The 576,716-nt window shown below is 40.9% G+C and overlaps 4 protein-coding genes across 21 annotated transcripts; 2 read left to right on the top strand and 2 right to left on the bottom strand.

Annotated features, from left to right (window-relative positions):
• Window positions 1-25,398: 25,398 nt before the first annotated feature.
• On the bottom strand, window positions 25,399-36,808 carry UCHL1 (ubiquitin C-terminal hydrolase L1). Of its 4 annotated transcripts, none has more exons than XM_081304807.1 (8): window positions 36,575-36,808; window positions 36,249-36,377; window positions 33,465-33,693; window positions 30,775-30,860; window positions 30,612-30,695; window positions 29,847-29,913; window positions 28,647-28,705; window positions 25,399-25,812 (listed from the first exon to the last, which is right to left on the bottom strand). In XM_081304807.1, exons 1-8 carry the CDS (start codon window positions 36,650-36,652, stop codon window positions 25,726-25,728), a joined length of 819 nt encoding a protein of 272 aa, XP_081160933.1. In that variant the 5' UTR covers window positions 36,653-36,808; the 3' UTR covers window positions 25,399-25,725. The 4 variants fall into 4 exon arrangements, with proteins under 4 accessions (XP_081160933.1, XP_081160934.1, XP_081160935.1 ...); XM_081304808.1 differs by having other exon boundaries at window positions 30,648-30,695; window positions 36,575-36,805; XM_081304809.1 differs by having other exon boundaries at window positions 33,465-33,615; window positions 36,575-36,797.
• A 65,869-nt stretch (window positions 36,809-102,677) lies between these two features.
• APBB2 (amyloid beta precursor protein binding family B member 2) lies at window positions 102,678-441,244 on the top strand. Of its 14 annotated transcripts, XM_081303288.1 has the most exons (18): window positions 105,172-105,405; window positions 138,681-138,796; window positions 139,579-139,645; window positions 170,851-171,006; window positions 260,327-260,395; window positions 274,378-275,193; window positions 330,491-330,699; window positions 340,470-340,532; window positions 340,926-341,011; window positions 341,112-341,172; window positions 370,149-370,295; window positions 372,708-372,835; window positions 421,767-421,881; window positions 423,094-423,181; window positions 423,870-423,953; window positions 425,808-425,923; window positions 427,480-427,659; window positions 438,935-441,244. In XM_081303288.1, exons 5-18 carry the CDS (start codon window positions 260,377-260,379, stop codon window positions 439,100-439,102), a joined length of 2,280 nt encoding a protein of 759 aa, XP_081159414.1. In that variant the 5' UTR covers window positions 105,172-105,405; window positions 138,681-138,796; window positions 139,579-139,645; window positions 170,851-171,006; window positions 260,327-260,376; the 3' UTR covers window positions 439,103-441,244. The 14 variants fall into 14 exon arrangements, with proteins under 14 accessions (XP_081159417.1, XP_081159414.1, XP_081159413.1 ...); XM_081303287.1 differs by lacking the exons at window positions 138,681-138,796; window positions 139,579-139,645 and adding an exon at window positions 229,293-229,406; XM_081303289.1 differs by lacking the exon at window positions 138,681-138,796.
• Window positions 441,245-445,741: 4,497 nt separating this feature from the next.
• NSUN7 (NOP2/Sun RNA methyltransferase family member 7) lies at window positions 445,742-480,889 on the bottom strand (the record flags this gene model as incomplete). 2 transcript variants are annotated; one of them, XM_081304552.1, is made up of 11 exons in its annotated part: window positions 445,742-446,368; window positions 446,820-446,943; window positions 455,110-455,227; window positions 460,096-460,197; window positions 460,620-460,763; window positions 466,066-466,276; window positions 467,746-467,929; window positions 468,393-468,545; window positions 476,098-476,228; window positions 476,591-476,649; window positions 480,577-480,889. In XM_081304552.1, 11 exons carry the CDS (start codon window positions 480,887-480,889, stop codon window positions 445,742-445,744), a joined length of 2,166 nt encoding a protein of 721 aa, XP_081160678.1. The 2 variants fall into 2 exon arrangements, with proteins under 2 accessions (XP_081160678.1, XP_081160679.1); XM_081304553.1 differs by lacking the exon at window positions 446,820-446,943 and having other exon boundaries at window positions 446,341-446,368.
• A 3,240-nt stretch (window positions 480,890-484,129) lies between these two features.
• On the top strand, window positions 484,130-484,833 carry LOC308655033 (short coiled-coil protein). Its single transcript, XM_081304806.1, has one exon. It carries the CDS (start codon window positions 484,204-484,206, stop codon window positions 484,450-484,452), a length of 249 nt encoding a protein of 82 aa, XP_081160932.1. The 5' UTR covers window positions 484,130-484,203; the 3' UTR covers window positions 484,453-484,833.
• Window positions 484,834-576,716: the final 91,883 nt, after the last annotated feature.

The following is a 576,716-nucleotide window of genomic DNA, read 5'->3' as shown; positions in this document are numbered from 1 at the left end:
ATGAGATAATATTTGTTGTTTTAAGCTGATTTTTTTTTTCAGTTCTGGGGATTGAACCCAGAGGCCTGCTGCCACTGAGTTATATCACCAGCCCTTTATTTGTTATTTTGAGACAGGGTCTCACTAAGTTGCCCAGGCTCAGCGGATGTGGCTCAGTGGTTAAATGTCCCTGGATTCAATCCCTGGTACAAAATAAAACAAGAATGCAAAAAGTATGTGCTAAATATAATAAATTATGTGACTCAAACATAAAATAGAATGAAATTCTGTCATTTGTAGAAACATGGACCTCAAACCTGTGACCCTCCCACCTCAGCCTCTAGAGTCACTGCACCCAGCTAAAGCTGCTAAATTTTGGAATAATCATTATAAAGAAGTAGATAATACAATTGTGAATTCAGCAGCTAATCAGAGAATTATTCATACAATTCAAATCCAGACTTTTCTTTTTAACTATATCATATACCATTTTAATAACTTTTTTCTGGAAGTGTACAGGTTATAAATGAATACATCTTTTAGTATAGCACCCAGATCAGGAAATAAAATATTACCAGGAATTCAGAAGCACCCTCATACCCTTTCTAACAACCTCCTTGTTAAAGGTAATCACAGTGGCCATAGCCTAGTAGTTGCTCGCTATTGAACTTATATAAATGAATCATGCGGTATATATTCTTTTATGCCTGTCTTCTTGACCTCATCCTGTTGGTAAGATTCATCCATATTGCTTTGTGTACTGAAAGTATCTTTTGAATTGTCTTCTTCATTTTTAGGAGTGGCTTATGTATTCTGGATACTTTTGTCAGATGTGTAAAACATACACTTCTCCCGTATTATAGTTTTTTTAATTCTCTTTGTGGGCTCTTTAATGAAGGAAGTGCTTAGTTTTAATGTAGTCCAATTTGCCACTTGTTTTCTTTGTGATTTCTGCTTTCTGAGTCCCATCTGAGAAACAATTGCCTGCACTAAGGTCATGAAGATATCCTTGTTTTGTTTTATAGACTACATATGGAATCAATTTTTATGCATCATGTAGCATAGAAGTTATAATTCTTTTTTCCTATGTGATTCAGTGGTATTTATAAAGACCATTCTTCTTCTTGTACTTTGTCATAAACCTAGTGACTGAATATAGTCAATTTCTGGACTGCCGGGTCTGGTCTCTGCCTATCCCTAGCACTACTACCTTCTCACTTATGGTAGCATTAAGTAAGTCTTGATATCTGCTATGCTCTTCAAGATTGTATTTGGTTATCTTGGACCTTTGAATTTCCACATACATTTTAAATTCCAAACATACACAAAATCTGCTAGAATTTTTTAGGGAGTTATATCAAATACAAAGATCATTGGGAAAACTGACATTTTAAAAAATACCAAGTCCATCAATCCAAAAATATGATATATTTCCTCATTTAGTTAGGTCTTAATTGTTTCAGTAATAATGTATAGTTTTAGTAAAATTTATGCTAGTATAAAGTTTTTTCTTTTTGTTTTGAAGAAAGTTTAGATTCACCAAAAAATTCCACAGGAGAGCTGTCACGTGCCCATCACTCAGCTTTGGCTATTATGAAACCTCTTCTGTAACCACAGCACAAAACTAAGACGATTAACATTGATAACCATTATTAAAGCACAGACTTTATTCAGATTCGACCAGTTAACCTACTAATACCCTTTCTCTATTTCCGAATACAGTTCAGGTTACCACATAGCTTATAGGCAGCCGACATTTTTTAAGAAAGCAGATTTCTATCTATGGCCAGCGACTTCTTATCTCCCTGTGACCCCAGTCACCCCTGCCCTATCATCATGGAAATTTCTGCTCTTCTTGTACAAGGTTTCTCTGCATTCAGAGAGTCCAGCTGGTGGAGGGGTGCTGGGAGCAGATGAGGACTCTCAGCTGAGAATCATCCTGGGCATGGGAACTTTTAACTTGGTAATGGTAGAAACAAGTGAGTGTGAATTACAGGAAAGGCTTTAATTGGGGCTTCAGCCAAAGGGGATAATTGGGGCTTCAGCCAAAGGGGATAATTGGGGCTGCAGCTGAAGGGACACAACAGTAATGGAAGGACCAGGCTGTTCTCCAAATAAAGGGAGATTCCAGCTTTTATTGATTTTTCAGGGAGGTAAGGTTTGGTAATGTTCCCTTGGTCAGGAGCACAGTTACAAAAGATGTTTTTCTTCTCCTTTTTTTTTTTTTTTTTGGTTTTGGGGATTGAACCCTACAACCCCAGCACCCCCTCCCCTAATTTTTTCTAATTTTATTTAGAGACAGAGTCTTGCTGAGTTGCTTAGCACCTCACTTTTGCTGAGGCTGGCTTTGAACTTGCGATCCTCCTGCCTCAGCCTCCCAAGCTGCTGGGATTACAAGCATGCACCACTGCGCCCAGCAAGATGTTTCTTCTTGGGTGAAACTTGGACCACAGGGCAGTGATGGTCAATTTGTCCCGCTGTGTTACTCTTACAGCTGGTGGCACCGTTATCCTGTGCAAACCCTGGCCTGGTGGCTCAATCTGGGTTCTGTCATAGGGATGAAGGACTGTGGGTGTTCGGACAGCCACAGCTACTGGAAAAGCACCAGGGCAGGGTAGAAGAAGACCCATAACATCCCCCATGGACAGCCAACATGTCTATAAGCAGAGTAGAGAAGAATCTGACGCAAAAGTTAAGGCAGGAGAGGGGACAGACATGAAGATACAAAGACAGGTTCCATTCCAGTTACCCATCAGACATCTGCGGGCCCAAGTGAAGAGTCTGTGTTCTCAGCAAAAGCAGCCTTGAAGTCCCTGAAGCCTAGGCAACTGTTACCATCATGACCCACACATCTCAGCAGAGCTAGAGGGAAACCAGTAATGCATTGCCCAGTGTGTGACCTCCAAAATTAGTGATTTGAACTTGAATAAGAATAAGTGAAACTTAGAGGGCTTTATGTTTTTACCAGACAATTTTAACCTATGTAAACATTCAGCTGCTGTGGTTTTATCAGGGTCTTGTGATGGGTCTGTTGACAGGAGAAAAGGGTAGAGAAGCAACAGGGCCTGCTGTAAATGCTAGAGTTTATTGTGCCTGGGGGTTTATTTCATTGTCCCAGCATTTGGTCCAACGAAGGCCATTCCTGACTGTCTCAGGGACACCCCACAGTGGGGAAAACACGCCTCCTCCAGAAAATTGCATGCCTCATCTATTCCCTCCCTGTGGGTCTCTGTTCTAGTCCTTCCTCAAAGAAGGCTTCTTCTGCCATTTCCCTCTAAAGTCACTTTCATTCTCTAATGCCTTGCCTTGCCATTTTTTTTCACAGAACCAGATGCCACCTGTCATAAAACATCATCTGTCTGCATTTGTTTTCTGTCCCTCCATTGACATGTAAGCTCTCCTGCAGGATGTGGGCAGCACTGTATCTTCCTCACTGGTGCCTTCTCACCATTTAGAGCTATGCTTGACACCCTGTAGCTGCTCTATGATTTTTTTTTTCAAATTACTGAATGAATGTGCAGCTCTAATCTCATGGAAAATCTTCAAAGAGATTTCGGTGTCAGGGTGGGAGCTGGTTCCAAACAACTCATCTTCCCTAGAACAGGCATAGAAAGCCTGGAGGGGAATGGAAAGAACATGGCATATGGAGCCAGACCTCCTTGAACACTGACTCCTACCTACCAGCTTTCAGACTCTGGACAGATTAGTCTGCACTTAAATATTCTCACCTATAAGATAGGTAGAGGAATTGAACAACAGCAGGGGAGGTAGAGAGGGAAGATGGGAGGGGAGGGGAGGGGAGGGGGGATAGTAGGGGATAGGAAAGGTAGCAGAATACAACAGTCACTAATATGGCATTATGTAAAAATGTGAATATGTAACAGATGTGATTCTGCAATCTGTATTTGGGGTGAAAATGGGAGTTCAAAACACAATTTGAGTCAAATGTATGAAAGATGATATATCATGAGCTATGTAATGCTTTAAATAATCAATAAAAAAAAGATAGGTAGAGGAATATATCTACCTTGCAAGTTTTCTCAGAATGGAGGGCATCAATACATACATGTAAGTTGACGATCACTTGTGTTAAGTATTCAAAAAATTGCTGATGAAGCAGTTTGTGTGTGTGTCTGTATTATGGTAAAGGCTGGGGAAGCACAGATTGAGCCACATACAGGCCAGGGACATAGAAGTTGGCATTTCATATTTGCCAAAGTGTTTTTGTTTTGTTTTGTTTTTTGGTTTTTGGTTTTTTTTGTAAGGATGCCTCAAATTTGTAGTTATGTCCCTTGAGCAGGAACGAAAAGGGAAAGATATTCAAAGACTCAACGGAAACAGGATGGTAAGTACAGCACACTGTTGAGGTACTTTGGAATTGAGTGGTGATGCGACATCATTTTGTCATTTAATGGGACTCCACTGGGAGTCTCAGGGAGACTCTGTGGAAGGACTGGAGAAAGAGTCCGTGTGTTCCTCTCCCCTCCTAGCCAGTCTTCCTTCGTTTCAGCCAACATGGTCTCCTTTTAACTCAGTCTCTCTGATTAAGAGCCTGCAGTCCCGATTAAATGCCCACTTTGTATCCACTGCATATTTGGGGAGGAGAAAGCCGAAGTCTTCATCACCAGTGTTCTATTACAAAAAAATAAAAATAAAAATAAAAAATAAATTTTCTTTTAAAATTCCATGTATTGTAGTTGGGTCTCTTTTGGTTGCAAGTGGCAGGATCCAATCAAACTGATGGAAGAGGAAAAACTTAGCATCTGTTGCCTCATGCAACTGAAGAGTCCAGAAATCATAGGCAGAGCTAGAAATAGGAGCTAAAGTGAGGGCATCAGAAGCCAGTCACCTTTCTTAGCTGCTGCGCCTCCTCTGCTGACTCTTCTGCCTGGAGTCTCCCCTGCTGACAACAGTGGCTGCCAGCGGCTCCAGGCTGTTTGTACTTCCTGACTCACATGGAAAGGGTAAAAAAAGCAGGAACCACCTTTTCAAAGAACTGTGTCTTGAATTGGGTCTGACTGTCTTCTGATTGGCCTGACTTAAGGTAAATAACTGTGAACCAACATTGGTTGCATGCTCTGATTAGTTTAAATCTAGTTTTCAGGCTCTCCTCTGAATCTATGATAGTCCCCAACTAAATAAAGTGGTCTAAGGACCAAGGGGAGGGTTTGTCCTTAGAGGAAGTTCAGGTGTGTGCCAGAGGGTCAATCAATGCTGAAGAACAAAAGTGTCGACTGTGCCTGATCTTCAGACTCAGTCTATGTTCTTTGTCCACAGGACTCCTACTTTATAAGGTTGGGGTCACTGTCTTTGAGCCTGTCTTGTTGGCTTCCTTTCTGTAAAGGTGATACTTTTGCAGATAAATCCATGCAGGCCCACAGAAAGAATTTTCTCAGCTTTCTTCTATAAGTCTTCCTAGTGGTGCAGAAAAAAAAAATCTTTGTGAAAAAGGAAAACTAGTTTCTAAAGAAGAAAACAAAAAATATTAGGGAAAACTTGGGCTGAAAATAGAAGAAAAGGACATAACTAAGAAAGCATGGGGGAGCAAAGGCCATCGGACATTCTAGCACCTGTTTAAATGTTTTCTCTCCCTGCTTCTTAGGTTGGGTTCCTTGGCTGTAGAATGTTCCCAGGAGAAGGGAGGCAAGGGAAGGAGATCCAGCTATGCAAGAGGCAGACTCACTGGCAACAGTCTGATCCCACAGGAAAGCTCTGGAGCACAAAGTGTACCACTGAGTCAAACCCACCTGGAGGCCAGAGTGGGCCTTTGGTACGTTGCCTATTGCCTGCACTCTGAAAATAACCTGTGTGGCCGCCAGTAAACCTGCTTCCTCGTATTTGCATTTTTTTTTTTTTTTTAAAGTTTATATTTTTTTTTATTTTAATATTTATTTATTTAGTTTTCGGCGGACACAACATCTTTGTTTGTATGTGGTGCTGAGGATCGAACCCGGGCCGCACACATGCCAGGCGAGCGCGCTACCGCTTGAGCCACATCCCCAGCCCTCGTATTTGCATTTTTATGAGTCTCTTCCTCCTGCATGGCTTTGGCTAGTAAATGACAGCAGGAGTGACACTATGCAGCCTCCAGGGAGAGGCAGCTTCAGCCTTCACTTTGGAACACTCTCACCACCATATAAGAAAATATGGTCCCAACACAGATGATGCACAGCCCTGGAGAGAGAAAGACCTTGATACCTCATGGTAATGGACCCAGTCCTCCTGGTGTTCCATCTGAGGCCAACTCTCAGTCAACCACAGCTGAATGCTGCCACAGGAGTGAGCCCAAGCATCACCAGAAGAGCCACCCAACTAACTTGCAAAATTGTGGGCTATCTAGGATCATCAGTGGTACAAGTCACTGAGTTCGAGCTCTTTAGTTGCACCATGATTGGTAACTAACATACTTACTTGCTCTGATTCTTCAAATCCATCATCCACAAGCTTCCTAAAGCTCAGGTTTGATTATATCTCTTCCTGCTTAAGAATCTCTGCTCTTCTCAGCCTTGGGTCTCCACCCTGACGCCTGCCACGTGGCAGGGGAAAACCTCTGTGCCCACACCCTGGGCACAGACTGCTTCCCAACATAACCTTCAACCATGCAGAGGCAGCTTCTCCCCTCTCTCTGGACACGTGTCACCTGCCAGTCCAGCAGTTGGCACTTGGCCAACCCAACTCCAAGGATGGATTCTCCTCCTGCCCTCCCAGCTCCTTTCAGGAAGATCCAGTCATTCTCACCTCTTTGCTTTAACGCCTCCTCACTTCCATGATAGCTCTTGTCACGTTTGGCTTGTGCTTGTCCCATCTGCACACCAAAAGCTCCTTCACATGAGCCATGTGTTGTTTTCATTTTTTTTTTTAACCCCTGAACCTCGTGCAAGCAACTTCATGCCCTCGAATGGTGGTTTGCTGATGGGCTTCTTGAGAGCCGGAACTGAGGCTTACTCATCCTGTTCTGGTTGGTTCTTGTGATAGGTACTCACCAAATATTTTTTTAATTGGATTGAAAGATGGGAAATGAAAATTTTAAAAACGATGGAGCAGAAGGACAGAAAAGAACAAACTAGAAGGTTCCATGAGAGGAGGCAGCTAGGAGACAGTCTTCAAAAAGTCAATGTAAAAAAAAAAAAAAAAGAATTACACTTATATGTTTTATTTATTCATAGTGGAATAAACAGTTAAAATTAAAAAGTATATTTATATTGTTATTCTTCAATGTTTTGCAATAAAGTTAGTTTGAAACTGAAAAAAATAGTCAATGTCAATTATAAATTCTGAGGGCAGAAATCTTACATTCTCTAAGCACTTTAATTTTAGTCAGTTTTCCATATCTCCCTCTCTCTCTCTCTCTTCACAAGAAGCAGTAAGCTTTATTAGAGGAGGAAGAGCGCTTGCCCTCTGATGTGGTTTGATACAGCTGTCTTTTCTCAGACACCTCCCGATAGAGGTCCTGGCAGAGGCTCAGGGGCTGCTGCCATAGATTGGGTCTGAGAGGCAGTGCCCAGGCCTGCAGGAACCAATCCTTCCCGTTTTTTTCCATATGTTTGTCTTATCTGCTGCAATAAGCTGGAGCCATGTCAGATAGACCAGAAGCACACACCTACCTTTATTGTTGGCCCTGGAGCTAGGGAAGAGTGATTTTCCCAAGATTTCTACACTTGGTTTTATTGTTCAGAGAGCTCAAAATGATTTCCATTTGCAATCATTTGAATTGGGAGTTGAGCTCAAGATTGTACCATGGTTCACAAACTGTGTCATTAGTGAGGAGGGAGATTGGACAAGCAGATATAGATAATTAAGGTTTAGATGAGATCTCAAGTTGATCTATGCTGATATCACCTGAAGGGTTTGTTAAAGCACTGATGGCTGGAGCCCCACCCCTGGAGTTTCTGATTCAATTTCTAGCAAGTTCCCAGATAATGCTGCAGTTGCAAACTTGAAGACCACACTTTGAGGACCACTGCCTTAGACCGTGAACTTCTGTGGAGAAAAAAGTGGGCCTTTTATTTCGATCTGCTCAGTGCCTGGCACACAGTAGGTGCTTGATGTATGCTTTTTTATTTTAATGACATTAAAGTTAACCATAATTTCTTAAAAAAGTCATTTTAAAATGGGTCCATTGTGAGTCAGTAATGACGTCTTCTTTATTCTATCAAGAGACAGTCGTTTTTTGGACTTAGTTCTCTGCTTTTATCTCCTCCAGGAGACTGTAATGAAGTGCATAACTCAGGTAACACTGTTCCTGGCAAGCAAACAGAATACAGAGATACAAATCATTTGAGTCCATTCCAGAAAGAGAATTTTCCCTGGAGGTGACCATAAATTACTCTTGATGTTCTGTTTGTTTGGTTTCGAATGATAGAAACACTTCTCGGAACAACTTAGATGGAAAACATTATTTATTGGTTTACAGAACTAGCCCAGGGAGAGCTAAAACAAGTAAACGAAACATGACGTTGTGAGTCCAAGGAATGCTAGAACCGGGGTTCCCAAGCCAACCATTACTCCCTTTGTTTCTCTTCTCAACCTCTGCCCACTTGTCTATTATTTGTCACAATAGATTGGCTTTCTCCGTTAATAATAAGTTCAAGGAAGAGACTCAGCTGGGATTAAGGGGTGGCATCATGTAAGAAAATAGCACCCCCACAGAGGACATGTGGACAGCTCCTAGAGGAGTGGGTGTTATATAGAGATGTCAGCCGCTGACGCTGTGGGTCAACGAAAACCCACGTAAGTGCCGGTGATCATCTAGCAACATCCTAACCTCCCTACTAAATGGATGTAACAAAAGGGAAACACAAATACCAACGGCCAGCACTGGAGAGCAACTGAAGCCTTCCACCAACAGGGGAGACCCAGCCTGGAATTTGAGCTATACTTGAGAAATGTTCCAACACCCGATGGGGTGTTACAGCTCCATGCTTTTTAAAATCATCCCCTCAATTTGAAATGCAAGCGGTCGTTCTCTGAGCACAAGTCAAGCATCTGTATCCATAGATTCCATATCCTTGGATTCAATCAACCTAGGATCAAAAATATTTAAAAAAAAAAGTCTGTGCTGATTATGTACAGACTTCTGTCATTTCTTAATTAAATACAGCACAACAAGTATTTACATTGTGCTATACTACCTCATTGTCCAAGAGACCTGAATATCTGCAGAAGTTGGTGTCTATCTACAGGTATCTACAGATATCTATCGACTTGGTATCCCCCACGGATATCAAGGGAGGACTGAACAGCACCTTGCTCACTAGCAAATGATCTTTCCAAGGACTTGATTGTGGTTTTCCTAGATCTTTGGAAAGGAAGGTTTTCCTGTTCTGTCTCCACACTAACCCAATGTCAGGAACAAATTATTTTTCCCTGCTTTGACTAACTTAAACCCGCGTTTTTCATATAGAAAAATTCTAGTGTGTCAGGTAGAGTTCCAAATAAAATGACAATTTGTGCTAGTCACTATCTTTCAGACATCTGTGAATCTCAGCCCAATTCTTTTTACTCCCAGTTGATTCAGAATATGTTTTGCATTTTAAGTACCACAATGCCACTTTTAGTTTGGATGAAGGCCCCAGGGACATATATTCTTTAAGGAAAAGAAAAAAAAATTAACTGCTTCAAACATTGTGCTGCTGTCAAACAAGTCCATGAAACACAAGTCCCCAAGTCCAGGCTTACTTCGAAGATATGTTTTCTAGGATGCTATCTTGGGTCCTATAGGTCAGAAAGACTAGGAAACAACGGTTCACCTCTGCCCAAACTAGATTCCTACAGAATGGTGATTCCTGAGGACACTAACACTTTCAATCATGATTGTTGTGGAGAGTACAGACATATAGAAACACAAGGATTATTATCTATGCAGCTGTTTATATTCCTTCTATAAATTCAGACTTACACCAGTTTGTTCTTTTTAAGGAAATGGTCTATCTCATTCATTAATTTTACCAACAATTACAATTCTCCAGACCTGGTGACAGTTGCTGGAGATTCAATAATAAATAAGTTCTCCATCTAGCCAGGAGATAAATACATAAATAAATCATTTTTGAGGTGGGGGTTTCATTATGTTGCCCAGACTGGCCTCAAACTTCTGGGCTTCTGTAATCCTCCTGCCTTAGCCTCCTGAGGAGCCAGGACTACAGGCACAGGCCACAACGCATGGTTTAAATGCATAATTTAAAGAGAGATTATGAGCACTTATAACTTGTCCCCTTCATATCTGGAATAAACACTGGATTGCTGAGCCCTACCTGACCACAGCTGCCAAGATTCTAGTGGCCATATGTTCAAAGCCAGCTAAGAGCTATTGTTGGACTTGTCTGCCCATTCATAGTGTCCAGGTCTCTAGACACTCTCATGGTAAAAAAAAAAAAAAAAAAAAAAAAAAAAAGAGCATGTGGATGCTGGTGAGGCAAAGAGGGAAAGGTTAAGACAACTATGGAAGATTATTTACAATTCCTTACTTGAACAATCAGAGTAACATTGCCTTGTGTAAATAGCTAACCTATGGAACCAACCCTTCAACAGATAAATGGATGAAGAAAATCTTGTTCATATACACAATGGAATATTACTCAGCCACAAACAAAAATGAAATTATGGTATTTGCCAGTAAATGGATGGGACTGGAGACTATCATGCTACATGAAATAAGCCAGTCCCAAAAAAACCAAAGGCCAATGTTCTCTCTGATATGTAGATGCTAACATACAGTGAGAGTAGGGGAATAGAAGTTCATTGGATTAGACAGAGGGGAATGAAGGGAGAGGGGATGGGAATAAAAAAGACAATAGAATGAATCAGATATAACTTTCCTATGTTCATATATGAATACATGACCCACAGCATGTACAACCACAAGAATGGGATACTAATTAGCATAAGTTATACCCCATATATGTATATTATGTCAAAATACACTCTGCTACCATGTTATATCTAAAAAGGACAAGGAAATTTAAAAAATTTTTTTTTTAATTTTAATTGCCTTGTGTAAATATAAAGATGAATGAAATAAATGAATTTTAATTTATCCTATCAGACTCATTTTTCCTGGAAAATGAAAAATGCTAGAAAGAATTCATCTATCTTCTTGTGGACTTTCTGCCCCAGAAAGCTCACAGGAGTTTTTGTAGAAGAGCTGACACTAAGAATTGGACTAGAAGAAGATGCTTCTCAAACTCGCGGTTGGCAGCAGCAGCTGGGTGCTTGTTAAATTCACTGAGATCCTGATGAGTAGGTCGGGGTGGGACCCTGGGGTCTAGAATCTTAACAGAGAGTCCCAGGTGACTCATAACATATCAAGTTTGGGAAGTAATGTGACAAGCTGGGTTTCTCAAACTTCTCTTGGGATAAAAATTCCCTTCGGGCTCTTAAAAAATATTTTAGTTGATCTTTCCTCAACTACACTAAAAGCAAAGAGAATTTTACTGTGTTTCTTCATTCTTATAAATATATCTAGCCTATCTTTTTCCCATCCTATTATCTCCAAAATAGACAGTTTAGAACATGTCCAATAGTGATTTCTGTTTAATATCATTCCTACTTTTATAATGTGTATATGTGTTAATGTTGCTTTAAATTTGAGTATTATATACTATGGCCATTGAACTTAATCTCTTGGTTAGATATTTATATTATAAAATTGTGCTAAGACATTTGGAAAATAAAATGAAACTCTTGTGGTGAAAACTAAGTTCATTTCAAAAGTGTTTATTTAGATATTATTTGACTGAAACATTTTCTTTTTTTTCCTTTTTTTTTAGAGAGAGAGAGAGAGAGAGAGAGAGAGAGAGAGAGAGAGAATCCTTCAATATTTATTTTTCAGTTTTCGGCGGACCCAACATCCTTGTTTGTATGTGGTGCTGAGGATCGAACCCGGGCCACACGCATGCCAGGCGAGCGAGCCACCGCTTGAGCCACATCCCCAGCCCTGAAACATTTTCTTTTTAAAAATATTTTTTAGTTGTCAATGGATCTTTATTTTATTTATATGCAGTGCTGAGAATTGAACCCAGGGCCTCACACATGCTAGGCAAGCACTCTACCACTGAGCCACAAGCCCAGCCCCTGGACTGTTACATTTTCTTTGAAAACTGCAATATGTATTGCTCTTCATTGGAACCCTCTATATACTTGTCTACTATTTTTAATTTTACAACAATTGAACTTTTTTTTTCAAACCAAGGAATGACCTGGGGTCGCACCATTGAGACCAAAGGAATTGGAATTTCTGGCTCAGAGGTCTGGCTATCTATTTATTTTAAAAGACCTCTGGCCAATTCACATTATCTGAGAATAGTACTAGGGCTCATTGGTTCTCATCTTTGGCTTCCCATTAGAATCATCTGGGAAGTGTGTGTGTGTGTGTGTGTGTGTGTGTGTGTGTGTATGAGAGAGAGAGAGAGAGAGAGAGAGAGAGAGAGAGAGAGAGAGATACAACACACAAACATAAAATGGCACTACAGACATTTAGTACATTTGCAATGTTGTGCAACCACCCCCGCCATGCAGCTCCAGAATATTGGCATCACTCATCTGGGGGCTTTTAAAAGATCCAGAGACCCAGGCTGTTCCCCCGACCAAATCCATGAGCATCCCTGGGTGGGGATCCCGACACCCATCCTCTGTGAAGCATTCCATGAATGCCCACCAAGCTCCAGGGTGGATCCTTAGTTCCCGGGTGATCAGTGAAAGTACAGGACATTCTGCTTCCTGTTCTCCAGCAGGGGGGTCCATAAAGGCAGAGATCATGGGTTCTGCCCTTTTCGGAGCACTATGGACTCTGCCGTTAATGTAATAAGGAAATTCACCTCTCCTGCTGGGCTCTGGCTTGATTACCAGAGAAGCCACCCTGGCTGTCAACGCCAGCTGGGAAGGGAAATGGCACCAGCTCTCATTAGGTAATTGTGATTCCAAGTCGCCCCCAGTAGAAAAGCCCCCCCCCCATTAATAGAGGTGACCCAGAAAATAAGGGGTCGAATTCCTCTGCTTAAAACCTACCCATGGGGCTGGGGTTGTGGCTCAGTGGTAGAGTGCTCACCTAGCATGCTTGAGGCACTGAGTTCAATCCTCAGCACCACATAAATGTAAAATAAAGATATTGTGTCCACTTAAAACTGAAAAATAAATACTTTTTAAAAACCCACCCATGACTCCCCTCTGCCTGAGATAGGATCCTCATTCCTGAGCCCCGGGGTTCTCACCCTCATGCTCTGTCCCCCGCCTGTCTCTGCAGTGTCCCCTTTATTACCATCCCCTACGCCATCTGCATCCTCCATTCCTGGTTTCTGAGTGAGAAAGAGTCACTTTCTCCTGTGCCTTTGTACTGGGCTCTGCCCCGCCTGGCCCACCACCCACTTTCCCTGACAACTTACCTCTCAAGTCCTTCTTCTGTCCCCTGTGAGGCTCCACCTGCCCCTTCCCTGTCACCTCCCTACACCCACAGCTAGAGACACCTTGCCTCTCCCTTCCCAAAGCGGCCAGGGCTGGCCAGATACCATAGGAACAAGTGGGTCACATCACGGTTGTGCTTTAGCTTTCCCTCTGCGGGGGACGGATTAGGCTCTGTGCCCCCTGGGACCAATATCAATAGTTCATCACGCTTTTGTTGGAGAGTAGAACTGAAGGGCCACCTGTCGTAATGCCAACTACACACTGCCCTCTGATGGCCTGGCTGGGGTGTATGTCTGTGTGTGTCTGAGTGAAGAAAGGTAGGAAAAAGAGCCAGATGTGAGAGTGACGGTGGCAATTGAAGTACAGGGAAGCTCTCCATTTCCATGTCATTCAATCCTGGACGTTATTCACCTCCTGGCTGTTCCCTCTGCTTTCCCCCTCTCTTCTCTACAGCCTGCTTTCTACCCAGGAGCCACAGTTGAAAACAAAGATCATGGAACTGGGGCTGTAACTCAGTGGTAGAGCGCTTGCCTAGCATGCGTGAGGCCCTGGGTTCGATCCTCAGCACCACATAAAAAATAATAAACAAAATAAAGATATTGTGTCCATCTACAACTAAAAAAAAAAAATATTTAAAAAAAGATCCTACACAGAGCCCCCTTTGCTTGAAATACCTCAGTGGCTTCTTCTCATGCATCACCTCACACAAAATGCAAAGTTTCTGGGCAGTCTGCAAGGTCTTGGAGGACTTGCCCCCACCCAATTACCTTGCAACCCCACACTTCATACAGGTTTGAGAATCCCATACCAAAATGCTTGAGATCAGAAGTGTTTGGGATTTCAGAATGTTTTGGATTTTGGAAATTTTGCATATTACTTAATAAGCTATCTTGGGGATGGAACCCGAGTCCAAACAAAATTTATTTGTTTCATATACAACTTGTATGTACATAGCTTGAAGGTAATTTTATACAATGTTTTTAATAATTTTGTGCATTAAACAAAGTTTCATGGCGGGGAATTTTCCACTTGGGGCATTCTGCTGGCACTCAAAAAGTTTTAGATTTGCAGCATTTCAGGTTTGGGCTGTTCAGATTAGGGATTCTCAATTGTACTACTCTCCCCTTCATGTGCTCCACCCTACAGGCCTCCTGGCACCAGCTCCTCCCAAATGCATCAGTTTAGCTCAGATGTCATATCTCTCTCTCTCTCTCTCTCTCTCTCTCTCTCTCTCATTTATTTATTTATTTATTTATTTATTTATTTATTTATTTATGGCAGGACTGGGGATTACACCCAGGGGTGCTCTCTACCACTGAGCCACATTTCCAGCCTTTTAAAATTTTTATTCTGAAACAGGGTCTTGCTAAATTGCCCACCTGGCTTGGAACTTGTGATCCTCCTTAGTAGCTGGGATTACAGGTGTGGGCCACTGTATCTGGCCCCCCATGTCATTTTCTCAGTGAGGTCTACCTGGACCACACATTCAACACTCTTTCGTGCTCCTTCCTTCCCTTCTGAGCTTACTCTGTTGTCTTTCATTGTGGTGGCTGTTTTATGCAGTGCGGGGGCCTGAACCCGGGGCCTCGCACATGCCACACAAGCACTGTATCATTGAGCTACCTCCAGACCCATCACCTTCTGTCAATCACAGCAGTGACTGTACTTATGTGTTATGTTTATGGTTTACTGTCCGTCTCCTGCCCACCCCTCAGCAAAACCTCTTCCATGTAGCACTGTTATCCACTGTAATATTAGGATGAGCGACATCTCAGTACCTGAACGCTCACACAGATGTTTGCTCATTTCTAAGAATTGAATTGATCAGATGGTACATGTTAAGATTATTGATACCAGATTGCAAAATTCATGTCTTGTCATGCTTTTTTGAGTGGTATGTACTTGTTGAGAAGCTATGTTATCTTGTATTGGAAATGGTTTATAAACTTAAATTGGTTCTATGGCAATTCTTCTCCTTCAAAGTTATCCAAGAGAAATAAACATAGATGCATACAAACACATGTATATATGAATGTTCAGAGAAGCATTATTCACAATAGCCCCATACTGGAAACAATCTAGATATCCATCAACTAGCAATCTATATGTATATTCAACAATGATGAATAGATAAATAAGTGTGGTATTTTCATACATTGGAATACTATTCAGCAATGAGAAAGAAGGAACTATTGGTATATGCTACAATACTAATGAACTTGTGATAAATGAGAGAAGTACTGGGGATTACACCCAGGGGTGTTATTTTTGCACCTGCAAAAGACTACCTTTGTATGATTCCATTTAATGAAATACCTATAATTGGCAAATTTATAGAGATTGAAAGCAGGTCAGTGGTTGTTGAAGACTGGAGGTGGGGGTAGGTATTAACTGTAAACAGAACTAGGGAGCTAATAAATCATACATTTACAATGAGTAGATTTTATGGTATGAAAAGTATACCTTAATAAACTATTAAGAAAATGAGGAAGATACATAATCATAGGGAAAGATTAGGAAAAATAAATATAAGTACATGGTATAATTTTTAAAGTCTGAAAAATAAAGAGTGTAGCATAAAGCAAAGATAAAGAACCAGGCATGGTGACATATACCTGTAATCCCAGTGATCTGGAGTCTGGGGCAGGAGTATCTCAAGCTCAAGGCTAGCCTCAGCAACTTAGTGAGACCCTTTCTCAAAAAATAAAAAGGTCCAAGGATGTGGCTCAATGGTAGAATGTTCCTGGGTTCAATACCTAGTATAGCAATAATAAGTAGAATCTTATTTACATTGAAACTTCCTTTTGTGATGGCCCCAGACCATGGGAAGAAAGTCCTATCATAAATTCATGAAATAAGTCAACTTGCACAAGTGACAATAAGCTTACAGTCTCTATACTGACACCAGGTGCTTTACAAGAAGGTTGTGGATCCATGGCATCCCTCAGAAGCAAATACAGAGTTAGATCAGGATGGGTCTCAGAGCCAATTGTTATTCTCTATTTCAAAGACAGTTTTATGGTCTTTAAATGTTAGAATAATAATTATCATCAAGCTCTCAAATGTTGCTTTCATGTTTTCAAAAGTAATTTTAAAAACAGAGAATCTTCCAGACTGGAATGGTTGTGTTGGTGGCATTTGTGAATGGTTTGGTTGAGGGGATGAGTACAGAAAAAATAGTCCCAGAGAGGAGTAAATGGCAGGTCAGGTCAGACTTGAGAGCCCCGAATAAAACATAAAACACACAAAACATGAAGTATCAGAGTCTCATGTGTGAAGAACTTTTTCCTCCATTTTATTCACACAGATTGGATTTATGGGTCCTGCAGCAGTGAGTAAAACGTGTAGATCAGATTTCAGTAAATACTTAAGGCTCCACTCCACCTTTCCTGTTTACGTCTCACCAGTCTGGTGCCTCCTGATGAAAAGCATCTGCAGAGGTTGTGACGTGTTCCTGAGGCAGACCCAGGCTGTGAGATGGACCAGACAACCTGCGAGACCTCAGACATCTCCAGGGAGGATCTAGAATCCTGGGGTGGTGTCAGTTCCTGCAATTTCAGCCTATTCTTTGTACTGCCATATTCAGGGAGACAGAAAAGGCAGGGAATGGGAGAAGGATCAATGGATCAATAGGGCTTCTTCCTGGTCCAGCCACAAGGACAGTGGAAAGGACAGCGCTTGGGTTAGAGAGGATGAGGGAAATGCCCAGGGCTTCAGTAAACATGTCATATTGCTTCATTAAAGTCTGTGTGAGGTTTATACCCCTACATGATAAAGTATCCCAAACACAGAGGCTTGAATCAACACTGGTTTATAAGCACATAATTCTGCAGTCAGAAGACCAGTATGGCTGGGTTCTCTGCTTACTGTTACAGGCTGAAATTAGGGAGTTGGCTGGGCTATGTTCCTTTCTAGAGAAGAATCAGCTTCGGGGCTCATGCAGTTTGTTGGTCAAATTCCGTTCCTTGTGGTTAGGGATCTTAGACCCTTGCTCCCTAGCTGACACTCAGTGGGGGGCCACTCAGCTCCAGGAGGCTGCTTGCATTCCTGTGCCAGAAAGAGCCCAGTCCTTTTTAAGCACTAGGTCAGGCCAACCAAGCATGATCTTTTGCATCTTAATGTCAATTTATGTGGAATCTTCTTTACCCCTTCAAAATCTCTTTCGAAGCAGTATCCAGATTAGTGTTGGATTGAATACCTGGGAGAATGTGTCTGCAAAACATGTGATGGAAACCTTGGCCACCATTTTGGAATTCTGCCGATGACAGATCTCTTAGGAATGATTCTCCAGTCTAGCTAAGATGACCTGGGGGTAGTAATACCAATCTCTAAGGGACATTTTGGAAATCTGTGGGCAAATATTTTGCTGTAAGCAATGGAGAGTAAGTTCCACTGACATTTGGTGCTCAGGGCCAGGGTTGCCTGAAGACAGTCTCCCCCAATGAGGAATTCAAGCAGCATCTTACCCCGCTTTCAAATGTCCCTTTAGGCATGCATGTAGGTGGAAAATCTGTGTGTAATTTTCTGAACCTATATATACATTTTTTTCTTTTGCAAATTCTATAACCCTGATTTAATCATTCCACAATGTACACCTGTATCAAATTATTACATTATACCCCATAAATATGTACAATTACATGTCAAGAAAACATAAATAAAAAATAAAAGCAGAGAAGATTCAGGAGTAAAATGGAGAATCTAGTCAACACTGTCATCCTCTTTCTATTCCCATCATTATCTTCCAGAAAAAGCCTGAAAATAGTTGAGAGAATGTAGTCAGATATGCAAATAGGAGGGACTGGGAGTGGTACAATATATTTTGGGAGGCATAGTCCCTAAAGCATAGAGTATTGAATTTTGCACACTGTAGTATTTTATGAACTCTATCACAGAAGGGTGCCCAAAGCAGTGAAAAGAAAAGCCAGGAACAGTGTGCAGAGAGAGTCCTGCCGCTGTGCCTCTGTGTGCAGTTGGCCTAAGGGTCTCTGCTTGCTCTCACTGTTGACATTAGTCCGAGCACTATCACTTTTGTTAGAGAATGAGAAATAAAAGAAAACCCATTCATTAATTGCTCAATAATACTCTGCTCCCTGTTGTGAAAGGAGAGTCAGAGGGAAAGAATGCTCTCAAAAATGATTTCGAGATTAAGAGGGACCTTTCAGGAACACATTTTGTATTCTCAGAACATAGGGAGTTGTGTTGTGGTGTTTGAAAGAAAGGATAAGTCACAAGAAGGATCAGGCTGAGATGAAAAGAAACTGAATTAGATGAAAGACGAGAAATAAAAGCAAAAAGTCTCTCAACCTGGGATGAACTATATAGAGAACATTTTCCAACACCAACTCATCCCTGTGTTCTTGAAATCAATCTTTCTTGTCCATCATTTTTTTTTTGTTATGCAATATTTTATAATAAAATTGCTGGGGTTTTCTTGGTATTTCTGCAATCAAATTATCTTCACTTGATTAAAAGAAAAAAAGAATTTGGTCACATTCAACCAAGAATGCTTTCAGTTTCTGAAATCCTGCTCCTTCCCAAGTTTGTCTTTTATGAATTCTGATCCTTATTTCATAACCTTTCTTATAAAGCACCCATTTAGAAGAAATATTGATTATATTTAATAACATCAAAAAAGAATAATAAAATATTACGTTAAATTAAAAAATAACCTTAGAAAAACTATGAAATTGATGATCCATTCCCATTCCAAATCTTTTTTTTTCAAAACAGATACCTGTGGTATGTAAAACAAAGCCCGTGGTATATAGACCAATTGAAATATGAGGGACTTTATTGAGCTTCAAATCTGCTTAATTTTTTTATCCAAAAATGAGGAAACTGAGACAAAAAACAAAACAAAACAAAAAAAACCCAGAAAACTAAACCCAGGGAACTATTTAATGCCACTTAACAATTTAATGTCAATGTTGGAAACAAACACAGTTTTCTTAAAGGAAGGATCAAACGAGTTGATATAAAATTACTTGAAAAAGTAAACTTTGGCTTACCTGAAGCTTTGAGGAAAATATTTTCCAAAAGATATAACAATTTAATATTATCCAGTTAATTCCACCATTTCCTAAAGTTCAGGTAGATTCAAAAGCAAAATTTTAGATGGGGAATTGATTATATAATGGATTGTATGAAACCAATGATAATTGGGATAAGATCTACCTCAACATCAGCAGAGGAAACATAATGAGCTTGTGATGGGAAATTGTTACTGCTTATTTCTACCGATTTTAAATAGAAACAAGATAATAAGATAATACACAGAACCTGGCCCAAATTGTGAACGGACCAATAATCAATTCCAAACTCACAGGGCAAACTTCGGCCAATATCTATCTGGACAAGGTCATCTAGTCCAAAATGTCAGATGAAAATGAAGGCCAGGTGCCACCATACTACTCCATCTTGCTTCAAAAGGGCAGAGGCACCCATTGCTGCTGCATTTCTGCGGGATTCTAACTAAATGGTGTCCAGAGGGGATGCTGTAAAAGAAAAAGGACATTAGGCTACAAGACTGCCATACATTTTCCTATGCTGCCACCTACTGGATATTAGGAGTATAGCTTTGACTAGATGGGTCTGCCTTTAGTGTAAATCAATGCGAATAAGGAGTTCAGGTATAAACGTGTTTGGATTTAGATATTCAAATACTGAACGCTGAAAGCTTGCTTACTTTAACTAATAGATGCACCTTAATTTCAATCGAATCACGTTAATCTATGGTTCTCCATTTTCAAAACACCTGTACTGCCTCAGAAAGTTATTTTTCAGATTTCAAATGACACAATTCCCTTCTTAAAAATCAGGAGCACCCTTGACTCTCACCATTTGATGTTCTGAACTACCTTGGGACTCTTGCAGCAAGAAGCCCAGATGTGGCCCCTTGACCTTGGACCAGAATTGTATGCCAAAATAAAACTCTTTTTTTATAACTAGAAAGAAAGAGAGAGGGAGAGGGAGAGGGAGAGGGAGAGGGATAGGGAAAGGGAGATCAGTTTCCTCAAATGGGCAAATACATTTACACTTGTCCTGTCTTACTGTGAGACAGAATGTACCCTCAGTGAAAAGAACAGGCATGGATGCACTGGGAGCTGTGGTTTAGGACGACAACTTATAGGAATACATACTTTGGAGATGGGGCATTATCCTGGGAAATGAGGTCTGGTTTGGCACTGAACATAAGAGGAGAGCACTTTGTACCTTGGAACTAAGGCATGGAAAAGGGAGAGAGGGACACAACAGAGGTGGTGACAAAAATGAAAGCAACAGTACTTACTAGATTCCAGGCATATCTCCAAGAACTGTACAAGTGTCTCAGCGCTTCTCAGGACAAGCCCAGGAGACACTGACCTCACTCTGTGGATGTGATTTAGGGGTTCAGTTGGCCAAGGTGGCCAGCTGCTAGGGGGCGGTGCTGATGGCCAGTGCTCTTAGCCAGAGCTCTGCTGCCTGAAGGTGTGTCCTCTGGAGGCCAGAGACAAGCAGAACCGACAGGAGACAAGGCCAAGGCAGCACCTGCGTCCACAAAATTAGTTTTAGTTAAATCACAGTCAAAAGGAGCCCAAGCAGATGTGAAAGCTATGTAACTAAATGGTGTCCCGGAGGGGATGCTGTGAAATGAGAGGACATTAGGTGAAAAATAAAGAACTATGGATAAAAGATAGACTTCTGTTAATCACCATACATGGATTAGTTCATTAATTCTGATACATGTACCACACTCACGGACGATCATAATTTAAAAGAAAAAAAACCTACGGAGAACATCTGATTCCTAATAGAGTTAGGAGACACATTCATGTATTCATTGATTTCCACTCAGTTTAACAATATTGTGGTGAATATGATCAAGGAAACCAAGTGCCTTGAGTTGTCCAAAGCCAGATATTTTGTACTAGAAGGGAACTTTATCCACACTATTTCCTCTGCTGAGACTTCTCTACATTTCTCTCCCTTTTGTTTATAAAGACATAAACACAGATATGAGTTGGGGTTCGCTGTGTTTCCCAGACTTCTCAAACTTTAGGCTCAAATGATCCTCCCACCTCAGTGTCCCCAAGTAGCTAAGACTACATGTGCTACCGTGCCTGGCTCTCAATCATCTTTTGCTGGTTTTTGTTAAATTGAGACGAGACCCTTGAGGCATGCGATGCACTAAACTATGTGTTTTTCTTGTTCAGTCCTAATCCTGTGGGACAGTCCTCATCCCATCCTATAAGGCTGTAGGGTAAGTGCTAAGCCAGGACTGACACAGGGCAATCTGACCACACAGGCCATTCACAGTGGCCAGACTGCACCTGTTCCTTAGTGAGTGCCAACCTTAGTTGAGAAATCAAACACATAAACACATGGGTGAATTAAAAAGATCGCTTCATTTAAGGAGGACAAAGAAAGTAGCTGCCAAATTAGCCTGTCAAGTCATTGTTTAACATGGCAGGGTACGCAGGACCCTGAACAAGCTCCAAATAGATGGAGGTTTGAGACAACATAAAAAAATAAATCACTTAAAAGAAAAGACAACATAAGCCGGGTGCCGTGGCCCATGCCTGTAATCCCAGTGGCTTGGGAGGCTGAGACAGGGGGATCACGAGTTCAAAGCCAACCTCAGCCACTTTCTGAGGACCTAAGCATTTCAGTGAGACCCTGTCTCTAAATAAAATACAAAAAGAGGGGGTAGGGTGGGGATGTGGCTCAGTGGTTAAGCCCCCCACCCCGGATTAAATAACTTTTTAAAAAAAAAAGACAGCATAAAAATGATTATTTTAAGTGCTAAAGTTGCCCTATCATGGAGCCTGTTGAAAAAAATATATTAGAATATAGATGACGAATAAGTTGAACTGGCTTCAGTTTTAAATTGAAGAAACTTGAAAGTAAGCTAGACATAATCAGCAGAAGCTGATAGAAAAATTCTCAGTCCCAGGGGGGGCTTTTCTTATTATAAAATTAACAACTAATTTTAGAAAGCTTGGAAAGTGAGGATATAGCGTAAACCACCATCATCCCAACACACAAAGGCAGAGCCAAGATTTTTTATTTTTGCAGAACTGGGGATTGAACCCCGGCCTTCACACACGTGAGACAAGTGTCTGCCACTGAGCTGTGACCCCAGCCCAGTCATGTTTTAGGGAATAAAGACACAAAAATATCTTAATGCTGCAAATTTAATAAGGACATAAAAGCCAGAGTGTTGGAAGAGGTCATCGAAATTTGGGGCCATAAGACTTAAATCACATGCTTTAAGATAAATCCATTTCTGCCCAGGAAATTCATTAACCATTGCAGGCTCTTAAAACCAGTCTGCTTGGGTTTGAATCTCAGCAACATCACTTATTAACCAAAGGACATTGAGCAAGTTTGTTAAGCTTTACCGTGTCTTCATTTTCTAAATGCGAAATGAAAGTAATACCAAATCAAATGGTGACTATGTAAAATGTGTAACACACTTGGAATATAGTTAATTCTTAGATAATTATAGTCCTGTCTTTTCTAGACAGTATGTATCTGCATTTTGTAAAACCATCTCACCAGTTTCCACGTGAACGTTTTTCCTTGTTTGTGGGTGTCTGAGTCAGTCAAAGCATTATAACATTTGGGGTATTAGTTTATGTGGAGAGCAGGCATGGCTTGCTCTGAGTTACTCCACAAACACTAGTTTTCAGGCTGTTCCTAAGCTTGAGTTACTTCATTTTACAAAGCAGTAGTTTGCCATGAGTTACTCCATTTTGAGTACAAGTGCCAAGGTAGAATGACCATACCCCTTGTTTGTACAACTAAACCACCACCACCTCCCCAGCACAACCATAAGGCACAAATTCATGACTTACTCCTGCCAACTTAAATTCAATCAGGAGCACCTGGACATATGGCCATCCCAAATTATAGCAGAAACACCAGACACAGGAGCTTATCAACCTCACCAGGTACAACCCCCTAAAACATATAAAAAGAGGACCCCCCTCAAACACTGGACATGTCACCTAGTTAGCTCATCGTAAGTCTCCTCCAAGAAAATTGCCAGAGAGGAACCTCCAGTTCTGTCCCCTAGGCAACAGTTTCCCCTGCTCAGGACAATGATGCACAGGCCACTCTAAACTGATGCCTTGATCCGACACTAAAACTGCCATCCATGGAGCCCTCTGCCTTGACAACTCTGCAGAAACCCATAGTTTGCTAAAATCCCCATCTGACCACCTGCAGTGATTCTTTGACTCTGCGTTTGCAGCTGACCTCTGCTGTGCTCTTGGCACAGAATCCTATAGACCTGTGGCCACCTTTAACCTTAAGTCTTTCTGTGACCTGTATCTATCACTGTGTGAAGCATCATGCATGATTTGAGTATTATAGAGATTAGAAATTAAGATTGGAATGGAAGAACTTGTGATTGCCTACCGTGTGACTATCAAGTGACCCATGAGTATTCAATGACTTACAACCATTGACAGTGGTCTGAGTTTATAAATTTGTTATTCAATAAATTCAGACACAAACATACCTGGTCCGTTAATGGCATGGTTTTCCCATGATAGTTGAGAGGGGAAAATGCTTAGCATCAGATATCTTTGCCTATTAAAAACTATGGGGAGAAGAACAGACACAGTGGTGTACACCTGTAATCCCAGGAATTTGGGAGGCTGCAGCAGGAGGTTCACAAATTCAGGCTAGCCTCAGCAACTTAGTGAGACTGTCTCAAAATGAAAAATAAAAAGGGCTGTGGATGGTATAGTACCCCTGGGCTCAATCCCCAATATGGGGTTGGGGGAGCTCTACAGAGACCCCTTCATCACCAAACACTAGTAACATCTCAGGGAATAATGGAGTAAGGGAATCAGCCAATTATAAACAGCTCTTTGACAAATCCAAGATGTCAAGTGTGTTTGTTGAAAAAAAGTCTTGAGCACACAATCTCAGGAGGATCTGCCTTTACGTGGAATTCAAAGTAGAGGATACTGTGTGCAGGGGTGAGAGCTCAGGAAAGATGGTGGCAATATAGAACCTTCTAGAAGCCAGGTCCTTCCGACCTGGCACACACCTGTAACCCTGGCATCTTGGGAGAGTGAAGTAGGAGGATTCCAAGTGTAAGGCCAGACTCAGCGACTCAGACCGTCTCAAAAAATAAAAAGGGCTGGGGATGTAGCTCAGTGGTAAAGCGTTCCTGGGTTAAATTCCTGACACCAAAATAACAATCCACAACATGAAATAATGAAGATGTGGTAGAGGGCAATTGCTTTTCCTAAAGTTACTAAAGCTGAAAGAGGACACAGAGGCTTCCAACTAGCATGGGAAGTGCAGTAAACTGCAGTGGAGAAACCTGGCCAGCATGACCTCAGCCAGGTGATGAAGGTCAGTACTAAGAGGGATTAAATCAGCTGACAGTATGAATCCTTTAGGATGAAATGATACTTTACCTCTGTGGTCTCCCACCCTGAAACTATAACCTTAGTCTAATTATCAGAAAAACAGACAAGCTCCAAGGGGCATCCTATACACTACTTGATCACTCCTCCTCAAATCTAAGTCAAACTGGCACAGTCCAAATAACCTAGGGAGATATGACACCTTAACATAATGCACCTGAGATGGGATCCTGGAACAGAAAAAGGATGTTCAGTATAAACCACGGAAATATGAACAAGCTGTAGTCTTGTTAATAGCAGAGTAACAGTACTGGGGTTCATAAATTATAACCAATGTACCATACTAATAAAATATTAATACAGAAAAAAGGACAAACCATTCATGAGAACTCTAGAATCTAATTTTTCTATGAATCTAAAATTGTCCCTAAAATGGTTCATTTAAGAAATCTCTAGTTTCCAGAAGGATGCATAGGAACATAAATGCATAGGAAAAAGTCTAAACACACTAAACCAGTAGTATTTTTATAGTAATTTTCTTATCTTTGTATAACTTGTATTATAAGATATTCATATATTAATATCAAAATAATTTGAGAGATATTGGGGGAGGAGGTGAAGTAAAGATAATGAGAACCAACTTAGGTTTTTCTCATCAGCAGAAAAGTTTTATTTCTTTTAAGGACAAACAATTAAACCACATCCAAGGCCTTAACTTAGACACAAACCAAAGTTGCCATTGAAAGCATTAAGCTATTAAGGAACAAGACACACAGTGGGGAGACGCTTCGCCTCTGAAGCTCACACCAACTTGGCTCAAGATCTCCGCCAGTGCTCGGGTGTGGTGGAGGGAGGAGCGAGCGTGTGGAAGGAGACAGCCGTGTTTCACAAGGACTGAAGCACTGAAGACTGCTTGGCAGGGAGGTATTTTCACGATGGATGGAGGAGGGGAGAACAGCCAGGTGCCTCCCACAGGGCACTAGGCTGCCTTGCAGAGGGCCACCGCAGAGAAGCGCACTTCTCCCTGCTCGCGCTCAGTGAACTCTCTGCAGACCTTGGCAGCGTCCTGGAGAGGAGGGCAGACATTAATACTCCAGCAGAAACAGCCTGAAATGGAAGTCTCAAAAGGTGTACCCATCAACTTGAAATCCCTCTCTAACCTTGAAAGTCAGGGCTTAGGGCAAGAGAAAAAAAAAAAAAAACAAAACCACCAGGTGCCAGGAAAGGCAGCTCCAACCCCTTTATCACTTGCACCAAGTGGCTCTGGGCTTCCCTAGCCTTGTGCCTGGTCTGGGTACAAAACTGATCCCTCAGTGTGGTGTTATGGCTCAGTAGTAGAGCACTTGCCTAGCACAGGAGAGGCACTGGATTCAATCCTCAGCACCACATAAAGATAAATAAATAAAGCTATTGTGTCTGTCTACAACTAAGAAAAATTTAAACAAAAAACCTGATCTTTTCTTCCTAATGGTGCTTAAGAGAATAGTTCTTCTACCTGGAACTCCTGGAAAAGAGACAAATTTCTTTCAAGTAAACATTTTATAAAACAGCCTTAAAGTTTACCTGGGGTAATTCCAGGTACAGATAAAGTGATGAATTCTTAAGAGCTTTCTGGTGCTGTGAAACTTGTTCCTATTTCTAATTACAAAGACCAGTAACAGAAAATTGATCCAAATGTAATTATTTGCCAAACTGTAGGGCTTATCTGTACAACTTGTAAAAAGTTTGGTGGAAAGATCATGCCAATAAGCCATTCAGAACCTTTAAGAAAAAGGATCCTCAATGACAGAATATAAATGTAATTTCAGTTTCTGAAGTTTAGAAATCACTAACAAAAATGAGTTTAATCCTAAAAAAGCATCAACTACAATGGAGTACCAGAAATTGAACCCGGAGTGTTATACCTCTGAGCTACATCCTCAGCCCTTCTATCTTATGTTTAATTTTGCTTCCGAGAGAGGATCTCACCAAGTTGCCAAGGCTGGACTTGAACTTGCAATTCTCCTGCCACAGCCTCCGTAGTAGCTGGGATTACAGGCGTGCACCACTATGTCAGCTGAGTTTGTATAGTTTCTCACCATTTTAACAATTAATATAGTGTGCAGTTAACACAACCTAACGTATCTGTAACCTTATAGTACTGGCCTTACTTAGGGTAACAACTTTAAGAAGATGCTGGTTTATATTCATTTACTATGAGATTCCAATTAATCAGTTTTTATTTATTTCAACAAGGTTTACCTTCCCTATAACTCATGTAAGAGCTATTCCACATAAGACACATTTTTATAGTATTAGTGTAAATCTAGAGGTGAATTAATACGAACCTTAAAAGCCTTATTAGAAGGACTACAGTCTTTCCTCTTTTTGTGTCACAGACCAGAAATTTTGCCTCTCACTCCCACCAAAAGTAAAGTCTGATTCTTATTAAAATCCCACTTGGGGGCTGAGGTTGTGGCTCAGTGGTAGAGCGCTCACCTAGCAAGAGGCAGGCCCTGGGTTGATCCTTAGCACCACATAATAAATAAAACAAGAGGTATTGTGTCCAACTACAACTAAAAAATAAATTTTAAAAAGATCCCATCAGGCTCTTCTAGATCTATTTCTCTTTCCACATTACCATTCCCATATACCAAGAATTGGCTTTAATTCATCTCAGGGATGTGCGTGTATGACAGTCTAAATAAAGTGACCCTTCCCCTTAAGTGGCATAATCTGGTCTACTAGCACCTTGAGGTTATAACTGAGGTTAATACACTGACCTTGGGCATTACTTAATTTCTCTGCTCTTGCTTCCTCATCTGCAAATGGGAACAATGAGTCCTACCTTGTTTCATCATTAATGAGACTTTACAAATATATAAATCACTTAGGATAGCATCTAGCCCAGAAGTCAGCAAACTTCAGCTATGACACACATTCATTTAGATACTGTCTATGGGCTTCTCAGGAATTATAACAGCAGAATTGAAAACTTGCTACACAGCCATATTCTACACAATGCCTAAAATATTTTTTTAAAATATTTTTAGTTGTAGATGGACACAGTATCTTTATTTTTATGTGGTGCTGAGAATTGAACCCAGTGTCTCACACATGCTAGGCAAGCGCTCTACCACTAAGTACAATCCCAGACCAATTCCTAAAATATTTTCTATCTGATTACAGAAGTTTGCTGACATCACCCCACCCCCCCCAGCGACTGTGCACATGCCAAGGGCTCAAAGATGATTATTACTACTATAAATAAAGTTCTTATACCTTAATAGTATTATGTATTTTATCATAATTAAGCAATTTTCCTTTATAACAGCAAATTGATTCTATTCTAGAAACTCATTTTTTAGTTGAAAAGGCCTAGTAACTGCCTACTGACTCAAGGTTTCTACCAGGATTTCACAGGATCCTGGATCTTAAAGTTCTTATGAGTCATTTTTTCAATCTGCTTCTCTTCTTCTGTAACAGTGGAACACATGGGAATAAAACCCCTGGATTTACATACCCAGAATCCACAGTGCTCTACCTATAGGAGCAACCAGAACACAGCAGTCTTAGAGGATTAGGGAACACTCAGGTGGGTGTTACAATCATGTAACCTGGCAGGAGGACAATGGTCACCCTATTCCATAAGGGAGCAAAGCCAGAGCTTTCAGACTAATTCCAACTGTGGTCTAAAGACGGCACACGAAACAGATTAGTTAGGGCTTATATGAAGGATCCTGTTTAAAACACCTGCTATAAAATGAGGTAGGTACAATTACTTAGATGATCTTTAAACACTGAAGATTGCTATTAACAAGCAGCTGGTGCTGGCAGAAGGGGAAGAATGTCAGTACTTTAGACAGCATCAGCACCGGCTGGAGATGTAGCTGTGGTGCAGAGAGGCACTCTGAAGATTACCTGAAGCAGGGAGCCCTCAGAGCTGGTACCATGGTTCACTGGAAACGGCATTCGCCCATCTAGAACAAAGAAGCCAGGCACGTCAGCTTTCCCCACATGCTTTCTTGCAGAAGTGCCAACCTAGCCCAGGGGAAGTTTTGGATTCTTCTAAATACCACTGCCACTCCCCGCAAAGAGAAGCTTGGTCATGAAGTGAGAAGCTGCAGCTGCCAGGTATCCACCCCAGGCAATTCTAACCTACAATTAGCCCACCAAATCCCAAGTTCTCAATTCTTCAAATATTGCAACAAGACTGACACAGGTACACTAAAGTAGGTTGGAAATCATAATCCAGAATCCATGTATCCTTTATATATTTTTCATATACTTTTTTTCAATGCTATAATCATTCATCTTATCATTTTCCTTAAAAGAATAGAAATCTCAAGACTTTTTTCAAAAGTTACCGTAAGTGGTGTATTTAAGTTTTTTATAGGTCTCCCACATCTGGGATGATAGATCTTAATGGGTTAACCTGTTCAGAGATAACACAAACCCAATCCAGTTACCACTACTAGAGGGGAATGTGCCCCCATTGCTTGGAAAAGACCAGAGATGCAATCTCTGAGGTCCAGGAAAGGGGGAGGCAAGAAGAGCCCTTTGAGATTTGTCTTTCAATGATTGCTAACTGCCTCCAAGTTCTCCTTTGCCCTTTTCAGTCTTTAGGAGTGTTGCCACGTGAGAAAATGCACCTGCAAGTCTTTCTCCATTCATAAAAAGGGAATAAGTCTAACAAGATGGAAATTCCTTTTTGTTGCCATAAACCAGCTAATACAAGTGGCTCCAGCATATTCATACTATTTTTACATAAACAAGGTCACATTTAAGCATTGATCCTCTTCTAAAGGTATTCCTGGTCTGAAAATGATAATACTAGGGGTTGCTGTCAGGGAGGTGGAGAGTCTGCACACATGCCTTGGACTGGTGCCGACCTGCCCTGTCCTTCTCACTGGTTATAACTGAAGCCTTCCATTGGGTATGCCAGCTTCCTGAGAAGGGTGCTTGATTTGATAAAGGGTTAAGTGCCCCCATGAGAACATCTTTGGCTTCATAAACAATATACCAAGAGCCATAAAGTCATACATCAATACTGTTAGAGAAATTAAGTCTGAAAGAATACACGAAACTACAGTGGCTTCTCCAAAATGGACTGACACGTACCAAGTTCATAGAGGTGGCCATCCACGTTGTTGAACAGAATAAAATGAAAATTCACTTTGTCATCTACCTGGAGAGAGTCAAGAAATTTTTTTGAAAATGAGTGTAAGATGAACTTTTTTTGAAAATAAATGCTCTTACAATTCAAGTGGAACATATTTAAACCAGCTTGTCGACGTATTTTTAAATCATGAAGCTGGTATTCATATATTTCCTACATAAAAGGCCCTATTCTAAGCCAGTTAAGGTAGAAATATTGGAATTGTTATGACAGCTCTGAAGGTGCTACTATCACATGCTTTTTACTGAGAAGGAAACTTGGGCTTAAGAAGAGTTAAGTATCTCACCCAAAGTCAAATCTAGAAAGTGGCAGAGCAAACAAAACATCAGCAGTTGACTTCAATGTTCTGTTCCCATTATGGCAAATTTAGACCTTCTAGAACTAGTCAGGATTGTTGGTGTACCTTACTCTCCTCCCCAGCAGTCTGTGAGAAGATTGCTTGAGATGCTCAATTACTAGGAGAGGTGTTACTCTGCAAGATTCATTTAAATCTAGACATAATACATACTATATCATCTGAAGCATACAAGACAATTTCAACTGCTAATTAAATTTCTGAAGAGCCATTTTTGTGAACAGATCCAGTCACAGCATTATTTGGGTAGAATTCTCTGCTGAATTGACCTTGGATGGTGGATAACACTGGTCATTTACTATATTCTTGAAAAAGATTCCTACAAATACTCCCATGGAAACACAGACAGCACCTGGGCAACCTGGCTCGGATTTGTATTTGCATTTACCCGACATTGGCCTTCCTGTGCCACAGCATCATGGGCTGCCTGAATGGCCTGCAGAAGAGAGAAAAGAAATAGCACAAAACTCTCCAGAATTATTTAAAAGCGATGCTTCAGGAAATTTTTTTTGTACCTCATTCTTTTCAAAGCATTTTGCTCTGTCTTCAGGGGACATCTTCTCCGTTTCAGAAAGAAACTGTTTCAGGACTGATCCATCCTCTTTAAAAAAGAAAATGCATGCATTAGCATAGAAAAAATAATGCAAGCGAGTGCATTTATGATAATATTTATTGCCAACATAAGCCTTTACATGGCCAGTCCCATAGAAATGACCTGAATCATCTTTTTTTGTGGGGGTGAGGCACGGGGGATTAAACCCAAAGGCACTCTATCACTGAGCTACACCCCCAGCCCTTTTGTCTGGTCATAGGATGTCACTGAATTCCTAAGGCTGGCTTCAAACTTGCTATCTTTCTGCCTGAGGCTCCTAAGCAGCTGGGATTACAGGCAAGTGCTACCACACCCAGTATCACCTGAGTCTTTAATATGGCCTCTTATCACATTACAGTACTTTTTCAGTGCCATAAATGGGCTGCCTTGTCTACTGCTGTATCTATACACCTAATCTATAATTAACATCTATTACTTATATGACACTATAACAGCACAATCTAATAATTGCCAAACCAAGATTTTTATTTTAGGATAGACAACTCCATAATAATTCAATTATCCAGATAGATGTTAATATAAAGATCTTAGAGGGCTGGAGACGTAGCTCAGTGGTGGAGTGCTTCCCTTGCATGTGTGAAGCCCTAGGCTCCATCCCCAGCACTGTACATACAAATGATCTTAGAAATCTGAAGACCTCACACAGTCTGGCTTAGAGATAACTGACTAGCGGGCTCTTGATATAAGAACTGTGTTACTGCTCAGTGTGGATAAGCCTAGGAGACTGATCACATAGCTACTGAACTTTCATATCTAAATAAAACAAATTTGTTTAATTGAAACCATATCAAAATCTGCCGGCGCTGAGGGTATATACATATAGCTCAGTAGTGGAACACTTGCCTATCATGTGCAAGACCCTGGGTTCAATCTCCAGCACTGAAAAAAACAAAAAACAAAAACTCATCTCTATGAGAAGGGCTATGAGACATTAGATGTGACTTCAGTATCATGTGGTTACAAAAATCACATCTCTTGAGTTCAGGAACACAGGACTCTAAATATAGGGATATTTTAGAATAAAAGGATCAAGCTACAACTTTTTAAATAAAGCATAATCAAGTCAATATTTGAAAAGGCACCTTCCAGAAGATCTGGAAAAGCTATCTTAATTTCAGAAGTATATTAAGACTAGAGTCTTGGCCACATTTCCTTTATTAAAAATGAATTAAGGGCTAAGGTTGTGGCTCAGTGGTAGAGTGCTTGCTTAGCATGCATGAGGCACTGGGTTTGATCCTCGGCACCACATTAAAAAAAAAATTAAATAAGCAAAATAAAGGTATTGTATCCATCTACAACTAAAAATATTTAAAAAAAGTCAATTAAGCCTGGCATGGTGGCTCATGCCTGTAACCCCAGCTCCTAAGGACATTGAGGCAGGAGGATTCCAAATTTGAGGGCAGTCTGGGCAACTCGGACCCTGTCTCAAAAGAAAAAACAAAATGGGCTGGGGATGTAGCTCAGTGGTAGAGATTCCCTGGGTTCAATATCCAGAATCACAAATAATAACAATTAAAATATACATATATATGTTACAGTACTGGGGATCAAACCCAGGGCCTTGTGCATACTAGACGGTGCTCTACCACTGAGCTACATCCCCAATCCAAATAATTTTTTTAAGTTATGTTGCCCAGACTGGCCTCAAAGTCCTGGGTTCAAATCCTTCTGCCTCAGACTCCTGGTACCTGGGATTACAGGTATGCACTTCCATCCAGCTCTGTATTTGGAATTGCAAAAAGCAACAGCATGAATTATTAATTGAAATTACTCATCTCCTAGCTGCTCCTGGCCATTATCTAAATCGAGTCAAACTGTCACCTATTTTTGTAAATGAAATTTTGGAACACAGCCACACCCACTGATTTACATCTAATCTATGTGGTCATCAAAACCTAAACAAATTTATTCTGTCCTTTAAAGCCTGCTGACCCTTGGCCTAAATCACACAGAATGCCCATGTTATTTTAACTTTTTCCCCCCCATTCCTTGAACTTTTGAGAAACTCAAGGGCTCAGACTCACTTCTCTCTATCCTCCATAGCATTCACTGCAGGTAGCTAAAGCCCTTGACCTGACTTTGCTCATACCTGCACCCCAAGGTTTTTACCTGCTGCTCCACCTCCCTGAGGAACCTCACTACTCTGAGCTGGTTTGGTTCTCCAGTTGCTTATGAGACACTGAACCATTCAAGACAGGTCCTAACTATTGATATTCTTCTCAGCATCATCTAATTCTCTAGAATCGTTGAGAACTGAATAGGAGAAGCATGTGAGAATCACTACACCAATCAGCCCTCAGTGTTTTTTCCTTTACCTCAGAACCACAAAAATGCTAGCAGACAAACCATCACCTCAGGTGGAGGCAACCTAATTACACTTCCTAGGAAATGAGCTTCCTCCACTCAAAAGAAACAATAAGAATCCACTCAGATGGTAGCTGTTTAACTAGCACCCCTGACTAAACAGGTTTTGAGACCATTTTAAGACAGTGATTTTGTTGGATCAGCCCAGGAGAATGAAATGGGTCAGTTAATTGTGCCTTCTGAACTCCATGTTTTGAGTTTAAATAGAGGGTGAGCGGCCACACGTACCAAATTCCAGCTTGTCTTGATTATTAGCCACTGCATGTATCAGTCCGATTGTACCACAGGAGTTCCCGATGGTCTGCTTCATGAAGTACACTTTAGGGCTAACTTCTTGCCCCTTCAATTCTTCAATCTGTTTTTTCCTGAAGTTCTCATGCTGTGAATGGAAGCATTTTTTTTTACATATTAAAATGCAAACGCAAAGAACAGATGGCAGCACAGTGAGTTCTGCTACCTAAATGGAAACACAAGTGGGATGTGTGAGCAGGAGCCTTGGTTCTAGATCTGGCCATGCCCAGACGGTGGCCTGACTGCCTCCTATCCCACACAGGCCAGCGGGGCTCCAGGAGGTTCTCAGACTCCACCCTGATGCTGCAGTGCAGTCACCGTCTTGGATGTTGCCCAAGGCTCTGTCTAGACACCACTGCAACCTTTTAGCTTGCGATGGAGGGTACCATGAAGTCAGAACACAGGGATGTGTTTATTGTTCTTTCTTTCACACTAACACCGGCTGTATTTCAGAGACATCCTAATTAAGACGATCAATTTAATTCCCAACAATAACACCAGCTGGTTTACATCACACTAATTCTTTAACATTCTACTTCTATTCTGTCCAGGTAGATGTTTTCAAACACAAAACCATATACAAGCTTAACTGTTGAAAAGAACAAGTGAAAGAAATGACCTATTTCTTTGCCCCCGTTTTTTAGAAAAGAGACAACTAACTGGACCAAGTGTTGAGCTGTGATTTTATAAAAACTTCTCACCATACAAGAGGAAGAAGTGATAGCAGGTTGTCCTTGCCAGTTTCAGTTTAATCTGAGGACAGATTACCAATCTGGAGTAGAGGATAGAATCTAGTATATGAACGGAAGCATCTGCTAGCTTTTTGCATAGTAATTCAATAAGACTGTCTAGATCTTTCCCAAATGAGTTTTAAAGACCTTAAAAGTTATGACTTCTGTTAACAGCAGGGTATTAATGCTAGGAAACACTAATTTTCCATAACCAGCAAAATTCAGACAGAACACAAGAAATATTTCCAACTCTATGTCTTGCATTTCTGTACATGAAAATGAAGTTTGAGCTTGACCCCAACTAGTAGGAAGTTCTTGCCTTCTAGCTACCAGATCCTTGAACTGTTACTCAGACTGTTTAAGATTTTCACCTCTAGACCAATTAGATAAAATTTCAAAATAGGACAGCCATAGCAGCATTAGGGTCATTTAAACTGTTGTATGAAGATACTTCTGCAAATATTTCACCACCACTTAAAATTAATGTTTTAGAAGAAGTCCATTTAGGATTTCACAATATTCCCTTAGTTAAAAGTAGATGCTTTCTGATTTAGCATTGGTTTGTTCTTAGACTCAACCCATAAGCCTGACTTTTTCGTTAAATTTGCTTCAGTGTTTTTTGCTCAGTGGGAATTCTGTGTAGAATAGGTGATTGGTAAATTTGACAGGTTGAAGAAGGAAACACAGCCTTTCAAACTAGAATGTTCCTTAAAAAGATCCACTGGAGCCAGCAAAAGGAGACCTGGGAGCTTCAGAAGGCAAGCCTGCTGCACCACTGCCTCCCAGAGGCCTTGACCCAGTGCTGTTCAAAACCCCGAGTCATCATGGTTCCTCTAATGGAAAACTCAGATGCTCAAGTAGGAGCTAGAGATTATTTTGCATGTGGTCAAGGAAGCCAATTTGACTAGGAATGATTTGAAATTTTACCCAAGTAAAGATTTCGGCTAGAAAAGCATACCAATGAGATTATCCTTGTAGCCACAATAATTTTTTTAAAAAAAATAATATTTCGCCCATGTACTAAGAGGAAGGTCTGGAACTTCCACATGGACTTTTGTTTAGGCCAAGGATGCTTCTAGTTATACCTAGTGTAAGGATGATGCTTCATTTAACTTTACTGTTTGGAATGGTGTCCCCAAATGCAGTCATGTGACAGCAATAGGAACTAGACAACATACTAATTACCAGGCCTCCCTACATTGCAAGACAACAAATATCCCAACTATGATTTTTTATCTGATGCTCAATCTCTGAGGTACATATATCATCACTCCACTGTAGGAGAAAGACCATTTAAAGAAAATAAAAAGGTGTTTCCAAAATACTACAAATAACCACCCATTACATTTAGCTACAAGGTCAGAGAGACCAGAGGGTAAAGAAAGGGAAAAGAGTCCCAGCACAGGAACCCACACAAGTGATTTCACTTCAAAAGGTGCACTCAAGAGCGTGTATGCTGTGGGGAGTGAAGGGATGGGAAGAACCCCCCAAGGCCGCCAGGAACCGAGGCAATCAAGGTGAATTAAAGCTTTTGTGTCCTTGTGATTTGGACAGGCCCATCCAAATTAGCTCTAAGTGGGAGTCAGAAGCAAATAATGAGCTGACAGGTTACAATCCTTAAAAGGAAATAACCAACAGTCCCCCAAGTGGAAGACTCAGAAAAGCTTAAATTCAACTCATGCGTAGGATTTCCCTGGATAAATGGGATGGGAGATGGGGGATAATTGGGCTCCTTCTCTTCCCAATTTAAGGCAACTCTAGAGAGATGAGTGAAGAGACAGACACTACTACAAGAGGCGCCCCAGTGAATAGATATTACGGAAAGTGCAGACACTCCCCCCCCCAGAGGGTGCGACCTTTATCCCCAACAAAAGGAGCCAGTTAGTCAGGTCTGGAGGTCAGGCCAGGTGGGGAGCCCTCAATGGCGAGCTGGGGTTTGGAAGCACGATGCACCGTCGGGGACCTGACCATCCTCGACCCCACTCCCTACCTGGGCAGTGAGGGGAAACAGCAGCAGCAGCGCGCAGGCAGGTGCTGGCACCGAGCCTAGAGCGTCCTCCTCCAACCCCAGTACGTCAGCGAAACGCCACTGGCCCGCGACCCCCAGCCGGGCCAGCACCTGCAGAGAGGAGATAAAGCGGCCAGGCGCACGGGGACCGACAAATCACCCGCACCTGCTAGGGGCGGGGCCAGCACGCCCGAACCTCACACCCACGCCCGAGTCCAGGAGAAGGCCCCGCCCCGCCCCACCCAGCGCCAGTGCAATGACACAGCACAAAGCGCAGCCCACACGTGGCTCGGGCGAAGCCCGGGTACCAGAGTCTGCGCGGCCAGCGCCACGCCCTCATGAGCTCTTCCCAGCACTTGTTCCCATCTGGGCGCATCCTCCTCCATCGCCCCCGAAGTGGTTTCGCAGAGTCACCCCGCAAATGCAGGGACAGAAAGCGCCCAGTATGCCCCAGCCGAGCCGCCTCTGGAGCGCGCAGGGCGCGGCTCAATGGGCGCCTTCGTCTCCACGCTCTCGGGGGAGGGGGGCCGAGAAAGCAGGAGACACCACTCACTTTGTTCAGCATCTGAAAGACAAATACAAAGGAAAAAAATTAAGTCAGCGATACCACTCCTTTGCCACCGCTGACCCCAAGCCCTCCGCTCCCCCGGGCAACGGTGCACTCGGCGCTCACCTCAGGGTTAATCTCCATCGGTTTGAGCTGCATCTTCGCTAACAGCGGAAAAAAGCACAACCCAGAGAAGAAAAACAGCGAGCGGAGCCGCCCAGGCTGCCTCTATAAAGCACCGGCCTGACGCACTGTAGATGCCTGCGCAGGGGGAGCAGGGGCAAAACCAAGCGAGGGGGAAACGTCTAGTTGCAGGCAAATGGGAGCATACCCCCCCATGCGCAGCACAGAGTGGTATAGTCGGGCCCCCAAACCTTGCTGTCTCACTCGCCAGTGAGCTAATCTAGTGGTTGTGAAGATGGATTTTGTTGGTGGGTGTTCCTTGAGTGTATGGAGCAGTCCTTTTAATGGAGTCTTGAAGTTTTGGCGAAATTTTTGGAAACCCATCTTCTCTACCATGCCAATCCCTCAAAAGCTCGGGGTCTCTGAAGCATTGAGAAAAAGCACAAATTCAACAGGTATATATTTAATATGAATATAAACGTATGTCCCCAAATCTCGCAGGAGTTTGCATTTAACCTCAGACAATCCATCCTCCATGTTAAATTTTACCAGTACCGAGGTTCGTTTTAAATTGATTGCCTAGAATTAAAAAAAAAAAAGGTATATAATAGGTATTGCATTAGTAATGCTGATGTAATGTGACTCCCAGGGAAGAATTGGTTGATCATGGGGAATCGGTAGAAACCCCGGGGATGTGGCGGTAATACAAGACACAGAGAAGGCAGGCAGTTGGAGACTTTAAGTAGCAGATCCAAGGAAGAGATAGGTATGCTTTTGAGACAAGAGGCTGCAAAAGGAACTGTTCACTCTTAGGAGAACAGGAGGCTTTGAAAAATAAAATTCTGAGTTCACAATACTCACAATGAGGAAGAAAGGGAATGGCAACTAAAGAAACCAGTTTTCTAGTGATCTCAGGTGGGTTTTTTTCTTTTTAATCAGCAAATGCAAAAGATCAAGGAAAAAAAGAAACAATATGCTCAAGAATGAATAAAGAGAAGGACCCAAATCTGTAAGAATTTTGCCAGGAAACCTATATCGCAGAATGAAGTGGGACTTGCAGAAATACTGGGGAAGCAAGAAGATTGGGTGTTTTAAAAAATATGCTCAGAACAAAATAATGATGATGGTGAAAGAATAGGCCTACTGCTTATGAGGTCCAAGGTTACCATGACAAGGAAGGGAGGGAATCTACAGTTTTTGAGTTATTTCCTCTTCAGTGGATCCTTTACTTGTGTCATTTAGTGCTTAGAGGATCCAATGAGGACACCCTGTTAGTGCAATTTTACAAATCAGAATCTCTGGGCTTTGATTTGCTTAAGGTTTCAATTGAGAAATAAAGCCAGGAAATGCACCCTGGTAAATTTGGCTCTCAGATACCACAACATTCAACCTCTATTTTCTTTCCATTTTTACCATCAGAAAGATGATTTCCACACACAATGAAAGAGAAGAAAAATCAGCAAGAAGTTAATGAGTGAATTTTATATGTAAATTATACCTCAGTTGTTAAGAAAACACAAGACAGGTGAATAGGTAGCACAAGAACACCTGGCTACTTCGAAGGAGTTCTTGCCTCTGTCGCAATACGTTCCCAACTCATTCATTCATTTAACAAATATCGATTTAGCGTTTACTATGTGCTGGGCATGGAACTTATAATTGGAGATACAAAGATGAACACAGAAAATAAGTACAGAAACTTTCCTCATGCAGCTTTTATCAGTAACGAATCCCTGTGAAATGGAGCTGAGATCAGGAGTGCCTTACTTAGTGGAAGGTTTCAGAAAGGCTTCCTGAAGGAAGTGACCTTTAAGATAAGGGCTGATGGGGAGGCCAAAGTTAAATAATTGCTAATTATTGCACTTTGTAATAAAAACAGTCATGAAGACACTATCAGAAATTTTTGTTGAAGGCATTCATTTATTCATTCAATATTGAGGGCCTATTATGTGACAGGAAACATCAGAGCAGTGAATCAAACAACTCACTCTTTACAAGGAGATGCCAAAGATTGGACACACACAAATCTTATCCTAATCTTAAAAAAAAAAAAAAAAAAAAAAAGTAATTTGATCCTGCAACTGCAGACCAGAAGAGTTTATGACAGTTGTTAGCCAAATTCTGGGTCTCATGATTTGTGACTCAAGATAAAATAAGATTCAGGCATATAGAACAAGTCATGCCTGCTGGCACTTACCATCTTTTCTTTGGGGATTACTAGCTGAGTTGACAAGCAGGCACTGTCCTTACTGTATTTCTCATGCTTCCAGGGTTGTGTTGGTTGGTATTGCAGTGAGGGTGGTTTCATAGCTTATTTATTTGATTCTTCTTGGGGGAAAAAATGATGTTTTGCTGAATGGAGTTATCACAACTGATAGCCACCCAACAGGGTTAATATTTTAACTCTATCCTGTGTCATTTTATTAGAGCAGAGAGAGAAGAGAGAGAGAGAGAGAGAGAGAGAGAGAGAGAGAGAGAGAGAGAGAACATGCATGCAAGAGAGAATTAGCAATCTAAATGTCAGAATTACGAGATTTAGAAAAATGAGTTAAAAATAGAACGATGGAATTTAATAGAGATCTTGGTGAGGGTCACACACCTTGGTGAATATGCTAAAATATTTTTTAAATGGGTTATTGTATCTCAATAAAGCTGTTAAAATTTAATAGGGATATGTGTAGAGCTCTGTCAATTATAGTATGGTTGATCTTTATGTTAACTTTTTCCTTGATTCTATGGTTACTTATGTGTAATATGGACAAGTGTCAAGTAAAAACAAATCACACCATTTTTTTACTATAATTATTTGAAATTAAATACACAAAGATCAAAAGTAAAATTTTTTTGAAAAATCAATTAAACATATATTAATGAGGCTTAATACATGGTTTGTGAGAGATAGATAAGGAAAAGATTCAAATATTTTGGTGGTGTCATAATGATAATATAAAGCTAATGCAGAAGTGAGAAATTTGAGCTGGGGCTTTAGCTCAGTGGCAGAGTGCTTGCCTAGCATGCATGAGGCACTGGGTTTGATCCTCAGCACCACATAAAAATAAATAAAATAAAAGCATTGTTTCTGTCCGTCTATAATTACAAATAATTTTTTTAAAAAAGAAGTGAGAAATTCAATTTAATTTTAATCATTATAGTTTCCTGGAGTGCCATGAGAAGGTTTCTGAGCCCCTCCCCCAAGAGGAAAAAAGAAAAATGCTGTGATTGATTGGTGACGTCTGCTATGAGAAAGAAAAATGGAAAGATAATCAGATATTTGCTATCTTTTGGCTAGTCTCCTGTAAATACTCATGATCTAATCAAGGAAGGAAATTCCACCCCTGCATTAACTAGCGTATAGCTGGATTGTGAGGACCAGTATTTGGCATATAATAAACACTCAATACTTTTCAGCTGAAAATTCTTAAGAGTACACTTCAAAAGAGACCCTGAGAGCTTACAGAGAGGGAAACCAAAATAACCAACAAGAATGGTTAATGAAATTAGGAATAAATGATGTGAAGAAGTGAAAGTTTTTGGTTTTTCGTTTTTGTTTACAAAGGGAAATCACATGATACGTATACTCAAAAATTCAAAGGTGGAGGGGAATAATCTTTATGATTGCTTAAGAGTACAGGGCAAACAGAAGTCAGAGGAAAATCTTTGTTTATAGAAGAAAGCCCTTATAATTGCAGCAGTTCAACCTTTTTGTGAATTCTCTGTATAAGTGAGCATGCTTTTAGCACTTACTGAGTACTTATGGAAGCCAAGCCCCAGTTCTATTAACTCTTTTAATCATAACACCCTTCAAAGTAGGTAGTTAATATTTCCTTTTAGAAATGAAGGTCAGAATAGTTAGTTACCTGTATCATGAGAACTAAAATTTGACCACAGGCAGTCTGCACTATTGATCCCTTTATTATCTTATACTACATCTGCAAAGGGCAAAATTCCCCAATAAAGTGGCTTACAGGGACATTTATGGTTTCACTTAACCAAATATGTGGGGAGCCATTCTGACACGTGATTGGGTGACTCCCGTTAAGGGCCTGAGGCACTCTGGCTGTGTCGGAGTTATCCCGACCCTTTCCTGATGAGAGAGCCCATCCGTGTGGGGGTGTGCGTGACCACTGACCCTGGAGACCCAATCACTGACCCTGACCTTGGAGTGCAGCCCCCCCCTCAACCTTCATTGGATGGAATTCTCCCCTGAATCTCTTGTCCCCCCAAATAAAAGGCTACTCCCCGGCGTATTCGCTCTCTCTCTCTCCTGCTAGCCCAGAGTAATCCTCGCTGCCCTGCTGAGCGGCTTGAGGAGGGAAACAGAGAAGCAAGCCGTCTTGGACCTAGCATTAAAATAAGGTACTGTCTGTGTGTTTTATTTTGATCTCTTCTAACTAACTGAATGCCAGAACCTCATTAATGAAACCACTACGCAGGCCGCGTGGAAGACAAATAATTGGAAATAGTTGGTGGTTCTAGGGTTGTTTCCAATAATCTTATCTAGGATTTGGGGTCTTTATGTCTTTCTAGTCCACTATCTTCATGGTGTTGAATGGTTATAAAAGGCCTGCAGAAGTTCTAAGAATCACTTCTCTGTCTCTCCCTCTCCTTCCTTCCCTCCCTCCCGGGCCTCTCTCTGTTTTATGATGGGCAAGTTTCTCCACAGCCCCACCCTCCTGAAAATTCTTTTCAGGTACCATAAACCTGAATTTAAGTCCATGACCAAAACAGGGGCTGATAAAGCAAATATGTAGTGTTTTCAGACTCTAAATCCTAAACAAGATTATAATACAAACTCTTGCTAAGCAGCTGAGCATGCATAAGGCTGTAATTTGAGGCTGAGGGATGAATTTTATGCTATTAAACATTTATGGGGTTCCATTTAAAATTATTATCTTTTCAGATAATTTGTAACATTTTTTCACACTTTATTGAGATAAAATTCAACTTATGAATTGACATAAAATTGACAAATGTGAGTGTATAATTCAGTGTTCTAGTAGAGTAATATTTTTTAAAAATTTTTATTCTTTTTAGATATATATGACAGTAGACTATATTTTGACATATTTATACAAACCATATCTTATTCTAATTAGGATCCCAGTCTTGTGATTGCATATCATGTGGAGATTCACTGTGGTGTATTCATATGTGTACATAGGAAATTTGTGTCAGATTCATTCCACTGTCTTTCCTATTCCTATTCCTGTCCCCTCTCTTCTTTTCATTTACCTTTGTTTTATCCACTGAACTTCTATTCTTCCCCTCCCTACAAGAGTAACACATTTGTATAATCATGTCTCTTTTTAAAAATATTTCCATTACCCCAGAAAATTAGTTCCCTGTAGTGATCATATTAATTCTCCCTGACCATAAACATGGAATGTCTTCCATTTATTTAGCTCTTTCTTTCACTTTTATTCTTATTTATTTTTAAAATCAAAATGTAAAAACTATAAATATTTACCAGATACCGTGTGATGTTTTGATACAAGTATTCAATGTTCAAATCTGGGTAAAAATATCTACTCAAAACATTTATCATTTCTTTTTTGTAAAAACATTTCTTCAGCTGGGTGAGGTGGCACATGCCTGTAACCCCAGGCACTTGGAGGCTGAGGCAGGAGGATCACAAATTCAAGGCCAGCCTCAGCAACTTGGCAAGCCCTAAGCAACTTAGTGAGACCTGTCTCTAAAAAAATAAAAAGGGCTTGGAGCGTTTCTCAGTGACAAAGTGCTGCTGGGATCAATCACCAGTACCAAACTGACCCACACCCACATCCACACCACATTTTTCTAGCTTAAAAAATATTTATACATATCTATTACATTTATCATTATCTAGAGTCACTCTCCTATGCAATAGTACACCTGAAATTATTTCTCTTCTCTAATTGTAGCTTAATATCTACTAACCAACCTTTCTTCAACACTGCCTTCTTCCTCCTCTCCTCAGTCTCTGTTAACCACTGTTCTGCTCTCAACTTCTATGAAGTCAGATTTTTTTAGATTCCACATATGAGTGAGATCATATGATATTTGTCTTTCTGCACCTGGCTTATTTCACTTAACATAATGTCTTTTTGTTCTATCCATGTGTTGCAAATGACAGGATTTCATCTTTTTTTTTTTTAATGAGTGACATTTATTAACCACATTTTCTTTTTTTTATCATCAATTGATAGACACTTCAGTGGTTTCTATTTCTTTGCTATTAAGAATAAACTGAGGCCAGGCGTGGTGGTGCACTCCTATAATTCCAGCAGCTCCGGAGGCTGATGCAGAGGTATCGAGAATTCAAAGCCAGCCTCAGCAATGGTGTGGCACTAAGCAACTCAGTGAGACCCTGTCTCTAAATAAAATGCAAAATAGGGCTGGGGATGTGGCTCAGTGGTTGAGTGTCCCTCAGTTCAATCCCTGGTCCCCCCCCCAAAAAAAAGAATAAACAGAGGGGCTGGGTTTGTGGCTCAGGGGTAGAGTGCTTGCCTGGCATGTGTGAGGCACTGGGTTCACTCATCAGCGCCTCATAAAAATAAATAAATAAATGAATTGTGTCTGTCTACAACTAAAAAAAAAAAAAAAGAATAAACAAAAGCCAGATGCCTGTCATCCCAGCTACTCAGTGGGCTGAGGCAGGAGGATCATAAGTTCAAGGCCAACCTGTTAAAGTGAATGAAACCCTGTCTCAAAATAGAAAGATAAAAGGACTGTAGCTCAGTGGTAGAACATCCCTGGGATCAATCTCTAGTACCAGAAAGAAGAGGAAGAAGAAGAAGAGGAAGAGGTGAGGAGGAGGGAGAGGGGGAAGAAATAGAAATAAACATGGAGGTACAAATGTGTTTTTGACATACTAATTTCATTTACCTTACATATAATTGTAAGTGGGATTGCTGGATCATATGGCAGTTGTTTTTAAATTGTTGAGGAATCTCCATATTGTTTTCCATAATGGCTATCCTGATTTACGTTTGCACCACCAGTATGTAAAGGTTGCCTTTTCTCTACATCCTGTCCTTTTGATCATAGTTGTCCTCACTGAAGTGAGATCTTATTGTGGTTTTGAATTGCATTTCCCCAATGATTAGTGATGTTGAACATCTTTTCAAATATGTATTAGGCATTTGTATGTCTTCTCTTGAGAAATATCTATTTAAGTCTGTTTTCCATTTCTAAAGTAATTCATTTGCTATAAAGTTGAATTCTTATATGTTGTAGACATTAATACCTTAATGGGTGTGTAGTTTGCAAATATTTTCTCCCATTCTGTAGAACACCTCTTCATACTGATGATTGTTTCCTTTGCTGGGCAGAAACTTTCTTGTTTCATATAATCCCATTTGTCTATTTTTGGTTTTGTTTTATGTGCGTTTGGGGTCTTATCCAGAAGATCCTTGCATATTCCAATGTCCTGAAACATTTCCCTGAAGTTTTCTCTTTGTAATTTAATAGTTTCAGGTCTTACATCTAAGTCACTAATTGATTTAGAGTTGATTTTTCTGTATGGTGAGAGTTAGGGGTCTAATTGCATTTTCTTTGTGTAGATATCCAATTTCCCAGTGCCATTTGCTCAGGAGACTGACTTTTCCCCAGTATGCTCTTAGTACCTATGCCAGTCAGCTTTCTGTTATACTAACAAATACCTGAGATAAATCAAATGAACAAGAGGAAAAGTTTATTTTGGTTCACAGTGGACCTTTCAGTCCATGACCAGTTGGCCCTGTGGCTTTGGGCCTATGGCATCATAGTATACCATGGTGAGGGTACATGGCAAAGGAGGCCTGTTTTTCTCATGGCCAGGTATGAGACAGACAAGAAAGGGCCAAAGTCCCAACACTTCCTTCAAGAGCATGACCCCAGTGATTGGAAAATCTCTTATTAGGCCTCACCTCTTTAAGGTTCTGCCACCTCCCAATTGCACCGCAGGCAGGAAACCATGCTTTTAACAATGGGGCTTGGGGGATATTATAGTTTGGATATGAAATATATCCCACCAGCTCCTATTAATGCAGGAATATTCAGAAGGGAGATGATTGGGTCATGAGAGCTGTAACCTAATCAGTCCATCCTAGTTTGAATGGATCAACTGCGTGGTAACTATAGGCATGTGGGGCATGGCTGGAGGAGGTGGGTCAGGTCACTAGGGGTATTCCCTGGATGGGTACATCTTTCCTGTGGCCCCTTTGTTCCTCCTGCTCTTCCTGTTCCTCCTCCCTCTCCGTCTTCCTCTTCCTCTCCCTCTCCCCTTTCTGACCCTGCCATGAACTGAGCAGCTTTCCTCCTCTGCTCTTTTGCCGTGATGTGCTACCTCACCTTGGGCACAAACAATAGAGACGGCCATCTGTGGACTGAGACCCCTGAAATTTGGGAGCCCCAAATAAACTTTACCCTCTCTAAGTTGTTCTTGTTGGGTGTTTTGGTCACAGAGAGATATAGACAATGTCTAAAACAGGGGCACTTATCCAAACCATAGCAGTACCTTCGTCAAAGATCAGTGGCTATAAATTCATGAGTTTACTTTGTACATTTTCTATTCTGTTGTGTTAGTCTATAAATCTACTTTTTGCTTTGTGTTTTTTTTTTAAAGAAATAGCATGCTGTTTTGATTATGTAGATTTGTAGTATGTTTGTAAGTCAGGTAGTATAAAATACCTCCTGATTTATTCTTTTTGTTCAAAATTGCTTCAGCTATTCAGGACTTAAGGTTCCATATGAACTTTAGGAATTTTTTTTCTAGTTATGTAAACTGGTATTTTGATATGGATTGCATTAAGTCTTTAGATGACTTTAAATGGTGTGAACATTTGAACAATATTAATTATTCTAATCCATGAATATGGTATGTCTTTCCATTTCTTTGTGTCCTCCTCAATTTTGTTCATTAGTGTTAGCAATATACAGCATATATTTTCCACTATCTTGTTTTAGTCAGCTATTTTTCTTTTCTGTGACTAAAAGACTGACCAGGACAATTTTAAGAGGAAAACTTTATTTAAGGGCTCATGGTTTCAGAGGTCTCAGTCCATATACTCCATTATGATGGAAGAGTATGACAGAGGGAACCAGCTCACATGGTGATCAGGAAACAGAGAGAGACTGCAGTCACCAGATATGAGTATATACTTGATAACAACACCCCCAATGAACCACTTTCTCCAGCCACAACTCAGCTGCTTCCAGTCACCACTCAGTTAACCCCATCAGGGATTAATTCACTGATTAGGTTAAGGCTATATAACCCATTGATTTCTCCTCCAAACCCTCTTGCATTGTCTTACACTGAGATTTGGGGGGACACCACATCTAAACCATAACAATCTTCTACCTCATTGGTTAAATTTATTTCTAGGTATTTTTTTGTGGTTAACATAAATGGTGCTACTTTTTAAAATTTATTTTTCAGATAATTCACTATTGGTGTATAGCAGTGCTACCGATTTTTTGGGTGTTGATTTTGTGTCCTGCAACTTTGCTGAATTGATTTTTGGGTCTAACAGTTTTGTTCTGAATTTACTGCAATTTTCTACATATAGTATCATGCCCTTTGCAAATAATGATAATTTGAATTCCTCCTTTCCAACTTGGAAGCTCTTTATTTATTTATTTTCTATTGCCTAATTGCTTTGGATTGGACTTCTAGCACTATTTAAATAAAAGTGATAAAAGTAGGCATCCTTGATTTGGTCCAGATCTTAGAAAGCTTCTACTTTTCCCCCATTAGGTATGCCATTAACTATGTATTCATTACATATGGCCTTTATTATGTTAAATAAAGTTCCTTCTATAGTTAATTTGTTCAGAGTTTTTATCATGAAGGATTGTTGAATTTTATCAAAAGATTTTTCTGCATCTGTTACGATGATTATATGGCTTTTGTGTTTCTTTCCGTTGAGGTGGCGTATCACATTTACTGATTTGCATATGTTTAATCATCTGCTCATCCCTGGGATGAATCCTACTTGATTATGATGATTATACCACTTTTTCCTGTGCTCTTGGATTTGGTTTGGTAGTATTCTGTTGAGGATTTTTTGCATCTATGTTCATCAGGGATTCTGGCCTGTGTAGCTTTCTTTTTCGTTGTGCCCTTGTATAGTTTTGATATCGAGGTAATGCTGGCTTCATAGAATGAGTTTAGAAAAATTCCCTCCTTTTTAATTTTTTGGAAGGAATTGTGAAGAATTCATTTTGCTTTAAATGTTTGGTAGGATTCATCAGTGAAAGTGGTATGGTTTGGATATGGTTTAGGTGATGCCCCACCCCCAAGGGTCCATTGTGCCAAGTAATTATATTAGGATATGGTCCAGCCTTTGGGAAGTGACCCAGTAGAAGGTCCTTGTGTCATTGGGGGTGCGATGTATTTATCCTGTGATCCCTTGGTAGTTCTCCTGTCACCTCCTTTGATGGTTCTTATGAGAAAATGGAACAAGGGGGAAGGCTAGGCTCTCCCATTCTCTTTCCCTGTTCCTGGTTTGAGATATAATCATTTGCTTGCTCCCACACAGGGTCCTGCCATTGTTGTCTGTGACATGAGATGATGCAGACAAGGGACAGCCCTCACCATAGAACCTGCACTGTGCCATTTGGGACTTTGAACCTCTAAAACTGTGAGCTCAACAAACCTGTTTTTCTTCATAAGTAGCCCACGTCAGGTATTTCATTTTAGTGACACAAAGCTAACTAATACAGAAACCATCTAGTTGCTTTAATGGGAGACTTTTTATTACTTCTTTAATCTTGTTGTTCATTATTGGTCTGTTCAGGGTTTCTATTGCTTTATGATTCGTTCTTGGTTAAAGTATATGTGTCCAAGAATTTGCTCATTTCTTCTGGTTTATCAAATTTGTTGGCATCTAGTTGTTTATGATCTGTCTCTCGTGATCTGTTATATTTCTGTGGTGTCAGTTGTAATGTTTCCTTTTTCATCTCTGATTTTATTTGAATCTTTGTTTTTCATTATTAGTCTAGTTAAGGGCTTGTCAATTTTGTTTACCTTTTCAAAAAACAAACTCCTTTTTCTTGGTATTTTGTATTTTTTAAGTTACTATTTCATTTATTTCTGCTCTGCTCTTTATTATTTCCTTCCTTCTAATTATTTTTTTGTACCAGGGATTGAACCCAGGGGTGGCTTAACCACTGAACCACATCCCCAGACCTTTTTTATATTTTATTTAGAGACAGGGTCTCACTGGGTTGCTGAGGGCATCGCTAAGTTGCTGAGGTTGGCTTTGAAGTCTTGATCCTCTTGCCTCAGCCTCCTGAGCCACTGGGATTATAGGCATGTGCCACTGCACCCGGCGGGGCTCCTTCCTTCTAATTTTATATTTTGATTGTTCTTGTTTTTTTTTCAGTTCCTTAAAATACAGAAATGGTTATTTGAGATCCTTCTACTTTTTTTTTCATGTTGATTGCTAAACTTCCTTCTTGAATTGCTTTTCTGTATCCCCCTAAGTTTTGATGTTGTGTTTCTGTTATCATTTGTTTAAGAAATTCTCTGATTTTCTTAATTTCTTCATTTGTCCATTGATTATTTGGGAGTATGTTATTTAATTTTCAGGTATTTACATGATTTCCAAAGTTATTCATGTTATCAATTTCTAATTTTAGTGCATTGTGATTGGAAGGCACCTGATATGATTTCACTTTAAAAATTTCTTGTTGAGACTTGTCTTGTGGTCTACCATATGATCTCTCTTGGAGAATGTTCCATGTGCTGATGAGAAGAATGTGCATTCTGCAGCTGTTGGATGGAATGTTCTGTAACTGTCTGTTAGGGCCATTTGGTCTGGGTTGCAGTTTAACTCAGCTGTGTCTTTGTTGATTTTCTGTCTGAATGGTCTGTCTGTCCATTGCTGAAAGCAGGGTGTTAAGGTACCTTGCTACTATCTTATTGGGGTCCATCTCCTTTCTGATTATTAATACTTGCTGAATTTGAGTATGCTGATATTGGGTGCATATGCAGTCTGTAATTATTTTCTCTTACTGAATCAACCTCTTTATCATTATCACCCCTTTGGATTAAAGCCTGTTTTATCTGATGTATGCACAAGTAGTCCTGCTTTCTTTTGGATTGCATCTGCATGGACTATCTTTTTCCAACCTTTCACTTTTAGTCTTTGAATGTCTAGAGAGGTGAAGTGAATTTCTTGTAAGCAGCATACAGTTCAGTCTTTTCTTTTTTTAAATACAGTCAGTTACTCTTTTAACTGGAGAGCTTAATCCATTTACATTTAAGGTAATTATCCATAGGTAGTCTTACTATTACCATTCTGTTACTTGTTTCCTCCTTCTTCTTTTTTGGTAGTTCCTTTCTTTCTTTCTTCCTCTCCTTTAGCCTTCCTTTGTGGTTGGTAATTTCCTTTCTAGAATGTTCTGATTGCTGCTCTTTATCTTTGGTGAGTCTATTATAAGACTTGTCTTGTTCCTGTGATGCTTACAAAAAACATCTTTTGATTGTAACTATTTTGAAATGATAACAACTTGACATTGATTGGAAAGATAGGAAAAGAAACAACAAAAGAAAAATTTTAAAAATACTAATAAAAAGCTAGGCCCAGTGGTGCATGCCTGTAATCCCAGTGACTTGGGGAGCTGAGGTAGGAGGATTGCAAGTTTGAGGCCAGCTTGGCAACTTAATGAGACTCTGTCTCAAATTAAATATATATATATATATATATATATATATATATATATATATATATCTGGTGATATAGCTCAGTGACAGGTGCCCCTGGGTTCAATCCCTAGTAACACACACACACACACACACACACACACAAAGCCAATAAAAATCTCTGTACCTGGGGCTGGGGATGTGGCTCAAGCGGTAGTGTGCTCGCCTTGCATGCGTGCAGCCTGGGTTCGATCCTCAGCACCACATACAAAGATGTTGTCGATAACTAAAAAATAAGTATTAAAATTCTCTCTCTCTCTCTTTAAAAAAAAATCTCTATACCTGTATTTCATTCTTCCCATTTTTTGAATGTTTGATGACCTATTTTACATAATTTTATATTGCTTATCTCTTAAGTTGTTAATGTAGCTATTACTGATTTTTTTAACTATTTATTTTTTAGTTATAAGTGGACACAATATCTTTATTTTATTTTTATATGGTGCTGAGGATTGATCCCAGCGCCTCACACATGCGAGGTGAGCGCTCTCTCTCTGAGCCCCAATCCCAGCCCCTTATTACTGATTTTAATTGTTTTGTTTTTTAAAAAATAAGAATGGTTTACCAGGATTAGGATACTAGAGCATTCTGAATTCCTCTGTATAGTTACTGTTACCAGAGTGACTTATACCCTGTGGTGTTTTATCCTTATTCATTTGTGTGTTAGCTTTTGTCACTGTGAACAAAATGCCCTATCAGAACAACTTAGAGGAGGAGAAGTTCATTTTGGCTTCTGGTTTCGGGAGCTTAGTGCATAGTGGGCTGGCTGCATTGCTCTGGGCAGGAGGGAAGGTAGAACATCATGGCGGGAGGGCATGATGGAGGAGCACTGCTCCATTCATGGTGGCCAGGAAGCAGAGGAAAAGGGGAAGGGACCACGAGAAAGATGAATCCTTCCAGGGCACGACCTGAGTGACCCACCTCCTCCAGCCATGCCCCACCTACCTATAGTTTCACTTCTGAACATTTCTGCATTAACACAGGAGTTGGGGTGACTCTTGGTATCCAAATCATAAAAAAAAAGTCACTTTCATCTTAAGTATTCCCTTTAGTGTAGTTGTTGTTGTTTGTTTTGGGATTTGTTTTTGTTTGTTTGTTTTGCAGTGCTGAGGATTGAACCAGGGCCTCACATGCTCCAGGCAATTGATCTACCAATGAGATAAACTCCAAAACCTCCTGGAACATTTTTTTATAGGACAGGTCTGATAATGTTGAATTCTCTTAGCTTCTGTTTGCCTGGGAATGTCTTATCTCTCCTTCCTTGTTCAAAATTAGCTTTTTTAGATACAGTGTTCTTAGCAGGTTTGTTGTTGTTTCCCTCAATGCTGTGAATTCTGATACCATTCTCTCTTGACCTGAAAGGTTTCAGCTCAGAAGTCTGCTGTCAAGTGAATTGCAGCACCTTTATGTGTTGTTTTTTTTCTTTTCTCTTGCTGAATTGAGAACCCTCTCTTTGTCTTTAACCTTTGAGAACTTGAGAATAATAAGTTTTACGGAGACTTGGTTGAGTAGAATCTGACTGCTTTTGACTTTACCATATTTGGATATTTGCATCCTTCCCTAGGTTGAGGAAGCTTTATGTTATTGTACCTTTGAAAAATCTTTCTACCCCTTTGGATTTCTCAAGTCTCTGTTGAACCCCAATAATCTGAATATTTGCTCTTTTAATGTTACTCTAAAGTTTCCACAAGGTTTCTTCATTCTACTTTGTTCTTTTTTCTCTTCCATTTGTGTTCTTCAGGTGGCCTGTTTTTGAGCTCCTTGATCTGTTTTAGCTCACCATGAAAGCCCCAGGCTCCAAAGCAATTCCTGTGTCTACATTCCTTTACCTCCCCAGTGGACTATTGTCTGTGGCCTGGGGTTGGAGGAGAGATAGGGTGGACAATCCTGTGACCACCAATGCCACAAGGCTGGATCACATCCAAGCCCACAGCCTGCAAGACCAGCCATACGAGGGCAGGACTGAGGTCCATGTCACTATGGCCCATCCGCTCCTTTGGTGCACTAATGTCCCAAGACCACTGCAGACTGCTGCAGGTGATGCTGGCCAGAATAAAAGTCTTTCCCACCAGGGTCCTGGGGCTCCATCTGGCCCTGGGGTGGGTCAGAGGCTCCATCTGCAGGGACTGACCTGGGGACCAGGGTTGCTGGGATCTTCCTGTCACTGGATTTTATTGGTCTGGCATTGACTTTCAAGGCTGAGTCCTTTGCTCACATCCCATTCCCAGTGGATGGAACCTCCTTCTGCACTGTGCTGTCCGGTGGATACCATTCCTTGGCCACCAAGCTAAGGCAAACCCAGAGACTCTGTCTACAGGTACTGTCGTGGTGGAGGGGCTATGTGGTTCTGCCTAGTGCTGGGTTTCACTGTGGAGAGCCTAAGACTTCTCTTAATTCGCTCTCCCTGTCCCAAATGAGCAGACTCTCTCCACGTGTACTGCTTGGAGCTGGGGAAGGGGTGACAAAGGCAACGTCTCACTGCCTACCTTCTTCAATATGTCTTTTCTTATTATTATGCTAAAACCAGGTACTGTGATATCTCAAATGGTTTCTTTAATTCTTGTGAAGGTAGTTTTGTTAAACTGATGTTTCATTGATTGGAGGGCCAAACTCCCTGCCATCTTGCTCTGCCTCTCTATGTAGAGCTTTTAAAATTTTTTTATCAGTTGTAATTTGTAGTTTTCTGTTCCTTCTTTCTTTCCGTTTTTTTTTTTTTTTTTTTTTTGGAGGGATGGGTACTGGTGATTGAATTTAGGGCACTTGATAACTGAGCCATATCTCCAGCCCTATTTTATTTAGACACAGGGTCTCCCTGAGTTGCTTAGCAAGGCTTGCTTTTGCTGAAGCTGGCTTTGAACTTGTGATTTTTGTTTTGGTGTTTTGGTTTTTTAGTGATGCTAAGGATTGATACCCAGGGTTTCTCTGTTGTTAAGCACATACTTTACCACTGAGCTGTGTCTCCAGGTCCCTACTTACCCCCTTTTATTTATTTTCCTTTGTTGCCTGGCTTCCTAAAGATCACCCTATGTTTTATAGCATAGTGATCAGCCAATATTGAGATATGCTCAAATACCTAGAGCCCATACAATTTCCAGTGGATTTGTGTTTGGTTTAAGGAGTATATTCCAACTTAGGGAAGTTTTCAAGTTTGCCTTGGCTTTCTCCCCCTTCTTCTTCTTATTATTATTTAGGCCCTCTTATTAGGTCTCCACTCCATGTATACAAGTGACAAGACGCTTAAGTATGAGAGTTTATTTAAGCCTTCAATGCTAATCTTATTTCCAGTAGCATTAGAAAATTTTTTTAGGCAGTCTGCTGATCTCCCCAACTGGGACTGCAGCCTCAGAGCAGAGAGCCAAAGGCTTTTCCTGGTCATTGAGCATAGAATTTCTGCCCTCCACTCCAGATCAAGTCATCTACCTTGGCTGCTGCTGGTCTTCAAGGTCAGCTCCATCCTGGTCAAACTACTGTGCTGACCAGCATGGGTAGAGGTTAAGAGCTCACCTGAAAATGAATACAAAAAAATGCTACAGACACACTGGTCTGCCTAGAGCCAAGTGTGTGTGTGTGTGTGTGTGTGTGTGTGTGTGTGTGTGTATGCATGCTCCATACTTGTGTTTTGCCTTTAGTTGAGTTTTAGAAGCCCAAAATGACATTTTTTTTTTGGTAATTTTGTCCAGTATTTATTTATTTATTGAGAGAAGATGTGTTGATTTCCTTATTCTGCCATTGCTGGAAGAAAGTCCTGCAACACTGACTGCACACTTGCTGCATTCTGGGCGCTGGTAATTCCAAGAACAACGCTGTGAGGATGGTAACATCACCTTCTCCAATTCACAGATGAGAGACAAGCTTAGCAAGATGAAGTACTGTGCATTCTGTGCTTCAGATGCCAGGAGGCTGACAGCAGAGCTGATTTACCTACCCAGCAGGTCACATCCCTTTAGTCCAATTTGTGGTCTGCTGCTGGGTGATAACCTCCCTTCTCTAGCATTTGGTCTTCTCCTAGACCATTCAGGTTGACTTCCCTGCACTTTTGGTCACTCAAGACAAAATACTAGTCCTTGTTTTTGCTAAAATGGATATGTGAGTTTTAATTCTTTGTCACTTAAACAAGTGGCAGTTTATAATGTTAGCTAAGATTTTGAAATGTAGCATTAAGTCTCCCATGTGTCCAGTGGACTAGACCAATCTCCATATTTCAGGGTATAGCCGGAGCAGGAATCAGAGGTAGTTGTTCCAGTACTTAGTGCCTGAGGATCTAGACTCAGGACTGGTGAGATCTTGTCTTTCAAGACTAAATTATTTGTATGGCTCACTTTTCTGTGGGACTTTATATGGGATTGTCATTCAGAATGCCCACTGTCCCTCCTTCTTAAAGGTGTGCACACCCAGAGTGGCAATGAAGATAATAGGAGTCTCTCCAATCACTAGCAACTGAGATGGGAATAATGAAGCTTATCAAAACTGAGCATGTAAATTGTTAAAAAAAAACAAAAACTAAAAGCTTTTGGTTAATTTCTGCTCACGTGGGTCTCAAATACAATGAAAAATTGAGTAAAGAATGCTAAGATAAAAAGACAACAAAGACACCACCCCAGTTCAACAGGGGCCAGTGAAGCCCCTGAGATGGTGCTGGTTGGCCAGAGAGAGGTTAGGGAAACGTCGGGACTCTGAAATGTATCTTTTGTTGTGCCCTGCAGTGGCTGAACAAGGTGTATTCCCTGTGTTCTGTAGTGGATGCCTCAGAACATTTCAACTCAAATGTTTTTCCAGTGTGCATTCTCGTATTTCCGAGGTTAGAAAGCTAAAAACCACATTCCCCAGACTTCCTTTCAGCTAAGCTTCCTGATCTAAAACAGTTTCCACCACTATATACAATTACATAAGAATTGGAAGATGGGCATGAGATAGGGCAGTTGGGGAATAGCTATCTTCCTGCCATTTTGAAAAATGAGCTGCTGGTAAGCAAGGTCACAGAGTTCCAGGGTTTCTCCAAAGCAACTTTCTGGATGTGAGAGGGGATTGTTGCAGAGTTGGGGGCTGGATGTTACACTGGAGCCATTTACAAGCTTTTATGATTTGGGGAACAGTTGTGATGGTGACAATAGCCATGGCAAACTCTTTAGATGGCAGCTACAGCAGTATGTTCCTTTATTCAGTAGCTCCTGGAGTGATCTCACATTGGGGTTTCTTTAACAGATCTGTTCTGCAGTGTTATGGGAGTCAATCTCAAAAATCCAAGTTTAATCTCCTGGTACTTCCAGTGGCTGTTTAAATACCTAATTATATGCATTTCTGCTTAAAATACCATTGGGAACCGCTCTGGGTGTGCACACCTGAAGTCCTGAGCAAAGAGGTACTGAACAATTATTGCACCTCACAGTGCTTTGGACTTTACTTCCACTGGGATAATGCGGTGTAGCTCCAGGAGTAAGCATCCCCCAGTGGGGTTGAGTTACACTCACTTGTTCCTTTGTAATCCTAACCCTTGCCCCTTTTCTGATAGAAGGTTCTAAGAAACAGCGTTCCCCCAATAAAAGCCAGCTCCAGAATGTGAGCTTCCCGCACCCTCTCTCTGTCAGCCTTTAGTGTCTTTCTCTTGCCCCAGCTGGGGGAGCCTGAGGCCAGGAGCCAGGGCTCCGCCCTGAAGTTCATAGGAAAAGGTATTCCATGTCTGCGTGGTCTTTTTCTGTCACTCCAAATTCACACAAGTGACTTTGGTTCAGTAGCCTGCACTGGATAGGGGGCTGCAAAATACCTAAACTAGATTTGGATTCCTATATTGACATGCTACATACATACTAGGATGCTACATAGGATGATTTTAGGTAAATCACAAACAGGTCATAGTAATTAATTGAATACATTTCACAAAAGTTGTATGTTCATATATGTGTATACAGATGATTAAGTTTGTGATTTCATAGATATTTCATAACTGTCTATAATATGCTAAGTAAATAATATTATTGGTCTTTATGGATATGGCAAAAATCACAGGAAGCACTCACAAATCCTGAAAATAGGATAACTGCTATAAAGACAAAGGGCTCTGGGGCTGGGGATGTGACTCAGAGGTAGCGTGCTCGCATAGCATGCATGAGGCACTGGGTTCGATTCTCAGCACCACATAAATGTAAAATAAAGATATTGTGGCCACCTAAAAAAACTAAAAAAAAATAAATATTAAAAAAAAGAACAAAGGGCTCTGGCTTTAACTGGTTGAAGGGGTAGAATATGCAGTGTATTTATAAGGACACAATATAAAGCAATGCTCCCCCAATATTTAGAGGAGGGAGTACTTCTGGCTGAAGTCGGAAGTGACTCCAGGACAGAGATGAAGAAGGAAAAAGCACCCTGCCTTTCAGTTATGCAGAGACGTTGCACATATTATTCCACTGGATCCTCATACCAATCTCTGATATCCATATTTCTATCTTGATTTTTTCAGATAAGTAAGCTCAGGCTCACAGAGGCTGTTTAACTTGCTTAAATTCACATAGCTACTAAGGGACTAAGTCAGGGTTTAAACCAGCTTCATCTGATTTCAGAGCCTGCGTCCATTCAACTCTTCTGCCGGCCTGCTTTCTGAACTTTGTCTAGTCTTGATCATGGCTGTTAGAAATATGGGTTAAGCTCTGCTACAGAGAAAAAAGTACTTAAATGGCTTCTGCAATGTCTGTGGTCACCGAAGGTCACCCCACTCTCTGATAAGCATGACTCACCTTGAGATTTAAGAGTCTCCTTAGAATTTATAATTAGCCTGACAATAATCATTGTCAGAGTACTTCCTCAGTATTTTTAAACTGACTTGGCAATTCCTCAGTCAATACTGTTTCCCCAGAAGTAAGGTTCTGACATCCAGATATTTTAGACTTAAAAATAGCCCAATAAAAATGATATATAATGCAAAGAAATTACTGCACTTAGTTCCCATGGTAAAGTCAATTTTTCCTCCTGTTTCCTAAAAGCGGTTCATTGACCGGGGGTAGTCACAAATATATTTAGAAGAAAAAGATAAATGCGAGAGAAGAGAGTGACTGTTCCAGTTGAATTTCACTTTACTTCATATTTTCATACATTTATCCAACATGTATTTTTTGAGCACCCACTATGTACCAGACATTATGCTAGGCTGGGTTGGAAGTGGGGATGGCAGATGGCAGACCTAAGACAAAGACATGTTTCCTAGATTTAAAAAAGTTTGATTTTAAATTATTATAAATTATTTATTTAAGAGATGCTTTTGATGGGGGAGGAGGTGGGTACATTAAATGTACATTTCTCTTTTTTTATTTTTTTAATTTTTTTTAGTGATGAACACAACATCTGTGTTTATTTTTTATGTGGTGCTGAGGATCAACCCAGTGCCTCACACCTGCGAGGCAAGCTCTCCACCACTGAGCCACACCCCATCCCCTACATTTCTCTTTTTTTAAAGCATGAAAAATAGGTGCATTTTACAAAAGGGGAAACACTAGATCTTTTTTTTGAATCAAGCTCTTCCTAATTGATTTTGTGCAGGAGAGTGCTCAGGCCATGAAAATGTGCTGAGTACATGAAAGAAAAATGTCTCATGTTCTGTGTTAGCTTTCTTTTGCTAACAAGACACTCGAGAAAATCAACTTAAAGGAAGCAAGATTTATTTTGGCTTATGGCTTCAAAGGTTTCAGTCCATGGTCACTTGGCCCTTTTGTGCTGGGCCTTTGGTAAAGCAGGACATCATGGTGGGGACCATAGAGCACAGCTGTTTGCCTCTTGGAGGCCAGGAAGCAGAGTGCATTAGTGAGGATTCTGCAGAGGAATGGAATCAACAGGAAGTATAATTATAAAAAGGGGATTTATCAGGTTGGCTTAGGTGACCAGAAGCTGGATAGCTGGCATTGGCTGTCTGCAGGTTGGAGAGCTGGAAGAACCAATACCTGCAAAGTGCAAGAGGCTGAAGGCCCAGTGCAAAAGAGATCAATGGCACTACCCTAGTCCAAGACCAAAGGCTTCTGGGGAATCACTGTCGGACTCTGCTTTGGAAGAGTGAAGAAGCCAGTCTGGAGGTCCCATATCCTTAAAGGATCCCAGCAGCAATCAAGAACCTGTTCAAGAGGAATCAAGCTTGCATCTGCTGCTGCTGCTGTTGCTGTCTTGTTCTTCCAACTTTTATTCCTTCTAAGCCATCATCCTATTGGACGGTGCTACCCACGCTCAGGGAGGGTCTCCATTTCAGTTTGCTCTTCCACATGCCAATCATTCCTAGACACACCCTCACTGACACACCCAGCATCATCATCAGCATCTTTTAATCCAATCAAGTTGACAATTCAAATAAACTACTACACAGAGAGATTGAGAGAGAAAACAGGAAGAGTTGGGGACAAGACCTACCCTTCAAGGACATGCACTAGTGACCTACTTCCTCCAAGGGGCTCAGCTCCTGAAGTTCCCACCACCTCCCAATAGCACCACCAGCTGGGGACCGAGCTTTCGCACAAGAGCCTGTAGGGGACATTCCAAACCGAACTATCACATGAGCCCAAGGTATAGAGAAAGGGCTGAGGCAGTAGAGGAACAGGACAGCTCTGGTACTAGGTACTGAGAGGTGCGCCCAGTTCAAGTGGAATCTATATCCTGCCTGGTGGTCGCTTCTTTATTCCTGTGGAGTTGTAAAGCTGGAGACAAGAGGGCTTTGGTGGGCTCCATCAGCCACCAGTGGTGTGAACAGAGGCAGGTCAATTAACTTCTTCACACCTCAATTTTGTCAAGAGTGAAATGAGGACTAGATGAATTCTTTTTTAAAAAATATTATTTTAGTTGTAGATGGACACAATACCTTTATTTTATTTATTTTCATGTGGTACTGAGGATCCAACCCAGTGCCTCATACTTGCAAGGCAAATGCTCTGCCACTGAGCCACAACCCCAGCCCAGGACTAGATGAATTCTGAGGTCCCTACCAATTCCAAAATACCAAGGCCTCAAGCAGAAGCAAACAAGAGCTATCTAGAATCATTTATATAAAGGTGTGGGTTGAGTCTGTGGTTCTCCCCTTATCCATGTTTCTTTCTGACGTTTTGGTCAACTACTGTTGGTATAGTACAATAAGATATTTTGAGCATTTATTATAAGTATGTTGTTGATATTTCACCATTAATTTTTTCTTGGGAGCCTATAAGGGAATTGAACCCAGAGGCACTATACCACTGAGCCATATCCCAGATCCCTTTTTAAACACTTTTATTTTTATTTTGAAATAGTTGCTTAGAGCCTCACTAAGTTACTGAGGCTAGCCTCAAACTTGCAATCTTCCTGTCTCAACCTCCTGAATCACCAGGATTACAGGCATGCATCACTGTTCCAGGCTCATCGTTAATATTTGCTATCTCTCTCTCTCTCTCTCTCTCTCTCTCTCTCTCTCTCTCTCTCATATATATATATCAGCAGAATGCTGTTAATTTCTTAATGTGCTCTTTTATAAACTTTCTCTTAGTATGTATGTATAGAAAAAACAGATAAGACTACTTTTATTGTAATAATTAAAATTAATTATTCCTTTAAAAATATTTTTTTAGTTATAGATGGACACAATACCTTTATTTTTTAAATTTATTTTTATGTGGTGCTGAGGATCGAACCCAGTGCCTCACACTTGTCAGACAAGCGCTCTACCACTGAGCCATAATCCCAGCCCCCCATTAGATCCTTTTTAAAAAAAAAAAGATTTTTATATAGATTTTTAGTTGTTCATGGACCTTTATCTAGTTCATTTATTTATATGCAGTGCTGATAATCAAACCCAGTGCCTCACACATGCTACAACCCCAGCACCCATTAGACCCTTTTTTAATGTCACTAAGATAGAAAAAAACAAGATTCATCAGTTAACATTGGTTTTTGAAAATTGCTTCAGAATTGTTTGTTACATGTTTTTTTTTTAACAAGGTTAGTATCAGCAGAATATGCAACCAAGGATTTTTTTTAACATCTATTAATATACCAAGGAGATTTTTTTTTAAAGTATACTACTGAGTTTTAAAGGCCTAACAAAGCACTTTTCAGAATCTCCAGAGTGAAAAAAAAAAATCAATATATGGATGTCTAGGGTCTTAACCTTATCTGGATATTTGCCTTCAGTAGCCTAAGAATATGAAGCAATTAAAACAGCAAGAGGGCAGGCACTGTGGTGCACACCTGTAATCTAGCAACTTTGGAAGCTGAGGCAGGAGGATTCAGGTTTGAGGCCAGCCTTGGCAAATTATCAAGGCTCTAAGCAACTTTGTGAGACCCTGTCTCAAATTAATAAATAAAAAAGGACCAGTGATGTGGCTCAGTGGTAAAGTGCATATGGGTTCAATCCACAGTAATAAAACAACAGCAGCAGCAACAATAATCACACACACACACACGATAGAATGGGCAGAAACCCCCCACTCAATCCATAAATCAAACACCTCAAGAAGCTGACAGGTTCATTTCTTCCCATATTCCTTCTAGTATATAAAACTCTCACTGGCTCAGCCATCATTCAGAAGCAGATGTCCAGGTCTTTTGGTTTTGTTTTGCTGTTTATTAGCCAAACTTTTGCTAGAAGCCCTGGCTGTTTAAAAATTGCCCTTCTATCTAGCCGGCCAGGACTGAGTCTCATGCCAATCACTTGAGGAGAACGGGAAGCACACTGTACCTCAAGAAGGGAAAAGAAAAGGAAGTCCACCTTACATCTCAAAAAGTACAAATTAAAAACAAAAACATGGGCTGGGATTGTGGCTCAGCAGTAAAGCGCTCGCCTAGCATGGGCAGGACCCGGGTTCAATCCTCAGCACCACATTAAAAAAAAAAAAAAGGCATTGTGTTGTGTCCATCTACACCTAAAATAAATAAATAAATAAACAAACAAACAAATAAATAAATAAATAAAAAACAATTACTATCTCAAAAGTGAAAAAGGAATCTATGTTTAGAGACAAGCAGTGAAACTGCGGAGTACCATGAGCCAAGATTCTGGAATCAGCCATAAAGAAAGTATAAATGAAAATGACATCAGTCTCCTCACCACAACCAGGAAGCCAGAAGCCAGTGAGAAGACATCTCCAAAATGCTGAGGGAAAATAATTTCCATCCTTACAAAACAAGACTGATTTTTTTTTTTTTTTGTATTAGGGCTTGAACCCAGGGTGCTTTACCACTAAGCTACATCCCCAGTCCTTTTATATTTTTTGTTTTGAGACAGGGTCCCACTAAGTTGCTAAGGGTCTTGCTACATTACTGGTGCTGTCCTTTAACTTATGATCCCTCCTGTCTCAGTCTCCCTAGTAGCTGGGGTTATAGGTGTGCACCACTTAAGGTGTTTTTACATGTAAACAGGAACTGAGTTTACCACCAACAGACTGAGTTTACTACCAAGAGACCTGAATAAAAGAAAGTTCTAAACCTATTTTTTCTTCAATTAACTACAGTTGAATTAACTATAATTAAAGAAGGAAATGATCCAGTAGATGGGTGAAGGGAAAAAATTAAAACAATATTTCATGGAAGTGTATGTGTAAGTCCAAATAAATATTATTTGTGGATGAGATTAATAAAAAATAATACGTATGTGTAAGTCCAAATAAATATTATTTGTGGATGAGATTAATAAAAAGAACTATTTTGCATAGCAACATAGCATGTTGAAAGTCAAACTATTCAGAGGTCCTTTTCCTGGCAAAGGTTAAGAAATTGTTTAACTTTAGACTTGGTTATGTAAAATAGTCAGTAGTATTTCAATAAAAATTAATAAAAATATATATAATCTTTTTTATTGGTTATTCACAACATTACAAAGCTCTTGACATATCATATTTCATACATTAGATTGAAGTGGGTTATGAACCCCCAATTTTACCCCAAATGCAGATTGCAGAATCACGTCGGTTACACATCCACAATTTTACATAATGCCCTATTAGTAATTGTTGTATTCTGCTACCTTTCCTATCCCCTACTATCCCCCCTAAAAATATATATAATCTTGAACATTTAGAGATAACTAGAATAAGGAAAAATAAATCAGAGGAAAAAAGCACTGAAAATCTAGGACAAATAGGAATAAAAAGGCAAAATAGTAGAAAAAGTGCAATAAAAAATACTAAACATAAATGGACTAAATTTAGGTGTTTTATCAAATTAAAAACCTAGATTTTTAAAAATTTGCTTTAATTAGTTATACATAACAATAGAATGCACTTTGATACATCACACATAATGGAGTATAATTTCTCATTCTTCTGGCTGTACATGATGTAGAATCACACTGGTCGTATTGTTATATATGTACATAGGGTAACAATGTCCAATTCATTCCACTATCCTTACTACCCCCCACCTCCCAATCCAAAGTAACTCTGTTCTTCCCTACCTCCCCTGCTCCATTGTGAGTTAGCATTCGCATATCAGAGAAAACATTCAGCTTTTGGGTTTTTTTTTGGGGGGGGGGATTGGCTTATTTCACTTAGCATGATATTTTTATGTGGTGCTGAGGCTCAAACTCTGTGCCTCACACATGCTAGATGAGCACTCTACCACTGAGCCACAACCCCAGCCCCTAGATACGTTCTATTTTTGAGACATGCCTCAAGCATAAGGGTATAGAAAGATTGAAAGTAAACAAAAATTTTTTTTCCATATTAACCAGAAGAAACCTGGTATAGTTGTTTTAAAAAAGCATGATCCAAGTAAGAGGGCATCATTATGGATATATTTTTAAATTCACCAAGATGATATAACAGTTCTAAAATTGTATGCTTTTAATTAAGTAGACTAAAATATATAAAACAAAAAAACATTAAGACCACGGGGAAAATGGATCAATCCACTGTCTCACTGCAGCTTCTCAGAGGAGTCATAATCAAGGACTCACGCTCCGCAGCCAGTTTTGTTCTCTGCATATTTGCATTTTGAGCCCTGGCACCGTCTTTCTTGGGCCTCTTATCTAAGTCCTTGGGCAGAGGTCCTCTTTAGGACTGAGAGGACCTCTCTTAGTCCTCTTTATGTGGGGAGAAGAGGAAAACCTTGAACACATTTGTACCTACTCTCATTACTTTCCCAGCTCTAGCCATCCTCCCTTGCCCTCTCCCCAACCCCAGGGGCCATAATATTGCTGGAATCTTTTGTTGAGAGCAAGAGGATCCTTGCATTTGTACTGTTCCTCCTGACCCTCCACTGGTGACCTGTTCTGTGGAGAAAATGGAGCAGGGGGAGTTGGTGCTTTCTCCAGGTTGGCTCTGAATGTTGATTATCACAGGAAGTTATTTTTTTTTTTTAAAGAAAGAGTGAGAGAGGGGAGAGAGAGAGAGAGAATTTTTAATATTTATTTTTTAGTTCTCGGCGGACACAACATCTTTGTTGGTATGTGGTGCTGAGGATCGAACCCGGGCCGCAGGCATGCCAGTCGAGCGCGCTACCGCTTGAGCCACATCCCCAGCCCCACAGGAAGTTATTAAAGACTCAACTCTCATTTTTGGTTTGTTGCTGCTCTGACTCCTGGGAGCTGAGCACTCAGGTGTGTGTTCTCTCTCTCTCTCTCTCTCCCCCCTCCCTCCCTCTCCAAGCTCAATTGAATTCTTGACATATAAAAGATTTTTTTAAATGTTTGAATTGAATACCACAATTAACAGTCTTATTCTAATGGACATCTATAAAGCTTTGTACCCAACAATGTGAAAATGCAGGGGGTGGGTGACGAGCAACTTGTGTACATTGATACAGCAGGAGTGGGAGCTGTTTATTGTAGGACAACAGAGGTATTTATACATTCTACACAGCTTATCTTAATTAACATAAACTAGATACAGCAGTCAACCAATAAGGAATCGCCACACTTAATGGCTCACTGGCGTTACTTCACAAACCACTCCCTCTGGCATTTTGCCAGGCGCCATCTTGACTTGTTTACAGACTCTAACACTCCAGCATATATAGAGCATCTACACATATTGATTACATGCCTGACCATTAGGCATGACTCAACTCATTTTAAGGAATCAATGTTATGTAGACTGTGTTTCTAATTGCACTACAATTAATTTAAATACCCAAAATAAGAAGATAAGAGACTTAGAAAATTAACTTTGGGAATTAAAATGCCCACCTTTTAGTAAATCATGGATCAAAGTATAAGTTATAATTGAATGTGCGTGTGATCACACTCATGGCCTGTGCATACCAGGGAAGCATTCTGCCACTGAGCTATACCCCCACCCCATCACTGAAATTAGAAAAAAAATCATTGTGATCTCATGCTCCTTTCTTCCAGATTTTTGAAATGTATAGGATATTATCATTATCTGTAGTCATTTTATTGTGGAATAGCATACAGAGCTTCTTCCTCCCATCTAACTTAGTACCCACTGATTAACATCTCCCAGTCCCTCTCTCCTCCTTGCCCTCCCCAGCCTCTGATAACCACTGTTCTATTCTCAACCTCTATGAGGTCGACTTTTTTAGGTTCCATATATGATTGAAATCATGCGTTATTTGCCTTTCTGTGCTTGGCCTATTTCACTTAATATTTCCATCTGTGTTGTCACAATGGCAGGATTGTATTCTTTTTTTCATTTTTTAATGAATTAAACAGAATTTATTTCCAAGATCTTCAAAGATTATCACAAACACGAAGTATCCTTCTAAAAGTATCCCAAATTAAATCAAAGGCACATCATCAAAGTCAAACACTTGTGACATGAAGAATTCTTTTAGGTCATCATATTTTCACATTACTTTGTTTTTAATCATTTGCAATGTTCTGTATGTAGGTCCTACTTTAAACAGTTTTTTAAAGGCATGAAATAATGTAGTATCTTTTTAAAAGTGCAACCACAACTGTAAAGTAAAGGAACTTAAAAAGAGATCAAATCTGCTTCATACATAAAATGGGACAACTTAATATATATCATAACATGAATCTTTCTAAACAAGTTTACTAAACAACACCTCTTGTGTTAAATAAAACAATCTTCTTATTTAGAAAAAATCAAGGCATCATTTGATTAGTAAAGTCTATTCTTCCCCTACAATTCTATACTTTCTTGTCTTCATTTAGTAATTGTAAATTTATGATAGAACAAATTTTATTATAGTATAAAAATCTTAGGAACAACAAATTACAAATACTCCATTATTTTAATAAACAAAAGTGTTTTCCTTCCTAAAATGTAAACATCCAGTTAATAAAACATACATGATATCCTAGGTATAACAACACCAGTAACTCACTATTAAAGAGGTGTATTTTGGTATATTTGGTGGTAAGGTTTTTATCTTAATACAAAGCACTTCTTCAGGAGAACCAAGACATTATTACTTAAAACAATTCTATTTCTTCACTCAGTTTCCTTATTTGAGTAGAAAATCATTAATCTCTGTAGAATTTTGGCTGTAAGATCAGGACACTGGAAAGGTCTGAAATATCTCAGTCATTTGGCTAAATTAAAGTGTTTTCTTGAGACTTGGAGTCAGTCATTCATTACTTTGTGCTCGAAGGCAATTTCTCAACAAACTTCTTCCAAGTCTTCAGAGTAAAATGCAGGATCTGGGCTCTCGGAAGGGGTTGCTTCCGGCTGGAACTGCGACCAGCAGAGCATCCTTACAGGCATTCTGCATGCAGTACTGCTGAAGCTCTGCCGCAGCCTGAGAGACCTTGATCCTCTCCACGTTGGCCTCCAGCTTGAGCTGCTCCACCAGGCGCTGCAGGGCGCTCACGCTGGCCCCTAAGACATGGTGGCGGTGGCGCTGGCTCCGAGGGCGGCTGAGCCAGGCTGGGCTGAGCCGCCGCCCCCGTATTCTTTTTTTAATTAATTTTTTTTTTTTAGTTGTCAGTGGACCTTTGTTTTATTTATTTATATGTGGTGCTGAGAATCAAACCCAGTGCCTCACCCATGGTAGACAAGCGATCTACCATTGAGCCACAACCCCAGCCCAGGATTTTATTCTTTTTATGGCCAAATAGTATGCCATTGTGTAAATGCACATTTTCATTATCCATTCATCAGTTGTTGGACATATAGGGTTTCCCCCCATCTCTTAGCTATTGTGAATAGTGCTGCAATAAATGTGGGCATGCACATATCTCTTGATATACAGATTTCATTTCCTTTGGATATGTACTCAGTGATGGGATTGCTGAATCATATAGTAATTCTATTTTTTAATTTTTGTTGAGAGATTTGAAAATCTTCAGAATTAATAATAAAAGTTTAAATATTAATATTTATAAATAGTAAATAATATTTGAATGAAATGCATGATATTGATAATTAATATTAACATTAATTCATCATATTAATTTTCATGATATTAATTGCCCATATTAGAAAAGAAGAAGTATGGAAAATTAGTGATTCTACTAATAAGTTAGTAAAAGAACAACAAAATAAACTAAAGGTAAGTAGAAGAAAGTAGAAAATAAGGAGCAGAAATAGATGATCTAGTAAAGTATAATAGAGGTGATCAATAAATAAAGGTTGAATTTTTTTAAAGTTTAGTAAAATATATAATCATCTGGCTGAATTTATTTAAAAAAAGGAAATCATACACAAATAGTAAATATTAGGAATGTCAAATGGAAACATATTAACATTTACCCTGAAATTAAAAAAAGAAATACTCTAAGTAATTTTATGCCAATAAATTAGAATTTATAGAAAATTTTCAAAGAGCTAGAAAAAAAAGAGAAAGCCTCCACAGAGAAAGAAAATAAGATAGTAATTAAAGATGTTTCTGTGAAGAAATACTGGGACTTAGATGCTTTTATGGCAATCTTTCCAAACATTCCAACAGAAGATCATTCCATTTTTTACACAAAGTATTCCCTAGAAGATGAAACAGGGAATGCTGGGTGACATTAAGGAAATGGCAGACTAAGGATCTCCCAGATTTATTTCTTTATGAGACAGCTAAACTCCTGGCTTTGTGCAAGACCTCCTGAAAGACTTGTCTTTATTTGAACTGACCCACAGATCACTGAGTGATCTCACACTGGGGTGGGGAGTGAGTATTTATCCAAAATATTAATGGGACGAGTGTTTAAAATTGTGCCTACCTATCTGGGTTTGTTGCTCAATGGTAGAATACGTGCTGAGCATGTGAAAGGCCCCTGATTCCATCCCCAGCACCAAAATAATAAAGTTGTGACTGACTGGGACAATGGATATCAGTTGGAGCAACTGATAGACTAGCCAAGAAGATTAAAAAGAAAAGCTAAACTGGGTATGGTGGCACATGCTTGTAATCCCAGCAGCTGTTGAGGCTAAAGCAGGAGGATTGCAAGTTCAAAACTAGTCTCAGTAACTTAGTGAGAGCCTAAGCAACTTAGTGAAAGCCTTCTCTAAATAAAATATAAAAAAGGGCTAGGGATATGGCTCAGTGGTTAAGTACCAAAGGGTTCAATCCCCAGTACCAAAAAAAGAAAGGAAAGAAAAAAAAAGGCTGAGAAATGAGATATCCATAGGGGCTTTTTAAAGGTCTGACTTATTCCTGGGAATTTAGAGGCCGTGTGCATGTCTATGGCTGTATACATGCTCAGGAAAGCATGAGAAGGCTCTCAGAAGCTGATCTTGAGTTCTACATAGGGACAGTCAAGACAAAGTGTTGTTGTTGTACCTCAACATACACTCGGTGACCCTTGGCAAAGACTGGGGAATTATTGGTTCCAGGCAATTAAGAAAATCTTTGTCCAGTTACTCATTGACCACTCAGCTAAGCAAGTTGAGACTTCAGGGTCACACACAACCGAATTAGTCCAGAAATGTCACTAAGCAAACAATAACTACAAACCCTGGAGAAGGTCGTAGAGTCTGATTTCCAGGGTAGGCCACATTTTAGTTATTGTACTTTCCAACTCCAAATTTATTCATTTTTATAATTTCTATCTCATCACTGATATTCTGTTTTGCATGAGACTTCACTCATATATATATGTGTGTGTGTGTGTGTGTGTGTGTGTGTGTGTGTATCAGTTCTTTAGAAATGGTTTCCTTTAGTTCTTTAACCACACTTAAATTGCCTGATTTAAAGTGATTTGTCTAGGAAGTCCAACATCTGGAATTCCTCTGGGACAGTTTCTGTAGATTGCTTTTTCCTCTATGTATGAACTATATTTCTTATTTTTTCCATATTTCATATATATATATTTTTTTTCTGAATATCTACCTCAACCCCGTTTATGGTTATTATGAATAATGTTGCTGCTGACATTCATGTATGAGGTTTTGTGTGAACATGTTTTCATTTCTTTTAGGTGTACTCCTGGGAGTTGAATTGCTGGATCACATGGTAACCCTACGTTTAACTTTTTGAGGAACTGACAGACTATTTTCAAAAATGCTACACTATTTCACATTTCAGGAGCAGGGTGTGAGGGTTCTGATTTCTCCTCATTCTCACCCAGACTTTTATTTTCCCTTTGACTCTAGCCATCCTCAGGGGTGTGAAGTGGTATATCTTTGTGAGGTACATTTTTGCATTTCTGTGATGGCTAATCGTTTTGAGCATCTTTCCATGTGCTTATTGGCCATCTGCACCTCTTCTTAGGAGAAATTTCTATTTACTATAACCTTTTGAATCAGCTCTTATTCATAGCATCCTTCATACAGCCACTCTTTATTTCAGGAGTACACTTTTACCCTTCCCTTACCTGAATGATCAGCAGCATTTGCTCCTGATTTAATAAAGATTTCATTCACTTGGCTTCCAGAACAGCCCACTCTTCATATTTTCTTCTTCCTCATTAACACATTTTCTGCAGCTTTTACTGATGCTTCCTCAACTCGAGGATCTTTAGACAGGACAGGGCTTCCTTGACTCCACGGTCAAATATCTTCTGTTCTGCATTTATGCGTATGCCCTTGAAGACCTTGTCCAGCTCATGGTTTTAAATACCATCTTCATGCTGGAAGTTCCCAAATGTATATCTCCTGCTGGACCTCCCCTCTGATCTTGTGTCTACTGCCTGTTCTCTGTGTCTACTCTCTGCTCTCTGTGCCCCTGAGTTCAATCCCCAGTACCAAAAAAAAAAAAAAGAAAGAAAGAAAGGCTAAATAATGAGATGTCCATAGGGGCTTTTTAAACATCCGACATATTCCTGGGAATCTAGAGGCCGTGTGCATGTCTACAGCTGAATACATGCTCAGGAAAGCATGAGAAGGCTCTCAGAAGCTGGAGCTGATCTTGAGTTCTACATAGGGAAGGTCAAGACAAAGTGTTGATGTTGTACCTCAACATGCACTCGGAGACCTTTGGCAAAGACTGGGGAATTTTTTGGTTCCAGGCAATTAAGAAAATCTTTGTCCAGTTTTACTCATTGACCACTTAGCTAAGCAAGTAGAGACTTCAGGGTCACATGCAACAGAGTATAGAAATGTCATTTAAATATTTAACACCTAGCTTGTTCTCAAAACTCAATTCCTCATCACCTCCTCCAAACGTGCCCTTTAGGCAGCCTTTCTTTCTCAGAAATGTCAGCTTCATCAAACTTCTAATTGCTCAGGCCAAAAACTGCAGCATCATCCCTGAGTCGTCTTTGTCTCACGCCCCAAAGTCAATCTGTCATTACATTTTGGCAATGCTGATTTCAAAATATGTCTAGAATTCTTATCCCTGAAACAGGTAGGAAGGAGTCAATGAAAAATAACATGCAGACATTTTATGATGAGCCATGGAGTGGAAACGCAGCGCATAAGATATGTGCAACAACATAAAATATGGCTCTAATAAAGATCTGAAAGAAGGTCACAGGAATAATATTCTAAATAAGCTGCAGAAGTATTTTCATATTGTTCCATAGTTGTCTTTGAAAAGATTTATCAAGCTACAAAAACCTCCTAAAGAGGTTTTAATTTTATGATCCTCATGGATGTTGGTGAAGTAAAGTATCATATTAAACAGTCCTGGGACATAAGTGGGGCAGGAGAGAGAAACCTTTATTTCTAGAGGCCTAGTTGTGTCAAATTCTGTGTAATTATTTTACATATACTATGTCATTTAATTTCCTGCTTTTTTTAAAAAGTCTAATTGATATACAATTAATGTTTAAACTGTTTAATGTATACCTTGATGAATCCTGAAATATGTATATACCTGTGAAACCATCACCAAATTAGGATCACAGACATAGCCACCACTCAGAGGTTTGCTCTCTTCCCTTTGTAATTCTTTCCTCCCTCCCTCCCTGCTTCCTAGGCCCTCAAACAACTAATGATCTGCCTCTGTCACTATAGTTTAGTTAATGTTTTCTAGAGTTTTATGTAAATGGATTTGTACATTATGCATCTTTTTGGGGCCTGGCTTCTTCCAAACAACCTTTTGATGTCTTATTCACATCTTACAGTTGAAGAAATCGGCTCATGAAAGTTATGTAACTGCCCTAAATATCACAAGGTAATAAGAGAGAGTTCTGAGATGCCAACCCAGTTCTGCTGGCCACTGTGTGTTAAAAATGGAGTCCTGAATGGTTAAATGAATTGTCAAAAGTTTTAATGCCAGCGAGTAGCCAAAGTAGGACAAAACCCACTATGACATATACCTTTTGGTTATTTATGTGGCTGTTGAAAAGAGCATATGAATCATTTTAGATTTCATTAAGCCTGCATTTTCAGAAGTCCAGCCATGAACTTCACCTTGATAATGGCCTCAGATAGAAGATCCAGTGTGGTATGTTTCGGTAGAAGCCGTCTTCAACACAGCTGGTTTTGACTTTTCCAAATAGAGAAATCTACTTTTTCAGAAACTGCTTTTGATTTCCCTGCATTATTGCCCTCTTTAGAAGGACACCTGACTGAGGTTAAAAGAAACTATTGGTTGGCTGGATTTTTCCGTTCCTTCTCCTCCTCTCTCTTTTCTTCTCTCTCTTCCTTCTTTGTTTATATTTTTTATATTTTTCTTTTAGCTTTTATTTTTCTCTTTTCAGTTCTTTCTTTCTTTCTTTCTTTCAGTTTTTCTTACTTCCACTGAATCCTCATCACCACTTTCATTATCACTACTGTGTGTTCTAGGTGACCAAGATTGCCAGGGTAGTGCAGGGAATTGCAGCACAAATATTTGGTTTGTGATTCTGTTAACTGCCACGTTGTTACAGCTTGATTTCTAATATATATATTTATACATATTAGAATATATATACTTATATATATATAATACATATTTTAAAAAAATTTTTTTTAGTTTTAGGTGGACACAATATCTTTATTTTATTTTTATGTGGTGCTGAGGATCGAACCCAGGGCCTCATGCATGCTAGGCAAGTTCACTACCACTTGAGCCACATCCCTAGTCCTCTAATATATTTTTAATTGCTTTTATTTTTTAAATACATGACATCAGAATGCATCACAATTCTTATTACACATATAGAACACAATTTTCATATCTATGTTTGTATATAAAGTATGTTGACACCAATTCATGTCTTCATACATGTACTTTGGATAATGACGTCCATCACATTCCACCATCGTTGCTAACCCCCTGCCCCCTCCCTTCCCCTCCCACCCCTCTACCCTATCTAGAGTTCATCTATTCCTCCCATGCTCCCTCTCCCTACCCTATTTTGAGTCAGTCACCTTATATCAGAGAAAACATTCGCCATTTGTTTTTTGTGGGGGATTGACTAACTTCACTTAACATTATCTTCTCCAACTGCATTCATTTACCTGCAAATATCTAATATATTTATTAGGCTTATATGATGCCTTGGTACCTAAGAGATCATAGAAGTTTTGCCTTAAATACATGTCTACTACATGCAACATTTAACTGGTGAATTAGAAGTTGTTTACATATTAAAAAACCCACCAAGTTTAAAAGAGTTTAAAAAAGTTTAAAAACAATCTGTATTGTCAGCAGTAAAATGATTACCTGATAAAAGTATTGAAATTGTTGAGTGTTTGTCAGAAAGGCAGGGAAAAGACCTTGACCATGTTTTTACATAATAGAGTTTTAAAAAAGATTTTAATTGTGTGCAACTATTGTGCTCTGTGCATGTCAAGTTCAATGTCAGAAACCATATGCTTCAACAAAGTTTCTAAGGATTTTTGACTAGCTAACCTGTGAATAGTAATGTTCTGTATCCACTGGAGTAAACTATGGAGATGCAGGCAACCATGAGAGTTCCGTCTCACAAAATGCAAGTGAGAATACTCTGGGGAAATATGTCAATATGAATATTAATTGATATAAGAGCCAGATATTATAAAATGTACACCAGAAAGGAATAGAAATCATCTTTAGAGTCTGGCTATATAAGCCTCATATTCCCAGATTTATGCCCAGAAACCCTGCCAAGTAGGAGGAAAGTACAAAGCAATTTTTTAAATGATAATATTGATGAGAGGGAGATAAGTTAGCTTTATTTCTTCTCCTGACAAGTTCTGGGTTATAGATTTTGAGCTTGTATTTATGAGATACTGAGATAGCATTTAAATCTTTTTTTTAAAGCCAAACTATATACATGGACCATAGTAAATTTTTCATAGAGAAATAAAATGTATCCTTTACAAAGAGATTCTTTATGACTTCTATACTTGTGAAACCTGTTTGTTCTCATCTTTGATATTTTTGGTATCTCAGATATTATCTTTTATTTGTCAATTGGTCAATCGGTTGGTTTTTATGTAGCATGCCAAGCCAAAGAGGTTACACATAGGGCAAAATATATATAAAAGTGATAAGAGAGAAATACACATAGCACGGTAAAAGAAAAAAGTTAAAGTTTACTATTTAAAATATCCAGTTGAGCCAGGTGCAGTGGTGCACGCCTGTAATCCCATTATCTCAGGAGGCTGAAGCAGGAGGATCATGAGTTCAAAGCCAGCCTCAGCAAAAGTGAGGCACTAAGCAACTCAGTGAGACCCTGTCTCTACATAAAATACAAAATAGGGGTGGAGATGCGGCTCAGTTACCAACTGCCCCTGAGTTCAATCCCCAGTACCAAAAATAAAATATCCCATTGAAAACCATGCAATCAGGAGAACAGAAGTATAGCGTGAACACTAGGGTAAGAGGTGGGAAGTGAAATGTCCTAATTCAGGCGGGATTTCAGCTCTTTCTGACTTCAGTGACATTTTATCCCAAGTGTCTGGATCTCTCTATTTTTGTATGTGCTACATTCTGTGAGCACAAAATGAAGAAGACACAGACTGGAGAAAAAGATGGAAGATAACTGCTTATTTTCCAAATACCTTAGCAAAGTCACTCCACCCCTCTGGATCTCACTTTTCCCCTATGTAAAAATATGCTCACCTCCCAGAGTGCTGTGGTATTCCTGGCACTTGTGCTCATCTAAAGTTTAGCAAGTAGGAAGCCCTGGAGCATGATAGTTATTAGAAGGAGAAAGGCTAGAACACATTATAGGTTGGTTGCATGGAACCATGAAGATCCAGGCTTGCTCCATGTCCACTCTGCCTCTTGCTTGCGCTCTGGAATGGAGCCTATTTCCTTGTCTTGTTCAAAGCAGCCATCACCAACTCTGCCCATGCCCACCCAGCTTTCCCACTGAAGTAAGGACCCTTTCGAGCAGAAGCTTGAACTCTGGAGGCCCCCACTGCTGCCTCAGGAGACAAATGCCTTTTGAGATTCTATGTTTCTTCTAAAACTTTTTTGCCCATTTTGTACTCTGCCTCATAATAGATATGCATTTTTCTAATATAAAATATTTCTCCCAAATTTTCTGGCACATCTGTTGCTCCAGGAGAATATGGGTTCAGCCCCTAGAATATGGTGATATAGGGGTTGAGATTGTGGCTCAGTGATAGAGCGCTCGTCTAGCATGTGAGAGGCCCTGGGTTCGATTCTCAGCACCACATAAAAATAAATAAACAAAATAAAGGTATTGTGTCCAACTACTTCTAAAAAATAAATATTTTTTGATTTTTAATTTTTTTTAGTTGTAGTTGGACACAATACCTTTATTCCACTTATTTATTTTTATGTGGTTCTGAGGATCGAACCCAGGGTCTTGCACGCGCATCAAGTGCTCTACTGCTGAGCCACACCCCACACCTAAAAAATAAATATTTAAAAAATATGGTGATATAGTCCCACCCTGATTGAGAAACCGAGACGGATTCACAGCTCCTAGAAACTGTCGGATGGGAAGAATCAGTAAAGGCCGATCCTTTGTCCCCAGCGGGAATTCAGCCTCTCTGAGGACCTTTAGCCAGCAGGTTTGTGGATGATCCTCCTCTCAGGAGCATTTTCTGATGTTGATTGTCTTAGGTCAGGTTCTAAAGAAGAGCAGAGCTGGGTGTAGTGGTGCACACCTGTAATCCCAGCAACTTGGGAAGCTGAGGCAGGAGGATGGAAAGTTCAAAGCCAGTCTCAGCAATTTAGCAAGACCCTAAGCAACTTAGTGAGACCCTGTCTAAAAGTAAATACATAAAAAGGGCTGAGGATGTGGCTCAGTGGTCAAGCACCCCTGGGTTCAATCCCCAGTATCAGAAGAAGAAGAAGGAGAAGGAGAAGGAGAAGGATAAAGATAAGGAGGAGGAAGAGGAGGAGGAACGGAAGAAGGAGAAAGGAAGAAGAAGGAGGAGAAGGAGAAGGAGGGGAGGAAGAGGAGGAGAGGAAGAAGAAGAAAAGAAGAGGAAGATGGTGAATAAGATGGACATTATTACCACCATGTATGGGTATGATTGCACGAACAGTGTGACTACATCATGTACAAGCAAAGAAATGAAAAGTTGTGCTCTGTTTGTGTAAAAAATAAAATAAATTAAATTTAAAAAAAAAAGAAGAGGAGCTTGTGGTCCCAGTAATGTCTGACCTTGGCCTGGCCTTCAGGGGAAGAGCTCTGGAGCATGAAGTGCAGCAGAACTGGCCTTCCTTTGAGGTGGGAAGTCAGTGGATTTTGCATCTGGGGCTTTGGTGGGCTATTTGAATGGCCCCGCAGACCAGGAGCTTCAGGCTGCTGTGGTTTGGCATAGTCTGTGGATCCGCTGGACTTGAGCTCATTCCCACTTCTCCTTTGCTGGGAAGTGGGTATCCTGGTCTGCTGTGATGTTAAGAGAGATCCTGGGCCAAGGCAACCCAAATAACTGCAAGTCTGCAAGTAGTTGTGCCAGATGAAGCAAGCCCTGAAGGCCAGACAGGCCAATCCAGACCAAGAAACACGTACCTGTTTCTATGAAGATAATCTGCTGGTAATCTCACCGTGTCAATAACATCTCTGATCTGGATTATTGGATTAAACTTTTAATCCATCTTCCTGCTCTGTCTGTATATGTCCCCTGCATTCTAGTCCCAATATAACAGCTTCCTCAGTCATGTTTCTGCGTCAGGGCTTTGTACCTGTTTCCTTTGCTCAGAACATTCTTTTCAAGGTAGCCTCACGACCACCCCCTTACCTGCTTCAGGCCGTGGCTCAGATATCCCTGTATCAATCAGGGTTCAATCGGGGAAGCAGATACATTGCATGTTATGGGACAGGAGATTCACTATAGAAATTAGATCTTACACAATTGCAGGAGCATTTGGGGAAGTGAAAGTCTGGAATGGTGGATTTGTGGCATCAGATCATCAATCACTTCTGCTGAAGCACTGGCATGGCAAAATTAAGGCAGAGAATGCAGGAAAATCTTAGAAGCTGAGAACATTCTGCTGAAGTGGACCATGAAAAGGGAAGTCTGGAGAAGTCTGTGGAAATCCATTTCTTCTGCATAGTTATAGCCTCTGGGAGTTTGTCTGATGGTGGGCCTGGGGTCACTCTTGTCTGCTCCTACAAATAAAGACAAGAGCAAAAACATGCCCCCACTTAATGTGATGCATCTACTTTTTAAATAACTGAAAACACAAAGTGCCTCATTACTCATATTGGAGTTATGTCCATTCCTCTTCCCAGCAAGTGAGATGAGCCACTCTTTGATGCTTTGTAACTAAAATCCTGGAATTTAAGGTCAGTGATTATTATGTTAATAGGAAAAAAAGGCATGAGCTGGTTAATCTACACAAACATATGCCTGTTAAAGTAAGGAAGACATAGCCATTGCTACTATAGTTCTCATTTCTGCAACCGATCAGGATCATTGTATCTATGACTTTACTGTTTCCCATTGGCTGTTGGCATGGGCGGAGAGAAGAAGCATTAGAACAAGAATAAGAGCCATGGGCATCTGAGTCACTTGCTCCCAGGACTCATTGTGTCTTCAGGCCCCACTAGATATCCCACTGGATGATGGAGTGCTGCTGTGTACACCCAACTCTGGCTTGGTGGGTCAGCCAACAGCAGGAGCACATGGATGAACATCTCAATTTGAATAGTTCAGTCTCTACCAGGGCTCCATGGCAAACCAGAACTGTCTCAAAAGGAGTTACCTGCAGGGAATGGCATAGCTCTACTCCAAAATCCTGGAGGTCCGAACTGAGGAGGCAGCAACGGTTCCATGCAGCAACGGTTCCATGCAGCCATTCCTATCTGTCACAGGCACTTTGATCAGCAGGGCATGCACTTGGATTTTGCTAGACTGCCAAAATGGCAGAACCTCTTTTATAGCAGCCTGAACCTGTCACAGAGTCCTTTCTCTTTCAGTATGGGTCAATCGCAAATAGTTGTGTTGCCTCCTACACATTCTAATACCATGAGGAGTTCTGCTTTTTAGCTCATTAATAAAAAGGGGCCATGTGCTCTGCAAACCATCCTTACTCTTGGAATCTATCCTTACCCAAGAGCATCGTGACATGGCCCCGACCTCTGGCTCCTAGAAAATTCCATGTAATGGTAGGCTCTCAAATTTTTGTATTTGGCATGCTACCCTCTTGCCCTCAAGTGTCTTCTCCAAGTGTCTAGGATAGAAGCTGCCTATTTCCTGCTCACCCACAGGTCCAGTCAGCATGAAATCCTAATCACACTTTTCCATGGCAGGTTGGTAAAACTCCAGACTTTCCTCACTTTTTCCACCCTCCGCCACCTAAACCCTATATTCTAGAAACTCTGAACTTTTTATCACTGTCTGAAGAAGCAGTGTCTTTGCGGTCTCCAGACAGCTCTCTCAACATTTTTATCTCCATCATTGAATGGCTATTCCTTATCTCCTCCTAGTACATTTCTACTCTTCTTTCAAGATAGAGACAAAATGCCTCCTCTGTGAAGGATGTCCTTCATTCCCACCACAGTGCTTCTGTAACCCTCTTTTATTCCTTGATTGTGCATGTATTCTCTGAATTAGAATTACTGTATCCATGAGAGGTCTCAATCGCAGAATCTGCTTTATCTTTCCTTAGCATAATCCTGACATGATATAGTGCATCCAATGGTGCTCAATAAATGTCCTGCAAATCAATCTAGCTTCCCTCTTAGCCGATTGTCTGTTGAGTAGCTGTGGTCTGTGGAGAGTGGTGTGAGTGGTTTTTAACTCACCCTTATTTTGACTAATTAATATGGCTCAATTTTCTTCTGTGTCCCTATCATAATTATACATATTTTATAGATAATACACAAGAATGAGATCCTCACCCTCTTACTTCTACAAAGATTTAGAAATAAAAATTTACATTAAAATTAAACAAGACAAGTCCACATAAAATGAATGTAACTCATGTTGGAAAGAAGCCAAGATATTGTCTCAAATATGTGCCTGAGGAATGGAGATGCCCAGTAGTTCAGTTTAAGTGACCTGCAGTTCAAATTAGACAGGGTTGGTATTTGATTATGATAAAAATGCTCTTAGTATTCTTATTTAGTGGCTCTGAGAAACTGTAGCCTCACAAAGATTAAGAAGCCCCAAGAGTGGAAATTTATGTTCATTAATGGGTAGAAATTTTGGTTCCTCTTTGTTCTTTATCTTATAATTAATTCCATTTCATTTCTCACGGAAGATTTTATCCTAATAAATGCCGCAGTCTTGGCTGGGCACAGAATCACGAGCCACCACACAGCTTTGTAGATTCAAACAGCAATTCTTTATTCCCGAACTCACACCGGCCTCCACACACGTTCTGGGGCAATCCCAGTTCTGCTGCCACCCAATTCACCTACTCCACGAGGCTTGTTTCCCAAAATGCTCTCTGAATCTCACGAGAGTTCAACAGGAGCTTAGGCAGCAGGAACGCCCTAATTCCAGCAGCAATAATCCTCAACATCGAACTTCCCTAAAATCCAAGGTCTTAAACTGGGAACGCCTTAAACTTGTCTTAAACCGGGAACGCCCTAAACCCAAGGACTGGGATACTTCCTCAAACTGCAGGATACACCCTAATCCTGGATCCACCCTCGTCCTTGGGCAGGGTCACCTAACATGCAATGTCAACAGCGAAATTAACATGGGGTACGCTGGCAAGGAAATTTCCTACTTGGTAATGGCCCTCAGCAAATAAAATGTACTTTTTTGCCTGAGAGTCTTTTATTGATCATCCTAGTATAATTTGCTGCATTAAAACATACATATACATATAAACATAAATTAAAATTAAAATTTATTTTTGTTTTCTGTGACCTAACACTTTAAATATCTTAAAATATTTTCTAGTTTGAGTCAATATTATTACCAGTACAAATTAATCAAAATATCATAAATGTTACAAATTTTATAGATAATTATTAAACATAAAAAATAAAATAAAATTTTATAGGAAGTACATCTCTTAATAATATGAATGAGGCAACATCTTTAAAAAATTAGTTTATCTGTGGATGAATTAAGCCATTACTGTTGCTAGAAGGTTTACTATTATCACTACTGAGAAAGGGTTTAACATCAATTCTGTTGCTATTTTCAGCATTATAAATAGAATAGGGGAAACTTTGTTCACATAAAAAATAACAGATGGGAATGAAAGGAATTTTCTTGTAGAACTGTTACTCCATTTTTTGTATTCCTTCTGAATTATATGCCAAAAATCATATAAAAATTATATTTGGTTATCTGTCATCTGACAACTGAATTCTTTTCTACTTTCAATTTTGTTTACAGCAGAGAATTGGAAATCACTGGGTTTATAAAACAATCCAGTCTTTGCAGTCTTCAGCTACTCAGCACCTCAGCACCTGGTGGAATTGTAGTTCACGCAGGCTGTCTTTCTCCTCAATGAGAAGGGAGGGTGCATGTGAAAGGGAGGTCGTGGGAGCAGGTGCACCTGACCCCCAAGATCCCAGGAGGACCTTTAGGAAAGAGTGTATGAAAGGGGATGCTCTGAAAATCCATTCTCTTTAAATTATCCATGCCACTGTAGCTGATGGAAAACCTTATCTGCTTCTCTATGAGTTCAGAGGTCCACGTCCCCCAGTTTGAAGAACTCTGGTTCTGACTGCATGCTTTCCATAAAGAGAGCCCTCCTTGGAGTCACTGGGACTTCTACCGCTTGTGGTTAGTTGTGTTGTTACCTGTTTATTTTCTTAACATGATTATCTTTGCTTAATGGGCTTCACTCCTACCCTCTCCCTGTGTTGAAGTCCTCTGGTGGATTGGGGAGTGGAAGACCACTCTGCTCACTCACCTTAGCTACTGTGACCTGCAGACTGGGTTAAAAACATACCCATTTTGATTTAACCATTGGTTAATTTTTCCTAATTTTTACCTGGGTTTTCTCCAGTCTGAGATAGTTGGACATATCTGTACTTATTATCAGCTAGTGAGACTTTAAGTTGCTGGAGGGTATAGAAGCTGTTTTCTACAATGTTTTACAAATGTAATTATCCCACATTCAATTTTAGAGGGCATCTGGTTGGTTCATGCAGGGAATGTCTGTTGTTTTTGCCTAGTCAGTCTTTATTTCCTGTTTTAAGGAATAGCACATCTTTTCTTGTGGTAGGGGAAGACCAGGTCCCAAGGATCTGCTTTTGTGAGCCTGGGCTCGCTCACTCCCATGCTGTTTTTGGATTTGGGGTGACCACGAGATCTAGGTTAGGCTCTTAAGTTCAGGGCTTTGGCCGGGGATGCTGAGATTACTGGCCAACCCAGTGCAATTGGAGCTGCAGAGGCCACTGCAGGAATGGGCTGGCCTGAGGGCAGTTCAGCCCAGGTGGAAGCTGAGAGGTAGGATACAGAACTGGAGAAAGACCCACTTCTGGTGATATCCTCCCAATCCACTAGTTCAGTCATTACCTTCCTATTCCTGGATAATTGCAGTCCTTCTTTTCCTCTGGCCCCATAACTCAAAATGCTCTGATTAATATGGGGGAGGTATTTTTAATAACATACTTGCTACTCTCCAATCCCAGTGGGGAAAAATGGGAATTAATTTGTAAACATAATGATATGTTCTCAAATGTGGTGATAAAGCATTAGTTATATATCAGGAGCGAGGTCCCAGGGTGGTGATATTGATTGGTGGTAGGATCTTTAAGAGGTGGGACCTAGTGGAGATTCTTAAGCCACTGGGAGTGCTTCCCTCAGAGGGGATTAAGGTAGTTCTTGTGGGAACCCTGAGTTAGTTCTTGCAAGAGCAAGGTGTTATGGAAGCCTGAGCCTGACCCCTGAGCCAGTCTCTGGCTTCTGATCTGGCCATATGATCTCTCCCTCCTACACGTGCATCTGCCACTGTGGTGCCATCCACCATGAGGTGATGCCCACCCTCACCAGAGCTTGCACCATGCTGTTTGGAATTTCAATCTCTAAAATTGTAAGATAAATAAACCCTTTTTATCAGCATCAGGCCTCACCAGGGCCAGCCAGAACCATGCTGTTTGCAATTTCAGCCTCCAAAACTGGGCTAAATAAACCTTTTTTTTTCAGCCTCAGGTATTTCTTTACCTTAGCCTCAGGTTTTTTCATCATAGTAATGAAAGATGGACTAATACAATTATGTTTCCAGCATGCTTACTTTTTAAGCTTTAAATTTTTTAAATGGTAAAATACACATGACAAAATTTACCATCTTAACTGTTTTTAAATGTACAGTTTGTCACATTAAACACATTTATGTTGTTCAGCCATCACCAGCATTTATCCATACCTTTTTTAATTCTGACAAACTGAAATTCTGGGTCCATAAAAAAGCAACTCCCTATTCCCCCTTCCTTCAAGCCCCGTCAACATCATTAATTATATTTTAAATATAGATTATTGTATGAGGCTAATTGCAGTGGGAGATGGCACTCCAATACTTGAGACATTTATTGTGCCTTTTGTTACAACAAATCACGTTTCAGGAATCCATTTATCAGATTTGCTGCTCATTCTACCTATTGTTACAAAATCAATAGTGAAATACAAATGAGATAAAGTAATTCTTTGAATCAGAGGAGGATATTTTTAGTGTCATCAATGTGCCACCACAGAAAAAGGTGATAACATTTTGCAAGTTTTTTTTTTAGACTTCACTTAATTTTTGTCTTTGATCCCTCTGATAACCTCTAAAGTTAAGGAATATTAGTTTATGTGAAGAAACATTTTTTCCTGAATAATTCTTTTCTATTTTATACAGGTATGTGGAATGGATAGGTATATTAACTTCTTAGTACTTCTGTAACAAAGCATGTAAACTGTGCGACTCAAAACTATAGAAATGTATTCCTTTTAGTTCTGAGCACTAGAAGTTCAAAATCAAGTTGTCAGCAGGGTTGGTTCCTTTCAAGGGATCTGGGGGAAAATCTGCCGTGGGCCTCTCTCTTAGCTTCTGTTGACAGCTGGCAATCTTTGCTGTTCCTTGGCTCTAGTCTCTGTCTCCATCTTCACATGGTGCTCTCCCTGCGTCTCCACATGACTCCTTTTATAAGTTGCCAGTCATGTTGGACCAGGGACCTATCGTACTCCATTATCGTACTCCATCCTCATCTTAACTAATTAAATTCATATGACCCTATTTCAAATAGAGTCCCATTGTGAGGTGCCAGGTTACAACTTTAACATATTATTTGGAGGAGGGGGGTTATAACAATGGCTGGAGATGAGCCTATAATGGCTTGTGTCTTTTATAATACTCCGAGAGTTTGGCTTTTTTGGAATGGAAGGTCAGACAGCACAGTGGCCAGCTCATTGCCTAGGATGTAGTGGATGCTCAACTGTGTTTATTAAGTGGATGATGCTGCCAAGGAGCTTAGGATGGAAAGAAGAATTTGAACCATTGGCTTGGTGGATGGGTCAGACCATGATTGCTTGCCTAGTAGGTGGGCTTTTAGCAGATCTGAGAGAGGAAACCCCTTCCCTTCCCTGGTAATGAAGTAAGTAATCCTATTGGGAGAATGAGAGTTTGGGAAGTAAGAATTATTTCCATGTTACAGCAAAGCTTCAGAAAAAGATTTCCCTTTTTAGTTTCATTTCAAATAAAATTTTGCTTTACACTTATGGATGGCCTTTAGGTCAAGGAAATTGACAGGAAAACAATTTTGTATGTCTTTGGACAGAAAGACAAAAAAAGGAAGAACAGCAAAACACTGTACTGGAGACTGGTGATGTGTGTGTGTGTGTACATATGTGTACACATATACATACATACATATACATATAACATTATCAGGCTTCAACATGTTCCATAACTGATCAATCCTATGAGTCAATCATTTGCATTGCATTTTACTTCATACATTTGCTCTTGAAAGCATACTCTTCATTTTCTGGATCTCTTCTGTTTAAACCTTGTTTTTCTTTGTATCTTGATCGCTTATATTATTTCTCAATTTTTCCTTGCTTCATTCTTGCCTGTTTTCTATCTCTTCAAACTATATCTATATTATCCTCATACCTTAGCAAAATTTGTGGTATTCTTATATGCTCTAAATTTCTGCACTGAGTATAAAGGAGCCATGGACAAAAGAATTGTTGCTTAGTAATGTGATTAGTATTAAAGGTGATCTTTAGGAACTGCTCAGCTTTGTTTTACTGCATATGCCTATAACATCCATCATTTTTCACATGTAGCTGCTTTTAAAAAAAAAAACAAAAAAAAAAAAAACTCTGAAAGCAGAAAACAACATGTTTGCTTTCTGATGACCATAATCTAATAGTAACTTTACCATTCTAACATACTGGATGTTTAGGGTTGGTTTTCTTTAAGTTCTGCAAACATTTGGTGGCTTATGGTGTAGTAGGGACAAACGAGGCAAGGCACTGAAGATAGCAGGAAACAGTTTTATTTGGCTGCAGCCAGGTTCAGAGGATACAGCCTTTGCTGTAATCAATCAATCCCCTGAACCTCAAGTTCAGGGAGTTTCAGAGTTTTATACCCAGTGTGTAAGGGGAGGGGCTCAGAAGTTCACAGTCTGCAGAAGTTCACATAAAAGCAGCTTTTTCTTTCACTGTTCTGGGCAAGTTAACTCTTCAAGGACAACACCTGAGAAGGGGAGAGCTTCATCTCCCCTTTCTTTCCTCCCCCTGCCAGCTGTTACCATGGGCCCATTTGTAACTTATCTTAAAAATGTAGACATCTCTGTGAAGCCCAGCTCAAGGCCAGAGGCCTTCTTTGCTCATTTCTTCAAAGTACTATACTGGATATGTTTGTGAAAAACTAGTAAGGGGGTGTCCAGCACCTGGAGTGCTAGTATCTTCAGTGGCCAAGTAAACAGGGTGACATGAAAATAGGAAGTTTATCTACAATGGACTCTTTTGCTGACAGTCCTAAAATTAGCCATGGTGAAGAGGGATTTTCTGTGGAGAAAGGGGGTCCCACTTCAATGGTTCAAGTTAACTGACATGGTACTGAAGAGTCTCCTAGGCTAAGAAGTTTTCCTTAAGACTTACAATAGCCTGAGCTCCAGAGATGCTACAAAACAGTTCATAACCTGCTAGCTGTAGGTAGCTTTGGAAATATCTTATGAACTAGTAATAAAAATACACTGAAATTTTATTTCAACAGTCAGAATGGCAGTCATCAAGAATACAAATAATAATAAATGATGAAGAGGATGTGGAGGAAAAAAGAAACACAATGTTATTTTTATAGCTGAGGTTTTTTTAGATGTCACATTTCTTTAAAAGAAAAGAAAAAGAGGGCTGGGGTTGTGGCTCAGCAGTAGAACACTCGCCTAGCATGTGCAAGGCCCTGGTTTCGATCCTCAGAACCACATAAAAATAAATAAATTAAATAAAGGTACTGGTTCAACTACAACTAAAAAATAAATATTTTTAAAAAATTTTTTAAAAAGTTTGAAACCATGCAAATAAGGTAGGATGAGTTCTTCTGGGATAACAAACAACTCCGAAATCTCAGTGGCCTCAAACAGCTGCTCATGTTACAAAGGACACCAATGAGAGGCTTTGCTCACTGTTGTCTCTTGGGTCCAAGCTGATGGAAATGTCACCTTGACATGAGCAGAAGGCATATTAGCTCTTAAAGTTTCCACTTGGCATGGCCATATTTTATTTGTTTCTGCCCATATTTTATTGAACAAAGCCGGCCATATGGCCATGCTTGACTTAAAAGGGATAGGAACTGCAGTTCTACCATAGACCCCAAAAAAGAGACTTGTGGGCTGGTCTGCCATAAAGTGTTGGGCAGATGTGTATCTAAAAGCATAAACATTTCACTCTTTTCTCCCCATAAACTTTATTTATTTATTTCTCTTTCCACATTTTAAATTGTGCATTATAGTTGTACATAATGGTGGGATTTGTTGTTATATATTTGTACATACACACAATATAATAGTATAATTTGCCAAATATAATTCCCGAGCACTTCCCCTCTCCCTCCCAGATTTCCACCCCAAGGTCCCTTTCTTCTACTAATCTTCCTTTGATTTTCATGAGATACACACCCCCCCCTCCTTTCTGTTCTGTTTTCTTTTCTAGCTTCCCACATATGGGAGAAAACATATGACTCTTAACCTTCTGAGTTTGGCTTATTTTGCTTAACATTGATGGTCTCTAGTTTCATCCATTTTCCTGCAAATGAAATAATTTCATTTTTCATATGGCTGAGTAAAACTCCACTGTGTATATATACCACATTTTCTTTATCTATTCATCCATCGATGGACTCCTAGGTTGGTTCCATAGTTTGGCATTGTGAATTGTACTGCTATAAACATGGGTATGAGTATATCACCATAGTAAGATGACTTTAATTCTTCAGGATAAATACTGAGGAGTGGTATAGCAGGATCATATGGTGGTTCCATACCTAGTCTCCAAACTGATTTCCATAGTGGTTGTACTAATTTAAAATCCCACCAACAGTGTAAAAATGTTCCTTTTTTCTATATCCTCTCCAGTATTTATTATTATTTGTATTCTTGATGACTGCCATTCTGACTGACATGAGATGAAATTTCAGTGTATTTTTTATTTACATTTCCCTAATTGCTAATGATGTTGAACGTTTTTTTCATATAGTTGTTGGCCATTTGTATTTCTTCTTTTGAAAAATTTCTGCTTAATTCATTTACCCATTTATTAAGTAATTTAATTTTTCTTTTGGTGTTAAGTTTTATTTTTGAGTTCTTTATATATTCCAGATATTCATCCTCTGTTAGAAGAGCACCTGGCAAAGATTTTCTCCCATTCTGTAGATTCTCTCTTCACATTCCTTTGCTGTGCAAAAGTAAAAGCATACACATTTCTGGCTATTGGAAGTAGACCAACTTAGAATCATAGAAAAGGGACTCCAATATAAGTTGGTTAAACATTGGAGATATGTGGTAAGTTTTCATTAAATGACTTTTTCCTTCTTCACAAATTTTATTTTTGCCAGCTTATCTGTTATCTGATATTTTATATAGACTTTTCCTAGGAGGACTATGAAGGAATTCTCTGAACCTCTTCTTGTTCTGAGGACTGCCCAATTTGTGAGTCATTCTTAGATCAAATACAATCTGTTAAGAGAGTTGCCAGGCATGGTGGTGTGTGCCTGTAATCCTGGTGGCTCAAGATGCTGAAACAGGGGGATTACAAATTCAAGGATAGCCTCAGCAACTTAGTGAGGCTCTAAGAAACTTAGTGAGATCCTATATCTAAATAAAAAATAAAAAGGGCTGGGGTTGTGGCTCAGTGGTTAAGTGCCCCTGGGTTCAATCCCTGGTACCACAAGAGAAAAAAGCAGGGGCAGACAGAGAGAGAGAGTGAGTTGCGGAACAAGTGCTATAAGGTGATTTGTATGGCTGAGCACTCTTAAATGTATTTTATTTCATATTCTTTTTATTTATTTTTTATTAGTTGTTCGAAACGTTACAAAGCTCTTGAAATATCATATTTCATACATTTGAACTCCCATTTTTATCATATTCTTTTTAAATTCTGAAAATTCACATTTGTCAGTAAGCTATATTCTACCTTGACTTATTATCTCTCTTCATCCACATTTGGGACTTTTTTAAAAAATAATTTCTTGCCAGAGAATTGGGCTGGGGTTGTGGCTCAGCGGTAGAGCGCTCGCCTAGCATGTGTGAGGCCCTGGGTTCGATCCTCAACACCACATAAAAATAAATAAACAAAATATAAAGGTATTGTGTCTAACCAAAAAAATAAATATTAAAAAAAGAGAATTATATTAGAACCCAGTTCTGCTACTTCTTCTACATTTGGACAGATTACTTAACCTTCATATGTAAGGCTCAATTGTCTTACCTATGAAATTAGATAGCAATTGTTTTTATCTACTAGGGGTGTCTTGAGTATTAAATGAGATAATTTTTGTAAATACTACCTGTGTTAGTCATTTTTTTAAAAATCTCTGTGAACAAAGTACCTGAAAAGAATCACTTAGAGAAGGAAAGTTTATTTGGGCTCACAGTTTCAGAGATTCAGTCCAGGGTCACCTGATTCCACTGTTCTGCGCATGAGGCGAAGCAGAACTTCATGGTGGAAGGGCATGGCAGAGGCAAGCTGCTTAGCTCATGACAGAAAGGAAGCAGAGAAAGCAAGTGAGGTGCCAGGTACAAAATATAAACCCCAAACGCATACCCTCAGTAACCTACTTCCTCCAACCACAGTCTATCTGTCTATAGTTACTATCCAGATAGTCCATGAATAATCCATCAAATGGAATAATCTGCTGATTGGGGGAAGTTCTCATAATATAATCATTTCACCCATGAACATTCCTGCAATAGCACAAGAGCTTTTGGTGGACACCTTATATCCAAGCCATGACATTGCACACCCCAAAGCCCATGTACATCTCACAATGCAAAATGCACTTAGTCTATCTCCAAGAATCCCCATCATATTAACAGTTCAGTATTGCCCAAAAGTCCAAGTCCAAAATACCATCTGAGGACAAACTCTTAGCTGTGAGTCCCTGTAAAAATCAAAAGTAAGTTATGTACATCCTAATATATAATGGAACACAGTAAACATTTCCATTCCAAGGGAAGAAACAGGGACATAAAAAGAAGAGATTGGACTAAACCAAGATTGTATCCAAGATGGTCAAACAAGTCCTGTAGCTCCACATCCAGTTTCTGGGGCATATGGATGGTGAGATATGATTTCCAAAGGGCTGGAGCAGCCTTATTCCTTATGACTTTCCTGGATGCAGCCTATCTGGCCTCTTTCGTAGGCTGGCTCTGTCTACAGACAGCACCTTTTCTCAGCAGATATTACACATTACTGGCATTTCTTAATCCCGTGGGTTTCCACTGCTGCTTTGGTTTTATTTTCACAGCTTTATGTCTGATCCTTTTAGGGGCTGCCTGTAGGGATTCTGACCCTGACACATACTAGCTGGCCTCCCAGGTCTTCCTTTGAGATACTGGTGGAAGCCTCCATGACCCTCTCACTGAAGTAGTACCTGTATTCCTGTAGAACCAGTATCATGTGGATGATACCAGGGTCTGCAACCAGCTCAAGTAGTAGCCAGAAGTCCTTGGACTATGGCTGAAATATCCTCTGAGTGTCTGGGCAGCTAAGCATGGTGAAACAAATTCTCAGGAAACAACTTCCTAGGCACCTTTGTTTGAGCAGGATGCCCCTATAGTCTCTTCAATGAGTTTTCACTTTTACACTCTTGAGCCTGTGTAGGGTGTGGTCTTGCTGATTCCAGAGATGCCCTCAAGGTGTCTTTCCTATTGGCCATGCACAAAGTACTTAGCCTGGCTTTAGCGGCAGCAATCTCTTCAATAACCTCACTTACCTTGGCCTCAGTTTTACATGTACTTCTTCTCTGGCCAATCAGAAAGTTTTAAAAATCTTTTTTCTCTGTTTTCAGCTCCTAATTCTCACAGTAAATCTGGTGAAAAGCTGTCATCAATATCCATGCCACTATTTGAATGCTGTGCTCCCTTGAAATTTCTTCTAACAGATTAACTGGTCCAAAATATTTAAATTCAACCTCACGAAAGTCTCAGGACATAGGAAGAATGTCGACTACTTATTTGCCAGAATGAAACATGAATGGCCTCTAGTCCAATTCCCAACAGAGTCCTTTTTTTCCTCTGAAGCCTCCCGGGCACATTCTGTACTGTCCACATTCCTATCAGCATTCTGGTCTCAGATCCCACCAGAATCACCCATGAATCTATGTTTACAACATTCTAAGACTTCTATAGCCTACATCTCCAGTGTTTTCCAAACTCCTCCTGCAAACCAGTCCCAGAGGCTTCTGAACCACACGATCAGCTTCTGAACCACAGAGCAATGATCCCACTTCTTGGTACCAATTTCTTGTTAATCAGCTTTGTGTCACTGTGTGCAAAGTAACTGACAAGAACAAGTTAGAGGAGGAAATTTTTTCTTTGGGCTCACAGTTTCATAGGTTCAGTCCATAGTCAACTGATTCTATCTGTTATGGTTTGCAAGTGAGGTGTCCCCCAAAAGCTCATGTTTGAAACAATGCAAGAAATTTTAGAGATGAAATGATTGGGTTGTAAGATTTTTAACCTAATTAATGCATTAATCTCCTGATAGGGATTCACTTGTTGGTAACTGTAGGTAGGAAGAGTGTGTCTGGAGGAGGTAGATCATTGAGGGCCTGCCTTTGGGATTTTATATTTTGTCCTTGTTGAGAAGAGCCCTCTGTCTGGTTCCTGGTGCCATGTTCTCCTACTGCTTTCCTCTGCCACACACTTCTGCCATGAAGTTCTGCCTAATGCAAAGACCAGGCTTTCAACCACTGTGCCTCTAAAGTACCTTGGATATGGTAAGTGCTCAGACATTTTACTTATTTTCATTTTATTAATAGTATTGTATCTAAAATGAAGACTTACAGGTCTTGCATAGAAAATGTTAAAACCTGTTCTTTCCAAGCAAACACAACTGCCTGCTTTTGATAAAAATGCATCAATTTAAATATAATATTTATACAGAAGTGAAAAATAAACCCTAAAGACACTGCATTTTCTGCCTCTGTCTTCTGTGTTGATCAATTTTCTGTTACTATAACAAATACCTAAGATAAATCCACATAGAGAGAAAAGGATTATTTTGGTTCATGGTTTCAGAAGTTCCAATCCTTAATCAATTGGCCCATTGATTTGGAGTCTGTAGGTAGACAGAATATCATGGCAGGTGCGTGTGACATAGCAAAAGCCATTCACCCCATGACTACGCTGCAAAAGAGAAAGAGGAAGAAAATAGGCTCCCACCACCCCTTTGATGGCACAACCCTGGTGACCTAAGACCTCCCACTAAAAGGTTCTTTCTACTTCCCAGTAGTGCCACAGGATGGGGACCAAGCCTTTAACACATGGGTCTTTGGGGGATATGCCAGATCTGAACTGTAGCGGTCTCTTTCTCTCTGCACTCTCCCTCTTTCCTTGAATCACTTGCTTTGGGGGAATCCAGTTGACATGTCATGAAGCACTCAGGCTGCTTATGTGGGAAGGAACTGAGGTCTCTGGCCAACACTCAGTTAGAAATTAAGGACTGCCAACCATCACGTGAATCTGAAAGCAGATTGTCCCTCAGCCTTCAGACAACTGTAGTTCCAGCTAACAGCTTGAGTGCAGTCTCATGGAACACCGTGGGGGACCCAGCTAGCACACTTCCAAATGCCTGATCCATGGAAGTGGTGAAGGAATAAATGTTTGTGGTTTTCAGCTTCGAGGAGTAATTTTTTCTACCTCAATGCATAACTAAAACAGATATTGGTACCTGGAAATAGGTGTTGTCATATAAAAGCCTAAAACATGAAAGTGGCTTTTTAAAAAAAATATTTTTTGATTGTAGATGGACACAATATCTTTATTTAATTAATTTATTTTTTTATGTGATGCTGAAGATTGAACCCAGTGCCTTACACATGTGAGACAGGTACTTTTCCACTGAGCCACAACCCTGGCCCCAAAGTGGCTTTTTTAGAAGTTATTTTGAGCCCTTTGCCTTTCTATATAAATCCTAGAATTAGCTTATCAATTCATTTAAATAAGTATGCTAGGATTTTGGTTGACATTGCATTGGATTAATAGAATAACATAGTAACTACTAACATCTTACCAATGTAAAACATTCCAATTCACAATTATGGTATGTCCCTTTATTTAATTAGATTAAAAAACACATTCAGCAAAATTTTCTTTCTTTTCTTTCTTACACATCTCTCATTAATTTTATTCCTAACATTTTATGCTATCATGAATATTTTAAAATCTTCCAGTGTTTACTTATGAGTAGAAATACAGTGAATTTTTTTGGGGGGTGGGTATTGGGGATCGGGGGACAGGGGCACTTAACTACTGAGCCACATCCTCAGCTCTTTTTTATTTTTTATTTAGAGACAGGGTCTCACTAAGTTGCTTAGGACCTCACTAAGTTGCTGAGGCTGGCTTTGAACTTGCAATCCTCCTGCCTCAGTCTCCTTAGCTACTGGGTTACAAGCATGCACCACCATGTCCAGCAACAGTGAATTAAAAAAAAAAAAAATATATATATATATATATATATATATATATTTATGTGCAAAATAGCCGGGGGGTGATGAGCAACTTGTGTAGATTGATACAGCAGGAGTGGGAGCCATTTATTGGAAGACAGGAGGGGTATATATACATTCCACACAGCTTATCTTAATTAACATAAATTAGATACAGCAGTCAACCAATAAGGAATCCCCACACTTAATGGCTCGATGGCGTTACTTCAAAAACCACTTCCTCTGGCAAAATACCAGGCGCCATCTTGACTTGTTTACAGACCCTAACATATATAATTATATATATTTCAGTTGTTGATGGACCTTTATTTTATTAAGTTATTTATATGCCATGTTGAGAATCGAACCCAGTGCCTCACACATGCTGGGCAAGCACTCTAACACTGAGCTACAACCCCAGCCCAACAACGAATTTTTTTATATTATCATAATTCAAAAACTTTCAGCTGTTAATTTCTCATTATAGAAATACCATGTGTTTTGGGCTGTGGCTGTGGCTCAGAGGCAGAGCGTGCGCCTAGCATGCGTGAGGCACTGGGTTGGATCCTTAGCACCACATAAAGTAAAATAAAGATGTTGTGTCCATCTATAACTAAAGAAATTTAAAAAAAAAAGAAATACCATGTGTTTTTTTTCCCATATTGGCTTTATGTGCCCTGAGACCTTTTAAAATTTACTTTTGGGGGGGCTGGGGACGTGGCTCAAGCGGTAGCGCGCTCGCCTAGCATGCGTGCGGCCCGGGTTCGATCCTCAGCACCACATACCAACAAAGATGTTGTGTCCGCCGAGAACTAAAAAATAATAAATATTAAAAAATTCTCTCTCTCTCTCTCTCTCTCTCTCTCTCTCTCTTTAAAAAAAATTTACTTTTGGTTCTACTGGCTTTATGATAGATTCTATTGGATTGTGTTCATGCACCATCATGTCTTCTGCAAATAAAAACAATTTTACACCTTCTTTTTTTAAATATTTATTTCTTTTAGTTGTACCTTTGTTTTTATTTCTTTATTCTAATGTGGTACTGAGGATCGAACCCAGGGCCTTGCACACACTGGGTGAGCACTCTACTGCTGAGCCACAACCCCAGAGCCTACATCTTCTTTTCTAATTGATATTCCTTTTTTATGTTTAATGTACACATGCACACACACAGATTCATGTAAGAGTGTGTGTGTGTGTGTGTGTGTGTGTGTGTAGTTGGGCTCAGTTAAAATTTTAAGTCTTACAGTTCTTTCATAGAAAAAGTTAAAGCCTTTTCTTTTTTTAAAAAAACTTGTTTTTGCTAAAAATGCATCAATATTTAAAAATAATATTTATAGGAATGAGAAGCCCTAAAAGAGAAGTTTCCAGTAGGATTGGTTTCATCAGAAGCCTCTCTCCGAGGTTTGAACATGTCCATGATCTCTGTGTCCTCGCTGGCCTTTCTCTGTGCACGTGCCTCTTCTTAGCACCTACATTCTCGGTGATTCTCTTTTCTTTTAGTGTTTGGGCACCAGAGTTATTCTATCTTTAATATCCTAAATGAATTAGGAAGTTTTTCTCACTTTTCTAGTTTGTGAGAGAGTTATGTAGAAGTTTATTGTTTTGTTATTTAAAGTTTCATAGAAAGTACCAGTGGGCTTGAGGTTTTCAATTCTTTTTATGTATATGGAGCTACATAAGTTTTTATTTTCTTCTTGGGTCAGTTTTGGTAATTTTTATCTTTAAAGAAATTATCTATTTCATTCAGAATGTTGAAATTATTATCAAAAGTTGTTCACGATATTCCCTTATTAACCAAGTATTGGAAATTTATGAAATCTCTTTTTATTTTTATTTGATCAGTCTAACTAGGGGCTTACCAATTTATTGATTTCTTTCAAGGAACTGGCATCTAGTTTCATCAGTTTTCTCTATTTTTTTTTTCAATTTCGATTTCATTTTTGCTCTTTATTATTTATTTTACTTTCTTTGCAGTTAATTTGCCCTTCTTATGTTTTTGTTCAATATGGAATCTTAGATTATTATTTTTTTAAAGAGAGAGAGAGGGGAGAGAGAGAGAAATTTTTTAATATTTATTTTTCAGTTTTCGGTGGATACAACATCTCTTTATTTGAATGTGGTGCTGAGGATCGAATCCAGCCCCCTGTGCATGCCAGGCGAGCGCATTACCACTTGAGCCACATCCCCAGCCCTGGAATCTTAGATTATTAATTTTTTCTTTTTAAGAATATAAATAAATATTACATGTATAAATATTCCAGTAAAGAGTTAGTGGCATTTTGGTATTTAGCAATTTCATTTTTATTTCACTCAAACTATTTTCTGATTTTCTCTGAGCCTTTTCCCTTTAATGCTCTTATTTGTAAGTTCATTGTTTAATTTTCAGATATTTAGAGATTTTCCAGATGTCATTCTGTTATTGATTTTTAGTTTAATTCTGTTATAATCAAAGAAAAATCTTTGTCTGATTTCAGTTTTTTCATGTGCACTTGAAAGAATTGTGTGTTTTTCTGTTGTTGGCCAGAATGTTCTATAAATGTGAATCAGGTCAACTTGTCTGAGGGAATTATTCAGACCTTGTGTACCTTTGTTAATTTTGTTTTCAGCTTGTTCTATTCACTACAGGGAAATGACTACTGAGGAATTCATATAAAACTGTGGATTTGTCTATTTCTTTTTTTACTTCTATCACTTTTGCCTTATGTATTTTAGATACTTAATTCTTTTTAAAAAAAATTTGCTCTTTTTAGATATACATGACAGTAGAGTGTATTTTGACATATCATACATCATGCAATATAACTTCTTGTGGTTGTATATGATATGGATTTACACTGGTTGTGTATTCTTATATAAGGAGAGGAAAGTTATGTCCAGTTCATTCTACTTAGATCCTTAATTCTAATGTGCATACACATTAAGATTATTATGTATTCTTGGAAAATTGACCCATTTCTCATTATATAGTATCTCTCTTTATCCCTGGCACTTTTTTTTGTTCTGAAATATACTTTGTCTGATATTAATATAGCAAATCTAGGTTTCTTTTGATTTTATGGACAGAATTAGATCTCCCCTTCTCCAAATTAATCTCTTGTAGACCTTATCCCTAGAGCTTCAGAATTCGACTGTATTTGGAGATAGGGTTTCTAAAGAGGTGATTAAGGTTTCTTATGGTCACAAATGGTGCCTTTCTAAGAAGAAGAAATACCAGAGAGGCATGCATACAGAGGAAAGACCATGTGAGGCCACAAAGAACACAGACATCTGCAAACCAAGAAGAGAGGGCTCAGAGGAAATCACTCTTATTGGCACCTCAGTGTTGAATTTTGCCTCCAGTACTGTGTGAAAATAAATTTATATTGTTTAAACCAATCTATGGTATTCCATTATGGTAGCCCTAGTAGACCAACACTTGATTAGTGCTTTCATTGTTTGTGCTTTAACTTCGTATTGTATTCTATCTGAAACATTATATTTAAAATGACTTTTTTGTATTTAGCATTTAATTGGCCTTTTATTTTTATAGTCAATCTGAGAATCTCTTTTAATTAGAATGTTTAGAACATTTGCATATAATGTAATCATTAATATGGTGATATTTATGCCCACCTTTTTATTGTTTTCTATTTTTCTTATGTTTTTGTTTTCTTCTTCTTCTTTTCCTGTATTCTTTTAGATTACATAAGTATTTTCAGTATTCTTTTTCACTCTATGTCATGTCTGTGTGTGAGTGTGTGTGTGTGCGCGTGCACACACACATACATGTGGCTATTTCTTTTTTTTTTTTTTTTTAGTGGTTGCTCTATGGTTTATTAAGTGCAAATGATTTAAGCAAACCAGTTTTTAAAAAGAGTTTTCTTTTTCTTTGTGATTTCACTTGCAAACCTGAGCACATTTATGAGGCACTGTAAGCTTAAACTCTTTAAAATTGAGACTAATATTCCAAACCACAGATTTATATAAACAACAGTCACTTTGTTAAAGGTATTGTTCTTGAAAACTAACTATGTCATCTTATGACTTTTTCCAAGGTCAAATCCGATAAAAATAAAGTGAGGGCAAATGGTCTTCTGTCGAAGATTTTTATGCCATTCAAAGAAGTAGTAGCAGATTTAAGGAGCTCAGGTTCTTTTACTAGTACTGTTTTCAAACTCATGAAGTTATGTGGGCTTTCATGAATGTACAGTCTAGTAGATGTAGAGAATATTTGTTAAAATAAAGACTTGAAGAAATAGAAATATAATACCTTTGTGTATGGATGATTCAATACAGTAAAAATGTCAGTTCTCTAATAAATCTATATTAAATGTAATATCAATAAAAATTCTAAACATTTTCCATCAAAATGGACATAAAAATAAAAAAGTTTTGATAAATTTTATAGGAAGAGATATTTCAAAAGAAAAACAAAGGTATGTTTGATAAAGCAGGACAAAGAATAGAGATCTACCCCACAGTGATTATATAAATAAAAAAGTATTCTATTTATATAATATATTTTTAAAAATATATAAATAAAAAATATCAAGAGCCTAGGACACAGACCAATGAGAACTGGGTATATAAAATGTGGAGAACTAGGTATACAAATGGGAAACAGAAGGCTTGTTGGATTTGTTGTATTAGAATAGTTGACTTTACACTTGTAAAATTATATCCCCATCTCATGATGTATTAGAAAACAAATAAGATTTAAATGTAAAACAAAGTGAAATATACAAAACTTGAAATATATGAGGATAGGGAAAAATGTCTTTATAACCTAGTGTAGAAAAAAGTTTTCCTAATCAAGAAATTTTTTCCAGTCATGTTTTCACTCATGGATAAACAACTTATAAGATATAGGAACTATTTTGTAAATCAATATAAGGAGAAAGAGATTTATTCCCTGTTTCACTAGTGTTCTCTCTTCATAAAAATAAAAAATATCAAGAGCCTAGGACAAAGTGGTATCCTCAGAAAATTCAAAGACGTCAGGGAAAAATTTAAAATTTTTTTTTAAATTAGCTCTTCTTTGACAATAAGTGACATGTTTGTGACATTGTACTATTATCGGAGTCAATAAATCTCTGATATATTTTCAAAATAAATAAATGTTATTCTACTGATAATTTTCTAGATAGGATGTGAACCTAGAACAAAAAAGTAAAAACTGGTAGGCTACAGCAGCTTGCTGTGCTTTTCCTGTTTTTGTACTATACCCTCTTTCTTCTCTTCTTGGGAATATTATTCTGTAACTAGTGCAAGATGGAAGGAAATAGATTGTGATTTATCATGTTTACTAATACTGCAACTTTGATTTGAAGTTTTTATAGTCTAAATAAGAGTTAGAATTATTACTTGCCAAGTCATTGGCTGGGAAACTATTTCCATGAGAAATCATATCTCATTTGATTAAAATAAAGACAGAAAATTCAACCTCAAGGAAAACTCATTTGTCTTCTAAGAATAGCATTTCAGAGAGTCAGAGAAATTAGAGGTGGAAAAATCAATTAGAGCTAATCTACCAGGTTGTCAGAGACGATTGCTTTCTACAAAATATATTCTAGTTCTTTGTCCAGGTTAATTTTAAATGTCTCAAGGGAGGGAGCACTGGTTACATCCCTTTGAAGTTTTTTCTTTTATCTAAATGAACTTACCAAGAATCTTTTTTCTAACATCTATCCTTCATGTTAGTATTAATTCTGTACTATTGCTCTTAGTCATACTCCATTTCCAATACTAATGCCCCTTTCTTCCCAAATTCAGTTTCTATTCTCTCAGTTATTTGTGAGAAGTTAGTTTTCATTTAATCTAGTGACAAATGTTTACTTATTATAAACATTTGATCCCTTAAAACGCCCTGAGATCTGTAGGTCTTTCTCTTCATCTTCTTTTTTTGCAAACTTTGTAATAAGGCACTTTAAAGTAGAAGTTATCTGTTAGGAACAAATAGAGAAAGGAGACTATAAACTCCTATTTGATTAAGGAGACTATCAATTTCTTTTGGCAAATTAACAATATATTTCTTATCTATCTCTGGTATGAGCAAAGCATATTCTCTTGTAAATCATTTCCAGTTCTTTAAAAATGTCTTCTGTCTCCGTGTTTCCCATTTCTTCCTTCTTATATAATTATGTTTGTGTGAATTTAAAACTATTTTCCTAGATCAGATACTGTTATTTATATTGTATCCTTCGAATATGAAGGTGATGGTTTTCCTCCATTCACAAGATTTAAATTCTTGCTCTTATCTGTGCAGAGGATTAATTGTGATACACCAGGCATATTGGTACTCTGGACTCAAATTTCTGCTCTCTGATGATAAGCAAAGAGTCAGGGATGGAGATTGCCCGGAGCATAACAACATAAAATTCTTTGTAGCTAAAGTCAATTCAATAAAATACCAGTGTCTATAGTAACCTCTCCTGTAGCCTAGGGGAAGGGGAAAGGCCAAGAGTAAGATGAATTTCATTGTGTGCTTCTGTGCTCATTTAATTGAGGTTCTATAAATTCTTATATTGAGCCATTCATTATCATTGTTCAGGAACCGAGGCATTAGTGTTTATGGAATTTACTGAATACACACACACACACACACACACACACACACACACACTCAGACACACACAGGGAAGGGATTGTACTCATAGGTGCTTTACCACTGAATTATATCCCCAGCTCTTTTTTTTTCTTTTTTTAGTACTAGGGATTGAACATAGGGGCACTCGACCACTGAGCCACATCCCTAGCCCTATTTTGTATTTTATTTAGAGAAAGGGTCTCACCAAGATGCTTAGTGCCTCACTTTTGCTGAGGCTGGCTTTGAACTCAAATCTTCCTGCCTCAGCCTCCCGAGCTGCTGGAATTACAGGAATGCACCACTGCACCTACACCTGGTTTATTTTTCATTCTAAGACAGTGTCTCACTAAGTTGCTTAGGGCCTTGAACGTGCAATCCTCCTGCCTCAGCCTCCCAAGCTGCTAGTATTACAGGAATGCAGCACCAAATCTAGCTAAATATATTTTTAATAGTAAAAATTTATAGAAACACTTACTTAGATTCTTCTTAATGCCAAGAGGCTGTCATGGTTTAATCAAAACAAAACATCTCCATGGTGGATGAAAAGGGGTTGTGCAGTACATTTTGGAGACATGTTTCATTGAGTAAGAGCTTATACTCTGGAGTAAGAGTGCCTTGTTCAAATTTTCCCTTTGTCCTTTAATAGCTATGTAAACCTTGGAAAATAACTCTTCTGGCCTCAGTTTCTTCTGGAATAAAATGGTGACACACAGCCTTTTTGAGGAAAAATTGTGTTATAAATTGAGACCAAATTGGGTTAGTGTTTGTAAATTACTTAGTATAGACCCTGAAAATCTAATTTTCTTTTTTTCTTTCCATGACTCATTAAACAGATTCTTATTAAGTATCTTCTACATGATGTGACTGGAAATAATTCACAGCATAGCAACAAAGACGGATCCGTCTAATTGGATGTGTGAAGTACTACGACGTGCTCTGGAATTAAGCAGTGAGCGATGAACCAGCATGGCGCATTCAAGGAGGAATCTTGGCCTCTGAAGAAAGACTTTGAAAAGTGACAAGATGAAGGAGGTAGGAATGGGCAATGTGTAGAGCAGGGAACATCTTCCAGGCACAGGGAATACCATCAGCAAAGGCACCAAAGCTTGGAAGTACCTGCTGCTTGCCAGTGAGTGATCATCGTGGGGTGAGTGAGTGGGAGAGGGGAGAAGACCCTCTTCCTTTCTTGGTGAACCTCCCTTTTGTGGGTTGGGAGCTGGAATCTGCAGGGAGGCCAACATTCCTGCTCTGTCTTCTGGCTGCTAGGGCATGGGCACATAACCTTGGCTCAGCCACTCAAGTACTTGTGCCTGTAACCTTGATTAGGGCAGGGATGAGGCTAAGCTGCAGAGGTTCAGTGGCCAACGAAAGTGGCCAGTGTCGTACCATTGCTGGCATATTGTGCTGGCATGGTCTTTTCTGTGTTATTTGCTGCCAGCCTTCCATGGATCCTGATCCCATTCCCAACCTGATTCTCCATCTTTGTGTTAATGCAGTGAGCTACCTGACAACCATCCCATATTTTAAATTTTGTTTAGTTTTCTGTTTACCTTAATGAGAGTTCCTTCTGTTTGTAACCAAGAGCTGTCTCAAACAATAGACAATTTAATTGTTTTGGTTCACTATGTGTATTTCCTAAATTTTGTTCCATGAATATGAAGTACTTGTGTGACAAAACACTTTTTATTTAATGTAAAATCAAGTTTAATTGTGAATAGAATTTTTTTGAGAGAGAATTTTTTAATATATTTATTTATTTTTTTAAGTTTTCGGTGGACAGAACATCTTTATTTTATTTTTATGTGGTTCTGAGGATTGAACGCAGTCCTGCACGCATGCCACGCAAGCGCGCTACTGCTTGAGCCACATCCCCAACCCGAAAATTTTAAAAAATTAAAATTTACCTAAAATGTTAAAAGAGGGTCCATATAGAGCTCTAGTGGTCATCATTTTAAGGTTATACATATTGTGTGCTCACCTATGAGCCAGGCACATTGTTATGTGTACTATTTCACATACTCTGGCAAAAGCGTTAACATGTTCATGCTTTGATTGTCATTATTTCAGAGGAGAAAACTGAGGTGGGAGAGGTTAAGTCACTTGCCCAGAACTACCCTTCCAGGTGGAGAGTGGTGCAGCCGGGATTTCAACCTGGGTATCCAGAACTCGGCATCCACGTCATCACAGAGGAGCTGGTGACCACCTTCCCTGAGGAGTTGAAGGAGCTTTTGAGAAAGAGGTAATAGCTGAACTTGACTTTCAAGAGTAAGTTGGATTTCTCCAGATAAAGAAGATGTAATCATGTTAGTTCAGTTGAAGAAGGGTATGTGCAAGGGTAGGGACAGAAAAGGCCATTCTGTGTCCCACATAGGCTCACAGCATGGGCTTCTGGGACATAGGGTGTTGGGGGGCATACCAAGAGGTATGGGTTTGGGAAGGGGTGGCTGCAAGTGGGGTTGGTAGCAACAGTCCAAATGTGGGCTTGAAATGGAGTGATAGTTGGCTGTGTGAGTCCTTAGATTGAACAGTGGAGATTTTGTCTTTAGGCAGCCGGGAGTTGTGGGGCCGGAGCTGAGGGAGGAAAATGATGTCAGGGGCATTTCTTTTATAAGGATCACTGTGGCAGCAGTATGGGGGTAGGGCTTGGAGTAGGAGTGATGAGTGTCACCAAGGTCAGTTAGCAGTATCCTGAAATACTGCATGAAAGCCCATGAGGCCAGGGGAATGGGGACAGAGAGGGGCACCAGATTTGAGAGGCATTGTTGAGGTGGGAGCAAAGTGCTGGATGACTAATCTGAAGCGGGTGGCTGAGGAGGAAGGGAGAATGGAGGATGACTGAGATTTCTAGTTTAGAAACCTGAGTAATTGTTGATGTCATTAACTGAAATAGGATTGGGAGGAAGGAAAGCATCCTACACAGGGCCTGCCAGAAACTTCCATATTATTTCATTTAGTCCTAAACAAACCCACAACATAAAGACTCATAACATGCCCATTTTACAGATAAAAAAGGTTCGGTTTCTTGCCCAAGTCTTTCCTACATGGGTTATGTAACTTAATCCTCACAATTACCTTGTGAGGGAGCTACTCTGTTATCCTTATTTTGCCCACAGGCAAAGTAAGGCCAGGGAAATGTGAAGTAACTAAAGGAAGATACAGCATATTTGGTGGCATAACTGGGATTTGAACCCAGGCAGTTGGCCTGGAGGTTGTGTTCTTTAACACTCTACACAGAAAAACACAAATGTGGAGACACTGATTATGATTTCTGTCTCATAGAAGAAAGTGGAGTGTTGTAACTTAAACTAAGGTCTTAACTCCAAAGCTTCTATTCTTTCCATGATAATATTCTATATTCTGATAATAATTTCAACTTAGAAAAATAGGACCAAAGCTCAGGGAGATACAGACCATGGAAAGATGGCATTTTGCATGGGATACTGTAGCATGAGAAGAGGGTAAAACTTTATAAAGGACCAGAGCGGCATGGTCCAAAACAAGCTTCTGGCATACTGGAAGTGTTTTTTATTTGTCCTGTCCAATATAGCAGTCATCAGCCCATGGGGCTATTGAGCACTTGAAATGTGACTATTGTGACTGAGGAACTGAAATGTTAATCCTGAGCTATTTTAATGAATTTCAATGTATAGATAGCATATGTGGCTGGTGACTACCATATCCCACAGTTTGGGACTAGAGAAAACAACCAGGCCCAGAGCAGTCACTGAAGGAGAAACCTGACTGGTACTCCTGAAAAATCACTAGATATTTGATTGTCTTCTTTATATGTGTTGGTTAGGCTAGTTCTAAGTTTGGGGATGATGTTATCTTTCTGTCACTGTGACAAAATACCTGAGGTAAACAAGTTAAAAGGAGGAAAAAAATATTTTGGCTCATGGTTTCCAAAGTTTCAGTTTGTCCACTTGGAAGCACAAGGTGGAGGAAAGCTGCTCACTTTATAATACCAGGAAGCAAAGAGAAGAGAGGTCTGAGGTCGCAATACACTCTTCAAGGACATGCCCCTAATGACCTACTTGCTCCAACTAAGTCCCATCTCCTGAAGTTTCTACCACCTCCCACAGTACCACCAGTCAGGGACCTTGAACACATGAGCTTTTGGGGGACACTTAAGATCCAAACCATAACAAGGATCTTAACTCATTAGTTAGCAGGGCTTCTTTCCTAATGTAGACCACAACATCTTTATCAAATTTTTTGGTTTAGAAAAAGGGGAAGGAAGTTACAACACTCCACTTTCTTATATGAGACAGAAATCATAATCAGTGTCTCCACATTTGTGTTTTTCTGTGTAGAGTGTTAAAGAACACAACTTCCAGGCCAACTGCCTGGGTTCAAATCCCAGTTATGCCACCAAATATGTTGTCCCTTCCTTTAGTTACTTCACATTCCCCTGGCCTTACTTTGCCTGTGGGCAAAATAAGGATAACAGAGTAGCTCCCTCACAAGGTAATTGTGAGGATTAAGTTACATAACCCATAAAAAACGCTTAGCCAGTCTCTAGCACATGCTAAACACTTAGGAAAAGTTAGGTATTCTATAATCAGTACCTTGTGATGAGCTTGTACATTGCACCTCTGTGTTTTGACATTCACTCAACTCTATTTTTGCTGTAGCAGGTATTCTCCCAGATCTCTAAATGTCAGAACATTCCAAAAAGAAATACACATTCAAGATAAAAAGGTAGACTTCTGAAGTTACTATTTAGATATTATCTTATTGCAGCTATTGTGTTGTGAAGCTATCTCTTTGTATTCCTTTTTTTAAAAAATTTGCAAGCATTAAAATTTTTTTTAGCTGTTGACAGAAGTTTTATTCATTTATTTATATGTGGTGCTGAGACTGGAACTCAGTGTCTCATGCGTACTAGGCAAGTGCTCTACCACTGAGCCGCAACCACAGTCCTCCTTTTGATTTCTATATTGTGAAAAGTATTTTAAATTTTAACAAAATCAAACCATGACCCTGATGTTTTGTTGTGATCATTAAAACTCCCTTGAATTAACTAACCTCAAATAGTTCACATACTCCACAAGCAAATAAAAATACTAGAGGTTCTAATGTTGGCACAAAGATTTCTTGATGTCTTACAGTTCACACCACTTTGAGATACTAATTGCCTAGTCTGGCATTATGAGATGTAGTTGGATAGGTTGTTGATCAAGGAGTATTTAAAGACTAATGACTTAACAAGGAGGGACAAGTAATAGGATCCCCTTTGTGGCTACTAATTTTGTACTTTTTAACAAAATTAAAAATAGATCGAAAAATAGCATTATAACATATACTCTTGAATATATGTTATATATTGGGGCAGAGTCTCTGCACCCCAGAATGTGCCTAACTAGTTTGTGACCCATGGACCATTCGAATTTCGAGAAATCTGGGTTCAAGTCTCTGACTTGTCTTAAGTGAGGGAAAAGGCAATCATATCACTGGGCAACAGAGAGGCAAACGTTGCCTCCTTCCCAGTAAAATTCCTTGACTGTCTCCCCACCCCCTACCCCAGGAGGTTGAGGAGGACCTTTGGCCTTCAGGGACTCAAGACATGATTTTTGTGTGCTATTCGCAGCGTTTGCTTTCATACCTTCTAAAACATGCTCTTAGCATATTCTTGGAATATTTCATTTCCTTAGAAAACAATTCATGGGGTGAGTCAGCACTCAGGGAAAAACCCACTCACAATAGCGATCCAAATTGCATGAGATGGAGAAACGGGAAATGATTTTCTTTGTGGAGTTAGAGGACGAGGTACAGAGACACCGATTACTTATTTATACAATGGAGGCAGGCAGGCTATGGGACTGTTGCATATTTAGCAGGACAGAGAGGTACACCAGGGCGTCCTTCCCATCCTGCCTTCGGACAGCTGTTACCATAAACTCTCCTTCCAGGGAGAAAGAAAATAGGTGTCGGAGCGGACGAAGGAAGGAAGCGAAGGGAGGTTAAAAGTCGGCCCTGCAGCCCCCGCCCGTCCTTTCTGGAAATCATTAAGGGAATTTCCTTCTGCAGCCGCAGAACCCTCGGTGGCCGTCTCGACGTCACTCTCCAGGGCATCTAGGGATTTTGCTGGTCCAGGAGGCGACTTCCCGACCTCGCCGGCAGATCCCCTGGGGTATGCAGAACGTCCTCCTCTGCCCGGGACCAAGGCCGGCGTGGAGCGCAGCGGCGGGAGCAGGGCGCGGAAGCGTTTCCTGCAGGAGCGAGGCGGCCGTGCCCGTTTCCGGAAGGCTGATTGCATCAGGTGTGGAGCAGGGCGCCTCCTCGGCCCAACCTGGCGGCCATTGCGCCTGCGCGCGTGGCCCCGCCCCACCGCCGTGCACTCCACCGCGGGTTTTCCTCTGGGTCCAGAGGAGACAGATCCTAGAGGGGCGGGCGATGTTCCGTGCCCCGGGACCACCGAGAGTAGCGGGTGGCAGGGCGGGGCTCCGGGAATCTGTGGTGTCTGGGGAAATAAAGTGCGGGTAGAAGGGGGCTCGCCTGGAAGCCCGCCGATCTCTGCTACTGACTCTTGGCGTGGTTGTGCCAATTTCCTCTCTGGACCTGAAGAACGCGGACTAGAACCACTAGGCTTTCCGTGTAGTCAGTTTTTCCCAGGTGGCTAAGTGAACTATGGCTCTCGATGGTCCATGGATCACAGACTCGTTAGGCCCATTCTGGGGTGCAGGGACTCTGCCCCAAGAATGAGCGCTTTCATGGATTTTGGGGGCTTTTTCTGTGCCTATACTATTTTGTTGTTGTTGTAGAAGGAGCAACGTGATTGTTGGCTTCCAGCTGCTTTTGAGGGAAGTAATTGTCCATAGAAGTTCAGGATGCAAAACCCCCTCTTTCACAAGGCAGCCCCTTCATTCCACACAGCCCCGCTGGAGTCTGCATCAGGGCCCCCCTTTACACTGTTAGCATCGTGTGCATTTCCCTTTTAGTAAGCTCCTTGTTTGAGGGGACATTTTACAGTGACTTGATGGGTGTGGATCACCCTGCTGGACTGTAAACACCATGAAGACAGGGGTTCTGGCTTTTTAATTCACTTTTATCCCCAGGCCTAATAAAAGTCCCTGTGGCCCCTCAATAAATTTATGATGGACTGAAATAATGCCCCTCTTCATTGTACAGTGCCTGCATATGAATAAGGAAGAATGGGGTATGAGTTTGTTACTCCAGGGAAGACTGCATTATGTAGGTTTGGGGAAGAGGATGGGAAGGAGCCTGTATTTTATAGTTACAATTAGTTTACTTTTTTGGGGGGAGGGGGATGGGAAGTGCCAGGGATTGAACTCAGGGACATTCGACCACTGAGCCACATCCACAGTCCTATTTTATATTTTATTTAGAGACACGGTCTCACTGAGTTGCTTAGCACTTCTCTGTTGTTGAGACTGGCTTTGGACTCCGGATCCTACTGTTGGGATTACAGGCGGGTGCCCATGCGCCGGGTTTACAATTAATTTACCTTTAGGATTTTTCTTTTTAAGGAGATGGTAGGTTGAGATCTCTGTGTATATATAGAGTTCTCAAGGTGTGGCCTCAGACTAGCAGCACCTGCATCACCTGGGTACTTGTTAGATGCACAGATGCTTGCTATCAACCGCAGACGGATCCAGCAATCTATTTCAGAAGCCCTCCTGGGACCGAGCAGTGTTTCCCACTTAACTGGGTATCTACCTTATCAGGGCCTTGCTTCTCGACTTCCTCAGCAGTTGTAGTTAATTCACTGAGAGTGGAAGTAAAATTATGCCTTTCCTTCCTGCAGGTGTTTCTCTCCCCTGGCCTCATCTTGCTGTGATTTTTGATTTTCGGATGGAGGAATGATGTGTGTGTGTGTGTGTGTGTGTGTGTGTGTGTGTGTGTGTGTGAGAGAGAGAGAGAGAGACACACACACACACGGGAGGGGGGGGGAGGATATGCCTGGAGGTAGAGATGAGGAGCAGAAGGAAGGAGAAGGTCTCGCCTACTAACTTTTGGCTAGCCTGGGTGGGTGTGGGCTGCTCTCATCTGGGGACATTTTCCCATTGTAAGGCGATGCAGACATGTGGGAGAAAAGCCAGGGATAAGGTTACCCAACTGCCTTTTGGTGCAGACAGACGCCAGGCCACACGGAGAGGGTACCCGGGCTGCACCGCGACCCCAGCCTTACCCTGGCACCCACTGCCTCCCTGCGGTCTTCTTGGCGATTGGTGGAGCTTGCGAGCAGAAGGCCCCGCAGCCTCCACCTGCAGGGGTCGCCCTGGGAGCGCCACCCGCCCATTACCGTCACCGCCCCCAGCCCCGCCTTTCTCGGTTCGGGCCCCAGCTCCGCCAGGCCCCTCCAAGCCTCTCCTCGCGCAGCCGCCTCCAAAGCCTGGAGAAGTGGAATCTCGCCGGCGCCGCTCCCTGCGCGGGACTCGCGGAGCGGCACTGGGCATGCTCAGTCGCCCGAGTCTGTGCTGGTCTCAAGTAGGAAGCTCGTGCGCTGCGCCCGCAGCTGATCCCGGCGCTCCGGGGAGGGCGAGACTGGAGCAGAGCCGCCGGGCGCCCCAGCCGAGCGCCGCGCGCACAGCTGGTGAGCCCGCTTTCCTCTTTGCCTTTGCTTCGGACTTGGGGGCAGGGTGGGGGGTGGCGGGAGTGCTGGGGAGAGACCCAGGCAGCGGCGGGCGTCTAGTGGCTGCACGTACCCCCTGCGGCTGCTCCTCTCCTCCTGGCCCTTGGGCTACGCGATCACTGCCACCCGCCCAGCCGCAGCCACAGCTGCAGCAGCTGCCGCCGCATCTGCAGCGGACACCCGCTGCGGAGTCCCGTGCGCCCTGCGCCCGCGCTGCAGGGAGGGTGGCAGGGCGACTGCGGGCTCACTCCTTGACTTCCATCCCTCCTGCCACCGGCGCCCTCTTTCCCTCATCAGCTTAGGCTTGGCAGGGCCTGGGGCAGGGGAGATGGGGTTCGATCGGGTTCTCCCGGGTGGGGACTGCGGAGGGGAAAAGTGAGGGGGAGCGCGGGCGGCGAAGAGCGCACACCCCCTTGCCCTAGCACCCGCCTCCGCTGTGCGGCTGGGCTCTTCGCCCTGGCGCCAGCGCGCTCCTGCCGGGAGTTGGAGACAGGGCTGGCTTCTCTGGGGTTCAGAGACCAGACGCGGAGAGAGGAAAGCGGGGAAAAGTTCATTTCCCCCCTCGAAGGCGGAGAGAGCCTATTAACTAGAAAATGGCTGTGCGAAGGGGGCCGAATCAGGGAAGCTGGCCACATGGGTCCTGAGAAAGCCCCTGCTGCCCGCCGGGCGGAATGGAGGGTTGAAAGCCAGAAATGACATCTGTGCTACGAAAATCTTAGAGCTGGAAGGAGGGAGGGATGCGAGGTCCGGTAGAAACAATAAGAAGTGGTTTCACCTGGGTGAAGAGTTCTAGAACCCAGGGGTCCGTGGTCAAGGGCCGAGGGAGCGTGGGAGTTGAATTTTAAAAGAGAAATTGTCTGGACATATCAGACTTAGAATTGGGACCGTTTTGTAGTCAAGTTCTGCGCGGCTTTTGAGCCACGAACTGTCAGAGATGTTTTTGGATGGATTGAGTAGTTGGAGAGGGCCGAAATTGAAAGAATTAGGTCAGTGTCAGAAGCTAGGATGGGACTGGGCTTTTCTGAGGGATAGTTTTAAGAAGTCCTTCAGTCATTGGTTTCACATTGTGCCTGATGATTTAAGTGAAATAACTAAAGGGATCATCATAAATTGATATCAGCAGTGGTGCGTGAATTCCAAGAAATGAGGAAACTTTGTGAGACCAGCATTGTTTTGTTAATTTGCTTTCTTTTCTCACTGATTTAAGAACAAACAGCAGCATCTGATGTGTTTCTGGGTTTTACTCTCTTCAGTCTTTGCTTTTTAAAAAATTCCTTGTCATGGATTTATATTTCAGATCTTGTCCTTATCATGGATTTATATTTCAAATCTTATCCTTAATTGGCCATATTAATTAGAGCATCTGATTTTGTGTGGCCAGCCTTTCAGGAGCAGACAGAACCCCGGAAGGGGGCTTTCTTTATGAACTTAGGTAGCAGGCTTTGCCCTTTTCAATTTGTAACTTGAAAGCAGTATTTGTTCAACAGTTGTTTTCAGAACTTGCAGAATCCTAGAAATGGCATCATCTTGAAAGGATGGTGCTTGCCATGAGGGACTCTCCAGGCTGGGGGCAATGCTGAGAGAAGACAGAGGCAGTCCTGCTCAGTGGGCGCAGTCTTGCTCAGTGGGCGCATTCCAGGAGGTGAGAGGTACACACCACAGGTGCAAGATTTCTGTCAAGATCCTGTCCCTTTGTTATTGATGTGCCAGGTGACTCTTCATAAACTGAGAATGTAATTATGGCCCAAGATATTTGTATAGAGCCTTCGAGAAGGGATCTTTAGGTTGAGACCTTTTTCCAGGGAAGGTGCTTATCTGTTATACTTTTACTCCCTTTTCAAATGGATCCCTTTAACTAAATAATTCACCTCTAAGGAGCCAGCAGGATTCCGCTTTCTGAAACTTTAATGAAGTGGTAGTTGAAAAGCTTGATGAGCTAAAATGTAACAGTAGCATTTTACACTTGCTGGGGTAATGTGAATGTTGACAGGCAACATTATTTGAGAAAAGACTATTAAATATTACCAAAATCTACATATGCGAGCATGCAGTATTTAAAAACTGTTACTTTTTATGTCATGTTTCAACTTTTTTTTTTTAATGACTTCTTTTCCTGCCAACAGAGAAACAAGGGGAAACAAACATTGAACTCTTTTTCTGTTACAGCAGGAATTAATACTTGAAAGCCTTGCGGTGCTATCAGTGTTATGTTGATTATCCTGGTTACTGGATAATCTAAATTTATCTTTTAAGAAAAATGGAAGATTATGTCTCTCTACTTTTTTTCAGTTACACTTTTAAAATAGTACCCTTTTAACATCTTAAGTTTTTTAGAGGTGTAGGACAAACTCTTAGGAAAATATTGTAATAAGTTATTATTAGTTATGTGGATAATACTTATTTTCCTACGCTGAGGAAAGTAATTTGTTCTGTGCTATTATGTATCAAGATTGATATTAAGCTTTTTACATATACTGTCATCTTTTGTAAGCGTCTTTGCGTAACAGTCATTGCCTAAGCAAATCCCTTCTAAGGGTGGATACTCTTGATACCAAGCAATCTAACTTTAATGTTTTATCTCATACAATATTTTCAATGGATTCCATTATTATTCGCTAAGCATTCTCTGCAAAACATCTTTGATTTGTTTTTTAGGATGAGATTTGATTAGAACAGCATGTCTTCAGAACGATTAGAATGTTTTCAGATGCCTCCATCCATATATTAAAACTGTTTTGTGTTCATTTACTTTCAGCAGTGTTGTACTACTAACAAATGAAATTAAATGTAGGGAAGATAAACCCAAATGGCCCATTTTAATTTTAATGTGTTATTAGTTTATATTCTGCATATTGATACATGTCAAGGGCATGTCTCTCAGCTGAAGTGGCTTGTCAGAGAGGCAGAGCGATAGACTCTATATTTAAGGGTCTAGGGGGATTTGATAGAAAGACCACCAACCAGGACTCTGAAGACTTATATCCTGGGTTCTGTTCCTCTGTTACTTTAATTCACTGAGTGACCTTGGAAAAAAATCAGTTTATTTCTCTGGGTCTCACTTTTCCCATCTGTTGAATGAGAGCATGAAGTAGGTCAGTGCAGAGGTTTGTGGTGCAGACCTTTGTGATGGAGGATTTCATTTAGTGCCTTAGGTGAAGCTCATTTTGTGTTTCCATGAGCCTGGCCTGTTGCTCCTTTGTCCATTACCCTTCCTTTTTGGGCCAATTCCTATCTCCCTTTTACTTTTCATTTAGTATATACAATGGTTGTCATAAAATTAAGTGTGTGGCCCTGCCATTCTAGATAGGAGATAAGGTAATGATTAGATTTGGGTAAAGTGCATTTAGACATTGGAGACTTTTATTGCACTTTCTGAGGGAGACTTCCGGCTTTGGGGCTTCTAGATAGACTGAGAAGGGAGCTGCTTGGGCTGCAGAGCAGGGCATATACTGTGCCTTGGTTGCTGGGCCCACCTGAGTCCATTTTTAGTAATCCTTTCCCATGTCCCTTTGTCTTCTACCCTTGATTAGCAGTGCAGTCCTTGGTCTCCGGAATAAATTCTCATTGTCATTTAATGTTAGCACAGTGGCTGAAGTGGACAGATACCTGTACTTGGCTGCAGTAGCAGGAGTGATGGTTGGTGGATTATGTCTGCCTAGTGTCATTAGCTGGATCATGAGCTTTCCCCCTCCTTCTCTGGCTAGCTAGGATGATGGGATAGAGAGCAAAGGAAACGGATCCCATTTGGTGTTTTTAGTGCATTTTGCTTTTTGGATGCTCACAAAAGCTCAGCCTCATTAATATTTAAGCGAGGCAGGTAAGGAGTTAGCCATTTAAATAATCAACAGTGAATAGACAGTGACTCCAAGTATCTCTGATCATAACCAGACGCCAGGGTTCCTGGACCCCTGTTAGTAGCTCCAAACACTAGTGGGAGCTATACGAGAGGAAGGTAGGGATAGACAAGTCATCACTGCTTGGTGTGAACCATGAAGCCTGGATCAATTGAAAGGCTTTGGACATCTTTGGGTGTTGAGTTAAGGGAGACATCTCCTTTCTATGTTAACTGTTTCCATAATCTTTGAACCTTATCTAGATTTCTCTAATGGACATGCATTACTTTTATAGTCAGGAAAAAAAATCTCACTATATAATTTATTGGTATATAAAATGTACAGATTCATAGGAATACAGATGGGAAGAGAACTTGGGAAAATACGAATGGTATGGAAATGTGGATTACAATTTTTTATTGTTTGTTTTTATTGACTTGACAGTTGTTGTAAATCAAGTTAACCATTCTGTCCTTTTCCTCTTATGGAAATGTTGCAAAATTGTTTCTGCTAGACAATACCTAAGTATAGCTCTTTTTGAAGAGTAGCTTGACTGGCAGCTATGCTTCAGGAGTGCTTGGGGTGGGAGAAAGGATGGTTTTATTTAGTTATTTTTTTTTAAGTTAACTAAAAAAAAAGAAATCATAGTTTTGGAACCGAGCTGTGAAGAGAAATGTGCACTCCAGAGGATGAGATTGGAGGGAATTTACAGAGATCCAGAGCATAAAAGGAAATTCTGTTGCAGAAGAAAGCTTGGTATTGCCTTTGGTATTGAATGTGGCATTTCCAAAATCATGGTCCTACACACCAGATCTTAATTTCCACACAGTGTTAAAGTAACTGTGTGTCTAGTGTATGCAAAGCAGAGTGCTAAGCCTGAGGGCCATTGTCTGTTGGTGAAGGTTTCAATTGTCCTTGTCATATGATAATGATTGCAGTGAATATTTTATTAGAGTTGAAATGAGAAGATGTGTCCTTTTCTCTGAGATTATACTCTTCCGGTTTTGGGGTAAGATTCTTTTATGAAGCGATGGGAATATTTTCATTTGGCAGCTTAATGGTCCATGAAATTGGTAAGTCTGGGAATCTGGCTTGAGATGCAGAGAGGCTGCCCTCAGGATTGAGTTGAGTAGTGGAGGCCAGGCCAAAGTGTGGAGCTTGTGGGTGGGCCGCCGGGGCCCCTGGGCCTTCTAGGAATGTAGAGTCCCAGAGTTGCAAAGGAGCTAATTTCAAAAGTGCCCTGGGAACCAGTGAGTATTTTTGAATTATAGCCCAAGAATGACAAGGAAAGTGCCAAGATGAAAGATGAGGGTCTGAGAGAGCAGAAAGGGCACATGGTTGAATTGTGCATTTCGGCAGGCAGGCCTGGAGATGTGTCTTGGCATTTGTTTCTTTGCATGCAAGCCTCTTTCTGCCAAATCAACTTAGCAATTCAGAGTTGGTGATTCTAGGAAATTCTGTTGGAGTCAAGGCTGTAGAACCAAGGATTATGTAATAACCTGCTTGGTCTGGGCCTCTGCAATATCATGCCCTCCAGGGTGAGTTTGAGTGGCCAGAGGAAGCTTAAGAATAGTTTGCCCATGAGATGGTTATTTTTCACCTTTAGTTACTGTTGGACGGCAAAGAAAGAGGGGAAACAAAGCAAAACGCATTATTTCTGAGTTTCAAATGGTAGCTAAAAAGTAAATAATACTTGAAGAATCTGTGTGTACTCATTATCACATCTCACTGATCATAATAATATAAATATGATTGTAGAGCTTTTACTTTGGCTAAGAGCTTTATACCTATTTTGCTCTTGATGCTACAAAACACTGGGGTCTCTTCCTATTTTAGAGAGAAGACGACTGGGGTCCTTTTTACTAAAGACTGCATAGTGAACAACAGTGTTTGCCCTGGAACTATAATTAATACAGAAGAGTCCATGGGTTGCCAAGGAGTGGAGGCCAGGCCCAATTGTGGAGCTTGTGGTTGCACTGCTGGGGCCCCTGGGTCTTCCAGGAATAGAGTCCCAGGAGCCGCAACGGAGCTAATTTTGAAAGTGCCCTGGGATGAAGAGCTAACATTTAATAAGGGCCAACTGTACAGGAAACATTTCTCTCTTATTTCCTTACCTCTTTGACTCCTGTTTTGCAGGTGAGGAAAACATGCTGTAGCTCAGAAAAGGACCTGGGGGACTTGTCCTGGCCCTAAACACCCCCTGTGCTCTTCTTTTCACCCCACCATGAATCTTCCTAAATTCAGCATTGGGGGTACAGAAAGGGCATTGAACTTGAATCTGTCCATTCAGTGGTAGAGCCGTTTCCTCTGTGTTATGGCCCTGGTACGTGTTTTTCATCTGAAAACAAGGAATAGGATCCAAATATAATTTCCAAATCTGCCCAAAACCAAGGGTTTTGCTGTTGATCTCTGGGCAGACTCCGGTCTAGAATATTTCTGCTATAACATGGATGAATATGGTTAGTTATCATCTACCAATCATGAGGCAGTGTTAGGAGACAGGTTTCTGATGAGGATTTCGGGGCCTCCCCAGCAACCCTGTGACTGACTACCTTGAGACTCTAGGCTGCTGAAGTGTTGGTCTGGAGAGAGGACTCCACATGCACGAGGAGGGTGCCTCTCCCTGGGAGCATCCTGCTTGCTCTTGGATGCTGGCTTTATTCTTTTCCTCATTTGATTTCTTTTCTTTTTTTGCAGTGCTTGAGATTGAACCCAGGGTCTTGTGCATGTGAGGCAGCAAGCACTCTACCACCAGAGCTATATCCCCAGCCCCCTCATTCGATTTCTTAAGGAGACTTGGGTCCTGGGCAAGAGTAAGTTGACCGTGACATTGAGTATCCTGATTTGTTGGGCAGTACTGTTTATGGGTGGAAGTGAGTTAGATTTCTTGAGTGGATTCATGCCTGGGTGCACTAAACCAGTTAAATTATGGACATAGCTATGGTGTGATCAGAACTCTCAGGGAACTTGGGGACCCATAGGTACCATCGGAAGTACCAGTTCAGCCTCAGATTCTTCAGTTTATCTGAGCAGAACCTTTTACCCTCTCCAAGAACCAAGTTTTATTTGTGCCTTTTCTCATGAAGAGACCGTTGATCTGGTAACACCCAGAAACCTCAGCTTTGTTTCTTCATTCCTTTGTGTAGAATGTTTATTGAGCACCTAGTTTGTGCCAGACACTGTGCCGAGTTCAGGAGGGTAGAGAGGAGTGTGCCAGAGCATTGATGATAAGGAATGCCCAACCTAGCACAGGAGAGAGGCAGGAAGCTGGCCTCGCTTTGCAAGAGAGGGAAGACCTCAGGGAACAAGAGCTGTGGCAGGTGACTCCTAATGTAAAATCCCCATGTACAGAAGCCCTTCAGCCATCTCTTTTCCTATCTTTCCTTAACTCAGGGAAACTCGTGGAGCCTGTTTCTTCAACCCAGTAGGATTTGCCATTCCCCTAAGCGACATAGGAATTCAGCCTTTCAGATCTCCATCGCTTGAGTTCTCAGAGGGCTCAATGTTGCCTTCCAGGGCATGTTTGGTGCTGTCTGGAGACATCCTGTCACGCCAGGAACTACTGGTATCTGCAGGTAGAGGCCGAGGATGCTGAACATCCTCTAGTGCACGTACGGGATAGCCCTACAGGTAGGAAGGTGTAGGGTTTGTTGGTGATTAAGAGCCAGACATTTAATAGCTCCACCACCATGGACTACAGAATTTGCTTGGGCAGCAGAATTATGGGGTGTCTCAGTTTCCTCATCTGCCGATAGGAATACTAATGGTGTCTGTCTAATACGGTGGTTGTGAAGATTTCATGAATTTGTGAATAGGACTTGGCATGAAGGAGGAAGACCTTAACCTTGAGTATTGTTTTTAGTTTTAAAGAATAATATTACCTTTTGGTCTAAAGAGAGTGAATTTGGAGGATCCAGGGCAGCTGAGTTGGAGTTCCACCTCCAAGAATGTTCTGGTCTTGACATATCATACATTTGATCCAAATGGGGTACGTAATCTTAATCTTATTTTTCCACGTGTACAGATTGCAGGATCACATTGGTTATACAGCCATGTTTATACATAGGGCCATACTAGTGTCTATTGTATTGTGCTGCCCTTCTATCCCCACTCCCCCCCTCCTTTCTTTCTACCCAATCTACTGTGACACGTTTCTCCCTCTCTCTTTTTTCTTCCCCCTCACACCATCTTATATGTAATTTTGCATAACAGTGAGGGTCTCCTACCATCTTCCATGCAATTCCCCTTCTCTCTCCCATTCCCACGTACCTCTCTTGTCCCTATTTAATGGTAATCTTCTTCTCATGCTCTTCTCCCTGCTCTGTTTTGAGTTGCCCCCCTTATGTCAAAGAAGACATTCTGCATTTGTTTTTTAGGGATTGGCTAGCTTCACTTAGCATAATCTGCTCTAATGCCATCTATTTTCCCTGCAAATGCCATGATTTTGTTGTTTAGTGCTGAGTAATATTCCATTGTATATAAATGCCACATTTTTTTTAATCAGTTCATCTATTGAAGGGCATCTGGGTTGTAATATTTTGAGCAACTAATAAAAATTTTTTTTAAAAAATGAGGTGGAGTCCTCTAAATTTGTTCAAATTTAAAGTTGTTTTGAGTTCTCTACATCCTTTGTATTTCTATACCAAATCTAGAACTGGTTTTCAATTTCTACCAAAAAAAAAAAAAAAAAAGATTTTGACTACAATTGAGTTGAATCTATAGGTCAATTCTGGAAAATTTGATCTTAAATTTTTGAAAAATTTAACTCATGAGTGCAAACATCTATTTATTTGGCTCTTCTTTACAATGTTTTGTAGATATGTGTTCAATTCTTTAGATGTTTTGTCAGGTTTGCCTCTAAATATTTTATATTTTCAATGCTATTTTAAAGGGTATTATTTACATGCTTTGTGCTTGTTTTTTGCTAACTTATTATCTCTATGTAATCCACTTGTGTTTAGTGATCTTGTGTTCTGAAATCCTGCTAAAAGTTAATCATTTCTAATAGCTTTTTGTAGATTCCATCAAATTTTCATATGTGTCAGAAATAAACATATTTTTACATTAAAAAAAAAGAATGTTCTGGTGTAAGAATTAGCCATTGTTTTGAGGGTCTTGGTTTCCCTTTGTTCCATGGGTTTTGTTTCCCACTGTTCCCACCTCTTGATTCTGGGGCTTTCAGTAGCTTTGCCTTGTGTCCTTTTCCCAGGGACCCAGATTTATGCCCTTCCCCTCAAGGGCTGAGAATTATATTTATGATTTTCCTTCGCTCTTTCTATTTTGGGAATGGTGAGAAGACGGGAAGCAGGTCAGAGGAGATGTTCTCTTACTTCCTGGTTGTCACAGCTCCCTCCTCTAGAATCCGGAGGATGGAGAGGCAGGTGGCAGTGGCTGCTGTAACTCTTCCCTCTGCGCCCACCAGCTCCTCCCCCGGGTTAGGTGCCTGCTACTTCCAAAATACCTTGTAATTGGGTCACAACATTATCTGCCTGCCAGGAATCATTTGTAAAAATCAAAGCAAAGATGCAGACTATTTCAGCAGGGTTTGAGATGTCTCTGTTGTATACTTGGAGGCGTCGTAGAGTTATTCCAAAAACAAAAGAGAATAAACTCGGCACCTCAGTTAGGTGGCTCTCTCTCTGTGGCCTAGAACTGTGTCTTATTTCACTGTGAAAGTGCTCAAATCGTGGTCCTTTCTGGACTTTCCACGGGGAGATGGGCTTTCATGGATTCCATTCAACTGATCAAACTCACTCTTGAATTTTCACAATATAATTGACTTGGAAAGAGTTTTATTCCGTGTTTTGAATGGTATCAAGAGGCTAGAGGGCAATGAAGATCAGTTGCTTTATTTGTCTATTTCCTTCCCCACAACATGGTCCTCTCTCCCCTGAATTAGAGCAGTGGCCTCCCAGTGGCCTCTCGGCTTGTCCAGCTCCATTCATGCAGTTTGGCTTCCCAGTAGTGGCTGGGCGCCGTTCCAAATGCCGCACATGGAAACTGACCAGGATAACCACTGTCTCGCTTGCTCAGAGCCCTGGTCTGTAGAGAAGCCGACGGCTAAAGGGCAGATTACTGTACAGCACAGCTGGTGTTGCCAGCAGAAGTACTGAGTGCTTCCCAGACCGGCACCTCCCCCGGTTGGGTGTGGGTGGGTCCTGTAAGGCTTGGGTGGCTGGGGGGATGCTCATCTATCCCCCAGGACAGCAGGCAGCTGCATCTCTGCAGTTACTTAAGGCACCAGGACTCTCTGGCTCCTGCGTGGGGCCCTGCCATTTCCAGCAGCCTCCACTTCCCTCCCCACCGCTGTTGACTCACTACTCCAAGCCGCAGTGCGGTTCTCCACCGCCTCTTGCTGTCTCTTCTCTGCACTACATCCAAGGTGATCCGAAGTCTTCTGCAGATCTGGGCATGCCTATCCCACCCCTTCGGGGGACCCTGCTGCCCTCAGGATAGGTCCTAGTTTCTTGGTGCTGCACCAACACCCTTCATGATCTGCCCTGGGCTTGCCCCTCACCGTTCTTACAGCGGGCCGGGTGTCTCTGGCTTAGGGCTTTTATTCTCTGCTCCTCTTGTCTGCATCCAACCTACTGTCTTCTTTGTATCTGACTTTAGTCCTCCTTTATGAAGTCGTGTCATGGTTGTCCACCTCAGTGGGCATCCTTACTGGCCCCAGCCCCAGGGTGTCTCATTCGTGGGTCTGGGGTGTGGCCTCATGAAAATCTGCATTTCTTTCAATTTCGTAGGCATTGCTGATACTGCTGGTTTGGGGGCCGCACTTGGGAGAATCACTGGTGTACATGACCACCCAGGACAGGGTGCCCGGTCCTTCTCCCTGTTCCCACTGTGAATTCCTCCTGCCCCACTTCCAGCACTTTTTGCCTTCTACTGTTTATCGCTCTGCTTTCTCTTCCAGTCTGCTCCCCCTTCAGGGTTGGCCTTGAGCTGCTTCATCTTTGTGTTCCTGCTGTTTGGAAATCTTTGGTGCGCAATAGACATTTGTCAAAGAATCAAACATAGGAGCGAAAAAGAATTTCATTGTTGGAGGTTTAATCAATATAACCCAGAACATTTTCAGCATCTATTTTTTTCCCCTCAGACTTTATCCCCAGTTATTGTAGTATAGGCTCACAGATTGATGTTAATGAGGTCAATATGAATTACATACAAGTCAGTTAACCTTGTGACTTTGGTTCCAAATTCTACAAAGTTCTTCAGGAAAACTCAGTTTATTTATTTATTTGTTTTTGTGGTGTTGGGGATTGAACGCAGGGCCTCACACATGATAGGAAACACCCTACCACTGAGATATAATCCCAGCCTCAAGAGAACTCACTTTAAACCCGTTGTTGTTTATGGACTGACTCAAAAATATGTAGTTTTCTTGTAATGGGTCAGCATCATCAAGGCTGTGTAGGAAGAAAATGTGTCCAAAGGAAGTGCAGATGTCATTTAATTTAGCAGCTGCAACATGAGTATGGTCTCTTTATTGAAAATGACATCACAGTGAACTGAAGTCAAATTAAACTGAGTTTATGTAACAGATGTTTAATCATTTCTCTAGGCTGGAGGGAGGGCGACTAGAATCTTTCCTTCACTTATTCATTCTGCAAATATTTATTGAGCACCTATTGTGTTGGCAGTAGGCCCTAAGGATGCGGAAAATACTCTGCTTTCTTGGCAGGAGATATCACGAAACAAAGGGTGATGTGATGTAAAGTGCTGGTGGCGCCTTCAGATCGAGTGGTGGGAGTGGGTGAGAGCGGGAGACTTTATGTTGTGTCCTGAAGGACAGTTGGTGATGGTCACGTTAAATTCACAAGATGGAGAGGAGCAATTTCAGGCCAAGGGATTGGTTCACAAGGGCCCCTCCCTAGAGCATTTTCAAGGAGCCCCACTGCTCCTATCCTGAAGGTGATTGATGCCGCCATAAGGCTTGCTGCTATTTAGGCCTCAGCTCCGAGCTTGCTTCCAGAGCCTCTGAAACAGCACTTTCCACAGTGTGGTCAGTGGAACCTGGGTTTTGCAGACATATTAGGATTAAAGAGTTCTGGCATCAAGTTCAGAAAACTGTATCCTCTGTTTCCATTAAAATATTTAAGAAGTCTGTAGAAAAGAAGCTTGTTTAACTTGCTTCAAGGCAGCCTTTGGCCATGAGTTTGTTTTGCATCATATCCTTTGAGCTGGTGCTTCTTGAAGGACAGCTTGTCTTGGATGGCCAGCTCCAGAGGCTTGGCTTTGTGCACACTTAAGAGAGTGTTTTCCATGATGCTTATCTCCTCTCTCTACCTTCCATTCACCCATCAGTGGCTTTCCATGCCCCTCTCGTTGGTTTTCCTCAGTCCTGTGCTGGTTGGTCAGTGCCTGTCATTTGAGTCTGAAGGTAAATGGTGTTCAGAGGTCAAGAACTCTGCTCACATGCTGTGTGCAGGGAGGGCCTGACTCTGATGTCAGGTCAGTCGTACGTTGTTTCTGCACTTGAAACTTAGTGAATTTAACTTAGTGGTTTTTGGCTTGAATTGTTCAAATTGTGACTTAATTCTGTCTTCTTTTGGGTCTACGGCATGGCTTTGGATGTCAGCTGAACCTAAGTGGAAGTAGGGAGAGAAAAGCGACCTACCTGTTGGAGTCACTAAGGGTGAGCACCAAAAGTGAACTGTGGTTAGGATTGGTTGACACTACGCTGGGGTTTTTGTTGATGTTTTGGAATCTTCATCACCGCTTGAAAATTTTGGCTTTGCTTTTGGTTGAGATGTGTTTTGTTTAGGTCCCTCATGAAGTCACTATAGGTAGACTAGACGAGACCATTTGGCTCAGAGGCTGGGGAAGTGAGGGGCTTGATGATCCTGTGCTGCTGTCTCTTGGGCTTGGGGCTCTACTGAGAAGAGGATGGAGGGATCTGGAGGGAGACAGAACAACCCAAGGAACAGTCCACACAGGTGGGAGCAGGCCTGCAGTGCCGGGGAGAGGCCCAGGACTTCGAATCCTTGGAGGTTCCTCTCATTCTTGTAATGTTGACTTTGAGTATGGAGCTGTCTGGTCTTGTGTCCCCCTGTTGAGGTACTCTGTTATCTTGGTGTTCTCCCTAAAGAGACAGTGAACACGTGGGATACCATCACTATGGACAGGGTCTCCATGTCCCAAAATTTCAAGGGAAAAACCTCCTGTCTTCAAATTCAGGATATTCCAGTCATTTGAGCAGAAAATATATGAGCAGTGGCACAACAGAATTAACACCCACGGCTCATATCTCTGCAACTTAGAGATTGGGTCAGTGTCATTTTCTAAAAATGTCTGTTTTTTGGTTTTTTTTTTTTTTCCAGGGCTTGAGGTTATTTCAACTAAAATAAATAAAGGAAGTCTTGCATTCCATCGACTTACATACCATTGTCTCCTGATCAAAGTCATCTCCTGCTGGCTTGAATTTTATTTCAGTTTGAAAAATTTTCCTTTACTAGCTCTAGACCCTGCTGTTATTTTATGAGCTGCAAGTAGAAATAAGAAACAAAAATAAAATGTGGAGTTTTATTGAATTTTTTCTCCTCTTGGTATTGAGATGTGGATTGCAAGAAAAACCAGTTAAAAAAAAAAAGACTAATTAGAATGTTGATTTGTGGCATTATTTTTACTTCAGTAAAGAAAACAGGATTTTCATTAGATGCTGTTCTGTTGTTTTCCATTGAGAGAGAGAATAGTGAGATGGATGTTGGCACTTGAAACTTATATAAGTTTCTGTGTAACATTTATTTTCATGTGAACATTTATGAAGGTGTTGCCTTTATCCCACAGTACCAACTATTAAACAGTACAGTGCCTTCTTGCCAAGAGCAGTTTCCTTCTCTCAGAGTGAAACTTAAAAGCAGTTTTAACTATTTGTGTAACAGGAGAGCTTGGTGGGAACAGATGTTCATTGAGGCACATTTTATTTTTTACTTATTGTTGGTCTGAAAAATTCATTTTTGGAATGCTCGGTGATTTATCATTTTGGTAGGTGGTTAAAAGAATGTGATGTAGCTGGGCACGGTGCCACATGACTGTGATCCCAGTGGCTCAGGAGGCTGAGGCAGGAGGATCTCGAGTTCAAAGCCAGCCTCAGCAACTTAGATGCTAAGCAATGATGTGAGATCCTGTCTCTAAATAAAAGACAAAATAGGACTGAGAATGTGGCTCAGTGGTCCAGTGCCCCTGAGTTCAACCCCTGGTACTCCCTCCCCCCAAAAAGAATGTGATATGATGTTAACAGGTGAACGTTATAATGTTATATATTTGTGAACTGTTTATTTGCATAAAGCCAAAGATTAGGAGAGACTGGATAGATATGAAAATAGCCATGGTTCCTTGGTGGGATTATAAATGATTTTATCGACTTTCTCTTCTTCCTAAGTTTCCTTTGTGCTTTTATATCCTTTGAACAATGAGTAAGAAGAGAAAAAGGTCATTCTGTTCATTCGTTTTTGTTTCATCTAAAGGATGTACATTTAGGATTGTATTTCTTTAAGGAGGCTAATTGGGAATAAGAGAGAGCTGGAATTATGCTAAATGCAATAAGTCTGTCACAGGGGTTCAGATGTAGTGTGACTCCCTTACATGCAGTACCTAAGAGTAGTCAGATTTGTAGAGACCAAGTAGAGTGCAGTTGCTGGGGGTGATGGTGAATGACTGGTGAATGGGCACAGGTTTTCATTTCATTTGGGGAAGGCAAAACCAGGAGGTAGATGGTTGTGACATTTGTACAGCAGTGTGGATGTACTCAGTACCATTGAATTGTATGCTTAAAAATTGGGTAAGACAGTTATACTTCCAAGGAAGATTGAGTATGCCCTGGATAGAGGCCCCTGGAGCATGTTCTAGCTCCAGGGCAATCTGCTGCTGGCCTGTAGCTCCCTTTGGGGAGGTCACAGAGTCCAGGAACTGGGGAAGGGATAGGTGCCATTCACCTGGATGTGACACCAAGTTCCTGTCTTTTCAGAATCTTTCTTTTGCACAAAACTAACATTCATCCAAACAATTTTGGAATTGTGAATTGGGTGTGACCTCCGTGAGGCATGTTGTGGCTGTGCATGCTGCTCACTTCTACTATGGGGAAGAATTAGTTTGGTGAAAACAAATCTTCATTGGGATGTCCTCAAACACTGTGACACCTTTCCCCTTTATGCTGTGGATTGTATCCTCAAAGCCGAGTGACTAGGTGGCCTAACCCTTTGTCCATGTTGTTCTGAATCTGTTCCTCTGGGACAGGCGAATGTTGGTGACAGTCCCAAGGCTTTCTTCCTGAGTCATAGTTTCTCCACCTGTAAAACATCTCCAGGGATCCGAGGATGCCACTGGGAGGGTGCAATGTGGCAGTAGGAAAGTGCTCACCAGAGAGTAGCGATCAAGATGTTTAGTTCCTGTCTGTATTTCCTATTGTGGGAGTGGTCATTCGGCTGAGCAAGCCTTCCCAATTAGTTCATTTGTTATTGTGCTACAGAGAGCCTTTATCAAAAACTTGGATATTATTTCGAATTTAAGTATTTAAAAAGGCAGCCATTTAAAAAAGGGCTGTTGGAGAGAGGTTTGTAATATGCTTTGTATTCAACTGTGTGGTTTTAGTTCTGATTGTTACCCTCCTATTATCTTCAGAGGATGTGGATGACAGTTGCTCTGTGTGTTTTGCTACCACACATTATAGTTTGATAGGATTTGGTTTGATCCTGAGTCACATTTGATCAGCACAATCCCTAAACAAGTTCTTTTTCTCACCTGTAACAGGATCTGGTATGAAGCATGAAACTTTTTTTTTTTTTAAAGAGAGAGAGAGGAGAGAGAGAGAGAGAGAGAGAGAGAGAGAGAGAGAGAATTTTTTAATATTTATTTTTTAGTTCTCGGCGGACACAACATCTTTGTTGGTATGTGGTGCTGAGGATTGAACCCGGGCCGCACGCATGCCAGGCGAGCGCGCTACTGCTTGAGCCACGTCCCCAGCCCCTGAAGCATGAAACTTAATGTTAGCTGAGTACTTACCGTGATAAGCCGTCACTGTGATGCATACCCTGCATGGATTGTTCAGTTGGCCCAGTCCCACTATGAGGTAGATGCAGTCTAATTCTCAAATGCAGATGGAGAAGTAGAGGCTCACCATGGTTGCCCATGGGCTTGTGTCTGGAGTACATGGTGGTGCTGGACTGGAGGAAGGTTATGGGGAAGCACTCAGTGTGAGGTGCGCGCACACACACACACACACACACACACATACACAGGATGTTTTCCTAAGACACAAAAGCTACTAGACTGCAGAATCAGGAATCCCCCATCACAGCAGAGTGTGTGAGGGCCAATCGTCGTGAGAAAGATCATGTTGGGAGCGCTAACTGTCTTTGGTTGTAATTGTTGCTGCTTTGCATTTTTTTTTTTTCTGGTTGCTTTTTTAAACAGAATCTCTATGCTCTCCTGTAGGGTGATAAGTCCTTTTAAAGAGTGTAACTAGTGTTGTGATGTTTTCTTTTGGAACAAATCAGGTGTTTCTGTAATCACTGAGTATTCTATCCTGAGACTGCGCTCAGTACAATTATACAGGCTACTCTCCAGCAGCCAGGGGAAAACAAGTGGCAGACTCAAAATGTCCTGTAAAGATATTCGTCTGAAAATTGCGTTTTATTGTAGAATACTGATAAGATAGAATTTTACTTGCTAAATTGTTCCATGTTAACTGTGGACTTTTTAAAATAAACTTAGAGGTAAGTTTATTAAAAAAAAAATTCCCTTTCGTTTCTTCCAAAATGATTGAATTGTGCTTTGGAATAACCTTTAGTCCTTAGGTTTCTGTTTGAGTTAGGATAATTAATAAAATACAAGAAAGGAGATCAAATTTCAGGCCAGGAATTTGATTTTAGGAAATATCACCAATCCACAATGTCAGCTTTGTCCAGCTTGTCCTGTAGTGTGTGCCTGGACTTCAGTGCTATGCTTTCATCTGGATGTGAGTTCAGGAGCTTGGGCGGTGCTCCTCAGCATCATGGTGGTGCTGGTGTCCTGGATTCACTCAGTTGCAGGCCACAAGGTCATTGCAAAGATACCTTTTTTTTTTTTTTTCTTTTTTTGGTAACATGGATTGAACTCAGGGGCCTTAACCACTGAGTCACATCTCCAGCCCTTTAAAAATATTTCATTTAGAGATAGGGTTTCATTAAATTGCTTTAGGGCCTTGGTAAGTTGCTGAGGCTGGCTTTAAACTCATGATCCTCCTGCCTCAGCCTCCAGAGCCCTTTAGGATTACAGGTGTGTGCCACTGCACCTGGTGCAAAGATACTTTTTGACTGGTGGGTTGGTTAACAGTTATTCATGCCAAAGAATTTCCCCCAATCTGTTTGAAGGGTCAGGGTATGATTTAGCCTGTTGTAGGAATTTCTGGGTGCCTCCCTGGCATAGAGAGAACTATCTGCCAGTCCATGGTAAATGTGATTCACAGATGGACAAAGTGCAGCTAATACACAGAAATGTACAGCTTGGACCTCTGCAAGCACAGAGAATCTGGCATTGGGAGACATTTGAATCACACCCATTTATTTGAATAATTATGTATTTCATTTATCTTTTCCCTTGAAGGATAATGTTTGTCAGGTTAACAGAAATGTGACAGCTGTTCCTCCTTCCATACAGCCATGGTGTTGTACATCAGTGTCCTGGCTGACCCCAAGAGCATCCATAGTGAGAAGGGGGCAATGATAGGTCCTCATGGGCAGTTTCTTGATGAAGTGGAGGCAATAAAGTGGGTGAATAAGTGGGTGAATAAGAAATCGCTGATGGTCGCAGAGCTGGAAAGGTTGGTGGGAACCTCACAGGCAGGTTCAACAGGTGTGGAGCGATTAGCCCCAGATTTGAGGTGCAACTCAAAGAGCTAGAAAAATGGCAGAACAATCCTACCCTGTCAGTTTGGTTTCATTGTACTGGTCACTGCAGCGGCATCATGGACCACGAAAAAGCAAGATGAAAACACACAGGGTTCTTTTCCAGGGGTGCAGTACCTACAGATAAGATGCCTCAATGAACAAAATAAACAAAAATTTAAAGGTTACATGTCATCTTCAACTGTTAGCTGTAGATCATCAGCTTTCAAAAAAAAAAATGGGCACTTTTAGTAAGAGTTCTAAAAATTAAATATCAATAATTATAGGTTCCTGTTATAGAATATTATTTAGTTATTGTTCATCAGTTAAAGTTCAGAGGTGTTGCCTTAGTGGAAGAGATGGCAGCACAGGATAAATCAGCAGCATAACTTTGTAAGCAGATTGCACGTATTTCACTTTGAATTTTTTGGTATATCAACTGGCTTCCTCTTTTGGTATTTGTTAAACATGGAGAAATCAAGCATGAATCAGATCCTTTCCGCATCCAGTGCATAGAAGAATCAACAGAGGTTTATTTATGCTTTAGTGAAATGTCATATGAGCAAAAAAAATACAAAAGATACTTAGCAGTGACTACAGTGGTACAAAGGAACAGGTCTTGGGTTTAAATCCTGCCGCTTACTGCTGTGTGACTTTCAGTTACTCTCTTGATCTCTCTCTACCTCAGCATTTTCATCTTTTAAGTAGGGATAATAGGCTTTCAAGTTAGACTAAACTGACTTGAAGTGTGTAGATGAGTACTTGGCCAAAGTAACTGCTCAAAAAAAATATTGACATTAATTAATGTTATTCCTCTTGTATTTACTGTTAGAAGACAGGGGTTCGGAGCCCCACCCAGTTTTCTTGGTCTGTGGTTCTTGAGATCTTGGATAAGAGCGACACCCTGAGTTTTTCCACTCTTTCATCTTGAATGTTGGTAATAGGAGGTGGGGAAAACAACAACACAGTGCACATTGTTTAAATAGAGGGAAGAAGTATTAAAATGGGCCCAGCATTGGCACCAAGCTGTGTACAGATTGCTGATTAGGCAAAATAAAAAAAATAAGCCAGCATGTTGCGCCAACATGCTGTTGTTTTTAAATCTGGCGAACCACCTGTATTTCTAAGTGATCAATTAAAGATGGCTTTGGTTTGTTGTTAATCATATACACATTATCCAGTGTCATCAGTCTATGTTCTGAACTCATGTAATTAAGAATTAAAGTCACGCCTGGTGCCACCGGGCCAGCTGCGTTCAGAGGGGCAGGGAGGTGTGTGGCCTCAAGATTTCTCGGGCCATGCGTTTCAGAGTATTGATTGCAAATGCTGATTTCAGCCACAGTCCCACCTCTTTTTATTTTTGAAGGGAAGGGGGTGACTTACTATTGTATTTTTTTTTTTTTTGGTTATGAAAGGAGAATATTTTCCTGATGACTAGATTCAGAGCACCCCCACCCCCCCACCCCCCCAAAAAAAAAACCAAAGCAAGCATTACTAGAAATTTCAACATTTGAAGAAAATACTTGTTAACACTTGGAATAGAGCCTTCTGGGTCTTCTCAAACTTGCAGAAAGGAAAAAGAAAAAGTTCTTTCTTAATTGCAGGGCAGCTCCAGCCAGCGTGAGGCTTTTGGGGACGTGCTTAATTAGAAATTGTTCTGGGAAGTTCAGTGCAACATAATGATGATCATGAATTACTTTTGTTTTTGTTTTCTCCCTAGTGCTGGGGATCGAATTTAGGGCCTCACACGTGCTAGGCAAGTGCTCTACAACTGAGCCACATCGACCCCATGGGTTTTTTTTTTTGTTTTGTTTTTTTCATTGAGTTGGTGATCAGAAGTGGCTGGACAGAGGTTATCCACTTTTCCATCCAGTATTTATTTCCTGAGGGCCACGTAGGTGCCAATAGTCAAGATCTGAGTTTTTGTACAGTTTGCATGATTGATAGTATGAAGTACCATGTATGGAGTGCTGTGCAGAGAAATGGGGTGGGATTGGTGGGGCAGGTGGGCTGGGAAGAGGGGACCTATTTTAAATGGGGAAGGGGTTGGAGCGGGCTTCACTGGGAAGGCGGTGTTTGAGCCAGGAGTTGCAGGAGGTGAGGGAGGACCCTTCTGGGGTTCCAGGGCCGGTGCTCCAGGCAGAGGTAGTGGAGGAGCTGGAGGACCTCATTCCATAGGGTGAGAGAGGGAAAGAGGAGTAAGTAGATGGAGCCTGCTCAAAAAGGTAGAAGGGCCGGGGAAGGTGGCCACACAGTGGGCAGGGCTGGTGAGGCCACAGAGACGCCTTGGTTTGGACCTAAATTAAGACGAGAAGCCATCAGAGGGTTCCATCCAAGGGTGACAGATTTACATTTTACAAGGGTCACTTGGCTGCTGTGGTGAGAAGAGGGTGCGGGCAGCAGGGAGACCATTGAAGACTTGAGAGATGAGGGGATGTGTGCAAGGGTGGTAGCCGTGGGTGTGGGAGGATGGGATGGGTGCAGAGTATATTTTCAGAGTGGAGTCCACGGGATTTGTTGATGGATGTGGAGTGTGGTGGGGAAGAGCCAAGGAGGATCCCGAGGATTTCAGTCAAACAGGTGAAGTGGGAGGCTGCTGAGTTGAGAAGGATCGAGGGGGAGTTTGGCCTTAGACCTCAACACTCGAAATGCTGACCGTCTGGATGGTCTGTGGGTCTGGAGCCAAGTAGAGAGGGACTGAGTCGGGGCTCTCTCAGGAGCAGGGTGCTTGCTCTCCACAGGAGGAAGAAGGTGGAGACCCCACCCAAGAGCCCTGCTGGGGTTGATGGGGGAGATGAAGAAGAGCCAGTGAAGGAGACTTGAGCCACTGTGGCCACTGGGGTGGGTGCATAATGTCTTCGAAACCAAGCGAAGATGTATTTCAAGGCAAAGATGTGGACAGCAGGGTCAGATCTACAAGTAAATCATATCTTTTCATTAAACTGTAGTAATTACCACTGAAAACTTATGAGAGTATCTTCGGTTTTCTTTTATTCATTTCTCAATATATAGAATTGTTTTTGCATTCAGTACAAAGGCCCCCTTCTCTCTTCCTGCTCCTTAGGGATCTCATGGTTAACAGTCAGCTGTTTGGATAACCTTTCAGATGTGTTTATTTACACATCTGTGGTGGGATCTGTCCATCTACGTATTTCTCTCAGCAAAATATTTCAAATATACAAATATCCCTAAAGTAGGAACTAACGTGCTAGACACTCACGTATCTGATGCCCATCAGAAAAGAAATGTGTACAGTGCTCTGATGTTGTGGCTTTCCCTTTGCTCCCCTTATAGTTGGTTAGTTCTCCTGTTTTTATTTGTGTCACTCATCACACACAGATACCTGCACCTTCATGTACACGCCTGGGTCGTGCTCTCTCTGGCTCCCTCCCTCCTCATATTCCTACAACCAGCCGGGTCCTAGGAGACCAGCAGAAGTAATGATGCAGAGGCCAGCAGCCTCGAGCCGGTGAAGCTGGCTGGTGGAAATAGCCCCGGGAGAGTCTGGGGTTTACATCTGGAGAGCTTATGGTCCAGGGGAGGGGCTGAGGTGTTGGTGCTCTGCAGCCCTCGCTGCGAATCCTAGCCCTGCTGTTAACTGTGACCAGGGACCAGCCACCTAATCTTCGTGCACCTCAGGTGGCTTCATCTACAGACAGGAGACAGTAATTCTGACTTTAAAAGGTTGTGGGAGAAGACCTGGGACAGCCTGAGAGGGCCTGTCATGCAGTGTGTAGTGACTCCTGTTTCTTCTTCTCCCCAAGTCTTTGTCATCATTTCCTTAAATATGTTAAGATAGTCGGTGGACAAAAAAAAAAAAAAAAAAAAAAAATGATTATTTAAATGATATGCTGTGGCTATCCAGAAAAGAATATTAATGTTAAACAGCTTTAGTTTATACTGTAGTTAGACTTGAGACTAGAGCTCACGTGGGTTTTTGTTGTTGTTGTTTTTTTTAAGTTTAAGCCCAGTTCCTCAGCCAGTAACCTGTTTAGTCTTCTGGAGGCAAAGTGCCAAAGCCTGGGTGACATAGTCACTGGGTGGTAACACTTGCTTCTCAAGATCGGGGCAGATAGTGGCCCTGGTTTCTGGTTCATGGACGGCCATCTTCTATCTTCTTGCTATGTCTTCCTGTGGCAAAAGTGCTCTCAGAATTTTTTTTTTTTTGGGGGGGGTACCGGGGATTGAACTCGGGGCACTTGGCCACTGAGCCACATCCCTAGCCCTATTTTGTATTTTATTTAGAGACAGGGTCTCACTGAGTTGCTTAGCGCCTCACTTTTGCTGAGGCTGGCTTTGAACTCTTGATCCTCCTGCATCAGCCTCCCGAGCCGCTGGGATTACAGGCGTGTGCCACTGCACCTGGCTTGGATTTTTTTTTCTTTTATAAAGACACTAATTCTATCAATCTCATGACCTCATCACCCCCCACAGCCCCACCTCCTGTTACTGTTGCATTGAGGGTTCATATTTCAACATAAATTGGGGGGAATACAAACATTCTGGACACCTTCAGCTCTTTAAGATTCTTTTCTTTGACTTCACCTGGGTAGATTGTAACAGGAATTGCCAATCTTCTGAAATGGGTCTAGAATCTGTTTTCTCTCTTTTCCTTCCCTAGATGTCTTTTTATTTTTTCTCCCTCACCTTTAATGATGACGAAGCTTGCTAATTGGCTGTAATTGGTTTTTCTGTCTCTAGATTTTCTAGAAATTTCTACAAGTGAGCCTCTGAATATTCCCCTAAAATATAAAGCTCTGCACTTAAAAGCTCCTATCCTAATTTACTAAAGTCACTTTAATATGAATTGAATGGGACTCTAATTTAAAACTGGCTGTAATGTAAGGTCTAAACTCCTTTGCATGAATATATATTGGAAGGAATTAAAGAGTAATGGCTTTTACTCTGTGGGGGATATCATTTAGAAATGTACACATATACAAACATAAAGATCCATTTGTACTCTGCCTTTGCTATAGGATTTGGATATAAAAGAAGCGAAGATGCAAACAGATGATTTCATGTCATAAAAATGAATGAGAGTATTATCTACTTAAGGATCTTTCTGTTTAGATTTAAGAAATATTGATTGTTAATAATCTCTTAACTCTTGGATGACACTTTGCAGTTTATGAATGTGTACAGGAATGTATAAATGCATATGTTTCTCTGTTGATTCCTACAGTGACCATGTTAAATAAGTACTATTACAGTATTCTCTTTTTGCAAGTGAGGAGATGGGGATCTCTGAGGGACTGAATAACTTGTTCAGAGTGACATGGATGGTACCTGATGGCTTGGCTCATACTGAGAGCAGGAGCCTGAGACGTGATAGGCAGCTGGTGCGGGACCTCAATAAGGGGCAGATTCTGTGCACCTGTGATCAGTAACTTCATTGGCTCTTGAAGGCATGTGCCTGAGCCTGTCCCTGAAGAGAAGTGACACATGATGAATCATGTGACCAGCATATGATCAACCATGTGATCAGAGTGTGAATAGCATATGGTCAGTATCCTGATTGGGTGGTGGTGGGGTGCATAATCACCGAGTGTTTCTCTCTGATTGGATACAGAAACCCCCTTCCCTGAAAGTCACCATCCAGCAACATCATACAAACCCCAGACAGTAGCTTTTAAGTGGCAACTCTTGTAGGACCCCTGTCTCTTGTGGGAGCTCCACTCTTACCCTCTGTTGTCTGTGGTCTCATTCTTTGGATGTGAGAGACATAAAACCTATTTTGACCTCTAGTGCGTGGTTGTTAAATTCAGTTATATTCTATCTGTGTATGATTTAAAGTATGTAGGCTCTGAACTTGGATGAGTCGTTTGGATATATATTTTGTAGGTAATAGTAGACTATTTGTACAATTGCATGTTCCTCTTATTTGTTTCTCTCAAAAGATCCATGTTATCTTTTTTCATGTTATTAGAATGGTATGGGTTTTAGTAGAAAGCACAACAATATGTAACAGTATGAAAAAGTAATTTTAGAAAATCACCTCAAATCCTGCCATTTTGATAGGTGTTATATTTGTAGATTTGGAAAGTGATGAACTGTTGCTCGTTATTACCTGAGATTTGTTTTGTATTCATCTACACTTTACCAGGAAAAGATTCTAGTTGAAGCACATCTCTGACCTGATTTCATTTCTATGCTGTGGCTATTTGGATGCTAATTTTTGAAATAATCTTTAGCGAAAAGGCAAAATATAAAACAGTGCTCTCACATTGATGATACCTGTGACTCTTTGGTATGTGCAGAGGCTGTGAGTTTTCGTGGTAAAATGGGCTTCTTCATTTCTTCATTTTAAGCATTTGTTTACATTTGTAAGTCTCAAAGAACTACAGGATGCCATCACATGCATGGGATTTGGAGTCCAGTTCTGGCCACAGTGCTATCTTCATCATCCCCTCAATGGATATGTGTATGTTTCTCAATCAGTACCTAACTGATGGGGTTCTGTGACCCAGGGAGATCATGTCAGCACTAAGGCAATTCTGGTTAATAATAATAGTAAGATGGTGATTTATTTAGAGTCAGCAGTAATTCATTTCCAAATGAAGTGGAGATCTGAATTTCAACAGTGATAATAATGGGGGTCTCTTTAGAATTACTGAAGTCTTTATTGTTGGTGTCATGGAAGGGTTAACACATTCTACTTGGGAACTTCTTGGAGTTTGCTTAATGGCAAACTGGTATCAGAGAACTGAAGCACGTGGGTGCAGAGTGAGCATGCACACACAGCCCTGCAAAGTTAGATGCATACCAGGCGAGTGAATAACATACTAATTATTATCCTGCCTCTGAGAAAAGTCTGGGAGAATTGTAGCTTCGGGCAGTAGGTAAGACCAAGCTTTTTACTCTGGCAAAATAACAATTACTATTTTTAGTTCAATTTCTGCTCTTGGAAAAAAAAATGTTGTATACTCCTTGCCATTCCTGGATGGCTTTATGCATTTTAATTAATGTTATCTTATTGCATTTGTGCCCGGAGGCTGATTTAGTGAAAGATGTAACTTCAGAAGCCTGATGAAATGAGATAGGCCTGGGAAGACTCTGTGATTCATATTTATGGTTATAAAACATTTTGGGTACATCTATGTAAGACATTCCTGTGCTGTAAACACATAGGCCGTGTTCTGAATCCATTTGTCTTAGAGTATTTGTGGAGTGGTTACAGATCAGTAAGGCAAAAATAGCTCTAGTTTGGGGATGATTCTGTTGTTGTTTTTGGTGTCAAACATGACTTTACATTTTTCTGTTAGAATCTCATCATGCAGGATACAAAAAGAGATGAAAGTGATTCTAGAAACCCAACATACACAACCCCCAGCCTCTGCATTGTTGCTTTAGAGCTAGACATCACGCATTCTTGATTGGATTGGTGTGAGGTACTGTGACCACACAGGGATCTGTTTCATTTGGATCTAAATATGTAGCCAACTATATGGCATGGAAATATATATATTTTAAATCACTTTCCAGAGCTGAATGCAAAGTATTGCAATACACTGAAAGACAATTCTCTAAGAAAGAAAAAAAATAATAATATTTTGAGTGAAGTTGAACGTAAGACACAGCCCATAAAGAGAAAAATATGATAAACTATGAGGATAAACGGCAAAGCAGTGTTACAAAGAGTTGCCTTTTATTCTTTATAAGGTAGTATATAAATTTGCCAGGCTGCTGGTAGGGTTGCTTACACAACAGAAGCTTGTTGTGCGGTTCCAGGGACCGGAAATGCAAAGATTGGTTCATTCTGAGGACTGAGAGACTCTGTTCTCCTGTCCTGGCTGCTGGAGTAATTGGTGCGGCTTGGCTTGTAGGTCTCTGCCTTCATCTCCATCTGGTGTTCTCCCTACCTGTGGGCCTGTGTCCAGATCTCCCCATTTATCAGGAAATTAGTCAGACTGGGTTAGAATCCACCCAAATGATTCATCTTAACTAATTATGTCTGTAAAACCCCTTTTCTGAATAAGGTCATATTCTGAAGGGTTAAGACTTCACTATATGAGTTTTGGAGGGATTCAGTTCAACCCACAGCAAGTTGGAAACGTGTGTGTGTGTGTGTGTGTGTGTGTGAACTTTTTATTAAGACATAATACTTGTACATCCTCATCAGTACATTATGATAATTCATAAACATCTACAGTGTGTAATAACAAAATAAGGATAATAAGCATTTCCATCTCTTTAGCCATTAATTGTTTTTATGAGTTGGGAATTTCGTACTCCTCCTGTCTGGTCATCTTGAAGTGTATCATAGGCTGTTTTAACTGACAGTTATCCTGTTGGGCTAAGGACAAACTGGAAGTGATTCCTCCATTGTGTTTTGGTGCCCCTTACTGAACTTTACCCCATCCCTCACCCCCTGCCCTTCCCCGTCTCTAGTGACCATGGTTCCATTCTGTCTTACTACGGGATTGATGTACTGTCCCCACAGATGAGTGAGACGAGAACCTTGATATTGCCTTTCTGTATCTGACTTCTCTCACTTAACATAGTGATCTCCAGTTCCATCCATGTTACCGCAAAAGGCAGGATTTCGTTCTTTTTCTGGCTGAATAATGTTCCATTGTGTGAATATACCACATTTTCTTTGTGCATTCATCCCCTGAAGGGCATCTGGGTGGATTTCGTATTTAGCTAGGCTGAATAGTGCCGCAGTAAACATGGGAGGGCAAGAATCTTTTTGGTATAATGATTTCATCTCCTTTGAATATGAATCCAGTAGTGGGACTGCAGGGTCATCTGGTAGTTCTATATTTAGTTTTTGGCGCCATCTCTTGTTTTCATTGACATTCCCACCCACAGTGTGTAAGAGGCCCCCTTTCTCTGCGTCCTCGCTGGCATTTGTTGCTTTTTGTCTTTTGGGGCGAGATGATATCTCCTTGTGGTTTTGACTTGCATTTCTTTGATAATTGGTGAAAGTTTTCATTTTTTTTTTCGTGTGCTTGTTGACCATTTATGTTTCTTCTTTTGAAAGTTGTCTGTTCTTTAGCCTGTTTTTTAAAATTAGGAAATTTTTTATTTTATTTTTTTGGTGTATAGCTTTTCAAGTTCCTTATGTATTTTGGATATCAGCCCCATGTTGGATGATAGTTTGCAAATGTATTCTTCCATTATGTAGGTTGACTCTTAATTCTTTTGGTTATTTCATTTGCTGTGCAGGAACTTCTTAGTCTGATGAAATCCCATTTGTCTGTTTTCACTATTGTTGCCTGCTCCTTAGGGGTCCCATCTGAGAAATCATCGCCTGCACCAATGTCTTGAAGTGTTTCCCCTGCAGTAATTTCAGTTTCAGGTTTCACATTGAGATCTCTGACCCATTTTGTGTTGATTTTTGTATACAATGAGAGGACAGGATCTAGTTTCATTCTTCTGCATATGAATATCCAGTATTGCCAGCACCCTTTATTGAAGACCCTGTCTTTTCTCCATTGTATGTTGTTAGTGTCTTTTTCAGAAATCGACTTGAATGTATGGACGTGGATTAATTTCTGGCTTCCCTATTCTGGTCCGCTGGTCAAAGTGTCTGTTTTTATGCCAGTGTCATGCTGTTTTAGTTATTCTAGCTTTGTATGTTTTGAAGTGAGGGATTGCAATGCCACCAGCATTTTTCTTCATGCTTGTGACTGCTTAGGCTATTCTGGGTCTTTTGTAGTTCCATATGAATCTTAGGATTTTTTTTTTTTTCTATTTTTGTGAAGAAAATCCTTGGTATTTTGATGGCGATTGAATTGAATCCATAGATTGCTTTGGGTAGTATAGTCATTCCTTTTGTTTTGCTTTGTTTTTTTTCTTTCTTTCTTTTGGTACTAGGGAATGAAACCAGGGCCTTGCACATGCTATGCAAACATTTTATCACTGAGCCAAATCCCCAGCTCTTTTTAAATTTTTATTTTGAGACAAGGTCTCATTAAAGTTGCCCAGGCTACCCTGGAACTTTGGATCCTCCTGTCACAGCCTCTCAGATAGCTGGAATGACAGGTGTGCACCACCGTGGCCAGGTAGTATGGTCATTTTAACAATACCAATTCTTCTGATTGACATGAGATATCTTTCCTTTTTGTGTGTGTCTGTGTCCCCTGTAAAATTAATCAGTGTTGAGAACTGAGCTCAATGGCACAACTTAGTCTAGAGGTTGGGGAAGATAAGAGGGAATCTCCAAGGTCCTTAGAAAGACCTGAGAAGGGGGAGTCACTGAGGTAGAAAGAAAACTCAAAGGAGGGGTTCTTCTAAGGCCTGTAGTGAATGTATTTTAAGACAGATGTTCATTATGGTAAGGATTCAGGTTTACTGTTGATGTTGGCAAAATGGGGCTCACTGTTGACCTTGACAGCCAGTCTTGATACGATGGTGGTAGTGGAAGCCTAATTGGCCTGAACTTGGAGTTCATGGTGATAGCTCTGGATGTTGATGCTCTTCCACTCTGCTGAGGGTCTGGTCCCGTGTTCATCCCAAAGATGCAGGTTGCTAGGAATGGAAGAACCTTTGGGAAACCTTTCTACAACCTTCTTAGGATGAAGCTCAGGTACTTCTCACCTCCCCTTTTCAGTTTCAGGGTTGTTGAACTTTTACTTTGCCCAGTAACGATACCATCCTGCTGAAGTATGTTATGTCAACCTCTCCAAAGCAAGGACGATATACTAAGTTCTTGAGGAATGAGTAAGAGAACATTAGGGTTATAGGGGATTAGTCATGGAGTCCTAAGGGAAGAAATATTTGACCTAAAAGGAAATGTATCTAGTATTTACCTACGTGAATAAAGAAAATGAGGTTACAAACACACGTATACACACACACACACACACACATTTTATACACACACACACTGCGGATAATTTTACATCTAGAAACAATTTTAGCCATGTTTCAATGTCCTTCTTCGTCTTAAAACCAGGAGTTACAGTAAAGTACAATCTACAGACTCAAATTTCATCTTGTCTCATCATTCCAGTCTTCCAAGGCAAGGGAGCCGAAGATCACAAAAGGCACTTGGAAGAGTGGAGTGTAACAAAACGACCCTGGAATTTTAGTTTTCCTAGACTCCCCTCCAGGTCTCTGTGAAAACCTTTAGAAAAAAGCTCCCTGTGCCTGTCCACGCTGACTAACGTGGATATCTGCGCAGTGTCACAATCAAAGGAGGTGTTAGGTATGCTGTTTCTATAAAACCTTATTAAATCTAGGGGCTGGGGCTCGGGACTGTAGCTCAGTGGCAGAACGCTTGCCTACCATGCATGAGGCACTGGGTTCGATCCTCAGCAGCACATAAAAATAAACAAATGAAATAAAGGCAATCTGTCCATCTATAACTACAATCAATGAATCGATCAATAAAATAAAAAAAGATCTTAATAAATCTGAAAAAAAATTGATGTAAATGGTAGAATTAAATTTGAACACTGATGTCCTCCTCTTCTCATGAGGATGCCTATTGAAGAGCACATCTCTTCTATTAACTCAGAATTCACCCAACCAAATGTGATTATTTCTTGTGAGATGAAAGACACTTTTTCTTTCTTTTTTTTTTTTTAACAATCCTAATTGGCTTCATTTTTAATTTTAAAATTAGGTAACACTTCATTCCATAAAACAGAATCAGTTTTCCTATGAGCCAAGCACTCATCAAAAATAATTTGATGAGTTAACATCAGGTTATTTATTTTGCTTACACAAAATAAGGACAAGGGAACTTCACTATATTGCCAGTTGAGAATGGCTGTTCTCCTTCCAATCCACATTTCTCTTGGAGGACCAGATGTGTCAGCTTGGTTTGATTGACTCCATGTTATTGTTGTTGTTTTTTTTTCCCCCTGGAATATTATCTCTGTTGAAAAACTGGCTTCACAAAGAAGGTGGCAGCAGGAAAATTTCAGAATCCAAAGCTTAAAAATAAGTCTTGGGCAGTGTGGGGTTATTTTCTGTCTCTGGGAAGGATCATCCCTCCCATGTCTGAGGCCTGGGGACAGAGGCAAAGTCCCCAGCCGCCCATCCAGAAGATGTCACTCTCAGTAGCGTCTGGTGTCCTGACCTGTGCTCGCCCAGGATGATGGAGGGGAGGAAGTGACACCCAAGGGAAGGCCGGGAAGTGAGGCCACCATCACATTCAAGTTCAGGGTGCGACAGCTCAGTCTGCCCCCCAACAGGCCCCATACTCAGCTCCCCTTCATGGGCTACGTCCCTTCTGAGAGTCACGCGCTGCCCTTTATAGGCACAAGGACCCAGAAGTTCCAGGGATACGTCCATGTTTAGGCCCTCGGATCCGGAAGCGGGCGCATATCCATGTTTAGGCCGTAGCATCTGGAAGTGCCTCAGGTGCACTTTCATGTTTAGGCTCTAGGATCCGGAAATTCCTCAGGCATCCATGTTTAGGCCCCCAGATCCGGACATTCCTCAGATGCACGTCCATCTTTGAGCCTTCTGATCCGGAAGTGCCTCAGGCGTCCATGTTTAGGCCATAGCCTCTGGAAGTTCCTTAGGTGCACGTCCATGTTTAGGCCCCCCGGATCCAGTCCCTTAGTTGCACGTCCATGATTAGGCTCTAGGATCTGAAATTCCTTTGGTGCACATCCATGTTGAGACTCTAGGATCCGGAAGTTCCTCAGGTGTCCATGTTTAGGCCCCCGGATCTGGAAGTTCCTCAGGTGCACGTCCATGTTTAGGCCCCCAGATCCAGAAGTTCCTCAGGTGCACGTCCATCTTTGGGCCCTCTGATCTGGAAGTGCCTCAGGTGTCCATGTTTAGGCCGCAGCATCCGGAAATTTCTCAGGCGCATGTCCATGTTTAGGCCCCTGGATCCGGAAGTTCCTCGGGTGCACGTCCATGTTTAGCGCCCCCCCCCCCCAATCTGGAAGTTCCTCAGGCATCCATGTTTAGGCTCTAGGACCTGGAAGTGCCTCAGGTGTCCATGTTTAGGCCCCAGGATCCAGAATGCCTCAGGCATCTATGTTTAGGCCCCCAGAGGCACTTTTTCTTTCAAGGATTTCTTCCCCTCCACTTGAGTTCACAGAGGTGGGGAATAAGAAGTGGAATTAAGCTGCACAGCAAGGAAGCTTCAGGTTCAATTCATGGGGAGCTTTGCCTGGGAGGCACCTGGGGATGGCCTTGGCTTCTCTGCAGGACTCACAGGTCACTCACTCCCTTGTAAAAAAAAGATCAGGGTGGAGTGATCGGGAGACCTTGGGCAGGTATATCTGGGCTACTGGAAGTTGGGTCTGTCTGGTCATTTGGGGAAGTTTAACTCTCCCCTAAAGACCCCATTACGAGGTACCTTGGCTTATTCCAGGCCCACAGGAACCTCAGTGTATAAAAGCGGCTGTGATCCTGACGCACAGCGTGAGGGGGGAACCCACGGCTGCTGTGTACTGATGGAAATTCCTCACCCTACAGATGGTTTCCCACGTTCTGTCAGTTCCAAGAGAAATTTTGTTCTCACAACTTCCCTTTTTGTCCTATACGAGATTGGCCTCAGACGTTCAGCATTGGGATTTAGGGGTGAAACAGGACTAGGTAGGTATTGTTTCAATTAAATTATGTAAGGAGTTAACCTGTGGTCCAATACTGTTTTGTATACTTTCCCTGAGGCTTTGAAAGATTGTCATTTCCAATCTTCCATTTCTGAAAGGGTCCCAGGCAGCTGTCTTCCTTACTTGTGAATTCTCTAATGTGATCTAGCATTCTTAACCCTTTCTAGTTCTTTTTCATGCTATGATGTGTCTGTTGTGGGAAATTGTAAATAAAGTCAGCTGTGTTAAATATTCACGGAATCGATTTTCACTTGTTTAAAGTCTTCAGTGATTTATCTTCAGGGAGCGTTAATATGGCAGCTATTCTGCATTAGGTTTCTCTCACCAACATTTAATTCATGCACATATTTCATGAGGATTATTGCAGGTTTATGGTCGATGTGTTTGGAGTTTGTGCTGATAATTCAGAGGCATGAGGTCTCCAAATCTCTTGTTTCCATTTTAATTGTGTGTCCTTTAAGCTAACAAGTCTGAGAAGGACTGTTAAGTTTAATAGACCTGATGCATATCTAGGGATAATTTATCTGTGGATGTTATTATATGAATTTATTTTTTAATGATGGCACAAATATTGAGTATATTCTTTTAAAAATTGATATATAAATTTATATGATTTATATTATTGTGGTGGTATTAGTGCTTGCTTTATTTCTCTACTGAGGTCCTTGGAACATCTGAAGTTGTGTGAACCGCAGCAGTCTTATTGCTTTTTAAAGGAGGTTAATTGAGATTGTTATTCTTTTCTAGATGCTTCAGACCACTGGGTACAGTGTCCTAACTGTTCAGTTTCCATTGAAATCTCACACATTATGGCACTGTTATTAGTCTATAAAGAAAAATCTGAGGTTGGGTAATTTTATAAAGAAGAAAAATTAATTTAGCTCAGTTCTGGATGTTCAAGGGTATGGTGCCAGCTTTGGCTTTGCTCTGGTCCTCACCTCATGTCAGATCACAATGGCAGTAGCATGTGTGAGGGAGAGGTCCCCTGGCACAGCAGAAAGCCAAGCCAGAATCAAGGGTTGGGAGGGAGGGAGGAGTGGAGATTCACCAGATTGGACAGGGAGGAATGGAAGGTAAAGGAAGGGGGGTGGGAATGGGAAAGACAGCAGAATGAATTGGACATAGCTTTTTGATTCATTTGTGTGTGTATATTGTATTCATTTGTATATGTTCATATACAAATACACAGTGTAACTCCACATCATGCACAGCCACAAGAGTGGGAAATTATACTCCATGTATGTACAATAGGTCAAAATACATTCTACCATCATGTATAACTAAAAATTTTAAAAAATTAAAAAGAAAAAAAATTAACTTGTTCTTGTTCAACTCAGGGTCCCATGAAATCCACCTTAATTCCCTTCTGAGGGCAGCATCCCTGATGACCTAACAGCCTCCCATCAGATCCCACCTCTTAAAGGTCCATGCCACGTCCCAGCATTGTCTGAGATCCAAGCTTCCAACATGTGACCCCTTTAGAGATAACCACACCCAAATCATACGTGGCGCTTAGCAGGTATTGACATTTGTACTGAAATGACAAATAAATGTCCACACAACAGAAGGCTTTTTGTTGAGTGACTAAATGGCTGTCCCTACAGTGGGAGTGGCACATACACAAACCAGTGGTGGACCTAGAAGGAGGGGGGAGGATTTGCTGAGCAGTCACAGTCCTTAATAAGTATTTGTTTAATGAATGTAAAGTGGGAAAAGAGATATGTGGATAGAAAAGGACAGTAAAAACTGCAGAAGCTAGAAAATGGAAGGCAAGGCTGAGGCCCTAGGGTATTGGAGTTGACACAGACCACAGGATATTCTGGAAGGAGCCCCAGACTGGAAGTTAACACACTTGGTTCTTTGTCACTTCCTGAAAATGTGACCTGGGTGACTCAGTGAACTTGAGGGCTTTGGTTTTCTCATCTTTTGTGCTGTCCCCAAAGAGTCATTATGAGGCTCACATGAGAAAATTTGTGCAAAGAGTTTTGCAAACTGAAGTCTTGTTACAGATATTCAGTGGTTTGAGCCTTGATGAAAGATGAGAAGATGGAAGATTCAGTCATCCCACTGATACTGGGGCATCTGCAGTGACACATGCACTGTGACACATGGTGGCACTTGGATGGTGGGTAAAACACAGATCTGGGTTTCTTCTCATGGGAGAGAAAGATATTAATCAAATCATCTCTCAAATTTAGAATTACAAACTGTTCTAAGCACTGCAAAGTACAGGTTACAAGAAGCCCACTTTAGTCTGGGTGGGGATGGAACTCAGTTGTTGGGTTTGAAGCTTATCCAGCAGACTGTGTAGTCTTTAAAGGTTCTTGGTAGGGAATGACTTAAAGTCAGTATTGCTTTAGGAAGATTAATCTACTAGAATAGACTGATGAAGGTTTGGAGTCTGGGAAAATAGTTAAACGAAGTTACTCTTATATAAAACACTTGGAATTACCTTACTGTTCTACAGGTTGATTATCTCTTATCTGAAATGCTTAGGATTAGAAGTAGTTCATATTTTGACTTTTTTTTTTTATTTTGGAATATTTGCATAGACTTTATCAGTTGAGCATGCCTAATCCAAAAATCCAACATCTGAACTGCACCAAATTCAAAACTTTTTTGAATATCATGGTTAAATCTGTACTCTTCAGTTTAGGAAGGGATGTTCAACCTGTAATATTTTAACTACTTAATGTTGGTACTGCTATGTGAGGTTTTTTGGAGGTCTTATATTTATGACTTCATTTGGTATATTATTAAACATCTATTTTTAGTCAATCATGAAGTTGTTTAGCAACTTCTTACCTAGGTCCCTCTATGTGCCAGGGACATTGTTCTTGGTGCTTTGTACATATTAGCCCTCCACAAACACATGAGGGTTAAAACCATCTTCTACTAATTTTACAGATGAGGAAACGGAACTTGCCAGGGCAGACAGCTGGTAAGTGGGACCTGGCCCCAGGCTACAGCTCTAGTGAGTATTCTTCATCACTGCATTGTCAAGTGTTCATTCAGAGACAAAGAATGTAACATTTTGTACGTACAGATGAAGGTGCCAGTAAAACAATCTTCAAATAACCACTGTGAACCCCTTGGTCTCAGTATGGATTAGTCTTCCTGTTTTTAAAAATAAGTTTTTATTAATTAAAAAATTAGGGTAAAAAACTATTTTAAGGTAAAATATTATTAAACATTGTATTGAATTTTGCAATTAAGAGTTGTAAAAGTTTGGTGTCCTTGACCCTGCTTTCTAGCCTGCATGACCCCCCTTCCTTTTTTTGTTTCATAACCAGAATAAGTATCAGCAGAGTCAGTGAGGGTCTAAATCTGTTCACAGGATTAGATCTCATGTGTGCATCCCACCTTTCACTGCCTGGGAACACATCAGTTCTGTATCAGCCGTGAATTTTAATGTAGGGTGGGAGAATCTTTGGGCACATAGTATCTGTGATGTGTACCTAAACTGACTTCTTAAGTTCTCCAGTGGGGATGCAAATGAAGGCAAGTCACTTCTATAGGACCCTGGTGCTAATTATTGGCAAAGCCAGAACCACCACCCAGTGTTCCTCTACTGCCTAGTTGGGCTTTTCATAGTTACTCTTTGTGTGTGTTAGCTACTGGGGATTGAACCCAGGACGCCATGCATGCTAGGAAGTGTTTTACTGCTGTAACACATCTTTAGCCCTTATATATATGTGTGTGTATTGTACTGCATGTTAATTCCATTCTGTTGCATTTGTGCAATCTGACAGTGAAATTTTATATTAATTCAACTAAGTTCCAATGCTCTCAAGTGACAGTTGCAAATAAGTCTTTGTTCAGATTATTTCAATGAACTACTAATAACATTCTTAAAACATTTTTTTCCTATGATTTTAGTTTTTGTCAACCCAGAATGCTTTGTGAAATGAGTCTTCGTGTGTTAATTTCCCTCATCACACCATTCTATTTTTCATTTGTTGGCTTATTTTTTTAACACTAAATTAAAACTTTAATCCTAAATAATGGGCTAATGTGGATAAGCTACAGAAAGTCTTAAATTCAGAATTAAACTAAATCCTTTGCTTTGGATTAGTTTGGTTTATGGCTTAACATCACCAACATTTTTTTGTTGTAACAGAAAATGTCTTGCAGTATCTCATAAGGGACTTTTTATATATTACTTTGAGATTCTGCTTTTTGTTTTTTAACCTTTGGGCTCTGCCAGGAAAAATGGTGCATTCTGTCTATTGTAGCTGAGCTTACCCCCCGAGGGCTCTGTTGTAATTTGGTTAATGCTGTTAACTGCTAAAAAATACATTCTCTGCAAGAGTCAGCAGTGAATATAATGTTACTAAGAAAGAGACATAAGCTTGCAATTTACCAAATTGTTTATTTTCTTTATTTGGTTAGAATCTTTTTCTGGACTCCTTATTCTTTTTGAGGTTGGACTGAATCTTACCATGCATTGTATTTCCCTGTTTTATCACCTACCATTTATATATCAGTAACAGAGCTAGAAGGCCAGAGTCTCTTGAATAATCTGTAGGGAATTTTATGTTTACATTACGAGCTATCTTATCTGGGATCCTCAACCACTGTCTGGTTGGTTATTTAAGGTGGGGAAATGTTAAAAAGTTTTATATTCATATCGGAAACATTTTATTTTAAATTCAAAACATGTACTTGCTGATTTCTGATATAGGTGACGAGTAATTTCTGATACAGGGCCAAAGCCTAATCTACACCTGGGTGCATGGTCTGCAAGATTTCAGTTTGGGTTGCTCTAAAGTGCTATATCTTTGATTTACTTGTGAAATATCTTGTTTGCAGATGCTTCTAGATTTCCATGATTTGCATTCCAGTCCCTTGTCATTTCTGCTGCACTCTGAAAATAATAACAGTTAATTTAGCGCCATCAATTTTGTTAGATTTTTCCCAAATCATTCAAGTATTCAACTTCATTTACGTAGAAACATTAATTTTTCTGAACTCACATTTTACATGTTTATGTGAAATTTACTGTGTTTATGTACAATTAATGTACAAGAACAACTGACATAGGGCTGGGGATATAGCTCAGTTGGTAACGTGCTTGCCTTGCATGCACAAGGCCCTGGGTTCAATCCCTAGTACCTATACCAAAAAACAAAAACAAAAACAAAAACAAAAACAACTGACATAAACTCATTAGGAATAAACACACCTGACTTAGGGAAGGACACACCTTGATCAGTGGGAGCACATCCTTGGTTCTCCGCCTGTATGTTGTGAAGGTCGAGTCTTTCCTATTTCCATTCTGTCACGGACCTGTACTTTTATAAATGAAAATAAATAAATAAGAGAAAATGCAACCTTAGTTTTTAAGCTTAGTTTCAGAAACAACAGAAATAAAATTATATTTTAGTAAGTATAGTTAGAACCAATAAAAGAAAACAGTGTTTTAAAATCTGTATATGTTCTTTGAAAGCATGCATATGGAGGCAGTTTACAGAAAAATCTCTATTACTCTACCTATTTTTTCCAATTATAACTAAAAAAAATTATAAGTGAAATGCTAATTCTCCACATTTAATACCTCTGTGTATACTTTGAACAAGCTTCATAAATATTAATATTTAAGGTTTCTGATGTCACAAATTAATTTACTTCTTCCATGTTAACCTGTCGGCTATAGGCTGGGTTAGTGACAGCTGGTTTGAGGCCCAACTACAATATATTTTAAACTGTTAATGGTTTTGTTGTATTTATTTTTTACTTTTTGTAACTGGGATTGAACCCAGGGATATTTAACCACTTGGCTATATCCCCAGCCCTGTTTGTTTTATTTTGAGACTGGGTCTTGCTGAGATGCTTAGGGCCTCACTGAGTTCCTGAGGCTGGCTTTGTACTTGCAATCCTCCTGCCTCACCCTCCTGAGCTGCCACCACGCCTGGCCTGGTTTTGTTTTAATAACACTCAAGGTAGAAGAACTGATCTTACAATGGATGTTGATGTTAGGGGGAAAAAAAAGACATTTTTAAAGAAAGCAGTTTGAGAAAACTCAGGATATTCATTTAAAAAAATATATTTTTATTTAGTTGTAGTTGGACATAGTACCTTTATTTTATTTATTTTTTTATGTGGTGCTAAGGATCGACCCCAGTGCCTTGCACGTGGTAGGCGAGAGCTCTATCAATGAGCCCCAGCCCAGGATATTCATTTTTAATTTTTCCCCAGAATGATGCAAGTGATGCTGTAGCATCAGAATTCATTTTTGATTCTTCCCGTCAGTTCCAGTAATGTCTAAATTTATGGTTAAATTTAAATCATCTCTCAGTGTAAGAAATGGTTCTCAGTTTTAACACTTTAAATTACACTGACAGATGACCCTCTTAAATTATCCCTTATGGTCATGTGGTTCTTGATGAGGAGATACCTGTGCCACATTCTGGTTACCTTACAAGGTCAGTTGACTGGATTGGTCACTGATGTAAGTCTGCTGTTCATGCATGTGGATGTCACAGCCATGTCCGTTGCTCTATGTGCTTTCAAATGCCCATCCTCCATTTCTGGATTTCCTTCATTGGCAACTCCTAGTTTGCGGACTGGCACCCGTCTGTGGACCACAGTTGGGGTAGTCCTGTGCTCAGGTGGAGTCTTCTACTGGTTGTGAGCTGCTGTTGTGCTCAAACATCATTGCTGTGTTCAATATAGGGTGTAGGATGTGCTGGTTAATCAGGCAGAGTGGTTAAACATAGATCAGTTAAGAAATTCTCTTTTATGTACTCACCCTAAGACGGTTCATAGCCTTCATGAGATTCCTTGACTTGGAACCACGATACCAGATTTTGTATTTATTTTATGTGTAATGCTTGTATTATGCATCAATTTTCTTGTTCTTTTGTTGCAGTGCTGGGGATGAAACACTGAGTCTCACCCATGCTAGAGGAGCACTCTACCATGCAGCTACATCCCCACCCTTTTTTATTATGAGACAGGGTCTCACTACATTGAACCAGGATGGCCTTGAACTTGTGATCTTTCTGCTTCAACCTGAGTAGCTGGGATTATAGATGTGCACCTAATGTGTTATGTTTCTCTTGATCCTCTGTTGTGAAGATAAGGAGCATGTGTTCTCCCATCTTCAAATTACCCATTGGGCTTTGCATGTAGCTGCTTCTATTGCTGACATAATGAATATACCTGGAATGGAGCCATTTCATTGGAGTCATTTTTTAGAGCCAGGTTCTCCAACATTAGTTTCCTGCTTAAGGAACCAACATACTCTTGAATTCTCAAGGTGAGGAATCTGTAGTTATCTCTTAAGACATCTCAGCCCTTGGTTCCTCTTCTTTTGCTTGGGTCCAGAAGAATTTATTTTCACTGCCAATGAACCATACCCAGGAAAGAAAGATCAAATTGGTATTTTAGCCTCCTATTTTTTTTACTTTCAATCTTTAAAAAAATATTTTAAACTTATCTTTTAATTAAAAATTTAAACATCCTTATGAGAACAAGGACTACTTGGGATAGCTATGATTTTTCTTGCTTTTATTAGTTCGTAGTTCATAGAAGCAAATTTTTCACATAAGCAAATGAAATTTTAGCCACAATTGAAACTGATTTTCATGAAAGTTATTAGTAGAATCTTTGATATTTGAAAAAGGGGTGGAATGTCCTTATATTGGTAATAACTACAGTCAGTATCATTGAAAAAATGACAGCGTGGCATCTTTTTCTGGACTGACTTCCCCCACCCCACATTAGGTGAAAGAAAAGCAGTAGTAAATTTCAAACCCTTTTGAAGGGAAGCCATTTGGACACAACCATAGCAGCTCCTTGACATCTTTCATTTCCAACTAAGGATGTGGGCAGACCATGCTCTCCTACTGTATGAAGTGCAGAGTCTGTACTAGGCATTGGGTTGTGGTCTGCCAACCATACTTAGTCCCTCTTCTTGGCATGTTCCATTCTAACAGGGGAGACCAAGTGCCTTACAAATTTTGAATTAGAAGCAATGGTAGGTTCCATGAAGGTAAATTATAGGGTGCCAAGAGAATGTAAAACAGGAACTCATCTAGTCCCCCAGGTAGCAGATGGAGTGATACTTAAGATGAAACCTGAATAAATATTGAAGAGTAGAAGTTAGGCTGAAGTGTCTGTGTAGGGGCCAGTGGGTGAGGGTGGGAAGACAGGACAGAGGGCACAGTTTGCATCAAGTCGCTGAAGTGATGAACAAGGGGTAGTGATGTTGGAGGGGGTGTCGGAACAGCAGATAGGAAGGAGCCAGGTGTCCAGGCCATGACCATGATGTTGACTTTTATTTAAATGCAATTGGAAACTGCTGAAGGGTTAGACATAGAGGAAAGACGTGGGTATATGTAAGTTTTATTAGGCTTCTTCTGGGTCACTGTGGCTACAGGTCCTAATGCAGTCTTCCAAAATGGTACTCACTTCAGACTATCGGCTAAATCTTTTATTGAGTTGTGCATAGTGTGGTTCTTTGTTCTTCTCATCATTCTGTTTATTTCACACGGCTCAGAGTTTGCCATTATACCTTTTTCTGCTTTCTAAGGAGACTCTACATTGATTAAGATTTTTTGGGATTACTGTTTTATTTATTTTTTTGATGATGTCTTCTATTATCTTTGCAAGAAGCCATGGAAGAAAACGATATATGGGTGTTCCAGTCTTGCCAAATGGTCTTTGGCAGGGGCAAATTAATTTACTTCTTCCATTGAACCTAGGGCCTCCACAGTCCAGGGTCTGGCTCTCAGCCCTGATAGCCTGGAAAAGCCAGTACTTCTCTTACCATGTCTGTTAAGTGACTGGACACTGGGACTTAGGTTCTTGTTAATCCACATCACGAGGGACTCGTGTGAACTCAAAGGCCAGGTAATGTTAAAGTGAAGATTAGAGCTGAGAAGGGCACTGACCTGAGTTCTAGAGGCAAACCTACCCAGGAAGCCAGAAGGGAATCCGACCTGAGGGGCTGGTGAAGTCTTCACCTGGGCCACAGCTCTGCAGTCCTGCCGAGGGGACCGGATGGTCAGTTGGCTGGACCTTGTTACACACTCTAAGTGGGCTTCATATTTCTTGGCCCATACATGTCCCTTGTCTTTAAAAAAATTTTTTAAAAATTATTTTTGACTTCTTAGTTTGAAATGATTTTAGGTTTTCAAGAAAAGAAAAGAAAAAAAAATACAAGGAAATAATTCTGTATTTTTCACCCCAATTTTCTAAATGTTAACATCTTTCATAATCATTGAGCAGGAGTTAAACGTTGATATAATAGTAACATCTGTAGACTGTCTTTACATTGTGCCAGGTGATGTACCATTAATGCTCTTTTTCTGGTCTAGGATCCCATCCAGGACTTCCCTTTGCCTTTTCCTGGTTCCCTGATCTCCCTTCAGTGAAAATGATACCTCCTCCTTCCTCTCTCCTAGTCTGAGGCTCCTGAATTATGCAGCAATTTTTTCTTTTCTTTCTTTCTTTTTCTTTTTCTTTTTTTTTTTTTTAAAGTTGTAGATAGACACAATACCTTTACTTTATTCCACCACTGAGCCACAACCCCAGCCCTGGGCCAGTTGTTTTGTAGAAGGCCCCTCATTAAGAACTCTCTTGTAGTTTCCTCACAGTGAGCGAAGATGTTCCATGTTTATTATGAATATTGTAGAAGTGATACTTCGTACTTCTCAGAGCAGGTCAGCCCTTCTGTCTTTAAACATAGTTTACTCATTCTTCCTTCCCAGTGGGTAGAAGTACCTAAGCTCAAATTCCTCACACCTGAGGTCATATTGACCTCTGAGACTCAGTATGGGGCCACCAGAGCATGAGGGAGTTGAAAGCAAGAGTGGCCCTTATTTTAAGCAGTCCCTGTGCCCGTATACTTGTAAATGGAAAGACAGGAGTTGAGGCCACACAGCCATGTAAGATTGGCATCTGCATGGTAGAGGATAATGCTTCTTTTATTATGTATTCATTGTCAAAATTCTCATAGAGGTGGGACCAGAGAAAGTTTCTACATTGCAGACAGACCCTAGGAAAAAGTGTCCCTGGGCCCCAGCTAGAAAGTCTTTGCAAGACTTTGCCCATCTCACTGATGTGAGGTGGTGCCATCTTGCTAGGAGATTTGGAAGTTCCCTGACCTTGAACTGATAACTTAGGGTTGGCATTTCTCCCCATGACTTATCCCACCTATTATGAGTGGAATTTTCATTCAGAGCAAACTCATTTTGTCTCAGGACTGTCTTAGATTACTAAAACATATAAAACCTATCAACATTTTTTTTTCTTAACAAAGTTCATTCTTCATTCTTTCCTCACTCTGCCTATTTCTAGTTCTTATCTTTGTTTTTCGACCTACATTAATATTTTCTTTTTGGAATACACCCTAGTAAAACAGTATAAAAATAAATCAGCCAAATTCTAGCATAAATACAGTGAAAAGCAGTATTTGAAATGATCACAGTTTGGAGAGTATTCGGCGAAGGCCTTTTGGAGAAAGCTCTGTGCACACAAAGCTGCTGCTTTGAAATAACTCATATGTTTCTTCCCCACCTCTGAATCGTCATTTTTCCAGTTCTCCTTTTTGGAAGCTTGATTATGCAGAGCTTTGACAACAACTTACGAAAATGAAATTGCTACCCACCGTGTGACATTTGCTTGAAGATCATTCGTTTGTCTCAAAGGTGGCCATTTCTGAGATGGGTGGCAGGAGGAGGTGTGTGCCTGGGTTTAAAGCAAGGAGTCCTCGGCCATTTGATTGTGGGGCTGCGGGAAGCCTCCACTGGATGAGACATCTTTGAGTGGATTTTGTTTCTTCTCTTTCACGCAGAGTTACCTGTGATGCTTGGATTTCTCTGTACCTTGGCCTGAGCTGTACCTGACCTCTATCTTTGTCCTTTCCTTCCCCTTATTTTGGCCTCATATTCATTTCCTCTGTCAGAGAGATAAGTTTTGATTCTTAGTGTCAACTCCAGCAGCCTTAAATAACAAAGGGGATCTCCTGGCTCACCATACTAGACAGTAGAAATTAGGAGTTCAGTTTAGGTTTGATCAGGGTGTGGGTTCAATTTCTCACAGAGTTTTAGGCTGGTGCTGCATAAGCTGAGGGAAGGAGCTTTATTTTTTTCTCAATTTCTAAACCAATGCAGATCCATAGTTTTATAAACTATAATAGAAATGAAGTACTAGCAAAACAAAATTTAAAAAGACAGGCACAATAACTCATGTTTCTTTCCCACCTCTGAATCATCATTTTTCCAGTTCTTCTTTTTGGAAGCTTGATTATGCAGAGCTTTGACAACAACTTAGGAAAATGAAATCACTACTTGCAGTTTTATTTCCAAGATGTGAAAATATTAATTAGAAAATTATAGAAACAAACAATGCATACGTTTAAAATTTTGTATTGTTATGAGTGGTGAGAAAAAATCTTGGGCAGTTGCCTTTGGTCCTGCCCAGGATGTGAATCATCTCTTTATCTAGTGCCTCCACACTGTATATGCTAGTCACTCGTTAGTCACTTAGTAGCCTTTTTGTTATCACATCGGCTGATGTTGCCATATGGCACTGCTTTTGTTCAAATAATCCTATTTTACTTAAAAATGGCCCCAATGTATGAGAGGAATGATGCAATTCAGATATGCTAAGGAGAACCTATAAAGTGGTTCCTTTAAGTGAAAAGGTGAAACTCTATCACGGGTATGTATATTATAGGAAAAAATAATATGTAAATAATATATAGAGAGTTCAGTACTTTTGGGCATCCCCTGGGGGTTTGGAAGATACCCCCCTGTGTTCCCTGTGGATAAGAGGGGCAGTACTATAGAAGCCCAGTATATCTTTCTTTTCTTTTGGGAACTGGGATTGAACACAGGGGTGCTTTACCACTGAGCTACATTCCAGCCCTTTTGATTTTTTAATTTGAAGCAGCCTTACCAAGTGGCTGAAGGTCTCATTAAATTGTTGAGGCTGGCCTTGAAATTGTCATCCTCTGCCTCCCAAGTCACTGGGATTACAGGTGTGCGCCACTTGGCCTATCTAGACAGGCTTTTCTCAATTCTGTCCTAACCTTATCGCAGACTCTTGAGAAGCACTGCTTTGGCACTGGGCTCTCCTGCCAGTGTTTATTCACTGTGCTCCTCCATGTGGCAAAATGGTTGCCATCCTCATTTAGATGATGGGTGCCTTCATTCCCATCTAGGGAAACGGTTTTTTTTTTTTAGCTATTGTTCCAAAGGTCGAGCCTTATACTCTTTGGATGAACTTGGAGCTGGTCAGGGAGATGAAGAGGAATGGCTTTGACTCTTATTTAGATTGTGTTCCATTTCTTGGATCTCTGTTAGATGGAACTTGGTCCTGGGGGTGAGGGTGGGGGTCGGGCAGCCTCACTTTCACTGCCTTGTGGTGCTGGGGAGGCACCTTCATTACTAACAGCTGCCATTACATTTAGTCTGTGATATAACAAAAAGTAAATGTTTGGTCTTTGCCTTAGGTTCCTAGCATGGAGCTGCTGAAATCCTCAGAATTTCCTGAGTGGCAGGACCTCAGGAGAGGAAAGGGGTCTGATGATCTGCCGCAGTCTTGGCTGGGCACAGAATCACGAGCCACCACACAGCTTTGTAGATTCAAACAGCAATTCTTTATTCCCGAACTCACACCGGCCTCCACACACGTTCTGGGGCAATCCCAGTTCTGCTGCCACCCAATTCACCTACTCCACGAGGCTTATTTCCCAAAATGCCCTCTGAATCTCACGAGAGTTCAACAGGAGCTTAGGCAGCAGGAACGCCCTATTTCCAGCAGCAATAATCCTCAACATCGAACTTCCCTAAAATCCAAGGTCTTAAACCGGGAACGCCCTAAACCCAAGGATTGGGATACTTCCTCAAACTGCAGGATACACCCTAATCCTGGATCCACCCTCGTCCTTGGGCAGGGTCACCTAACATGCAATGTCAACAGCGAAATTAACATGGGGTACGCTGGCAAGGAAATTTCCTACTTGGTAATGGCCCTCAGCAATGATCTAATCAGTCGTGCTTACATGATGGAACTTCCATATAATGCCTCTGGACAACAGGGTCTGGAGGGCTTGTGGGTTAGTAGGGCCTGGAAGCTCTGTACACACCCCTCCTGCTATACGTCTTTCTGTTCCTAATTGTATCCTTTATGACAAAGCAACGGACCAAGTAAAGTGCTTTCCTGGGTTCTGTGAGCCATTCTGGTGAATTACTGAGCCTGGAGGGATATTATGTGGGAACCCCAATTTGCAGCCACGTCAGACAGAAGGGTATATAATTTAGGGATTGGCATCTGAAAGAGGGCAATCTCGTGGAACTGAGTGCCTGTAGCCTATGACTGTCGCTGTGGGTGGCTGGTGTCAGAATGGGATTGGGTTGTGGGACACTTAGGTTCTGTTGGAGAACTGCAGAAGCAAAGATAGGCCTTGTAACATCCCTGACAGTCCTTATAACACGCTAGTGTGCTAAAACAGATGAGTGATTTGCCTAACGTAACACAGCTAAAAATAGCACACAGGGGGGTACTTTTGTTCCTGAATCTCCCAACTGTCTCCTTTACAGAAGTGTCTTGTAGACAAGGAAAAAATTTTATTTATTTATTTATTTTTCATTAGGCAAGTGTTAGAGATTCAGGGCCTTAGGGAAGTGGTTTATTATAACGATGGTGAAACTTTCTGAAAATGGAGCTGAAGGGAAAATATATCCACAAAAGCCTTTGTAAAATAGAAGTGAAAGAGGAAATTTAAGGTCTAGATTTAATCCTAGAAGACAGGCATTATGTTCGCCTTGATAGGTCCATGAGTGTTTGGAGTTCATCTAGCCCTTTAAAGAAGTCACGTTTTAAGAGATTGCTTGGAATATTCCTAAGTTAAAGAATCCGCTTCTAAGTTGTAACCTTTTGCTGGTTCTAAAAACATGTGGAATTTACTCTTTGTGCATCTGTTAAAGCTAGTGTGATAGAGGATTTGAAATGCAGAGGATAAAATAGCTGTTTTGGTTACTTAAAAGTTAACATTTAGGGGAAGTGATATTATCTCACTTTTTCAGGCACCTAAACTGTAGGGTTTCTGTTCGCTTTAGTTTTTCAGGGGACTTAGCACAGAAAGTATCTGTTAAACACTTTAATTGGATTTGTGCTGTGCGGAGGCAGACTACTGTGGTCTCCTAATTAGATAAAAGGAGATTATGTGTCTTGCTATCTTCTCCAAAGGAGGCTTCTTTCATGCCCTGTGTCAGTCAGTCAGTTTCTTGGAAATTTATAGCCCTAAGCTCCTGACCACGGTGTGTGTGCACACTCAAAACTGGGGTTAATTCAGAGATAGAAATTGTGATGAAAACCCTTCTGACATTTCATCCAGATATGAATCTGGAAGACTTACCTTTTCTTTGCAGTTGAGTTTGAAATATTAGAGAATGTTTATATTTCATGTGGATTCATACAAAGCCATGCAAGTGTGGTACTTGAAGTCTTGGAGGATAGTGGGGGGTAGCAGTGGTCTCCTGTTTTTTTTTTTTTTTTTTTTTTTTGGAGAAAGAGAATTTTGTAATATTTATTTATTTTAGTTTTCGTGGACACAACATCTTTATTTTATTTTTATATGGTGCTGAGGATCTAACCCAGCGCCCCACGCATGCCAGGCGAGCGCGCTACCGCTTGAGCCACATCCCCAGCCCCAATATTTATTTATTTATTTTAGTTCTTAGATGGACACAATATCTTTATTTTATTTTTATGTGGTGATGAGGTCCTATTTTTTAAGACTTGAATTTCTTTTTTGTTTTTGAAATAGAATTAAAGTGGAAAATATACTTTTTTTTCTTTTTCTTTTGACTGAGCTGAGAATTGAACCCACATCCCTACATACATTTTCTGCCTGGAAAATCTATTTTGGTCTTAAACTCATACCCATAGTATAGAAGGCCTCAGGAAAATAAAAAAGATTTAGACTGTATTTTAAAAAGTGGATTGTTCTGAGGCTCTCTAAGATCTGCCATATTTAGCTTAAAGTGAAAATTGTCATCTGATGATTTCATCTTCCAAAATGTGTGTTTATTTTTTGAGGTACTCTCTTAGTTCACTTTGTATTGTTATACTGGAATACCGGAGACTGGATAATTTATAAGAAACAGAAATTTATTTGACTCACAATTTTGAAGGCTGGGAAGTCCCAAGAACATGGTGCTGGCCTCCAATGAGGCCCTCTGAGCCATGTCAGCCAATGGCAGCAGGAAGAAAGGCAAGCGAGATGAGACTAAGTGGGCCAGATTCACTTTTATAACGAGCCCCCTGAGACAGTGATGTTAATTCACTGAAGAGGTCAGGCCCTCATGACCCAATTACTGCTATGAGGCCCCACCTCCCAACACTGTTTTATTGGGGTCATTTTGCAACCCGTGAGCTTTGAGGACACAGTGAAGCCCTAGGAGGTACTCTGGGATACTTTAACCTAATCTTCAAGAAAAATCATCTCTTTTCTCTTACAGCTAAAAATCAGCTTTCAGTATCTTTTACTCTTCCTGCCTTCAGGTTCCAGGTACTCAGTTGACAAAGCATCTTGTCTCCTTCTCCCTTTGGTCATTCCCATTGGCCTAGTTCAGGACCCCATGAACTTGATCATCGAAATCCAAACTGGCTTCCCTACCTCTAATACATTTCCAGGGTTTCTTTTTTCTTTTTTTAAAATTTTGATTTATTATATATGACAGCAGAATCATTACAATTTCTATTACACATATAGAGCACAATTTTTCATATCTCTGGTTGGACACAAAATAAAGTCACATCCTTCCTGTCTTCATACACGTACTTAGGGTAATGATAATGATAACCATCTCATTCTACCTCATTTTCCTACCCACATACCCACTCCCCTCCTCTCCCCTCCCTCCTTTTTGCCCTATCTAGAGTTCGTCTAATCCTCCTATGTCCCCTGCCCCAAACCCCATAATGAATCAGCATCCTTAAATCACAGAAAACATTTGGCATTTGGTTTTTTGGGCATATCCAGGGTTTCTGCTGACTCTCTGGAATACAGATCTCTTCTTCCCCTCGTCATACAATGCTTGATGGTTCTCAAATCCCTCAGCAGAGATTCAGCCTTTTCTTACTGTACTTTTTTTCCCACAAAATCTTTTATTCCCTGGTGCTGCTGTCAGTTGTTAAATGTGCCAGAAATGTTCCCGTGTTCCCACCTTGTTAACATTGCCAAGCTGTCCTCTATGTCACACTGCATTCGCTCCATGTGGGTAAAGACCATCCTTTTGTAAGTCTAACTTAGGTCCCCCTCGGTGTTTCTTATCTACAGATCGTTCTCTTTCATCTTGGCATCCTATGAATCTTGCCTTTATTGGTGCTCAGAAGATGTCCATTGAATTGAATTTATTGCTGCTTCTTTTTTTAAAAAAATATTTTTTAATTGTGGATGGACACAGTACCTTTATTTATTTTTCTTTATGTGGTGCTGAGGATCGAACTCTGTGCCTCACCCATTCTAGGCAAGTGCTCTACCACTGAGCCACAATCCCAGCCCCTATTACTTATTCTTTTAAGGGTGTGTGTGCATGTGAGAGATAGACAGACAGACAGACACAGCAAGAAAGAGTACAAGCCTAAGCACAGTTCCTTTCTGCAAGGTACAATGCAGAGAGCATTGTGGGAAGATAAAAATAAAGCTCAGCAATATCCAGACTATGGAAAACCTGTAGGCAATTGACCTGATTTTGTCAATGAATAAATTGACAAAAGAGCATCAGATGGAAAAGGGAACCTAGAGATTAAAAACAATTTAAGAAGAATATTAACCAGTTGTGATGTATAGACTTTATATGGATACTGATTCAGCAAACAGTAAACAAACAAACAAAAAAAGACGAGGAAATTTGAGTAGAGATAGTTCATGTTTTAAAATTATTGCTCATTTTTATAGGTAGAATACTTTTGTGATTATGCTTTAAAATATCCTTATTAAAAATAACCTGTGTTTAAGAACTCACTATAGTTTGGATCTTTATTTTTTGCAGTGATGCTATATTGCCCAGGCTGGTCTTGAACTCCTTCCCAACCCAGTCTCCTGAGTAGCTGGGACTGCAGGCATATGCCACTGCTCCAACTCAGTTTGGATCCTGAGTGTCCCCAAAGGCCCATATGTTAAAGGCTTTGTCCCCAGGGTGCCGATAGGATATTGAAATGTGGTGGAAATTTGAAGAAGCTGGACTTATGGGGATCTTAATTCATTGGGTGTGTGCCCTTCAAAGAAATTGTGAGACTTCCCCAGCTGCCTCCTTGTTTTCTTCGGTTTTTGGCCACAAGGGAGTAGTTTTGTTCCTCCGTGTGCTCCTGCCAAAATGTGCCGGCTTGGCACAGGTCCAAAAACGAGGGGGCCACCCAGTCATGGACTAAAACATCCAAAACTGTGAGCCCAAATAAACCTTTTCTCTGTGTTGACTTTCGTAGATATTTTGTTACAGTGACAGAGAGCTGTCTAACGCAGAGCTATGTATGGAAGTAGTTGTGAGTGATGGAATGTAATGTCCAGAGCAGGTGGGTGTGGAGAAGAGACAAGTTGATAATTGATGAAGCTGGATGATGGGTGAATGGGGACGCATTCATTTTTCACTACTTCTGCCTGTGTTTGGAAATTTCTGTAATAAAATGTAAAACATGAAATAAGGGATGGGACATGGGTCTTGTTTTAAAAAATATGAAAACTTGACACTGGAATTGGGGAGGCTCAGGTCCTATCCATGGTGCTGTCTGCTTACATGTATGACTCGGAGGCCCTCCTTCAACATTTCTGGGCCTCTCTGACTCTCGTGAGTAAATGAGGAGATGGTTGGGTGGGGTCCGCACTATGGGTGGTTACCTGGAGAACTGGACTTCTGAGAAAGACTTGGGGTGTGGACTCAGGGAGAGAGATTTCAGAATCAGGAAGCCACGTCTGTGAAGCATGGTTTTGTTCAAGCTGTGTGTGTATCGGATCAGAGGAGTTATAAGCCCCTGGGAAACTGGCATCATTCTGCAGAACATTGGAGTTGGTATCATTTCAGTCAAAAGCAAGGAAGCATCATGTTGTAATTAGTTGGGGGTCTTGTCTCCATAGTTACCACTTCACATATAATGAGTGTTTCCACGCTCAGACTCTGGAGATCAGGTGCAGATCCCAGCTTGACCACAGGCTGTGCTATTTGGTTTACTTCCTTCACCTACCTTCTCCTCTTCAGGTTGATCCAGACAGTATCTGGCACATAGTAGTAGCTCAGTAAATGTTAGGTATAATTATTTGTTGACTCTTAGTTTAATTATATTTTGGGTTTCTGGTTCTTCATCTTCAGTTCCTCCCTTTCTTCTGCCCTCTGATCGGAGTGCCTGATGTGGGAGGGCTCCCACAGTCCACGGGATATGAGAATAGGACAGGGGTGAACAGGGAAGAGTGTCAGTTACCACAGGATAGCGTTTAGAGGCCATCTCTTTGGCCTTCTCTTGAATTGGCGAGGGATTTGCCCAGCCAAGGCATTAGGGGTGGAGCCACATCTGGAGCTCAGGTCTCCTGAGTGCAGGTCATTTCAGCTTCCTGAAGTCTTCTTGGCATCCTAATTGCTGCCTAGGGTGCAGTCCCTGGAGGAAAATTCTGTCTGATCTGTCCAGTATTGACAGAGTCGTCCCTTCCATTAAGAAGGAATGCCTGGCAATGCTCTTGCATCTGCAGGGAAGGGAAATGGGAACATGCCTGGTGTTCCTCAGCGCTCTGACTAATCCCTTAATAGGCGCAGAGGTCGCTGTCATTTCCTCTCTAGGACCTGGTGATCCCAGGCCCTTGAGCTCCTTAGGCCGGCAGCACCTGTGAGCCCCCACCCGCTCCTTGCAATCAGCACACTTGACCTAGGTCATGGTTTTAGTCTTTCTGATTCACCTCGCTGGCCTTGTTTTCTATTTGTGAAGCTTCACAATTGTTTTATTTCTCCAGCACCCACAAAGCTGCATCCTGTGATTTTTGTTCCTTTCTCTCTGTACTTAAGCCTGTTGCTTTCCTCCTTAATTTTATGTCTTGATTGCCTTCATTTTCCTGGGATGCTTCTGTTTATTTTCTGTTCATCAATCTGAAAATAAGTTTATAAGCTTCTCTTATTTGTTCTAGGGATCAGACTCTAGTTCATAAGGTATCCTCATCCCTTTTTTTCTGCAGCATTGAGACACTTTACAGCTCATGAAAATTTTCTAATAAGGGGGAAAGTAATTTCTCCGGGAGACTCTATAGGTTAAATAGCGGGGCTTCGGAATTGAGAAGGTTAGATTGGATCCTGTATTTCCATTTGCAAATGGTAGGTCAAGTTAGTTAGTTTTACCATTTACAAGTTAGTATTACCGTTTTTTGACTTCAGTTTTCTCATCTGAAAAATGGGAAGGATAATACCCATCTCTAAGGGGTTGGGAGATGATATGTTCTTGGCACTAATTAAGTTGAGTAAATCTTGGGTAATATGAATGTGTGTGGTGTAGTTTATTTGAGTTTCATAGAAAAGTATCTTTTTGAGGTAGATTCTCTATTTTTACCTGTTTCTATGAATTTATCTATTTCTTTCTCTTATTTTGCTGGGGGGTGAGAGAAGGGAGAGAGAGAGAAACTGATTTAAGACTCACGAATTACTGTTGAAGAGATGTAGCATTAAGACTTGGTGAGTGAGATTTATCCAAAAATTCTCTCTTGGAGGAGGCAGGGAGGGGAGTGGAGGTCTCTTCTGGCACCTTTAACTTAAGCTTTGTCCATGGTCTAGCACCCTGAGAGGGTCTGGGGGGTGGGGGGGAGTGTGTGGTTCATTGTCCTTGCTCTGGAGCTTGTCTAGGGAGTACGCAGTGGGCAGACACAGCCGGATGGAGCTGTGGCTCTGCTGGGGAGTCTCCCTGCTCCTCAGTTTCTTCTTTTGTACAGGAATTGGGCTAAGGGGTGGCTGTGGGGACCAGGACAGATATGAAGGTCTGTCATGTTGAGGATGCTCCGTCAGTGCTAGCTCCTTTTCTGGTTTATAATGTAGCTGTGGTTTATGCTGTAGAAAGCTTCTGCCAAGGGAATTTCAAGGGGCAGACAGGCATTTTTTTGTGTGGGCAGTGAGACCCTTTAAATGCCTGTCAATGATCCCCATCCTTCTAGAAATGCTCATCTTATGGAGTTGGGAGTTGATTTCAGCTTTTCTCCTTTAGATGGGCATTTAGAGTGACACCACTGTGTCAAAATGCACATTCTGGCTTGCGAACTAGAACCTGCTGCTTAGACATGGACCTAAGGAGAATCTCCCCAGATGTCTGATGCCACTCTGGTTTAGGGACACTGCTTTCAACAACCTGAATGACTTCTTAATGCATGGACAGTATTTGATAGAACTTTGTTAGAATTTTGATTTGGGTGTAGCCACTTAAGGATACTGGAGTCCCTTTCTGAGCAGTAGAGAGTATGCTCTTGCCACCTGTGTCTCATTTATAAGAAATGATATAATGCTTATTAGTATTGGTAATAACTAATTCAGGTGCTTTTACATATGCTAACTCCTTCAGTTCTCAAAACAACCCTAATGGTTAAGTGGTATCATAATGCCCTTCCTGTAGGATGTGTCCAAGGCCACAGTTAGGATAGGATGGAGCCAGGCTTTGAACCCAGGCAGCGTGGCTCCAGAGTTGATGCTCTTGTTCCACCTGTTTTAATGACAGGGAGGACAACCTTGGAAATGGGTTTTGGAGTCTGTTACTCTTATTTAAGGGCCCTGGGAATCTGGTTGAAACTGGCATTTTCCTTCTGCACTGACTCTGCATTGTTTCTGGGCACACCTTAGCCCAATCCAGATTTTAGGATGCTTGCCCCAGGGCAGTTGTGTGCACTGGTGGGTCATGGGGATGGCGGGCCAGTTTACAGCCCTACCTCTCCTGTTAGCCATTCACTCTCCCCCTGTGGGTAAACTGAGATTCGCTTGCTCTAGGGTGAAGATTGGGGGTAATTTCTTCGGCTTTTTTTTGCTATAGCTCCAGGATAGATCAAATGTACTTCCCTTTTGGAAAAACCAAGGAGAAGGGCTCTCCTTTCACCTCGGGAGAGAACAGGACACAGCATCCCACAAGCCTGGGACTGCAGCAAGCCTGGCAGCTGATAGCTGGGGGAAGGCTCTCACGTGGAGCGTCCTGTAGCCTGGAACAGAGTGGGCATAGTCAGGGAAAGGTTGCTCTAGACATTCCCATCCTCACCAGAAAATTATGCTGCCCTCATGTAAATGCAGCAGATGTGAAAACTGCGAGGGCCATTTGTTCTGTTGCTGGTCACCATGTTAGTGCTTTTATTTTCTCATTTCTTTTCTTCCCTCTCTCCCTCCTTCCTTCCTTCCTTTCTACCTTTCTTGTGGTACTGGGGATTGAACTTCGAGGCACTTTACCACTGATTTATACCCCCAACCCTTTTTATTTTTTATTTTGAGTCTGGGTCTCACTGAATTTTGCTGAGGCTGCTCTTGAACTTTTGATCCTCCTGCCTCAGCCTCCCGAGTTGCTGGATCACAGGGGTGCACCACGGCACTTGACTGGTTAAATGCTTTCTTCCTAATCCCTGCTCCACTGGAAGGTGGACAGGATGGTTCCCGTGTTCTAGAGGAGGAAGCCCATTCAGAAAGTTAACTGATGAAAGAGCACATGGATAATGAGCGATTTGAACTTATTTCCTTCACATCCAAAGCCCACGAACTTTCCACAGTGCCTTGCTCCCTGTCTGTGACAGAAAATCGTGTACTTTGCAGATGTTAGTTTACAAATAGAAGTTTTTTTCCGTAAGATTTCCAAAGATGTTCTTTTGACTAAATTAAAGCACTGCTAAATGTCTCAAAATGAAAGAAGTAAAGAAAAACGAGTGAATGAATGAAGCTGGACTGGGGTGGAAACATCCTCCTCCTCACTGTATTCAGGAGGTCTCCTAGTTCCCTTTTGAAGAATTTTCCTTTTGGGAGTTTTTTCTTTTATGTTAATAGTATCCGAACCATCAAGTAACTGTCTATATTTTTAACTATGTTTGGGTCCTGACTTCTTTACTTTAGATTTTTTTTTTTTTCAACTAATTGTACCTCCTATGCCTCCCTCTCTGTTTTTTCCCCTCCCTGTCTGTACTAGTAGAAGGTTTTTCTTACAAACATGACTTGGTTTAAAATGGATAATGTATATAATTTTCCAAAATTCAGTTTTCTTTGAAAAAGTGTGAGAACTAAAGCCATCTCCATCAATTTAGGAACTACGAAAATATAAGATGAGCTTTCCAATAAAAGTGATAATTATAACACTCAGGGTTCCATTTCCAACTCAGCCGTTCTTAATGCCCTGAGGAAACCCGCAGAGGGGAAATGGGATGCCACGGTATTGATGGTGATTTGCTGCTGTGGTTGAATGGTTTTCCAGCTGGGGCAGGAATCGCTTCCTAATTAAACAGATACTTTTTGACACTGTCTTGGTCTGTGACTTGATTTTCACCTGTTCATGGGGTGAGAGTTCCATTTATGCTTTGAGTTGGTTTTAAAAAGTCTCAGCAGCAGCTCTCAGCATAATTTATTAGGCCAGAGTCTAGGAATGTGGCTCTTCCATTGAAGCCACTTTTCCACATGCTTGAAGGGTAACGCCATGTCTGTCTGACTGTCTGGGTAGTGTGGCTTTTGGATTTTCTCTTACTCTTTTTTTAAAAAAATTTTTAACTTTCTTGACTAGGTAGAAAGAGCATAAAAATTATTTTCATTTTTAAAAACATGAAGTAGACCAGTGTTTCCCATCAAGTAGCCTTTGGACTGTCAGCACTGTAGTCACTTGTGCTTGTTAAAGATGTGAACTCTTGTGTCCCGCCTTCAATCTGGATTCAAGAATTACTGAAGGAGCTGGGGTTGTGGCTCAGTGGTAGAGTGCTCACCTACCATGCGTGAGACACTGGGTTTGATCCTCAGCACCATATAAAAATAAAATAAAGGTATTATGTTCACCTATAACTGAAAAATAAATACTAAAAAAAAAGAATTACTGAAATAAGAGTTACCTGAGGTTACTAGCTTATTTTTAAATTATCAGTAGAATATTCTGTTTTTCTTTTTGAATCAGAAGTTAGTCTTACCCCCCCCACTTGTAGTTAATATACTCTGATTTAAAAAAAAAATAAACTTCCATTTAAGTATCTTAGAATTAAGTTTTAGAATTTGAGAAACTTTCATGAATTTTTTATTGAAATGTTATTTGGTGATTCATAAGCGAGAGATGTTCTGATTATTATTAGCAAAATGTCAAGTTACATGACTAGATTTATTTTTTTAAATGAAGTTTAGTGATGACTGAACTCATTAATTTCTAGTCTTGCTCAAACTTGTGATTTAAAATGGCTCACCAAGTTGGATGGGGTGCCAAGACCTGGCAGAAGTGGGTACTGTTCCTGCCGTCATCTGTGTGACCCCAAGCCCCAGTGTGCCCCCTCTGTCTGGTAAGGGACTGTCTGGATGCTCTGTGACCCCCCCCCCTCCTGGTTCTGATTGAGTTGAGACCCTGTGGGAGGAGAAACACACAGGAAAATACATTGGAGAGAGGAGGTTCTATCTTGGCCACAAGACTTATAAAATGAGTTATCTGGAAGTTGAAGGCCCATAAAGAATAAGAAAATTGAGGTCAGAATGAGACACCATGCCATATGCCTGTAATTCCAGCTATTCAGGATGGTGAGGTAGGAAGATCACAAGTTTGAGACCAGCCTGGGCAACTGAGTGAGATCCCATCTCAAAAAAAAAAAAAAAAAAAAAGTTAAAAAGAAATGATTGGCAGTTCTTGTACTCATTCAGTAAAAAACAATGCTACCTTCCTCCAAATTCCTGGTTATTGAATCCAGCCAGGAAATGGACTTCCTTAAGGCAAGGACTGTCCTTTGTTTGACACGTTAGTTGTGCTGTTGCCAGGTTCCTTTGTGTCACTTACAAATTCTAATGTAAGTGGGTGATGGTAGGAGCTTATTAGAAACCACCTCCATTAGAGAAAAGGAACAGAGTGTGCTGCTTCTAAGGACTAAGCAGTGAGGACCCAATTCCAGCAGCTGGAGAAGGGGAGAAATGGGAGCTTAGCTAGGGACTTCTTGCTTGTGCTATTGTGTTCCATTTCTCTCTCTTCATTTGTGGAGAGAATGACAGATGCATCAAAGGTGGCAAAGTATATGAAGACCAGTGTTCCTTAAATCTCAGGAATTTATGGACCTCTTTATTTAAAGGAAAAAAAATGTCTTGCAAATCCACCATAATAAATATTTTTATTGTGAAGTAGCTTAAATATGCCTGAACATAAAACTAGGTATAAACTCCTTATGCTTCTAGCTCTTACATAACTATAAAACAATGACAAATTTATAGAGTAAATTCAAATAAGACTACAAAACCAATAAAATCCAAGTTAACGCTAATTTATCATGACAGATGATTTTGTTTGACTCCAATTAAACCTCTCTTGGAAAATGTGATTATGTTTCTGACAGCCAAAATGCCAGCTCCTCTGAGATCCCCGTGTAACTCAACTGTCCTTCCATGTCCCCGTGGTCTAAGCTTCCTTCATGTGAAGCACCTTCATTTAGCAGAATGCCTGATTCAGGCTTTAGATCTGCTTCTTTTATTTTTATTTGGCCTTGATGATTAAAATTACACTAGCAGTGTCAGGATTGGAAGCATAAATACAAATCCATTTTTGATCAAGCAACACCTTAGGACCTAGTGCCTCGTTGCACATGCAGTAGTGGAAGCAAGAGGAGGGGGGATCATTGGAACCAACAATTTTGGGTTGAAGATTCGTGCAAGAGTAAATGGTGCTCTATCGCAAACTATGCAACAAAGGAGGAAAAGTAGGTTTTTGGGGAAATGATAATTAGTTCAAGACTAGTTTTGCTTATGTTTCTAGCAGAATGGTGGGCTAGATACTATCACACGCTTCCCCACTATATTCTGGGTAAAACCTTTTTAATGTACCTCTGGGATTAAAGGAACTAAGACAATTCCAGAGTCTCCCACTTCATTCAGATCAGCCAGCCCTCACAGGGAAAGCTAAGACTGAAAAGCTGGTGCTTAAGGTAGAAATAAACACAAAAGACAAGTTGCCTCAAGAGCAAATGCTGCTGTCACCACTGGGCTTGGAGACTGAGCCGTGGGTGCAGGTAGCAGAGCTGCATTCCACTAGGAACTGTAAAAAGAGCCAGAGTGGCTCCAAGGAGATGGTGTTCTTTGGCTTCTGGGCAGAAGCAAACACTCATCCTTTTTGAAAGAACGTGTCTTACTCAGTTTAGCCAAATATGAGTTCAGAATCAAAGATCTTCAATCCTTCTAGAAAACAAGAAACCAGAAATGAGTAAGAAAAACAATAAATTTAGAATCCAGAGGACTTTAGATGTTAGAATTATCTGATACTATATTTGAAGTATTTTAATAAATCAAATAAGTGCCACTAGCATGGGATATAAAAATTGACGAGACATGAACTGGGTGTGTGGCTCTGTGGTAGAGCCTGGGCTCAGAGTGTGTGGGGCCCTGGGTTTAATCCCCAGCACCAGACCAAACCAACATACATACAAAACACTCAACTGTTTGTAACAACGGAAACTAAAAACTAAATAAATTAGAGCAGGAATTCAACTGAAGAGGGAATTAATGAACTAGAAAAAAGGCTTGAAGAAATTAATAGAACATAGCATAGAAGGGAGGAAAAAACCAAAACAAAACATGCAAGTGTAGTTAGAGGATGTAAGGGCCACAGTGAGGTCTCTTCAGGGTCCCAGAAGATAATAAGAGCAAATGGAGGGCAGTAATATTTAAAGATTTAATCTATGAATAATTTCCAGAGAGTTTATGAAGGATGTAAATGACCAGCATTTCTTAAATTCAAGTAACTTATGGGCAGAAAAGAGAAGCACCGCAGCCTGGGGTTGTAGTTCAGGGGTCGAGCACTTGCTGAGCATGCATGAAGTCCTCAGTACAATCACCTGATGCAGAAGACAAAAACAAAACAACAACAACCACAAAAACCAAACAACAACAACAAAACTAAAAGAAAATACAAATTGTATGCCAGCAGAACTGTCATTCGAGAAAAAGCTAAAATATGCTTTCAGGAAAAAAATTTCAACATTTTACCACATCGGAAATTAGCTAGGAAACTTAAATGATGTATTTCAGGAAGAAGAAAGTGATGCCAGAGACAGGGCTCAGATTCAGAGAGGATGGTGAACAAAGAAGCTAGTATACATGTAGGTACATTTCATTCATTAAAATTAAAGTCGAAACCTTAGTTCCTCTGCCATAATAGGCACTTTCCAAGGCACACGTGGCTAGTGGCTGCTGTATGGAACAGCACAGGTACAGAGCGTTCTCATCATGGAAGAGGGTTCTGTTGGCAGCGCTGTCGCAGGGCAATGGAAGGGGACACACACTGAGATAACCTCTGCTTCACTCTGACTCTTGAGATGCTGTCATTCGAAAGAACAACTTTCTACTTTAGTATTTTTAAGAAAAACATTGCCAATTTTTTTAAGATAGCACTTTTTATAAGACATCTCAATATTACCCATGTGAAAATGGGAAGAAGTGGGCCTGTAGGGACAGATGCCACATGGGTTAGAGCATGAGGGGCACAGGAGCCCCGGAGCTGTGGTGCAGGCAGTGCATAGACGGGGCAACAGAAGTCCAGCCTGGAGACAGGATGCTGCTTTGGGATCTTTTGGGGATATTTCAATAGATGTTTGATGAGAGAGTGGGTGCTATGTCAACGGGTAGATGGGAGCCATCAGAATACACTTGATAACTGAGTCCAGCGATGTGGTTGAAGTCACTTACAAAAGGTGTGTTTGAGGCATGAAGAGGGTTGGCATGAAGCTTTTCAAACACCTTGATGATCTAGTGGTCAGGTAGAAAGGAACCCAAGATGGAGTCTGGAAAGAGCTTTCTGAGAGGAGGAGGAGAATCAGAGCTCAGACCTCCAGGGAGTGAGGAGGTGAGACGTTGCAGAGACTGCCTAAGATCAGGCATGTGTGTTGCTGCAGTAAACAGCTTGCTTTCCTTGTAAGAAGTCCTGAAAATCACAGAGCCTTCAAGAATTATTTCTGCAAGGCATTTGGGATGATTTCATGAAGCAGGTAACAATTGGGGTGGGCCTTGAAGCTATAATTGATATATCAGAGTAGTCATGGTGGTAGTAGGACAGTCTAGACAGAGGAGTCACACTCCCAGCACGGGGTTGTGAAAAGGTGCTGGCCTTGGCAATAATTTCCAATAATCTGGCTTCACCGTGTCCAGCGTCCTTCTAGGTAAACATCTAGAGTTGATAAAGCAGCTCTATTTATACCCTGATAGCAGTAGTATTCCTTTTATGGATCTTAAGTTGATTTTTCTCTCTCGCTCTTTTTATTCTCACCCCGCCCTCAGTGCTGGGGATCAAACCCAGAGCCCTCTTCATGGCAGGGCTCTCCCCTCCTGAAGTACACAGAAGAACTGCAGACCTGACCAAGTACTTCCCCAATGCACTAAACAGGTTATGTTTAATATAGGATTTCACAACATCCTTATAAGTTATAAAACATTACTGAATTTGGGGATTTATATTCTGTATTTAAAACCTTAATGTGTGTCATATGTTAAGATGAGTAGTCATGTAACATCCTTAGAATACAGTAGAAAAGACATGATAGCTTCCTAAAGTTCACCAGATCAGAATGTTAAGAAAATATGGGGCAGCTAAGACCTGGATTAAAATCCAGGCCTTTGGGCTGGGGTTGTGGCTCAGTGGTTGAGCGCTTGCCTGGCATGTGTGGGACACTGGGTTTGATCCTTAGCACCACATATAAAAAAATAAAATAAAGATATTGTGTCCATCTACAAGTAAGAAAACATTAAAAAAAAATCCAGGCCCTTGGGCTGCGGTTGTGGCTCGGTGGCAGAGCCCTTGCCTAGCATGTGTGAGGCACCAGGTTCAATTCTCAACACCACGTATCAATAAATAAAATAAACACTAAAACAGTGACAACTAAAAAAAATTTTTAAAAATTCAGGCACTTAATTTTTTATTTTTTTAATATAAAATAAAATAAAAAATTTTTTCTATTTCTATTTTTTTATTGGTGCATTATGGTTGTATATAATGGTGAGTTTCGTTGTCACGTATTTGCATCAGGTCTTTAATTTAAAAGCCATGTAACACCGATCAGATTATTGAACTTTTCTACGCTTCAGATTTCTCCTTGAAAACAAGCATAGAAATAACAGTTTCTGCCTCAGGATGAATGTAAAGATTAATGGAAAACACTTAGCAAAACAGTTGTCTGTTATTAAAATAAAAATATTCCAGTCCTCTTCAGTAAGTAAATACAGTAAAGCAGTGGTTCCCATGGCTGTGTATCAGCATCATTTGGGTACAATTAAAATAATAATTAAAAAAATTTCCCAGATGCTACCCCAGGCTTGCTATGTCAGAGAACTTGGCTTTGTATTTTTTTTTTTTTTTTTTTTTTTTTTTTTTTTTTTAGGAAAAATCAGAACCCTTGCTCTGGACTCAAGTAGCATTTGGTGTTACTTTTACTTGGGTATTGACTGTCTTCCTTGCTATGCATTTGGAACACCGGCTCTGCGTATCTTTTGTGTGTTTAAGTTATTAGTCCCAGAGATTAATATGTGGCTCTCAGTCTCATACCTTTCTTTCTCTTTCTCACCCTTCACCAGCCCCATTCCTTCCATCCCATATTGAATTTTGGGACAGCAGTGTGGATTATGTCCTGGACAGCCTGGTTCTCAGGACTTCTTAAAATTAAATAAAGCTTTTTTTTTTTTTTTTAAATAGAAACTTTGCTGAGACAGACATTTGGCATGTTAAAATTGAACTTGAGCTTAGTTTCTAAAATAAATATTTCAGACTTTTTTTTTAACTCTTTGGAAAAATGCAGGAAATGCTTCTAAAATAACTGATACTCCCCTTGTTAAAGCTGGGGTTGTTATTGGCCAGATTCCAGCATGTGTTCTTTTTCCTTGGGGGGGAAGTGTGGGGAGCGCGCTGCTCTATGCCAAGATACACACAGGCTGTAATCCCTCAAATCTACAAGTGCCTTTCAAACAGGGGCAGTTATTTGGTACATTGTAAAATGTGGCCTGGAGATTAAAATAAGAAGTAAAATGTTTACTGCATTTTCCTTGAAGGTTTATGTATGGAGACTTTGATTTTTTAAAAAAATTACACTATTACATTGCCACAGAAGCAGCATGGCTGCTTGTGTGTATTTAGTACATCTATTTCACATTTCACGTGGATGAAGAATGACTGAAATATCAGCTACATTAGGCAAAAGCTTTGTGTAGCACCAAATCTCCAGCTTCTAGAATGGTACCTGGCACATAGTGATTGTTCCATAAAAACCTACTAAATGAATGACCTAACAGTTAAATAACTGAAACAAACAATCACATCTATTTTTTTTCAGTGATGACTTTTCTTTTTTTAAAAAATATTTTTTTTTTAGATATTGATGGACCTTTATTTTTATGTGGTGCTGAGAATCGAACCCAGTGCCTCACACCTGCTGGGCAAGTGCTCCACCACTGAGCCACAATCCCAGTTCTAGTGATGACCCGTCTTATGGACTTGTTGCAAAGGTGACGTTGGTGTTTGTCTGGTGGTCTGATAAGTTGCTGCCTGCTGTTCCCAGGTCTCCTGTGCCTCTGCACAGATCCAGCCTCGCTCAGTGCAGGTCTGCCTGGAGGAGCCTGTGCCTCCTTCATTCACGGTACCATTGCAGGCAGCATGGTATTTTCTTAGTTAATATTTGTTGGATGGATGCGTGGTGGGCTGTTTTATGATCATTCCTAGTTGGTTTCCACGAGGTTGACTGATGATGCCTTCCCAGTTTGACATTCGATGGGACAAAGATAAAAGAGGGTAAGTGAGCTACCTCAGAAAGCCTGGGGTCGTAGGTAGCAGAGCTGGAACCACAATCTCTGAATCTGTTGCTTTCTTCCTCCCTTGTTCTAGAACGGCCTTTAGAATATTAATGAACATTAGTTTTTCCCCTCTGCACAGTTGAGACCCTCTTTACTTGAGAGTGTGACAGGAAAATGTCCTATGTGCAGGTTTTCCCAAACTGCTGTCCTCATCTTCAGCCACAAACTTTGTTAGGTGCTAGTTTGGGTTATTCACAGTGGTCCTTTTTCGGTTACTTGTGATGAGAGCCTGATAGATTTTTAGGGGGAAAAAATGTTTTTAAAACTAGCTCTTATTCTTTTAAGCAATCATATTCTTCTTTCTTCTAAATGCTTGAAGATGTAAATTTGTCAATAGTATAAGTTATTAAAATAAATTTCATAGCTGTGAGAGAAGTATTCTCTAATATATTTTTTCTTTCTTGTTTGCCTGGTCATCTGTCTATCTATCTATCTATTTATTGGCTAGGGATTGAACCCAGGCTCTTGCTCATGTGGGGTAAGTGCTCTACCACTGAGCTACATCTCCAACCCTTGCCTGGTCATTTTGATGCAAAAATTCCAGCAGAGTTGAATTGATCCAATGGATATTTCTGGAATAGGCTCAGGAAGCAGAAACCTTCCCTGTGATAATTGAAAATGTTGGCCAAACATGTAAGGTTCTCAAACGGTAGCAATATCTGGGTGTGCACCTTGCCAAAGCCACGATCTAGAGCCAAGGTTCTTAGTAATGAAGGATTTTAAAATCTGTGAAGCTAATTCTCATTCCTATTTACCCTTTTATTGAGAAAGATAATTTGGTGGTTTCAGCAAGATTTTGTCCAGTGTGGGGTTGGTAGGTCAGAGTTTATTCTATCAGACTGCTCAATTTGAACTTACAGTCATTATCTTATGGATGACTTTAAAGAGTTGGCTGAACAATGCTTACAATGCTCTGATTTTGTTGTGAAGTCTCAATAAGAATTGAATTCCTTTTGCCCGCTGTGGACAGTCGCCTGTAGTGTTGGAACTGAGCCACAGGAGGGGACATACCACGGTTTGTATTGTGGGCCCTCAGGGTCTAGGCATGGAAATATATGGTGGGGACTTTAAGAGCTGTTTAGGGTGGAAAGAAAGCCTTTTCTCTTTGCAGCCGGTGCCTGCCTCCTCAGCCGGGGCTGGACAGAGCCATTGTGAATGTGCAGGCTGTTACAAAGCTGGATCCCATCATCCCTGATACGGTTGTACCCGCCTTTGTTGTCCTGGTGCACAGTGGGGAGAGGCGGGTTTGAGTTTGCCATTGCCATCTGTCCTCTGCTTCCCTTGCTGTTCAGGCTTAGTCACATTTTGTGACTTAGGTTTCTGATTCGTGTGACCTGGGCACTGTAAGAAAGAACTGGAGGCGAGCACTGTTTCAGAGAAAAAAATTATGAAGAAAAAAAAAAAAACCTCATTTTCTAAGGTTGTATAAAACGTAAGATGTGAAGTATCAGGATTATTTTCACTCTTTAGTGACTTGTTTTCTGAATTTTCAAAACTACTGACATCCTCCCCTTGGGTCACCTTTGTAGAAGTAAGAGGCCAGGACTTGATGCCGTAAGTCAGGTGACTCTCATGGATTAGCCTTTCCTGTCTCTCGCAGGTGGCTTGGCACAGGTATAGTTTTATCTTGTTGAAAACCTTTTGTCCCACTCTGAGCAGGGGGACGGAGCTGCTATCAACAGGACCAGTAGTAGGACTTTGGATGTGATAGGCAGTTTCTGTTGAGGACACCTGCTACCAGACACAGTGCAGCCATTGTTTCTTTTGTTGAATGCATTCTGGCCGGGGCCATGTCTATTAGCCTGGGGTTGGGTTTTCACTATTTTTCCTGTCTGCATTTCAGTTTTGGTAGAACAGATTTCTGTCTGTTCTGCAAGTTTTGCTGAAGTGAATTTAATGTGTGTGTATGTGTGTGATTCATACAAATGCTGTCTCCGAGGGTGCATGTTGAGAAGTTGGGGTGGAAGGAGAGCTTATCAGAGAGAAGGCAGGTGACCTGGACTCGCACCCCTGCTTCCTGGCTGTGTGATTGAGGGAAAAAGCATTTTACTTCTCTGGGCATGGTCTTCTTGGAGTGATAGATTGCCATGGTCCCCGCTACCCTGTGCTTTGTGTATTTTGGGATTCTAAGAGGATCAGAAGGGAGGCAGGTGTGGCCAAAGGCCCTGCTGCTGTGGAACCAGTAAGTAACCCCAGGGGGAGCTCTTTTAGTTAGGTGACAGTTGTATGGCCTTGTCAGTGATAGGTTTCAATGTGATCTCTGTGGCAAGTTTGCAAAACTAAAGAAAAAGATTTTTTTTTTTGCACAATTCTAGGCAAAGGGCCCACTTTCAATCCTGAGTTATTAAAATAAATTTAATAACTGGACACTGGAGTTTGAACTTCTAAATTAAGAACTATATTTTGAGTGTCACTTTGCAGAGTGTCAGAAGTATTTTAGAATTTTTTTGTTTTTGGATTTAAAAAAAAAATGCCTTCATGAACAGCCATGCTGGGGAAAGGACCCAAGTTTAAATGCAGGATTTGTCTGTTTCATATGTACCTCATACACACAGCCTGAAAATGATTTTACATAATATTTTAAATATTTTTGTGCATGAAACAAAGTTTCATAGTATAGAATTTCCTACTTGTGTGTCTTGTTGGCACTCAAAGTTTCAGATTTTGGAGCATTTTGGATTTTGGAATTTTTGAATTGATGATGCTTACCCTGGACTGACTTAAGTTAAACCATGCTTCTTCATTTATTAGCTCTTATTATTCAGACAAGAGGCAACCTACAGATGAGGCTAATATGGCATAGATATCCTGTTTTTATTTTGCATTCCCATACTCTTAAAAAAAAAGCCCTTATTTAAAAATCTCAGTTGTACAAGCAATATATATTGTAGAAAATTTGGAAAGAACCCAAAAAGAAATACATGTGGCTTCCAGAAGTGTAATTTTGCACACTTTGGTGTCCTTAGTTTATACACACCCAGTTTGTAGAATGAAACTGGGACCCTACTATATAATATAAAACTTGATATCTTTCCTTTTTTTCTGGATGTGATCCTTTCATGATGGTTTTTGAAACTGAGGTTTCAAACAAAGGCAGAGATTAATGAAATATTGTGTTTGGCATGCTTATTACAGGGACTGTTTTGACTTACAGAAATAGAATTGTGGACCAGTATCTGAAAATAACATTTGTCCTGTTCCCTCTTGAACAGGCTTTCAATATTTGGCATGTGTAAACATCATAACCATTACTATAATTGACAAACGAAGATTTCTTAATCCATCAGCTCTTGTAATCTATTGCTCACTAATTCCTTTCTCTTATTTGTGTTTCTGTGTCAGCATTGCTGGCTGCAGCACCAGCAAGCATGTCATTTTAACAATGTACTCCTGGATGCCCTGATTCCTCCAGCTGAAGCTATCCAGTGTGGGCAAGGCCACACGTTTGGCAGCAGGGTGGTGAAGAGATTCCTTTTACCAGATTATTGTACATCTGATAATATTTACGATTTAACTTGTTGAGTATTGGTTTCGAAATGAAAGATCATTAGTTTCCCCTTTGGATTATTTAGCCTGTAAAATTTTCTGTTACAACGTCCACACTGCATTGTAAATATATTCTAAATCCTGGACCACATTAGAATTTTTTTTTTTTTTAATGGTCTCCACCACTGTGTCTTTTGGTGGTGTCCTTTGAAGTCCTGAAATGTTTTCATGTTTGATTGAGATTAAATCTGGGTTTCATTTTACTTTTTGAAACATATTGAGCAAGTTAATTTTCTGTTTGAGTTCCTAAGGGGAATGACTCCAGGCCTCTGTGTCCCAAGAATTCCGACTGAGCCTTGCCAGAACATTCCTGTGGTTTTCCATGGGGCAGATCAGTGTGTTCATGAAATTTTAGTTGTAGCTGGTGTTTTCCGTGGTTAATTAAAACATCTGGCTTTTAAATTTTCCACCAACAGAGCATAACTGTGTGGCCAAACCTTTTCAATAATGACTGAGTAGTCCAATCCTCCCCTGAGAGTGGCCTGCACGTGTCTTTAGGATACCCTACGCTGTTGCCTCTGTTTGTTAATGATTTTAAACATTTGGAAGGTATTTGAGGCTGTCCTGCCAACTATGTACCCTTGAGAGAGAGGGGCAGTTTGTGAATAAGAGTCCTCATGATGGCTTCTGGCTTCTGCCCCTCCAGGTTGGAGCTGCCGTGGGTGAGTCGCTGCGATTGCCGGCCAAGCATGCTGTGGTCGGATCTGCCCAGCCGAGGAGCAGAGACATTGGCCGGATGGAAAATCCATAAAAGAAAGCTCTTCTGAAAAGCTGAGACAGACAAGAACTTCCGCAGACTCAGGTTGGTATGCAATAAGAGAGGCTGGATAAAGTACATTGGGTTGATAGGGAAGACTGTTTGGCTCCTTCCATAAGCATTTTTGAGACAAGCCCAAATAATGATCCCTAGGACATTCAGTGGCACACGGGACAACTTTCTCTGCCGAGTGTGGTGTTGTCTTCCTTTGTTTCTCTTCCTGTCCTCTCTTATGTCCCATCATCTCTCTCATCCTCCCCTTGTCTCTCAGAGAAGAGAAGAAAGAGCCTCCGTCCAAATATGGAAAAAGCCACAAGCAGGGGTCACCCACCAGGGCCTCAGTGATCGTGGCTTTGTTTTGGAGAGAAAGCCACATCCTCACTCATGGGCTTGCACTGGTATGTTCAGAAATGTGCGCTCAGTTGTGTTTTCACATTCAGAAAAGTAGGTCATTTCTGTTGGGGTGCTTCTGGCTGTGTGTGACTTGAGAGTTTCCATGTTATCCACATATACCCACATTTGTTTTCAGCAGTGTGTGCATTTGACATTAAGATAGTCAAAGAGGACAAGAGAAGAGAAATTTCCTGAATCTAATGGGCATTCAAGTAAATGCAGAATAGCCTCACTGTGGACCAGGAGAACCAGATAGCATGGATAGCCCTTGTGTGGCACTAAGGGGGAAGAGATTTCATTTTAGGAAGTGTATTGTGCAGGCCAGACACTACAGACACCAGGTAACTTGCATAGCAATAATAAGCAGTGAACATGTACCTGCTAGGAAGGAGGGAATCAGTGGTCACTGAGAACCATAAAATGGTGAACATCTGCTGCCTTCTCTTATTAAGTCACCCAGATTTTCTCTGGGCAGTTACCCTGGCCTCATTTTCAACCTGTGTAGTTAGAGGAGGTGACCCTGCTGACTTTCTCTTAGGCATGTGACATAAATTTGGCCAGCCACAGTCACAATGGTCAGTTTTTTTATTTTGTTTTTTGGTACTAGGGATTGAACCCAGGGATGCTTAAACACTGAGCCACATCACCAGCCCTGTTTTATATTTTATTTAGAGACAGGTTTTTTACTGAGTTGCTTTAGGGCCTTGCTAACTTCCTGAGGCTGGCTTTGAACTCATGATCCTCCTGCCTCAGCCTCCTGAGCCACTGGGATTACAGGTGTGTGCCACTACACCTGGCAGTGGTCAGTTTTTTAAACTGACCAGTACTCTCATCCCAGCAATCTATTGGAAAGAAGTTTTTCCTTCCTGTAAGTTTGTTGAGTGGCAGCTGCTAGTGGTAATTTTTGTGTTTATGTGGGTACAATAGTCAGCTTTTTGTCATTGTTACCAAAATACCTGAAAAAAAAAAAAAAAAACTTAGAGGAGGAAAAGTTTATTTTGGCTCATGGTTTCAGAGTTGTTGACTGGCTGTGTTGCCCTGGGCCTGCGGTGAGGCAGAACATGATGGCAGAAGAGCTTGACTTCTCTGCTCCTCTCCTGGTGGCCCTGAAGCAAATTAGGAGGACTCAGGGAGGCAAGATATGATCCCCAAGGACACACCCCCACTGATCTATCTCCTCCCGTCTCGTCCCACCTGCCTATAGTTATTACCCAATTTGTTCTTTCAAATTATTAATCCATCAAATAATTAATACACTAATTAGGTTACGGCTCTCACAATCTGATCATTTTGCCTGCTCATGCAGGAGATTTTGGGGGGACACCTCATAATCAAACCGTAACACTGGGGAAAGACTTTCTGAGAATTAAGTCACCATAGAAAAAATCAGAATAGGGGGTTGGAAGAAAGCAGCTGAGAGGGAGGAACATGTATGCATATACACATAAACATAGAGACACGTACATACATATTTACACATATGCACACAAACACATACACATTTATATACATGCATGCACATGCATACACACATACGTGCATGCATGCGCACACACATGTACAAACTTTGGTCACCAATTTAGCCTAAAATCAGCATCTCTCATTACTTGCTAGCCTGGGAGGTAACATACATCCAAAGCCTCCTGATTAGCAGTTGTTTCTAGGTTTGGGCTCTCAATACAATGACTGTGGCATTGGCCTTCCTTCAGAGGTGCAGGGTGTGGGGTGCAGGCCAGGAGGTAGCTCACACACCATAGGAGGGTATGTTACTAGAGCCGGAACACAGTTCTGTGGGAGCTGGGGAGGAATTCTGAGTTCTGCTGCATGGTGGAGAGAGTAGCAGAGAGGGCTGTTTACAAAGCAGAAGTGAGATTTAGACTTTAGGAACATTTAAAAAAAAATCCCTTTAATTCAGTTGTTTGCTTTTGAATCTAAAAGAAAGGAGGGCTCTCCAGAACCCTATAGTTAAAGCAAATTACAGATAAGGAAGATAATTTCAGAGCATCACTAGTAATAGAATCTTGTTATTTACTGTAAATACAATTGTTTCAGGAGCAGCCAAATGAGAACTTGTCAGAAAGCTGCCCAGAGTTTAACGCCACAGGGTAATAGCAGCCGCCTCACCCAAACCTCAGTTGGATTTCTGTTCCAAGCAGGTTCCAAGTGCATCAGTGAATTTTCAAGATTTATTTTTCTCTTCTGAATGTTAGATTTTTATTATCATTGAAATTGATAACATTATTGGCTTATTTAAAAATTCATAGACTTTGTTGTGGGGGAATAGGTTATAGGAAAATTGAGCAGAAAGTATAGAGAGTTTCCGTGTTATCTCCTTTGCATGGTTCCCCTATTATTAATATCTGCAATAGTGTGGCAAATTAGTTATAATCAATGAGCTGATATTGATATGTTGTAATTAACTAAAGATTATAATTTATTTTAGGTCCTCTCCTTGTGTTGTATATTCTGTGGGCTTTGCAAAATATCATAGCATGTATCCATCATTATAATATCATAAAAAAATAGTTTTAATAACTTAGAATGGAACCACCATTTAATCCAGTTATCCCACTACTCAACATACACCCAAAGGACTTAAAATCAGCATACTATAGTGATGTGGCCATATCAATGTGTAAAGCAGCTCAATTCCCAATAGCTAAGCTATGGAACTAACCTATTTTCCTTTCAACAGTTGAATGGATACAGAAAATGTGGTACATATGCATAGTGGAATATTCCTCAGCTATAAAGAAGAACGAAATTGTGGCATTTGCTGGAAAATGGATAGAACTGGAGACTATCATGCTAAAAGAAATAAGCCAATCCCCCAAAACCAAAGGCCAAATGTACTCTCTGATATGCAGATGCTCACATACAATAGGGGGGTGGGGCACGGAGAATAGAAATTCACTGGATTAGACAAAGTGGAATGAAGGGAAGGAAGGGGAATGGGAATAGGAAAGAGGGTAGAATACATCAGACATAATTTTCCTTTGGTCATGTATGAACACACTACCAGGGAAACTCCATATCATGTACAACCACAAGAATGGGATCCTAATTAGAATAAGTTATATTCCATGTATGTAGAATATGACAACGTACACTCTACTGTCATATATATCTAAAAAGAATAAATTTTTTTAAAAAAATTTAAGAAAATAAGTAAAAAGAAATAGTTTTACTGCCATGAAAATCTCCAGTGTTCAGGGGCTGGGGTTGTGGCTCAGTGGTAGAGTGCTCACCTAGCATGTGTGAGGCCCTGGGTTCGATCCTCAGCACCACATAAAAATAAACAAATAAAACAAAGGTATTGTGTCCAACTACAACTAAAAAATAAATATTAAAAAAAATTCCGGTGTTCTACCCATTCATCCTTCTCCACCTTCTCCTGAATCCCTGATCTTTTTATCATCTCCAGTTTCCTTTTCCCAGAATGTCATATAGTTGGAATCATATAGTAAGTGGCATTTTCAGATTTGTTTTTCTCACCTAGTGATATTTATTTTAGTTATTTATATGATGGCTTTTATTAATTGGGTTTTGAATGTTGAACCATCCTTTTGATAGGGATTGCATTGAATCCCTATATTAATATTCAGAGTTCTGATTTATGAATATGGGATGCTTTTTTCATTTTTTTAGGTGGTCTTTCTTTCAACACTTGTGTGCTTTCCAATGAGTTTATGTCTATGTTAAATTTATTCCTAAGTGTTTTTTCTTTTTGATGTCTTTACAAATGGAGTTGTTTTTCTAACTTCATTTCAGATTATTTATTGCTAATGTATTATTTAGAAGTACAGTTGATTTTTGTATAATAACTTTGTTTTCTGTAGCCAAGTTGAACTAGTTTATAAGTACGGATAGTTTTTTAAAATTGTTTATGTATATTTTCTTTTTTAAAAATTGATCTCTTTTGTGGGGGGGTTATTAGGGATCTAACCCAGAGGTGCTTTACCATTGATCTATATCCCCAGCCCTTTTTCATTTTTAATTTTGAAACAGGGTCTTGTTGAGTTGCTTACGACCTTATTGAGTTGCTAAGGCTGGACTCGAACTTGCCATCTTCCTGCCTCAGCCCACCCTAGCTGCTGAGAATAGGCATGCATCATTGTACCCAGTGTTAATTGATTTTTTAATTGGTGTATTGTAGTTATACATAAAAGTGGAATTAGTATTTTCTGTATTACAAGTGTCATCTGCAAATGGGGCAAGTTTTATTTCTTGTGACATGAGAAGCACAAAGATAGTTTGGACTTTCTAATAAAATCACTCTTATGTTAACTTTTGATAAGGACCAAAAAATGGTAATCATGAAATTGATTTTTTCATTATCTACTCAGTCGGTGAGCTTCTTAGCCACTGCTGTGCCTACGTGGGGGAAATGCCTATTCAAATATTTTGTCCATTTTTATATTGGGTCATCTCTTTCTACATGTAGTCTGGATGTAGGTCCTTTATTGGATGTGCTATTTGTACCTTCTTCCCCAGTCTCTCTCCTGGTCTTTTCACTTTCTTAATGGTGTTATTTTTTTTTTTCCCTGCCACAATGAAATAATGTAAATTTTAACTAATGTGTTGATTCAGTGTAGGAAACCGTGTGTGTAAACTTTTTTTCCTTAGGAGTGCCCTATGTAGATTAAAAATTTTTAACCGTTATGAGCCTCAATTTATCAGTTTTTATCTTTTCAAACTCATGATTTCTTAATAAAAGCACACAAAGATTTTTCTCCAGTATTTCTTCCTAGAACTTTTGTTTTAGACCTTACATTTTGATCTTTGGGGCATTTGAGGTTAACTTTTATGTATGGTGAGAAGTGTGGGTCTAAGCTCATTTTATGTTAGTCTATTTTGAGCACATACCATCCTAGCACCATTTGCTGAAAAAACTGTACTTTATCCATCCATTGTCTCTGTACCTCGGTAGAAAATCAGTTGGTCCAAATGTAAGGGTTCGTTTCTAGACCGACAGTTCTGTTCTTTGGGTTTATATGCCTTTCCTTGGGTCTCCACCACACTGTACTTGGCTTTTGCAAAGCAATTTTTCTATGAAAAGGGTTTGTTCAAGAAATAGGCTTGAGTTGCAATTTCTCTTCCTTTCAAAAATTATTATTATTATTCCCTCTCCTTTTCTGTTTTGAACCACTGTTAAAAGTCCTGGTCACTGGTAATTTCTCTTTGGAATAGTGATGAATTTAAAATGGTAGAAGACAATGCATTTTTCAATATAGATGCATTTTTCAGGTTACTATATATAATACTTTATCTTGTTTCTTAAGCTACACACCCAGCCCTCTATTACCTTGAACAGTGCTTTGTTCTTCTTAAAGGAGGTAAGCATTTTCATGCCTGTTGTCCATTTGTATAAAACAAGTTAAATTTTTCATCACCTCCATCCTAATCATTGCCAAAATTCCTGACTGAAGGATATACAAGTCTGGTAGGTTATTTCAGGAATTTTCATTAGTGATGATATGGATTGGATGTCATACAGGGAAAGATAGGTGTCATAAAACTCTTATTTTACTAAATAGAAAAATCTGTTAATTAAAGTGTCCAGGTTTGATGGCATACTGTCATTCCATATGGTTTTTGAACATTTTTCATATTATAATTAGAATTTATCTGTATTTTAAATTCACCTACTGTATTTTCTCTTTGTATGAGTATAGTTCTCACTAGACTACTGTTAAAACATTAGCATGATTATATTAGAAATATGAACACAGCAAATTTATATCTGATCTTCAGCTACAACAGTGTAGAAATTGTAAGTGGCTAAAGATTGAAAAAGGAAGGGTTAAAAAGTTATTGCTTTTGCGATGCTTGTATTCTAGTTGACTATTTTCTAGTACAGTGATTATTTTGTTCAGGGCATGGCTTTTATTTTTAATTTGAAAAAAAAAATCTTAAGTTAGCCTTGGTGGCATTCAGAGACGTTTCCCTTCTGTGGCCTGTAGCTATCACTGATTCTTCCATTGGACTTCGGTTGAAAAATCGCCCTGTCAGGGGTTGGGGATGTGGCTCAAGCGGTAGCGCGCTCGCCTGGCATGCGTGCGGCCCGGGTTCGATCCTCAGCACCACATACCAACAAAGATGTTGTGTCCGCGGAAAACTAAAAAATAAATATTAAAATTCTCTCTCTCTCTCTCTCTCTCAAAAAAAAAAAAAAAAAAAAAAAAAAAAGCAAGCAAACAAACAAAATTGCCCAGTCAGGTTTGGAGCCTGTTTTCAGCAGTTCCATTAGTTCAGTCTGTGTCTTCCCAACTGCTCCTTTCTCCAGGGTGGCTTCTCAGCTTCCTGCTTTCTTTGTAATCTTCCCTTTCAACCTGTAGATCAGCTTGATGGGTAGACGTGTTTGTTACCTGGCCCTTTTAGTTTCCTGGGCAGTCATTTACTTTCCATGTCACTTCATAAAAATGCATCTGTAGAGTAGCATGGAATTGTTTTTTAGCATTCATTTAAAAGAAAAATTCAAGGGTAAGCCTTCATTTCTATCTCTAGAACCCCAGATGTGGGGGTCATGAGTCTATATAGTCACTCCTTGAATTTTCTTTTCTTTCTCTCGGGGAGAAGAACATCTTTGCAGCCTCTTCACAGAAGGGCCCTCCGAGGGGCCTAGTGTAATATTTTAGGAAGATGGAGTTTTGGTTTTCTTTGAAGGGTGACCTCCTAACTGCTCTTAACTTTGAAGGCAGCCTTTTGCTGACTGAAGTTAGGGGTCCAGGAGGACTGAATCTCTGAAGTTTAAGTTGTGGTACAGTTAAATTTGAGAAGCCTCTAGCCAATAATTTTTTGATCATGAATTGATTAAAATCAGCTCAACTGGGCTGGGGATATAGCTCAGTTGGTAGAGTGCTTGCTTCAAGTGCACAAGGCCCTGGGTTTGATCTTCAACACCCGTTCCCCCCCATCCCCCCCCCCCCCGAAAAAAAATAATCAGGTTAACTTACATTTTGCTGACTCAATACAAGAATAAACAGAATATCTGGAACTTGGTATCATTAGTAGAAACCACATTTCTATGTCAATGTGTAATGAAGATGCTTACCATAAGTATATTAATAGAGTTTAGAATATTATATCATTTGGTATTTGGCTTATATTTTATTTTATTATTTTTTCTGTGAAATATAGGTTTTCTTTAAAAGCTTTCAAAGATACTGTATGTGAGTTGCTATGTATTTTAATGTAATTGCTGATGTAAGAACAAACAGTACTTTCTCAATACTGATTTGTGATGAATGAAACATTTAATTAGGTTGTTGAATCAAGATCTATATTCATAGCATGATAACTGTTCAAAACTGAAATTTCCAAATTAATTATTATCTGCACAAATAACTATTGATTACCAGTTCTATTCATAAACAAAAATAGTCTATTGAATGCTTCCACATAGACAGTATCCAGACCAGTAATTTATAAACAATGAGTGTCAACATCAGATAGTTTGCATTAGAAAATTGTTTTGTGTCAGCACCCCTTGTATCTTTTTTTTGAGAAGGAAAGAAAACAGTTTTTACTCTAATCATTATTCAGCCAAAGCCCTTCGAGTACAGAATTTAGAGTCTTAGTAACTATTCCATGTTAGTTTCACAGGGTAATTTTCATGAAGATGCTTAGTTTGTAGCAACGATGGCTCTTTCCTGATGTCTGTAGAGTGTCATCCTGCCTATGAAAGTTAGACAGTAATTAGTGATTTTACCAAAGATTTATCTCAGAAATAAAATGTCTGACGTTAGGCTCTTGACTTATGATTGTGAAACTGGATTGGAAATGCCTCCTGATCTCGAGCAGGCATGAATTTCTGCGTGATAACATGCTAAGTTAGTTTCCTTACCTCTGTCCAATTCTGTTAAATTCCAAGGGATGGTGATGAGGCCTCCCATCTGGAAGGTTGTGGTGGTAGTCGCTGGAGGCTACTGAATGAAACTTCTTCACACTGGGGAGGCAGCTGCAGTGCCAGCCCTCTGGGGCGAGTAGCATTTTACTGAGCGTGTCCAGGATGCTAAGTCCCTAAGTACTTCCTGAGCTCTCACTGGGGCTGCGGGAGGCTGGGATAGACCTCATTTAATCTAACCCCACAACAATAATGTCAGAGAGGCATAGCTAAAGAAGCTCAGAATCGGAGAGATCAAATGATTTTGTCCAAATCTGACATTACTTATTTAAATTTGAATCTAGAGGTCCCCTCCCAACTACATGATATTCCTTTATAAATAAAGGCACTGCCTATAAAGTGGTTGACGTATGGTAAACTCTCTATGTATCTGTCTCTGTATGGCTTTCATTTTAAAAATAACAAATGAGATAATAAAGGTCCAAAGAAATATATGAATAGAATGCTTTGGAATTTCCAAGGAGACAGTGGTAACTATGAATGTAGGCTAATCTGGAGAGGTGGCATGTTGTTATCATTGGTAAATTAGTAAAAGCTAAGTGGGTGTCCGTGGATAGGGCCTTTCAAGCATTTTTTACCTGAGAAAAAATGCCTCAGAATTGGAAATAAAAATGCGGGGCGTGTTTGGAAAGTTGTTCTTGGTTTCATAGCAAGATGTGGGGCCCCGCCCTGCACAACCTTCAGCCTTCTGTGAGGTTCCCAAAGGCAGCTTGGTTGTCAGGAGAGTCAGCTACGTCCACATAGCTACTTGGAGAAGCCAGAGCATCCTGAGTCCCCCTGAGCCCACTCTGCTTGCTTTGTCCTTCTTGTGACTACTTTGGTAGCTGCCTAGCTTTTGACAGTGGTGAGGGACCCAGGTGTTTAACTCTGATCCATCTTCTGCTTGTCTCAATTTTCAGCTGGTAGTAGGTATTCTTGGCGGAATACCTAGCAGATGGCAGCCCTGTGGTTGTGCCTGCCTTTTCCACAAAGGGTGTAGTAGCTACTGAAGTAAGACGTGGGCCACACAGAACCCTCTGTAGACTGTCGTGGCTGACCTCCAGCCTGGCTCTCAGCCGTTTCTGGCTGGGTTCATGGAGCTGTGTTATGGAGAAGAGCTTGACTTGGTTTGCTGAGGGTTGGCTATCTACCTGTGCTGTGATGCAGTTTGTGACAAAAGTTTGTTGTGATATTTAGAATTTGCAAAAAAGACTACGGTTTGAGATTCCTTTGTCTTCTAAAGTAGACAATCAGAAAGTAGCTGTGATGTGTTTCAAGACTTAAAGTCACTATCGATTTCACAAAAGTGTTCACTTAAAACTATTTGTATAAGTTGCAGCATGTTAAAAAATGGACATGTGGTGGGTTGTGCCTGCGCGCTCACACACACTGAAAAAAAATGTTTTGTAGAATAGTGATAATACAGGTCCCTTTTGTATAATTTTTTAAAAAGGTGTTTAGGCTGGTATGTAAATTATTTCTCCTAAAAATGACATGATATAACCATTAGTACACTGGAAAATGTTTCTTTTTATTTTCTATAGTATTTGAGTTTTCTGACTTTGTCCACTTACTGTTTCTGAGGGGGGGGGGGGAAGGTTATGATAATGGCCTCTTTGCTTCATTATTTTTAATGTAATAAAATCCTAAATATTTTGAAAACATTGTGTATTTTTTTCCTAGTATTCATTTGTCTGTCTTTCTTGTCCTCTGCGAGTGCAGAGGAAGGAGGTGATTTTTGTGTGAAAAGTGGCAAAGTTAAGCTAGCAAGCATTCCCTTGAAAGCTTATTAGTTAAAACATTGAGTTGAGAAATATTAGGGAAAAAGATATTTACTCAGTGTGATATGCACACAGAGAAGCCCGTCGTCCTGGAGTGTGTCTGAAGGTGTGATTTATGCTCAGTTTGTTTGCTTTAAAGGGAGCCTTGGCTTGAGCCATATTTGCTTTTCAGACCACAGGGCTGGTGCGGCCTGGTGTCCCCACGCTCTGATTGCACTAATCAGGGTTCTGTTTGCTTTGCAAGACCTGCCTGTTTGGACTTGAAGTGATGACTGGGGCACAGATAAAGCCAAAATAGCTTTTGATTTGTGTGTCCAGAGTTTGCTTTTCTCATAAATTAAAACCTCTAGGCAAAGGTCATAGGTCAAAGGAGATGTTACCTTAAACTCTTCCAATACCTGCCTGACTCCTCATCTTTTGGTAGGCTGGCCTGAAACTGGTATGTTCCTTTTCCTGTGGTGTAAGATACCTCTTCTGGTCTTACAGTGAACACTGAAATTTAATAATAGATCTGAAAATAACAATTACTTTTTATAGTTTAGACATTGGTGGTCTGGAGGATGAGCCCATTGTGATGTCCCTGAGTGATCCATCTTTCAATAGATAATACTTGATGTTTCATTTTTAAAAAATCAGTGTTGTTTTTTTAGGTCAGAAGGACTTCAGAAACTTTTTATTCCCCAAAATGGTTGGTAAGTACCTCATCTGACTAAGTAATATTTATTTTTGCCTTGCCTTTCTATAGAATTGTCTCAATCTTAGTCATGGTCAGAATTATGGGCCCCACATTTCAAAGTGTTTAAACCTGAGTATAAGAATTTTAATCTACTAGGGAGAAGAAAGAGGCATTTCCAAAATATATATAGATGGAGATATTTGTGTGTTTGTGCATATATAATTGTTTATATTTATAATATAGAAAATCCCAATTCATGCCCTTTCTATTTGATATCATGAATGAGAAAACCCGATAATATCTTCAGTGAATACTCAGTTCTCTCCAAATTCTAGTAATTTAAAAATTCAGGATGACCAATATCCAATACAGGGATGGCAAACTCAAATTCCTCAGGGATCTAACAGAAAAGTAAACCAGTGAACCGGGATATAAAGGAGAGAGAAGGCCAGCCAGCACTCTGCCAACCTGCCCCTGCAGTCTGGGAATGAAGATCCAGCACAGCATGGCCTTCCAATTTATAAAGAGAAGTCAGAAATTCTATTTTTATGCGACTGCCCTCAGTTTCCATGTGTTGTCAATGCATTAAAAAAATCAAGACCCTCATAGTCCTGCGTCCTTGCCATGGGGTTCTTGGTTAGTACATGTTATTTAATGGCCTCCTGTGCAGTCATGGTTTGGGAAGTAAGGAAAGCCTCTCTTTTAGCAAGGGAGTACAGTCTAGTTGGGCCAACGTGATATAGGACAGTGGAAATGGTGTGGGTGGTAAAGGCCACAGGCTGAGGAGGTGAGAGTTGGTGTGAGCCAGACCGTCCTGGGGAGAGTTCACAATGGAGGGGGATCTGCAGCAAACCTTGAAGGGCCCAAAGTGACTTGGCATGTAGGGCCACAGGGAGAGGGAGAGCTGGTGGGGTGTCGTGGCGGGGTGATGGTGAAGTGTCTGAGGTATTGGGGAAGGGTGGATGCACGGGGAGACTGTCCTCAGCATAGGGGTGGACAGCATAGACCATGCTCAGAGCTGGTCTGTGTTCTGTGGAGACACTGTGAGTGGCTGGTGCAATTCCAGCGGTAGCCCTACTGCGGTTTGTAGGGTGCCCAGGCCGCCATTCTGTCTGGCCTGGGTCATCCCAGACGCCTCCTGGCTGCCAGCTCCGATTCTATCCCTGCCTCTCTATGCTCCGATCACATCATGGCACTTCTCTCACAACTTACAATGACTCTTCTGTGTTCTCACAGTGAAGGTGGAGTCCTTACAGTTGCCTGGACGGCCTCAGATGATGCCCCGTCTTCTCTCTAGCTCCATTTCCCTGTAGCGAGCTCTGTTCTAGCTACACTGACCTTTGAGGACATCAGGCATATTTCTGCCTCAGGGCCTTTGCCTGGCTTCTGCTTGTCTTCCCTAGAAACCTAACTTCCTCTCTTTTTAAAATCTTTGCTCAAATGTTACTTTCTCTCTCATTGAAACTCAGCTTGCATTAAAAATGATAAACCTTCTTGTCTCTCCTCCTCAAATCTCTCTTATACATTTTTTCCCCTTCAAAATTCTAACATACTGCATTTTAAATGTCTAAATTATCATTTATCTCCCCAGAATTTAAATTCCTAGAGGGATTTATATAAATATCAATTTCTATATATCGACTCTAAACTGAAATTTTTGGTTGTTCATTAATATATCCCTGTCACCTAAAATAGTGCCTGCTGGGGAATGGGCGCTGGATGAGTATTTGTCAAAGGAATGAGTAAGCACCTTTCAAGAGGGACTCAAAACTGGGCTCAGTGGGCACACCTATAATCCCAGCAACCTGAGAGGCTGAGGCAGGAAGACACAAGTCTGAGGCCGGCCTCACAACTTAGCAAGAACCTATTTCAAAATCAATATAAAGAGCTGAGCATGTAGCTCAGTGGTAGAGCACTCCTGGGTCAGTCCCCAGTGCCTGCACCCCACTCTACAAAAAACAGGGCACAGACACTGAGAATTTTTTAAAAGGTGCAAGCCCTGCCCCTCAGCATGGTCCAGTAGGGGTGACAGCCAGGAAAAACAAAGTGTATGATTTAATAGTGTGTGTCCGAAGTTCTGTACAAACCCAAGTAAAAGAGCAGGTAAGTCCTCCCTTCTGAGCCAGGTCTGGGTGTTGATCTGTACTTTCCAAGGCACACAGTTAGGGAGAGGTGAGGACTTGGGGGCGGGGGAGTACAGAAATGTGCCCAGGGATGTGCCCAGGTGTAGGAAGACATGGGGGCCTTCTGTGCATTTAGGAGGTGGGTGGTAGGGAGGAGACCTGGAAGGCGGGGCCAGTTTGAGTGGGGCTTCCCTGCCATGCACAGGGGTCTTGGCTTCCCATCTTCATGGAGTGCCTGTGTGAGCCAGGTACTGTGTTAGGTGCTGGGAATTCGAAGGCAAGTCGGTCACTCTTGCTGCTTTTGGATTTCATCTTCCAAGGAGAATGTGGTGTTCGTTGAGAAGAAGAATGATCAGTCTAACCTCGTGGCACTGATCTCGTGATGGGAACAGGAGCCGGAATAGACCCGGGGGCGGGGGGGGGGGGTGGGGGGGAATCTGGATAGGATTAACCAGACTTGGTGAACTGTGGAGAGTGTGAGTGCAGGCCACACGGTCATCTGGTTCATAGTTGGGCTTGCAGGGACTCTTTCCTTGTCTGTGTTAGGAAAGATGGAAGGAGACAGGGCTGGGAATGTTCATCAGACAAAGGAGAGTGAAAAAATACAAAGTAGCTCATCAGTTTTGTCTTTAGGAAGCCGAAGGCTGGAGGTACAAGTGTCCCAGTGAAAGAAGTGGAGGGGATTTGTCTTTGTAGGGCAGCAGGAGAAGCAGTGTGTGGCCCTCATCAGAACGTCAGTTTCAGGAGGGCACTGACTTGCTTGCTCAAGGCCGTGCCTCCAGCCCCTGTAACCACCCAGTGCTCCTCAGCAACGCTTAGGGAATGAAACCAACAGAGGGCAAAACTCAAGTCCAAAATTGTTAAAAGGCTAAGTTGAGATTTAAAGTCATTTAGGGCTGGGGATGTGGCTCAAGTGGTAGCCCGCTCGCCTGGCATGCGTGTGGCCCAGGTTCGATCCTCAGCACCACATACCAACAAAGATGTTGTGTCCGTGGAAAGCTAAAAAAATAAATATTAAAAAAAGTCATTTAAATGACATTATTTTAGTTGTTTTCTGTTTAAAGGGCTTGATCATTTAGGTCATTCACATTTCAAAGTATGACTTTTTACTGATGATCCTCCTGGTCACAGAGCTGATTTCTGTACACATCTTGATTTCTAATAGTATTATCATTTGTTGATCCCAGTGTGACACAGGGCCGCTGGAACAAAGGTAATTCTTCCTGCAGAGAAGTGGGTGATTCTGTGAAAAGGCGACATGAAATGAGTGAGAATAGGCTTTTTCACACTCGCCTTTCATTGTGATGAAGGTCAAGTGAACGCACAGATTTCTTCCTTGTGGTAGATCCCTATTATGTTGTAAAGTGCTTCTAAAATGTGGTCTGCCAATAGTGCTTCAAAATCTTTTGGGTATCCCTGCCCTCAAAGACTTAGGGTGGATGGATTTGGTACCTGAGGAATTATTTCATTAAGGTGGCGAAAAGAGATGTTGCTGTTTTCTGGGTGGTATTGGGACATTGTAGTATGTCATACCCTTTTGTTATAAAAGAAAGGTGAGAATTCAGAGAAGTCAGAATTGAGTGAGTGGGGTGTTGTTGAGTCTAGCCTCGTGGCACTGATAAGAAAAAAATGGAACACTGTTTCCAGCAGTGTTATGGGCTGAATTATGTCCCCCCAAATTCATATGTTAGAGCCCCAGTACCCTAGGTCCTCAGAATGGAAGTGTATTAGAGATAGGATCTTTAAAGAGGTGATTAAGTTAAAATTCAGTTAAGGGTCATGAAAGTGGGTCCTACTATAACATGACTGGTGTCTTATAGAAGAAGAAATACAGACATGTAACTGTGGGAAGATGAAAGGAGGACACAGGGAAAAGATGGCCATCTTCATACCAAGGCGAGAACGCCTTAGGCGACCAAAACTTCTGACACTAACACCTCCATCTCAGACGTGTGCTTTCTAGAACTGTGAGAAAATAAATATCTGTATCAGTCTGTGGTGCTTTGTTATGGGATCGCTGTCAAACTAACACAAGCAGGAAGCCAAGGCGGCTCAGGGAGACTTCTTCCATCACCAGGTGTCACCATGTCAACCTCCTGGACATCCGGAACAGGGCTCCTCCGTGGCACCCTGGGTTCCTCAGAAGGCTGCACCCATTTGAGCGCTCACAGGATTGCCAGGCAGCTGCAGTCTCGGCTCCTTGTTTGTTCCTTTCTCATTACTTTTGCTTGTAGCCGTGTGCCTTGTCAGCGTTTCCATTTCCCTCAGACACTCAGTGAAGAGAAGGAGGTGATGCTGAGGTGCCTCTCTACAGCGTTCTGTGATTGGATGCCTCATCGTTCACTTCTGTGCATAGCCCCGAGCTCAGCAGAATGGGCGAAATTCCTGGGGAGGCAGGGCCACTTTGTGGATGGCTGTCCCAGGCGTGAATTGGACCATGTGCATGAGATGCCAGGGTTTCTGGCCAAGTTGGCTTTCTCAGGAAACTGCCTGGAACTTAAGCAAAGCTGAACTGACTCCTTGGTTTCCTTGTGAATCTGTAGGGCGTGTTACTTACAGTAGGAGTTGGAAAACCATTGCCTTCCTCTGGCCTGTTTGTTCTAATTTGATTCACTTGGAAATTATTCAAGAACCAAGGTACTGAGAGGTCTTTCAGAGAGCTTTAAAATTTTTCATTTCACATTCCAGGAGATCTGCTTTCGAAATGGGTAGGGCAAGTAGAGTCTGCAACTAATTAGGTTATAGTAATTTTGGTTTTGATCCATGTCTCCCAGGCTTGGAGAAAATGAGGATCCTAAATGTTGAGAACTTTTCTCTTGAATTCTTTTCTTAATTGACTTTCTGGGGTACCTAACATTAGGACATTTACAATATTTGGAGACCTAAGGCAAAGTGTTTTCATTCTCTATTGTGTATTTAGGGTCCAGTAGACCTGTATGTTCTAAATCATACCTCTTTTTTTATGTGTGGTCAACTCTTCTAATACCATGCAGGATACTTTCTCAAATTCCATATTTTCACATATTGTTATTATGTGGGAGGGAGGAGACTATCATTATAATTGAGTGAAATTTTAAATCTCTGCTTCAAGTTATCCAGTACTATATGTTGGCTATGTCTTTACCCAGCCTGGGCTTTTCTGTTAATTTTGTAGTTTATGGAGACAGATGACCCTGGATTCCAGCAGGACCTGCAGTCAAGATGGTTCTCATTCCAGGGCCCACGCAACAGGGTGTGTTTGAACATACTTGAAAGCAAAGTATAAGCAACATGTTGAACACGTAATAATAAAAGGTTATTACTGGAATCTGCCTTGCCCCAAAGCCTGGGGAACCACCTTCTTCTCTCTCCTCTAAGGGCTATTACAGTTCCCATTATGATAAAGGAAGAAGGAGTAGGGTGGAATTTCTTTATTAGGATGGATAATGAAGATACTTACATAAGAAAAAGGTGCTTGTGTGAGAAGAGTTCACTTGAGATGACTCCCAAAATTTAGGTGGAAAGACGTTTGTCTTAGATGAGGGAGTTAGTGATGTTCATTCACTCAACTAAGCCATTCATACAGCTTATTATTCTTTAACAAATACAGTTATTTCATGTTTAATTAGTTATAAGATGTCTAATAGATTCATGTATCAGATGTATTTTCTCTATAGAAAAAAAATCATCTTTAGAAATGGTTAAACTAGAGATCAGTAAGCTACACTTTAGAGACCAAATCCATCTTGTTACCTGTTTTTGTTTTTCTTTTCTATGGCTCATGAACTTGGAATGGTTTTCCTCATTTTTAAATGGTTGCAAAAAATCTAATGAAGAAGGATGATTTTCTGAGACTTGAAAATGATTTGAAATGCATAGCTCTGTGCCCCTAAGTACAGTTTGTTGGAATACAGCTCACATAATTTTGTATTGTGCATGGGGCTTTCATGCTTTAGCTGCAGAGTTGAGAGTTGTGAGAGTGTTTGTCCCTTTCAGCATAAATTGCTTACTGTCTGCCCTTTACAGAACATCTTTGCTGCCCTGGTTTAAATGATTGTTTCCATTTAATCATATTTGACCATTTACCATATACTGTGTTCATTTTGGTGTGCACCCATAGAACATCCTCGGAGAGGCAGGTCATTCCATAAACTCATCTTTTGAACAGAATTCCTTCTAAAGCATCTCTGGAAGGTACTGAACATTTTTTTTTTTTTTATCACTGAAAATTTAGCTGTAGTCATTAAGAAAGCAGTTCTTTTAATTTTTCTCTAATCCAAATCATTCATTTCTTCAACAAATACTGAGGGAGGACTGACCATCTGCCACCCACTGTCCTAGACAGTAGGAATGAATCCTGACAGGCAAGGTGCCCCTCTTGGACCATCTGTTCTCATGGAAGGAGATGGATCACAAACAAATAAGTATCTAACATAGTGTGGACGTGGGCACAATGAGGAGAAAACAAGGGAGAGAGGGAGGGAGGGAGCTGGTTGAGGTGTGACTGGCAAAGAACTCCTGGAGCAGTCCTAGGTGACCAGGACTCGGTGGCATTCCAGGAGGTGGCATTCCAGGTAGAAGCAAATTCCAGGGCCCAGGAGCTCAGGTGGACCCAGTGTGGCTCATGATTCATTTTGAGAAACGAGAAAGCTGCCCTCTGTGGCAGCCAGAGCACAGTGAGACAAGTGAGCAGAGGGGGACAAGTGGCGCCGAGGGGGATCAAGAGACAGGCTCTGCAGGGCAGAAGGACTCAACACTTTTTTTTCTGAGAGGAGAGGGTTTTGAACAGAGCACTGACTTGATCGGACTTATCATTTGCTCAAGGATCATTTAGATTACAGAATGCTTTCTGTACCGTGTAGTGGATTGCAGAGAATGACTAGTTGTTAAAAAAAAAAAAATCCAAAACAAAAACCACATCCGTGTTCTATACAAAACAGCTCTAAAACACCCTGAATATTTAAGAGTGACTCTTTGACAAAACTGATATAAGACTGTCATAAAAGTGGGATCAAAACAATAATAATTACAGGGCAGTGTGTGGTGAGGTGAGCATTCAGAGGTTTTTAGGTCTTCATGTCAGGCCAGGTGCCCTGAGGAGACAGATGGCACATTGGCCCTGGCCTGGGGTGTGGGGAACCCCGGAGGCCTGTGCAGAGCCCTGTGGCTCATAGCACCCTTGGTCCTCCATTCCCTGTGGTGAGGGGTGAGGCAGAGAGCGGTGCTGGGAGGCAGCTCTGTGCAGAGGGTCGTTCTGCAGGGAGCCAACCCTTCCCCTTGGAAGCTTCTCCTTGGCAGAAGCCAGCTGGGAGCCAGTGGGTGAGAGAGCCTGCCCTTAAGCGGATCTGCTCCGGAAAATAGAACAGGTGGAATTGTGGAGGGGCAATTGGAAGATTCATCTCGGGGGACACATCAAGATTTTCATCTGGTTTCCAGCTCTCTGTTGCCACCCTCCCCTCCCCCATCCCTCCCTAGGCCACACCACAGGTGTGCACCCGTGAACACATACACACAAACACTCCTAGGTCCCCTCTGGCATTCTGCAATCACTTTTCTGACTAGAGAAGAGGAATCTTTCATTAACTGTAAAATTTCAGGGCATTTCTCAGTATTTCTGTGATATTGGACTCTATCTACAGTGGGTGCTATTAGATATGCAAGGAAGATTTATACAGCTCTCTATGTCCTATCATTCCATTCCTGGGGAAAAAAATTAGAGCACATGTGTTCCTTAGAGTGTCTGTCATTTTTTTTTAAGTATCTTTTATAGTTGGACACAGAGAAAAATAATTCAGCAAGGGGGAAATCCAAGACTGTGCTGAATTATATTCTGTTTTTATTTTTCCAGTTAAAAACCAAAGGAAGCACTGCATTGTAGCCACTTCAGTCCAAGTTGTCATATTAAAACTGCGAGGGCACTGAAGCACCATTGGTAAAAACTGCTTCTTTTTTTTTTTTAAATTTTTTTCTTAGTTGTTGATAGATCTTTATTTTATTTATTTATACTTGGTGCTGAGAATCGAACCCAGTGCTTCACACAAGCCAGGCAAGTGCGCTACTGCTAAAAACTGCTTCTTTCAGCAACTTCTGTGATATCCTGGTACCCGAGCAGGTAACACCTAGAACCCAGTCACTGTGAAGTTGAGAGCTTTGTGTTTGTACCAGAAACAGACCTGGGAGAAAAAAAAAAAAAGATACACACATTTTATATTTGATCTTTTAAAAACGATTTAAATTTTCATTTGATTTGGATTCCGGGATTCAAAGGTTCTAGTAACAAAATGGTTAACAACCAAATTTATATAAAGAGAAATGTGTAAAAGCCCATTTTAGGCCTATTTGAAGAGAAAGTGGCACCTTTGAGAGGAACCCAAGCTGGATGGGTGGTAAAACTTGTTTTCCTCCCTCACCTTTTCTGGAATCTGTCTGAAAACCAAGAAATGGGGCAGCTTGCCCAGATGGTTTGGGCCTCATGTTGGAGGCCTGACAGAGGACCTCTGGGGCAAAAAGCCCAACTCTTCATTTTTAAAAAATTCATGGTTGTCAGCCATGTTGAAGAAACTTAAACATTATGAGTTTAACTTTTAAGTCAGTCCTGGGTAAAATGTCCCTTTGAACTTCCCATACATTTGAAGAGCTAGAACGGTATGCTTTTGTCTCATGGGTGTTGCTTGTGGGTCAGCCTCATAGCACGGGATCCTTAATGTGGGTGCTCACGTGCCATTGGGATTGGGGGTCTCTGGCTGTGAGGGAGGCCCTGGGTTAACATAGAGGGATCTGCGCACAAGTGAACTGGTCCTGAGGGGGTTTACACAGTTTTGCTCAGGAGATTAGATGCAGGAACAGATATGTGGTCTGGACGGGGAGGGGAGACAGACATGACTTTCAGGGACCAAAGGGGTTCCCATGGCCCCCTGACTTAAAATGGTTCAACTTACAATTTCTTTGACTTTGCAATGGTGAGAAAGCAATATGCATTCAACAGAAACAGTACTTTGAATTTTGAATTTGGATCTTTTCCTGGGCTAGTGACATGGGGTAGGATCCTCACTCATGATGCAGTGTAGCTCCCGGTCAGCCACGAGGTCACAAGGGTGAAGACCCGGTGCTGCAGCCTGTAGGGTGCGAGGTGGTGGTGTGCAGTAAGCGCATCTTCAGCTTATGGTGTTTTCGATTAATGATGGCTTTATCAGTGTGTGACCCCCTCATTAGTCTAGGAGCATCTGTACTGCCTAAAATTACAAGGAGAGGCAGAGCCTGTCTTTCTGGCTGGAGAGAGCAATAACACAGCTGGCAGGGAGTCAGGCCTCCAAGGATCCCAAGCAAAGCAAAGTCAGCAGTCATGGACTTCAACAATAGAGCTGCAACTTTTACAACCCCCTGCTGTCGCAGACAAGATTAGTGACTATTGAAAATGCCACCAAGGACAGAGCTATCTAAACAAGTATTCTGTAGTTTGTTAACTATACAAAAGAAGACTGACACTGTATAGTTTGTAAACAAATCTTACACGGCTTTACATTGAAGTATTTTTTTTTTCTTTAAAAGGAGTGAGTTGTACCAGGGATGTTAAATGCTTTATAGATAAGGAGCAAACTGCTTTAAAATCCACTTTCATCATCTTTGTCTTCCTCCTCCTCTTTTTCTTGATTTTCTCAGTCTTGGCTCTTCTTTGTTTTCCTGCATCAGGTTTTCCTTTGCTTATAGGCAGTAATGTCCTGTTTGTGTTTCCCCGTCAGCTCGGCAGCTTTCTGTTCCTAAGGCTGCTTGTCATCTGCACTGCTGTTATGCCACTTCTCTCTGTTTCTTTGCAACATCACCAATGGGTAGGACAGGATGTTCTCTCTTGATTTTACGGGATACTGAGAACAGAATAAGAAGGCTGATGGAGGTCTATGGGGTACGTGGGGATCCTTGAACTTCTTTTCTATTTTCCCCTTAAGAGGGATGTAGGTTTTCATTTCTCTTTTATAATAGGCCTTGATGCCTTTGTTGTGTCTTCAAATTTTCATTTCTCTTCACCATGCATGGTCTTCCACCTCTCTGAGCAGTTCTTATCAAACTCTGAGAAGTTGACTGAAACATCTGGGTGCTTCTCATGTTCCTCCTGGCAAGTTTGCACAAAGACTACACTGATGACATTTCACTTCTTGCCTTTTTAGGATCTCCATGCCCATGTTTAGTTGTCCCTTCTCGGAGAACCATAGTCACACATCCCTGTCTGGCTCTTTGTGTCCTTCTGCTCCCTGGAGCTCATTGTGCTATAGTGGCTTTCTCTACTGTCCTAAAAACACTCCAAATGAGAATCCTTCTTGGGACAAAAGATCGTGTGTTGCTTTGCAATTGATTATTATGACTCAGAAGTCTCCAAAACCCAAGTAAGACATTAAGCCTTTTAGGCTGTGGAGCACAGGAAGATGGTGCCCTCCCCATCCCCACTGTTATCTAGCCCCAGTGTAATTCAGAAGGAAAACAATTTGAAATTCAGCAAAATAAATGCAAGAAGTCCAAATAAATTCCAGTTCTCCCCCACCAAGATGGTAACTTTGATGCTAGTTTTGAAATCTCAAGCGGTCACATTTTTAACAACCCAGCAAATATTTACTTGCCCTGAGTAATCTAGTGCTAGACGTACAGAATCCATCAGAGACAATAACACATTGTTTTCTGTTGAGCCCAGTGTCTGGTGTGTCTAAACTTCACAGGTATGAAACCACATCCTTAAGAGTACCAAGTAGATACCACAGAAATGACTTTTGGCTTCATCATGTTTATAAGCCTTCTGGACTGGGTTGTAGCCCTTGGGTGGAATTTCACAATGAGTTTCACAATTTTTCTTTAAGGCAGAACAATCCAGTTAGGACTGTAGGTGGAATCCGTCTGAATATGTGGAGCCTGTGATGAGGTCATCTTCCCTGGGAGGAGGAAGGGAGTGGCAGGCAGAGTCCCTCTGTAACTGGAGGAATGTGACCTGGCATCCATTGGAACTCCACTGGAGAGTGTCCTGTGCTTCAGAAATGTGTGCCTAATGATCTCTTCCAGTTATGCTTAGGAAGCGGTTATGCTTAGGAATCACGGCTCTTCTGAGGCTCCTTTCCCTCCACCCCACCTGCAGGTGCACAGTGAGCTCTGCCTTAATTTATCCCATCTCACCTTGTTGTTGATCACAGCCTCTCCCGCTGCTGCGGCCAGAACAGCTTTTCCACCCATGGTTTCACTGTCACGTGGTTCTGTTGACCCACTTGGAAGAGGTTCAGTGTAGCTCCTGTTTATTTTTTTCTCCTGTCCTTAATTTGGTTTGCCTTTCATTATATTCCAACTGAGTGGATGCTTTCTCTCTCTTTTAAGGGAAGGGAACCTGAGAAAAACAATGGTTGTGATGGTGACTGTGCTAAGGGTAATTGCTGTTTTATGTTAATCTGCACATTAAACTGAGAAGAGGGGGAATTGCTAAATTCACCCACATGTTATCTCCCTAGTCTAGTCCTTTTAAGTATATTTGTTGCTTAAATAAAGATGTAGCCATGCAGAATGGAAATGTCAAAATATACAATTTTTTTGGTGCATGTGTATATATAGCATTTAAAGTTTTTTATTTCCATCAACAAGAATAATTATAGAATACTTGAAAATATAGCAAAGCAGAAAGAAGCAACTCAAGAGACAACTACCATAAACATTTTGTGAATTTATGTTTAGTCATTTTAGTCTACAGGTTACATCCCTTTTCATGGGTGTTATTTCACTGTAGCTGGGTTTTGCTAGAATGTTTTGCTACTTCAGAAATGTGGTTCATGGGTTAGAAACATCAACTTCTTTTGGGAGCTTTTTAGAAATGCAGAATCTCAGACTCTACCCCAAACCATAAGGAATCATAATTGTATGCAGCACTATTATACATACTTTAAAATCTGGAAGCCCTGCTCTAGAACATATTAAACCCAGGGCAGCAAGTGAATAGAGAGGACCCAGTAGCCAGGACTTGTCCCCTCTGTTCTTCTTCATTTCCTCTCTGTCACTCTTTCCTAAAATAATCTTCCTCAGTCTGTGATAAAGATAAAAATGAGGTCAAAAATTTTCACAAGGCATAGCAGCCCTGTTGAGAAACTCGACTGTCTTATGTATAATCATTTCATTCAGGAAACATCCATTCAGTACCTACTGTGTGCCAGACACAGATGTGGCAACCATAGTCCCTGAGGTTCTGGCTCACATATACTACAGTGGGAACATGACAAGTAAGGAGGAGGGTGTGGTTGGTTCTGCACATAGAAGTGTCAGAAAGAATCTCTGGGTGGAATCTTGAAATAAAAGTCAGTGCACCTGAGTAATGGGTAATGCTAGGTCATCTAGCAAGGGCACAAAAGTGGGTGGTGTTACATGTGCTGCATGCCTGTGATCCCAGTGGCTCAGGGGGCTGAGACTGAAGGATCACAAGTTTGAGACCAGCCTCAGCAGCTTGGGGAGGCACTAAGCAATTTAGCAAGACCCTGTCTCAAAAAATAAAAAGGGCTGGGAATGTGGCTTAGTGGTCAAAGACCGCTGAGTTCAGTCCCTATTGCAAAAAAAAAAAAAGAAAAGAAAAAAGGAGGGAGGATGTGAACCCCTTCCTCCAAGGACCTTATGCTGGGTTTAAGGACAGGAGACAGTCTTAGAACTATAAATAGTAACAAGTACATTGATATTAGGGTAGAACCAGAAGACTGGGGTCTCAATTTCAGCTTAATAATTCTGTGACCTTGGACAATTTATTTCACCTGTTCAAGCATCCATTTCTTCAGTAAAATAGGGATAAAAAGATACCAATAATTTTTACAGAATTATGGGTTTTTTAAAAGTGGGACAACTTAGTAAAGCACTTGGCATCTAGTGAGTGGGGAATCAGTGTTGTAGCAGAGATTTTCCAGAAGTGCCCAGTGAGTGCTGTAGACAGAAATGCTGAGGATAAGCAGAAATGCTATTTGATAATATATGGGCCTTCTGAGATTGCAGATGAGAAACAAGAGGTGTGAAGACTGGGCCTTCGGGAAGAGACAGTGAAAGAGGAAGTTGTTGTATAAACACAGGTCAGGTCTGGTGTGATGAATTCTGTCTCAGGTATGTCAGTTTGAAATAACTGCTAAAAGCTGTAGGTCTGGGATGTCTGGGATGTGTGTTTGCCCTCAGGGGTATTATACCAACGCACTGCTCCAGCCTCAACAAGGGGTGCATAGAGTGAAGTCATCCACCTTCCTGGGCAAGAGGTTTGGTCAGTGTAAATTTTGAAAATGAACTCTTTGGGGCTGGTCAGAAACATCCACACAAATTTGTTATTTTTACCAGGAGGGGGAGTGAAGGCAATTTGGTTTTTTGTTTGTTTGTTTTTTGGTGGCACTGGAGACTGAATCCAGGGGGACTCCACACATTGAGCTATATCCCCTCCCAGTGCTTTTATTTAATTTCTGAAATTTTGAGACCATATCGCCAGGTTACTGAGGCTAGCCTTGAACCTTTGATCCTCCTGTCTTAGCTGGGATAACAGGTGTGTGTCACTGCACCCAGCAAAGGCAAAACTTTTTTTTTTAATTTTTAAAACTGGTCTGTTATAGCTGTATATAATGGTGGGATTTGTTATTACATATTCATACATGCACACAATATAACAATTTAATTTGGCCAATGTCACTCCACAGCCCTTGCCCTCCCTCCCTACCTCCCACCCTCTGGTCCCTTTCCTCTACTAACCTCCCTTTGATTTTCATGAGATACCCCCACATTTCTTTTCTTTTTCCCTGTCTAGCTTCCACATATGAGAGAAAACATATGACCTTCAACCTTCTGAGTTTGGCTAATTTCACTAAACATGATGGCCTCTAGTTACATTTATTTTCCTGCAAATGACATAATTCCATTTTTTTCATCACTGAGTAAAACTATGGTGTATAGATGTACAACATTTTCTTTATCTGGTTATTCCATTGATGGATGCCTAGGCTGATTCCACATTTCGGCTGCAGTGAGTTGTGCTGCTGAAAAAGTAGATATGCATGTGTCACTGTAGTATGATGACTTTAATTCTTCAGGATAAACACCAAGGAGGGCTATAGCTGGGTCATATGGTGGTTCCATATATAGTCTTTTTAGGATCCTCCAAACTGCTTTCCATAGTGGTTGTACTAGTTTACAATCCCACCAACTGTGGAAAAAATGTTCTTTTTTCTCCACATCCTCTCCAGCATTTATTATTGTTTGTATTCTTAATGACTAAAGGCAGAACGTTTTTAAAGCCGAAGACCTCTCTCTTCTTCAGAATATGTGGAGAACTGTACTTACCTCATGCTAGTGTTTACCCATTGCCATCTTCTTCCTTGGAGTGACAAGGAGAACCTTTTTCTTAAGGTTCTTCTTATAAATGAAGAACCATTGATTGCTTCAGAGGAGAAATAGTTGGAAGAAATTTTCTGAAAAGTGGACTAAATGCTCTAACACTGAAGAAATTACATTACTATTTGTGTCCCTTTGAACCCTAAGGTGTGTTATGATCTCACTTTAGCTGGTGTGGGTATAACTTACAAGTGACTGTGATTACTGGTTTTTATGGGTTATAGCTATAATGCACCCAAAATGTTAACATTTTGCCAAATTTGTTTTATCTGTTTCTGTTTCTCTATAACTATGTCTCTTCATACACACACACACACACACACACACACACACACACACACACACAGATTTTTACTGAACTGTTCGTGTTGTGGAACTCATGAACCTGTAGCCTTAAATCCTTCTATATGTATGTCTCACACCCAAGAAGAGTCTCATAATTGAGAATACCATTATCCCTACTGATACATGGTAATACTTGAATGCCAATCTACTACTTATCCTAACAGTGTCTTTTATAACCCCTACCTCTGATCTGAGATTCAACAGTCACCCACAGCATTTTGTCTTTTTGGTTTTTTTTTTTTTTTTTTTTTTTTAATTTAGAACAGTTGTCCTGCGGTTCCTTTTTCTTATTCTTCATGGCACTGACATCTTGGCAGATATCAAAACGTGTCTTGTAGAATGTTATCACAATCTGAATTTGTCTGGTTGCTACCTGATGATAAGCACATTTGGCAAACTATGCTACACAGTGGCTGTGGAGACAGGTGATGTTTGTACTGTCACTGATTATGTCAAGCCTCCCTTGGATGAGGTGGCCTTCCAGAGTTCTGCATTGTAAGGATACCTTCTCTCCGAGGCAAATGATCAGTAATCTGGGGGATAATGCCTTGAGGCTGTGAGTACCAGTTCTATAGCCCTCCTTTCTCTAGTGGTTTTACCCTCGACTGAATCTTGGTGGTTGCAAAGTAGGATTTTCTTCTGTTTTTCCTATGATGTTTATTAGCTGACGTTCTTTATAAAGAAGAGATTTCCCCGTTCCCCTTTCTCATAAATACCTGTGGATTCATGGTTTCCTTTTTTATTTGATACCATTCCTTTTGGTTGTTCAGATTGTCCCACATTTGGCTGGTGGCAGCACCTTCAAGGCAACTCCCATGTCCTTTATCACGTCTGCGTTAGTATTGGAGCACTTCTTTGCTCTGTGGCGTGCTAGGAGGTTCTAGACTTATTTTATGCTTTCCTTAACCCAGACCTGCATTCAGCTGTTTCTCTAGTGAGCTAAGGTCTTTAGAAACAAGGATTTGGGTCACAGTTTTTTTCTAAAAATACATGTGACGCTGAACAAGTTGTAGATCATCAATAATTTGTTTAGGTTCTTCTCATTCCCTTCTGCTAAGATTATTCCCCTGATGGATTGGGAGTGTCAGTGTTAGAAGGAAAAGACCACTGAAAGGAACAGACCCATCCAAAGTAGAGGTCTGGGGCTTTAGATCAGAGGTGGCAGAGGAATGCAAAAGAGGAAATGAGAGAGTGCTAAAGACCAATTTAGATTCCACTGGCATTCTGCCCAGGGAGTGACCTGAGAGTCCCAGGAAATACTTCTGATTGATTTCCAGATAAACTCTAAAAATCGGTAGTCCTTTTTCATGTCCAATTATGATAAAATGTTTTTCCCTGACCTGTGCATATGCTAATTCTTAAAGCAATATATTTTCCATACCAAGAGTTCCCAAGTGCTCTGTATTTCCAGAATCCGTGTAAAATGTATATATAGATGGATATATATTTTAGCATCTCCTTTTTTAAAAAACAATTAAAATGCACAGTTTTCATTTTAAATACTCACAGTTGGGTGTACTATCTGAATTTGCTTCCTGATAGTAAGATCTGGTTGCTAATTATTAAAGGTGTGTTGAGAGCCACAGCCAAAGGCAGCCCCAGCAAACTGTGTTGATGTTCATTGGGCTGTTTCCCCACCCTTCAGACTGCCAGCTGATGATTGGCTCACAGCAGCCCCAGCAACATCTAGCTGATTGGCTCCTCTGCGTTGATGTTCATTGGGCTGCTTCCCTGCTCTTTCAGACCACGGAGCTGCTCATTGGGGGACTTCTTTGGCTCCGCCCATGCGACCCAGCCAATTGGCCTCAAGAGCAGGAGGATATGGGGAGGTGGTGAGGCTTGTGTTGGGGTGAGAGGCTTGTGGGAAGCCAGTGGTGGCAGTTGGGCTCTGAGGGTTTTTCTTGAGGAGCTGTTTTGTTTGGCTTGTGTGGTTCTAAAAAATAAAGTTAGTTTCTTTTGACAAGTGGCTCCTGAATTGTGCCCAGCCAGACTGCGGCAAAGGTGCCAATGTGTAGACTTTAGGCAGTAACTTGTGAGACACAGAAGCCAAGAATTTCGAAGTTATTTTCCAAAATAATCAGCATGCATTTGATATAATGGTAGAGTGTCTCAGGTGAATACTGACCTTGGACTGATTTTTCTGGAACTTAGTATCTCCTCTATGATCTCTTTTTATATGTAATAGTATAATCAAAATGTTCATTTTGCCTTTTCTGTTCTTCAAACAAAACACAAAGCCAGTAACTTGATAGGGAAGCTATCAAATATAAAATGTCATATAAAAGCAGTTTGAAACATAAAAGTTTCATTTTTCATCTGTATCACCATTTTTGGAAGTTTAAACAGAACACTGAAGTCTACTTACTCTATCCTTTGTATAGCAAGAACATGATTATTCAGATGTTAAAAGTGCATTGGAAATTTACAGAATAGCCCATCCCCACATACACAAAAGCATGATCATTGGCCTGGGGATATAGCTCAATTAGTAGAGTGCTTGCCTTGCATGCACAAGGCTCTGGGTTCAAATCCGATCACCACAAAAACAAATACCTGACCATTAACTTTTAATCCCAGCATGTTCTTGTGAAAGGGGACACTTGAAATTACTATCCTATACCAAATAGTTCCTGGGTGGAAAGGTGTGCCAAGAAGGCAACCCTGAAAATGAGGGAGGGATGTGTCATTTCGATGCGCAGCTCACCAAGCACAGGTGACCAAACTCAGGTGTGCATTGGTTGGATTGTCCCAGACCGCCCCTCGGTCGGTCCCTGTGTACCTCCCACACTCAGGTGGTGCCAGTGTGTGGGATTAAACCAAGCATACTCAGGATGGAAGGTTCACTGTTGTTGGCAAATGGATTCTTCTTTTCGAAGTCAAGCTTTGTTGTTGGGAAAATCTGTACATGGCCAAGTTTCTTTGGAGGCTACGAAGACGGATTTCTCTTTTCCAACTTTCTTAAACCTCCCTAAGTTAGAAGTTCATCTCCTTGCCCACACAAGTCCATTCCTCTTTGTATTTGGCTAATCTTGATCTTATTTGAAAGGAACTTATCCAGAACACAATTTCTTTATACAGGATGAAATTTCTTTCAGTAAGACAGGTTGGATGCAAGTATATAATTAAAAATCTTTCATCTGGGTTTTACAAAATTTGTGACTGTTTTAGCCAGTAAAAGCAAATTTTATTGGCCTCTGTAATGGGTTTATATACTTTAAACATCTTCTTGGGACTGTATTCATTCTTGAAGTGTGAGATACAAAATAATTTCAATGTTTTGGCCACGTAACCAGACCTATTAATACCTTGTGGATTCACATGTGAAATTAAAATGGGAATAAAAGGAGGATTTTCCTACCAAATGCAAAATATGAAAAAAGTAAAAATTATTCTGTTCTAATTCTACTGTCTACAATTAGCACCCTTTCAAATGTTGGCATTTTTTCCTTCTCATCTTTTATGTAGATACATACTTTTATACAGAATTGGGATGATAGTAATTGCTTTATCATCCGTTTTTTCACTGTATACTGCTTTAGAAAAAGTTTCCCATTTTATTAAGTATTATACACATTTAAAAAACTTTATCCATCATTGGAAATTTAAGTTTTTAGATTGTTTAAGATGTTATTACTTATAATAGAAACTTCCTTTGTATATATATCTTTATGCATATCTTAAAAACTTTTAAAGAAAATTCAGATTTTTTATTGAAAGGTTTTAAGGAATGAAAAATAAATCCATTCCTTTTTTAAATTCTTTTTAGCAGTATGGATAACCTCATTTAAATATCATTAGATAATTTCTTTAAATTTTTTCACACAATTGAAATTGACCCATAACTGTTCATTCTTGGTGATTATAAGCATTATGAATTAAAATATGTATAAAATTGTATTGCATTATAGTGCTACTCACAAATGTAAAGACAAAATATGAAAAAAAATCACAATTTAATCACAAGCATCTGTGTAAACACTAGTTATTGTCTAGTCAGCTCTGCTAAAATACCATATACATAGTTCTAAAAACCACCATACTACGTAAAATCACAGAGTAAAACCCACAGCTCTTATGAGAAAAATGGAGTTGGCAATACAATACTGAAAAACTATCAGTGATTCTTTCAAAAACTATCAGTGATACTTAAAAAAAGGGATGATAACTAAATTAAAAATTGTGCAAATCTGACATGATGAAGATTAGGGCCTACTTTTTCTTCTGTTAAAACACAGGGTCTCTGGTTTAATTCCTACGTCCTTGATCCACTTTGAGTAGAGTTTTGTGCATGATGAGAGATTTTACTTTGTTGCATATGGATTTCCAGTTTTCCCAGCACCATTTGTTGAAGAGGCTATCTTTTCTCCAATGAATGTTTTTGGCACCTTTGTCTAATATAAGATAATTATAATTTTATGGGTTAGTCTCTGTGTCCTCTATTCTGTACCATTGGTCTACTAATCTGCTTTGGTGCCAATACCATGCTGTTTTTGTTACTATTGCTCTGTAGTATAGTTTAAGATCTGGTATAGTGATGCCACCTGCTTCACTCTTCCTACTAAGGATTGCTTTAGCTATTCTGTATCTCTTATTTTTCCAGATGAATTTCATGATTGCTTTTTCTATTTCTGTGAGGAAGACCCCAACTTCCTTAATAAGACTCCTATAGTGCAAGGATTAAAATCAAGAAATCAATAAATGGGATGGATTCAAACTAAAAAGTTTCTTCTCAGCAAAAGAAACAATCTGTGAGGTGAATACAGAGCCTACATCTTGGGAGCAAATTTTTACACCTCACACATCAGATAGAGCACTAATCTCTAGGGTGTATAAAGAACATGAAAAGCTAAACACCAAAAAACAATTCAATAAATAAATGGGCCAAGGATCTGAACAGACACTTCTTAGAAAAGGATATACAATCAATCAACAAATATATGAAAAAATATTCATCATCTCTAGCAATTAGAGAAATGCAAATCAAAACTACTCTAAGATTTCATCTCACTCCAGTCAGAATGGCAACTATTATGCATACAAACAACAATAAGTATTGGCGAGGATGTGGGGGAAAAGGTACACTCATACACTGCTGGTGGGACTGCAAATTAGTGCAGCCAATATGGAAAGCAGTATGGAGATTCCTTGGAAAACTAGGAATGGAACTACCATTTGACCTAGCTATCCCACTCCTTGGTTATATCCCCTCAAACCAGCATACTACAGGGACACAGCCACATTAATGTTTATAGCAGTACAATTCACAATAGCTAAACTGTGGAAGCAACCTAGATGCCCTTCAGTAGATGAATGGATAAAAAAAATGTGACATATATACACAATGGAATATTACTCAGCAATAAAAGAGAATAAAATCATGGCATTCGCAGGTAAATGGATGGTGTTGGAGAAGATAATGCTAAGTGAACTTAGCCAATCCCAAAAAACCAAATGCTGAATGTTTTCTCTGATATAAGGAGGCTGATTCATAGTAAGGTAGGGAGGGGGAACATGGGAGGAATAGTCAAACTCTAGATAGGGCAGAGGGGTGGGAGGGGAAGGGAGGAGGCAGGGGGTTAGAAATGATGGTGGAATATGATGAATATCATTATCCAAAGTACATGTATGAAGACACGGATTGGTGTGAACATGCTTTATGTACAGAGATATGAAAAAATGTGCTCTGTATGTGTAATATGAATTGTAATGCATTCTGCTGTCATATATATAAAATAATAAGTAGTAGCAAAATTTAATCAAATGGATAAGGAATATATAACACAATAAATTTGGTATTTTACCTTGGAAAAGTCCTGACATTTGCTTATGAACTTGGCACCTTGAAAGGTTGCAACTTGTGAATTACTATGAAGTGTGGGTAGAATAGGTGACCTGAAATAGGATGGAGAGTTGAGATATCAGGTATGCATGGGTGTGGCTCATGCCACGTGGGAAACTGAGTTCACTGGTAGATGTTTGAGGCATTGGGTGTATCCTCATGCAACAGGGTTCATCTAGGTATAGCCTTCCCAATTAGTGTTTCTTGCAATGAAGTCATGCATAAATATTGAAATATGAATTATGTTTAGATTGTACTCTTGGCACACATGCATGTGCTATAGCAAAACTGAGAGTGCTGTGTACAGATGGATACACTGAGCTCCAGGGAAGAACTGATATACAAAATTCCCTTTCCTATCCTAAATAGAGTTAATGCACTAAAACACTTAGAGAACAATGTGGCGTGAGAGTCAGCACTGTGTAAATGCTGACAGTAACAATGACACTGATAAAAAAATTATGCTTATTGGTATTGGTGGGTCTGTCTGCTTTGTAGTTATGATTGTGTGCTGTAACAGTACTCCTACCTCTTTCTAATACACTGATTTCTTAATGTCTCCAGGCTTGTAATTGAGCTTATTATGCTTTTTGGAATTCATCTAATGTAAGGCCCAGAATGAGAGAGCCCAAGGGACCTGCACACTTTAGGTTATAGGTTACCTGTGGCATCTGTTTTAGCCATCTCAAAGTAGTTTATCTTATTAATGAGTTATCTACTCAAACTAGTTTATCTTATTAATGAATTACCTACGTATTTATTTGCAGGATTGTTGGAGAAATATTTTATGGTTTAAGTGAGGTTATTAATCATACAGAAATTTTAGGTTTTCCATTTTCTTAGGAAAAAAAATTCTCCTCTAATTCCCACTGCAAAGATGAATTATGCTTAAATTCATACATCTGAAGAGTGATTAGAAGTTGATAATTTTCTTTGTTGTTATTGTTCACTTCAGTTCACAACCATTTCTGTGTTCATGAAATGAGCTCATCTTGGTGGGCAGGGGCTGGCAAGTGTGATTTCAGAACTCCCCTCCCTCCCTCCCGAGTGACAGTATAATTAGAAGTCCAGATCCTCCCTCTGTTCCTTTTTATGACTCCCTGAGAAAGACATTTTCAACATGAGCAGTTGCCAAGAGGCCTTCCGAGTTCTGCTTTAGGAACTTTAATAAGATGACAGATCAAAATGCCACCTAGATTTAGAAAACCTTGTTAATCTATTATGAAAGAAAGATAGCCTGCGCATCTCATCATTGAGGTATTCCGACGGAATCTTTATTTTAATTATAGATAGTCTGAATAGAATGGGGTATTTTGATTTTTAATTTCTAATCTGACTTTGAATTTCAAATTTTTGTCTCTCCACAATTTATAGATATATTTGGGCTGCCTGACTACCTTCGGTGATTGCTATTAATTAACAGACTTTGTGGGGAGAAGGGAGCTTGCCTTCTGAGCTCTGAACCAAAGATTCTTAATTCGTAGTTAAAAATTCTGTTACACTTCTTTCAGAAAGTTACCAATGGGGCTATGGCTTTTCTACTTTCTTTCATGTCCAGCTTAGTAAATTTTATGCTTTTATGGATTTGAAATGTGCAAGGGACTTAGGAGACCTCTTTATAAAAACTTGGAAGAGATTAGGATGCTTTCTGTATTGTTCCATCTTTTGGGTTCATATAGTGAGTCTCAAGGTTTCAATCAAACCTTTGTAAGGTTTATAGTTGATGAGTTAAACTGAAATAAGACAGTGTAATACAGCATGAAACAAAAGTGAGTCCAGTTTTTGGAGCTACAGGTGTGTTAGACTTGGAGGCATTTTGAGTAGGCCCTTTGGTTTTTTTGGGGTTTTTAGGGAAAAAATGAAACCTACTTATTTCTTTCCTTGTCTAGACAGGAGAACAAGACATGGCTAGCTTGTCTCATAAATCCCTTATGCACCTTGGTCTTGAAAGAACTGATGTACCTCTCAGTTTTAGTATTTTATAACTTTTGAGGGACTCTTAAGACCTTGTCATTGAGATACCTGTGTGAGTGCTTTTGCTGTCCTCCTCCTTTCTTCCTTCCTCCCTCCCTGTCTCTGTTTCTTTTCCTTCTTTCCTCCCTCTGCAGTGCTGGTGATCTGACTTTGCAAGTACTAGGCAATGCTCCACCCCTGAGCTCCACCCCTAGAGCTTTAGCTGTCTTTTTGAGAAAAAAATTACTTTGGACCAGAAAGTTCAGTTTTATTCCCTGATCTTTGGAAAAGGTAAAATGAGACTTAAAGATAATCAGGTCATTTTACTTTTTTGTAAGTACAGCTTCAAGGTATTAAGGATCCAATGCCTGTAAGAATATATGCAAAACAAAAGATGCACACAAGCATACCCATCTCCTTCCTGGAATGTTCCAGAAACAATATTATTGATGATAGAAGCTGTTTTCCCATTAAATTACTAGATTTCTAAACTTGCCTTTTGAGTCATCTCCATTTCTGACAATGTAAATGAGCTACTTAAAAAACATGTTTAAGGTGCTGGGATTGTAACTCGGAGGTAAAGTGCTCACCTAGCGCACACGAGGCCCTGGGTTCGGTCCTCAGCACCACATAAAAATAAATAAATAAAATAAAGATATGTGTCCACCTATAAGTAAAAAATAAATATTAAAAAAATGACAAAGCAAAACAGAAAAGAACTTAAGACATTTTATGATCGCATTAAATAGTAAAATCAAATTTGTAGGTTTTATTAGACTATATTCACTACAACTCTAATTATAATTAAATTGTGTATTTTGTAATAATAATATAAACTGATTTGAAGGTTATCAAAATATTTGTAATGAAAAAATATATGCATTTGTGTATATATATGTGTATGTGTATATATATACATATATATATAAATATATGCACATACATAGACATGAATATAATTTCTAAGGTCTGTCAATATTGCTAAAATGTAATTGCAGAGAAAACAAGGACTTGAAATTATATACCAAAGCCAAGCTTTTTTGTTTTAGTAAAATTTTGTAATAGTGAAAGATTGTCAGTGGAATTCTTAAAATTATAGGAATTTGGTTGAATTTTGTTATCTTTAATCACATACTAATCTTGAGTAAAGGGAATTCTTTGTTGGTACTTATTATTCCATCTTGGAAGGATATTTGAAAGAGACTTATGTTGGGAGGCACTGATTCATCCCCAGAGGTAGAATGAAAAAGGCAATCCACACGCTCTCTGGACTTCAGGACCTGGTCGTTGCAGTGTGTTTAGATAGGAAATATACCTTGTTCTAAGAAACAAGTTCCTCAAACTGCCTTTCAAATAATTCAGTACTTCTTTAAAATTCAATATGGCCCCTAGGGAAACAATTTCCTTCCATTATATCAAAATATTCCCTTTTGGGACACTTGGTGGCATGTTGTAAAAGTTAGGTTTCCATTTTCTTGAGGTGCGGCATCTGTGGGGCTTTTGTTCATAGCGATTGGCTAAAGACATCCCTGCATAACCGGAGGGATGGTGGCAGAAAGGCCCCTACTTACCAAAGTCGATGTTGTGAATGAATGCTCATGTGCATGGAAGGATGTTCACCGTTCATCCTTCAGTTAAAAATAAAAACAAAACAAAACGGAAGGTTAAAGCACAAAAGCATCCTGCACACAAATCTAGTTCTGAAGAACTTGTTACATGGAAGTTAACATGAAGGGACTGGGAGGGGAAGGGGGGAGTCCTTTTAGAGATTTATTAAAGTCACGAGAGAATATTTCTGACAGTGCTTTAAAACCTATATAGAACACTGAACGGTATCAGTGGTTTCCTTTTGGCAAAGCAAACACACAACTTTAGAGAAAATGTAGGACGGACCCAAACAATACCCGCACTTCCTTATAACTCCTTTTTCCTTAATCATATATGCATTTTCAAAGTATTCCTTATTTTGAGTATTTTACTTAATTACTGAAGGTAGATTTTTGGAAACTTGAGTCTATAATTATTTGCCATGGATTTTTTTTTAAGAAGTAAAAAAACTGTTATTCTATTCAATACATACCTATGCTTGTTTTTAAGTACAAATTGTTCGGTAGTAGTGCTACAAATTGGTAACCCATCTTTTCCACTTAACAATAAATAATGATTATCCATGTTAATAAACATTTACCTGCAACATAACTTTTAGTGAAAGGAAAATAATTGGATCTTAGCCTTTTGTTTATTTTGAGGCTATCCTAATTTTCAGAAAGGAGTTACAAATATGTGAAATGTGCAGTATAGGTTTTTCATCTAATAAAGAACTGAATAGGGTCCACTCTTCAGTGTTTACTATAACCAGACAGATTCTAAACTGGAGGTTTATGGGCCTAAGTATGTGTCACTGGCTGATAGATTCTGTATATAAAGCTTTGTGTCTTCTGGGGTCCCTTTGGTACATTTCAGGAATTCAGGTGACATTCTCCTTCTCCCTAGCTGTATTAGTTAATATTCCTATACCTAAGAGGAGTCTTACCCACGTTATTTTCTCTCCAAAGAAACTCATAATGACTCAGATGAAATTTTGTGCACAGAGGGAACATTTGATAGACATTAGATATTATTTATGGAGTAAATTGCAGTCCACATTCATTGGAGATGCAGAATATTCTACAGACCTTACATGTTTTCTCAATTTTTTAGTTCATTTACTAAATTAGTGTTTGTTGGACAACCACTATGTTTCAGGTACCATTTCAGGAACTCATTCAAAGATGAACAAGACGCTTGTGAAGCAGGAAGAAGCCAGTCTGGCAAGTTAGTGAGACCCTGTCTGCAAGAGCTCTTCCCCAGCTATACCCCCAGCCCAGAGCGATGATTTTGAAACCTGTGTATACGTAATGTAGTCATAGTTTCTTCTAATAGAATAGTTTCTTAGTTTACATGGTACAATCAAATAAGTTATGATAATAGTTTTGTATACCTAGTCCATTGGGAATTTAGGCAGAGTAATCCTAGTACAGGTGGGCGCCCCTTTTGTTCAGTTAACCTTTTTCAGACGTCAAAGTTGCCAGTTTGTAGGGCAGAATTTAATGCTGCTGTATTTTGACCATGCTTATCCCAGGACAATCTTGGCTGCATTTAAACCAGAGTTCGTGTTCTCTTGTAACTACTGCATCTACTCTCTTGAACCATGAGGGATGGTTTAGGCTTCTCTTCAAGCTCTGTATCCCTGTAGAGTAGGAAGTGATGGGTTTTAAGAGAATGGGAAAGATTATTGGAGATCAACATTGCCTCTGGGCTTTGGAAAACTCTAGGTTTCTTTCATTTTCCAGGGGAGCAGCAGGGGGCTGAGAAAGGAAACCAAACCCCAGGGAGTCTCCTTGCTTGTCTAGGCTGCTTTTACTGGAAGAGAGGAAAGGAAGGGCCTCTGGATAGCTCTTGAAGCCTCAGAAGACAGAGAGTTCAGGTGTTATGGACATAGAACACAGGGGGCTTCTTAGAAGAGAAATAGGAGCAGAGTGGGTCTCTTAGGATATCCCTGCACAGCAAAAACAAGTTTATTTTTTCCATAAATTTGAAGTTGCACAGAGACCTGTGATATTTCACTTTTTCCAGATTCTCCAGTTTGAATTGTTGGAAGAGTAAGTACGGTTAGATGAAAACACTGTGGAGATAAATATTATTCTTGTAGTCTGTGGTGGTTTAGTTTTGCACTTTAAAGGCAAACTTGGCCTGTGCATTCTTGGCTGTGGAAAGCAGAAGCTGTCAATAAATGCTGAGTTTAAAAACCATTTCTAGCTTGCCTTCCCTCACTGTGTGTGATCCCTGCAGAAAATCTTCAGTCTGCTGTCAGCTATAATCCCTTAATACTTTGGTTTAAAGAAGAAGGTCAGATTGGATTGTGCACCTTTCCCTTTTACTTGTGAACTAATTGTTGTTTTCTTGCATTTAAGGCAGATGTTAAGCTCTTCCTTTGATGTTTAACAGCAGACAGACTGCAGTAGTGCATTCCAACCCTTGATGCCTGTCTGTTGCTTACGTGAGGATCAACTTTGGCAAATTAGATTTTGATAGTTATGTTTTGATCTGCAACTACAGAACAGAATGGTCATTTGTGTCATTCAACAAATATTTAGTGGGTCCCTGTCTGGCCTTTTATGGGAGTTTTTTCAACAAAACCTTATGAACAGTATCTTATTTTATAAGTAAGAAAACTGAGGCAGAGAGAGTGATTAGAAAACCTGCTTAAGGTCATATTGACTGGGGATTTGGCCGACCTCAAATCTTTTACTACAATGGGGCTGCCTTTTATGAGGAGATAATCAATGGAACAAAGATGTTGAGGAGTTGGGATCAAGACAAAAGTAGTTGACCATGAGCCCTTATTTATTTCATTTAATCAGTAGATATTTATTGAGTGTGTGTTTGTGCTAGATGCTCTGCAGGGTGCTGATGATTCAGTGGTGGATGACGACATTCCCCACCAGCCTCAAGGTGGAACTAGGGATGCGAGAAAGAGCATATGATGTGTTGCTCTCCCAAAGGTCACAAGGTCTTGGTTGGGAGAACTTATGTACAGTTTAATATGTAGAAAATTTTGACACTTTAACAAATGTTGCTTAATTTCTTCATTCTTTTATATCAGTTGATACAAATGAAGAGAGAATTGGCTTCATTAGAATACTTGGCTGTTGTCCATCTTGCATGAACTGCTTAGGGCATGCAGAAGTGGAGGTGGGAGCAAAACTCTATTGAGTTTTAAACCAAATCTAGCAAAGAGAAAATTTGGGCAGTTATCTGGCAAGGAATGTGTCTAATTCAGCTTTGGATTCCCCCTTTTACGTAAGAAGTAACAGTATTGTACCTGGTTCATTGCAAGTACCACTAACTCTGGTTTATTGGCTCAGTGGTGGGAAATAAAGAAGCATGGGGAAAGAAACTCCATGGGTCGGGGATATGTTCAGGTAGCATCAAGGAAGAGTGTGTGGATGCATGGCATACAGCAGGCCTCATTTGCTTATATGCAGTTTTTAGGGGAGGAGGAACAGGGTTCAGGTGATCCGAAAGTGTCGTTTGATATTGATGCTTCGGGAGAGCCTGCAGCCTTCCTTTGACCTTCTGATTCAGTCTTCCGATTTCTGTTCACAGAGAAGCCTCTGTGCCCCTTCCCCACCATTATCTTTATTTCATTTTTTTGAGACCTGGAAGGGTAGTATTTGGTTTCTTAACAAATCAAGTGACATAGGTGCTGGCTTTCTGTGACAATCCTAGCTCTGCCTGCTGTTCTGGTATCACTTTTGATAATGCCCCTCTCAGTGTCAAAAGTGTCCTGGTTTAGGAGATAAATGGCTATCCTACTAACAAAGGAATTTCATAGCATTCTCTATCTTTAAAACAGATCTTGATGGCATTCAAGCTGCTTTTGATGAGTTAATGTGGATCAGTAAAATGACATCAGACATCTGATGTCTTACCATAAGTAGCAGAAAGAGAAGATGAGCAGTAGCTGAAAAGAGATGCAGAGAAAAGCCATTGCTTTCAACAAAATGAACTTTAATTACAGGTGGTTGCTGGTGTAGTCACGTGAGAAGGGCACTTAGAGGTTATCAGATGATCGGTGGCGTTTGGGGAATTGCACCTCCTTGGAGAAAATCTTATCATTAGTTTTGATGTAGAGTTTCAGGGTTTCCATAGCACTGGTAATTTACATCAGATGCCTTTTGGTTTATGTTCTCTGTGTAAAGTAAAAGAAATAATCTTTTAGAACAAAGATTTTATTAGCTTTCAAGAAATGACCAGAGGGAAAACTGTTCAGTTCAGATTTTTCCCTTAAATCTTCTGATAATTTTCTATCTTTTGGGGAAAATAGTGACATGTTTTAATCAAATGAGATATTCACCTGGAGACTACAAGGGCATTAATACCATGTATGTTGGAGTTTTCTCATAGTAAATAGGGTTAAGTTTCCTTTATAGTTCATAAAACTGGATTTGACAAGAAAAACTGGTGTTTTCTCATACAAATAGATGTAAAAGCTTCCGTTGTTGAAGGAATGCCCGACAGTGATTGCAGATGAGACTTGCATGCAGGGGTAAAAACACATTTCTGATCATTCTTTTACACATTCACATTTTATGAGATAGTGATGCATTTACCTTGAGGTCCCATGTTACTGGTTTCCTACAGTGTTATCTTTCAAAGGAGGGTGTATTTCCAGTATAGAGGGACTGTTTCTAAATACTCCTAAAATTCCTCTCACCTTGACGATAACTTCTGGCTCTGCCACTGGCTATCCATGAGTGAGTGCTTTCTCTGAGCCTCAGTTTTTTAGCCTATACAATGGACATAAGGATGTCTGCTGCTTAGTTTATTAATATTTATTTATTCCTGAATCTGTGTGAACATAAGTGTAGGATATAAAGTGGGAATTAAGAGCAGATGCTCTGGATGGAAAGAAATGCATTGAGTCTGGTTAAATTGAATGCTCCTTCCTCTGAGATGACCAGGAAGAGGAATCATCTTCATATGAGACTAACCCTTTTGCTTTGACTCCTGTCCCAAAGGTTCTCCTTTCCTTTGGGGTCCTTGCTAATAATCATTGCTACCAGTACAGTGAGAGCTCTTCGGGGACTTAGTGTTTGTTCCCTTTTTCCATTCCACCTGTCTTTTGGAAATATGTTTTTAATTCCCTACTGAACATAGAAGTTGAGTTCATGGCTTTCAACAAAACTCTGAGAGCCCCCTAATATTGACTATTAGAAGCCAGCAGTGTTGGCATATGCCTGTAATCTCAGAGACTCAGGAGGCTGAGGCAGGAGTTTGCCAGTTCAAACCCAGCCTCAGCAATTTAGCAAGGCTAAGCAACTCAGCTGGACCCTGTCTCATAAAATATAAAACAAGAGCTTGGAATGTGGTTTGGTGGTTAGGTGCCCCTGGGTTCAATCCCAGACCAGTTGGATGGTTTGGGTAGACTATCCAACTCACCCTCTTTGCCAGATATGACTGTCAACAAATAAAGATGTAGAATTCAGATGTCAAAGAGATGTTAAGGCTCTGGAAAGGGGGGTGATCTTTCTTCCTTCTACCAAGTTCTTTCTGCAAGTTCCCATGTCTTAAATTTCAGGATCTGCCTCTTCCTTGGACAATTGACAGTGGGAAGGCCACCTCTTGCAGGGCAGACCCTAACCCCTTTCCATACAGATGGGACAGCAACAACTACAGCTGTCTAAAAAAGTTTTAGTACAAATGCTTCCTGTATAACACTGGGAATTTTCTTTCCTAGGACAGTGGTGAGTGGGTTTAACCTTATCAGGCAGGCACTGATATGATGAAGCATCGTCAAGAAGGTGTGATGTGTGGACTTTTCCTACCAGGAGACTAAGGTGGTGCTCCCAAATGTGAGTTCAGGAGTCTTCCTAGAGAAGCTTGAGGAACATGGGGAACCCTGAGTGCCGGGCCTAGTTTTGCTATCTGCTTATATGATCTGGGGCACACCAGAGGATTCTTCCTGGGGACCTCATTCTCTTGTCCATGAAATGAGTTTCACATATACCATAACTTTTTTAGGTCCTTATCAATCAAGAATTATATGAATCTAGAATAACTGCTGGAAGTATGTAGTATAGTTTTTTTTTTTTTTTAACAGATTCAACCTGTCTGTATCTAACGCTGGGAGTTCCCATTCTTAACACCACCTTGGCTTGTGAATATAGCTGTTTTGTGGAGACTTGGCATCAATGGCTGGCAGAGGTCATTCAGCCCATTCTTTAATACTATGCTGTTCTTTTGGTGTCTTGAAGTTCAGTGGCAGACTTGTTTTTTGATGCTAGGAAAAACTCAACAGGTCTTCCCCATGATTGCCTTGTTAAGTATCTCATGGTTTTTGATGCTGATACAATTGAATTTGTTATTGTTATTGTTTAGATATTAGGTGTCCCTAAGAAGCTCATGTATGAGCCAATGCAAGAAAGTTTAGAGATGAGGTGATTAGGTTATATAGAGGTTTAACCTGGTCATTGCATTGATCTCCTGATAGGGATTAACTTGTGATAAGTGTAGGCAGGTAGGGTGTGGCTGGAGCAGGTGAGTCCCTGGGGACCTACCTTTGAGGTTTATATTTTGTCCTTGTTGAGCAGAGCTCTGACTCTGCTTCCTGATGTGACGTCCTGAGCTGCTTTCTTCTGCCACACTCTTCTCCCATGATGTTCTGGCTCACTTCAGACCCAAGAGAATAGAGTCAGCTATTTAGGGACCGAGACCTGTGAAACCGTGAGCCCCAAAATAAACTTTTCCTCTTCTGATTGTTCTTATCAGGCCTTTTGGTCAAGGCAGGGAAAAGGCCAATAAAACAGTTATCTTACATTGCTTTTCTGATTATTCACTAATAGTGTGTAGAAATGCAACTGATTTTTGTGTGTCAATCTTGTATCTTGCAATATCTCTGAATTCATTTACTTTAATGGGTGGGTGTGGGTGGGTGTAACCTTTGGAGTGTTCTACATATGAGGTCATGTGATCTGAGAAGAGCAATAAGTTTTCTTCTCTCCAGTTGGATGCTTTTTATTTCTTTTTCTTGCCTAATTGCTCTGTGTTCCAGTTTTATGTTGGAAAGAAATGGTTGAAGTGCTAATTCTCATCTTTTTCCTGCTCTTGGAGAAAAAGCTTCTAGACATTTATCATTGAGTATATTACCTGTGAGTGTTTACCATCTGGCTTTATTCTTTTGAGGTAGTTTCCTTCTATTACTACTGTGTTGAACATTTTTATTGAGAAAAGATTTTGAATTTATATAAAATACTTTTTATGTATCAGTTGAGATGATAATTGGTCTTTTCCTTCTTTCTGTGAATGCAGTATATCACATTGATCAAATTTCATATGTTGGACCATCTTTGCATTTCAGGATGAATTCATTTGGTCATGGTATATAATTCTTCTAATTGTAGTATTTTGTGGAAGGTTTTTTGCAAACAGTATTCATAGAGGATGATGCTCAGTGGTAGAATACTTGCCTAGAATGCACAAGACCCTGAGTTTACTCCCAGCACCCCCGTGTGTTTGTGTGTGTGTGTGTGTATGTGTGTATGTGTGTGTGTGTGTTTATTCATAAGACATAATCATGGTAATACTGTTTTCATAGAATAAGTTCGAAAGTGTTTTCTCCTCTTCAGTTTTTTGGAAGAGTTTGAGAAGGATCACCATTAATTCTTCTTCTGAGGTTTGGTAGAATTTACCAGTGAAGCCATCAAGTCTAGGGCTTGTGTTATGAGGGTTCTGATGATTAATCAATCTTCTCATGAGTTGCAGGTCTGTTCAGATTTTCTGTTTATCATGATGCAGCCTTGGGAGGATGTGTGCTTCTAAGAATGTGTCCTTTTCACCCAGCAAATCTATCTGCGGCCATTCACTTTTGCTCTCATCATCCTTTTTATTTTTGTATGAATCAGTGACTACATCCTTTCTTTCGTTTCTGATTTTTGTTATTTCAATCTTTTCACTTTGATTTCTCCGTCAGTCTAGCTAAAGTTTTCTTCAATTTTGTCAGTCTCGCCAAAGGACCAATTCTGTCTTGCTACTTTTCTCTGAGGTTGGCTTTAATGATGTTTAAATTATTTTTTCACCAAAAAAATGGTGCTGTAGATTAGTTTAGCACTGGACTTCTTTGTTTTTGCAGTTTGGCAAGGAAAAAGACTCCTTTGCCTTACGTATGTAGATATGTGAAGAATTTAAATAATCAATACTTTAAAATAATGAACATCTCTGCCATTTTTCCCCCTTCCTTGGGCAATGCACGTGTCTCCATGCTCATTGCCATTTGCCAAATTTGTTGCACTGTTGTGATCAGTCTCTCGCTGATAGTTAACATACTGTATCATAATTTGATTCCCAACCGGGAAGTTTCTTATACTTCCCCCATGCTGAAATTCTAAAAGTTCAAGTGAGATTAATTAATTTTTATTATTATATTACATGAAAAAGCCAATAATATTGATAGAAATTGGTTAATTTGGGGAAGAAAGACTAGAGGACCCATGGATTGAAAATTCCAAATTTCATTTTTATTTTTGTGAATCACAATGCTTCATCCAGGGTATGTTATACCTCTTCCCACCCTACTCTATCATGTGAAATTTTTGACATTACTGTAATTCATTGAGTGTCCTTCTCTGTGATTATGAGCCACAGGCAGTTTTAGTGTGATTTTCCAGGAAGTGCCACTCTAAACTGTTCATTTCATGACTTCTAACATACAGAAGTTTAGAATCCATTCAGGCCAGTTGACTTTATTTTCTCCTCCTCCTCCTCCTCCTCCTCCTCCTCCTCCCTATTCTTCCTCCATGAGAATTTTCTAGGTATATTTTATTTAAAAAAAACCTTAATTGACAAGTAATGGTTATTATTTGTTCAAGGTGTACAACATGAGGATTTGGTACACATGTGCATTGTGTACTTATTACACATCTGGAATGCTTTGTGAACTGGATCTCATCTTTATGCAGAGGCTGTGTTCATCTTCTGATTTTAGTGTATAGTGCTGTCAGAGAAGCACTTTCATTTCTTTTTGATAATCTATTTACACAGTCCTTTTGAACCCAGTACATTGTATCTCAGAGACGTGATGAAGATCTGCCCTCCGGGTTCTGTGTCCTTGTTTCTTTCATTATCTTAAATCCTTGCCTTGCGTTTCCAGTTTTTAATCAAGCCATTTATTTCTTTTAAGAGATTTCTATCAAATTTCCCATAGATTTATTAGTCTGTTGTTATCTAATCACTACTAGTGCTCATTCTTATTTTATGAGCATATTTCTTATGTGACTGGCTGCTTTATATGTATTTCATTTCATTGATTCTAAGATACATATGTATTTACATTTTAACATCTTTGAAATCTGATATATCTTAGAATTGTTGACCCTTTACAGCTTTTGGCAGCATTGATTTTATTCTTAGCACATAAAATAGTGGTGCATCTTTTGATTAAGAGCAGCTAGTTTTGATGAAACAATTACTTTGAGCCTCGTAGTAATGACTATTAGAATGACTATTCATATTACTTTTACAAGGAAACCTTTCCAACCTCTTCTTCAAATCTAAGCCTGAGTTCTGTGAGGTTTTTGATCAGTCTTCCAGAGTACTATATGTCCTGTTTCTCCAACATAATAAGCCCCCGTGACTGTTAATTATGTCTCATACCTCTTTCCTGGTCCACACATACTGCATCAGCTGTGTCTATAGTAAGTATTGGAGTATTGGTGACCATCTGAATTGTCTTGGTTCCTCCTATTTCAAATGAATAATACCAATTTACCATTTTATCCTTTCCATGGAACTTTATTGACTGTTAGTCCATATTCATGATGTTGGTGAAATTTGTGCCATTTTAATGATATTTTAACATACTCATTTAGTTTTTAAAAACTTCAGATTAAGAAGGTAATTAAGAAATCATATAATCCCAACAGGGATTCTTGTAATACAAGTTTTAAATTCTGCTAGTTATGATGGTTGTGTATAGAACTTCTCACTAAACAAATAAAACCCCTCTAAATTTTGAAAGGACCTCTGAAGTCTTCGTAGAGGGGGAAAAATTTTTAAAATTCTACATAACTAAGTATTAATTCATGCTGTATCTGTTTTAGAACTCACCATTTATAATTCCACCATGAGAGGTTATTAGCTAGCTATGAATTTGGCTCATTTACACTTGTCATATTGAAAAATGACTCTTTTTTTTTTTAAATTCTCCAAAAGGTACTGCTGGAAACAACTTTGAGAATAATTTCCTGGACCCCCCTTCACCCCGTCCCAAACACACTCTTTCTCTTCTTTTCTGAAACCTAGATAAGAGATGTGCCAAATTCTTACCAGAGCTGTTGGTTGGATTGTGTGCTCACCCTGGTTTATGCACATTGCTGTCCAGTGGTGATCTCCAAATGAAGCAAGGTGGCGGTGAATCTGGGAGTGACTAAAATAAATTTACCTGAGCTTTTCAAAACACTGTGTGAGCACAGCATAACGTATTTGGATAACGGTGGAATGAGGCTCTTGTTTTAGTAGCCATTACATATTTCAAGGGAACAGACTGCACAGGAGAAGAATGTATAGTAAAGATGTTCTGGCAGTTGATGGAATTTGAAGTAGCATTTATATCACCAACTGAAATATAATTCCCCCCCCCCTTGCTGATTTATTGCCTGACTTCTGTGACTGAGGGATTGATCTCTTGGCAAGTCTTCATGACATAAAACCACAGGAAGGGAAATAGTATGCATGCACCAAGTTTTGCATTTATTTCATAAGCACTCTTTAAGAGTATATGTAGTCTTACTGTGTACAACTGACAAAAGGTAGCTGTTCTTGGTCATGAAAGACTTCCTCAGTTTCCAGAGACAATAGGGCATAGAGAGAGAGAGACACTTTTTATCTCTGTGTCCTCATTTGTATTAATGTCATCACTGCATTTGACTCTTTTAGGAAGCCCTTTTGGTCCTATCAACAGTTTGTTCTGAGCTATCCTTCTTAACTTCTAGCTTTATCTGCAAATTTGTGTGGTTCACCTGAGACATATGCAGATAAATAGCCCAGGTTCAGCATCCTCAGACCTGGAACTAAATATGCCATAGTGCCCTGAACTGATGGATGTAGCTTTTCAGCAATATTGATGTTTGTAAGTTGAATATAAATCTTTGGATGCTTTGCTTTGCAATTCATCCTCATGTGAGTTCTTGAACACTAGTTTTCAAAATACCTTATCTTGCAGAAAACTGCCCATGAGTAGAAAGACAAAGACGATTGTTCTTCCTCACCCACTGACAACAATAGGAATCATGAGCGAGAGTCTCTGGCCAGATGTGAATTGGCAGCTCCAATTCACAAGCTGATTACATTTCCAATGCTTATTGTAGTCAGTGATTTAACTTTGAACGTGTGTGGGTTAGTGGAGGAAAATAATGCAGAGAATACATGAGCTCACCAAAACTTATCTAATCCATAATGTTACAGAAACATCGTTTTATTTATATTTTAAAACATAGTATTCCTCATGTTTCTCTGTGGAAACATGTCCTTCATTCTGCTTTTCGATCCATAAGCATTTCATTCTTTCCTTCAGCACATATCCACCCACCCAACAGTGTCTACCTGTATATCCTGAGCAGTGTATCATTCAGGGTTCTTGGATAAAAAGCAATAGAGCCTGGCTGAGGGAATTAGGCAGAGAAGTTATTACAGAAGATATTATGTGGGTTCTGGAATTATCAGAAGCTGAGGAAAGAGCAGGAAAAAATAGACTATATACAACCAGATTCATAGCCAAGTCAGTCACAGAATTAGTTGTAGGTAGGGTTGTCCTACCACTAAACACTGGAAATCATGTTCACATTGACCACCCCACTGGGACCAGACACTCAGTACCAACTCTGTCACCTCAGCCTGTTGCCTCTGGGCACCGGATGTTGTTGCCCTTACCCCTATCTGTGATAATCTCCTCCTGCCTCTTTCTGTTCCTAGCTCTAGGTTCAGTGTTGACCAAGACTAGGTCATGTGCCCAGGCCTTAGCTGCAAGGGTCTCTGGAAAAATGAACACCTGACCATTTTTGATTTTACGTTGAAAAGTATGCCTCTCATCAAAACCCATATAGGAGAAATCCCCCCTAATACAGGAAGAAGGTCCAGAAGTTGGATATGCCCCATCCTTTTCCCCCCATGTGGGCAAACTCACTGTAAGAAGCTATAGCCAGCTCTGGTAGAAGGGGCAAGTGATGGCGGTGGCTGAGATGTTTATCCATCTGAAGCTGCATCGGAGGCTTCACAGGAACCATGTGACAACAAAAACTGCCAGTTCTTCCTGATGCACTGGTGTCCAGGGACCCTTTTAACATGTGCAAACTAGAGCTACAGGGTGTGAAGGTTCAGGAATATTTGACCTCTCACAGCATGTTCTTTAAAGTGATAAGGTGAAATACACTAAATTGAATTTTAACAATTTGATTAACTAGGAGGATCAGATTAAGATTTATCTGTTTTCCTTGTTTATGGCAGAAAATGAAATTTCACATTATCTGTTTGTCTTGGACGGTTGGGGGTTTATGTGTTTGATTCATCAATTGCTGCCCTATTTTTTTTTTCTGTTCATTCTTTTGTGTGTTTTGAAATGGGGTCTTGTTATGTTGCCCAGTCTGGGCTTGAACCCTGGGGCTCAAGTAATCCTCCCTCCTCTACCTCCTGAGTAGCTGGGGCTCTAGGTGTGCACTACGGGCCCAGCTGGTTTCCCTATTTTAGAAAATCATTTTTAATTGTAATAATTCATAAATGTAGCTTGCAAATTCCTGTCCCACTTGTTTTTACCTTGCCATTTTCCACTTCCCAGAAGCAGCTATTTTCAATTCTTTTAGCTGTTCTTCTGGTATTTACTTCCATATGTAAATAAATATGTTTATATTGCTATTCCTTGAATTTATTTATTTTTTTCAAATTTAGGCATCAAGCATTGAATTTCTCCTATGTGGGTTTTGATGAGAGGTATACTTTTAAGGAAAACATGTTTAGCTCTTCTTCTCCCTCCCTTAAATACATTCCTACTCTTTAAGACAGTTTGTTTTCACTGTTATTTTTCACAGTTCAGCTATGCCGTGTACCATGGTTTATTTATTTTTTTCTTATATAGCACAATGATTTTTTTTTTTTTGCTTAATATTCTATTTATAGACTGCTTATTCATCCACATATTCTCACATAAGATCAGACGCAGTGGCTTGTTCTGTTGTGGATGTGAGTGAGTGTGTGTGTGTGACATTAGTCCTGGAGCTGCCAGCTTGCCTGCTTCCTTTTGGACTGTTTACTCTTGAGACCTTAAGCTCAGCTGTTGGCCTGGAACTTTCCCTCCCCCTCCTGTTGGGCATTCTTGATTGACCTGTTTATTCAATGGCATGCCTTGATTCTGACTGTCTTTGGGGAAGGTGGGAGGCACATTGCCCAGTTGCTTCTTTAGAAAGAATGTGCATACTGTAACTCTTGGAGATCCGGCCTGTATGAAAGTATCCTTTAGTTCCCTTTATATATGATTAATGCTGAATTTAAAGTTGCTCTTTATTTTCTCAGAGAGCTTTAGAGCCTTCTACTTTCTTCTGCTTCCAATTTTGTTTTTGAACTGTTAAGTATTGTTCTGTTTGTGTGTGCCTTGGATGTGCCTGGTTTTGTTGTTGTTGTAAGCTTTTAGTGTTTTTGTTTTTAATGCCCCAGTGTTCTGAGGCTTCACCATAATATTTCTTGGTATGTAATTTTTTTTCCTTAATTGTATTATTATTTTTGGTGGGAGTGGCATTTTTCTTCCTACTGTTTTCTTTCTTTTCTCTTTTCTGAAACTCCTGTCTATGGGATGTGGAACTTCTGAATTTTTTCCTCCAATTTATTTATTATTAAATATTCTTTGTATCTTTTTGTTTCACTTGCGGGGAACACGCACCTCTTTAAACTCTTCTAGTACATTTTTAATTTTTAAAAATTTTCCATGGTCATAATATTAATTTCTAAGAGCTTTGTCCTATTCTCAAACAGTTCTGTTTTACAGCCTCATATTCATTCTTGCTTCATAAGATACAGGATCTTTTACCTTCTCAGGGTTATTAATCATGGTTTTCTCCTGTGTCGATTCTGTTTGCTACTCAAGCTCCTGTCTGTCACTTTAGATTCTGTCACATGTATCGTGATCATAATTATGTCCTTGTTATGTATGTGGCCTGTCAGCTGGTGTTCTTGGCATGGGATGGCCACAACTTGTCAGAAGTCCCCTTGCCCCCAGTTATGATAACTGTAGGTCTCTTCTTGGGCTGGGTAGTTTCTCCAGAGAAGACTTCCAGTCTCCCTGCTGGGCTAGGCTGTGTGACCCCATCAAGGGCAGGGCCCTGGAGCTCTCCACTCAGTGCAGACCTTCCTGCTGTCCTCTTTCTCAGTTGGCACCATCTCTCAACCACTGCTCCGTAGCTTCCCCACTTCCAGATCCTTCCCGGTTTGACCTTTGCTGAGAACAGACCTGTGTCTCCTGCTGCAGTGGACAAGGGCACTTAGCAAGCCTCCCGGCTAAGAAAGGGTATGGAGATTTACTCCCAAAGACTCCTTTCAGGCAGTCCCCCTGCTTTCAATGCCACCTCCACCTGTCCCCACCTTACAACCTGCACTTCGGCTGTACAGTGCTGTGACTGGACTTGCCTGAGGTTCTGCACCCCATCTTGGCTGACAACTTCCTGATACTTCACTCTGTAGACATTTAAGCTCTCTGTGTCCCTGCTTTGAAAATCCATGCATCAAAGCCCCATCTGTACCCCCTCTACTGTAATTCATTTCTCCCCCTTGTATTATTTTTCCCTTTCCCCTCACTTCCTCTTGTATGTAATTTTGTATAACCCTAAGGGTCTCCTTCCATTTCCAAGCAATTTCCCTTCTCTCTCCCTGTCCCTCCCACCTCTCATCCCTGTTTAATGTTAGTCATCTTCTCATGCTCTGGAGGGGAGGGGAGGGGAGGGGGGATAGTAGAGGATAGGAAAGGCAGCAGAATACAACAGACATGAGTATGTCAATATGTAAATCAGTGGAAGTGTAACTGATGTGACTCTGCAATCTGTATACGGGGTAAAAATGGGAGTTCATAACCCACTTGAATCAAAGTGTGAAATATGATATATCAAGAACTATGTAATGTTTTGAACAACCAATAAAAAAAGCCCCATCTGCTCTCCATTTTCCAAAAAAAAAAATATATATATATATATATATATTTCTATTAATTTTGTTTCCTTCCTTCCTTTGGTGCTTTTGAATTTATCATTGACCTTTACTTTGTGTCATTTAGTGGAGTTTTAGGAGGGAATGGAGTTATTAAAGCTTGTGATGATCATCTGTCACATGTAACTAAAAATCAAATCCATTTTTGAGGTTTGCTTCCATTTGGATACATGGTTGTCTGGTCCATGGAAGAGGAGTTAATTTGTTTCCTCTCTTTTCACTTTTATTCAGAGACTGTTATTCTCATTGTCAGAATAAACCGAAACCAAGTGAGTGTTGTTATGATTTCTTAGTTTGAATGCATTCTAGGAAAAAGGGTCCTTATTTAACTCTGTGAATTCCGAGTCTGAGGTCAAACCCAGGCACAAGGGTAACACCATACTTCCAACGTTATAAGGATATGACCTCCATTCCCTGAGGGTTTCCACAGCAACAATTCTGTTTGTGTACATCTTTCTTAAATTTCTTTTTTCTAATATTTATTTTTTAGTTGTAGTTGGACATGATACCTTTATTTATTTATTTTTATGTGGTGCTGAGGATCGAACCCAGGGCCTCGCACGTGCTAGGCGAGCGCTCCACCATTGAGCTACAACCCCAGCCCTTTCTTAAATTTCTTAATAGTTTGACTGGAGTTGTTTCTAGACTGGAAAAATAAACTGTTTTCTAAGAACTACTCTGTCCGGTTGTCCTCAGCTCTGCAGGGAACGGAGCTCTCATTAGACTATGGAGGAATGTTGGATGGCAGCATCCTTCCCCATTTCCTATGATAAAATTATTCTTGCAAAAAAATTCAGGTTCTATAATATGCCAAAGGCTTACATCACTGACTGTGTAAACACCGCAGCAGAATCAGGGCCAAACTCCATCTCTCCTCCAACTATTTTCCATGAATTTCATTACAGCTCTAATTTTAAGAATAGCAATTGATTTTTTGATATTGTTATATCATTATTAAGATGTTTCAAGGATTATTGGAAAGTTAACCTTGGCCCTTATTCAACCATTGTAAAAGGGCAACCAGTGCAAATCTTAGAGGTTTTTGCATCCTGAAATATTTCAATGAAGATAAGGGGATCCGATCTGATTCCTAACCTAGAGTTTACAGAATTCTTTCTTGAAAAAATTACCTTCACATGGTATATTAATATATATTTTTTTAAATTTCAGATGCCTTGTGTTTTTTGTTGATAAATGAGAGCAGGAGTCTGGAAGCTCTGGGAGGGAACATGGCTATGTGGGGATCCTGTTGTCATCCTGATTAGACCCAGGACTCTTGCTGTGTGCTGAGGCTAACTAGAGGTGTCACTGCCTCTGAGCAACAAGAAGAAAGGACTTCAGTCCTTAAAACCAAAAATAGATGTTCTTTCTCATTACCATAGCTCAAATGATCATCTTTTTTAATGAGATGGGCACATCCCTTGTGGTGTTCACAGATTTAATGATCAGATTACTTAATGCAGAGCTTGGGGGGAAATGGCCCTGGTGAGACAGATGATGGGAATTTTACTGGAACCTAAAACAACAACTTTATTTCCCCTTTCTTTCTGCAACTTTTTTCTAATTTCTTTTATTTGCCATTTTTTTTAATCTTTGATGATTCTTAAAGGGATTTATCTGTCTTATTTTGAGCTGTTTTGGTGGATTTACACATTTATTACTACAATTTAGCTTCAAAAGATGATTAGTAGAGAAAATAGTTATTTCCATGAAGAATCAAATCTGTCATAATTTAGGTGTACTGAAATTAGTCTAACTTGCTTTAGATAACTCTGAAGAATTGCATGTTCTGTTTCATGCTGCTTGCCTGATTTTAGAAAGTTTCTAAATTGCTTCTTTGCTGATTTTAGAAAACTGTGTTTCTGAAAGTGAAGCAAGAGAAAATAAAGAGAAGAAAATAGATGTAATTTGAAGGAAATAAAGTAATGTTATGAAGGTGCCTTGTAAACCATTAAATAACAGATATGTAAGTTACTGTTATTGTAAGGGTTACATTTTAAAGGGAAAAAAAGAAAAAAAAATAGATTCACAATGATCCTATAAGGGAAAATAGAAAAAGAAAAAGTCCTAATGGGGAATTTTGCAGTCTATTTTTTTTCATCTGGAAATGCAGTAGTACTTAAACTTCCTATTTGAGCAGTTATAGACATAATATTTATTAGCCAAAAGCAATGTTCTTTCAAGGATAATTTGGAAAGAGAATCCTACGTGGGGTGGTGGTAGTCATAGAGAAACCACTAGGCCCTCAACCCTCCTGACTCTGAAGACCTGTGTCCTGGGGTTATACACCATTTCCCTTTAAGGCTTAGTTCATGTTTGTCTGTCTGTGGAGCCTTTCATTTTGTTCTCATTCATCCCTTTGCAAGGTAGGTATCATGCACTGGCAAAGTCCTCCCCCTCCAGGTTTTGAGTTTGGTTCACATTTCCATAGACGGTTCAGAGCAACTGGTTGTGTTTCTGGAGTCTCTCCCTATTATATTTCAGTGTAAATAACGGGTCACTTACAGATAACATCCCCAGGGCATGGTTTCAGCTTGGCTGTCTTTGGGCTAAGTGACTTCAGATGAGTGCCACTTAAGCAATGCTATTTGAATTCTTGAAGAACCAAGAAATAAACAAAAAAGCTTCTCAGAAGCCCAAGTGTGTGATCAGAGTCTATGCCCCATGCCCTTCAGATCTTATCTGCAACTTGGAATTTTAAGTTTAGTTTTCTTAGGTTTCATGATTTTATTTGGCTTCCAAAATCATAGCTGACTTTAATGGAAAAGTTGCAGAGACCAAGACGTGAGTGTTTAGGCAAGGGAGGGGAGATAACCAAACCATGAAAGGCAGATGGGGAGGGTCCCCTGAGGCCCAGCAGCCATTGGCCTTTGAGTGGAGGCACAGACACCCCTGAGTCCCAGAAGGTTCTGTGGTCAGCCACTTTGCCACTGACCTTCAATAGGCAGGTTAAGCCCGTTACCAGCAGCACACACTTAAAGCCGACTGCCCAGTCTGAGTCTCGACTCCCTTTTGTTCATCTTCCACTCAGATCCTGCCTGTGCTTGGCTGCAGGTCTTGACTCTGGACCCAGATTTACAACTTGGATTCACCTTTGGTTCTCCAAGTGTGTTCTGTGCTTTCCTCAGGGTCTGAGCTCAAGCAGTGTCTTCCTTTTCATTCTCGATGTGTGCTCTGTGGCTTTTTGGTAGGAACTTCATATTCAGTCCTCTCTCTGGTGTTAATATCCAGCTCCTACCTAATCATCTCTGGTGGTTGACTTTAAACCCGTTTACTATTTACATGGGTGGTTCTTCAGCTATTATGAAAATCTTGATCATACTCAATGTTTTATTCTTTAAGACTGCCCCCCTCCTCTTTTTGGGGGAGGGGGCGGTCAGTGCCTGGAATTGAACCCAGAGCCTCACACATGCTAGGCAAGTGCTGTACCACTGAGCTACATTGCCCACCCTTTTTGTCTTTATTCTGAGGTAAGCTCTCACTTAGTTGCCTAGGTTGGCATCAAAAGGTGATCCTCCTGCCTCAGCCTCCTGAATAGTTGGGATGACAGGTGTCTTCCACTGTTCCCAGTTCTCCTTGAGATTTCTAAAAAGCAGAAATTAATACTGTTTTATAAAGAAGAGAATATTGTAATTTAATGAATTACAGAATATATTATTTTTGAAGAGCATAAGCAACCACAGCTACCTTACAGCACCTTTAATATGAAAAAATGTTGCATTAAGCAAAGTCATTTTTAGAAATTTTGTTTACAGATTTATGTTTTGATCTATAACACCAAATACTTAAGCAGAGACATTACAATATTTTAAAATAGTTAGATGAGGGTAATAGAACTAGTGGCTGCTGACATGAACTGTTTGTTTTGGAGAGAATTCTTGGCATTTTTGCCCTGCATCAGCATAATAAGAATTTGTAGGAAAGAAGGAAAGCACTAATGTATTTGTTGAGGATTAATGACCTTGTAGAGGATTAGTGGGGGTGAATATATTATGGATGGTACCATAAATATAGTAGTTAAAAAGCTGCACACTAAACACTTCGTGGACTGGCAAATGTATTCCCTTTCTTTCCTTGATGTCTTGCGTTTAAGTGAACATGTATTGTTTATCTTGATCTCTTTACATTCTCAAGAACACAAAGAGGAATGATAGTCCCCCAAATTTGTTTTGTTCTCAAGATACTGCCGATGAGATGGACGGAATCAAATTCCATGTTTTCAGGATCAAATTACTTTTTAACAGCTCAGAAGAAAAGTCACATAGTACATACTCCTAAAAAAAAAAAAATCACTCTCATTTTTAGATACTATCATTGAACTTATTTCCCGACAAATAGTATAATGTACTGCTGTGTAATATAGAAAATGTGCAGTTTGCTCCGTGATGTCTCAGGGCTCCTGTATTAAAAGAAATATAGTGGCGCGTAACAGAAATGTACATATTGGGACAAAGACGTGGACCTGAAACCAAGGTGAGTTTTTGGGGCAGCGAAGCCTGATGTTCATCTTGTTGCTCCAGTGGGTTGAACCTAAGCAAGCCGCCTTGTGCGTGAGCATGAGGAGAAGCACCATGCTGCTAGGCCAGCGAGGCTCACAAAGGTGGCGGATGGGGCAAAGTTTTCATGAGCTCCCAAATGTTGGCACCTACCTGTTTCCCCATTTAATGGGCCTCCTGGTTTTCCTAATTTCTGAAACCTCCAACTTACGAATTCATGAAGATTTTCTTCTGTGAAAAATAAATGCAGCTGAATGTGATTTACAGCTTTGCTTTGAGTCAGGGTAGGACAGGAAGATACCTCTGTAGTCACCATTTAATTGGCCTTCTTACCTCTTAGTTGTGAAAATTCTTCACTCTGTACTGGTTTATTGATCCAGTCCACACTTATTGACTGCTTACTATAGCCCATGCCCCCAGGGAGACAAAGATGAATGGCCCAGTTTGTTGACATCTGATGCCTTTGGAACCATCTCTATCCTGGCTGACTTCAATGAAAATTCCAAAGATGGCCTAGATCTCACTCACTAACACAGAGACAAACCGTGAGGCAGCCCAAGGGTTTTTGAGATCACAAAGGCTGCCCAGAGGACATAAAAGCTGCTTTTCAAGGTGTTTTCCCCTGCATTCGGTTTCTGAGGAACTATGCTCCTTTTGCCATTATTGGGATATCTTCCAAGACCTAAGTCAGTGCATCCTATTTCTGGATTCACCAAAACCCCAGGAGGAAAAGTATGGAGGAGCCTGAAGTGGGAAGGTCTGGCTGCAGTCTTAGGAGGCACTTTGCTAGGTCATCCAGGGGCAGGGGCTGCTGCAGGCTCCACCCTGCCCTCCTCCTCGCCTTAGCTTGCTGGTGTCTGCCTCCCTCTCTTGTTCATTAGGTCCACCATGCTAGGAGGGAATCTGTGAATTGGCACATCTCTATGAGGCTTTATAGGATGGTGGTAATGGTTTTGCTTAATGAAAGTATATGCAGACCTTTGGAAAGTTTGCACCCGAGACCTGAGATCATTTGGGGACAAGCCTGCTTCCAATCTTGTGTTTATATACTTTTTTTTTTCTTTTTGATACTCTGTTATGAGTGTTTACCCTAAAATGCCCTTTTCCACTTCATATGTACTCGTATGTGTTTGTTGACCTTAAAACAGGATTGGCTGCTTTGATTTTTTTTTTTTGCAGCGGAATAGCATGCCAGAGACTAAGAATCAAGATCTATATCTTCAAAATATTTGCTTGTCACCCCGAAAGAGCCTTGCCGTCTCTTTTCAAGAATGTTGATGTCATATGGTTTATCACCACCCACTCCCCAGGACTATTAATTGTGCACTGACTATAACTAGATCTCATCTTTGTGCTCCTTGTCACACCACAGGGTTGGGGATTCTCCTCCTTCTCCAAGGTCAGCCCCTTGGTCTGTACTCCGGACCTTTCTCTGTGCCTCTTGAGATCTGATTAATCCTTCCCTCCTCCCTCTGGTACTCCCCTCTGCCTTGCCCTCCCAAGTCCCTCAGTCCAAGGGAATGTCCTTCTCTGAGCACTTAAGCTCTTGGGAGCCATCCATCTCCTTACCCTGCTCTGTCAATCTGATCTTTCTGCCTCCTCCACCACTTCACTGAAATGGTCCTCGATCAAGGTGACCTACCGGTGATTTCTTAAATGTCAAATCCAATGCTGTATTTTTCATTTTTTATCTTTCTCACCTCTTTGTCCCTCATGGTACCTCTCTGCCATTTTTGGTTTTCTTCAAAAGGTCTTTTCCTGCTGCCTGTTCTGTCATGGTGTTCTCTAGGGCTCTGCTTATGCCAATCCTGTAACCTTCTCACCCAGCTGTGTTCCTCCAGGGACACCCCCTGCTGATGGGGTCTGTGCTGCTTTCTGGGTGAGAACCCCTTATGTGCCTTTATATTTTGCTCAGATTTCTTCCTCACCTTCTCACCCAAGAATATCTGGATATGGGATGGGATTGTGTCTCAGTGGTACAGCCCTTGCCTAGAATGTGTGAGGCACTGGGTTTCACCTTCAGCAGCACATAACAATAAAAAGAATAAAGGTGTTGTGTCCATCTACAACAACACAAACCCCTCCCCCCAAAAATATCAGGGTACACTCTGCCTGACTCTTCTACACTCTAATATCTAATGCCTCAAACTAAACTTTTGTTTTCCTTATTCCTTCTGTATCCTCTACCTCAGTTGTCACTACCATCCATCTACATGAGTAGTCCGTCCGCCATGTTGTTCTGCTTTTAACTTCTGGGTGTTTCCAAGTACTAATTCTTCTTTCGCATTCCCCGCCTCCTTCTACTGCCCCGTCTCCACCCTGCTCTCTGATGATTGTAACAACCAAAGGGGCCCCACCGCACACCTGCCCTCCTCTGGCCCCTGCAGATCCATCCAGGGCAAGGACTGCTTCTGAAACAGACTAACCCATCCGTGGTTGTCTACAACCAGGATAAAGTCAGCCCCTGCCCCCTGCCCCCTGCCCTGCCCCAATAGATGAACAAGGCTGCACTCTGACTCCGGGCTTCCTCCTGGCCTCATGCTGCGGCTTCACCTACTCCATGTAGTTTCTAACCTCTGCCTTTTCCATTGTCTCGTCTCCCAGCCTTGGGATGCACAGGTATCCCATTTTCCTGGAAGAATACCTGACCTCTCCATTTCTGCGCTATGTACCCTGGCTTGACAAATTATCCCATTCATTCAACTGCCCCATGGGACCCAGTTTATGTGTGTCCCTTGGCCCCACTGGTCTTCACTTTCCTTAGAGACAGTGGTGGAGGCCTTATTCTTCTTTGTAGCTCAGGTGCTTAGTACAGTGTTTGACATATAAGGCATGTGGGGTTTTTTTTAAACTAAAAATTTGCAATGACAGCAAATCAGTTTGATGTCTATGAAAATGGGCAAAGTGATCTATGCAGAGGCATTACCTTTGGAAGGGGACCATTAAGGGGCCTCTGCTATGCAGAAGTTATGAAAACTAATTGAATTGGCACTTGTGTGTGTGCTTTTTTATGTTTGTTATACTTTTTAAAAAATTTTTTATTCATAGATGGACACAACACCTTTATTTTATCTATTAATTTTTTTATGTGGTTCTGAGGATCGAACCCAGTGCTTCACACATACTAGGCAGGCGCTCTGTCACTGAGCCACAACCCCAGCCTCATATTTATGTTATAGTTCTATGATAAGTTTTTTTTTTTAAATTAGTTTGCTGTGTAACCTCTCCAATGCAGAAAATCTCCTTCCTTCTTTTTAAGCTTTTAGAGGATTAACAGAATATTAGTGCAGGTATCACAATAAAGAGCCACACTAGTGCTATCCCTTGACATGAGGAAGAATGAGATGAAGAGGTATCAGGGAAATGTGGGTGGGATCACCCAGACTTCTAGAGAGGGCCACTGAGGACCAGCCTTGGCCGAGGCACCTGGGGTGACCTGCCATTCTGTCACACTCCGGGGGCACATGCTCATCACCAGCAAGCCCCATGTCTGCCTGTAATGACAGGAGACTTCATCTCACATTGACCATGAATAATTCATAAACATGGCTATCTGGAAATTTGTGGTCATCATTAGCATTTTAATGAAAAAAAAGTGATCATTATCCTAAGTCTCTGTTTTGTTTCTCTCTCTCTCTCTCTCTCTCTCTCTCTCTCTCTCTCTCTCTCGCTCTCTCTTTCTCTCGCTCTCTCTCTTTTTTTTGTCTTCCCTACCACAGCTAACCAACTCAATATTTCGTGAGTACTTGGAGCAGTTGAGGTCCCTGCTAATGTGCTGACTGTCACTATGGGCAGATGGTACCTGGAGGCTCACTGTCACCCAGGCAGCTCATGTATGTAAGGGCTTGTGTGCTCATTTGTGCATGTGCCCTCTCCCTCCCCCTGCCCTCCCCTCCCCTCCCCTCCCTTCTCCATTGTAGAATATTGCAGGGTAGGAGCCTGAGCCACTGAAGGTTTATAAGATTTAAATGAGAATATTTAGAAATGCAGGACAATGAATTGCTCTAGGGTAGGTTTTTGATGGTGAGAAATGTTATTTAAATGAGGATTTTCATGATCAAGCGATCCTGTAAAATCAAAAGATCAGCCACCTTCCTTTTCTGTTTCTATGCGCCCATTCCCATACAGGCTTTTTTTTTTTTTTTAAGTCTTTTCTTTTTTTCCTCACAACACATGTTAGTGTTTGAAATGATAGTAATGCCATAAATTAGAAACACATCCTAGTAATTGTTTTTATTCCTCTGAAATTAAAAAAGAAAAAAAAAGAAATTAGTGGATCCAGAGAAGTGCCCTGGGTCTGCCTCTGTTCTGGGTGTATCCTCTGGAGAGCCTTGGCTATTTCTCCATATTCTCCAAAGGAGGATGGTAGTGGTTCCCTCTGAGATGACTTTTCTGTGCCTTAGGACACTGGGTTCTTCCAGCAGTCTTTCTGGTGGTTGTGGTTCTTCTGTTTATCTCTACCCCTAATCAATTTAGGAAAAGAAATTCCTTCCCCTCTCCTTCACTCACATAAAGGGTGATTGTCTCATTTACTGATTTTGTTCCTTGGGGCTAGCTGTGTGGATAGTCCTTTGTTTTTCTTGCTTCCTTTTGCAGCTTCTGGAATTCTGTCTTCTCCAGGTGTACGGAGGGCCATTCCTCACAGTGCTTTTGCTCCCATTGTCTTTCTCTGGTTATATCTACTCATGTTCACCTTTCGTTCCTATTTCTTTATACAGCTCAGAGTTTCCCTTCATAGAAAAGTCAGAAGCACACTCAAGCGCTCACCCAGACAATTGCTTATAAAATGAACCAGATGGAGGGCAAGTGCTTACGACAACAGAGCCGGGATTCAGATCAGCTTCCAGCATGAAGGCCGGCTGTGTTGAGGTTAATTCAACACTAGGCTTTAATCTCTCCAAGGGCATTATTGTTTTACTCTAAAATCAGCCATTTTCTTAGCATTACAGAATTAATTTCACACCTGCATTCTGTACACTAGTGGTGGGTGATCGATGGCCCATGGGCCAGATCCAGCCGGTACCTATTTTTGTAGAAGCTGAACTCATTTTATTTTTATATTTTAAATGGCTACACTGACATAATCTCTGTTTTTTCCCTTATGGCCTTTAAGGCCTAAAATGTCTGTGATCCCATTTGGTAAAATTTGCCTACCCTGCTCTAGAGGAAAGCTGGAAGGCTTGTTACAATGGATCCATGTGACTTGTTAGTATTTGACCTATAGAAATGCTAAATTTGCATGGTTCATTCTAATATATTTTGAAGAAATTCTAATTTCAGAATGGTTAGGATTCTAATATCTGGGCTCTTGGAGTAGAAGAGCTGACTTTTTATCTGGGAAATTCACACATGTGGACATCTTGGGGACTCACCTGTCTCCTGTTAGCCAAGTATCTTTCCAGAGCTACCTGGAGGGCTCTAAGGTAAGCTGTGCTTTCCACGAGTTTCAAGGAGCTCTTGTTTCCCACCTGCTTACTCTTACCGAGAGCTCTCTAGGAGAAAATTGCCCTTTCTTACCCTTACTTGGGCCTGACACATCTGCTTGTCCTTGGATGGCTCTGATCACTCCCTGAGGCCTCTGCTGAGGTGGTCACTTGCACCTGCTTTTTACCTGGGAAGGGGGCGTGGCTGTGTCTCCCAGGGAGCACGTGTCCTAGTTGCTGGAATGTCATTCCCCAGAACTAGAAGGTGGCCCGGCCCTGCTTGCTTTCAGTGTTGTTCATCCTTAGCCTGATCCATGGCCACCATCGTTTATTTTTGTGTGGGTTGTTTTGGATTCTTTCTCTCCCTCCTTTGGACCTCATTTCTCCAGACTGTTCAATAAGATTTGCTCCTTGAAACCTGCAGCCATTCGTAGCTGTAGAGGACTTTAACCTCAGCTGCTCTCACATGAGACAAGAAAGCTAGGATGACTCAGGACCTCTGCGCCAGGCCCATTTCTGAACAGGTCACAGTGTACCCTGAAGAAGGGAAAGTATTTCGGGGGAAAAAAATCTGTAGAGTTATAATTTTACCATCACTGTGGTCAGAGCCGTTAGTGAAGGGCTGGCAGTACGCACTGCTGCACTCTGGGTTGTTTTTGAGGGTATCAAATTTGAACGTTGAGTTTCTTTTTTTGGGGGGATCACCATTGCCTTTCAGTGCTGTCTTCTTGTGGGACAGGGTGCTGTTCTTTGATGGAATGTGAAATGGCATCCAGTGAGCACCAAATTAAGTAAATAGCTGGAGCTGACCTTTCCAGACTCTTTGTACAGATACTTAGGCTAGTGTTAAGGCTGGAGTTTTGAAAGTATGCCAAGAATTACTAATAAAATTGCATCCTTGTTTGTTTTTGATTGTACCTATTCCTTCCCTTGAGTTATTCCTGCTCTGACCTTGGCCGTCAAGGTCTGGCCTGGCGCAGTAGCCTCCCAATCTCTGGCCTGCAGCCTTTCTGCGTACACATTTGGTTTTGCAGAGTTGCCAAATTAATCCAATGAGGAACATCTCTGATCACACCACTCTCCACTGATTTGGGCATCCCCACTGGTTCAGGGGCTCACTCCATTTGAGTCCTCCACATTTTCTTTTCCCTTCCCTTTATTATTAATCCCGCTTCTCATGAGTGATAATTGTTATTTTGTTGTTTGCTTTATTACCAGTCAGTCGATGTCCCATGCCAGCCTGTGTTGGCTGCTCTGCCACACACACCTTTGCTTTAGGCTGCTCCCTCTCTAGAATGCAGAGCCATCCTTTTTCAACTGCTAAAGACCTGTACTTGGTTTAGGGTTCAGCAGAATTTCCCATCTTCTAGGGAGCTTTCAATTCTGCCAGCCAGGAAGCACAGGCTCCTGCAGCTCCATTTAAGAGACTTAATCCCCTCCTGAAGCTGTGTCTCAAATTATATCTTGACATGTCTGTGTACTTTGAACTTGGACCCTGAAGTCTTATTTCCCTCCTCTGTGAGTGAGGACAGCATCTCATCTACACTAGATGCTCGAATATTTGTGGAGTCAGCTTGGGCTGAGGGTTGGGACTCGATCATTCCTGTCCTTAGGAGGTTCCTATAAAGCACTTTCCAGCACACGCCAAGAGCCTGTGTGGGCCCAGACCTCAGGGATTCATCAGGGCACAACCGCGTACAGCACCAGGGGCTGCTCACTCCCAGCTCTCTCTGCCTTTCCCTCCTCCCACTCAGAGAATGGGTATTTCCTTTCATTTTACTCTTAAGAAATTACCATTCACATCGTTTAAACAGCAACAGGCACAGAAGATTGCTTCCTTGGCCTTTCCTCCTTGCTCTCACTGCTGAAAGGCGATGGTCTTGTTTGAGGCACCACCCTCCGCCACACCTTGGGTCCTCCTCTGTTTACTGGCCATGTTACGCTTCAAAGTAGGTTAACTTGGAAGAGTTCCTTTTATTATCCCTGTTTCACCAATGGTGAAATTGAGGCTTGAAACAATAAAGGAACCTGTTACAGTTTGAGCGTAGGTTTTCCTGGCTCCCACCCCCTCTGTGTGTCACACACACACACCCCTCCCCCGCTCCCCCAGTGACCTGGCATTGACTTACTTAGGTGACACCCACTCGACCTGTTCTCCACAATGTTGCTTTTGGTAATATGGGTCTCAAGGCCCAAAAGATTCAGCCAGAAAGGATCCTAACATCTGTCTTGTGTTTCTTCTCTTATTCAACTAAACCCAGTAACTGCAGCCAAGCTAAAGACCCTAAGAGAACACTTCACACAGGAAGAATAACAATAAATACAGGCACAGTAATAACACTTTAAAACATGATGTAATATACGTTTCATATAAGAAATTAAAATAAAAGGGAATCCATTATCACAATCCTATATCCCAAGAAATGACTGCCTTATAACACTTTGTTGAGTCCCACTCTATGCTTCAAATGTCCTCTCTTAATAAGGTTATTCATTCTCTGTTGACACCATAGGATAATGAACACGATGTTTACTCCACAAAGGGTCATAGCCCCCGCCCCCCTTTTTTGTGGTGCTCTAGATCAAACCCAGGGCATCACTCTACAAAGCACATTTACTCTACACCTGAGCTACACCCCTGCTCCATAAATTTATTTTGCCAACCAGTCCATTTACCTTTAAAGTGACTCCAAGCAGGTGTGGCCTGTGGTGCACTGATTACCGGGATGTTCCAAAGGGAGACTGATACCCCTTGTAGGAAGGAGGAACTTCTGGTCAAAAACTGCTGGTTAGGACAGAAAGCCGACTTTCCCTCTCTAAGTGCTGGTCTCAGTGGCACACATCTATAACCTAGTGACTCAGGAGACTGAGGCAGGAAGATCACAACTTTGAGGCTAGCCTCAGTAATTTAGTGAGGCCCTAAGCAACTTAGTGAGACCCAGTCTCAGAATGAAAAATAAAAAGGGCTGGGGATGCAGCTTTGTGGTAAAGCACCTCTGGGTTCAATCCCTAGGGCAGAACTGGGGGTTCGGGCAAGGATTAATGTTCTGCACTCATCCGGGATATAAGGAAACATTTGGATTTTGAATTAAAACCAAAACCAGGAGCCCAAGAGCCATGCTCAAAAGATTATGAACAGCCAAGTGAGTCTCAAGGCCCAGAATGGCTAGGATATGACCTGGAAGGAGAGGGGCTCTGCCCTGGTTTGCCCAGTGCAGTGGCAGCTTTGTAGGGTCATCTGCCCAGGAGTCCCTGGGAGGCTGTGGTTTTAGTAATAAAATTCCATGAATAAGGAGTAGGTTTGAGAGTCAAGAAAGGTTCAAAATGATAAAATTTTAAAATAATACTGCAAGTCCATTCATTTTGGAAAATGTAAGTAGCAAAAGGCACATAAAAAAAACCTATCTGTAGTGTTTTGCGTGTGTCTTTAATAGTCTTTTTGTGTGTCTACATGCGTCTGTGCATTTACATTAAGTATCATTATGATCATTTTTTTTAAGAGAGAGTGAGAGAGAGAGAGAATTTTTAATATTTATTTATTTTTTTTAGTTCTCGGTGGACACAACATCTTTGTTGGTACGTGGTGCTGAGGATCGAACCCGGGCCGCACGCATGCCAGGCGAGCGCGCTACCGCTTGAGCCACATCCCCAGCCCATTATGATCATTTTTTAACGTGCTTTTTGGATACTTGATTCATCATGGATCTTTCTGATATAAAACTATATACTGAAAAAATATATATATACTTTTTTACCTTGCATGGATATATTAATAGTAATGCACGTCATTTAACATTTAGATCTCCAGTCTTTTGCTGCCCTTCTAGATTGAATGTAACTTTTTTACCTTAAAAAAAGTTTAGAAATGAAATCATGAAGCTAAAGGGTTTGCTTAGCTCTTGAAGGACCTTGCTGTGCACAGCAGACTGCGTGTGGGAGAGAGAGGGCTCTCCTTCCTGCGCGAACTCCTTTTGTGAGAAGCACCCATTTCTTTACACTCTGAAAACAAAACAAAAAAATTAAAAACCACTTTCCAATTTGATAGGTTTGCACCATTTGTATTTCCTTACTTTTCCCTACAATTGAGGCTCTTTCTCTGGTTTGGTGGCCCAGAATCAGCTGTATTAAATATGTGTGGGCTGACGTGGAAAACGTCCCAAGGACTTTTATGAGAGTATGACTTTCTTTTCTTTGTGTCTGATTTATATTGATTTCAAACTAAAAGTCTGATTCTTGGAAGGGACAAATGGTCAGACTTTCCCTGTGGCAGCAGCTTAGGGAAGTTAATTAAAATATGAGACAGAGCCCCGGGGCTTAGAACTCTGGGTTCAGGAGCAGTGGCCTGTGGTTGTGGGACATGGGAGGTCTGGGGTCTTGCCCTGGCCCTTTTATTACTGTGTTCAGGTTTGTGGACAAGTCATTAAACCCAAGTCTCCCTTCTGACGCCTGTAAACAGAGGAGCCATACTGACTGATAGTTAAGAAACTTCTAGTTCAAGAATTCTATTATCTTTGCTTTCGAAAATGAGAACTGCAAATGAAGTTTGGCTCTAGGGAGAACCAGCCAAGGGCAGCAAATGTATTCAAGATATAAAACTCAGGAAATTAATGGATAGTGAAGTAGTATTTAACCTTGGGATTTTAAAAGCCTAAAGTATCTGCAAATAGGCCAAGACAAAGAGCTTTTAAACAAGAGTGATCACAGCCAAGTGGGTATAGGGAATTTGCTAGGGTGCATAACAGCAGTGACAAAATAAAAAGTGCTTTTACACAATAATGTTTTGGTTTAGGTAGTTATTAGCTAGGCAGGTGTGTAGCGCTCATTTCCTGGTATAATTGTGTAAATGCTTCTGATAGCAAATGTTCTGAGTAATCCCATAATAAATGCTCAATAAACAAATATTGAATGAATGAACAAATAAGTACTTGCTTGACTACTTAACTCAGCATTGAAAAGCAGGGAAATGCCTTGTACATGACATGTTTCCTGCCTCCTGTTGCCACCACTCTTGGTTCTGTAGGTTTAGTTATGTTCAGATTAACTTTTTATGAATGTGACAGCCCCTATGGTATGTACCATGGGATTTCATCATCTCCTTAGTGTCCTTTTCTACCCACTGTGACGTAGTCCCAGTGCCCTGGTATGTTTTACTGTCAGTTTCATTTATTTCTGTTAAGACTGAATTGCAAAATTCTTCTTTTCTACTTACCTCCTCTTTAAGTTTCCTATGACTATTGTTATAAAATACTGCACATGTAGTGACTGCACACAGATTTTACTCTCTTACCATTTTGGAGACAAGAAGTTTGTCCTCCTGAATTAAGGCCAAGGTGTCAGAAGGGCTGGTTCCTTCTGGAGGAGATCTGTGTCCTTGACTTTGTCAGTTTCAAGTGGCTGCCTGTGTTCCTTGCCTTGGGGTTACTTTTTCCATTTTCAAAGACTATCTCCGTGTGTCTGTGTCTGTCTGTCTGTCTGTCTGCCCCTCTCTCTCTCTCTCTCTCTCTCTCTCTCTCTCTCTCTCTCTCTTTTAGTACCAGGGATTGAACCCAGGGGCCCTTAAATACTGAGCCACATCCCCAGCCCTTTTTATATTTTATTTAGAAACAAGGTCTTACTGAGTTGCTTAGGGCCTTGCTAAGTTGCTGAGGCTGGCTTTGAACTCAGGATCCTCCCACTTCAGCATCCTGAGCAACTGGGATTACAGGCATGGACCACCAAGCCCCGCTACTTCCCTCTTATAAGGATAATAGTGGATACGCCAGGGGTCCTCCCAGATAATCCAGAATAATTCCCCTTCTCAAGACTTCAACTTGGTGAGTCTGCAGAATCCATTTACCCCTATTCACAGGGTGCATTCTCAGGTATAAGGGATTAGGACGTAGATCCTCTGAGGGAGAAGCGCTCTTCTGCCTGCTGTACCTCCTTCTCTCTTCCCAACATGAACTTCTCCCTTTCTGTCCACACTTTGCTCTTATGAGAGCTTATGTGTACACATCCCAACCTCCCACTCTGCCCACTATGGTATTTACCTAGAGAAATCTTGTCTTCCCACAAATTATCGGAATTGCTATGGCAGATACTCTACCATAGGTGACATAGGCAAGGCTCCTTGTTACCCGATAGGACCCAGAGGCCAGGAATGGCAGAAGGAGATTGTCAGGGGTCTCCATGACAGTGCTGTGTGGACAGATCTCCACTTTCTATGGGGACACACTCTGCTGGCTGAGTCATTCCAGTCTCTGCCCAAACTCTGCCAATTCACAGATTCACTCTTTGTTTCTAGTTTATTATTGAGGCTGCCCCCTCCCTGTGAGATATAATTCACATTCTATAGTTTGCCATTTTAAAGTATGAAAGTCAGTGACCACAAAGTTGTATAACCATCACTACTCTCCAGTTCCAATCCATTTTCATTACTCTAAAAAGAAATCTTGTCCCCATGCTTGGCCCGCATTCCGTGTTCCTCTCCTCTCTAAGCAACAGGAATCTGTTTTGTCCCTGTGGATGTGCCTGTTCCCATCATCTCACACCATTGGAATCATCAATGACCATTTGTCACTGAACATGATATTTTCAAGATTCATCCACGTTGTACATTATTGGTACTTTATGCTTTTTTACTGCCAAGTCACCTTCCATGTTATAGCTAATACCACCTTTGCTGTGTCCGTTCATCAGTTTATGGGCATTTGGGGTTGTTTCTACTTTTTGCCATGATGAATAATGTCACTGTGAATATTCCTGTATGAATTTTTGTGTAGATCGGTGTTGAATATTCCTGTATGAATTTTTGTGTAGATCGGTGTTTTCATTTCTCTTGGGTTTCACCTGGGAATGTAATTGCTGGATCAAGGTAATTTTATGTTTTGTTTTTTAAGTAGCTGCTGAAGTGTTGTTTTTTTTTTAATGTTTTTTTTTTTTTTTTTTTTTTTTTTTTTTTTAGTTTTAGGTGGACACAATGACACAACATCTTTATTTTATTTTTATGTGGTGCTGAGGATCAAACCCAGTGCCTCACGCATGCCAGGCGAGCGCACTACCACTTGAGCCACATCCCAAGCCCCTGAAGTGTTTTTTTCAAAGTAATTTTTGACTCCTTTACAATCATGCCACCGATGTATCAATCGCCCGCATCTTGCCAACTGTCTTACTGTCTGGTTTTGGCTACAACCATCCAATAGGAGTGAAGTGGTCTCTCGTTGCGGGTTTTGTTTGCATTTCTCCAGTGACACAATGTCGAGCCTCCTTTCAACTCCCTGTTCGTTTATCTTTGCTAGAGAAATAACTATTCAAATCCTTGGTTCACTGTGAAATTGGGTTGTCTTTTATTGTTAGATTGTCAGAATTCTTTATATATTCTCTATACTAGACTCATATCAGATAAATGATTTGCAAAATTTCTCTTCCATTCTATGGGTTCCTTTTATTCTCTTTATTGTCTCTTCCCAAGCCCAGAAGTATTAAATTCTGGGTTTTTTTCCCCTTTGTTTTCTTTTGCTTTTGATATTTTATCTTTAAAAATAAATTGCATAATCCAAGGTATTGAAGATTTACCCCAGAAATTTTGTTCTCAGAATTTTATATTTTTGTTCCTTACATTTAGGTGTTTGATTCATATGAGTTAATTTTTGTATATCAACTGAGGTGTGGTCCAACTTCACTATTTTGCATATATATATATACAGTTATCCCAGCACTGTCTGTCGAAAAGATTCTTTTCCCTCGTAGGATCAGCTTGTGAGTTTCTGTAATGAAGCCAGATGTATTGTGATAGGGATTGTGTTTTATTTCTAGATCATTTGGGGAACTACTGCCCTCTTAATATTAATTCTTCTAGTTGTAAACACATACATCTTTCCATTTATGTAGCCTAATTTCTTTTAATGATATTTTGTAATTTATGGTGTACAAGCATTGATTGCACTTCTCTCAATAACTTTATGCCTATTTTAATTTTTTGTGTGCTATTGTAAATTATGGAATTGTTTTCTAAATTGTTTCCTTTGCAGAGAGTTCATAAAAGTGCATGAAAATAAATTGATATTTGTATATTGATCCTTGTATATTCCTTAAATTTTTCATTCTGTGAAATGTTTTTATCTTCCCTTCTTTCTGTCTTCCTTCACTTTCGGAATTTTAGAAGCTTTTTCTTTTCCAAATTCACCTGCCTTCCTTTTATCCTATTCCAATTTTGCTTTTTCCAATTATTTAAATAGATCTTGAAGTGGTCTTCGGTCTGCTGTACTATTTCCAGCTCGATCTTGCCACTTCCATTGGCTGTCATCATGGCAGGTGGACTTCTGATTTGGTGGTCAATCTGGGAGAGCCACGTTAATGCAGGTTGTTGGTCTTGGGAGTCCTGTGTATGTAGGACTCTGCAAACCCAGGACAATTTCTCGTTTGCCTCATCTGTTCCACAGAATTGTGGTTGCTTCTAGACCACTGTTGGTAATACCTTCTGGCCTGGGGACCTGATGCTCCCTGGGTGTTTTGTATCTGGGTGCCATACCTCCAAGACAGGCCCCGGGGGTGGCGGGTGTTGTCTTGAGATTTTGATTTCTTGTTGGCTGGGCATGCCTCTTTCCTCTCTCTGGGCATCAGAATCCTAGCCCTTGCGTGCCCTGGCTCTGTTGTCATCCAGTAGCCTTCTGAGTCTTCAAAGCTCTTGGTGATCTGTCACGTGACTTTTAGTTACATTTTTGGTTCCAGCCAAAAAATTTATTTCTTGTGATTTGGAATTTTCCTATTTAAACAGTTGTTATTTATCTTTTACTGTTTGTCCATGTCTTTGAAGCAAGTCATGTCCTTCTCTGTCATCTCAGTTCATCATATTGACTGGAAACTTTATCATCACAGACTGAAGAATGAATTTTAAGACCTTTGAGGCACCAGATTGTGATCCCTGATTCCCACAGAACTTTAAATGTAGTGTTAAGTCAGTATTAATTCAGTGAATGGGTGTTTTGCAGATCCCTCTACTGAGATGTGGTTTGCCTGAGTAACCACCCTTCCTCAGTGTAGCGAGGTACACGGCCACCTTGTTGCCAGAACCCACCTTCTGTCCACGTCAGAATCATGTTAGATTCTAGATTGCTTCTTGATGCCAAATCCAAGCTATCAGAGTCGTGTCTACTGCCCTTATTTTTAGGAACTCATTAATATGGTAGTTTATGTTTATATGTCTAGCAAGTACAGTTATATTCTAATATTAACACTAGGAAAGAAATGTTATTTCTAAATGTTTATCTTTCCCAGAAGAGAGAAATTAATTTCAACAGTTCACATTAAAATCCCTTCTTAGTAACTTTGCTTTTGCTTTTGATTTTTCCTCAAACTTTCTCTGTGTGTCTATTTTTATTTTTTGGTGTTGGGGACTGAACCCAGGGATGCTTAACAACCAAGACACATCCCCATCCCTTTTTAAATTTATTTTTTTTAAGATTTTGAGATAGGATCATGCTAAATTGCTCAGGCTGGTCTTGAACTTGTGATCCTCCTGCCTCAGCCTCCTGGAAGTGGGATTATGGGCATGTGCCACTGCAACCAGCTGTAGGTGGTTTTCTTGGTCTAAGGGAACCTGCTCATGGGGTGCTCAGTACCTGCAGACCTGGTGTTTTAGGGATCACTAAACATCAGAGGGTTCTTGAACAGTCTTTTTCTCATTTGGGTGATGGGGATCAACTAGAATTGGTCCCTTCTGGATCTGAGGACAGGCTTCAACTCAGAAGAGCATGTTGCTCTCAGAAAAGTGGCCCCAGTACCTCCTGCCATCAGGGGAGCAGAGAGGAAATATCCCAGTCAGACCTGGGAGCCCAGCCTCCTGAAGAGAAAGAAAAGTGTTCAACTTTGGGGGATAGTTTTGAGACCAAAGCAAATAGACTTATTTTTCCAGGTTTCCTGGATACTTGCACATTTATGCAAACCTGAGATGGTTCTCAGGGGAAGCTAACTCTGATGACCTGAATGAGAGCCACAAAAAATCTCTTCCAAAATGAGACGGACAGAATTTTAAAAGGAATGACCTGGTTTATTTCGGTCATGAGAAAGGTCAGTTTATTGTTAGCCTCTGCCGTTTCTGGAGCCTTCCCTCATGAACATATCCTAAGAAATTGAAAGTTACAAGCTTGCACCACTGAATATTCAATAGAGAATGCTTTGTTAAAGGAATCTCTAGACTTTTTAGTTCCTCCTTTTTTATTTTATGGCAAATACTTAAATCCATGGGGTTCCATTTGTTTTCTTCCCCAAGTTCTTTCTTAGGAGCTCCTGATTGTGGGAGAGGTTGAGCTCTGCCCCTCAGGGTACAAGAAAATTCCCCAGAGAGCTTCAGTTACATGCTGCTTATTTGGAACTTGATATCAATAAACCCAGCATGACTTGACCACCGCTGGAAATAAATACCTAGCTACCATCCCGTTCTTGCAACTGGAGCTTGATTGGAATAAACAGGATTTCCTGTCTGCTTTTGAACATCAGGAGCTAGAAGCTTTCTCTTTTTGAGGTCCCTGTTTCTTCCATTGCAAGGAGCAGTTAAAGAGGCCTCCTGTTTTTCTGTTTGAGGAAAAGGTGGAGATGAGACTGGAGACGGTGATCAGAGCCAATTAATAGATAGTGCAGCAGGTGCAGTATCCATCAACCTAACACAGTGCTGGCATCGCTCAAGGACTGGAAGAGTCACACATTGCCTCACAATGTTTATTTTTTCATTCTTTCTTTTCTTGTGTTGGCACTGGGAATTGAATCCAGGGATGCTCTGCTGAGCTATATCCCCAGCCCTTTCCATTTTATTTTCAGGCAGCGTCTTGCTAACTTGCCAGGCCTATCCTTGAACTTGAGCTCCTCCTGTCTCAGCCTCCTGAAGGCTGGGATTACAGGTTTGCATCACCATGTCCAACTTTTTTTTAGCCATTTGATGGCCAGTTTATAACGTGTGTGTGTGTGTACACAAATATGTAAAAAACCAGAGCATAGGAGCTTAAAGATTAAACTATTCTTATTTGTTATTATAAGCATTGAAATTTATAAAATATTACTTTACGTAGATTAGGTATTTTAATATGAGGAGCAAAGAACACTTTGGAAATACTATAATTGGATGATTTTCTTCTTCCCAAAATGAAGACTCGAAGTGGAGACACATTTAATTGCCCACTCAGTACCCATGATTTGTACCATTTTTGTTTATAGAACCTTGATTTAATTCAGAGTGGCATGGTACTCAGCCCCAGACAGTAGATAGTAATGGTCTAAACCAATGTACCAATCCTGAACCCTGATTTCACAGCATTCCCTTATAAGAATGTGGCCATGTGACCTGGTTTTGGCCAGGGAGTCCTGAGAAGGAGTCCGCCGGGGTGGTAATTGGGGTTTCTGGGAAAGCACTTATTGTTTTTATAAAACTTGAAAAATGAGCCTATCAGTGCCTTCATTGCTTTCCCTTTCTTTCTGCCTTGAGTGCTAATAGGATGGCTGAACATACAGCAGCCATCATGTCACTGTGAGGTAAGAAATGTGAAGGAGAGACCATGGGCAGAGATGCTGCTCCAACATCGATACTTAAAACTAAACACAATGCTAAGTGAAGCAGGTATGAAAATACAGAGGTTATGAGCCTTTTCTTCTGTGTCCTTAGTGTTTAGTAGGACCTCCGTGAGAACAGTCCCTCAAAAGAAAGTTCTCCCTCGTACTAGAAGTCGTTCACAGTTGAAGTGATGAGTTGTGGACTCAGAAATGTAATTTTCCAAGATAAATGAACTTGTCCATCTGAACTTGCCTCGGCAAGTACCACGAGTACTTCATGGGCGGATCTTCCTTATGGGCCTTTTTTATGGTGGCCTTAAGTCAGTTTTCTGGTGAACTACAGTGTGTGTATTTATGGCTTCATAGGAAGCGACAGCAGCACTAGGGGTCACAGCGTAAATAGTCTGATGTCTTGAAAATGTGAAGGTCCAACAGACTTTATTGGGTTTCAGGGTAATGGTATTATTAAATTTTCTGCCTCTTTTCAAACTTCTTGTGGCCAAGTTCCGAGCCGGTAACTTTAAGAAATTTGGGAACTAGTTCTGTACACTCGTGGAAAAAGAATTACCCAATGGCCGAATTGGGAAGGAGGAGGAAATAATGTGAATTCTGATTTTTTTGCGGATTTGGACCTTGGATAGAACGCGTTGTGGGTTGTTTTCCATGTGGGAGGTACATGTGGCTCTGTGACACGCATCATGGAGCTAATATAAGGTAAGAAATGAAAATTGTCTTTTAGTCCATTGGGAAGAAAGGACTGTGGTCCATAGGAGTCGTCAGTTGTTGGACATCATCTTGTAAAATTCTGCTTTTATTTGTAGCCTCAGAACTTGAGCCCTAGAATAATTTCATTCATTTAAAAAATTAAAGTATGTGTGGTTACACTCTGGACTCTCTTTCTCTTTAATAAAACTGTTCCAAAGAAATGAGAAGCACTGTGTACCCTAAGGACCCTCACAAGAGGCTTTCGAAACCATTTGTTCTACCTGCCTCTTCAAGGCAGACCAGAAAGCAGCCCTTGGACGGGTATGAACAGGACCACAGGAATGCTGGATGCAATAGCAGCCTCAGTGCTATATGCTGGAATTCACAATGTGGGTGCCCTGAGTGGCACCCGCTGTTGAGATCATCCCCAGAGCTGGTGAGGCCCTGTCAGGAGGCAGCCTTCCCAGGCAGGGCGAGGGAGCACACGCCGGAGGGGATTCTGCAGAGTGAGGAGCCTGGTCTGGGCGCCCTTTGGCATCGGTGATAGGGGAACAGCTATATCCCTGCATATTAGGGGAACTTGGGGCTAGTTTGGCAAGTTTGGTTCAAGACAAAGAAGGTGTTAGGAGCCCAGCAGTGCAGTAGGATCTTCTTTTCCTTTTCTGCTCTCTCCTCCTTTCCTATGTAGTTGGGAGCCTGGGATTGAACCCAGGGGCACTCAACCACTGAGCCACATCCCCAGCCCTTTTTTTAAATATTCTATTTAGAGATAGGGTCTCACTGAGTTGCTTAGCACCTTGCTAAGTTGCTGCAGCTGGCTTTGAACTTGCGATCCTCCTGTCTCAGCCTCCTGAGCCTCTGGGATTACAGGCGTGCACTGGTGAGGTTGGGAGCTCTTAAGGGATGACATTGGGAACTTAAAGAGCATTTGGAGTTGCCTGCAGCCTCTCTGAGTGCTTTACCAAGACTGTCTAGAAAAACAGATGCCTGTGGGTGTGTCCTCAGAGGTCTCTGTGAGTGATGGACAGGCTCCTTTGTCTGAGCCTGCTGCTGCTGCCTTTAGAGCTATGACTGCGATACCCATGGTGCTCAGGCAGCTTGTCCTCTTCCTGGCTTCAGGATCAGTGGGAGTGAGAGCAGAAGGAGGTTGGGTTTGTGGCTTAGGGACCGCCATTGTTTCAGCCTCCTTGGTTGCCATTCTTGACTTCAGCTCAAGCTTCGATGAGGAAAGCCGATGGAGGCAGAGGAAGGCCTTCAACAGTGCATCCCAGCATCCTGTGCTGAGAGGATGCCCTGTTCCTCTGGGGCCTCAGCCCGGGTCAAGGCTGAGAGTGTGTCTGCCCTCATGCCTTCCTGAGGCCTGTGGCCCTGGCCAGGCGTGTCTTCCCTTGTGTCTGTGAACATAGCCCCAGCTGAAGGCGGATGGGGAGCCCCAGGTGGCTCTTGGTGAGCAGCTGATGTCTTTGTGGGAAGCATCCTGAAGGAGGTGGCAGGACGCAGAGTTTGCATCTGGGCTGAAGTTTTGTTACCATATAGGGGGCCTTTTCTTCTGTCTCCCCGCACCTTCCTTCTTCCCTCCATCTCTCCTTTCATCCCTCTCCCCTCTCCCTGGCTCTCTTTCTTCCTTTCTCTCCTCTCCCCTCTCTTTTCTCATACCAGAAGAGTCACTAATTCTGCAGGGCTGGTAAATGTGGCTGTATCTATTTTGCCGACAATCGTAGTTTTCCATCCAGTTTCTCAGAAAAGGTCTGTGGTTAGGAGTGGAGTTCACATCGCTGTGCCCTGGTCTGCACATGGCTTATTGGGGAAGATGAAGAGATCCAGAAGCCTGACCTCAAACCCCTGAGAATCCACAGGGAAAGCAATATCACAGGTTCGAATCCTCCTTCACTCATGTCAGGAAACCCATGCACAGAGGTCTCTCATTTGCAAAAGAAGTGGTGATGTTTACTTCAAAAAGGGTGCTACGGCAGACAGGCAAGACTGTGTATCTTAGTATTCTGAAAGAATACTAAGCACTCCTCTTATCTCATTCTCTAATTAAAAATTTCTGGGTCACACCTTGGAATAAGCCCAGAAATACTAGGAGGAAAGGGAAATCTTAGTATTTTATTGCTTTATGTATGTTTATTTCATTTCTGCATACTAACCTTGTGAGGTAAATCACTGTTGTGAGATGAGAGCCAAAGTTCAGAGAAGTTTAAAACAGAATAGCTTCACCACCTGCCAGGTACATGGCCTCAGATATTATTTGATGTCTTACTGCTGTTACCTTATCTCTAAAATAGGATGATTATAGTTCCCTTATCACAAGGTGGTTTTGAGGATCAAAATGATTAATACGTAGAAAGTCTTAACACAGTGCTTACTAAATAGTCAATGTGATGTATGAATGGGAAATTATTATCATTAAGAAAACTGCCAGGTATCTTCTAAGCTACAATAAGTGGAGTAGGGATTGACTTTTAAGTTTAGTGTGTTCAAAGGTGGTTTCATTGTCATTTTTGAAGCTTAGAAAGGGTTTAGTTTTCATGGAGAGGGATTGGGGAATTGGTGTTGGAAACATCAGGAAAATTCTAAAGGATTTCAAAAACGTGGGATAACCAGGAGGCAGGAGAAACACAGCTCTGTGTGGCTGTGACCCGGCTGAGGACAAAGACCCCTAGTCATTTCCTAATTCCCTGGTCATAAGACTCAGTTTGTCCCAGAACCAGGAGGTGGCAGATAGATTACCTGTGAGGTCTTTGGAGTCTTCAGTTCTCCAGCTCCCTCTGCCTTTCCGCTTCCTGGAAAAGGCAGTAGGAACATTAAACTAAGAATCCCGGAGCCTTTGTGGTGGGATTGAGCTGGCCCTGCTGCTGTTTTTCTGCCTGACATCATGCAAGTTCCTTTACCTTGCTCAGTGTCCTGTGTGACACAAGGAAAATACGGTGCCTCCTCCATCCCCACAGGATTTATGTGGTAAGTGGAAGAGACCTTGCGGACACTGTCTGTTTAGCTCAGAGGAAGCCTTCAATAATGTTAGTTTCTTAATATTCCCTCGTCCTGATGCCATTAGGCTTTGGTTAGAAATTCAGGCCAAGTATGCAAGCCCAAAGTGGGGTCCTGCCCTCTCTGGATGAATTTTAGCCAGGACCATAACGGACATCTGGCTCGCGTCACTGTCTCAGTCAAGAATCTGGCATGGGGTGTCTGAGTTGCCTTTGCGTATACTTTTATCTGCCTTTCCTTTCTGCAAAAAAGTGCCTCAGAGCTTAGAGGAGAAATGGATATAATTTCTTCTTTGTTGGGTCTCAAACACGCAGACCCTTATTCCCATCCCCTAATTTTTAATTCATAGCATTTCTGCCCAGGGAGACTTTTATAGCTAGCAGTAGAGCCATTTAAACAAAATTACTTCTTTGACCAATGGTTTTGCACTTGTGGTCTATGTTGTATTGAGTTTTATTATCTTATTTTTTCTTTCTACCAAGACAGAATAGGGGAGCAAATAATAGGGTTTTCTAAGAAAAATTAACAGGTGACAAAAGAGAAGACAGTTCCCCCCAAATCTCAAATCAAGAAGGCAACTAACTCTCAGGGGTGGGGTGTAGCTCTGTGGTGGAGCACAGACTTCAGCATGCCAGTGGTCCAGGGCTCTGTCTCCAGCCCCTCAAAAAAGACCTCACCTCCCCTATGCCCTGACTCCCCATGCCAGTACTCCTGCAGCAGGCCGAGGCACCCCAGCTTCCATCCCCATGTGTTCACAGGGCCTCCAGGTTTCCCTCTCTGCTGTTGGCCTTCCTGCGTGACCTGCCAGCCCCAAGGGAAACTTGAAATCCTTTCTTCAAAAGCTCATGCCTTCTACTTCAGAGGAAATAATTTTCCTTGGCCAATTTAGTAAGATCCTTTCTCTTCAGTTTCCTTTAATTATCTCGTTGAAAAGAGAGAGAGAGAGAGAGAGAGAGAGAGAGAAAGGGAGCTGGAGAAGACCATCTGCTTTCTGAGACAGTTCATGTCTTGTGTTTTCTCTAATGGCTGTAGGAAAGCCCAGTTAAGCCAATTAAGGCTTCATCTTTTTCTTGTTTGGGATCCTTCTGTTTGGCACTTTTGAGTCACTGCCACCGACGTTTCTCAGTGGTATATTTGAGATGTCTTAGAGTGTAGATTTTATGAAGAGATGTTTTCTTTGTTCCATGAATTGTCACAGGCTCTATGAGCCACTTTCCAGATCCTGCCAAACTGTCACTACAGGGTTCTTTGCTTTTTTTAATCCATTCCTCGCACCACAAGAAGTCCTATTAGCATGTTTTCTGAGCTATAGAGTAAAATCTGGCAAATGTAGCACGGAAAGCAGATGGGTGGTTGCGTGTCTTCTTTTCCCCAAACTCTGGACCTAGTGTTCCATAGAGAACTCCGCTTTATCACCTCCCTTTACCTCACTGCAGAAAACACACGTGATAGATGGAGGGGAGAGAGGAGACGAGGGTTGTTTTTTTTTAAAGCTACATGGTATATGCTTATCTAGCTTCATATAGGAACTTATTTTTTTCAAAGTTGAAAAGAGTGGTTTTTCTCTGAATATGAAAATGTTCTTATGTCATTATTAAAAAAATTTAGGTGGGGCTGGGGTTATGGCTCAGCGGTAGAGCACTCGCCTCGCATATGCAAGGCCCTGGGTTCGATCCTCAGTACCACATAAAAAATAAATAGTTATTATGTACAACTACAACAAAAAAAGTTTAAAAAATTTAGGCAGATCAGCAACACGGAAGATTAGAAGGTATTTTTCTAAATCCTATCATCCAGAGATTACCACTAGTAACATTTCAGTACACTTTTCTGTTCATTATTTTAGCAACTATTTATTGACTCTCTGCCACGTGCCAGGCACCAGCAATATACCGATGCACAAAACAGACACATAGTCTTTGCTCGCATGGAGAGAAAGACATCAAACAGGTTATGCAGATTGCATACATGAAAATAAACAGTACTAACAAGGTTAAATTACAGACAAACTTACTTTTAAAAAACCCAAACTAAGAAAGAGAACAGTATCCCTATAGATAAGGAAAACATGCCAAAAAAGGCACGCTCAGCCACAAAAATAAAGATTAAAATTGGAATGTTCTATTTCAAAAGAAGGAAAAGGTAACTATATAATTATGCAAGAGATGAAAGAGCAGCATAAATCTGAATTTGGAAAACTCAGACAAGTTGACAGAATTTAAAAGAGAATTAGAAAAATTAAATAAACTCAAATTTAGGAGGAGCACAAAATCAGTTACATACCACAAATATTGCCATAACAGAAACAAAGGTTGTAAAAAGGAAGGAAAAGTTTAAAATCACAAGGAAATGAAAAAGAAAGAGAATTTGGGGCAGGGCACAGTCACATATGCCTGTAATCCCAGCAACTGAGGAGCTGAGGCAGAAGGATCAAAAGTTTGAGTCCAGCCTCAACAATTTAGCAAAGCCCTGTCCCAACATAAAAAATTAAAAAGACTGAGGATGTGGTTCAGTGGCAGGTCACCCTGGGTTCAGTCCCTAATACTATAAAAAAAAAAATATAAAAATTGGGGGGCTGGATTTGTGGCTCAGTGGTTGAGCACTTGCCTAGCACATGTGAGACACTGGGTTTGATCCTCAGCACCAGATAAAAATAAATAAATAAAATGAAAGTCTTGTATCCATCTACCACTAAAAATATTTTTTTTTAAATAAGGTTAAATAAATAAAAATTGGGGAAAGGTAAGAAATACTGAAGGCTAGGCAATGCATGCAGATCTAGCATACAGGTAACAGGAGGAGAAAACCAGGAGAGGGGTTGGTACCCATACTCCATTTCAAGAAAACTTTTTTGGAAAAAAAAAAAAAGTTTGAAGACTACATTTTGGAAAAGCAAATCATATATTTTAGAATATCAATTTAGAACAACTCCTCCAAAGATATTCTAGTAAAACTGTTGGGTTAAAAAAGAAAGAAGTCCTTTGGGCATCTACACAAAAAAGAAACTCAGTGACAGAGACTTAAATTGTCCCTAAGACCTTTTGCCAGAAAGTCTTCATGCCAGAAGGGAAAGGGATGTATGTTTGTGCTCCAGGGAAAGAAAATATGAGACAAGATTTTTTATATCTAGCAAAATTGACCTTCAAGCATAAGGAACATAAACGTGCAAGATGTCAGGAGAGGAGATACTGTTCCTGTGAGCTCTTCCTACGGAATTTCCTAGAGAATGAGCTTCAGACAACAAAAACAGGTGGGGAAACCTAAGACTGGCATATTGCCACATAATAGGTAAAAGCTTAAAAGCTTCAGAGACTCTGAGAGCATGTCAAATGGCCCAGGAGCCAACCTAATTGGACTGATACTGGCCAAAAAATAAGCATTGCAAATGTTTCAATCCACTAGGTGGTAATGGTATGAAAAAAAGTATCGCTTACCTTTTGATTGATCATCTTAAAAATAATGAGGAAAGAATCAGGCATTTATCCTGGTTTTCTTAGGCAAAGGATATTGCTGGATAACCAAGAACTATATGGAGGAAGCATCTCCTGATATGTTCCCTCGCAGTAAGTGAAGATGGAGTGAGCAAATTAGCATGGTGCCATCATGCAGCCCCTGTGCGTTTAACAGATCTAGGCCTGGAGTGGCCCAGGCCACTAATAGGAGAAACAACTTGAGAGCCAGAAGTCCTGTGCTTCCTGATGAAGCATTGGACCACCCAGGGAACCGCACCTCAGACTCTGCAAGCCTCTGAATCCAGCTGCCCCTTGACGGGAATTTCAGAGATTAGAGGAATGCGTTAAACATGCACCAGCAAAGTCCATACTGTGGAAACTTCACAGCTCAGACAGCTCTGAGTCCTTAATGAATCAGTTGTCAAGGAAAGGACAGAGTGGGATGCAGAATGAATGTATCATAAGAGGCTTATCAAATTTTAAAAAATAGACAACTCTTAACTATGCTGACTAGCATTATATACTTGGGTAATCAAATCATAAGGAAAAAGAAGCAATTGCCATAAACTCAAGAGTTCACTTTTGGAGGTAGGAAAGCAGAGTCTGAAGGGTAGCTACTCAAGTGTGTTTTTTGATCTGGGTGGTAATTAGAAGAGTATGGTCTTTATAGTAATAGACTGTTTTGTGTAATCTTCTTAATCTGTGCTTTATTTTACTGTAAAAAGATGTTAACAGTTTTTATTTTTTTTTAGAGAGAGAAAATTTTTTTTAATATTTATTTTTTTTAGTTTTCGGTGGACACAACATCTTTGTTGGTATGTGGTGCTGAGGATCGAACCCAGGCCGCACGCATGCCAGGCGAGCGCGCTACCACTTGAGCCACATCCCCAGCCCTGTGAACAGTTTTTTAATGAAAGAATGACACTGCACATACTGCCTTTCTCCCAGCTTTATATTGTGACTTTTTTTTTGTACCAGGGATTGAACCCAGGGGCACTTAACCACTGAGCCACATCCCTAGCCCCCGCCCCTTTTAATAAAAATATTTTTGTTAGTTGTTGATAAACTTTTATTTTTTATTTATTTATATGTGGTGCTTATAATCAAACCCAGTGCCTCACATATGCTAGACAAGTGCTTTACCTCTGAGCCACAACCCCAACCCCTATTGGTAATTTTTGAGCGAAGAAATTGAAAGCATTGTGTAGGGAGTGCCTATGTCTTCATCATACTGTTTTATAGCTATTTATTTTTTCTATTCAGTAGTGTTTTAGTAAAGATCCTTCCTACATAATTACAGACAGAAACATCCCCAGTTTTGAGTGATGAATAGTTTTGTATAATACTTTATTTAATCAATTTTCTAATGACGAACATTTAACCTGGTTCTGATCCTTTTTCCTAGTGGAAATAACGTCGTTTACGTGTCCTTATGAAGAATACCTAAAATTTGCTCCATCACAGTGTTTTCTAATGTGCAAACCATAAATAGTGGCATGCTGTGAATGAGCAGTTAGTGTGAGAGGCTGAAGTTGTACCTGTATTGATGAAGGCAGCCCTGTGTAATAACCCAGGGAGGGCATGAGTCTCAGAAACAGGTTGATTCCCCACCGTAGGATCTTCACATTGCATCATCCCTCTTGTGGATCAGTTCAGATTTAATCCCAGCAGCTCTTCTGTAACCACTTTTGGTTGTTGTGGGTATAATTAGTGTAACATTTATCTACTCACAATATTGCATGATGAAATGCATCCTAAAATCCAGTGGCTTAAGCAGTAGCCGTTAGTATCTTCAGGACAGCTGAGTAATTCTGCCAGGAGTCTCTGTTGGGCTCACTCATATGCCTACAGTCCATTACAGGAAGAGTTTACAGATGTGCTCATCTGTGCAGAATGCCCCTGTGCTCGGTGTTGGGTGGTGTAGGCTTAGGCCTAAGATGGTCTTGGCCAAGAGGACTCAGCTGACCTACCCAAGCCTCCAACAGCCTTCCTACAGGCCAGCCTCGGCGTGTCTCATGATAGTAGCACAGATCTTGTCTTCTTCAAGGTGCTGGAAATGGGCAAAGCATGTCATCCCATTTGCTAATATCGCTAATATCCAGTTGACCAAAGCAAGTTGCACAGCTGAGCCCAGAGCCAGTGGAAAGGGAGTACAGAGTCACAGAGCAGAGGGCGAGGATACCGAGACCGTCAATTGGCACCACGAACGCAGTGGGCCCCCCACAGCTAGCCAGCAGCATATTTTAAATTGGCACTTCTTAGAAGTAGGAAGCATTGCTGTTATTTCTAAACTGCAGATGTAATGCCTGAGACATATAAAAAGTGGGGATCCAAGTATATTGTGGGAAAGTATAATATCTTTTGCTTCATTTAAAATTTTTCTGGTTCACAATTATAAAAGTCACTCCTAAATGGAAACATCTACATGTGGTGATCTGTCTTGAAAATATTTCTTTTCCAGTTGTTAGAGTTTCCTCCCGAGGAAACATTTCAGAAAATAAGACTTCTTTCTCTCTGTGCGTATTTTTCTTTCTTTGATAGTGTTCTCAGAATTAGTTGTTTGGAAATGGTTTGGAGAACACTGAATGGAGCAGGATAAAGAACCAGAATCCCAAATGCACATTTGTAAGCATTTTGTTTAAGATACAGAAATTAAGGGCTGGGGTTGCAGCTCAGTGGCAGAGCACTCGCCTCGCACATGGGAGGTGCTAGGTTTGATCCTCAGTACCACATAAAAATAAAGGTGTTGTGTCCATCTCCCAATTAAAAAAAAAAATCTTTTAAAAGACATAGAAATTAGAGAAAGGATTAGTTTCTATACCTTAGTTACTGTCACTAGCTGTCCGTGTTGTGCATAGTAGCCTCCTGAGGGAAGTCTGGCTCTGAGAACTCCAGATTGATCTCATGATGCAGGTGAGCCTCCCCCTCTACCTCTGCCTAAGATCCCACACAGCACCTGAGATGGGCGTGACTTGCCAAGATGTCAGTCTGCTGACCACAAAACGTCATGAAGCAAGACTCTACTCTTGAAACCTTATCCCTGCCTCTGATGTCTCTGCTATAAAATATAGAAAAGGGGGGCTCACTCTCTTTCCAGCATGGGAAGCTTGATCCTTAAGGTCAAAGAGCCGTCCTGTCCTTGATTCCAAAATTATTTCTGTGCTGTGTGGTTTTTTGCCACCGTCTTCTTGGCTTAATGTCACAGTTAGCCTGTTTTAACCCAGCTTATCTTGTCTGCATGGGTTGCGGTTGAGAAGTTACCATAACTTTTTTCTTTCTGTTTTAAATTATATATTTGGTCAACTTAGGATCTCTCAATGATTCAGAATCAGAGCAATGATTCTGAACTGCAATAGAGTCCCAGGTATGTGGATGCAAGAAATTTATTACTACTAAAGGTTTATATTCCCCAAATTTAAAAACAATTAAATCCCCCACACACACGGAGCACAATATTACATATAAAAGTATTCATCAATTAATATGCCCTGCAGATTTTCAAGGAAAAAAAGTACACCAGCAGCATTCCTCTGCTTGGCAGGTTACAATGATGTTTTCAGTAATGCCAAAGCTCCATTTCCATTGTAATTGAAGTTCTTAACTCCATTCTTGGAAACAGGCTATCATTTGTGAATATTTTCACAAGAAGTCAGGATGGGACAGGGAAAGAAAATGGGAGATATGAGGCACCAGAATTTACTAGGTCCTTAGGTTGGGTGTACAAAGATCTCCAAGGCACCAGAGCTTACAACCTAAGTGAGAAAACAAATCATATGTGTTAAGAAAATATTAATAACAGTAATAGCAGTTATTATTTACAAATGTTGAGGATAGGCTTGGAACTAAGCAAATCAAGTGATCAACATTTGGTATCTTGTTTAATCCTATGGTAACTATCAGATTGATGGTAACCATAATTTGCCATTGAAATAAGAGAACAAGCTTGCAAACATTAGGAGTGGTTCAAGATCATGTCGAACCTAAGTGTCAAACAAGAAGAGGAAGAGAACTCTGGGCAAAGGTCCAAATTTGCAAAGCAGGGGATTTAGTAGTTGCTAGAACTCCTTAGGGAGTATAGAAGGGGACTCACTACTTCAGTTTTTGGGATGGAGAGCAGGAATGAAAAATATCTTACAGCATCCAGGACTGCCCTGTCCAACAAAGAATGTCTTAAATCTGTGAAGCTCCCAGACAATCTGTTGACTATTCATGTAGGTGAACCACATGTTTATAATTATCCCAAAAGTTAAACATGTAAAGTTTTTTTTTTTTTAAAGAGAGAGTGAGAGAGGGAGGGAGAGAGAGAATTTTTAATATTTATTTTTTAGTTATCAGCGGACACAACATCTTTGCTTGTATGTGGTGCTGAGAATCGAACCCGGGCCACACGTATGGCAGGCGAGCGTGCTACCGTTTGAGCCACATCCCCAGCCCCGTGTAAAGTTTTTTTATGGTTTTAATAGACACTGTATATTCTAAAGCCTCCTGATCAAAAGATAATCATATTTAGTATTTTTGATATTTCCTAAGAGTTGTTGAGTATTTTGAAGTTAGTGATGTTAATGACAGCAGTGTATTTCACGATATCTGAGTTGTCCATATACAACACTCAGCTTCTGTCAGTCTGCCCATAGCTGTCACCCTAACAGTGATTCTGTATATAGGCAAATATCTGATGACTGATCATTATGATCCCTAGTTTACCCTGCTTGAAAATTTGATTATTGAAATGCATCCCTACTGTAATCTCTCCCTTTCTGGAATTTATGTGTCGATAAGTTATATATCTATGAATTATACTTCAAGAGAATAAAGGGCCATTTCATCTCTGTGACCAAAATATCTGTCCTGAATAACTTAAAAGAAGGAAGAGTTTATTTGGTCTCATGGTTTCAGAGGTTCAGTCCCTGGTAAAGCGACTCTATGACTCTGGACCAGAGGTGAGTCAGAGAAAATCTGCTCAGTTCTTGCAAGCCAAGAAGCAAAAAGAGCAAAGAGACAGGGACAGATTATATGATCTCCAAGGCATGCCCCCAGTGACCTCCTTTCTCTAGCCTCGCCCCAGTTTCCACCCAGTAATCCATTCAGAGTATTAATCCATCAAATGGATTAATCCACCAATTAGGTTACTACTCTCATAATCTGTTTTAGCTCATGCATTAACACAGGAACTTTGCAGGGGGGCACCTCATATCCAAACCATAATAAAAAATATTTATCATAGGAAGGAGTTATTGAGTCTGATAGGATTAAAGAGCATTAAAGTTTCCAAGAAATTAGTTACTTGAAGGTAATGAAGGGTTTGAGTAAAGGAGAGGTTCTAGAATCAATTGGAACTAGATTTTCAGTAGTCAAAAGAATTAATTCTGGCGATTTCTGGATAAGAGAGGGATTGTGAATAGAGAAGTTATTCATCTGATATTGTGGATCTAGGATCGATCTGAGAGGAAGTGAAGGGGAGGGATTAGACTGAAGGGCAAGAGAGGAGTTATGGAACTGCATGCAATACTTAATGTTTGGGTTAGTCAGCTTTATGTTATTACAATGAAATACCTGAGGAAGCTACATTAGAAAGAGAGAAGGGTGACTTAGCTCAGAGTGGTAGAAGTTTAAGGGCATGGCACTTGTATCAGCTCAGTTATGATGAGGGCTGTACCACTGCTGCAGTTTGAATTGGGAGTATTCCCCCCAAAGGTCGGGGATTCAAGGCTTGGTCCCCAGCCTGTGATGCTACTGGAAAGTAGTGTAATTTTAAGAGGCAGGGCCTACTGGGAGGTTTGAAGTCACTAGGGAGGTACCCTCAGAGGGAATTGTGGGACCATGTCTTCTCTCTCTCTTCCCATCCCAGCTCTGAGGTGAGCAGCTTCATTCCCCGGTGTGTTCCTGTCATGATATGCCACCTCACCACAGGCCCCAAAGCAACAGGGCTAACTGACCATGAACTGAAACTTTCAAAACTGTGAACCCAAATAAACCTTTTCTCTCTGAAAGTTGATTACCCCCAGGTATTTTGTTATAGGGGGAAAAACAAAAGCTGATAACACAGTTACATCAAGGTGAAGAACAATGGTGGGAACAAAGGTTAGAATGCATGTGGGAGCAGGTCAGGGTTATGTCTCAGGCCATTGGACCGAGAGCCACTTGGGCCCTCAAAAGGGCTCTGTAACAGCCCTTTTGCCAGAACTACCAAGGGGCTGAGGAGAGGTACCTCACACCCTCAACCCCTCCACGGCCTGAAGGCCTCATACAAGGCTCCACCCCCTAAAGGGCTTACCCCTTCCAACAGCACCACCCTGGGGACCAAGCCATTCTTCACAGCAGATCCTTGGGGGCCACAAATCACATCATACCATAACAATGTCTGAGGAGAGAGCAGGCAGGACAGAGAGAGTAGTCAATTGAGAGGGACGGATTTGTCAGTCGTGTTTGCCTGTATTTGGGGAAGACAGGCAAAGCCAAATTCTTTGTCTGATTTTTATTCTGTTTGGAATCATTTGCAAGTGCCTGGCATCTTACACGGAACCAGAATAGAAGTGGGTGTTCTATTTATTTATTCACTCATCTATTTGTTTAATTGTGCTTTTGTGAATTCTGTTGAGGGCTGTCTCAGGTCCTGTGGAATGTTTATTAGGCCCTAATAGCATCACCCCAAGGCCCGTCAGCACAATGGATTTTCATTTACAGGGCACAGGCAAACACCACTGGAAGGCAGGAAATCACTGTAGACTATTTCACTTAGGTTGTTTTGTGCTTCACCTTAAAATCACAACTGTGTTCCTAATGCAGAACATGTAGTGGCCTGCCATTCGTCCCCAGCACCTTTGACCTCAGAATGTGATTTCTGTGGCATTCTGTGCTCTGAATGCTGCTGGCAAAATCTCCAGCATCACAGGAGAGGTAACATTTCTGCTAGGCTTTACTTTTACAGATAGAAGGTAGATAACCATTTGGTTAAGATAGACAATAATTTAATCTAAGGTAAAGTTTCGGACTCTGTCTACATTCTCTGGGTCAGTGCTTCTCCGACAGAAATAAAAGACAGGCACATAGGTAAATTGAAATTTCTAGTCCACATGAAAACAAAAATTTAAAAAGTTAAATTTAATTTAAACATGTTTAATTTAACTCAGTACATCTGAGATGTTTTCATTTCAACATTGATTCAATATTTAAATATTATGAATGTGAGACATTTGGCATTTTTTTGTTCAGAGTCTTCAAAATCAACATGTATTTTATTCTCATAGCACTGAACTCAGATGCAAAATATTCATGGGAAATACTTGGCTGTGTTCAGATTCCATAAAATTCAGAGTTGAAAAAATAGGCTCACCTACTCTAAAAGTTCCAGTGTTACTTAATTTTCCAGTGTATCAAGTATCACTTCATGAATTTGTAATTAAATTGAGTATAGTTAATAACGTTGAAAATTTAGTTCTTTAGTTAGACTGGTTACCTTTTAAGTGTTTGAAAGCTCCATATTGCTGCTGCTAGTAGCAGCTATATCGGACAGCACAGCTGTAGATTCTTCTGAAAACCGTACATTTGCATAGTGTTTTCCCATTTCCTAAGTGCCTCTTTTGTTTTTTCTCAAGTTATTGTTGGTTCACACCAGCAAGTCCGTATCAGAAATTGTTTTTACCAGATTAGATTCATTCATCAAGGAAAAGTAGCTGGGATATTTGTACTCCATCTCCAAGGCCAGGAAATGCCTTCTTGCACATGGTAGGTGTTTAAGAAATGTTTTTCCTTCCTAAATCCTATGTAGTCCTCAAATTTCATTGTCTCAGGAGAGCCTTTCCAGACTGCAGCCTGGCACCTGTCCTTTGTTAACAACCGAGATATTTTCTCCCAGAACATACATATTTACATACTGATCTGAGTTAATTTTGTGATTAACATCCATCTCCCCCAATAGACTGCATACTATACTGAAGAGGAAAATAGTTTTTGTTGACTAACTGTCCTTGCATCCCTGCTTCTAGCATAATGCATGGCGCGTGGTAAGTATGGAATGTGTATTGGTTGATAATAGCACTATAAAAAGGGCTATTTATGACATGAAATGATTAGCAAAGTATCTAATTCTTAACTTTGCTAAAGGTGCAGTTTGTTTCAGGTCAGGAAAACAGGACTGTTTTAAGGATTATATACAGAATGGGAAAATAAACAAGGAGAGAAATGAATTACAGTAGATGGGGTAGAGAGAGAAGATGGGAGGGGAGGAGAGGGAGGATAGTAGAGGATAGGAAAGGTAGCAGCATACAACGTCATTAATATGGCATTATGTAAAAATGTGGATGTGTAACCGATGTGATTCTGCAATCTGTATTTGGGGTAAAAATGGGAGTTCATAACCCACTTGAATCTAATGTATGAAATATGATATGTCAAGAGCTTTGTAATGTTTTGAACAACCAAGAAAAAAAAATAAATTTGAGCCTAAAAAAAAAAAAAAGATTATATACAGTAAAAGATGTGCATGTTCATAACTTTTGTTCAAGCCTTCCCAAAGTATGCATGCAAGAGTGCCTTTCTTTGGTTTTCTCTCTACTTCATTGGTATTTGTTTCATTGAACTATTTATTTATCACTTTGGTGTTTCAGCTTATAATTTAAGGCACATTGAAGACGTCTTCCCCCTGCCTCAACACCCAAAGGAAAATTGAATTGTAAAAATACTTTTTAAGGTGCTGAGAAAGGCATGGGGTGAAGACAAATGTGTCTGGAGGGAGGGACCTCTTGGTATTTCAGGACAATTTAAAATAAACCCACCCCTTTAATTATACCAGAGTAATGAGCCTTACCCACAGTATGTGAAAATGTAATTAAAAATGTATTGTGGACCAGCAGACCAGGTTGTCAGGTCATTATCTGAATTATAAAGTTGGAAGTAATGCTCATTAAAGGTTACTAGTTTGGAAAGGTTAGGTTAGAATTTAGAGGCTTTGCAAATACGAAGTTTTTCCATTTGAATTATGCTTCAGAAAGCCTCTAGCCTTTAGCCCTTTCTTGTAACTTTTTGTAAAATGGCAATGCACTTACAGAAATGTGCACATAGCAGCCTAGCTTGATGAATTTTTCCCATTCTGTCACGAACCAGTTCATTGCTGTGACCAGTATCCCTGAAGCTACTCTCCTTCATCTTCATCTTCCACCCCTGCCCCCACTACCATCCTGACACACAATGTTTTTTCCTGTTTTTGTACTTTACGTAAATGGAATCATGCAGTATCCTCATTTAACCTACTATAATATAATACATTATCTGTCTAAGTGACATTCCTGATAGCAGACTCATTGAAAACAAGGTCTGTTTTTAGTTTCCCTTGTTATGTATCTAATTGGTAAACTGGCAGTTTACTGCTATTTCTAGGTCCTTACTGTTCCTTTGAGAAATTTCCTCTCTAAATGCAGGTGTGTGAGTGTGCACCTGTGTGTGTTCATATGTGTATGCTTTAAAAATGGTTAGTCAATTATATCATGCCATGCCCTGCATGTTAGTGACTTCTCAGTGATATGTCTTGATGTCCTTTCCATGTGGGCGCACACAGTTCCTCTTCATGTTTCCTAATGGTGGCATGAAATAGATGTATCGTAACTTAATGAGCCAGTTGTCCACTGACTATCAGTTAGGTCATTACCAGGTTTTTCTGGTTGTAGAATGATAGCATCAAAGTGAGTTTATCAGTAAAATGAATTCTTAGAAGTGAAATTGCTGAGCAGTAGAGTTTGATGTATTTTGAATTTGCTCAGATATTTGCAAATGGTCTCCCAAAGAGTTCTGTCAGTTTTTACCTGCAAGATTTGAGTATTCTTATTTCCAGCGTCCTTGCCTTAGATTATATGTTCTCTCGAGCTTGTTCATCTTGGTATTCTGATCTATGAGAACCAGTCAGTTATTGTACTTAGATTGCATTTTGTTTAGTTTCCTATGAGGTAAATTAATTATGTTTATTGGGCACTTATGTTTCTCTTGGCACTTGTTCCTGTCCTTTGCTCATGTTCCTGTAGCTTGTTCTTAGTTTTCTTAATGATTTCAGGGATTGCTTTCTAGATAAAGGAAAATTGTCCTTTTATGTCATCTGTGATGGTAATTTGTTTCTCATTGTTACCATATTTATAGTAATTTTTTCTTAAACAGAAGGTTTTCATTTTTATGTAGTTTATGTATGTTATTTTTTTTTCCTTAGTGGCTTCTGAATTATAAGTGTTTGGTGGGGAAAAAAGCAGTGGAAGGCTGGGGTTGTGGCTCAGTGGTAGAGTGTTCACCTAGCATGTGCGAGGTGCTGGGTTCAATCCTCAGCACCACATAAAAATAAATAAATTAAATAAAGGTATTGTGCCCAACTACAACCAAAAAAAAAAAAAGAAGGAAAAAGAAAAAGCCATTGGAAACCTGAGACAGACAGCTTTGGCTTTGGCATGGGGAAAATAATTCTTAATAAATGTTTATGGGGAATGTGGTTAAGTAGGAATTCAAATTACAGTCAGAAGTAGTGGGATTGACTGTGAATATAAACAAAAATTTGTACATAATTTGCCAACATTTGTTTAAAATTTTGAACAGCTTTTGGAAGAACTTTCAATGTTATGATAGTTTCCTTTTATGCTTTGTTATTTGAGGTTTTAATTTCTCAAATGATTCCTTTTTGTTTTTTAGATTGCAAATTATAAACTATTTCCTGCACCATTGCTGACGCCCAGTGATCCATGTCAGAAGTACTTCCAGGTTAGATACATTTTCACATATTTCAATACAGAGAAGCAGTTCAATATTAAACCCTTATAAAACATATGAGACAATTATTTTAATGTTAAACTCATAATTTGCTAAAACAACATGCTTCTGGTTTTCATTGTTTTTTGCTAATGGAAGAATGAATATCCAAATAAGGTAGAAGGATCAATGGAACTTAATCATATTTGTGTAATAATTGCACAAGTCATCATGTAAAAAATATTTTGGTTGACTATGACAAGAAATTAAAACTGAAATTAAAATTGTACCATCTAGCACTGTGAATTATAGCCTGTGAGCTTTTGAAATATGAACAAAGCAATAGGTGTTGGCATTGAATCTTGGTTTGCTTCTTATATTGTGAAGTTTGTCTAGAATAGAATCCCCCAATTAGTATTCTCCTTGAACCTAATGCTGATTAATTTCAGGTCTTCAGAAAAAAAAAAACTAATTTTATTGTATGTCCCTTTTTTTGTCTCATGATAGCTGCTAGTCTAGACCCAGTATAGTGTGGGATTTAATTCATAGACTCATGGAAACATAACAAGGAAAAAAACAATTGCAGTAGCATTTCATACTGAACATAATATAAGATTACATGTGTAGATCTGTTCATTCCATTTTTCTTAGGAAACATACCATTCAGCAAGTTCTCATTTTAAATAAGTGCACTTAACCAAGGATAAAAAGATATTAATTTCCTTACATTCTAAAGTGAAATTTATTAAATATGTTCAAATCCTTTTCTCCTTTACATAACACTTTGTGTGTTACATTTCAACAAAGAAGTAAACAATAATAATAGTGAAATAAACATTAAGTTCAGCACAGGCATAGGAGTGGCAAGAAATACCCTTTTTATTTAAAAAAAAGTCAAAAAAATAATATCACAAACCTAAGTTTATATAGAAAAATCAGGAACTTAAAGCTGATTCTTCATGCTGTGATGATTTGGGAAAGGGATAGGTTTTCTTTATAAATACATATTTGATTAGGTATTTTAATTTTAGAAACTCAAGACAAATATGTATGCCTTTTATTTATTTATTTGGGTAACAGGGTTGAACTCAGGGGCACTTGGCCACTGAGCCATATCCCCAGCCCTATTTTATATTTTATTTAGAGACAGGCTCTCCCTGAGTTGCTTAGCACCTCACTTTTGCTGAGGCTGGCTTTGAACTCGCCATCCTTCTGCCTCAGCCTCCCAAGCCTCTGGGATTATACGCATGCGCCACCACACCCAGCATATGTCCTTTTAAAAAATAGATTTTAGGGGGCTGGGGCTGGGGCTGTGGTTCAGTGGTAGCACACTTGCCTGGCATGTGTGATGCACTGGGTTCAATTCTCAGCACTGCATATAAATAAATAAAGGTCTACAACAACTAAAAACATTTTTTAAAAAAATAGATTTTAGGAAGAAAACGTGCAATCGAGTCCCCTATTGCACTGCAACAGTTCTGTTCCTGTTTCTATTCTTCAATAAATTCTACTGTTACACTAAAATTAAAAAAAAAAAATAGATTTTAAATATTGAGAATAATTCTTTTTAGAAGTCCTATAAAATCTTATATTATGTTGCAAATAGACTCAGTATTGAAGCATTAAAAGAGTAAGGCTGACAAATATATAAAATGATGGTTTTTTTCCTCATATGGAAGGGAAGAATCAAATAACTTCCAGAAATTTCTTGCTGTGGCTGTATATTGTTAGGATGATGTATTCATCTTTCTGCAGGGATTCAGATTGCTTTGTTCCTTGGTAGTCGTATGAGATACTGAAACAGTTATCCAATGTGATTTTTAAATAACAGCTGCTACTATCATGCATTGATGTAGAAGGTAACAGTTTTTACAAGGAAAGCAGTATTCTTATCTCAGTGGAGTATCTTATTCCAGGATTTTTTGTTTGTTTGTTTGAAAATTCAAACAGCAGGTAGTGAGCAAAGAATTTTCAATTCTTGGGAGCTCTTGACTACAGGCTTGTATTTGCAACTAAGAGCATGTCTGAAGTGTTTGAAAAGACAAATCTCCCAGAATTGATATTATTACCTGCCTGGAAAATGCCTTTTGACCCTTCAGGATTCAGCTCAGGAGTCCCTTCCAAGTAGTTCTTATCCCATAACATAGTCAAGTTGTTACCCTATTTCAAGGACTTTGTTATTTATTATTGTGTGATATTTTCCCCTTTGGGAATTGACTTGAGACCCAGCTTCTCAGTTACCCAAGGAAACACATAATGTTTCCTTTATAGCTCATTCCCTACTCTTTTCTCCTATATCAGTGTTCTCAAGCTTGGTCGTTGACCATATTTATCATACTTGGCCATAAAAGTCTAGAGCTCTATTAAAAAATAAATTCTTCAGAAGATGGTGAAGCTTTTCTAAGGAGTGAAAACAGCTTAAAAATGAGCAGTGAAAATATCCTCGGAGTAAGCAAATAATTTCCCAAAGGGACTACTTTCCAAGGTCTTTTTATTTGAGTACACAAATTTTGCCTTGTGTTTCCCAAGTAACCAGCCATCACATCTGCCAGGTGTTAGGTTGAAATACCAGACTTTCCCCCACCTGTAGTTTCTTTTTCTCCCTGCCTACCCTTCAGGACTCAGCTTAGTAGTCCTTTTGTGGGAAACCTCTCCTGGTCCTCTCTGTTTATAAGACCCATGTTCCTATAGGGTCCTCTGCCTACTTCAGACTTATGAGTGTGTGTTATAACTTCATCTTTTTCATCACAGACTCTGAATTTTTTAAAATATGGTTTCATGGTTACTTTTTTTTATTATTTATTTTTTAGCTTTCGGCGGACACATCATCTTTGTTTGTATGTGGTGCTGAGGATCAAACCCGGGCCGCACGCATGCCAGGCGAGCGCGCTACCGCTTGAGCCACATCCCCAACCCATAGTTACTTTTTTTTAATTGACAAAAGTTATATGTTTATTATGGAAAATTTTGTTTTGAAGTGTATATATATTGTGGATTGGCTAGTCTGAGATAGTGAAGAGCTGATCAAATGTCTTAAAGAAAAGTTTTTTTGATCCATCTGTCTGGAGTCCTCAGTTCTACTGGGAGCTTGAATGGAGCGAGCCCCCAGGCAGTTCAGTGGAGCCCACCGGGGGCCCCTGAGGTGGGTAAGACCTAGCTGTTGGAAGGACCCTTTTATCTTTGACCCTGTGATCAGCCTGTGGAGTTGCTGTCTCAGTACTGGGAACCTCCCAGGCTCTCTTCCTGTGATCTCCCTGACCCAGTAGCTCAAGCTGCCTTCTAGTACTTTTTGCTTCTTTTGTTCACAGAGAATTTCTTATCATTTTTATCACATTGAGGGTTTGCTTTCATGACTAATTTCAGGAAACCAGTTTTATTTTACCTCTCCTTCCTAAGAGGAAAAGTCTGAGTTTATTTCTTTTCCTTAATACTTGGAGGTCCAGTTCAAAAGGCAGCATTCCTCAGGGTGGGCGATTTGTTGTTAACTCCTCAGTGAAAATGAAATTGTACAGCAGTAAAGCAAGATTGGAGAAAACACCAAGTCTCATTCAAGAACAGGGCAAACATCGGGCTTCCTTGGGCCCATCTGTCAGCTCATTTCCAATTTTACAAATGTGTCATGGTAGGAGAGGGAGAGTGAGCAGACTGTTGCTGAACAGAGAAGGGTTTCCTGTCATTACTGACAGCTTCTTCTCTGAAACAAGTCTGTATGTCTTAAAAAAGAGAAAAGGAGGCGAGGAAGCCATGTCTAATTGTAGGATCTGGGACAGGTCTGTACTGTGAGCTGGGTTAGGGTTTGGTCTGCCTGGCTGCATCCGTGTGGGGGCCTTTGTGCCTAGGTTTAAGAACAGCTGTGTATGCCCTGAAATTAGACTCATCCTGACTTTCCTAATTTTGCTTAGGCTTCTTATAAAATACTCCATGTATTAACTAGGGCTCTTTTAGAAGCAAAAAAAGAGAAAACCCAGTTCAAAATGGCTTAAGCAAGATAAATAAGTCCCTTGACCTGAGAAGTCCAGGGCTCTCCCGTTCATCATGCTTTACTTTATTATTCTAACAGTGCCATTTTAGGACGTGTTTACTTTCTGTCTCTTGGTTCTGTTTTCTTGTTAGATTCACACTTATGCAGAAACCCCTTGAACTTCTAGGCTTAAATCTTCTAATTTTCAAAAATGAAACAAAGAGCACCTCTTATTCTAGCAAAGGTCTCATGACGGGTTCTATGTGGGGTTACATTCTTTTCCTGGAACCAGCCACCAGAACTGTAGGGGATTTGCCACTCTGGCTGTGCCCCCTCAAATAAGAGTGCACCCATCTCTGCCTGAAACATGTGGGCTAAAACCCTAGAACATAAGTTCCAAGAGAGGAGATATTTTTACTTTGTCAGTTTTGTTCACTGCCATATCCTCAGCACTTAGAAGCATCTCTGGCACATGGTAGCACACACACACAAAAAAAGTTGGTTGAATGAATGAATGTGTGTCAAGGAAAGCTGATTCTCCCCCTCCTCAAATTGCAGAACTGTTAACAGAAAAGGAAGGTGTACATGCCAGGCTCTAATAGATGTTTCTCCATTGTACATGCAGGACAATGAGGACAGTAGTAATAGTCATTTTTGTCACATTCTTAAATCTGAATCTACCTCGGGAATAGGAATTGAGCCTCTTGAGTTGATGTTGAACCTTCCTGAGTCACACTCAGGACAGCACGATGAGTCGATTTGGAGGTGATGGCAAAATCATTTGGGGTCCATCCCCTTGACAAATCCAGGAGGAGAGCCACCTCTCTACTCACACCAGTTCTGCTTATTTTGTTCACTGTTGTGTTCATGGCCTTGAGGAGACAGCCTAGCACATAATTGGTGCTTGATAAATAGTAAGTGAATGAGTGAACAAAAAAATATATTGAGTGCTCTAGTGGCCAACTTTGAATAAAGAACTGGGAATTCTGGAAATAAAAAAATGAAAGGAAAATGTAAATCAGAACCACAATGGAGATACCATTTTATTCCATCTAGGACCGCCATAATAAAATGAGATGATAACAATTGTTGACAAGGATTTGGAGAAATTGAAACCCTTTCCCCTGCTGGTGGGACTTGTAAAATGGTGTAGGTACTTTGTAAAATATCTGGCAATCCTCAAAAATTTAAATGTATGCAAATGTACAAACACATGCACGCGCGTGTGGGGGGTGGCATTTACGCAGGTCGAATATCTCTTATTCAAAATTCTTAGGATTAGATGTGTTTCAGATTTGGAATATCTGAATATATATAATGAGATGTCCTGGGAATGGACCCAAGTCTAAACCTGAAATTAATTTATGTTTCCTGTATACCTTGTGCACGTAGCCTGAAGGTAATTTTATATATTTTTAGTGGGTCTGCATTTTGACTGCAACCAGTCCCATGAGGTCACATGTGGAATTTTATACTTGTGGCATTATATAGGTACTCAGAAAGTTTCAGATTCTGGAGCATTTTGAACTTCAGATTTTGAGATTGGGGATATACAACCTGTAGTTAGGTAGATAGAGATGGAAAGAGTGGTTATATTAATGATCTCCACAGGAAAACTCAGAGTAAGGGGTGAGGTCCTGAAAGCAGGCAGAGAAAAGGTGGGAAGGGGGCACTTGAAGTATTAGAGAAACATTTTGAAGCAGTATTGGTAAGACTTTGGGAAGATAAGAGATGCATGAAGGAGTATTCTAAAGTTTCTAGCTTGGGAATCTAGGAAGTTGGTGATGCCACGAGTTCTCTGAGTCCAGCCCGGACTTGAGTGGATTTGACTCTCCCCATCTCCCCAATCTATGAGAGTAATAGACCAGTGTTCTTTGGTCTCAAATGTGTAGTTAAAATTATATGAGGCAACTTAAAATGGGACTGGCTTAGATGCATCAACTTTCAGAGTGTCAATATAGCTTCAGTACTGGGGAAAGCAGGCTAAAATTATCCTGCATGTAAACTGGAAAAATCAAAAGTGGGTGGGATCTTAGGATGAAAGGGGAAGAGAGCTGTCCTTTCATTTTTATAGCCACATAGAATTCATTTTTCTCCATACTTTTTTGAATTATTGTGCTATTAATAACCATTCTACTTAATTCTCTTCTGCTCATTGTTCCTAACGATGCAGATGCTATTTATGATGCAGTAAAGGTTAGTGGAAGGCCCGGAACTGGATGGTAGGATGCCCAGAGCACATGCACACCACTGGCTTGGTTGGACCCCAGTGCTCGTCAGACTAAATAGGAGCACTTCAACAGGACAGGATTGTAGCTGGTGAACAGTCTTTTTGGCAGAAAAGTGCACCAGTCTGCTCAGGGTCACAAGACATGAACCTGTGGCTCTCAAAAGTCTTCTTCTTTATTATTAATTAATTAATTAATTTTAATTAGGTATATATGACAGCAGAATGCATTTTGATTCATTGTACACAGTTGCAGCACAACTTTTCATTTCTCTGGTTATACACAATGTAGTTAGTGTCACACCATATGCGCAGTCATACATGTACCTGGGGTACTGATGTCCATCTCATTCCACCATCTTCCTACCCCCATGCTCCTTCCCCACCACCGCCCTTGCACAATCAAAGTTCTTCCATGTCCCCCACTCCCTTCCCCTCCCATTATAGATCAGCATCCATTTATCAGAGAGAACATTCGGCCTTTGGTTTTTTGAGGTTGACTTATTGTGCTCAGCATATTCTCCAGCTCCATACATTTACCTGCAAATGCCATTATTTTATTCTCTTTTAATGCTGAGTAATATTCCATTGTGTATATATACCACAGTTTCTTTATCCATTCATATCCTATTGAAGGACATCTAGGTTGCTTCCACAGCTTAGCTATTGTGAATTGAGCTGCTATAAACATTGATGTGGCTGTGTTACTACAATATGCTAATTTTAAATCCTTTGGGTGTAGACCAAGGAGTGGGATAGCTGGGTCATATTCCTAGTCTGAGACGGGGGAGCAAGATAAATTGACATAGACATTATATTGCAGGATTTTATTTTAATCCTTGCTCAGATGCTGTGTGGAGATAAAGTTGAGATGATGTTTGATCACCCTTTCTCTTTGTGCTATCATTAGCTAGCTTTTTCAAAGAAGGAAAAGTGAATTTTCCATTGAGGCCATAGTGGTAGTTCCCTTTCAATATTTGATAAGAAACTCAAGAATTATATCTATATTATTTGTAATCTTTTTTAAATATTCATTTTTTAGTTGGTAGTTGGACACAATACCTTTATTTTATTTATTTATGTTAATGTGGTGCTGAGGATCCAACCCAGGGCCTCGCCCATACTAGGGGAGCACTGTACCCCTGAGCCACAACCCCAGCCCTATATTTAGATATTTTAGGTCAATATTTCTTGAGGTGTTAATGAAACAGTTGCCTTTTTCATGTTATTTAAGGATTTCTTCTACAAATGTTTATTGAGCCTACTGTGCGCTAGACTGCTGTGCTGACTGATGGAGGTCAGTGCGGGTGGGAGACTCCATCAAATTAAAAATGACAGTGAAGCAGAGTGGGTGATGCTGTAGTAGAGATGTGCTTAGGCAGACCACGGAGCCCTGGAGGGGCAAGAGAAGCCTTCACATCTACCCTGAATCTCAGAAGAAGCGCAGAATTGGCTGGGGGGGTAGGGATGCTGAGGACATTTGGGAAGACAGGGAAGGTGACGTATGTGATCAGAGTGTCCATGGGCCTCTGAAATTGTGAACTCAGGTGTAGACAATTTTACTCTTCTAGATCTCTCGCTCCCTTTACTTCACTGGTCCTCAGCCTTGGTGGCACAGTGGAACTACCCAAAGAACATTGAACACCCTGACAGGCCCAGTCCCAGGGTAGTTGAGTCAGAATCTTTGGGAGTATCCTTAGGAGTAGAACCGGGGCATCTGTATTTTTTTAAAGCTCCCCAAGGAATTCTAACGTGCCGCCCATGCCTGTTCCTCAACCTTTCTGAGGCTTTTGATCCCTGACCTTTTTCTTTCCCTAGCTCTTGGCTTCTTTGGGTCTCATTCCCTCATTCTCTGCTCTACCCAGGTCCTGGAGTGCATCCTCCTCTGCAGCATACCTGAAGCCTTCTCCCATCCCCCTCTGTGACTGTGTCTAAATGTTGTCCCTCTCCTTGGTTCCCTGCTAGACCCCTCTACCCAACCTGCTTCCTCCAGGGGAATTTTTATCTTCATAGAGAAAAGGGAGGCTGTCAGTTTGTCTTTTCCTCAGTTTTATCACTCTAATCACTATAGTGACTTATGCATCTGTCCCTATTCTTATTCCCTCCTGTCCCTTCTCATGTGAAGATGTGTCATTTCTCTTGGGCAGGGCTGACTCTTTCCCATCTGCTGTGGTCCCCTTCTCTCCTCACCTGGATTCTATCACATTGGCCGATTCCTCCTTTGTGACCACTCTCCCCTCTCTCCTGGCTTCTGCTTCTATAGCCTCTGAACAGTAAAACACGACAAAGATGCTTGTTGTTAAAAAACAAAAATTTTTCCCGTGACCCTAGATCATTCTCCAGCTACCATCCTGTCCTCCCCAACTTTGTAGTAGTAAAGCTCCTTAAGGGTCACTCTTTGCCCACCTCTGCCATTATCCTGAAACAGATTTGTTGGAAGTCTCTGATGTCCTTCTAGTAACTCAGTTCACCAAACTCTTTTCCATCTTTGCCTCTAAATCCAGGTGGCTAATGTAAACCTCATTTTCGTGTCCTGGTCTGCCGCTAATGAACTACTACTGAGCGTTTAGTCCTGCAGTTAGGCATGAAGACGCTGAGTCTTAAAGTGGATGATTTGTTTGTGGGTGGGAGCTGGCTGGGGAGCCTGCAGAGCTGCAGGCTGCTTTGTTCTTACACAGCCCACCTTTTATAGGGCAGTGGGAGGTTGGGTCTTAACTATGGCAGAACATATTGAAAACAACCAACTGGTTTGCTAGTACTAAGAAAACATTCTCCCCAGTGACAAAACAGGATATGCTCTCATGACCTGTCAGGGAACATACATCCAAAGCATGTAGCAGATAGTACAATTGGGGCCTGATTTTTCTCCTTAAACAGGGTCATCGTGCCCCACAAGAATTAGCCTAGTGTGAGGAGTTATTGCTGTCCTGCCATATGCCGCATTCCAGCCTCCTTGACTTCAGCTCATAAACAGGAACTCCCAAGTGCGGATTCTTCAGGGTGCACTTTCCATGACCTCAGGAGATTGGACCCCAACACTGGTCAGGAGATGATTGACCAGAGTTGGAACTCTTTTGGAAAAAAGTGACTGTCCTCTCCTCACTGTCTTAGCTGGACTGTAGCAGTAACCTCTCAACTGACCTTAATGTCTAGGTCTTGCTCCCCTTTGATAAAGAGCAGAGTCCATTCTAATGCCAGAAAGTAGGAATGTGGAGATGGAGCCAGCCCTGTGAGTGGTGAACTTATCAATCAGGGTTCTCCAGAGGAACAGAGTCAGTAGGATTAACATTTTTCATACATACATATTCATACAGACATATATATGTATGAATGATTATAAAAGGGGATTTATTAGATTGGCTTGCACATTCAAAAGCTGAGTAGTCCCACAAGGGCCATCTGTAAGCTGGAGAACCAAATGAACCAGTAGCTGCTCAGTCAACAAGCTGGAGTCTTAGAACAAGGGGCACCGGTCATGTAGCCCTCCCTGGAGAGTTACTGGTCAGAAGCTGCTTTGGAAAAATAAAGGAGCTGAAGTCCCATGTCTTTGGGGGATGGCAGCAGCAATAGACACTCTGCTAAAGAGAAATTCAGCTCTCATCTTTCATGGAGTCCTCCTTCTGGATTTGGCTCCACCTGGACCCCATTTTATTGGACTGTGCCACCCACATTTCTGGTGGGTATCTCCCTGACTCAGTTTGCTGTCCCACATGACAGCCTGGAAACACCCTATCAATACACCAAGAAATGTTATTTTATTTTATTTTTTTTAATATTTGTTTTTTGGTTAGACACAATACCTTTATTTTGTTTACTTATTTTTATGTGGTGTTGAGGATCGAACCCAGGGCCTTACACATGCTACACAAGCGCTCTACCACTGAGCCACAATCCCAGCCCCAAGAAATGTTATTTTAAAAAATGTTTTTATTAGTGCATTGTAGTTATACATAATAGTGGGGTTCATTTTTATCACATTCCTAAATGCATATAACATAATTTGCTGTATTTCAGTCTTTAATACTTTTCACCTTAACCTTCCTAACCCCCCTCCGCCCCATTACTCTGTTGATTTTTCTTCTGTTTATTTATTTACTTTTGTATATTTTTAGTTATTGATGGACCTTTATTTTATTTATTTGTATGCGGTGATGAGAATTGAACCCAGGGCCTCACACATGCGAGGCAAGCGCTCTACCACTGAGCTACAACCCCAGCTCATGTTAATTTATTTTTAATTGGTACATTATAATTATATATGAAATTGGAATGCCTTGTGAAATATTCATACATGTACATAGCATGATTTGGTCAACTTTATTCCCCAGTTCTTCCCGTTTCTCTCCCATCCTCCTTCCCTCTTGGTTGCCTGCCTCTACTGATCTCTCTTTTATTTATGGGAGATCCCTTTTTAATTTTTTTCCTTCTCTCTAGCTTCCTCAGGAGAGAAAATATTGAACCCTTGACTCAGGGAATTGCATTTTTTTTTAGTGATATGGCCATTGTGATTGTATTAATTCTGCCTCTCCATGAACATGGTAGGTCTTCCATCTTCTAAGGTCTTCTTCCGTGTTTTATAATTTTCATTGTAGAGGTCTTTTACCTCCTTAGTTATATGTAGTTCTAAGTTGTTGTTATTGCTACTTTTTAAGGCTACGGTGAATGAAGTAGTTTTCTTGATTTCTTTCTTGGTGGACTCATTATTGGAGTAAAAGAAAACTATTATTTTTTTTTTTTGTATGTTCTTCTTGTATCCTGCTGCTTTGTTGAATTTGTTTATCAAATCTAGAAGTCTTCCCAGAAGCCTCTGGATCCTAGATATCTCTCGGTCCAATCAAATTGATAGTTCATATTAACCATCACAGTGAATGTGATACCTCTTTCTACCTCATTCCACTGTTTCTCTGATGACCATTGTTGTTTTGATCTCTTACTTTACATTGCTTCTTTAATGACTTTCTGCCATAGTCATCTCCTTCTTGGAGAATGTGGTGGTGGAAGATACCAACATAAAAACAAATATGCCTTACACACACACACATACACCATAGCCTCCAATTCATTCTACACCCTACTGCCTCAGGGTCAGGCCCAAGTCTAGAGCACACCTCACAGAACCCCTGGCCAGCTCTTTCCCTTCTATGTGCCACCTCTCCTTTTGTGTCTTGATTGGCACAGGATCCTCAGGTGATAATCTATCCCTTTCCCTTCAGATCTTCTACACCCCAAGAAGAGAAGACCATTTCCTCCTCTCACCTGTCAGCCACCATCTTAGCTGATTTCTGTGAATATTGTGTGTCTGTCTTCCACAGAAACAAAAGCATGCAGGAAAGGAGGGAACTGTAAAGTGATAATAATCTCTAGAGTGTTTTGAGCTCTTATGATATGCAGCCATTAGAATAAATGCTTGACAAGTCATCTCTTAGTCCTCAGCAAAGCTCTGGAAGGGGTAGCTACTGTTATTATCTCCATTTTTATAGCAAAGAAATGGAGAGTCTTAAAAAACTTGCTTTTTGTGTATGTTGAAAGTATCTGGTCTTATTTCTTAGGTCCCATGATTTCCAAAGAAAAAAAGCTAAATATTAGGTTTTAAGCAACTTTATAAGATTTTTATTTCACTTAAATAGAAATGCAAATCTCCTCCCTCTGAACCCTTGAGGAATTTTTATTTTTTTATAGTGAAACCCTGTGCTCTGTCTCTTGGGTACATAGAAGTAAGGGGTGCTCAGATTTATTGTTCCATATTGTGTCAAAGCTCTCTGCAGGCCTTTTCACTGTCAATCCTCACATCAACCATCTACAGGAAATACAGAGCTGAGTCTGCACATCCACTCTGTGCAGGATGGTTCTGTTCTAACCCAGCCTTCCCCTCCCAAACCCACCATGATTTTTAAGCAAGGGAGAGAGTGACCTGGTCACTGAGAGGGATCCAAAAGCCTTATGAGAACATGGCTAAAAGTTGTGGTATGTCACTTAGAGGATATAAAAGCTACTTACATATTAAAATCACCTAGAAATTCCGATGGCATTCTTTCTGAAAATGTTTATAGTTATAAACAAATGAAATTTTCTCCCTAATAACATGCTAGAATACAATACCTAAAATCATAAAACAGCTTCATAGAAGTTGGTTGCTATGCCTTTTAGGAAGCTAGCAGGTTTCCACTTTCTCATGTTACTTTAAATTCTCAAGGGAGTGGACCTTGTATCTATGCTGTAGATATGTCTCGGGGAAAAGTTCATGTGAGTTCATTCTGGGGTTTGCTCATATCAAATACTACTCTTGAATGAGATTGAATTATAAATTGGAACATGTTTTTCATAACATGGTAGTAGTGATCAGTCTTAATTTTTTAAAAAAAAAATTCAATTTCCCGAGCATTATTTAAAGGGAAGACACACACTGCATTCTCTATTCCTGTAAATGAGACTGAGAAGCTGAAGTAATTTCTGGGTAAGCAGGATTTATTATAATTTTAAAGAACGTGGCCTCAAATCTAGCCTCTTTGGGTGATAGCCCTTAGCTCTCTTACGGGCCACATGGTCATTCTGTTACAAATATGGGTATTGCCTAGAGCACATGGACATTGCCTAGCTTCCTGGAAGATTCGAGAATGAGTGACTCTTCTGAAATTGCCCAACTTGAGTATTTGACAATAAAAAGATAACTCTAAGCTCCCAAACAGGGAGAAATTCTTGCCCTCCTCTTCTGTGAAGATCCCTGTTTTGCTTGGGGGAGGAAGAGGGAGTTGTCAGAATACAATTTCAAGAATGTCAGGAGCTGTGCTTTGGTTCTTCTGCCCCTGGTGTGGAGATCACCAAAGTTGATGGGGAGGGCAGAGGATCAGATAAGAAGGAAGCCATTGCTCAGAAACTGAGAAACTTGAAACCTTTGGAATTCTTCCTGATGAATTTTATTCTCTTCTAGTCTGAAAAAACCTTTCTTTCTTCCTAACAAGAGACATACGGAATAAATCACTGATGGTGCGAACAATATCTGAGATAAATGCAACTGTCAGATAGCTTGCCAGGAGTTCTGCAAGGGCATGTGGTGACTGTAGACAGCTGAGTCTGTATTTTAATTCAGTGGAATATATTCAGATGCCTTTGGGGACTCTGTGACATGTTGTCTGTGGTCCAGGGCTCAAGGCTGCATTTTTAGTAGTAATACTGCTTGTGTTTGTGTTCTTGAGAAATTAAGCCATTTCTTCAAAATTTCTGTTGGGCACAAACAGTGAGCCCAGGTCAAAAATGTTCATGAAGACCTGAGCAAACTCTAATGGAGGTTTGGTTTTCCAGACATTCGGAATACTTTTTCTAAACATGGATGTGTGGAACATCACTGAACAATGACCTCTCAGGTTAATTAAGAACACTGGAGCCCCAGAGGAATTTTGAGCAAAGTTTTTGTTTTTGTGGCTGGAAGGAACTATAGAATACAAATGTTATATAAATGTTTGGAAAGGGGATGATTTTCAGGTTATGAAGACTGAAGACCAACCACCAGAAGGAAATGCTTTTATATGAATTCAAAATGCTTTTTTTATTCCAAGTAAAACTTAGATCCTCAGATGTCTTAGCTTTTCTAAAAATTGACTTTTGGGTATCCACACTAAGCCTTTTATTTGTTCCTGTTTAACATCTGATTATGAAATAAGGAGGGGAAATGGGTCAGTTCTACAAGAGTGTATTATGCAGCAGAAGCATTGATTCTTTCAATTTTCCTTATAAAAATGTCGGCTCACACTGCATACTAACTCGTGCCATCAGCACCAGCATCTAATGACCAATTTTCCTTTTCCCCAGGTGACTCAGGTGCGGACACCTTGGCAGTGTTTATGGCCAGCGGAACCACAGACGTCGCAAATCGGAACAGCCCAGCCACACCACCAAACACCCTTAATCTCCGTTCTTCACACAATGAACTGCTGAATGCTGAAATAAAACACTCAGACGCCAAGAACAGCACACCTCCCAAATGCAGGAAAAAATATGCACTGACTAACATCCAGGTGGCAATGGGCCTCTCGGATCCGGCTGCACAGCCCCTCCTGGGAAACGGCTCAGCCAACATCAAGCTGGTGAAAAATGGGGAGAACCAGCTCCGAAAGGCTGCCGAGCAAGGGCAGCAGGACCCCAACAAAAACATCAGCCCCACCGCAGTCATCAACATAACTTCTGAGAAGTTAGAAGGTAAAGAGCCCCACCCACAGGATTCCTCCAGCTGTGAGATTTTACCCTCCCAGCCCAGGAGAACTAAGAGCTTCCTAAATTACTATGCAGACCTGGAAACCTCAGCCCGAGAACTGGAGCAGAACCTTGGCAACTGCCATGGGGTCGGGGAAGAGAAAGCCCAGCCAGGCCAGGGCCAGGTCCCTGCTGCCATCATTGGGAATGGTGACTTGCTGCTGCAGAAACCAAACAAACCCCAGTCCAGCCCGGAAGACGGGCAAGTAGCCACAGTGTCCTCCAGTCCAGAGACCAAAAAGGATCATCCTAAGACAGGGGCCAAAACCGACTGTGCACTTCACCGGATCCAGAACCTGGCGCCAAGCGATGAGGAGTCGAGCTGGACAACATTGTCCCAAGACAGTGCTTCCCCCAGCTCCCCGGATGAAACAGGTACCCCTGGGAGAGGTGTGGCCTCAGGTGCACTTCCTGTTGGTGTTTTTAGTTATGGATGGAGTAATTCTCTAAGCTGACTGTAAATGCCCTTTTTCAGGCAGACAAGGACATGATAACATTAATAATAACATTAATTAATAATAATTAATTAATAATAACATTAGGTTAAAACTGGGCAATTTGTATGAAGAACATTGTTAGACCCAACCACACTTTAGGTTAGTTTCATTTTGAATTATGCATATGTTATTTGCTCTGGGAAGCATTTTTGTAAAAGAAATAGGTCTTGTTGGTTAAATGCAGTAAAACAACATCAATATAAAAAGTCATACTGCCTGGGTTTAGGCGAGGTAGTGCTATATACCACCTCGAAATACAGGATTTTTGGATTCTTTTTACATAAAATAAGAAATATAGTTATTAGAGGCAAGCTATGATCCCATTAAGAGAATCAAGGGCCAGTGCAGTGGCACATGCCTGTAATCCCAGCATCTCGGGAGGCATAGTCAGGAGGATTTCGAGTTCAAAGCCAGCCTCAGCCACCATGAGATGTTTAACAACTCAGTGAGACCCAGTCTCTAAATAAAATACAAAATAGGGCTGGGGATGTGACTCAGTGGTCGAGTACCCCTGAGTTCAATCCCCAGTACCAAAAAAAATTTAATAAATAAAAGAGAGAATCAGCTACTTTAAAGTTCTCAGAACTTATTATACCCAAACTAATGAAAAGTTAAAAGTTTAAAACATTAGAAGTCTGTTCCTTAAAGACATTTTCCTTTTGACCTTTACTGGGGAATATTTGATTAGCCTCTTCAAGTGAGATTGGAAAGTGATGTTCATTTCTCTTTAAATGAATTTACAAGTCTAGAAATTTTAGTGGGTCTAACTGAGATCTATCATCTGGTACTTTGGTCTATATGTGTAACATCTTTATTTATCAGAGGAGTTGCATTGTGACAGAAATAAACAAAGTCCTAAAGGTCAGCTACCTTTTATCTCATTTTCTCAGGATCCCCACTCGACTGATCAGAATGCTGGGAGATGTGGGAGCACTTTGTTATATAGAAATTCAGTGTAAACAAGATTCACAAGGGAGTCCCAGCAGCTGCCCTGGTGGGTCTCAAGGCTGTGTTAATGTTGGACAGACATAACAAGTAGAACCGAACACCAGGAAAGGAAATAGCATTTTTCCAACCTATAAGGCAGATAAATAACAGTAAGGAAAAGGAGAAGGAGAGAGTTCAGACATTAACTAGTTTTTAATTAGTTTGTTATAGTTATACATAATATTGGGGTTCATTTTTATAATTATACCAGCATGGACCATAATGTGTTCTACTTCAGTCCCTATTACCTCTCCTTTTTCTCCACACCTCCCTTGCCCTGTTCCCTTTCCCTACTCTGATTTTTCTTCTATTGAATTTGTGGGGTTTTTTTTTTCATTTAGTATATTATGGATATACTTAAAGGTGAAATTCACTGTGGTATATTCATATATGTAAACAGGAAACTTTGGTCAGATTCATTCCGCTGTCCTTCCCTTTCCTGACCCTCTTTCCTCCCCTTCAATCCTCTCTCTCTACTGCACTGACCTCTGTTCTATTTTCATGGAATTCCCCACCACTTCCTCCTCCCCCTTATTTTGTTCTAACTTCTGCTTATGAGAGAAAACACTCAACCTTTGACTTTCTGGGTCTGGCTTATTTCACTTAGCATTATATTCTCAAGTTCTAGCCATTTACCAGCAAATGCCATAATCTCATTCTTCTTTATGACTAAATAAAACTCCATTGTGTGTGTATATCATATTTTCTTTACCAATTTATCTGTTGATGGGCACCTAAGCTGGTTCTATAGCTTGGCTATTGTGAACTGTTGCTGTTATAAACATTGATGTGGCTATATCCCTATATTAGGCTGATTTTAGATCTTTTGTATATCTATCAAGGAGTGGGATAGCTGGGTCATTTAGTGGTTCCTTTCCTGTTGTTTGTTTGTTTGTTTATTTGTTTGTTTGTTTGTGGAATCTTCACACTGCTTTCCAGGGTAGGTTATACCAATTTGCAGTCCCACCAACATTTTATGAGTATAAAGTCCTTATCTTTTAGAGATACATACTAATATAATAAACTAATGTATATAACGTAGTGTGGTTAGCCCTATTTGTGGGTTTCACATCTGTGGATTCAGCTTACTGTTGATCAACAATTTTTGGAGGAAAAAATTGCAACTGCACTGTACGTGCATGTATATTATATTTTTTTTTACCAATTGCAACTGCACTGCACATGGATAGACTTTTCTCTTATCTCTACACAGTACAGTATAGTTACTTACATAGCATTTACAATGTATTACATATTATAAGTAATCTAGAAGTGATTTCAGGTAGAAAGGAGGATGTACATAGGTCACATGCAAATACTATACATTTTATATAAGGGACTTGAGTATCCCTGAATTTTCATATTCTACAGGGGTCCTGGAACTCCCTGTGAAGTCCCCTATGGATGACTGTGACATCCCCCAAGGGATGACTATATATAGTAATACCAGTAATAATGCCTAAAATAATTGGGGTGAGGGATGAAAAAAGAAACAGAATTGGCCATAAGCTGGCAGGTTGTTAAAACTGGATTATGGGTTTGTGAGGGTTCATGATTCTATTCTAATTTTTTGTCGGCAAACTTTTCCAAAATAAGAAGTTAAGCAAGAAAAATTAAGTAGTTTTTATGCTTTGCTTTTTCTATTTTTATTTTATAGGTCAGTGCCTTTTAGAGCAAGGGTGACAGGGTGGTAGCAGCTCTCCTGGGTCCCTGAGTGTAGATGTTTTGGATCAGGTGTCTTTGAAACAGTGTGTCAACCGGGCCTGAAGATCACATTTTGAAACCATCCTAGAAGCCAGATGTGCTTTCCTTCAGAATGGTTGCTTTGGGACCTCAGCACCCATTTGATTCAGCAGGCTGCAGTGTCTCGAAATAGTAACGTTAATAGTTTTGGGAGCTCTCTTTTGACATAGCCTAGAGCCAGATGTGTCACCCTAGTGAGATGGAACCACTTCATGTCACAGCTCAGAGCTTCAGGTAGTAAACACCACACAGATGAGTAAGCAGAATAAAATAAACAATTTTTCAGCCTTCGTAATTCTTTGGATTTCATCTTTCCAGTAAGACACACTGTTAGTGTTTGAAATGATCGCAATCATTTAAATTAAACATTGTAAGTAATGGGAAAATAAGTGTTCATTGTATGGTGTTTTTCTTTTTTGATAACAGGGATTGAACCGGATTGGAGCAGTTGGCTACTGAGTCATATACCCAGCCCTGTTTTGTATTTTATTTAGAAACAGGGTTTCATTGAGTTGCTTAGCACCTTGCTGTTGCTGAAGCTGGCTTTGAACTCGTGATCCTCCTGCCTCAGCCTTCCGGGCCAATGGGATTACAGGCATGCACCACAGCGCCCTGCTTATTATATGGTTTTTAAAGTATATATACATTTCAAATGTTAGCTATTGAAAGATAAGAAGAAATGAGAGTCTTTTTAAGATACTAGTGGACAGTGCCATAGTATGTGTATAAAGAGTGTATATTTCCTATTTGCCATGTGTTAGCATTCATCCAGTGGAGTGTGTTTTATGACTAAATCATGACAAAATCATCTTTGGATTATGTGCTGTGCTTTGGGAAACTAGAAAAATACTTACAATAAATACTGAGGGGTATCCTTTTCTGAGTTAGAATGCTATTTATAAAATAAAATGCATTGCCTAACCTAGACACTGACGACTTTCTACTTCCCTTCTTTCTGAATTGCCCGCTCCTGCTTTCCATGATCCTCCCACCCCAGTCATGTCTACTGTGTGCTGCTGATCATTTCCTCATGTGTAGTTGGTTCTTGGAGAAAACAAGAGGCTGTTAGGAAAAAGAAAAGCACCTCTTAACATCACATCACTGGGCTGCTGTTGTTTAGGGAGTCAGAGTGCCTGGATCCTGACTCTAAAACAAAGGGTGGTATTGTGTTGATAGTTGGAAGTGAGAACCTGAATGAGGTTCCGGTTGGGGTCAGTGGCCCCAGGTAAGCACAGTGGTTCAGTAAATACATGTCAGTCAGACTGTGTGGTCTCTCTGCTGATTGCTTTCCATTTTATGTTTGCTTCATAAAAACTTTTAGAAAGGTGCATCATTTTGAAGCTTCTGGGATACTGGCATCTGTGGTGCCAACGTGTAAGTAGGATTTATTTGAGCTTCACAAAATTAGAGACAGAGTATGGATGGATCTTATGTAATGTAATAAATAACATTTCAAGGTTAGCCTAATGCTCCGGGCCTAATGCTCTGTTGCCTTATTAAGAACATGGAGTCTAGACTCAACTTCTGAATTCAAATCTCAGCTCTGCTGCTCACAGGTAGTTCACGTAGCTTCTCGCCTATAATATGGGGGCAGTGGGCAGTGGTAGGATTTGGCATCAACCTATCATTAAAGGTTAAGTGAGAGCATCTTTAAGGGACTCTTAGAGAATAGTTTCTAATAAGAGTTTAATAATGATGGTTATAAGTACAGTGGTGTGACATAAAAATTCAATTTTATCTTAATTACAATTTGCCTATATTTTAGTTAAGATTATCTGGATCCTCGGGGCATTGATTGGTTCATCTTTGTATTGTCAGTGCCTGGAAGGTAGCAGATGAGCCTAAATAATTAAGTCATGATTAGTTGAATAAAAATGAAGGCCATCTACATATCCCCAAACATCCCTGATGCATTGAATATGTCATTTGTCGTTATATCTTAATCAATATCTGATTTTGGTATTGGCTGCATGCTTTATAACTTAAATGGTCCTGGGGCTCAGTCACCACAGTTACTGCATTAGGCATGATGAAATTCTAGGCCCTGTTCTTGGTACTTTCTCACTGTCAGGTCACCACACTGGGATGAACTCTGGTCTTTGGACACTGTGTCCAGTGATTTTCCGTTGTACCACGGTCTTGAGACAGGCATATGGCCCCAGAGGCTGAACCCATGAGACTTGATCCTGTTCAGCCGGATGCATGTAGTGGTGATCTTGAGAATGTAGAAAATGGAAAATTAGATTTTAGAGGATCTTTCCATGCTGGTAAGCAATTCAGCTTACCAGAGGAGATGGCATTGAAGCCATCTAGAAACCTGCCTAGACCCTCAAGCTTGCTGTTGAATTCTTCTCAGGGCTTGCTACCTTCCTTAAAAGTTTCCACTTAGATTTAGAACTTTATCGTGTGCATATGTGTGTGCATCTCTTCACACTTTGTATGACATGTAGTGAGAAGCCTCGTACATGTTACCTGTCTGCTGGTCGGATGGATGGAGCTGGATCATGTCACCCTGAGTGTTCTCTGATGTCTGCTGTGTCTGCACATCTGTAGACATAGAGAAAGTGAGCACCGCTGGTAAAAATAGTTGGTAGAGCACTTGGATAGGGCGATTCTTACTTATAGTCTGGGCTCCAGGGAGGGATGAAGAACTGGGGCCGGTAACTTATTCCACCACTGTTGTCTGCATTGGCGTCCATAGGTCTGTAAGTCAGAGGAGCCAGTACCAAGGAAAAGGGCCAAATTGATTTCAGTTGCCTTTGCATTTTGCCTGAAATTGCAGGTTGAGCCACGTTGCTATAGAGTTTGAATTCTTTGATGTTTTAAATCAATTGATTTCCAGTCTCGAGGCAAGCAGAGTGGAGCTCTTTTGTAGGCTGAGTAGTGCATGAGAGCGAAAGCCAAGGCACAGACCTAATTATGTCAACATGACGGGCAGCACTTCTTATTTCCGGCATCAGCTGGCCTAAGGTGTTAGAGCATTGGATAAGTTTGTATTTTTTATACTTCTAGAAACCTCTTCTGAAGGTTCCTTTTGTATCTCAAATGGCTTTTGGTAGTTCAACCATAAATTTTCCTCTTTTAAAATTCCGGAATATAAGAAAGGCCCAGTTTTTAGCTGTTCTGCCCTGCTAGGTTAATTTTAATCTTTCGAGCACTGATTGATTCACTAGCCTTCCTGTCTGTCTGCTCAGCTGAGAGTTCCGTGGTGTGACAGGAGGAATTCAAGAAGGCAGATGTGAGATATTTCCCAAATAGTTGGGGCACACTCTGTTCTGGGGTAGATCATGCGTTTTCTAAATGAGATTTTAGTGCCTTGGGGATAAAATGTAGCAAGATATTTCTTATCTCACCCTGTGAACTTAAGGAAGAAAATGATTTGTTCCATTGGTAGTTTTGGAAAATTCTAGACACAAAATGTGTTCAGGTAAATGTTTAAAGATAATTTTGTGTTGTTTTCTATAATGAAGTATGCTAGGTACTCCAAGGAGCAAAAAGGCTATATGATAAGGTGAGTGGCAGCAGAAGTCTAGCAGTCTGTGATCGGCCTCAAGACAGCAGATACCTGTGAGTCAGACCCAGAAAAGTTTCATGAGAGCATAAAGTGCTATGAGTGGAAAAGGCAGAAAAAGACAATCAAGACACAGCAAAGCTAACATTTAGCAGTACAGCTCAGCTCTGGAGGGTGAGATAGTTCAGGAATTTGGCATGTGAAAACAAGGTTATTCCTTTTGATCAAAGCTTAAGAACATATACTGTATTTGTCCACTTTTCCTTTACAAGAATGAAATACCTGAGGCAGACTACTTTATAAAGAAGAGAGGTTTATTTGGGCTCATGATTCAGGAAGTGCATGTCTAGGGACCTTCCTGCTGGCAGAGTCCTGGGGCAGCACAAGTGTCTGCCTGGATGGTCATTTTCTCTCATTATAAAGCCACTAGAATTCGATCAGGGGGCCTCCACCCTAGTGACATTATTATATCTAACCAGTCCCCAAATGCCCCACATTTAAACACTAGAATTAGATTAAATTTCCACCTGCTTAGTAACTATTAAGACCAGGGATTAAACCCTTCATGAGTTTGCTAGGAACAAGCCCTACTCAAACTGTAGCAGAAAGGAATATCAGTAATGGCCATGCTCCTATCTCAGTTTGGGAAACATTTGTTGCTTGCCTTGCGCACAGGAGCTATGCAGAGTATGAAGAGAAAGCGTGTGACCCTAACTTTAGGCAATGCCAAGGCAACAGGGTGCCAGGAAAGCTTCAGAGTTCAGACATGGACAGCGCCGGGGAGTCCACAGACAACCCTGTCTTTTCTACCTTTTCTGCTTACAGCACTCTCTCCTCTCATGGCCAGTTTCTGGTTCCATGTTGCACGTCCTTCCTGTCTCGTACACACTCGCAGACTGCGAGACTTCTGCCACCACTCATGGCACACACCTCTTGCTCCCTGGAGAACCTAGTAAGCTCTATAGTGGAAAGCAACGCAGCACTGTTTTGTCCCATAGGCATTGTTCAGAAAGCCTGGAAGTTCATGCCACTGCTTAGAAGTGAGAAATTTTACATAAAAATATGCACCTCTTGATTCTCTTGTAAATTCAGAAATCTTATAACCCTCAGACCAAAGGCCAGAGACCAGAATCTCTTCTGGATGGGTCCTCCCCTCTCCAGCTCAAGGCGTTGAACGTGTGGTCCGCTGCTCCACAGGGCGAGGGACTCAGCCCTCCTACATGTGGAACTCTGACAGTAGAATGAACCAGGCTCACGGTGATCATGCTTCTCAAAGCTGCATACTAGTGCAGTGCCATGGCAGCAACAGCCCTGAGTCTAGGGACTTCCTTTAATCATAGTCATCCTCCTCTCAGCTCCATGCCTTCTGGTCCAATTGTAAAGTGTGACATGAACTGTTAAGCAAAACATGCTTGAAATTTCCAAAGACATCTTTAGATGGCTCCTCAGGGTTTTCCATCTGTTATCTGGTTAGAGGAGGGAAAACATTAGCTTTTCCAAAGCTAGGCTGTGGGTGGTTCATAAATTTTGTGCCTTAAGGCTGACTCAGTTAATATACCCGGTTAGCTTTCATAACTGTAAAGGGACTTAGCAACCCCCACCCCCACCCTGGCTCTCTTTTGCTGGGGAAAAAGAGAGCCAGGGTGGGGGTGTATGGTAAGCACACTTTCTATGCTGAGCTACTCCCCCAGCCCCAACCCTTACAATGTATATATTGTGTTTTCCTAATTTGTACCCTTGGATGCAAAACAGTGAAATAAAAGCTTCATATTCAAGCAGATGTCACTGAAAAAAAAAATCATTCGACTATTAGAACATCATATGTGGTTCACATTCCATGTGGAACGGTCTGAAAGTGAGAGAATGAGATGATCCCAATAATTGGTGTTGGTACCTAAGGAAAGAGTTGATGTTTACCATGTGTAAGCTTTTGTTTTTTTTCCTTTTTGTTTAGCTTCTCTTAGATTCATGCTTGAATGTGACTGACTTAAATCCTCCCAAGAATTCTTCCATAGTATCATTAGGAACATTGTTAGCTTGATACTTTTTTCTTTCAGTTTTATCAGATGAGTTCTTTCTATGGATCTGCACTGAACTGGTGCATCTGGAATATTAAAAAGGTGAGCTCCATTCTGAAAACGGTTGGTTTGGGAAGCTGACTTTGGTCTGCTGTTGTTGCCTGGACACTTTCTCATACACTTCATCGTATTTGTGATATTTAATGGATGCAAGATGCATGGCCTCTGAAAGCCTATTTAATCTCTGGTAGATATATAGGATATTATTATAGAACCTTTTACAATCATTTCTTGGGGTGGCGTCAGAATTCCATGTGGAATTTGCAGAAAGTGAGAGATCTGAGAGGTTCCAATTCCCAACCTTTGGGACTGATGAGAGGTATGGCAAAGAAAGTTAAAGGGCTGGGGGTTAGCTGATAGAAGCTTTTAGGGAGACTTCTCAGTAGTGAGCTAATTCTCTAGTCTTGCTCTGCTTTCCTGTGGTGTCCTTTAGCTAATATTTCCATTCGTCCCATTCTTACCATGGACAGGGAGATATTCCATAGTCTTCTATACCTCCCTTCTTTTCCTAGAACACATGTCAGCCTCTTAGGATTTTGGAACAGATTCAAAGTACTGGTTTACCTCTGAGAAGTTCACACTAGTTAGCAGGTGCACAGGTCCCAGGGAAATCTCCTGGGACCTTGTGAAACACAATACTGATTTAGTGGGACTGGGCTGGGGCCTAAGATTCTGTATTGTTAAAAAAAAAAATTATGGATTTTTGATTGTGGAAGTTCTGCATTTTTAATGAGTTCTCAGTTGATGCTGGTACTTCTGGCCTCATTCACACTTGTGAGACTGGACTAAACTGTGTCAGGCATCAGTCTGTTTTGTTCACTAGCGAAACCTCAGCAGCTAGAATCAACAGTAACTAGGACATGCTTGTCTTCCCAAAATACTGTGGAAAAATGCTCATCTCAAAATATAGTATACTGGGTAGATTTTTAAATGTGTAGAACTGATAAAGACAGTGAAATTCCAGGTGAGTAAGGCATTACTTGCTTGAATTACTTGCTGATTAAGGAGAGAAACAAATGGAGACAGCAATGGGATTTATGGAATTGTAGTGTGCACAAGGAAAAAGAAGCCGAAAGGGAGCAAAAGAAGAGATGGCTCTAAAGTAGTGTTCTATCCCCAGCCCTGTTTCATATTTTATTTAGAGACAGGGTCTCACTGAGTTGCTTAGGGCCTCGCTAAGTTGCTGAAGCTGGCTTTGAGTTCAGGATCCTCCTGCCTCAGCCTCCCAAGATGCTGGGATTATAGGTGTGCACCACTATGCCCAGCTGATGTTTCTTTCTTGATCTTGGGGATCCTTTGTATACTCTCAAAAATAATTGAACTTTAAACATTTTTTGTTCATATGAATTATACCTATTGGCATATATCATATTAGAAATTAAATCTGAGATATTTTTTAAGGTATTCATTTAAAAGATAAGAAAACCCTCAATGTTATCAACATAATTTTTATGAAAAGCAAATGTTTTTCCAAAATAAAAAACAATTTAGTGAGAAAAGTGACCTAGTTTTATATATTTAAAAATCTCTTCCTTAATTTTAATTAATTAATTAATTAATTGATGCCAGGGATGGAACTCAGGCATGCTCAATCACTGAAGCACATCCCCAGGCCTTTTTACTTTTTATTTGAGAGAGGGTGTCACTAAATTACTTAGGGCCTTGCTAAATTGCTGAGGCTGGCTTTGAACTTGTAATTCTCCTGCCTCATTAATTTTATATCTTTAACTGATAACACAAAAACATAAAAATTCTACTTACTAATGGGGTATCATGATTTTTTGATACATGTATGTGTTCTATAATGTTTAAATCAGCTGACGCATTTCTGTGTTCTCATTTATCATTTCTTTACAGTAAAGCCTGTCAAAGTCCTTTCTTCTAACTGTTTGAAAAGTACAGAACAGTTGAAAATCTCTTTAATGCATGGTTTGTTTGAAGGCAGCTGGGTTCTCTTATCTGCTTCTACCCTTTATATATCCTCTTTCATATATATATGAGATTGAACCAGGGTGCTTCACCACCGAGGCACATCTCCAGCCCTTTCTATATTTTTATTTAGAGACAGGGTCTCACTAAGTTGTCCAGGGTCTTGCTAAGTTGCTGAGGCTAGCTTTGGACTTGCGATCTTCCTACCTTGGCTTTCTGAGCCACTGGGATTACAGGTGGTGCCACTGCCCCCTTTATATATCTTGATGAATTGTTCTGGTGGTGTAGATGGAGAAAATCCTACACATACAGATGTGTAGATGGCAAAGAGGTGAAGATTTTAATAGCTTTTCCAGTAATGGTGGAGCTTCTTTTATGTTAGAGTTACACCAAAAGTCCATAATTGGTAGTTTCTTAAACATTCCTTTTAATTTGGAATCTGCATCCATAATCATAACTTTTTCACACTCTGTTAGATCAAAATCTATTGGTCCATCCTACATTCTCAATGGATGCTTACCCACACATACTTTGTAAAATCATGCATTGGCTATTTGGAAAATTTTGTGAAGTAAGTTATGAAGATCTTCCAAATGTTGACACATTTCATTATACAATGTGAAAATGCTCCATTTGTTAATCTCACCATCTCATCAGAAAAGTCTGCTTTTTGTCAAGTTGACAGTGGCAGATACAATTTTTCCAAAATCCTGATTTTTTTTTCCTGAAAGCTCCCATTTTATCATTGGCAGCAAATAGTGTCAGTTGCCTTCCTTAAAGCGATAGGCACACATTGTTTATTTTTGAGAAAATGTCAGCACAAATTTGAACAACCGTAGTCTGTCTGTCAGGTGTTCTTTCAAGCAAAAGAGGTGATCCATGAAAAAAGCAGCAAATTCAGCTGGCAACTTGGTCACACTTGTGCTTTTCCTTAAAATGACAGTCCAATATAATTTATGCCACTGGCTTGCTTCATGCTGAGATGCCAAGAATTTATCCCTCATTTTTGGTGCCCCCATTGCTAATTGTCAACACAGTGAAAAGGGCTGTAAATAACATCTTAGTATTATGAAAATATCTTTCACTTCAGAGAGCCCCTGAAATGCCCTTTGGGAAGCTTCTAGACAAAAGGATCAGCTCCCAGCGGTTTGGTTTGGTTCTGAGAGTTAATTGTGAGAAAGGTCAGATGGGTAAGTGGAAGCCAAATTAGTGAATGCTAATGTTGAATTGTGAAAATATTTTTGTGTATGGAAAACGAATGCTAATGTTGAATTGTGAAAATATTTTTGTGTATGGAAAACAATTGATGCTTACGAGGAAAAGAAAGGAACCTTTGGATTTTTTGGTTGGTTGTTTTTTGGGGTTTTTTGATGTTGGGGGTGGAACCCAGGGCCTTGTATATGTGCTAGGCAAACACTCTACCCATAGAGCTACATCTCAGCCTTAAGACCACCATTAGTAAGGTGGAGTTTGGAGAAGGTGTATCTGATGTTGGTGGCTAGAATATGTTGGTGGGGCAAATGAGGCTGGCAGTTACAAGAATCTGACAATAATTCATATGATATGATAAGTCCCGGACAAGACAACTAGTTTTAAAAACAGAACAGAACTGGAAGAAAGGACGAATCACTAGGATTTTATGATTGATTGGATGGAGAGGGAGAGGGTAGAGTTAAAGATGTCGGATTTTCAGTTTGAAGCCAGAAGTGCTTGTTTTTGGAAATGGTGAAGTTGGGAGGAGGAGCTAGTTTTTGGAGAAGGATGATGGTTTGGTTCCAGATGTTCAGTTGAGACGATGTGGGAATATCAGGAGTGATGTCCTCAAGTTAGAGTTGTGGCTCTTACAGAAAAGTCTGGGGAGTTCAGACTTTGCCTTCCAGGACACCACATCTACTGCTGTGCTGTCCTTTTCGGTGTGTGATGCTGTTTTAACAACCATACTTAGATTTAAATGGTTGATAAGGCTGAGGAAGCAACGTGGGTGGTGTAATGAGATCGGATATTATTAGAGGCTGCCTTAAAAACAGTGAAATACTTAGGATAGCTTGAGTAATCTGTTCTCTTTGTTCCCACTTGGAGTATTAAGCTCCATTAAACCATACTTCTAGGAAAATGGCTAAGTATCTCATTCACCAATGATTGAGCCGTCAAATGAATCTAGTGATGACACAACCTGTTTCCTTATTTCTGCTTCTCTAGAGTAAAGCAAGGGACCACATGCACGGAGACAAACATGCTCATGCACTTACAAGTTGTCACTGAGGGTCGGCCAGGGAAGGCACCCAACAGGCTTTACCAGGTGACATTTATAATATTGGTGAAATGACTTTGGCCAGGGGCCTAGTTGAGAGGTTCTGTTAAGAATGGACTCATTAGTCAAGTTTATGAGACTGAAATACTAAAGCCAAAAATATCCCTTTATCTAATTTGTGAAAAGAACAATCACTTTCCCAGGTCTTAGGTTTGTTGATACTACATGGTCAGTGTTCATGCTCAGTGGCAGTGTATTATGATTTCCCAGTGAGAAATTACTGTAGAACTGCAAGAGAAGCCCAGGCATCAGCAGGGGTTGCTCAGGGAGCATGCACTTGGCCAAAGGGGAGTCAGATGAATTGAATGGGATAGTCTGAGGTGACCGTCCCTTCTCCCCTTTAAGGAAGAAGCATCCCTTATCTTGCTGTCAGGGACACTGAGTCCTCAAACTGAAGGAATTCAGGTTCCTTTGGGGTTTTTTTTTTGTTTTTGTTTTTGTTTTTGTTTTTGTTTTTTTTTTTTTTTTTTTGGAGAGACGGAAAGATTTGCTTTTATAAAAAGATACCTGTTTCTGGGGCTGGGGATGTGGCTCAAGCGTTGGCGCACTCGCCTGGCATGCGTTTGATCCTCAGCACCACATACAAACAAAGATGTTGTGTCTGCCGAAAACTGAAAAATGAATGTTAAAATTCTCTCTCTCAAAAAACAAACAAACAAAAGATACCTGTTTCTGATCAACAAAATTATTCTTACAATTCGGTCGTTATGCTGTGCTGTATTTTAGAGCCATCTTTTCTCATTCTGATGCCACTGGTTGGCTTTGATTCAATAGCCAGTTCACCTGTTGTATTTGAACTTCTCCTTCATTTACTCGTTTCAGCATTAAGTCACTGTTTCCTCCAAGTTTGGCCTGGAGTCAGTGAACCTCAGAATCTCCTAGATGTTTATTAAGATGTGGCTACCTAGGCCCTACCTGGGCCCTGTAGACTGAGACCCAGGAGGTAAGTCTCAGGAACCTTAGGAAGTTCCTCCAGACGCTAGGTTTAAGAATCATAGCTCTAAATCCAACACCGAGTCTTCTTCCATCAGAGCTTCTGTTGTGTTTAAAGTGCTGTATCTTTAGTAGAATGGGCATTGATATGGCTAAAAGTGAACAAGAATCACAATCCTAATAAAAAAACATGGAAAACTCATTTTCTTTTCAAATTAATGTCGTATTTGATTCTGGTAGGATCAATACGTGTTCATAATTGCTTCTTTGCTACAAAAATTAAACCACTGGAAGTCTCTCCTGATTTTTAGTTTTTTTCCCCTGCTACTGGGGATTGAACCCAGGGTCATTTTACCTCTGAGCTTCATCGCCAGCCCTTTTTCTTTTTCATTTTGAGACAGGGTCTTGCTAAGTTGCTGTGACTGGCCTTGAACTTGTAATTCTCCTGCCTTAGCTTCCCAAGTCACCAGGATGATAGGCATATGCCACTGCACCCGATTCTCCTCTTGTTTTTTAAAATATTTTTTTCAATTGTCAATGGACCTTTATTTTATTTATTTATATGTGGTGCTGAGAATCGAACCCAGTGCCTCACACGTGCTACGCAAGTGCTCTACCAAAGCCACAACCCCAGCTCTCTCTTCTCTCATTTTTGACCCTAAGTTGGACCTGTGATGTGTGTGTTATTGCAGCATAGAAATTGAATATTTAAAATCCTAACATTGTCCTGACAAAATGGATGATTATAGCCAGGTCACTTAACATCAAGCATTTCCTGCTCTGTAAAATAGGGTTAACAGGAGCACCTGCCTCCTGGGGTAGCTGATAATTAACTGAAATAAGGCACACTGAGCACTCAGCAGAAGGTTTGCCAGGCAGCCAGAGCTCAGTAAAAAATTTGACTTTATAAATACCCTTATATGGAAACAACTCTCCCATGAAAGGAAAAGCACAGAAAGGGAATAAAAGAGGAGTGGTGATTGTATGCTCAAGCAGAAAATAACTTCAGATAAGCAGAATAAACCAGGACATGTAGAAGGAGGCCATTTTTAAGAGAGTGTGGAACCTGCCAATGAACAGCTGGCCTGTTTTCCAGTGATACCAGAGACATCAGCTAGTTTATGGTGACCCAGGAGCTTCAGCCTTTGCTGAAAGGGTAGGGAAGGGGGCGAGTCTCAAGGTGGTGCATGCAGGACCCGGGACTAGACATTGGAGAGCTGGCCGTGCTCCTTACTCTCCTACTCACTGGCTTCCTACAAGGTCTACTGGCAAGAGGGGACAAAAGGCACCAGCCATTCCCTTCATACATTTCTCCTGATCAGTTTTCCAAGTGTCCTTTTTCACATTCCATCCACAAAGCATCCACAACTGCTGTCCAGGAGACGCCAAAACTCTTAGTAACTGTACCAGGAGATAAGGGTGTGGCTGCTGAAATGGACCAAAAAGCTGTGTCGGTGACCTGTCAGACGAGGGGCTGCAGTTTTCCTCCTCAAGACATTCTGAGTATTCCCTCATGCTTCTCTCTGTAGTAATTTTAGTCTTAATTGGCAGTTTTCATTACTTCAGTATGAATTTTTTGTATTTTTGAGAGCAAGAGGGAGGGAGGGAGAGAGGGATGGGGGCGAGTCAGGAGACAAAGGGAGAGAAGGTGAATGGATACCCATTGGGGGACACTGTCACAGAATTTTTATAACTTTCTAATTTCAGAGTATTCCGAGCAGTCCCATAAAATATTTTTAAGGGCCCCTCAGCCCACCTTCCTAAGGGGTAAGATGTGTAGCATTCTCATTTAAAATACCCTCTGGTGTCTGCCTATCTTATAAAAAAGCAGAAAGTGGTGGAAAAGCCTAGGAAACCCAGGGATGTGCTGATTTGGGAAGGATCCCCAGGTGATAGATCTCTGTGTTAATTAGTGTGCCTACTTGGGGAAGAGGGATTAAAGGTTGAGTGCTTGTCAGTATTTGCTTCTTTCTATTCATTTGCCAAAAGCAAACACCTTGCTCCATACTCTGGGGTAGGAATTAGTACGAGGAAATTGAGGCTCTCTTGGTATGTTTTTCTGTATTCTTTGCACATGGTTCTAAAAAAGTAAGCAGGATCACTTAGTAGCTATTACTCTGGCCCACATCTAAAGGGCTCTGAAAATTATTTTCATAATCTTAACCCATTTTGTCCCATTGTCCAAGAGGTAGAACACCTGTAAAGACTTACATATATAAATAATAGATAATATAATTGAAAAATATAAGCATATAAATATAAAATTAATTTAATACAGTATAGGAGCTCTAGATTGTGATTTCCAACCTATTTTAATGTGACTGTGTTAATTTTGTTGAAATATTCACAGAATTGAAAAGTTGGAACTTAATGGGTTAAGGATTGAATGGGTTAATGTAAAAAGGGGTGAAAGAGCTTTAAATTGTTAAAACATGCCCCCGGGACTCTTTATTAATACCAGGAAGCAAAATAAGAAATTTAAAAATCACAACTCAAGCCAAAATGACCAGAAGTCAAGGTAGTCAGCAAACTGAATCCCCCCTTTTACTACTCAGGGGTCCCTTGCTTTCTTTTCCTCCATTTGACTCCATAAACCCAGTGTATACCTTCATGAACTGAGTCTTTGCTTCGCAGGAAAGGAAGAGAAAGTATCTCATACAGTTTGGAGTAGGCTGATGAAACAGTTTTTTAAGTGATGGGTGTTATTGGAGATTTGGTAAATCACTGTTTAATCTCTGTTACTCTGCCCATATGGGCACATGTGGATGGATCGTTCGTTTTCTGCACTACAACATGTTTGGTCAATATTTTATCAGGGTAAACCATTCCCCTCATGTTTGTTGTAGCTCCATAAAGAGCCTTCTCGGTCTGAAATGTTTGGAATGCCAGGCTATGGGAATGCTGAGCTGTTTGCTGAACCTGCCTCTCTGCCTCCGTATCCATCTATCCATCCACACTAGTGGTTATAGCACTTACACACACACAAAAAAAAAAAAAACACAAAACACTTTTTTTATTTTCAGGTTGGATACCTGATACAACTGGAATATTTCCATGAGGTTGGGCTAGACAAAGTATATCAGTTTTAGGCTCAATATTACTTTATGGAACATTTTTTACCATTAGACAAATACATGTATATATTTGCTGGTTCATGATAGGAAAATGTGTTTTTGACTCTGACTTACAATGATAGAGTGGGAAAAGAATGATATTTAGAGTCAAATATGCCTAAGAGTCAAATTCTAGATCTGCTGTTTAGAGTTATTAACCATCTCGGAGCCTCAGTTCCCTCACTTTTAAAAAGGAGCTTATATTACCTACCTCAAAAGATTTCTGTGATGACTGAGCTAGCTAATAATATATGAGAGAATATATGCCAAAATTTGTGCAAATTTATGAGTATCTCTGTGTGTTATGTATGTGTATATTTAGATATATATAATGTAAAGTATATATCTGGCGCATAAGAGACAGTAGTCTTTCTTCCCTTACTTTTATTTTGTGTTGTTTCCTAAAATATTAGTGATGTGTATTTTGGGTTCCTTTGATTTGGTGGTGTTATTGTTCCAAGATATTATTGTAGAGCCAGCAGAATGGAATTCACTCTAAAGTAGATTTCACAGGTCCAGGTCCCAGAGGCTGATGGCCCCTGGAACAGCAGGCAGGCTGAAGATTTACTACAGATAAATAGATGATGGGTCATAAGGAAAAGTGTGTGTTGCCATTGGCCATGGACTCAGCCCATTGATTCTTACCCTGAGGGTGCCTTATATTCTCCTGGAGAGCTTTGAAAAAGGATCTCTGCTATGACTAGTCTGTGACAGGAACACTATTTTTTTAAAAAGCTCTGGTTATCAGTGTTTATGAGACTTCTCCACATCTTTCCGTTGAGGTTGAGAATCCCTGATTAACTTTTCAGAAATTTACTTTCTTCCCTTGTAAAACGCAGTTGACAGTATCCACTGTATGGGAGTGACAACCACCACAGTTTACTGAATGCCCCTGTGTTACAATCTATCCAAGCATGATGAAATTTAATCCTCACCACAGCCTACCTGATGGAGGGGGGTATGGAGGAGCTTGATTTATTTATTAAGAGACAAGGTTGGTGAGGTTTAGAAAGCCTTTAGAATCAAGGCTAAAGTTGCATAGCCAAGTGACCAGAAGGATCAGGGATTCACACCAAGGTCTGTCTGTCAGAGTACACGCCCCACATTCCATTCTTTTACATTCCTGATAATGTGAGTGAAGTTTAAAAATTCACTTTTGAAGACAGAATGGTAAGAGAAGAATCTGTTTCTGAAACAGTAACCGTAAGTTTTGCTAGCTCATCTTTCAGAAGCTTTTTTAATGGCCTCATTGTAGCATATTGTTTGATTTTTTTTTTTTCTCCCCTTCTTTTCTCTCTCTCTGGCCAGTCTATTGCTGATCTCTTTGAGGCCAGGCTTTGCTTTCCCTGAATCCCCCAGTGATTGTTATCTTTGCTGCCATTGGATTAGAAAGTCTGTTTGCATGGTATTTAATCTGCAAATGAAGTGTCTGTGAGGCCATCCCCTGGAGCACATCTCTCTCTTCCAGTGAAGCTATGGCCACACAGAGATCACCCTGAAGCTCAGCATAACAGACACCAAGACTCAGTAGGTTTTGTAATAGTCTGTGCAATGCATGCACTTCTCTTAGTCCTTATAAACTGTTTACTGAAGTACAGTCGAGAATAAATAATCAAGCAAGCAAATTAACAAATAAAGTAAATATGTAGTTTGAAAACCCGACACATTTGTGATGTCCTTGGGAAAAAATGTACCTTCCATTCGACTCAGGGGAAATTAAAAACTCTTGTGTTTTATTGATTTCCACTAAGCTTATCTGCACATTGTTTTTATAAAAGCTAAGTGGTGATGGCAAGGCCATTATTTTTGGAAGCATAGATTTTTAGATGCAGAAATTTGGGTTTTTGCTTCCAGGAAGTGAACCCTTTCTGCAGGGAAGGCATCCACCTCTGGAAGGCATTTTTCCTGCCCACTCGTGTGTGCATCAGCAAACAGCAATGGGAGAAGGCATCTTCTCTGAGCTTTGCTGTGCTTTTTTCCCACCCCTCCTCAGGTCCCCAGGAGGCGGCAAGATAGTTTGGGAGCTGGTAATAATGAGGGCCTATGAATGTTGTGCATCAGTAAATAAGGTGGAAAAAGGGGCCCACCATCAACTGCCTCTCTCTTCTTTACCCCACTGAAAACCCCATTTATTTCTCACTTATTACATGAACCATTAAAAATCCAAGGAAGGGGGCAGAAACAACGTTGGATTGCAGAAGCAAACTCCATATTTATTTAGCATTCATTACAGCAATATTAATTATAAGTATATGATGTACTAGCTTCTGGTATTTAAAAAGGAAGGGTAGATTGTTGAAAGAATTAAGTTTTAATTCACTCAAATCCAAGTACAGTGTGTATCACAATAAGGGCTTTCAGCACAAGTGCAGCGGGAATAACTCCCTTGGGTCAAGTTCGGTTCTGCAGCTGTTGAGATTGTGTGTGGCCTTAATATTCTTGTGTCAGAATTGGCTTTGAATTATCTTTGGGGCCCAGTCAGTTAGTCGTGGTGACCATTTGTACTTTGCCTACCATATGAACAGTCTGTTCACATCCATTGTCTCGTTCAATTCTCAAAATGATTTTTTTTACATAATTATTCCTGTTTTTTCAGAAAAAGAAACTGAGTTTTAGGGAGATTTTTTTAAACTTTTTTTTTTCTTTTGTACCGAGGATTAAACCCAGAGAATCTTTACCACTGAGCTATAGTCTCAACCCTTTATTTTGTGACAGGATCTTGCTAAATTGCTAAGATTGGACTAGAACTGGTGATCCTCCTGCCTCAGCCTCCTGAGTCATTGGGATTAAGGGGATGCAGCACCATGCCCAGCTGAAAGATACGTTTCATGTGATGAACACAAATGTTTGAACGTAAAATCTCACTGTAGTGCAGTGGAAGATGACAGTCTTGGTAAAAGACACTGAAGGTGTTGTCCACTCTACTCGCCCTCCTGACTCTCTTCTCTTACATTCTAGAGAGGTGATGATTCAGTATGTGCTTACAGTATACACTAGTCTTATAGAGAGATGGTAGGTTGACAGAATGATTCCCTATTTGCAGAGTTACAGAAGCAAGGATTGCCACAGCGTAATGGTACATATCTACTTATTAAATAAAGCTCATCTGCTTTTTCTGTGTTGTGGTCTTCAACCAGAACATCATGGGAATCCTCATGTTCTATTAAGAGAGGCACACAGAGATTATGCTCAGCCCTTCATTTTGCAGAAAAGATGACTATTTACTTTTAAGTACATTTCAAAGTGTTCATCATTGGATTGGAATGTCACATCAAAAAAAAAAAAGGTCTTCTGAAATATTAAATAGACCCTCTTATCCTTTAGGGCACAAATCAATTTCTAAAGAGAACAAGGCACATTAAAATAAAGAATGGGTTTAGTATAATTTATAGTCAAGCCATCAAAGTTTCCTGCTGATGATTTTATAACTTAAAATTTTTAAAAATTGCTGAACTGAGAAAACAAACAACTTTTTGCAATTATACTGCCAAATTCTGATTGTGTTTTGTGCCCATCAAACTCCAAGTCAATGGTTTAGACTTTGATAGGAAATCAAGTGTCTGAATAATAGAAGGTATAGATTTCTTGTTTTAACGCACAGACTTGGAGTTGCATTGCTTAACTTTGAGCTTTTCTTTTTCAAGTAAGTAAAATGACAAGCCATGGGAAAGAGTTAAAATGTTTACCTGACAATTCTCTTTAAAGTAATAATTTCTTAGGAGACTCTCATTTTACTCCTAAACAGTGCGTCTAACCCCCTTGGACTCCATACACACAAAAAAAGTTTTCTTGGTCCTCTGGTTGATGTGATTTTTGGCTTTGCTTTAAATTATTGATTACAGTTAAAAAGGGGAGGGCCTTTCTGATGAGAACAGCACTCTCTTTAATAGCCTCTCACAAAATCAATTCCCACCATTTCTACCGTGCCCCTCTGGGGTATTGATGGTTAAGAACCTTGGGAAGACTTTTTGTCTCCTAAATTGAATCTTAATAATTTTTCATTATTTGCCTTCCCCCTACCCATGTTTATTCAAACAATTTGAAATAAATATCTGCTTTTTGAATGGTTTCTTTAATGCTTGAAAGAGGGACCGGTGAGGAATTTTGCTATTTAAGTGGCACCCCTGGGTGATGGATTTGTTTAGCAGATGTGTGGTCCAAATGCTGGTTTCCAGATCTGGTCTCTTGAATGGAATAAAGCAGACCGTGCATCAGTGTCTTTCAAACCAGAGGCATTAACAGTGGTCAGTTAGTTCATCTTTCCTAGCTGCCCTGTAGTAGCTCATCCAGCCAAGGAAACGTTGAGACTCTTTGCCCGTGGAGCTTTAGCCATGTAGTGTCCAAGCATGTGGGTGTGGGAGAGGTTTTGCATTCTCCCACACAAAATCTGATTCTGTGTGGTCTAACTAAATTTACCCCCACCCCCGGCTTCAAATGGGCAAGATTATTTGGTAGCACATGAAGAAGGATAGGCAACTACCAAGAAAAGTAACTCAGAACCCAGAGGATGCTAGTGGCCAAGGAGCTGAGAGGGCTCTGCCCCGTCACAGTGGGAGGTTGTAAGTATTCTCTGATCACAGGCAGTATTTCATCTGCTAGCTCTTGCTTCTGGATTGTGTTGGAGCTTCTTTTTAATTGTGTTGTTTTCTTAGGCTGGCAGGGGATTCATAAGCAGAGGAAACAAAATAATTTTGAGACAACGCAGTAGCTTGAAAAGATTGCCTCCAATCTGAGCTCTTGGCTTTCCTGTGGTCCAGGAACTGAGTTTTAGAAATTGTGATCCATGGAACTTGAAGGTTTTCAAACTAGAATCTGTTATAAAACTTCTGTTTTCTCCTTCATGTGTCACTGATTTCCTCCCTGGGACAACCTGTTAAGTTACTCAAGTAGAAACAGTCTATACTCAAGATAATATGAGTCAGCAAGTTCACTCCAGCCACATGCTCCTGTTCAAGGCCAAGTGCCTGTTTACCACGATGAAGCGTCAACTGGACCTGAGCACTTGTAACTATTATCAGAGATGTTTCCCTCACTCCATTTGACTTATGTCTAGAAATCTTACTTTATTCAGATTTTCAGAAATTCCCGATGTTCATCTTTTGTACCCAGGTTTGCTAGAGTTAATTCCTTTTGTGGCATTAGCTCTTGGTTGGATTAATACTTAGAGATTTAGTGTGGTGAAACCGCGCCAGAATGAGAAAAATATGACTTTAATTTCAGCTTATCTAATAAGAAATCCGTCTTTAATAGTGACTAAAGCTGCCCTGATTTTTGTCTTTTTTACTGTTTGTGGATTAGTCAGTCAATACATTGAAAGTGGAATTCAATATAGCTGAAGTGGTTTTACAAGATAATGAAATCGATACTGACCTGAAAAGACCCTTCTGGGTCCCAGCCACCTCACAGTTGGCTCAAGATCACTTGGTGCACACAAGAGGTCCTGTGATCCCTTATGTAACTGAAAAGTTCTGCTTTCCTCCTAAAGATAATACTGCTGAAATGGACCTTAGTTAGCTCAGTGTAGCTTACCACCTATGGGTTGTTTAATAATTTTTGAAAATAATTAGCTTTAAATAGTTTAAAAATTTGTTAATCTATTAACTGTATTAAGCAAAACACATTCATTGAAGACAAGGTTAGGCAATGTACATCAGCATGAATACCCCATTTAAAATCATCTGTAACTCAGTCCGTGGCATGGTCCACCCCCAAAGGTGGTTGTAGATTCTGTGAACATCCTTCCAGGCTTTGATCTGTGGAACTATCTCTGTCTCTCTGTATTAAAAAAAAAAAAAATAGATTTTTATGCATCTATTGTTTCTTCTTAATAATTTCAGTGAAATTGCTGAAGTTGATAACTTGCCCTTCTCACCTATTACACTAAATATTAGATATATGGATTAATTTGCCTATCAACAAATACACTTCATTTTGAGGGATTGTCTTGCTAAGTTGCCCAGGTTGGCCCTGAACTTGTGATCCTCCTGCCTCAGCCTCCCAAGGAGCTGAGAGTATGTGTGACACCATGCCTGGCACAACCACAATGGCCCCTTTTTTGGGTACCAAGGATTGAACTCAGCCACTGAGCCATATCACCAGCCCTTTTTTCATTTTGAGACAGGATCTCACTAAGTTGCTTAGGCCTTGCTAAGTTGCTGAGGTTGACTTTGAATTTGCAATCCTCCTGCCTCAGCCTCCCGAGTCCCTGGGATTATAGGCCTACACCACCATGCCTGGCACAAATCTCCTTTTATTATATAATTTTTAATGGCTATTCAATAACTTGGCTATAGAATGATTTATTTTAATTAGTTCCATTATCAAATATTTAGATTGTTTTTTTTTTTCTTCAGCTCATTCATTTGGCAAATATTAACTGATTTCATAGCATGGGCCAGTAGTGGGATAGATTCCTACTCAGGTATAGTTCCCACCTCATGGAGCTGACAGGTCAACACAAGAGAGCAGATTTTTGATTGTGGAAAGTGCTTGAGGAGGACATTCCTGTAGCCCTGAGAGTGTAGAGCCAAGGGAAGGGATCTTGCTGAAGTCCCCAGCACAGCCTTTCTGAGGAGGTGATGTTTACAGGGAGGTCTACAGGGGTGGAAAAGGGTTAGCTGGGTCAGTGGGGGCGGGGTGCAGTGGAGTGGGAAGCACATTCTAGGCAGAGGGGAGCACAAGCTAAAGCCCTGGCTGGCGGCTGGCAAGTTTGAGCTGCTAAGGTAGCTGTTATTGTGAGCCCAGACACACAGGGTCAAGCAGTGCCAAGTGAGGCTGGAAGGTGACCAGATTATTGCATCCTTTGGTCTTAGTGAAGATCAAAGCAAGATAATGGGAAACCGTGTGATGGCAACATTGGATCTGTGTTTTGAGAAAAAAAACAAAAACATGGCTGTAGTGTAAAAGCAGGGATTCTTGACCTTTGTTGTGCTGTGGGCTTCTCTGATGTGCGAGTGGAGCCCAGGGACAGCTTCTGAGAACGGATACCTTATTCTAGGCCCAGTTACACAAGCTTTTGTAGGACAACACAAATGCTAAAGATCTCAGCACTAAAGGGCCCAGCTCCCAGGAGGTCAGCCCCTTCTGAGTTTCCCACATGACCCCTACGCTATCACTCCCGAGAAAGGTACCCTGTGCCTGTGATTTGTGATCGCTGAGATACGAGCCCTCCATTTTCATCCTTTGTACAGGAGTTGGTCGCCTGATGCCTTCTTTTGCTTCCAAGGACCAAGGCCAACTTATCAGTCCGTGGTGTGGTCCACCCCCAGCACTGTGGCCAAATGGCTGCTGGTGCCGAGTTTTCCTTGGATCATTTCATCAACCATCAAAACTCTCCAGTAACATTTCAATTACTTCTTTTCTTCCCTCCCAAGAGGCTTTGTGATTCAGGGATCAAAATATCATAGTTTAAAAGAATCCTAGTAAATAGGGCTCTGGATTTTTTAGAGACTGAGACTCACTGTGACATTGTACAAAGCCGTTTTAGCTGTTATGTCCATTGCTGAGAAAAATCGTATTTACGTACCTCCTAGAATGGCAGGGAAAAGAACTTCTGGAAAATGCCTGCTAGTTCCCTATATTTCATATTTAAGCTATGGAGAGGTATGTTCCTTCCCTGCCAACCTTGAAATGGTACTCTACAGAACTTGGGCAGGAGGAAAGAATGCTTTAAGTCATTTTTGCTGTGGTATCAGTTCTCCATGGAGAGCTGAGAGTGTGATGGTTAAGAGCACAGACCCTGGTGGTTCGAATCCCATGCCACCTTAGGCAAGCCACTTAAATTCCCTGTTCCTTAGTGTCCTGCCTGGTAAGATGGGAAATATTGAGAATTAAATCAGCAATATACACAAAGTGCTTAGAACTATGTTCTGACTCATAAATGTTCAATAAATGTCAGCTGCTATTATTTTTGCAACCCCCAGTATAAGCAATGTCTCCCTTGTCTGCTTCTCCTTGTTCTCTCTCCACCCATAGAGTGGGCTATGTCTGTCAGAGGGGAATGACAAAGAGAAATTCAGTTTCCTGTATAAAGCTCAAAAGTGACAGGCAGAGACCTGTCACCTGTTGGTCTCCAAAAGAAGATGGTTGACCTCTTTTCTGCCTGCTACATTTGAACAAGTAGAAAGTCTTTGGGAACTTTGATATTTCATCTCTGGGAAGGAGAACCTCACTCCAGGGAAGAAACCATCCTGAAGACCAGACCCAGGGGAGGACAGGCGGGAAGGAAATCTGGCCTCATAGTTTCCCTCCAGTCTTTCTGTTTATTTATGTCAACCATTGAAGATTGGTCTTGGGGAAGGAGGAGGGAGATGGTTTTGCTTTTCCTTCCATTGAATTGATCTCCTGAATATATTTAGATTTAATTGTGTAAAATTAAGACACATTTTTATTGACTTTTTAAAGAGAGAGAGAATTTTAATATTTATTTTTTAATTCTCGGCAGACCCAACATCTTTGTTTGTACATGGTGCTGAGGATCGAACCCGGGCCGCACGCATGCCAGGCGAGCGCGCTACCGCTTGAGCCACATCCCCAGCCCAACTCTTTTGTTATCTACTTCATGGCCAAAGAAATACCAAACTTGAATACTCACAGAAAAAAAAAAAATAATGTGTTTTCAATTCACCAAATATGTAAGTTTGTTTTAATCTTGAAAAAAAAAAAAAGTCGTTATAATCAGAAAACAGATCCACTCTGTGTGAAGAGAAGTGTGGCTGGAAAGCATTTCAGACACATCATTTATCAACTCTGGGTATCAGGCAAGGAAGGCACGTCATACTTCATAGTTACTGTAGATAGGTGTGTTTGTGTGCTTGGGCTACCATAACAAAATACCACACATAGGACGGTTTAAACAACAGACATTTATTTCCCTCCAGTTCTGGGGGTGGAGAGTCTAAGACCAAAGTGCCAACAGGGTTGGTTTCCCCTGAGGACTCTCCATGACTTGAGATGGCTATTCTCTTGCTGGCTAGTGTGCACCCTGGTGTTCTTCCCCTTCTTAGGTGGACCCCTGATGCATTGGATTAGGATCCCACCATAATGACCTCACTTAGCCTTAATTGCCTTCTCAAAGGCCTGTCTCCAAATACAGCCACACTCTGTGGTACTGAGTTAGGGATTTAGCATATGAATCTTGAAAGGACACAGTTTAGCCTGTAACAAGGGGTGGTGCTGAACCAAGATCCTGCTTGGTTGTTTTCATTCTGCATGTAAAAGAAGCTTAGCCCCAAACTAGAAGGTAACTACTGCAGCAGGAGAATTTCAGGGGTGCATTGGAGGAATACAGGCTGTTCTGGAAGCCTCATTTTGTGTGGGGAGGAGAGACCATACTTCAGCAGAATGAACTAATCACAGACCTCTGTGAAATGGAAACGTTTTCCTAATGTGTTTAGCTTCTTGCTATCACAACCGAGTCATTCTGACTTCAATGCTTAATTATCTGTACTAATAGAGGGGAGTCTATGTGTGGAAAATGAACAACACTGATTTTCAGCTTCTTGATCAATGTCGGTAGGTGTTACCTTCTGGATTCTAAGTCTCTCTCTTACTAACTGAGGCACTATACCAAGATGCTTAGCCTCACATTCCTCATCTGTAAATGATGGGATCAACCAACGTAGATGAATGTTTTGCAAATTTCATGTGCAAAAGATTCAATGTGTAAAAAAAATCCACATTCCCTGGGCCTCATTGCAGAGAGGATCTGACTCATTAGCCTCCCAGATGGAGCCCAGGAATCTTCCTTTTTAAGTAAGCACAGCTGAGGGGATCTGGTGCAGGTGTCCAGTTCTGCTTTGAGAAACTAATCAGATATCTCACCTTGTTGTGAAAATAAACTGGGAGCTGAAATACATTTGAGCAAAAAGTTTGAGAAATACCAGATTTGGACATTTCCTTTTGTCCTTTTTGGTTCTTGTCCCTGAAGCTATACAATTTGAATTTCATGTTGCATCCATCTGTGTAGCAGTGAGGCCATGAGAGCACACAGTCTATTAGATTGGACAAGATAGAGAAGAGAGCCATCTAACTAGAGGGCTGTAATTCTTAGTGGTTTAAAAAAGAGTATACATATACTCTCTCAAACTTTCTCCTTTTTAGTATTGTGTATCTTTGAGGCAAATAGACCCTAATTGCATGCTCTTTGAGAATGCTTTGTCTCTTAATGGATCTTACATGGATTTTTTTTTCTTTTCTTTCTTTGTATGGGGGATTGAACCCAGGGAGTGCTTTGCCAATGAGCTGGTCTCCAAGTCCTTTTTATGGTTTTTTTTTTGTTGTTGTTTAGTTGGTTTTTGGTTTTTTGTTGTTGTTTATTTTTTATTTATATATGACAGCAGAATGCATTACAATTCTTATTACATATTTTTCATATCTCTGGTTGTATACATAGTATTTTAACACCAATTCGTGTCTTCATACCTGTACTTTGGATAATAATGATCATCATATTCCACCATCATTAATAACCCCCTACCCCCTCTCCTTCCCTCTAATCCCTCTGCTCTATCTAGAGTTCATCTATTCCACTCCCTATCCCACTATGAATCAGCCTCCATATATTAAAGAAAACATTCCGCATTTGGTTTTTTGGGATTGGCTAACTTCACTTAGCATTATCTTCTCTAACTTCATCCATTTACCTGCAAATGCCATGATTTTATTCTCTTTTATTGCTGAGTAATATTCCATTGTGACACGGTCTCACTAAGTTTCTGAGGCTGCCCTAGAACTTGCAGTCCTCCTGCCCTCAATCTTCCATGTCATTGGGATTACAGGTGTGCACCACCACACTTGGCAACATGTAGACATTCTTACCTTTCTCTCAGTGAGACTGCGAGTTCGCTACTGCTCCCTTAGTCCAGAGTTGTAGGGGACTAAAAGAACCCAAAATGGATGCAGAAGAAATGAGGAGGCAGACTACTTTCCAGGAAACTGTGGGCCAGGAAGTACTTGAAAAAAGGCCCAGCAAGTGGGGAAATATGGAAATAGCTCCTCATTTCATTCCGCAAAACGTAGGTGTCTTATGCTAGTTTTCTGTTGCTATGTAACAAATTCTCACAGGTGTGGTATCTTAAAACAACACCCATAGTTTCTCTGTATTGTGATTCCAAGTACAAATTAGCTGGGTCCTGCTGGGAGTCTCTCCAAGCCTGCAGTCCAGTGTCAGCCAGGTTCAAGTCCTTTTCCACACCTGCTTGTTGTTGGTAGGATTCAGGTCCTTGGGGTTGTCTCACTGAGGTCCCTGTTGTCTTGCTTGCTGTAGGCCAGGGCTACTCGAAGCTCCTAGAGGTTGCCATGTGACACCATTGTGGCCACAAGATCTTCTCTTAAACTTGGCAGCCTTTACCTTTAAGGTCGGGGCAGGGGTGGTTTCTGTGTGTGCTTTCCCCGTTTAGTTCTTGCCTGATTAGACCAGGCTCACCAGGGGATCTCCCTTTTGGTGAGTCTACTGATTTAGGGACCCTAATTAAATATGCAAAATCCCTTCAATTTACAGTACAATGTAATCACAGGATGATATTCATAGGTCTTGCCAATACGCAGGGGGAGTGGGAACTGATCAGGGCATGTACATCAAGAGATAGGAATCTTTGGACTATTCTAGAATCCTGCCTATTCTGTGTCCAAAAACATATATTGTGTATTGAACATTGAATCTTGACTTTTAATTAGTTAGAAACTCGAAAAATATGAATGTTAATGTCTAGGGATCTCTAATTAATTGTGTGGATATTAACCTACAACTTTTTTGGGAAAAGTTGTTAAACAGAATAAAGTATTTAGTCTTTCCTTCCAGAATTTAAAAACCAGAAAGTGCTAGGAAAAAATCCAGAGCTTATTCAGATACCCATATTCATTGTACAGGTGAGAAACTTGTCTTGGTGGAAAGCATCCCAAGGTCATAGGCTTCTATGCCAGGTCATCTTTTCTTCTTCCTGTGTATCTCCTAATTTTTTAAAAAAGACGTGCTCAAAGTACTCTTATTAATAAGTCCAGAGCTCATTGACTGTAATGAACGATCTTCTTTGTTTCCCATTGTCATCTTGAATTTGGAACATTATTCTTCTTATGTGTGTATGAATTAGTTACTCAGTGAAATGGAATGTTGGATAAAATGAGCTTTTTGTTGTTTTTTTATAAGCACAAGTCTCAGTAATTTTCATGGTGAAGTTTTCAGTCAAGAATTATGCAGCTAAGGGTGGGGATAAGAACCAAAGAAAGCTCAGACACTCCATCCAACTGCCTTGCAAAAAAAAAAAAAAATCCCTTTTTGTAGTTGGCAGATTGATCCCCGTTAAGTAATTTTCCATGCTTTTTCCCCAAAGATGTTCATTGATGCTTGATAGTTTTTCTTTAAATACCAAGTTGTTTAAATATAATTGAATCTTTTCTGTTTCTTCTGAAGTAAAATCTTTCCATTGACAAGTCAGTGTTTTTCTGTAGTGGCTTGTATTCAGTCTTCTTCTCCAGTCTCACTAAATGACCTTACAGGTGAATAGTCATGTTTATCTCAAAGAGTGACTGTTACCAAATATAGATCTGGGTCCCACTATAACTGTGTAGGAGCCGAATGTCCTTACCCAGCTTGTGTGAGTAGAAAAATGTGTGACTTAGTCCAGCCCCAAAGCTGCCTGGTTTGAGGTAAAGCAAAGAACTGTTTTGGTAATGTGGGCACAGGTCTTTGGCAGTTGTCCCCCATGTGGTGTTTCCTGCCTATCCTCCTCCTCCTTTTGTATCAGCACCTGATCTCATATTCACGTGAGAGTGGCTCAGTCAGTCATTTTGCCACTGCTTCTTCCCTGAGGCTTCTTTAGCGTTGACACATCTCCAAGTCACACCTCCCAGTGTTCTGGAGCATGAGTCTCTTTACAGTCTGCTTTATGTGGCGCTCATGTGCCATTTGCTTTCTCTCCATTCGAATGGAGGTTTCTTGAGTTCAGGGAAGGTGTGGCCAGTGTCTTTCCATTGATCCTATTTGTCTTTCACATACTGTGGTAATTCCTCATGTGTGGACTGAAAAGATATTTCACTCTGCATATGCACCAAGGGTTTTATATGTGTGTGACTCTTATTCAGATATATGTAGATACTCTTGAGACTAATACAAGTTTGGGTAAAACTCTACTGAATTCAATATGATTTAGGTTTTTTTCTCAATCTAAACTTACTAAGAATACTATACAAGCCACCCTCCTGCTTGTGTATCGAAAGCCACTGCCCTTTAGCCCCTAGCTGCGTTTGGAGATTTGGGGACCCCTCCTTGTCTGGAGCCTGCTGGCCCTGTGTTTCTTCTGTGAGGTATGTGAACTGAGCAGATGGGGCCTCCCCCTTGTAGCACTAACCTTCAGTCCCTTGTTATTTGCATGAGTCTGTGGATGTTCACCTCCCCTCCTAGCCTGGAAGCTCCTGAGCCCCAGGACTGTGACTGTGACCCACGGACCCACTACTTAGCACATCGACAACACCCACTCAGTAGGTTCCATGCACATTAGTAGTCAGAGGCTCTGGGGTCACAGCTGTTAAGTGTGTGTAACCACTCTTTAATCCAGAGACACTTTTCTACTTTTTTAAAATTTGGAAATTTCTTTAGTATTATGATTTCCAAAGGTGTCTAGTCCTGAGCCAAAGGATGTAGACTGCCTCAGCCAACTTGAATGTTAAAGCAAAACATCTGCCCCTGGGGTTGGTCCAAGAACCAGCACCTTGGCTAATTCACACATTGCATAACATTAACCCATAAGCCCTAAGTTTCCAGTTCTGTGATTATTGCAATGAAATAGACATAGGTGCATTAAAATAGGTTGGAAATCATAATCTAGAGCTTATTATCACTAAAGATTCAGCTACTACTTTTCTCAGAAGAAGAGAACTCTAGAAACATAAATATTTATTTCAGAGTTACCATAAGTATATTTGTGGCTTGATTTAAGTTTTATAGGTGTTTCCTAAATGGAACAGTATGACATAATGAGTTTTTATAGAAAATTATACATTTCCATAAAATTGAAATAAGCACTATTTAAAAATTACTATTGACTTGCTACAATGAAATGGGGATTTTTATTTGCATTTGATGTTTTTACCCCTTTGTCCAGTGCTAAATAATAATTTGTAATTAAAGTCTAATTTTATTAAATTTTCTATATACTGTAGCACTGAATTTTATAGAGAAGTGGTAATGTTTTATGTGAAACAAAAATAACCTTAAACATTATTAATATTTTATGAGTTTGTGTAAATCTTATTACAGCTGAAAGTTTTCTTAATAATTTTGTCCAGAAGGAATGATAAAAATTTATTTTTAGAAAGTCTTTTGAGTGAGTTAAATTTACTGGTTTACATTGAATAAATATGCAGGAATTCATGAGAGTCCCTCGAGTTTGTCCTCCAAGTCCTGAATTAAGAAGTAAGGAATAAAGAATTGTTCTCTGTTTTTGTAAAGAAGAAGTTTATATGGGAGAAAGTGGGGTTTCTTTCTCTTTTATTGTATTCAAATCCCTTCCTTGCCTGGAAGTTATTTATGTGCCCTGTACGGGGACCTTCTGGCATCATATTCTCCTTCTAGGCCAGCGATACAATTGCATGAGATCAAGCACATGGGTGTTTCATATGGTGTCTGGAGCAGTAAGCACTCATAAATTCTAGAAGAGGAAAATATTTTATTATTATTAAATTTATTTTAATTGACACATAAAAATATAAGAAACTATACATACTTATGGGGTATTGAGTGGTGTTTTGATACATTGCATAAGGTTTAAATCAGAATAAACATATCTAGCTTCTCACACATTTATTTTTCTTTATGGTGAAAACATTCAAAATCCTTTCTTCCAGCTCGTTTGAAGTATATGGTAGATTGTCATTAACTACAAGTCACCCTACTGTACAGTAGTATACCAGTACTTCTCACTCCTGTGTAACCATAACTTGATCAGAACAATCCATTATTTAACCGTAACACTCCGTTGGATCAATCTCTCCCGGTACCATTCCTTAAGATATTAATAACTTGTAGCATATGCGAGGTATTGTGCTGGTTGCAAACCTCCATGAGGTTTATAGCCTCAAGGAGCTGAAATTCTATTGCAGAAGTCAGATAGTAATTAAGCATATAATTAGACAAAATCAGTTGTGATTACTCCTCAAGTAGGAAACCACTATGGTGTGGAGGCTGGGGGCGGGGGACTAAACCATTGATCAGAAGCTGCAAACAAGGGCAAAAGCCAAAAATAGAGGCCTGTGACTTCGGTGATGAAGAGCCTCCAGGCCCTCACCCAGAGGCTGTTTATTCTAATTTAAACTTGTGTCTAACATGGTTTCATAGTTGACAAAGATCAGATGTAGTGGATTAGAAGTACCTGGGTGATAGGAGGATCAGGAGAGAAAGGATGATGGAGCCACACATTTGAAGCACTTGGGCAGTGGGAAGAGAAGGACCTGGAACAAATCTTGAGTGGTCTAAGGTCATGTCGGTAGCAGGGGTGGAGAGAGTATTTAGTGCCTTATGGTGGCAGTTAATATTTGGAGTAGCAGCCCGAATCACCAGAAAGATATAAAACTATGCTTTGAGTACTTCAGTAAAATAAAGAAATGAGTGAGCAGCAGTGCCCAAGGTTGTTCTGACCCTGCTGGCCTTGTGAGTAGCTTAAAGGCAGTGACCCTGTCCCCTTCACATATGTACTCTCAGATCTGATCTTAGAGTCCAGCCCAAAGTAGTAAGTTGTTGAGTGAAAATCTCAGTTCATGTTAGATTGAAGAGGTTTATTCTCCAGTCTTCGTGCAATCACCGGAAGCGGAAGTGCTTGAGACTAGAGGTATTCACCCGCTGTACACAGCATCCCTTCTTCCTCATCTGTAGATGTGAGAGAAGTAGTTAGACACCTTCAGGTTTGTTCATTTGTTCTTTCCTCTTCCTTCTCCTCATTCTCTTCCTCTTCCTCTCATTTTATAGAACCTAGAATCAGCAGCCTTTTAAAAAATATGTGCAATTTCCACACTGAATTTTTGGTCTGTGGAGCACACATTTCTCACATTTGTTGTATACACTTGCTGTGGCCCTGGGCAAGATCCTAAGGGTGTAGTTTGGTATTAGTTTCTCCCTGTCCTAAACAATTTTGGGTATAGAATGTATTTCTGAATACATTAGCTATTGCTAATACTGAATTGTGTTCCTCTTGTTGAATCACGTGTTCCAAAATGATTTGCATTAGTCCTAATCTATGGTAGCTATGAGTCTGGCTTATTTTGGAATAGGGTGATGGAATGCAGATGTAATCCAGTTAAGATGTGGTCTTTAGGATGCGCCTTAATCCAGAAGACTGGTGTCCTTATAAGAAGAAATTTGGATAGACATACAGATACACACACAAACTCACTCTCTCTCTCTCTCTCTCTCTCTCTCTCTCTCTCACACACACACACACACACACACACACACACACACAGGAATGCTGTGGAGGAAGATGACCACGTAAAGATGGGGACAGAGATCGGAGTTGGGCTGTGCAAATCAGGAAATGTCCAGGTTATCAGAAGCTGGGTGAGGCAAAGAAGGATACGCCCCTAGAAGCTCTGAAGGGAGCATGATTTTGGACTTCTGGCCTCTAGAACTGTGGGATAATAGATTGCTGTTGTTTTAAACCACTCTGTTGGTGGTATTTGTCCCAGCAATCCTAGGAAAAGAACAGAGATAACACATTGCTGTTTGAGTCAGAGCCCTAGCAAAAAGTAGGTGGTCAATCAGTGGGATTAGAGCAGAGTTTAAAGAAGGCACAGGGTGAGGGCAAGATGAAGAACCTCCAGGGGGTGGGGATGCCCTCCGGGATTGGCAACAGCTAGGAAGGTTCCTGGAGCTCAGGCAGAGCTAGCTTGGCACCTGTGGATGTAGGAGAGGGTGGCCTGACTCTAGCTCCTTCCAATCCATGCCAAGGCAGAGAGCAAGCTCTGGAATCTACTCTCACCCTTTCCTCCTCTTTCTTCTTTCAGTCTGATGGCCTGTTGAGCCTCTTGTTGGCCAACCTGCCAGGGGAGCTCAGTGGCATAGGACATAGGTTAGCCTCTCAGGATGCATGACAGGATGGAAAAGGAGAGCAGATCCAGAAGGGGAATTGGAGAATAGCTTACATATTTGGGAGAAGGGGCATGTATTATTCCAATATATGTTTTCCTGTGGCTCTCAACAAATACTTGTGGTTATAGGCTACCTACAGATGTTTCTATTGGAGTTCAGCATGGAAGGCCTTGGAATTCATTTAACAAATTCTTTTAAAGCACCTGCTGTAGTGCCAGGCCTTAGACATGCCCTGGAGATAAGCAATGAACAAAATTCACTCTGTCCTTGTCCTCACCGATCTCACAGTCTAGTGGGCACCAGCCGTATTAGCCCAGGCTACAATGCCCATGCAACTCTACCTACTTCTCCCAGAACACTCAGTGTGACTGGACCCTACTGGCTAGATACCACCCTTTTCTGTGGGACTGCAGGCTTCAGGAGGGACTGATAGCACCTAGCATGCCTGCCCTGGTCTGTTCCCGAGTGTATTAATAAGCAAATGAGTGCTTCATATTTACTGTTAAAGAGTTAGTTCTAAAAGTTAGTTGGTAACTTAAAACATGTAAAACTGGGCAAACCTAAATATATTAGGGATTTTGACATTTTAAAGGATTGTTTGGATTATTCCTTTGCAAAAGCAAGCATATTAAGACAAAATAATCTATAACGTATCCAAGTCTAGAGTTTTATTTGAGGAGATTTGTTTTGTGTTGAAAGCACTTTTATTCAGTTTTAGAGACTGAATCTTAATATTGCCTTTTTGTTTTATCTGATAACTGTTCTCATAAACTGACTCATAGGGATGTGCATTGCAGTTAATGCTCATATCTGAACAATAAAGGATTCATTACACATGGAGGCCCTCCTACCTCTAAATCAATAGTTCAAATCTAGACCAGGAAGTTAGGGGACTACCTTTACCAATTTTAATGATTAAAACAAATTCTCTGCACCTATTGTCAGATTAAGACTCAAAAGATGTCAAAAGAATTGGGTGACTGAATTTCTTTATCTGCTCTTAAAAATGTTTTCTAGTATTAAATAGGGATATTAAATCTTTGGGGCCTCCAAATACCATTGCCAAAGAAGAACCAGTGCTCCTTTGATGACCATGTAAGGAAAACACTTCTAGGAGAAAACCATTGGAGACTCCATGAGCAGTTGTTTCTAATAGCCTGAGAATGGGGACTTAACCTTGGTCTCACAGAAGGTTTCAGTATTTCTGCATAAAGATGTCTAATATATTCCTTAGAGAGCTCATTCCAGTTATTGCATCTTGTATTTGAATAAGTAGAGAATTTCATTTTTATACTTGTCAGTGGTATAAAATGCTTTCTCAGCTTAAAAACAATGGAGGAAATTACTTGTAAAAAATTAAGGAAATCAAGGATAAGAGAAAGCAGGTTTTAGAAATCAGTGGTCTCTCTCAAATTGTGGAGAGAAGTTTAGGAATAAAATTTTTCCTTCCTCCCAGAGTTTAAGTCTCATAAGAAAGATTTGCATCAACAGCCCCCATCATAGGTTTTGCAGGAGAGTTTATCAGGCAGTGGCAATATGCTGAACAATCAGATGTTTCGAGTGTGGCTATAGGGATTACTTAAAAAAAAAAAAAAAAAAAAAAAAACTAGCTCCAGGCTGGGAACTTTGAGATGATGAGTTTGTATGAGGAAAATTGCTTTCCCTTTGAAATCTGAACTGTAAATAAATGGCACAGCCAGAAAGGGACTGGTGATTTATGAAACCAAAGAGAATTCTTAGAAGACATAGGGGCAAACGTATATTTACTGTCCAGGAGAAAGGAATCTCTGGTGTTTGGCAAGAGTCAGTTCCTTATTTGTGCTGGACTGGAGGTGACCGTTTGCCTGGGATGGAGGGGTTTCTCAGGATGTGGAACTTTTAAGTGCTAATATTGACTGAATCTCAGAAAACCAGGATGGTTTGTTACCCTAGCTAATCTGTCTGCTCATAGCCGGTCATTTAGCTGGGCTCCTGCCCACCATGATGCTCTAGTCATTGTGGAAACACCAGACACTTTCATACATTTAAGTGTCCCCGGAGTGAGAACTACTCTTGAGTCTGACAAGACTATTGCTGAAGTACTGTGGATGCACAAGGCCTTTTCAGTCTGATAGCAATGCAGTTAATTTAAATGCCTTTGGTTAAAAAAAAAAAAAGATGGAGGGTGGACAGTTGGTCATGTTAAATGAAAATCTAATGCATGGGGGAAAATGAAGAAATTGATTCAGTTTATAAACTTTTAGTCAAAACTTCATCCATTTGTGGCTCTTATTTAGAGTAATGACTAAATAAGAGCCACAAAAAGATTCTGGTTCTTCCAGAATCTTGAAATTAATTTATAAAGTCATTATAATGCTGTCCAACATTTAGATAATTTGGAAGGGTGGGACAGATAATTGACTTCCGTAGGAGGTTGGGCCACCATCCCACTCCTTTATTTCATCTCCTTTGAATCAGGGAATTTGTTCCTAATGAGAATACATCCTTTAGAAGGGATGAGGCAGAAAAAGGATGTGTGACCTCCGCCTTGCACAGCTTTAAGATAATGTCAGTGTAAGGGCAGGAAATGTTTTGAAAAGTCCTTGACTAATTACAGGGCTGGTGTGTAGAACTTAAGCGTGTGTTATTATGTGTAAAGAATGTAGATGCTAAGCATAATTTTAATGATTATAAAAGCCCGTCCCAGTTCTACTACTTAAGGGGATTTAAAAGGGATTATATTGGGTAACCTTGGGTTGAAACGTGTTCCCTTTACATTTCAAAATTGGTCCATGTATTCTTTATTTAAGCTGATTGATGCTCATTCTTTCCCTTTAAGCATGAGATACAGATGAAGTCATGTTGTCATGACAACAGTTACATGCTGGGAGGAAGGACTCTGAAATGGCCAGTGACTGGGTTTTTAATCATCGATTTAAGTTGATAGCTAAATTAAATAGGGATGTTGAATTTATAATTAAATCTTAATTTGGCTCTATATTGTCACTTGTATTACTGACATGCAATTTTCGAATGTACATTATGACACGTAATTTTAATACAAATGCATTCAACTCCATCTCATTTGTTCTCTATGTTGTCAGCAACAATAATCTCAAAACCTGTGCGTTCCCCTGTTCAGAACTTTTGATAGCATTTTGTATAATAATTTTGTTGCCTGTATAATAAATTCTAAATTCATGAATGTGGTCTGTAGAGCCTCCGCAAAAAATAGCTTTGCAGTTTCCATTAGACTTTCTCGCTGCTGTTCGTTTTGGACCTGACACACCCAGTCCTCAACTCCAGAGTCCAAGAGCTGAGGGAGACGAGCATCTCACATAGAAACAGTAATCCTTTGTGGAAAATTACCCTGAGAAACTCATCTCTAAAGGGAGGTGGTAGCACAAGGAGAAACAGGTTAATTTTTAAAAGGGGTGATTAGGAAAATTTTGTAGAAGAAGTGACCCTTGAAAAGTGAACAGCTTTTAGTTTCACGTAGAGAAGAAGATTTCAGCCCAGAGGAACAACACAGGCAAAGGCTCGGGAAGCAGGAATGGATGGTGTGTTGTGAGACCCGAGAGGGTCTAGTTGGACCCCGGGTCAAAAGGGGCTTAAGGGAGTGAGATGGCAAAGGGAGGAGAGGGACCGTGTTGAAGAGGGCATCAAGCACAGCGTGCTGCTGACTATTCCCCTCCAAATGTCTCAGCCTACCTTTCTAGAAACATGAGTTTCAGTTAATCGGATGGCTCTTGGGTGACCATCCACTGTGTGCCCAGCGTGTACTCTGTGGAGGAAGCACAAAGATGACAATTCATGGATCTTGTCCCAGAGGAGCAGAGAGGCCTTCAACAGGAGGTGGAGGGTCCGTTCATACCAGAGTGTGGGAAAAGTAGTCCACAAGTAACAGAAAACAGGCGAGGGCAGGGAGGGGATTTCTGAGTTCTTGAGTTGTTAATAGCAAGGTCATTCTGATTTTCAAAGTACTTCCCTGTATTGGATACTTAAATTTCATATTAATTGCATCTATCTTGAAAAATTATCAGGTTTATCTAATTTAAGGCCTAGTTTCCGAATGAGTTGTAGTAGAGATTTTCATTTTGTATAGTCTCCTTTTGGGGTCTGGATATGTATTTCTAAAGAGCTGCATTCTAGAGAGGTTTGGAAATGAGAGCCATGGAAGGCTGTGAGTACTTCAAAATTGTTGTCAATTCCTCACGAGAATTTTAATATTTAATCCCGAGCCACTTTTATGTACCTCCAGCCAAGGACCACAGTATGTTTTTCAGGACCTTCCAATTTGAGGCTCAATAGAAATTTTTATTAAAAAGATCCCTCTGGAATCCCAAGCTCATTTGGAAAACCTCTAGAACAGCACCGTCCACTCCAAATATAATGTGAGGCCGATTGTGATGGTGTAAGCCTGTAATCCCAGTGGCTCAGGAGGGAGAAGCAAGAGGATCCCAAGTTCAAAGCCAGCCTCAGCAATTTAGTGATGCCCTCAGCAATGTAGTGAGACCCTGTCTCAAAATAAAAAGGGCTGGGAATGTGGCTCAGTGGTTAAACATCCTGAGTTAAATCCCTGGTACCCCTGCCAAAATACATAAATAAAATGTGAGTCACATAATATAGTAAATATTGTAATAGCCATATTAAAATAAATAAAAAATAGAATGATTTTATCATGTTTTTTATTTAACTTAATATGTAGAAAATATTATCATTTCAACATATCCTTGTAAAATTGATATTTTGTATTCTCTTTGTCATTCTGAGTTTTCAAATCTAGTGTGTGGTTTACTCGGGCAACACATCTTGATCTGAGTGAGCCACATTTTGTGTGATCAGTAGCCCCATGGGGCATTTAATGGCTACCATATTGAATAGCACAATCGTTGAATTTAAGGATTTTCAGAACTCTGAATCACTTCAGTGGCTACCTATAGGATGCCTGTATCTTTGATGATTTTATTGTTATGGAAAATGTGTGTGAAAAAGTGAGTTTGTTTTGGACCTCAGTTGTAGGCATGTCATATTCATACAACATGACTCATGAAAGATTTTCATCACTGGTCCCTGCAAAACCTCTCCCTTGGTTTATGCAGTTATTTACTCCCCACTTTCCCCTCCCTGCACTCCATTCCCTCCACAGATAAGCAACCATTTTAATGCATTTAATATTACCTTTTTGCTCAAACATATACTTATAGTGTGCATTATTGTTTGGGGGAGGTGCTAAATTTATTTAAGGGATACTTTTCCCCATGTACTGCATTTTACAAACCTATCCATACACTGTGTGTACATCCAATGCATTATTTTAACTGCTTCATTATAAATCACAGTGTGATTCCAGCACGATTTATTTTCCCCTTGTAGAGTAATAGGCTTCTAGCTTGCCTCAGTTTCCCCAGGAACACAAGTAACCATGCATGTAACACCCTCATACATATCCTATAATTAATGTGGCGAATACTTGGAGGGGGAAAAAGATTTATTTATAGATATATGGGTATAAATTTATGTAGTTTTTTTTTCAGTGAAAAATGCAGCACTGAAATGGTTGGATCAGATTCTTTTCATGGACAGGTGAATCAAGTTGCAGCTTACTTATTTAGGGGTTGTTTATCAATTTAATTCTCACACATATGTTTCTCAGACAGACCCAGTGGCCATGAAAGAGGTCAAGGTTTCCCAGGGTGATGGTGAAATCTGGGCCTCCAAAAATGTACTCCTGCTTTTTAAAGCAGTTTATAAAGTTTGTTTCTTCAAAGGGAATTAACAAAAAAAATAATTTTTCGTGTTTTCTTTCTCTCAGTTCCTTTCTATTCCTGAGGTTTGGGGACTTCCCACTGTAATAATTTCTAAAGGGAGGGGTAAAAATGCTCTCAGTTCATTCATCAAAGCACATCTGTAACACAGCAAGATGCACAGTTTGTTCCTCTGAGGAAGGAAGCACAAACAGCTATCTAGGACAGAGTTCCCAGACAGCCATATACTCAGTCTCCACCTGTGTCTGCCTATTTTATGTACAACAAGGAAGACTTTGATACAGCATCTGATTCATTTGCTTCCAAAGAATGTTCCTCTGTGCCCACTTTTGAGACCTAATGATTTGTGTGTGATGAGCAGTCATCTCTCAAGGGCCTTTAATTTATAGAAATTTCTTTCCTGCAGAAAGTAAGGGAGAATGTTAGAAAAGGCACTTAGAACATACCAGAGTTCAAGAGCAGATAAACCATCTTTTACAGAGAGACAGTAACTACCCATAGATCTAGAAAGAAGGAAATAGAACTAAACCCAGGCCAAAAACTTGTTATAAATTGGAGTTTTTACAAGTGAAAGGCTAAGATTTTGAGATGAGAAAAACAAAACAAAAAATATCTCCAACTACTTCTATAGTATAATAAATTTGGAATCCTTCCTGGAGACCTGCAGATAAGAAATTGCTAATGCTTCAAGAGCAGTTTTCTTGTAGGAAGATAATTTTAGCACGTTGGCTGGAGTTCAAAGCCTCGTGGGTTAACTAGAGCATTTGTGGGGGAATAAAAAATAGCAAACAGCAATTCCAGACCCTTTTTGGATGGCAGCAAATCAGGATTCAGATTTAGCAGGCAGACTACTTAGTGACAAATGCCTCTCCTGCTCCTTTTCCCATTTCCTTCCTTCTATTTCTTCTCTGTTCTCCTTCCCATAGCTCTCATTCACATCAGTGTTATTTAGGCAGCATCTATAATTTTTGAGAATAAAATATGAAAAAGGTGGCCACTCCCAGCTACATTCACTTAACATTCAGAAAACCCACATTGTGTACCTGTGTCATGTTGTGGGACCTTGGTTGATTACATTTATTTTAATAAGAGGGGGTGGAGGGAATCTGCTCTTTGCTCTATGGAATTTAAATCTGCTTAATTTGTGATTAATAGCACCCATGTGAGACCTTTTGGAACTTTTTGCTTTGGGGGATTCACAAGTTAAAAACCAAATCGTTCCATATTCTAATCTTTGCAGGAAAGAAGCACCAATTTATTGTTGGAGAGTTTTGAGACTAGTTAGCATAGTTACTTGTTCTTCTCTGGAATTTTGGCTCTATTACCTAATATTATATTATGCTGGAATCTATTTTGAGTAAAAAAAAAAATGACACTTTCTACACTTGCATCCCTGGCAGATGGAATCTACAAATACTTTTGCCTCTTTTTCACAGAAAGCCCCAGCTTCTTCATTCTCTGTTTGTTTTTGAGGCAGGATTTCACTAAGTTGCCCAGGTTGTCCTGGAACACGTGATCCCCCAGCCTCAGCCTTGCTGGTTACTGGGATTACAGGTTTGTGCCACGGAGCCTGGCCTCAGTGTCTTTGAGAAACTCAGAGCTCTGCATGTCACTCTGTCATGTCACTCTGTCATTACTGGAAAAGAAAAACCAAGCTGTTCCACAGGTGTGTGAAAGCTAATTGGTTTTCCCCAGAAGAATCTTTGCTTCTCTCTTTTGATCTAAAATTGTAGGGGCTGAGAGAAGAAGATGGTAGAGATCAAAGAATTCAAAGCCTTCAACCCAATGAATGATTAGATGAAGCCTGTGTTTAGTGAAATACTGAAGACTAAGGTTTGTGAAAAATTAGGCCCAACATAGTGTCTGCATCTGCTGTGTTTGACAATGTTTGGAAGTGAGGTTGTGATGTTTAGATTGGTGGGTGGTGGAAAATGAATGAATCATAACTGATGAAGTTATGTTTTAGCAGTATGATATTTTAGAAAGAGAATTAGACAAGTTGGGAATCAGGAACCTGGGCTTCTTAACCCGGCATGATCATTTAGATGCCTAGAGGTTTAGGTTGGAATGTGAGATTGTAAAGTGAATCATTTAGAAGCTGTTTCTTTCTAGATCTTGGACTGGACTTCAGTTTTTTGCTATTAGATGAATAGTTACGATCATCTATCCATATATAAAATCTAAAATAACAGTGACTTATTACAGTAGGAATGTATTTCCTTTTCACATAGCAAGCAGTCTGGCAGTAGCAGTCCACTGATGAATGGCTCTGTTCCACAAAGACCTAAGGAACCAGATTCCCTCTGCCTTTCTACTCCACCATCCCTAGGTTATAGCTTTGTCCTCATGGTCCAGAAGAACATTTCTTTTCCCAGGCAGCAAGAAGATGTGTGCTTGCCACATTGTTTTGTTGTTGTTGTTGTTGTTATTGTTGTTTGTTTTTGTTTTTGGCAAATGCTTGGAAATTTCTATACAGTCTTGAGCTTAGAATATTCCCTGCCTGGACACATCTAGCTGCAAAGGAGGCTGGGAAAATTCATCTTTGTTGTTGTTGTTTTGTGGTGCTGGGGATCAAACCCAGGCCCTTGTGCATGCCAGGCAAGCACTCTACCAATTGAGCTATATCCCCAGCCCCAAACATTTCATCTTTATTCTGAGTATCTATATGTGTAATCAGAAGTTTATATCACTATAAGAGATTAGATGTGGATGAGCACGTTGCAATGTCCAGTACAGGTACCTTGTTTATGAGACTCCAAACACTAGGCTTCTTGTGGAAAAAAGAAAATGTACAGAATGGTTTACCCAGTTAACTTTGTTGTTTTAAATAATTGCTTACACATAGTTTTCTTCTGCATAACATGATTGCCATTTAGAATAAGATTTAGAAAATAAAATCACCCAGATGCAAAGTGTAACCTTCATTATTAACTACTGTCTTTCTACTTCCAGAACTGTTTCCCACTTATTAAACTCCTCTTAGACTTGGTGTTGAGGAAAAGGTTGCTTGCTTGCTTGCTTTCTAATGAACTTCTTTTATTAAACAACGAAGACTTTGTAAATTTTTTGAGCAAGAAATTAAATTTTTTTCTCAACCCCATGGCTGTATTCTCTCATTTTATTGGTTGAAATATATCTGTCTTTTACATAAACTGCTACAAATTCTTTTATTTAGGTGGAGAATAAATAGCTCAGAGGTATCAGAAACAGAAATGCTCTGACTCTGATTATTTTAAATGTGTTTTTAAAACTTAATCTCAGAAAAACACTTTTTCTCTGTATTCCTCCTCCCCATCTGTAGTCTAAAGTCCTGTTTTACATCAAATATTAAGGCTTATCCATTAACCACTCTAGCACCCTGAACAATTTACTTCAGTTCTGCTCATTTCTTCAAAAGGCATTTAACCTTTAAAATGCACTTAGCAAGTAGAATGCTTCCCTAACAGAAATACACTGAGATTTTTCCACAGTCAGGAGAACAGACTAGTTTTCTAACCTTCATCAAATTATTTAACATTGCCAAAATCCATTTCTTTACCTATGTAATGGTGGTTATACGTCCTCTATCTCTTTTGCAGAATTTTGTGGAATCAAATGAGATTGGTCTTGTCACAGCACTTTGGAAGTGCTACAAGTGCTCTAGAAGGACATGCATAGTTCTTGCATCAGAAGCATAAAATATGCATTTTAATCTTTGGGAGTGTAGGGGTATAATATTCCCACATAGACTTTGATTTTAAAGATAACCTCTTAAGCGTTTTTTTTGTTGTTGTTGTTGTTGTTGTTGTTGTTGTTGTTGTTTTAGTGTGCCAACAAAAGGCCAACTTGTCATGGAATTGCTGTGCTAGTTCTTGATTCTCAAAACCATTTTTTATTGTATTACTAAACATAGATGGAAGTCAAGTCCTAGCATGCCACTGTTTAGGATCATAATGACTTTGGCAGCCCCTGGAGTAACTTCCTTCTTAGGACCACTGCCCTTGTACACTAGCCTGAGGACCACAAATCTAAGAGAAAAACACATTGAAATCCTGCCGAAATAACGGAGAAGAAATTGATTCCATTAAATAGACCTTCAGACCTGTCGACCTTGAAAAAGAGTGGTTCCCATCATAATTCCATCTGTTTAATTGTATGGAGGACAAACAAAGGTTCTTATCATGGTCCTATTCTGCCTCCTCTTCAGCTGCTCACTCTGAAATAATAATAAAATGAAGTTGCAAGACGGTGTTGATGGAGAATGTGAGAACTGGACATGTTCTCTGAATGAAGTTGGCAGTTACCTTTGCCTAATTTCCACATAATGGTAGCTCTTCCTTCAATGCTGTGGTTAGGGTTAGATACTAAAATATCCAAACTTGAAACCAAAGAATCGAATGCCTGATTTGTTGCTCTTGCTGCCAAACCTAAATTATCCTGCCCAGTTTGAACAGGGTACATTACTGCCAGATCCTAGGTGAGGGGTAGAGGCCAGCAACTAGCAGAAAACGTAATACAAACGGCCTGGTGATTTTCATGTAAATATGTTGTGATCTCTATGTCTAAAAAGTACCCCAAAATTACTGATTTCAAGACCATGCTCAGCTATACTCATTCTTTCATTTTTATGCTTAGATTTTTGGGTTTTGGATGGATGTTAGTTTCAATGTAGTTTTTTCCCCCCAACACTTCTCAGCAGTAAAATATGAGTATTCACTCCAATTTTAAGGTGTTGTGTTTGTTTTGGTACTGGGGATTGAACCCAGAGGCGCTTCACCACCAAGTTAAGTCCGCAGCCTTTTTCATTTTTATTTTGAGACAGGGTCTCAGTAAGTTGCTTAGGTCCTCACTGAGTTGCGGGGTTTAGCCTTGATGCTGTGATCCTCCTGCCTCAGCCTCCCAAGTCTCTGGGATTACGGGTGTGTGTCACCGTGGCCCACTTAAGTATATATTTTTAAGTGTTTCTGTGCGGGGAGGGGAAGTCAGAGGAGTCTTAGTAGTGGTTGTAATTTATGCTATGTTGTACATTGTACATACTACAAATGAAAATAGTGTTCACAGGTGATATTTCATATCATTTCAAAATCATAACAGCTGCTTTCCGTCTTTTGTTTGGGGTACTACGGATTCAACCCAGGGGCGCTTAACCACTGAGCCACATCCTCAGCCCATATTATATCTATAACTATATCTAACTATCTATCTACATATATATATATATATTTTATTTTATTTTTTTTTAAATTTAGAGACAGAGGCTTTCTTAGTTGCTCAGGTCCCCACTAAATTGCTGAGCCTGCCTTTGAGCTCATGATCCTCCTGCCTCAGCCTTCTGAGATGCTGGGATTTCAGGCATAGGCCACTATACCTAGCTCCTTTCATAACTAATAAGAAAACGTACATGTGTTGAATGTGTAGGTATTTAGAATTAGACTTTCTGATGAAATTAAAATGTTCTACAAGCCACATGTAATCCCAGTGGTTTAGGAGGCTGAGGCAGGAGGATCGTGAGTTCACAGCCAGCCTCAGCAATTTAGCAAGGTACTGAGCAGCACAGAGAGACCTTGTCTCTAGATAAAATATTTTTTTAAAGGGCTGGGGATGTGGCTCAGTGGTTAACACCCCTGGGTTCAATCCCTGGTAACTCATACTTAACCTTTCTTATATGTATTCATATATGTATGTATGTTTGGATAGGTGAGCGGATACTTGGAATTTTTCCTTTCAGGTACGTTTAGCTGTTTTATATTTCATACTTTTTAATTTTTAAGTGTGTCCATGAAGTTAACTGGACTGCATTGGTGAGTAAAGTTTTGTTAATAGTCTTCCCCCAGCGTCAGAATCACTTTCTGTTCACCTTCTCTCCAAGATTGTGAGATGCGAGTCAGAGCGGTCTCAAAAGAGGAATTTCTTCAGGATAAAGCATGCTCATTTCTGCTGCTTTAAGGACTCAACTACATGACATAAAACGGTCACCTGCTGATTAAAGAGGTGCTGTATTCAAAACAAGTATGTTCTCTCTCACATGATTCATCCTTTGTAGCTGGTGTTATCTAGTTTTCCCGAGCTAAGTAAAAATTACATTTTTAATTGAACACTTTAGTTGTTATAAATTCTTAGAAATCTTATTTGTTTTAAGGAAGAAATGCTTTGTGGTAGATGCCAGCTCAAAACGTTTATAGGGGCCGAGAGTGTAGCTCAGTGATAGAGAATGTGCCCAGAGTGCACGGGTCCTGTATTCTATCCGCAACATCCCCCCCCACACACAAGAAAGTTTTATATTACAGAATGTTTTTGTCCAAAAACATATTTGAATGAAGCAATTGTTGACTGATAATAATAAACATCATTTACTGAGTGATTACTATGTGCCCAACTTTGTGCTGGGTTCTTTGTTCCCCATCAAACCTATGAGCTATGAGCTCACTGTGTGACAGTGAGCCATTGTGACAGACCATTAGAAATTAAGCCATTTATTTAAGCTAGATTCAAATCTATGCTGTTGATCTGATACCACGGTCCCTGTTCCTGGCATTAACACAGTTCTGAGAAAAGTTAGGTCAAGTAAGCACAGACCATGTCTCCAGTGAGTCTAAACTAGGGAATTTCCTGGTGTTCTTATGCCAAAATGCTTAATAAAAACATATAATATGTTTAGTGTTGAAAGACCCAGATTTAAGGACTATCTGGATACTGAGTTCTTGGAATATTTACTCAGTTTCAACAGAAAAAATCCTCAGCTACAAATAACTCCCTATTTCAAGGACACTCAAAAATCTTAATGTTGAATTTTTAAAGGAAAATATGAAGAGAAGTGTTAGGGCATTAACACTCCCCAAACTGTTATAGAGTTTATTACAACTGTTAAAATAATGCTGCCACATGAAAGCTCAATTGAATACAAAGTGGAATTTTTTTAAGGCTATGATAGACTTAACAGGATATAAATCATGTCTTTCAATTGAACATAGCAAGAAATACATGGGCTTTGGGACTGTTTGGGGGGACTTTCATCCACTCTGGTGGCCAGCAGGTGAGGATCCTGGGAGCTCATGGATTCTGCACATTCGGGGGCTCATTCCCTCGTTGCCATGGTCCGAGTTTCTCCCAGCCCCTTTGGTAAAGGATAAATTCTAAGTAGTCTCTGTTTGCTGCTTGGAAGTCTCAGCAAATCTATAATTGACCATCTAGACCTGGAGGCCTGGCTCTGGACTATTTTAGATAGCCCTCCTGGTCCCTTCCTGGTAGAGCTTGTTACCTAGTTTACCTCTTCTAGTCATTGCTATTTTCCCAGCCTCTGGATAATACTTGATGTTGACAGAAGGCCCTTACTATCAAAGAATGAATAAGTGGTTAAATAAATGATTGAAGAACATTTCGTGTGTTTTATTCTGTAGCCAGTTGTTAAGTGGAGTTTGGAGAATAATGGCTGACTTTTCTGTGTCCTCAGGTCTCCACTTTGATTCTTAAAAGTACAGTGTTAGGAAACCATTAGCAGATGGGTTTTTTGGTCACTCCTAAAGCTCAGGGGGTGACCCCAGCCTGCCAGGTGACTTAGTTGCTTGAGAACCCCTGCTCTCCACCCTTAGGGCAGCTCCCTGTCCATCATCATCATCATCTCTCACCCACAGCTCTGACCCAGGGTGGACAGGAAGTACTTGCTGGATGCATTCATCCATCTTCCCTCTTCCCACCCTGTGCCCTGCGCTCTGGAGCTGGGCACACACACGCCCAGGAAGGGAGTGAATGCCGTTCTGAGGACCTGCAGGAAATCTTTTGTGCTCTGCAGCACAGACCTTGCTAAATATAGACTCCCAGCTCACCCATTCCTCCTTCCTCTGCCCTCCTCAGCAGGAGAGGAAATTTCCAGCTCCTGCTAGTTGCTAATTCATCTTTATTTGATCCTGGGTTTCTGAAAGAGAGCCCAGGGAGAAGGTGATTAGAGGTGGGTTTGCTTCTCACACCATCCGCTGCCAAGATTAGTGGGTCCTACCAGGAAGCCAGGGTGCAGCCAGGCCCTTAGCACTGGTGCCTGAGGTGGCTGGAGCAGGCGGGTCCTGGCTGCTCACAGATGGGCCCCTTGTTCCCACGCCAAGTGTTGCTTTTGGCCCAAGAGGCTCCCAGCACAAGAGAGACTTTGTGGGGCTCTCAGCCTTGCTATTTTTACTCCCTTCCAGTCCCTGCTTCCTATTTCTTCAAAAAAGAACAAAAAATACAAACAAGAAGGACTACAGGGCCATTTTGAAAGGACACCTGTGGCTCTCAGCTTCCACCACTGACCCATCCCCTGCCAGCGTGTGAAAGTGCCTGCGGTGACTTATGGTGGTGACAGGAGATGGGAAACCAAAATCGGGGAAAGTCCCTTGGTGCAAAAGCTCGTTGGAGGGAAGGAGGAGGAACCCGGAGATCAGCCTCTGCAGTGTGTCTGAGGGTGGGATCCCATCTCCAGGCTTCTAAGGGGAAGGCCTTGTGACCCAGGGGACACTGTCCTGGAGCAGAGTCAGGAAGGGAGGCCCACAAAGGAGGTCCATGTGGAAAGGCCTGCATTGGAAGTGTACTCACCATAACACACCTGGAACCCCAGGGTGGCTTGGAGCCCAAGTCCAGGTCCCCAAGGTGAAGCTTAGTGCTGTCACTTCATAGCTGCTTGACCTTGGTCAGGTCGCCTGCTGGCCTTATAATCGCAGCCTTACAGCATTGCTTTGCTTTATTTCGTTTTCACACTTTTTCTTAATTCCCCATTGCTGACCATATTGGATTTTTTTCACCTCTGTGAAAAAGTTAAAATTTACCTCGTTGACTTGAAACCTGTTTGTTTTCCACTCAGAACTAGGTTGACCATAGTGCCTCTTTCATGGAGCAGCCATGATTAGATAAATCCTAAGCAACAAAGGGTGCATGATACATACCCGGTCAGCCTCAGGGTCCTTGTCATTATAGCAGCCCTCTGGATCCAGTCTTGCCCTCTGGCTGGGACTGGTGCGAGCCTTACTGTAAAAATATAAGATGCACTTTACTTTAAGGGTGGAGAACTTTTTTCTAATGAAAGCCCCAGCCCCACAGCAGGGTGGGGGTGGGGGGGGACTCAAAAATCATATACAGATGCAAAGCAACTTTATTCATTTGGGGTGGAATGTGTTTGAGAGAAACCTAGGAAGAATTTAGCAAATCTGCTTTAAGATGGAGAACAGAGGACATACATCTTTATTTTTAAAATTATGAAATATTTTTCACTTTGACATTCATTGAGAGAGGAAGACAGGGCATTTGGAAAAAAAAGAGAAGGTGTCTTGTGGTGGCAGAGGCATAGCTGGCCAGAGCGCAAATGGTGCGTGTTTTAGTCAGCCTTTTCACTGCTGTGACTAAAAGACCAATCAGAAAAATTGTAAAGGAGGAAAAGTTTATTTGAGGGCTACCGGTTTCAGAGGTCTCAGTCCATAGGAGTCTGGCTCCATTCCTCAAGGTTCAAGTTGAGGAAGAACATCATGGAAGAATGTGGAGGAGGAAAGCTGCTCACATGATGATCAGAAAGCAGAGAGAGAGAGACTCCACTGGCCGGATACAAAATATGTACTCCAAAGGCGTACCCCCAGGGACCCACCTCGTCCAGCCACACCCACCCACCTTCAGGCACCACCCAGTTAATCCCATCAGGGGATTAATTCCCTGGTTGGGTTAAGACTCTCATAACCCAATCATTTCTCCTCTGAACCTTCTTGCATTGTGTCACACATGAGCTTTGGGGGGACACTCACATCCAAACCATAACAGTGCATGAGGAGGTAGAAGCCCAGCAAGGCAGGTGGGTTAGAGTCTAGAGCTGCCTCTAAATCTATCCATGCCAGGGAGCTTTCACACCTTCTTCTCCATGGAAAGAATTGCCATTAGATTATCTTCTTTGAGTCTCATTCTTTGAACCATGGTGACCATTGAACCTCTTAGAATCTGTAGCAAGCATTTTCTTTTGGATATATGAAAAAATTCTTGCTGTGACTTGAGTAAGCTGCCTATGTCAATATATTTATTGCTGGCTTTGGAGACCTGTAATCCGTAATAAACGGGAGTGGGTGTTCAGGTAATGACTAAGCCTGTTACCTGCCACCTTCATTCTGAGTACTTCATACACTACCCAGTGAAATAGGTGCTGTTATGATCCTTGATTTATGGATAAGGTCTGAAGCCTGTAGAGGTCGGGTATCTTGTCCAAGGTCATTCAAGCAGTGAATGGCTGAGCCAAGATAAGAAGGTCCTCTCTGGTATTCTATTTTCAGTCCCCATTATAGGCCATATAGTGCCATCACTAGACTTCTTTCTGATTCTTCTCTCGTTTCTAGACTCACTGGAGCCACCAAGAGTCTTGAATGAGTCCCTTCTTTTTGCTTGGATTATCTTCCTAGGTATTGAAAAATATTCTGCTTTTCCCAGCTTTCTCTTCTGGTGCAGGTCTTTTTAAACAACAGTTGAACCCTTGGGTCTCAAGATTCTACCAGCATATTTTTTAATTTGTGAAAAACAATATACACTCAGAAATAGCCATAAACACAAACATGCAGTTCAACACATAATTATAGAGGGAGTGTCCACATTACTACCTGCCACATCAAGAGGTAAAATACTTCTCTTTTTTTGGTACTAGAGAGTGAACCCAGGGGTGTTCTACCACTGAGCTACATCCTCAGCCTTTTGTTCCTTTATTTTGAGACAGAGTCTCACTAAGTTGCTGAGGCTGGCCTTTGGCTGGCAAACCTCCTGCCTCAGCCTCCTGAATCTCTGGGATTACAGGCATGCACTAGCACAGCCAGCTATAAAACATTTCTTATATTACAGAAGTCCTGGATATGCTTTCTCTAATCGTAGCCACACTTTCAGGTATCCATTAACCTGTTTTTTTGTTTGTGTGTGTTGTGTGTGTGTGTGTGTGTGTGTGTGTGTGTGGGTGTGTGGGTGTGATAGCTATATCCTTGTATTTCTTTATAGTTTTCTACTTCTTTTACCATCTATGTCTGTATCCCTAAATATCGTAATCTAGTTCTTGAACTTTATTTGAATGGAAATTTAATGAATGCATTCTCTTTTGGCTTCCTTATTTTCATTAGTAGTGTGTTTGTGAAATTTATCCATATTCTAGTGTACAGCTGTACTTCATTCATTTCATTCATTCATTCCTTCATTGTGTTGCAATTTATGTACTCATTCTGCCTTAAATGGCTGTCTAGGATGTTTTGAGGTTTTCTCTGTCTTAATGCTTCTGCTGTGAATATGTTACCTACTGCAAACACGTGGGTCCACTAGGATGTGCACTAGGTGTAGAATTGCTGGGTCATAAAGTAGAGATACTGTAAACTTTATAATTAATAACTATTCTTTTTTCCAAAGTGATTATATCCAGTTACCCTTCTCCTGGAAATGTATACTAGTTCCCGTTGTTTTACATGCCTATCAGCAATTGGTATTATAACACTTTTTAGTTTACATCAAGCTGGTGGATATCTATTGTATTATAAATTCAGGTGCTTTTTAAATATTTCTGAGGCTTTCTATAAATTTCACCAATACACTCTTATAAATCTTTCCTTGAGCAACCTCACAGTTGGCCTGAGTTCACTAAGTTGCAAACAAGTGGGTCCACTTCTGCGGATGGGGAACTGAGATGGGATCCTGCAGTGTGCTTTGTGCTGATACTGGTTCTAACTTCTCAAGATTACTGTGGCACAAAGATTCATCCAAAGTGAGAAAACATGTTCTCTAATATGGAGGTCTCCCAGGATATTCCCACTGGAAACTAAGAATACCACATTGTGACTTCAAAACCCTTAGCAGATCGGTTAACAACAGGTGCATGACAGACGCTCAGTTTACGCAGCCTGCTGAGAATCAGGAGTGCAGTGAGACTGTCCAGCACCATTGCCTTTCCATGCTGAGCCTCTTGCACCATCTTCAGCACAGCTTTGCTCAGCAAGGAGAACTGAGAGGGACTAACACTTTCTCTCCTAGCCACCTGTTGTTTCAGATATGCCTGGTTGGTTGGTCTGCACACCCTCCCTCCTGCCTTTTCCCTGGTGGTAACTGTCCCAGGACAGCTGTCTAAAGCTGCTTGATGATATTTGGAACAACTTTAGGGCAGAAGCAGCTTCTTGATATTCCAGTGTCTGAGCTCCACAGGACTCTTGCTCTAACTATGGTGTCGAAGTTCATTTTATAAAAGCAGAAATTTTGAAGAATAACTGATTTGATTTTCATGGAAAATCATACATACAGGGCAAATATGTAACAGAGAAAAATGGTGCTGTTGTGGTTGGAAAGTTCTAGAAGGGCCAGGAATTCTACCTGCCTGCTTGACTAGTTTCCTCCCCCGATTTTCTACCAATTGAAAACTATTGGGCCATTAATAAAGTCCAGAGCACTTATCTAAATGTATACATAGCTTTATCTAGGAAACACCATGAAACTGTGCAGATTAAACAAGATAAAATGTGAGGGGCCTGAGAGGCCTCAGAAGGGATAGTGCCTACTTTCCTTGTGGAACCTGTCAGTACAGAAAAGGTACACAATCCCATTCAAGACCCCTTGGCCTCCAGCCCAGAACTCTGGTTTATCATGTTATACTGTGTCTGTTGGTGTCTGCAGGGGATTATTTGCAGGACCCCTCACAGATACCAAACTCAAGTGCCTTTTATAAAATGGCATAGTATTTACATCATAAACCATGTGTATCCTCCCTTATACTTTAAATCATCTCTGGACTTATAATGCCTAATATAATGTAAATGCTAGGTAGATAGTTGTTATGCTGTGTTGTCTAGAGAATAAAAACAAGAAAAAAAGTCCGTATATGTTCAGTTCAGATATGGATTTTTTTTGTTGTTATTACTTTTTTAATTCTGTTGATCCTCTTGGTTTAATCCATGGATGTGGAACCTGCAGATAGCAGATAAGGTGGACCAGCTGCATTTCTGTTTTATCCACGAGGACATTGTTAGCAGTGCTGGGGGTCATGGAGTTGCTCTGTTTTATGAAATTGCATAGAACAGGGCTGGGGATGTGGCTCAAGTGGTAGCGCACTAGCCTGGCGTGCGTGTGGCCCAGGTTCAATCCTCAGCACCACATACAAACGAAAGATGTTGTGTCCGCCGAAAACTGAGAAATAAATATTGAAATTCTCATTCATTCTCATTCTCTCTCTCTCTCTCTCTCTCTCTCTCTCTCTCTCTCTCTAATAAAAAAAAAAGAAATTGAATAGAACAGATTGCTTTAGACGACCTCTTCTGCTAAGTGCCAAGTTCATTGGAGGATCTAATTCATTCACTCATTTCTCCCTCCTTCCTTTTTTATTCTTTTCTGTCTTCTTTCTTTCCATCTATCCATCCATCCTTCCATCCATCCATCCATCCACCATTTATTATTGAATTGTTGCCATATTGGGTGTTGGATAGACAGTGATTAGTGAGACAGGCATATTGTCCACCTGCCCTTATGCCCTCTACGTCAATGTGCAATAACAAGGGGATTCTGTAGGTGATGCTGGGACTGTTAATGTTGTAAATATGCTCAGTTTACTTCTTCCTTCATCATCATCTATTTTTAGCAACAAAATAAGCCTCCTTTTAAATTTGTTCCAGCAAACTCTCAGCATAAACTTGGACTATAAATCAGGTAAAAGTAGGGTAGGTTTGGTTCAGATCAAAACAGCCCAATTCCTGCCACTCAGCACACAGTCATGCTACAGCCCCGGCTCTTTCCACACCCCCAGTTACCTCCTCAGAACCCAATGCTCTTGATCTGGGCCCGGGGTCTGACATGACTTCATGTGCTGATACTGTGTGTAGCTATTCCTCATACTTGATAATGCCCCTGCAGTAAAGACACCTAGGATAAATGTGGAAATTCAGGCCCTTAGACCTCATAAACCCATAGAAATGGTCACTGGCAGTCTCTGTATACCCCTTCTGCTTCGCCTCAGAGCTCCTTGTTTCTGAGCCACTAAATTGGGACAAGGAATCACTTGCAAGAGTTTTCTCCAATTTAATCCCTAAAGGTGTATTTTGCCATGTGTTTTACCTTTCCTGTCCCAGTTAAGAGACTGAAAACAAAGTAACAATCAAAATGACTCCATTACCCCCTAAAGGGGGGACAAGAAAAAGGAATATATAAACACATTTGGCTCAAGTGGTTTCTACAAAATGTGGTTAAGTTGAAATTATGAAATCATGCTTAATTTTTCTGTCAGGAAGGGGGAAATTTGCATCATAATTTGACACTGGTGGCAGTTTTGCCTCTGGCAGATTTAAATGAAAAAAAAAAAAAATTCTGGAATGCCAGACAGCTGCATGAATGCACATCTGTGCCCAGAGTCTTAATCAGCCTCTTTGTTGGGTTTCTCCTTTTCTTCTTGTGGTTGTAACAGCCTCAGTCAAGCCTGCCCACATGGGGTGCAGTGACGTTCACCCAGATCAAAGCCTACATGTTTGTTCTGATTTAAAGCTCAATAACATGCCTTGGCCTCTTTTATGTGGCCACAGAGGAAAGGCCCTAACCCTTCAAGTGATGCTTTGGGTGGAGAACTCAAGTTTGTTTTCCTGCCTGCATTGATGGAGCTGCTTGGGATTCGTTCATGACCCTGCCATCTCTATGAATTTCTGATCCTACTTCCTCTCCTCTTTAGTTCTTGTATCCATTTCATGTTTAACTTAGGGCTAAGAATAAGGGTGCTTGGTTTGGTGTGGTGCTGGAGATTGAATCCAGAGGTGCTTTACCACTGATCGACATCCCGGGTCCCTTTTATTTTTCATTTTGAGGCAGGGTCTCACCAAGTTGCTAAGGCTGGCCTCAACTTGTGATCCTCCCGCCTCAGTGTCCTGAGTGGCTAGGATTACAGGTGTGTGCCACCATGGCTGGCTCCAAGATTGAGATTTTTTTTTAAGCAAATAATTATTCTGGAAACTGACATCATATTAATATGAAGCAAGTAGCTGAAACACATTTGGCTCATGTGGATGTATATCATTTGCACCCACAGTGCTTAAAAAAAAAAAACTATTATTTTTTTAATCTGAATGCCTTTGGACTTTGTCGATGCTCACCCATTTGCCACAGTCCCCACAGTTCCTTCTTGTCTCTCACACCTGTCCTCCTCCAGGTGTTTACATTACTGGCCTGTTTTTAAAGCCAGTCTGGTTCTTTGCTGAACTCTAAGGCCTTTCTAGTTCACTCTCCCGGGAATGTTCTCTGAACAATTTAGAATTCTAGAGTATTAAAAAGGACATTGCTACTTTGTGGGTGTTTACAGTTGAATGGGAGGGGTTGTTAAAGTGCATGAAAGATATAAATACAGTACTCATGTATTGAAAACCATTCAGAAAATTAGATTTATACTCGTAGCTGAGAATGATATGTGGTCCCAGCCAGTAATTAACAGAAGGATCCAGTAGATTTGGTGTGTAGCCATGTGAATTTTGCTTGGGTAGCTGATCCTGGTTCGTGGTGCTTTAGCTTGGTCACAGGGTTCTTAGAGCTATAGAAGGATCTGATATTTGAGAATATATTGAGAATATGTCAATATTCTCAAATGCCAACCTGCTCTTCCAGCTCTTTCCTTGTTTCTTCCCTATCACCCCTTTTACCACACTTTATATCCACAGGATGGTTTTGGTTTTTCTCATTTGGACTGTGGACACATCTGCCTGTACAGTTCGCCTGGCTCTTGGTACTGACGTTGGAAGGCTCTTTTCCTCTTTTAATAAAGCCCTTTCTTTTTTTCCATTTCCCAGCAGATATCTGGAGTGATCAGTCATTTCAGACAGATCCGGATTTGCCGCCTGGCTGGAAAAGAATCAATGACATCGCTGGGACCTATTACTGGCACATCCCAACAGGAACAACTCAGTGGGAACGGCCTGTCTCCATCCCCGCAGATATCCAGGGTTCTAGGAAAGGGTCACTTAGCTCTGTAACGCCATCTCCCACCCCAGAGAATGAGGTAAAATGGAAGTGTCTTTTTACCGGCTTAGTAGAGTGGATGTAAACTTGTGGTTTCTCTTTAGACTAGTGGTTTCCACCCCCAACAGGTCACCGAGGTAAGCCTTTTGATTATCATGCATGTTGCATTTGAAATCTCAGGAATGCTTCCTCTTAGTAAATAGTGTTAATATCCATCTTTTGAGGGTGTTTTCATTTTTAATGGCTTTTGGTCTCTTGAAACACCCTCCCAGTACAGAAAGCAAGAGGGGCTGATTAATGAGGAGTGGTTAAGATTCCCTAGGGCCCATGGAGGCAGTAATTTACTCTGCAGGTACCATTGCATGGTGCTGCCTCGATAAAATATTTACACGCAGAAGAACATCTCTTGGCCAGGCATGTAATAATTACCGTGCATCTTATTAGCCTTGGGTTCCTTTCCTAGCGTGGTAAGGATGTCTGCAAGAATAACCCTTGAGAGCCCTTAAATGTTTAATTTCTATTTTGAAAAGGAACTGTTTATTTAGCAGAAGTGACATAATTTTAGAAATAATTAGCAGCATAAATTTTTCCTATCCCTGAGGACGAAATCTGGATGTTTAAACAAAGAATCGAGGCATTAAAAATTCCATTGTGATATTTATTAATATGAAGTTCCTGCAGTGAACCTTTGCAAATCCTGATAACAGAACATTCAAGAGAATTATAATTGGGAAAGGTCACAATTAAGGGATGATTTTGTTTTCTTTTTTTTTTTTGAGAAAAGTGGTTTGATCCATGATACCCGGCCTTTCTCCCTCTTTTGTTCTTCAAACAAGCCCATTATCTTTCACTGTGAGGACACTTCATCTCTTACCTGCAGAGCTTTTCTGTCATTTTCAACTGTTATCACTTTTCCTGTCTTTGAACACAGTATCTTATTCCTATTGATTATTTACTTGTTGTTCTGGGAGGCAATAAGGCCTATCATCTTGTCACATTCCTGCTAATTCAAGGCTGCAGCATCTCACTTGCCCAGCCTGAACCCCAGTTCTTCATCTCTAAAGTGGAGTGAGCTGGACCCTCACTGGTCAACGAGGTTGGTTGGTTCTTTGTTCTGATCTTCAGGTACATGCTTCAGTCCAATGAACCACAAAATATTTTTTTTTCTTATCACTAGATTATTATTATTATTTTGACAGCTTTTTATTGCAGCATGACATTTCCATTCCCTGAACATTTTCCATTTAGTGATATATTCAGCTTGGGTTAGGTGTCCTAGGGAATAAAGGAGAACCAAATTAGCCCCAGTCCTGAAGGAACTTGACATAGAGGGAAGTTCTTCTCCTGTTCTAACCTGGATGCATCCAGGACTTCCTCTTGGTACCAACAGGGACCTTCCAAGATCAGAGCCGGGCAGGACTAGCCTCTGCCCTCACTAACGGCAGAGGTGCTCTCCTCCTTAGCTGTACATAATTTCTCTTGGCATCTCTGTTAGGATCCTTCTCCATTCCAGGGCTTCATTCTTCTATCCCGACCCTTTAATCGTGTTCACCGACAGAATAACCTACAGTCTTAGAACGCCAGGGTGGGAAGAGGTCATCTGGTACCAGCATCTGTGTGTTACAGATGGGAAAACTGGAATGCAGAGAGGACGGTGACCTGCAGCAATGCTGGGTCTGACATTCAAGAGTTCCTGAATTCTCCTTTATCCTCAGCCAGAGTTCTCGTCCCTCTTCACCCCTGGCTTTGGAGTTTCAGTCTACTCCCTCTCCCCATTGACTCTGAGGTGTGGAAATCGGACTAACTTTGAGGCACAATTCCTAACTCAGGAGTCTCATGTCCTCTGTAATTAGAAGAAATAAGTCTTTCTTTAGCCAGCCAAGGCCAAGGATTTTTATATCTTTGCTTCCTATGGTAGACTTTGTTTCCATATTGACTGCAAAACACTCACCCAAGGTAGCTGGCCTGGGTGAAACTTTCAGGTGTCAGAGTTCCTCTCTAATCCCTGAGCCTCCTGGTGCCCACTCTTGTCTGTTCTTCCCCCTCTATGTCTGCTTCCTACCCACATCCCATGCATTGCTCAGTGCCTCTTTCCAGGCTCAGAAGGGACACACCCCATTTTCCTTCCCTCTTGGAGTTCAATCTTGGTGTTCAATATATCCCCATAATTCAGCCTCATTGTTGCTTTTAGGGGTTTGTTGGCTCTACAGTGTAGCTCAGCAGTAGAGTGGTAAAGTGTCTGCCTGTCGTACACAAGGCCCTGGATGGCATCCCCTGCACTGCAAAAAAAAAAAAGAAAAGAAAAAAATTCAGGGTATTTTTATAAATATTATTTCTTTTACCAGATGATGTTCCTATGGGAGGAAAGACAGCTATTATGTACAATATTTAAGAAAAGAGAGTCTGAGGGTTGAGTAGCCATGTAGCTGGTATTAGAGTGGGGAGACATTCTGTCCCAATTCAGCCCTGTGCTTTGCCCTGCCCCCCCCCCACACACTATGTGAATTTCCACCTTAGGCTGGTGCCATTCCTCTCTTCTGCTGCTGACCATGCCATTATACTAGCAAAGTCTTATCCCTCCACAAATCTTTGTTAATAGATGACTATTTTTAGAAGTTTTAGAAATAGGGACTCGTATCCAATCCTTTAATAGACTTATGGGACAGGAATTCTTCTGATTCACCTTTCGATGGTTTCTTTCTTGCTCATTCTCCCCTCTGTACCTGAGGCCATCCATTGAGTCAGAGAACCAAGCAGATGTAAGAGGGATTAAATTTAAAAATCAGAGAAGCAAAGGGATGAGCAGGGAGAGAGGGGAGGAATGAGAGAGTTGGAGAAAAACCCAGCTGCCACATACCGGGATGTGGGAACCCTGGTGGTGATGGTAAACCACAGAGATTTCCAGCTCCAGGCAGTGTCTGTCGCTTTCCTCTCTATGAAACAGGCACCTGGGACTCTAGTTGTCACTCCCATTTTACACTTGACAACCCTGAAACCCAGAGATGCCAAGGGCTTACACAAGCTAGCGGAGCTGCTCCACGGTAGAGTCCACCCGACTTCAGGTCTGCTGACCCCAGCCTCCCTCCAAGCTTCCCAGAATGCATCAGGAAGCCTGCAGACTCAAGTCTCTTCATCTCATCCCGAGGAACAGCTCTGTTACACACGGAGCCTTCTAGAAAATGACTTCTCTTAATAGCACCACTTCAGGTGCTAATGACAGCGGAAGAAAAATGAATGTTTCTCTAACATCATTTCTTTGATCCCTAAATAGAATCTATTTCAACTAATCTTGAAACATGAGCAAAGGCAAAATGTTAAAGGAGAGAAGACACTTGTGTCGTGTTAGAAATGCATATTTTTATTCAGCTTTATCCTGAGCTCAGTTGGGGGAAAAAATTAGTCAAATAAGTGCCAAATCTGTTGACTTCACAAAAGTTTAGGACTGAAGGCATCCTTACAGTTTGAAAATTCCACGTTTCACATTCCAAAGTTCACTCGCGAAGTGTTAAGCGCCGTGGATAATGTTTCCACCGCACATGTCAGCCGTGTTTTTTCAAAGTTTACAAACAGACCAGGAAACATTTGCCACCAAAATTGGCACGTGGTGCTCTTCCCTACCCCAAGCCATTTATTTGTTCAAAATTACCTCTCAAATTATTCGGGTGTTGAATTTTAGATGAGAGCCACACAGAATGTTTTTATGAATAACTGGCCCATAGCCAAATCTTACTTACAAATCTTTTTGAGTGAGAGACCATCTGGTTTCTCCAAAAGAGAGGATAGAGAAGGTGGCAGGTGAATCATTCTTCAGAACTGTAACCTCACCTTGGTCGTGAATGCTCTGTTCCTGTTGAAGCCCTCTGCATGGCCTCTCTGGGTGCTCTGAGCAGTTAGTGCCCAGGAGGGGTGGAATTCATTCCTTTAGAACCAGTGTATTTCCATGTACACTTGGAAATAAGATGACAACATCAAGGGCCATTTTGTCATCATTTTACTGAACTTCTTGACAAATCAAGACTTTTTAGATCTGGAAAGAGCACTGGAGATATTGTGACAGTCTTTCTCAGCCTTTGAGCTAAAACAGCAACCAGGAGGATTTCTGGGGACTTGTAAAATGTGTGGGACCTGGAAATCTGCTTTTACATAAGCTTTCCGGGGGACTCAGTGCTGAGTGCTGTGTGACAACCAGCCCTCTAGGGAACCAAGTCTCTTATTTTTGTGTGTCACTTGCTCTTAAATTCTTTGGCCTCACCCCAGTGTCTCTCGGGGACTGCTGCTCTCCATCATCTGCTTTGAAAGCTCCTTATTCTATCTCATTTTTTCGAAGTGTCATGACCTAGAGCATGTTAATCTCCCTCCAGAAAACTGTGGGGGTCGGGACCTGGTGTCCTCGTCTTATGTCCCCAGACCTGGCACAGTTGGTGGTAGTGATAAAGTTCATCAGATGTTTGCTGAATGAAGGCGAAACCCAGCCTCAGAGAGAGGGAGCTTTGACTGGTTTGCTCTAATGGCAGAGCCAGCGCTAGAACCATCCAGAGTAGAGTGTCTACATTATGCTGGTGCTCAGAGATCTAATTGCACAAAACTCTGTCAGTCTTACTAGTTTTTAAAAAATATTTTTTATTTGTCGATGGACACAGTATCTTTATTTAAGTATTTTTATGTGGTGCTGAGGATTGAACCCAGTACCTCACACGTAGGAGGCAAATGCTCTGCCACTGAACCACCACCCCAGCCTCGGTCTTACTATTTTTTTTTTTTTTACTTTTCTGAATTGTGTTTATATAATAAAACATATGCCATACAGTTGTCTTCCCTTATCCACAGGGGACACATTCTGAAATCCCTTAGTAGCTGCCTAAAATCTATCTGTACCAACCCCTAGATGGACTGCAGTATTGCAGCAGTCAGTCTGACAGCCAGGACAGCTACTAAGTTCCAGCACAGGTATATACAGCACAGGTGTGCGGACAAACTGAGGGTTTGTTTCCCAGGAGCGAGGAGGAGGATGGTATGGAAATTCATCACAATACTCAGAATGATGTACAGTTTAAAACTTAGAAACTTTATTTCTGTGTTTTCCCATTTAATATTTTTGGACCCTGGTTGACAGCTGATAACTGAAACTGCAGACAGCAAAACTGTGGAGAAGGGGGAACTGCTGGACTCCCCCTATAGCATCACATCCACCCAAACCACAGAGAGTATTTGAAAAGAAAGGGAAACATATACACACATAAATGTACAGAATGCTCATTTAATACTGCCTGGCTGATTCCTTGGAATTCTGGAATTCCAATATTGCAGGTTTTCCACCATTTCCATCAAGGCCACACTTGTTAGTCTAAAGTCCTTTTTTTTGGGGGGGGGTGGTCCTGGGATTGAACCCAAGGGCACTTAACCACTGAGTCACATCCCCAGCCCCTTTTTATGTTTTATCTTGAAACCAGGTCTCATTAAGTTGTTTAGGACCTCAGTGAGTTCCTGAGTCTGGCCTCAAACTTGAGATCCTCCTGCATTGCTGGGATGATAGGCATGCACAAACCACAATCGGTGTGAGCCTCAAGTCTTGACAAAACAGATTGAAAAGTGTAATTCAGACACTTCATAGTCATCAGACTCTCTGTCATGCAGGAAGAGAGAGAGTAGAGGATGAGGGAACTGTCATTTCTAGGGCACCTATTGGTAGCCAGCCCCTGAGCTAAGAGCCAACATTCTTATCACAGGTTGTCTTCACTCTGATACAAGGTGTTCTTAGCCCTGTTTGATACATGGTAGAACCCAGGCCACAGAGCAAATGAAAGCAGACTTAGGACTTGGACCCCAGCTTTCCCACAGCTGGACTAGCTTCAGAGCTTTGGGAGTGACACACAGATGACATGGCATCTTCTGCCAGAGCCATTGCCAGATGTTCAAATGCTCTCGTCCTCACTTGGTCCTCAGCAGTTTAGCTCTCCATTCTCCCTGGTTTGCGTTTTGATACCACTTCCCAGAAACCTTCTGGGTACCCTGGCTTAGTTGGTTTTGTGTTCCAGCAACAGTTCCACAGACACTGGGTGACTTACAATGAACAGAAATTTATTGGCACACAGTTCTGAAGGCCAGAAAATCCAAGATCCAGGGCTGCCTCTAGCAAGGGCCCTCTAGTGAACACACAGTACAAGAGAGAACAAGCAAAAGAACTTGCAAACTTATGGTCTTTTATAATTGGCTTTCATCCATTTAAGGGGGTGGAGACTCGGTTCAACCCCCTCCCATCAGGCCCCACCTCCCAATACTGCTACACTGGGGGTGCTCTCCGGCACATGCTTTTTGGAGGAAGAATTGAACTATAGTGCACCCTGAGGAAGGTTCCCTCGTGGGGACTTTCCCAGCCCTATGAGACTCCATCCTCGGGAACATCCTGTTGACATTGTCAAAGGATCAATTCTAATATTGGCCTTTTTCCAGCGAAAGGATAGTGCTTCTTTTTTTTTTTTTTTGACTTGTGGAATTGCTTTCCAAGACCCCAAGAGAGAAATATGGAAGAAACAAGCTGGCTTCCTTTAGTAGACCCACCCCTGCACAGTTTTTTGCTTGGTGCTGATGGGTCATGAAGGGTGCTGTGTTCCAGGCAGGGGTCAGTCGTCCCGTACACACAGTCTCTGAGGACCCAGAACTGCACACGATCATCATATTCAGCATATGGGATGTTGCAAGCTGGGCAAGGTCAGGACAAGCACCAGGAGAGCATGTCCCCAGCCCTCTACTCTCACTCTCTGGTTTGCATTTTGGTAGCAGAACATCACTTGGCCGTGGGAGGCTTTAGCTGAATTGCCTGGAAGGTACCAGGTGGGAGGCTGTTGCTCACAGGAGATTAGTGCAGCTTTCTATCACTCTCCGTTCCTCCCATCAGTCTCACCTGAGCATATGGCTTCACTGCTTTCCCTCCTCCATTGCTTTTTCTTTTTGTCTCTTCCTTTATCCCTCCCACCCCCACAACCCAGACTGCCGACCCCAGTGGCCAGAGAATTTCTGTAAAACCACAGACTCTCTCATTGGTTGTTTTTGGAAAATTTTTATTAACTAAAATTATTAGCTAAATGTAGAAAACATTCTCTCTTATGAATTAAAAATATTTAGATGGCTGTGTACTTCTTCAAATTTAAGAAAAAGTCTTTGTATTTCATTGACCTTCCTTTTTAAAAAAAGAAAAAAATTATGGTTACTTATACTGGGGAGAAAGTTTCTCATCTTTGACGTAAATGGATGTTTTTAAATATAGGAGGGAAAAGAGATCTTTGGCCCTTTCCTAACTGAATATCGCCAGTTTCCATTTTTCCTTACTTGAGTTTTATACTGAAGGGTCTCTTCAGGAGAGCCCATGTTATTGTAAGATTTTGGAAAAATCACTGTATAGGGCCTTTGTTTATTTAAATCTCTAAAAGGTGATTGTTGGAAGATTGCCAGCTGACCTGTGTTCCGTGGCAAGAGAAGTGGATTCACATAGGCCTAGAACTGTAATCAGCTTTCACTTTACAGAGACTCCTATGTCCAAAGAGTAAATATATTTAAAAAACATTTTTTAAAAAAGAGCACATATGCACACAGAGACCTGTTTTTATTAAGTGCTGGAACTTTTCTGAATACTTGCTTTAGAAAATACTCTTCTTTTGCTAACACATAGCCCGTCTGGGGTAAATTCTGATTTCAGATTTCTTTTTTCAGACACCCCTCCTTTTATTTCTTTATTTTTTTTTTAATTAATTCCTAAATTTTTCTACGAGGACACAGTTATCTCAAATTCCTTTAATTCATCATCTGACATTCTTTTTCAAAGTTCAACTTAAGTGAAAAACAGACCCATCAACAAAAATGATAACTTGGAGCCACATGTTCTTTTCTTGGGGAGATGGGGTCCTGGAGGTTGAACTCAGGGGCACTATACCAGTGAGCCACATGCCCAGTCCTTTTTGAGACAGAGTCTTATTCATTTGCTGTGCCTGGCCTTGAACTTGCCATCCTCCTGACTCAGCCTTCCAAATTGCTGGAATCATAGGAGTGTGCCACCAGGTCTGGTGCTTGTTTTCATTGTTAAACATAAAAATCTAACTTGAAATTTTAGTTTGCACTTAATCTCAGGTCCTTATCATGAATCCTTATTATATCCCCTATAATGTCGATGCTAAACCTTTTGGTCACTGACCCCTCTGAACATATGAGCAGCCAGGCACAGCGGTGACTGCCTGTAATCTCAGCAACTCAGGAAGCCGAGGCAGGAGGATGCAAGTTGAAGGACAGCAGAGTAATTTAGCAAGACCCTATCTCAAAAGATAAAAAGGGCTAGGGAAATATCATAGAGCGCCCCTGGATTCAATCCCCAGTACTGCCAAAAAGAAAGAGAAAAGCATGAGCAAGTTGGGCGTCTTGTCCCCAGGAGAACACTGGTGCATTGAGTCCCACACCCATCTCGGGGTTTGCCTTTCCATCTCCACTAAGAGTCTAAGATTCTCCTAAGTGAATTTTCTCCTCAGCGGAGGTTGAACACTGATAGAGTAAGGAGAGAGGTAAGGGGCTGGGTTCCTACCCTCTTATTCATTAAAAGTGATTTTTTTAAACAATAAGTATGGTGATCTTTCGTATTATAAACTCTGCAATTCAGGTGCTCAGCCCCAGAAAGCAAACACAGCTACTGTGGAGTTGAGAAAATGCATCTCATTTGCAGCGCCTTTGCCCTTATCAAGACCTACAGAGTTTAAAAAAAAAAAAAAAAAAGCATCTTTGGATCATCTGAATTTAAATTTGTCTTCCCTTAGTGGTTTTAAGAACTGTATTAACATGAGTTTAAGGTGATGGGTCAGTACTCATTTCTCATTTCCAAAGAACAAAGTTGAGACATTACTTCCTTGAAAAAAAAATTGTTTTGTTCATTTATTACCCAAAGCAAGAGATTTGCCTGACCAGTCAGTGAACAGAGACTCACAGGACTGTCCTTGCATTCTATTAGTTTCATTTATTTCTGCAAATCTTAAGTGAAAAATATTTGAATATTTCCTTGGCATAGAAGAAAGAAAAGACATTCCTTATTGTCGGACGTGGCCCTTATTGTCAGAGGTGGAGAGAGGAGTGGTTGAGAGGCAGAGACCTGTTGCAGGAGTTTCCCTCTGAGGCAAGGCACCATGCTTTGTGCTGTGATTCTGCTTAGGAAATCATTTAGTTCCCACATATTAATCTCTCAGGAGGTTTGTGTGGCAAGGAAGGAGAGCATTTTATGAGCTAGAGGGATTTAGAGTGTTTAGAATGATTTTTTGTTCAGTAAAACAAATTTCAGCAAGATATTGCTGTCAGTCTGTGCTCCTTACTAACCCTGTCTCCCCTTTCTGTAAGTGACAATAACTTGATCCTCAGATTTTTGTGTTCTTGGCCATGGGCATCCTCAGTTGACAGACTAACATGTTGTCATCCCTACCCGCTACCCCTGTAAAACAGTTCTGTCTGGTTAAGGTGGTGGGGGGAGGGTGTTCCTATGGAATTTAGGCATATGGTTTGCTTTGAAAACTACATTTAGAAAATCACTGTCTGGTTCTGATAACATTCAGTCATTTGTTTTGGTAAGTAATTAAAATGCCCCTGTCTCCCCCTGCCCTAGTCTGCAGGTGATAAGCTAGTCTTAGAGTGAACTAACAAGTTGCTGTTAGAGTTAATTTGTTCCCTAACCCATCCTGTGAATATCAATGCTAACAACAGTGTCTTGTGTTTTTTTTTTCTTTTTCTTTTCTTTTTTCTTTAAATCAATGTGCTTTTTTCCTGTGTGAATAATTACATGTCTAGAAACAGCCATGGAGTGATTTTGCTGTTCTGAATGGGGGAAAGATTAATAGTGACATTTGGAAGGCAAGTATATTGTCAGATTTTAGATCGTTCCATACGTTTTCCTTTCTGCATGGCTGCGGCTGTATGATTTTCTTCTTTGTGAATATCCTGCATTCTGCAGGAACGAAGCGAAGGGGCTTCTGATGAGGGGCGTGCAGCTCACACTCATGTTGCCTTTTTTGATGTCTCCTGTTGTGAATGACTCCAAGCTGATGGCCCCAGGTTCCCTGTTGAGAACAGGCACCTGTGCACCAAGTCAAGCCTCCAGCAGCCCTTGCATGCCTTGCTCTGCCTAAGCTCACACCACTCTCTGCCTCTGCGGGAACTTCGCTCCCCTTTAATGCTGGAGGCAATGTAACAACCCCCCCACACACACACCCAGTCGTACATTAACAAGGATCTTTTTTCCTCTAGGATTTGCATGCAGCCACAGTCAATCCAGACCCCAGTTTAAAAGAGTTCGAAGGAGCAACGCTACGTTATGCATCTTTGAAACTCAGGTAGGAAGGATGTGGGTGGGGTCTGCGATTGAAAAGTGCAACCTTTGCAGCGAGTGTGTGCGATAGAATTCTAAGACCAGTTTTCTGGTTTTCTTTCTAGAAATGTCCCTCATGCTGATGATGACGATTCTTGTAGTATCAACAGTGACCCAGAAGCCAAGGTTTGTAAGAAAAATATATTCTTGCATCAAAATAAGGACTGTGGATAATGGCCTTCTTTTTACAAACCATCAGTCCAGAGCCACTTAATAAGTAATTATTCCTTGATCATCTCTATTTTTTTTAATCATCTGGATTAATCACTCTAAGAAAATCCATAGGCCAAGTTAGGTTTGGGGTATGTCTAAATATTAAGACTGCCTGAATGTCACTACATCACTTTTTTGAAGAATATAATAAGCTAAGATAACGACTGTTCAGATGAGGGCTCCAGAAGTTTTTAAAGACACTTCCAGTGCTGCCCTATAGAGAGAGAGGATGAACAGGCAGGATGTGAGACCCTCCTTTGCCAGGGCAACCCGCACCTCTGCAGGTGGAACGCCTTTGCCATCCCTGTCGTGAACACTGGCTGGAGATTCTGCTTTATGATGAAAAATGAGGGCAACCTGGTCTCCATTTTGCTTTGGAATTTCTGGTGGGGTCCCAGTGAGACCCTTATGGGCTTGTGGCCAATGCAGTTTCACCGGGCCTCATGCTGAGAGGGCCCCTTACACAGTTTCTAATGTTGCATGGTTGTCTTGAAATAATCATTTGTTTTGGATTTTTATTTTATAATTGAAGCCCTGTGGGATAGTGCAGCATGCATTCAGGATTGGAGCCTAGGCTGTGCGCACTCTGGCCTCCCTGACTACCCAGGCAGTTCTTGCTCAGCTGCCTGCCCACCTTGACACCCCAGGCCCTGCTCAGTCCTCTGATCTCTGGCTCCACTCAGAGACTCCTGCTGCCTTCCTCCTTCAGAATGGGTTTGGCCATGAGCATGGGGTGGATTAGAGGAGGTGTCCCACACCCTTGGCATCTCAGGATGGAGCATGGAGTGTATCCAGCAGGCAACTCTGGAGTGAGCCTCTTGCCTGCCCCCTCCCCATCCACGTACCTAGTGTGTCCGGGCGTGATATTGTAGGGCGCCTGTCTGTCATGGATTATGGTGATGGGCCCATGGGAAAAGGAGATTCCTGACTGGTTTCCTCACTGCTGGACAGCAGATGGTGCATCTGTGTAACAGCTGGTGATGGAACCCCAAAGCTGATGGCCTGTGCGTGTGCACCAAGACACAGGCAGGGCCTTGGGCACCTGTTGGGGGGTTGGCACACCCTCTGCACATGCCCCTGTGACTGAGGGAGGGCAGCATTAAATGCAATGCAGAAATACAATAGCAAGAGGAGAGAGGGTGCAGGAGAAGGGAAAGAGCTTTATGTTGAGCACTTTCTATATCATTTCTTTTTCTGTGTTTTGAACAGGGGAGCCTCTGCATTTTCATTTTTCATGTTTCATGTTTTCATTTCCACACTGTACGGCGGGTGCTCAGTGCTACCCGCTGTGGAATGTTCCCGTGTGTTCTTCGTCATCATTTTCTCCTCCGTCTCCTGGGCCATGGAGAGGGAAGGATCCCTCCAGACTTTTTTCTATTCTAAATCTCAAAGTAGATCTATGTCTGTTAATACAATTGCAAATGGGTTTCCTTAGTAGTAGTTAAAAGGAGTATACCTTGCAGGTTCAAAACCTTGGCTTCTTTGCCAGAAATTGTCATCTTGACACCTGGTTCTATAAGGATCTCAGGGCTCCCAGGGGAATCTGCTGCTCTGAGTTCACTCAGCTTCCTGCTAAGCACATCACCATAGGATGAGCTGCTCAGAAGCAAGTAACATTCCAAACAAGTCCTTGGGCTGCTGCTAACAGGCTGGCTTTTAAAGATAAATTTTAAGTCAAGGAAGGGATGCAATAAGACAGCAATGAGGGCTGTGAATAATTTGCTTTGCTATCAGGTGTTTTACAAGGGCTATCAGCAGAGGCTGGAGGGGGAGAGGGAGGGGCAGGAAGTGCAGATCTACGGGCACCTTGAATGGGGCAGTGCTGGCTCTGAAGCCCTGAAACTGACAAGAGTGGGCGGGAGGGTAATTCACAGACTGGAGACAGAATTGGTGACAGGAATAGGGAGGCTGGTTAAATTATACTTAAGTGGGTGGGTTGGGTCTCTTTTTCTTCCTCTAGTTGTATTACTTACTGAATTCTTTATCTGCCCGCCTCCTGCTGTCAGTGTGTCTGTCCATAAACTTGTTCATGTTAATAAGGAGGCTCCGCTTTGTCATAAGTTACTGAAGCTGTGCTTAATTTTAAAACACAAAAGAAAAAAGTGTATTGTATTACTTACTTGGATTCGTAAAATATCTGAGAAGACTTATAAGAACAAATGCTTTTTAAAAAACTATAGAAAATATAAAGGAATAAACAGTGCATCATGACGGTTGGAACAATATTGACCAGAAAGGAAAAGAAACAGAAAAAAGAAAAAATTATACCAAGCTTTTCAGGTCACAGGATTTGCACATTTACTAAAATTAATCAGCTGCTGGTGGTTTGGGGTCGGGGTGGGGGGTGTCCTGGTGATCACAGATAGTCCCAGCTTACTATCGTTCAGCTTTATGATGGTGCAAAAGCAACGTATATTCAATAGAAAATATACTTGGAACTTTGAACTTTGGTCTCTCCCAAGGCTGGGGACAGGGTCCACAAGCCACAGCTCCCAGTCAGCCATGAGATCACCAGGGCACAAACCGGTACTCTGCAGTGCCTCATGCTGCTGAGCTACAGTGTGGGGTAGGTTAGGTGTATTCAGTGCTATTTCAACTTCACAGTATTTTCAATTCACAAGGGACTCATAAGGACATAACCCCACTGTATGTCAAGGAACATCTGTCTGTATTTGCACCGAGGTGAAATCCACTCTTAGGGTGAATGGCATGAACGCCTAAAAGGGAAAATCAGAATCTTGAAAGGACTTTTGCAAACCTCCACGTGCTTCTAACTACCACCCTGCCACCCTGTGTTCTGAAGGGTCCCTTGTTATGGAACGTCTCCACCAGCACTGAGGACCGAAGGCATGTCAGGAGGGAGGAGGAGTTTCTGCTTTGTATGAATCGCGCTGTGTATTAGGCAGAACCTTCCAATTCCTTACAGAATGTGAAGGTTTTTCTTGTGCTTCATTATAAAATAATTGAAAAATGAGTATTTACTGAGTACTAACTCTTTGCTAGGCGTGTTCCTAAAACCTTTCATTCTGTTGACTTGTGCTCCCTTAAATTTACAGAAGGCTATAGCATTATCTCCATATTGCAGATGGGGAAACTGAGGCCTGGGAAAGTAAATAGATAGTAAGTCATCGAGCCAAGATTTGAATCCAAGCTACTTGGCTCCAGAGCCCGTGATCACTAGACTAACTTAAGAAATAAAAAAATGATTTTTTTTCCCACACAAAACTTTATTTAAGGGCCACCATGTGGTCAGTGTTCTCAAGAACATTGCTCAGAAATTAGAATTTTGCCAGCTTTATAGCATTTCGTACTGGAAGCAAACACCCAGGCACAACTCATCTGAAGTAAATCAGTAGAGGACTGTGACAGCGTAGACCAGCGCTCTGTTCTGGCTTGAGACCAGGATGGACTGTGTGTGGAATGAATGCCCCCCAGATAAGTAGAAAATATCCTTTCTTTAGAAATGGTATTTAAGGGCTGGGGATGTGGCTCAAGTGGTAACGCGCTCGCCTGGCATGCGTGGGGCACTGGGTTCGATACTCAGCACCACATAAAAAATAAAATAAAGATGTTGTGTCCTCCGAAAATTAAAAAATAAATATTAAAAAAATTTTTTTTCTCTCTCTCTCTCTTTAAAACATGGTATTTAATTCTCTATAGAAAGGAATTCTAAATATAGTCTGAGAAATGATTACTAAAAAGGTTTTTATAGAAAATTTCCTCCTTATTTCCTAGACAGAATTTACATGCTAGCTGGAATAGGCCTATAACCTCTACCACTCTGGAGCCTGAGGCATGGGGATCACAAGTTCAAGGCCAGCCTAGGCAACTTATCAAGACCCTTTCTGAAAGTTAAAAAAAAAAAAAAAAGAGAGAGAGGGACTGGGAATGTAGCTAAGTAGTGGAGCACTTTCCTAGCATGTAGGGGCTCTGGGTTCAATCCAGTACCACAAAAGAAAAAGAAAAAACTTACATGCCAAAAAATACTAATAACTTTTAGACTATCAGAATGTGGATACTTCTAGGGCTGGGGTTGTGGCTCAGAGGGAAAGCGCTTGCCTACCATGTGTGAGGCCCTGGGTTCGATCCTCAGCACCATATAAAAATAAACAAAATAAAGATATTTTAAAAAGAAAAGAATGTGCATACTTCTAAACCCTACCCACTGTGGCATCTTGATCATGAGTTGTTTATGAAAAACTCTAAATGCCAATGGCAACATATAATAACCATAAAGGTGTGTGTACATTCCCCAAGAGCAGAGTATTTTATAACTCTGGAACTGTTTCTTGAGTCTCCCTAACTTTTGGATACAGTAATCATGTTCTGTAGCTGATGGCCATATGAGCATGGGTTTGTGTGTCATTCTAAGCTCTTCATTTATTTACCTTTTTACTTTGAGATAATTATGGATTCATAAAAGAGTTGCAAAGAGTGGGTTCCCATATGTCCTCCTCCTTGTTCTCCCTATTAACACCTTCATAATCATGGTATAATTGAACTATATATTTTTTTCCCACTAATACCCTTTTTCTGTTTCGGACACAGGTGAGGACTCTACATTGCATGTAGTGAGTTCTTTAAAAATTACTTCACATGTTTCCAGAATTCTCAGAGTTGTCATTCTTAGTTTCATCATTCAGTTAAGAGGACCATAATCCATCTAGGCCTCAGAAGGCCTGGGAGCAGTTGCCAGTAATACAGAGCAGAGCCACAACTTCATTAAAAAAAAAAATAGTTCTTTTTTTTTCTTTTAAATTATTGCTTTAGTAGAGATTGCTAAAACTGATATTACCAGGTCAAAGGCTATCAGTTCTGTCACTTATTGCAAAATTGCTTTCCAGAAAGCCAGTGGTCACATATAATCTCATCAGTAATATCCTAGAATTCACCTATTTGTCCACAACCCAGTTCACACTAGGCTTTGTCATTTTTATTTTTTTTAATGTTCATTTTTAGTTTTATTGCATGTGAGCTACTAACTCCCAGTGTGAGTTTCCTCCTCCTCTTCTACTTCTTCTTTTTTTTTCCAGTACTGGGATTGAACCCAGAGCTTCACACAAGCTAGACACACACTCTCCAACTGAACTGCCACCCAGCCCTAAAACTTCCTCTTCTTAAAATTATCATTGAAGCTAGGTGTAGTGGAACACGCCTTAATCCCAGCAGCTCAGGAGGCTGAGGCAGGAGGATCACGTGTTCACAGCCAGCCTCAGCAACTTAGCAAGGCCCTAAGCAACTCAGCAATACCCTGGTTCTAAATAAAATATTTTTAAAAAGGGATGGGGATGTGGCTGAGTGGGTAAGTGCTCCTGGGTTCAATCCCCAGTACCCGCCCCCTTACAAAAAAAATATCAAATCATTGAACAGGACATTTCTTATGAAACTGTGTTTCTGTCTATTCTTGGCTGTTTCCTTTTCTATATTTTTTAAAAATATTTATTTTTAGTTGTAGTTGGGCACAATACATTTGTTTTATTTATTTATTTTTACATGGTACTGAGGATCGAACCCAGGGCCTCACATGTGCTAGGCGAGCCACAACTACTGCTGAGCCACAACCCCAGCCTTCTACTATATGTTTTTTAACTAAGATTTTTATCTTGGAACATTTTTAGATTTCTATAAAAGTTGCAAAGATAGTACCAGTTCCCATGTCCTCTTCACCCACTTTCCCCTGATTTTTTTTTTAAATTGTAAATTGGTCATTTATAACTGTAAAAATGTATAGGGTACCAAGTGACCCCCTATCTTACAGAACCAAAAAACACTGGTGAAAAGTAAGAAATTAACATTGATACATAACTATTAATGAAAGATTTTATTCTCATTTTTCCAGTTTTTGTTATGCTGTCCCTTTTCTGTTCCAGGATCTAATCCAGGAGATCCCATTGTGTTTAGTCCCTGTGAATCTTTAAATTTAAAACCATCTGCTACTGTAACCTCAAAAATTTTTTCCTAGTCATTTTTTTTGTCTGTTTTGTATCATTTTTCCAAGGGCAATGTTTTAAATATTTCCGTATACTCATACCTCTTTTAGATCATGCCACTCATACTGCATTTGTCAAGAAGACAGCTCCTTACCATATTCAGCTGGCCAGGTAGCTGGCACTTTAAAATTTCCATTATTTTACAATCTGTTCTCTGTACTGATCCCTCTGAAAGAGTTTAGAATCTGAATTTAGTCCTTTTTCGCATGGCACAGCGTACATTGCTAGGGAAGTCTCTGCTTCCCTAGGCTTCAGATCACTGTGGCTGCCTGGGTATTTGGGGTTGAGATAGCAGAATTGTGGCAAGTGGCATCGGTAAGAAAACTAGAATATACATTGCAGTTCAGGTGCATGATTAACACTAACATAAAATCAAATTGCAGAAAAGTTAATGTGTTGAAAAACATGCACCAGTTAGTTCTTCCTATCCTTTGTGTAACTGCTCAGACTTCTGTAAAGGAGATGTTCTGCCACCTGGCGGACCATATTGAAAATTACATCTTCAGAGGCACTGGCTACATTTCCTTTGGAATCTTAGAATTGCGTGTAGCTAGATGTGACAGTACAGATGAAAACAGTGGGCTCCAGGGTTGCACAGTCTTGTTAGTGGTGGAGATGGCATTGCAGGTGGGTCTCCTGAGCCTCTTCCCACCCATTCTACTGTCTTTGTCTCAGGGTATATCAAGTCATTTTTATAATATTTTTGAGGATTTTTTTTTAGAACATTATTCTTTAAAATATGTATTAAAGGAAATGGGTAAGGAGGATTATACTGTTCCAAGTACTAACGGCTCTGGGTTGCAGCTTCCTCATTTGTAAAATGAACATGTCATCGTATTAAAAGTCACTTTGGTTCTGAAATGTTCTGAGATTTCAAATGACATGTAGCAGTCCTGATCTATGGCATCTGGAGATGAAATAGTTTGTCTGATCTATATTCAGGTCTGGAGAAGGAAAGAAAGATCGCCTGGGGCTAGGGCTGCAGAGGAGGGGCTGGCTCCTCCTTTCTGAACCCACTCCGTGGACACCCTGAGCTCGGTCAGGCACTTATATGTAATTTTCCTGCAAACACAAAGCATCGTAGCTACTTTCCTATGGATATGAAAATAAACAAAATAAACTTGTGCTTTGAGCAGGTTAAATAATTTGTTTAATTCCACAGTGGAATAAACGGTAACAGGTGGAACTGGCACCCAGACTTGGACTTACCTATATATGATTCCCAAACCCAAGTTGTGCCCCCCTGTTCTGAGTGGCTGCTTCCCTAGGCTTCAGGTCACTGTGGCTGCCTGGTGTTTGGGGTTGAGATAGCAGAATTGTGGGAGGTGGCATCTGTAAGATAACTGGAATGTCATTGCTTGGGGATAGATTCCTTCTCATCTTTGTCTTGACTCTGTGGTTCAAACCTTTCCAGCATTTTCCAAACTTTCCAGTACTTGGCAAATTTTTATTAAAATTGTTCTGGGGTGGGACAAAGGATTGCGTTTCTGCTGAGCTCTCAGGGAATGGTGTTGCTGCAGGCCTTCAGAAAACACCGAAGAGTGAACTGTACAGTTGGAGAACTGACCAAAACAAGGCAGATTCTGCAGGGCAATTGACATGGTCTTTCTCCTCAGTACCTTCCAGTTCTCTTATGGCCATTTGCAGCCAGTGCTCAACTGCACAGGGATTTTTGTTTTAAATCCAGACAGTGGATTTTATGAAAGGTTTGCTTGTCTCCTTACTCTTGTTACAAACTGCCCCAGATGCAGAGAATAGGGAAGGAGATGATACCAATCGATCCGTTAGGAGGTTTGACAGAGGAATTTACTGAAATGAATGAATGAACATGAGATTCTACTGTTCGTCTGTGAGCTTATTTATCTGAGCTCTCCTTTGGTTCTTATTAGCATAGATTTTCATGAAGTAATTATATTTGCAGGCTACTGACTAGATTAGCACTAATAGATAAACAGGAAGTGGTAGGGAGTGCCTTTTCTCATTCAGATTTATTTCTGGTCTGTGTTGTAAATTCATTATCATTACTAAGCATTTATGCATAGTGGCTCATACATCTTATAATTGATTTGATTCCTGTGGTTTAGATTATTTTTCTTGTAGAAATTCTGATCAGTGAGAGAAATTTGGATTTGATTTGCATTGCTGGTTCATTTAGTCAAAAACACATAGTGACTACTTCATGCATGGTGTAATGGTTAAGAGCGTGGGCTCTGGACCCAATCACCTGGGTTCAGTAAGCCTTTGCTGCTTATTGGCTGGGCGGTCTTGAGTAAGTTACTTAGCCTCTCTGTGCCTCAGTTTCCTCACCTATAGAATGAAGATAATAATTGCATCTACATCACATGGCTATAGTGAGCATTGAGTTGATGTATTATAAATGTAAGACATATTCCAGGTGCTTGGAACAGTCCCTAGCATAATAAGCATTATTTATGCATTGTTATTGTTTCTACTATGAAGAGGAATAGATATGGCCCCTGTTTCCAAGGAACAGACAACAAACAAGCAGATATTGGCACTGTGCTAAGAGCTGAGTTGTTGTGTCATTTGCCAAGACTGTGCTGGGGATCTACCCAGGCAGGTGGAAGGGGTGGCTCATGTACATGTGCTTTTAACATGAGGTGGGGTGGTGTCCACTTAGGGTTCAGGTTCTTGGCTTCCTGAACACAGAGTGGAGTAAGGCAGAGGTTAGCTGTATTGAAAATGAAAGTGAAAGTAACGCTCCATAAAATAGAGCAAAGCACTCAAAGGCAGAGTGGCTCAGCCCCCAGCTGCTGGCGAGTCTTCTGAGCTGAGCTGTGCCCGGGTCCCCTCGGCAGGGACCTGACTGAAGACCTTGCCCCATTTATTCCCATTGGTTACTTTATTTTTGTCTAATTAGAATACAGAACTTGTGGTGGGAGTTGCTACCCTGGTGGGTGTTGTCATAGTAACAGGACCTATTGTAAACAGGGACATGACTTCAGCTGGCCTTTTTCTTAGACCCTGCCTCTGCCATCCTATCCTCTGCCACCTTGATCTCCACCATCTTTTTTTTTTTTTTTTTTTTTCTTTTAGTTCTCGGCGGACACAACATCTTTGTTGGTATGTGGTGCTGAGGATCGAACCCAGGCCGCACACATGCCAGGCGAGCGCGCTACCGCTTGAGCCACATCCCCAGCCCCACCATCTTAACCTCCTGAAATCCCAGGCTTAGTTTCCCCAAAGTAGATGGTGCCTAACCTAATGAGTATACTTAAATTATAAGAGGATTTCGTGATTCTGCATCCACTGCCCCCATTCTTTTAAATAAATTTAAGTTCAGCTCTTAGAAAATGATTTTATATATACATTTGTATTTATATTCAGAAAATACTCTTGGTACAAATCTCTTCTTTTCCCCCTCTTTTGTGTTGCTGGGCATCAAACCAGGGCCTTGTGCATACTAGCCCAGGAACAGATCTGTTAGGATAAGGTGCATCTATATTTGTCCAATACTGTGGATTACCTTGTTTCTATTATCTGTTTGTATGTATCATTGTAAAACACTGCAAAACTCTTTTATTTTGCTCATGATTTTCTGAATCTGGGAATCTGGGGAGGATTCAGTGATGCAGTTCCTCTCTGATCCACACGGGGGCAGCTGGGCCTGGAGGATCTACTTCGGAGATAGCAGCTCACTGGGGTGCTGAGTGGCCTAGTGCTCCTCTCCACATGGTACCCCATCCTCCAGGGTCTCTACTGTGACTTGGGCTTCTGGCATTGGTGATCTCTGGGTAGCAAGAAACAGGAAGCTGAGACCATCAAGTGAGAAAAGGCTGTGCTTGAAAATGGTGCCACATCATTCCTGCCATATTCTGTTGGTAAAAAACAGTCACAGCCCAGATCCAAGAGGTAGAGAAATGGACTTTACAGAGAAGTGGACTGGCAGGGTCTTAGTACAGGAACATGTAGGATGGGGACTTCATTGCAGCCATCCTGTAAGGCACTGTCTGTGACAAAAGTCATTCCCACGTGTTAGTTGGTCATTCAGAGTAGATGCCCTATGAGTTGGACAGAACTTCCTGTGTTCATACATGAATCCAGATCAGTGTAACTCCACATCAAGTACAACCACGAGACTGGGGCGTTATACTCCGTGTGTGTATATGTCAAAATACATTCCACTGTCATATATAACTACAAAGATCAAATTAAAAATAATTTTAAAACTAGTAGGTGCCCTTAGTGAAGGACAACGAATATCAACATGGTTCCATCAAGAACCAGAGCCTAGAGCCAGTGACAAACATACCAAGTCCTGACAGGATGAGATTCATCCTCTCTTACATGGGTTTGTGTTGGCATTCACAAAGGGAAAATTAGAGTCCTCTTTTTCAATCTTGGGGAGATGTGTAGGAACAGAGAGAGGCACACAGGTCTGCCCTTGCATGCATGGCTGTGGGGGACAGCAGCACTCCAAGCCAGGCTTCCCCACCCAGCCCAGCATCGCTTCTCACCGAGCAGTGCTGACCCTCACCGCCATGGGCCTTGGATGCTCATTTTGCCTCTTAGCCCAGAGGACGGCTTTGGGGTTTCTAAAACTATTTTCCTCCCTTTATTTGCCAGCATGGCCAAGCATAATGCTGTGTGTCTAGCAGAACCCCTGCTTCCTTTTCTTTATTAACTTCTGGTCACTGCATTTGCCTGAATGAGCGGTCGAGGAATTGGCAGCCGTGTGTGAGCTCCGAGTTCTGAGGGCACTGTTGGAACAAGATGCATTATTATCCTACTGTTGGCAGCTGTGTCTGGTGGTGGGCAGATGCCTGGAAAGGCTAATTAAGGAAAGGCAGACCTCCCTTCCCCCTGAAGGAACTCGGCAGGAAGCAGGTAAGGTGATGGGCAGCCGTGGCCACTGTGGGCATCCTGACAGTGCCAGGGCAGCGTGTGCGTAAACCTGGCCCCACGGGATCCTGGCAGAGAATTCTGGGCCATGAATAGTCTCAAGCTGGGCAGCCTCAGGCAGCCGTATGTTCATCCAGCAGGTCTGGGTCTTCTGAAGGGCCAGCTGTTCAAGCCCTGGGGTCCTACAGCTGGCTTTCCAAGGCTTCCTGAGAAAGAGCCAACACAGTACTTCTCAGGTCTTGTACTCTTGGGCCTGTTGCCTATGAATTTTAACACCAGGTAGTTATGAAAATATTTCTTTCTTGTTTACAGTGATAGAGAAACTGATAGAGAAATGATGATTCCTCTTACAGGACCATTAGAATCATCCCATCGCCAGGCCACTTCTGCCTAAGCCGTTTCTTTCTACCATGACACTCCCTCAGTCCTATTTACGTTCTCATCAAAGTGTGAAGCCCTGTGGACCACAAATATCAGGGTCTGAGTTCTTCCTCTGCCTCTGGCTCTGGCTCTTAAGAGGAAATCATGTTTGTAGCCAGGCTTCTATGTTTTCAGTCTCTTAATTGACACCAAGAGTGAGAGCCCTCAACAGTTGCCTGCAGCAGGTTCATCCGGTCACACAGCAGACATTTCTTTGACAGCTGTTACATACACGGTGGTAAGAGAGCAGTCAGACAGGGGTGGGGGGACAAGATAACACCGCAGAGAAATTGGAATGTCACTTCAGAATAACAGTTATGGTGTTACTGTAATTAAAGAAGGAAGAGAGAACTTGCGAGTCTACATGGAATTTTGGTTGCTTCCTGTTCAAGGTGACTTTTGAGATCAGTTCACTGAGCAGTAAGACACAATTTCAGTTGGCTTTGAGAGACCCTCAGACAAAAGACCGCCTCATGAAAACTGTGTTCACTATTTAACCCATACGTTCCTAACCCCAATCTTTACTCAGATGTTGCTTAGTTCACCTCTCTTGTTAGCATGGGTCAGAAGTGTGTCCTTCCAGATTCCACTACAGTCCCTCTTTTTTTTTTTTTTTTTTTGTTTTTAGCAGAGTGGTTGCTAAGGTGCCTGCCTGGGGCCACATCATCAGTGGTCAGTTTGTCCTGTTTGTAGGAAAGCTGGGAAGTTGGCGCATGTAAATGGCACAGGGAACCTGGAGTCAAGCCATAAATCCCTGGGCCCTTCTCCTGAGAGCTGTGGCTTTTTCAGAGGTGAGAATTCAGACGAGAGCTGTTGGTAGAAAGGGCTTGGTTCTTTTCTCTCTCCTCTGATGTGAAAGGCTCATGTTGCTTAGTAAACAAAGCAGAATGCTGTATCCAGCTCATCGGCCCTGCTCCACATAGTCTTAGGCCCTGCTGCCGTGTTTTGGTAGACATCTAGAAGCATTGGAATGGAGGAATGGCCAGTGGGCCCCATAGTGGGCAGGTGGAGGAGGACACTAATCTGTCTCCACCTTCAACCCTTTGCTGGGCACTGCATGTACAGTGGGTCATCTGTGTGATTCCCAGAATGCCCTCCATTGTACCGGTGAGGACACTGGGATGGACTCAGAGAACGTAGGTGACTTTCCTACACTTAAAAATCTGTTGCCTGGGCAAACTGGAATTTGACCCCAGGCAGCAGACTCTTAAAACCCAAATTCTTTCTAGTTATAAAATGCTGGTAGCTTATGTTCACTGAACATGTGGTATGAATGGGCACGAACCCATGGGGGGGCTCAGGGCTATCATCCAGGAGCTCGGTGTTCCACCTCTTGGTTTTGTCTCCCACTTCTGTCAGTGACAGCAGCCAGCTCTCACAGTGCCACCAGCCAGCCTCACACTCTTCTCTTCTCTCATGAGTCCTCCGGGAGCTGAGGCCCTCAATGTTAGGTGGCTGCTTCTGCTTCCACACAGGTCAATGGCAGAGCTGAGATTTGAACCCAAGGTCTGGTGGCTGAGCCCTGACTTCAGTCCCTGTGTACGGGGCAGGCTTTCTGTGGCCCTTAATGCATGTATTTGGTTTGGTACTCTGGTTCCAGGCACCACTTTAGCCCAGGTCTACCTGAGGACATAAAGATAAAATGTTTCCTCGTGTGTATGTTTTGCATTTGTTCTCTTGGTGGCGTACCCAAACAGCTAACCATTAACAAGAGAGAAAAAATAGCCAGAGTCCATGCTGGGAAGTATCCAAGTGGAAAGAATGCACAGGAGGAGCTGGGATACCTGGGCTCTAGCACCAGTTCTGTCAGAAATGAGCTGTGTGACCAAAGAAGTCACTTAACCTCTCTGGACTTCATCTTTCCCATCCATAAAATGCAACGATGCTAATGCCTCATCTGGGAACTTCTGTGTTATTGTGAGGGCCAAATGATATGTGTGAGACACCTCAAGAGCTCCACCACCCTATCAAAACATAAAATGTGGTTCTTGTCTTCCGAGAATCTTCTTTAAAATATTCTGATGTGGTGGTTCCTGGAAGTCCTGTCATTCATGGGGAGTTAGCTGTTTTGGCTGCTGTATTGATGAAGTCCCAGGAGGTGGTGTGGGGTTAGCCCAGTCCCAGGTCTGTGCCATCTCTATCAACTTCCACATGGAGAACGGCAATGGCCTCAAGAATTCCCTATGTGTTAATGGGATTTGGTGTTTGCTGACTCATGGCCACAGCAAACCTTGAAACTTGACTAGAAACCAGTTTTTGGACTGGTTGCATTTACTGAGTGTGATTTTTTTTTTTCATTTTTCATAAAAACAAATACCTCTCCCCTTTTCCCGCTGTTACAGCATATTCATGTCAAACCGTCATCACTTCAGACTGTTAGTGTTTCAGCTGGAGTGGAAAAGAGGCACCAAGGTCAACAGCACAAGCCTTCCTTTCCTCATACCCCTGGGTAAAGCCCAGCCTGCTTTTCACTCCCAGAATCCCTGTTGAAAAGATCTGGACTTTAGTCGCTAGTTTACAAAAAAAGACTCACTCCAAGGTTCTATATAAATGTTAATTGAAATTACAGTTGCCCTGTTTTCCAGGAGAATGTAGGTTGTTCTCCTTGCTCTGCCACTTCTCCCCCCCCCTCCCCCCCCCCCCCCGCATTTGCTCTAATTTGCAGAGTGACAAGGACTGCCCAAAATGAGGGATCGCAGCAGAATCTGGCCCACTGCCATTAACAGCGTTAAAACACTCTTTCTATTGGAGTCTGCTGATAAGTAACGTAGAACCTATAAGATGTTTGCCCCCCAAAACAACATTTTTTAAAAATTTAATACAAAGTTACCATCAAGGGAAAACTGACGTGGAAAGCAGACCTGTTCCCCAGGCACATGAACTCATCTTGGCGTGGCACTCCACATGAAGCACTGTCACAATGCCCTGGATGTTCCTGTGGACCTCTCTACAAAAGGTGTGGGTCCCCAGAGATGAGTGTGGCCGGCTCTCGGGACCCCAGTAGCCAGGTGCTAAGCCGTGTAAGGCTTGGCCAGTGTTTGGCCTGCACTGGGCCCACTGCCATGCTAATAAGTGAAGAGATCTGAAGATAGAAATCACTCGTTTGTGTCCTAATTACGTAAAAAACTTTAGTGTGTGATTCTGTCCTTTCCTTCGAGATGGAAAGACTCTTCTCAAAGGGATCTGAAAACAAGACTGGCAAAGCTCTAAGGTGTTGTCATGGAAGAAATTTCCAGAGGTTGCATTTCGCTTACAGAATCATAACCTAGATTCAGAATCGACCTGTGACTCTCTGGTCCAGTGTCTGTTGAAACAGGAAGAAGGTTCACCGGGCAGCTAACCTGTCATCCTGTGTTTAAACCTTTGTCCCAGGACCAAGAGCCCATGACCCCGTTTTTTTACTGTCTCCTTTCCTGAGTGCTCAGCCACTGCTCTCTAGGTGCCACTTGCCACTCCAGAGCCTCCACCTCCTGCCGGAGACCTTGTGTGGAGGGACATTGAGCTGGCATTTTTCCCTATGCACCTTCCAACCCTTGAAGATCCCCTTTCCATTTTTTTCTCTTCTTCTCTTCAAGGAAGTTGACCGTGACCCTCTCCCCCTTTCTCATAAAACCCAGAGCTCATGTTGCTTCAATTATTTTTGGTGCTTTTTCTCTGGATGCTCTGAATCTTCTCGTTGGAGGAAAAATTAGTTGATACCAAGTGCTGTTATCTGCTTGGCATTTGCCTGGGTGGGATATGGAAAAAAATTACAGCGAGGGACCTTGACCCCCAAGCAGTTGTCAGAAGACCGTAGGGGGTGGTGAAAGGAGAACTGGTCTGCTAATCAGTGGGCCCTGCTGCTGACCCACGGCTGCAACACATCCTCTGTGAGGCCTCAGGCAAGTCGCCTCTCCTCCATGGACTGCCCCCATAAATCAAGAGGCCGAGAAAAGCTTCGAGTTTAGCTCTGGAAACAAGGTTCCAGGGATTAACTCTAAGAAGAGCAGAACACAAGGGGATGAGCAATAGAGTCTGAAATAGGAGCCAAGGGGAAGGAGGTGCTTTGGGGAAGAGGCTTCTCACTGAACTTGGGTCAGCAGGCAAGGCCTCAGATCCCTAGACCCACCCCAGGCCCATGCAGTGGGCAGAGCCCCCGCTGTCCACAGGCAGCAGTGATGAGCCACAGGACAGCCATGAGAGTCCTGCATGGTCTGCACCTGCTGCGTGGCAGCCTCCAGGTGTGGACTAGAATGCAAGGTTTTGCCTCCCTCCTGACCCTTCCGCTGCACTCCTCACCCTGAGGCCCCTGTCGAGTCTGGCTCCATTGTGCCTCCTTACCATCCCAAGGCTTTGTGACAGGATGCAGTCTGCACCCACTGCTCTTGGTATCTCGGGAACCCATCACCTTGGAATATGCTCTGGGTCCCTCCGCTCCTTGTTTTTTCTGTATTCACCACATTTGGCCACTCATTACTCACCCTTAGAAGAATTTCTAGTTTTAGAAGATGTTATAGTTGGATATGCAGGGTCCCCCAAAACTGTTGGTTCATGCAGGAATATTTCAGGGGTGAAATGATTCGTTTATAAAAGCTGTAACCCTCTGCCCTGAAGCCCCTTCCCCGCTCTCTGCTCCTTGGCCTCCATGAACAGAGCGGACTTCTCTGCACGCCCTTCCACCATGATGTTCTGCCTCACCTCGGGCCCAGAGCAATGGGGTTGGCCTAATATGGACCGAACCTCTGAAACCTCTCCTCCTTTAAGTTATCCTTGCCAGGTATTTTGGTCACAGTGACCAAAAGCTGGCTAACACAGAAGAGTTTCTGTAATGACCAGGCTTTTTTAAGGGACCCTCTCCTCTGTCTTCCTCTCTCTCCCAGTGTCCACAAGTACGTGGACACACTGGGTAAAATGTGATTATCCTCAGGCATAGCACCTACTGGGAATGAAAACCAACCATGAGTCCCCAACGGCCAAAGCAGTTCATTCAAATAGAACTACATCTTGGATTTTGAAAACCACAGCTCAGCCAGTACAGGGTGAGAGCAGCCAGTCTCCATGTGAAAAGCAGAGTGGGAAGCGACTATCCTGGGATCCTCAAGCAGGCTTGCCTGTGGCAGCATCTGCTGGGTGCCTTCTTGTGAGAAGAAGCCACAAGAAGTTGCTTCGTCTGTCTGTCTGTCTTCAGGTCAAGCCTGAGATGTCAATTCCTCAAACACCTTCTCATCTCTGGAATTAGGCTTCAGTCTTGACCCTAGTCTCATGGTAAAAATGGGCTCCTTTTTAACATCTCACCTCTAGATACAGATATCCCTACCCTGATTATGGAATATAAAGCTAATTCTGTAGAACAGTTTCTTAAAATTCCTTTTGTTGAGGGGGCATCGGTGTGTGGCCCGGGCACTCATGTGCATCTGCCTTGTCTTTGGGGTGCACTGGCTGGGGACCATGGTGGTGAGCGTTGGTGTGGTAGTAACTAAGGGAGCCCTTTCAAGACAGTCTGCCACCCACACGTGACCACCACGCTCACTCAGGGCAGATCCTTGCTCCTGTTAGCGGCAGTTCTGGGTAATGCACTTGGGACTTGGGTTTACTCATCTGTGAAATGAGGTAGTTGGATTCTAGGGTCCCCAGAGCCCTGTGTTCAGGCCTCTATGCTGTGGTTAAATGCTTTTCCTGGGTAAGAAGAAAAAAAAAACTAATTCTGAAGAGTCAGCTCTGAGAACTCCAACATCGGAAACGCTCTTTAGGGCTGCTAACAGCCATGCCTTTAATTGAGGTCTTTGTGGGTCTTCACACATTATGAACTTATTGAATTCGTTTCAGACACTTGGTAAAAAGTTGCAGATTTTTCATTTCTTGGTGAGTAGTGCAATAAAAACCTTTCTTCTAAACCAACAATAAAAATTAAAATGAGTCCTGGTGCTCATGATAATTATAGCTAACTTTACCAAGTGGTGGGGGTGGCGGAAGGCCTGGCTTTGCATGCAGGAGCTCATTTAGCCCTTCTGTGGGTCAAATCGGATCCCTCAGGGCTGGGCATGCTGCAGACCAAATCCCTGCCTCCCTGCAATTCACAATCCAGTATGAGGAGACAGATCAGCAGCAACACACCCAAGTGCAGTATTAAAAATATAGAAAACAAGTACAATACGGTCCCCCATGCTTGCTGTGGAGAAGAGCAGAGAAGAGCCCTAGGGGTGCTAGGAGGGGCTGCAGCTTTCAATACTCAGTGAAGTCCTCCCAAGAAGGGGACATTGAGTAGGAGACAGGGAAGCTTGTGTGTGCCTGGGGGTGAGGGATCAGCCTTGGGGCCCATGTGTCTGGAGCAGGATGAGGGGCCTGTGTGGACAGGAATAGGGCAGATGTTTGAGTGATACTTTGCAGTTGGAAACATCCTGAAAGATCTTTTTGTTCTCTCCCTTTTCCCTACCCAATTGCCCCTTTCCTCCCCCTTTGTCAGGTGAAAATAAGGCCTTGGTAAATAGGAGCACATCCTACAGGTTGCCAGTTAGTAGCAGCACCTGGACAAGAACCCGGGGGTCTTGGTTCCCAGTCTTGCCTACTCCCTACTACACAAAGGTCCAGAATGCTTAAGAGTACTTAAGTCCTGTGCCCTCCCCCCACAGCCTCCAATCCTTGCCTTGCAGAGAAGGACAGATGCTGTTGCTTTGGTCATTCTGGGAAGTTATGTTCTGTAAAGTTGCTGCCGACACTGGATTAGTGACTATGGAAGCCTTCTCCCAGAGGAAGTCCAGGGTCAGGTTTCTGCAATCCTCTGGTCACATTACTTTTGTGAACTGACCAGTATATAACCTTGTTTTACGTGTTTCGCCTTGTTTATTACATGTGATTGATTGATAAACATTGGATGCTGGCTATCGGCACCATAACTCGTGCCTGAGTGACTTCTCTAACATGTTTTTCTTCATAAGGCATGACATAGCCTCTTATTCTAAAGAGTGCTTTTGCGCTATTCCTGGAGGCCGTTTTAAATGGTAAAATTGTCACCAACAAGCACAAAAATGTGAAAACCATGGCATTAAGTGGACTGTGAAGGAGACCCTTGTTTAAAGGATGAAGGCTCAACCAAGAGAGCAGAACTCCACCTTCGCTAGGAAAATGTACATTGGGCCACTCACATTTTTTGCCTCTCTTCGTCCCCATGAGTGACCTCAGAAGTCCCCCACACTGTGATTTGGGGGTTACAAATAGGTTTTAGCAAATAAGTGAACTTGTAGGCATGGAATGTGCACATAAGAATGTTGACTATATTTGCTCTTGAGCTGTTCAGAGAAAGGAACATTCTGCATTCAAGACCCAAGTAGTCTCACTGATAGTGGAGTCATCTGCTAGGACATATTCTGGAGTATCCAATGAGTTCTCTTCACCTCAAATACTGCCCGGCGAGCTTGCTTATGCAAACTGTTTTTTAAAATGATAAATCTTGTTTGTATTGTACTTTTCCATCTTGCAGATAGTCGCTGTTTGAGGTTGAACTGTATACCTTCCCTGCCTGCCCTCCTTGTCCCAGGTCTGACAGTTCCTTGCTTCTTCCAGGCAGGAAGGTGCAGCCTGTCTTCTGATTGCAGGTTTTCTCTGCTCCTTCTCTGGATCAGCATCTCCCCTGGATTAACGTGGCCTTTTGCTTTTCCTAACAAAATAGAACATTCCACTTTGTGTGCCAAGTTCAGATATACGTGTAATTTTTCTCTACGCTGACTTTGCAAATAATGCTTCTCAGCTTTGCAGCAGCAGAAACCTAATCTGTAGTGTAAATCAGCCCTGTGGACCTGAGAACTTGCCTCTCAATCTTTTCCAAAACTCCTGCAGAGAAAAACTAAAATTCTACTCACACTTTCAGGGAGTCAGAATGGTTTCCTAGGAGCATGACATCTGCTGCTTCTCATCAGGAATAGAAGCAGGATTCTGCCAGCCTCACTTCTTGGCCTCTTGCTCAAGCTCTGAGATGGTGGGATGTGAATCTGATGTTTACTGCCACAAACTTGGCTTTGGTTGGTGTTCAAGTGTCTCCAGCAGCAGATTTGCAAAAGTTCCCTTTCATGAAACATGTTCACTGTCCCACCAGAAGAATTTCCGGGCTCATTTTTAGAACATGGCTTTTGGAGATGCTTCATGGTAGCTTAGAACTATCCTTCTGGGCCTTGGGCTGCAGTGGGTTGGATCTGTCTGGGAGGAGCTGGGACTAGGACTTTGGTCAGGGGACTTGACAAATGCCCCAAATCAGGTTGCCAGGTGTGGGGCTCAAGAAGTTTCTCCAGGGACAGTGGTATAGCTCAGTGATAGACCTTGTGCTTGGCGGGCACAAGGCCTTGGGTGCAGTCTCCCGGCCACTGTGAAATCTTCCTTTCATACACCCCATCCTACTCTGTCAAGAGAGCCATGATTTCATATTGTATTAGAAATAGTCTTTTGCAGAAACTTGAATTGTTGAGCAGTTTAACAAAATATTGAGTTCTATACTTGGCTCCTATCACTTAGGTACATGCAGGAATAGTCCAAATCATACTCCCCGAAGGTTCCATTGGTCTGCCCAGTGTCTAGAGGATCTCATCTAATGTATGGGTCCCTGTTTTGAAGCTAAAGTCAGTGTTGGGACCGAAGGGCAGAGGAGGTGACATCATGACAATTATCTAGATCTTGCTAGTACCTACGAAAGAAATTAGCACAAAGTCTTCTTGGACACTCAGCTCCAGGACAGGACTCTGGGTACACCTGGGTGCCCACAGTAGAGATCAGGAATCGGCTGGCTTCCCAGTTGTTAGGACCACAAATAGAACAAGAGCTCTGGATCCTGGAATGTGGGCTCCTGGCCTCAGGCTACTTTGAGAGCCCCTAAAGCTATTGTAGTTGGAGCTCCTGATAAGCCAGGTAAGGACTGGATTGAATACTAGGCAGGGATATGCCTACTGGAAGAACTGACCCTCTGGTCTACAACTCAGGCATTTGGTTAAACAGAATACCCAGCACCATTACTGACCAAATGAATATTTTGACATGATTTTTCCATGACTGGGCAAGGCTTAGATTGGGATTTGTTAATAATATAGAGCTAATCACAATAAAAGATAGAGCAGTGCCTGCTTACCATGTACCATTGTAAGCCCTGGATATGTACAATACCATTTATTGCTCCCAGCGTTCTTCAGAACATAAATACTACTCATGTCTCCAGATTTAAAAAGTGTGGCACAGAGAAGCCTAGTAACCAGCCCTCTGTCACTCAGGGAGCTAGGATTCAGGCCTGGGTACTCTGGCTTCAGTGTTGAGGCTTATACATCATTGCCATTGTCAACATGAAAACTTCCCAAGGACTGTACCAAGTCTCTACTGTACCCAGCCTCTTGAATCCTCATCCACACCTGCAAGGGTGGGTTCCTTCACTCCAATGATGCACAAGAGGAAACAGGATGTTTCGCTGGTCCAGGATTCCCCTACCCGCAGATCTGGTCCATCCTTGCCATGATGCTTCCATCTGCCTCAAGTGCTGATAACTTCATTTCACAAATATTTACTGAGTGTATTTACTGAGCATGTCACATGTGCTGGGCCCTCTTTTGGGCGGTGGCCCTTTAGAGTTCTGCAGAAGGGGCCTAGTCTTGAGGAACCTCTTTGGGTTGAGGGTTGTGTTTCTAGAGCAGCTAAAGGAAAGCAAAGAAGGTTGTAATCGAATGTGGGGCTGGGCTGCCTCTGTTCTTCAGGCTGCCCTTTTCTGTGAAATCCACATTGTCATCCACCCTGAGATTAAACCTCCACCATTATTTGCTATGTAATCTTAGGCAATTCAGCTAAGCTCTCTGAATCTTAACTTCTTATCTATAAAATAAGAAATATGGCACCTCCTCTATAGGGTTGTTTTGAGATCATGTCCTGCCTGTAGCACTTAGGAAGTGATTTGTAAACAACAGTGCCTACCTTCATACTTTCCCCACCAAGTCCAGATTCTGAATTCTGTGTATAAAATCCTCAGCCTAAAAAAACCCTCAACCAGTATGAAGCTGAACATCATACATGATCACCAGATTACATATGCCTAACACAGCAAGCTTGCTGTTCAAATATGCATGTTTAAATACGTGCATACACATAATTTGTTCCATGACATTCTGGAAACAGTGGGCTACATCTGTTAGTTAAATCCACCTCTGCTCAAATTTTCCATTGATAAAAATAGGCCTCATAATACCAGCCTGGTTCCTGAGCAGGAAATGACTAATACAATTAACTATGTCTATACTAAATCACAACCCAGAGGCCTGTCTCTAGCATGAGCAAAGAATCTCTGGGGTCCTGGATATTAAGGTGCTGGTTCAGGCTCCTCTGCCTGTATCTTTATCCATCAGCATGTGAGGGGCTGGTGATGAAACCTGTAGGGGATTTCCTCCAGAGATCTTCCCATCAGCCAGCTCAGGTGTCAGGTCAGACTGATATGGTGTTCTTCTGTGTAAATCAGTAAATTGACATTCTGGTTTTTATTTTTAAATTTGTATAATTTACTCATGAGATGATAATGCTTCCACCGATTCTGCAGATTAACAAGAGTCACCATGGACCAGACACTGTAAAATGGTTTATAGGCACAGGTGACCCAGGCCAGGAACCAGCCTCCAATAATGTCCCCACCAGTAGTGAGTGAGCAGGCAAGAAAGAAGGTGGATATTGTGGGTAACATTTCAACTGCCAATCAACCCTCAGTGCCTGACACGTTGTAAATTCTCCCTGGGTGTCGGGTATTATTATCACTGTCCTCTTTGTGGAAGGGCCTGTCAGTTATTAGCATAGTGTGAACTTTTCCAATAGGACTGTCTTACCCTGAAAAAAATGGGAAGAGGAAATTTCAAGTAAAGGCACTAGTGGGCCCAGGTCCTCTAAGGACCGTGCATCTTGTTTTCTGCCCAAATGCTAACTGTGTTGCAGACAGTCAGGAGGCAGCAGGAATGGCTGGCACAATCAGGGGGCCAGTGCAGGAAATCTGTTCTGGGTTCTCCCCGCCATCAAGGCCATTGCCGTGCTGAAAAATTCATCGGGCTGATTCCTCACATCTTCTGGGTAGAGAACTAGGTCAGACTTCCTTCCCCAGACACCCATCCCTGCAGAATCCTCTGCATCCTGGAGTTGGAAAGCATTTCAGTATTTCAAAGAAAAGCAATAACAAAGCCTGCCTTTATTTAAAAGTAATGACAGTGACCTACATTCCTGCATATAATGACCACAAACACCAATTTCTTAAAAGCCAGGCAGTGGCCACCAAGGATGTTTTGAACTCTTCAAATGCCTGCACATTTTTGAGGCTACTCTGAAAGTTGTTTAAACTCACGGCCTTTTGCTGACTACTGCTTATTTCCCAGCAAACCTAGATGGTCAGAAGACTCAGGCCTCGGGCCAGAAATCAGACGTGTTGCAGTCTCTCATGTTTGCAGTCTTGATGGGAAAGGAGAGGGCAGAGAGCCGTTCTTCACTCTTGGGGAAATATCACAGAATATAGGAGAGCGAATGGAATGAATGCACCCAAGACAGGCATCATTCTGGCCCTAAATGAAATAAATCATGTGTGGGTCAGATGGTAATTTAAAAGGTCCTTCTGTATAGTCACATTCAGCATGAATTCTTGGTTTTGCCACCTGACACAGACCTTCAGATATAGGAGGCCTCCATAAAGCAACTCTGTGTAACCAGAACAGTAACTGGGATCACCATGCTCTTGGGATGGAGTGAGACAGACCTGGATCCCAGGCCCATGTTCTGTGGAAGTCCAGGGATCCTCCCCAGAGCTCTGCCAGTTCCTGGGACAAAGCACCTTCCCATGTTACAGGGCTGGGGTCTCCCAGAAAACTGAAACAGCATGAAGACACCGCGCGCGCGCACACACACACACACCTGATTCTTGTGATCAAGTCAGAAAGATTTCAGAAATGCTACTCTGAGTAACAGAAGTGAATTTATTGAAGGGATAGGAAAAGGGAAAGGGAACGCTCTCAAGGGAGAGAGTGGATCCTCTCAGAGGAGAGGGACTGTGCCTCTCCTGCACTCCAGCTTTATTGGGGATCCCAGAGAAGTTTCCAGAGAGTCCTGCCAAGGTCCACCTTTTGACTTTTGACTGACAGTAGGACAACACCAGACTTTCAAGTCCCCACTGCCATGACAGTTCTAGGTCCCTTTGCCCATGCTGACCAGTTCTAATTGGATTCTTAACCATACATTCGTAAGGATAATCTCCTCAAGCATTGGGTTCTTTTGTGTGAAAAGACACACAAACTTCTCCCCCTTCGGGGTAACTTGGGTTCCTCTTATTGACATTATTTCAGGCCTGCATTTCTCCCGCAGATAACAGGTGTAGTTTGCTGAGGAAGGTGACATAACCTGTCCATTTAAGCCAGGCAGGGCTGCAGGTAAGTGGCTTAGAAAAGAAATCATGTGGGGGTCAGCAGAGTGGACCCATTTTATAAAATTAGTCTCTTAACCTCATGTTCCCACCACTCACATCTGTCTGTCCCCTGTCATCTGGAGAGGGATGGGGGATGGTACCCTTCCCCTTGAACTCCCCTGGTGTCCCCCATTTCCTTGGAACAAGCTTTTACTGCTACATCAAGGGAGCTTTATATCCAAAGCTGTTACTTGTAGTAAACCTGGGTGTTGGACTTGCCTCGTCTTTCCCTGTCAGGCTCACCTGCAGCTCAAGCTCTGGCTCCCCCAGAGGTCGTGTGACTCATCCTTGGTCCCTCTCTACCTCCCTGTGCCCATTTCTTCTGTTGACCCCTAAATTCCTGGTCACTTCTTACACAGAGCCATTTAACCATTTTCCTCATCCATGTGCCAGAAAAAAACCCTGATGCCAGCTAGTGAACTTTTTCTTCTCCCAATACACGTGCTTCGGCTAACATCTTGATCAGTGAGCACTCTGCATTGAACCTCTTTGGAATTCTTTTAAAGTACTTCATAGTCTTGTAGCCTTTGGAAAACTGGTGAAAGCTTTGGACCCTCTTTCCCTAACAGGTGCACACACACAATTCTGGGTATATTTTTAGGGATTTAGAACTTCCTGAAACCCATCCATGAAACTCCCATGATTTAAAAACCCCTGAATTCAGTTGATGAGATGGAGCCTGCCCTTCAGAGGACAGCGCACCCCACCTTTTCACCAGGCCCAGAATCTCCCCTTACCCTTCCCATTGAAGGTGTGTCCTTAGTGAAACAGGATTGGTGCAACTGGCCCTCGGCAGTCTTCTCCAACCCTGACACAATTCTCTGAGAAAATAACAGCCTCCTTTTCTCAGCCCCTCTCCTTGGGCCAGGCCCTGGGCACACTGCTTAACAGAAGTCATCCCATTCCATCACACCAGTCCCCATGGAGGTCCATACTGTTACCCTCATTTTAACAGATGAGGAAACTGAGGCTTGCCCAAACCAAGTAACTTGTTTGATAAGTTATAATAAAGTGGCTGACCTGAAATTTGATCCCAAGGTCAGTGGCTTAGAAACCTGAGCCCTAACACACAGTGCACACTGGTCCTCCCCGCCTCCCCCCATATGGTCATACCTCATATATCTTGGTCCCCAGTGGTGGAGCTGTGGAACCTTTGGTGTGGCAGTCAAATGAATATGTCCTTGCAGATTTTTGAAATACAGCTCAGAACAGAGTGTTTGGTTTGTTCGGTTCACTGATGAGTCTCTTTTGCTAGGTATAGTCAGTACCCTAAATGCTTGTGAATGAATGGATCCGTTCATTTTACATGACTGAGCTCAATATCATCTCCTTCAGAAACCTGCATAACCCCCTCTCTGAACCCAAAAACTTCTTCCATGAGCTCCCAACATCAGCTTGTGCCACTGTGTCCTCTTATCCCCTGGGGGCAGATTTCCACTATGTGGGTACCCTATCACAAGTTTCTCAAGAGTTGGGGACTTGGTCTTGCTCCTCTCTGCAGGTCTCTGAGAAATAATAGGTACTTAATAAATGTCCACTGACTTCAATACACAGTTGTTACTGTGCCACTCCATAATTAGGCTTAAATGATAATTCCTATAAACGAGTGTAACTAGGATTGCATTTATAGTGTTAGACCACATTTTAGCTTTTCTGGGTGAACTTTTTTTTTTTAAGTATCTATAATTTGCCTCCAATTCAGGTGCCATTTACCTCTGTGTCAATCTCCCTCTGCAGTTACAGAGCACTGACTGTGCTCTGGGCACCAAATGTGCCACATTAATAGACATTAGCCACCATCTTCTTTGGTTCTGGGCATGAATGCAGCTCCCCTGGCTAGAGGCAAGGCCCATGCCCTATCTTCTCTAGCTCCATGAGTGAGGTCCCCAGTTTTCTGCCATCATTACTGTCATCTTGCTTGTCTCTGTCAAAGTTCAAGGGAAAGAAAAGGCCAGAGACCTAGAAATTCAGCCAGGTTAAGGAGAAATGAAAGATTCTAGGGAAAACTAAGGTTGAAGTAATAGTCTTCTTGACCCAACCAGAAGACAAGAAAGTGAACCTTGCTAGAGTTCCCACAATTTGCCAGCTACTCACCATCTTCATTTCCTTGGAATCTTCTGGCATCTCTAAGTAAACCTAGAGTCTTGATAGCTGAACTTCCCCTGATTGGAATAGAGGAATTCAAACCCAGGACTGTGTGGCTGTAGAAACCAAGGCTTTGCACTGTGTTCTACTCCATTTCATGTGTATTAGGGAGAGACTCTCTCTGGGCATTTCTCTCTTAACATAGGACTTGCAGAGATAGAAGTTGCAAATTGGATGAATGTTCCAGATAAAATATGACAACTTGATTGCGGTGGGGAGAAGAGAGAACCAGGGGAAAGAAAGAAGCTCAGGCCAACAGCGGTGCCCCTGCAAATTCAACCATGACTCTGATCCCTTAAACATGAATAATAACTAGTGTCTTTTTGGTTAGGAGCTGTTGAGGAATGAACAAACAAAGTGCATATGAAGATTTTTTTGTTATCAAAAATCTAAAAAAAAGTATTTTGGAAGATAGGTGACTTCATTTGATTAAGTATTTTCCTCTCTTTCCATACCCTAAAATGGGTGTTTGTTCCTAGAGATGATTACCCAAAGTGTCTCCTCAGTTGAAGGGAAGGTGTTGGTGGTTATAAACCTTCCTGTCCACTCGGGGGCAGCACCAAACAGTGCCAGCAGCCCTTAGCCAATCTGCTCTTAGGGAGGAAGCCATGCTGGCTTCCCTGGAGGAGCTCAGTATTCCCTGTGCACCAGTTTCCTTTTCTTTGGCCACATGGAATAGTGGTGGCACTTTTCAGTTGAGAAACTAAATTCAAACAACTACAGGATTGTTCAAAGGAACTGATTTTAAATAAATTCATTATAAGAATGGTTTAGTTGGGGCTTTGGTTTCCTTTTTATCAGCCTGACAAAACTTCATTCTGGAACTTTCTGTGGTGGGTTGGGTAATTCATGTTTCTTAACCACGAAAGACACTCTTGGGTTTTACTGAGGTTGTTTAGGTTGAAATCCATGTGCTCTTCCACCCAAGGGGCAAAGGGCAGCCAGTATTCTTTTACCTTCTTTATTGTTAATTCTTTTGAGTATCTACAGGTTGGAGGTTGTGTAAGAGGCAGCTACATGGAAAAATGTGTTCCTGGCATCTGGCTCTGAGGATTTGTGAGCACCCCACAGTAATACTGGTGTCTTAGAGACCCCTGGCAGGATCACTAAGATGTCTGCTGAGAGCATCTTCAGTCAATCTTGAACCCCATTTCTTGAGTGAATCACTGTGCTCCTATCCAGGCCTCATGTCCACACCAGAGTCTAATCTATAATTTTGACAAAATTGAGCATTAATTTGTTAGTTTTTTGTCCAACCTAGAATGCTTTTACAATAAAAAAGGGGGGATACTCTTAATTATGCTTATTATTTCGACAAAATTATCTATCATGGGGGAACAGTGAGATGGTCACCTTGATTACAGATATTCTGCCCCTTTCATTTTTCACCTCAGATGACTCCAGGTAAGATTTATATGGCCCTGTATTTATTTGCTCATTCATTTAACAAGTGATCATTGAGTGTTTTCTTTGTGCTAAGTTCTCTGTATTATTTTCTCTTCACAAAAACCTTGTTAAGGATCTATTACTATAAGTATTCCCATTTTTACAAATACAAAAACAAAAAACTGGTACTTAGTGAATGAGTTGGCCAAGTTCTCAGTATCTGTAAAGCAAAGCTGAGACAACTCCAGGCTGTCTCTGTTCTTGAGCCACATGTGCCCATTAACTGTTTTTAAGCCTCTTTGTGCCATTGATATTTGTCTTTGGCCTTTTGGTGGGCTTCTCCTGCAGAGAAAGTATGACTAGCAGCTTGGGAAAGAGGTGCCCCGTCTGGTTAAGGTGTCTGGGATGGACAAGACTGAACTGGATGCAGGGTTGTCAGGTTAGGACAGAGGGCTGCATTTCTTCATTTTGTTTTGAAGTTCACTTTGGAAACTTTCCAAGCTGCTCTTCAAGAGCCAGTCTGTTGGCTTCCAAGGAAGCATGTGGCTGCTTCTCTGCCCCTTCTGTCCTGGGAAGGTTCTCTTCAACTGACGCGCAGCTCAGTGGGATCTTGGGATCCAGGCAGGGATGAGGGACCACAGCTCAGACCATCCAGCAGGACAACAACCTTGGTGACCCAAAACACAGCAGATACCACAGCCACATTGCCCTCAAATATCCTGTGAATTTTCATTGGGATGTTCATTTGTTAAAATAAGCATATAATGTCAGGGCTAGGCCTGTAGTTCATTGGTTAAGAGCTTGCTTAGCATGTGTAAGGTACTGGGTTCAATCCTCAGCACCACATAAAAATAAATAAGTAAAATGAAGGTATTGTGTCCATGTATAACTAAACATTTTTAAAAAATACACACACACACACACACACACACACACATAATGCCTTTTAACTTAAAGGGAAAAAATGCATACCAGAACTTTAAGAAGGAAGACAGGGATGTGATCTCAAAATAAAGTACCACTGGAAGAGTGTGCAGGATTTGTACCTAATTGTACAGGATTATAAGTGTGATAGGATTTGTGCCGTCTCACAACAGCGTATGCCCTTCAAGCATTTCTGGGTTTGGTGCTAATAATAAATGCTGTCAGACCTCAGATGACTTGTTGCCATGAAAGTACATTTTTCCCCATTTTCTTCCCTGAGCATTAAACGTTGTGCTTTATTAGAAACGAGTGCCTCACGTGTTTAATTCATTCTCTCTTCTTTTCCTATGTGCTTAACAATAACAGATCTCACGAGGTTGCGTTTCTTACTGTTAAACAAACAAAAAAATCTGACTTAAATAGATCATAGAGCATGGAAATTTTTGTACCCATTAGCCCTATAATTGTACTTTTAATAATCTATTCTAAGGAAAAATATCTGAACACACTATGCAAGTTAGGCAAGATCATCCCTACATTTTAAAGTAGTAAAAAAACAGCCACCGTTTAATTTTGTCACAGTAAAGGGTTTGCTAAGTGAACTAGATGATTGAATATAATAAGGTAATTAAAAGTCATTAAGCACACCTTGTGGTAGCCCAAGGATTTTAGTATAAATTGATACAGATTGAGCAGGGCAAGTGAATCATTTCCTGCCCTCCGATTTTGTCTTCCAGTGTTTCGCTGTGCGCTCTCTGGGATGGGTAGAGATGGCAGAGGAGGACCTCGCCCCTGGTAAAAGCAGCGTTGCTGTCAACAACTGCATCAGGCAGCTCTCTTACTGCAAAAATGACATCCGAGATACAGTTGGCATTTGGGGAGAGGTAAGCAGCACCTGAGAATAACATTCACGAAGTCCAGGGATCTGTGAGGTATGATATTGAGTGGCTCTGAGGTGTTTGTCAGGGTTGTTTCCCCATGAAGGTGGGTGCAGTTGGCGTGGTATACCCACGTGGCTTAGTCTTAGCACTACTGTGTCCCAGTAAGACTAGGGCCCTGGGAGAGAGCATTTCTCAGTGGCTAAATGATAGAATCCCCCTGGAAATCATCAAATCCTTAAAGATCCATGGATGAACTCTGGGGGCCCAGAAACCTTCTAGATTTTGCATATGAAACGAGTGTGCTAGTATATTAAGAATAGTTTTCTGGGGAAAAGACCCAGGGCTTTCTCAAAATATCTAAGGGGGGATGTGACCCCCACCTATAGGTGCAAGAAGGTTGATGTCTCCACTGTGAAATTAGACTGCATGTCCTTTGATAGCACCGTCTTCTTTATTTACAGTATGAAGATCCACATCTTGCCTGAGTTGTGGAATTGTGACCTGTATATTCTTTCTCACTTTGAACAAAGTCATTCCATTTCAAAATGTTAGTTGAGAAAATTTCAGAAAGGAAAGGAGTAAGTAAAAACACCAAATCTGTATAAAAATCATATGAAAACAGGAAAAAGCCTCATTCCTGCAGTGGTTCTGAGAGCTGCAGAACCAGCATTGCAGAAGTACCCTAGGATAGCCTTGCTGCATGACTGTACCCTGCTCAGTCCACGTCCAGGGAACACTGGTGGCCAGTTTGCTTTCAGGTTGGGCCGTCTGCAGCTCCACTCACACTTCCTCCTAGGAGGAAGAAGGTGGGTTCCCAAGGCTTCCTTTGGTGAAGTCTGTCTGCCTTTAAATGGGCCTGCACCGTTTTGCCAGCCAGAATTTTAGATTCCCGGCAGGAAGAGGAGAAGAGAAAGAATTTTCCTCTATCCAGGAAAAACCTGTATACATTTTCAGTGCTTAACTTTCACATCTTCTCGTTGTTTTTTTCTTCTACTCACCATCCAAATAACCAGGCCTAAATGGTCCACTTTGCTCCTCTCTCTCCTTCTGTCAACAGATGGTCCCTCCAAAAGAACAGTTCTTAGGTAGGATGTAGAAGGAAGGTGGTTGTGATTTACACCGACATGGAGTGACTAACATGGAGGTACCCTGGGTCTGAGATGGGATGAACCTGTTCCAGGCTCTGTAGCATTTCTTCAGCCTCATCAGTCTCACCCATTGTGTTTTCTGATTTCATCTGTAAATGGAGTCGCTGCTCTTTGAGGAAGAATTTAGATCATTCTGACTCTCAGCTGTAGACACTGGCCATAGATCACCTGACTGGCATTGATACACACCTTCCCGCCACCCTGGACATCAGAGCAGAATGCGCTTTGAAAACTTTTGATAGAAATCAAAAACAACATTGTCAAAAATGTTGTCAAAGAGCAATTGACCCATCTCACTCTGGGATTTGAAGACCCACTAAGAAGCCTCCCTGCCTGCCCAGCCAGGCCTCTCTAATTCCAGCGCTGCAGAATCTGGGCATCCTTCAGAGAGACAGTCTTTAGCTGCACACCAGATGGTTAATGGTTCCTAACATTATGCCTGAGGGCCGGAAACTGAGTAGTCTAGTGTTCCTGTCCTATAAGAGCCAATGTGTGGAGAGATGACACCAAAGCTTACCGACCTGAGTGACTATGATGAGAAACCCAGGTGCTCCCTCAATCTCAGCGTGCACCTGTCTCAGGTTCTGCATCACCTCCAGCAGGTGGCTGTATGTCTTAGTTTCCTCAAGTGCTAGTTGGAAATAGTAAACCAGCCTTCATGGGGCAATTTAGAGAGTTCATGATCCAGTGCATCTCAAGCACCCAGCACAGTATCCTAGATGCAGGCAATGGGCGTATAGACATGAAGTTATTGTCAGCACTGAGAAGTGTCACAGACCATGCCTGCTGCTTGCCAGCACATCACATGGACATGTCATAGTGTGAAAGTAGAAGACAGACAGATGTGATTGTGGGTCAAGGAGGGTCTTCAAGTGGATGGATGCCTGTGAGGGTGTGGCCAGAAAAATGGAGAGAGAGGGTTTATTAGAGTCTGATGGGCATACAGTTCAAAAAAGAAGATTCTCCAGGACATCACATTAGCCCATGTTCTTAAAGATTCACAAGTGAAATAATTAAAAATAAAAGCCAACTGGAAATCGAGCTGGGGACACATGTCACAGGACTTGGGGAAGGAGAGAGAAATTGGGGATGTAAGGGGGATTGGGAAAGACTTATGAATAGTTTAGTCTGGGAAAACTGTTTCCCTCTTCAGAAAACAAATTCTAGACCCAAGGGCTTCTTTTGAAAGTGGCCCTTGATCACCAGGAACATGATGGGAAAGCAGAGCCCCCATAAAGATGACAGGCATTTTCTCATTGAATCCCAGGGCAAAGACATGTACCTGATACTGGAGAACGACATGCTCAGCCTGGTCGACCCCATGGACCGCACAGTGCTGCACTCGCAGCCCATCGTGAGCATCCGTGTGTGGGGCGTGGGCCGCGACAATGGCCGGTGAGTCCCTGCGCTGGCACATCCTTTAGCTTAACCCTGAGTAAGGTCTCAAAACACTTCACCGAATATGAAACTTGACTGTAAACTCTGTTTGTAAATGTGACAAATGACATCGCATCTCTTTTTCCCTACCCCATAAACCCTCCAAGCCTCTTCCCTGCCTGGTTTCTGTACTTCAGCCTTTTATCAGCTCTGGCTCCCGCCTTCAAGTTCTGCATGTTTCTCCCCAAAACCACCACCCTCCTCCAACTCCTCCTCCTCCTCCTCCTCCTCCTCCTCCTCCTCCTCCTCCTCCTCCTAAGTTCCCAACTCAACTTGTGATCTGAATCTCTTAATTTTTCTCTTCTCTATATTGTTCTCTAATCAACTCTATTCCATTCACTTGAGTCTTCATTTCAAAGCACTCCTACTGGCTTCTCCTTCATGGAATGCTTGCTTGATCACAAACCTTTGATCATTGAATCATGATTGTTAGGAATGGCTTGGGCTTGGGGTTGGCCAAACTTCTTTAACACTTGAACTGTCTGGTCTTATCAAAATTGCATTGCATGGGTCCTTTTTGTGAAACTATGCTGGAAGTGAGCTATTTACACGTAGTGCTTCTTAGCTGTGCCGTGAATTTTCTGTTCTCCAAGATGACTAGAAACAAGGGCATTCTGATTTTAGTGGAATTATAGACATCATACTTGGAGACCACTGTTAAGTAATTAGGCAACGTTAAATGCCCTTAGTTCTTAAATAATTCAATGGTTGCCAGTTTCCAAAGTAATGGAGGATCTCCTCATGTCCAGGACAAGCATGGATGATTAGGTATTGTTAAAATCGTTGCTTTGTTGAAAATGTTTGACAGCATTGCAAAAGTGGGTGGGAATCCCAGATGACAGAGATGGCTCTCCTGGGCTGATGGTTCCGTTCCTGAGCATTCTGGCTTTTTATCAGGTCATCTGGTTCTCTAAGGGGGCAGGCCTGCCAAGTCTTATCACGTACTTTCTCTGTGAATGTTGGGCATTAGCGGGTTTGATGATCCTCTGATCCAGTTCCAAGTCCTCAACCAGAAAGGAAGTATTATGACTAAATATTCATCAGTTAAAGGATGAGCATTTATGCTGGAACCAGATGTGAGGAATGGCCTACCAAGGAAAGGACTGAAGTCACTCTCCGACTGCTGATTGGGTCAGCCTTCCCGGGGGCTTAGTGCATCTTGGAGCTTTTTGTCAGTGTGAGTGCTGACATCTGGGGCAGGTGCTTCAGCATGGATGACGCACCTGCACCTGCCCTTCACTTCCTTGGCAGAAATGTAGCACTGGAGTTGGTGCCTTGACATCAGTTGATTCATTTTACAAGGAACCTATCTGGTGGCATTTGGTCATCATCAAAAACAGTTAGCCTTGGTAGAAGGCTCTGGATGGAAAATGCTTGAACCTTTCCTGGTTCCTACCTACCCCCCCTCCAATTTTGTTCTTAAGGTAGAGATCATTATATAAACAACCAGGTGTGGCTGTGTGTTTGGGTTTTTTGTTTGGTTTTTGTCTTCGTCTTGTTATGCTGGGGCTTGAACCAAGGCCTCCAGCGTGCCAGTCAAGTGCTCTGCCACTGAGCTACACCCACAGCCTGCATGTCGATTTTTAAGGTTATATTATGTGTGGCTTTTATTGATGATGTTTCCAGCCCATCCCAAACTCTTTAAAATGAGTCCAGATGCTCCACACCTAAGGGGGGGAATGATTCAAATTCAAGTTGACCAAATTTTTCAAGCTCTCTGAGCCTCGTTTTCTCTCATCTGAGAGATGAGGATCCTAACAGGGACCACAACACATGTTTGTGTGTGCCAGTGTGTGTATGTGATAATTGGCACTGTGATAGAGACACAGCAAATGCTTAATGAATGTTTGCTCTTGATTTTTTAAAGCAACATTCACTTAGCAGATGCGGCTAATTACATGACTTCTTTCTGAGACACCGGGAGTAGAGGAGGAATCAGACACTGTGGAGGCTTCAAGGACAGTGGATGATTTGAGATAGAGGGTGAGAGGCTTTGCAGACACTGATGAGTGCGGTTTTCCTATAATACGGGAAGAGCCACTTGCCCCAAAGAAATTGGAGAAAATTAGGCAACATTGTCTCGGTTTCGTTTTTCAAATGTGGGCCAGATCACTCCTGGTTTTAGCCCCTCCTCCTCAGGGTTAGCAGATGAGCATGCTTTAGTAGTACACTCGGGGCTCTCCATAGGTTGCCAGAACCTCAGCAAGCTCCTGTGGTTGTGGGGACCCTTGGGCAGGATTGCTTATGAAGCAGTAAATAAAAAAGCATGTTTGCCAGTGAAAGCTTCTGTTTCTCCCCATGGATCCCCGAGTTTTCATCATTCCCTAGAAGAAGGGCCTTTGTATGCCTGCTTCTCCTTTTTTTTTTTTTTTTTTTAACTTTCCTTTGCTTTTGAATCTTTTTTTTTTTAACAGCAATTTACAAGAGCAAATTCAATTTGTAATGCTGCAAAGGAAAGGGGCTTTCACTTTGCATGAATAAAACATAAAAGTGTTTCATTTTGCTTGAGAAAACGAGCCCGTTTCGCATTCTCTTTTGTAACTTTCCTCGCTGAGAAAAATGGAATCTTTTAGGGGATTTCTTGATGTGGTTAAAATGAATAAGAAAAGTCTGTATCCCAAACTCAAGAAGGGCACAAAACCTTCCTCAAAATCCAGCATACTTCATGGAGCCATGTAATTTCAGAATTTCTGAAAATATTTTGGTTTAGCATCTTTTGCTAAAAAAAAAAAATCTTTTTAGTTGTAGATCGTCACGGTACCTTTATTTATTTTAATGTGGTGCTGAGTATCGAACCCAGGGCCTCACACGTTCGAGGCGAGCGCTCCACCACTGAGCCACAACCCCAGCCCCTAGCATTTTTTTTCTTAAGACTTTCAACGGGTTTTGATGTGCTTTGAAAAAATTCCTCATGAAGAAGTTTACTCAGGATAAGGAGGAGACCCGATGGGGGTGTAGCCCTACTGTGCCCCCAGATCAAATTGGAGAAACCTTTTATTACAAACACGCGATGCAGGGAGTTGTGGTCGCGGCTGACGCTGTCCCTGGGGGTCTGGGTCTGGCTGACGTTTGTCCTTCCCTGGAGTCTTGCCTGTTTCCATTATGGGGGTTCTTGGAGCCAGCAGCTTTATTGCCTGGTGAAACGGGGCTGGCTCCTCTCACCTGGGCCACACCATACGTTAGTTCCTTTTGATCGCAATGAGACAAGGGTCAGGGCTCCTAGAGATGGGGGCTGGCAAAGGGCTTTTGTAGCCTTGTATTTCCAGAAGCAACTGATGGATGCCCTCTGCTCCCACCGCTATGGGAGGAAGGACTTCCTCCTTTTAACAGCTGGCCCTTTGCCTTGGCCACTGGGGCAGATGACCAGAGTGCCATCTCTCACCTTGTCTCTATGGGCCAGCCAGGCCACCATCCCAAGGGTGGGCAGGAGGACATCACCTCCCTCTTTCAAGGGCCCATCCTGACTTCCAGCCTCAGCTCTCTTACTCAGACCTTGGAGAGCAGCTTTCTCCTTATTCCTTTTTGGAAGTATTGAAAGCAAGCAGGCGTGATCTCTGAGCGTAGGGGACTTTGAACAGATTCCCCTTTCCCTTGAGGCAGAACGGGCACCAAGATCCACGTATCCCTTGACCAACAGGTAATAGAGTGTGGGTGGGTGGGATTGTTACTGGGACTTTCCCATGGGGCTTCCCTATCAGGGTACCATGAGGATTAACCAGATCAGATTTTGATAGATTTTCCTTGAAGAAAAAAAAATCAAAAGGGTCTCTAGGGTCACATGAGAGACTGGGTTAAACTCGTGTGGCAGGCCCTTGTACTCTGGGACCTCCCTCTCAGAGGCTTTCCTGTGCACACTTCCAAGCCGCTGTCCTGATTTGACTAGAATCCTTTCTGTATTACTCAGTTGTATATTACTATAACAAACTATCTGAGATGATTAACTTAAAAAGAAGAAGTTTATTTTGGCTAACAGTTTTGGAGGTTTTGTTGCCATTGCTTTTGAACCTATGACAAGTTAGCACATCTTGGCAGGAGCACCTTTTGATGCCTGGGAAACAAAAGAGAGAATGAAGAGGGACCATGGTTCCAATATCCCCTTCAAGGGCAGGCCCACATGTGACTAGAAGACTTCCCACTGGGTTCCACTGCCCCCCAGGAGTGCTGTGGGCTGGAGACACAGCCTTTAAGACATGGATCTTTGAGTGAGTAGAGGCGCTATGTGAAAAGGCAATCTATGAAACATACTTTGGAAAATGCTGCTCTAGCAAGTCAACTCATTAATTTAAATTAGTGGCAAAACTAAATTGCTGTTTTTGTTTATTAAGAAAAATTTGATTTGCTTTAATAAATAACTATTATAAGTGGAGACCCCATTGGGCCCGCTATAATGAAGATAAAATTCCTTCATAATTAACAGCAGCCATCAGCAACCATCGTGCAGAAGTGCTTTTTAATAAGTACTTTCCTGTTTGAATGCTTACCCTGTGGTATTGTTTGTGTGTTTAGTTTGTAGAGCAAAACTCCTCTTCCTAGAGGTATTTCATACATCTCTCTTCTGGTTTTGATGAACAAGTTTTAATTAGATCTTTCTGTATAATATTCATAAATTTCCACATGGGTTAGCTTTTTTGGAGGCTGAGGAGAGGTACGGGGAATTGAACTCAGAAGCACTCGACCACTGAGCCACATCCCCAGACCTATTTTGTATTTTATTTAGAGACAGAGTCTCGCTGAGTTGCTTAGTGCCTCACTGATGCTGAGGCTGGCTTTGACCTTACAATCCTCATGCCTCAGCCTCCTGGGCCACTGAGATTACAGGCACCTCACCTGGTCCATGAGTTAGCTTTGACTTGATAGTTTTATCTTGATAGTTTTATCTTATAGTTTTATCTTATGATCTTAGGAACTTTTATATTTAAAATGTAGTTAGTCTCCATTGTCTTGAATTCTCTTCTCCTAGGACATTCCCAGTGGGTTTAATAAAAGATTTAACTCAAGGTATTATAAAAGGCTTTGCCACACATAGTTTCATGTTCTTATTTTCTTGCATGGTGTTTTGCTATTTTCTTTTTACTTTTGACTTACTTTAATTACTTACATTTTTACCTGGCTTTTTTTGAGGGCAAGGCTTGCAAGTAATGATGGGATTACTTAGTGTAAATATATAAAACTTCAGTTGATAGGCTTTTTTCTTTAAAAGGCAGTTTGTTAATCAATGTTGTTCAGTCTCTTATTTTTAGATTAGAAAACTGGGACAGAAGAGTGTGATTTACCTGATATGATTCTTCTAGTTTGTGGCAGACCAAAGACTAGACTGCAGGTATTTTCACCTGTCCCAATAGGAAACTCATTAATCCCGACAAGAGGTGATGGATGTTCTCCATAAACTGAGCTCAGCAGGGTGGGGAGGTGCAGATCTGATGTGTACTGAATGCCATGCTAGAGTGGGTAGCAAGAGACAGGGGAGGGAAATGGCATGAGCCTGCCCTGAAGGACAGGCTTCTTCACTGAGGACATGAGGCCACATGAGTGAATTGAAAGTGGAGATTGACATACTGTTCCTGAGGCCTAGTTTTGTATGGCCCACCTGCAAGGAATGGGTTTTATATTTTTAAAGGGTTATTCTTAAAAAAGAAAAAATATTGTTACCCAGACAGGGGAGACCCAGTGTGGCCCAGATTTTACAGAAAGAACATTAGAGTAACCATACATGTGAGGTCTTTTTGGACTCTCTTTACTTTTCTAGCTGTGTTAGTTGCACCAGCAGTTCTCAGGCGTGCCGGTAAGTCTTGCTCAGCCCTGTGACTGTTCCTTGGAGCTAAACCTTTGTGTAGTAAACAGGGTCCAGGCCAGGCAGCTGCCCTCTGCTCAGAAGTCCATAGGTCAAACACAAGAGCTCAGTTCTCAGGTAGTAGTCTACAGTGAGCTGTACCATCCGGCTGGGCCGCTCAGTGCCACTCAGGGTCCCAGGCCCTTCCAAGTGGATGCTCTGTCGTCCCTCAAATGTCATCCAGTCTGACCAGACCACATTACTTATCTCCAAGTTGAAGACAACCTGGAATTTGCATACCTCACTTAGGGTCACATTCGGTTCACATCCCATCGGCCAGACTCAGCTGCAAGGGACTCTGGGAAATGGAGTCCTTAACTGGGCAGACAGTAGCCAGGTTGGAAGTACTAGCAAAGAAGAAGAGGTGAAATGACTGGTGTTCTGACATAGGCTGAAATGAATCACCTCATGGCCTATTGCTCCCGGTGCCAGTTTTATTAAGCTTCTCTCTCATCCTCCAACCTACCCTTCCCTGATCTCCTTTGTGAAATACTGGAGCTGAGACTCTACAAAAACATGTTTCTGCCCCCCTAGTTAGCTACCTGTTAGACTCTGGTGACTATTCAGCACTAGATGAAGACTGTCAGGCTGGAAGAGAAAGAGGTGACTTGGGACTTCTTTGGCTCCTGTCTCTATGAGCATCCATCCTAGAAATGCGTCTTTGTCCCAGTGCATCTATTCTGAATCCATTTTGCATTTTTTCCAGCACTTCACAGACATGCAGAATCAGTTTTTTCACATCCTTCCTTCAAGACACAGACATAAGCTACAGGCATAGTCTCTTTAAAGATGTGAGTCTCTGGTACTTGTAGTCCCTCCTTTCAGACTAGAGACAAAAGTAGCAATCCAACAGCACCTCCTCCGCAAGGACCAGAGGTTTTTCTCCAGGGAGCTCCCCCTCTGAGCTTTTAAGTTTAATAATTCCGCCTCTTTCCTTTGTGCCCTCAACCCTGCAGGTCATACCCTGCTCCTGCAATTGCTGCCCCCATGATAAGCTCTCCATGTTCCCTTTTTGCCTTTTGAGTTACGAGTTATAATTCTTTTTTTTTTTTAGTTGTAGTTGGACGTAATACCTTTATTTATTTACTTTTATGCGGATCAAACCCAGGGCCTCACTCATGTTAGGTGAGCGCTCTACCGCCGAGCCACAACCCCAGCCCTAAGTTTTAATTCTTTCTGTGATGTTCTCGCTATTCATATAACTGGTGTGGTTTCTGCCTCCTGGCTGGTCCAGCCCAGCCCCTCCCTTGTTGACTTTTATGATTGAATTAGCAAACTATAAGAGGCAGCCACTTGCACAGTGCAGAGGACATGCTGCCATGTGGAAGAAGTGTTCGTCAGCTTTCCATCACTGTGACAAAGTACCTCAGATAATCAACTTAAAAGAGAAGAAAGGTTTATTTGGGCTCACAGTTTCAAAGGTTTTAGCACATGGTTGGCCCTGTCGCTTTTGGTCTCTGGTGGCACAGTATGTCATGGTGGGAGCACTTGGCTGCGAAGTTCTATTCACATCATGGTGGCCAGGAAGCCAAGAAAGAGATGAGAGGAGGCCAGGGTCCCATATCCCTTAAATTGGATCTGCCCATAACCTAACTTCCATCCACTAGGCCCTACCTCTTAAAGGTCCCACCACCTCCCAGGAACATTACAGGGCAGTCTGGTGACCAAGAAGCTAAATATGGAGCTTTTGGGAACCTTTCAGATCCAAAGTGTAGCAGAGGGGATTCAGGAAAGCTTTTTCAAGAAGCAAGTAAGCTGTTCTTTTGTTTAGCTTTACACACCGCGGGTGACAGAGCAGCATTTGTACCAAGGAGATTTCCTTCCTAAATTGGTAGACATTGTCAGTGATAAAGGGCATTTCTAGTTGAGATGACAGCAATTTAGAAATAATGGGCCTCTTGTTTTTTGAGCTGATCTGAAAATTCTCTCTAGTTTTGCTTGGCCATTGTTCTTCCTAGGTGTAATCTGGTGGGGTCTCTGATGAGTTTCCTAATGACATCTAGTAGCAGATTCTCTGAGCCAGACAGTAATGAAAGATTGATGGAAGTCCAAGGTCTGCTGATAAAAGTTTAATCTAGGGTGTGTGCTGTCTTGCCTCGGGGAGCAAAGTCTTCAGGGAGAGAGCAATAATTCTCTCCCCACGCTGCACTATTATCTTGACCTCTACAGCTAATTTCTTTTTAATACAGCCCCATGATAAGCAGAGCCATCAGGATTTACTTGACTGTTCTGCTGACTTACACCATAGTTATATTTTATCTCTTTAAAAGTGGCTTCCTTGCTCCTATTAATCACACCAGGATGTTTGCTGTACTTCGAGCATAGAATAACCTTTAAGGAAAGACATTGTAAATGATCGGTCAAGAAAAGATCCCCTCCAAGGCACATGGGAGGGCCTTTTCAAACAAATCCATCATGGTGGATATTGTAGCCATTGGTGAATCTGTGAAGAAGGTAGTCTCTTCTGAGAAGCACACCATCCATTTTGGTAATTGGCTCCACTCATCATCCATAGTTTTTCAACCACGTGTTTCAGCACCAACCAGGAGAGCACAGGGGCTTGAGGCTGCTGTGTCTCAATGGAGCAGACAATTCTGAGTATCCCTGAAGAAATTCTGTCTTGCACTTCCTGAGCCCTGAGCCAGGAGAAGAGTGGAAGCAGTGGGAGGGAAGTGGATCGTGCTTGGCTCTAGTGATTCTCTTTACCATCATCTTCTTGGACTACTTGGAGCATCCCAAGAAAACAAGGAAGAGCATTCGTAGTGGGGAAAGAGCCAAATCAAATGCAAATGAGTGCTTAGGAGCAGAGAAAGTTGGAACCATTATAACCAGAGCTGCACTCAGCTACTGGCACGCCCCAGGTGCTCCATGATCAGGTGCTTGAAGACTTGCTACAGCCTCACCTTTTTGGCAAATGAATGAGCATATACATATTGTCATCTGGAACCTTTTAAACTCAAACGCACAATGAAATTTTCTAACTTCCCTGTGAGTCCGGTGACTAAGAACCTAATGTAGCACAGTTGTCACTAGAGAAGAAAAAAATCGAAAGAAAACATGGAGTTGATCTCAAGGATCTTACCAAGTACAGTTCTGTCAAGTTCTGGAATCTAGAGAAGGTATACCCGAGGGGGAGTCCCATCAGTTGCTACTTAGTCATGGTTCTTTCCTTGCACTGAGGATGGGGTCACTTCCTCAGTGTCCCAGTCTCCCCATCTGAGTGAGGGGTCACCACTGGAGCAGTGGAAATATGAAGGTGCTTTCAGAGAAGTACCACATATTGCTCCCAGTGGTACTACCTTTATTAACAGTGATTTCCTTTGAAACATTGTCTAACATACTATGCAATATATTACGGTCAACAGTCATGGAAGGCTAGCCTCATTCTATCCTTGACATTGCCTAAAAGTCATGACTTACTGGTTCTCTGTGACTTGTGGCCAAGGAGTTGGAGATCCTTCCTGGAGCTCTCTAGAGCTATTTGGTGCTGTCACTTCAAAAGCGAATGTTATTCAGAATCCACCAAAATGGCTTGGCATTTCTGATTCTCTTATTAAGCCACACTGGGTGTTCAGGCATCAGAGCTGTGAATTAAAGCCTCGGGATGAATTGTGTTTGGAGGGGTTCTTTTTTAATAGAAAAAAAAAAGTGAGAATTTATGAAAATTATCCTGTAATGAGTTTCTAGCTAGTCACTTGGGTACCAGGGCTTCCTGCTGCCACCATCATGCTGCACAAGTCAGTGGGAGGCTGTGCCTCCTCTTGCTGGGGCTCATGTTCCTATTCTGCTCACTGACTTCTTTCCTTGGACAGGAGGACAAGAGCGTCATGTTGCCGGCACTTTCTCGTAGCAGCTCACAACTTTTGGGCATAAGCTGCTTCCATGTTTCTTGGTTATTTCTCCAAATAGGCATTCCATTCTTCCTGGCTAGTCCCCAGAGAGTACCCTGGGGGAGTGCTCCTTAGAAACCGAAAGAAGAAAAAGGGGAAGGACAGTGGCTGTGTGTAGAAAGCCAGCCAGGCATGGATACTGTGCTCTTTGCAGGCAGGGCCTTGTGCTTCTGGTTGCATGTTTACCCCTAGTCACCAACCCTGTCTTGCTTTCCAATATGCAGGAATAACCAAAGGTCAGTAGATAAGTTGTGGTATGTCCGTTCAGCAGGTAGCAACTTAGTGGTAAGAAGAAATCTGTTCTCCATACACAACCTGCTGGATCCCAAAGACCCTCCTCTTCTCCATAGAGAGCATATCCTGTCTGTTTTCACTTATACAAAATTCTAGAAAATGCAAAGTAAGCTAATCTATAGTGTAGGGATTATAAGGTAGAAAAAGGAATCTTTAGGAGTTATAGTCACAGGTATACACATACACCAAAACTTATCAGAATATAGATTTTAAACATATTATCAGTTAGGCTGTTTAAAATACAATTAAAAATATGTGTTCAGTCCTTGACAGATGTTTTCTTTACCTCATGAATGAAGGAATCAGCAGGATACCAATGCCCTTTCAAAGGAGTACAAGAAAGGCTGAGGCTGTCTCAGGTCACTAAGCCACCAGGAGGCACTTGTGCTTTTGAGAATCACAAAGACTCTCAAGCAGGCCTCCCTGGGCGTATCCCAATAAATGGCGGAAACCAGAAGCTTAAAAGAAATCCCAAAGCCAGAGCAAAAGAGAAGGCACTAAAGTAAACAGCTAGGTTACATTTTAAAAAACTGGCTAATGTTCTACTGGTTTATTAAACTTATTAATGTTCTACATGTTAACAGCAAACTTCACAGTTTCTGAGACCTCACCATTAGCAAAAACGTTAGATAACCAGATCCATTTCCCAAGAGCCAGGCTGGTCAGTTCAGTAGTCATGAGTCATAGGTGATGCCTGAGCACTTGAAATGTGGCTCATCTGAATCAAGCTATACAAGGAAATATAAAATAAAATTAAAAACTATGCATTTGGAAACAGGAGTATTTTTTAAAATATTTATTTCTTTTAGTTATATACACTGACTTTATTTTTATGTGGTGCTGAGAATCGAACCCAGGGCCTTGCACACACCAGGCGAGCGCTCTACCACTGAGCCACAACCCCAGCCCCAGAAACAGGAGTATTTTGAGGTGATTCTTCTTTACTGTCAAATCCCTGAATCCAAAGACCCTGTCTTTAAAAAGAATGTAAAATATCTCATAACAATATTTTATATTACATTTTGAAAACCTTTTGGACAGATTCGATTAAAATATTAGATTAATTTCACTTGCTCCTTTTTCTTCTTGTTTAATGTGACTACTAGGAAATTTTAAATTATCTATGCATCTGGCATTACATTTTCTATTAGACAGCACTGGACAGGCAAATAATCCTTGGGAGAATCAGTGAAATATTGCTCCAATATAAAAGGCACACAGTACTTCTTTTACTATATATCCAAACGTTGGCCAACTTTTCTATCCATTTATATCTGTCCTTAATCCTTACCACCATCTGTCTTTCTACATTCTCAACAACCTGCCACACTGCAGCCCAGGTAACTGCTCGGACAGGTGAAGCATGTGGTTCCTGCTGCCTGCAGACCCAGGGTCTGACCAGTCGGCCTCACCCCTGGTAGGCCAGACTCTCAGCAGTCAGGCCAGGCAGAGTGCTCTTATCCAGCTGCCCTGTGGTGCCCTATGGTGCCCTGTTCTGCCTACACTCTTCTTAAAGCCTCCTCTCTGAAACCTTTGTTTCCTCTAATTGAAATGGCCAATTCCTCCTCTGGAAACTTCCATACCTGCCCCTCCCAGGGAAGCCTACTTGGCTGGCTGTTTGTGTGTGACTCTTCTCATGTGCAGACAGATTTTACAAGGACGGTTATTATATTTTTTTAACTGTTCTTTATAATCATTTATTTTTGTATCATTAGCTTTTAAAACATTTTGTTGTATTTGGTAAGAAATATCGTTAATGACGTGACCTGATCTTCAATCTTTCCCCTCCCCTCTCTCTCTCGCTCGCTCTCGCTCTCGCTCTCTCAGTCACTCACTTACCATTTGTAAGTAGCAAAAATTTCACACTGCAGTACCTACCTTTGCAGTGTGCTCTGTCTTTGATTCTTTTTTTCCTGACTCTTCTATTTAACTTTTTAAGTGCTGTTGGTCAACACTGATTTTTTATAGTTGGAAGAACACTGATCGTGGTCAACTTTCACCAAAAGTGTTTGAACTCAGCATTCTACTTGTTAATACTGGTGTTTAAAGAAAAAAAGGATTCCATGTTCAAATAATCTTAGGTACCACTATACATAGATCCTGCCCTCAGAGGGAGTACCTCATCCACATGGCAGCTCCAAGCTGTCCCCACATGCTACTCAGCAAGCATGAAACACATTTTCTTTGCTTCATACCAATGAACCTTGAGAGGATCTGCATTTCTGGAACCCACCAAGTTAGAAAACACTGGAGAACACTGTCCTTGGGATTCTAGATGATAGCTCTATACCAGCTTATGCTGTAGCAAAGCTATATTTTGAGAATTTTGCTTGCTTAACACTGTGCCCTTCCTGCCTTCGCTGAACCATGTTGTGGTCTTATGAACACAGCTTTCATGCAATTGGTGCAGTTGTGATGACTCTGCCAATAAAATTTCTACTTTTTTGGCAAAATATCATTGAAGATGCCCTTTTATAGTGTTAAATTGCCCTTGTATAGAAAACCAACCTGCAACTTTCTTTTGGATTTTTAATATTTAGAAAACGTTTTCTCTTAAAGAATTTGCATACAGGAATTTGGTTAGTAGTAAAAAAGTTGTGTGGCTTGTCATTTTTTCTTTTTGTTAGGAAATTTCAAGTTAATTTTTTAATTACATTAATTATTTTAGATGGAACCATGTACATGACCATTTTTGTGGATTAGAAATTGTTGTATGTGGGGTCTGTGATTGTGGCCCAGTGGTAGAGCACTTGCCTAGCATGTGTGAGGCACTGGATTCGATCCTCAGCACCACATAAGAATAAATAAAATAAAGGTATTGTATCTATCTAAAACTAAAAAGAAAAATAATAAAAAAAAGAGAAATAGTAGTATGTGGTTCCAACTCACATTTAGCCCAGCTGATTTTTAGAATTACTTCCACTTCTTTCTATTTGTTTTTAATTTTATGTTTTTAATTTAAGAACCTGATAGAATGTGTGCCTTTTGTTGTTTTGCAACAACAATAAGCCATTTAATGGTTTTTGGAAAGCAAATGGGATATAAATTTTAATAAACAGAGTTCCTGTTGTAACACTCCATTAACCAACAGGGTGTTTCAAATCCAGGTTTTCTCTGACTATTCTATTGTTCAGTGCTTGGGAAAAGCTATGCATTTGGAAACAGGAGTATTTTGAGGTGATTTTTCTCTGCTGTGAAATCCCTGAGTGGTTAAAGGAACGGCAAAGTTAAAAATGTGTCTCTACAGCCAATTAATATTTATCACCCAAACCAAATGACATTTTTGGCTTTCTATATGAATTAGAGAAAGATAGTGTCACAGAAACCACCTCTACCCTAAAGGTACTTGCTTGCCAAACTAGTTTTCTCCACCACCAGGAATCCCATTACAAAGATAAGCAGCGATTACTGAAAGCATTATAGCTAACGGATAGTGTGAAATTTCTTAATATATTTCCCCTACAAATTCAGGGGCCCGGAGTAATCGTCTATGCCCTTTTCTTGCCTAAAGGAAATGTTCTGATTTATCTCTCCCTAGCTTGTAGCTTAAGAGTTGCTTTGTCTTTTTTATTGACATAAGAGAAGCTGTAGAAGATATTTATTAAGAAAGATAAAGCCTTTCTATTCATTAAATTCAGAAAGTCAAAGGTTGAAAGTAAAAGAGAAGATTTTTTAAAAAAATAAATAAAAGATAAGCCAGTCCCAGTGACCCAGGAGGCTGAGACAGAAGGATCATAAGTTCAAGGCCAGTTTCAGCAACTTAGCAAGACCCTGTCTCAAAAAAAAAAAAAAAAAAAAAAAAAGGGACCAGGGATGTAGCTTAGTGGTAGAGCACCCCAGGGTTCAATCCCCAGTACCACAATAAATAAATGAACAGGTAAACATGTGTCTATACTGTGCAAATTAGGGTGCTTCTTTAAAAGCAAGAAAGAGAAGACGGTATGTATCTTAAGTCCTCAAAACTTGGATTACCTTTAATCGGATCTTTGCTAATCAATTCTTGGGCCTCGGAACCCCATCCATTAGAGATTACACCTGATCTGAGCAGGTAGAAAACGGAAGTGGCTGTCATTATCCTGAAGGGGCACTATATTTTTTTTTAATTTAAATTGTAATGTCAGCATATTTGTTCCTGCGTATTAGTGATGTGTAGAGTTGGCTTTCTTCATGCTCCAGACTATATCCTCCTCATCTAACTTGAGGTGTCAAGCTATGGAATCCCCCCTTCTTCCTCTATTATGATCCCATCTACCTCTCTGAAGGTTTATTAGATATCTAGTTAGTAAGTTCCTAACATGTGGTAGCCACTGTGCTTGGCACTAGAAGTCTAGGCATGAATGAGGACTTCACGATCCCTCACAGGATGTACTAACTGAAATAGGTGAGTACTACATGGGTCCTTGAGTCCCTTGAAGCGCTTTGTCACATAACTATCAAGCTCTATACAAGCATTAATATGGCATCACTGTTCTTATGGTTAAGTCTTCTTCTAATAGCCTATAGCTATTTGTATCAGTCAGCACAGGCTAGCTTGTGCTGCAGTAACAATAAAAAATTCTCAGCAACTTAAACAACTCCCCTCTGCTAAATATCCATTGTAGGCTCACCGGAGGCACTACTTATTATAGTAGTTGCCCTCATTCTGTGTCCAAAGCAAATGATAGTCACTACCCAGAGTCTTGCCAACTATACTTAAAATTCTCACCTAGGAATGATGCATATCACTTATACTCACATTTCATTGGCTAAAGTAAGACATCTGATCAAACCTGACTTTAAGGACAAGAAAGTCTATTATTCCCCTGGGAGTATTTACAACACACCGTGACCTGAGAGCTCTTACATCTGTACAGTCATGTAGATCTTGATGGCACTTGAACTTTTCAACCTTGTATGGTCACTTAACAGATGTGCACGTCTCCCTGGTTAGACTGTAATTTCCTTGATGATCAGCACCAGGTCTTGTATTTCCTCACATGTGACTAAATACAATCCTATCCTTACATTAGATGCTTTAAAATACTTGGGAAGAGAGAGTGAAAGGAGAATGATCAGAACTGTACCTGCTATGACATGCTTTTTGGTTTACTAAGGGTCTGTGCACATCTCCTTCAGTCCTTTTAGGGACTTAGCACATAGTATTAGATGAGAAAACCAAGATCAGAACTTTTACATGACTTGCTCAGAATTGAACAAAAAGCAGTTGAGCTGTGTCTGAAACCTCGAGCTCTGACTTCTGGACCAGTTTGGCCTACTCGTTTTAGTTGCTAATGTGGATGCCAAGTTTTGTTGCACTGAGGATCACCCAGGAGAAAGGAAAAGAAAACTTCAAAAAAGGAGTCCGGAGTCTCTGGCTATGGCTCCTGGTATTTGGGGCCTGGAAAACCTGAGATATACCAGTAACAACTTCCAGCTGCTATTCAGCAGGCCAGTAGCTACTGTAACAAATTACCACAAACTTACCATCTTAAAACAACAGGAATTTATGCACTCATACTCTGGTGGCCAGAAGTTCAACCTTCCTCTCGATGGGCTGTGTCCAGGATTCACAGGGCTGCTGCTCTGCCTCTGGAGGCTCCAGGGAAGAGTGCACTCCTGGTCCCTCCCAGCTTCTGTTGGCTCCAGCCTTCTCAGGCTAATCTTCACATCCCCTTCTGCTCTTGCAGCATCTAATCGCTCTGCGTCTCTCTTAGACACTTATGGCTGGATTTAGGGCCTACTTGGATAATCCAAAATAATGTCCCCACATAAGAAGCCTTAACCTAATCACCTCTACCAAGACCCTCTTTTCCTTTAAAATTATTTTTGCAGGTTCCAGGGGCTCGAAGCTAATCTTTGGGCAGGGGAATCATTGTTCATCAGTTAGGATGGTAGGGACCCCTTTTGCTCCCCCAGCTCATTTCTTGCCTCGTCCACTCCTCATCCTCTGCACCTACCTCGCTGTCCCTCTGGGTGGTACAGATTATATGGTATTTGGAGCCAGATTCAACCCTGGTGGATTCTGAGATCTACCTCTCTGGCCTTGTGACTCTGGGCAGTTCGTGCCTCCTGCACCTCCGTGCCCTCTAGGTAGAGATGACAGTGTTAGAACCTACTGCTGTGTTGTGAGATAAGAAACAGAAGGAACCTGGCACAGACACCAAGCTGCAAAGGAGAGCTCGTCCCTCCCCCGACAAGTTCCACATTCAGGTGCCACCTCATCTGTACTGCAGTGTTGGGGTGTGGGCTGGGGACAGAAGATGCTGCCCATCAGGGTTCCTACAGGATATCCTCCTGTCTATCTTTCTCAGTGATGTTAAAAAATATATAATGTTTATGAAATCATTTGTATTTCATTTCGTGGGTGGACCGTTGGTTGCCAGAGAACTGTATCTTTCCCCCAAAATAATGTACAATATAATGTGGTCTCTTTAAGTTTTTAGACACTTGAATATTTTTTCTCATTGCCATTTAAATTAGAAGCTAGAGGAATACAGTACATGTTTGTTCATCTCAGGAGATACACACATAGTAGGGCTGCTCACTCTCTGACCTCTTATTTTTCCATTTCTAAACTAGTTATTAGAACCTGATATGTTAGTGCTCATGAATTCCAATAAATTTTAATGTATACTAAATACTAGGTATTTGGTAATTAAACTATAGATAGGTAGTTTTTATAGTTAATAAGCCTATGAAGAATATGAATAATTGTATAACTGGCAAGGAAACTAACATAAAGGTACAAACCAAGAAATACTAAAACTTATTTTTCCCTTTGAAAGTCTTTTTGGATTCACAGTATATTCATTGTCTGCCTTCAGAATCTAATATTGTGGCCTAGTTTATTTATAAAGCAGTTTCTGAAGACATTGACCTTATTTTTAGGACATTTTAATACTAATGCCAGTCTAGTAAGTATGGGTTACTTGCCATTTCTGATCTAATGACATAGGAACTTGTAATGTGAAGAACTGTGAGACCAAAACCAGGTGTGTTCTGCTCTCTGTTAGTCATGTCTGCCGTGGTTGTGGAGAAGGGCAGCATAGGTGTGATAGTGTCTGTTGAACAGGTAATCCGTGGAATGTACTTCATTTAGGCCCTCACACTGTGAGATTGTCCCAGCATTATTGGTTAACAGTACAGAGGGAAGGGAAGGGAAGGGTGGGTTCTTGAATACCGTCATTGCTTCCATCATATCTGATATTTAGGAATTTTTTGATGATTATCTACTGGAGGAAGAGAAGAAGCAGAGAATTAATTTCCTAGAAACCCATGACCATGATTACAAAGGAAAGCTCACTTTTATGAACCGATCATGAATCAGGAGGGCCCTGAGCTTATAGCTCCTGGGGCAGGCACAGAGTTGGAGGCCACGTTCAGAATGAACACCCTGTACGTTCCTTTGTGAGTAAACAGCCTAAATACACAGTCTGCACATTAAATCTTTAAAGCACTTGTACTGCCTGACAACAGACACACAGTGCCTGCAACAACAATATGGCCTTTTGTTTGCCGCACCACTGGATTGTTAAGATTTCAATTCTAGCTCTGCCACTATTTACACGTTTCTGGGCAGGTTACTTAACCCTCTTTGTACCTCTGCTCATCAAATAATAACATTGTCACGCTCCTAGCAGCAATGGGCAATTCTTGTCAAGAGTTGAGGACATTGTCTGGCATATACATGATTGGTACGCTGGTCCTTTGGCCCCCAGGCCTATTCTTGTCCTCATGGCTGGCCTCTGATCTCTACAGGCTTTGTTTGCAAGCTCCGCCTGGGTTCAGCCAGTAGGAAGCATTAGAGAAACCAGGAGCCAGGGCCTGCTCTGGATGATGTCGCCCACAGCAGCTGGGTCTCCTCCCAGGGCCACCCATCTCTGCACAGCATCTCCGGGTAGCCCTGGCCCCTGGGCTCAGGTTCTGCCAGCTCTTCCTTCCTTTGGCCCCTTCAGTGGGAATGGGAAAAGCTTCCTGATGTTGCTAATCTCTGAGGGCCCCACTGTCCCCTGTTTGCTTTCCACACCCAAGTCACCAGTTCCATCAAGTTCCTCTGCTTCTGCTATTGAGAGCAGTTTTTGTTCTCTTATTTGTGTCCTGACAGATGGACATGCACACATTTACTGTCATTATTGTTGTTGCTGTTGCTGTCTTTGTCTCATATACTTCAGAGGAATTTGAGGCTCGGGAGGTAAAGTGAATCAGCCAGAATTCCACAGCTATTGGGGGAAAGATCCCAGCATCAAGCCCCTTTCATAAGTCTCTCCTACCAGCCTTTGTATGGGTAGGAATCTTCAACTCCATCTGATTTGAATTTACAACTTAATTGTCTGAAGACCTTCTTCCTTTTGGGACCCCTCACATTTCAGAAGGTCGGCCTGGACATGGGCTCAGGAGAAAGTCATCCCAACTGCCAGTGTATGCTTTTGGAGTCAGGTGTTAATTTAAGTCAAGATCAACCTCTGACTTATGGGGCTCTACCACCACGGAGGTTGAGGGTGTTAAAGATTGCTGTGGTTTGGATCTGAAATGTCTCTCAAAGGTCCATGTGTTAAAAACTGAAGAGAGATTTGCTGAGACAAGGCATGGATGCTTTCAGTCTTGCTCTTTCAAGGAGATGCCACGGGGAGCAGTGGAAGGTGTTTATGTCATTCATGCCCTTGAAGGGGATTATGGGACCCTGGCCCCTTCCTCCCTGTCTCTTGCCTCCTGACCATTAGGTAAGCAGTTTTGCTCTGCCACACATTCCTGCCCAGATGCTACCTTATCCAAGCTCAAAGCAATGGAATTGACTGATCATAGACTAGAACCTCTACAAGTGTGACCCAAAATAAACCCTTTCTCCTTACATGTAAGTTGACTGTCTCAGGCATTTTGTTATAGAAGTGACAGAAACTTGATTAATACAAAGATCATTGATTACAAAGAACAGGAAACTATTGCAGGGCTCTTAAGTGAGAGACAATTTGATTGTCTTCTGGAACCCTGAGGCAGAGGGGCAGCCCAGCCTTGAGAGCAGACCAGGGGCTGATACAGTGTCAAGATTCACTTCTGCCTCCTAGTTTTCTTCTTGGCTTCATTCTTTTCTCAAATTCATAGTTCATATAACAGAAAACGTACATCTCGTTTCCAGGCAGCATGAGAGTGCAATCTCTCATCAAATTCCTGAGAGAAAGCTGCTGTAACCCAGCATGGGCCAGGTGCGTGCCCTGGTCTAGTCAACCTATGAAGTCCACTGTTGCCACACAGGATGGGGTGGTCTTTCTCGGAAAAGGGCTTCAGCATGGACAAGACAAGAAGTGTTCATTATAGAGGTGATTTCAGGCGGCCTGACTAATAATCCTACACTATCAGCTGCCTACCCTTTGCTAGTCACTGTCCTAGTTAAATTTGCTTTTGTTATTGTTCGTTGTGTTTTTAATTTCATCCTTCACAACAACCCTAGGAGGCCAGTTTCATTATTTGTATTTTATAGACAAGAAAAGGCCAACGGGGAAATGACACACTGTGCCACATAAGGCCACACAGGCCCATGAAAATGTTACAGATCTTTGCTTCTAGTGGGAATTAAAATATGTCAACTCAGAGTTGGTTAATATTGGTTAGGAATCATGATTAGTGGCTAACTGCAGCTTTGTTAATAGAAAACAGTGTGGGGACAAATCAAGGTAACTTAAGAAATAAATGTTAAAATTAGAAGTTGTCCATGGCTAAAATAATCAAATAACTCCTGGGTGGCTAAAAGAACCAATTTGGTCCAACCACTACCCTTTAAGAATAAGAAATTTTGCTTGAGGTTAGTAATTTAGCTCCCTAGTGGGAAGTTCCTTCAACTTCTAAGATGATTCAGAGTTTGGAATCACTGATTTAGCCTTCTGAATATATCAAGAGTCTTTAAATATACATTTCCATTTGATTAATAAGTCATGAGTTCTTTTAATTTATCATCAGTGCAGTCAGAAGTCATTAAAGTAGACTTTGTCCTGTGAGCATTTACTTCTGTCCTTTGGGTGAATTCTGACACGTTGTATGTGTCATATTTTTCTAAAATGTTAAAATTGGAATTTTCTCGCTGAAAAATTGGCCATTGGATTGTTGTGTTCCTAAAAAGAAATTATAAAGGTTGCCTCAGTGATGCAGTTTCCACTTTTTTTTTTTTTTCTTTCCAAAAAATGTTCCATAGGAATGGAGAAGGTACAATCTTGGTCTGCTAGACCAGTGATGCTCAACCAGGCACACACCAGAATCGGCTGAGGTCTTAATAAAATGCAGCCGACTGTGCCCCACCCTCCCTGTTTCTGATCCTATGGGTCTGGGTTGGGGCCTCAAAACCTGCATTTCCAACAAGTTCCCAACAGAGGCTAATTCTCTCTGTGGACTGCAATTTGAAAGCCACTGTTCTAGGCTTTACTGAGATGAGACATGGATGCTTACAGTCTTACACCTTTGAGAGGGGGTGGAATGGGCTGGCAGATTTAAATAACCAGTCTGTTCAGCCATGGATGTTACTCTTTGCTAGGATCTCAATTCAGAATATGTGAGTTTCCTTTATTTGAGGTCAAAAGATGATACACAAAGGAGGGTTTACCATTACAATAATGAAATTTAAAATGTAGAGCCCCTTTTAAGGCTCTTGGGAGGAGACCTAGAAATAAGTTTGCATGGTTTTTATAAAATTTGCAAAAGGTGGGGCTGGGATTATGGCTCAGTGGTAGAATGCTTGCCTAGCACATGCGAGGCACTGGGTTCCAGCCTCAGCACCACATTAAAATAAATAAATAAATATAAAGGTATTATGTCCATCTACAATGAAAAATATTTTTTAAAGGCATTCACAATTTTTTTTTAATATTTATTTTTCAGTTTTCAGCAGACACAACATCTTTGTTTGTATGTGGTGCTGAGGATCGAACCCTGGCCGCACGCATGCCAGGCGAGCGCGCTACCGCTTGAGCCACATCCCCAGCCCTGAAAAATATTTTTTTTTTAAAAATTTACAAAAGGAAAATGTTTTTGTTTTTTTTAAAGACAGTTCTAGGACTTGTCCAAGCTTTACTTCCCACAAAACCTAGAATAGCCCCCCCTGACAATTATAAATATAATTAATTAATTAATATATATGAAGGAATATAGGTAATAACAAAGAAGTTTTTTATAGGTTAAACAATCAGGAATAACGGCAAATGGGTACATCAGCTCAGAGGATATAAGCCTCATATGTGAACTTTGTGTGAATCTTTGAATGAATTCAATTCAGCATTTAGGCAGATAAAAATTCAAGTTGATCTTAGCTTGCCTGCTAAATGATCAGCTTTGTGCGTGTGTGCATGTGTCTGGGTGTCTGTGTCCTCAGTTTATTTGTGACAAGAGCAGATAATTTGGAGAATGAGACAGATTCAAATTCTGTTCATTTATAGAATTTATAGAATTTATATAGTTCAGTTCATTATTCCTCCAAGCTTCTTTTGTCTATAAAAAGAAGATGCTCCTGATAAGAACAGCTAACTTCATGACTAATGGGCTGCTGTAATAGTGTGAGAGTTATGACAGTTTCTCTGAAGATACGAAAGGCTACATAAATGTTAGTGTTCAGTAGCTCTATTATGCTAAGAAAGGTACACTAGTAGTTCGTATTAACAGGATGACTAAGAGGCCATTCTGCTAGGTCAGGGGTTAATAGATTTTTCTTGCAAAAAGTCAGACAGTGAGTATTTCAGGCTTCGTGGATCATTCTGTCTGACTTAACTACTCAACTTTGTCAAATGCATCCATAAATGAAATATAAATGAAGGTACCCAGTTGTGTTCCAATAATGCTTTACCTAAAACACAGGTACTGTGTGATGATGGACCAAAATCGATCTAAAATGGTACTGCCCTTCACGATCAGAAACTTCCTGCTGAATGTGAACGTAAAACAAATACTAGCAGTTATAAATTGTATTTGTATTTAAACTCAACACTAAAGAATCAAAATACTGGTAAAGTGTATCTGCTTTAATTGCTCTTGTCGTCTGATGTAGCTAGTACCTCTTGGGGCACACAGATGGATGAGGGAATGGAAAGTAGAGAGAAGAGAGGGGCAAGGCTAAGAACAGTTCTGGTTCAAAAACTCCAGCTTGTTTCTTTTCATGCTTCTTTGCACTGAAAGCGGCCATAATTGGGTCAGCTCCTGTGTAAATGCCCCTTTGGGACTCAGGCCTTGGCAGGCTCCTAGCATGAAGTTTTGGGACCACCAAGACATTAAAGTAGTCATCATTGTTATTATATTCCTATTATTATTATTAACTACTACTATTATTGGGAGGGGGATTGAACCCAGAGGCGCTTAACCACTGAGCCCATCTCCAGTCCCTATTATTTTTTATTTTGAGACAGGGTCTCACTAAGTTGCTTAGGGCCTCAGCCTCCAGAATCATTGGGATTATAGGTGTACACCACCATGCCTGGCAATTTTTTAAAAGATTATTCGTGTGTCCAGGCTTATGAATGTTAAACTTAGCCAAAAAAGTTTAGGAAACCAATTAAAAGACAGTTCACAGCCCAGTACAGCATCCCAGCAACTCGGGAGGCTGAGACAGGAGAATATCAAGTTCAAGGATAGCAACTTACGGAGGCTCTCAAAAATAAAATAAAAAGGATTATGAATGTAACGCAATGGAAAGCGCCCTTGAGTTCAATCCCCAGTATCAAAACAGAACAAAAATGACAGTTTCCCATACATATTAAAAGGGAAGTTTAATTATGAACCACGAATGTGGCTGTTAAATATTCATGTTCAGGTTTTTGTGTGAACCTAAGTTTTTACTTCTCTTGAGTAAATTCCTAGAGTGGGATTGATGGGTTGTAAGTGACAGTATGCTTAACTTTAAGAAACTGCCAAACTGCTCTTGAAGTAGCTGTACCATGCTGCATTTTTACCGGCAAAATAGGAGTTCACTTGGAATTGGCACAGTTTGAGGATTTTTGCTGTTGATATATTTAGCATTCCAGACCTTGTGAAGTGGTAGCTCCTTGGGTTTTAATCAGCATTTTCCTAACCACTAATGATTCTGAGCATCTTTAATGTGCTTGTGAAAACCATCTATCTTCTTTGGTGAAGTATTCTTTCAAACTTTTTAGAAATTGGTGTATTCATTTTCTTATTAATGGCTTCACTTATAATTGCACAAAACTTGGAACAATGCAAATATCCACCCACTAGTTGATGGGATAAACTGTATTGCATCCATACTATGGAATTCTCAGCAATAAGAAACGAACGCCCACCATCAATTGTTAGGCTAGGTGAAAGAATTGAGGCCATACTATGTGATCCATTTATATGGCATTCTGGAAAAGGTGTAATTATAGGGACAGAAACCTTCCCTTGGCTTTACCTCTGAGTCCCTCTGCTCTTACCACTGCCCCACCTTCCCAGCCATGGATTGATGCAGTGTCAATTTAAGCTTGAGCTTCTGGTACAGAATCACAAGTGTGATTGCTCTCTAGTTGCAATCATGGAAGTTGCTAGCACCCCGTTTCTCCTTTGGCCTTTCCTTTTCATTTCTGGGTGAGCATGAAGATAATGCTGGTGTCTTGCTCCTTGGACTTGCAATGCCCTCGCTGGCCTTACAATTGGCTTCCCAGGAAGCTCAAGCAGCGGGCAGAGAAGGGAGCTGGTCAGTCATTTTGGGAACTGAGTGCTGTGCTGGTTCTGTCTCAGTTCTGAATCATGGAAGGTATTGATTTTGCTCACCCCTCCCCCACCACCTGGCAGTTGGGAGCCTGGGAACTGTTGGGTGGAGGAGGAGAAGTCAAATCTCTTTATAGTCTGGTGAATGCCAGGGAATTGCCCATGGTCTTTGGTCTAGTGGGAGGTTTGATCTGCTGAATATTGCATAAAGAAAATGAGCTATGCTGCCTGCCTACGGCTTGGAAGTTTTCCACGTACAAAGATTTTTGTTGTACACATTTATTATACATAGCCTTTGCGTTTTATAGGGCAGGACAGAAGAACTCTAGCCCATTGGGCAGGAGAATGTCTTTTCTGTTTTTTTCAAATTTTCTGTGAGAGCTGAGTTTAAAAGATACGGTAGTGAAGGCCGGAGGTCTTTTTACATAAAGGTCACATCCTGATGTGAATGCAAGCCAAGCTTCTGCTGTGTCTGACAAGTTTTATGGGGGAGCAGAGGGTTTCTTATACAAATACACATTACAGAGTCCCCTGTGAGCAACGAGATAGTCCTGTAAGAGACATTGGGAATATTACTGTTGGTCCACAGCTCCCTGCCTTTCATGGTCCAGGTTCGTCGTAGACCTGAATTCTTTTTTACGGTTTGTCATTGTGATCATTGTATGATTTGCATCTGGGTTCTTGCTACTCAAAGTGGAGTCTCACATTTGAGAATGACCATCTATATCACCTGGGAGCTTTGCAGAAATGTAGGCCCTACCCACAGGCCAAATGAATCAGAATCTGCTTCCTCTCCCCCATAAGCACCCCTGTATGGAACCCAGGGCCTCATGCATGCTAGGCAAGTACTCTACCACTATCTATACCTCCAGCCCCCAAAAAGCTGCATTTTAACCAGTCAGTGCACTTGTACATGAAGATAGGGGTCATATGTGACCCTCAGAAATGTATCCCTTGTGGGTGTTTCTGATGTCCTTGTAGATGTGAGCAGGGGTGCATGCCACTCTGCCATAAATGAACATAAGGGCTCAGGGTTGACCTGGGTGCCAAAGACAAAAAAAAAAAAAAAAAAAAAAAACAATGTATGGTTGCCTCTTTCAAATAGCTTCAAGTGTAGTTTGGGATAAAGAAAGCAGCAGTACACCCTTGTCTATGGACTTAACACACACACACACACACACACACACACACACACACACACACACACTGCACCAATCCCCTTCCCTGGAAACAAATTTCAGGACTCTGCCTCCAAAGCCTTTGTATGGGTCAGCAGGGGGCTGCTTATGTGAAAAACAAGGAAGTCTGCTCTAGACCTGCTGTGTCACACTTTTGGGGTGAGATCTTAGCACTTACATTTTAACAATGCACATTAGGAGAACCACTGACCTGGGTGTGGCCCTGATTATGCAGTGTGATGTGAAGGGACATTTAAATAGTCTTAGAGTGTTGAAGGAACCATTCAGGGATTTCCTTCTAATTCAGGGAGAATTCAAAGCATCTTCTAGTTCAAAGCTGCTTTAATCTTCCGCTGAGGCAATATAAGGATCTCTGTGGATAGCATTTAAGGATAGTTGAAATTTATATTTACATATTTTCTAGTAGCATGTTTTCCAGGAGCAAATTATAATGCTTTGTTCTGTAATGAGATAAGAGCGTGAACATTGTTATGACAATCCCATGACTTTCTTGTTTAATGTTTATACTCGTCTAATCAAACAAATTGAAATTGGATTATGTCTGTTGCACATTATGTCTGTTGCACATTATAGCAGTTATTATCCAGTTTAAATGCAGGTCTGAAAGAAATAAAATTGATTTTTTTCTATGCTACTTGGGGGAACATCATAGGTTATTGGTATGCTGGTAGAATTTTCAATTAGCTTTGGATAGAGAAGAGGAAAGATAAGTGGCTGGGGGTTTTTCCTTAATATCTTATGCAAATAAACCATAATATTTCATTCTAATTAGGAAGTGAGATGACTTAAAAATTTGGTGATCTGCTTCCATATGTTTGTAAAACATGTCAGGTTTTTAAAGTGGATAATAATTTTGAGGAACATTTTTATTTTTAGTAAGGAAGAAAAGTAATAGAGAACACCCTTATAAGGCTCAGTTACTACAGTCACCGCTACCTTATTTATCAGGGAATGAGCTGGAGTAGGTACCAGAATTTCACATATAACCAAATGTATTTTCTATGAACTAGGCTTTTTTTTTTTAATTACTTTGATCCTGCAAACATCTTTTGTGTGCCTACATTTTGCAGATACTGCACCAATGCCACAGACTCATAGTTGATCTAACAAGTCCTTTACCAAAACTAATGTTTCGTTACCCCCAACTGCTACCAAAGTAGAGCTGTGAGCCAGACAGCACAAAGGCATATGAAGAATAGAAAACAGCCTCATGGAAAAGGTGACATTTGATCTGGACCTTGACTCTGAAGTAGGTTTTTGCAAAATGGAAATTATTTTTTTAAATGTAAAAGCATTTTATTCTGAACACATGGCCATTTAAAAAATAGAGAAAGTGTTACCTTTTTAAACTTAATCATTAGTGAATGTGTTAAGTGCTTATTGTACATCAAGAAATGTGCTGGCTGCTGAAAATGTAGAGGAACAGTCTACGAGACCACCCTCGGGTCTCATGATTTGCCACAGTTGTGGTTCCTATGGCAAAAGGATACAGATTAAAATCAGCCACAGGAGGATGCACACAGGGCAGAGTCCAGGCAAGTCCCAACACAGAGCCCATACCTTCCTCTCCCTCAAGATTGTGGTCAGCATAACTCGCCTGGTTTTTTTTGTTTTGTTTTGTTTTTGTTTTTTATTGTTTTTTTTTTTAATATAACAGAAGCCCAGAGTATTATCAACTAGGGAAGCTCAGCTGAGCCTCAGTGTCCAGATTTTTACGGGTCCCATCACATAGGCATGGTTAACTGGTCCAGGGTCCACTCTCAGTCTCTGGCACCTGCAGAGATGGACAGACACTGCAGGACCCAAGACCCCCAGGCAGACAACAACCCTCCTATCAGACACAATCTTCCAGGGTCTTAGAGATTGACTCCCAGAAGCCAAGGGCAAAAGCCAGACCTCTCTTTGGCCAACATTAAATTCTAAACTGTACAAAACCAACCAAAAAAAAAACCTACTGTAAGTTTATAAACCCACCACAAAGTCAAGGCAGTGAAAAATGGATGATTATCCAAATTTTATTATAATACCAAAGTGCAACAAGGACCGTGAAAGAAGAGCGAGTGATGCTGTGAGGGAGGATGCTGCTAAAGGAATGAGATTTAAAGGCTGTGAAATTAGCCAAGCAAGCAGTGCAGGGAGCAGTTAGTGCAAAGGCTCTGGGGTAGGAAGTAGCTGGGCATAGTCCAGGAACTAGTTAAGAAGATGAGGCTGGAGCAGAGAGGAGCTAATGTGGTTACAGCAATGGCTAGAAAAAGAAGCAGCGTCCAGACCCTGGTGTCCCCAGAGACTCTAAATTGTGGATATCATCTCTAATGCCATGGGAGTCCCCAGCAGGGTTTTAAAGCAGAAGCACAGATGCTCATTTTCTTTTTTTAAGGGACACATCTATAGATGCTGTGAGAATGACCCACTGGGGACAGGAAGGGAAGAAGGAGACTGTTTCCAAAACTACTGCAACTGGGACTAGGGTGGTGGCGTGGATTTGGAGAGAGGAGTCGAGTTTGAGGGAGCAGCCGGAAGTTGGCAGAACTTATCAAGTGTGACTTTCCTGCCAGCAGACCCTCAGCTGTCACATTGTCCTGTCATCCGATGGGCATCTGGCAGGCCCATCTGATTCATTGTGTCCACCTTGGTACAGGAAGAGAATCAGATAACCAGACTCATTAGCATTGTGAGGAAGGAAGTGCCTTGAAGCCATGAAGGGGTGACAGGTGCAATCTCATGAAATTGGTTCATCTCCAGGCTTGGTGATGCCTGCTCTGGCTGCAGAACCTCAAGCCTCAAATCCAACCCCAGCCCCACTTCCAGTCTGGACTGTGCTCCAAACACTTGGGGTTGCCAGAGCCATTCATTTAAATAACTCTTCTAAATAGCAGAAGTATTAGTGGTCATAGATTCAGATATGCCATGTATTCAATGCCCTCCCTGGAAAGAGGATTGTTAACCAGAAAGCATAATTTAAAATGGTCAGCACAGAGCCTGGCACTTCATAAACGTTGAACAAATGAGTAGATGTCTGATATTCTGTTTTAAAATACCAACATTAAAAAGAGTTTCCAATTAGGTGCAGTGGTGCACTCCTGTTATCCCAGCGATTTGGGAGACTGAGGCAGCATGATAATGAGTTAAAATCCAGCCTCAGCAATTTACCAAGGCCCTGAACATCTCAGAGAGACCTTGTCTCTAATAAAATATAAAAAAGGGCTGGGGATGAGGCTTGGTGGTTAAGTGCCCCTGTGTTCAATCCCTGGTACAAAAAAAAAAAAAAGTTTCCAATGGGTTCTGTGGGGCACACCTGTAATCCCAGCAGTTTGGGAGGCTGAGGCAGGAGGATTGCAGGTTAAAAACCAGCCTCAGCAACTTGGTGAGATCCTGTCCCAAAATATAATAAAGGGGTGGGATTATGGCTCGTGGTTAAGCACCTCTGGGTTCAGTCTCTGGTTAAAATAAATAAATAAATAAATAAATGTCCCCAACACCTGTGGATTGTTTTATCAAATCCAGAAAAAATCTCCTAGTTATACACTCCATTGACTTTCCATGTGGATTTCCTATTTTCTGTACCTTTCTCTGTAAAAGAAGTGCATGGGACTTTATAGAAGGACGTGACTGATGTTCTCTGCCAATTTTACTTTAATTGATCACTTAAATAACTTAATCTCGCCCAGAAACAATTAGAAAAGGGAAGTGTTTTCAATGCACACAGAATATTGTCAGCAAAAGATCTTAAATTTTCCTTTCAAACTCTTACTTTGGCTCATGGCTTGGCCTGTACTCATATTTAAAATGCTGTCACTTAGCCAAGTGGACACTTTTCTGCTCCATGTGTGTGGGGGGAGGGGTTCTTAGCTAGAGATGACCGTTTCAGGGTGCCAGTGTGATCTTGGCTTCAAGGCAGCTGTAAAACTAAAGATGACTTAAGAGAAGCAGGGATCACGAAGTGGTGTGGAGGTAGCCTACTATTAAGTGTTTTGTATAAATTGGCAGGCAATCTGTAAAATACTTCCAGCTCAGTTCACAAATTGCTGCCTATCAGACTTCAGGTCCTTTCTGCTTTTGTGCCATCCTAAAGGCTTTTTTGGCTGTGGATTGCAGTAACCCCGCCCCCCCGCCAGCAGGCTTAGCCTGAACTTTCCCAGTGCTGAGAATCCAAAAAGCGAGTGGTCGGCCCAGAAAGGGAGCAAGTGGTGTGAGTTGGGGTAGGAAGGGGGGTTCTGCCCCCTCTTCGCTCGCTCTGTGCGGGGCGACCCACAGCTGGGAGCACCTGCCATGAGCATCTGGCTCAGCACCTGGCCGGAGAGCAGGGGGCGGGCAGCGGCCCCGCAGCCCAGCAGCCAATGAGCCGCGCGGCTGCTGGGGAGGCGGGCTCACGGGCGGGGCGGGCTCGCGGAGGCTCGGAAGCCGCTCACTTGAACTTGAGAAAAAGAACGCGCCCGCTGCTGGATTAAGGGGCAGCACTCAGCTTGCAGGTGCTGGCACCTGGGCCCTGTCCTGTCCTAGCCTCTTCCTAGCGCCCTCTGAAGACAGCATCCCCGCCCTGCCCCGGGGCCAACCCGGAGACAAAGGTGAGGAACTTGGGAGGGGCGGTGCGCCTTTGTCTGCAGGTGAGTTCCCAGGGTCGAAGGTCTGAGTCGGCCAGGCGGCCGGAGACCTGTGGGACAAAGGCTGTGCCCTCCTTCCCTGAGACAGCTGTCGCGAGCTTGCTGGTCGTGGGCTACTGGAAGATGTCTTTCTGCCTCGCAGGAGGAAGACTGAGGGATGTGAAATGAGGGGGAGACGTCCTTTGATTCCCATTTATCAGCGCGGCAGGGAGCGGTTCCATAGTTGACTATTGATGGTCCGCGCTGGACATTTCTGTTACATCCAGTGTTGTATGATTGAACCAGCGAGTGCTTTCATCTCATATCCCCCCCGCCCCCCAGGGAATGCACATTTATGTCTTCTTTCCTAAATTAGGAGTGAAAAATATTGCAAGGTCTTGTTAATGCAATATTTGGATTAAAAGCACTATCCTTTGATGTAGGAAGATTACATTTGCAAATAATTTTAGTTACATGATTTAGAATATTGGTGTTACTTTTCCATGTGAGAAAATGTCTCGAATTCCCAGAATGTAGAAAAGCAGCCAACTTGTCTCATGCCTGCTCTTGGCATTGAAAAAGTAGTGTTTTTGAAAAGAAAAAACATGATGATTTAAATATTGCTTACAACACTTGATTAGATTCTCAAGAAATCTGTGCCTTTTCTAGCTATTATCTGTTTCCTTATACTAATATTGTAACCAAGCAAGTCTATTGATCCCCTAATTAATGTGTAACTGTGAATTTTCATTACTGTTTTCTGTGGAAGGCGGAAGGAGGAGGCAATCCCATTAGTCTTTTCCCCTCTTTTTATAACTCTTGCAGCTGCAGCCTGGCTTTGACTTGGATCATGAATGAGGGGTTTGCCTGTTCCTTTTGGGTTTTCTTAGACCATGGAGCAGTCTGTCCCTCCTCCACCCTTGCTCTGACAGAAAAGCTGCTTGTAAGTTTGGTGCCTACTGTTCAAATCTTTGCTGCTTATTGCCTTTTAGTTATTTGCTTTTGGAAAGGAATTGTGTGTCCTGTGGGCTTCCCAAGAAATTAGAAGCACAACATATTGTGAGGAAAACTAGCCCTGCATCTGTGTTTGTGAATTTTAGCTGCAGTTTTATAAAAGTTGTCCATAGCCACATTCTCCAAAATGGAATGTGAATTAAACATTTAACGGGGGAAAGACTTTCCACAAAGCATCAGCCATGGCACAAAAGAAGGTGCCGATGGTTCTTGGCTCAGTGGTGAGAACCCCACTTTTCTAATAGCTGGCACATTTTTTAGTTCTCCTAGCTTTGGAAGACTGTCCTACGTTTTCAATAGTAGAGATCATTTATTTAACAGGTGTTTACTGAATGTCTGCTGTGCGCTGGGCATTGGCGATGGTGATTAAGTGGTAAACACAGCAGGTAACTTCTAGCTTTTTGTGGATCACACTCTCATAGGGCACATTTCAGGTCCTCTGAACGAGAGCATACCTGGGGAGCAGAATGAATAACACTGATGTTGCTGCTGGCTGCTGCCCTGGAGGTCAGCTGAGCCCAGAGCTGTAGGTGCAAACAGGTGGAACCCGGATCATCTCCACTCCTAGGGCAGAAGTAGTAATCCTACCAGAGTGTTGTTCTGCACAGGAGTCAGTCTTGAACTTCCTTCCCTTGATCATACCTCTCAGAGAAGGCAGCACAGAAGGCCAGAGCTGAGAGTTTGAACAATGGCATTGTTTACACAGTCTCTTGCTCTCACTTCAACGAGCTTTCACCTTGAACAACGCCCAAGAAGATGAATCTCATTCTGTACCACTGCCTGAGCAAAGCTCTACATCTATCCACCGTCTCCCTAAAGTTAAGAGATGACTCCCAGATTAAGGGGCCTGGAACCCAGTTGAAAAATGCCTCTTCATTCTCTATATACCCTTCTTGAGTTTTAAGGAGTGAATTGATGACATATAAATTCTTATGCATCTGGATTTTCAGACTTTCCCACAAATTCCTAGGACCACATGCTAAATAGTAGTGTAACTTTTTTCCCCCAGTGTCTCTGTTAATCAGAATATGGCAGTTTTGTGAAGTTCTTAGGCCTTTGAATGTCTCAAGCCCTAGCATGGTACCTGGCATAGGATCTCTCCATAAGCAATTGAATTGTTAAGTGGGCAGATGAAGGAAGGAAGATGAAAATGCTTCCTTGTCTGTGTTTTGGGTTTAATTATGACCATCTTGGCATTTGTAATCTATGGTTTAAGCTGCTCGGCAGACACAGAGCATCTACTATGTGCCAGACGTCTTGAGAAGTTTGTAAAGAAGTGAGATAGACAAGGTTTCTAGTCACAGATACAGAAGATAAGTCAGAAAAACAATTTAGGAAGCAGACAGCCACATGGTGCAACAGAGACTAGCCTGGTGGGGAAGGAGCCACCAGGAGGCAGCCCATCCTAGGAGGTGACTGTGGAGCTGGCCTTGAAGGGTGAGAAGCCAGACATGGGGGGAGCAGGTGGGAAGGTCTGAGGGAAGGGCCAGGAGCAAGGAGGCCAGTGGTCTGTGCTAGGGTAGAGGAGGTGGGGACAGATCGTGTGGGACTGTAGTTAAAGATCTGGGGTTTATTTGGATGGCCACAGGAAGCCCTTAAAAGAGTCTTACCCAGGGAGATGCCATGATCTGATGGATTTCATACAGAAATGGGCAGTGCTGTTGAGGGGAAGGGACATTGTGGAAGTAGGAGGTAAGTTAGCCAGACCTGGTCCAGGTGAGGGCAATACCATGGTATGGGAAGCCCCCCTGAATGAACACACCTTCAAGTCCTGACACAGGGGACTCTGACCAATCACTACATTTCATAGTGACTTGGGCGTGGCTCCAGGTGTACCTGTTTGGCTGGGGTTGAGTTACACTCACCTGTTTCCTTGTAATCCTACCCCTTCTGCCTTTTTTGGTTAGAATGTTCTAAGAAACAGTGTCACCCCAAATAAAAGCCCACTTCCAAGAACGTGCTTGCCTGCCTGCCCCTCCCTCCCTTCCTCCCTCTCTTCTTCTCCCTCTCTCTTCCTCCCTCCTCTCTCTCTCTTTCTCTCTCTCTCCCTCCCTCCCCCAGCCTCTCATGACATTCTCTTGCTTTCTTTTGGGGGGGAGCTTGAGGCTGGGAGCCAGGGAAAGCCATCCTAAAGCTTGTGTGAAGGTATTCGTGTCTGTGTTTTATTTTGCATTACCCCAAATTCACACAAGTGACTTTGGTTCAGCCGCCTGCGCTGGTCAGGGACGGCACCATGGTACAGGGCGTGAAGGGAGGCCAGTGGGTCAGGAAATACTGGAGGTTGAACTAACAGAGTTGACTATAGATGATGCAGGAGGGTGAGTGATCTAGAGCTACTCATTGGTTATTTCCATTGGAAATACATATTCATAGAAATAATGATTGTTCAAGGACAGAGTTATTAAGTAATACAGGAACTCACTTTAAATTTATGTTGTGTCAAGACCTTGTCTTAATTTTGTTTTATTCTGCAACATGGATGATCAGACATACCCTGGGGAGTCTTGTGCCTTTGGCCAATTCTCCAAGACATTTTTACCCTTCGCTGCCCTGCTGTCCTTCTCAACTGGTTATTAGACCTTTGAGTACTCTGTCCCTTGGCATAACAATAAAGGATCAAGATAAGAAAAGAGGACAGGTTTAAGCCTTAATCTATATGAAATTATTCTACCTCTGCTCCCAGTTTTATAAGAAACCATTGATAACTGCATTTGAAGTTATTTATTTCACACTCCACACACTCTGTAGCTCTAACCATTGATATTCGCTCATATATGAAACTTGTTTTAGGGGTATTGCAAATCAAAGAGAGTATATTTAAGGGCCAGAAAAGTCATTTCCTTTTTTTAATATTTATTTTTTAGTTTTCAGTGGACACAATATCTTTATTTTATTTTTATGTGGTGCTGAGGATCGAACCCAATGCTCCACGCATGCCAGGCCAGCAAGCTACCGCTTGAGCCACATCCCCAGCCCAGGTCATTTCCTTTTATGTGAAAAATAGAAAAACAAAATGTGATGTACCTCGACTTACCATCCCAATAAACATATGGTAAATTGAAAATATCAAAAGTAGAAAATGCAGTCAGTCTACCTAGCCTACTGACCATCCTTCCTGGCCTAGCAACACAGTACATCATAGTGTGTCCGTTGTCGCCCCTTGTGACCATGTGGCTGTCTGGGAGCTGTGGCTTGCTGCCTCTGCCCCGATCATAACAGAGTATGGTATTGCATATTGCTAGCCTGGGAAAAGATCAAAATTGGAAGCACAGTTTCTACGGAACATGTATCACTTCCACACTATTGTAAAGCTGAAAAATCATCAAGTGGTAGCATTGTAAGTTGAAAACCATCTGTATTGAGTTTCTGAAGGGATTTCTGCCCCCTCCTTTTAGTTCGAGTTATGAACTTGAAAGCTGATAGCATCTTTGCTGGGGGACTTTGATTTTGAAAACAATTTTCGTTTGGTTTTGCAAAAGAATAAAAAAATATATATTGATGCAGCAAATATTCCGTCTGTAGTTGGTTTTCTGAACAGATGGGAAGGGGCAGGAGTGATGGGGGCTGCCAGCCTTCCTGTTCTGGAAGCCTGGATTGGTTACCCTACAACATGTAGGCTTGTCTGGGGATGAATAAATTATGACAGTTGAAATAATTATGATAGGGAAAAGCAGCTGCCGCCAGCACAGTTGACAATTGGGGCTGCATTGGCCTGATTCTGTCACGTTAAAGCATTCATCTGTTTGCCAAAGTACCTGAAAATGCTGTTTTCGAGGATTCTGGTGGGTTTTGTTTTTCATTTTTCTCCCCCTTGAAACTTTCTAAGAGTCACTGCCCGCTCGTGACCTTTGTGAAAGAACATAGCTGAGCAGAGATCCACATGGATGCTGTTTCCCATGTTGGCCATTCATGTAAGATTTGAGCCAAGCAAAAGGTTTTTTGTTTTGTTTTGTTTTTTTGTTTTTTGTAATAATGGAGATTGAAACCAGGGCCTCATGAGTGCTAAGCAAGAGTTCTACCGCTAAGCTGCACACCAACCTGATTTTTTTTTTTTTTTTTTTTTTTTGGTTTTAAGGAATTTGCAGATTGGAAAAGATCTTATTTCTGCACCTTGGTTGCTATGGTTAGGATGTAGTTTGAGGGTGTCCCCAAAGGTGCATGAAGTTGGTCGCTGGTATGGTGACATGGAAGTGGTGGAACCTTCAGGAGGTAGGCCCTGAAATTAGGTCGTGGGTTCAACACTCTTGAAGGGATTAATGTTGGTCTTAAGGGAAGTCCCTTGAGAGTGGGTTTTTATAAGTGAGCCTGGCCCCTCTCCTAAATCTCACTTCCTGTCTTGTGTGGTTCCCCAAATAGTAATTTAGGAAAGAAGACATAAATGTGCATTCCCTGGGGGGAATGTGAGATGAAAGCACTCGCTGGTTCAATCCCACCATGATGCTATCCACCATATTTCCATGTAGCCACAAAGCCCTCACCAGAGCTGAACAGATGCTGGTGCCATGCTCTTGGACCTCCAAACCAACCGTGAGCTAAACAAATGTGTTTTCTGTATAAAGTACCCAGCTTTAGGTATTATGTTAAGCAACACAAAGCAGACTAACACATGAGTGGAATAGTTTCTAGCCAGTCCTGGAATTTGTCATCATTGTCAGGACTTACTCCACAACCGTAGCCAATCACAAAGTCTACTTGGTTTCTGTTCTGCTATTACCATCTTAAAATTTTTAATAATATTTTAACAGGGAGTTTTGCATTTCAATTTTCTACTGGGCTCTACAAACTATTTAACCAGTGCTTCTCTACATTATATGATGCACACCTGAATCAGATCATCACCTACAGCAGGGGTCACAAACTTTTCCTGTAAAGGCCAAATAGTAATTTTCTTAGGTGCCATGGGCCATATGGTCTCTGTTAACAGCTACTCAGCTCTGTGGTTGTAGCCTGTGAGCATCCCTAGCCTATGCCCAAGCAGATAAGTATGGGTACCAGTGTTGCCTCATCACAGAGGGGCAGATTTGGCTGGTCATAGTTTGCCAATCCCTGGTCCAGAAGAACTGAGTGAAACACAAGTTAAATTAGGGACTTCTTGTCTTTTGTAAATAAGAAGCCTCAGTCACCTTTGGCCGGCTCTGTGGTGTGCTATAAACCAGTCCCCAAAGGGAATTCCTGCTGAAGGTCAGTCTGTTTAACCCACACATGAGCCTCTTCTTTACAGTGCTTCACTTATTCTAGTTGTGAATGAATATGGACACTAGCAGCAGGAAGGCAAACCCAATTAGTAAACCGGGTGGAACGGCGGTAGCATGATAGGTTTTCTTAAGATTTTTTTTGATCATATTAGATTGAAAACAAATGATGCTGGAATAAGAGACTATAAAAATAACCTCATTAGGAAAAAATAAATATTATATTCTCTTGTGCCATATCAAGAAGGTAATGGCTCCTTGGGGGGTTCCAGACCCCTTTAGGGGATGGTGCTCTGTGTGGCCTTCAGTCAGTCTGCTGCCCCAGCGTGTGCGGGATGTTGTTTGGGGTCTTTTCCCTAAGTGATAAGCAAAGGTTTCTTTCTCCTACAACACAAATAAAAAGTATCTGAAGAGTCGGTAAATCTTCATAGAAATCAATATACAAGGGAAATTCATATATTGATTTCTAGGAGCAGAGAAACTGTTTTTCATTCAGACAAATGTCCCAAAGAAGGAATCTGGTTTGGGGCCCTGGAAACATCATTGTCAGTTCTGCTGGAGGTGATCGGAGAACAGATTTGCTTTGCTTTCAAGTAGAGTCACAAGAGATTAATGGTCTTCCCAGAACTTGCCTCCTGCCCGTTCCGATGAAATATATGTTTTATTAGCATTGTTTCAGATGACATGAAAATGGAATGTGAACTAAAGTCATTTTTTAAATGTTGTCCTGTCATAAACAACAGTAGGAGGAAGAGGGATCCAGCCAGCTGCCTCAGCTTCGTTCCTGAGGTTCTACCCAACCTCATCCTGTTCAGATAATGGGCTCATTCTTTCAAAAATGCCCCTTGATGTCAGCTTGTGCCAGGTGCATGACCAAGGCAGAAACACTCTCGCTCACACGGACTGTCCTTTTATTGTGAGGCGAGAAAAGGAGAGAGAATGAGCGAATAAGCAGGGCCGTTGGAGGTGGCCGTGAGAGTTGGCCAAGTCAGGGTCCCCGAGGGGTCTTTTGGAGACAGTGATGATCAGGAGGAATCTGCCACACAGGGACTTGGGGTGACGAGCAGCCCAGGCAGTGGCAACAACAAGCAAAGAGGCCCCAGGGTAGGAAGAGGCTTGTGTGTTCAAGGGCCCTGTGTGGATGGCGTGGGGGAGGCAGGAAGTTTGAGGGCAACTGTAGGCCTGAGAGTAACAGGATATAGGGAAGGGAATTTAGACCAAGCACAGCATGTCATTATTGTCAAAAGTGACAGCAGTAGTGGAACCGAAGTCCGAAGGGACAGAGAGAGAAGGGGAGATCTGGGACCACCTCTGCAGGGATCCTGAGCCGAGCCAGCTGTTCAGGAGAGGGGGAGGCAGAGACGCACCTTCGGCTGGTGCTAGGATTACCTAGGTGTCCTCTCCGTGACCTGCTAGTGGCTCCTGCCCTACTTCTTGCACGGAAACCTGCGTTCCTCTTGGGAAAGCTGTAGTCCTCCCTGCTCCCTACCCGAGTCTTCATCCTCGAGGTCTGTGTGTCAGATGGGCCTTCTGGTGGGAGGGCTTTTGTGTTGGTCTCTGCCCTCAGGCAGGCAGCCAGCCTGTGGCTTCCCGATCCAGGTGTCATCTGTGGAACTTTATGATTTGTCAGTACCCTAAGCTCCTGCCTTGCAACAGTGACACTCACTCAGCATAAGTTGTGCACATCCTTTCTCTCAGTCAGTGGAGCAAGGTTTTTTCTGTTTTGTTTTAAACTGTAACAGCACAGATGAAAGCTGAGGCTCTCTAATTCTTGCTCTCTTCAAAGATGGGCTTTTTTAAAAAAAAAAAAAAAAAAGATTCATTTCCTGGTTGCTTTAAATAGTCTTTTTTCCCCTCATCAGTAAGCTGACAGGTAACGATTGTCTTCTCTCCAGTGGCTTGAGAAGGTCCTTTGTTTAGAAGAATGTGCCTTGAATTTCAATAACCCTGCACCATTTGAAACCTCAGCATCACACTTAGCTGGCTGGAACTCCCTGGCTCCCTGCTCCTGCATTAATAAGTAGCCGCACAGTGCTGGTGGGCAGGAGCAGGTGGGAGGAGGCCTGCTTGGGAAGGGAGGCCCCTTGGTCTGGGGCAGGTGTTCTGTCACCCATTGGTCCTTGGAAGGATAGACCCTTTATCCAAGCTGAATCCTCTGAATCTCACCAGGAACCAGATGGGAAATTTGCATAAATTTGGTATTCATTTCAATGCTGAGGTCCTTCACCTGCAGGGTACAGAGTCCACAGGGGTCTCAGAATGAGTGCCAGGAATTAACAAACCTTTCTACCTCTACCTGCTTCAAGCTGATACATAAAATTGTCAGTTCTCGCACATTTTTATCTGGATCACCAAAAGGTTCCGTGATTCAAAAAAACATTAGGAAGTTAGGAACATTCGCGTTCCCTATAGATTAACTCATACTTACTCCTCACACTCACTTAGGATGGGAAGACCACTAGTGTGTCCATTTTACAGATGAAGAAACTGAAGAAAAAAGAGGCCAAGGGTCGGCTAGGGACAGACAGCTAATAAATGTCAATCACAAAGTGCGGGGTGGGAAGTGAAACTGGGGGAGGAAAACAGACTTGAGTCATGGCCTAGAGTTTTACAGTTTGCCCTTCATTGTTATATAAATGAATAACGGTGATCGTGGCTCAGAAGGCCCCCTGGTAGCAAGTAACAGCATCCAAAAGCACTCCTGCAGGAGTAGAGGGAGTGGAGTGGGCTGGGGCACTGGTGAGCCCTGCCTCGCCTGCTCAGTTGTGGAAAGTGAACCATAGTGCATGGCCTAAGACGGGGTGACCGTGCTGGGGAACAGGAGAGGATGGCATGTACTTCCTGAAAGCTACAGTAGTGCCATCCTGGTGTGTCATCATGGTAGGGATTTTTTAGGTATTTGCTATTCTTTTGGACACCCAGTGACACACACCAACACCCTCTTTTACCTCTGGCTTCTATTAGGAGAACACTGCCAGTTACTGCCATCTTCCTTTACCTAAGGAGCAGCCACCAAGAGCAAGCTGACCCAGCAGCCTCGGGGTGTGCGGCTCCTGTGGAATTCCTCTCGGGGTTTAATTCTTTTCCCTGGCATCTTGTACAGGGAGGAGGGAGGACACTTGTGCCTGACTCTAAATTTAGCCTCTGTGCTCTCAAAATGGCTGGTCTTGTGCAGAAGCCCAACTTTGAGCTGATGGGTCTCCCCCACCCCCGACCCCCCAGCAAATTTATAAGGTGTTGAATTGGTGGAGCAGCTGCCACTGTCTGTGACTCTTCTGGATTTTTGAATGACATTTCAAAGATCCTTTCAAGTCTCTATTTGTGGCTGGTTTTCAGTTCTCCCTAAAATCAAGCAGTGTCTGTTAACCCCTCAAAGAAGTAACTGATCAAAGTTTGTAGTATCATTTTTCCAAGTTCTGCCTTCAGGGGAAACACAGTGGCTCTGAGTTCCTTAAGCAACTCACTAGCAGTTGAGTCGGACTTGAAATATCCAAGGCGGCAATAATAAGACACACAAGAAAGAGGCTGTGTCCTCAGGTCTTTGAGGCAGAGCACTGACTCCTGGGCAGGGGTTATCCTATACTTGACTTAGGCATTTTGTTGAGTAAGAAATTAAAAGCTTTTGGCTTTGGCATAAGTCAAAAGGTATTCAAAGAACATTGCCTGTTGTTCTCTGCTGTGAGAGTCAAAGCACTTACATCCTTTTCTGATAAAAATCTGAGCACTATGAAGCAGCCAGAGCCTCTCATCTGAGGCAGGAAACCCAAGGCTCAGAAGGGGTCAACTCCTTGAACGAGGTTGCACAGCCATTTGTTCAAACTGGAAACAGAATCAAGGCCTTTGGGTCCTTTGCTGCTAAGCTAAGTTGGCTCCAGAGATTGGCTTTGACAGGTGGGACCAAGGTAGTTCAGAGGGACGTGAGCTGGAGGGGACTCTGTCATCCTGTGGGAGATGGTATCCAGGAAGTGGGAGAGAGGGCCACAACTCCTTCCCAGGGTGACTGTCCCTTCATGGTTGGAGACAGTCCATCTCAAATACCCACAGCCCAGCTGAGACGTGGACCCATCAGATGGCCTCATGGTCATAGCTCTTGATGCAGACCTGGCACATCATCTCATTGAACTTCATGGCTCATTGTGGCTCAGAGCCAAGTGTCTGTGTCCCCTTTTTGCTCATTAAAAACCTGGGCCCACGGGGTGTCATTTCTCACATAGCGTGCCTAAGAGGGAACCCAGAAAATCCACACTGAGTGAACAGAGAAAAGGTAAGTTCTGTACCCAGAGAAACATGGCTCGTCTACTGCCTCAGCCTAAAGAGCTCCTCCTGGGAATTCCTAGCTACCTCTCCCCAACAGAAGTTCACCAAACGGCAGGAGGGTTCTTTAAAATTGCTCTAAAATCCCAGGTTCTTTCCAAACCCACAGGCCCTGCCTTGAACATTGTGCTTATGGACCTTCTGGGGCTTCCGTTCGGAAGACAAACCATTAGAGGGAACTGTAGGACTGTGGAGAGTGGGTGACCCATCTAGGAAGATCAAACCCTGTCTTCACCACATATAGGCTGTGTGACTTTGGCCAAGTTGCTCAAACTCTCTGACCTTGTCTCCTCAGACGTCAGTGAGAACAGTAACATTGGCTTTGTCAGGTTGCTGTTAGGAGCCACCCAGAGTCGGAGCTCAATAAAGGGTAGTTGCTAGACGTCTTATTGTTACCATAAGTTTTAGTGTTGTTACCTGTGCCGGAGAGTACGAGTACCACAGTGATTTCCCTTTAATACTGAGAAGGATACGTGCATATTTTATTTAAAAAATTCATATGTGCTTATACAATATTCAAACAAATATATTAAATCCTCATAATTCCCACTCCAGTGACAATTTGGATGTTATGTTGTTCTAGATTTTTTAAACTGTGTGTATATGAAAATACAGGCTCCGACCTTTTTTGAGGTTTTTCATTTGAGACCCTGTAACTGCAGCTTTGGTTTGTTAGCCTGCCCCGCCCCCCGCCCCCCCACCCCATCTAACAGTATGTCAAGGTCATTGCTCTGTATCCGTGTGTGCAGCTCTGGCTCACTGGTGTGCTTGGAGGGTTTCACACCACGATTTCAGCTCTCAGCCCTGCAGGGTCCCACTGACCGCTCCCTGACCCTGGCCACAGGGCACAGAAGAGAGTAGATCTCTTTTCCTCCCCCTTGTCCCTCTGGTGTCCCGCCTCTCTAGCCAGTTGCCCAAGCATAATGCCTCCGTGCCCTTGGGCCTCCCAAATTGGCTGTGTAGAGACTAGAAGGGAGCGTGTTGGGCTTGGGGCCTCCACTCGGGACCCCGGGCGGCTCAGGGCGGGACTCAAAGCCGGCTGCCCCCAACCTAGGACTGCTCTGCTTTCCACTTCTCTCTCCCTGCCACTTCTCCTACCCTCACCCCCGGAGCCTTCATCTACTGGCTCTCCCACTTCCCACCTCTGCCCTCCACCTTCTGCTCTGTCTCCCTCCCTGTTGCCTCGAAGAAAAGTACCTGGGTTGCAGGGTTGTGGCTGTGCTCATAGAATGCCCAGAGCATGGTGAAACAGGTAAGGCTCTGTCCACGGCTCTGTGTCTGTGTTTTTTGGGGGGAGCAGGTGGAGCTGGAAAACGAAGACGAGTCCTGTGCCAGTGTTGACTGTGCTGGGTTTCCTGTGTTTGCCGTGATATTTTAAGCTTGATTACCTCCCCCACTTGATATGTTGCCTCTGTAAATTCAGCTGGCATCTCTTGGCTTCCTCCTAACGTGGCTCAAAATACACTCTTGTGGGTGAAAGAGTTGAGCTAAAATAAGCACCGAAAGGCTATTAATTGCTGCAAAGTTGGGAAATAAGATGGGAGGTGGGTGCGCAGGGCTGCTGTGACTTCCTGGCCGCGGGGTGAATGCTAACGTGTTGTTTCTCTCTCTTCCCTCATGCCTGCCTGGATTCAGAGAGAGGTAACGCCATTCCCCTTCTCCCTTCATGGTGTCTCTGTCTGGCAAAGCTCACTGGCTTGTCTTCATGCACATCGCCACCCTCAGGCCCTGCCTTGGATAGGCAGAGCCTTGTTTTGTTTTGTTTAACCTTTGATCACCATCATTTAAAACAGAGCCGGGTCGGCTGGGTCCCTAATCCGCTGCTTTGTGTAACCCTGTTTGGGGAAGGTGATGGGCCAATGATGCAGCAGCAACCTGGTCCCTCCCACTAACATCTGACAGCCCTAATCAGCTGGCTCAGGACTCAGTGTCCTGGTGGTGTACCGTGCTATGTAAGGAGGACTTTCATGCTTCTTGAAGAATTGCTCTTAGAACTCACATTACACATTCTCCAGAGTTTCGTTGGTAAGGTGTGGCTCTAATTTTAGTATCGATTATTAGCCAAAATAGAAGGAGTGTTTGGAAGTCTTCGGCTCCACCTTCAGTAGCTCGGTCACTTCAAGAAAACCTCCATTTTTGCTGGAAGAAAGATGTTGGAGAATTTCTATCTTGAAGGAGCCTGGGTGGTTTCCTCTTTGCATTGGAGTCAGTCTCAGGGAAGCTCCCTGGCTGGTTGGGAGCCGGCAGATGAAGACAAGTCCTCTGGGTCCACTGCAACCAGTGGCCTGTATCTGATGGTGGTGCTACTGCCCCACTGGTGGCTATTCCTTTCCCGGGCCGGGCCGTGAGCTGCTTCCATTGCTCAGAGGTAGGGAGGGAGAGGGAGCCGTCGCAGAATGAATGGGTCACACTTCCAGAGTCAGACCTTCCAAGGGTGTGGGTAGGAGAATTTGTCACTTTGTGGGGTGGCCCTGGCCTGGGAGGATGGCTGTGTGCTCCTCACCTGAAGTAATGGCAAGACCCACCCCAGTGAGTGGAAAGGCTATTCTCAGATGTTTGCTGATTCCTTCACTCACTGTTGATTCAGCCGCCTCCCAGGGAATCCATACTCTGAACAGTAACAGCAAGACTCTGTACAAAGAGAGGGCTGCACGTTCGCTCGCCCAGCCCACCTTGATGTTGCAGGTGGTAGAATTTCTCATCTGCTGTTCATGCCATCTGTGTGCTTTGTGGAAGCGCCGGGAGAGGAATGGCTGGGGGCCTCTGGCAGATTGTCAGAGCTTAGCATCTTCTAAAGCTTGCAAAGAAAGAGAAAGGAGGCTGAGCCTCACCACACTGGAGCCTGAGCTTTGTGATCGGTGATACCCGTGTGTGGTGCTTGTGGTATTGGGTAAAATATCAAAGAAAAATGACCCCAAAGACAGACATTCTGGGCTGGCCAACTAAGATGAATTTTTTTTTTTTTTAAAGACAGAGAAAGAGAGAGAGAAAATTTTTTTAATATTTATTTTTTTAGTTTTCGGTGGACACAACATCTTTGTATGTGGTGCTGAGGATCGAACCCGGGCCGCACGCATGCCAGGCAAGCGCGCTACTGCTTGAGCTACATCCCCAGCCCTAAGATGAAATTTCTCAGACACTTTCTTCTTCCCTGTTCTTCCCACCCCCAAAACAAAATTTTCAAAATATAATCAGAGATTAAATGTACGCAGTCTTGGAGAGAGGATTTGCTTTTCCCCAGGCCTTGTATTTCTTAGTAACCACATGTAGGGACACCCCAGGAGCCCTGTAATTACGCTGTTTTCTCAAGGGAGCCCACCTTTTGAATTTCTTGAATTTCTTGGGCCCTGTGCAGGTAAAGCAAAAAAGTCAGAAAGCCCTCCATCTTAAAAGGCTCAAAATTTAGCCCAGCAAGTCCCAAGTTTTCAGTCCTGCAGATATTTGAACAAAATTGACAGAGGAACACTGAAATAGGCTGGAAATCACCATCCAGAGTAAATGTATATTATTAGAATTACCATTATATAATGATCTGCCCTATATTATATGCTCTAAGTTTGATATAGGCGTTCCACATCTGGGACAGTGTTTGAATTAAGTCCCTTTGCTGCCATTTTGTCCTTACTTGTAGGAGAGACCTTGTGTGTGCCCTGGTAAGAACTTTGGTGGCTTATAGCTTAACAAAGAGAAGACAGGAGGAAGGAGTCATTGGATACATCTTAGGAAGTCAGCATAATTCAGATGATTGCGGACATTTATTAAAGCATCCTTTCTGGATAAAGAGACAATATTTCAAAGTGGGCTTTTTTTCTTTGACTTCTTTCCCCCTTGTTTCTGGTAGTCCCCACCATGTAGCCAGTGCCTGCCATGTGCCGGAATTCACAGATTCCCTACATCAAAATGTGTATTTGACCTGAGCAGCTATGAATTGCATAAAAGATGCTGCTGAGTGTTGGAGACGTGGTGAGGAGTGCCAACAGGAGACAGGGCGGGGGTCACTGCCAGTTGCATGGGCTGGCATGTGATGACTGACAGGGGCAGCTTGTTCCAGGCCTCTCCACAAAGCAAAACCGGCTCCAACTAGCAGAAGCTACAGGGAGGCAGGTTTCAGTGTTTCATTTAGCAAAAAAAAAAAAAAACACACATTTTGGTTCACTGGGAGCTTTCCAACAACAGGACAGGCTGATTCATTAAGGAAATGAGATTTCATGTCCCTGAGCTATTCCAGGTACCACCTGTCAGGGCTGCTGTAGAAGGGGCTTTGAAAGGTGAGTCTGTAGAACAGCTAAGGGATCTGAGATGCCTCTTAAATTTTCTTGGAGAGGTAAACACATAAGCAGATTCTACTTACCCTGGGAGAGTTGCAGGGGAGAGATTTGGGGAAAGGGTGAATGATTCAGTCTTGGCTGGTTTTTAATAGGAGCCATTTGAATAATGAATTGTTGATTCACTCATTCCATAAAGATGGATCAAGCTCCTGGAGGGCGATGAGGGTGCTGTACAGCCGAGAATAATAAAAGCAATCGTTGGTCCTTTTTCTTGGCCATTAAGAAATTTGAGGCTGTCAAAAACGTCTTAGCGCTGACATTTTTCTCCAGCAGAACCCAAAGCTGGTCCTGGGGCGGGGGGGGGGGGGGGGGGGGAGGGGGGGGAGTTACTAGGAAGAACAAGAGCAAGGAGAGCTGGAAATACAAGGGCTCAGTCATCACATGGCCAATGGAGCTGCTTCCTGGTACTCACTTCTGTTAGAACTGAAGGAGGAGACGGAAGCTCCAGCTCCAGCTCCAGACCTTTTACCTCCTGGTTTTTGAGGCAGGGTCTTGCTGAATTGCTTAGGGCCGTGCTAAGTTGCTGAGGCTGAGCTTTGAACTTGCCATCCTCCTGCCTCAGCTTTCCGAGCCGCTAGGATTACAGCATAATCCCAGCACCCAGCACAATGAGGCCTTTAAATATCATTCTCCATCAGGCTCAGAGTAAGGGCCAGAAACCCGGCAGGGCACAAAGCGCTGCGCAAACTAATTGTGGAGCCCAGGGCAACTGTGTGCAGCTTCTGTGAGGCCACCTCACGGTGCCACAGGTGTGTGCAGAGGACAGTGTGAGTTCTTCCAAACACTCCTGACTCTTTTACCCTGTGGCTCTGCTCATGCTCACTTAAATTTTCTTTGAACCATCCTTCTTACCTTGTCCTTCTTACCCTGGAAAGGCCTACCTAAAGACACCAGCTCACGTGTCAATGTCAGTAACGCCAGGCAGTGGCTTCCTAGTCTGCAGCCTTGTCCACTTGCATTTGCATCACTGGTGACTGGGACCTAGTAGTGTCTTAGAAGGTAATTGTGGAGATAAATTGAATATTTTTTTAGAATATAAATCTATAAAGCCAGGTGTGGTGGTGCACTCCTGTAATCACAGCTACTCAGGAAGCTGAGGCAAGAAGATCTCAAGTTCAAGGCTACCCAGGACAACTTAGGACTCTTAGAACAACCAGTGAAGTGGCATCTGGACTTGACTCTCAATCACAGATTCTATCACTGGGTGTTCCACTGTGCATAGAGGAAGTGGCTCAGCGTGTCCAAACTCCAGGTCCAAAGGAAGGCCTCACTGCCTCTACAGACCTCCATGTTTGGGGCTGTCACTATTTGAGGGTGACTCAAGTTATGTTGCATGGGAATAAAATGGGAGATATGCAAACATCTTGCAGAGAAAGTTCTTTCTCCCCGCCCCCCCCCCCCGCCCCCCGAGAAGCAGATGCAGCTTCCGGAGAGTGAGTTTCTAATCTCACCCAAGGTGGTGGACCACAGACTCCTGCCTCCTTCCTCTGTCAGTCTGGCACCTGAGAGCAAACAGGAAGAGATGAGGCTGTGAAAAAACATGCGAGAATCCCTCCAAAGCAAGTCTGAGGCTGCTGAGTTTCTCCTTTAGGAAAATGTGGGCTCCTCATGGTCACCCTTAAAGCCTTCATCACCTTCCCCTGAGCCAAAAGAAAATGAAGATTAATAATGGTAATTTTAAAAATTATGCCTGAGAGGTTACATATGAAAGAACAGAGGGCACAAAGCCGACCTCGGGTAGGAATGATGTGTGGCTTATCAACCAGGGCCTGTTCCGTTTGCCTTGGGATCATCACCCTGCCAGCTCAAGAGAGAGAGTACTGGACCTTGGAAGCTGACATCAGAGAATGGCAGTGCCAGGGAGAGACCTTAGGAATTGAGTTTGTCACCCTGTGTCCTGAGTTGTGCAGATGTCATATCCATACCCAAGATGCTTGGAAATGGAGGTGTTTCCAATTTGGGGGGGCTCCCCTGATTTTGGAATATTTGCATGTGCACTATGAGATAACTTGGGGATGGGACCCATGTCCAAAAATGAAATGTGTGTGTTTCACATACCCCCGGCACACAAAGCCTGAAGTTAACTTCATATAATATTTTTAATAATGTTCTACATGAAGCAGAGTTTGTGGTATGGAACCTTCCACTTGTGGCATTGTGGCAGTTGGGATTTGGAGTTTGGATTTTCTGATTGGGGGTGCTCAACTGTGTAACTGAGGGGAACCAGGAATGAGACTGGAGGTCGAGTTGCCAGAATCAAGCCACTGACCTTCTGGCTGTTCTTTGCTGTCTCTTAAGACAGACACAGTTGAGACCTGTGCAGTCACTACGAGAGAGGCCATAACAGAACTTATCCTTTGTGGTGCAGAATTACTTACTGTGGGCATTTAGACTCAAACAGGGCCCTGGGGGCTAGAGGGCCTGGCAGACCTCAGAGGTGGGCCATCCTGACAGGTGTGCTCTGGATAGCATAGGGAGGGTCAGTGGTCCCCAAGCAAGAGATGTGACCACAATGAGACCCACCTTTTCTGGAGCAGAGGGAGAGCTCCTCAGTCAGGAGAACAGTGCTGGAGAGTCGGTAGGGCAGGTTTTGCAACTCTTAAAATCCAAAGGGTTTTGGGCTTTCTGTGGGTGACCACAGGGAGCTTCAGACAGATTTGGCCTCAGGCAAATGGCAGCTGCATCTGGAAGTTTAAAGAGCAAGGTGTTGAGATCTGGAGTGTGCTACTTCATGAGCTTCTAGGGAACAAGAGCAGCAAGAGGGAGGAGAACCCAAAACCAGGCTTCCCTGGAGCACGGCCTCCGGAGTAAGGCGTATCTTGTTATGTAATGCGTGGCTTGAGTGCAGGGCTAGCTGAGGATGGGAGGCACTCCTGGCCCACACGCACCCCTCCACCTGCTGTCAGGGAACCCATTCCTACCTCTGGCTCAGTCTAGCTTCCCGTGGGAAGTAGGACCAAGAGGAGCAGGCGCTGTGCCTAGGGGTGGGGGTGGAGCCTCTATCACAGACAGTTCTGCTACCTGGCATCACCAGGTATTGGGGATGAATAAGGTACAGTTCATCATCATGGAGCTTCAAGGAGTTGTGAGGAAGACACACCAGATACACTTGGTGCCCAGGGTGATGCCTAGGGTGAGCGCAGTGGGTACCGGAGCCGAGGAGAACAGGAGGGGTGCTCCCAGCGTCAGCTGAGCCCTCCACAGGGGCAGCGGGGTGGAGAGCAGAGGCAGGGGACGTGCTCTGAACCCTGAGCTGAACGCTGTGGGGCTGGGAGGCAGGAGCGCCAGACCTCCAGGTTGTACCCTAGTCCCCACAGGGTTGGGTGGGGGAAGAAGGGGCAGGGGAGTCTGGTGTGGAGGACACTGACTGAAGCCACCGGTGAGGAAGCAGGAGAAGGTTGGGGCAGATGTTGAGGTCAGGCGTGGACAATTAAAGTGTCTGCATGACAGGCCGGTCAAGATGTCCTGACCTGGAGCCCAGGGTCAGGAAGCTCCACTGAAGAGCTGCCCCGGCCAGCAAGACAACCTGACACTTCTCTGGCCAGACCATCTGTCTCAACCAGCCCTCCCTTACTGAACCCCACCTTTTTTCTGGCCTCTCTCACGATGGTCATTTGCCTCCAGTGGTAGAGATCCTCATGCCTTCCCAAGGACACCTCGGCTGCCCCGGGGGTAGACTGTCCTGGTCTGTGAAAAGACTGCCAGTTCTTAATCACGGGAGAGAAATTTTCAATTACCGGGATCCTGGCTTAGCGTCACGTGCAAATCAATCACTATGATCCATGACCGCAGGGGTAAAGCGGGACATTTATTTTTCATAAACACTTTCAACTTTGAAAACCAGCGTCCTCCAGTAATAACAGAGAGGAACGTAGACGTGTCCTGTAGCCCTTTTGAAGCTGAGTCATGTCACAGCCAGCATCTTTTTCAACAGTAAAACAAATGCTAAAATCCAACAGCCACTGCTTGCTCTCGACAGCATCTGAGCTCACGCTTCATAACAGCAATATCATGGGATGCTGCCCAGAGCCAGGGTTCAAGGAGTGGGTAGTGGCCTGCGGTGCCTTTGGTAGACTCTCAGTCCGCCGTGTCTGTGTTCCAGCGCCCTCCGATTGCCCATCAACTTTCTCCAGCAGCTGTGGGTCGGGCGGTTCTCTGTGCTCGTGTTTCCACATCAGAGCCTGTTATTCTGCTTCTGCTGCACAAACCACTCTGTCCTGACACCACTCATGCAATTCGTACTCTTCCAAGCCCGGGTTGTGTGGTTGTAATATGTGTTATCATGCTACACAGAAGGGCTCTGTGAAACTCGGCATTGGCCCAGCGTCGTTAGCTATTCCGGGAGTTCAAGAGCCTGGGTGTGGAGGATGCTGTAGTTATGTTACTTAGAAATGAATCCCTAATATCTACCAAACCGTGCTTCAGTTTTCTGTAGCTATTAAAATTTTGGTTTGTTTGTTTGTTTTTAATCATTTCATACGTTGTTTACCACTGACATGCTTGCTGCTGGCTCCTTTAACATTCATAACTAGCATATGGGTTGGTAAAAGGTTCCTTTATTTAATTTAATGTACTGATACTTTTTTTTTGCATAGGGATTTTGCTTACGTAGCAAGAGATAAAGATACCAGAATTTTGAAATGTCATGTATTTCGATGTGACACACCAGCAAAAGCCATTGCCACAAGTCTCCACGAAATTTGTTCCAAGGTAAGGTGGGTCAGGGCACAGCAGTGCACCTCTCTCTCCTCACCCCTTGAGCAGATGAAGGGATGTGGAAGGGCAGGAGAGGGGACATGAAAATCGACTCAGGGAAGAAGTGGGCAGATTGTTCAGCTCATCCCAGTAAAGAACGGCGGTCCTTCAAAATCCACAGGGGAACAGTAACAGTACCTCAGCAGATACCAAAGTCCTCAGATGCCAAGTCCTTTATATAAGGTGGTGAAGTGTTAGCGTGTGTTCTATGTACATTTTCCCATGTACTTCAAAGTATTTCCAGATTCCCTGTCATACCAAATATAATATAAAGGCTTTGTAAACAGTTGTTCAGTACCGATGCAGCTGTTGCAGGCTTACCTACATACATACTTCGGCACCACCATAACGTTTTTAACCCCTGGTCGCTAGAATCCACAGACTCAGAACTCTCACAGAGGGAGGGCTGCCTGAAATCTGTAGGCCAGGTGTTGCTCCAAGTGGTCCTGTCTCCAAAATGAAGATTTGGTACCTAAGCCCATGGCTCTGTGAAGCTGGTGAGGGAAGGTTTGGAAAGCGATAACACTTGAGCACAACAGACATCCTGCCCCCAACAGAGAGACAGTCTGAGATAGCAGCCGACATTTCTGAGGCCACTGAGCGTTTGATACACTGGCTCCTTCAGTCCTCGAAACTGCTCTGTGACATAAATACTATGGTCATCCCCATGCTTAGTCGAGGAGATGAGATATAGGAGGGCAGGTGACTTATCCAATGCCACACAGTAAGTGGCAGAGGTGAGATTTGAACCGACATATTCTGTCTCCAGAACCCTGAAAAAAAGTATCTGAAAGTGGGCATCTAGAAGAGCCAGGGAAGCCCCACCATGCCATGTTCTGCTAACCACTGTGGCCAGCAGGTCCAGGACAGACCATGGATATTGGGGGACTTTCAGCAAAGCTGGAAGCCTGGTGAACGGAAGAAGTAGATTCCAAACAATCAGGAGACCGTTACTGTGAGGAACAGTTTACCTGTTATCCCCAGAGAAAATGAGCAAAATTCTCAAATGAAAAACATAGCCCTGGGGAAGGGGCCAGGAAGTCAGGTGGAAAATTTAAAGCTATTTTAACTTGGAAGTGAAATCTACTCAGACACATTACACTGGACTCGCTGAAGGTGTGGGGCCTGCATCCACCAACCAGAGCTGTATTTGCACTTAATCTTTAGATTATGGCTGAACGGAAGAATGCCAAAGCCCTGGCCTGCAGCTCCTCGCAGGAGAGGACCAGTGTGAATCCCGAAGTCCCTTTGCAAGGTAGGCCAGTCGCATCTCCCCTCATCCTGGCATGTCCCTCACGGCAAGAAGCAAGAGGGCTCAGGTGGTTCTCCATTGTCTTGGGTTTCCTAAAAAAAGCATATTCAACTCAAAAAACATGAGTGGAGTGTGCACCTTGGGCCTACAGGGGCACAGACTTGATTTTGTGTCAGTAGGATTAGTACAAAGGTGGGGTGGCTGTGTTGCTAATGCAAAGTTAAAGAATATTGTTTTCATAACTCATGTAAAGTATGGGGTAGGGACTAATTTTTAAAAATGTATGTTCTTTTGGGGGACTCTTGGTTATGTTTTCCTTAGCACACATCAGAGAGACAGTTTGGCCCGTCAGCTCCTGGCTTCAAACTCTTTCCCACCTTTAAATGAAAGTTTAACAGGATTTTGACTGACAGAGATAAAGGACTGGGAAATCAGGCGAAAGACTAAATAAAGCTCATTTAACTTGGAAGTGAATCCAACTTCCAAAGGTGGTTTTACTTCCAAGTTAAATGAGCTTTTAGTCTTTCGCCCAATTTCCCCAGTGTCTAGGGTTAGTGCTATTTTGATTTTGTTCAGGAACAAGACATAAAGGCACAGGTGGTGTTCTGGGGATTTCAGATCCCAGGTGGTGACTATTTTTTCTTATGTGTGGCAACCACTGAGAAGGATGGGCTGCTTTTGTTCCCTACAGTAGATTTCCCAACGCCAAAGACTGAACTGGTCCAGAAGTTCCACGTGCAGTACTTGGGCATGTTACCTGTCGACAGACCAGTCGGTATGTACGGCCTTTATTGTCCCTTCCCTTTGAAGGTGTTCAGGAGCTTGTGGGAGGTATTCACACCCCCAAGAGGGTGAGGTGCACAGTTACTCCCTTGCCTTGTCTTGAATCAAGCCCTCTTTCCATCACCAGCCATGGCCCATGAACAGTTCTGATCAAATGAGCCATGTGGAGCTGGGCGCGGTGGCACATGCCTATAATCCCATCGGCTCAGGAGGATGAGGATGAGGATGAGCCTGAGGCAGAAGGATCGAGAGTTCAAAGCCAGCCTCATCAATGGTGAGGTGCTAAGCAACTCATTGAGACGCTGTCTCTAAATAAAAAAATACAATAGGCTAGACTATATCTTAGTGGTTGAGTACCTCTGAGTTCAATCCTTGGTACACAAACCCACACCCCCCCGCGCCCCCCCCCCCAAAAAAAAACCAGTATGAGCCACATGAAGACACGCTAAGCTGGTCTGACTACAATCCCAGAATACTTGAGCAAAGCAGACAGGCATTTCTTATTTACCCTGCAATCTATAGAGATGTGCAGCGCAGGGCAGTGGAGGTGCTGTGCTTTCCTGCAGTAGGGCTTCCGTCTCCAGGGACAGGGCGAAAGGACTGAGGGAGCCCTCATGTCCTCCTTTTCCACTGTGACCCCAGAAATGGCAACCACAGCATTCGGCTCACATCCCAGCGGCAGGACTAAGTTGCCCTTCCAAGCTGAAGACAGGCTGGGAGACGCAGCCTTTGCCTGGCTGATGCAGAGAAATCGGAGCCTCCTGCACTGCTGGGGCCCGTGTGACATGATGTGGCTCCTTGGGAAAACAGCTGGGCAGTTCTTCAAAAGCTTAAACAGTTACCTTTGACCCAGAGGCTCTGCTCCTGCACAAACACCCAAGAGAATTGGAAACCTGTGTCTACAGAAAAATTTGCACACCAAAATTTACAGCCACATTATTTACCATAATATGAAAACAATAATATAAAAATAGAAACAATCCAAATGCCCATCAGCTGACATGGACAGGATCCTTCCATATAATGAAATGTTATTTGGCAATAAAGAGGAAGCAAGTGCTGAAACATGGACGTGAGTGAACCTTGAAATCGTTAGCTAAGTGGAAGAAGCCAGTCACAGACCACCACCTACCGCGTGATTCCATTTATACAAAGTGTGCAGAATAGGGAGATCTCTAGAGACAGAGAGCTAGTAAGTGGCTCCTAAAAGGTACAGGGTTCTTTCAGGGATGACAAAATTGTTCTACAACGGATTGTGATAACGGTTGTACTCTGTAATATAGTGAAAACCATTGGGTTACACACTTTCAGTGAGTGCATTCTGTGTGAGATCACAGTAACGTTCTTACTCCTGCTCCCAGGCCCCCAACAACCTGTGGGAACACTCAGCAAAGGACCCCGCCCACTAACCTGCATGGTCTAGAGAGCGTGGTCTAGAGAGCATGAGCCTTGACCTTGGTTAAATGCCAAGTGACATGAAAGAAGCTCAGGGACTCTGGCCAGTGCTGGCTTCTTCCAGGTCCTCTCCCAAGGCCCTGCTTGGACAGAGACAGGATTACTGAGTATTGTTTCCACCCTGAGCCGGAGAAACTGGAGAGAGAGATGGGCGTGCCGTGGTCTCTTTAAACAGGACACCCCATGCTAGATTTCTGGAGGGGCTCATGACCCTTCTTCCTGTTGGAAAAGCTGGCGTTTTATTTTGAACAGTCGTGAGGATAAAGTGATGAAGTGTCCTGAACCACAAAGAAATGATCGATCGCGGTACAGCTCTTACTGGGCCATTGGGCACACGCTGGAAAGTGATAAATAACTTGAAGGATTTTTCAATTACCTTTTCCATCCACAGGAATGGACACCCTGAACAGTGCCATAGAGAGTCTGATGACCTCATCTATCAAGGAGGATTGGCCATCAGTGAACATGAATGTGGCCGATGCCACCGTGACGGTCATCAGTGAAAAGGTGAGGAGTCCTAATGGACATTTGGCCTCCATGGGCCACAGGAGGCTTTGGAAACCCAGAAAGAGAGCCGAGGCTTGACCTCTCAGGAGCTGTGCCTGCTCAGGATTAAAATGGCCTGCATTTGTGAAAGGTTTTGGCCTTTGTCTTGGTCTAAATCCGTGCCTTTCTCCACTTTCCTCTGAACCTGGAAACCTTTGTCCTGGTGCTCCTGGTTCTGTTTTCCTCATTTGCCCAGGAGATTGGAATCATTTGCTCGAGGTGATTGACACTAGCTATAGCTCACCCGGTTTTCTGGCGAGGCCCTCCCTGGACTCCAGGGTTGATTGGATCATGCTATCTGAGGTGGGACACAGAGGATGCTTCTGTGAGGGAAGGCCTGGTGGTCTGTCATGGCAGCAGGAAAAGGGGTCATTGATCATCTTCACAGAGGCCAGCATTAGCTTCAGCCCAAATTACTCCACTCTTATTGCGGAAACTGAAGTACAAGGAGGTAAAGAAACTTGCCCGTCCTCTCGCTGTTGGAAGTACAGAACCAGGCAGTCTGGCTCCAGGCCCTTTGCTAATTTTTGATTCTGCTTTTGAAACACATGTCAGGAGAAGCCCTCAGGTCACCACCCTGCTCCTCTGTCCACCAGAGGTCACCTTCCAGCCCTGTATGATCTCGTCCCCACCTACCTCTTCTACCCCGCACAGACCCCTGGCCTCCTTGCTCCTGGTCCTTCCTCAGACCTTCCCACCTGCTCCCCCCATAGCTGGCTTCTCACCCTTTGAGCCCAACCCAACAGTCACCTCCTAGGATGGGGCTGCCTCCTGGTGGCTCCTTCCCCACCAGGCTGTTACATCTGGGGCTGTCTTCAAAGAGGTCAGCATAATGAGCCAAGATGTTGTGATCTGAAAGGTGCCATCCATTCCAGATGTGTTCACCAACTCAAAAATTGCATGTGATCATTGCAAAGGATTGGCCCTTATGACTACAAGAACGAATTCCAGGCCTCTCTGTATGCCGTTTCATATGGAGACCAATTTGTAGAAAGGGGGAAAATGATATGACAAATTAGTTGACTTGACAACTTTTTGTTTTCCCTGGTTTTAGGTAGCAGTGTGGTGCAGTGCGCTGTTTTGCTAGGGTAGAGGGACCACATGGAGAGGGATGCAGCAAATCCTTTTGTCCTGGTGCCCTGGGGTTCACTTGGGGGAGCAGGCTGTAAGCCCCTGGTGTCCCTGTTGGGCAGTGAACAAGAAGTGCATGTGACTTTGTTCCTCCACAGGTGAACTCACAGACCGGGGGTCTAGTGGGTAGCGAATGGACATTTCCACATCAGTGTAGTTCAGATCATGCTGAACTGCCAGAAAGAGATGCCCACAGCACTGAAGTCCTGTCCAGACCCTTCAGCAAAGTTTTGGCTTTCTAGAAAGACCCAAGTCCTTTCTGAATTCAGTCTGGCCTTTCTGAATTCAGTGTGCTGGCTTCTCTGATCTGCTTAAGATATAAAAATCTGGGTGACTGCTGCCTGGTTTGCCAGAGAGGTTTGGATGCTAACCAGCGTCTCTCGCAGAATGAAGAGGAGACCTTGGTGGAGTGCCGGGTGCGATTCCTGTCCTTCATGGGTGTCGGGAAGGATGTCCACACGTTTGCCTTCATCATGGACACTGGGAACCAGCGCTTTGAGTGCCACGTGTTCTGGTGCGAGCCCAATGCTGGTAACGTGTCGGAGGCGGTCCAGGCCGCCTGCATGGTGAGTGACCCTGGCCCAGAGGGTCGTTCAGTCCTGCCTCTGCTTTTGTTTTCTTTTCTTTTTTTTTTTTTTTTTTTTAATTGGTTGTTCACAACATTACAAAGCTCTTGACATATCATATTTCATACATTAGATTGAAGTGGGTTATGAACCCCCAATTTTACCCCAAATGCAGATTGCAGAATCACGTCGGTTACACATCCACAATTTTACATAATGCCCTATTAGTAATTGTTGTATTCTGCTACCTTTCCTATCCCCTACTATCCCCCATCCCCTCCCCTCCCATCTTCTCTCTCTACCCCATCTACTGTAATTCATTTCTCTCCTTGTTTATTTTCCCATTCCCCTCACAACCTCTTATATGTAATTTTGTATAGCAATGAGGGTCTCCCTTCATTTCCATGCAATTTCCCTTTTCTCTCCCTTTCCCTCCCATCTCATGTCTCTGTTTAATGTTAATATTTTCTTCCTACTCTTCCTCCCTGCTCTGTTCATAGTTGCTCTCATTATATCAAAGAAGACATTTGGTATTTGTTTTTTAGGGATTGGCTAGCTTCACTAAGCATAATCTGCTCTAGTGCCATCCATTTCCCTGCAAATTCTATGATTTTGTCATTTTTTCTTGCTGCATAGTACTCCATTGTGTATAGATGCCACATTTTTTTTATCCATTCATCCATTGAAGGGCATCTGGGTTGGTTCCACAGTCTAGCTATTGTGAATTGTGCTGCTATGAACATCGATGTGTCATTATCCCTGTAGCATGCTCTTTTAAGGTCTTCAGGGAATAGTCCGAGAAGGGCAATAGCAGGGTCAAATGGTGGTTCCATTCCCAGCTTTCCCAGGAATCTCCAAACTGCTTTCCAAATTGGCCGCACCAATTTGCAGTCCCACCAGCAATGTACAAGTGTACCCTTTTCTCCACATCCTCGCCAGCACTTGTTGTTGTTTGACTTCATAGTGGCTGCCAATCTTACTGGAGTGAGATGGTATCTTAGGGTGGTTTTGATTTGCATTTCTCTGATTGCTAGAGATGGTGAGCATTTTTTCATGTACTTGTTGATTGATTGTATGTCCTCCTCTGAGAAGTGTCTGTTCAGGTCCTTGGCCCATTTGTTGATTGGGTTATTTGTTATCTTATTGTCTAATTTTTTGAGTTCTTTGTATACTCTGGAAATTAGGGCTCTATCTGAAGTGTGAGGAGTAAAAATTTGTTCCCAGGATGTAGGCTCCCTATTTACCTCTCTTATTGTTTCTCTTGCTAAGAAAAAACTTTTCAGTTTAAGAAAGTCCCATTTGTTGATTCTTGTTATTAACTCTTGTGCTATGGGTATCCTATTAAGGAATTTGGAGCCCGACCCCACAATATGTAGATCGGAGCCAACTTTTTCTTCTATCAGACGCAGAGTCTCTGATTTGATATCAAGCTCCTTGATCCATTTTGAATTAACTTTTGTGCATGGCGAGAGAAAGGGATTCAGTTTCATTTTGTTGCATATGGATTTCCAGTTTTCCCAACACCATTTGTTGAAGATGCTATCCTTCCTCCATTGCATGCTTTTAGCCCCTTTATCAAATATAAGATAGTTGTAACTTTGTGGATTAGTCTCTGTGTCCTCTATTCTATACCATTGGTCCACCCGCCTGTTTTGGTACCAGTACCATGCTGTTTTTGTCACTATTGCTATGTAATATAGTTTGAAATCTGGTATCGCTTTACCGCCTGATTCACACTTCCTGCTTAGAATTGCTTTTGCTATTCTGGGTCTTTTATTTTTCCATATGAATTTCATGATTGCTTTATCTATTTCTACCAGAAATGCCGTTGGGATTTTGATTGGCATTGCATTAAACCTATAGAGAACTTTTGGTAATATCGCCATTTTGATAATGTTAGTTCTGCCTGTCCATGAACAGGGTATTTTTTTCCATCTTCTAAGATCTTCTTCTACTTCTCTCTTTAGGGTTCTGTAGTTTTCATTGTATAAATCTTTCACCTCTTTTGTTAGGTTGATTCCCAAGTATTTTATTTTTTTGGAGGATATTGTGAATGGAGTATTTTTCCTCATTTCCGTTTCAGAAGTTTTGTTACTGATATACAGAAATGCCTTTGATTTATGTGTGTTGATTTTATATCCTGCCACTTTGCTGAATTCATTTATTAGTTCTAGTAGTTTCTTTGTAGACCCTTTTGGGTCTTCTAGGTATAGAATCATGTCATCTGCAAATAGTGATAATTTAAGTTCTTCTTTTCCTATTTTTATGCCTTTAATTTCTTTCGTCTGTCTAATTGGTCTGGCCAGTGTTTCGAGAACTATATTGAATAGAAGTGGTGATAGAGGGCATCCCTGTCTTGTTCCGGATTTTAGAGGGAATGCCTTTAACTTTTGTCCATTCAGAATGATGCTAGCCTGAGGCTTAGCATAGATAGCTTTTACAATGTTAAGGTAAGTTCCTGTTATCCCTAGTTTTTCTAATGTTTTGAACATAAAGGGATGCTGTACTTTGTCGAATGCTTTCTCTGCATCTATCGAGATGATCATATGGTTCTTATCTTTAAGTCTATTGATGTGATGAATAACATTTATTGATTTCCGTATATTGAACCATCCTTGCATCCCAGGGATGAATCCTACTTGGTCATGGTGCACAATTTTTTTGATGTGTTTTTGTATTCGATTTGCCAGAATTTTATTGAGGATTTTTGCATCTAGGTTCATTAGAGATATTGGTCTGTAGTTTTCTTTCTTTGAGGTGTCTTTGTCTGGTTTCGGAATCAGGGTGATGTTGGCCTCATAGAATGAATTTGGAAGAGCTCCCTCTTTTTCTATTTCATGAAATAACTTGAAAAGTATTCGTATTAATTCTTCTTTAAAGGTTTTGTAAAACTCCGCTGTATAGCCATCCGGTCCTGGGCTTTTCTTGGTTGGTAGTCTTTTGATGGCTTCTTCAATTTCATCCATTGATATTGGTCTGTTCAAATTGTGTGTATCCTCCTGAGTCAGTCTGGGTAAATCATATGACTTAAGAAATTTATCGATGTCTTCACTATCTTCTATTTTATTGGAATATAGGTTTTCAAAATAATTTCTAATTGTCTTCTGTATTTCTGTAGCATCTGTTGTGATATTGCCTTTTTCATCCCGTATGTTAGTAATTTGAGTTCTCTCTCTTCTTCTCTTCGTTAGCATGGCTAAAGGTCTGTCGATCTTATTTATTTTTTCGAAGAACCAACTTTTAGTTTTGTTAATTTTTTTAATAGTTTCTTTTGTTTCCATTTCATTGATTTCCACTCTGATTTTAATTATTTCTTGCCTTCTGCTACATTTGCTGTTGTTTTGCTCTTCCTTTTCTAGGGCTTTGAGATGAAGTGTGAGCTCATTTATTTGTTGGTATTTTCTTTTTTTGAGGAATGACCACCAGGCGATGAATTTTCCTCTTAAAACTGCTTTCATTGTGTCCCATAGATTCCAATATGTTGTGTCTGTATTTTCATTTATCTCTAAGAATTTTTTGATTTCCTCCTTTATGTCTTCTGTAACCCATTGATCATTCAGTAACATATTGTTCATTTTCCATGTGATGTAGGATTTTTCCTTCCTTCTTTTATCATTGATTTCCAGTTTCATTCCATTATGATCAGATAAAATGCATGGTATTATCTCCACCCCTTTATATTTACTGAGGGATGCCCTATGGCATAATATATGGTCTATTTTTGAGAAGGATCCATGTGCTGCTGAGAAAAAAGTATATCCATTTGATGATGGTTGATATATTCTATATATGTCAGTTAAGTCTAGGTTATTGATTGTGATATTGAGTTCTATAGTTTCTTTATTCAACTTTTGTTTGGAGGATCTGTCCAATGGTGAGAGAGGTGTGTTGAAGTCACCCATAATTATTGTGTTGTGGTCTATTTGATTCTTGAACTTGAGGAGAATTTGTTTTATGAATGTCGCAGCACCATTATTTGGTGCATAAATATTGATAATTGTTATGTCTTGTTGGTGAATGGTTCCTTTTAACAGTATATAATGACCTTCTTTATCCCTTTTGATTAACTTAGTCTTGAAGTCTATTTTATTCGCTATGAGGATGGCCACCCCTGCTTGCTTACGAGGACCATGTGCGTGGTATATTTTTTCCCATCCTTTCACCTTCAGCCTATGTATGTCTTTTCCAATCAGATGTGTCTCCTGGAGGCAGCATATTGTTGGATTTGTTTTTTTAATCCATGATACCAGCCTATGTCGCTTTATTGGAGAGTTTAAGCCATTAACATTCAGAGTTACTATTGATATATGGTTTGTACTTCCATCCATGTTTGATTATTTATCCTTTTTTTAAAAAAATTTAGTTTGTTTCTCCATGATTATCTTTCCCCTCGCCCTCTGTCTTTACCGAGGAACTTCCCACTGATGGTTTTGGTTATTGTTTTTCATTTCTTCCTCGTGTAGTGTGTTGCTCAAAATGCTTTGCAATGCTGGTTTTCTGGCTGCAAATTCTTTCAACTTTTGTTTATCATGAAAGATTTTTATTTTGTTGTCATACCTGAAGCTTAATTTTGCTGGATACAGAATTCTTGGTTGGCATCCATTGTCTTTCAGTGTTTGAAATACATTGTTCCATGACCTTCTTGCTTTCAGTGTCTGTGATGAAAAATCCGTTGTTAACCTTATTGGTTTACCCCTGAATGTAATCTGCCTCCTTTCTCTTGTAGCTTTTAATATTTTCTCTTTGTTTTGTATATGGGATATCTTCATAACAACGTGTCTTGGCTTTGGTCTACTGTGATTTTGTGTGCTCGGTGTCCTGTATGCATCTTCAATTTGTATATCTGTTTCCTTTTTTATTTCTGGAAAGTTTTCTGTAATTATTTCATTCAGCAGGTTACTCATTCCCTTGGTTTGAATCTCTGTACCTTCTTCTATCCCGATGACTCGTAAGTTTGGTTTTTTTATGTTATCCCATAACTCTTGGATGTTTTTCTCGTGATATTTTACCAGCCTTTCTGAGTTGGCTAGACTCTTTTCAAGATGATATATTTTGTCTTCATTATCTGACGTTCTGGCTTCTACTTGCTCCACTCTGTTAGTGATACTCTCAATTGAGTTTTTAATTTGGTTTATCGTTTCCTTCATTTCTAGAATTATTGTTTGATTATTTTTTATAATCTCTATCTCCTGATAAAGATGCTTAACTTCTTCTTTTATCTGTTTATGTAATTCATTCTCAATGTGTTCTTTCGCTGCTTGAATTTGCTGTCTTGTATCCTCTTTAAGGTTCCATTCCATCTGTCTAAGGTGTTCCTTGAGTTCTTTATATGACCATTTTTCTGATGACTCTAGGTCCTCCTGAATATTTAGGCTGTCCTGCATTGTTTGTACTCCTTTTCTTCCTTGCTTTTTGAAGCTGCTCATGTTACTTCTTGTTCTGTTTGACTGCTGAGTTACTGTTTACTCCTATAAACTTATTAGATGCTTGGGAGGAAAGGTATTAGAAGGGAAGGGAAGAAGTCACTAAAGAGAATGAGAGTAAGCAGGTAGAATTCAAGGAAGGGGGGATAAGAGAAATGAAAAGACAAAAGAAGAAAAAAATAGGAAATAAAAAAAGAAAAAAAAATTTTAAAAATAATAATAATAAAAAATTAAAATTAAAATTAGAAAAAAAAATTTAAAAAATTGTAAAAAAAAATTAAAAAACAACAAGAAAAATGAAAATGAAAGAAAAACCCAAATCAAAAAAAAAGAGAGAAAAGAAAAAAAGAAAAAAAAACTAATAAATGCAGTCTTAGAGTTTGATTAACTTCCCTTCCAGTAGGTGGCGCTGTGCCCACCAGGCCAAGTTTCTCCTGTCAATATGCGGGAACCAATCACTGTGTAGCAGCTCCTCCCAGACTGGGCGAGTCTCCAATCCTGAGTGCTTAGGGCCTCCTCTTGTGTCTAGTCACTTCCCACTTTTCCTCTAGCCAGGCCCCTCTCACGGGTGCCGCTCATCACAATACTGGCTACACGCCAGGTCTGCTGCTCCCGGGAGTCCTGTTTTCATGAACGACTGGGCACACTCTTCCAGTTTGCCATTCCCTCAGACCCTAAGTTTGTAGAGCTTGGAGCTGAGAATCCTCAGTGAATTTTACTTGCCCTCCGGTAGCCACGCCCCCTGTAGCTGGTGCAAAAGGCCTCAGCAGTCAGCCCTGGTGGGAGCGGTAGTTCCGCTCAGCGGGTCCCGCGCCACCTCTGATTCCCTCGGGCTGGCTATCGAGCTCACGGGAGAGCTGGGAGGGGCCCTTACGGGACAGCTGGGAGGGGCCCTTAAGGTTTCCCCGATGTGTGGAGACGGAAGGCTAGGGAATTACACACCTGTAGCCGCAGGTTTCAATGAAGTTATCTCCTCTGCAGCAGTCTGATGACGTCAGTTCTCTGCCATAGTGGTGTCTCTTGCAAATGGCGACAGTTCGTTTCCCTTTGCCGGGCGACCAATGCAACGGGTGGGTCCTTACTGTCTCTCCCAAGCCCCATTTCCAACCTGTGGCCACTACCTATGAAGGCTCGGTAGGCATTTACCTCCTTAGGATCAGAAGGGCTGACCAGTTGTTTCAGCCGGATGGATTAGTGCTGAGTCACAGCTGTTTGTCTGCGGGAAGCAGGCGAACGGGAGCTTGAATTCAGCCGATCCGGGCTCAGTGTGTGTTCTGAGAGGCCCAGACTGTTCGCCCCAGATCCACGTCAGCTCAGCATTGCCTAGTGATCCTGAGCAAACAGATTTAGGTTGTTTATGACTCCCTATGCCCGCACACCTGAAGAGGTCAGAGACTTGATCTCTCCGAGCCCGCCGCCATGTTGGAATCCTCTGCTTTTGTTTTCTATGCAATAAATTCGAGCAGAATCACCCACATAAAAGAAAAGAAATCAAATTGTCAAAGCCCTGCCTTGCTTTGTGTCACTCTTGTTCCTGTGGGCAGGATCAATTAAGGCAAGCAGGTTGCATCTCAAGAGGATCCAGTAAAGCTGAGAAGGATGATCTTCCCAACTGCAGATTTGAGGACATTTGAGGCTAAATGTCCCCAATTAATTTCAGTGTGTGATCAGGAAACTCTAGTCACAAATGAGTTATTGTTGTTTTGTTGTTGTTGTTTTGGTACCAGGGATTAAACTCAGGAGCACTTAACCAATGAGCCACATCTCCAGCCCTTTTTTTGTATTTTTTATTTAGAGACAGAGTCTCACTGAGTTACTTAGCTCCTTGCTAAGTTGCTGAGGCTGGTTTGAACTCTTGATCCTCCTGCCTCAGCCTCCAGAGCTGCTGGGATTACAGGTTGCATCACCACCCAGGGGAGTTGTTACTTTCTGCATTCAACTTGATACGTTTTACTTTTAATTTAAAATAGTTGGTTTAAGTGCATTGTTCTTATGTATCTGCAACAACCCTGTCAGGTAGTTGTTGGCTCAGAGAAGCTAGAATGAGGCTCTAGGCCCAGCTTAGGGTCAGCCCTGCACTGCCAGGTAACATAGCCAGGGCGCTTGTCACCACATATTATAGTTTGAAACAAACAAAAATCCTCATTGCTCATTGAACAAATATCCTTGGAGCATCTATTGTGGAAGACTCTCAAAAAGTGATGGAGATGCATAACGCAGGCCCTGAAGCCTGCTGCAATACAGCAGTGGCAGTTTGGGTGCTGGGACCCAGAGGAGGAGGCAGGTCCGTGACACAAGGTTGCCTGTGGCGTCAGGCAACAGTGGAGGAGCTGGGTTCAAGGGAGAGGCTGAGAGGAGTGATCAGCTCGGAGGCCATCCGCCAGTCCACACAAGAGGTGAGCAGGGTCTGAGCCAGAGAGCAGCAATGGGAGGGCACAGGGGCCAGTGACCTGAGAGACATGGTGGACACTGCTAGCCCAGGTGAGGGAAGCTGGGCTGGAGGCCCCTGTACTGCATTTAAGTGTTCCTGGGCTGGCCTGACTGTGTGACCCTGCATCATGGAGCTCAGATGTGGTGCAGGAGATGCACAGACCAAAATCATGTTATAGTGTGGAAAGAGCTGTAAATAGAATATGAGGCCGCACTGGTTTGAGAATGAATTAGGGGGAGCAGGAAGGGGAGGCCCTGGAAGCAGATGGCTTCAGGCTAGTTCAGAGGGTGACACTTGACGGGTTTGCTGGCTGGTTGGTTGATTTTAGGATGGGGCAACCTGCACACTTCTCACAGGCTAAGTGCTGTGAGCCAGTGAAGCTGGACTGAAGTGGGATCATGCACATACACTGTGTGGTCCCCTAAGGTCATAAGGGAACTGAAAAATTCTTATCATCTCCAGTGTGTTTGTGTTTTAAGCTAAGTGTTATTACAGAAGGTTCAAAAAGTTTTTTAAAAATAAGTAAGAAGAGCTAAAGCAAACTAAGATTAATTTATAATTAAAGAAAAAAATGCTTAATAAGTTTAGTATAGCCTAAGTATAGAGTGTTGGTCGAATCTACAGTGTGCATAGTAGTGTCGGCAGCCTTCACATTCACTTGCTACTCACCCAGTGACACCCTGAGCAATGCCTAGTCCTGCAGGTTCCATTTTCTATCTTTTATACCACATTTTTACTGTACCCCATATTATATATACAAATACCAATGTGTGACAGTGGCCTTCAGTACTCTCAGTACAGTAACATGCCGTACAGGTTTGCAGCCCAGGAGCAGCAGGCTGTGCCATTCAGCCTGGGTGTAAGTGGGCCATGCCATCTGGGTTTGTGTTGGTGCACTGTGATGTCTGCACAAGGATGAAATGCCCAACAGCGAATTTCTCAGAATGTGTCCCCTGTCATTAAGTAACACATGATTGTTGTTAGGGCTTGGTCTCACATTTAAAGTGGTGGTAGATGAAGACCTAGAGGAGGCACTTAGCCTCCTAGTTGGTTAGAGACCTTTTACTTTGAGACATAGGTGGAGTTGAGGAAAGAAAAAAAGTTTGCTTGTTGCTTTCTGACCTGCTATATGCTGCTTCATGCTAATTAAGAACCAGGAAAAGGGTGAGGCAGGAGGGCAAGCGCAAAGGTGGCGACTAGAAAGAAAGCAGACTGACCTTGATCTTAAAACATACCTTTGACCTGGAGGGGGGCCGGTGGAAGGGAGGAGAGGCCTGGTGCTTACATTCAGGATCTGTCCCCTCCTTACCACAGGCCCTTGTTGGAGGATATTTTCTCTGTGGGGCCAAGATGTTAACTCACACACCTGGGTATGAAGGAGCAAGGCTGGGATCGGGGGAAGCAAGGGGGGCTGAGGAGTCAAGGTGAAAGAAAGTGTGATCCAGGCATCGGGAATTAGGATGGGGTCAAGGGGTTACATACAGCAAATAGATTTCAATCAAGCAAAAGTAGATGACTATTTGATATTTTATGAAATTGAAATGGATCCTAACAGATGGTTTTGGTCATAAACTGAATGGCTTTCAGCCTTAATTATACATTCTAAATGCTAACAACAGTTAAATGATTAGCTTCATCACTGGCTATAGTTTGTTCTCTAATTCCCAAACTCATCTTCGCTGTTGGAAACAACTTTACTCTGTGCTTCCTATTCTGAGTGTATGAATGCGGCCAGTTGGAGTAGCTCAGCCAGTCAGTGCAAGGCACAGGGGTGAACCCAGAGCTCCTGCGCCCCTCTCGAAGTCCAGCTTTACTGATGCAGTCGTTTTCTTGGTTCAAACGTACATGATCCTCCATTTGAAATATCTATGTATACATTTATACTACCCAAAATACAATTCCAACACATTCTTCTTTCTTAATTTTTAGGCACATTTTATAGCTATGTCATGCAGGCTCAACTGAAGCTATTGAAGTGAAAGTTGGAATAGGAGAGAGGGATCCTTTATGAAATTCATCAGGTGTAGTTTTTGTTCACATTGCATATACAAAACTACTGTTTGAAATTCCAAATCCAGGGTCCAATGTTGGTGTATCCTGCCTACCTATAAACTCATGCTCTAGATGTGGTTTGAATTGTGATTCATGTGAAGCAAGGTGCGTTACACAGAGTAAATATATAGTAAACCATCCTCGTTCATCAGCTTGAGTTGAAAGGGACCAGTTCTGTGGCTTATGGTATGATAGGACATTATGACTTCTCCTTCCTGAGTCCTGCTGAAGATATTTTATGCATCTTAGAGAGACACATCAGTGTATCCCCAACTCTACCAAGGATCCTGCTAATATTTAAGTTGATTTTCAAAATCAGCTTTGGAATTATTTTAAAGTACTTGGATTTCAAGAAACATTTGATAAATTTAACGTTTTCATCTAATTTTGAAAAATGAATTATTTTTTCCATTACTGCAAAAGCAAGGGGCTTTGTTGTTCCATTTTTGAAAAATAGAAATTATTCATGGTGCCAATGCTAATGGATTAAAAAAAAACCTAATCCATTGGGAGTTAAACTTGAATATAAAATGTATCCTGAAATCTGCAATCTTTTTTTTTTTTTTTTTTTTTTTTTTACTAGGGATTGAAACCAGAGCAGACTGACCTTTATCTTAAAATATACCTTTAACCTGGAGGGGGGTCTGGAAGGTGGTTAACCACTTAGCCACATCCCCAGCCCATTTATTTTTCATTTTGAGATAAGGCGTCACTAAGTTATTGAGGCTGGCTTTGAACTTGTGATCCTCCTGCCTCAGCCTCCTGAGTCGCTGGGATTACTGGCATATGCCACCACTCCTGGCCATCTGAAATCTTATTACATCATTCTTTTCTATTATTATTAGGGTAGGAAATTGGAACAGGAACAAACATTTATTATTATTTTAGAGATCCTATAAATATGTCTTATTCAATCATTGTCCCCTCTGTAAAGGTTCCCACTCTTCAGCCATTTTACAGTTGAAGAAACAAGCTGAGAGAGAATTAGTAACTACTGGGGCACTCGCATCTGATGGTGCCTTCTCTCCCATGCTGTCTCTGATGGGAGCTGTAGTTGACACTCTGACCCAAACCTTTTTGTTTTCATTGGCTTGCAGACTATGAGGCATATTAATTGCAAGCTACTAACAGAGAGAGTAAGTAGAAGGTGGAAACAGATGGAAGGAGAGGATGGCAAAATACCTTCGTTGAATCTTTTAGGAGAATTTGAAACGTCCATATTAAGAATAAAACAAACTCTTGAACTTATGTTTAGGACCACCTCTTTGCCTTTCAGGAGTCAACATATTGGTGTTAAATGAAAATCATATTAAACAAGAAGAAAGAATACATTATTAGTTCCCTTAAAATTTTTTTTTGTTTTATTCAGTTACGATATCAGAAGTGCTTGGTAGCCCGGCCACCTTCACAGAAAGTTCGACCACCTCCTCCACCTGCAGACTCAATGACCAGAAGAGTCACAACCAATGTAAAACGAGGGGTCTTATCCCTCATTGACACTTTGAAACAGAAACGTCCTGTCACAGAAACACCCTAGTTGCATATGTTAAAGGACTGTCATCTTTACCTGAAGATGGAGTAGCTTAAAAAAAAAAAAGAAGAAGAACTGATCTCGGCCTTCCATTCCGTTGCTGATGCTTTGTCTTCAGAGAATTCATCTGTACCCGAGCAGTGTTAGACAGGCATGTTCTCTCGTCTTGCCACCATCTTGTGCTATGAAAAGAAGCATGAATCTTTTTTTTTTTTTTTCCTGTCAGTAAGTTACATCCTGAGCAGTGGAAGGTCTTTTTCTTACTGTAAATATTGTGAACATTATGACTTCGCACATGCAGAGAAGAATGTGACCCCTCCCCTCCTAGTGAACAATGCTATGTCCTTGGAGTGAATGATGCCTGCATTCTTTCACTGTCCTCTCAACTGGATCTGTCACAAGCAACCTTCAAGTTCCTGCAGCACTTTGCCCTGTTTTCAACATTGGAAACATGGAGATACTGCATAGCAGATACCATTGAATTGCTGTAAAGATAGGATGACGAGTTGGGGTTTTAGTTTTTCATAAAATTGGACCTGTTAACAAAACTGGCAGTTGGCATCCGTATAGAAACCAACTGGCAGCTTTCCTTGACGAGCTGTGTGACACATGGACGCCATGTCATGTCTCCAGCTGATGGTGGGATGTTGGAAAAGAGTGGAACTTTAAAATGGATGAAAAACTAAATTTGAGGAATTAAAATCGAACAAAAAAATAGCCTTTCTTTTCAGATGGTTTTCAAACTGATTATTTTCAAAAAGAGATTAACAACATCATAATGCATTTTGGGTGGGACATATTTCAAACTTCTGCCTTACATTGTACAATGCAGCTAGAGAATTATAGTTCACTATGGCCATTCTCTACACAATGATAAGATGAAATACTCCTCATGAACCTCTCATCCTTAGTTTGATGATCAGCCAATATGCAACTTGGAGTTGAAGAAATGCCATTTATATCTGTCATACACTATGATTTGAGGTCTCCTCCACCACTTTAGTTTTGTTAGTTCACATCTTAGAGGTAAATGTTGTGCTAGAATTCCGCAGCTAGCTCAGTCTTATTCTAGTGCTTTTTGTCCAGAAAGCTGTCTGTCCATCATATATTGTCCATGGCAACAAACTACATAAGTTGGACCTTTTCTTGAATTTATGTATTTAATATTAGAATTTATTGAACTCAACTAGAAATATTTTAAAATTTATATTTTTTCCATTTTACTTTTAAGATTTAAAAAATTTCATATCAGAGCAAAATATACATAGGAATAATGGGACTATTTAACAGTTTCCCCAAAACAGCATTTTCTTGCTTTTTTAATGTAGATTAGAAACTTAGCTATAAAGATATACCAATTTAAACTCTTGTTGACATTGTTTATTTTGCTAAGATGAATCTCAATATTAGTCTTGTTTACCTTCTAGTGTCAAAATTAACATTTTGACAACATCCAGTTTCAAAAGTAATGCTTTATGTTTATACACTACACTGCTTTGTTCTTGTCAGAATGGTTTCCACATTCTTATCACATTTGAGCCTTATAAAGTAGAAAAGGTACTGAACACATTGGAGAAGTAAGAACACAAAGTACCAAAAGGCTGAACCAACTGGCCTAAGACCTCGCCAAAGTGCATGAGAGCCAGATCCAGGACCCATGCCTCCCAGGACCCATGCCTCCCAGCTCCCAGCTCTTGCTGTGTTGTGCCCCTCTGCACAGTCAGTCAAGAGGACCCTTTCCAGATGACTGTGGCACAAACAAAGAGCAGATAGGGACACTGTCAGGCAATCTCCGTAAGTAAAGAAATGTGTGTCCAAATTATTTAGTGGCATTAAATTAATCATAAAACCATTGTCCTCTGTCAGTCCAGGACTGTTTGCTGCCGTGTGCCTCAATGTGCTGTAGAGGACAGGTGTCTCCATTCAGTGCAGCCTCTTCAAATTGATGAGATTTTCCAGAGATGTTACTGTGGTAGAGCTACTCCTCACTCAGACCCTTAGCCACCAGGAAACATGATGGAATGAACAGAAGGCCTTCTGCCTGCTGTTTCCTCACAGAATTCATGGAGGGGGGTGCACAGGGACTGGAATTGTTTGCTGGCACCCTAATGTTATGACAGAAACTATGCTACTTTAGAAATGCATTAAGCTTCTCGCCAACTTGCATACTGTTCTATCCAAAGTAACCGGAGCCATCATGAGAAATCATTGCATTAAGTAAACCCTACTGTGCCCTGTGAAAAGCTTTTTCAGATTCAGTTACGATGATCTTACATCTCCATCTCCACAGTGAAACATTTTAGTGTCATAAACCTCAAAACACTAACCAAGTAATCCATTTTTCTACAGGAAATCTCTACCAGAAGCCCCTGTTCATTTTTTAAGGCATATGTTCGTTTATTTTCAGGATCAAGAATATTGAGCTAGCTTTAAGTAGCAAACTGATTTATATATGCAATTATAGGCTATATATAATAAGGTGAATGATAGCCTATACAAACTTTACTACAGATATTTTGTTTTGAGAGTAGCTTTGCATATTAAATGCAGATTAATTTTGTAAAATTAATTATGTTAAACGGTATGTTCAGACACTTTCTGCCATGGCCAAAAAGTATATATGAAAGTATGTGTGTATTTGTCTGTGAAAGGATGCCAGTGTTTTACCTGATATCTTAGTGAGACTTCAGTTATCTATGCATTCTTTATATCTGTGATTTGTAAACAGGCCGCCATGTTCACTATGCCTTGTATGTCGTATCTTTTTTTAATTAACCTGTTAAATACAGCTTAAAATATTTTTATTTATTCTATTTTTACTGAAATATACTGCATTGTTGTGTTAATATATTATCTTTACTGGATATTATGTCACAATGTATTCAGGTCTAAGTAATCTCAGTGAACTACACATTGCCTAAAAGTTGGTTTTGTAATGATTTGTAGTCACATTTCTATTGGAATATGTAGAAGGCAAAATGCTTAAAGTTCCTTTTATTTTTTAAAAGCAGCTAGCTAGATGCAGTCTTGCCATCTCCTCTGCGTGCTCCTTGGCAGCATCAAGGGGAAGAGCCAACAGGCCTATGACTAAGAACTTGACTTTGTAAACTAAAGCACCCTATGGTGCTTCATTTTTATAACCTTCACAACATGTGTGATTTCATCTAAAGATATATGTCCACACACCTTTTGTTTCCACCTGGCTATAAGGTCACCAATAGCTAATTAGGACCATTGTTTTTTGTCTGTCTTACTGCATGAAGGAACATTAGACTCATTTCCATTAAAACAAGTTCTTGGTGATAAACTGTTGGCACTGCTACTTTTTAAAAAAAAAAAATCATATTGTGAGTTTAAGATGGACATTTGGAAGATGGACACATGTGCTAGGGGCCGCCATGCTTCCTTTTCTTGAATGGCGCACTCATTTCACACAAGACTTCATGAACAACGTGGAAAATGTTTCCCTACCTGATTTTAGCACAATTTAATAAAACTACTGGCGCTGTTGGTTGGCCAGGCTTACCCTAATACTCATCTAACATGGGGTTTACAGCCAGTAAAATCGCAGTTTAAGTTATTTCGGTTTCAGGGAAAACATCCTCCCTGCCACCATCAATAAGAGCAGTCCCTGGCAGCCGGCGCCAGCTGTTCATCCTGAAAGGATGTCTTGTTTTTCCTTTTACCCCTTTTACTGTTGACCACTTTTACACATTTAAATGTAATATGTATTGAGAATAAACTTAGCTGCATAAAATGTTTGGCTCATTTATCTGACAACTCAGTCATATATACAAAAATTAGAATTTAGAGTGTCTGAACTAGTCATGTTATTTTTATATTACCTCAAATTAAACTTTTAAGAAATCTCATTAGTAATGTAAGATTCTGCTTTGACTGGTGATCGCATCTTTCCACCTGGGAGAATGAGAAGGTAACTAAATTTGAGTCATTACCCTGACCTTGTTTGGTGGACAGACAGCTGCCATTCTGGACACACAAGCCTATCGAGTCTTCTGCAAGCAGTCGTTCTAGGGTTAAAGTATTTCAGCACAAAGTCTGTCTCATTTTCTTGAAGAACTTAACCTCAGAGAATGAAGAAGAGAGGTGTATTGGCGCTAAAATCCAAAAGGTAGCTAGAAAAACCGACTGAATCTGGTCTAGTTCAACTTTCAGACACACAGAAGAGGACAAGGAAAAGGTAAAGTAGGCACTACTGTTGGTCTTGCATGCCCCCCAGAGTGTTCTCTCTCCCCCTCATCGCCCCCCAAGGGGAGTAACTCAACAAACTTTCATTTTGGTTTCAGGGTTTTTATGATAGTAAATAGTTTCAGGTAAAAACCAACATTTGCTATTGAGATATCTAAACACCAATAATTTGATTATTTTAGTGTTTTGCAAGACTTTTACGTTCAAGCAAGTAAAATACCAAACAAAAAATGTTAGTGTGATCCATATTCTTCACTACAATTCTCTCATGTAGCTTTTATCCTAAGTTCTTTCCCTGTTTTGTTTACCAAAGTATTTAAATAAGCCATCCTGTCCTGCTTAGAATATTCTCAGACTAAAATGCAAGCTTAATTAATGAATGGTTTAATTTAGAATCTCCATAAATTTCTAAAGAGAAAAATAATTTAGTACCAAGAGGCATGTTAGGAACTACTGAAAATAAGTGACTTCAAAGTTGTGACATGAATCACATGCAGAGGTTATAAAATATCCTGAGCTGTTTCATAACAGTGAGAGTTAACCCAGAAAATACACTTGAAAATAAAAATTTCAGACCCTGTGCTTCTGGACAATGGAATCATTTGCAGCCTAGAGTTGGAGTGAAGCAGGAAAAGGATAAAAGATCCCTGGGAGGGGCTGGGGTGTGGCTCAGCAATAGAGCGCTCACCTAGCACATGTAAGGCACTGGGTTCCATCTCAGCACCACGTAAATAAATAAAGGTGTTGTGTCCAACTACAACTAAAAAAATATATATATATATATATATAAAATCCCTGGGATAAAATATTAGCTCTTCACTGAACAATGTAAAATTAGGTTGCCCTGTCCTCCTAGAGGCATGGGGTCCCCTAAGCTAGATTTGGGTGGGTATAAGATAATGAAACACCCCCTAATAAGTCTGGCTCAAGTATAAGAAGTCTTTTCTTTGAGCTGGGGCTGTAGCTCAGGCAAAGCACTTGCCTAGCACATGTGAGGCACTGGGTTTGATCCTTAGCACTGCATAAAATAAACAAAGGCATCTGTCCATCTGCAACTGTGAAAAAATTTTTAAAGTCTTTTCTTCACTTACAATTTCTAATGAAATATAATCTTCAGCTAAAGGAAAAATCAATTAGTACTACTAAAATGAAATTCACCATTTTGCTTTTCACTTCAAGTGAGAAAAGAATAACATAGCTGAAACAGACCTAAATATTCTACTGAAGTATCACCTGAATTGAGCATTCCAGAATTACTTAAACACACTGATTCTGAAAATAAACTTTAAATTCAAATGTCATCAACGTTTCTATGAACTTTAAACAAGATTTATAGTTGAAACCTATTTAACGTTAAACATTTTGTTACTATGATGAAAAATAATCAGTAGACCCAGAAATGATAATCATACCAATATTGGCAGGCAATTGATAATACATTTAAGATGAATTGACATTTAATATAACAGTGCTACAGTATATTTTAATTGTGCATCAGAAATGATTTACCGAAGTTTGATTACTGTGTGCCATTTGAAACAATTTGAACATTTTGCTGTATCACCTGATCTTTGAATAGAATCAGAAGTCTTTATAGGTTTCTTCAATAATAGATATCACTTGTATTCTTTGACAATAGATATCACTTGTATTTAACAGTTTTGTCCTCAGAATTATGAATGTTTTGATGGAAATTTGCTCACAGTCTTTTTTTCAACCGTGTTTGGCATAAACAGGCAGAAGGAAGGGGTGATTGTGCTCACTCAATCCACTCAGGGTCCTGGATGCTCTTCCCACAAGAGACCCTCTGAATCGACACCTAAGCAATGCACACATGGTGTTCTGGAACTTCCTGGGCTTCCTACTAGTACTCAGGCTCAGTCATGTTACCAAAACTCATGTCATGCCCTTTTTCAGGAACAGATGAGTACTTAAGGAAAAAAAAAAAAAATCAATCTTGATTGTGATTGGAAAAGTTCAGCTAGGACTGCTTAGACACTGACAGGGTGTTCCAGAGCTGGTGGGAGGGCCCCGCTTTCAACTGAACGCCCTCAAAAGTGAGTGAAGAGCAGCCTGCTCCAGAGAGACCATGTTTCCCTTCAGGAGAAATTGCTGAGCTTTAGTCCAGACTGGAAGTCAACAGGAGCGAGCCGAGTTCTGACAGTGATTGAGAGTCGACAGCGGGGTGTTCTCCAACAGATCAGCACTGAGCTGCTGCAATCTGAATTCTGCTTGCTTACCCTCTCTACATTATTGTCTCTCTCCTGTTTTGATTCTCTGAAGGTAATATCACAATTAGAAGATACTAAGTGACAAAAGGATGAGTATCTTATGTAGCTATATCTCACCTTCTGAGAAATACCAGACTTTGGGAAGAAAAAAAACAAAACAAAAAAAAAAACGCCTGTTTCTGGCCCTGTCAAAAACATGGGGCAGTCAAAGCCATGGTCGAGGACGCCTAACTAGGGAGGAAGGTAAGTTTTCTTTAGGTTTCTCCCCTCTTCTGGACACTGATGGTGTGGGAAGGTAGCCAGGCACACCAGTCTTGGGCCTAACCCAGCGATAGTAAAAATGCTGATTTGGGACCTGAGATCTCATCCCTTGAGGACTCTGAAATGGCAACATTACTGGAGGCAAAACGATCTCAATGGGTTTCAAAGCAATCATTTTGTCTTCTGGTCGAGGTCGTGTGAAGTTGGTGTGCTTGCAGTGACAAGTGTTCTTCGTTAACGTGGGTGTCAAAGGATTGATGGTAGGCTTGCTAGGTTTCCTGGTCTGTGTGGTGGCACCTACTTGAGATGCATTTTTCTGTGGATTAAGTGCTTTTGTTATTAATGCCTCTGATCTGTTAGTACTTGTTTTGGTTTCTCGATTCAGGAACTCAGCAATTTTCATTTGGATGCCATTATTGTCATTGGCAGACGGTTTGGGCAATGATGTTTTTGATTTTTTCCTCTTCTTCTCTCGTTTTGATGATTTCCCCAACTCAATCCCGTCCAGTAGCCCTTTTGCTGCAGCTCGGGCCAAAACATCTTTCACAGACACTGTCTCAGATGGGTCCCGCTACAATTAAAGAAGCATTTATTACTGTGGAAGGTAACTATTGTGCATATGGCAAATATATGTCAGTGAAAATAAATAGAATATAATATTAAAATAAATGGATTTTAGGCCTAATACATGCCATAAACCTCAGCAAATGACTTCTTTTTAACTTCAATTCTCCCATTTATAAACCTGATAGAATTACACAGCTAATTTCTTATGTCAGAGAAGATGCCCTATGTGTTAACAAACTGCTTACAGAGGTGGGCATAGAGGGCAGGCAAAAAGAAACACAGAACATAAGGTATGGGGATTACTTGCCACAAAGTTTTTTCTTGCCCTTTAGTTATTTATGAAATATAAGCACAGCATTTCAAAATGTTCACAGGTTCCTATGTTCCTCTTGTGAGGCTCTGCCATTCCCAATTCCAAAGTATGACATGGACTGGGATTGTTTTTGTCTCCTTACCTCTCTTGTTAAAATAGAAAGAAAACAACCATTGGTAGTTTCAGATTGTTCCATTCTGAAAAACTTATCCTTAGCCAAGTGTATTTCTTTTAAGGAGCATAAAGGAAGAACAGGAGGACTGAGCCTGCAACAGAAATGAACAAGCATGAAACAGCTGGAATGGCTTCTTTCAAAGAGAGGGAAAAAGTATTTTGCAAATAAATTTCTTCCATTATGTTTTACCAGTGATATAAGTAAAACTTCCAAATAAGAAAAAGTGCTGAAGCAGCTTTTCCCAAAATAACACATAAGGAAAAAGCTCTAGTATTTCATATTAGCTCAGAACTCATTATACTTCCCAAGTTCTGCATCCTTAAACAACTATGCCAATGACAAACTTTTAACTCAAAACTTCTTTCACCACTCAACTAATATGTTATCAAAACAGGTAAATATGTATAGGAGTCACAAAAAGAGAACTCCAAACTCCCTATATTTCTACATTGTCAAAATATGAAATATAGGACTTCCTTCTTTCAGTTACTTTTGCACAATTATAATAATGTAGTCTATCATTTTAACTACATTATTCTTCCAATAACTTTGTGGGTATTAATGGATGAGTTATAGAGTGTTCAAGAAAGTAATAACAAAAGACTTTATGTCATAAAAAACTAATTTAAAATAAAATTTTGGTTTTTATATTTAATTTCTCACTTAATAAGTTCATGAAAAGGTGATTCTTCTAATTCCATGCTTTTAGGATTAAAATGTATTTACTGTGTCAAAGCATTTTAACACTTAATCCACATGAATTCAAATATCAGGAAACTTTTTTATCAATAATTTTGTCTATCCTGACACTTAAAGCCAGTTTTAAATTTATATTTATTATTTGCCTATTAGGTAAAAAGTGCATGAATAAAACCTTAATTCAAAGAGTTTACAGATTAGTTAAGGAAACGAATCCATTTACAGTAATCTGAAAGAGACCATCTGTGGATGCTGGGCCAACAGAGACAAGATACAGAAGAGAGTAAGGCCAGTTCTTCCTGGCCCAGGCAGAGGGCAAATGTGAAGCCTTTGCAGAGGAAGTGATACTGAAGCTGTGTCTCGAAGAAAAAAGAAGGTGATTCTAGACAGAAAGAAGAGCAGGAAGAAAAGCACATGCGCTGTGAGAATGCACTCGCGGGCACACCAAGTATTTCCATGGGTCTGTGGCATAAGGTGAGTGATGAGAGAGAGGTTGCTTAGCAAGGGGCAGACACACATGACCTCAGATGACATGCTAAAGAGTCTGACAACAGACAGTGCTAAATAAACAAATGAGGGCAAATGGCAGTGGAACTTATTTGAAATCAAAGAACTACAGGTTCTGAAAGTGAGAGAGCCAGCTGTTCCTCTCACCAACCTCGTAACCAGCCAGCAGTTTCTGAGACTATTCATGCAGATTGAGCATCCCTGATCTGGAAGTCTAAAATCCAGTATGCTTCAAAATCTGAAGTTTTTTGAGTGCAACATGATGCCACAGGTTTAAAAAAAAAAAAAAAAAATTCTATACCTGAGCTAATGTGAACAAGCACACTAAAAATACTGCATAAAATTACCTTCAGGCCACGTGTATAAGGTGCCCATGAAACAAATGAATTTTGTGTTTAGACTTGGGCCCATCACCAACATACCTCACTTTGTATATGCAAATATCTCAAAATCCCAAAAGATCCAAAATCTGAAGTACTTCTGGTCCTAAGCATTTTGGATAAGGACACTCAACCTCTATATGCTTGTTCTCTACACAAGTAGAAATTATTTTTAAAAGTTTATTCACTCATATATAGGTTAAGAATACTCAATGGAAATAATTATTTCGTATCAACCTACTTAGCTCCAAAATGTAAATATGAAGGTTTAGATTTTTGTTAATTTTAGTTCACTGATAACATTACTAGTACCTAGAAGAATGCCTGGTGCATACTAGGTATTCAATAAATATTTTCTTAATAAGACATATTATTTATCTACATATATGCTGTCTTTCTTAATAGTCCATAATTAAGATTGATCAACTTATCTTCCAGGAACTGCTCCTACAAAATAGTTTCCAAATTCTAGCTTACAGCCCATTTCTTTGAATAATAAAATTAGATCATACCCAGAATCTCACTCATCCCTGATTTAGATGGTGGCATTTTGGATTTTTTTGAGTTGATGATATTTAGATGAAAATTTGGATTTATAGTTGATCCTGGAATGGATATAGACTTTTGGAGAAGTTGAGGTGGGTTTTGGAGAAGTTGAGATGGGTTTTGGAGATGTTGAGGTGGGGTGAGTATATTGTGCATGAAACAAATATCAATGTTGGGAGGCCAGAGAGTAAGCTGTTGTGGGTTGAATAGTGTCCCCCCAAAAATTCATGTGCATTCAAAGTCTCAGAATGTGACCTTATTTAGGAATAGGTCTTTGTAGATAAAATTAGTGGAGATCACACTGGAGTTGGATAAATCCTGAATCCGATACTAGAATTCCTATAAGGAGAGTTCACAGAAACACACAGGGGACGAAGGACACGAGGAGATGGAGGCAGACAGTGGAGTGAGGCAGCTACAAGGTAAGGAATGCAAAGGAGTGCCAGCAACCCTGGAAGCTAGGAGTGTGAATGGAACATCCTCCATCAGAGGCCCCACAAGGAACTAACCCTACCGACACCTTCATGTAGGACTTCTGGTCTTCAGAACTGTGCAAGAATAAATTTCTGTTGTTATAAGCCCCCAAGTTTGGGATAATGGGTTTCAAAACCTAGGAAATTAATACATGTGACAAAATGGATTTTGCAGATGTACTTAAGGTCTCCAAGATATGAATATTATCTGGGGAGGACCTGATCTAATCATATGAGCCACTGAAAGCCAATCTAGAAGTCAGATGGAATATCTCAAAGATTCAAAACCCAAGATTGATAGGAAACACCTGTGCTGACATGAAGATGGAGGGAGCTTCATGGCAGGGAGTGAAGGCAGCCTTGGAGCTAAGAGCAGTCTTGGGCTGACAGCCAGCAGGGAAGTGAGAACCTTAGTCCCACAACCAGAATGGACTTTGAATGGACTGTTCTCCAGAGACTTCAGCCTGGCTGATATTCTGACCAGAGAACTCCGTTATGACATGACAGTCATCTGGCCTCCAGGATCATGAGCTAATTAATAATTGCTTTTAGCCACTAAGTTTGTGGTGATCATAATAATAATTATTATTATTACTATTATTATTATACATCATTATTATTGTTGTTGTTGTTGTTGTTATTATTATTATTATTATTTTGGTATCAGGATTGAACCTAAGGGTACTTAACCACTGAGCCACATCCCCAGCCCTTTTTATTTCTTGTTTTGAGACAGGACCTACTAAGTTGTTTAGGGCCTGGCTAAGTTGCTGAGGCTGGCTTTGAACTTGTGATCCTCCTACCTCAACCTCCTGAGTCACTGGGATTACAGCCGTGCACCACCACACCTGGCTAGTTTGTAGTAATTTCTTAAGCAGAAATAGAAAACTAATGGGCTGGGGATGTGGCTCAAGCGGTAGCGCACTCGCCTGGCATGCGTGCGGCCCGGGTTCGATGCTCAGCACCACATAGCAACAAAGATGTTGTGTCTGCCGAGAACTAAAAAATAAATATTAAAAAAAAAAATTCTCCCTCTCTCTCTCACTCTCTCTCCTCTCTCACTCTCTCTTAAAAAAAAAAAAGAAAGAAATAGAAAACTAATATACAATAGCTCACATTGAATAAGGCAGGATGCCAGATGGCCATAGTAGACAGTGGAAGAAGTATTAGACTCAAAGATATGAGTCTGCTACAGTGGATATCCTATTTTCCTATTAAATAGACAGGAAAACCCTCCAGATTATACCCTTTATGGGAGCAACAGGGAAATGCTGGTGAGAGGAGCACTACATAACAGCACTGAGAAGCTCTTCTGTAGGTGAGGACTGACAACCAGAAATGCTGTGACAGAACTGGGCTCACTGACAACAATGAGGATACAAGAATTCTGACACAAGAAAGACCAGAAAAGCCCCCAAGTTTGGGGTAATAGGTTGCCATCAATGGCCAAGTGTGGACACTACTGATTATCATAATAAGTACCAAGGAGTAGTAGCAATCCAATTCCTCTCAAGCAATGCTCACTTTCCTTAGCTTCCACCTTAACTAGGTAACAGAATATCTAAATAGAGAACATAACCTAGCCCTCAAGCTCAAGGACTGGTCAGTATTAGAAAATATTTAGCTCCCCACCATGTTAAAATGACAGATGAGAACAAACATTTGATCTGATCAATTAAATGCTGCAAAGGCATTTGATGAAACTAGGTATCCATTAGGAGTTTAAAAATCTCATCGTGGTACTGGCTTAATTATAGACACATAGATCAATGGAACAGAATGAGAATCCAGAAAGAAGCTCATACACTGATAATTTTTCAACAAGGAGGCCAAGCCCATTCAATCAGGGAAAGAACAGTGTTTTCAACAAATGGTGCAGATACAACTGCACAGCAACATGCAAAAGAGTAGTCAGACCACCGATTCATACTATATGAAAAAATTAATCAAAATGGATCATAGACCTAAATTTAAGAATTAGATTAAAAACTAAGGCATAAAGCTTTAGACATAGGCAAACAAAAAAAAACATAAGCTATACTTCACTGAAATTTTAAAAATGTATGCATCAAAGAACACTATAAGGAATCTAAAAAGTAACCAACAGAATGGAAAAAAATTGCAAATTATTATGTGTAAGGGTCTGGTATACAAGAGATTCTTTTAACTCAACAATTTAAACTAACCTAATTTAAAAACTGGGAACAAAGCCAGGTGGGATGGTACACACTTATTATCCCAGCAACTTCTGCCAAGGCAGCAGGATTGCAAGTTCAAAGTCAGCCTAGCATATACATGGTCCTGGGTTCAATTCCCAGCACTGCAAAATAAAACTGTCAATAGACATGTGTCCTATGAAGATATGTAAATGACCAATAAGCATATGAAAAGACACTCGGCATCATTTTTTAAAATTATTCATTTATTTTTATGTGGTGCTGAGGATCAAACCCAGTGCCGCACCCACACTAGGCGGGCACTCTACCACTGAGCCACAACTCCAGCTCTTCTCAGTATCATTTATCCTCAGAGAAATGCAAATCAAAACCACAATGGGACATTATTTCACATTCTTGAGGCTCGCCAAGGGAAAAAAGGGAGAGGGAGAGAGAGAGAGAAAAGAAAATAAACAAGCCTTGTGAGAATGTCAAATGATACAACCACTTTGGAAAGTGCAACAGTTCCTCAAATGATTGAAGAGTTACCATTTTACCCAGTAATTTTACCCCTAGGTATATAGCCAGGAGAAATGCAAACTTATGTCTGCACCAACATATGTACAAAAATATTACAACAACATTCTTAGCATCCTAAAGATGGAAACAATCTAAATGCTCATCAACTGATGAACAGATAAAATGTGATATATCCATACAATGGAGTGTTACTCAGCCTTCAAAAACAATGAAGTTCTCAGACTTCTACAACATGGATGAACCTCAGAAACATCATGCTAAGTGAAAGATGCCATTTTAAGCTGGGCATGGTGGCACACGCCTGTGATCCCAGCTGCTCAAAAGACTGAGGCAGGAGGATCACAAGTTCAGTTTGGTGAGACCCTGTCTCTAAATAAACAATAAAAAGGGCTGGGGATGTGGCTCAGTGGATAAGTACCCCTGGGTTCTATCCCTGATACCGAAAAAAAAAAAAAAAAAAAGGCCATTTTGAGGGGATGGGGAAGGAGTATTTTCAGAAAAACTAAAGCTTGATCAACACTTTAGTCAATTATTAAATATAAAAGAGAAAATTTTTAAAGTATTAAAACTGGCAAAAGCATTTATAGGGGTTAGCACATAGCTCAGGGATAGAGTGTCTGCCTAGCACGCACAGGCTCTGGGTTGATCCCCAGTATTACCAAAAATAAGTAAGTAAATAAAATGTGTAGTTTATATGAAAATAGCTAAAAGCACTAATATACAATAAGATAAAAAAATGAATAATTCAGTTGAAGAAGTGGCAAAGTATATGAACATAAAATTTACAAAATAATAACAACTATGACAATAAAAACTACTGAACATTTAGTATGTGCCAGGTACTGTTCATGTGTTCATGTATTTAACCTCCACAAAGACCTACTGAGGTAGTTAATGTAATCAATCATATTTAATCTAATTTCAATTTTTTAATTTTTTGCCATGCTGAGGATCCTACCCATATGCTAGGCAAACTCTCTACCACTGAGCCACATCCCCTGTCCTCATTAAATCTGTTTTACATCATCCTTTCCCTCTTCTCCATTCTCAATACCCTTCTCCCACTTACACCTGTTACCTACCTTGTTTTAGTACACTGTCCTGGAATGTTAGTTACGATCTACAAGAGGCTAAACAAAGGAACAACCCAAGAATGCAACTGTCTTCTCCCATGGTAAGAAATCTTTAATTGGGTGTGAAACTCTGGCAAGTGCTCACCACTGAGATGCATCCCCACCTCCACCCCCAAAGCTCTGTTCTTGAACTAGCTTGCTTCTTTCTTCTTTCTTCTCCTCTCCCTTCCACCCTTCTCTTCCCTCTCCTTCCTCTATTCCTTGCCTTTCTCCCTTCTCTTCCCTCCTTTCACTTATTTATTTCTATGTATCTATATTAAAATTAAAACTGAGAGGTAAATCACATTAGCATGTTTCTTTGAATTAAAAAATAAAGTCAGACTTTTTTTTTTTTTTTTTTTTTTTTTTTTGGTACTGGGGATTGAACCAGGGGCCTTGAACGTGGTAGGAAAGTACACTAGCCTGAGCTATGTCCCCAGCCCCTAAAATCAGACTTTTTTAAAAAAGGTAAATCTGGTTTTGACAATGAGAACTAGTCTTATAAAGTAAGTAACAAATGCATCATTTTTCCTTAAATTAAATAGATGAATCTGCAGGTCCAAAGATTTGATAGAAATATATTTAAAATATAAGTAATATAATATTCTAAAAAACTATATTTCACAACTTTTAAACTTAAACATCAATTTTAAAACATAGAAGACACATAGTTATTCAAAAAAATTTTAGGGAGTTAAGAAAACATGTTTGAAGACCACTCCCCACTACACTGCCCAGTCAGTAAACTGAAACATGCTCAGCCTCACTAACAGAAAAATAAAGTTGGTCAACAGTGAGATCTTATCTTTTCATCCCTCAGATGGGTAAAGATTTAAAAGTCTGATGAAATTCAGCATTTATGAAGCTGCAGGGAAACAGATTTATAAGAGTGACTATTTTGGTGGGTCATTTAACAATAGCAACTAAAGCTTAAAATATGCATATTCGTTGGTGCTGGAAAAAAATCTAGAAGTCTACAAGTCAAGCTGTTAAAAACAGTTATATTCAAGAGGGTGGAATTTGGAAAATTTTTATAGATTAGTATTTTGTAAGGTGAAATTTTTACAATAGATGATGGAAGCAGGATGCATTGGGCTAAAGTACTATGATGACTAAAGTCCAGAATGAGTTGCATATTTCTAGGACAGTGGAAGGAAATAGAAGCAAGGTGGATGGGTGATCAGAGTAGATAACACCTAATGTTATTTAATCATGCAATATCTAAACATGCAATACTTATTCAACTCTTAAGTTCTACAACTTTAGGATATTAAGAAATGATTCTTATAGACCATCTGTTATATTTCACTAGGCAATTTTTCTTAATGTCCACAGTTCAGAGTGTAGTGTTAATGCTCTTTCTCTCTATCCCTACCTTATTGCAGCATTTTTCCATAGAAAACTCAGTTATTTTTACCTCAATTCTGATGTATACCAAAGATTACAAGAGCTTAAGAAATGTCTATTTTCAGATATGATTTTCTGTCTATTTTCTAAGAATATTTTATATATTAATTTGTATTCTATGGAGGTATACATGTATCTAAATCAGGAACATAAAATTTGGACCCAGTTTACCCAGAAACCAAGCAAGAAAAGTCCAAAATGCTTTTAACTTTAACAATAATAACAAAAACAAAAGAATCTTTTAATATGCAAGAAAATGTTTGTGCCATGCTGTTGTAAAGGCTTTACAAAACCTACTTTAAAGTTGTAAGAAGTTAAGGTAATGATCATAGTAAAGTCTAATAAAAAGCAGAATATCTTATGTAACTTAAAACATTATATTTGTCATTTAAAAAATGATTATTTGAGTTGTTCAGAAGAATGCCTTCCTTTCTTACCTGTAAGGTTGTATTTTGGTCCCTTGGTTTTGAAATTCCAATGCTTTCTTCACAACAGCTTCATTTTCTTCTGGATAAACTGAGCATGTGCAATAAACCACTGCTTGAGCTTTAACAACTATATTTAAAGAAGATTTAATTAATATAATGACCCCATAAATGATCAATGCAATTTATGTTTCCAGACATGTATTTGGTACAAACACCACAGCGTTTTGATGGGAATGATTTCCAGAGATGCTTGAACAGCTTCTTTTAAAGCAGAAGCTTATACTAGCAATGTGGTCAGTGGCCAGTAAGTAATAGAAATCCAGATGGATTGTATGAAAGTTGAAAACTGAATCAATATGACCAACCTAGTTGCAAACACAAAGAAATAAATGCTGCAGACTCCCATGAGCTTGATACTTCCAGTCATTCTTTCATAAGCTTTATCACCTTAATTGGTTCAGAAAACTCCAGAAATGTACAGAAGTCAGTCTGAATCCCAATTCTGTCCTTGCTATGGCATGAACCTGGGAAAAATTACTCAAAGTTCCAGATTTTTCATCTGTAAAATTAGGTAATATAAGATCTGCAATTCACTAATGTATTCATACCAATTGAGCACCTACCACATTCCAGACACTTAGGCTTTGGTATACATCAGTGAACAACAAAAACGAAAATCCCTGCCCCTAGGGAGCTTCCTTTCTAGCAGAGGATAAATACAGTAAGACAAAGAAACAGGAAAACTATTTAGGTGATAAAGCAGGGGTGGGAAAGAGTTTCGGGGGAATGCTATAATTTTAAGTAGGCTAGTTAGAGCTAACATCACTGAGATGAAGGACTGTGGGTAGACTCAAAAGATTAGAGAGCCAGACACAGAGATAACTAGGGAAGGATATTTTAAGGTAAGGGAACAGCAAGTTTAAAGGAATGTTCAAGGAAAATGAAGGGGGCCAGTCTGATCAGAGCAGGAGGGAATGAGGACAGAGTAGTGGGCAATGACGTGTTTAAATGTGAGTCTGACACTTCTCAGAGGAGGACATACAATCAATCAATAAGTACATGAAAAAATGCTCACCATCTCTAGCAGTCAGAGAAATGCAAATCAAAACCACCCTAAGATACCATCTCACTCCAGTAAGATTGGCAGCCATTATGAAGTCAAACAACAAGTGCTGGCAAGGATGTGGGGAAAAGGGTACACTTGTACATTGCTGGTGGGACTGCAAATTGGTGCAGCCAATTTGGAAAGCAGTATGGAGATTTCTTGGAAAGCTGGGAATGGAACCACCATTTGACCCAGCTATTCCCCTTCTCAGTCTATTCCCTAAAGACCTAAAAAGAGCATGCTACAGGGACACTGCTACATCGATGTTCATAGCAGCACAATTCACAATAGCAAGACTGTGGAACCAAACTTGATGCCCTTCAATAGATGAATGGATAAAAAAAATGTGGCATTTATACACAATGGAGTACTACTCTGCATTAAAAAATGACAAAATCATAGAATTTGCAGGGAAATGGATGGCATTAGAACAGATTATGCTAAGTGAAGCTAGCCAATCCCTAAAAAACAAAAGCCAAATGTTTTCTTTGATATGACAGTAACTAAGAACAGAGTTGGGAGGAAGAGCATGAGAAGAAGATTAACATTAAACAGGGGTGAGAGGTGGGAGGAAAAGGAAAGAGAAGGGAAATTGCATGGAAATGGAAGGAGACCCTCATGGTTATACAAAATTACATACAAGAGGAAGTGAGGGGAAAGGGGAAAAAAAACAAGGGGGAGAAATGAATTACAGTAGATGGGGTAGAGAGAGAAGATGGGAGGGGAGGGGATGGGGGATAGTAGAGGATAGGAAAGGCAGCAGAATACAACAGACACTGGTATAGCAATATGTAAAACAGTGGATGTGTAACTGATGTGATTCTGCAATCTGTATACGGGGTAAAAATGGAAGTTCAAACCCACTTGAATCAAAGTGTGAAATATGATATGTCAAGAACTATGTAATGTTTTGAACAACCAACAATAAAAATTAAAGGAAAAAAATTTTAAAAATAAATAAATATAAATAAATGTGAGTCTGAGCACCAAATAGTAAGGATGTGCAGGCCACTGGATGATGGTTTTCAGTTTGATGATGGGAAGCCATTTGTTTTAACAAGATTGTTCCAAATGCTGTGTTGAAAATAAACTGTAGAGGGCAGTGGTGGAAGCTGATAGACAAAATAGAAGATCATTGCAGTAAACCAAGCATGAGGTGATGGTATGGATGTGGTGGTAGTGGTGGAGGTGACTGGATTCTAAATATATATTAAATGTAGAAGTTCCTTTGTTTTCTGACAGGCTGGCTAAGGATGTGAATAAGAGTCAGGGACAATGTAAAGCTTTTTCACCTGAACAAATGGAAGACTGATATTGTCATTAACTGAAATGGCAGTTCTGCAGGAAGAACAGGACTTTCATTTTGGATCTATCAGCTTTGAAAGGCCTATTAGTCACTAGCTGGAGATGGCAAGAAGACAACTGAAGATACAGACTGAAGAGTTTGGGGAAGAAATCTGGGAGTCACGCAGAAGTGTTTTTTTTTTTTTTTTAAGAGAGAGTGAGAAAGAGGGGGACAGAGAGAGAGAGAGAATTTTAATATTTATTTTTTCTTAGTTCTCGGCGGACACAACATCTTCGTTTGTATGTGGTGCTGAGGATCGAACCCGGGCCGCACACACGCCAGGCGAGCGCGCTACCACTTGAGCCACATCCCCAGCCCCACGCAGAAGTGTTTAAATTCATGAGACTGGATAAGATCATCAAGGAAGTAAGTATAAACAGAGAAAAAAGAATCCTAGACATGAATTGTGACATACTCTGAGGCTAAAGAGAGTATCGTATAGGGAGGATACTTGCTGTAGGATAACAAGCCAAGGAGATGGGAAATAAATTGAGGTGGTGTGTCTTAGAAGACAAGTGAAGTAATGTGGGAAGGAAGAGAATATGATCAATTAGATCAACTATCACAGCTAGATCAAGTTAGACGGAGACTGTGAGTTGATGTAACAGCATGTGGGAAGGGGGTCACGGGTGATCTTCACAGGACCATCTCAGGTTAGTGAGCAAGAGTGAAAGTGTGATAATAATTGGCTCAGAAAAGAACAAGAGGAGAGATTTAGAGAAATACTGTTCTCAAGAGAAGGGCAAGTTATAGGAGAAAAAAGAGAACATTCAAAGAAGTATTAAAATATAGGGATTTTTGTTGCAGACAACTATTCTAGAAAGCACAAAGTAGGAGACAAGGACAGACAAGGGGATGTGGATGAAGACAAAAAAGGGAATATTATAGATCTTATTCAGATGAGGAATGACCTGGGTGTCAGGGGCTTCTCAAGTTAACAGTCCTTGGTAGTATAAAAGACATAGTGAGAAGTGTCTGAAATGTGGTTTTAGAAAACAGAGTAGTGGCAAGAATGAGTTTAGAGAGCAAAGAAATTTGGGGAGCCTAGCCACCTTGTTACTGTGTTCAGAGAAGGCATGGAAGCTAAGGGAGACGATTTTGTGGGGATAAAATAAAATATAAAAAGTAAATAGTAGGGTGCCTGGCAAACAATTGACCAATAAATGTCCAAAACTTTAAAATGTAGCTGGGCACATAAAAATGTAGCTGGGTACATGCCTGTAATCCCATCTGCACGAGAAGTTGAAGCACAGGATCACAAGTTTGAGGCTAGACTGAGCAATTTACCAAGATGCTGTCTCAAAAAGAAAAAAAGAAAAGGAAAGGAAAGGAAAGGAAAAAACTGAGGATATAACTTAATAGTAAAATGCCCCTGGGTTCAATCCCTAGTGCCAAAAAAAATTTTTTTAAATTATTTTTTACAACTAATAGGAGAAATTATCATAGTTATCTTTTATATGGTCAATTTCAAATGGAGCTTTTAGTAATTTCTATGAAAATTGGGAGTCCAACCCTGATAAGGCATTACCTAACATTGTTTTATGGGAACTTAATTTACTGAATGTCTTCCAGTGATGCAGATTTCCTAATCTCAAGGTTGCTAAATAATGTGTTTCTTTGGCATCACAATAGAGTGTATGTCACTTAAATCCTTTTGCTTTTCATGATTCTTTCAGAAGTCTTTTTAAAGCTTTAAACATTCAATTAAAATTTGATGAAAGTACATTAGTAAAAATTTTTACTTACCAATCTCCTGATTTTCTAAACCAACTTATTTCATAGTTTATATACATTTTCACATTCAAATTAATGTTTTTAGCAATATTAACCAAAAGAACAGACTTCCTCTCTGCTACTTTCCCTTATTTATAATTCATGTATAAGTCAGTATCTTTATATATTGAATTATCTATACTCACAGACTCATCTTTGAGTCTTTATTTTAGAAACATCTATTTATGTTCATAAGCCTAACATCCAGTTCACTTCCTGACCCAGAATAGGCACTTGATAAATATACACTGACCTAGTAAAAGTTTATTAGTTTCTTAAAGACTTCCAGATTTCTTTGTTCACCTGTGGAAAAGCAGTGGCACTCAAAACCCAAATGGAGTAATTAAAGCAATGATATAAATACTTAAAAAGCCTTGTTACTCAGATTTCAAATCAAGAGTTCTGGGCTTTTTCTATAACTCTGGACTCTATTCAGCACTAAGAGAAATAAACTTTGGATTAAAATATGGACTGCAGAAGAGTTGACAGGTGTAAGTAAAATGACAACAGAAAAATATGTCAAGTAAGAAGTTGAAGATCAGAAATAGGGAAGATGAAAATAAACAATTATGAACATACATAATTATTTCATCTTAACATTAAGAAAAATTATGCTAGCTTATGTTTAAAGTATGTTTTTTTAAAAGGCAGGTTAAGTTGATAAAAATAATTTGTTACTTGAAGGCACTAAGACTTTATGTTCTAGAAAATTTGTTTTGGTTTCTAAGATTAACATTGTATTTTAACAATATTGTTCTAATGACAGACTTACATTTCATTGCATGTGCTAGCTGTTCATATTGATGTTGAGCAAGAACCTGAAGTTTATCTTCTGAAGTACCTCCTTGAGAGAGATCTTTAAGTAAATCTGTATCTAAATTTTAAAACAAGTAAATACTTTAAAATAAATTACTATTAGGTATTTTTCATATATTGATGTTATTGCACTATTTTTCAATCATTTTGACTATTAATGAAAATTTTCATGGAAAATACTTATTAAAACTAGATAACATTAAAGTATTGACTTAAAAATTTAAAAATTAATTAAGATAATTATGTTCAGTCTTAGTACTATTTTTTCAATAAGAATATTAAAAACATTTTATTGTTTTTCTCCAAGTTTTCTTTGAGAGAATCAACTAAGTAGCTATATAAGTCATTTAGATTCAGAAGAAAGAATTCATTCAATCTGGAGGCTAATGCAGAAAAGAGAAAATAAAATTTATTTTCTAAAATAGAAATTGATGGGCTATCATCAACTAATTTCAATAATTTAGAAATTAAAACAAGTACCTTCGTGTTCATTTAAAATAAATTCTATTGGATTACTAACACCCAGATCTGAACAACGAGGCAACAGCAAAATCACTTTAACTTTCTGTAACCTCTGATCCTTTGATTCAATGTCAGTAAATGTCTCAGGAAGTATTTCAATATCTGGGGGAAAACACAGAAAATTAATGTAATTTAATTAGCTAAAAAATCTAAATGCAATATAGTGGTACTGCTTTATGTATGTATAATATATATAATTTATCTTAAAACCCTTAACCCCATAAAAACTCATTTTATTGCATTAGGACAGAGTATTCTCTGATAATCTCCCAAAGTTAATACAGGAATTTTCTTAATAGATGCTATTTCCACCGCAGAATGATTTTCAAATGTAAAATTAAATTTCTTATTCTGAACTTTAGGTTCAATCTAAAGTAGCATGATAGAGTAGGGGAAATGGGCTTTAGAAACAGACTCAAATTTGACTCCTAGCTGTGTGTCTTAAACTCTCTAAGCCTCCATGTCCTTATTTATGGACTGCAACGGTTTGTGCAAATGGTGAACATCAAGACAAAGTTGGTAAGCTTAGCATGGTGTCTCATATACAGTAAGGATAGTCAATAATATAGGCTATTTTCCCTTTTTCATTTTTACCCTTTATATTCTGTCATCCCTGGGGGGAAAATGGCTGTCAGGAACATTTATGAGGCACAGTCTGAGGTGCTAAACCTACAGAAACAGGCATGAAATACCATCCATACCTCTAGGGACCTTGTATGTAGTTTACGAGCATCTGTCTCTCTAGGTGATAACCATGTGTACCTCTACCTTAAAATCAACCCTCTGTTTGAGGCCATCTTGGGCAACTTAGCAAAGTCCAAAGCAACTTAGGAAGACCCTGTCTCAAAAAATAAAAAGGACTGGAGATGTGGCTTAGTAGTTAAGCACCCCTGGGTTCAAACCCCAGTACCAAAAAACAAAAACAGAAAAACAACCCCCTGAGAAGAGGGCAAGTTTATCAAAGAAATAAGCTCTGATTAACACTGCCAAGAACCACAGGGATAAACAAACACTGGAGAAGAAAAGTCCTCCTCTCCTCGGCTTCAGCCTTGTAGTCTCTAGGACCCGCTAATGGCTGAAGCAGCTGGCAATGGGGAAATGGATAATGCAGAGTACAGTCCCAGTATCACAAAATTCAGGAGGTGAAGAAGTAACTGGCCTAGTTTCTGAACACACTTTTTCTTGGTTCTTCTCTCATGGCTCCCTTTCTGGATCCCTCTTATTTAACTTCCTGATCTCTTAGTATTGGTATGTCTAGGAATTAGCCTTTGGGTTTCTTTTCTTTACTATAGCTTTCTTTACTACAGCTATATAGTGGTCAGGACATTAAATATTATCCACATAATGACAAGTTCTAAATTTATATCTCTAACACAGACTTCTTTCCTGAACTCCAAAAAGGTGTACCTAAAAGCCTGCTTTACATTTCCACTTAATGTTGAACAGACATCTTAAAGCCTAACATGAGGCTGCGGATGTAGCTCAGTGGTAGAGAGTGCTTGCCCAGCATGTGTGAGGCCATGGATTCGAGCCCCAGAACTGCAAAAAGCAAACAAGCCAACAAAAAGCTAACACGACTGAAAGCCTTAGTGGATCCTGACTCTTCCCTTCTCTCACATCCCATATCCAATCCAATAAAGTGACTTCAAGATATATTTAGTCTGTCATTTCTCACAACCTCTGGCATTATCACCCAGGTAGAAGTCAATATCTTTACACACCTGCCCCCTTTTTTCTTCTTCTGATATTTATTGAGCACATGTTGTGTAAACAGCAATATTAAGTAGGTGCTGGCCACCTACAATTTTCATTACCTTGGCAATAGATGCTTCCCTCTCTTATATGCATGCCTATGAGCAATGGAGAGGGCTGAGACATGAACAACATGCATGGTTTGAAAGGAAAAACAGAAATGCAGAATAAAGAAATAAGCTTTGTTTAGGAGGCCAGCAGATTCATATTTCAAATTCTAACTCTTATCCCCAAATCTGCTAATTCTGAACTTTTCACACCTGCACTTTTAAAAATTGCCTAACTAATCTCTCCACTAATACCTTTTACCCTAAACTATTTTCCAAAGAGTAACCAAATACTGGTAAGCATGTCACTCTTCTGCTTGAAATCCACTAATGAATTCCCATCTCATTCAAGGTCAAGTCCTTCAGCATAGAATGCCCTATTTTTGTTCCCAGATATACCCTGTGACCTCATCATACTCTTTACTCAGTCTGCTCCATCCCTATCATTTCCTTACTGTTCCTGGAACATGCTAAACATGCTACAACCTCAAAGCTTTTATTCTTACTATTCCTCTGCTTTGAATGCTCTTCCCACATATATCCCTCAATTTCCTCAGGTCTCCAACAGTTCATTGAAGTCTCCTGTCAAATACCCTTTATCAGAAAGGCCTTTCCTAATCACCATCTGTAAAAAAAAAACAAAAAAATGAAAAAGAATAACCTCTTTACAACACTCTCTATCCCCTTAACCTATTGTTTCTTCATGGTTCCCCCCACCCCATCTTTCTCATACTATAATGTAAGCTTCATATAAAAGCCGAATTTGTTTCATTGCTGTATCCCCAAAAATATACTAGTGCCTGATAGTTAATAACATGCATCAATAACATTTGTTAAATGAATAAATCATTAAAATTTCTTGATATACATTTCCTTTTATTAATACTACTCTACCTCATCCCATTAATATTCTGTCTTAAAAATTCCTAGCCAAGCGCAGTGGCACATGCCTGTAATCCCAGAGGCTTGGGAGGCTGAGGTAGGAGGAGCTGAATTCAAAACCAGCCTCAGCAATGGAGAGGTGCTAAGCAATTCAGTAATACCCTATCTCTAAATAAAATACAAAATAGGGCTGGGGATGTGGCGCAGTGGCCAAGTGCCGCTGAGTTCAATCCCTGGTGCCTGCCCCCCGCCAAAAAAACATTCTCTACTGGTTAGAAGATCAATATTATGAGATTCTCCCATGACATCATTTGTGGTAACAATTTATTCTGTATAGAATTCTATTGTGTAGATATTTAGGTTGTTTGTAGTTTGAGGCTTCAAAAATAGTGTGCTATATTTTGGATGTGATGTGTTCCCCAAGCACTCATGTATTAGAAGCCTAGTCTCAGTGTTCTAGTAATTAAGCGGCAGTAGAACCTTTGAGAGGTGAGGCTAAGTGAGAGGTAATTAGATCACTGAAAATGCTGCCCTCAGAAGGAATTAACAAGGGTCTTGTTGAGTGAGTTAGCCCCTTTTCAGGGAGCTGACTTAACTCTACGGGGTCTCATTATACTCTATAAGGGCACTAATCCTACTCTAGGACTCATCACCTCTCAAAGTCCCCATCTCCTAAGATATCACCTGGGGAGTTTGAATTTTGGGGGAAAACAAATAAACTTACAGCATATGTTTGCCATATATTCTTACTAGAGTTCACATGTCTTCTTGAATCTATGGCTTAAAGTTTTTCATTCATTTTGGAAAATTCCCAACCTGAAAAACAAATAATTGTTTCTTCCCAATTCCTCTTCTCTCTTCCTGAGATTCCAATTATAACACACATGCTATCAATGGATCACTGAGTCTCCTGAGTCTCTTTCATATTATTCAAACTTCTGTGCCCCTGTGCTTTAGTCTGAATATTTCTTTCTAGCCATCAGTTTACTTCTTTTTGTTTAGCTTTAATAATTTACTGTTAAGCCCATCCAGTCCTTCTTCCTCTTTTTCCCCCTTTTTATTTGGTACTGGAGATCAAACATGCTCTACCCCTGAGCTATATCCCACTTATTTTTTAATTTCATATTTTTCCATTTTAGAATCTTCTTTCGCTTTGTGGGAGGAGCAGCGCTGGGGCACTTTACCACTGAGTTATATCCCCAGCCCTTTTTATTTATTTATTTTTATTTTGAGACTAGGATCTCTCTAGGCTTTGAACTTGCAATCCTACCTCAGTGTCCTAAGTACCTGGGAGTACAGGTATGTTCACCACATCTGTCTTGGTTCCATTTAAAAAATAATAATAATAATTATTATTATTATTATTATTATAGTTTCCATGTCTCTGCTGAAATCTAAAGCTTGCTATTCAATTCCTTCAACACATTAATCATAAATTACTTTGAAGTCCACATCTGATATACTCAGTATGTGGATCCTGTGTGGGTCTGATTCTATTGTAGTATCTTCTATTTATTTGAATCATATCTATCACTTCTTGGTATTTTGGCTAAGATCAAATGTAGAATCTGTTATTAGGTTAATATTTGAGTCATTACTTTTCTTATTTTTTATCTATTTATTCAACTGAGTACCAGACATTGCATTTGGAAAAATTTAGGAGATAACTGGAAACTCAGGATGATGTTATTTTCTTCCAGAGAGAATTTACTTTTGCTTTTGGCAGGCAAAGAATGGGCTAGTTAAACCTAGGCACTTGCAGTCCTAGATCACCTTGTCCAATTGGGAATTACGATAACTGGAATCTGGGCTCCATGATCATTATCCTGTGCTCTAAGAAAAATCGTCGGTATTTATCAGGTTACTTCTTTTGGTCAAGCTCTGAATTCTACCTTTTGCCTTCCTGGCCTTGTGACTCTATCACAGTTTTGCTCACTTTTTCAGTTTCACTGAACCCATAATAAAATGTGATCTTTAGTATACACAATTGAGTGGAAATATTCTTAAAAAACAGGAATCCTAAAAGATTTGGTTTTTAGACCTTCATATTATCTTTGTCAATTAAGTCTTATGTGAATATATTCTGATTTATTAAATGATGAGCCCCATCTACATGAACCAAATATTTGGGTCTCAAATTATGTTCACAACTAAATATCAAACACTGTTCCAAAGGACCAAGATATTAATTACTTTAACCTACAGTTGTTAAATCAACATTAAAAAATAGGGCTGGGGCTGGGGATGTGGCTCAAGCTGTAGCACGCTCGCCTGGCATGCGTGCGGCCCGGGTTCAATCCTCAGCACCACATACAAACAAAGATGTTGTGTTTGCTGAAAACTAAAAAATAAATATTAAAATTCTCTCTCTCTCTCTCTCTCTCTCTCTCTCTCTCTCTCTCTAAAAAAAAAAAAAAATAGGGCTGTGGCTGCGGCTCAGTGGTAGAGCGATTGCCTTGCACATACGAGAACTGGGTTCGATCCTCAGCACCACATAAAAATAAATAAGTGAAATAAAGGTATTGTGTCCAATTACAACTAAAAAATAAATACCTTTAAAAAACATTAAAAAATAACAGCTGATGCAATATAGATGAGTGAGAATTTTAAGAGTATAGAGTATGGAGATTTTACATTACAAAAAATAAATTAATTCGAACATTTTTAATGTCTTTAAAATCCTGTAGAACAATAATCACCAAACAATACACATTTGTACGTACTTTTACATCCCATTTTTTTGAAAAGGTTGTTTAAGTCAGGATCCTTCTCTTGTGAGTTTACTCCACAAACAAATATTTTTGAATTATTATCATTTGTTAGGACTGACATATGGGCAACTGTGTACCATGAACCTGTGTTGACCATTAAGACGTCATCATCCAAATTTATTAAAGACTTTACAGAATGAACAGCAAGACTTCGAGATTTATCCTACAAAATAATAGTATGATGAGAATTTCAAAGAGTATGACTGAAATATAAGCTGACTTCTTTTTGTTTTAGATAAAAGAAAATACTTAGTAGGAATATTGAAGAGCTACCTCGTCCTTTTTAGATTAAAATATCATTATATATGTCTAAATAAAAAGTTAACAAATATATCTGATAAATATATTTATAACAAAGACCTTAAATTCATTTAGCCTAAGTAATGACTATCATTTGATTTTTTTGTATAAAAGACAATGCTAAAATCTCTAAAATATAATTAATAGATTAGAAATGTCTTGTCTTAGCTCCCATTCTTACCACTTCATGAAAACACATTCTCTGGTTATTGCCATTTTTTCTTCCCCATTATATTGTCACCTAAACTACTACTAGCTCACAGAGATTAAAATTATGAAGTTTGAAAATATTATGAAATATTACGATTTGATGAACTAGCTTCTGCTGTTGACCTCAGGTTTTTTTTTGTTTTGTTTTGTTTTTGTTTTGTTTTTTAAAGAGAGTGAGAGAGTGAGAGAGGAGAGAGAGAGAGAGAGAGAGAGAGAGAGAGAGAGAGAGAGAGAGAGAGAGAGAATAGAGAGAATTTTTAATATTTATTTTTTAGTTCTCCGCGGACACAACATCTTTGTTGGTATGTGGTGCTGAGGATCGAACCCGGGCCGCACGCACGCCAGGCGAGCACGCTACCGCTTGAGCCACATCCCCAGCCCGACCTCAGGTTTTTTGTTTGTTCATTTTTGTGGTGCTGGGGAATGTAACCCAGGGCCTTATGCATGCGAGGCAAGTGCTCTACCAACTGAGCTAAATCCCCAGTCCTTGGCCTTAATTCTTGATAAGGAGATTCTGCCCAGGAATTCACCTTAGAAGTCTAATTTGAGTCAAGAATTGGAGTCGAAGAATATAAAAATGAATTTCACCTAATTATTTCATTTCATTGAAACCACAGTATACCTCACATTCTCTGCCTGTATTCATATCAATTATGTACCTCTTACAAATCAAATCTATGACACTAAATTAAAGAGAGCACAACATGATACATGATTTGTTTTTTATATGCAGGATGGCCTAATATTTTCCCCAGAATTGGAAGAAAGAAAAGATCTCATTGTAGCTTTTCTCAAATCTTTTCTTAGAAGAAGAAAAAAAGAAAAAAGCTTCTTTCAAATCTTAGAAGAAAAAAAAAGTGCATCTTTCAGTTGTCAGTAATCTCATTTATGAGTCTTGAGAGGAGAATACGTTCTTTACAACTTCATGTGAGACTAAGATGACAAACATAATAGGAACACTGACTATGGAGTTATTAATTTTATTCAAGGTGACAATGAGGCCTTATAACCTCCCTGGTAATCTATAAAAAATATAAACAGTAAGGTATTATTTTTAGGTAGAGATATTCTTTGACTAAGTATCATTGTTGAAAATTACAATGAAAGTAAATAATACTTTACCTGAAAAATAAGTTTATAATCTTTGAAAAGATCTATATTTATAAGATCTTTTTTTAGATGAGATGGAAATATTAAGACATCATAGCAATGTTGGTCCACAGCAAAGACTTTATCATCAATATGACATACAGATTTGACTTCATTATAGCCTCTTTTCTTCAAATTAATAAAAACTTCTTCAGGACTGTAAGTATACAACATTAAGATATATTTAACATTAATACTTTTTTTCAGCAACAAAGAAAAATATTACTACATATATTGCATCTAGTAAAACTCACAATTTTAACCAATAATAAGCTAAAAGATAATTAGAAAACAAAAGTTAACATATTTATATAATCACCTTTGGTAATTTGGTGATAAGCTCTGGAATTAAACTATGATTCTCTAATCATTCCCCTGGATGTACCCCTTCACCCTTAAAAAGGTAATATTTCTTACCATAATTTAAAAAAAATTTTTTTTAGTTGTAGATGGACACAGTATCTTTATTTATTTTTATGTGGTGCTGAGGATCGAACCCAGTGCCTCACACACGAGAGGCAGGCGCTCTACCATTGAGCTACGACCCCAGCCCCTTATCACATTTTTTTAAAAGGTTGGCGACTTGAAGTATGAATAAAGAATTTGATTAAAACTCTTACCTGATTTTACAAGTATTTATCCAAGCATAAAGTGGCAGAGTAGAGGCCCTTAGTTCCTGTTTCCTAACTATTTCTGGCAGAATATGATAAATTGAAAGGGCATCATGTTTGATTCGACATCTTGCCAATGCTGCAGCCAATTTTGTCTTAAAACTAGAAACAGAAAATCAATTTTTGTTGACCACTGCATTTGAGACAAGACTATCCATTCCCCATTAGAAATATTAACAAATTACTTTCAGAACTTTAACCAATTCATCTATAATTTCACTTCAAATGGTTAAAGTCTAAAATAAAAATTTGTCAAGTGTGATAATAGAAATACAATAATCTTTTTCCTTTTTCTGTTTTTGCTGCCCCTGTATAGTTGTGCATTCCTCGAATATTTATATCTATTGTTAGTTGAAAAACAAATATTATTTAGTGAAAAGGATGTAGAGTCAGAAAAATCTGAAGTTAAATCCAGGTTTTATCACTTAACAGCTATGTGACCTCAGGAATGTTACCTGATATTCAGGAATATTACCTAATCTTCTTTGGCCTTAGTTTTCTTATCTGAAAGGATGGTCAACTTACTTCACTATTAATATAGTCATTACCAACCAAGTGTACAAAATATTTAGCACAGTGCCTAGCCCATAGCAAGCACTTGCTAGAGATTAGTTGTTATTATCATAGATGGCAATAATATAATCTTGAGAAGAGTAAAGAAATTTTATGAATCTGTATCAAATCCTGTCCAGTTCTGAATATCACATGCCTCAAAATTCCAAATAACGGAAAAGAAAAACAAGAACTGGTTAATATCACCATGAAGACCCAATAAATGTTTCATAAATGAGAACACATATTCCTAGCACTTTCATGGTAGGACTCTAACCAAAATTAACCTCAACTATAACCTTGAAGAAATGAGGAAGAGATGTCACAGTTGTCATGAACTTGATGTGTGGTACAGAAAGAAATGGACATTCTCAAGAATTGGTGTCAGGTCCAGCTAATTTGCTTCAGAGACTGGGAGGCAGGACAAGGGTAGTAAGTGAGGAGCTCAGTTTTATTTCAGCACCAACTGTTAAATACTACTTTATTTTCCTTATGGCTGCACTCTCCCTTATTTAAACTTCATATATCTCAACAGCACGAGAACTTCTCACCCATAAAAGTATTTATGTGAGAATGCATGTGTAGTTATGAGAAAAAGAACATGGGGCACTTAGGGAGAACAGGAAGGGTCATCAACCGTTAAACCTTTTAGGCTACAATAAAATAGACTTGTCTAGTCCTATGTCTAAATGTCACAGTAGGGGACCTAAAAAATGACATAGTACATTAATACACATCAAAGAATAAACTAATATAAAGAAAGTGAGTTACAAGGTTGGAGGGAAGGGAGGGGGCATGGGGTTATTAATGATGGTGGAATGTGATGATCATTATTATCCAAAGTACAGGTATGAAGATATGAATTGGTGTGAATATACTATGTATACAACCAGAGATATGAAAAATTGTGTTCTATATGTGTAATAAGAATTATAATGCATTCCACTATCATATATAAATTAAAATTTTTTAAAAAAGAAAGTAAGTTACTATTCTATATTGCACACCATGAAATGTTTGATTACAGAGTATTTTTGATAAAACAATATTTCTAAATACCTACTTAGTTCAAATTTACAATAATAAATGCTATTAATTCAATTTGTGTGTTATCACAGAGTTGCCCATATTCCTCTTTTACCAGTATCCCTATGCATACAGAGTCAGAGCTTCATTTCTAAATGTTAAATTATAATTATATAATTCTTGTTTAAATCTTAAATCCATTAGCTACAGAACAGAAAGTACTTGTCATGGTAAATGAGGATAATATAATAATAATAACATATAATAAGAATAACCTTAATAATAGTGTTATAACTTTAACCAACTCTTCGAGGGGGCGAGGGGGCAAGGGGGTAGGAATGAAGGTGAAAGGAGTTAGACATCATTACCCTAAGTAACATGTATGAAGACACAAATGGTGTGAAAACACTTTGAGTACAACCAATGGCTTGAAAAATTGTGCTCTACATGTGTAATATGAAATAAACTGCATTCCGCCATCATGTAAAACAAATTAGAATAAATAAATAATTTAATAAAGGGGAAAAATAGGCTCCTCCTGCTGAAACCTTATCCCAGCCTTTGGTATACTCCCCCTTAAAGAACCAGGGCCTTTTTTTCGTTGTTCAGTTCCAGCTCCTATCAGGGCCAGAAGACCCATCAGACACTCCTCTTTTTATATCTAATTTCTGGCTTTGTCTTTATTTCTTACTATTATTTCAGACTTTTTACTTTTCCAGGCGGCTCACACCTCCTGAGCAGGAACCTGCTCTGTCAGGGTGCTGCTCACCCTGATAACACAGGCATCTGTTTCAGAATCTTCACTAAGTAAGTGAAATAGGTAAAGAGTTTCCAAAGAAGGACTGGAATATGAGAGATAAAACCCATAAGCAGTGTTTAAGAGGCATTATAGGCAATTATAGGAAAAATAAGAAAATGAATATAATTGAGCAAATATGATTTATCTGCATGGTTGTTTTAATACCCATAAGTCATTTGATATAATTTACCTTACTGTTCAACAGTATAGAAGAAAAAATATCAATGGTTATTTTTTTTTTTTAATTTCCTGCATTGCAGTTTGGAAAGTACCCCAGGTATGAAGCCAAGATTATTCTAAGGCTCAATTCATTTGTTTTTGTCATCTCAGGATCAAGTTTCCAGGCTGTTTCTTGTGTAATATCCAAAACTTTTACCTAATATATTTTATCCAGTTTTCTAGTTGCTTACAGTGGGCGGAAAAGTCTGATTCAGGATACTCTATCATGATCATATAATTACATTTTTAAAATATCACCCTACCTGCCATGTGGAATGGATTGTGATAAAGTAATAGTAATAGTAGTAGTAAATAGTTATAGGCAGGAAAACCTATGAGGAAGCTGTCATAATAGTCTAAGTGATAGATTTTGGTGGCATCGTTTTGGAAAGAGAAGTAAGTGAACAGATTCAACATTTTTGAACTTGAGTTGCAGGACTTCATGCATTAGATATGGTAGGGCCAATGGAAGGGAGGAAAGGAGAATCAAGGATGATAGCTAGGTTGATGGTAACTTCATTGTAACATAGAAGATTTCAGGCTGAATAGTTTGGAGAGGATGGAGTCACTAGATCCTTCCCCACTGCCACTCTATTCTTCTGTTGCCTATTTCACCCCAATTCCAGCCCATGAAAGTTCAACAAATTATTTGGCAGAAGAAGAGTTTAAGCAGGTGGGAAGGCATAGGGAGCAAGAAGCAGCAGTATCTCTCTCTCTCTCTTTTTCATGAGCTATAATTTTTTATTAGCGCTTCATAGCTAAACACAGTAGTTAGATTCTTTCCAACAAACTCACACATGCATGGAAATCTATTTCAGTTCATGATCTCCTCCTCTTCCTGGCCCTTTTCCCTCCCATCCTCCTCCCCTTCTCCCTTTCTCCTTAATTTATCATATAGTACTAAAAATCCCAGCAGCTCAGAAAGCTAAGACAGGAAGATTGTGATCAAAGTCAGCATCAGCAAAAGTGAGGTGCTAAGCAACTCAGTGAGACTCTGTCTCTTAATAAAATACAAAATAGAGCTGGGGATGTGGTTCGGTGGGCAAGTGCCTCTGAGTTCAGTCCCTGGTACCCAAAAATAAAAATGAATTTTATACAAGGAATGAGTTCTTAAAGACCTTTGTGTATGTCAAAAAATGATGATAGGTGTCATCTTAAATTGCATCTCTGAAGCTGTGAATAAATGAAGAAAAGGTACAATTTGGTATAGAGAAGTATTAGTGTGAAAAAACACAAGGATCCCTGGGAGAGACAACAACAAACACAATTTTCCTAAGGAGGAAATCATTCTCATTCAATTTCTCAATAATTATTTCTTCTAACACCTTTTAAAATGAACCTTTATCCTATCACTAGATATATACTAAAATATACTTTGAAGTTTGCGTGATTCTACTTCCCAACAGTACCCACCCTAGAACCCCAGAAGATCTTCAGAGGTTGGCACCTACATATTGTTTGCAGTTGGGAATTGGCTATGGAGGATTGGTCCAAAAGAAGGCACCTGACCCATATTGAGCCAATCAAAATTCCTCTCATGGGAATTTAGATTGGTAAATTTGTTGTTGTATTTGTTTTACCATGCTAGGGATTTAACCTAGGGCCTCATGCATCCTAGGCAAGTGCTCTGAGCCATACCCCAGCCCTACTCATGGGATTTAGAATTGGGATATAGAAATGGTAAGTATGTCTCCACTAAGAAACTAGCATAAGACTATCACATATAAGTTCAGGTATGGGGGTAAAACAGTAGGGGACTTTTCTGCATAGACCAGAGAAGCAGAGAAGACAAAGGTGCAGAAAAAAAGAGAATGAAGCAGATACTAGGAAACAAGAGACAAAAAGATAAAGAGACAAAGAAGCAGCTGGATACAGTGGCGTATACCTGTAATCCCAGCAGGAGGCTGAGGCAGGAGGGTAACAAGTTCAAAGCCAGCCTCAGCAATTTAGTGAGGCCCTAAGCAATTTAGTGAGACCAGTCTCTAAATAAAAAATTTAAAAAGAGCTGGGGTTGTGGTTAAGCACACACAGGTTCAATCCTGATTTTTTTTTTTAAAAAAAAAAAGCAAAAATAAAGTCCTAACATCTTTCCAGTTCCTGACTTCAGTCTCTTCCTGAGTCTTTGAATTCTATCTGTAAGAACACAATTCAAGGGACTGGGGTTGTGGCTCAGAGGTGGAGCACTCACTCACACATGCGAGGTCCTGGGTTCAATCCTCAGCACCACATAAAAATAAATAAAAATAAGGGTATTGTGTCCAACTACCACTAAAAAATAATATTAAAAAAAGAACACGATCCAAGTATCTATAAGAACATTTTCCATTTTCCCTCAAGCTAACTGAAGGTGGTTTCTATTACTTGAAAGCTAGAACTCTGAATTAAAATACTGTAACTCTTTGTATGTATATTTTTCCCATCACTGCTCTACTAGTCTCAGTAATTCAATTACAAAATACTGCATATAATGAATGGAGCATAATAATAATATAATGGGACTGATTAATTTTGGGGAAAACCCACTGTGCTGACACCAATGTAATCTACCAGACCAGAGGAGGGCAGTGAGTATTATGGGGAAAGGGAGAAAACTGGGAAATTAGGAATCCCTACACAGTCACACAATCTGATTCCTCTGGCCTACCAAGACATCCCCTTGGCCTGTCCAACTCCTACCTGCCTCACTAGCTTCCTCAGCTAAAGTCTACTATTGATGAAATCAGTCTGGTCTTTCTTACTTGGCTAGAGCCTGTGGCTTTCCTAGCTAACTCAGCCTAACCTCAGCTCTCATTAGCTCCTCTGAGACTGTCAAGATAGCCAGGAAAGTGTCCTAAAAAGAACAAATGAATTTTAAACATAAAAAAACCTAGTACAACCAATGAAAATTATCAATAATTTTTTTTCAGAACTATGAAAATTAACCAGAGGCTTGTAAAATGTTGAGTAGTGCCTTAGTTTGTGGCACTGCAACTTGACCTACTCCATTATTGATTCTGGGCACTTAAAGCCATGCTGGGCATGGTGATACATGCCTGTAATCCCAACTCAGGAGGCTGAGGCAGGAGGATCGTGAGTTCAAAGCTGGCCTCAGCAATTTAGTGAGGCCTTAAGCAACTCAGCAAGACCCTGTCACTAAATAAAATATAAAAAGGGACTAGGGATGTGGCTAGGTGATTAAGTATCCCACTAGGTTCAATCCCTGGTTTTATATATATATATATATATTTTTTCCACCTTCATATATATATGAAGCCAGGTGTGGTGGTACATGTCTCAATTCCAGTCACTTGGAGGCTGAGGCAAGAAGAGCAAAGGTTCAAGTCTAAGTTATGCAACTTAGCAAGACTGGCTTTTTAAATAAAAAACTTTAAAAAGGGGTGGGGATGTTGCTCACTGGTAGAGTCCCCTCAGTTCAATCTCCAGTACCACCAAATCAAACCAAACCAAACCAACCAAACAAAAAAACCCAAACAAAACAAAATACCTCTCTCCAACATACACACAGAAGAAGAAGGAGGAGGAGGAGGAGGAGGGGTGGGGAAGAAAGTTGGGAAGTTAACAGATACATGGAAGTTAAATGAGGCACTCCCAAATAGCCAACTGGGCACAAAGGAATCACAAGGGAAACCAGGAAATACTTTTAAATTAATAAAAATGAAAACAGAATGTACTATACTTATGGAATACAACCAGAAGGAATTTATATCTATAAATGCCTATATTAAAAAAGAAGGTATTAAATCTATAACCTAACTTTCCACCCTAAGAAACTAGAAAAAGAAGAGTAAACTAAATTCAAGCAAGCAGAAAGAAGAAAATAATAAAGACTAGAGTGGAAATAAGTGAAACAGAGACTAGAAAAACAAGAACATATATTCAAAGACACTTAACTATACAGACCTTTGCCAAAACTCATAAACACAACTTCAGTATGGTCTTGACAACATACAAGATTAAACAAATTTTAATTTCTTGAGGCTTTCCCCTCATTTTCCTTCTACTATAACAACTACCACATTGATATGAATAAATGACAACAGGGAGAAAAAATTCATCTTGCTGAGCTTGTCAATGATTAGAAATATTCCAACCTTGTATTTTAAAGTACTTAATAGAAATAAGTACTTTAAAATAAAAAATATATAATATATTTAATATATATTTAAAAAAAGAAAAGAACAACATATCACTTATTGACCATTATTACGTGTCTGGTTCTATCCTGAGCACTTTACATGTATTAATTAATTAGTTCTCCTAACAACCCTTTGAGGTAGGCATTTATTATCTTCATGGTAGGCATGTGTTGATATTTAAGATAAAAAGGAAAAGATTTAAATCCCGTTAGTTTGTTCTTAGAAAAACAGATTTATTTTTTCTGTTTGGCAAAATGGTATGTTCTTGTCCACATCAGACTTTCACTTTTGATGCATATTAGATTTTGTTTTTAAAGACATGTAAATAAGATGGATGTGAGGATGAACTGGCTGTGACATCTGTCACCCCACTGATGGCCCAGGTTGATTTTAGCTGATCTGGCTGGCTAGGTGGGAGTCCCCTTGCTCCCTCACCACTCCATGTGCATCCCACCCGAAGCTGCAAAGCTGTGTGCTTGGTCAAAGAGGATGACCTTCCCTGATAGAGGAGGAGTGGTCTTCATTCAAGGGTATACAGACTAGCTGAGCTCCCCTGCTAGAACCTCCAAACAAGCTCTCAAGACATGAAAGTAAAACTAAGGAAAAAAGTAATAGCTGCTTCAGATGAAGTCTGAATTATGTACATGCCAAAAACTAAGAATTTTTAAAGATTCTCACATGTTAATACATTGAATCTTATAATTCAAGGTTTCTAAACATTTTGATTTTTAACAGGATAATCTATTCAAAATTGTTTATAAAGGAACTCAAGAAATTTTTAAACTTGCATATTTCATCTCCATAAAATTTTCACACACACACACACACACACACACACACACACACTATACTGCATACAGTTTTGCCAGTAAAAACAATGATTTTTATTTTAAATATTAAGCCATTTTTACTTATAACTTACCTGTTAAGAAGGTTCTCTACTTCTTGAACTTCCAATATGGACTCTTCATTATCAGAAAGAACACGATTTTGAAATTTTCTATCTTGAAAATCATACAGCATCACAATAATAAGACTGCTCAAATGATCTGGCTACCAAGAGGAAACACACAAAAAGAAAAGTATACAAACAAAATCTAATAGCAACATTTTACAGTCCATTATTTTTCATAACAGAGCAGGAATGTGACAATATTTACAAAGTCTGGTTAGACTTGAAAATAGGGAAGGTCTTCAAAATAGAAAATAAATCCAGTAGAAAAAATTTCCAAAAAAAAATTTTTTTTGTACTTTCATTAAAATGAAAAGGAAAGGGTCCAAACTAGAAGCAGAAAAGAACCTGTAGTTTGAAGCAGTCTCAACATTAAGCAAACTAGCTATTATTTAAATATGAAAGCTTTTTAATAATTAAGAATAATCATGACATAAACTGATTCTAAAAGTTGTCTACTTACTATTGTGGTACTTGGGAAGATATAGCTGTCGATTAACATAGTTTCCAAAATATCTTGATCTGCAAGACAAGGGAAATGCCTGTTTACCAAAGATACCAAGGCTAAAAATGAAAACTTTGGAGTCAAAATATACTTTATTTTTTTTTTTTAAAGAGAGAGTGAGAGAGGGGGAGAGAGAGAGAGAGAGAGAGAGAGAGAATTTTTAATATTTATTTTTTAGTTCTCGGCGGACACGACATCTTTGTTGGTATGTGGTGCTGAGGATCGAACCCGGGTCGCACGCATGCCAGGCGAGCGCGCTACCGCTTGAGCCACATCCCCAGCCCTCAAAATATACTTTAAATAATGCCATAAGGTAAATTTACTTTCATATCCAAAGTGTATTTGCATTCTTAATGAAGACTTAAATTAAAATGACATGATAAAATATTTATAATCTTTATGAATCCTGGGCCCTAATGGCCCAGGCTTCACATAGAATCATAGTCAAAGAAGCACTCTCTGAATAATCAAAGTAGTCATAAAGGAATTTCAACCTTGCAATTTGTCTTTTGAAAGACATAAAAAGATACAATTAATAATGTTAAACAACCCTTCTCTTATTCTTTTTAAGTATTCCTATTTTTTGCTAATATTTTATTTAGAATTTTTGTCCTATATTTATGTTTATGAGGTTTCAAATTTTCTTTCCTTGTAACATCCTTGACAGTGTTTCAAGGTTATACTAGTCTTATAAAATTAGTGGGAGGCATTCCCTCATCCTCTATTCTCTCCAATAGTTTGGTTAGAATGGCATTATTTCCAACTTAAATATTTGGAGAACTCACTAGTGAAGATGATGATATGATATCTAATTTAAGACTTAAGTGACAAGGAATTGTCATGTAAAGATTTGGGGGGCAGGGTTGGAGAGACAGTAGGCCAGATAGAGAGAATAGAATGATTATTGCAAAGGTACTACATGGAAAAAAGTGGGATTTTTTTCCCCTTTTTGGTACCAGGGATTGAACTCAGGAGCACTAGACCACTGAGCCACATCCCCAGTATATTTTGTATTTTATTCAGAGAAAGGCTCTCACTGAGTTGCTTAGCGCCTCACCTTTCCTGAGGCTGGCTTTGAACTTGGAATCCTCCTGCCTCAGCCTTCTGAACTGCTGGGATTACAGGCATGCACAAAAGTGGATATGATATATTTTAAAACTTCTACAGTACATGAATGTTCTTTTGTGATATAATTACTTAAACTATACTTACATATTATATGCAGTTCACTTGTGTGTGTGTGTGTGTGTGTGTGTGTGTGTGATGCTTTAGTCAGCTGAACAAAAAGCAAGGCCATCTTCAATTTGTTCAACATTTATGGAAAACCTGTTACATGTGAGGTAAGCTGAATTTAAACCTTTATTTGGGAGATGGGAAAACTAGAAAGAATACTAGTTTGGGAATATAGACTCCAATTTTCAAAGGAAATCTTTTGTGAATCATTATCCATATTTTAGCCATCAATTATGGATATATATTGTACAAGGTAATGTTCCCATTTCACTTATAAGGAAAATGAAGTTCATAGTTTTACATCCTAGTACTTGTGAACCAATTTTGTGTCTCTGAAATCTCTTGCCTTTGTGTCTTTCTTTATCTGGGGCTTTGAGTCCCATAGTAGACACTATTAGTTGAGTAACTAAGGGCGGCGACATGGGCACTCTATAAGACTGACCCTCAATAAAAATCCTACATGGCAAGACTCAGGTGAACTTCCCAGGTTGGCAATACTTCATTCTTGTTGTCATATATCATTATCAAGAGAATTAAGCACTTGTCAATAAGACTCCATTGAGAAAGAACAACAGGACACTTGCATCTATCTGCTCCTGGACTCTGTCCTACATACTTTCCTGGCTACTGATTCTAATCCATGTCCTTTTGCTGTAAGAAACTGTAACCTTGAGTATAAAAGCTCTGCTAGGCTCTATGAATTCTGTTAGGGAATTATTGAACCTGAGGGTAGCCTGGATAACCCTCTGCGACAATTACTAATACACAAAAGTTAGAACCAAACCATGTGTTAAGCATTTACTATGTTTTTCAATTTATATACTTCCCAAAATGACAGAATATGTGTGATTCCCAAATGATCAGATTAATATCACAGTCAGTTCCTAGGAGTAAAAGTTGACCCATTACTACATACACCTAGAAAACTCAAAGAAAGATTAGCCAGGGAAAAGATCAGCAATTTCGGGGACCTCTCTCTCTCTCTCCTTAAGTTGTTTTTGTCTTCATTTCCTTTTATTGGTTGTTCATACATCTCTTAAGAAATCATTTCACCAGTTTTTCTTTTTAATATCTATTATTACTTGAAGCATACAGAGATTCTTTGAAAAATAAACAAATTAGCTGCTAGTACTCTTACAGAAGTCAAACAATAGGAACAGGTTTCTCTTCATTAGTAATTATTCTACCTTGTTTAGCAGAAAACTGACCTTGTGGTTATCTGGTAAAAATAGAACTAGTTTTTATTTTTTTTAAAAAAAATCATAATGAGGCCTTTAAAACTCTAAAAGGTTAATCAGATAAAAATTCTACTTGCTTGAAAGAGTTTATGCAAAAAAAAAAAAAGGACATCCACAAAGACACAAACAATACAACTGAAAAGCATAAAACACAACTAAAGGGATACACTTAATATTTGTATAATTTAGAGATTTTGGTTTTCCTTCTCCTAAAACTTTCTCCAAAAATGATGGTAATGAGATCTAATCACCCATTCACAAACTCATAAATGAAAGGGACTCTCTAGTTTATACAATAACTTCTAGAACTTTACTGTTCCTGTAAGACCTTAGGGATGAAATCCTGTTTTGTTTTTCTTAAATCATGACTCTCTGAACATAAAATATATAAGCCAAATGTGAGTTTACAAATTTCATACCTCTTCAAGGTGTCTTTGAGAAGCCATATGCTCATCAGTTTAGTTAGGCTGCCAGTACTCCCAAACATTTAGGGAAATTATTTTTGGACCTACATGCAATTTACAAACGAGTATAACATTTATGGTTACAACTAGTACACAAACAAAAGACTCCAGACCTTTTGACAGATTTCCTCTTAGTAATAATATCTGGTATTTTCCTAGAGTCAGCTCCACACTCAGAAGTTGATAATTAACAACCACAGTGGAGAGAATCTGAAACATTGGGACTGGAACCCTGGAGGCAGAGAGGGAAATTACACTGAAGCTGGGCTCCCAAAATTAAAGCTATCTGCTAAAAATGGAATCATCTAGGCTGGGGTTGTAGCTCAGAGGTAGGGCGCTTGCCTAGCATGGGCAACGCCCTGGGTTTGAACCCCAACACCACGTAAAAATAAAGACATTTTTAAAAAGTGGAATCATCTTAATTAGGGTTAATGGTGATATTCATTTTTAAAATATTGCACCTTTTCGTTTTATTTCATGTTTTTTCCAACATTCTCTTAATGGTTTTATGTTTATGCAAGCTCATAAACTAATATATAAGATGTACATACAGGGAATGGAAAGACACTCAAGGAGGCTCTTGTTCTCCCTAACAGAATCGTTTCCAGTTCATTTTATTTATTTTTTAAATATTTTTCTTTAGTTGTCAATGAACCTTTATTTTTTATTTATTTATATGTACTACTAAGAATCGAACCTAGTGCCTCACACATGCCAGGCAATCGCTCTATCACTGAGCCACAACCCCAGCCTCCAGCTCATTTTAATGACCTTGCAGTAAATCTAAGGACAGGGCACTTGGCTAGGTACTGAGAAAAATAAGGAGCTAGTTCCACTGCAGCTTCCTTAATTCCTTGACGTTTGCAATTAACCAACGATGTGCACATGGGTAAAAAAAAAAAAAAAAAAAAAAAAAAAAAAAATCTGATGCGTTTGAGGGACTGCATTTCACAGATTCTCTCCTTATCGTTTTATTCTAGTGCTGATCTTCAAGACTGTTACTACTCACACTTCAGGGTACTGAAAGCCAGCTCATAGGACAAACGCTGTACGGATTCATCCTCAAACTCGGGCAAGGACGGCAGGGGTTCATTCCCGTACTTTATTAAGATTTTATCTGACGACTTTTCCACTCGAATACCCTGAAAAATGTTCGCCGCCAAAACGTACACGGAGTCCGGGTAGCCCGTTTTTTCGGGTACAATAATCGAACTTCTTTGGGTGGATACTGTGCCACCTGACACTTCCAGGGAAACGAATTGGGAGATCTCCTCGACATTGTTTTCGTCCGAAAACTCCAGTTCACTTGCGGAGTTCAACATGTTTGCCCCTTGGCTGTCGTTAGCTCAAGCTTCAATGACAATTAAGATGTTCCGGGAAATGGTTTTCCTTGTATCTTAAGCATCGTCTCTGTGGAAAGAAAAGGTTATCTCGTCAATCACTATTTCTGCAGCACCTCTCTGGACGGCCCCTTGGTTGTGGCGTCAAAGACTACAAGGTGGCATTCACTGGCCGGTCCAAGCATCCCATCCTGTGAGTCAGACGAGCCCCAAGAGAAACTTCCAGCACTCAGAAAGGAGAAGAGAGATGGAGAGCCGTTTCCCAAGAGACTTTTACCGTGGCCAGGGTGGGGACAGGGGGCCCCAGTGACCGCAACTGCGGCCCGGCAGGCGCTGATCCCCGGCTCCCACAAATCCGCCCTTACCCCGAGGGCGGATGTTTCCCAGAGCTTTGGGGACAGAGACGCGGCCGCCCCTGCACTTTGGGCACTGAGGCTGGTGTCGGCAACAGGCCCTCGGGAGCTCGGGGCTGAAGCGGTGGCGTCTGCAGCGGCAGCTACCCGCGAAGACCGTTTAGTTCAAATGCAGCCACTCCCACCGTCCAGGTTCGGGTAGGGGGGACACGGCCTCCAACGCTGGGCGCAATCGGGCTCCTCGAAAGGGGGCGCGGCTCTGGTCCTGGCCCGGCCTCGTGCGGCTACCTTCGCGGACGCGGCGGCGGAGAGGGACGAGCGCAGCACCGCTGGACCGGCGGGCGCAGGCGGCAGAGGACTCGGCCTCCCCACGCTCCTGAGGTCGACTGGTCCTGAGCGCGGTCTCCATGGCAACGGGAATGGGCGGGCGCCGCGCTCAGGCTATTCCCGCGGGATTTGGCCGGTGGCGCCTCTCGCCGGGTAAGTGGCTCTTCGTCTTGTGAGCGGAGTGGGCACCTGCTCGGCCCCGTGTATCTCGCGTGGCTCGAGTGCTCACGCTCTGTCGTATTTATGAACACTTAAAAGAGCTATTTCAAAGTAGTCTGCTGTGGTTCCGTGGTTGTCAACTCTCACCCCTTGAAGTTTCGTTAAAAGTGGAAATTGCTAGAAACCATCCCCAGAGATGTGTGGTTAGAATCCGTAGTTCCGGGGAAGGACCCGGGAATTTGCATTTTCCTCAGGTAACCCAGGTGATTCTGATATAATCAGCTCGAAGACCACAGTTCGAAAAACTCTCGTCTGGTTATTCCACCTCTGTCACTAACTTGGAAAAGTCTTTTGGCCTCTGTGAATTTCTTTTCCCTCTCCTAGAAACCCGATTTTTTTGCATGTGAGTTGTATTTGAATCTTCCATCCTCCTACACTCCTGCTGTGCGGTAGCTTCTTGACAACAGGGTAAAACCTTTGAGAGAGGCAGGACAGGTCTTCTGGTATCTGACCCTTGCCTCGCTTTCCATCGTCATTGCTTGCCACCCTTAAGCCAGCTCCCCAACTTCCATCTCTGCACACACGCCCCTCAGACTTGAAACCCCTCCCCGCTAGGTCTACCTGGTGAACTCAGCGCCAGCGCCACTTCTGTGGCAGCCTTTCCTGAAGCTTGCATTTGTTAGGATACAAATTTAGCCGCTGAGACAGATCTAAAATAATCGTGGGCTTAAAACAGAAGTTTGTTTCTCACACGAAGTCCTGATGGACTGGTGATACTCCTCCACAAAGTTGTCAGGGACCCAAAGTCCCACTTGGGATTGCCTTGCCTCTAAGGGATTTGCCCTTGTCGGCTGAGTCTAAAATGGTGAATCCCCAAGCCCTTTTCAGCCAGTAATAAAGGGGGATGAAAGGGTACGAGAGGGCATGTCCATGCCCTTCAATGGCACAACCTGAAAGGTGCACACATTACTTTTGCTTGCATACCATTGGCCAGAATGTAGTTACATGGCATACTAGCTGCAAAGGAAGCTGGGAAATGTGTCCAGCTAACTATCAGGAACTTTACTAAAAAAAAAAAAAAAATGGATAATGGGGAAAATTAACAGTATTTCCTACAGACCTTTACTCCCTGACCTCTTCTTTCACCAATTCACCCACTTCCATCATTTCCAGGATGTCAAGTGTTTTCTGTGTTCCCATAAAATGTCTTCATGCATATATGTATTCATTCATTTAATAAGTATACAATAACTTATTACTGTGTGCCTGTTTTTGTGTTCAGCACTGGGAATGAAAAGTGAATATACAGAAATAATCAAGGACCTTGACTTTAAGAAATTAATGGATGAATATACTTGTATTTTGGTATCCTTCAATTTTCATTTACAAACATTTGTGTATATTTCTGTATTGCCCTCCTTCTGCCATCTGCACACAACATACACACTCTAAAATATTTCATTAGATCTTTATTATCTTCTTGTTTCTATTACATATCTTTTTATTTCCAGGAACAGCAAAATATTACTTTTTCACAGAAGATTAAAAATACGGGAGGTATCTTGGAGGTCATGAGGCATTTTATCATGCATCACACAGTACAGTCTGTAGAAAATGTGAGACGAGTTATAAATTTTTAAATATTATAGTCTTACAAAATATAATCTGACAAGCTTGTCTTCTCATATAAGTAGTTTAATGTAGTGACCCTTCACTATAGTGAAAACAAGATGTAATAAAAGAATCCACACCCAAAGTAGAACTTAGGCAAACAGTTGGGAGTTAGTAAATCCATGGTCACTGTTTATTTTAATTGTGTTCATAATTTTGCTTCCTTACTTCTCACTCCTGGGTTATGGCCTCATTATCAACTTAATGTATTAGAGGGGAGAGCCAGAGGAGAACATATTAAATTTCAGTATACACTGTAAAAAAGTAACCATAGAGATAAGTGTATGGATTCAACTGTTATGAAAATGGCATAGTAAAAAATGTGGTCTTTGTTTGAGTCACATTCTGTAATATGGTAAGAACATTAAATCAGAGATGGTATAAAAAATTAGAAATTAGATACTGGGCCTTTTGCCAAAAGAATCAAAAGAGTGATTTTCTTTCCCCAGGAGTTAGAGTATTTGAAACATTTGTAAATTAACATTCCTTGAATCTGACTCAGAGCCCTAGGATATATTACCCGTGTAGATATTCAAAATACACTTGCTCACTTGCTTCCATTTGATCTGGACATAGAAAACTGTATCCAGTTCCACTGAAATCTATAATTACAAAAAATTTATAATAAAAATAAAAAACGGGCAAAGAGGGCAGAGCTGCCCGTGTCAGTTGGTCCAGGTGTCCCGGCCTGAGACATCCTCCTGATCCCACCCCGTTCCAGCGCCTCAAAAGGAAGATCATTCATCAAGAATTTTACATTGAAAATCTAAAAGTTTTTTACCCAAGATGATGAGTGCTGACATGGATGCAGTTGATGCTGAAAATCAGGTGGAACTTGAAGAAAAAACACGACTTATTAATCAAGTGTTGGAACTTCAACACACACTTGAAGATCTCTCTGCAAGAGTAGATGCAGTTAAAGAAGAAAATCTGAAGCTAAAGTCAGAAAACCAAGTTCTTGGACAATATATAGAAAACCTCATGTCTGCTTCTAGTGTTTTTCAAACAACTGACACAAAAAGCAAAAGAAAGTAAGGGATTGGTTTCCCTTCTGTTTTAAGGAATTGCTGCTGACCAGTTTTTTTTTTTTTTTCCTTTAAAACTTGGATAGATTTCAAAAGTTTCAGTACCTTTGTTTGTGGCTTCATTGAATATTTATGAAGATAATGGCAGATCTAGGCAAAATTAACTGCATAACAAGAGTGTTTGTGTATTATGTTAGTCTATGAAAATGTGCAAATGTATTGTAGAGACTTTATAATTAGAACTGCATATATTTATAAGACTTGAAGATGAATGTTTTATCAAATTTGCTTTGATATATAGGTTTAGCACTGTCTTTTATTATATAGGCTTAGTAAAATATATACAAAAATAACCACCATGTTGTGAAAAACTGACCAAAATCATGTACTGAATGCACAGCTTTATGTACCCTGTCCACCATCTTGTGCCTCTTCTCTATTTGCCTCTTCCTTCCCACTTCCCTTCCCCTAAGGAAAAAAAAAAAAAAAAGATTTCACATTTGTAAAAGTAATTTTAATAGTTAATCACTGATGAGAGTAACATGACTCTAATTGTTGAAACTTAACCAAAATAAGAAACTGTCTTAGCTAGGGCTTGTCCTGTGTGGTATTTAATAATAAGATAGGATAGATGGTTTCTCTTTAAGCAATTAAAGATGGACTGAAACTATAAAAATGGTCTCATACTGGGAAGACTTGTTTAAAACTTCCTTTTGCACAAAATAACCCACTTAGGACCTGAAAAGATAGGAGTTCTGGTCATGTATGTACGTTCAAGATAGATCTATCTTGAGAAAAAATAGAAATGGGCAGGAAAGAACTTGGTAAATACTACTCCAAATGCTTTCACTCCAAATTTGTGTTCTCTCTGGCAGAATAGACTTTTGGCGGACAAAAGATAGATATGAAAGTGCATTAAGTTTGAATAACTTTATGTAAGCTACATAGGGAGACCAGTTATCATTTGGTCTCAAGGACATTTACTCAATAGATCAACTCTTGCAAAATTGAGAGTTTATTAGGAACAGAATCATGAACACATGGTAGAGTATACATGTACAATAATGGTAATTTTAATCTTAGTATTTTAGCTCACTTATTCTCCCAGAATTTTCTGTAAATTCTGCCATTTAGTTTGCAGAGGTTTAGGCATTCTTTAAAATTTTTTTAAATTTAGTTTTTAGTTTATTTGGTAAGGGAATCAGTATTGGAAATAATATTAAGATAATAGGAAAAGAGACCCACTAATATAGCTTATGATTATTAGATTTGGACTACTTTTAATCATGAAATAATCTTATGTATTAGTGTAAGATTTGATATGTGACTTTAGCTGTATGAATATATAATTAAACTGCAAAGATTTTGCATCCCTTTTGTGACCTAATTTACAGATATTTAAAATTGTGTTACAGTTCTGCTTTGCTGTTTAATAAAAAGCTATTTCAGAAAAAAAATTAAATAAATAAAAAACATTAAATATAAAGAATTTTAACTCATGGTCTTAAACCTCAAGACTAAATTTCTAATTATTGCTTTTTAGAAACTGTGTGGCTGATTTCCTTTGCAACACCCCTTTTCCTCGTTTTTTGTTTTTGGGGTTTTTGTTTTTGTTTTTAATTTCTAAAGTTATCTAGTGTTCTACTGTGGGACTTAAACTATATTTAACTTGAAACTTTAGGTTAGGCCATGGAGAACCCAATTTGCATAAGGATTCTCAGAGTCTCATTGGCAAGGTGCACTGGGACTGATGATCAGATATACTGAAATATCCCATCCTCAGAGCATCAGGGAAGAAAGATGATCAAGAAGAAGGTATATATACCCTGTGATTTCAATGTGGTTTGTCCCTACTAAAATTCATCTTGAGGTTTGGTACCAACATAATGTTGAGAGGTTATGGGACCTTTAAAAGGTAATTTGGTCATAAGATCTCTACCCTCATGAAGGGATTATTGTCATTCCCTTAGGAATACGTAATTATTACTAGAGCAGGTAGTTATAAAGTGAACCTGGCACCCCCCACACACACACTCTTCTTTACGTGTGCATCTCTTCTTTACCTGCCTGTTTCCCCTTTGATTTCTCTGCCATGAGTTGACACAAAATGAGGCCTTCACCAGAAGCTGAACAAATGCTGGTGATGTGCACTTGGATTCCCCAGACTGCAGGATTGTAAGCCAAAATAAACTTCTTTTGTTTAAAAATTACCCAACCTCAGGTATTTTGTTATAGCAACGGAAAACAAACTAAGTCACCCAAGAAAGCATTATGTAGGTAGGTGAACGTCATCCTCTGATACCAAATGAGCTGTTGTGGAAGAACGCTATGCATACAGTAAAGGGAAGCTTTATTCAACTGTCCTTCTGCCCTGCCTTAAAGAAACTTGTCCTAAACAGCTTGAAAAGGAAATGAAAAGTTGGCAAGGCAAAGATCCCTTTGGGAAAATCAAAATATCATGTGGGTTCTTTAACCCAAAATATTAGCCAAAGAAGCTATAACCACTTGCAGAGGAAGAAAAAAAAAAAAAACTTCTTTAATTTGAAACAGAAGACTGAGGTAGACCATAGGTTGTCCTTTGAAGTTTAGAAGAAACAAGATTGCAGTAGACAACTATTTATAATAAATTCTGCCAATGTGGTAATGCCCAGGATTGATCATTCAAGCACTACCTTCCTGTTTTTTTCCTTGTCATTCATATACTGCTATTTAGATTATTTTCCCCACTTATGTTATTTAGCAATATTTTATTTTTCAATCAAATTTATTATTTTACTTAAAGAAAAAAGTAACACTGGAAAATCAGCATCATTTGCCATAAAGGAAAGTAAGTGAAACAATACTATTAAATTCTGGCTAGAAAAGATTGCACCAAGCTTCCCAGCATGTCCACTGCTCTTTGTTGAAGAAGGCGACGGTTGTTGGTGGAGAGGCATTAAACATTGATACAAGCCTCTGTCCTTGTCAGAGACTGAAAGAGCATGGAATAAAGCAGTGTTCTCACTGAGTGATTAAACATCATTCAATACCAGATCTGTGTGCCACTTAGGTCATCTGCCACGCCTTCAGAGGTGCTGGCCTCACCTTCTGGGAAACACTGGCAGGACTTACTCAGAGGAACAGGGCTTCCTCTGAAACAAGAGGGAGGAAATGCATGACACTCAGAACTGTCGAAAAAGAATTTAGAAAAATCTCGTGTCACAAATGAATTCAGTCCACTCACATGGCCCTGAGGTAGTGGGAATTTTTAAATTAGAGTCTGACTAGAGGTTTCTAGTCCTAAAAATTGTCACAAATTAATACCAGGCAAGTCTCTTCACTCCTTTTAGTTATTGCCTGATGTGTTAAAGTCTGTGATCTATTTACTGAGGAAAAAAAAGTGAGTGGAGACAGGTTTGAAGAGACTGAAAAGCATTGGCAGTTAATTGAGGAAACTGATAGGAAATCAAGAAAACAGAAATAAATGTTTTAGGTTGCCGAGCAACAATGCAGCCCCAGCTAGCACAGGCATAGTGCGACAAATGTGTTTTGGAGACATACTTGACTTGATGTGGTACAGAAAAGCTCTTCATGTTGAGGCCTTAATGAAGGGAGCAAGGAGGAATAAAAGAGAGGGGGGAAGAAATTTCCCAAATATCATTAAAGGTACGTGAACACATGAATTAATAAACTCATGCCTGATACCAGTCTAGTAAAGATGGTGCCAATTAAAATGTCAATGTCAGTAAGATATACAAGGTGCTTACGATATGTCTTTGTTCTTGTTTTCTATTTTGATGAAAATTTCTTGATCTTACGTTAATATTGGACAAATAAAATTGTAGTTTGTATGTCACAATGTTTACATCTGATTCTGTGCACTTTGAGTTGTTCTGAGATATTGTTTACCTTGCGCACATACCTCCCAAACACGCTACCCATGCCACAAACAATGGACTTAACCAGCATGGTTGATTATGTTTTTCGGGAAGCTGGAGATAGAGTTTAGAGACAGAGGGTGGTGGAGGGTATGGTAGGAATGGCAGAAGGTCCCTGAGATGAAGGTTCCTGAGTTATGGTTCCAAGTCTTGACTCTATGAAATTGCTGTCTCCTTTATTTCCAGGCCTCACCTGACAGTTTCTTACCATTGTCCAAGCAGTTCTTCCTTATGACAAAAATTGAACAAAGTGGTCATTCAGGGGCTGGGGCTCAATGCTAGGGCACTTGACTAGCATGTGTGAAGCCCTGGGTTCAATCCTCAGCACTACATATAAAATAAACTTAAAAAAAGGAAAAAATCCATTGGCAACTAAAAAATATAAAAAACAAAACAAAACATAATGGTCAGAAGGACTGTGCAGATAGGGAAATGATAAGAATCTGAAGTTTCAGAAGGCTGAGAATATTCAGTGAGTGTGAGAATGGAAGGAAAAGAGGGGTAAGAGAGTCCACCGGAGAGAGAAATTTAAGTTCGAGTTCTTAGAGATACAGCAATACTCCGTGCTAATCAGTGGAAGAGGTAGAGTGGTGATGAAGATCAGTGAATTGAAGAGCAAATGTTTTGCCAGAAAAGTGGATATTGATCTCCTTAAATATCTCCCCAAGGGCTGGGGTTGTGGGTCAGTGGTAGAGCTGCTTGCACGGTATGTATGAGGCACTAGGTTTGATCCTTAGCATCACACAAAAAATAAATAAAATAAAGGTGTTAAATATATATTAAATATATTATGTATTTTTTATTTTAAAGTACTTATTTCTATTAAGTACTTTAAAATACAAGGTTGGAATATTTCTAATCATTGACAAGCTCAGCAAGATGAATTTTTTCTCCCTGTTGTCATTTATTCATACCAATGTGGTAGTTGTTATAGTAGAAGGAAAATGAGGGGAAAGCCTCAAGAAATTAAAATTTGTTTAATCTTGTATGTTGTCAAGACCATACTGAAGTTGTGTTTATGAGTTTTGGCAAAGGTCTGTATAGTTAAGTGTCTTTGAATATATGTTCTTGTTTTTCTAGTCTCTGTTTCACTTATTTCCACTCTAGTCTTTATTATTTTCTTCTTTCTGCTTGCTTGAATTTAGTTTACTCTTCTTTTTCTAGTTTCTTAGGGTGGAAAGTTAGGTTATAGATTTAATACCTTCTTTTTTAATATAGGCATTTATAGATATAAATTCCTTCTGGTTGTATTCCATAAGTATAGTACATTCTGTTTTCATTTTTATTAATTTAAAAGTATTTCCTGGTTTCCCTTGTGATTCCTTTGTGCCCAGTTGGCTATTTGGGAGTGCCTCATTTAACTTCCATGTATCTGTTAACTTCCCAACTTTCTTCCCCACCCCTCCTCCTCCTCCTCCTCCTTCTTCTTCTGTGTGTATGTTGGAGAGAGGTATTTTGTTTTGTTTGGGTTTTTTTGTTTGGTTGGTTTGGTTTGGTTTGATTTGGTGGTACTGGAGATTGAACTGAGGGGACTCTACCAGTGAGCAACATCCCCACCCCTTTTTAAAGTTTTTTATTTAAAAAGCCAGTCTTGCTAAGTTGCATAACTTAGACTTGAACCTTTGCTCTTCTTGCCTCAGCCTCCAAGTGACTGGAATTGAGACATGTACCACCACACCTGGCTTCATATATATATGAAGGTGGAAAAAAAATATATATATATAAAAAAACAGGGATTGAACCTAGTGGGATACTTAATCACCTAGCCACATCCCTAGTCCCTTTTTATATTTTATTTAGTGACAGGGTCTTGCTGAGTTGCTTAAGGCCTCACTAAATTGCTGAGGCCAGCTTTGAACTCACGATCCTCCTGCCTCAGCCTCCTGAGTTGGGATTACAGGCATGTACCACCATGCCCAGCATGGCTTTAAGTGCCCAGAATCAATAATGGAGTAGGTCAAGTTGCAGTGCCACAAACTAAGGCACTACTCAACTTTTTACAAGCCTCTGGTTAATTTTCATAGTTCTTAAAAAAATTATTGATAATTTTCATTGGTTGTACTAGGTTTTTTATGTTTAAAATTCATTTGTTCTTTTTATTATATATGACAGCAGAATCCATTTTGATATACAAGCATGGAATATATCTTATTCTAATTAGGACCCCATTCTTATGAATGTACATGATGGTGGGATTTACTATGTTGTTTTCATATATGTATATAGGAAAATTATGTCGGATTCATTCCACCATTTTTTCTGTTCCTTCTCCACTCCCTTTCCTCCATTCCCCATTGTCTAATCTACCGAATTTCTATTCTTCCCCTCATTCCCCTCCCCTTATTGTGGGTTAGCTTCTACATAGCAGAGAAAACATTTGACCTTTGGCTTTTGGGGACTGGCTTATTTCACTTAGCATGATAGTCCCTAGAGCCATTCATTTGCTGAAAAATAAAGTCATTCTTCTTTATGGCTGAGTAATATTCCATTGTGTTTATCTACCACATTTTCTTTATCCATTCATCTGTTGAAGGGGACATAGGTTGGTTCCATAGCTTAGCTATTGTGAATTGAGCTGCTATAAACTTTGATGTGGCTGTGTTACTGCAGTATACTGGTTTTAAATCCGTTGGATATATATACCAAGGTACCAAAAACATACATTGGATAAAATATAGCCTCCTCAAATGGTGTGGGGAAAATTGTAAATTCATGTGTGGTACAAGGAAATTTAACTCCTGTCTCTCATCCTGTACAAAACTCAGCTCAAAGTGGATCAAGGATCTAGGTATTAGACCAGAAACCCTGCCATATTAGAAGAAAATGTAGGCCCAAACTCCAACATATTGTCTCAGGAACTGACTTCCTTAACAAGTCTCCTAAAGCACAAGAAGTAAAATCAATAAGCAATAAATAGGATGACATTCAAACTAGAAAGCTTCTTCACAGCAAAGGTCTTACTGATTTTATGGAGAGTCAGATTTGCAAAGGTCTTCAGTCATTCCAGAAGTTCTTTCACATCTAACTGAAATGTGACTTTTAAAAAAGTGTTTCATCATATATTTATGGTTAAAAACCTTTAAAAAATAGATTTTAATTTATGTTCCTCTAATGATTATTTTTCATTGTTTTTATAAAATTACAAGCTATTCAGAATGTATTAGACGTGTTGTTTAAATAAGTTTTAAAATAGTTATTTTCAGTGCATGTATCAGACATTTTACTAAAGGATATTGTGGTCTTTTTTAAAATTTTGATAATATATTTAACCAGTTATATCAAAAATTTATTTCAGTTTGTAATCAATATTTTATAAGTTAATGACATTTTACATTGTATTTTTGCACTAATCTCAAGTTGGATGAGCCATATTTCATGTGCAAAATTGTCATTTATGGCTCCTTGCCAATTGTGGTCTTATTTCTATCAAGAAATATCCTATTTTCAAAAACTAAGATATTCTACCATCATGTATAACTAAAAAAAACAAATAAAATTTAATAATATTGACCATATTTCTAATCATGTGTAAATGATGAATGGTAATATGGTTTTGCTTGACCCCCTCTTATCCCCTTTGTTTTGCCAGTGATTTTTCCTCAATAAATTGATTAGCCTGATTCAACCTAAGATGGATCTTCTCAGAGAAATTCCAGTGTTGTGAAACCCAAATACAAACTGAAATATTTACCTACAACAACCACAACAAAATGTCTAGTAAATTTTCTAAAACAGAATAGATTTTATTAAGGGAGCCAAAAAAATGGAAGATTATGTGTTTACTTCATACTAAGGAAAAATTCTTATCAAGTCTTCAAGAAACTATAAATATTAAACACTATAAAATACTAAAAATTTCCATTCTTATTCCAGGGCTGTATTTATACACTCATGACAAAGTGAACTGTGGTCAATTTTCTTGATAATTTGATATTATCAACTGGTATAAATTAAATTTAAGGTCTAAAATGAATATTTCCCTGTCCAGATGAACTATTGTGCATTGATCAATGTAACTAGATAAAATAAAATTTTTTAATAGATGCCACCTATTTGTAATGTACTTAGTATGGTGACCCCATTACAAATTAAGTTTTTACCCAAAGGAAGCAAAAAATAAAAAGGAAAAAAAAGATGCAATTTTGAAACCTCTATAATAATTGGTCAAATACTCTCTTCCTTTCTTCCTCTTCCTCCTCTTTCTTCTCCTCCTCCTCCTCTTCCTCCTCCTCCTTTTTTTTTAAATTATAAATGTTGCATTTAATTGCAGCACAATAAAAATAAAAACCAGCACCAGACCCCTATACTTCCTTTGAAGGATTTTTTTTTTTAAAGCAAGGAACTAAAAATTGAATGCTATAGGATAGAGATTTGAAAAATATCCAAATATAATGATGCTTCAATATTAATAGAAATATTGGAACTACAACTTAATTGTTTATTATTTATCGTCAGGGATTAATGAGCACTGGAGTCGACGTTCCCTTGTCTCTGGAGGGATTCTGACATTGGCAAAGGTTGACAAAACTGTGACAAGTCTAAAAATTCTGTTGAATCAATAATTCCATTGGGAGCACTGGGTATGTTTGGGGGTCAAAACAAAATATCCTGGTATTGGGCTGGGGATGTGGCTCAAGCGGTAGCGCACTCACCTGGCATGCATGGGGCACTGGGTTCAATCCTCAACACCACATAAAAATAAATAAATAAAGATATTGTGTCCACCTAAAACTAAAAAATAAATATATTTTAAAAAATATCCTGGTATTTAAATTGCATTCACTGCATGAAAAAGGTGAAGGTATGATTTTTATGGGGGATCCCTTCCTAATACTCAGCACACATAATCTAATAGGTATAGGATTCCTTGTGAAATGTCAGCTCACTTTATACTGAAATTATACATGCTGCACTAACATTCAAATGCTTATGTAAATATAGGAAAATAACAAATTAAATTATGGTTCCTTTTTTAATTTTTAAGTTAAGAATCATATAAATGGATAAAGAAAATGTGACTTATATGCACAATGAAATATTATTCAGCTGTAAAAAAAAGAATAAAAGCCTGTCATTTGCAGCAAAATGGAAGGTACTGAAGGATATTATGTTAAGTGAAATAAATCAGGTGCAGAAAGACAAATACTGTATATTGTCTCTCAATTTTGAAACCTAAAAAAGTTGATTTCAAAAGAGAAAAGAGTAGAATAGTGATTATTAGAGATTAGTAAGAGTAATGGTTGGGGGATAAAGGGAAGCTGGATAATGAATACCAAAATACAGTTAGATACAAGGAATAAATTCTAGTATTCTTTAGCACAATAGGGTGACTAGTTTGTAATAATCTATTAAATTTGAGAAGATTTAGAAAAGGTGTTGAAAGTCTCCAAATATAAAGAAATTGTAAAATAGAAATGCTAATTACCCTCATTGATCATTATACATTGTAGACATATTGAAATATCACTGTACCCCACAAATATATATAATTATTATGTCTTAATTAATAAGCAAAAAGGATCATGAAGAGTGAAAAGGCATATTTAATATTTTCTAAAACTAAAATAAAATCCACTCCTTCCAAAAAACAAATTCAAACAGACCAAATTAATCAAGTAATCACTCAAAACAACAAAAACCCCGAAATGAAATGATCTATTACTAGGTTTGAACATACTATTTTATACTAAGCTAGATTTGGGGAGCCATCTGCTGGTAAATTGACAAGTAGTCATTGATTTTTTTTTTTTTTTAATGGATGTATAGTTAGGGTTGCCAGAGAATTTAGGGACTGCCCAATTAGATTTGAAGTTTTGGTATATAAAAAATAATGTTTTAACATTGAAGTATGTCAGTGTAGGTACAGTGTTTACTCCATATGCCAATATGCCAAAACTACCTTGTTTTAAATTTAGAATTATAATGTTCTTTCAAGTGACTAAGGAAATGTTTTCTAGAAATCTAAAGAGCAGGCATGATTATTAGGATTGCTGAACTCACACTGCTATATGCACATTGCTGCAGCATGAAGGCTTGCCTTCTTCCATTCTATATTATATCTAACTCCTTGTCTTTTTTAATTTTTCTTTTTCTTGATTTGTTTCCCTCCCTCCTCATCCCCTTCTTGCTTTTCTTTTCTTTAATTTTTTCTTTTTCTTTTTCTTTTTTCTGTGCAGGGGATTGAACAGAGGCACTCTACCACTGGGCTATCCATAGCACTTTTCATTCTGTGTTTTGAACCTGGGGCTCATTAAGTGGCCCTGGCTGTCCTCAAGTTTGCAATCCTCCTGCCTCCTCCTCCTGAGTAACTAGAATTACAGACACGCGCCACGGCACCCAACCTTGCTCTGTTTCTTTTCAACTGAGCTATCCTTCATCAATGTTTTTTTTTTGTTTTTTTTTTTTTTGTTTTTTTACTGCTGCTGCAGTCTCACATGTAAGCAATCTGAGCCAATTACACTTGATAAATGAGAATTCTTTGTATTCTATATAATACTTAATTTCGGATTCTACTTGTGTTTTAAACAATGAAAGGGATATACATGCATATTTATTTTTGACCTTTAATACCTTTTTGCCCTTGGTGCTGGGTATAAAGCCCAGGCCTTGCCCATACTAAGTCTGTACTCTTCACTGAGTTACAACCTCTAACCCAGGCACTAGGGATTTAACCTGGGGGTGACTAACCACTAGCTACATCTCTAGCCCTTTTATTATTACTTTTTGAAATAGGGTCTCACTGAGTTATTCAGGGTCTTACTAAGTTACTAAGGTTGGCTTTGAAATTGCCATCCTCCTACCTTAGCCTCCCGAGTCCCTGGGATTATAGGCATGGGCCACCATTCTGGCAGACCTTACAAATTTTAATTTTTGTTTTTATTAGTAATATATTCAAATGGTTTTAAATTTTTTTTTAAATACAAGGGGATATTCAGTGGAAGGGCTCCCGCTCTTATCCTTCAGGTACCCAAAAGTTCCTTGACCCAGAGGAAACCTACAGTCTGTGAGCTCTTCAGTCAGCTGTAGGGAGGACATGATTCTCAAGGAGAGGATGCAGTAGAGTTTCCTCCCGGAGGGTGGGGGTGGGGGGGGAATGTATGATAGATGACAAAAAGCATTTCTTTCCTCATAACTATGATTTTCAATTTAATGGCTTAATTTTATTTTGCCTATGGAACAAATGAAATGTATTCTCTTAAACTTTGTTTTTTACCTGAATGATCTCCCATAGTTTCAAAATACAATTGGCTTAAAATATGTATTATAAAATACTTCAAAGTGGAGATGTTGCTCCATGACAGTGGCAGTTAAATCGGGTGTTTTTTGTCTTGTTTTGGACTTCTTTTATTTTCTATCTCACTTCCGGTCTTCAGTCATTCATTGGGAGAAAGCATTCAGAGGGCCTGTGTTCAAACCCCAGCTCTGTCTATTTCTGTTTGTAATTCTGAATTAAATCAACCTTTAGGTTATCCATGAATTCAGGCTTATGCTCTTGTAATGAAGATTAAATTAAATGATATATTTGAAACACAATGGTCTCAGTCAAAGCCCACCAGGAGCACACCTCCAGCAGATCCAGTTGGGTGTATTACTCCTCTGCAGTGTGTACCCTGTGGGGATCTGTGAGCACTTGGAAAAGAGGGTGTTAGGAAGCACTTATTATTGGATTCAGATCATAGTTGGAGCTCTTGTGAGAGGGTCCAAGGACACAGGGGTTTACTCTGGATTGATACTTTCAGGATGCAAGGACAATCTATGACAGGGTATCTCAATATTTACTATAAGGAGGGTAGACTCCCTCTAAGGGAGGCTAAAATTCTAAAGGTAATGAATCTACAGTGACCCCTATTAACTGTAAAAGGAGTTATTCGTGTTTTATGGTTACACTATGACCTTGGTTTTGTCTGTATTTAAACAAAACTATGAAGTGGTCTTGTTTTTCTCACTTCCTCATGATCTCAGGGTGGCCTTGACTGGCGTTAGTGGTGCTGGTGTTCTGTTAAATTATGTCCAACAGGAGCATAGACTGGCCTAGCTGGATAACAGGGACAGCTTTTATCCTTCTTAGTAAGCATCTCATAGATGCTCAGTAAGCCTTGGTTACATCTGGACTGTATCTGAATTACTTAATGATTCATTGTTCTCTCTTATCACTGGACAATGACCCCCCACTGATAGAGGTGCTTAATACTACTGAAATGAGATATGCCTTCTAAGGCCTTGCTGTTTGTGACTCTGCTTTTCTGTCCTGTGTCCTATGTCCCTTCTGTTCCTTCATCAACTGTAGTAAAGAGGTACAGACAGATAAGGCTTACAAAGCAGTGACTTCTGTGGTACAATCACAGAATGACATTGTTTTATAAAAGGCAGTCGCCATAGTAGGGTAGGGAGGGGGAACATAGGAGGAATAGAGGAACTCTAAATAGGGCAGAGGGGTGGGAGGGGAAGGGAGGGGGCAGGGGTTTAGAAATGATGGTGGAATGTGATGGACATCATTATCCAAAGTACATGTATGAAGACACAAATTGGTGTGAATATACTCTGTGTACAACCAGAGATATGAAAAATGGTGCTCTATAGGTATAATAAGAATTGTAATGCATTCCACTGTCATATATAAATAAAAAATTAATTTAAAAAAAAAGCAGTCAAGACAGAAATTTTACTCTTATGGGTTTTTTTTTTTTTTTTTTTTTTTTGGTGTACTGGGGATTTAACCCAGGAGCACTTTACCACTGAGCTACATCCCCAGCTCTTCTTATTTATTAATTTTTTTTTTTTAAATTTTGAGGCAGGGTCTTACTAGTTGCTAAGGACCTCACTGAGTTGCTAAGGCTAACTTCAAACTTTTGATCCTTCAGTCTCAGCATCCCGAGTCCCTGGGATTACAGGTGTGCACCACCATGTCCCACAGAAATTTTATTCTTTATTCTTCTAAATATTTAAGAGGGTCCGTGTCCAAGTACAGAGTATCTCTTATTTCTAAGTCTCCATTATTTAAAATTCTCCTGTAGCCAGAAACTCCTAGGAGCCTCTCACTGTCCTCACCATAACCTCACACACACACCCCCACCGGGCCCACCTCATGGTTCCCCCCTCACAGCACACTGCAGGGCCTGCCATGTGGCCTCCCAAACAATGAAGTTCGTTTTCCACCTTGAATTATCTTCTCAGGCTCTGGCTGACTTTTTTTTTTTTAATATTTTTAGTTATACATGGACACAATATTTGTTTGTTTGTTTGTTTATATAGGGTACTGAGGATTGAACCCAGGGCCTCACACCTGCTAGGCAAGTACTCTACTGCTGAGCTACAGCCCCAGGCCTCTGGTTGACTTTTCTCAGTTCTGTTTTCTTTTCAGAGTTGGATAGATTTTTCACTTTCTTGCAATGGCTGGCTACATTTTTCAGATCAATGTTCCCATAGAAGAAAAATTCTGGAAAAATTTAACAATCATAAGAAGTGTAAAAATGGTCAGAATCAGAATGAAGTCATTTGCGTCAAGCCTGAACCAAACATAAATAAATAAATGAATAAGTCGGGTGGTGAGTAAGGAGGAGATCTCATACACATATGTCTGATAATAAGATCTATCACAAGAGACTGCCAGGACCACAACCTTGCACAAAGGCCGCTGCAACCTTACACAAATAGTCCTTCGCCAGGACATCTGCCCGGCAACCTTGGACTAACACTACCCTGTTATTGATCCTTGTAACCAAGGATTACCATTTCAAAATAACTTTTGTAATCCTCCTCAATTTGCCTTTAAAATTTTCCCTTGCTTCAACCTCTTTGAATACACACAGTTTACTATGGCACACAGAGTCTCATGGCAGTGCTTGCTACTCCCAAATACATATGTTAATTTTGGAGAATCTCTGTTATTTAGGTTGTCAAAAGCTTCAAAGAGCTTACAGAACAGTAAAGAAGAGACAGTAAGTACAGTGGACCTAAAATGATAATGAAAGGCACAGAGATATACTATAACAGTAATGAAAAACTTTAACCATTAAAATAAAGAGCAAAGTGAGACCTCATTAAATGGCAGCACCGTGAAAGAGCTTTAAGGCTAAACCTTAATTAATGATGTTATTAACAGTGACATATAGATAGAGGTGCATTAATAAGAATAGAATGTTCAGAGCAAAGTACTGGTGGACAGGAGGGCGAAGAGCCCTACTTCTGTACCGACTGGTAAACCACAGCCCACAGGCCCAGACTGGTCCTCAACCTCTTTTCTTTTCTTTCTTTCTTTTTTTTTTTTTAACAAAACAACCCTTTATTTGTTTTTATGTGGTGTCGGGGATTGAACCCAGTGCTTCCCACATGCTAGGCAAGCGCTCTGCCACTGAGCCCCAACCCTGGCCCCTCAACCTCTTTTTATAAGCAAAGTTTTCCTGCCATACAACTATACAGTTTTTTAAAATGTATATATTGTGCTACAACAGCATAGTAGAGCCGTTGTGATAAACTACATCCCCTGAAGCCTAAAATATTTACTATCTGACCCTTTTCAGAAAAAGTTTGCCAGCTCCTGGATTTGAACACCAGATACAGCTGATGCGGCCAAATGGTTACTTTGAATCCTTCCAGAGTTGAGGGTATATCAACCTGTGGGAGAAGGAATAAGCTCATGGTCTAATGCAAATTTTGCACCTTCCTCTCACATACCTGTTTATCTGAACATAGTATTCTCCTCATGTCAATTATTTGAGTAAAATTGATCCTCCCCAATATCATTATACTTGTCAATTATTTGCTTATCTCCTGCTCTACTGTCATACTCCTTGTAATGTGGTATCTAGCTATTCTTTCCGTTCCCCTACTACTAATTCTTCACTACTTTTTCCTCCTGTTTCCTCTTCTGTTTCTTTCTCCCCTTCTCCTTCTCTTCCTTTCCTTCCTCCCCCTTCCTCTTCTATTTTATTCTATATTTATTTATGAAACACTATACAAGACAGAATTCCAGACATTGGGGATATGGTGGACAATCCCTGTCACCACAGTGCTCACATTGGTACCCCAATTTGAAAAGCACAGGCACAGTATGTTCCCAGGTCACAACAAGTTAATGTTACCAAATAGGATTTCAGAGACTCCAAGGAAAAACACACTCACCAATCTTCGCTTGGCAAGAAAACCTAGGGTGATCGTCCCCAGGATAGCTGACTTGCTTCCACAGTCTTGTCATATTGCTGTCAACCCAAAGGAGAAAAAACCTCTAATAATAACACCACATTTTTGGGGTGCTGGAGATTTAACCCAGTACCCAAGGTGGTTGTTTAACCACTGATTCACATTCTCAGCTCTTTTTAAATTTTTTATTATGAGATAATCTCACTAAATTGCTTAGGGTCTCACTAAATTGCAGATACTGGCTTTGAACATGCAATCTTCCTGCCTCAGCCTCCCAAGCCACTAGGGTTACAGGTGTGCCACACTGTACCTGGCAATAATAACACATTCTTAATATTGAACCTGAATGACAAAGGTGAGAAAAAATGGGGAGCCGCTGTCTCCAGAGAACCAGAACACCACCTGTGATTTGGTATGTGTGCCCTATCAGAATGTTCTCACCTCTAAATTACTGAAAGAGATTTTTCTTTCAAGGATGAAAGAGCAGTTCTGGAAGGGCATATGACAGTATGAAGTAAATTATATTTCAGAAAGTCACCAATGCCCCACAGCTAAACTTTTTAACTTCTTTGAAAATTTAAAAATAGTTTCTGCTTCGGTCTCTGTGCAGAACCTCTCCACTCTAGTTTCTGTTAATTAATTTTTTAAAAATATCTTCTCTAGGAGAATGTGCTTTTTTATCATGAATTTAATATAGGATTAATATAAAAATATGATTCTAGAAAATAAGCAATACTAATTGTAGAGTCCGTACCTATAATGCATTTTATCCAATTATTTTAAGTGTTTTCACTTTAAAAAATCAGTTCTGTGCTTTGGACTTTAAACCCTACAGAAAATGGAATTGCTACAGAGCTCTCTGGTTGTTTCAGACCCAGGGACCCATGGATGGCAAACCAGCTTTATCTGTCTTTGTTCTCTTCTTGAATCCTGCATGGTCTGCTCTGTTTCTCTGGGTATAGAGTTTGTACTGTTGTTAGAATACTTTCAAATGAGGATGGGAGCAGAGCTCAGTGGTATAGTGCTTGCCTAGCATGTGCAAGGTCCAGGGTTCAACCCCCAGCACTCAAACAAATAAAAACAACAATAATACTTTCAAGTTGAAATGTGCGTTCATGAAAGGTATTCAATAAATTGGGGAGAACAAGTTTCTTGACATGACTCTGCTTTGAATAAACTTTCAAATATCAATTAATGAATAAGGAGCTATCTCTAATGTTGCTCATTCCCTTTTTTTTCTTGTTTTGGACAGAACAGCTCAAAATTGGCTACATTTCTGAATATATATGATATTGCATCATAGGCTTATCAAAATTCCTGTTACTTCTCAGGATATTATAGAAGGTATAAATGCAAATAAGAATTGAGCAAATGCTTTGAAAAAGTTACCAAGTTTAATGTAATATACAAAGGAATTTTATGTCATACTTTCATTTATTATTCTCAGGACAGGGAAATTCAGGATTTTATTTTATTTTATGTTTTAAGTACTAAGGATTGAACCCAGAGCCTTGTGCATGCTAGGCAAGCACTTTGCCACTGAGCCATGTTCTTAGCACAATAACTAAATTATATTATTTGTTTATTTATTTATTTGCTTTTGTAGTACTGGTCTTGAATCCAAGGTCTCCTGCATGCTAGGTAAGGCTCTAGTTGATCTAGCCCTTGATTAATATGTATTTTTGTTGTTGTTAAGGTTAACTGTATTTGCTGTGAGCTTATATGAAGATTTTTAAATACTAGCATATGCACTGTATACAAAAATTTAACTCAAAATGGATTAAAGACTATTGGCTTCCTGTCACTATAATGAATTATCTGAGATAATTAACTTATGAAGATAAAAGGGACCTGTTGCTTTGGGCCTAATGTGAGGCAGCACATCATGGTAGGAGTGCATGGTAGAATAAAACCTCTTTTTTTGCAAGCCAGGGAACAAAGAGAGAGAGAAGAAGACCAAGGTCTCATAACCTCCTTTGAGGGCAAACCTGTGATGGCATAAGGTCTTTCTACTAAGCCCTGTGTCTCAAAGTTTCCACTCACCCAAGTGTGCCACTCCTGGGAACTAAGCCTTTAATACATGGGCCTTTGGGAGACATTTAAGAACCAAATTACAACCAAGACCAAAATGTAAGGCTAAAACTATAAGACTCTTAGAAGAAACTTCAAAATAAATCTTTGTGACCCTGTATTAGACAATGGTTTCTTAGATACAACACCCCATACAGAGTATAAGCAAGAGGGGGCTAGGGTTGTGGCTCAGAGGTAGAGCATTTGCCTAGCATGTGTGAGGCACTGGGTTCGATTCTCAGCACCATGTAAACAAATTAAATAAACCAAAAAAAAAAAAAAAAGTTATATAAAAAAGAGTCTAAGCAAGAGAAGAAAAAAGATAAAGTGACTTTATCAAAAGTTTAAATCTACATCATCAAGAATAAAAGTTTTGATATTGGCCAAATTATATTGTTATATTGTATGCATGTATGAATATGTAACAAAAAATCCATAATTATATACAATTATAATGCACCAATAAAAATGTGGAAAAAAGAAACATAAAAAAAGTAAACAATACAGGGGCTGGATTGTGACTCAGTGGTAGAGCGCTCACCTAGTGTGTGAGAGGCACTGGGTTCGGTCCTCAGCACCACATAAAAATAAATAAATAAAATAAAGGTATTGTGTCCAACTACAACTAAGAAAATAAAATTTTTTAAAAAAGTGAACAATACAAAAAAAGAGTAAAAGTTTTAGTTGGCAAAGGACACTATGAAGGAAAATAAAAGAAGCTGGGCATGGTGGCACTCACCTATAATCCTGGGACAGGAGGATGGCAAGTTTGAAGTCAGTCTCAGCTACTTAGTGACCCTGTCTCAAAATCAAAAAATAAACAGGGGTGGGAATGTAGCTTAGTGGTAAAAGCACCCCAGCTTCAATCCCCAATGTGGCAGAAAAGACAAAGAAAACCCACATAATAAATAGGAGAAAATACTTTAAAGTCACATAATTAGAGATGTACATCTAGAATTTATCCTATAAAAATATAAATAACCTAATTTTAAAATATCCATCAACTGATAATCATATATATATAATATGTGATTTATCCATACAATGGAATGTTATTTTGTCCTAATAATAAGTGATGCAACATGAATGAACCTTGAAAATATCATGCTAGGTAAAAAAGAAAATCAGACAAAAATGTCACCTATTATATGATTTTGTATGTTATGTCTAGAATAGGTCAATCTGCAGAGACGGGAAGTATGTTAGTGGTTGCCAGGATACAGGGGAAGGAGAAAAAAGTAACTGATGATGGATATAGTTTCTTTTTGCTTGTTTCCTTTCTTTTCTTTTTATTTTTATTTTGTGTGTGTGTGTGTGCGCGTGTGTGTTTGTGTGCTCCTGGATTTAGTCCCCAATACCAAAATCAAAAAAATAGAAGTAAAAATATATATAATCTTGAAAGTGGCATCAGAGTAATTTTTTAAAATACTATTATATAGAACATATTTATCAGGCTTAAAAAGCTAAATATAAAATTAAAAATTATTTACTACACTGGTGTTGACCTTGAGAAAAAAATAAAATTGCAATTTATGAATAGTAGAAGGAAAGAAGCTATTGGTAGTTCCCATCAAAATTTATCAAGTGAAAATGATTTTAATGACCATATTAACAAATACTTTATTAAACCAATACCATTTATAAAAGAATGTGATGAGCATTTGAATAGATTATCTACTAAAGACCAGCATTAGGGTACATTCTATGGGGCTTATATAAAAATCAAAAGAGAAGAATGAGAAGTTAAACTCCATTTATGTATGATGTGTCAAAATGCATTATACATTCATGTATAACTAATTAGAACAAATAAAAATAAAAATAAATAAATAAATAAAAATAAAATAAATCATTGGGGGGGAAAAAAAGAATCAAATGGCAATAAATACTTGCTTGAAATCTGGTGAAGGAAACGAGACTGATGCTGCTGAAGCAGCTAGAAAGCAGCTAACCAGATGGTATATCCAGATTCCTAGGCTTGCAATGCCCAGTGTTCCTTGGCACTTTTCTACCCCAAATTTCTTTTTTTGCAGGTCCAGCCTTCCAGAACCAAAGGTAACAGAGTTCCACAACATACATAACAAACATATCAATCTATTCAATAGGTATTTAGCAAGTGTTCACTATGAGCCAGGCATGTAAATACCAATAATGAAATCATTACAAAAATGAAGATAAGCCAGGCACAGAAGTCTGGGCTTCTGCAGTGGGTGCTTGAGCCAGTTCCTACTAAGCCCTTGTTACATTTTAGGGACTTTAGGAACTGGTTCATATCACCTTAATAGCTGGAATTTGGCCACAGTGGGAATTTTTACACCACAGCTATCAACAAACACATGTCAGGACTTCCCTATATTCTGACCCCAGAGAGTCAATTATTAGGCACTTACGCCGACAGTCAGGGTAGGAAAGTGAAGGTGTTCCTATCTGAATAGCATTATTTTTTCTGTCAGGCAGGTTGGTGATACGCTGGTGTCAAAAGTCTGAGGAAGTGAAGAGGTTGAATTCTGTAAAACACTATGGACAAAGAGAGACAAGCCACCAGTGGAAATGCCAAATGACTGCCATGCTATTTTGAGGGACCAGTCAAAGCTGGGGACCACGAGGCTACAGTGGAACCAGTGAATGCAGCTGTAGAATTTCTCCTGCAAGCTCACAGCCTGGGGATCTCAGCAGAGAGGAGCCAGCACCAGTCTTTTGCCTGGTAGAATGAAGCAAGGACAACGAGGCTATTGGCAAGGGTAGCTGCAGCCATGGGCCACAGAACTAAACCACAGATGAAGAGAAACAACAGGGGAAGGTGGAGGGCCCACTGTTTCTTGGCATCACGTGCAGGGAGTCTCTTTGCTGTCCAGGTTTTATTTTTGCATTTTCGTCTTCCCATTCAGCAACAATCCTTTTAGAATGTGGCATCCAGATCCAAGCCTCTGTCTCACACAATGTTCCAGCTTGATCTCACCATCAAAGGCCTTAGCCTTGTCCTTGCTTATTTTAGAAGTCAGGCTTTAAAGATTAGAATGGCCAATGTTGTCAGAAGAACTTAGAATCATTACTAACCACACAGGATAAGTGAGCTGTGGCAAAGACAGGCAGATTTTTAAATTAGTAGAATCGATCTGAAATTTGAAAATCAGTTCTGCGCTAGCTAACTGATCCACGTCACCAGTGGAATAATCATGGGTGTCCTGGAATATACACATCACTCTTCATCATCAATAGCAAATATAATTGCCACAAGAATATGATTTTGCAAATTATTAGAAAAATGTAAAAACTGACACGGGGGAACTTCAGAGAGCTGATGTAGAGACTCAAAGTGACCCTTAAATTAGTTCATTTTCTCAGATAAGTTAAACCACTGAGAGGAAATCATTCCTAGATTATACAGAATTCATTTGTGAGGTTTGATGAGAAACTGACCTAGTGTTGGGACGGTTGGTGGGGGAAGACTTACGAAGACTAATATCTCTGCTATTAAAAGATGGGGCTCCAGGGCATAGGAACTATTACTTTAATTTCAAATGACAATGAGCTGTTGCAGCTGGTACTTATTTGTATTTCCCAAAACATCCTAGTGAGTACACCTGTCAGAAGTTTGTGTAGGTGGTGTTCCACATTCCCCATGTCACTCTCCCATCACATTGTGTGAATTGAGTACAAGGCCAGTTTTTAAATTTCTTAATACATATCCATAACAGGAGTTTACTTTCTAAATGGAAAAAGTCATTCCACCGAGATAACCGGATTGATGGCACTCTTGCACTTGCAGTTCATCTGATTGTCCAACAAATATGAGTCACATTCACCTACTGCCCTGTGACTAGCTAATGTTGTGAGATTGACTGTCTAGACTCCGTGATACTGTGGATTTAAATCTTGCCCTCTTATGACGCACTTGAAAGTAAATGATGTGCAATTTGCACACCAGGGAGGGTGTGATTTCCTCATCCTAATAGTGATCTCATTGCATTTCCCACCGAAGAACTGACCCTGCCCCCAAAATAGAAAACAAAGCTATTTCTTTAGTTTTGATTTTTTTCAGGGCTGGGGATCAAATCCAGGGCCAGAAGCATGCTGGCTACATCACCTACCCCACTCTCCATTTTTTTTTTTGTTTGTTTGTTTGTTAACCTTGAAGTATTTGGACATGAGGAAAGAGAAAAGGAAGTGTGCAGATAATTTTTTCTCTGTGTCACTTTTCACATTGACCAGCAAGGGGAGGCAGAGGAACAAGTACAGCTCTTGGCACGGAGACTCCTGAGCGCACCTCTTGTGATTGATGATTAATCATGATGTGTACTGCGCTGAGCTTCCTGTGCAACACGGCTTGTATTTTACTGTGGTGCGCCATTCTAGCTTTCTTTTCCTTTAATACTTTGCTGATCAAATATTAGTTGTGAACTTCAAAGTAAAATGCCAGTTGGAATGGTGAGACATGGGAATGAAGTGAGATTTCTATGCCCAGGTGGCTTGAAGACCTAATTGTGGCCACAAGTAGCCCCAACCCCCTTAATGCAGATAAAGACAGCATTCAACTGACTTCAATAAAAAGGGATTTAAATGGAAGGTGGCCTTGAGGAGAGGTGGCCAGCAGAGCCAGGACTGAAGAGGCCATTGTTCTGAGTTCTGTCTTGGCTTAGGGAGATTGACAAGGCACCTGCCGCTTTCCAGAGCTGAAGGGTCAGGTTAGCCCGGAAAACGTCCAGGGCTGGGACACTCCTGAGCCTCTGGCTCCCAGCCATTCAGATGCTGGAGATTCAAAGGTTTAGAGAGAAGTTGTGGGGAGAGCCCTTTGGAGGGATCTGAGGAGACCTTCCCACCCAGTAAGCAACCCAGGACAGCCCTCTCCTCTTTAAATCACCCTTCATGCCTCTCAGCTCCAACCAGGTCTTTCTGTGCTCTGCTGTGGGCTCCTCTGCTGTGGCTGTGCCACAGTAACAGTTAATCACTAACCACCTTCACAGATAATGGTTCACTTCGTTTGCTTAGTTTGGGACCAGGATCAATGATTATGTCCCCTGTTTAATGCCTTAATCCTGTTCTCACAATCCCCATCCTGACTACTGAACATGAACCAGTAACCACCTGTTTTCTCTCTGTGGGGGTCGAATTTTAATTTCAATATTTTAAAAAATATCTTGGGCTGGTGATGTAGCTCCGTGTGGGGTCCTTGTTTGGCTCCCAGCACTACACACACAAAAATCAATCAATAGATTAAAAAAAAAAAAGAATCTTTAATCAACGATGTGTCCTGTGCTTTGCCTTTGCATGTTGTGTAGAGGAGAGAATCTGAAGTGTTGATTATATTTCTGACTCTGTTACTTACTAGTTGAATGATCTTAAATAGCTCATCTAATTTTCTAGTTTTTCTGTATTCTTGTCTACAGAAATGGGGAGGGTAGACTAACTGAATGGACAAGATTCCAGACTTGAGAGTCAAGCAAACCAGGGTTTTAATGCTGGTTATTTCCTGTATCGTTGGATGGCTTTAGGCAAATGACAATTGGTATTGTTTAAATGTGATAAAGTATGTGAAACATTTAGCATAATATTTAGAACAAAAGAAGCAATCAACAATTGATAGTTTCATGCATGATAATGATCATAATTATTAAAGTTCTTGGGAACCTTTTTTTAAAAAACTCTAAAATCCAAAGACTTAAAGCTGAAGTGTTGAGATCAATTGCTATGAATAAGCCTACTCATTTGATTCCACTTCTTAAGGAAATTTGTTAAGAAATAGACGGAAATTACAGAGAATTTTGCAAAGTGTTTAGATTTTAGTATCATATTCAGCAAACAATGTGATTATAGGCATTTAATAAACACAGACATGGACTAATTTCCTTTGTTTATTCATGGTGTAACATCTACTAGGAAATCTGGTTTTTTTTGTTTTTGGTACCAGGAATTGAACCCAGGGGTGATCCTCCAGCCTCAGGATCCTGAGCTGCTGAAATCTTTAAAGGTTAAAATCCATAAAGATTTAGGGTTGTTTTTTTTTTCAATTTAAAACTCATTTAGAATTTTCTTTAAATTCACAGATTTTGAAAACGTTCTCTTTATAAGTTTAGGCTTAATGTAAATTATTCTTAGGCAATACAAATGATTAGAAATGAGTTGTGTTCACTAGCTCTTCAACTAGGATACAAACAGATTTTTAAAAATCACTGAATAAACATAGGGTTGAGTGCCCATTACAACCCAGGCCTCGCTGTGGGTGCTGGGATGTAGGAGTGAATGAAGCAGGCCGGTGTATTAGTCTGCTTTCCGTTACCTAAACAAAATACCCAAGATAAACTCAAAGAGAGGAAAGGTTTGTTTTGACACACAGTTTTAGAGCTTTCAGTTTGTGATTGGTTGGCCCCATTGTCTCTGGGCCTGTGGTGAGACAGCACACGGTGGCAGCCATATATGGCAAAACCATTCACCTCGTGGCTGCCACAAGAAAGAGAGAAAAGAGGAAAGGAGAGGGTCTCTCGGTTCTCTTCAATGGCACACCAGAAGACCTCCCGCTAGGCCCCACCTCTAAGTTCTCACCACATCCCCATAGTGCTAAGCTCCAACTGAGCCTTTGACACATGGGCCTTCAGGGGACATTCGGGATCCAGACTTCAGCAGACCAAACCTCTGCTCTCCCGATCTTGTGGGGAGGGGGATACTTTCTCCCCAGGTGTGAACTCTCTGTTTGAGAGTCTGTTCTCTATTGTGAGAACGCACCAGGACTAGTGAAGAAAGGGTGCTATGAGTTAGTAGTGGTGGAGTACACCCAAGATCCTAGCCACTCATGAGACTGAGACAGGACGATTTCAAGTTTGAGATTAGCCTGGGCATCTTAGGGTAACCCAGTCTCAAAATAAAATTGAAAAGGGGTGGGATTAGGGACATAGTTCAACGGTAGAGCATTGCCCAGCATATATGAGGCCCTGGGTTCAGTCCCTACTAGCACCACCACCATCACAACAACAGAAAAGAAGAGGAAGAAAGAAGAGGAGAAAGAAAGAAGAAAGAAAGAAAGGAAAGATGCTGTGGCTATCTGGTGATTTCCACCAGAGATGAGAAATGGGAGAGCTTGGCACTGTAGCATATTTACCATCCTCACTACAGAGCAGTGCTATCCCTCAGACAACCAGTAGCCACAGTGGCTATTGAACACTTGAACTGCGGCTAGTCTAAATTGAGCTGTGCTTGCCAGATTTCAAGACTTAAGAAGAAAACAAGACTGTAAATTATCTCTGTAATAATTTTTATATTGATGACAGTTTAAAAAGATAAAATTGGAATAATATAATGAATATACATACAGGGCACTCAATATATACTTGTTCAGTATTTTATTTCTGGCTCTGGTACTTACTAGTTGTATGATCTTAAATAACTCTTTAAATTGTTGAATTTTACTGTGTTCTCATCTACGAAAAAGGGAAGGGTAGACTAACTACTAAGGGTAGAATATGCTTATTCAGTTATACATACTGTCCAGTCACTTTCTTTTTACATGGGCTACTAGAAATTTTAATATTTTACATGTGGCTCCCATAGCATTGCTACCAGTCAGCACTGATGAAGTGTCTTTGTCCTGGAGTGCTTCCAAACTTCTCAACCACCTAGGCTAGAGCCCACATCTATGAAAAAGCCCAAATCTGCAATTCTTCTCTGACCATTTCTTTTTAGGAACCACCTGCTCTCCCAGTCTCCCTGCTGGAAGTGTTCATTCAGACACCTTTCTTGGAGATATTCCCAAGTACTGTTCCATCTAAAACTTTCCCTTCCCAGAACTTTCCTCTTCAGCAGGATGCTTAGTTCCTAAGATGTTGATAGATTCCGAAAGTTTAGGATATCATCTACTATAAATGCATTTACCTTTAATTAAAAAAAAACCTGAGGATCAAACCCAGGGCTTCGCCCATGCCAGGCAGGTGCTCTACCACTGAGCCACATCCCCAGCCCCTGCATTTAATCTTGAATAAACCACTGTAGCTGAGAGAAATCAAGCTCAAGCAGTGGCCATTTTGTGCCTAATCACACAGCTGAAATCCTTTTGTTAGTGGCACAGAATCAAATAGACTGTCACTATGCCTTAGTAACTGTCCCCTGAGATCCTTGTAGGTCCTCTCTCTCTGACTTTGAAATTCCATGGTTCACAGGGTGTCCTCGGTTTAGCTTCCAGCCATCTCATTGGCACAGTTGGCCTTTCTGTGGGAGATTTTTTAAATGATGCTGGGAGACAACTGAAGTCTGTGGAGGATGGTAGAAGAAGAGTCCCAGATGTTCCGTGGGGAAGAGGAGAATAGTGAGAAAGGAGAGTGAGTAGAAATGCCCTAAGGGTCTGTGCTGTGGGGTAGAAGAGCGTGAGGGACAGCAGAGCTGGACTAGAACACAAGGTGGGGAAAACACTGCATCTCAGGGGTGACATTTATAGGAAATACCAAAGATATACATTCCAATAAGGAATGTCAAGAAGGGCCAGGCCTGGTGGCTCCCACCTCTGATTCCAGTGCCTTGGAGTCTGAGGCAGGAAGATCATGAGTTTAAAACCAGCCTCAGCAATTTAGTGAGGCCCTGAGCAACTGAGAGAGACCCTATCTTTAAAACATGAAGAAGGCTGGCCTGTAGCTCACTGGTTAAGTGCCCCTGGGTTCAATCCCCAGTATCCCCCACCAGAAAATACACCAAGAACAAGTAAACTATTTAAAAACACAGGAGATACTACAAACCAAGAAAACCAAAAGGGAGGGCTGGGGATATAGCTCGGTTGGTAGAGTGTTTGCTTCATATGCACAAGGCCCTGGGTTCAATCCCCAGAACCACCAAAAGAAAGAAAAGAAAACCCGAAGTGAAAAGTATATGAACTTTTTGAAATGAGCGAATGTAGGAAGGAAAAGAGGGAGCCAAAATCTAGTCTTCTAAGAACACTAGATGTGAAGAGCTGAATGCACCCATTAAAAAATAAAAATGACCAGATTTGGTTTAAAAGTAAGATTCAGTAGTGTGAATCCAACTGTATGGTAACTGACATGCTTCAAGTATCAGAGAAAATCCATGCAAAGAAAAGGAAAGCAGGGCTGGTACTAGAAACACCAGACTGAAGAAATGAAGACTGAAAGCACCCAACTAGATAAAGAACATTATGCAAGGATATAAAGTAAATAAGTTTACAAAATGTACATTTTAATTACAAAATATAAAGAACAGCCAGGTGCAATGACATGTGTGTGTAATCCCAGTGACTCAGGAGGCTAAAGCAGGAGGATTGTGAATTCAAAGCCAGCCTCAGCAAAAAGCGAGGTGCTAAGCAACTCAGTGAACCCTGACTCTAAGTAAAATACAAAATAGGGCTGGGAATGTGGCTCAGTGATCTAGTGCCCCTAAGTTCAGTCCCAGGTACAAATAAATAAATAAGTAGAACAAAGTTTCAAACTGATTTTCCCCACACACCTACTTCTTTTCCTATTTCTTATCCTATACCTATTCACGAATGAATGAATGAATGAATGAATGAATGAATGAATGAATGAATGTGTTTTGGATTCTTTTCATAGGAACATATTTGTCTGTCTGATTTCAAGGTAAGAAGTCATTTGAATCATGTTTTTTTTTTTAAGAGAGAGAGAGAGAGAGAGAGAGAGAGAATTTTAATATTTATTTTTTAGTTTTCTGCAGACACAACTTCTTTGTTTGTATGTGGTGCTGAGGATCGAAACCGGGCCACACGCATGCCAGGTGAGCGCGCTACCGCTTGAGCCACATCCTCAGCCCCTCATGTTTTATTTTTATGTAACAATGTTATTGAGGTAAAATTTACCTACTGTACAATCCAGATTGTACTTATTTGAAGTGTACAATTCATGCACAGAATTGTGCAACATTCACTTTAGCATATTTTAATCATTGCCCCTCAAAATCTCCTGTAATTTTTAGCTTTCACCCTCAAAATCTCCCTAAGACCTAAGCAATCACTGATCTACTTTCTGTCTTGATCAATTTGCCCACTCTGTCCATTTCATATATGGTATCATACAACATGCCATCTTTTCTGTCTTCTTTGACATAGCAAAATATTTTAACATTCATCTCTATCATAGTAAATCTCAGTACTTTGTTGCTTTTCCTGGCCAGTTAACATTGCATTGTATTAAGATTCCAGTTTGTTATCCATTCCTCAATTGATGGACACATGGATTTCCTCTACTTTTTTGCTATTATGAATAATGCTGCTATGAACATTCATACACCAGGTCTTTTGTGGACATGTTTTCATTTCTCTGGGATGTGCACATAAAAAATGAAGCAATCGCTGGATCAAGTGATAACTTGTATGTTCAACTCTTTTAGGAACTTCCAGTTGTTTCCCACAGTAGCTGACAATCTTATATTCCCACTAACGGTGTATGTGGGTTGATTTTTGTTTCTACGTCTTATAAACAGTTGCTATTTTTCCTATTTATTTTTAGTCTATCCACTGTGGTGGGTGTAGAGTAGTATCTCACTTTTTTTCTCTTTTTTAAACTTTATTTCATTTATTTATTTTTTATATGATTCTGAGAATTGAACCCAGTGCCTCACACATACGAGGCAAGGGCTTTACCACTGAACCACAACTCCAGCCCCTATCTCACGGTTTTGATTTGCATTTCTCATGACCAAGTGAAGTTGATCCCGGATCTGTAACCAGAATTCAGTTTGCCCTCGTGCAAATATCAAGGTTTATATCAACCACAACTTCTTAGAGTTTCTTCAGCTTTTCAAATTTAGCAAGATATTATTTTCAAAGAACAAGGCCCCAGTTGAGATCAGTATCTTTTTTAAAAAAATGTTTTATTTACATGGGTGGTAATTATCAAGAAAGCATTTTTTTATAGGCACTACCCTTCTGAATTAGCACATGCTTTAAAAATAAAACACAAAACTCACTTTGTCCACCTAAGCACTTGTGTCCTTGAAAACTATTAAAATCACTTACACATTCTTTGCAGCATTATACACACACCCTCATGTGTGAAGGTCACTTAGCTAGCAGCATTAACTCCACTGATCCTTTATTAAAGTGGATACACATTTTAAACAGGAAACTCTCATTTCTTTTGACTAGTATATTATGTCTCTTAATAAAAATATGAATGAAGGTATTTCCCCTATCCATTAATTGAGATTTTTAAACTTTTTTTGACAGAAGAATCACTGCCCAGGGTTTAGGCTTCAAAGTCTCTCTTGCTAAGCTTTGTGGTAATATTTTCATTGTGTGAGGATGGTGACTTGATTGATATTAGGCTTGTGGTTAATGTGCCTTTTAGTTTTGTGGACAGCAACAGTTGTCTTTGCCACTCTGTTTCATTTCTGCTAATAGGATAGATTTTTAAAAACCAATATTGAAGATGACTCCAAGGTTGTAATTCTTGGGAGTCTGAGTTTGGTCCAATCTGAAACACCAACATTAGGCTAGAAGATCATCTTCCAGAACATCATCTGTTGACCTCTAATTACAGGTTCATAGAAGAGTATTTGGCTGGGGGACAATGGGCTTTTAACTGAGGCAATCTTCACAATTAAGGACGCTGACGGCAAAATCATTGATGGGGATAAATCATTAAGAAAAGGATCCTATTTTTTCTCAATTTTCTGGGAGATTTGGCAGTAGAGTATCTGAATAATTGTCCTTCAGTGGCTGCCTGCCCTTTCCCTTCCCCCTCCTTCTTCCTCCTCCTTTTCTTCTTCTTCTCCTCCTCCCCGTCCTTTTCTCTCCCTCCCCACCCCTCTCTCTCTTTTTTTCTTTTTTTTTTTGGGGGGGGGCAGTTCTAGTGATTGGACCCAGGGGTGCTCTGCCCCTGAGCTACATCTCAGCCCTTTTTTAGTTTTTATTTTGAGACAGTGTCTCACTAAGTTGCCTTGTACTTGGAATCCTCCTGCCTCAGCCTCTGGAGTTCCTGGGATTACATGCATGTATCACCACGCCTATGATATATCTCTTTGAGAAAAAGAGATTATTTCTCTGGGGTAGTGCTGGGGTTCGGAAACATCACTACTCGGTGCAAACCCACACCGGCAGGTAACAGGAGATGAAGGGCAGACGGCATCCTCCACTAGGTAACTAGAACTGAGATTTGGCAAACAAAATGGTAGGAAAAGAAGGAGGCTCCCCAGCCTAGAAGTTGTTTTTCATTCAGGTAGCACTTGGTTCTTGAACCCTGTTTATTAGTTGGGTTTTTGTTTGTTTTCAAATCTCTCAGGTATTGTTTGTTAGCCTTGGTCCACAGGTAGAATCTAAGGCGATTTTAGATGAAAACATTAAATTTTAATTTTCACCCACCTCTAAATAAAATTTAGCATTTCCTTCAATAATGAATGTAGGCAAGGAACCACAGTAGTATTAGATGTACCTGCAGGTTTTCACTAAAAAATAATAATAATAATAATAATAATAGGTCTTTTCATATCCCATTACTGTTTTTGCAGATATCTTAGAAATATCACTTAAGCAATTTTAAATGTATGGTAGTCATTAGGACCCAGATCATATCATTTAATATGTTAACAAGGAAGTGCATATATTACTATATATCAAAAATTATTATACACTTATTATATATAATATTGTATACATATTATATATGTACATATATATGCTTATTTTATTCACTAAAAATATCACTCATGGGGGCTGTGGATGTAGCTCAGTGGTAGAACACTTGCCTAGCATGTGCGAAGTCCTGAGTTCAATCCCCAGTATTGACAAAACAAAAATAAGCAAAAAATATTAAGCTTACTGGTAGAGCCCATACTTCACCTGCTTTAGGACCTCGGTTCCATCCCCCAGCATCAGAGAAACCTAAAAATTAAAACACAAATATATTATTCTTAGAATAAATAATGAGATCTATGGTGTAAAAAATGATGAAGATCCAGGCAACTATAGGCTTAGGAGGACTAGAATTTGAAATGTTTGGGACAGGGAGCTCCTAGTTGAGGTCACAAGTGCCCTGTTCCCTTTACTTCTTGTACTTGAAGGGGACTGTGCCACTTTCAGTATCCACAGGGTGGCAGATCCTGGTTAGCTCTGGTCCAGAAGCTGATCTTGACAGGTGAATTCCTCCTGCCAACCTATAGCTAGCTTGAAGGCTTTAAAGAAAACGCAGCTTCTCAGAATCTGCCCAAACTAGGTTAGAACTAAAAGGGTGGCCCTTTTCCAGCCTGGTTCATCTGGAAGTCAGGTTTTCCATCTTCAGTCAAGACACTGGATGTGGGACTAGCTCCAGAACATGCTGAATGCCTCCCCAGCTGCCCTCTACCACTGTTACCACCTGTATTCCTTAATTTGCCCCTAAGTGCTCTGGGAAAAATTATAAAAATAGTGGCCACCTCAAAATACAAATCAGAAGTGTAAAAAATAAACTGATGCTGAAGGCAAGAGTTTTACAGGCAACTTCATTTCTGTGGTTAGACCACAGCAATGGAAAGACAAAACTGATCACTTACTCAAGGAAAAGTCAACTGTGGAACCCAGCGTTCAGCTAAATCACATTTCAATTATAGTTGTCTATGGCACACACAAAGTGATCTGGCAGGTAAAAGGTTCAACTTGCTGTGCATTAATTACTGCCAGGTCCATCTGGTATTTCTAGTTTTTTATGTTTGTAGAACAAAAGTTGAAAAGGAAAAAAGATTTCCTTGTTTTTGCTCACTTTAAACAGAAATGCTGTGTGTGACAAAGAGTTTGCTTACAAGCAGGAACTGCCTTTCTGATTAATGACTTATCTGAATTTTTACCCAGGAGATAATGGGTAAAGGAGGATTTTCAAAAGAGAAGCACTGGGTTCCAGCCCTGATATTTCCCTGGCTTAAACCAATTATGGTCTGTCTCTCACTGTGCTCTGATTTCTTCAACCTATTTGACAGATATTGTGGGAAGAAATGAAAAGAGGTGGGTGATAGAAAATAAAAGTGTGAAGTTATTTCAGTTTACTGGAAAGTTCCATTGACGTATTATTGCAAAAATATAATTTTTAGGGGCTAGTGTTGTGGCTCAGGGGTAGAGTGCTCGCCTAGCATGTGCGAGGCCCTGGGTTCAATCCTCAGCACCACATAAAAATAAATAAATAAAAAGCCTGGCTGTCCTTTAAAATAAATAAATAAATATATATATATATATATATATATATATATATATATATATATATATATATATATATATAATTTATACTACTAATAGTTTGCCTTGCAAATAGTAAGTACATATTTATTGATTTGCATTTGCTTGGCAATATTGCTGCTTACGTTGAAAGCATTTTATAAGAAAGTATTAACTAACTGATTAACTGCTATTAATTAATTTTTTAAATGTTCTTTGGTAGATTGTCATATAAAGAGATCGTAGTAGGCCGTTGCCAATGAGGAGACCATTAGACTGTGCATTCCTTTGAAGGGGGATGTAGTTGTCCCTCCACGTCTGTGAGTTTCACATCCCTAGATTTAACCAACAGTCAATTGAAAATATTTTGAAAAAAATTGCATCAGTACTGAACATGTACAGACTTTTTTGCCCCTTATCATTCTTCCCTAAATAAACAGCATAACAACTATTTACATAGAATTTGTCTTCTATTAAGCATTATAAGTAATCAAAAGGTGATTTAAAGTATTGTCTGTGGGTGGGTGCACCTAAGTTATATGCAAATACTATGCCATTTTATATAAGAGGCTTGAGTGTTATTGGATTTTGGTACAAATTCCGCATAGATACTGAGGGACAACTGTGTAAGAGAATCTGTTTACTTCAATATATCCGAAAGCTAGAATAATATCTGGCACATGGAAAATCCTAAATAAACATTGAATTATATAAGAGATAAGCTCAATTAGTAAATCTTCAAAGTAATGGTGTATTAATTATGTAAGATTGTACACAAATTGTCCATTTGTGGAGAAGATTAAAGCAAATCTTTGTTTTAAGTCCTTTAATTCCAGGTTGGGTCAACAAATACGGTAATTATTGTAAAATGTAAGCTACTGTTCTCTTGTCCTCTTCCCCTTTAATTTAATATTTGCAAAATTTACATTATTAATGGCATAAAGTGATGTGGCAGAGGAAAGGAAACATTACAATAGAAAGAGGACTGCATTGTACTTTTGCCATGGTGTCAGAGTGAAGACCTCTGGAGTGGTGATCTGTACTAAACATGCACAGATTTTTGTGCCCCTTATCATTCTTCCCTGAATAAACAGCATAACAACTATTTACATAGAATTTGTCTTCTATTAAGCATTACAAGTAATTTAAAAAATGATTTAAAGTACTATCTGTGGATGGTAAAGCAGCCCCTGCTCATGATCTTTAATGCCCCTTCCCCACAGATTATTAAATTATCTTCTTGTGGCTTTCATTATTTTCATTTCTTTCAAATTGGACAAAACTCATTTTTTTTGTACTACTAAGATTCGAACCCAAGTCCTTGTGCCTGCTAAGCAAGCAGCTCTACCACTGAGCTTCATTCCAGTCCTTTTTATTTTTTATTTTGAGACAAGATCTCACTAGGTTGCCCAATCTGGCCTTAAACTTTTGATCCTCCTGCCTCAGCCTCAAATAGTAGCTGGGACAAAGGTCAATGCCACCATGCACAGCTTGATTCTTCCATATTCTTAAAGGAAGTATCTTCATTCCTCTAGGCCTTGCTTTCATCCTTTAGGATTGGTGTTGCATACTAACACTGAGACTCAATTCTACCTTACCACCTATTTTTATCTGGCCCATGTGTTAAGGATAGTTTTTATATTTATAATAGTGGAAAAAAGTAAAAAAGCAGAATAATATTTCATGAACATAAAAGGTTATACAAAATTCAAATATAAGAATCCATAAATAAGGTTTTATTGGATCACAGCCAGGCTCACTTATTTGTTTTCCATAGCTGCTTTACTAGCACAATGGTAGCATTGAGTGCTGTGACAGAGACCATGTGGTCCTTGGTGTCTTAAAAATGAACTAACCGGCCCTTCACAGAAAAAGTGCGCTGAGTCCTCCTTTAGGTTGTTTAATGGATGGAAGAACGTTCTTAACTATATGAAATTGAAATATATGTAAGTGTTTAAATAAATGGAAACAATTTCAGATTATTTCCCGTAGACTATTACATTTAAAGACTATCAGGCATAGTCATTAAAGTGAATTTGGTATAATAAAAGAATATTCTGAATCAAAAGTTAAAGTCTCACATCAAAAATGTCCTGGCTGCTTCCTTCAAGCACTATTTCATGTTTTAAAATTGATATTCTAATATTCCGGTCTCAATGAGAATTTCAACCACAAAAAAAGAAAGAAAGAAAAAAGAAAGATGAGTCAAAATCAGTTCTGCCTGATAGGGAGTCAGAATGGAATTCTTGAGTTGATTAGACCTAGGTTTCAATTTTGGTTCTACCACTTATTACCCAGGAAATGCAGAACTTGACTTCTTTGACCCTCAGTTTTTCTCCTCTGTGAAATGGCAGAAAACATAATTAAGTCTAAGGCCAAGTCAGTATATCAGGGCACCCCAGGCATTAATTTGATGCCTTTATTTATTTATTTTTATAAAAGACAAGTTCTTGTTGACCTTGAACTCATGATCCTCTGGCTTCAATTCCAAGTGGCTGGATGTTTAAATGAATGTTTGAAATATTTCTTGCAAAAACTTTTTTGAATTGTCTTTCTCTTTATGGTTTTTCCCATCATTTAAAACTGTCAGTCTCCATCATGCCAAGGATTAAGTTAACTTATATGGGTTTATTTATTTATATTTAGTTAGTTAGTTAGTTAGTTATAGATGGACACAATATCTTTATTTTATTTTTATTATTATTATATTTTTTTAATGCAGTGCTGAGGATCGAACCCAGTGCCTCACACATGCTAAGCAAGCGCTCTACCACTGAGCTACAGCCCAGCCCTGGGCATATTTATTACGCCCAATTCAAAATATATTTTAAAGATCTTTTTCTTTTTTCTGCTTTACATGTCTGCAAAACATCTCCCATCTTGTTCTTGTCACTGTGTGCTTACCTATATGGGTGTGTATGCATAATTTTCTGAAATGCACTATTTAAAAGTGGACGTATTAAGCTTTTATAATTTAGTTGGTAGAGGACAAATTGGTCTTCCTCAGTAAAGAACACCATGGCCAGGCTTTGTTTGACTCCAGATTTGAATGTCCTCTGGCTGTCTTAGGCCTCAGGATTGGTATACTGTGGTACTTGAATTTACAAGTGTTCCAGATTCCTGAAAAAAACATTGCATTCATCAATTTTCGATTATTACAATTAAATAATCGAAGGAGAGTAACTTTATAAAGGAAAGAGGCTTATTTAGCTCAGAGTTCTGGGGGTTCAAGGGCAGGGTGAAGGCCTCCTGGCAGACGGCATCCCAATGGCAGGAAGGCAACAAGAGATCCAGACAGTGACAAGAGCAAAGGGAGGGATGAGGCTGGATCTTTTATAACAACCTCTCGCAAGAACTAACTACACCACTTCCTTCTTGGCTATGCCCTCGATGGACTAGCCAACTCCCACCAGGCCCACCTCTACCCACCCCCAGTACTGAGATTGAACCAGGGGTACTCTACCACCGAGCTCCAACCCCAGCCCCTTTTTGTAGTTTTTAAGACAGGGTTTATGTAAGTTGCCCAGGATGGCCCACAAGGCCCCGCCTCTTACATGTCCCACCAGATCTCCACGTTGCTATGCCAGGAACCAAGCTTCCCACACATGAGCTCTTGGAGGACAAACCATATCTTCAAGGTGGGCACAGATGCCTCATTGGCAAGAATTGCCTTTGATTTGCATCCGAGGTCTTTGTACGGTCTGATAGGATTTGGGGCCAACTTACATTTTTTCCTGTTGATTAAGGAGTTGAGTGTGGAAACCGGAGTTAATCAAACTTGAGTTAATCATTTATTACAACGATCTTGTAGAATGGCCTCCTTGAGCTGAATCATGGTTTAATCCTGTGAGGATTAAATAAGATAATATGTACTCACAGAAGGTACTCTCAAACCACACGTGGCATAAAGTGGGCACTGAAAGAAAGGTGATTGAGGGCTGGGGATGTGGCTCGGTTGGTGGCGTGCTCACCTGGCATGCGTGCGGCCCGGGTTCGATCCTCAGCACCACATACCAACAAAGATGTTGTGTCCGCCGAGAACTAAAAAAAAATAAATATTAAAAATTCTCTCTCTCTCTCTCACTCTCTCTCCTCTCTCACTCTCTCTTTAAAAAAAAAAAAAGAAAGGTGATTGATATGATTGATAGAGTCATTGTCATCCTGTTACAGATATCTCCTTAGAGATAGAAGATATTTCAAAATACTAGGGAGATGTGAAAGGTAATCTGTAGAACAATCTGTCCAGCAGAACCTTCTGCAATGATAGACATGCTTTACACCTGTGGTAGCCACTAGTCACGTGATATGGGGTATGAATTTGTGTGTGTGTGTGTGTGTGTGTGTGTATGTGTGTGTGTTGAACCCAGTGCTTCACACATGTGAGGCAGGCACTTTACCACTGAGTTACAGGCCCCAGCCCAGGTATTAAACTCAAATTATTTAAACTCAAATTTTAACGAATTAAAATTTACATGTGTGTCTGAGTTAACATATTCTCTCTCTCTCTATATATATATATGTATATATATATGTATATATATATATGTATATGTATATATGTATATACACACACACACACACACACACACACACACACACATTTTTTTTTTTTTAAAGAGAGAGTGAGAGAGGAGAGAGAGAGAGAGAATTTTTAATATTTATTTTTTAGTTCTCGGCGGACACAACATCTTTGTTGGTATGTGGTGCTGAGGATCGAACCCGGGCCGCACGCATGCCAGGCGAGCACGCTACCGCTTGAGCCACATCCCCAGCCCTACACACACACATTTTAAAATAATTTTTAGAGCAGTTTTAGGTTCACAGCCACAGTGAGGAAAAGATACAGAGCTCCCAGTTCCACTCCCTCCCATATAGTACTCGCTGACTACCACAGTTACCAATGTCCACACCAGCGTGGCACATTTGTTAGTAATGATGGACCTACAATGACAAGTCGTTATCATCCAGCACCCATAGTTTATGTTAGGGTTCACTCGTGGTGTTGTTCACTGTTGGCTGGGCAAATGTGCCTGATATACTTACTGTCCTGCAGAGTATTCCTACTGCCCTGGGCTCTGCCTGCTCATCTCCCCACCACCACCTCCGGCCACTCTTGACGTTCCATGTCTCCACACCTTGGCCTTCTCCAGCAGCCCACACAGCTGGAATCCTACACAGGTGGGTGTTCACTTCCCACTGTACCCTTCAGACTCCTCCATGCCCTTCCCTGGAGCAGGCCTGTGTTTCACAAGACGTTTAATGTGCTGGGTCACGATGGTGTGGGGAAATGAATCAGAATCATAACCCTTAGGGAAGGTGTTACAAAATGTCACTTCATAACTCATTAATATCACATTAATACTCATCCCCAAATATATTGATATAGTTTAAAATAAGACTGAGTGAAATTTCAGTCTTAGTGAAATATGAGCTTCCTTCCAGAATAGAAATAAGTCCCCACGGTGGGTTCAGTGGTGAGTTGATTTTTATGGGCCACGTTTGATGGATGAATTAACTAATTCAACAGACTTGTGGAGCCTCTAGGTAGGAGGTGTACAAGAATGAACTGGACCGACCCAGGGAAGGACAGATCAGAAGTGGGAAGGCCTTGGACTAGAGAGAACTGAAAGAGGCCCATCATGGCTGGAAGAGAGAGAGAAAGAGGAAGAGAGAGAAACACAAAGGGAAAGAAGGTGGGCAAGGACTCAGCCCAGCAGGACCTTTCAGGCCAAGAGCAAGCGGAAGCCACCCGAGTGTTTCAGCTTAAAGATCGGGAATGGATGATGACAAGACCAAACCCAGCATTTAAAAAAATCCAATGATTAGAAACAAATAGACAGAAACCTGTCCAGGGAGATTCATTAAAATCAACCTGGAAAATACGAGGGCAACTGAGTCAGACACCAAGTCTGCCGAGAACAGATTTCACACTCCGAAGCAGAGCCCCAGGAAGTGTTCCAACACAACAGCCACAAGAAATCTATTCCAAGAGCCAGATCCTACCATTTTCCTGCTCAAAGCCCTCCAGTGGTCTCCCACCTCCCCTGAGCCTGGCTTGGGTCCACAAGTCTGGGTCCTACGATCTCTCCTGCCCCGTATCCCACAATTTTACCCCACATGCTACTTCAACCCCACTAGCCTCCTCGCTAGTCCTTAAACGTGCCCAGCTCTCCTTGGGGTGAAGTCTTTTCGCTTGCTCTTCCCTCTGCTTGGAATCCTGTTCCCTCTGGAATTCTCTTCCTATCAGATATTCCCATGGCTCCTTCTCTCATCTCCTTCAAATCTCTGTTAAATGACATTATCAGTGCTCAGCACCTTATCAACCTCAGCAACCTGCGGAAGACCCTACCACCAGCCCTGCTATGGTTTGGGTATGGTTTCAGTTTGCCCCTCACAATTTTGGGCGTTGAAAGCTGGTCTTCAGTGTGGCAATGCTGGACAGTAGTAGGATCTTTAAAAGGTGGGGCCTAGTGGAAGTTGGTTTGGTCACTGGGGGTGCTGCCCTGGGAGGGAGTTAGTGTAGTTCTTTTGAGACCCCCCGAGCCAGTTCTCATAAGAGTGAGCTAATATAAAAGGGAGAGCCTGATCCTTCAATCCCTCTCTGGTTTCCCGTCTTGCCATGTTACTTCTCACTTGTGTACATCCCCCACTACTGTGATGCCATCTACCATGAGATAGTCACGGAGAGTGGAGTATATACACCAGTACCATGACTTTGAACCTTCAGAGCTGTGAACAAAATGAACCTCTTTTCTTTATTAAGTATCCAGCTTTGGGTATTTCATTATAGTAGTGGAAGCAGACTAGCACAAGTCCCAACCAGTCCCTTTCCCTCTTGCCCTGCTTTCCTGTTCTACACAGCACTTATCACCAGCAGGCATACCATCTATTTATTTGCTTGCTAGATGTTTGTCTCTCCCCCCTAGATTGTAAGCTCCCTGAGAGCAGGGACTTTGACTTGTTCCCTGCTATATCCTCAGCACCTGTAGGTGTTCAATAATTATTTGTTGAATTACTGAATGAATCTCAAACTTCTTCTCCAGTTCGCAACCTGTAGTTTGGCAAACCAAGACTAGCACTTCATGTTCTGCTACTTCGGGCAAAAGCTTCCTGGCTCCTTGCCTTGGGGCAAGTTCCAAGAATTGTAGCCAATCTCTCCCATCTTCTACTTCTCTCCCCACCTCAAGTATCTGCAAGGAGTTGTGCCAACTCTTCACCCAGGACTAACTCTCCAGTGCCAGCTCCCCTCTCCTCGCTCCTGTGCTTTACCAGAGAATGAGAAATCATGCCAGGACAGCTGGGAGCCATGGGGGTGAGATGGAGAGGAACATTTGGTGGCTGCCGCCCAACTGCAGAGCTTTGGAACCTCTCCAAGGTTGCATACATGGCAGCTGCTGCCAGACTGTAAAATTGTCCCCCTGTACACCACATGAAGTTCACTGCCACCATCCACTGCATAGGCCACCACCAATCCTGCCGATAAGAACCCACTGCATTGGTTGAAGCACCACCTGTCAAACTCCACTAGCCTACTATTTATTGTTTTGTTAATTTTAGAGGAAGGAACTGAAAATTGGGATACTTAGTCTTTCTCCATAGTTTTAGTATTTTCCTTTCCTTTCTTTAGTACTATTTATTTTCTTTTTGTAAGCATAGCATATAGAAAATAAGAATGGATTAGGATACAGAGGCTGGCTGAACCCCAGCTTTGTCAGTTTGTATGTGCCCCAGCCACCGGAAAGTTACTAACCTCTGCTGGCTTCAGTTTCCCACAAGTACATAGGAACTACAAGTCTGCTCACCTAGCAGGGACCACGAGACAACCACAGGTGCATACTTTGTGAACTCCACTGTACTGTTCCTATGTAGAGATTGCTATGAATAGAGCCATAATGGTTGCATCTCTCAAATGCTCTATGAAATGAAAATGTGATTTTCTTTTACCTAGTAATAAAAGGAAAATTCAACAGGAGTGAGGAAAGAAACTTCTATGCATTTGGAACCTGGCATTCCTATGGAAACCTCCAGCCCACTTTGTGTAGCCTGTAGAAGAGAGATTCAGTTATGGGTGTGTTTTTATGGCATGGAAAATTGACTACCTTTGGTAATTTAAATTAATAACAACAACAACAACAACAACAAAAATGGGTTCACCCAGTTGTGGTGACTAGTTTACATACTTAAAAAAAAAACATGGTTGCTTTATGTGTGTGAATGCTCATATTTATAGGAGCTCATTTGAAGGAGGTGTGCATCCAGATATATGCTTTAAAAATATACTCTGAGGGCTGGGGATGTAGGTCAGTGTCACAGCACTTGCCTAGCGTGCATGAAGCACTGAGTTTGATCCCCAGCACTGGAAAAAAAATACACACACACACACACACACACACACACATGGGAGGCAGAGGCAGGAGGATTGCAAATTTGTGGACAGCCTCAGCAATTTAGTAAAACCCTGTCTCAAAAAATACAGAAAAAGGTAGGGAGAAACGTGGCTGGGGATGTAGCTAGGTAATAAAGTGCCTGTGGGTCTGGTCCCTAATATAATAATAATAATAATAATAATAATAATAATAATAATAATAATAATTTTAAAAGGGGTGGGGCTCAATGATGGAGCATTGCCTAGCATGTGTGAAGTCCTGGGTTCCATCCCCAGTACCGCCAAAAATAATAAGAATTATTATATATGTACTCCACATGATTTTACCTAAGCAAATAGTTTAATGAAGATTGACATGCTAAGTACAATGTTATGAAAGAAGATGTCATCATCTCTGCTGAAGACTATGAACAAGACTGGACCTAGCATTCACTTGTCATTTGCAAGCATGACATTACCATGTCTACCCAGACAAAGTGTAAGAATGGTCTTCTGGGGCTGGGGATGTGGCTCAAGCGGTAGCGCACTCGCCTGGCATGCGTGCGGCCCGGGTTCGATCTTCAGCACCACATACCAACAAAGATGTTGTGTCTGCTGAGAACTAAAAAATAAATATTAAAAATTCTCTCTCTCTCCTCTCTCACTCTCTCTTTAAAAAAAAAAAAAGAAAAGAAAAAGAATGGTCTTCTGTTTCCAAGGAAAAGAATAGGTGGGCATGGGTGAAATTTGGAATCAAAAACCCTACAGCAAGTCAAATGAAATGATCTATGTGTATCCTCCACCCATTAAAAGGACTTGAGACTTATCAAAGAAAAAAATCTACACTTGCCTTGGGTGGTTGATTCCAAGAATCAGTCCGACCAGCCTGCTGTGCTGGGTGGCACCATTATGAGGTCCTCTTATGCACTGCGATGTTCAGTTTCCAAATGGTTATCATCCAGTTTGGAATGGAGCCATGATCATGGCACCTTCATTCACATACTTCATGACTCAGTGGTTCCTTCTGAAGCAACGGGGAAGAGGGTGGAATACTGCCTCCAAGGCCTTCAGGCCTCGGTGACAGGGTGCCTTGATCAAAAGAACTGGTGAAGCTAATTTAGCTGAAACTAAATTGCTAAAACGGGAACTTGAGTTTCTCTCTGGGTCTCAGGTGCCTGGGGTGCCTGTGCTGCCCGTGACCACAGAGCGAGAAACTAACATGGCACTTTCCGCTGAGAGCAGCACATTTGCAAGTATTCCTGAAACACTAACAAGGTATGGATTTCTCCGGTTTTGCCGGATAATGTTTGCTCTGGTTGGGAGGGGACAGTGTGTATCTGGTAGTTCTACCTGGGTCACCCGAGGTCATCATTCCATCCTCACAGCCCCTGAAAACACCCCCTTTCAAACCTGCACCCTGATTCCTGGTCCCTCTTGTATTTGGCAGCCTTGAGACCCTGTTGTCTTTCACGGATGTTTTAATCATGCAGCACACGAAACCTATGAAATGGAATAGCCACATTATATGAATTGCAATAATCAGCTCTTGACAGATTTCTGAAAAATATTTGTCAATAACTTCCTTCAATGTCCTGAGACGTTTTACAAAGAATCGTTGTCAGTGTTTCAGAGGGAAAGAAAAATGAGATCGTTATCTATACTATTTCTCTATTCTAGTGTTGCATGTGCTTGGAAGCCAACCAGATTTCTAACACGGTTGAAAATGTTAGCCACAATGTACTGAATATATAGTAAAGGCTAAGATTAAATTTCCCTTGGTTTACTTAGATAAGCTGGGCTTGGGGGTTTGTTTGGTTCTAAGAATCCAATACATTGCCCTTTAATAAATCTTTTCTTTTTTCCTTCAATTTGTGCCCTTCTCTCTCTCTCTCTCTCTCTCTCTCTCTCTCTCTCTCTCTGTGTGTGTGTGTGTGTGTCTGTGTGTGTGTGTTTTCATATCCAGAGAGTTGGGCAGTATTCCAATTTGTTTAATAGATCGTTTAATAGATTGTCTTGTCTGGAAAAGTTCTTAAAAAAAATTACCAGAAAAAGAAATCAACCATCAAATTATATACCTTTCTCTATACCTTGGGAAAATACAAACGAAATAATTCAAACAATCCCTCTCATACCTACATTCAAAATTCAAGAATTTGTTCTCAAATTGAACCAGCAGGTGGGGTTACCCAATGAAGATGAATTTGCTTAAATCAGCCCTGAAGAGCAGCATTACTTTGTTTGAAATTCAAATGGACAAGGATGTTTTCTGTTTGATGAAAATAATTTCTGCTCTTATGTTGCATACAAAGGTGGGAAGTTCACAGGTCCTTCCCAAGGCCACCTGTGTATAGCTGGAAATGCTCGGATTCAGCCCAACGTGTTGAGAAGCACAGGTTTAGCTGTGTGTGGTGGCGCACACCTACAACTCCAGGGACTCAGGAGACTGAGGCAGGAGGATTGCAAGTTCAAGGTCACTCTCAGCAATTTAGCAAGGCCCTAAGCAAATTAGATAAACTCTGTCTCAAAATAAAAAGTTAAAAAAGGGCTGGGGATGTAGTTCAGTGGCAGAATGCCTCTTGGTTCAAACCCCAACATACACCCCCCAAAATAAAAGAGGGGCTGGGGATGTGACTCAGTGGTAGAGCGCTTGCCTAGCACCTGTGAGGCATTGGGTTCGATCCTCAGCAGCACATAAAAACAAATAAATAAAATAAAGGTCTATTGACAACTAAAAAAATATTTTTAAAAATAATAATAAAAAATAAAAGAAGAAGCAACATAGATTTGGGGACATCTCTTGGACCCAGACTGTAGTTGGAAGAGTTCTTAGAACTCTATACACCTGTCTCCCTCCTGATATCAGCAGAGTAGTTGAAGCTCTAGATTTTTTTCCTCTTTTTGGGAGGGTGGGTACTGGGGATTGAACTCAGGGGCACTCAACCACTGAGCCACGTCCCCAGCCCTATTTCGTATTTTATTTAGAGACAGGGGCTTGCTTATGGCCTCTCTTTTGCTGAGGCTGGCTTTGAACACTCCATCCTCCCACCTCAGCCTCCTGAGCCGCTGGGATTAGAGGTGTGCGCCATGGCGGGGTTGAAATTCTGCCCACAACAAGAAATTCATGTTTCCTCAGTTCAGCATAAAGAATCACTGCTGTTTTTCCTATATTAAGAGAAAAGAGCTGGGAGAATTTAGCTTGGTGGGTGGAGTGCTGGGTTCTATTTCCCAGCACTGCAAAACAAACAAACACACAAACAAACAAAAATCAAACCTCAACAATAAAGAAAAAAAATGGCTGTCAGTAAATGCTTGGGTTCCTCTCCTTCTACCATGAGTCTCCTTGGTCCAGGAGCTGCCCGCTCCCCTCCCTCTGCATAGACTCCAGGATTGAAATTCTGCCCACAACCAGAAATTCATGTTTCCTCAGCTAAGCATAAAGAATCACTGCAACCGTGTGTCCGGAGGAATTCCAAGTCCCTTTTTACATACATGGCAATTATGGGGGGAAATTTTATATGTGGTCAAGGTGCTGTTGCTACACTGTCACACACAGATCATTACAGTTCATTATTTAAGTGATGAGAATAAGATGATGTAAGACTCATGATTATAGACATACAGATCTGGGAGGGGTCCTGTAGGTAAGTCTCCATCTCAATCCTGACACACACATTAGACGTCTTTCAAAGATGGTACTTGTCTATCCCTACCAACTTTGAGAAAAGTATAAACCAAAAACAGGACACCATTTTTCAAAGAAAGGTAGGCTTTTCCCCTCCAGGCCCCACCCCAGGGCCCTCCTTGGGAAAACAAGGAGTCAGGGACATCATTCAACCTTTCTAGCATCCTTCTCATGGTGGAAAATTACCTAAAGAAAATTTAGTCTCGGGATGGGGATGTGGCTCAAGCGGTAGCACGCTCGCCTGGCATGCGTGCGGCCCGGGTTCGATCCTCAGCACCACATACCAACAAAGATGTTGTGTCCGCCGAGAACTAGAAAATAAATGTTGGAAAATTCTCTCTCTCTCTCTCTCTCTCTCTCTCTCTCTCTCTCTCTCTCTCAAAAAAAAAAAAAAAAGAGAGAGAGAATTTAAAAAAAAAAAAAAGAAAAGAAAAGAAAATTTAGTCTCATCTCAATTCTACAGACCAAGGGACAGAGACCCAGAAAGTTTCAAGGAAGTACGCGTAGGTGTCTGATGCTTCTGTCTCCCTGGCATAACACTGTGTCCCCATGCCTGTCCCCAGGAAATCACCCTGGGTACAAAGGCACGATTTTACATGCAGCATTGTAACCATTCCAGGCTCACTTCTGGAATGCTATCTATCCCTGGGTAATGTAGTGTTTGTCTCTTTCTCCTGTGTTTGCGCAAAGAGCATACAGACCTGGTGGATGTCCCCAGGGACTGCAGGATGTCTCTGCACTGTGAGGGAGTTGGAGCCAGGAGAGGAGTAGGCCCGGGCAGTGGTTGTCAAGGGCTTTCGCCAGCATCCACAGTAAGAAACGTGTTTCACCTCAGGACCCAATTCCCGAAACATGGCGTGGAGGCATATGTATGTATGTACAGTGGAAATAAAAACCAAAGAAAAACACTGGCCATGAGCAATTCTGCTGTTTCTTTAAAAAAAAAAAATGTCTTTTAAAGTTACTCCTTTCCTCCCATGCCCCCCTTCCATTGCCAAAGGGGAGGGAGAGGTAGGGAGGGGGCAAGGGGGTAGGAATGATGGTGGAATGAGTTAGACATCATTACCCTAAGCACATGTATAAGACACGAATGGTGTGAAAACAGTTTGTGTACAACCCGTGACTTGAAAAATTGTGCTCTATATGTATAATATGAAATGAATTGCATTCTGCCATTGTGTATAACAAATTAGAATAAAATTTTTAAAAATAAACAGAATAAGAAATTAAGGAAATCATTAAAAATGATTTTTAGTGACCCATTGAATTGATTTAATGTTTTTTTTTTTTTTAATAGAACATGATTCTGTGGCTTTCTTCATGGGGTGAGGGGTGTGGTGCCTGCTTGCTCCTCTTGCTCTTCCTGCCCTAAATATAGCCAACCCCAGCATGGTGTGCACGCCTGTGGTCCCAGCTACTCGGGAGGTTGAGACAAGAAGATGGCAAGGTTGAGGCCAGCCCGGGCAATAAAATAAAAATAAAAAGGGTGGAGATGTAGCTCAGTGGCAGAGCACCACAATCCCCAAATGCCGCAAAAAGAAGACCCTGTTTCCAAAATTTTAAAAAGGGCTAAGAATGCAGCTCTGTAGTTCAGTGGTAGAAGGCCCCTGGGTTCATTTCCAATAGTGAAAAGAAAAAAAAAAAAAAGAAGAAGAAGAAGAGAGAGAGAAAAGCAAAAGGCTTAACCCAAATACAGCCAAACATATTTGCTTCTTAAAACCCTATAAAACAGAGCCGTCTTGGTTGGTAGGGAGCAGTGGGCAGGACGGGGTGTTTCCCAGGAAAGCAGAGGCTCTTTAAAGAACAGGCTTGCGTCTTCTCTTTCAAACCACTGAATTGTCCTGTGGGTTCCTTGCCATTTACTTTCCCAAACAGGAACGATCAATAAATAGTTGCTGACCAACCTGTTCTATGGTATGACCCAGGGCAAGTCGCTTCAACTCTTTGATCCTCAGTCCCTTGATCCAAAAAAAAAAAAAAAAAAAAAAATTCTACCTCATCAGGATGTTGTGAAAGATAAAAATGATATATACCCTCTCTACTTTAAAGTAAATGTTAAGTGGGATCATATTTTTACCTATTACATGGTGAACCATGACACAGTAGGATTAAATGTGCAAATGACAAAGTGAACCAAAGCTCTGGGCTGCGTCCCAGTGCTTCTTCGACTCTCTGATGTTTATTAAATCAACAAGCACATCAATACGTTCCAAAAACGGATTGTTAAATCTGTTAGTATCTACATAAAGTTGTATGTTGCTACCGAGCAAACCACCTTAAAAATGTATTGACTTAAATTCATCCAGATATCCCCGCCATACAGGAGGCTGAGGCAGGAGGATTGCATGTTTAAGACCAGCCCAAACAACTTAGCCAGACCCTGTCTCAAAATAAGATTTTAAAAGGGCTGGGGATGTGGCTCAGTGATGGAGCTGCCTGGGTTCAATCCCCAGTACTCAAAAACAAAACAAAACAAAACAAAAAAACATGCAGACAGAAATTAGATCAGTGGTCACTGGGGACTAGGAGGGAGGGTACGAGGAGTTACCCATTAATTACTCTAATGGGTAGAGTTTCAGTGTGGAGTGATGGAAAGTTCTGAGAGGAATGGTGGCGATGGCTGACACAGTGTGAATGTGCTGACCACCACTATATGGTACACTCAGAAATGGTTACAAAAAGGGCTGGGAGGGTAGCTCAGTGGTAGGGCACATAGTTAGCATGTGTGGATGCTGAGGGCCATTACCAAGTAGGAATGACCATCGAAATTTCCTTGCCAGCGTACCCCATGTTAATTTCGCTGTTGACCTTGCATGTGTGTTTGAGAAAGGTGACCCTGCTCAAGGACCAGGGAGGATCCAGGATTAGGGTGTGTCCTGCAGTTTGAGGAAGTATCCCGCTCCTTGGGTTAAGGGCGTTCCCAGTTTAAGACCTTGGATTTTAGGGAAGTTCGATGTTGAGGATTATTGCTGCTGGAATTAGGGCGTTCCTGCTGCCTGAGCTCCCGTGGAGTTCTCGTGAGATTCAGAGAGCATTTTGGGAAAAAAAGCCTCGTGGAGTAGGTGAATTGGGTGGCAGCAGAACTGGGATTGCCCGAGAACGTGTGTGGAGGCCGGTGTGAGTTCGGGAATAAAGAATTGCTGTTTGAATCTACAAAGCTGTGTGGTGGCTCGTGATTCTGTGCCCAGCCAAGACTGTGGCATGTGGGGCCCTGGGTTCAGCCCCCATCATGGAAAAGGAAAGGTTAAAATGGTAAGTTCATGTGATGTGGATTTCACCACAATAAAAAAAGGAAGATTTCATGACCTAAAACTACAACCCTTTTTGAGTCAGAATGTGAGGGGGGATCAGCTCCTCTGCCCTGCGGTGTCTCCTGGGACCAACTGTTTAACAGGGAATGGAGCATCCAAGATGGCCTCCTTTACCCCAGTTCCTGACTCTGAGCTGAAGTGCTTCTGTGCTCCTCCGTGGGGCCTCCTGGCTTCGAGGATTCTCTCCAGTGCTTTTCCCTGTGGGTGGGCAGCCTAGACTTCTTCACAAGGCAGCTGGTTCTCAGAAAGCAAAAACCCCAGACCTTCTACAGCCTGGGCTTGAAGTCCCCGGAAGTTGCTTCCCTACTTACTGGTTCAAGCAAGTCATTGTGCCAAGATTCAGTGGAGGAGGGAATGACTCAAAGGAGAGAACTCTGAGGAATATAGTTCCTTTAGGACCATTTCGTAGCTCTCTACGTTATGTATCTCCTTGTCTTGAATTCTGTTCTAATAAACTATCTACAAATTAGCAGTGTGCCTATGAAGATGGACTTTTAAGACTTCAAATGTTGGTTTTGCCACTTGATGGCTGTGTGACCTTTGGTGAGTTTATTCACCCTCTCTGTTTCAGTTTTCTCAGCTATAGAAGAAGCTGGTGATGGTATTTAAGTCATTGTGTTGCTGTATTGAATGAGGGACTGTGGAATTTAAAAACCTTAGGAACAGTGCTTTGCACAAAGTGAGAACTACACAAGCATTTGCTGTTATTGTTGTTGTTATAATAAACATGGAAATCAGTGTGGTAGGGAAGGGGATATTTAGATATGAATAAGAGAAAAAAGTCTGGAGGCACTTGCTTGGGTACACGGGACCTCCCTGCTTCACAGACTTCTCACTTACATCTAAATCCTTGGCTGACATTTAAGCTTCTTTCCTTTTGTTCTGCCCACAGGAGACTCTGAGAACAGCTGATCAACATCTCTCCATAATAATCCTCTGGACACCTGAAGACAGCTGCAAGCCTTTAGGGATCTGCTGGGGCTAATCTGCTCAAGGTAATTGAGTTGATGGGTTTAAATGCAGGGCAATCTGTGCCTGGGCAGAGTGGCCAGGTATAAATAGGCGCCTCCCACCTCCCTTCACCTCCTGAGGAAGCTGGATCTCCTTTTCCCTGAATGCCTTTAGAGAGCCAGTCTCCCTTTTCCTGCACGTAAACCTGGCCCCACCTTAGACCTACTGAGTCAGAAACTCACTAGAGAAGTCCAAAAAATACGTGTTGTAACAAGCTCTTCAGATGAATCTGATCCAAACCAAAGTATAACCACTGCCCTTCTGAGGAAGAACCCCGTGCAAGCCAGGGCTGGGAGATGCTATGTCCGTGGCACTCTGCTGGCTCAAAGAAGGGTTAGTTCCAGGAGCCAGCCGTGAGCTCATCAGTGGCCTGATTGCATAACCCGCTCCTCGGCTTCCTGGACAGCCTGCCATGGCTGCCCTTCTCCCGTATTTTGGAGTGAAATGTGCCCTGTGGGGTTTAGGGTACCGGAGCCAGATCCCTGGATTCAGGTCGTGGCTTGCTCCTCTCCAGTTACATGACCTCTCAGTTTCTTCATTTTCACCTTAATTATAAAAATAGTTTGATAATAGTACCAGGTCATAGGGTTTGTTCTTTTTTTTTTTTTTTTTTAGGTGCTGGGATCAAACCCAGGGCCTTGCACATATTAGACAAGCTCTCTACCACTGAGCTACATGCCCAGCAAGGGTTTATTGAAACATTTTTAAAGTTTTATATGAATACCCATGCAACTTTTTTATGAATGCACACCTTTTCTGTCTCAACTCTTCATCCTCAGGGGACTCAGGGACACAACAACTTTTATAAGAGGAGGTGGGAACAGTGGGACAAAAGGCAGGAATGGACACAGGTAAGTGTACTTAGGCTGTGTTCTCCAAAAATGTGTTCCAACTCACTTCCTTGGCTCAGGGGGCAGCTTCTCAGTTTCCATTTAAATTTTGGGGAAACTTTGGGGCAGAAAAGCAGTTGCCAAGAAGTTGCTTTTAATTTTAAAGGGGCTCTGTTTCTGTAGGGACTCCCGTGAGAACTTGACTAAGAGCTGGGTTGCCCGTGTGAGATGAGATTGCCCAAGGATTACCAGACACAGGCTTCTATGGGTTTGGAAGCTAAGCAGAGGTTAGAGTTAAAGAGTTAAAGTAGCTCCACCTAAGCGGACAACCACATCAGCACTAATAACACTCCCTGCTCCAGCTGGGACACCAGAAAGACCAATATTTCTTGTGCTGCTGTCCCTGGACCAGCATCAGCAATGTCACCTGTACGTTTGTTAGACATATTGTTGGAAACAAAAATTCAAATCCAGAAACTCACAGAAATACGCATTTTAATAAGCTTTTCAGATGATTCAGATACAAACTAAAGTATAACCACTGCCTTAGAGAGAAAGGCCTGCGCCAAACCTGTGGCAAACAAAACCCAAACATCTTGACCAGATCCACAGAAGAAACAGAAGTTTTGGGGCTGGGGATGTGGCTCAAGCGGTAGCGCGCTTGCCTGGCATGCGTGCGGCCCAGGTTCGATCCTCAGCACCACATACCAACAAAGATGTTGTGTCCGCCAAGAACTAAAAAATAAATATGAAAATTCTCTCTCTCTCTCCTCTCTCTTTAAAAAAAGAAAAAGAAACAGGAGTTTGAAGGTTGAGCACACAAAGTTAGAGGGACTCAGAAAAATATCTTGGGTTTTGCAAAGATCCATCCTAGCAAAGTAAATAAATAAAATTAGCTTACACATACACCAACTCAAAATGATCACATAGTAAGTGAAATGCCTACTAGAACAGAAGTGAAAACTCTTCAGAGGATGATAACAGAATCCAGAATTTCTAGTATATGTAAAGTTACTAGACAGGCAGGAAAACAAGTAGTCTATAGAGATCAGATGTTGAATTTAGTAGACAAAGACATTAGAGCATCAATTATAGAGATACTCAAAGAACGAAAGGAAAATATGTAAATATATTTAAAATAAAGGGAAAAATTATCTAACTGAGTAAATAGGGAATTTCAGCAGGGAAATGACAATTATGGAAAAGAAGTGGCCTGGTGTAGTGGTACATTCATGTGACTCCAGCTTCTTGGAAGGCTGAGGCAGAAGGATCACAAGTTCAAGGCCAACCTAGGCAACTTAGCAAAATGTGTCTCAAAATAAAATTGTAAAAAGGGGTGGGGATGTAGCTCAGTGGTAGAGTGTTGGCCTAGCCTGCATGAGGCTGCCCTGGGCTCAGTCTCCAATACCGTTAAAAAAAAAAAAAAAATTAAGAATAAGAGGAGGAGAAGGAGCAGATTGGAAGAAGGAAGAAGCGAATATCAATGAACCTAAAGATCATCCAATAGAAATTATTCAATTTGAAGAACAGAGAAAATATATTTTAAAAAGAAATTAAAAAAAAAAAAAAGGAGGAGAGCCTCAGAGGCCTGTAGAGAATCTCAGACACCTATGCAACTGAAGTCCCAGAAGGAGATAACAATGAGAAAGGAGCAGAAAAAATAATGGCCTCAAATTTTCCCAAAGTTGATGAAAAACGTCAACTTTACAAATCCAAGAAGCTTGGCAAACACTAAGCAATATAAATACAAGGGAATATCTCAACCTCTCCTGGTCAATTTGACAAAAAAAAATAAATAAATTAAAAAAAAAAATATATATATATATATTTTTTTTTTAAAGAAAAGGAAAACGTGTAAACAAGAGCAAAAGGCCCCAAAATGATGAATGAAGCAACAAGAAGACGGCTAAATTGTCAGAAACAAGGGAGAAAGAAGGCAATGGAATGACAGCTTCAAAGTGCCCCAGGAGAGGGTTCCAACCAAACCATCCACCTCTCCACTCCTCAGCTTGCTCACATTCCCTGTTGTCTGGTTGCCAAACCAGAAAATGGAGAATTCCCTAAATTCCCATTTGTCCTCTATTCTTGTGCCACCATTCCGCAGATCCTTTCAATTCTACTTTCAAATGTCACAAAAACAGCTGAGCACAGTGGCGCATGCCTGCCATCCCAGCGCTCAGGAAGCTGAGGCAGGAGGATCACAAGTTCCAGGCCAGCCTCAGCAACTTAGCCAGACCCAGTCTCAAAATAAAAGGAACAGGGCCTCTAGCCCAGTGTAACGCAGCCCTGGCTCAGTCCCCAGTAACAACGACAACAACAACAACAAATCACTGAAATCATCCCCCTGGTGCGTCCCCAGTTCCGTTGCATTAAGCTGGGCTCTTGCTAACTGTAGTTGGAGGCTCCATTCTAGAAGTCAGATTAGCTGGGTTTGAATTTTGACTTTACTGCTTATTAGATAAAACTGTGGGCACATTCTTTAACTTCTCTGAGTCTTATTTTCCCAGTTTTTCAAATGGAAATAATGATAACCTGTGGAGATTTTTTTTCTCTCCACATTTTTTGTTGCTGCATTGCAGTTTCTGTGGAGAATTTAAAAATCTCACAGAAATATTGTCTTCACCTATGACAGTTCCAGGTAGACAGGGTTATGCTACAGTGACAGGCATCCTTCCAATCTCAGTGACAAAACAGCAACTCACACCCCATGCTCTTTGGAAGATGGTGGGACCTCTGCTATCTATGATTCTCACTCCAGGATCCAGGCTAACCAGCAGCCTCTACCTAGAATATTTCTGGTTGCCATGGCAAAGGGGAAACAGGAATCAGATGCATTGCATTCTAGCTTTTAGTTCTTAAAAAGACTCTTAGCTCTTAAAGCTTCTACCATTCTATTAACCAAATCCGCTGACAAGCCTTCGTCCGACTTCAAAATGAAGTCAGAAGTGTACATTTGTATCCCAGGCTCAGAACTAGGATTGTCAGAAATTCTAGCTGGTATCTATCTATGTCTGGCTCTTTTTTGGGCACATGGAAGGATTGCATTTTCCTGCTCGTTGGAGTTGGTGACAACTGTGTGACACTTGGGCAGTAGCTTTGAGAGCCCATATACAACACAATGACTCAAATCCCTTTCCAGTGTTAAAAGGATGCCGATTCTCACTGCGGCAAGGCTTGCATTGAGATGAACCTACATTATGTTGGGTTCTATGTGATCATGAGGAGGAGTCCTCCTGGGAAGCCCATGTGGGCTTAGAACATTTGGTATAAACCAGGAATTATTTTGGCTATTCCATTACTGACTTTTGGGGGTCGTTTCTTCTCACAGTATAATTGACTCTGTACTAATACATTATAATGCATAGGATTATTGGAAAAATTAAATGAGATAATATATTCTAAGTGCTTGACACATGGTAAAATATTTTTTTAGTGATTATCATTGTCAATCAAGCCATAGAGTAGCGTTCCAACAATTTACCTCTCACTCCACCTTATCTGATTTTGCTGCCACCAAAGTGAGCTTCCTAAAATGCTAATGGGATCATTATATTTATGCCTACTTTCTGTTGCTACAACCAAGTACCTTTTTAGCTCACAGTTTTAGAGGCTAAGTTCGTGATTGGGTGGCCCCATCTGTTTGGCCTCTGATGAGGGCCTCACAGGGGATAATATCACAATGGCAGGAGTGTGTGGAAGAGATTTCGTGGTGAGACAGGAAACCAGAGGGATTCATGAACCAGGGTCACTCTTTTTACAAAAGGGAACTAATTGGGCTCCTGCAGAGAACTACCTTAATCCCCCCTGAGGGCAGGGCCTCGGGACCTCATTCCCTCTCACTGGGCTCCACCTCTTAAAGGCTCTGTCATTTCCCGACACTGCTATGCTGGGGGCCTTCGGGGGACACACTCAAACCATCTCTAAACTGTAGCAGTTTCCCTATTTAAAATCCTTCAGTTTCACCTGACTCTGATGAAGCTTAACTCTTGCACCACCTGGACCCTACCTGCCTTCCCAGCCTCATCTCCTAGTACCACCCCAAAGGTCCTCAGGGTCCAGTCACGTCCAGCCACCGTCATTGCCTGCTCTTTCTCACATCCATACCAAGGAGGCTGTCCCTTCTGCCCGCAGTGCCCTTCCTTCTCTTGCCCACCAGGCAAACTGCTTATCATCCTGCAGCCCAGCTCAAAGATGCCCTGCTCCAGCCAGGTGCAGTGGCCCATGCCTGCAGTCCCGGAAACTCAGGAGGCTGAGGCAGGAGCATCTCAAGTTTGAGGTCAGCCTCAGCAACTCAGTGAGACCCTATCTCAAAATAACAAATAAGAAGGATGGGAGGCTGGGCCAGCTGGCGCACACCTGTAATCCCAGCAGCTCTGGAGGCTGAGGCAGGAGGATCTTGAGTTCAAAGCTAGCCTTAGCCATTTAGTGAAGCTCTAAGCTACTCAGACAGACTGTGTCTCTAAATAAAATATTAAAAAGGGCTGGGGATGTTGCTCAGTGGTTAAGTACCTTTGGGTTCAATCCCTGGTACGATAGATAGATAGATAGATAGATAGATAGATAGAAAGAAGGATGTGCTGAGGGCCATTACCAAGTAGAAATGACGCATCGAAATTGCCTTGCCAGCATACCCCATGTTAATTTCGCTGTTGACCTTGCATGTGTGTTTGAGAAAGGTGACCCTGCTCAACGACCAGGGTGGATCCAGGATTAGGGTGTATTGGTCCTTGGGTTTAGGGCGTTCCCAGTTTAAGACCTTGGGTTTTAGGGAAGTTCATGTTGAGGATTATTGCTGCTGGAAATAGGGCGTTCCTGCTACCTGAGCTCCCTTGGAGTTCTCGTGAGATTCAGAGAGCATTTTGGGAAAAAAGCCTCGTGGAGTAGGTGAATTGGGTGGCAGGAGAACTGGGATTGCGAGAGAACGTGTGTGGAGGCCGGTGTGAGTTCGGGAATAAAGATTTGCTGTTTGAATCTACAAAGCTGTGTGGTGGCTCGTGATTCTGTGCCCAGCCAAGACTGCGGCAAGGATGGGGATATAGCTCCATGGTAGAATTCTACAGGCCCCAGTACAGCAAAAAGAAGAAAAGAAAAAAAAAGGATTTATCTTCTCTATGAACCTACACACCAAAACATTCAGTAGGAGTCAATACTGTCCCCTAGTTTGTGCTAATTATTTATTTCCCTGCCTATTTTCATTAGACTAAAGCCCTCATTGACAAAGACTGTCTACTTCTTTGTATCCTCAGTGCTTAGCATAAGCCAAATATTAGCATGAGCCAAATATATACTTAATGCATTTAGTGAAAGAATGGATAAACTAATATTTATTGAAACATCAATATAGTCAAAGTTTCTAATTTTTCTTCCTAGATACATAGAACCTAAAAATAGAAAAAAAAATTTCATAATAAAAGCAGTGTACACTAAGGTAATTTTTATAGTTCAATAGTTTTTAATCTCAAAATTCTGGTACTAATCTCAGTTGTCATATAATAATAGCATTATACACTAAATAGAATAATTGCTTCTTTTTATATTTATTTATTTATTTTTAGTTGTGGATGGACACGATGCCTTTATCATTTATTTGTATGTGGTGCTGAGGATCAAACCCAGTGCCTCACTCATGCTAGGCAAGAGGCCTACCACTGAGCCTCAACCCCAGCCCCTATAATTACTTCTTAATATGCTATTTCTTTACATTTGACTACCTGAGATACTTTATATGACAATATATTTAATGTAACAAAAAGACAAACACTGCTGAGGGCCATTACCAAGTAGGAAATTTCCTTGCCAGCGTACCCCATGTTAATTTCGCTGTTGACATTGCATGTTAGGTGACCCTGCCCAAGGACAAGGGTGGATCCAGGATTAGGGTGTATCCTGCAGTTTGAGGAAGTATAGTATCCTGGTCCTTGGGTTTAGGGCGTTCCCAGTTTAAGACCTTGGATTTTAGGGAAGTTCGATGTTGAGGATTATTGCTGCTGGAATTAGGGCGTTCCCGCTGCCTAAGCTCCTGTTGAACTCTCGTGAGATTCAGAGAGCATTTTGGGAAATAAGCCTCGTGGAGTAGGTGAATTGGGTGGCAGCAGAACTGGGATTGCCCCAGAACGTGTGTGGAGGCCGGTGTGAGTTCTGGAATAAAGAATTGCTGTTTGAATCTACAAAGCTGTGTGGTGGCTCGTGATTCTGTGCCCAGCCAAGACTGCGGCAAAACACCACTGGGGGTGGGGCATGCCTATAATCCCAGAGGCTTGGGAAGCTGAGGCAAGAGCATCACAAGTTCAAAGCCAGTGTCAACCACTTAATGAAGCCCTAAGCAATTTAGTGAGACCCTGTCTCAAAATGATAAACAAAAAGGGCTGGGATGGACTGGGGTTGTAGCTCAGTGGTAGAGCGCTTGCTTCGCACGCAGTGAGACACTGGGTTCGATCCTCAGCACCACATAAAAATAAAATAAATAAACATGGGCTGGGGTGTGGCTCAGTGGTAAGGCACCCCTGGATTCAATCCCCACCACTCAAAAAAAGAAAAACAAACAAACCAAAATTTGTAAATTCCTCAGAATTATGTCTAATTAGAACTCCATAGTTTTTCTACAACTGTGATTTTAATAGCCTTGAACTTCTTAAGCCACCTTTGTTTTTCTGGAGGGTGGCTGCCCTTTCTGTGGCATATCTTATGATTCCTTTCATCGACTGCTTTCTTGGGTGTCATCTTCTGTCTTGCTGGGAGTGAGCTCTGCTTCCCCCAACAGACCCACAACCATTATAGGTGCTGCCTGAGATTTTCCAACAGAAGACTCCTTTCTTGTGTCCGTGACTGGACTGCTGCGGACCACAGGAATGTCAAAGGCCCTTATGTTGCCCACTGCTACCCAGTCAGTATGACTCTGCAAGGCTGAGGCAGTCCAATAGCATGATTCTAAATAAGAGAATTCCAAAACCCTAATACACATTCCCTAAGATCTGTAAGGGGCACATGGGCCAGGGTGCAGGTGAGGAGGCCCATGCAATGATTAATGAGAAAAGGAATCTTGAAACCAGGTATCAATGGCCCTGCAAACACCATGTATAGTCACATCCAGGGAACCAAAGTGACTTGGAGAAACTCCACCAAGGACACTGTCCAGGTTGTCTTCACGGATGAGAGAGAGAGAGAGAGAGAGAGAGAGAGAGAGAGGGGGGGGAGAAAACAATGGCTCATTAAGAGGTAAGTAAAGTCCATTACTGTGATATACGCTGTAATCCCAGTGACTTGGGAGGCTGAGGCTGGAGGATCACAAGTTTGAGGCCAGAAATTTAATGAAACCTTGTCTCAAACTAAATAAAAGGAACTGGGGATGTAGCTCAGTGGTAGAGCACCCCTATCAATATCAGTATTGAGGGCTGGGATTGTGGCTCAGTGGTAGAGTGCTTGCCTAGCATGCATGGGGCCCTAGGTTCGATCCTCAGCACCACATAAAAAATAAATGAATGGAATAAAAGTATTGTGTCCAACTACAACTAAAAAAAAATAAATATTAAAAAAAATATATCAGTATTGATACACACACACACACACACACACACACACACACACACACACAACACAATAACCTGTGACACCATCCATATGGGCTAGTCCTTGGGTCTGGGAGTAGTGAGTGATTACAGTTAGCAGAAGAGAGAAAAGGGAAGGGTAGAAACTCTGTGCGGAAGGTAAAGCCACCTCCAAAAATGCTTCTCTCTTCCCAGACATCTAGGACAGAGGGCTTTGGGTTTTTTTTTTTTTTTTTTTTTCCTTCCTTCCAAAGACAAAAATGGTCTCAGCAAACAGTGGTTTCAAAAAGAATGCTTTAAATTCCAGATAAGAAAGAGTTTGAGTAACAGCACAGCCATGTCCACATTGGTTAGAAAACATGTGATATGACAGTTGCTCTACATTTTAGGTTTCAATAGTCTGTGGAATTACTAAGGAGACTTGCCCAGCGCTTAACATATTGTGTCTGTGAGAAGACAGCGCCAGATGAAAATTAGCTTGGAGGACAGGCTGTTTTTCACTCACGGGGGTCAGCTTGCTTCCATGTAGCCACCTCCTTTAGACACCTAGTATCTTCAGCAGAATCTGACTCCCTAGAGCAGAGAGAACTGCAATTGAAAAATTGAATGGACACTGAACGGATTTCTATTTTTTTCTTTTATGAAGAAACTAACTGGCTAGATAGGAAAGAGAGACAACCGAAATGCAGCGACCATGGTTGTTTCTTAGACTGGACCTGAAACAGTGACCACATAGGCTGTTTACTGTTAGCAATGAAATGTACTCTAAAAAAAAAAAAAAAGAAGAAGAAGAAAGAAAGAAAGAAAGAAATATACTTAAATGGTAGTCACATCTTATCACTCAACAAATTTAAATTTAACAAGGTATCCCCCATGATTAGTCAAGACTGATACTTGGCAGTTGTTGGTCTTCCATTTTCTAAACCTGCTCAGGTATTAGAGCAAGTAGCTGATTAATCTTTGCTCTTTCAGATAAAAATGAATGAAAAAAAAAACGATGACTCTGTGGAATTATCTCCTGGTATTAATTTTGGGTTTCAGATATTAGGATGTGTCCTCCTTCTGTGTTGGTCACTGTTTCATCTGTTAGTTCTGTGGGAGCTTGAAAAGAAAGACAATCTTACTCTAGTCAATTTACATATTGAGGGTGGGAGTGTAGCTCAGTGACAGAGCACATGCTTAGCATGTGCGTGGCCCTGGGCTCCATCTGCACCACCAAAATTTTTAAAAAGCACAATTTGCCCCAACTGTGTGTTTTTGCATTTTTAAAGTTAAAACTTAAATAACTTAAAGGGAAATTGCATGGAAATGAAGGGAGACCCTCATTGCTATACAAAATTACATATAAGAGGTTGTGAGGGGAATGGGAAAATAAACAAGGAGAGAAACGAATTACAGTAGATGGGGTAGAGAGAGAAGATGGGAGGGGAGAGGAGGGGGGATAGTAGGGGATAGGAAAGGTAGCAGAATACAACAGTTACTAATAGGGCATTATGTAAAATTGTGGATGTGTAACCGACATGATTCTGCAATCTGCATTTGGGGTAAAATTGGGGGTTCATAACCCACTTCAATCTAATGTATGAAATATGATATGTCAAGAGCTTTGTAATGTTGTGAACAACCAATAAAAATAAATAAATAAAAATTAAAAAAAAAACTTAAATAACTTTTTCCAATTTTAGAAAGAGACGAAAAGCCATCTTTGTGTTGAGTAACATTGCCTGAGAGCAGAGGTCTTTTTCCAATGGCAAAGAATTCCCCAGTTGTTTTAGAGAATGTTTGCAACACCCAAAAGTGAACCAAGGGACTAGCTTGGGAATTCAGGAGCTCTCTGTCACAGAGAACTAGGCCACATTGATATATTATTTTTACAAAGCTGGGTGTGGTGGTGCATACCTGTAATTTCAACCACTCAGGAGGCTAAGGCAGGAGGACTCCAAGTTTGAGGCCACCCATGGCAACTTAACAAGACCCTGATTTAAAAAAAAAAAAAAAAAACTAAAAGGGATGGGGCTGTAACTCAGAGATACATTGAACCCTGGGTTTAATTCCCAATACCCATCCTCCAAAAAAAAAAAAAAAAAGCTTTTTTGTTTTTTTTTTAAACAAGGAAGACTAGAAATTAAGGAAGTCCATCTTCAAACTATATTTGAATAGCATTGTGTCTTAGGAGCAGGCCAAGGTTAGGTGTGTCAGCAAATTGGTGAGACCAAGGATTAACAGCCATACAGGGTGGTTCCTATGGTTGGTTAGTAATGCTCCTGAGCTCAGAATGCTTGTTTCTCTGACTCATGTGGGTCAAGCAGAGGGCAGCATATGGGGTGAGGTGAGGGTGGAAGTAATGACATGTAACTATTAATACCATATCCTAAATTACTATACTATTGATTTTATATACTTTTTCCTTTTTTTTTTTTTTTTTTTTGAGGTGCTGGGGATTGAACACATTTGCTAGATAAGTGCTGTCTCACAGAGCTACGTCACCAACCCCTTCATTTTTTATTTTGAGACTGGATCTCACTAATTTGCTGAAGCTAGCCTCCAACTTTTGATCCTCCCATCTTAGCCTCCCAACTTGCTATGATTACAAGTGTGTACCACCATGCCCAGCTTCATTTTGTATATTTTTTTGGGGGGGTGGGGGGAGGACCAGGGATTGAGCTCACATCCCCAACCCTATTTTGTATTTTATTTAGAGACAGGGTCTCATTGAGTTGCTTAGTGCCTAGCTTTTGCTGAAGCTAGCTTTGAACTCATGATCCTTCTACCTCACCCTCCCGAGCTTCTGGGATTACAGGTGTGTGCCACCAGGCCCAGTTTACATACTTTTAATCATGATAGTTTATCTTAAAATTTTACATAGTCCTATAGCAGGAACTCAGGTTTTTTAAAATGTTTATTTCTTTTAGTTGTACATAATACCTTTATTTTTATTTATTTATTTTGATGTGGTGCTGAGGATCAAACCCAGGGCCTCGCATGCGCCAGGCAAGCGCTCTACCGCTGAGCCACAACCCCAGCCCAGGATCTGAGGTTTTTATATTGGTTAAACAGATGCACTGGTTAAAATGGACCTCGTGTTTTATGAAGGTCCTTCTATGGATAGACCAATGTTTACAAGGAGCACAGGGCAGGCCTGTAAATAGGTTGGTGATGATTCTCGGTACTTACAATCATTTAAAACTACAAACTCAAGTGAGATGATAGCATCGACGTCTGCTTATCCAACGAACGATGACTTTCAGTTTTTACCCTGTCAGAGCTGCCACTCTTTCCTCAAAGTATCCACCTTGTGGGCTGGGGTTGTGGCTCAGTGGCAGAGCGTCTGCCTATCACGTGTGGGGCCCTGGGTTTGATCCTCAGCACCACATCAAAATAAATAAGTAAAATGAAGGTATGAAAAAAATGAATATTTAAAAAAAAAAGTATCCACTTTGTTAACAGCCAGAGAAGGAGTTCGTCCAATAACAAACAGCAGCTAATTTGAGCAGTACACCCTGTGTTCACAAAGAAGCCCGAGGACAGAGTAAGCTTCCAGAACATGCCAGCTCTCAAGACGCACTGAGCTGGAGTAGAGTCTCTTTCAGGTTCATCGCACAGCCCCAGGATGGCTGACCCAGCTGTCTCCTCAAAGCTCACTCAGGACGGTAGGGTGAAATTCAGTCTGTAAAATAGTCACCAGTGTGCCTGGGAGCATCTGCCCGTGCCAAGGCCCCCACTGAGCCACGCAGTTGGTCTGGGCAGATTGCCAGGTGCCAGTGACTTCCTACCTTAAATGAATACTGATTAATCTTTTAGGTTTTATGTCCATTAACTCGAAAAGAGGCCCCCTCACATTGTCAGAAAGTTTTATATCTATGGGTCCCATCTTTTCCTTTTCCTTATTGACATCAACACACTTTTTCTTCATTTGGGCTCTTAGTATTTATTAAGAAAAATATGTAGTGGGGAAAAAAGTTTTGAACAGGCTAATAATTGAGAATGAGTTCACAAATTGTTAGTCAACATTATCTATAGACATTTAAAAAGTAATAGTTCTATATGAGACTATTCAATCTTTAGGCAAGGCTGTAGACTATGTTATTTAATGTTGTTTTGGTTGCAAATAACAGAAACAAAATCTGGTCAGGATGGATTTAAAAATCTTGGGCTAGGGACATAACTCGGTGAGGAGTGTGTACTTAGCATCTATCTACAAGGCCTTTGGTTCCCTACCACCAAAAGAGAGAGTGGGAGAGAGAGAACAAAGAAAAGTTTCCAAACAAATTTGAACACCAAATCTTGAGAAATCAGGGTCATGGTCTTTGTTAGTTCACGGCTCTGCTCAAGAGCATGGCCATCATCGTGTTCCTGGACTCTCAGTTCAACAAGCCAGATGATTCCTTGAACTAAGAAACTGATGACTAAGCTTGGGTAAATGATCCCTCCCACATCAGCTCAGGCCTGGGAGGCAGGACAGGGTACAGATGTGACTGCCAAGAATCACCTCTAAGTATGCCGTTGGGATTAACAGCCAACATTTCACTTTCTTAGAATTTTCCTTAGGTCTTGAACAAGTCCCTTTGGTAGTCTCTGGGTAAAGACTCAACACTTTGTATTTTTGAAGGAAAGGCTCTCTGAAATTGGCATTCCCAAAGTTTAGGATTCTCCATCTTCTCTGTCATGACACTTGTCTCTCATTACCCACTCTGCTATGCAGTGAAAATTTAAGACAGAATAGTTATTTTCCTTTATTGTTTTCTCTTCCTTCTGAGAGATGAAAATACCAGGGAGACAGGGTAATTTATCAAAGGCTCTTCTTTGAACAAAAGTAGATATCCAGCACACATCAGATAAGTGAACATGCCTGTCCAGCCCGTGTTAAAGCTTGAATTTCTATATAGGAGGGACTTAATGGGGACAATTTGATTGAAAGGAAACAGTAAGAGGTTCATTTTGAACCAGCGTGTTTATAGAAAGCCTACCCCCTAATACAGTAGTGCAATGGCTACTGAAGGTGCCCTGCCTGGATGCTCTTGACCCGTTCAAGTGCCCACTGCCGTCTGCTGAGAGTGTTGTCTGCTAATGACTGCTGTCTGCTACTCCTTTTATCGGGAACTGCCCTTGATTAAATAGGAGGCACCTCACTCCAACAGCATCACCCCACAAGGAGATGATTTTCATGCTAATAAACTCACTCAAATTCTCTACTCTTCCTGACAATCACACTTAGTTGGCTAGGGCTGTCGTAACAAGGTATCATAGTCTGGGTAAACAGAAATTTATCTTCTCACTCTTCTATAGGCTGGAAGTATAAGATGAAAGTGTTGGTAGGATTGGTTTCCGGCAGCCTCTCTCCTTGGCAGATGGTCATCTTCTTGTCATATCGTCACAAGTCCTTTTCTGTATGTTGGCACCTCCCTGATGTTTCTTCCTTTTCTTATAAGGACACCAGTCATATTGGATTAGGGCCCCACCCTTATGACTTCATTTAACCTCAATTACCTCTTTAAAGACTCTATGTCTGAATATGGTCACACGGGGTATTGGGGCTTCAACATATGAATTTGGGGGGTGGTGACAAAAAATTCAACCTGTAAAACATGCTATATTTATTTTTCCTATTAGCATTTATGAACCACTATTAGCCAAATGTTCAAGAATCTTTCCTGGTGGCTTCCCTTGAAAACTATAGCTAGGATTAAACAATTTTGATAATTCAGAGTTGAATCTTAGCTTAAACACTGATTCAGGAATGTCACAATTCCCAGGAACATTCAATTAGTATTAAAGTTCTAATTGGCAGAAGTCTATGGTTAGCCTATCGAGGCTGCTGTATGGAAATTTTTATATCTATGGAGTCATCTTAGAGAGTATGTTGAAGACCAAATGGAGATAGTTCTTTTTATTTGCCATCCAAATTAGGGAAAAGCAAGCAAATACTACGTGCATGACTGGCTTCAGCCAAAATGTGACATGATGTCTTTCCTTACGAGTTAGACACTATCATGTGGAAAGAAATGAAAGAGGGGCTGGGGATGTGGCTCAAGCGGTGGCGCGCTCGCCTTGCATGCGTGCGGCCCGGGTTCGATCCTCAGCACCACATACCAACAAAGATGTTGTGTCCGCCGATAACTAAAAAATAAATATTTAAAAAAAAAAAAAAGAAATGAAAGATGTAGGGAAAGTTACATGCTATTGAATGAAGACTGGAATCTGAATCGAATCTTATCTGAAAAAGAGAAGAAAGGAAAAAATTCAGACTTAAGAGTTTTATCAAACTGCAAACCAAGTTAGATTAAGATTTAAAATAAATATACAAACTCTCATCTCAAAATCAGATTTTCTAAAAACTGATAAGCCTTTACCATCCAAAGGCTGAACAACAAACAGACCTAACAGCTATATTACATATACATCTGTACATAATTCCAATATGTAAGATCTATAATTGAAACCTTGATACTTTTTAAAAAGTGGATTTTTATCTGGTTTTGCAGTTTCTCTCCCTTCTAATTATGTATCAGAATAAGGAGAATTGATCCTATTTTGATGCATAAAATCACTTTTATAGAAATGAATGCTGTTAATTATTACACAAATAATAAATATGAATAGGGCTGGGGATGTGGCTCAAGCAGCCTGGGATGCGTGCGGCCCGGGTTCGATCCTCAGCACCACATACCAACAAAGATGTTGTGTCTGCCGAGAACTAAATAAATAAATAAATAAATATTAAAAAATTCTCTCTCTCTCTCTCTCTCTCCTCTCTCACTCTTAAAAAAATAAATAAATAAATATGAATAGAATATGAATACTGTAAAGTATATTACCAGGAATGACTAGTATTAAGATTAGCCCAGAGAATAAAACCTCTTTTATTAGCTAAATGTACTGGCAGCCACCAGTGCCTCCTTGGCAGGGTACATGCTGCTTCTTAGCAAGGAACAATGAGTACCAGGGGTGCCATATTATTGAACGCAGAGAGGTGTTCACTGACTCTGGCTTTCGCCTGGTTGATTCTGCTGACTGGCGATGCTTACGCAATTTGGTATTTTAGCCACTTTGGCTTCTGAACACAAAGAACTCTGTTGTACCTGTGGAGAGCTACCTTCAGAATAAAAGGACCAAAATTCTTGTTAAAAAAAAAAAAAAAACCAGCAAGTTGGGGCTGGGGCTTTAGCTCAGTGGTAGAGCACTTGCCTAGCATATGTGAGGCACTAGGTTCAATTCTCAGTGCCACATATAAATAAATGAATAAAATAAAGGTCCATCGATGTCTAAAAAAAAGTATTTAAAAAACCCCAGCAAGTTGTGTCAGATTCAGTGGCACACACCTGTAATCCCAATGAATCAGGAGGCTGAGGCAGAAGAATTGCAAAATTGAGACGAGCGTAGGCAACTTGGTGAGAAACCCTGTTTCAAAATAAAAATTTAAAAAGGCAGCTGGGGGTGTGGCTCAGTGGTAGAGCCCCCTGGGTTCAACCTCCAGCACCACAACAAAACAACAGCAAAACCCCAGCAAGTGCTCCACGTATAATGTCCTAATACCATAGGTGTCTTAGGGGATGTGTGCTAGGCAAGCTGGAGCAGAAGGTCCATTGTCCGCATGTGAAGATCATTACAGTCTTAGCTGGACCTCGTCCTTGTCTTGGCATTCTTGCATTGACAATTAGCCTAATTGACACAGACTGGAACCAAAGCCAGATTTAATTAGCCTTTGCTCTAAAGGATCCTGATTTCCAGAGGTCCATTTATTTGTACTTCCATTACTGTCAATGACCATATTGATACCAGAAGGTCAAAGACAGACTTACAGTCCATGGCAAAAAATTTTTAAATAACAACAAAACTTTCAACAACTATTTTGGTGAAGGGGTGAGAAAACAGATACTCATATATTGTTAAAGGGAATGTAAGTTAGAACAACCTCCACGAAAGGCAATTTAGTATTAGATGTCGACACTGTGTATACAATTTGACCCAGCAATTCCACTTCTAGAAACTTATCCTGCAGATAAACTCCCAGATGTGTAAAATAGTATGTCTACAAGGATATTAATTATAGTACACTAAATCAATAAATGTTATTCACCACATCAACAGACTTAAAGATAAGAACCATATGATCATCTCGATAGATGCAGAAAAAGCATTCGACAAAGTACAGCATCCCTTTATGTTCAAAACACTAGAAAAACTAGGGATAATAGGAACTTACCTCAACATTGTAAAAGCTATATATGCTAAGTGGCAGGCTAGCATCATTCTGAATGGACAAAAGTTAAAGGCATTCCCTCTAAAATCTGGAACAAGACAGGGATGCCCTCTCTCACCACTTCTATTCAATTTAGTTCTTGAAATACTAGCCAGAGCAATTAGACAGACAAAAGAAATTAAAGGCATAAAAATAGGAAAAGAAGAACTTAAATTATCACTATTTGCGGATGATATGATAATATATCTAACAGACCCAAAAGGGTCTACAAAGAAACTGCTAGAGTTAATAAATGAATTCAGCAAAGTGGCAGGATATAAAATCAGCACGCATAAATCAAAGGCATTCCTGTATACCAGCAACAAAACTTCTGAAATGGAAATGAGGAAAACCACTCCATTCACAATATCCTCAAAAAAATAAAATAAAATACTTGGGAATCAACCTAACAAAAGAGGTGAAAGATTTATACAATGAAAACTACAGAACCCTAAAGAGAGAGATAGAAGAAGATCTTAGAAGATGGAAAAATGTACCTTGTTCATGGATAGGCAGAACTAACATCATCAAAATGTCAATATTACCCAAAGTTCTCTACAGGTTTAATGCGATGCCAATCAAAATCCCAACGGCATTTCTTGTAGAAATAGATAAAGCAATCATGAAATTCATATGGAAAAACAAAAGACCCAGAATAGCAAAAGCAATTCTAAGCAGGAAGTGTGAATCAGGCGGTATAGCGATACCAGATTTCAAACTGTACTACAGAGCAATAGTAACAAAACAGCATGGTACTGGTACCAAAACAGGCAGGTGGACCAATGGTACAGAATAGAGGACACAGAGACCAATCCACAAAATTACAACTATCTTATATTTGATAAAGGGGCTAAAAGCATGCAATGGAGGAAGGATAGCATCTTCAACAAATAATGCTGGGAAAACTGGAAATCCATATGCAACAAAATGAAGCTGAACCCCTTTCTCTCGCCATGCACAAAAGTTAACTCAAAACGGATCAAAGAGCTTGATATCAAATCAGAGACTCTGTGCCTGACAGAAGAAAAAGTTGGCTCCGATCTACATATTGTGGGGTCAGGCTCCAAATTCCTTAATAGGATGCCCATAGCACAAGAGTTAATAACAAGAATAAACAAATGGGACTTACTTAAACTAAAAAGTTTTTTCTCAGCAAGAGAAACAATAAGAGAAGTAAATAGGGAGCCTACATCCTGGGAACAAATCTTTACTCCTCACACTTCAGATAGAGCCCTAATTTCCAGAATATACAAAGAACTCAAAAAATTTAAACAATAAGATAACAAATAACCCAATCAACAAATGGGCCAAGGACCTGAACAGACACTTCTCAGAGGAGGACATACAATCAATCAATAAATACATGAAAAAATGCTCACCATCTCTAGCAATCAGAGAAATGCAAATCAAAACCACCCTAAGATACCATCTCACTCCAGTAAGATTGGCAGCCATTATGAAGTCAAACAACAACAAGTGCTGGCGAGGATGTGGGGAAAAGGGTACACTTGTACATTGCTGGTGGGACTGCAAATTGGTGCGGCCAATATGGAAAGCAGTTTGGAGATTCCTGGGAAAGCTGGGAATGGAACCACCATTTGACCCAGCTATCACCCTTCTTGGACTATTCCCTGAGGACCTTAAAAGAGCGTACTATAGGGATACTGCCACATCAATGATCATAGCAGCACAATTCACAATAGCTAGACTGTGGAATCAACCTAGATGCCCTTCAATAGATGAATGGATAAAAAAAATGTGGCATTTATACACAATGGAGTATTACGCAGCACTAAAAAATGACAAAATCATGGAATTTGCAGGGAAATGGATGGCATTAGAGCAGATTATGCTAAGTGAAGCTAGCCAATACTTAAAAAACAAATGCCAAATGTCTTCTTTGATTTAAGGAGAGCAACTAAGAACTGAGCAGGGAGGAAGAGGATGAGGAAAAGATTAACATTAAACAGAGACGAGTGGTGGGAGGGAAAGGGAGAGAGAAGGGAAATTGCATGGAAACGGAAGGAAACCCTCAACGTTATACGAAATCACATATAAGAGGTTGTGAGGGGAAGGGGGGGGCGAACAAGGGAGAGAACTGAACAACAACAGATGAGGTAGAGAGGGAAGATGGGAGGGGAGGGGAGGGGGGATAGTAGGGGATAGGAAAGGCAGCAGAATAGAACAGTCACTAATATGGCATTATGTAAAAATGTGAATATGTAACTGATATGATTCTGCAATTTGTATTTGGGGTAAAAATGGGAGTTCATAACTCACTTGAATCAAATGTATGAAAGATGATATGTCATGATCTTTGTAATGTTTTGAACAACCAATAAAAAAAAATTATAGTACACTAGTACCCCTCAGCAATGGATGATACAGTTTAAGACTCCATAGGATGACTAAACAGACAAACAACAAAAAAAAAACATACACTTATTCTTTTTTCCTATAAATATATAGAAAAATTTAATATTTTTTTTAATCTTCACTAAGCACTTACCATGCACTGTGGCTTGCAGTTAGAGGTACAACAGCAAAACTAGCTTTCTTTTTCCTTCTTTATGATTTCACACATAGAAGATTCAGTCCTGCCATAGATCTTAGCAACTCAATGTATGATTTATTTTCTTTCCATAAGTCAAAAACTTTTACCTTTTCCTTATTAAAGGAAGCATTTTATAACTTCTTTTTTGTATATCCCAATTGTGAGCATCACTACTCTTGTACTTTTGGAACATTATTAAATAGTACATTACTAAGTAGAATAAGGGTTCTTTGAACACAAGCAGTACAATACTGAAGCCATCTGATAACTGAGACAACTACTAAGTGACTAATGGGTGGGTAGCATACACAGCATGGATGTGCTGGATAAAGAGATGATTGGCATCCTAAATGGAATGTAGCAGAGAAGTGTAAGATTTCATCGTGCTACTCAGAATGGGATGCAATTCAAAACTTAGGAGGGCTAGAGATGTAACTCAGTGTTAAAGCGCTTGCATAGCACAGCAAGTCCTGAGTTTGATCCCCAGCATGACAAAAACAAACAAGCACAACTTATGATTTATTTCTGAAATGCTTCATTTATAATTCTGGATCATAGTGGCTACAGATATCTGAAGCCATGGAAAATGAAACTGCCGGTAAGGGAAGGCTTTTGTATCATTTATATTAGAAAAGCCTGAAAATTAATTGCCTATCAACAGAGAACTGGTTAAATAAATATGGTACACACATATCATGAAGTGCTCTGTAGCCATTAAACAGAATAAGATAGCTCTCTAGATACTAACATGAAAAGATCTATAAGACACATTGCTAAGTGAAGAAAAACAGGGTGCAGAATTGAATAGGATGTTACTATTTGTGATACTATATCTGTGAAAATGGTCTATACAAGCTGGGCATGGTGATACATGTTGGGAATCTCAGCAACTTGTGAGGCTGAGATAGGAGGATCCCAAGTTCAAAGCCAGCCTGGGCAACTTAACAACCTATCTTAAAATAAAAAATGAAAAGGGCTTGGAATATAGCTCGGTATTAGAGCACCCCTGGTTTTGATTTCCAGTATCACAGGTTTATATGCATAATAACAAATAAATTTTCATGCTGTATTATATGTGTAGACTATTTAAGAAAGAGTATAAGAGACTAATATCAATGATACCTTCTGGACACTCGGTGAATGGAGAAACACTTAACTTTCATTGTTTATCCTTTCCTATCTTTTTGAATTTTGTGGGATATATGAGTTTTGCTAATTCAAATAAATAAAATTTAATTTTTAAAAATCCATGGCCAGGCCTGGTGGTCCATGCCTGTAATCTCAGTGGCTCAGCAGGTTGAGGCAGGAGGATCACCAGTTTAAAGCCAGCCTCAGCAATTTTAGCAAGGCCCTCAGCAACTTAGTGAGACCCTGTCTCAAAATAGAAAATAAAAAGGTCTGAGGATGTGGCCCAGTGCTAAAGTGCCTCTGGGTTCAATCTCCAGTAAAAAAAAAAAAAATAATAAAAATAAAAATAAAAAAAATTAAGAATCCATGCCTCTGTCCTTCAAGAGAGTAGATGAGGCCAGGAAAGAGAAGCCTTCAATGACTCACTTCGGCTACTCCTCTGTTCCTTGTTCCTGAAGAAGATGGTGATAGGAGAATTTTTTTGCTCAACACTTATATGGTACTTTTCTTCACGAGGCCCCCTTGTGAGCACTACATAAATATTTATGCAATCCTAAAAGCAAACCTATGAAGTAGGTACTTACAGATGAGAAAACTGGGGTACAGAGAGATTAAATAACTTACCCAAGGTCACAGATAGAAAATGGCAGAGACAGGACTTGAACCCTAGTAGTACAGCTCCAAGGCTCATGCTCTTCATGGATGCTATATTGCTCTTCATGAATATGCAAACTACAACCTCATTTTTTTTCCCTTTTTTTTTTTTTAATATCAGGGATTGAACCCAGAGGTATTTAACCAATGAGCCACATTCCCAACCCTTTTCATTTTTTATTTTGAGTCAGTTTTGCTAAGCTGCTTAGGGTCTCAATAAATTGCTGAGGCTGGCCTTGAACTTGCAATCCTCCTGCCTCAGCCTCCTAAGTCTCTGGGATTATAGGTGTGTGCCATCATGCCTGGCCTCAATCATTTTTAATTTGGTCAACAAAAATAAATTAATTCAGAGCCCCTCCCTTTTATTCTTCCTGGGCCTTCACTAATATGCAGTGGCCATCCGTTCCCATTTTAAGTTGATAGGATCTAGGTAGATTCCAGGGTTCAGGTGGCACCCACACTGTAAAAGCTTGGGCTCTGAAGTCCTGTGTAGAACTCTACCAGTGAACACAGGAAGAAGAGAAGGCAGTTTTGCCAAAACAATTGATGAAGGAGACACAGGTAATGTACTCAGGAAACGGAAGAACCCAATCTTTTCTTGTTAAATTAGGTCCAATAGAACCTCCAGATCAAGTCATCAGATTAATGTTCCAATAAAAACAGTGCTTATATATATGAAATGCTATTTTAACATTCATACCATATGAAAAATATGTAATAGGTATTTACTATTAGATAATTCCAACTCTGGTCTTGTGCTTGATGCTCAGATAAACACATTGGGGGTCCTCTGTTTAGTAGTAGTTGGATTAATTGTCAACTATTTTACATGTATATATTATCTATCTCTAATTTTCTAGAAACTTCTGTGAGGAAGATATTTGTTGTAGGCAAAAGTTCTAAAATGATCCCCAAAGATGCCCCACTCTAATCCCTGAAATTTGTGTGTTAAGATTTCACACAAGGGGCTAGGGATGTGGCTCAAGCGGTAGCGCGCTCTCCTGGCATGCGTGCGGCCCGGGTTCCATCCTCAGCACCACATACCAACAAAGATGTTGTGTCCGCCGAGAACTAAGAAATAAATATTAAAAATTCTCTCTCTCTTTCTCTCTCCTCTCTCACTCTCTCTTTAAAAAAAAAAAAGATTTCACACAAGGTGTGGTAATGCAGGCCTGTAATCCTAGCAGTTTGGGAGGCTGAGACAGGAGGGTTGTAATTTCAAAACCGGCCTCAGCAACAGTGAGGTGCTAAGCAACTCAGTGAGACCCTGTCTCTAAATAAAATACAAATCTGGGGATGTGGCTTAGTGGTCAAGGGCTCTTGGGTTCAATCCTGAAAGGATGACCTTAGGCCTTAGCCTAAGCAACTCCATTTTAAAACTCCACGTTGAAACTTGCAGTCTCACCTGGCGTGCCTATGGAGCCCTCCAATATGATCTCAGGCATAGCCCTGACATAAACAAGTCACTTCTCCCCACCCTGACAAACTCAGAGTGAAGTCTCTGTCATGTTGCTCTCCTCCCATAAGGGGGGAAGGCAAGAAAATCAGGGTGGGGACTTCCAGACCAGATACTCTAACTTCAGGGCAAATGACATCACTGAGAAATCAGGTGGCAGCTGACAGGATTGACAGGGTGGTCAGAAGCCCCCAAAATTTAGTATAAATGATGGAGCAAATGAACAGACATCCAGCCAGCTGACAATGATAACCTCATGCTGGGGAGCCTGATGAGGGCCTGGACTGACACCCCAACTCGTCTCATCATTTGCCTGATTCTCTGCATCTTCCTCATGGCTCTCAAATTCTACAGCCACATCTTGACCCTGGTGAGAACTGCAACTTCTCCCTAGGACCCTCTCCTCAACCGGCCGTCAGCTCCACCTCAGGAGAAGCTAAGTCCTTGACCTGATCACCGCATTCTGAGTGAGTGTGCATCTGCTGGACTTAGAGCCTAAGGCTTGAGACTTTAGATCTGGCACTTGAGCTTAGCATGCAGAGAGAATGTCTGTCATGAGCCTGTCATGATTAAGAGTGTTTGCAGTGCTTTGAATTAATCTAGAATTGTTTGCTGTGGATTGATTTTGTCTATTGCAGTGCCTAGCATTAAGGATTGTCATTTTCTTAATTAAGAACCTATAGAGTGAAATTGTATTGAGTGATTTGAGTGAATAAAGCATTGAAAGGGCAGAAGCGCATGGACATTCTTTATTTCTCCCCCTCGACTGCATAAGTCGCACCTTTGCCCATCGCAACAAATCCCCAGTACCAAAAAAAAAAGAAAAGAAAAGAAAAGAAAAAAAATAGATTTCACTCCGATGCTGATATTATGTTACGTGGCACATTTGGCCTTAAGAAAGGGAGATTTTCTGGGTACACTGGATCTAATTACATGAACCCTTAAATGCAGAGTGTTGGCAGAGACATTTAAAGGGTGAGGAGGACTGAACTGTAGTTGCTGGGTTTGAAGATGGAGGGGGCCCCTGGACAGAAATGTGAGCACCCTTAAACAGCTGAGAGGCCAGCAAGGGTGACAGGGACTGCAGTCCTATAAGGACCATAATTCTGCCACAAGCAAGAACAAGCTTAGGCCGGCACAGAGACGCATGCATGTAATGCCAGGCATTCAGGAGACTGAGGTAGGAGGATCGAAAGTTCAAGGTCAATCTGGGCAACTTAGTGAGACCCTGTCTCAAAAGAGAGAAGGAAACAGGGCTGGGGATGTAGCTCAGTGGAACAGCCCTTGCTGAGCGTGGGGCCCTGGATTGAATCCTCATCACCACAAACAAAAGAAAAACAAACTTAGAAGAAGAGCTCTTGCTGCAGCTTATGAGAGCTTTGGGTGAGAACACAGCTGGCCAACCTCGACTTCAGTCCTGTGAGACTGAGCAGGTCGCATTAATCCCACCTGCTGAAGAGTGAGGCCATCTGTAGGTGTGGTCCCCATCCTCTAGACGTGTGCTAAATTGTTACACACAGCATTGGAAAACTAATACTGCATCAAGACTTCCATTCTGTAGAGAAGGAGACTGAGGCCCCAGGAGCTTAGGACAACGGGTTAAAACAATCTCAAGAACGAGGCAAGGGTGGGATTTGATGTCACAGACAGGCCGCCCACATTGATATTAAGTAATGTGTTAACTAATGAAGAGCCACGGGATGAAAAAAAAAAATTAAAAGCTCTCTCTGATTGAGGAAAGGATGACTCAGGTTCCTCCTTATTTTTAGAAAGCAACATGAAACTATTGGCTGAACAATAGCCTGGTATCTGCAGGATCCTGATCTGCGGGTGCGGCCTGAGTCTGCTCGGTAGAGCCAAATTAGTGAATTAGCCGGCTCCTTTCTTCCCTGCAAGCACCAAGGGACTGATTCCCAGCAAGTGAAGCCGAATGGATTTAGACAGATTAACATTCGAGCAGCAAGAAGCAAATCCTATGGCGCTTGTAACATACTGAAGTGCACACAAACACACCCAGTAAAACCCCTCTCTCTGAGACCTGGCTTTGTAAATATTAGGCTTAATATTTACAGTTTAAGAGGAGTTGTGGTGAGCAGTTACCACCAGGATCTGGGTCCTGCTCCTTAAGAGACCTTCACTTCCTCTTTCCAGCTAGTCCCTTCCACCCCTCCCCCTCCCAATCCCCGCCCCCACTTCACTGCAGGGCCTCTGAGCTCGCCCTTGGACAGGCCAGGCCTTATCCTGCCTCAGGGCCATTTGGTCCCAGTTGCCCCTGGCATCTAACATCTTTTCACTAGTCCCTGCCTTTAATTCACTCAGATTTCTGCTCCAGAGGTTTCTGACTAGAGTATCTTTATGATGATCTTATTTTGCTCCTGGGGATTGAACCCAGAGTCTGGCTCATGCTGAGCCACCTCCAACCCCCAGGGACATCTCATGGCAAGCCGCAGGGTTCTCACCTGTCACTATCACCTTGGCCTGCCTTATTTTTCTTCCTAGCACTTTGACAACCGGATATACCTTACACATTAAAATATATATATGGTTATAGCTCAATGATAGAGCATGTGTGTGTTTAGCATGTACCATGCCCCGGAGTCAATCCTCCACACTAAAAAAGGAAAAGGAAAAATGTGTAATTATGGATGTCATTATTGTTGTAAAGTTGTTGCCCCTCTCCTATATTGTATTATAAGCTCTAGGAAGACAGAAAGGCTTTGTCTGTCTGTGTGTGTGTGTATCACCATGTTGCATGCTGACCTGGTCTAGGCTTGAGCCATCCTCCTGCCTCAGCCTCCTGAGTAGCTGGGCTCCAGGCACAGACCCTCATGTCTGCTTCCATCTGTCTTATTTATCACTGCATCTCCAGTTTCCAGGACAATTCAGGGCACTTAGTAGGAACTCAAACTTTCACTGAATGAATGAGTCAGGAACAAAAAAATGTTCCATCTGTTGAAATAATTTGTCCCTCCTGAGCTATCCCAGTACCTCATATTTCCCCCTCTCTTTTTTTCTGGTAGCATTTGCTAACCCATCTAGAATGGAAAAGAAACTTGCTTGTCTGGGTGTACAAAATGCAAATTAAAAAGATCAACCCCTGGAGACAGAGCAGGATAGGAATGAAGTCCCGCCCTGTCTTTCAACAGCTGTGCGACCTTGGAGAAGTCATTTATTTCTCCTGGCTCCAGAATGTTTATCTCTTAAAGAGGGATAATGATAAGGTGGACGGTCTGGAGCAGATGGATAGGATCTGGAGATTTCTTGCTGCACTAAGATTCTTTAAAATTAGAATTCGGTTGGTAGGGAAGCAGGGAATTGGTTTTAGTCTTATGTTTAAAGTAAACTGAGTGTGTAACTTTTGGGCAAGACCTTTAACCCCTCTAGGCCTCTAGATAAACCAGAATTTATTTGAGGTCAGGTCTCAGTTCTCTGCAGGAGTCAGGTGGGAGCCAGGTTGTCTAGATGTCCTGATGTTTGTGAGCCCTTACTTAACCTCTGCCTCTATAGGGCCTAGGTTGACCTGCTCTTTGGTAGGGGGGAGCTCAAGACTAAAAATTTGGTTCCATACATATTTTCTGAGCACTAGGTATATGCTAGTGCTGGGGATGCCACAGTGAATGATGCAGACAAGGTCCCCTGCCCTTCTGCATTCTAGTGATAGGAAAGAGACAATGAACAGGTAAATGGAAAATAAATCAAGACTGGTGTGATATTTTGAATAATGAGAAATAGGTATTTGTCCTTCTTGCTCAGTTCCTTCCAAGAGCTCCTAAAATGCTTGTAAGTTCTTAGGTGTGTGTGTGTGTGTGTGTGTGTGTGTGTGTTTTCCTAACAATTCCCTTGTCGGCTGTGGTGGTGTACACCTGTAGTTCCAGAGAGGTTGAGACAGGAGGATTGCAATTCAAGGCCAGCCTCAGGAACTGAGCAAGGCCCCAAGCAACATAGCAAGACCCTGACTCGAGGTTAAAAAATATAAAGGGCTAGGATGTAGCTCAGTGGTAGAGCGCCCCTTAATTAAAAAAAAAAAAAAATTCCCTTTCAACAACACCTAAGTTAGGTAATGAGGTGACTTTTGGATAGGCTAAGTGGTTTCCAGGCAAACTAACCATGTGATTAAAGACTAGGAACTTGAAGCCCTACTGCCCAACCTCTGGGGAAGAGACAGGGACTAGAGACTGAACTTACTAGTGGTCAGTGATTGATCAACTGTGCCTACATAATGGAACCTCCATAAAAGATCTAGATAATAGAATTCACAGACCTTCTGGCAGGTGATCGAGCACGGAGATGCTAGAGAGCATAGAAGTGCTATGCCCGTGATCCACCCCTCCCCCCATGCATTTCTTCCACTTGGCTATTCAGGAGTTACATCCTCGATGACAAACTGGTCATCGTAAGTAAGGAGCTTTCCTGAGTTTTATGAGTCATTCTAGTAAATTATGAAACTTCAGGAGGGGTCATGAGAACTCCTGATTTATAGCCCATTGGTCAGAAGTCTGGGAGGCCTGGATTGCCATTGTCATCTGAAGTTGGGCCTTTGACCTATCAGATCTGCACTAACTCTAGACAATTAGTGCCAGAATTGAGTGAGATTGTAGGCCACCTGGCTGGTGTCTGCAGAGAGTTGGAGAATTGTTGGGTGGGGAAAGCCTCAGCATTTGGTGTTGGAAGTGTTCTTCCAAGTGGGATCATAGGAAAACATTTTTTTTTTTCCTTTTAACTAGTGATAACGGCTAGGAAGGAAACAGAAGAATGCTCTAGCAGGGAACAGCAGATGGGAACCATCAAGTTGACTTGCATTGGAAAAGATCTTCCTGGAGGATTTAAGCTGATTCTTGAAGGATGAGAAAAATCCAGCCACAAGAAGCGTATTCCAGGCAAAGACAAGGGCAAGCACAGCCATGAAGACCCCAGGGTGGGAAGGGTCAAGATGTTCCTAACCAAGGCCACTGTGCAAGGGTGTGGTGACTGAGGAGAGGCATGAGAGGAAGACCTCTGAGGCCACAGTCAGGGTGAATGATCATCCCAGTTGGCCCGGAAATGAGGGTTTCCTGGGATATGAGACTTCACCTACTAAAGTCAAGAAGGTTCTGCGCAAAACAGGATGAGTTGGTCACCCTAGCCATGGAAAGGGGCAGTGCTTTACTCAGGGTTAAAAGCAGGGACTGATATGTAGTGATTTCTGTTTCTGGAGGACACTACTGGCCTCTGTGCATTGAATGCATGAGAGAGGAGCAAGATGGAAAAGGGGAGGCCAGCTGGCCAGTTGCTGGAGTCTTCCATGCAAGAGTCGGTGGTTAGATTAAAACAAACTAAGGTAGAGGGATGTGAATGCACACAAAACGCATTTTGAAGATAGAGTGGTCTAGACCTTGGAATATAGGTAGGGAGGGTAAAGGAGTTAAAGATGACATCTGGGCTTCTGGTTTTATTAACAAGGTGTGGTCAGCTCTCAGTATCTGCAGGTCCCCCATCTATAGACAACCAATCATGGATTGAAAATACTAAAAAAAAAGAAAAAAAGAAAAAAAAATTGTGTCCTTAATGAACATGAACAGATTTTTTCCTTGTCATTATTCCCTAAACAATATAGCATAACAGCCATTTATATGCCATTTATATTTTATTAGGTTTTACAAATAATCTAGAGATGATATAAAGAATTTGGGGGATGTGCTAAGATTAAATGCAAGACACTACCATTTTTTATCTACCAGGGACTTAAGCATCCTCAGACTGGTATCCCCAGGGACCTGGAACCAAGCTCCTATAGATACTGAGGCACAACTGGGATTGGTTTTGCCAGCAGAGAGAAAGCAGAGGTGGACCCAGGGTGCAAGTGTAGGTGGGCAAGGATAGAGGTACCCAGGGTTCCCTGGGGTGCAGGGGGGGGTGATGATAAGACAGAGTGAGAACACTCTGATTCTTAATGTTTGGAGTATTTTGTAAGCAGTAGCTCATTAGTTCTCATAATAGTTCTTCTGAGCTGATAATTACCCAAATCCCATTTTGCATGTTCTGGAGAAGAACAAGTGTCAGTTAGTTGCCTAAAGCTATAATAAATTATAGAACCAACAGCAGCACCAATTAATTACTGGTAGTCCTAAATTTTGCCAGTCTTTAAAGCTAGTCATGTTTTGGTTAGGATGAGTAAATTGAGTGGCATTTGGGAGAATAAGACGTAGACCTTGAGGTCAATAGACATGGGGCTGTGTTTTGACCTTGCTTCTTATTTCACACATATAAGGATATCCCTGAGGGGCTGGGTTTGTGGCTCAGTGGTAGAGCACCTACCTAGCATGCATAAGGCACTGGGTTTGATTCTTAGTACCACATATAAATAAATAAGAGGTCTATCAACAAGTAAACATATATTTAAAAAAAGAGAACCAAAAATTTTTAAAAAAGAATATCCGTGAGCCTCAGTTTCCTTATCTATAAAATAATTCTGTGTTAGTAAAATATTAAACATGTTTTTACTTTCTGCTGTAGTCTTTTTCTAGAAAAAATTTTACCTAGAAAACTGTCACCCTATTAGAGGGAACTTCCCTGATCACCTTATAAAAAACCAACAGCAACCACCTCCCCAAAGCCACATGCTACCCCATTTCAGCCTCCTTTGATTTCTCTATACCACTCTTTATCATCTGACCTATTATCTATCTATTTCCATAAGACCCAATATTGTATCTGCTTTATTCCCAGCTGTACTTCCATGTCCAGACCAGTGCCTGGCACAAGTGAGAGTTTAACGGTTGTTGAATAAAGGAACAAATTAAATGCAATCAGGCATGTAAAATACTTTTCACAGTATATGAACTTGGTAGCAACTCAATAATAGTTACAGTTTCTTTATCAGAATAGGAATTGGGAGACTGGGATGTAGCTCAATTGGTAGAGTGCTTGCCTCACATGTACAAGGCCTTAGGTTCAATCCCCAGCACCAAAAAAAAAAAAAAAAAAAGAAGAAGAAGAGGAGGAATTGGGAAACATACTCAATTTTTTTTTTTAAAGAGAGAGTGAGAGAGGAGAGAGAGTGAGAGAATTTTTAATATTTATTTTTTAGTTCTCGGCGGACACAACATCTTTGTTGGTATGTGGTGCTGAGGATCGAACCCGGGCCGCACGCACGCCAGGCGAGCGCGCTACCGCTTGAGCCACATCCCCAGCTCCAAAACGTACTCAATTTTTAAGCCTTGCCTAAGAAACTGTTTTAGCAATGCTTCTTCACATATATATATTAAAAACAAGTCTTCGGGGATGTGGTAACACAGGCCTGTAACCCCAATGACTAAGGAGGATTGTGAGTTTAAGGTCAGCCTCAGCAATTCATACTTAGTGGGACCCTTTCTCAAAATTAGAAAGGGTGGTAAAGTTCAATCCCCAGTATGACAAAAAAATTAAAAAATGTGACTTCTGACATGTCAAAAGGTTGTTCCTTCATTCTCAGGTTACTAGCAATGTTTTCTGTGGTTATTCTGGAAAAAATAGATTTATATAACTTTGAGTCTACAGTTACTAAAAATAAAAGGTTAGGGCTGGGGTTGTGGCTTAGCAGTAGAACGCTTGCCTAGCACGTGTGAGGCCCTGGGTTCCATCCTCAGTACCACATAAAAATAAATAAAATAAAGGTATTATGTTCAACTACAATTTAAAAAATAAATATTAAAAAAAAAAGGTTATGAACAAACAAAAAGAACTCTCTGGCTGGGTGCAGTGGCACGCACCTTTAATCCCAGCAATTCAGGAGGCTGAGGCAGGAGGATTCTGAGTTCAAAGCCAGCCTCAGCAACAGTGAGGTGCTAGGCAACTCAGTGAGACCCTGATTGATTAACAAACTACCTTTTAAAGATAAAAACCTATCAGGTGAAGTTTTATATAATCTAACTAAAAGGGTCCCACTAAGTATAAATTACTGAGGCTGACCTTAAACTCACAATTCTAACCCTATCACTAGTTGGAAGGTTTGCTCTCAAAAAAAGCAAGTGATTTTTAAAAAGTAAATAAAAAGATTTCAAAATAAAATAGCAAAATGGCAAGAAAATAAGTACATGAAACTATGTGTGGCAAAGGTTTTTATAACACTTTGAGTCAAGTTTTTTATTAAACCCATTGGGAATGTCCTAGGAGAATTCAAGACAATGGGAACTAACCACATTTTTAAGATAAAATAATCAGATAAAACTATCAAGTCAAAACTAACTCTTTTGAGCTGGGCAATGTGGTACACGCCTGTAATCCCAGTGCTTGGGAGTCTGAGGCAAGAGGAGTTTAAAGCCAGCCTCAGCAACAGCAAGGCGCTAAGCAACTCAGTGAGACCCTGTCTCTAAATAAAATACAAAATAGGGCTGGGGATGTGGCTCAGTGGTTGAGTGCCCCTGAGTTCAATCCCCAGTCCCCCCCACCCAAGAAAGAACTCTGAGTACCTGAATATATGTATGTACGTATGTATGTATGTATGTATATATGTAGGGTTACTAGGGGTTGAACCCAGGGGCACTACATTCCTAGTTTTTTAGATTTTTCTTTTTGAGACAGGGCCTTGCTAAATTGCTGAGGCAAAATTTAGATTGCTAAATTGAGATCCTCCTGCCTTAGCCTCCCAAGTTGATGAAAATACAGGCATGTACCACCGCACCCAGCTCTGTGTCTGAGTTTAAAGTTTTGATTCTTCATTACCTACAAGAATGTACTTTGAATTCTGGGTCCAAGCTGCACAAGGATTGTCTGATGATTGGCTATTGGCCTGTGTTACAAGATAGCTGCTTCATGCCCTAGAGCTGGGTCATATATTTACAGTACAAGGAAAAAATAAACAGAAAAAAAAAATAGTTCCACTCCCGTGAATTAGGTATGATTTAGGGAGCACCAGACTCTGTCAATGTATAGTCTTTAGGCACGAATTCTTTAGGCCCTAAATATCTATGTCCACTGGTGGCCAGTGAGCAGTTCAAATCCACCCTTTGGTGCCTTGCATCTGTAGACAGGGCACTGAGACTTTGACCGGGTTGGCTTACTGGCTTTGCCCCAGAAACCTGGAGAGAAAAGATCCCTTTTCCAACCCAGTTCTCTATGTTAGGCGTGGGTTTCCTCCTTTTCTAAACAAAAGCAGAGGTAAGCAGATGCTATATAATCAGCAAGTTTGCAAAGCAAGGATTCCAGCTCCCTCTGACATTGTCAGAACTGACCATGCAAACCATCAGGCTCCTGAAACCACTGGTGAATCAATTCAACAAGAAAAACTGAAAATATGCTAACTGCCATGGCTGGGCCAGAGCCGGTAGAGGAAAGCTCCACTTCTATTCATAAAGTCTGATTCATTTAGAAAAAGAAAGTCACATGCTATCAGATTGGGATTTGTGCTCACTGCACTGGGGAGAGGTACAGAGCCTCCGTACTCTCAGGGGTGACTAAGCCATTATTTCACTCTGAACACAAAGAACTCTTGCTTAGCACACCCCTCACTGTAATTAGCTCTTGCAAACAGGGGATGAAGAATCGAACTCGAGAGGTCCTTGGCTATGGGCCAACCATTCAGAATTATTCATTTTATTTTGGTTAAGGAAACAGGAGAAGAGAGCTATGGCCATGAGTCTTTTTCATGGGCCCCTCATTTAAGGGCAATGGGATGATAATCATGCATTCTTCAGCTGGAGAGCAATAGATTTCTTCCAAGAGACCCACCGGGATAGCACATGCCACTTTTGTTTGTTTGTTTGGTACTGGAGATTGAACCCAGGGGCCCTCAACCACTGAGCCACATCTCCAGCTCTTTTTTTTTTTTTTTTTTTTTTTGTATTTTATTTGGAGACAGGGTCTTGCTGAGTTGCCTAGGGCCTCACTAAATTGCTGAGGCTGGCTTTGAACTTGTGATGCTCCTGCCTCAGCCCACAGAAACATGCAGCCACCATGCTGGTTGATTTCAAGCTTTGCACCTGACATTGCTGAATGAGGAGTTGGGAAGAGATGTGAAGGGCACACCATCTACCCCATTCCCACCATTCAAATGCAATCAACACACCTCAAAAACACAGATGACTGTAACAAAATAAATAGGAGACCATAACTTTTAAGTATGTATGACCCTATTTATGACTGTAAGTATGTATGACTGAGCCACATCACTAGCCCTATTCTGTATTTAATTTAGTGACAGGGTCTCACTGAGTTGCTAAGCACATCATCATTGCTGAGGCTGGCTTTGAACTCTCAAAGTTATTTAAATTTATTTTTAATTTACTTAATTGGAAATTTATGTTACTTAATTCTAATAAAGGTTATATTTCTTAACTGGTCTACCAGCTGACAACAATCAGCTCCCGGGAGCCTATGAGAGTCAGTGCAGGGAGCCCCGGCACACAGCTGGCTTGAGCCCTGTGGCAGGGGCCACTGTGTGGTTTGGGTCACAGAAGAACGTGGCAGGTCTCTTCTCCAGGATTCTCTTCTCTCATTCTGTGAAAGTAGTCATTCTAGTAGGCCTTGCCTTTCTTGTCTTTTTGTTTCTTTAGAATTCTAATTACACATAACAATTTATTGGTACCTGTTGGGGATGGGGAGAAGAAGGGACAAATTGGTATTACATTTGTGCTTAAAAGAATGATGATAATTGAAACAAGAATTGCCATGCAGATAACTATAATCTATAATCATTTTGAAGTATTTCCACTATTGCCTCCTACAAATCTCTCATGTATGTTTTTTTTTTTTTTTTTTTTTTTTTTTTTGGTGGGGAAGGTACTGGGGATTGTACTCAGGAGCACTTAACCACTGGGCCACATCACTAGCCCTATTTTGTATTTAATTTATCACTGAGTTGCTAAGCACCTTGTCATTGCTGAGGCTGGCTTTGAACTCACAATCTTCCCTGTCTCAGCCTCCTGAGCCACTATGATTACAGGCCTGCGCCCCCGTGCTGGGCCTCTCTTGTGTTTTGTAATTCTTTGGCAATTATTTGGGGGATCATCTGTTCTATTGAGGAATATACTCAGTCTTTCTTCTTTTTCTGAAATTACATAATATTTTGCATCATAACTTTAAAAAAATTTTTTAGTCATAGGCGGACACAATATCATCATTTTATTTTTCTGTGGCGCTGAGGATCAAACCCAGTGCCTCACACATGCTAGCGAGCACTCTACCTCTGAGCCACAAGCCCAGCCCGCATCACAACTTTTTTATATCAGTCACTTGACTCTTGCTTGTGGAAATCCTGCTGTCATCTTGATTTTTATTGTTTATCATTTCCTTAAAGAATGCAGGTGGTGCCACCTTATTCAAGGCATCTTCTGTAGCACATGAGTGATTCCATTGATAAAAAGAAGAGTGTGGTAGATAGAGCTTCCCATTTGAATTAGTGTCTTTGTATCAGTTCTAAGAACATAAGTCGGGGCTGGGGATGTGGCTCAAGTGGTAGCGCACTCACCTGGCATGCTTTCGGCCTGGGTTTGATCCTCAGCACCACATACAAACAAAGATGTTGTGTCTGCCAAAAACTAAAAAATAAATATTAAAAAAATTCTCTCAAAAAAAACACAAAACAACAAAACACAAGTCTAAGGACTTTTGCTGCTGCTTTCTGGTAGGAGCCTCCAGTCAAGGCCAGCTCTGTTAGGACCAATGGGCCATTAGCAATGCAGCTATCGGTGATCCTCGTAATGAGAGGCCAGTGGAGAAAAAGATCCCTCTGGACACTGGTTGTAACCTTGACCATGGCCTGGCCTCAGGTGGCCTTGACTTTCTTTATCCATAAGCAAAATAGAGAAGATTACTCCATTCCTGGTTACAGTGTGTATAGGTTCTCTCACCCAACTCTCTGATTTTACAAAAAAAAAAAAAAAAAAAAAGAATCTCTGATTTTATTAAAAAAAATAAAGTAAATCTGAGAGGAGTCAATAATAGTAATAAATGACATTATTCAAACTCTTACTATATGCCATCTCCTGTACCGGATGCATTATACAATATATCTCATTTGAACCTCTCAAAAGAAAAGCCAAGCATGGTGGCACACATCTGTAATCCCAGCGCCTCAGGAGACTGAGGCAGGAGGATCACAAGTTCAAGGCCAGCCTGGGAAAATTAGCAAGACCCTCTCTTAAAATAAAATTTTAAAAAGGACTGGGGATGCATCTCAGTAGCAGAGCACCTGGGATTCACTTCCCAGTACCACACACACACACACAATCATAAGAGTAGGCACTATTATTAATATTCTCATTTGCAGATGAGGAAAGTGAGGCACAGGTGAGTAAGCAGTATTTTCTGATTCCACTTCTGGAAAGAGGTAACAGCAAATGGAAATGCAGGCTGTTTGCTTACATGGCTCATGCTCACAACTACTACCATCAGGTAAAGAGCGTGTAAGTAAGGTGAGGGGTATCAAATCTACATCTTAGAGGTCCTCTGATGGTATGAAGATTGAGAGAAATGAATGCATTTTGTGACTGATCCATTGTTCTTATTTTATATGTGGAAATATAAAATTTCTGAGGAGGTGAGCCACTTGGTCAAATGCATGAAATAATCAAGAATGAACATGGAGTCAGGCACGGTGGGGCACACATGTAATCGTAGCAACTCAGCTGAAGCAGGAGGATCCCAAGTTCAAGGCCAGCCTGGGCAACTTAGCGAGACCCTGTCTCAAAATGAAAAATAAAAGGACTGGGATGTAGCTCAGTGGTAAAGCACCTCTGGTTTCAATCCCCAGTACCAAAATAATAATAATAATAATAATAATAATAATAATAGACAAATAAGTAAATTCTAAAAGCACATAATCAGAAACAACAAAAAGGCCATTAAAAAGGATGCTTATTAAATAAACTTTGGCAAATCCATAAATGAGATACAAACATGTTGGAAAGAGTGAGACAGATTCATAAGCTCAAACAGAAACAAATTATATCTTTAAGTTATGTTGTAATTTTAAAAGGCAGGGGTTGAAAAGCATGATGGTATTCTCCACTTATGTCAAAAGAGAAAAGGGCACACACCTGCTCACACACAGTTGCCTCTAGGAGCCTAGGAAACTGGAGAGGAAGCAAGAAGGTATTTTTACAGTATAGCATTTTATACTGTTTGGACTTTCACCAGTTGCATGTACTAACCATTCTAATTTTTTTTTTTTTTTTTTTTTTTTGGTACCAGAGATTGAACCCAGAGGTACTTAACCAGTGAGCTACATCCCCAACCCTTTTTATTTTTCATTTTGAGACAGGATTTCCCCTAAGTTGCTTAGGGCCTTGCTTATTTGCTGAGGCTGGCCTTGAATTTATGATCCTCCTGTCTTAGCCTCTCAAGCCACTGGAATTATACGCATGTGCCATTGCAATATAGCTTTTTTAAAAAGTCACCTTTGTTTACATTATTTCTTTCATATTCACTATAAAGTAACCACATACTGTAGGTAGGGCAGATTATTCTTCCCAATTAAGCATGAAGAAGTAAGAGCCTCTAGAAAAGTGACTGGCTCAGGGTTACTCAACAAGTGGCCAAGGTCAGGTAGAAACAGCCTGTGGCTAAGGGTGGGTGAGACTGGGCTCCAAATTATCTCACTCTCAGTCCTGACTGTGACTGACCCTTGATGACTAATCATTGATTAATAAACAAGGCGAGTAATCTAAATCAGTCCCAGAAGGGTTGTAAGGACAAATTCCGGAACCAGGTGGCCTGGGTGTGAATCTCGTTAAATTACTTAACCTCTCTTTGTCTCATACTGCACAGATATAAAAGGAGCAGGAATAGCAATAATATAAGAATAGAGTATCATGTTATAATTTTGAGGATTAAATGTGTTCCTACTGGTAAAGAGCACTGAGTGTCCCTGGCACAGAATATGTTATAGAAGCTTTTTGTTAAATCAGTAAAAATCCCTGAGTGCTGTAGCCTGGGTCACAAAGCGTGAACCTGACTCAAAGCAACAATAAGATTTTTTGTTTGTTTGTTTTTTAATTTAGAAAGAAGAATATTCCAGTGCCTTTGGGCACCTGGGCATCATCTTTACGAAAAAGCAGCTCTTCTTCTTGACTTTGTGATTCCATCACTCAAGGTGCAGCAAAGAGGACAGCTTTGTCATTTTTATATACCCCATACCCTGTGCAAGGCCTTGTATACTGTAGGTGCACAATAAATAAAAGTTTGCTAATTTGACTAGAGATATTTGGACTCCAGGCCCAAACATGCTGGTTGAAGTCTTGGAAAGTATGGTCCCAGTGTCCCTTCCATGAGCAGCAAGGCTTTGAAAACTTTTTTTTTTTTTTAACAAGGTACTGAACCCACAGCCTCAATCATGCTAGGTAAGGATCCTACCATTGCGTCACAACCCCAGCCCTTTTAATTTTATTTTAATTTTTAGTTAAACATGACAGTAGAATATATTTTGGCAGAATATACATACATAAAGTATAACTTATTCTATTAAGTTTCCATTCTGTGGTCCTACATGATGTGGAGTTATGCTGGTCCTGTATACAAATTCAAGGCTAGGAAAGATAAGACCAGTTATTTCTACTGTCTTTCTATTTCCCTCCTCCCTCCCTTCCCTTCATTCCCCTTTATCTAGTCCAATCTATTTCTATTGTTCTCCTCCTCAATCTCCCTTGTTTAGTTTAGCATCCACAAATCAGAGCATTCAGCCTTTGGGATTGGCTTATTTCACTTAGCATGATGTCCTCTAGTTCCATCCATTTACTGGAAAATGCCATAATTTCATTCTTCTTTATGGCTGAGTAATATTCTCTTGTGTACATATACTACATTTTCTTTATCCATTCATCCTTTGAAACACACCTAGGTTGTTTCCATAGCGTGGCTATTGTGAGTTGAGCTGCTATAAACACTGATGTGGCTGTGTCACTGTATGCTGATTTTAAGTCCTTTGGGTATAAATTGAGGAGCGGGATAACTGGGTCAAATGGTGGTTCCATGTCAAGTTTTCTGAGGAATCTCCAAACTGTTTTCCATAGTGTGGCACCAATTTGTAGTCCCTTTTTATTTTTTGAGTCAGGTGCTTGTTAAGTTGCCGAGGCTAGCTTCGAGCCTGTGATCCTCCTGCCTCTCAAGTAGCTAGATTTACAGGTGTGTGCCATCATGCCTGGCTTTTTTTTTTTTTTTTTTGGTAGTAAAATATACATAAGAAAATCTATAATCCTAGTTACTTTTAAGTATTAAGTTGAATGACATTATGGGGCTGGGGATGTGGCTCAAGCGGTAGTGCGCTCGCCTGGCATGCGTGCGGCCCGGGTTCGATCCTCAGCACCACATACCAACAAAGATGTTGTGTCCGCCGAGAACTAAAAAATAAATATTAAAAATTCTCTCTCTCTCTCTCTCTCTCTCTCTCTCTCTCTCTCTCCCCTCTCTCACTCTCTCTTTAAAAAAAAATTCTCTCTCTCTCCTCTCTCACTCTCTCTTTAAAAAAAAAAGTTGAATGACATTAAAGTACATTCACAGAGTTGTACAACCGTCATCACTATCCATTTTATTATTTTAATAAATCGATATTTACTAAATTCTTGAACACTTAATAGTCATAAATATTAAATGTATCAAAATTTTATATTGGAAATGTTCTTTGCATTTTTTAGCTGTTTATAAAAGCCAGAATTGAGCTGGGTGTAGTGGTGAACACCTGTAATCCCAGAGGCTCAGGAAGCAGAGACAGGAGGATTGGAAGTTCAAGGCCAGACTCAGCAATATAGCAAGGCCCTAAGCTTGCTTAGTGAGACCGTGTCTCAACATTAAAAAAAAAAAAAAAAGTAAAAAGGGCTGAAGATGTGGCTTAGTAGTTAAACATCCCTGGGTTAAATCCCCAGTAACAAAAAAAAGATACCCACAATTGTTACATTTATTGTTTAGGTAATACAAACAGATGGCAAACCTATTAACGGTCTGTGAGGATTACAGAGAAAAGGAAATCTTGCCATCCTAAGTACTTGGTCTTGCTATTTCTCCTCTGCAGAGACAACTAGTAATCATTTATATACATTGTTCTATGGGGTAAGAACATGAACACTAGCGTTAGCTGGCCTGTGTTCAGATCACTGATGATCTGCATGACGTCGAACAACTTAGCCTCTCTGTATTTCTGGAAGATAGAAGTTCTGAGGAGTTGAGCCACTTGGTCATATAAGTGGAGAGATCAAGAATGAATAAGACAGAGATAATAATAATACTGACCTCCTAGGGTTGTCTTAAGGATCCATGAGTAGGTAGGTATGAAGTGGTTACCTTGTGCACCTAGAAAGTACTACCTACAGCCTACGAGTACTAATACTCTGGGGTTGTTATTCTCTCAAATATCTTGGTGTTTGCAAATGTGATATGCAAGTTCACATATTAAAGTAAAAATGAGTTTGGGGGCACTGAGGGAGGAGGGATGGGTTGAGGCAGCATTCTCTGCTACATGTTCGACTAGATGAGCTCTAAGTTCTCTTTCATTTTTTTTTCCTGCGGTGCTGGAGATCAACCCAGGCAAGTGCCTCATTGAGCCACGCCCCCAGTCTTCCCTTTCACTTTTTTTTTTTTCCAAACAGGTTTGAAATTTATCAGGATTTCTACCCCTTCCCGGCCCCACTTTGGTGCTGGAGATGGAACCCAGGGCCTTATCCATGCTGGGCAAACCCTCTCCCACTGAGCTATGTCCCCAGCCCAGTGCCAGAACTTTTAAAAAAAATTTTAAGGGAACTTAAGAAATTGGAGTAATTGGCCTGGGGGTTTAGGTCAGAGGATAGATCATGGGCTTAGCTTGTCCTGGGTTCCTTGCCCAGCGCACCTTTATAAAAGATAGGCAGACACACACACACACACACACACACACACACACACACACAAAGAAAGATAGAGAGGGGGAGAACTCCTCACAGAGGCATTGATACCTCAGTGGGACAAAAAGAGTTCTGGGTTGACTTTGCACCTGCTCGAATCTGGTTCTCACATCCTCTTTTTAAAAAAACTGTTCCTGGTCCCTTTGTACTAAGATTCAATTTCAAGTTAGCATGGTTCCATTGGAAAAGGCCAAAAGGATTCTTTGTTGACTTTGATGGTTCATAGGGACACTTTGTCACCTATTGTTTTCTGACCATATAACCCCAAATCACTGCACTGATAGATGATGGAGTCTTTTGCTTGTTTTTTTTTTTTTTTTTTTTTGTGTGTGTGTGTGTGTGTGAAGGAAAATTTGCCAGCTGACAATCCCTGGTTATTTTCTGATAGGCTTGGCCAGATGGTACTTTCAGTAATAAAATTGCTCAAAGATGTTTCTGTGGGTCTTTTATGTTCTCCACACTGTTTCGCGGCTATCCACATTTCTGCTCTTACAAACTTTTTTCTAAGCCCAGAAACTTAGACATTCAGTGATAAAAATTGTAAGGGAAGTTCACAGCACCCCAAAAGCCTACAATCATCAACTAGAATCTGTTTGACATTCAAATAGAATTATATTTTATATTTATATAAATTTAAATTTATATATTTAAATTACGTATTTCCTGTTTGGATACTCACTTTGCTTATGAGCTTTTAAAAATCACAATTTTTGTTGTTATTGCCTCATCATTATTGTTTTGTTGTTGTTGTTCTTTTTAGATATATATGATGGTAGAGCGTATTTTGATACATTATACATACACGGAGTATAACTTATTCTAATTAGGATCCCATTTTTGCAGTTTCATTATTGTTGTATTAGTAATGAATACCATATAGGACATTTGTATATTGCCACCTCTCTCTCTCTGCCCTCTCTCCCGCCCTCCTCCCCACTCCTTTGTAAGCCAAGCACACTGCTAAACCCCAATTTTAAAATATTACCTTATTTAAAACTACAAAACAATATAAAATATATATTTGATCTATACCGTTATCCTTGGAGGAAGTATGGGAGGGTTAAATGTCAAAGAAGGTTGCCAAATAGGATTTCAGTTGAAGCTCTGCCTGTCCTAGCTGTTCCTTAGACTTGGAGAACTCCATGTTCTTATCTGTAAAATAGGGATAGTAATACCTAACTCACACAGTTGTGAGTGAATCTTGAGCTATGATACAAAGAACCTAGCTCAGTGGCCAGCAGGTAAGGCACCCAATAAATAGTGGGTATTACTATCACAGTTACAATTATTCTCCTTCTCCAGGGGAGGCTAAAACAGATGAAGAGCTGACTGTGATGGTGCACACCTGTAATCCCAGCTGCTCGGGAGGTTGAGGCAGGAGGATTAAGAGTTCAAAGCCAGCTTCAGCAAAAGTGAGTGCTAAGCAACTCAGTGAGATTTTGTCTCTAAATAAAATACAAAAAAGGGCTGGGGATGTGGCTCAGAGGTTGAGTGCCCCTAAATTCAATCCTCAGTACCTCCTCCCCACCAAAAAAAAAAAAAAAAAAAAAAAAAAAAAACAGATGAAGAGTTTTTGCTGGGGCTTATTTATGTCCTAGTGATAAAGCTCTGATTCAAATGTAGGAGCTCTGGATCAGATGTAGGTCTTCTGGATTTAAAACCTGCCTGTGTTTTTTCCATTGCCACCCAAAAGAATTCTTGTAAGATACTAAAAGCACCTAGTTTTGTGGCTGGCCTGGAACTTGGAATCCTCTTGCCTCAGCCTCCCAAGTCACTGGGATTACAGGCATGCACTACCATGCCCAGCTAGATATATATTTTTTAAATTAATTAGCACTCAAATTAGGGGATTTGAAATGCAGAACAATATACCTAATGCTTAAATTGTCTTCTGAGTCATCCTCTTGGAGCTAAAGAGCTTAAAATGTCATTTGATTGCCTCTCTCTTTGACAACCCAGAAGACTCCCTGACACTTAGGAACTGGGAATTCTTGTCTAGCACAGTTCCCTCATGAGACTCAGCACAGAGGGCAGAAGGTGACGTGAAGTCAAGAGGGCCTTTCACACTAGCCCAGGGAGCCCAGCAGAGGAGTCAGACCCAGAAGCGGCACCTGCATCTTCTAGTTCAAGGTTCTTCTTGTTGTTCCCCCCCACCACCACCAGATCCCTCCTCTACCTTTTCCCTAAATCTAAGGTACATGATCTTCATGTCTGTGGAATGGATGTGAGGATCATTTTCAATACCCATGGGTGACACTTGAGACACCACAGTCATAACACTATCAAGGCTTCTTTGGGGATCACAGCTTTCAACATGGGAGTCTCCTCCCCATTGCTTTGTTCTGGTCTTAGAGTACTAACAAGAGCCTTTCTCGTGACATACCTAAGCCTTCCTGCTTTGGGCCAATTGAAAGTAGGGCAGTACTAGCCAATCCTGAGGCCTTTCAGTGTGTCTCTGGTCCTAAGCAAGATTAAGAAGTGGGAAGTGTGAACATTTAAATCCCTTGCTAGCAGGTTTCCTCCTTTCCACCCCCTTACCTCTCCCCTCTCTCTCGCTCCCTCCTCCCCACTCCTTTGTAAGCCAAGCACACTGCTAAACCCCAATTTGGAGATTTCCCAAAAGTTAGGCCTCTGGATATCCCACAAGATCTTTTTTCACTTCTTTCTCCCACAATCATAGTGATTATGTCCCGAAGCACCCAAGGGTGGTGAATTTACAAATGCAGAGAAGGAAAATATATGCAACCCCAGTCAACCCCAGTTTTGAGTCTTGAGTTTTGGCTCTGAGAGCTCAACCTAAATCAGTGATGGCTATCTTGGGTTTTGAACTGTGCTTGAAATATTTCCCAAGTCTTCCTGTCATTTAGATCTCGATTTCTTTGTTCACTAGCTGGGAGACCTGGGGCTAGTCATTTAACCTCTTTGAGCTATTTTAACGTTTGTGGATACCTGTAATAGCTTGAAGGGCTGCTATGAGAAATAAGTGCTACCAATCTGCAACCTGGAAGCCCTCACAAAATGCTAATACCCCTCCCTTCCCTACCTAATTAGTGCCTCTATTTGCCCCTTCTTTTCTTCCTCTTCAGACCCTCCTTGGTTCTTTCCTCACTTCTGCTACCAGTATCTCTCAACACAGGGCCGTTTTCCTTTGCCAACTCCCTATTCTTAATTCTCCAGGCTGTTTGGTTCATTTCCATTTCCACCCAGCAGGGAAGACCAGCTTTCCACCTCGTGGCTCTGGACGCTGTGTTTCTGTTTGTTTGTCTGAAGTCTAACATTGCAAGGGATCAGCCTGTGCCATTGATTCCTGCTTGTCCTGATCTTCAAAGGGCACCAGGTCTTCCTTGGCACTGAATTTTTTTTTTTTTTTTTAAAAAACACTGCAGGCAAAGTGCAGAAAGTCAGCTGAAACCAGTTCTACCCGAAGACCAGCTGCCTGCTCAACCCACAGCTCTGGATTCCTCTTGACTTTCTATCTCCTTTGGAGTGATTCATTTAGCCCTCGGTTTACTACCAGAGCTGGTTTTCCGTGTCACCCTGGGATAAAAACTACGAAGATAGCAGCTCTCTTAAGGTATTTGTGGGATGCCTGGAGCTTATCTGCAGTCATTTTCAGGGGCCATTTACCTGGATCTGCACCAGCCCTTGGGGCTCACTCCTTTCACACACTCAGAATTAACTCCACCATCCCTAAAGGCCTTGGCAAGTTGACAAGGAGCCTCTGCTTGCACTAAGATCACAGTCCCTGATCCCTATGGGTGGGGCCAGGAGAGCTTTCCCAACCACTTCTCAAAGCTCAAGAAGAAATTCCCCTGGCCCAGAGCTATGGGTCAGGAACATGGCTTCCGGCTTCTTGCTGTGTGTGCTAGGATGTTAGCCAGGAAGCACAGCAGAGAGGTCATTTATTCATTCACCAAATATTTACTGGGCACCTACTCTGTATCAGATACACTGTTATGACTTTGGCTTACATAGTCACAGTGGGCAAGGTCAAACACTCACACATGACCACAGTGCCACGTGACTGGCATCCCGAGTGAGGTCTGGGTTAAGGTTGGGGGCTCTCAGAGGATGGAGGTCCTCATGCTGTGGATGGTGGAACATGATGATGGGACCTGACATCACAAACGGGGTAATGTCTGCAGTGCTCTCAAGATGAGGGACTCAGTCACTGGAGACAAAGGGCATAGGGGTCATGTTGGGGACACAGAAGAGACTTGTTAGGCTTGGATCCCTCCAGAAGTAGGCCCAGAGACGGGACTTGAATGCAGCAGTTAGTTTGGGCTATGATCTTAGGAAACAGCAGTCAGAGAATGGGGAATACAACTGGGAATGGAAGGGGCGCATGTTAACCAGGTGATTGCCACTGCTGGTGGTTGGAGGTCCAACCCACCAGTCGGGTCTGGGAGTCAGTATAGACCATGTTTCTGAGTCATCCCAGCAGGAGGCAAAGAAATGTTGGGGTGTTGCCTTCAGGGACACCCTTGCCTAGGCTGCCCCCTTAGCCAAAAAAGCAAAAGCCATAGGAAGGGAGTGGTAGATAATGCTAGAAGCTTTTAGCCTGGAAGGGTAAACACAGTCAGAAGTCAGTGGAGCCCTGCAGCAACTGCTACAGAGGACCAGAGGCACAGAGATGCAAAGAGTACCATAAATTATGAACTATTCATTGAAATGGCAAGAGGTAAACTTAAAAGGAAAGTGGGAGTCAAATTGTTTACTTTGCTAAGGAGTTGGATCTTTATTTGATAGGGGATGGAAGTCACCGAGAGGTTTGGGCAGCAGAGTGCCATGATCAAATGAGCCAAGTATCACCTAAACACATAGATTATGACCTGAGAAGGCAAAGTGACACATCAACATCAGCTCTGCCGGTACATAGATGGGCCAATCAGCAGCACTTACAAGAAAGAACATGAATTAGAACTTCTGTATTACCAGGAAGAGAAGTGTCCATATACTGTTATAATAATTCTCTGTGCATGCGTGTGTTTACCTAACCAGACCATCGGTTGACAGATTGTAACTTCATTCACCATCCTGAGCCCAGCATCTAGTGAAGGTCTAGCACAGGCAGGGACTCAGTATCCGAGTGATGGGTGACTTGGCTGGGTATACTCAGCTCTCCCCAGAGTTACTGACTGTGCTTATAGCAGGAGTACGTGGATGCAAATGGGCATCTGGTGCTCTTATGTGATGCAGGCATTTTGGAAGTAGATTGAAAAGGGCAGGGCTAACAGAATGCTCTGAAGCCCTTTGGAACTCCTTCCTAGTAAACCTGGAGCTGGTCACAGAAGGTTCTTCCTTCCCCTTGTGCAGCTCCAGCAAGACCTCAGTGGAACTCTGCCTAACCCTCGGTTCCATGGAAGATATTTTGCCGAAGTCCTGATGTCATCAGAGGAGCCTGGACTTTCCCTCTGGCCTTGGCC

Source organism: Spermophilus citellus, assembly GCF_964194105.1.
Source record: "Spermophilus citellus genome assembly, chromosome: 8".
NCBI lineage: Eukaryota > Metazoa > Chordata > Mammalia > Rodentia > Sciuridae > Spermophilus > Spermophilus citellus.
This window is presented reverse-complemented; position numbering and strand designations above follow the sequence as displayed.

Excerpts from the sequence above, each read along its gene's own strand:
- LOC308655033 (XM_081304806.1), top strand. The coding sequence starts at position 484,204 with ATGATGAGTGCTGACATGGATGCAGTTGATGCTGAAAATCAGGTGGAA.
- APBB2 (XM_081303291.1), top strand. Across the intron at positions 370,296-372,707 it reads CAGTTGGCATTTGGGGAGAG|GGCAAAGACATGTACCTGAT; the intron begins GTAAGCAGCACC and ends ATTGAATCCCAG. Across the intron at positions 421,882-423,093 it reads TCCACGAAATTTGTTCCAAG|ATTATGGCTGAACGGAAGAA; the intron begins GTAAGGTGGGTC and ends CTTAATCTTTAG.
- UCHL1 (XM_081304807.1), bottom strand. The coding sequence starts at position 36,652 with ATGGAGGAGGATGCGCCCAGATGGGAACAAGTGCTGGGAAGAGCTCAT. Across the intron at positions 30,696-30,774 it reads AATGCTTTGAAAAGAATGAG|GCCATTCAGGCAGCCCATGA; the intron begins GTACAAAAAAAA and ends TCTCTTCTGCAG. Across the intron at positions 25,813-28,646 it reads CTGAGGGCTCCCTGCTTCAG|GACGCTGCCAAGGTCTGCAG; the intron begins GTAATCTTCAGA and ends CCTCCTCTCCAG.